General features: G+C 38.6%; 2 protein-coding genes and 3 long non-coding RNA genes across 15 annotated transcripts; 3 read left to right on the forward strand and 2 right to left on the reverse strand.

Annotated features, from left to right (window-relative positions):
* Positions 1-12,694: 12,694 nt before the first annotated feature.
* On the reverse strand, positions 12,695-190,225 carry LOC140500876 (uncharacterized). 7 transcript variants are annotated; one of them, XR_011965924.1, is made up of 7 exons: positions 190,021-190,225; positions 159,131-159,283; positions 135,969-136,094; positions 128,255-128,320; positions 126,021-126,106; positions 37,692-37,761; positions 12,695-12,988 (listed from the first exon to the last, which is right to left on the reverse strand). It is a non-coding gene; the product is annotated as an uncharacterized lncRNA (long non-coding RNA). The 7 variants fall into 7 exon arrangements; XR_011965925.1 differs by lacking the exon at positions 12,695-12,988 and adding an exon at positions 24,947-25,450; XR_011965921.1 differs by lacking the exon at positions 12,695-12,988 and adding an exon at positions 35,610-35,900.
* On the forward strand, positions 181,857-218,947 carry STMND1 (stathmin domain containing 1). Its single transcript, XM_072603920.1, has 5 exons — positions 181,857-182,683; positions 194,255-194,435; positions 200,342-200,493; positions 209,570-209,701; positions 212,123-218,947. Exons 1-5 carry the CDS (start codon positions 182,603-182,605, stop codon positions 212,411-212,413), a joined length of 837 nt encoding a protein of 278 aa, XP_072460021.1. The 5' UTR covers positions 181,857-182,602; the 3' UTR covers positions 212,414-218,947.
* Positions 218,948-223,897: 4,950 nt separating this feature from the next.
* LOC140500877 (uncharacterized) lies at positions 223,898-258,596 on the reverse strand. 3 transcript variants are annotated; one of them, XR_011965928.1, is made up of 4 exons: positions 258,454-258,596; positions 236,218-236,326; positions 228,225-228,402; positions 223,898-224,743 (listed from the first exon to the last, which is right to left on the reverse strand). It is a non-coding gene; the product is annotated as an uncharacterized lncRNA (long non-coding RNA). The 3 variants fall into 3 exon arrangements; XR_011965931.1 differs by having other exon boundaries at positions 228,225-228,327; positions 258,454-258,592; XR_011965930.1 differs by having other exon boundaries at positions 223,898-224,261; positions 258,454-258,590.
* An 18,341-nt stretch (positions 258,597-276,937) lies between these two features.
* On the forward strand, positions 276,938-299,692 carry LOC140500878 (uncharacterized). 3 transcript variants are annotated; one of them, XR_011965933.1, is made up of 6 exons: positions 276,938-277,379; positions 278,967-279,791; positions 288,519-289,877; positions 291,337-291,458; positions 294,633-294,681; positions 297,752-299,692. It is a non-coding gene; the product is annotated as an uncharacterized lncRNA (long non-coding RNA). The 3 variants fall into 3 exon arrangements; XR_011965932.1 differs by having other exon boundaries at positions 288,519-291,458; XR_011965934.1 differs by lacking the exon at positions 294,633-294,681 and having other exon boundaries at positions 288,519-291,458.
* Positions 299,693-351,698: 52,006 nt separating this feature from the next.
* RBM24 (RNA binding motif protein 24) lies at positions 351,699-364,324 on the forward strand. The gene is made up of 4 exons (XM_072603921.1): positions 351,699-352,381; positions 353,512-353,635; positions 355,292-355,346; positions 361,280-364,324. Exons 1-4 carry the CDS (start codon positions 352,214-352,216, stop codon positions 361,638-361,640), a joined length of 708 nt encoding a protein of 235 aa, XP_072460022.1. The 5' UTR covers positions 351,699-352,213; the 3' UTR covers positions 361,641-364,324.
* The last annotated feature ends 87,894 nt before the right edge of the window (positions 364,325-452,218 follow it).

Raw genomic sequence — 452,218 nt, forward strand, 5'->3', positions numbered from 1 at the left:
CCCAGCAAAACTGAGTATAATACTTCAGGGGAAAAATTGGTCTTTCAATGAAATAGAGGACTTTCAAGCATTCTTGATGAAAAGACCAGAGCTGAAAAGAAAATTTGACTTTCAAACACAAGAATCAAGAGAAGCATGAAAAGGTAAACAGCAAAGAGAAGTCATAAGGGACTTTACTAAAGTTGAACTGTTTACATTCCTATATGGAAAGAAAATATTTGTAACTCTTGAAACTTTTCAGTATCTGGGTAGTTGGTGGGATTACATACACACACACACACACACACACGCACACACACATACGGAGACAGAGAGCACAGAGTGAATGGAATAGGATGGGATCATATCTTAAAAAAATGAAATTAAGCGGTGAGAGAGAAATATATTGGGAGGAGAAAGGGAGAAATGGAATGGGGAAAATTATCTCTCATAAAAGAGGCAGGCAAAAGACTTTTTAGTGGAGGGAAAAAGAGGGGAGGTGAGAGGAAAACATGAAGTTTACTCTCATAACATTCGACTGAAGGAATAAAATGAACTCTTGGTATGAAAACCTATCTTACAATACCAGAAAGTGGGGAAGAAAGGGATAAGAATGGGGGGGGGGGAAGATGATGAAAGGGAAGGCAATAGGAGGAGGGAGCAATTTGAAGTCAACACTCTTGGGGAGGGACAGAGTCAAAAGAGAGAATAGAAGCAATGGGGGGCAGGATGGGATGGAGGGAAATATAGTTAGTCTTACACAACATGACTATCATGAAAGTCATTTGCAAAACTACACAGATATGGCCTATATTGAATTGCTTGCCTTCCCAAAGGGAATGGGCGGGGAGGGAGGGATGAAGGGAAGTTGGAACTCAAAGTTTTAGGAACAATTGTTGAGTATTGTTCTTGCATACAACTAGGAAATAAGAAATACAGGTAATGGAGTATAGAAAGTTATCTGGCCCTACAGGACAATAGAGAAGATGGGGACAAGGGAAAGGAGGGATGATAGAAGATAGGGCAGATTGGTGATAGGGGCAATTAGAAAGTTCGGTGTTTTGGGGTGGGAGGAGGGGACAAATGGGGAGAAAATGTGGAACCCAAATTTTGTGAAAATGAATGTTAAAAGTTAAATAAATAATTTTTTTAAAAAATAAAAAAATTTTAAAAAATTTAAAAAAATAAAAAACAAAAAGTGCATTACCATGGAAGAAAGTATGTTAATGAAAAATGTGCATGGGCTGGTCACTTTATTTTTTTCTAACATAAAAATGTCATGGTTATTTGAATGAGAAAGGAAGATCATTCTGGGTAGTTCTTGGTTAACTCCCTTAAACCTAGGATTGGACTATACAAAGAGAACACTTAACCACTGGTAATTTGATTTTAAAGGTGAGATAATTGACTCCTTTTCCAGAGCAGAAGGCAAGTAGGAGGATTGTCTCAATAACTTGCCAACCTAAGAAACTTGACCTGAGGCTCAGTATCATGGGGATTTTGCTCGACCCCTTGTGGAGGTCTCTGATCCTACCCAAGTCTTTTTACAACACTCTTAATGAGGAGACTCACCCTCCAGTAAGCCAGGGTGATGACAGAGCCTATGTTTATACAGAGCTAAGCCTAGCAGATGACAGCATGGAGTGGCTGCTTCAGTTCCCTAGCCCTGGGTCCTGAGCCCTTCCCCATCCCCGTCCTGGCAGGGAAACATTCACTTGGGTTGACAGGCTGACAGCTACTGAAGGAGGAGATGACTCAGCTAGAACTCCAAAAGGCCTAAATTTTCCATACTACAATCAGCACAGAATACCTCCTTTGAGTCGGAATGGCCCTCCTCTTCTTAGCACATTCTTCTAATTTCCTTAGAGTTTCCTTTAAAACAAAAAGAAAAAAAAACAGTTCTGATCCTCTATCTGCCTCTAAATCATTGTTAGACAGACACTGAGGTACAGTGACTTTACTAACCAAGTAAGATTTTTATTTTTTTAACTTTTTAATTGATTTATTTGTTTTCAGTTTTCTACAATCATGTCCATATGTCTTAGATTTTCTCCCCTTCCCTTCCCCCTTCCTCCCCCAGACAGCATACAATCTTATAGGGATTCTACATATACATTCTTCTTTTCTTGTTTATTTATTTTTAGTTTTCAACATTCATTTCCACAAAATTTTGAGTTCCAAATTTTCTCCTCATCTCTCCCCTCCCCCCACCCCATAATGCCTTGCATTCTTTTTGCCCCTTCCCTCAACATGCCCTCCTTTCTATCACACCCCTCCCTTTCCTTATCCCCATCTTCTCTCTTTTCTTGTAGGGCAAGATTGATTTCTATACCCCATTACCTGTATTTCTTATTTCCCTGTTGTATGCAAAAACAATTCTCAACATTCATTTCTAAAACTTTGAGTTCTAACTTATCTGTCTCCCCTCCCTCCCTACCCATTTCCACTGAGAAAGCAAGCAATTCAACATAGGCTATACAAGTATAGTTTTGCAAGACTTACATAATAGTTATGTTGTGTAAAACTAACTATATTTCCCTCCATCCTGTCCTGCCCCCCATTTATTCTATTCTCTCTTTTGACCTTACCCCTCCCCAAAAGTGTTTATTTCTAATTACTCCCTCCTATCATCCCCCTCACCCCACTTGTCCCCTTCTCGCCTACTTTCCTGCAGTGTAAGATAGATTTTCATACCAAATTGAGTGAGCATGTTATTCCCTCCTTAAGCCAAATGTGAAGAGAGTAAGCTTCACTTTTTCCCTCTCACCTTTTCCTTTTACTCCTCCATTGAAAAAAGCTTTTTCTTGCCTCTTTTTTGAGAGATATTTGTCCCATTTCATTTCTCCCTTTTTCCTCCCAACATATTCCTCTCTCACCCCTTAATTTTATTTTTTTAGATATCATCCCTTCTTATTCACCTCACCTTGTGCTCTCTATGTATGTGTGTGTGTGTGTGTGTGTGTGTGTGTGTAATCCCTCCAGCTACCCAAATATTGAAAAACATCTCAAGAGTTACAAATATTATCTTTCCATGTAGAAAAAAAATAAAACAGCTTTAAACAGTTCAATTTTAGAAAGTCCCTTATGTCTTCTCTTTCTTGTTTACCTTTTCATGCTTCTCTTGATTCTAGTGTTTGAAAGTCAAATTTTCTATTCAGCTCTGATCTTTTCATCAAGAGTGTCTGAAAGTCCTCTATTTCTTAGAATGACCATTTTCCCCCTGAAGTATTACACTCAGTTTTGGTGGGTAGCTGATTCTTGGTTTTAATTCTAGTTCTTTTGACTTCTGGAATATCATATTCCAAGCCCTTCGATCCCTTAACGTAGAAACTGCTAGATCTTGTGTTATCCTGATCCACAATGCTTCAATTGTTTCTTTCTAGCTTCTTGCAATATTTTCTCTTTGACCTGGGCACTCTGGAATTTGGCTACAATATTCCTAGGAGTTTCTCCTTTTGGATCTCTTTCAAGAGGTGATTAGTGGATTCTTTTAATATTAATTTTGCCCTCTGGTTCTAGAATCTCAGGGCAGTTTTCCTTGATAATTTCATGAAAGATGATGTCTAGGCTCTTTTTTTGATCATGGCTTTCAGGTGGTCCCATAATTTTTAAATTATCTCTCCTGGATCTATTTTCCAGGTCAGTTGCTTTTCCAATGAGATATTTCACATTATCTTCTATTTTTTCATTCTTTTAGTTTTGTTTTGTAGTTTCTTGGTTTCTCATAAAGTCATTAGCTTCCAGGTGCTCCATTCTAATTTTTAAAGAACTATTTTCTTCAGTGAATTTTTGAACCTCCTTTGCTATTTGGCTAATTCTGCTTTTTAAAGCATTCTTCTCGTTGGCTTTTTGGACCTCTTTTGCCAATTGGGTTAGCCTATTTTTCAAGGTGTTATTTTCTTCGGCATTTTTTCTGGGTCTCCTTTAGCAAGCTGTTGACTCGCTTTTCAAGCTCTTCCATGGCCTGAGACCATTGCACATTTCTTTTGGAGGTACTGGATGCAGAAGCCTTGACTTTTTCTGACAGTGTGGATTGTTCTTCCTCATCTGAAAGGATGGAAGAAAATACCTGTTTGCCAAGAAAGTAACATTCTATGGTCTTATTTTTTCCTCCTTTTTTGGACATTTTCTGAGCCAGTTACTTGACTTTTGAATCCTTTGTCAAAAGGAGGATATACTCTGGGGACTTGAAAGTTCTCAGCTCTTCCAATGTGGCACAATCAAGGGAGAGGAGTATACTCCCTGGCCAGACTGGCGGTTGAGATTCAGATCAGCTGCTCAGTTGTCCCAGGGCTTTAGGCTGAGGGCTCCACAAATGGGTGCTGCTGCTGCCACCACTGCTGCTGCCCTCACCACCACTGCTGCTGCCACCTGGGGCCTGGGCTAAGGGAGAACCCTGCTCCCTTGTCTTTGAGGTGAAAAAGCTTTCTCACTGACCTTTGAAGCTTCCTTTGGTGCTTGTGGGCTGAGGGATCCAAGAACTCCCATTGCTGCTGAGGATTCCACCCTTGAGGCCTGCTCTGGCTCTGCTCCTCCCAGTGCCATGTGGCCAAGGCTGGGCTGAGCTCCACTGTGCCATAGACCTTTCCTGTCGACCTTCCAGGCTGCCTTGGGCTGCAAATCTCTTTCACTCTGTTGTTCTGTGGCTTCTGCTGCTCTAGAATTTGTTGAGAGTCATTTTTTATAGGTATTTTATGGGCTGTGGGGGAAGAACTAGAGTATGTGCATCTTTCTACTCCACCATCTTGGCTCTGCTCCCCCAAGTAAGATTTTTAAAAGATATGTATTAATGATGGAAGCAAGGATGAATAATGGAGGATGAATATAAAAGTATTTCTTGGTCCCCCCAAAAAAGGAAACAGGGATTTTTTTTTTCTGGAGGAGGAAGGTGGTGAGGCAATCAGGGTTAAGTGACTTGCCAAAGGCCAAGCAGCTATTAAGTGTTGTCCCGGGTCTGTCCCCAGGACCTTCGAGTGAGAATCTCCCTTCGGTGGGCACCACTTCGGACATCTCCGGACCTACCCCGGGGGACACGGCGGCAGGCAATAATCAGGCAATGCGCAGGAGGTTCATAGCTTTATTGCATGGAGGAGTCCCCCGAGCAGTTCAGGGCGTTGTCTTATATAGGGAGGTTCTTCAGGGCTGCCATCCTAACCCGCCCCGAGTGCGAGGCCTACCACCCGATTGGATCCAGCCCACCCGACCAATCCCGTGGGCTCACAACTCCTCTATGGGAGCCGTGTCTCCCTCGGATTGGTGGGCTGCCACTCCCGGGGAGGCCCCTATCCGCCCAGGCGCCTAGGACCGACCCCCGTCAAAGTGTTAAGTGTCTGAAGTCCATTTGAACTCAGATCCTCCAGGGCAGGTGCTCTATTCACTCACCACCTAGCTAACCCCCAAAAAAGCATTTCTATTGCTCCTACTATGTGCTAGGCACTGTGCTAAGCACTTTATAAATACTATCTCATTTGATCCTCGACCCTGAGTAAGTAGTGCTAGAAAGACAATGTTAGGAATGTCATCACTGTTGTCATTTTTCAGTTCTGTGTGATTCTTTGTGACCCTATTTGAGGTTTTCTTGGCAAAGATATTGGGGTGTTTTTTATCTTCTCCAGCTTCTTTTACAGATGAGGAAACTGAGGAAAAAAGGATTAATTGACTCACCCAGGGCCACACAGTAAGTGTCTGAGGCTAGATTTGAACTCAGGAAGATGAGTCTTCTTGACTCCAGGCAGGACTCTCTAGCCAGAGGGTTCTACTGAAATGTTAGTCAGTAAGAATGTCAACTTGAAAGAAGGTCTCTAGTGGAGTATTCTAAGGTTCTTCACTCAGTTCTTTACTATATAGCTTGTTTACTCATGTCTTGGATGTCACCTTATTGGATTTATAGATGACTCCAAACTGGAAAGGATAGGTAGCACACTGGATATTCGGAATGTTGACAAGTCTCCAGATTATGACATTTGAGGATCATTTTAAGAAAATATATACCAAGTTTGGATAATCTCAATGCTGGGAGTGACACAGTAAAGATCAAGAAATTGAGAGACTGTCATATGGAAGATGGATTAGATCTTTTCTCCTTGTTTTCATAGAACAAAACTAGGAATAAGGGTTAGAGGTTTCAAAAAGGTAAACTAGGGTTGATGATATCATTGTGATTTAAACATCTTGGGCCTCAGTTTCTTTATCCACAAACAAAAAAGTTGTGGCTTTTTGGTTCAAAAAAAATTTAGAGACTTTCAGTTCTAAAGTTATTTGATTCCTTAACCATCATAGGAGCCCCTGATGTTCATATCAAATTATCAGAAGAAGCCTGGAAATTTGAATAAGTTTGATGACTTTCGGATTTGCTTTCTTCTATTGCCATCACATTATCTATAAGATCTCTAGGTTTGTTTTCTCATGTTGTAATGATTCCCCTGTAAATCCCATGAAATCGTGGTTCTCATTTCAGATGAATCATGTTTAGTTAAATAAGGATTAAACCTGTGCAGACATGACAGAAAAGTAAAAGAGCAGGAGAATAAATGAATGCATTGGGGTAAGAATTGATTCTACCTTTTTTTTCTTCCATTTTTTTCTACCTTTGTTTCTGAGAGAAGAAACTGGATGTCAATGAGTCAGTTTCCCAGTCTGTCTTATCTCTAACACCCTCTTTAAGAGATTAAACTATAGGGAGTGGAAAGACTTTTTAGGTCCAACAATAGACCACTGTTTGACAACACTTGCCTCCAGAAGAACTTGAGCTTCCAGAGCCTGGCTGGGGCCTGAAGAGGATCCCAGAATGCAGTGTTACAGCTAGAAGGAACAACAGAGAATCAGCAGCAATCTGTTCCCTTATTCCCTCATCATTTTACAGTTGAAGAAACAAGTTTGAGAAGTAAAGTGATTCCCACAGTTAGTTATTGGCAGAACTGGAAAGTTGCTTTTTAGAAAAATGACCTCTGCTTCCTTTCTCTTTTCTTTCCCCCAGTGATTTACTCATAGTATGTGCTTAATAAACGCGTGTTGCCTGCCTGTACTTGTCCAAATGAATATATGTAGCACAGTGATAGATCTACATTTTGTGTGTGTGTGTGTGTGTGTGTGTGTGTGTGTGTATGTTTTTCCTCTTCCCTTTTTTTTGTAATTGGGGTCTGGTATATATGCAATACCATTTCTTTTGCTAAGATGGTATCATCCATGTGGAATACCCTAGGAGCCTGCTTCTGGGAGAATCCAGTGAAGACTGGACCACAAATAGACATTCTACACAGCATATCGTGTGATTAGAAGGAGTCTTTTCCTCATTGGTTGCATAACCAAAACCATCAAGTTCTTTAAAAAGGCTTGACTTTTGGTTGCATTCACAACCAAAGTGACTGTTACTCACAACCTTCCTCTACCTTTTGGGCTGTTTGGCCCTGAGAAATGGGACTGGGTCTTGGACTTTGGGGGTTATTTTCTTCTATGTATAGGGAGTGGGGTCTCTGAGCTAACCCACTGACCCAGTAATCCAGATCCATTGTTGCACCCAAACTGTAATACCCTGAAGGGCATCCATTTGGGACTTGAACCTGGTTAACTAATGCTGTATAGGAACTAAACAAAACTGAGAGCCTAATTGTCCTGCTCCCCAAAGATCTTGGGGGTACAAGGGCGATGACGTAGGGAGGTACTGGGGTAAATGCTTGGCTGTTTGTTGCTATACCTTTGAAGTAGATATCTCTAAAATGAATCTGATATTAGGTGATTAAATGGAACTGGGGTGCTAATCATAGGCCCCCTAAAAATTTGGAAAGCACCCAGAGAAAAGAGAGGATTCACAATCACTTCAGGTTACCAGAGAAACCTGGAGGGATAGGGGGAGATTGGGTAAAGAGGAGGAGTTATAATGTGACAGGCCTGGCTTTGAGACAGTAGGACCAATATCACTGTTACACTTTCATTCACAAGAAAACAAAGAGTATGTGAAAATAGAACTTGCATCTACTGCCCTATGGATTTACTCAGAATCCCATTGATTCAGATTGGCAAGGCTTACTTCCCTAACTCCCATCCATGTCAATCCCATTCCTTCAAGTTCTCCCTCTCTCACTCTTTTCTACCTTTTCATTGTGCAATCTGAAGCTCCTGTTCTTTAAAAAAAATATGAACTGTCCTTTGTATTAGGTCATGTGTGCTTTCCTTCCACCCTAATATAATTTTAATATATTTTTTATTTAATGGGCAACCAGATGGCTCAGTGGATAGAGTACCTGGTCTGAAATCAGGATGACCCCTTCCTGAGTTCAAATCTGGCCTTAGACATTTATTGGTTGTGTGAATTTGGGCAAGTCACTTAACCCTTTCTGCCTCAGTTTCCTCAACTATAAAATGAACTAGAGAAGGAAATGGCAAACCCCTTTAGCATCTTTACCAAGAAAATTCCAAATGAGGTCATGAAGAGTCAGACGCAACAAAAACTGACTGAACAAATACATGCTTACCTCCTATGTAATGTAAGTTTTTGAGGGCAGGGAAATGTTCCTTTCATCTTGGTATCCTCAGCCTTGCACCAATGTCTGGCGTATAGTAATTATTAAGTGCTACTTAATTCAATTGAACTTTGTTGATAGCAAATGAGATGAGACTTGCAGTAAGCTAGGGATTCTAAGAGAAGATGGTGAGAGAGGAGGATATTCTGGGTATAAAGAACAACTTGCAAGGGTGAGGAACCTGCAGTTTTGAGGTTACATGTGGCTTTCTAGGTCCTTGGGTGTGGTCTTTTGACTGGGTCCAAATGTATTTGACTGAGTCCAGTTTTATGGAACAAAACCTCTTATTAAGGGTGATTTGTCCTATGAAGTTTGGTCTCAGTCAAAGAGGACCACATGAGACCTCTAGATTGCAGGTCCCCAATCTTGTAGATGGAAGACAGAATGCCACCAATCAGGAAGCAGCAAGTAGACCAGTTTGTGAAGAAATGTGTGTATGTATGCACCTTAGAATCTAAAGGACTTAGAATCAGGAAGACTCTCAGTTCTAATCTCATAGCAATCACTTGATGTCATGAGTTGCTGTGTCTAGCTCTTCACGACCCTAATTGGGGTTTTCTTGGTGAAGACACTGCAGTGTTTTACCATTTCCATGTACAGCTCATTTTACAGATGAGGATACTGAGGCAACCAGGGTCACACAGGTTCCAACATTCCTCCAGTCACCTAGGCTCGGAAATCACTGAAGTATTTTTAACTCTTCACCTGCAATAATTGTGTGCATCCTCAGTACACACACACACACACACACACACACACACACACACACACACTAACAGGATTGACTCCATATTGAACAAAGAGCTATATTAGGAAAACAACCTTGTTAGCAATATCAGTTACAGAAATTGCTTATGAAGCAAAATGTACCAAAAACTGTCTCTCTTCTCTGCTCAGAAGAAGACTACAAAACCCTCAAAATACTCCTGTTGTAGATATTTTCCTTGTTGGCGTGGGAACGTTCACCCAGAAACCTATAAAAGTGCATATCTGTGTTTGGCACAACTGAAAAGGTGCTCAGAGATACTGGGTCTGTCTCCCTTTGTTCTCAGGTAGAATCTCTTTTTGGCTTATGTGATTAGACCATTCATACCCCATATTTGTCCATCTCCACACAACTGCTAACTCTTTTCTCTATGAAAGGAGGAACTGAAAGGAGGAAGGAAAGGAGGAAGGAAGGAAGGAAGGAAGGAAGGAAGGAAGGAAGGAAGGAAGGAAGGAAGGAAGGAAGGAAGGAAGGAAGGAAGGAAGGATCTATTGACTACATGCTAGACATTTTCTAAGAACTGGGGATACAAACAATTTTTCAAAAAAATAGTCCCTGTCTTCAAGTAGCTTACATTCTACTAGGGGAATACACCAAAAGGAGCTGAAAATCCAAGAAGGGGGAGATAAACATGCCTAATTCAGGGGTAGGATTTTGAAGTCCAGAAAGTCAGAAACAGAGCCCAGAGGGGAAAGTAATGTTCCTGCCCCTCTATGAAGAGAAACTCGTCAATGGGAGTGGGGATGGATGGTTGGGGTCATTGGGAATATATTTCTCTTCTACCATATGGTGATTCCTACTTTTCCTCTACAAGGCAGAGAGGTGATATAATGGATAAAATTTTGGCCCTGGAGTCAGAAAGATCTGAAATCTAAGTTTGGGTCTTGCCTTTTTAGCTATGTGATCCTAGGTAAATCATTTATTTCCTAGTGAACCTCATTATTTTTTCATCTATAAAATGAAGATAAGTGCTGTGTGCATATTAGCTATTACTAAAGCACAAATTGATTTTATCTTCTCCATCAGGCCCTCACTGATTCCTTTCCCCCAATCATTTGTAATACTCAGTAACAACAATTAGCTCATTTGAAGCTCAGGAAGCCCTCTTACTTCACAAAGGTAATCACTTCTTAGTTATTTATCAATGGAACCTCACCTTTATACTGTCATGTATAGATCTCACATGGCATTTTACTTTTGGGTTTCTCATGTGTTTCTCACATATAATATCGTATTAAAAATTCTTGTCTATGTGTTATATTCCTCTAACCATGATGGCTGTGTTTTATATGAATTTTGCCTCTCACTGTGTGCCCCAGGTGCACACATTTGGCACTGAATAAGTGTTTATTAAATTGAATTGAGTTGAATTGAAAACCTGACTAGTCTCTCTGTCTCCCACTGGGCCCCCAACTGATCCTTTCTATGTATCTCTGCCAATGTAATGGCTAGTGGTCATTATATGCATTCATTTCTCAGAAACCTTCCATGATTCCCCATAGCCCACCAAATAAAGTACTCCTTTGCTTTTGTAAGGAAGGACCTGGCCCCACTTATCTTTCCAGCATTCTCCTTTATGCCTCCTCTTCACCAACTCTAAACTTCAACTAAACTGGATTAGTTACAATCCCATAAACACAGCCCAAACTTTCCTTCTTCTGTACCTATTCTCACTTTTTCTCCACTTTCCTACATGTCTCTATTTGTTGACATTATAGGTATTTTTCAAGGCCCAAGTCAAATACTTCCTACTCTATAAAACCTTCCTTGATCTTTCTCCCAATAATCTCTCCCTATTTTGAACCCTCATCAACCTTTATACATTTCTCATGCATTTATCACAGTCCATTTTGTTTAATAGTCACCCATACATGATTCTTATTCCTTTGCTAGATTATAAACTCCTCAAGGGCAGGTCCTTTCTCAACTTAGGATCCTTTACAGAGCCCAGCACAATAAATTACCTTTATAATCCTATCAGTCAATAAGAATTTATTAATCACCTGTAATGTACCATGCCCTATGCAAAGCTAGGGATACAACGAAAGGGCAAAAGGAACCCACGTTCTAACTCACTCAACCACTGTTGTTGTTTTTTTTAATTAAATTGAACAAGGTCAGCAAAAAGTTTATACTGGGCATTATGAAATGAAAAGTTATTATTTGATGGTAGATTTTGTATACTTATTTTTCAACGTATATGTTTAATCCCTCCTTTCTAAGTCTCTGTCTTAACATCTTCTTGACTTTCTAAAGGAAATAAAAGTATTTTTTCTTCCTGGCAGAACTCTAGTTTGTCCTGGTGCTCTTCTAGAAGTCAGTTCTATCATTATTATATGATTCCCTTTTTGAAAACTAGGAGTGGTGTCTAATTCTCATATTTTATCTGCCAATTTATTAATAGGAATAGCTCTTTGGAGATCTTTATTCCATCATGTAACATTATCCCTGTCAAGAGCTCAACATCTAGAATAAATTTAATGTACCTTTTAAAACCACACTATTGAAATATTCACAAGCTGTAAATGTTTTCTAGGTCTGTATCCGTAGGTGGAAAGAGGAGGAGGAAGAGTGGTAATGAATTAAGAGGCTGGAGAGGAAAGCTATCCATACCAGAAAAATAGAATGCTTATGTTTTTCTTTAGGTAGCAAATGGAAATATTTTCACAAACCAAAAAACTGACATTCAAGAAAAATGTGACTTCTGATCCTTCTTCACCAAGCAATGAAAGATTTTACCTTTCACTTCTGAGCCCTCAGCATCCCCAAATATCAGCCTTTTGGGAGAAGATATTGTCCTTTCGTATCTCAAATATCCTGATTTAGCCAAGTCAGCAATGAGACAAGTGCCTGGTATCATCAGTGTGTACTTTGAGGTGGAGGGGGATGAGTGGAGGGGGAGGGGTCAGCTTACATGGTAACAAGAAATTGCTGGCAGTCAGTAAACAGTTCCCCTTGTGCAGAATATAACACTAGCCCAGGTGACAATAAATAAGTCACTTCAACAGGGGCCTGAAAAATGATCCATGACATAATTTGAATGAAGCAAATGTCTTTTTGGAAAAGGCTTGTCTGACCATGGAACAGAACAGGAAAACTGGGCTGTCATTTGTCATTTCCTATGAATGGTGTGTGTGTGTGTGTGTGTGTGTGTGTGTGTGTGTCTGTGTCTGTGTCTGTGTCTGTGTCTGTCTGTGTGAGTGTTGGGGCACAGTTCTACCCCACTGCCTATTGCTTACTCTCTGAGATAGTATGGGATAATAAACCTGGATTTCTTCGAGGACCACACTGTTTTAGGCATGGACAAGTCGGCTCATTTGGACATTTTCCTATAATAGAATCTGATGGTCTGTGACAGAGAGCTGACTCAGGTGACAAAGCACAAATTGTTAGAATGGTAGTTGGAGAATTGATTTAACTGAGGAATGAATGAATGAATGAAAAAACATTAGTTTAATGCTGACTGTGTGTTGGGTCCTTGAGGAGTTGCTCTTCTCTACCACCCCCCACCTCAAGTAACCTCTTAGAGCTCTGGGAAGGCCATCTTTGTAGCTGTGTAGGGAACTTCTCCGAATATGAGAGGGAGTTTTGTGTAGTGGAAAGGATGATGAATCAGAAGTCAGGAGAGATCTGGGTTCAAAGTCTGTCTCCTTTGTAGCCACAAATGAATCATCTTCCTCACCGAGCCTCAGTGGTGTGCTGGTAATGTTGAACGATGGTCTCTCTGAAAAGCAGAACACACTTTTCAAAGTTTAAACTGCATCATTAATATTTTCTCCATGATTTTCTTAAGTCTAGACAATCTATAAAAAAACATGTCAAGTCCTGATTTATAGCAATTTCTGATATGTAAATATTCACACTGAAAATTTAACAATCAGCTCTCTTAGAGCTAATTTCTGGCTCCAGAACACTCTCCCCACCCCTTAGTTTCATCTGTAAAATTGGAATACTGAGAGCTATAGCATTTATCTCACTGTGATTGTGAGGATTAAATGAGATAATGCAGAACATAAAGGTAAATATCAGCAATAATGGCTCTGTGGGTGTTTTTCATAAGCCCTCTTCTACTCACTAGTCTATGGGAAGGCAAGTTGAAAGGGTATTTGTCTAGTGCCTATGTCTCCTTCTTCCAGAGAAGGGGTCTTGCTGTTCTCTGGCTATGCTTGGTCAAATCAAGTCAACTTGTATTTATTAAGCACTGAATGTGTCAGGCATGATGCTAAGTGATGAGGAGCACAAAGAAAGGCCAAAAAAAGTCCCTACCCTCAAGGAGCTTGTAATCTAACGAGGGAGACAACATGCAAACACCTTCGTACAAACAAGATATATACAGAATAAACTGGAGATAATAAACGGAAGGCAGGTGCAAGCATTAAGGGGTATTTGATAGTGCAGATACAATTGAGGCTGTATAATTGAGAAAAAAGTTATTCTGAAATTCTGCCCTTTCCCTTTAAGAGCTCCAGCTCTTCTAACCATTGCCAACAGCTGTTCTAGATCCCAGTTCTTCTGAGATTCCCATTCTAGCTGGTGCTAAAGACTCATTAATTCTTTCTTAGAGTCTCAAGTTGGTCTGGTCCACTGTACCTGGAGTACACTGATATCCTAAACTCTTTTCCTCTTAGTTCAGGCAAGATGGGGCTGAAATTTTTCTTTTTTCATAAAATAAATTTTATTAATGCTTTTTTGTTTTTAAAACACAATAATTAGGTGACACCATAAGCAAATTAGAAGAGCAAGAAAGAGTATACCTGTCAGATATATGGAATGGGAAAGAATTCATGACCAAATAAGAGATAGAGAGTGTTATGAAATGTAAAACAATAATTTTAATTACATTAAATTATAAAGCTTTTGCATAAACAAAACCAATAGAACCAACATTAGAAGGAAAGCAGAAAGATGGGAAACACTTTTTAGAGCAAATGTCTCTGATCGAGGCCTCATTTCCCAAATATATAGAGAACTGAATCAAATTTATAAGAATATAAGCCATTCCCCAAATGAGAAATACTCAAAGGACATGAAAAGGCAAGTTTTCAGAGGAAGAAATCAAAACTAGCTGTAGGCATATGATGAAGTTCTCTAAATCACTTTTAATTAGAGAAATGCAAAGTAAAATAACTTTAAGCTATCACCTCACACCTATCAGATTGTCTAATATGACAGAAAAGGAAAATGATAAATGTTGGAGAGGAAGTAAGGAAAACTAATGCATTAGTAGAGTTGGTAGAGTTGTGAACTGATTCAATATTCTAGAGAGCAGTTTGGAATTATGCCCAAGGGCAACCAAACTATTCATAGCCTTTGATCCAGCAATACCACTTCTAAGTCTATATCCCAAGAGATCATAAAAAAGGAGAAAGGACCTACATGTACAAAATTTCTAGCAGCCCTTTTTGTAGTGGCAAAATATTGGGAACTGAGGGGATGTCCATCAGTTGGGGAATTGCTGGACAAACTGTGGTAATGGAATACTGTTGTGCAATAAGAAATGATGAAAAAGTAGATTTTAGAAAAACCTGGAAAGATTTCTGTGAACTAATGCAAAGTGAAATTAGCAGAACCAGGAAAACGTTGTACACAGTATCAGCAACATTGTGTGATGAACAGCTATGGATGATTTAGCTCTTCTCAGCAACACAATGATCTTAAACAAGTACAAAGTGCTCATGAAGGAAAATGCTATCCATATCCATATAAAAAACTGATGGACTCTGAATGCAGATTGAAGCATATTTTTTTCACTTACTTTATTCTTTTTTATAGTTTTTTTTTCCTTTTGATCTCTTTCTTCTTTCACAACTATGACTAATATGGAAATATGTTTTACATGACGGCCCATTTATAACCTATATCAAATTGCCTACCATTTTTGGAAGAGGGGAGACAGGAAAGGAGAAAAAATTTGAAACTCACAATCTTGTAAAAATGAATACTAAAAATTGTCTCGACGTAATTGGGGAAAAATACTATTAAAAATGCTATTTAAAATCTGCCCTAAATCAATCAATCACAGTAATTTCCAAATGTAGCCTCCTTCACTCAACCCCCCTCCTTAAAATTGAACCATTACTTGCAATAAACAAAAAACAGTTAAGTGAAAACAACCAATAGAGTGACTGAATCATCATATTCAACATTCTGCCCAAGTAGTCTTCCACCTGTCTACAGAAAAGACAGTGATACGGTTTGTTATTTACCGGTTTTATTTCACTATTCAATGTCATTGTTGGTTTTCCAGTTTTTCTTTTAGTGACATATACATATATATATATTACATATGTATATATATGTATGCATGTATGTATGTGTGTATATATATATATACAAACATACACATATATGTGTATGAATATGTGTAGTTACATATTCATATACATATATGTACATATTCTTCTGGTTTCTCTTATTTCATGCTGTATTATTTCATATAAGGGCCATGTCCAGTTGTCCTGACCACTGGACCCAGATGGCTCCTGAGGAGAAAGTAAGGCTGGTGACTTTGCGCAGCCCTCCCTCAGTTAAACCCAATTCATTCTTATGTCATGGTGTCACTTCCCTGATGTTATGGTCTTATTTGGGAATAGCAGTTCATACATATCTCATGTTTCTCTGAATTTATCATTTCTTACAGCACAATCATATCTCATTAACTTTACGTATCACAAATTCTTCAGCCATTCCCCATATCAGAGGGTACCTACTTAGTTTCCAGGACTTTGCTGCTACAAAAAAGTGCTGCTGTGAATATTTTGGTAGGTACAAGACCTTTACTTCTTTTTCTGACTTCCTTGAGGTATATACTTTATGGGGTCAAATGATTACGAACAATTTAAACAATTTTCTTACACAATTTCAAATTGTTATCCAGAATTGCTGAACCAATTTACTGCTTCACCAATAGTACAGTAGTATGCCTGTTTTCCCACAGCCCCTTCAAGAGCTGGAATTTTTCAAAAGGAACTTTTGCTAGGAAACTGAGAGAAAACAGAATGAAAACCACATATTCACTGAAGTGAATGAGTTCACAGAGTTCAGATTTCTAACTTTAACTGATGTTCAGCCAAAGATTGGCTTGGCTGGCATGTTTTAGGGGGCACCCAACTCCAAGTTTCTTTCCCTTGCCCCAACCCTGTCTGGACAAGATGCTAAATAAAGACACAGATTTTTTAGGCTAAGGTGGGTGAGTTTGTTTGTTTGTTCTTTTTTTCTTGGTTTTGCTTTTAGATCTAAGGGTGTACATGTCTCTGTGGAGGGGGGGTAAAGGAGTGGGGGAGATTCCTTACTTTTGCCTAGTTCCTGCTCCCAGTCTTATTTCTGGGTATGTGCCACCCAAGTTGACCATTGCAGCTATTGATTCCTCTGCTCTTTAGTTCAAGGGCTGCTCTGGCCCCTAAAGGTTCTTATTTTTTTTTCCTTAACCCTTCAAATGGGGAAGGCACTTCCTTAACCAGTCCCCAAAGATTCCTCCCCTGTCCTTCATACAGCCTTTTGCTGCCTCCTGGATATTGCTATGGCTTTGGCTTGTCTCCCTCTGTGCCATTTAGTTTGACTGAAAGAGTTTCACATCCTGCTATTAGGACTAGTTCTACCTTTTAGGGAAGCTCAATATGTCTCTCTTTTGTTCTAAAGTCTAGTCTCCTTAGTGATCATGTTGCCAAGATGGCACCTGCCATTTTTCTCTAGATAATTCCTTGAACAACATTCAGTTGTTTCAGATCTGCAGTCTTTGCCCTCTTCCCTCTCTCCCATACTCCTTGCTCATTATTCCCTGTTCCCTTTTCAATTTCCTATTGAGCTCCTGTTTTCTATCAAAGGGTTTTCTCTGGTTCTTAGCCCCTTTTCAGAGTAGAGATGAAGACCATATTCTAAATCTTTCCTAGTTGTGTTACTAGATGAGACCACTTCACTAGGGGTTTCTTTCTACTCAACTGGTTCCCTTCAGAAAAGGTTTTATAGGATCATATTTTTGAGCTGGAAGGGACCTTAAGGCCATGTAGTCCAAATACCTCATCTGAGGAAATGGAGACCAGCCCAAAGTCTCATAGAGGCAGGATTTGCACCTGATTTTTTGGCTTCAGAACCAAAACTCCTCTCACTGTACCACACTGCCTCTTCCAGAACATATGTGTGTGTGTGTGTGTGTGTGTGTGTGTGTGTGTGTGTGTGTACTATATAAAGTATCTTAAGCACATAATAAAGATAACAGACAATTTCCAACAGAGGCAGAAAAGGGCTATTCTCTCACATCACCCCAGCAAAAATATTTCATAAAAACAAGCTGTTTGAAGTAGTTTTGAGAGACTTTTTAACTCAGTGCTTCTTGCATTTTTTTCTTTACTCAATCAATATCCCTCAGGCAGGGGTGGGGAACTTTTTTCCCTCCTGTTTGGAGCTATTGACCCTGAAGGGGGGAAAATCATTCCATGGCCACATAAAAATAAAAACTGATAAATGATTTAAGCTGTGTGTTTAGTTTGTGTTTTTTTAAAGTAAGAAATAGAAAATGTTGGCTTTACTTTTAAAGTTCAGAACAGGAAACTATAAGATGTATTTAATAAGTGCAATAAATAATATAGAAGGCTCTCACTTATATACTATGACCAAAGAGAAAGGAAAAGAGGCAGAAAGAGATAAATTCCTCAGGACTCCAGGACTGATGATCCACTGCACTACCTAGCTGCCTCTCCTTTTACTCTTTTCTTTTTTTTTTAAAGAGGAATTTGGGGTTAAGTGACTTGTCAAGAGTCACACAGCTAGTAAGTGTTAAGTGTTTGAGGCCAGATTTGAACTCAGATCAGAGAAAGATCAGGAAATGTAAAGAACAATGATGTAGAAGAGAGAAAGGTCATAGGCAATTGCTTGTTGACTCAGTTCCGTGACGGAACTTTCATCCCCAGATTCTGTCATGGGAAGATCCCGGCTCTTCTCCATCCCTTCTCATCTTTCACTGCTACCCAAGAGATACCTATCAAGCCCCTGTCCTTCAACCTTTCATCCTGCTCTGACCTTGGAGGGCCCTGGTTCTTATCTATGCCACCAACTCATTAGTAATAGAAACACCTGTTTCGAATTTACTGATTTCAATCTAAATTCTACTCCTTCTTCTCTGTGGGTTCCTCCTCCAGCAAGTACCTGCCTCTGCAAAGCATAGTGAGGCCTACGCATTACTACAAGACATCACTTTCAGATGCTACTCAGTGATGTTTGTTACTCAGTAGCAGAGGAGAAGGGCCACAGAAGCCCCCAGTCACTAAGGATCACTCGATATTAGAGTACAAAAATGAAAACGGAATAAAATTAGACAGAGGACCTTCCCTAAGGAGGCCTATGTCTCATTATCCCCTCTGGCCTCCCTCATGACTAGACCGTCTGGAATCTTCTTTCTCCTCATTTGCCACACCGCCATCTTGAGAAGCCTACGCCATGGGGTCTTCCCTTCCTCTCCTCCTCCCCTCCACCCTTTTTGCAGTGCCACTTTATGTATTTTCTTTCCCCATGAAAATGCACTCTATGAAGACTGAAACTATTATTTCTTCTAGGGAGTAGCTAGGTGGTACAGTGGCTACAGTACCAGTGCAGGAGTCAGGAGGATCTGAGTTCAAATGTCACCTCAGACACTTGACTCACTAGCTGTGTGACCTTGGGCAAGTCACTTAACCCCAATTGCCTCATCCTGGGTCATCTCCAGTCATCTTGATGAATATCTGATCACTGGATTCAGATGATTCTGGAGGAGAAGTGAGGCTGGTGACCTACACAGCCTTCCCTCACTCAAAGCAAACTCAAGTGCAAGTCATGTCACTATTTCTCTGATTGGCCTGGTCTTCTTTGGCAGTGAAGGACGAACACACACACATTATTTCTTCTGTTTATATACTCAGTGTTTGGCACATAGCAATTGCTTAATAAATTATCTATCTTTATCTACCTACCTAAACATCAGAGTACTACTTGTTTGATCTTCTTCATTCCTTCATTTAAAGAAAAAATAGGGGGCAGCTAGGTGGCACAATGGATAGATCACTGTATTCAGGAGTTCAAATCTGGCCTCAGAAACTTACTAGCTGTTTGCCTCACTTTTCTTATCCGTTAAAATGAGCTGGAAAATGAAATGGCAAACCACTCCAGTTTCTTGTCAAAAAAAAAAAAAAAAACCAAACCAACACAAATGGGGTCACAGAGAGTCAGATACAATGGAAAGGATCCAATAACAGCAAAAAATATGTTTGTAGACCGATGGGAGAAAGGAAAGAAGCAAACAATTATTAAGTGCCTACTATATGTTAGGCACTGTGCTAAACACTTTATAAATCTTCTGTCATTTGATCCTCACCACAACCCTAAGATGTAGGTGTAATTATTAACTCTTTCACAGTTGGGGAAACTGAGGCAAGCAGATCTACCACAGAGCCTTCATTCTTCTGTTGTCTCTTATATCATCCTCCCTTCCTCCTGTGTAAACCTCTTCCTTTCTGTGGAATGAATTAAAGTGAGATAATGCCTGACTTCTAGAAGCTTAAACTCAGAGAGAGAAAGAGAGTTGATGAATGTAAAGAAGTTAAATATACACAAAATACTTCTTTCCTGTGATGCATTAATTACTTTTTTTTTTTAAAGATCTCTTCTTTGGAGCAGAAAGGGGAGGGTGGAAGATGGTTTACTGGTTTGGCTGCAGCATTTTTCCTCAGAGAAATTTTTCCCTTTCCTAAAATCCTCTAATTAGATCATTGGCAGGACTGATTGACAGACAAAGTAATGGAAACATTTTTGAGTTGTCCTGGGAACTTTGTTACCCTGTGCGGCATTTCCCAGCAATGTAATTGCTCTGCAGGTTTGTTGTTGAATATTAAATATTTGATTTCCCCCTATTTCAACATGTGATGAGAGCCCTTTTCAATTTCTTATGTTTACCTCACTAAATAAAACTGGCTTTTACTAACTGAAGACATATTTAGTCCTTCAAGAATTCTGAGAACTAACTTTCCCTAAAGTTAAAAAAATATATGATTTCCTTGAAATCTGACATGGTTCTGAGTGCACTCTTAGCAAAATAATTTTATGAACTAAAATGGTACAGAAATCAGACTGTCCTTTGGATAAACATTCAGTTGAGAAATGTAGCTTTTCTAACTCTGTTCAAGTCTATTTAAATTGCTTTTGACTAATTTCCTGTAAAGGTACAGCTACATTTTTATTTTCTGTGTCCCATTCTCTCAACCATCTGAAAGATGAGGAAACAAAAGCAAAAAAGGGCATGGGACAAGTTCTGGAATTCACTATTTTCCCCTTCTCCAAATTCCCCTGTTCCCTTGAGGGTATCACCACCTTCTAGACATATGAACTCACAGCCTCAAACTTGTATTCAAGATTTTACCCTCCCTCACTCTTGAAAGTCAGTCACCAAATTCTGTCAATTTCATTATCCTCTTCTCTCCACCTATGGAATATCTCCCTAGTTCAGACCCTCATCACTTTCCAACAGTCAGCTTGGTTTCCCTGCTTCTGGTTTCTCCACAACTGCCAAAGTGATATTCTTAAAGTACAAGTTGGACAACATCACTGCTCTGCTCAAGGAGTTTTAATAATTCCCTATTGCTGCTAGGATAAAATACAAACTCTTCCATGTAGAATGTTTAAATCCTTTCTAACTTGACCCCAGCATTTCTTTTTCATATGTTATTTTATTTTTTCTAATTACGTGTAAAACAAATTTCAACATTCATTCTTAAAATACTTCAAGTTCCAAATTTTCTCCTTTTCTCCTGCACCTCCCCTCACCCTAAAACAATAAGCAATTTGACATTGTTTATATATGTGTATTCATGTATATGAAACACATATGTGTAATTATATATTATATAGACATATGTAATATATTATATAACATAGCATATGTACATATGTAATATGTACATTACACACATATAAAACATATAGTTCCATGAATTGTCATATTGTGAAAGAAAAAAACAGACCAAAAGAAAAAAAACATGAAAAAATAAAGTGAAAATAGTATGTATTTATGTGCATTCAGACTGCATCAGTTCTTTCTCTAGATGTGGATAGCATTTTTTATCATAAGTTCTTTGGAATTGTCTTGAATCATTGCATGGCTGAGAAAAGCTAAGTCATTCATAGCTGATCATTGTACAATATTGCTTTACGTGTATGGTATTCTCCTGGTTCTGCTCACTTTACTTGGTGCCAATTCATGAGTTTTTCTGAAGTCTGCCTACTCATCATTTCTTATAGCACAATAGTATTCCATTACATTCATATACCATAACTTGTTCAGCCATTCCCCAATTAATGAGCATCCCTTCAATTTCCAATTCTTTCCCACCACAAAAAAAGCTGCTATAAATATTTTTGTACAAGTAGGTCCTTTCTCCTCTCTCTCCCCCTTTTTTATCTCTTTCAGATATAGACCTAGTAATGGTATTGCTGGATCAAAGGATATGCACAGTTCGATTGCCCTTTGGGCATAGTTTCAAATTCCAGCATTTCTTTCTATATTGATTTAACATTACTCCCTCTCACATATTCTATGTTTCAACTAAATTGGTCTAATTACTGTTTCCTGCATACAATATACCATCTCCCATAATCCTATGATATATGTATATGTCAATCTCCAAGTTAGGAATAGTTTCCATACCAAAGTCCTTTTGTAATTAGGGATTTTGAAATCACAACTCATTTTCCCCATAGGATTAATATTCCAATAATATTTCAGTCAAACTGGTCTACTTATTATTTCCTAAACTCAGCCTCCATTTCTGTTTTCTTGACTTTGCATCATACGACCCCATGTACCTGAAATGTGCTCCCTCTTCACCTCTACCTCTTACAATCTTTATCTTCCTTCAGAGCTCAGGGTATTGCCTCCTACAGGAAGCTAATGCTCACCCTCCCTCCTCATATTATCTTGTATTCATATATCTGTGTATATGCTTATCTCTGCCTTCCTTCAAGTCCCAACTAAAATCCCACCTTCTACAGGAGACTTTTCCCAATTCCTCTTGATACAGCATGTTTGCACATGTTTTATATATGTTATATATACATGTATATACACGTATATAATTTTACAAGTTATCTCATTTATTAGATTGTGAGCTTCTTAAGGGCAAAGACTGTCTTTTGACATTTTGTTTTTGTAGTTCAAGTGACAACACAATCCCTGATACATAGTAGGTATTTAGTAAAAGCCTATTGACTGATTGGACCCATTTCCTTTTTTGTTAAAACAAGTGGGTTGGAGTAAATGACCTTGAAATATTTTGCAACAACAAGAATCTGTTTTCTTACTCATGTCTCAATTGGTCCCAAAACTCTTATACAACATGTCTCTGGCTTATCCCAGGGGAACCCTGAGAATATCTTCATCTGACTTGTTTAGCACTTCCTAAAATGTCCCTCAGCTCTCCTTCAAGCAGTCAGGCTGACAAGACACCAAACAGAGGATAGATTTTATTTGATGAAAGAAATACTGGTAGACTCGGGCTGCTTCTTGGTGTACGTAGCACCCTGCTGGGCTGATTTCTGTGGTACACACAAGGGCAAGGTCCATAGGTTTGCTTCTCCCTTTTATGGTTGTGTTACAGCTTCAGCATCTCCATCTGGTGAACAATCCTTGGTGAATATAGTTCCCTACAGTGGATACTTGGTTTTGCAGGTCTCTCTGGGTTTGCATTTCCATTTCTTCTCCATGAGGTCTACAATTATTTCTTAAGTAGATAGGTTCTTGTGCATGGGCCCTAGAAAATCTCCTATGAATTAGAGCTAGGGGGCTTACCTGCATGCTCAATACATATTCAATTTATTGTCTTGGAGGATTTAACCCTTTCAACTCTGTAACTCCTACTTTGGGACCCCCTTGTCTGGATTAGTATGGTATTCATATGGTATTCTTTATTTAGTCCACATTAAGCCAAAGTTTTTTGTTTTGTTTTTTTTTGCCACATGGCCATCTTTTTATGAATTGCTTTGTCACATCGATCATGCTCCCCATCTCCCTGATTTCTAGTTCTATAACCAAAATCAAATTAATACTGCCATTGCTACTAGAAAGGATATGTTAATTTATTTCCTTATGATTCCCTTCATCATCCCTGTAACTTTCCAAACCAAAAACCCTGGCCACCATTTCCATGAAAATGTGTATATGGATGGATGGATGGATAGAAGGTGTATTATGCGTTTGTGTGTACATATACCCATTTACACATATATGCAAGTGTGTGCATATTACACATGTGTATAAATAGGCATTTACTTATATGCACATATATGTGTATACATGACACAATGTACTATACATACACATGTGTATATAACACACACATATATATATATACAATGTACATACATAATAATACGTATACATACACACATGTCTATATAGAGGTAGACAGATGATCGATAGGTAGACATACGTATTCATGTTTTTTTTGAGGGAAGAGTTTCTTCTCCGTTTTATTTGATTCCCCAGTGTTTGGCACAGGGTAAATTTTTCACAAATGCTTTTTCATTTATTCATCATTACTTGAACATAATCCTATGTTAGATGTCTACTGTTCTGGGTATGGGGTACAAAGGGCACTGGGTAACCAGCAATCCTTCTCAGACTATACACAGGTTCTAACTATCTGTGTTAGAGCTGCCATTTTTAGGGCCTAGTGCTCCTTATGACCTTGCCTTTTAGACACATTTACACCATAATCTTGTTTGAAAAGAACTATCCACACCTGAAGGATGTTTCTGCACATTAGAATGTGCTGTCTAATGCTAGTTTCCCAGCAGCCCCTTGCTAGATCTGTGCTTCAGAAGTCTGATTTGAGGGTTTTTGTTTCAACTAAGCAGTTTTCTAGAATGACTTAAACCATTCATAACAGGAAGAAAATTAAGAATAGGTATCTTGAGTCTTGCAGCCACAGGCAAAGAAGCTTTCTTGCTAGTAAACAGGATAATTTCATTAATGGATTGTGGTGCATGTGACATATAACAAGAGAGCAAGGGCCTACATGTGGTTTTTTGTTAAGAGGACACTGGGCCAATGAAAGCTATTTCAATTGTAATGCTTTTAACTCATGTGGAATTTATTGCTGAAATTTCTATCAGCATTGTTGCCTCTCCTTTTCAAAATGTATATATACTGTGAGGAGGGGGCTAGATAGAGCAGTGTTCTACACCATGAATAAAAGATAACACCTAACCTTAGCTCCGGCATCAGACTCAGTATTTAAGGGATGAGGGAGAAGTGAAGATAATACATTTGTATGTAGCTTAGACTCACCTCAAACCTAGGGATGTGGTCCCTGCCTTTTATGTAACTTCATCTACCCCACAGTATTAGATCAAGCGTAGATAAAGAAATTTGGCAACACACTTCCAAGGGCTTTGAGGAATGGGTTATCAAAGCATCTGAAAGCATTAGAAAACTCTTGGGATTGAAGCAAACCCAAAATAACCAATAATAAGAAAGTATTGACAGCTATGACCCATATGCCTATTTTTTCATTTATGTAAAGTTTTAGTGATAATCATATACGGTATATTTAAGGTACCATTTCTGGGGGCATTAAGAGGAATAGGCAGGCCTTTTCAAATTTCAATCAGTCAGTAAATATATAGCACGGCACATCACATAATTGACTGAAAGATAGAGGAATACAAACGACACCATTGTTTATTGACTATTAAAAACTTTGAATCAAACAACAAGTTTCAAACAATAAGTTAAGTTTCTGTTATGTGTCAGGCACCATGTCAGGCTCAGGGGTTGACAAAAATCAAATGGTCCCTGCCTTCAAGGAGGTGATATTCTTTGGATAAATTGGTAGTTTATCAATCATAGAGCAAAATGTCCCCTCAAGTACTCTCCTCCTCCAAGTATATCCTATTCATATGTAAAAATTATGCCAAATTCTTTGAAAGAAATAGCATTAAAGGTAACAAAGGTGTCCAATGATCTTCTGAAAACCAACATTGGTCAAAGACTAGAACAAGGAGATATATGTTCATGAAACATGTTGACCACTGTCATGGAAGAGGTCCAATGCTGACTCCAAGTTGGAAAGTGGATTTACTACATCTGATGAGCTCCTCCAGGTGTTCCTGTATGGAGATGACATTGCGATGACTTGCAACAAGCTCTGGAACGTAGGAAAGCCTCCTGAATGAGATCAAAAGAGTTCAGCCTAACCACCCACACAGGAAAAAACCAAACAGATAAAGAAAGTCTATTGTGCAAATGATGAAATGCAGTTATATAGATAACCTGGAGGGTTTGTAATCAACATTTATGACTTAACTATATACTACAAATGTACTAAAGAGCATTGGGTCTGTAATTTAATAGGGGAAGGAGAGCAGTCTAGATTACCCTTGGGGAATAGAGAAACTCTTTAATGACCCCAAACTTCCCCCAGGAATGTTGTACTGGTGCTGTTGTATGGCTGAAAGTCATGGAACCCTGACAATATTCAAAGAAAAATTACTATTAATCCAGAAGGCAATGTAGAGGTGCATGGGAAGTGTGGGTAAGTCTCAAGACATTACAAAGAAAAGATTACAAAGGAGAATGAGATTGAAGTAACATACATCAAGGAAATATATAAGTCAAAAGAAAATAAGCTGGCTTTGTGACAAGACTGAGGGATTACTTATGGGTAGCTCATGTGTTCCACTGATATTCTTGCAATGTCAAGTGAAATTAAGGTCTCCAGTATGTAGGATAGATGTCCTCATGTCAAATGAACAAGATTTGCACAGATTGAAAGGCATGGGTGCGTTGTTTTGGAAGGAATATTGACATTGATTCTACTTCTACAACATTTCTTACATCTGTCCCCTTCATTCCCCCCATGATCACTACCTTATGGTCATTACATCTGATATGAACTATTGTACTATGCTCCTAATTGATCTCTTTACCTCTAGCGTCTCCTCTCTCTAAAATATGTTCCCTATAGCTACCAAAGTGAGATTGCTAAAGCATAGGTCAAACCATGCTAGTGTAATCAATAAATTAAGTGATTCTTTATGACCTCTAAGATCAGATAAAAATGCTTTTGTTTGATATTTAAAACTTTTTACAACTTTCATGTGTCTTAACTCCCAAGAAACTGGTTTTCTTGTATCTCACAAATGACAAACCATTTCAAGTCAACAAAGACTTATTAAGCATTTACCATGTGTCTAGGCACTGATAAATTCTGAGAATACAAATATAAACAGAAAGAAAACAACAGTCCCTGTCCTTAAGGTGTTATATTTTAATGGAGAGAAGACAACACATAAAAGGAAAATAAAAAGTTGGAAAAGGGAGGAAGGAGAAGAGAGTCCAAAGTGAAACCTGGATAGAAATAAAAACATGGCTGGACTGAGGACTTGAAGGCTAGACATGGAGGGAATTTTCAAGGTGAGGAGGATGCAGGGAACAAGCATTTACAAAAGCACCTCCTGCGTGCTAGAGACTATGCTAAGCACTTCACAAACGTTATCTCATTTGATCCTCACAACAACACTGCAAGGTAGGTACTATTATTATCATTCCCATTTTACAGCTGGATTGTTCATTTGTTTTTTATAATAAATTTTTTATAGATGTCTTCTGTTTCTTATATCATCATAGTTATCCCCTTTATTATTTCTCCTCCCTTTCCCCAAGACCTATACCATATAGCAAGCAGTATTTTTTAAAGAGGGGGGAAAATCAGCATAACTGAATGATACATTGAAAAAGTCCCAACACATGTGCAATGTATAACATCTTACAGATGAAACTTAGAATCTATAGTTTCATCAAAACTCAGCTCAAATATCATTTTCTAATTATTTCTTCTTTATCCAAACTATAGCTAATTTGTACGTTTATCACTCAGGAGTGGAGAACCTGTGGTCTCAAGGCCACATGTGACCTTGGGTAGAGCCTCTTGACTGAGTCCAAGTTTTATAGAATAAATCCTTTTATTAAAGGCATTTGCTATGTGAAGTTTATATTCAGTCAAAGACCCACACTTGAGGATGTAGAGGGTCATATGTGGCCTCAAGGCTGCAGGTTCCCCACTCATGAATTTTTGTCTTCTCCATTATATTATGAGCTTCTTCTTTAAAAGTTAATTTACTTTTTTTAGTTTTCAACATTCATTTCCTTAAGTTTTAAAATGTTTCCCCCTCCTTCTCCTCTCCCCTCCCCAAGACAGCATGCAATGTGATATAAGTTCTATATATACATTCCTCTTAAACCTATTTTCATATTAGACATGTATAGAAGAATTAGAGTGAATGAGAGGAACCATGAGAATTAAAAAAACAAAACAAAACAAAAAAAGAAAATAGTCTATCTTTGCTCCGCATTCAGACTCCATAGTTCTTTCTCTGGATGTGGATGGATATTATGAGCTTCTTGAGAGCAGGGACTGGTTTTTGTTTTGTTTGGGGTTTTTTTGTTTTTATGTGTATCCTCAGCACTTAGAACAGTGCCTGACACATTTTAAGCACTTCATGTATGCTTGTTGAGTGGCTGATTAGCTTTCCTGATCCTTACAAATGCTAGTGCCCCTCCTCTCTCCCACTAAAAAAAGTTGCCTTTGAATTTTTTTGTATATGTACATTTCTTTTCTGTTCACTTATATGTGTAGATTTTGTTTTGGCCTATAAGATGTGAACTTCTTGAGGCCAGGGGCTGTTTCATTTTTATCTCTGCATTCTTATTGCCTAGCACAATGCTTGATCTATAGTACCATTTTTTAATGAATGCTTATTGATTGATTGATGAGAAAAGCAATCCTGTCAAAACCCAAACAACCCAAACCACATGATTATATCAAATGGGGAAGAGAAAAAAAAGCTTTTAACAAAATATCACTCTCATTTATGTTAAAGACCCTTAAAAAAGCACGAACATTTAAGAAGTTTTTCAGCATTTTATGAAATATATTTCTAAAATGAAAAGTCTATGTTATTTGGACTAGAGAAACACTAGAATCTTTCCCAGTAAAGAGGGAGGTAAAGCAAATATGCTCCCTGTCTCCACTATTATTTAACACTGTCAAAATGTTAGTGATTGTGTTCATCTTTTGTTGCTGAAGAAGACCATGCCATCAGAGAAATGATGACATGACTTGCACCTGACTTTGTTTTGAGTGATGGAGGGCTGTGCTGGTCACCAGCCTCACTTCTCCTCCAGAGTCATCTGAATACAGAGCCTGATATTCCTCAGGATGAGTGGAAATGCACTGGGAGACCTTGGGCCCTTTAGGTCAAGGTCTTTGCAAGCACTCACTTAGAGTGAGGCAATGCCTATTCATTGAATAGGCCTGTTTAAGAAGTGTTCAGGGCATGGTCCCTTTAATGAGATCAAGAAAAAGAAAGAAGTCAGGCTGGGTGGGGAACAGCAACAGTTACTATTGACAGGACAGGAAACAGTGGAAAGGAGAGGACAGAGGACAAGACAGGAGACAGTGGAGAGGAGAGGAGAGGGGAGGGGAGAGGAGGGGAAGAGAAGGGAGGGGAGGGAAGGGGAAGGGAGGAGAGGGGAGGGGAGGGACAGGAAGAGGAGAGGGAAGGGAAATAGGAGAGGAGGCAGTAAAATCCAAGTCAACTGGGCATCTTTTGCCCAAGTTTACCTTCCTTTGGAGAGGAGAAGGAAGGGTAGGGGGGAGACAGATAGTGATACTGATAAGACTAGGAGAAAAGAATTAAAGGCATAAACACAGGCAAAGAAAAGACAGAATGTTCCAATTTGCTGGCTGTGTAGGGGCAAGCAAAGTAAGATCTTTTGCTTTTGCTTTAGTATAATGATGTGCCTCCGATTGAATCTTGCCTTTATCAAGGAAGAGTCTTTACTAGGAGTAAAGTACAGAAACAAGAGTTTCTTTAACTAGAAACAGCATATGTATTTGTATTGTTAATATGATTAAAGATCTCCCCCACCCATTAATGGGCCTGCCGTTAAAGGCAGTTTGATTAGGGAAGATTTGTTGGAAGGCCTAAACCTTTTGTTAATGAGGCACTGATTCTCAAGGGTTGGGATGTCCTCTGACTCTAAAAAAGGTATAAATACTCTAAGGGGAGGTTTTACTTTGGGGCTTAGTTTTTGGAAGAAGTTTTGTGTGCCAGATGAGACTCTGGGAAGCTGCTAAGCAGGCCCTCAGCTTTGAAAACCCAGATGTTAGTGTTTCCCTCTCTGGAAACTATGGTCAGATAGTTGGATTTGTCTGTTAATTTGTGATATATGTATTGCTTATGTCAGACAGTTTAGAACTGCTGTATGCTGATTTCCTGAACTAAATGAATGATATATGTCCTTGATTAAAGGATATTGTTAACCCCTCAAAAGTTGCCTTTCCTTTTAGAAAAGCAAGTCAGAGAACCTGTGATAGCAGACCCCCTGTGTATGTTGATGTGCTTACTGATACACTATTCCATGGTTTTGCTAAAAATATCACAGAGAATCAGCAAATAAACCAGCAAGTAAATTGAGACAAGAGTTCTAGTAAAATTCTATTATCTAAAATAATTCCCCATAAATTGTTGATATTTGTATATGGAATAAATATTAAATAAACACATATAGTAAAAACAGTCATATAAACAAGAAGCAAATAACAGAAAGAGGATTACTTAATTTAGAGAATCTGTCCCAAATGTTTACATGGACGATTTTTACTTGACCTGTGGTGGAACATTCCAAGCTTGTATTGGTCTGATCAGTCACAGTCAGACACAGTGTAACTTGACTCTAGAATAGTGAAAACAAAGGACAACTACCACCACCCCTGCCAGACTTGAGGAAAATGACTAACTATAACGATACGTCATACTGAAAAAAACTGTAAAATGTAAAATAAGAGATAATTAACCAAAAGATAATTATAAAAGAAATAATTAACCAAGATACATTCAAGATTTATGGGAATGTCATTTATGTATATGAATTACACATGTATATGTCTGCATATACATGTGTATATATGTGTGCAATACATATGTGTATATGTGTCTGTGTATATATGTACACATATATGCTTCCCTATCTGAAAGTCTAGGGGATACTCATAAGCTCCATACCACTAAAGATGCTTTGACCCACTCCACTTTTGTCCCAGTCCTTCCTTAGTCAACTTGGTATATATCATCTCTACTCCCAGCTCACCATATTAATATTGGGGCTCACCATATTAATGCCAAACTTAATACAGACATACGATTTCTATAGCCTGCTGCAGCTCAGAACTACCAAGCTCAAGAGACCTGCCTTAGGTCTCCCTAGTAGATGACATTACAAGCATGTGCCACCAGGTCTACCTACAAAATACTCTTTAAAGAAATAAAGGAAAATATAAAATATTGGAGGGATGTTTATTGCTCGTGGTTGAATTGTGCCAATATAACAAACATCATGGTGCTACTTAAATTAATTTACAGATTTAGTGCTGAACCAATCAAATAACCAAATTTTCAATTGAGAAAAAAAAATCTTCGTATCATATAAAGATCTGAAATCCAAGATTATACACATACATACACATACATATATATACACATGTACACAGAGACACACATATAATCATATATACATTCACAAATATATGACCATATATATGTACACAGACACACACACATATGATGAGATGCATAGGTATATGCACAAATATGTACGAAAAAGAGCAGTTCCCCAAAAGGTAAAAGCATATGAAAAAATTGTTTTCAAAATAATTACAAAATATCAGCAACTAGTTACTGCTAGGTGATACTGTGGATAGAACACTGGGTTTGGAATCAGGAAGATTCATCTTTCTGAGTTCAAATCTGTCCTCAGGCACTCACTAGCTGTGTGACACTGGGCAAGACACTTAACCCTATTTGTCTCAGTTCCTCATCTGTAAAATGATCTTGAGAAGGAAATGGCAAGCTACTCCAGTATCTTTGCCAAGAAAACTCTAAACGGGATCTCAAAAAGCTAGGCATGACTGAAATGATTCAACGACAGCAAACTGTCTGTTTGAACTTGGGCAAGTCACTTCAACTTTTTAGACCTTAGTTCATCTGTAAAATAAGGTGGTTGTATTCAGTGATCTCCAATATCTCTCCCAGCTCTAAGTCTATAATCCTACATTAAAGTTTGCTCCAAATCATTTATAATAAAGGATATGAGAATTGAAATAACTCTGAGGCTTCACTTCATATTCAGCCAATTGGCAAAGATGACAAAATATGGAAAAAGTCAATGTTGGAGAGGCCACTAGAAGAAAAGAACACCAGTATATTGTTTGTGGGGCTAGGAATTGGTCCAACTCTCCCAGAAAATAATTTTGAATTATAGTTTTAAAAAAAAGATACAAGTTAACATACCCTTTGATCCAAAGATCTCAATACTGGATAGGCATATACACCAAGGACATCAAAGACAGAAAGAAAGTTCCTATATACACTAAAAGATTCATGGAAATATTATTTGTAGTATCAAGTAACTAGAAAAAGTTGATGTCCAAATATAATAGAATATTATTGCATCACAAGAAATATAAATATGTAGAATTTTTGTCTCTGATGTTTACTACTCATATGACCTTTGCCCAGTTCCTTAACCTCTCTGGAGAAGCCTGAGAGGGTTGTATTAGATAGGCCCTGAGGTATCTTCCAGCTCAATCTGTGATCCTAAGACCTATGACTTTATGGAATTTAGAGAACTATAGGAAAACTTCAATGAACTGATTCAGAGTGAAGGAAGAAAGATAAGAGAACAGTATAAACAAAGACAAAGCAATGTAAATGGAAAGAATAATAAAGTGAAAAGCTAAATAAAATTAGAAAGATAATAAAATGAAAAAGCTGAATAAAATGAAAAATATAGTGTCCAAGTCTGGCCCTCCACAGAAAATTTTATAAAATTTATAAAAAATGTGCCTCCTTCATTTTAATATAAAGGTAGGGAGGAACTCACTTTGGATGAAGTCATGTCCATTCAGTGAATAGGTCTCTTTAAGAAGTAACCAGGAGATGGCCCTCTTAGTGAGGCATAGAAAAAAATGACATCAGGCTGGGAGGGAAACAGCAACCTGTCATCATTTCTCTGATGGCACGGTCTTCTTTGGCAACGAAGGACGAACACAACAATAGAGGTGGGGAACTATTTGTGGTGAACACTGCATACACACTCAACTTTTTTTTTTAAATTCTCTGCCACAAAGGAAGTTTCACTCAGTAGGGGCATAGAATATTTGTAAATAAATATGCTATAAAAGCAAAAGAGCTCACCAAATTTCTATTTTAAAAAATTGAAAGGATTAAGATGGTTAGAGTTTAAGATCCCCCATGACTACATTTATGATCCTAGGATCTTCATGGTTAACATGGGAGAGGGAGAGTGAATAACATCATGAGAAGTTCACTGCAGAATACAATTTGTCAAATCCTGGCTGATCCCTTCTTATATTTTCATTTTGTGCCCTCTACAGTTGTGTCCAACTCAAGTAGAAAATGGGGGCTACTAAACAATACTTGAATATCCTTGGCAGCTCATATTGACTTAGAAAACCATATATTAACATTATCTATGTTGTATTGATTTTTATGTATTTTGTTAAGTATTTCCCAATTATATATCCATCTGATTCCAGCCTCACTGGGGAGTTTTGCACTAACACCTCTGCTTCAGGATTAAGGATGGGGCTAGAAACTGATTTCATTGATATATGAATTTCCCAGGTGAGAAAAAATGCCTCTTTCAATGCTACTCAGTGCATTATGTACAATTTATATTATTTGAAAGTTACCTAGAGCAATAAGAAGTTCCTTGATTTAGAACCAGTCACACAGCCAGAATGTGTGAAAGAAAGGACTCAAACTCAGGTCTTCCTGACTCTGAGACTGGCACTCTATTCTAGACTATGTGGCTTTACTATGTCCACAATACATTTTGTAAATTGTTTTTTAAAAGATGAGATGGTGAATTCAATTGGTTGCCATTGAAATGTGGCATGATAGAAAGGGCAATGGATTTAGGATTATAAGACCTGGCTTCAAATCCCAATTCTTCAATTAATGACTTGTGTGACTTAAAGTAAATTATTTAAATTCTCTGAACAAAATTAGATTACATATTTGTTTTAGAAATATTATGGAGAATATTAAAAGATTATGATCAGTTTTGCTTCATGAAAACAGACAGAGAAGTAGCAAAGGGTAAAAGTATTTTTTTAAAAAATGTGGTGAGACATCCAACTAAGCGAAGTTATCCTTGGGGGATTTGAAGATGAAAATGGAAAAGGGACAACAAGTAGAATAAAAATGAAAAAGATCTGTAAAATTTTTTATAATAAACTTTTTTTTGCATTAAGGAGAATAAGAGTCACTACATGTTGATTCTAATGCCACAGTCTCAGATGTGCTTACTAAGGAGTTAGAAATGGAACATGTGGGAATAAAGACAGGAAAAGCAGATGGATTAGAGGATCTAGCTGGATTAGATGGATATAGAGGAGATCTGTGCTGGAGGCAACCTAATGGGGAGGGCATAAAGGGTTTGATATTCAGGAGGTGTCTGAAGGAGGGTTAAGAATATTGAATGTGTGGGAAAAAACTCATGCCTTAATATCAAAAAAGGTGACTGAGAACACTATGAACTAACAACCTATATTCTTTCTCTCCTATCTATATAAAATCATTATGAGAATCATCTACACACCCATCAAGAGCATCCTCAATGAGGGTATTAGCATGGAATAAAAAGGTAATTTAGTAGGGAATAAACAGACAATATTTCACGTTTTTGTGAATGAATTGTCACAATTAACACAACTGATTGAATCCTATAGAGGATATAGGATTCCACTAATGGTTGATCATTTTTTTTAAAGTATTTTGTTTAGTGGTGCAAAATGCTGCCTTAAAGAGTCTCTTCCAAGGAGGTGTCTCCTATCCCTACATCAAAATTACTCAAAATTTCTTAAAAAGATATAATAAGAAAGATAAGTTTGTACAGGGACCCTTTGATGATCAATAAAGAATAATAGGGAAGCATGTCTTCCCAAAATGTACTTGCTAATGTGATTGAAAAGATCCATTTAGAATACAATTTGAATATAAATTTCCTGTAAATTGAAAGATCTTAGATCATGGATTGGCAAGCTATAGCCTATAGGCCAAATTTGTCCCACTGCCACCACTGCCCCTGCCCCATTAGTTAAGATTTTTAAAAAATATTTTTATGTACTTTGCCCCTTGTTCTAGATCAGAAGTTCCCAACTTTTTTGATCTACTTTCCCCTTTAAAAAAAGTTATTCAGAGCCCCCCTGGAAATCTACTTTTTAAATCCATTAATGGTTGTTCTTTTCTTGAAATCGTCATTTCAAAAAAATTATTTTTTTATAAAAATGACACATCTTAAATTTAATAATTTGTTATAAATTTGTGGGTTTTTCCGGCATTGAAATTTTGGTGGTGCAATATTGCATCATGTAACCATATACTATCATATTGTGAACATCATTATATGTATATATTCCTGCCAATGCATCCTTGACTTCCTGACAAAGTGCAACATGTTCACCTGCCAACACTTGCTTGTAAAGACCTTTCAGTGGACTTGACCACTGATTGGTTGTAATTTATATTCTGTGTGTTCATTTGGAAAATAATGTGATCATTACAACTTTAACTCTGTTACACAGCAGAGGAAACATGTATGAATTTTCTCATTTTTCCTTCTTCCCTTATGCTTCCACTCCCTCCTTATTTTTATTCAGTCCTATCCAATTGTACCTAAGGCTACTTCTGCCCCTCTGGATTGTTCCAGCATCTCCCAGGGGACAATATTGCTCGCTTTGGGAACCTACATGAGATGTTCATGTTTGCATGTAAAATTGTGCTGGTGTCATTTAGCTCTGAAAAATGGTTGCCTGAAAGAGATCCATGACCACTCAAAATAGTATAGTCTAACCATACACACACACAAAAATCCCATAGATTAAGAATGTATATTGCCAAGAATATGACATGTAATTTGACAGACAACCTACTGAGATTATCCATCAGTAAATATACCTAAGACAGAATGCAATGGACAACATGTTGGGTCCAGAATTAAAGAGAAAAAGAGAAATGGTCTAGATTGCCTTTAAAAAATTACAAATCTTTTTTTAATAATCTCTTAAAAACATATGCCATACTTCTAACACCAATATCCTATGGGTATTGCTACATGACTGTGAGGCATTAGAAAACTAGTGTCTAAAGAATTACAAATGAGTATCATTGAAAAGGCAAAGGAGACATTCATATGAGTTTATGACAGATACTTTCTAGAAGAATTGGAGCAAAAGATATTAAGGAAATACAAAATGAATGTTTATTATGCACTAAGCATTATGTTAAGCCTTGGAGATACAAATAGAAAAATGAAACATTCCTGCTCACAAGGAGCTCACATTCCATTTGGGGAGGAGAAAGCATATATAGGAGGTATAAGGCAGGTGAAAATTTCCAGAAGTCCATGGGGTTCAGTAGCAGGGCCTATGATAAGGCCCAGGATTCCCATGGCATTCGCAGCAGGGCAGATCTCATAGTGAGAGGAAGGAACAACAAATTCCATGCAGCTCAAGTACTTCACTGGTAACCTGTCAACATCAAGAGAATACAAGGAGGTCTCCCAGCAAATACATGGTGCCTATGTAGTGATTTCACAGGAGGATACAGATAAGTCATATCTGTACATACAGAGCAGGAATGGATGGGTTGCAATCAGTATCAATGAAGGGAACATTTAAATGAATGAAATCACAAACTGAATTGACTATGTTAGTAGAGTATAACCTATAATCTCTCCTTTTTACATCCTTTCTCTTAGTGTATAGTTTCTCCCACCACCTATTTTTTCCTGCTCCATCAAACTTTAAGAAAAAGATCAGGTATCAGTTGCTTACATCTTAGAGCGAATTTGTCAATGAATTACTTTTTTTCAGAGATAATGATATTTTAAATGTAGAATGAGAGGATTTGTCCTTGGATTAAAGGAGTTTTAAGTATCAAACCTTCAGATGGGGAAAATATTCTGGATGACCTCTCTGTCACTGAGAGGGCATGAAAGCCACAGTCTCACTGAATTTTGTAGCCAATCAGATCATATCTAGAATATTGTGTTCAGTTCTGGGAACTTCATTTTGCTAGGAACATGGACAAGCTTGAGCGCATTCAGAGGATAAAGTGGGGGAGGTGGGGTAGAGTGGGTGTGGGGATGGTGGATTGAACGAACTCTAAGGTTCCTTCTGTCTCTAAATCCTGTGACCATACTAATGAACAGGTTGGGGGGGGGGGGGAGGACTTGAAATCATATCATATGAAGATAATTTGAAGGAATTATTTATGAGTAGTACAAAGAGAAGAAGATTGATGGAGGATATATTACTACATTTGAAGTATTGTAATATGGAAAAAGGATGAAGTTTTTTCCCATGAAGGAGCTAGGGGCCAGTCCTTAGTTGGCAGTTAAAGGTAGCCAGCTAAAGCTCAATATGAAAAAGAATTCCCCAACTTTAAATCAGTTCAAAAAAGAACCAAGCTGTCCTGCTAGGTAATGAGTTCCCCACCTCTGTAGTGTACAAGCAGAGAATGAACAGCCACTTGATGGGACAAATGGTAGGGGGATCCATCAATCAGGTAGGGAAGTGACAGATGATGAGGGAGATTCTTTGATCAGAAAAGGTGGGTCAGATTACATGGTCTCTGATATTCCTTCCAACTTGAAAATTATAGGATCATTGTTGAGTAGCTTCAGTCAAGTTTGACCTTTTGTGAACCCATTTAGGGTTTTCTAGCAAAGATGCGAGAGTAGTTTGCCCTTTCCTTCTCCACCTTATTTTACATAAGAGAATCTGAAGCAAGCAGGGTTAAATGACTAGCCCAGGATCATACAACTAGTAAATATCTGAGGCCAGATTGATTTAAACTCAGGAAGCTAAGTCTTTCTGCCCTCAGGTCTGGCACTCTATCCACTACACCACCTAACTGCCCAGGATAGACTCATAGAATTGCAGATTTGGAGTTAGAAAGGACATTAGCCCAATTTCCTCATTTTGCAGATGAGGAAGCTGAGACCCCAAAAGATTAAGTGATTTGTCCAAGTTTACATGGATATTAACCTCAGTCCTTTGACTCCCAATCCATTGCTACACTCTATGAACCTTGACATCCCTAAGTATGACTGGCAGTTTAAAAGGGCCCACTTTAAAAGAGAAAGCATTATTATTAGGACACAGCAGCAGTCAAGGTGAGAACAGCAGTGTTGCATCAGACCATCATTGCCTGGGTCAGAAACTCCCAGGGTGGGCCCAGCCCTCCCGGATCCCTGCCTTTGTTTAAGGGCCAGACCCTCTAGACCCTCATTGCTTGTATGTGACAACACTACTCACCAATTTCTTCTCTCTCCTGCCGGGGTATTCAATAGTGGAAAATGGATCAAAGACCCAAGCTGGAACATTGCTAGGGGAGAAGGGGAGACTTTAGGTGAGCCCTAACTCTCAAGAGCTGGATGCAGTGACCTTTCTTATTTGCAGTGTTGTCATTTTGCAGTTGACACAGCATGAGCCCTGGCATCAGAGGCTCTGATGGCCCTGAGGCTGTGTTGGAGAGGAAATAAATTAGCATGCCCTACTTTGAGTCACTCGTATACTCATATCTGCTGTATGGAATTGGTTGACTGGGGAAAGGAAGACTTGTGTAAAGGAACGACCTCTAGTGGTGAAAACTGATGGTTGAATTGCCTATAATGACTAAGAGGTAAGGGCTAAAAATGTAAACTTACAGCAAAGGATATGGGAGTCAAATAACAGCTATTCACTGAACATCTGTTGTCTGTCCCTGGACTCCGCTGGATCCTTTGGGGGACACACACAAAAAAGAGAAAAGCAGAAGCTCCAGCCTTCAAGAATTCACATTCTGGCTGGGGAGATAAGTCCTAAGAGACTTATGCTAAAGAGACAAAATGCTAAAACCAGGTTATATCAACAACAACAATCTTGATAATAATATTAACAATTATAATCATAATACACATAGTCCTTTAAGATTTGCAAAGCATTTTATATATTTCTCCCACAAATCTTGTCCACTCTTGTCTATAAATACATATAACATCAATGAAAAGACTGGATATAATAAGGGAACATATATGTAAGGGAACACATGTAGGGAAGACATGTCCAAGATACACAAGAGGAGACCCGACTGATCCCTCTGATACTACAGTACCCTGCATCTGGTGGAGTGATATCAGAATATTTTAGCTCTTCTCCACTGGTCTGGAAAGTCATACTGTTTCTGCCCAGTCTCTCTGTTGCTCTCACTAAGCCACTGCTGGACAGTGATCTACTGGTCCCATATTTGCTTCCAAGTGTAGGTCTGATGGGCACGTTATGGAACTTCTCTGTTTCCTATCAATGTTTTGAGCTGAAGGTCTTAACTGATGTATTAACTTTATTCCCTTTAATCAAAAGAATAGGTACCACCATTTTAGTTTAGAGGCCAGAGGCTTCATTTTGAGCCTTTTTAGGGCATCAGACAATTTACATACCCAGTATCAAACCAGGGAAAAATCCTCAGCTGCTTTTTCTCACAAAAGAAGAGTCAGTCTGTTTTTGGTGCCTTGGCTGTGATAGGCATTTCCTGTCCAAAAGGAGAGTCCTTGTCTCCATGGGTCAAACTTCTCTGGAAATAACCAGTCTGCTCAGGAGCCCATATAAGACTTTAATTCTAATTTTAACCTCTTCTTGCTCAACAGGGACAGGGTGTCTGTAGCAAGCTTCTATCTGAGTTAAAGTTTAATAGCTATTATAATTTTTGTTTAATTACCTTATGGGGATCCCATGTCCCTCAATTAATTTCAGGGAGATAATCTACCAAAGAAACTGCATAGAAATGTGTGGGTCTAATCTTTCACAATTTTTTTTCTAATACTTCAAAATATTTTGGCTCATGCTGTACAAGCTAATCTGAGCAGTCATAAGAACTAATTGCAGAGGGCAAGCTCATTTTTCTTCCCTCTGTCTGGTTGGAAGCATAGCATTTTATATGTGCATATTAATATTTGTATTTAGCCATCAACAAGCTTTCCTATTCAATATTTTGGATAATTTTAGCATTTTGGGGGGGCAATAGAGTTTTTAAAAATTCATTGTCCAAGAACTAGAAACTGACAGGAGATACATGAGTGTGAAAAGAGTGTGTAAAGGATACTTTACCAGGATCCAGGAAAGGATCTAGTTATATGTGTGTATAATATTCTCCCCTCTCCCATGTAATATCCTTTCTTCATCAACTACTTAATTCCTCTTTCATCTTCAGTAATAACAATATTTTGTTGTTGTTCAGTCATTTTCAGCTGTGCCTAACTCTTCACGATCCCAGTTGAGGTTTTCTTGGCAAAGATACTGGAGCGGTTAGCCATTTCCTTTTCCAGTTCATTTTATAGAGAAGGAAACTGAGGCAAAAAAGGGTTAAATGACTTACCCAGGGTCATAGAGCTAATAATTGCCTCAGACTAGATTTGAACTCAGAAAGATGAGTCTTCCTGACTGCAGGGTCAGCATTCTCTCCACTGTACCATCTAACTGCCCCAATAATAACAGTAGCTAGCATTCGTGTAGCCCTCTAAAGTTTGCAAAGCACTTTATATACAATGTCTTGTTCAATACTCAGAACAACTTGTAAAACAGGTGCTATTATTACCATTTTATAGATGAAGAAGTTCAGGTTGAGAAGTTAAATGATGTGCCTGACATTATAAACATAGCAAATGTCTGAGTCAGGATTAGAATTTAGGTCTTCTTGTCTCCCAGACCAACACGCTAAGCCATTTTGCCATGATGCTCCTTATCTTTCTGGCTAGGGTTTTTCTCCTCTGTAAAGCAAGGGTACTGACGTACATGACCCTTCCGTTTGAAATTCTGTGAGCTTATGACTTTTAATACTATTTGGAAAGAAAAGAACTCTTCCTGTTCTCCTGTTACTGATGGTCCGAAAGGTGTACAACCAGGGGTGGGGAACCTTTGACCCTCGAGGCCACATGTGACCCTCTAGGTCCTCAAGTGTGGCCATTTGACTGAATCCAAACTTCACAACAAACCCCTTTAATAAAAGGATGCCTTACACTGTAGGGCATTCAAATTTACCTTAGATGGAAAGAAATAATTGTTACGCTTCAGCAGGGAGAGAGGAGCTCTGGGGGTTGTTTGAAATTTCTTTTTCAGCAAGGGAGGTTATTTTCCATTTGTGTGCTATGTTCTTTCACTTCCTATGTCTAGACAGCTCTCTCTCCCCTCTTTTGAATTTTATCAAACTTCTTGCTATAATTTTAATATTTCAATATGCCACCTCCCCCAAGAAGTCTTCTCTGGCATTTTTTTTTTGGTCGGTGATGATTACCCCCACCCCATACTTACATAGCACTTTATTTTGCATTTCTCTAATGTACTTAAGGTGTAAAATTATTTTAATACTTACCTGTGTTTGCCTTTGACTCAGTAGAAATTGTCTTAACCAAGCTTTGCATCTCCCTAGAACCTAGTATTATACTCTGTAGCGATCAACCAATAAAGAAGCATTTATTATATTCTCACTATGTTAATACTGTTCTAAGGATTGTAGATAGAGAAAAAAATATAGACACTCCCTGCCCTTAAGGATCTTACATTCCTAGAGAAGATACAGCAGGAACTTACATAAGCAAAATGAGGGCCTGACTTCTGAAGGCCAGTTCTTCTAGCATGAACAGATACTCCCTGCCTACCCAACACAAGCACTTGGAAACTATGGTGGACCTGCTTCTAGCTATGGATAGATGGATAGCCATGGATAGCTACTAGCCATGAGTCGTTAGCACTATATGATGACAAAAAGTCTTCTGATTGGCTGAGGAGCTAGAATAACACATGACTTGGAGGATGCTGAGTTAGAAGTGAGTACGCATTCTGAAATGACAATTCGCCCATTTCTAAACTTCCTTCCTTCCTGGCAGAGAGTGAGGTAAGATTGCTTTAAACTGCCAGGTGATGGAGGGGTAATAGGCCAGCTTCTCTTAGCCAGCTACCACGTGTCCATGAGCACGTGGCACCTCTGTCTCTTTGTATCCTTCTTTATTCTTAGACGAATGAGTATACCAACGCTGTAATGTCCAATGTGCAGAATGATACAGGAGAGAGGTGGCACTAGTAACTGGGTGGGTGGGTGAGGCAGGAAAGGACTCATGCAGAAGGTGGTGCTTGAGATGAGTCATCAAGGAAATTAGGGATTTGAAGAGACAGAGATGAAGAGGTTCTTAACAGAAATTTTTTAAATAAAATAATTAATTAATGTTATTTGGAAAGTCGGAGAAAGAACACTAGATTGGACATCAGGTGACACAGGTTCTCTGCGACTAACTAGTTAGGTGACTAGTTAGGTAAGTTACCTCTCAGGACATTCATTTTCTTATGTGTAAAATGAAGAGATTATATTGGTTAGAACACATCTGGATTATGTTTGAATGCTACATTTTAAGATGGAATATATGCAAGGAGGAATATTAGGAATATTAAATTGACTAGAATTATTAAATTAAATTAGGAATATTAAAGGGTCTAGAAACCATTTCTTAAGAGAGTCATTTGGAAAAACTGGGGCTGTTTAGCTTAATTAACAGAAAACTTAGGGAAGCTATTACTGCTATCTTCAGATATATGAAGGATGCCATGTAGAAGTGAGAGCAGACTGTGTGGCCCCTGCAGAGGCCCCTAGAGGTTCATTCAACCAACAGGTAGAAGATATAGGAAGGCAGATTTGTGCTCAACATGCAGAATAATTTCCTAACAATTAAAGTATTCAATGAGGTGCTGAGAACCCAGTCACTAGAAGTATTCAAGCAAAGACTGTATGACTTACCTGTCTGGTATGTTGTAGAATGGAATTCTTTCATGGAATAGGAATTTAAATCAGCTGACTTCAAAGGTCTCTTCCAACTATCAATCCCTATCAACAAACACTTATTAAGCACCTACTATGTGCCAAGTAGAATGCCAGGCTTTGTAGATATAAATGCAAAAATGAGACAGTCCTTAACCTCAAAGAGCTTACAGTCTTCTTGGTGGATATAATATATCTACAGGTAAATAAATAAAAAATATTAAAAAGATAAGGACACTGAAATTTATGAATGTGGTCACTAACAAATAGGGGTATCAGACAAGGCCTCTTGAAAGGGATGGTTTTTGAGCTGGACCTTAAAAAATGCTAGAGCTTCCAAGAGACAGAAATGAGAAGGGAAAACATTCCAGATATGGGGCAGGAGGTAGGGCAGGGCATCTTGTATATGTGAAACAACAAGTGGGCTGGTTTGGTTGGTAATAGAAGGTAAGGAGGAATTAATGTGTGGTGGTAGTAGTAGTGGTGGTGGTGGTTGTGATGATGGTGATGATGGTGGTGGTGGTGGTAGTAGTGGTGGTAGTGGTGGTGGTGGTGGTGGTGGTAGTAATAGTGGTGATGGTGGTGGTGGTAGTTGTCCTTCCTTCTTGAAGAGGACAAAAATGACATCACTATGTTAGAGCCAAGGTACACTGTGTCTGGCTGTGGCTGATCAGACTAATACAAGCTCAGAAGACTCTACCACAAGTGAGGCACAAATAGAGTCCATATGCTCATTTGGAGTGGTGATATCTCTAAACTGGCACATCTCATGTTTCTTTTGAGCTACTGTAATTTGGTTTTGCTCATAGAATACAGTTCCTTCTTTAATGCGGGCATATCATGCTGGATGGTCCTTTACCACATTACACAACTTATTCCAAGTTTTTCAGAGAGACTTTGAAAGTCTCTTGTATTGCTTCTTCTGACCTCCATGTGAGCACCTTCCTTGTATGAGTTCTCAATAAAATGTGTGTGTGTTCGTCTTTTGTTGCCGAAGAAGATCATGCCATCGGAGAAATGATGACATGACTTGCACTTGACTTTGTTTTTGAGTGAGGGAGGGCTGTGTAGGTCACCAGCCTCACTTCTCCTCCAGAGCCATCTGAATCCAGTGACCAGATATTCATCAGGATGACTGGAGATGAACCAGGATGAGGCAATTGGGGTTAAGTGACTTGCCCAAGGTCACATAGGTAGTGAGTGTCAAATGTCTGAGGTGAGATTTGAACTCAGGTCCTCCTGACTTCTGCACTGGTGCTCTAGCCACTGCACCACCTAGCTGCCCCTCTCAATAAAATAGTCTTTCAGGCAAATGCCCATTTGGTATTTGAACATCATGGCCAGACCATCAGAAATGTACTCTCTGCAGTAGAGTTTGAATGCTTAACAGTTTAGTTTGAGAAAGGACCTTGGGGTCCAGTACCTTATCTTGCCAAGTGATCTTTAGAATCTTCCTAAGACAATTTAGATGGAGGTGATTCAGTTTCCTTGCACAGTGCTGGTATACTGTCCAGTTTTCACAAGCATACAATGAGGTCAGTACAATGACTCTGTAGATCTTCAGTTTGGTAGGCAGTCTAATACCACTTCTCCCCCACACTTTCCTTTGGAGCCTCTCAAACACTGAGCTAGCATTTCAGAAAGATGGACCAGAATGAAATTGTAAAGGACTTTGAATGCCAAATGAAGGAGTTTGTATTTTATCTTAGAAGTCCTGAGCAAGTGAGTGACATGGTCAAATCTGTGCTCAATTTTACAACTGAGTGGAAGATGGATTGGAGAGGGAGAGAGATTGGATTCAAGAAGAAAGATTAGGAAGCTATTATAGTATTTCACATGAGTGGTGATGAGGACCTGAACTCAATGGCTGAAGTGTGATTAGAGTAAAAGGGATACATGTGAGACATATTGAATGAATTTAACAAAAATTGGAAAACTAGTTGGATGTTGTGGGTGAGTGAGAGTGAAAAGTAGATAATAATTCCTAGGCTGTGAACCTGTGTGCCTAGAAAAATGGTGGTAAGCTTGATAGAATTATGAAGTTAGGAGGAAGAGTGGGTTTCTGGGGAAAGATAATAAGTCCAATTTTGAACACAATGAGTCTGAGAAGCCTATGAGGTTTCCAAGTGGAAAAGATGAATAGGCAATTGAAACTGTAGAGTCAGAATTCAAGAGAAAGATGAGAGATGGGTGTGTAGATTGGAAAGCATCTACATAGAAATGGTTGTTGAATCCATGGGAATTATGAGACCACTGAGAGAAAATATGTAGAGAAGAGGAGGATTAGGACAGATCCCTAGGGTACATCCAGGCAAGGTAGTGGGATATAGATAATAATTCAGAAAAAAATGACTTAGAATGACTAGCAAGATAGGTAGGAATAGAAATATGATACCACAGTACCACAAAATTCCTGGGAGGAGAAAGAATACAGAAAGGAGTGGTCAACAGTGATGGACATTGCAGAGAGATCAAGAAGGATAAGCACTGATTTAAAAAAACAAGTCACTGAATTTGGCAGCTAGGTGGTACAGTGGATAGAGTGCAAGGCCTGGAGTCAGGAAGATGAGCCTTCCTGAGTTCAAATCTGGCTTCAGACATTTACTAGCCCCATGACCCCTGACAAGTCATTTAGCCCTGTTTGCCTCAGTTTCCTCATCTGTAAAATGAGCTGAAGAAGGAAATGGCAAACTACTCCAGTATCTCTGCCAATAAAACCTCAAACAGGGTCAGAGAGAGTCAGACACAACTGAACCACAACAATGTAAGTGAGTGGGAGGTAAGTGTAGACAACTTTATTTAGGAGTTTGTGAATGGGGGGAGAGATGAAGGAATGATAGGATTGAGTGAAAAAAATTTAATAATGAGGTGATCTGGACATGTTTTCAGGCAACCTTAAAGGAGTCAGTAGATAAGGGGGGTTGAAAATTAGAGATAGAGAGAGAAATGACCAAAAGAGTTAGCTATCAGGAAAAATGGGGGGGATAGGATCAAGGGTACAAGAGTAGAAAACCAGGCATAAGCCAAGAGATCTAACTTATCCTATGAGATTGAAGCAAAGGAGGAGAAAATGGAGATAATTTGGGGGTATTTTAACATGTAGAATTGGCAAGAAGAGAGAGCTTGTGATGACCAGTATCAACTTTTCCGGTGAAGTCTGAAGCTTGGTCCTCTGATAAGATGGTATGGATTCTGTAGGAAGCTTGAGAAGAGAATGTTAGGAATAGTTATTATGGGGATTATAAAAGAAAGTTAATTTGGAAAGACTAAAGGGATTGCTTTACAATGCCTAGGGCCCATTTGAGACCAGATGATAAAAATTTGTAAAGGACCAGTCAGTATGGCTTTGTAGGGAACCAATCAGCATGGTTGTGTGACTAGATGATCTCGAAGCTTCTTCCAGCTATAAGACTGTATGATTCCTTCATCCTCAATTTGGAAGAGTGTGCTCATTTCAGCTGATCTCACCCATGATGGCCTTTGGTCTTATGCTTGTGTAATAAGAGTGCCTAGTCATTGGCACAATATGCCCTGACCGGTTCAGTATAACACACGGAGATTTGGTGAATCTACTTCCAGGCATGTGTAATGGAGAGGTCCTTTCCCATACTTTCCCCTACAGACACTGTTTTGGTTTCTTCTGATAGATTACTATGGGAACTGAGCATGCAGACAAAAGTTTCAGTCAGATGATCTCTGACTTTTTTCCTTAGCAACTTTTGAGTGAAGATTGTTCTAAGCGTCCCTGGAATAGGAGGGTCAGTGGCCTCAGGTGCCTTTATCAGACTACTTGGCAGTTATGTCTATAAACATATGGCATCTCTGTTTCTTTTGTCTTAAGTTTATTCTTTCCTTATTATAGGTAAATGAGTGTCCTGAAAGAGGATCACCCAGGAGACCAGTGAGATTGGGAGATCCATCAAAGGCCCCACTGGCAATTGGAATCCCAGAACCATAGCAGCTGAGTCTAATGAGGAGCCTGAAAAGCAGCCAAGCAATTTTCATGACTTAGTCCAGTAGCGGAGTGGCCCATCAGCCAAGAAAGCATGTCCTGAGAGGTGCCAGCCCAGCTGAGGAAAGGAACAACATACTCACTGTCCATGCCACACCCAGAAGAGAACTTGGTGGGGATGAAGAAAAGGGAGAAAAGGACTCTCAAGGCTGATAGGTACTCTTTGGTCATATGTGCCCTTTACATGTACAATTTTCTGTATAAGTTTGCACCTCCTCTCTCTAGGAAATGAGTGTGAGCAGGGAAGATTCTGCTCTCTGGTTTTGGGGGATGTTTTTGTAATTTCTGTCCTTGTTCAACCCTCGATGAATATCCATTTGTAAAAGTTCATTGATATCAACTAGTTAATTGATATGAGGGAATCACATTGGATGGGGGCTCATGAGCAGTTTGTATTAGAAATTGCACTAGGCTAGGGTTAACCTAGAACCCTGAGGGAGAATGAGTGTGACAGATGGCATCATTTTTTCCAGCAGAATATGAAACTTGGCCCTCTAATAAGAGGGAGCCATAAGTCATCCTCTAGGTCTCCAACCTGCCCCTGTTAGAGTGGGAGTTGGGAGAAAGAATCCAGAGAGAGTATAACATTTGCTTTCTTCCTATCATCCTCAAGCGAAAAGTACTATGTACTATAAGAAGATGCGTCCACCCATTCCCAAAACCAAGACCTTCTAGTGCATCTGAGCTCCTCCAACTCACTCCTGAATGGGAGCAAGAAAATGGGGTGAAGAGTGTGGCAAGCAGTGCCATGTGGGAGGCAAGTGGTTCATTGGCACAGTCCTCCTTTCTACCAGGCAGCTTTTCAAAGATCCAAATCACACGCTATTTTTGTCTGGGCAGCCTGCCTCTCCATAGTCAGCCAGCTTTCCTCTCTAATAAGCTGTCCATTTGCAAATCTGCTACAGAGAGGTGGCCTCTACAGACCAAGCAGGGCCGAGGGCTCTTTACTCTCACAAGGCCTCAGCAAACTCTTCGTACAGCTCTCACTTGGTGGCATTGTGCCCAATCAAACATCATGAACCAGTTCGGGGTGGGAGAAGAAGCTCCTATTTCTTCCTCTCTCCCCTTCCTTTTCTTTTTCTTCCAGCCTCTCCACGTGTATGGTAAATATTAGCAATGCACATGTTAAAAGTTTCTTGTCTGCTTTCCTAGGAGATGACTGACAGCCCTTAAGTGCAGCGTCTTTTGTAAGTGAAGTGACTGACAGTCTTCAAGGAGAGAGCACTTTCCACAACTTTCAAATGTGACTTTGTCTCGATAATGTCAGTTTGTGCATTTCTGTGTAACTGTGTTGCTCTCAATGCTTTTAACCCTCTGTGGTGGCAGCTTTCATTTCTTGTGATCTAGGCTCCATGGGGGAATAAAGGGAGAGCACAAAGGAAACCCAGTGCAGAGGCAATCAGCCCAGGGACTCAAATTCGGCAGAATTTCTTCTTTGGAACCAGGCTAAGTGAAATCCTCCAAGTTGCTAATCTCTGGAGAACTTCTCAGATTTCCCAACTTGGAGATTTTAAACTTTCCTATTGAAAGTGGATTAGCTAGGCACCAAATGGGGAAGAAAGAAAGGAAGGGGTAGGAGAAGGAAGAAAGGAAAAGTGAGCCTGGCTTCTTTCTTGGGCCAATAGAGCAAAACTAAAAGCCAGCTGCAGGTGAAAGTAGGTGAGGGATGATGGGCTGAGGAGAATGATAGAAAAAGTGAGGAACATGGAGGAGAGCTCATTTAAGAATCACATCGAGTTAAAAAGTAAGCCTTCACCCAACAGCACATTCTCGGTAATAGTAGGAAATGGAACTTGTAGATTGTGGGAGTTTTTTTTTAATTTACTTCTTTAGGTCAGCAGCTCTGGACAAACAATATGTGAAAAGCACATGAGGAATGTGAAATGTGCTAAATATTTGTTTTAATAAATGTGTTAAATAAATACTTCATATCTGAAATGGCTGAATAAGTTACAGGCTATGCATGCTACAGAGTGCTAGTGCTCTATAAGAAATGATGAGGAAAATAGTTTCAGAAAAACCTGGGAAGACTTCTATGAGTGGATGCAAAGTGAGCAGAACAGCTTATACAGTAACAGAAACATTTTAAAGACTATCAACTCTGAAAGATTTGGGAACTTGGATCAATACAGTGACCAACCACAATTCCAAGGAAGTTATGATGGAACATGTTATCCATCTCCAGAGAGTGGTGGTGAGCTGATGGATGGAGACAGCAGGCAGAAGTATATGTTCATTTCATTCTTTTCTTTTTTCTTTCTTTGGATATTGCTAGTATAGGATTTATTTTGTATGGATACGCATATTTGTAATCGCTTTTGTTTTTCTTGTCTTCTCAATGGGTGGAGGTAATAATAAAGCATGACTTGGCTGGTAGGATGGGGAAGGCTGTGCATGGTTTTAAATGCTGTACTGAGGAGGCAATAGGAAGCCACTAAATATTTTTGAGTAGGGAGATGATGTGGTTAGATATGCACCTTAATAAGACTATTTTGTCATCTGTGTGTGTATGTGTGTGTGAGAAAAAGAGAAAGAGACAGAGAGAGAGACAGAGAGAAAATAGATTATGCCAATGTCTAGGAATAGGTTCTAAGGTTCTGAATTAGTAGGGGAAGGCAGTGGGATTGAAGAGATGGAAATGACCAATGCCTTCCCCTACTAGTTCAAATCCTTAGAACAATTATTCTCTCTCTCTCTCTCTCTCTCTCTCTCTCTCTCTCTCTCTCTCTCTCTCTCTCTCTCTCTCTCTCTCTCTCTCTCTCTCTCTCTCCCTCCCTCCCTCCCTCCCTCCCTCCCTCCCTCTCTCTCTCTCTCTCTCTCTCTCTCTCTCTCTTTTTCTCCTCCTCTTCCCCCTCCTCCTCCTTCCGCTCCTCCTCCTTTTCTCTTCCTCTTTCTCCTCTGGCTCCTCCTTCTTTTTTCTTCTTCTCGGTGATGAGGAAGAGCGAGATAGAGCTTGTTCTAGGAGCTGCTATTTGAGGTTGAGAGGGGTCCTGTGGCCGCCATGACAATGCTATTGGTTCTCCTCACCTTGCGTATCTTAGTTTCCAGAGCACATGGTGTCCCAGAAGCCACACTTTACGGGACTTCAGAACTGGAAAAGTAAGTGATAAGGCTGTGGTCAGATGTTGCGTAGGACTGCCCTTTTCAATGGCATCAGCTAAGCTGATTCCCCAAGTGTCTCATCCAACATCACCATCACCCACCTCCTTTCTCTGTCAAATTGTATCATTTGATAAAATTTAAGCTCTTTGAGAACAGGAACTGTGTCATTTTGATCTTTATTATCCCAGTACCTAGCGCAGTCCCTGATATACAGTAGGAATCTTATAAATACTTGTTGATTGATGAATTTGTTTTGGATGCTATAGAGCTTGGGGGCCAATTGTAGCAACATCAGATTCTGACTTTGACAGTCAGAACCCTTGCAAAGATGATGCTGAGAGGCTGCATTGTGTCCCTGCCCATTTTTCCAGGAAAAGTCACAGGAAACATGAGCTGGGTAATGTCAGATCTCTTTCTTATTTGGCTCTGTACTGCTTCAAGTGATCAGGCAAGAGCAGGGACTGGAGAATTGGGTTGGGGTGGTGAGGGAGGGCTGCTGTTTTGCATTCAGAGACCTTCATAGGGCTCATAGGGCTTCATAGCCTACCCCCCCAACCTTTCCAGCCTTCTTATATCTTACACCTCCCCCTCCCCTGAACCTCACATGGCCTATGATCCTGTATCCTGGCCTCATCCCCCAAAACCTTCCAGCTCTGGATTCTGGGTGTATGTCTGCCCCCAATGACTAAACTTCCCTTTCTCATCATCTCTTCCTCTTATTTCCCTTCAAGTCCCAGCTAAAATCCCACCTTCTGTAGGAAGCCTTCACTGATCCCATTTTAATTCTAGTTTCTTCTCTCTGTTAATTATTTTCAATTTATCCTGTTTACAACCTGTTTGCACACTATCTCCCCATTAGATTGTGGGCTCCTTGAAGGCAGGAGCTGTCTTTTGCTTTCCTTTGTCTCCCCAGTGTTTACTATAGTGTCTGACACATAGTAGGCATTTAATAAATGTTTGTTTACTGACTGACTAAGGATATAAGCCCTCTGTTCCAGGATTGTTTAATATTTAGAGTTATGAAATATTTGGGTTACATTTCTATTGCACTTTAAGATTTGCAAAGTATTTTATATATGTTGTCATATTTTAATTTTTACAACAATCTTGGGAGATCCCCATTTTACAGATGAAGAAACTGAGACTGGCAGAGGTTAATGGACTTGCTCAATATTACACAGCTGGTATGGGTCTGAGGCAACATTTGAACTCAGGTCTTCCTGATTTCTAATGCTCTATCTCCCAGGTCACCTAGCTACACAGGACACTAGATGATGAGTTTTAATGATGGATATCCAGCAAGTTCAAGACCTTTGCTCTAGGACACCAACTGAGAGTCATTTGGGGATGGCAGGAGCTAGAGCGCTAATGACTATTTTTGAAGAAGGACTTGAGTGAGGAGCCGCCTGGGAGGGCATCTCTCTCCAGATAATCTATGGGGATTAATGACACATTGAAACATCAAAAGAGGGAGTTTGGGATTTAGACAAAATGAGATGGGAGAGGGGATAATGGAAAGGCAAGAGAGTCCTAGATTTCTGACGGTGGAAGCCAGCTGGCAAGGGCATCTATCTCAGAACTGGTAATAATAAGCACACCATGGCCTGGACTTTGGGGTCATAGAATGTTAAAGTTGGAAGGGACTTTGGAGATTTTCTAGGCCAAACACCTCATTTTACAGATGACAAAATCGAGACAGTGTTGTTATACAACTTGGTTAAGCAATACACCAACTACATGACAGAACCTGATTAGGACCCAGGTGGCAGAGCTCTTGGCTCATCAGTGTCAGTGGTCCTGAGCTCAGGATAAAGGAGATTTTGGGAAAGTGGCAGAGAGTGAGAGCTAGGCTGCTAGGGGTAAGCTAAAGAGGTCAGTTCCCTAGAGACACCATAATGGTCTACCTGCCCACATATCTGACAATACCAGTGTTGCACACCTTGGCTAACATATACTCCAGAAAGTATGGGCACTTTCTTCCAAGTTTCTTGTGGCATCTGTCATCCTAACTGGATATTCCTTGTTCATCTGATTAAAATCCACAGTGTCATTTCTCCTTAACAACTTTTTGTAAAAAAAAAGAAAAAGAAAGAAAAAAAACCTTTGTTATAAGAGAAGACTCATTGGCTTAAGTAAGGAGGAAGGGTATATTCAGAAATGTGTGTGGCATAAAAACAAACGGCATAAATATAAATGTATTTCTTAAAAAGTGACAGTGAAGAAATCAAGAATTTATCAGATATTTGGCTACTGTAGTAGATCCATAGGTAGTTGAAGTATCCCCTAACTGTCTCTCCCACATGATAGTCGCTTTTGCTTTAAGAAGGAAGCACAGTCATTCTTCATAACAATCCTCAGATGCTGGCTCACTCATGTTAACGCCTTTAGTATGTCCCAAACTAACCATGCCAAGTAGGAGTCTGCTCAGGTTCTATCTAGGCTGCTATGTTCAATTACTTAAAAGCAATTACATTAAGTTATCCAGTTTTAATATGATTCTACTGTCATTCCAGAATGGGTATTATATCTAGGATTAATAAAGATAGAAGGGACAGAACAAGTCTTCTTCCTGAATGTACTTTATTACTGCAAAATCTTATCTAAAAATCACAGATTCACAAAACCATAGAAACTCAAAAGGTACAAAACACTAAGGAAAACAAATAAAATTATTATATTACTATGTAATGGATAGAACACCAGGTCTGGAGTCAGGAAAACATGAGTTCAAATCCAGCCTCAGACACTTTCTTAGCTGTGTAACCCTGGGCAACTCATTTAACCCTGTTTGCCTCAGTTTTCTCATCTGTAAAATGAACTGGAGAAGGAAACGGCGAACCAATCCAGTATCTTTGCCAAACTCCCCCACATAAATGGGCTCACGAAGACTTGAACACAACAGAACAACAAAATGAAATTTTTACTTACAATACCTCACTTGTAAGTGAGGCAGTGTAGTGAATGGAAATGGCCTTGGAGTTAGGCAGCTAGGTGGCACAATGGAAAGAATGCCAGACTTGGAGTCTGGAAGCCTTGAGTTTAAATTTAACTTCAGACACTGACTAGCTATGTGAACCTGGGCAAGCTGCTAAACTTCTGTTTGCCTCAGTTTCCTCATCAGTAAAATAGGGATTGTGAAAATCAAGTGAAATCATATTTATAAAGTGCTTTGCACATAGGAGTCTCTCTCTACATACGTATATATATATACATTTAATTGAATCTTTTTATCACATTGCCTTCACTTTTAAATAATAATAATAGCTACCTTTTATAAAGCATTTTAAGATTTGCAAAATGCTTTACATATATTATCTCCTTTGGATCTCACAATAACCCTGTAAGACAGGTGTTGTTGTTACTCCCATTTTACAGGTGAGAAAACTGAATACTAGAGGGATTAAATTATTTTCTCAGGGTTACATAACTAGTAAATAATGGAAATAGAGTTCAAACTCATGACTTCCTGACTCTGGGGCTGACATGCCATCCATAGCACCAATAAGCTGCTTCTCTCCTGCCTCCCTCTCCTAACCCCCCACTCAGCATGTCATTCCTTTATAAAAAGGGCCATGAAGAATCAGACACAAATCAACAGAGACTAAACAAGAAAAGTTGTGCAGCAGCATCCCTGGCATTCATGTAGAGCTCTGTGTGCCTGTGTATGCATTGCATGCATGTGTATGTGTCTGCATGCTGCGTGAGTGGGTAGGGGACAGTAAGGTCTCACTACCCATTTCAGAGCTATGTTATGCTATTTCTACAATTCAAAACTAGGAGGTCATTTTTTTTGAAAGGCCCAAAACAATAGTATAAAAGGGAGAGAAGAGATTTGATGGTGAGTTGTTCAAAGTTAAGAATCAATGGGTGAAAAGGAAGGGGAACTACTCTTTTGTTGAAACTCTGTACTTGTCAGCTGCTCATCCTTCAATTGGTTATTGTCTTTTGAGGAGGACCAAAATGACATCCCTGTGTTAGAGTCAAGGTACAGTGTGTCCGACTATGGCTGACCACTATGAACTCAGGATGTTCTACCATAGGTCAGGCACAAACAGTCCATGTGAACATTTAGGGTGGATTCTCTAAATTTGCGCATCTAGAGTTTCTTTTAAGCTGTTTCGGTTCTACTTTGTTAATAGGGCACAGCACCATCTTTGATGAGGGCACACCATTCTGGGTGGTCCTTTTTTCCCCCTGAGGCAATCAGGTTTAAGGACTTGTCCAGGGTCACACAGCTAGTAAGTGTCTGAAGGCAAATTTGAACTCAGGTCCTCCTGACTCAAAGGCCAGTATTCTATCCACTGTGCCACCCAGCTACCCTAGGTTATACTTACAAAGGGTAATAAGGAGGGAAACCTTTTGTGGGGAGGGAATTTAGGCAAAACAAAGAGCTAAAAGCACATACACTGAATAACAGAATGTCAGTGTTACAAGGGACCTTGGGGGTCATCTAGACCAACCCATAAATGAAGAAGAATGCCTTCTACCACATACCCACTGTGCCACCTAGATCACTGGTAACTTTGGGAGCAGGGAAGTTCCAGTTGAATAGTGAAGTCAGAATCTAGACTGCAGTGTTAAGAAGCACTATGAAAAGAGAGGAAGTGAAGATTGTCAATGTAGACAATTTTTTCAATGTGTTTTAACTGAGAAGAGGAGCGATACAGGACTATCTGTCCATCTATCTGTCTATCTGTCTATCCATTTATCTATACATATACACACAATATACACATATGTGTGCATGTGTATGCATATTGTGTATCTATGTGAATACGTATATATGTACGTAAATATGTATAAACATATAAATGCCATTTATATGCATACAAATATGCAAACATGTACATATATGTTTATATGTATACCTATGTGAATATACATATATATAAATGTATGCATATGTATATTTGTGTATATATATGTATATGTAAAATTTTATATCTTTACTCTGACTATATATGGATGGTCAGATTAAATGAAGGACTTGTTGCCCCTGCTGGATGGGAGGCTCCTTAAAGACAACCATTATCCCTTTGGCTTCTTTGTATTGATCTCTCCACAGTGCTTCACATGACACTTTATGCATAATAGGTGTTACAGAAATGTTCACTGATGGTACATGGAATGAATTAGAACAAAGGTTGTTAGACACAGTTGACATTCTGCCAAGTGGTGATCCTAACTAAGGCCTTAGGAAAATGGGTTGATGCTTTGGGAGAGAAAGAGCCCACTTTTCTGGGTGTGTGCCTAGATCATAATGAATGGCTCTGAGTATACACATTCCCAAAGAACAACACTCCTAAAGACGGATTTCTTTTTGAAAGGGAATTATGTGACAATTTTCACTGGGTAGGGTTTTTCCTTGTGTAATGTCAGGAAACACACACATGCAGACCTTACTCATGTGTAATACATTCAGGAATTATGGGAATAAGCCAATCCAGTTTTAAAAATGATGTTGTCATATAAATTCTATTAACCCTACAATGCAATCTCCTCTAGACCAAAATATTGCAATTTCCTTCTCTTTTCACTTTCTTTTCCCCCAATTTAATTTGATTTCCGTTTTCTTTAGAGGATACACAGTAATCAGGTTCAGTCATCACTGCTGCAGCATTACTTTAAAGTGCCTTCCCTTTTGACTTCAAACTCTTTCTCAACTCCCTTAATCCACTTTTTTGCCCAGTGAATACACCAGTGAAGGAGTAGACAGAGATAAATCATTTTTTCCTTGGAAACTTATCAGGCTGAAAAAATAAATGAATGCTTTCCTCCAGAAACTCAAAAAATTACATTAGTCTAAGATACTGGGCTTGTTTATTCTCCTTTATCTGAGGGGTAGATTTCATTATGAAAGTTGTGCCTGGATGGATGGCCAAAGAAGTCCTGAAGACTGAAGAAATGCCAGAAATAATAAATAAATTTGATAGTAAGGTTATTTTGATCTGGATTACGATGAGGGTTTTAATTGTTTTTAAGAGGGTAGTGACTCATATAAGCTCTGGAGAAAACAACAACAATAATCTTGCAACTTCAGCTATTTTAATATTATGTGGAAGTGCTTGCCAGACCCTAAAAGTCCAAAGAACATTTGGTGTAATAACATATTAATCAAATTAGTCAAGTTCTTTGTGTTGAAAAAACAGACACACCTTTCTCTTCCAAGTTCTCATTGAATTCCTCCCGCTCTTTTGTCCCAAAGACCCAAAGGGCAGACCTTGAACTATAGAGGTTTGGCAAGAATAAACCAGACTGGGGAAGATGGGGAGGAAGTGAAAACCTCATGGTTCTTTCTCTGGAATGAGTTTATATTTCATCTCAGCCCTGGAACAATCAATTAATCAAGAAGCATTTAGTAAGCAGTTATTCTCCAGACAGGCACTATGCCCTAGAAACAGGTCTGTGTGTACCCCTAGCACCTACCATGGTGTCTGGCTCACAGTAAGGCACTTAATAAACACTTGAAAAATGATTGATTGGGGCAGCTAGATGGTGCAGTGAATAGAGAACTGACCCTGGAGTCAGGAGGACTTGAGTTCGCATCTAGACTTGGACACTTGACACACTAACTAGCTTTGTGACCTTGTCCAAGTCACTTAACCCCAATTGCTTTCCTCCTACCGAAAAGAAAAAAGAAAAGAAAAATGATTGATTGATTCCACACTTCAGGGAGAGAGAAATATAGAGAAGAGACAAGGTGGTGTAGTATAAAGAACACAGCTCTGAAGTCAGAGGATGTGAATTCTGTCCTTAACCTGGCACTGATCTGTGTGACTGTTGGCAAGTCTCTTAACTTCTCTGGCCCTCAAGTTCTTCCTCACTGCAAAATGAGGGATTTCAACTAGAAGAAGGCCTCTGATTTATTTACAGATCTCAATCAATGATTTTGTGAGGTAGAGTTACAAAACTAAATTTAGACACTGGTAGGGCAGTCACATGTATGAAAGTCAAAATGACTGCTATGACCTGATGCTCTGGGATGGCTTAAAGAAAATCTGTAGTCTTTAGACAGTGTCAATGAAGTTGTTCTAAAGATACCCTCACTTCACCCCAAGCACTCACATAGGCTAACTCTTTGACTAGCCAAAGTCTGATATACTCATGTTGCCTGGCCCTACAGGGTGGCTGTCTGCCCTACTGGGATTCTGACATTTATTTTATGACAGTGTAAGTTGAAACTTGGGATGACCTTAAAACAGACCGTTCTGTTGTCTGTTTTGCTGTTGGGTACTATGACTCCATTACATAATACTTAAAAAATAAAGAGAAATACTTCTAGGGAGATGGTAGAACAATGAGATCACAAGGGATCGATTTATTAAATTAAAATTATATTGTAATACAATTAAATCATGTATTATTATATTATGTTGCTTGATCCTCACAACAGCCCTGGGGGATAAATGCTGTTATCATCCTCATTTTGATTAAGTGACTTGCCCAGAGTCAGAAAGAGTTATAAAGATTAAAAGATTAGATTTGAACTGAGGTCTTACTGACTATCCACTGTTACCTAGCTGCCTACGAGAACTGTGAAGCTTAGAAATAGAAAGGTGCGTGTTTGTCCTTCGTTGCTGAAGAAGACCATGCCATCAGAGAAATAATGACATGACTTGCACTTGACTTTGTTTTGAGCGAGGGAGGGCTGTGCAGGTCACCAGCCTCACTTCTCCTCCAGAGCCATCTGAATCCGGTGACCAGATATTCATCAGGATGACTGGAGATGACCCAGGATGAGGCAGTTGGGGTTCGGTGACTTGCCCAAGGCCACACAGCTGGTGAGTGTCAAGTGTCTGAGGTGAGATTTGAACTCAGGTCCTCCTGACTCCTGCACTGATGTTCTATCCACTGCACCACCTAGCTGCCCCCTAGAAATAGAAAGGTACAGATGAGGGGCGCACATAACCAAAACAAACTCCCTGTGCTGCAGGGCTCCTCAGTGTCCTGCTCTCCTCTGGCTGTGACATCTCTCCTAGGAGATTCCTTCCTCTAGGCTCCCTGGCAAGGCTGCAGGAGGAGCAACAATTCTAAATCTTTTCATTATTTCTGATCCTTGCTCCTTAGAGCCTAACATTTCAAGTAGATTGGGAAATACTCTGGCAAGATCACTTCCCATGATTCCAACTCTCTCTACAGCTGCATCATAAACCATAAAATAATTTCCTAAAGATAGTAAGGTGAATAACAGATATATTCAAGGAATGCAAGGAAGAGACAAATAGCAAGGGTGTCCCAAAGTATTAGTTTTAATACATGGGTATGTGTATAATATATAACATTATATTACATATGGTGTTATAATTCATTATTTATTATATGATATATTATTATATGATATATCATACACATACATATCTATACACACATATATACACACTGCATTGTTGCTGTTTAGCCATTTTTCAGTCACGTATAATTTCATGGCCCCATTGGGGTTTTCTTGGCAGAGACACTGCAGGGGTTTGCCTTTTCCTTCTCCATCTCATTTTACAGATGAGGAAACGGAGGCAAACAAGGGTAATTGACTTGCCCAGGGTGACATAGCTAGTGAGTGTCCGAAGCCAGATTTGAACTCGGGGAGATGAATCTTCCTGACTCCAGATCCAGTGCTCTATCCATCGGACCAAATAGCTGTCACCACAATAATAATAGTAACATTTACATAAGGTTTAATGTTATTGTTCTTCTTAGTATTAAAGCTGGTACAGCACTCTACAAGCACTGTTACATTTTATCTTTGCAACAATCCTAGAACATAATTGCTATTACCACCCTCATTTTATGGATTAAAAAAAATGATACCGGCGGAGATAGTGACTTGTCCAGGGTCACATAGCTAGAAACTGGATCTGAACTCAGGTCTTCCTAACTTAAGTTCCAGACCTCCATTTCAATGTACCACCACAGAGCTGTAAAATTAGCATGCTGCAAGATGAGATAAAGGAGGAAGTAAATGTAACTTATAAATCTCAGGACTAGATGATAAACTAAACTGTCTGATTTATTCCAGAGATTATGTAATTTTGTTTGAATCAAAGAACAAATTATGGAAATAATAAGTTTCTTAAATGATAATGATGACAGAAATAAAGGAACAGCTAAATCACATGACTAGTTTAAACCAATATGGTAAGAATGTCACTATTTTTAAAATTAATTTATACATTCAATTATATATCAGTCAAAATACTAATGGGCTACTTCAAAGAAGTAGATAAAATAATGACCTTTATATGGAAAGGGAGCTCCCCCCAAAATTAAGAAGAAAGCCACGATGGGTTTGTGAGCAACCTGCAGAGTATTATCAGTTGAAAACTGCTCAGGAGAAAGCAGCAGGCAAGATTTATTTGATAATATATTATCAAACAAATGTATTACTAGAAAAGGAGGTGGGTCTGTCACATAGCAAGACTGAGGAATGACCAATGTCCATGTGCTCCATTAGAACCCAAGAGTTTCAGAGGAAGGTCCCTTGCACGTGGAGTGGACCTCCTGTGGAAGACTTAGGAGGAGACTTGAACAAAAGTCATACAAGTTAACAAGGCATGGATGGATTATTCTCTGTCTCTCTCTGTCTCTCTGTCTCTGCCTCTGTCTCTCTCTCTCTCTCTCTCTCTCTCTCTCACTGTCTCTGACTGTCTCTCTTTTCCACTAAAGTCTTACTCCAATGTCTCATTAGAGCATGGAGGGATCCTCATCTGGGTTCTCAAAGGTTAAACTAAAAGAGCATAATCCCTAGAAGATCTTGCAAAGCTGAAAGAACTTTGAAGAGGGACCCAGTCACTGGGCTATATGACTATTATCTGAAGATAAGCCTGACTAAATTCAGAGGGCTTCATCATCTTTGACTAGTGAATCACAGCCACAGAGTGATGAATTTTTCAGCCATAGCAAGTCTCAAATGTCTATTAAGGCAGAGGCATTGCAGTTTGATTGGTGGAAGGTACCTATCCCAGTGAAACCACACACAGATCCTTGAGGTGTTGATATCAACATAAAATATGTCATATCTACAGAGATGTTTTATGCAAATACAATCCTTAAATCCTAAGGGCATTTAAGGATGAACATTGAAGGAGAACAACAAACAGGAGAAAAATGGAAATTATGTGCAAAGATTTTAATACAAGCTGTTTTAACCACCAAGGACATTGAAACCACCACACTTGGACTCTAACATCACAGAACCAGATGTGCTTATAGAAGAGTTAGAAATAATACTAAAAAATAAAGACAGGAAAAACAGCTGTCCTGGGTCAAGTATGGATATCTGTCCTGGGGGTAAAACATTTTTGAGGGTACTGAGGCATCATTTCAGAAGGTATCTGAAAGAAGAAAATGGAACAGGCAGGCTTTCACAAGACATATTTTACAATGAAGCACATTTTTACCACATTATAACTGACTGAAAAATGTAGAGAATACACCATCTTGTTATGGTTGCTGATTATGGAAAAGCATTTGATTCAGTAAAGCAAAACATCACCTTATAGGCTTCTTTTCAGCTAAGTGTCTTCCATCCACACCAAAACTATTCAAGGATCCTTGAGAGATAACAGAGATAAATTTGTTCAAAGACCATTCGATCATAAGTGTCAGACAAGGCATAAAGGAGGAGACAGCTGCTTCCCAGAGATGCTTACCATTGTGAGGGAGGAGATTCCACATACAAATTGAAAAGGGATTCCTTGTGCAACGCTCCTGTTTGCAGATGGCTTTATTTTAATTCTATCAAATCTTGAAACGCGGCAAAGCCTTCGGGAGAAATCTGTGACTACTCAAAAGCACTTGGTCTGACCTCTAAAAGATGAACAAGTGTATGAAGACTGTCTATTGCCCAGACTATGAAAAAAAGTGGATAAGCAATGTATAGAGTTTTCCACATGAATCTATGTCTAGGACAGACAGTACAAACAGTGAGCTGGGCCCAGAATTAAAGAGGAGGAAGAGAACATTGCCTCCTGGACATTCCAAAGTCACTTCACTGTCCTCTTCCCTCCCCCTACCCCCTCCATTTCTCCTGGAAACAGAAGTCTATCTTTTTAATATCAATATTCTAGAAGTGGTATTGTATGATTGTGTGACAGGGAACACAATAAGAACTGAACATGACTATTTTACAGAGGACATGGAGAGGCATATGATGACTGTGAGCAGGCTACAACATGTGACTAATGAGTATAACATATTACTAAGAGGAACAGGAGGAAGGGAACTCATTATGAAGATGTATGATGGCTAGATGGCTCAGTGGAGTATAGGGCCTGGAGTCAGGAAGATCTGAATTGAAATCCTACCTCAGACACTTACTAGCTATGTGACCCTGGGCAAGTCACTTAACCTTTCTTTGCCTTCATCCAACAAGATGACTTATGGCCAAGATTGCATATATGTACAAGACAAGGCAATGATTTGATGGCAGTCTTCTTAATAGACTAATTATCTATTTCTGATTTTTTGAAGAAAATGGTGAACCACTCTAGTATCTTTGCCAAGAAAAACCCACAGATGGTATTGGCATGCTATGATCCACAGGATCACAAAGAGGTGGATAAGACTGTAAAAGAGTTATAGGTAGAGAGAATTGGCTGGTCACTTGATTGACAACCCAGTTTCTTTATCTTCTCAACATCAGGAGAAACTGAAGAAGGCTCCCAGTCCTCATGGCAAACTTATGAGAAGATATAGGCAAAAGTCACACAGGAGAGTGAGCTATGGATTATTTGTAATCTACACCATTGGAAGCATCCAATTTGGTGGGATCACAGATTTATGTGAATATCTGAGTATAAATATTATGACTTAAAAATCTAAATTTATTCATGTAATGATTTAAATCTATACATTTCATGTATCCGTGTCCATAAATACACTTTTTAATGCTTCAAGTGATTTCACAAGTATGGAAACTCACCTGAAATGAGTTACAACCTTTCTACAACAGTGTTCATAGGTGCTACAGTTAAAAAAAATTCATTCCTTGGTGACTGGTATCTTTTTCTCTGTGGACTTAATTCAGTTGGTCCTTAGATGACCTACATGTGGTTCATCACCAGACCCTTGCTAGCCTTTCTAGCTCAGCACGACCTGACCATACCTGTGGTCCTCTGATGCAGCCTTGGAGAATGCAGGCCCATCTCAGTGAGACAATGAAGTCGATCTTGAGTGGAAATAAAAATACAACCTCGTATTTTTTAAATGCCCCAGTTAAAGTACTTGTAATATCTATACAGCACTTAAGTGATCAGTCTTGACATGGTTTTAATGCTACATTTAATCTCCCTTTTTGAAATGGAAGGAAAAATATCAGAAATAGATATTAGCTGAGGAAGAAGACTGCTATCAAATCATTGCCTTGTCTTATACACATATGCAATCTTGACTATAAGTCACTTTTTTGGGGAAGCAGGAGCCCAGGCACTTTAACTAAAATTTGAAATGAAAGAAGAAGGTGGGGGAGGGAAATCTTTTACTTTATGAAGGGATATAATGTTTTCCCTCAGCACTAAGCAAATTGGGCTCCAGTCTTCCAAACACGTTACCAATGGGCTGATGTCAAACAAGGAAAATTTCAGTCTGAGGAGAGTTTTTTTAATTTTACAGAAAAGATCTGTCACTAAAAACAGAAGGAACAGAGAGAAAAAGAGATGGATTGAGCATAATAATGGAAACTTCATTTCAGTCATAACTGTAGTGTTAATGTGAATTCTGTAGTGAGATTAATATCATTGAAGCAGACAAGTCTTATTCCTATTACCCACCACTCAACCTGCCAACCTGCCGTCAAAGTCACAGAACGTGAATGCTGAAAGGGACCTTGGAGATCATTTGAAAGGAGGAGCTTTTTCTTCCTCATTTTTATTTTTCCTCAGCATTGACATCTGAGTACTGAGACTGTGCCATTTCTTTTGTTTGTTTTTTGATCTGGACCTGCATTTTAATAGCTTTGGTAACATGGGTAACTTTGGTAAATAGACATAATAAAACCTCATGATCATAAAGAATGCCTGCAGTTTTCCAGTGTAACTTGAGGCATAAGCAATAAAAATACCTTGGGGCAACCTGTTGCCTAACTATCCTAAATTTGGTTAAGTCTTCAACCATCTCTTGGTTCAGAAGGAGGTCTGCTATTGTGTCCTTATGCATGCTAAGTTGTTTGATTCTGAGAGTTCTTGAACCAAAGACTATTACTCATATCAGAATCTACTCTTTGCTCCCTGTTCCCCATTCCTTATGCCTTTCAGTGATGAGGAAGGCCTGGGCCACAGGTGGCCTTCTAAGTCCTTGGGCATGACCTTTAGAATGAGTCCAAGTTTTATAGAACAGATCCTTTTATTAAGGGGACTTGTCCTGTGAAATTTGGATTCAGTCAAAGAGCTACACTTGAGGACCTAGAGGGTCACATGTGGCCTTAAAGTCACAAGTTCCTCACTTACCCCTGGACTAGGCCATTTGGATATAGGCCTTCTCTGGAGACAAACTGAAAGTAGAATTTCAAGTGAGTAGGGGTTACAATGCCACTATTAGGTATCTCTTGTTCCTTCAGCTGAGCATTCTTGCCTTATGATTTGGATCTAGAAATTGGTGACTTGTGTAATGGGTACCCATCATGGCATCACCACAGAACCACTTCCGTTGTAATGGTAGACACAATGGAGAAAAGGATTCAATTGTGCATGAGGATAGGTCTGTGGTACTCTCCAACCCAACGTCTCATGTCTCTCCAATCCAATCATGTATTCTTCCTTTTTAGTCTATGTTGAGAATGATGACTTCTGGAGTGTTGAACAAGTGAAGATGGTCTATGTCTAAGTAAGCTGTGTCTAAGGTGACTGTTTCCCTTGGCCCTTTCCCAAATCTAATCCAGCCCAATATGAGCCCTTCATCTAAAGTTAATTAGAAGATGGCAGAATCAGCTAATTAAGGAGTGGTAATAACTAATAAGATCAGACTAAAGGAGAATTTAGAGAAGTAGAGGAAGAACGGAGATCATTAAATGTCTGTTTTGCTTCATATCATTTCATTCTCCAGTATTTTGTGTGCTCAATGGACTTTCTCTTAATATATGTGTAGTACCTAGGTACAGACATACTTTCAAACAGTAAGAATATTTATCCAAGTATATTTTTTTAAAGAAAGAATAAAAAATAATAGAGAAATATCTCAAGCAGGGCATTCATATCCTCGAGATATAAAAATCCATATTTTGACATGCCTCTGTGCCAGTGCATAATCTTTCCATCTTACTAGCAGAGAAACCAACATCTGTGAGTAGCCAAGTAAAAATGCCCAAAAGTGTGGAGTATATTAGCAACTCAAAGTTCATCTCCTTCCTGTTCTAGAAAGAGATGAAAGATTTACATTAAACCCTTGAATTTTTCATTCCTTTCATCCAGGAGAAGAGTAAAACTTTTCCCTATAGGTGATAAGGGGAATTGAGATAGCTGTCATTTCTGAAATACACATATTTACTGTTTACAATTTACTGTCCTTGTACCTAACCCAATTAAAACATTTACTGAGATATACTGCTTTCTATAAATGCTTTTGGTTGACAGCTGTGAAGGAAAGCAGAGATCAGATAATTAGGTGGGGGCTGAGCCAAGAGATTTCCACTGTTAGACACACAAATGTGTCTAGAACTACATAGGAACGGGGTTCATTTTCTGCAGAAGGCAGAGGTAATAAGCAAGTGGTAACAACTGACAATCCTAATAGTCCAGGCGGCTTAATTGATACCTACTCTGCCCCCTGGTAGCAATTACATACAGATATTGTTTTATTAGATATACATGAGAAAGAAGAGCAGGGAAAGAAAGAAGAAAGGTGTTGTGAAATAATTACCCTCCTCCCCCTCCACTTCTAAATGACTTTGGCTCTATGTTTTTACCCTTATCTATAATTATGCCTTATCAGCCGTTTCAGCTGCTGAGGCGTGAAAGCTTGAACTGCTCAGCTGTGAGCTGGACACATTTCTGATAGAGTAGTTGACATAACTGTGTTCATGCACATGCCCTGCCACATATTTACAACTGACTAACTTCTATAAAGAGTGACTAGGGAGGTGAAGGTTGAAGGGTACTTTGACCTGTCTGTATTTATGCACAGTTAAAACACGTATTTATAATACTACCATGGGTAGTATTGATAATTTAAAAAAAGAGAAGTAAAATTTTAAGATTAAATAAGGTTTGCTTACAAATGGAGCATTGTTTGTAAATATCTCCAAACAATTCTCTTGTCCTAATGTAGCGATAACTTCTTTTCAGGCTTGCTCTTTACCCAAACATAGTGACTGGCCTTTCTGCAAGTCAAAAAGCTTTTATAGTATTAACATCCCCCAAGTCAATGGGAAATAATGTGCTTGAGGATAGAGAGATGATGGCCTATCAGATGTTTGCTGGAATGTTATTTAACATTGAGTAACCTAGTTGGCTAGTTGCCAATAATTGCAAGAATATAGAACTGGAAGTATACAGTCTGGAGAACAGCAGACTTGGGGTGGAGGAGGAGATAATATTAGAGCTATCATCAAGAATTTAAAGGCATGCTTTTTGGATGAATGCTTGGACTTGTTCTGCTTAACAGGAAGAACTAGAAGAAATGCCTATGCAATCAGAACCAAGAAAGTAAGAATTCAAGGAGGCAAAGTTATTCTTGACCTGACCTCAGGGATCAGCCCCACCTTGTGAAACATTTCAAAATGCTTTGTTGATGTAGGATCAGTAACATCATCTTTGTGTACATTATTTCATCATATTCAATACTGTATCCTAAGATACTGAGAGGTGGTATGGCATAGTAGACAAAGCTTAGATTCCAATGGCTTACTTTCAAGTCCTGACTCTGACTTATAATAGCTATGCTCTCATCAAGTCTCTTCACCTCTCTGTGCCTGAGAAGATTTCTGAGGCTAAAATGAATGAATAAACAAATGAATGGGAACACATTTATTAAGTGCTATGTGCTATGTGGTACAAAGAGGGAAAAAAATCTCTATTCTCAAGGAACTAGCATTCTAATTTGGGAAGATAATATATAAGTTTTCTACTGTATGCAGGATGGCAAAGCTCGGGGTCCATCTGCCACCAGGTTAGATGACAATAGTGAGTGGTTTATAGCATCTGGCAACAGGGCATATGGTCCTTCCTCCTATCAGAACTCTTATAGCTAGGGACTCACAGCTCACCAATACAGTGTGAACAGGCATGAAGGGGAGGCAGGAGGGAAGGGTGCCTCCACTGGTATTTCTTCTTGCCTAGCCAGTCCATAGAGTGTTACAGAAGAATTGTTCTTCTGCATTGGTGAACAGTTTCCACGTTAGGTGTTCCTAATGCTTATAAAATCACAGGTTTAGATTCAAGAACCTTAACTACCCCTTCAAAATAATAAAAAAAAAAACTAGGAAAATTGTTTTATAAATTGCTTCTTAGTAGCCTGAAAAATTAAATAACGCCTCTACACACGCCTTGCCTTTCTGTCTGGTGAAGTCTTTCTCATAGTCTTGGGAAAAGGTCATGAAAATATTTTTATATGAGAATCTGCAAAAATGAGTGACTCAGCCAAAAACTTTCTCTTAATGGAGGCAATTGAGGTAGTAGTTCCTCACTTGGCTACCAAATGCATAGAGAACAATCAACACATTATCCATACTATCTTCAAACTCTCAAGCCAAAAAGATCCACTGCATTTTCTCAATATCAGTTGTGCCATTTAAGAGATGGGGGAAATACCCACAATGAACAGGGGGAAAAGTTAACTTGTCAAATCATTTCTAAGTCTTCAGACACTTGAGTTCTGGTAACTCAGGCATAAAGGATTCTACAACTATAGCTACTTTTCAGATCCCAAAGGAGATCTTATGAAGTGAATAAGCATTCCCATGTCATGGAAGCTTGTTGGAATCTTAAAAATATAAAATCGGGAATTTTTAACAGAATTGGTAATTAAAGTATATTATTGATTTTTGAACCAATCAATAAAGGGACCAGAAAAAAATGTTTAGTATAGACAGGCCTTTAAAACTCTGAGAAAAGCCTCTTGAAACATGAGTACCACAGTAAACTTTAAAAGTTATAGTGAGAACAGATTGATTATATAAACATGTTAGCTAATTGAGTAGGAAAAGTCAGATCATCTCCAGGAATTTTTGAAATCCCACAACTTCCTCAACATACCAAATTTTATGCTATTAAGAGCCTAACTTAATTACTAGAATGAAATGCTCCAGTGAAAAATATCCAAACATTTTCTGTAATGTAAGAGGCTATGAGGAAGTGGTAGGCAAAGAGCTAGCCTTGGAATCAGGAAGACTTCATAGGGTCTTGGCTTCTGACATATTCTAAGCTCGGTGGCTATGGGCAGGTCATTTAATCTCTAAGTGCCCCAAACAACAATCTCTTACTATGTATACTTTACAGAGGAGTTTTAATTTGCATACTTCCTTTACAGGGTAAACTCCTTGAGACAAAAGACTGTCTTTTGCCTCTTTTTGCATCTCTAGTGCTTAGCACAGAGTTGAGCACATAGTAGTCTTTGCTACATGTTTATTGACCGACTAGTTGGAGGGAGTTTCCAAACTTACAAGTTATTTATACTAATGAAATCACAAGTTGCACTCTCCCTTATCTGATGTTACAGAAGAATTGTTGATCTGCATTGGTGAACAGTTTCCATGTTAGGTGTTCCTAATGCTTATAAAATCCCAATGAAACCAACTAACTGTTTCTAACGAAAAAAAGCTATGGAATGCAAAAGGGCAGCTCCTGACAGGAATTATTTAGTCAGCTTGGTACTGGAATTTCTAAAGTACAACTGGGTTGTTTTAGAATCTAGTCCTAAGTAATAGGCTAATTATATTTTATCAGGTAACATTACAGGTAGTCTGCCACAGTGGAAAGAACATAGAATTTGAGGTCGAAAGACCTAGGTTCAGATTGTGAATCTATGATGTAGAGATCCACATTAAATACACACAGGTAGTGTGACCTTGGACAATTCATTCTGCCTACTTGGGTCTCAGTTTCCTTGTTTGTAAAATGAAGGAATTGGACTAGATGATTTAAGAGTTTCCTTCTAGTTCTGAGTCTATGAGCGTGTGATTGACTCCATGAATGGTAGAGGGGAAAAAGCATTGCCATAAGAATCAAAAGACCTGGGGACTAAGCTTAGGCTCTCTGTCACTTGCCACTGTGTGACCTGATGCAAGTGCGTTAATGTCGCTGGGTCCCAGTATGGTCATCTGTTAAAAAAAAAAGTTAGTGTATTTTTCTGCTCAGGACTGTTGTGATGCTCAAGTGGGATGATGTTTAGAAAATGCACTTCGAAAGCTGTAAAATCTATGATCATTTAAATCATAATAAAAATAATAGCATATCTCTATGGGTATTTTTTTAAAGGTTTACAAAATGTGCTTTCCTCAAAATCACCCAGTAAGGTAGGTAGTACATTATGATTTCCATTTTTGTAGATGAAGAGTGAGGCTCAGACTTGTCCAGGTCACTTAGAATAACTAGTAAGTGAGCTGCATTAAAACCCAATCATTCAGCAAGCATTTATTAAGCCCCTACTATGTACCAGGAGGGAAATAATGCCTATGTGCCAGCCACTACATTAAGCACTTCACAAATATCTCATTTAATCCTCACAGCCCTGAAAGGTAGGTGCTATTATTTTGCATTTGAGGAAACAGGCAGACAAAGGCTAAGTGACTTGCCTAGGGTTTAGCCTAGGGTCATACAGCTTGTGAGTGTCTACAGCTAGATTTGAATTTAGGGCTTGCCAATTCCAGGCCCAGTGGTCTGTCTATGACTGTCTGAGCTGCACTATGAGAGCTGTGGCTTAGGATGCACAGACAAAAATGACATAGTCCCTTTCCTCCTCTAGTTTCCATTCAATCAGCTCTCCAATCCCAGAATTTACAAGCCAGCTTTCCCAACTCCAAGACAGTGCCCTTTCCACCATACTACTTTGCCTCTGTGTATTGTACAATAGTGTTCTCCGCCCCCCCCCCCCGCCCCGCCCTTGGGAATATTCCAGTGGTATATCCAGATTCAGCTAATGACAAACCTTTATGATGGAGGGGATGGCTCTTTATATTGTATATTGGATTATTGACTTTTTCTCCACAGCTCTTGCTGTATTTGCAAAGGCTATGGTGTGCCACCAGCAAGAACTATATGAAAGGCTGCTGGAATAAGTGAGTTGTAGCCTTGGCCTTTTGATTTGCTAAAGAAGATGGAGTCCAAGAACTTCACAGATGTGGGGACTTTTGATACTACTCCAACTGAAACAAAAACTTTCAACAAACCCTGTAGAGGGTTCCATTCCGTACGATGAGCTAACCAGGGAAACAGTCCCTTCTGGCTGGTTCCCCAGCATTACCAGCAGCTGTGAACTGGGTAAACAGTTCTGTTTTCTGGTTGTCAAAGTACTGTTAAAACAGATGTGAAACTCAAGGGGGATTAAAAAAAACCCATAAAAGGTTACATAGCAGCTGAACATGAAAGGGAGAGCGACGGCTCTCAGAAAACTGAAAACGAGGGTAGCCTTGTATAGCCAGATCTGGGAACAGGTTTGAGGAGAAGGGAGAAACAGGGTCGAATGGGGGCCAGTCTATATCTCTCCTATGCAGGCATCACCTGAGCATTCCGGTTGGGAGCAAGGGTGTGGTCTTTTAGCCACCGAATGTTTAAAGATTTTTAAAGAGAAACACCCCAAACTACTTTTAGAAAGGGGGAAATCCCTTCCCTTTGTGAAGACAGCTTTCTCAAGCACCCCAATCCTATAAAATGGCTCTCTGTTCTCTGCCTGCCTGCAGATTGAGCTGGAGCTCAATAGATAATAGATAAATGCTGCCCTGAGTGAACTTTGCTTGGGCTGATGTTGCCTTACCTCTACAAATAGAGGCCAAGTTCCATTTCTTTGATAGGCAGTTGTCCAAACCCCAGCAGCGCTGGAATTGTGACCAATAGGACAATGAAATAAAGGCTTTTGACCTGAGGGACTATGTTCCAATAGTTATATTGGGATTTGTTTCAATGCCTTTTCTGGATGCTTACGTGCTAATTCTTTCTTCTTCTTCTTCTTTTTTTTTTAACAAATATCTACTTTGTCTCATTTTATCATTCTCTCTCCACTTTTTTTTTCAACTAAATTTTGGACCAGGCTTAAAACCTTTAGTTGGAGAAGTTTCTTTGAAGATTTAGAGCACATTGAGCTGACTCCTCACTAGGGAAAAATAACATTATTAATTGAATTAAATTGGAAACACCCTCAGCATTTTCCCTGTCTGTTGTCCAGGGACCTAATGCTGCAATTCTGTACGCTGGCTGATGAAAGCCTCCTTCTGTCTACTGAGGCAGCAGGGTCCAACAAGGAACTCCGGGGGTTCTGAAGGTTTTCAAACCAGTTTTCATCCACCCAGAGAACTGGTAGGGGTCTAGTAATAACAGACAATTATATAGAGCTTTAAAGCTTGCAAAGCAAATTAAATACATTGGCACAGTGGAAAGAGCACTAGAGAGAGTCACAGGACCTGTGTTCAAATCCTTCCTCTGATGTTCATTACCCTCATAACCTTGGACAAGTCATGTAACCTCCACTGCCTTAGTTTCCTTATCTATAAAATTAAGGGTTTGATCCTAATGGCTTCTAGGGCTTCACCTCTTGATCAATCATTCGATTATTATTTAACAATAATACATACTTCATATCATACTTCAAAGTTTGCAAAGCACTCCACATATATTATCACATTTGGTCCTCACAATGTCACTGTGAGATACATACTACAGTGTATGCAGGTGTTCTAGTTTCTTGCTTTTGTTTTCTGAAACCCAGCTTGGATAGAATGCAGTCAGAAACGTGAGCAGCTCAGAACTCACATGTGATGGGAATTAAAATAAATTTCGATATTTCAAGATTCTGCTTTTAATAAACCAAAGGAGATGGCAAAAAAAAATGATACACAGACTGTCAAAGTACAACTATCAATCAAAAAGCTTTGTTGCGGTGCCTTTCTGCACATCGTGCTGTGTGCCAGGCACTCTCCCTGCAATCGAGTGAAACGGGGAGTCTTTGCCCCAAGGGAAATGCCAATTGAAGATCAAGCTGATGGGGACAGACAAGAAGGAAAGCATTCTCATTTCTAGTCTCAGTGCTTTTAGCATTCTTCCCTCCTCATCCCCACTCCCACATGCCAGGAATCTTACACTGAGTTACCCCACCCTCCTACTTTATTGTGCCTTTCTGCTACAAACCTTAATGGACTCACTCAGGCAAAAGGAACCCACCCTGTATCCCATTGGTGGGTTTTCCAAAATGGCATCTGTTTGCCTACGCAAACTGTCAGCTTCTCTAAGGCAGCAGCCATGCCTCTTTTGTTTATCCCATATAACCTTGCACACTACTAGGTCCACTGTAGGGAAAGGGTGGGGGGAAGTCTAATAAATTATTGTTGAGTAACCGGATGAATATTTGTTGACTTTACTTCACTTGTGTGTCTTTTAACTATAGACTAATACCCAAAGGAAATTCAAACAATCAAGATCCCAACTGAAAATTCAGCTATTCTGATAGTAGGTGATGCAATGGAAAGAGCACCAGCCTTGGAATCAGGAAGACATCTTCATGAGTTCAAATCCAGCCCTCAGACACTTACCAACTGTGTTATCTTAGGCAAGTCATTTAACCCTGTTTGCCTCAGTTTCCTCATCTGTAAAATGAGCTGGAGAAGGAAATGGCAAACCACTCTAATATGTCTGCCAAGAAAACCCCAAAATGGGGTAATGAAGAATTGGACACAACTAAAATGACTTAAAAGCAACAAAAGTGAATATGGCTACTCATGTGCTAATGGACTTTCTCCATCTTCCTTCCTGGGGTACCTGTGCTTCATGCCCCCCCTTTTATTTTTATTTTTAAAATTTTTTTGGAGGGGGAAGGGAAGGCAATTGGAGTTAGGGGACTTGCCCAAGGTCACACACACAGCTAAGCTAACAGGTGTGTTGGATATCTGAGGCCAGATTTGAAGGTGCTCCTGACTCCAGGGCTGATACTGTACTCACTGCGCCACCTCCCTGCCCCGTTTTTAAACCCATAACTATTCCAAGAATGGAAATTCTTGGTGACAAGTCACCTTCATTGCAAATGGTGGTGTCCTGAGACATTGTGCCACCTCAAACCATGCCACATGATAACCACACAGAAAAACCCAGCTCTGTACACAGATGTCACAGTAATAGGCTCAAGACTGAAATGTTTATACAGTTTTTACTCACACGTAGTCAAAATGCCAGTTTGCATCTCTATAGTGCTTTACAATTCATACGGAGCTATCATATATATCGTCAAGCACAGGAGCCCTACAAGTGACAGTACTTAGCCCTCCCTCCCAATCTGGTCCTGCTTCCAGGCCAGTCCTTATAGCCATACGGAAGCAGCAGAATCTATGAAAAAGGGACCAGAGGCAGCTAGGTGGCACCATGGATAGAGTAGTGACCCTGGAGTCAAGATTTCAAATTCAGCCTCAGACACTTGACATTTACTTGTTGTGTGATCCTGGGCAAGTCATTTAACCCTGATTGCCTAAAAAAAAAGAAAAAAGAAAGAAGGGACTAGCCATCCCATCAACTGACACACACAAGGCAGGCATGCCAGCATAGCTGATGCAGCAAGATACTCTGAAGGAGAGACAAAAGGCAGCATGCGCCAGGCAACTCCAGGCACTATCACCACCTTGACCACCATCTCCCCTCAGACCCTGATGGAGACATCATAGGAAACTACACCCAAGAGCCTTGGAATTGCAATGCTTCTAGCCCACGTCCTCAGCCATCATGTTGGGAAACAGCCTCTGTGGAGATGCAACCTGCTCCTGAAGGTGTTCCAGTCACAGCTACTGAAGACTCAGAAGAGATAATTCTTGCTACCCAAGTCCTGGACACTACCACATGGTCCAATACCAGAAACTGATATAACTTTAAAAAAGAGGCCTTACCATCTGCTTTGCTGCTACCCGCTAGGGATGGTGGGACCTTTCTATCTGATTTGCACATGAAATCTTCTATATGTATTATCTCTCCTGTTAGAATATGAGCACCTTGAGAGCAGGGTGGTCTTACTTTTCTTTTTCTATCCCCAGGGGTTAGCACAGTGCTTTGCACATAGTTAAGTATTTAATAAATGCTTTTTTTCTCCATTTATCTAACTTAGTCCTCACTGCAACCCTGTAGAGGTAAGAATAAGTATTGTCATCATCTCTACTTGGCAACCGAGGAAAGAAAGACAAAGTGAACGGCCTGAGATCATACAAACAGATGATTGATAGAGACCTCTGGACACCAAGGCTGGGGTTCTTTCCCCTGCTTGACTCTGCTTCTCACTTATAAGTGGAAGAATTAGTGGATGTTATCAGATCTCCATTGGGATTGTGGAAATGGGACATTTAGACAGGGAGTGCCCCCAACAATTTGCTACTATTCTTTAGACAAAGACTCTAGATATTTGTGCAAATGTTATTGCTATTCTTGCCCCATGTCCCAGGCCACCCCATGAAGTCAATAAATGGCAAGGAAGACACTTATTCTCTCTGTATTTCAATTAAGGAAAAAGCAGTTCAGGGAAGATAAATGCTTCACCCAGGATCCCACAGGAAATCACCAGTGAACCTCAGGAGGGTAAACTGGGATTTCAGATTCCCAAGCAATCTCTTTTTACCACACCATATTATTGCCTTTGATCTGAGGATGACCTTGGACTTGTCCCTAGCACCATTTTTTCAAGTAGATGAGGGGGTTCGGGGGAGGGATACAATGATAATGGGAGGAAGCCAATTGGAGAGAGTTGGAAGAGAGAGGGAGCTAAGTGGACTAATGGAAGGAGAGCTTCCCCTAATTCCTAGGAAGCAGAAAAGAGAGAAAGGTGCCATAGCAGGGCACTGCGCTGGAAGCTGTCAGTCTAAGGTGCCCCAAGCCCTTGGAACGACTCTGCTATTCATATGACTTAATCTATGCCTCTGCTTGCCTGTCTGTGAAATTTCACAGAGGTGATGGTATTCAAAAGCACTTTGAGATTCTGGAATAAAAAGGAACTACATAAAGGCAAAGTATTATTATTATAAGAAACTTGTCATAGGCGGAAACAGACACCACAATGCATAATTTAAAAAAAATAATAAATACCATGCTGTCAGATTGGATAGGGACTGGTTGTTAGATAATTTGGCATTGGTAGCAGAGCTCAGGAGAGGTGAGTATTTTTCCTCTCTTCCAGAAGGCTTGAAGCACAAACAGCAACAATTTGTGCATCAATCTTTTGGACTTGTCCATCAAATGTGGTTTTCCAGCTTTCTGCTGACTAAAGTACCCCAAACACAGCAGAGAGCAGACCCAAATTGAGCATCTTGAAAGTGGCAAGTTTGCAAGAAGTGCATGTACATTCCACGTGTACGTTTCAGGAATGTCAGAATATGTAGCACATTAAAAAGCAATCTGTGAATTTCTTTAGTGCCTTCCTCCCCTTTTAACAATCCAAAGGGAATTCATCACTGTGACTGTAGGATGCACTGTTACAGCAGCTCGGGCATGGTTGATGCTATCACAAAAGGGAGAGAAAGACAGTCATGTGGACACACCATACCCAGCAGTAAACTAGGACACTCTGAAGTACTGAGACTAACCTAAACAATAGGTGTGTCCCCATTATGCTGGACAGGCCCTGACGGAAACCATCTGTACAAGGGAGAAGAATGAGGAACAGCTGTAGTGTCTGACTTTGCTGGAGAGCTCTGGGATGTATTAAGAAATGGAGCCATAGAAGCCCACATAAGCAAAGGTGCTTGGGTAATGATAGCTGTGTTTATGCCTGCGAGGATTAAGGCAATGCCAGGAGGGGAAGCTAAAGACATTAAATGTCAGGAGGGCTAATTTCGGAAGAATGGGGAAGGTGCTGAGGGAAATTAAACAGGATAAAGCAGTGAAAAAAGAAAGCCATGGGAGGAAATAGAAAGTATTCAAAGCTAAGTCAATGTGTGACCAAAATGACTACATGCTATTTGGTCATAAATATTCCCAGAGTAAAAAAGGCCAAGGTGGATTAGTAAGACAGTGGAAATGTAATCACCAGCCAAAAGGATGTGGAGAAGGCACAGGAAGCTGTTACTGAAAATTAAGAAAGAAAACTGTTAAAGGAAAAGAAAATGGACAGTGGACATGTCTTTATTTTTATGTGGCATAGGCTACTGTCTACTGCTCCTCTGAAAATAATTCCCTTACCTTCTTCTCGAGCTCTCCTTCAAACGGTCTGCATATGATACTGAATCTACCTTACTTAGAATTAATTCTGTTTTCACTCACCTCAGTAATCCCCCTTACTACTGACCACCCTTTTTCTGCTCTCCCCTCCACATTTTCAAGGACCCATCACCCTTTGCATTGTTAAAAAGGCATAAGGAAAATGGCACCAGGAAATAGGCGATATCTACTTTGTCTACTACGTAGAGATGTCCCGGAAAGCCCAACACAAAAACTGATCTTTTTTTTTCTTATTTTTGTACACAAAGATCAAGTCATTTATGGGTGTGTCTATAGCATAAACACAAGGAAAGACTAAAATAGTATAGGAAGAACCCTTAAGTGGCAGGAAGGGAGAACTGAGTCTCTGAATTAGAAACGTATAAATAGACATTTAAAAACTACAAAGAAAAATTAGGAGCATACCAGAGCAAGATTAAAAAAGAAATGAAAGAAAAACATTATGAATGCATTTGTGACGAACAGATTCAATCAAGCATTAAACAGAGGAGGGGAGTAGGGAGGGAATGAAAACAATCTACTAATTTATGAAAATCAAAGGTTTTTTAAAAGTAATTTGAAAATGTTTTACCATCCCAAATAGTGTACTGTCTGTATTTCTCTGCCTTTCTTTTTCTTTCTTAACCTCTGTCTGTCTGTCTCTCTCCCTCTCTATGGTATGTGGTGGAGAAATATCTTTTTTTATTGTTGCTTTGATGGATAGTTTGTGGATGTGTGTGTGTCTGTATGTATATGCAATGACATACAAAGGAGAAATTAATATTTGGTACAAGTACTCTAGAAAATAGATTCAGAGTACACTAATAGCTCATATTTATAAGGTTTTAAAAGTGCTTTACACATATTACCTCATTGGATTTGCATAATAGTTCCGCGAGGTTAAGTGCTACTTTTGTCCCCTCTGTATAGATGAGTACACTGAGGCCCAGATAGATATCTGGCACCATAAAGGTACCTCCCTCCAAATTACCTTGTATTTTTTTTGTATACACACACATATGTACATGCATAAACATGTATATCCACACTTACAACATATATGTGTGTGTGCCTATCTATGTATGTATATGTAAATGGTCATGAATAGACCACTGGGCCAGGAGACAGGAAGACCTGAGTCAAATGTGGCCTCAGACGTTTCCTAGCTATGTGACTTAACCACCGTCTGCCTCAGTTTTCTCAACTATAAAATAGAGATTGTAAGAGTATTGTTATAAAGATCAAATGAGGCATTTGTAAAGCACTTCACACAATGCCTAGCACATGGTAGGCACTAAATAAATGTTAGCCATAATAGTGCAACAACAATAATATGCAACATGTTTTAATTAAGATTATTGTTATTGTTACTATAATGATATTATAAATGATATAAAATATACAATTGTAACACAAAGCACCCCAACATACACAGGGGAGCCTGCTATCGCAGTTTCTTTGATCTTCTTTTCTAAAAGTAAAAGCAGCTTTTGAGGGGTTAACAATCTCTTTTAATCAAGCACATATATCATTCACCTACTTCAAGGGAAAAAAGTCAGCACCCTGAACTTCAGAGAAAATACAGAGAAATCAAAACTCAACAGACATGGCTTCCAACTGTCTGACCATAATCAATACATACGTCACAAATCAACAGACAGGTCCAACTGTCTGACCATAGTTACCAGAGAGGGAAGCACCAACATCTGAGTTTTCAAAGCTAAGGGTCTCCTTAGCAGCTTCCCAGAGTCTCTTCTGGCCAAATACTTCCAGTCAGTAAGCACCAAAGTAAAACTTCACCCTCAGAGTATTTATAAATTTTTTAAGAGTCAGAGGGCATCACAACCTTTGAGAACCAGTGCCTCATTAACAGAAGGCATGGGCCTTCCTACAAATCTTCCTAGGTCCATTAATGGGTGGGGAAGATCTTTAATCACATTAACAATACAAATACATATACTGTTTCTAGTTAAAGATACTTGTTTCTATACTTTACTCTCAGTAAAGACTGTTGGTTGATAAAGATAAGATTCAATCAGAGGCACTTGATTATACTAAAACAGAAACAGCAAAAGATCTTATTTTGCTTGCCATCACAACAATATATAATAGTTATATATATATATATACACACATACATATATGTATACTCATACATATACACACACACATATATATGTATATGTATATACCATGTCCATCTCCACTGAGAGAATGTAAGATCGTTGAGGGCAGGGACCATTTCATTTTTGTCTTTATATCCCTAGAGCCTAACACAGTATCTGGTACATAATAGGCACTTAATACTTGTTGATTGTCTAGCTCATAGACATAATTCCAATAAGTTTGTGGAGGGGAATTTGAACCCAGACTTTCTTGACTCTTAGCTCAACTCTTAGTCACTATGTGGATCTCTCTCTTGCAATACCTTACCAAGAACACAGATTTCTAGCAATCATAGACATCCAGAAAATAAGGAAGAATCCAGAAATACTTTTCATTAGATCTAGCTTTATTAACCCTCCCCTTACCTTATTCTTTATATTTCTTTTCTTCCTAACTCTAAATATTCTACTTCTCTAATGCCTTTTATTCACCCTCATTTGACTATTGCAACAGACTCCTAACAACCATACTTGTCTCTAGTCTCTCCAAATCATCCCACATGTTAACATTAATGTTAATGTTAATGTGTCTAAAGTTATGATTATATCACTCCAATGCTCAAAATTTTCCAAGGGCTCCCCATTCATTGTCTACATGGTTAAAGTCAAGTTTCCTCAGGCTGCAACTCCCTTGGATGTCTGCAAAATATAACTCCAACCTTCATGGTCCTATGCAACTCTACTATATACATAGCCGTCACCTAATAAGTGTTTGTTAGATTCATATTTGTATTACCCTACATGTAACTCAATAATCTCACCAAAAGTGCCTATTTATATAGTAGGAAGACAAGTGAAGTTCATGTTAGTTGGAAAGCAGGCAAAAGTCAAGAGATTTGGGGGGATGTGGAGAGAAAGAGAAAGAAACATAGAGACCGAGAGAGAAGGAAGGACTTGAAACTTGATCCTCTTGGTTCCAAAGTTGCTCTCTATCCACAGTGATTAATAAAGGAAGATCGTGAGTAACTGAAGGCCCTACCTACTTTCCCTCTTGCTCTAACTAATTTTACATTCAAATGAAGGAGGCTCTTGGAATCTCAGGAAGAATTATCACTCTAGTTACCCTATGTGTATGTATGTGTGTGTGTGTATACACACATATATATACATGTATATATGTATGTATGTATCTCTCAGTTGTGGGATTTGAATCAAAGCCTTCCTGACTCTAAAGCCAGCCTTTGATCCACTACACTATTCTGTCTCTTATAATTATTCATAATTGTCTGAAGCAATAATAAATACAGTGACCCCCTCTGGGATTATGAGACTATGTAGACTATTTGCTCCTCATTAAAAGGTCATAAACTGCTGCTGTGCTGTTGTATCACAAATTCACAGTGGCTCTCTGGTCCAAACCTTCCTTCAAAAGGAATTCCCTATGACCACACACCCAACATGTTGTCATTCAGCCTGTGACTAAAGAAATGCCTCCAGGGAAGAGAAACCATCACTGCCTGAGCAAATTCATTCATAGGATCATTGATTTGGAGTTGGCAAGTGCCAGGCCTAGAGGCCTGAGGGCTACCCAAGTCTTACCTTACCTCTATCGCAGGTCTTTGGTTGGCCAAACCGGATAAACGTATGAGAGAAGAGACTTTCCGGAGTCGAACAAGGGTTAAGCTTTTATTCAGGGTCCTGGTTACAAGTGCAGGGGGAATTCTTCCTTAGGAGGGAGCGAGGAATCTCCCAAGGAGGCAAAGATCTTATAATAAGAGATTGGAAGCAGAAGTGTAAGTGGGGAGAGAGGGGGAGGGGAGAGCGAAGAGAGGAAAAACGGAGCCTTCTGTCCTGTAACGACCCCTCCCAAGCTAAGAGAGCCTTCAGGCTTTCCTGATCCTAATTAAGCTCTCCGGCCGCATAGTTTGCACCTGAATGCCTTGCCTGTTAGATAACAATAGGTGTGCCCAGATCCGGGACAGTCTCGAGGGGGATGCTCCTCCCATCACGTTTCTCACGGGAAGAGGCGGAAATACACGAGATTGCTCAGTCTCACTCCTCGATTCCCTGCTGTTTTCTGGGGGGCCTCATGAGAACTCTAAGATTTAGAAGTTCCCACCTTTACCCGCCCGAGACTGTCCACATGGAATTGAGCTTCCACCCCCAACAGGCAAGGACCCTGGAGGCTAATGAACCTAATCTTTTTATTTTACATATGAGGAAACAGAGGCAGAGTATCACAGAGACAATAAGTACCTTGGGCAGTATTCCTGTTTCCAAACCCTAGCACTGTCTCCACTGTGCACCTAGAGTTCACACATTCTTTTTTTCACGACGGTTTTTAATTTGGTTCAGTTCTTTGTAATTTTTCTGTTTTCCTCCTAATTATCAATTGCCCCATTCCTTGTCATTTGCTGTCAGCGAATTGCTCCCCAGGACATCCCCACTGTTGTTTATAAAATTCTAATTCCTAGATTGTTATGACCTGAAAGACCAGTTGACCAAGTATTTTAGAATTGAGAGGACAGTAGTAAAAGTTTCCAAATGAGGGCCTATAGACCAGTTTAGGGCACATTTCTGGCGTTCAGAAGCCTTTTTCACTTCAATACAACAAATACATGCTTGATGTCTGCTATATGCAAGGCACACTGCTAGATACTACAAAAAAATATACATATATATAAGAATTTGTAAGGGCATTTAGGTAGCCCAGTAGATATAGCACATTTTCCATTATGAGTCTTTTGGAATTGTCTTAGATCATTGCATTACTGACAAGAGCTAAGTTTATCAAAGTCTGATCCTTCATTTTTTAAGAGGACCAGTGATATCATGGAATAATGTTTTGACTCATGCGTGACTGATGGACTGTGATCTTGGAACAGGCACTCTGGGCATCACTTTCTTCATCTGTAAAATGAGGAGGTTGGACCAAATTGCCTAAAAGGTTCATTTCTGTCCTAAATCTCTGAACCTATAAACATAATTAATATTCAATATCCTCTATTTAAGAAGTGAGCAAATTGTATATTATATTTTAGAAAGATTTTCATTAAGAACCTTTTTTTTTTAATTTGATGCTTAAAAGGTTAGTTAAAACTCACACGTATATAATCATTATAAAGCTTACAAATGTCTTCCCTTACAACAACTCTATGAGGTAGGTGGTTAAAAGAATTATTTTCTTCATTTTACAGAAGAGGAAACAGCCTTAGCAAAGTGAAAGGCCTTGCCAAGTTCACATAGTGAGGGTCAGAGCCCTCTGGCCCCTAAGCCAACACCCTTTCCATTATGCTGAACTCAGTCCCTCTCTAACGATTGACCTCAGAGAAAAACCTTACTCCTTTCAATGACAAATAAAATACAAAAATCAGAAAATCTAGAGCAACACCGTGGAGAGACTAATGCAAGGTGACACACCTGTGCTGGGCTAATCCACTCTGCTGAGCCCCAAAGGTAAAATGGAAAAGAATAAGGAATAAAACTCACATCTACACAACATTCCACAGAAAAGAAAGAATTGCGGGTTGAGTGGGAGGTGGAAGGGGAGTGGAAAAAGAAAGTAAAAACTAAGATAACTGTGCAGAAGGAATTTTAAAAATCCGATTTGAGTTGTGTGACTCTCTTGCTTCTCCAGTACTTTTATGAATATTAAAGAACTGGTGAACTTGCATGACATTCTTGTTAAGCCAATATCTCTGGCCCTAATTTACAGTTCATAAAATAGCAGCAAATGCAGGATGTGGTACAATTGTTGGATCTAAAGACTGAGAAGGAATGAGGTCAAAGGTAGGGGAAGAATTTAACTATTTCAAACTAAAATTGGCCTGGTTTTAGGACACTAGTCACTCCTTAGGGACAGCTAGTTGGAGCAGTGGATAGAATTCTAGATAGACCTAGAATTCAGAAGACCAGAATTCAAATTTAGCCCCAGACATAGTAGCTCTGTCATCTTGGGCAAGTCACTTAAACCTCTGTCTGCTTCAGTTTCCTTAACTGCAAAACTGGGGTAATAACAGCACTTACCTCCCAGGGTATTTAAAAGCATAAAATGAGATGATATTGGTAAAAGACTTAGCATAGTGCTTGGCACATAGTAGGTGCTTAACACATACTTTTGGGGCAGCCAGGTGTTGCAGTGGAGAAAACACCATGCCTAGAGTCAGGAAAATCTAAGGTCAAATATGGCCTCAGACATTTACTAGCTGTATGACCCTGGAAAAATCATTTAACTCCTCTTTGCCTCAGTTCCTCATCTGTAAAATGGGGCCATATTGGAGAAGAAAATGACAAACCAGTATCTGCCAAGAAGACTTCAGAATTCAGAGTCACATGGATTTGGACACACTTGAACAACAATAAATAAATGCCTATTCCATTCCCTTTATTCATTCATTCACTTGACAAGCAATTGTTAAGTACCTACTATGTTCAGACTTTTCTAGCAAAAGAAAAATGACAGTCTTTATCCTCAAGATAACCCCTCCTACTTTGGGACAGGGAGAACACCATGTGCATAGAGAAGCAAAGACAAAATACATATGAAGTCAATACCAAGCTTTTGGAAGAAGAGGGTGCTAAAACTTGATGCGCAATTGGGGCAGGAAAGGTCACTTGTAGGAGGTAGTACTTAAACTGAAATCTGAAGGCAGCTGGGAATTCTAAAGAGCAGCTACATGGAGCAGTGGATAGAGCACTGAGCCTGGAATCAGGAAGATTGACCTTCCTGAGTTCAAATCTTGCCTTAGACACTTACTAGCTGTGTGGCCCTGGGCAAGTCACTTAACCCTCTTTGGCTCAGTTTCCTCATCTGTAAAATGAATTGGAGAAGGAAATGGCAAAGCACTTCAGAATCTTTGCCAATGAAACCCCAAATGGGATCATGAAGTCAGACATAGCTGAGAAATAATGGACACAAAAAGGGGATTCTAAGAGGCAGATAAAAAAGAACACTCCAGGTGTGGAGTACAACTTGGTCGAAGACACCAAGGTAGACAAAGGAAGGTCACTCGCAAAGAAATTCTTGTTGATTTGACTTGACAAAGAACAAGAAATAGGCTAGTTTGGATGGAGCATAAAATATGAGAATCAACCAAATGGAGATTTATTGAAGCCTCTTCAGGTTGGGGTGATGGAGTCAGATCTGTGCTTTAGGATTTTCAGTTTGGCAGCTATGTGGAGGATGGGTTAAAGGAAGGAACTGAATTAAACCTTGGGAGGCAGGAAGACCAATTTGGAGGCCAGGTAAGAGGTGACGAGAGCATGAAATAGGGTGGCTGCCATGTGAGTAGAGAAAAGAGAATATGAGAGATATAGTGGATAGAGAATCAATTAGACGTAGCGTCTAATTGGAAAGGGAAGGCAGTTAGAGTTGAGGATGATCCCAAGGTTGTGAGGCAGTAGTGATGCTGCTACCCTTAAGAGAAACAAGGAAGTTAGGAAGAAGAGTAAGCTTGGAGGGAAAGATTTTAAGTTCCGTTTTAGATATATAGAATTTATGATGCCTGTGGGACTTCTAGGACAAAGCGTCCACCAAGCAATTGGGATCCAGTATTAGAGCCCAGAGAGAGATTAGAGCTTGCTATAAAGATCTGAGAGTTGCTGCAAAAAGATAATAATGGAATCCCTTGGTACTAATGATGTTACCAAGTGAGAATATAGAAAGAGAAAGAAGTGTGCCTTGGAAATTAATTTAAGGAATTCTATTATGGGACCAAACACAGATGATGATCTAGTAAAAGAGACTAAGAGAGAACAGTGTCATGAAAACTAAAGCTGAAAAAAATGTTTGAGAGGAAGACAGGATCAACTGTGTCAGATTCTACACTCCATTTTTTCCCAAGTGTGTAGCTATTTGAACCTTATTTGCTATACCTCCCCCAAGCATGCTAAACAGCCAAGCCTATAGTTCATGATCTTCTCCTTATTCCTGATCAGCAGATGAAGAAGGAAATTATGAAGTAGGTGATGTGAGAAAGAAAAAGAAGTACTTCTGGGTAGCTCTGAACTCAAGTGCCAATATAAGTTAAAGAAAACAAGAAAAATCAAGCTTTGTGAATGTGCTCTGCAAAATGGTCCGAATTGAGATATGACTTTTATTTAGAATTTGGATGAATTTGCCTTGGGAGACAGGCATCTCATTTTCTAAAGGAGCCCAAAAGAAATAGCAGTCACCCAGCATTTTTCTTGCCAACTTCATTTCACACAAACAGCACACAGCAAGCATATTCACCTAACAACAGACACCACTAGTTCCTCAAATTTTAGTTCTTTTAACAGCGACAAGTCTCCTTGAGGGGTTGACAAAAGTGGCTTCTAGTTTCTTTTTTCTTTCTTTCTTAAGGTAGTAGTTCTGGGGCTTTTCACTGCTTAGAATTCCATAGGAATAACCAAAGGGCAAACATACATGAGAAGAAGTAAAACATTTATGAGCCCCATTGGACAAGTTAATGTCACTGAGATGAGAACCAGGAATGTGTTTGTTAGAGTGAGGACACAAGAGAAATCAAATTTCAGATCGCCAAGATTTTCTCTGTAGTGACACTTGGGAGAATATAGGTCATAGTTCATTGCCTAGAAATGTTTGTTTTGGGGCACCTTTGACAATGACAGAACATATACACTGAAATGGTTCAGCAGAAAGAATAAGAGTAGCTGAATCTGCATAGTACTTGAAGTTTTGAAATATACTTTTTGTATCTATGGAGCCTCAGAGACTAGAAACCAGGTGGCTGGACACATATATAAAAGATGAAACAATTCTGAATAAGTGATTTGAACTGAAGGTTTCACATGTCTTGCTTCCTCATACGCATTCATTTGCATCAGAGAACTAAAGGATTTTAGGGCATGAATGAAAACCTTGATACCTCATGTTCTCATAGCTCACTGAGGTTGTGAATACTTCTTTGATCTAGCTAATTCTTGCTATCATGATTTTGGAGGAAGAGGAGAGTTGTGTTTTATTTTGAATTAATGTTCTTTTAAGTGAATTCTTTTATTTGTACAGTTTATTTTCATTGTATTTTATGACCCATGAGTACCTAATGGTATTTTAACTCTTGAGCTTGAATCACTGGACTAGCGTAGCTTAGACCTGGCCCCTAATCCTAGTCCTAGGTGATTTCTTTTCTAGAATATTGGAAAAGTTTTTGATTCAATGAATTTAATTATTAATTGGTGCCATCCCTGTTCTATTGATATTCATAACACTAGAAGGAGAAACAAAACCCCAAACCACTGAAAAAGATATTTCAGTAAACTAGAGATAAGCTCCTAGAAACTACTCCCAAGGTGACATATAACAGTTTCTTTGGATGTTTTCTAGCAAGTGATGAAGAAGGAGAAAGGAGGAAGAAACTTGGTTATTGAGTATGTTGATGGCTGAAAAGAGTAGCACTCTTACATGTAACTGGAGATTTGCACAGGAAATGACATCAATCTTTGGAGCACCCTAAGACCCAAAGAGAATACTCTTAACTGGCAATATTTTTATTTAGATAAACAATTACCCTTATTGAAATATTTTCACCATCTCTGATGTTCCCATATGAGATGTTAATGTCTTATTAAGCCCAAAGCTTTCAAACATCCTAGAGGTAGGGAGGCTGTAGGAAGAGTTGATTCTGGAACACCTTCCCTTCCACCTCCCCAGTAGAATTGCCAGAGATCCTGGATATTCTTAATTGTTCAGTGATGGAATAGGCGTCATTCTGGGTGGAGAATAGTAGGAAGGAAAGAGCTGTGAAACTCTGAGAGTATCTTTGAACCAAAGCCCATTTCCTGGACCTGTTCCAGTCTGGGAAGCAAAAGGAGAAAGCTGTGACTAGCAATTTGGACTCCCAGGTCAAGCAACAAGAAATGCACATGGAACTTGTCTTGCATGATGTGAAAATAATACAGGAAGTAATTAAGGCAAAATTAGTTGAATGAAAAGAAGAATTACTCTATTGCATTCTATCCTTATTCTACTTTTATATTTATGTTAAACCTTCATACCACCCCCCAAACTTCATTGCCCAGTTGTCCCACCTTAGTTATAGTTCTACAAGGAGGCTCGCTTCTGGAATAAGTATTTATAGGTATACTTTGTTTTATTGTGTTTGGACTTGTTTTATTGTGTTTGGACTTAGTAAGCTTCACAAATATTGTATTTTTCTTTCTTTCTTTTTTTTTTACATTTTAAAATGTGTGATTTATTTTGCATGCAAATTCCATCAGATATTTTTTTTCTAGAGTTGTATAGAATTTTCCATTACAAATCCTTCAGAACTGGCTAGGATTATGGTATTGATCAGGATATTTGCATTTTTGGTGTTGATCATCATATCATATTGTTGTTATTATGTATAATATTTCCCTTGTTCTGCCCACTTCATTTTGTATGAGGTCAGGCAAGTCTTTCCAATTTTTTTGAAACCATTATATTAATCTTTTCCTATAGTATAGTACACAATATTCCATCACAATCATATACCATTAGCCATTAGCTATTAAAGAGTCATTCCCAATTAAAGAGTATCCCCTCAATTTCCATTTCTTTGGTACCACAAAAAGAACCTGCTACAAATGTGATTATACATATATAGGTCTTTTTCCAAAAATGAAAAATGTCTCTTTGTGATACAGACTTAGTAGTGATATTGCTTGGGCAAAGGGTATGGTTTCATTGCTCTTTGGGTATAGTTCCGAATGCTCCCCAGAATGGTTAGATCAGTTCATAACTTCACCAACAATGAGCTAGGGTACATGTTTTTCCACATCCACTCCAATAATTGTCATTTTCTTTTCCTGCCATATTAGTTGATCAGAGATGTATGAGGTAATACTTCAGAGTTGTTTTAATTTGCATTTCTCTAATCAAGTGATTTAGATCAATTTTGAAATGACTAAAAATAGTTAGATTCTTCTTCAAAAAGTACCTCTTCATATCATTTGACCACTTATCAATTAAGCAATAAATAATTATAAATTATAAATATATAAATCTTATAAATTTGATGCAGTTCTTTTATATTTGAGATATGAGGACTGTATCAAAGAAACTAGCTATAAAACTTTTCCCTTCTTTCTGGCTTTTTTTCCTAATCATAGCTGCATTGGTTTGTGGATTTTTTTCAATTTAATGTCATCAGAGTAAATCATTGTACATTCCATAATGTTCTCCATTTCCTGTATGGTCAAAAATTATTTCTTTTTTTTTTTATTTAAAAAAAATTTTTTTAAATTAATTTTTAACATTTATTTTCACACAATTTTGGGTTACAAATTTTCTCCCCTTTTCTCCCCTCTCCCCCCCCAAACTCGAGCTTTCTAATTGCCCCTGTGACCTATCTGCTCTCTCCTCTATCCTCCCTCCCTGCCCTTGTCTCCGTCTTCTCTTTTGTCCTGTAGGACCAGATAGCTTTCTTGACCCCTTAACCTGTATTTCTTGTTACCCAGTGGTAAGAACATTACATTTGGTCCTAACACTTTGAGTTCCAACCTCCTTAGCTCCCTCCCTCTCCACCCCTTCCCCTTGAAAAACAGGCAATTCAATATAGGCCATATCTGTTTAGTTTTGCAAATGATTTCCATACTAGTTGTGTTGTATAGGACTAACTATATTTCCCTCCATCCTATCCTGTCCCCCTTTACTTCTATTTTCTTATGGTCCTTTCCCTCCCCATGAGTGTCGACCTCGGATTGCATTCTCCTCCCCATGCCCTCCCCTCCATCCTCCCCCCCACCCTGCTTGTGCCCCTGTCCCCCACTCTCCTGTATTATGAGATAGGTTTTCCTATCAAAATGAGTGTGCATTATATTCTTTCCTTTAGTGGAATGTGATGAGAGTAGACCTCATGTTTTTCTTTTGCCTCCCCTCTTTATCCCACCACTAATAAGTCTTTTGCTTGCCTCTTTTATGAGAGATAATTTGCCCCATATAACTTCTCCCTTTCTCCTCCCAATATTTCTCTCTCACTGCTTGATTTCATTTTTTTTTTTAGTATATGATCCCATCCTCTTCAATTCACTCTGTGCACTCTGTCTCTATGTATGTGTGCGTGTGTGCATGTGTATGTGTGTGTACTCCCACCCAGTGCCCAGATACTGAAATGTTTCAAGAGTTATAAATATTGTCTTTCCATGTAGGAATGTAAACAGTTCAACTTTAGTAAGTCCCTTATGATTTCTCTTTGCTGTTCGCCTTTTCATGGTTCTCTTCATTCTTGTGTTAGAAAGTCAAATTTTCTTTCCAGCTCTGGTCTTTTCATCAGGAAAATTTGAAAGTCTTCTATTTCATTGAAAGACCATTTTTTCTCCTGAAGTATTATACTCATTTTTGCTGGGTAGGTGATTCTTGGCTTCAGTCCTAGTTCCTTTGACTTCGGAATATCCTATTCCATTCCCTTCTATCGCTCAATGTAGAGGGTGCCAGATCTTGTGCTATTCTGATTGTATTTCCACAATACTTGAATTGTTTCTTTCTAGTTGCTTGCAATATTTTCTCTTTCACCTGGGAATTCTGGATTTTGGCCACAATGCTCCTAGGAGTTTCTCTTTTTGGATCTCTTTCATGCGGTGTTCTGCAGATTCCTTGAATATTTATTTTGCCTTCTGGTTCTAGAATCTCAGGGCAGTTTTCCTTGATAATTTCATGGAAGATGATGTCTAGGCTCTTCTTTTGATCATGGTTTTCAGGTAGTCCCAGAATTTTTACATTGTCTCTCCTGATTCTATTTTCCAGGTCACTTGTTTTTCCAATAAGATATTTCACATTATCTTCCATTTTTCGAATCTGCGCGGTGTGTTCTGAGATATCTGTCTTTCTCGAAAAGTCCTTAGCGTCCATCCGTACCATTCCAGTTTTGAAAGATCTATTTTCTTCAGTGAGCTTTTGAATCTCCTTTTCCATTTGGTTAATTCTGCTTTTGAAAGCATTCTTCTCCTCATTGGCCCCTTGCACCTCCCTTGCCAGCTGAGTTAGGCTAGTTCTCAAGGTGCCAATTTCTTCAAGATTTTTTTGGTTCTCCTTTAGCAGGGAGCTGATCTGCTTTTCATGCTTCTCCCTCATCCCTCTCATTTCCCTTCCCAGTCTTTCCTCCACCTCTCTAACTTGATTTTCAAAATTCCTCTTGAGCTCTTCCATGGCCCGAGCCCATTGGATGGGCTGGGACACAGAATCCTCGATTTCTGTGTCTTTGCCTGATGGCAAGCATTGTTCCTCCCCATCAGAAAGGAAGGGAGGAAGTGTCTTTTCTCCGGTAAAGTACCCTTCAATAGTTTTATTTCTTTTCCCTTTTCTTGGCATTTTCTCCAACCAGTGGCCTGACCTCTGAATGTTCTCCTCACACCCTCCTTGCCTCCTGGTCCTCCCAGCCAGCGTTTGGGGACTGAGATTCAAATGCTGCTTCCCGCCTTAGGATTTTTGGCGGGGTCAGGGCTGCTATTCAGTGTGAGAATTAAGTTCAGGTGGTCAGGGGCAGGGCCGCCTCTTAGGCATAGTTCCCTCTGGGGGTTAATGCACAGACCTTCCACAATGGATCCAGGCTCCTGCCCGTTTGGGGAGCCCCCGTCCGCAGCCGCCTCTCAGCCCCCACCTCCCGGGGGGGCCCGAGCCTTGGGGGCACCCCACTCCCCTCTCAACCCGCCAAAGAGACTCTCTTACCCACCCCCGTCAGTCACCTGTTGGTGGGGGGGCCCGTGCCGCCGCTGAAGATCCCGCCTCCGGAGCCCTCTCAGATCTGTGCCTCTCGGAGCCATGGCCGCCGCCGCCGAAGCCGCAGTTCCGGGCTGGGCTCCGCGTCTGCAGCGCGACGGACCTTTTGTGAGAGGTTTGCAGGTCCCTCTGTGGGTGGGGGGACCCGTGTGGCCGCTGGAGATCCCGTCCCCGTAGCCCTCTCGGATCTCCTCCCCTCAGTGTTGCGGCCGCGGCAGGGCCGCACTCTGCTCCCCATCCCGGCGCCCAGTCCACAGCGCGAAGGACCTCCCGCGAGGGGTCTGCAGGTCTCTCTGGAGCAGGAATCTCCCTCGCTCCAATACTCCATGGTCTCTGGGTGCAGAATTCGCCCTGGCTTGGTCCCCTCTAGCCGTTCTGTGGTTTGTGCATTCGGCGCTATGTGTATGTGCGTCTTTCTACTTTGCCATCTTGGCTCCGCCTTTTTTTTTTTACAAATTGAAGGTTTGCAGCACCTATGCATTGAACAAGTATATCAGTGCCATTTTTCATGTTTGTTTTGGTAATTATCACGATATTTCAAATGTTTTCATTATTATCATATCTGTGGTCAGTGATCTTTGGTATTACCATTGTAATTGTGGGCACCATAAATTGTGCCCATATAAGACAGCAAACTTAATTGATAAACTGATAAATTTATTTATATTGATATATTGGTTTATATTGATAAATGCTTCTAAGTGCTCCACAGGCTGGCTCTTTCCCCATGTCTCTCCCTCTCTTTAGGCTTCCCTATTCACCGAGACACAAAAATATTGAAGAATATGACATAAACTTAGTTGATAAAGCAGCAGCAGTTTCGAGAGGATTGACTCCAATTTTGAAAGAGATTCTACTGTGGATAAAATACTATTAAACAGCATTGTGTACTACATAGAAATCTTTTGTGAAAGGAAGAGTCAATTAATGAGGGAAATCTCATTATGGTCGTATTCTAAAAAGTTGCCACAGCCACCCCAACTTTCAGCACCACAACTACCCTGTCCAATCAACAGCCACCAACATTGAGGAAAGACCTTCCACCAGCAAAAAGATGATGACTTGCTGAAAGCTTAGATGATGGTTAGCAGTTTTTTCATCAATATTTTTAAATTGAAGTATGTACATTATTTTTGCAGACATAATACTATTACATACTTAATAAACTACAGTATATAATCAACATAACTTTTATATGCACTGGGAAACCAAAAATTCATGTGACTCACTTTATTGTGATAGTAACTTTACTACAATGGTCTGGAATCAAATCCACAGTATCTCTGAGATACACCTGTATTTGTTAAGGTGTAGTGTGTCAACTCCTCTATGGTAGGGATCATGTCAACCATCTATTTTGTTTCTCCTCCAGAGTAGCTGAGTGTACAGTAGGTGCATGCATGTGGCACATCGTGTGTGATTAATAAATGCTTATTGATTCTTAGGTGTTTAAGTCATTTTTGAATGAATGAATGAATGAATGAACCAATAAGCAAATGAGTTCTTGTTGAAGAAATTTCTGTACTGTCTTCTTTTGAGTGTGTACTGAAGAGCCCTCAAAGTAATCCATACCCACACTTCCCATTCAGTTCTAGTCCATGGCCCCATGTTGACACAGCCTCAGTCATACTCATAGCTTCAGCTGATGGGTGGAGGTGCTGAGGGGGAGCTCTCTTGGTGTAGGGAGTGCTTCAGAAGTCTAGCTGAGCTTGGGCCAAAAGATTTCATTTTTCGAGTGATTTTGCCAAAACATTGAGAAATGGAGCAAGCAGAAAGAGCTCCACACATGGTTTACTTCGGGAGTGACTCTGGCCCACTTTGAAACTGGTAAAAGATCTCTAGGGGGAAAAACAGTGATCATTCTTCTCCAATTTAACTACAGGTAGAACAGTCAGTGAAAGCCCCTTGAGGATTAAATAACTTGTCCCAGAACTTTTATTTGGGTTCATCTGAAACAGTGTTCTATTAATGACTTGATGAAAACAGCATCAAAAATATGTGGTGTTGGCTAAGTGTAGGTCACAAGGTCAGAAGTTTTCTACCCATGATGCTACCATTGTGACCTGGTGCAAGTCATTTAACTGTCCTGAAAAGGGGTGAGTCAAACTAGATGGCTTCTGAGGTCCCCTCCAGTTTTAAATCTGTCATCTTATGATTGAGGAAGTCATCTTCTATCCCCCCTACTTAGTCAGCATTCACTGTTGCTATCATCAGCACTGGGGGATGGTGTCCCTATCCCTGGGGATAATGTTTCCCTTGGCACTATTCCTGGTTCCTGCAGAGAGCTGGGACTAAACATTGCAGCCAGGAAGTCCCCAAATAGCTGGGAATAAAAAACACACTGTTAACAAGCTGAGGTCAAGAGTGAAACAGCTATGGAACTGTAAGGGTCAGAATTGGGAGGCAGGGTCTGAAAGAGGAAGCATTGTTAGAAGCAGGATTTGCAACAGGGTCTAGAGAGGTCAGTTTATTGCCTTTAGTGCATCTGTGGGTGGATAGTGGTTTCTATGCCTGGCTGTATGGGGCTGGCCAGAGCTTCTAGTTTCTTCTGAAGTCTCTCCAGCTACAGAGCACTTATCACTATCCTCATTGCTCTCCATGGCAACAGCAAAATCCATACAGCAAGTTGGACAGAACTCGTGGTGGTGCTGGTAATGGCTTATTATTATTTACTGTATACATAAGGTATTCCTTCTCATCCCATCCCCTTTTGTCAACCCGAATGGAAGGGCAAATTTTAAATTAAATCACTCCTGGGGAATAGGGGGGAGATATGAGCTATGACTCATCAGTCTGAGGCCAGAGAAAGGTGGCAATCAATCATTGGGTCCCGCGCCATTAGTTCTGTTTGAGTAAAGTTGTTGTTGTTTGTCATTCATTCTTAAAGAAAAACATGGCATCAGGAAGGTGATGCCATAACTTGAAAGTGAATTGGATTATATAATATATATGTATATATTATTATATATAATAATATATAATATATATTTTATCACTGGTCATCTGGACTTTTGTATTACTACCGGACTTCAATGACTCTGGAAGAGAGTCAGGCTGATGACTTTGTGTAACTCTGCCTCAGTTAAACACAATTCATGCTCAAGTCAAAACACCATCCTGTGATGTCATTGGTCCTCTTTGAAACAAAGGACAAGCAGCAAGGAACTTGCATGTTATTCAGCAGGCCACAGAGAGCCACTGGAAGGTTGTGAGATGAGGTTCACATGACTTGAACAATACAAGATGAAAATTAGTCTGATAATGACAAATAGGAGTAGAATGAACCCAGGGAGGCCTGATGGGAAGCTTTTGCATCAGAGAAGAAGGCTGTAATGAGGGCCAGAGAAATACTGATAAAAGATTTAGATCTGAAAGAGATCTGAAAGGTTACTTAGCCCAACCCCTCCATTTAATATGTGGGTAAACTGAGGCCCGGAGAAGTGAAGTGATTTGCCTGAGATTCCATAAGTAAAAAGTGGCAGAGCTAGAATCTTAACCCCAAATATAAATCCTATGTAATTTTCATTACATGACACTGTCTCTACCACCTTCTCAAAGAACTAGATAAGCATTGCTTTGAAAAAAAAGGTTATTAAAATGAACTAAAATTAACTCTGTTTTGTGAATCTTGTCATATCACCTTGAAAAACTAGAGGCATTTTGGTATGGGAAAACCAAAGCTGGAAATTATTTCTCTGACCTAATGATATTAGATGGGAAACCTGAATAATAGACAAAAGTTCTAGATGGTAGCACTAGATGGTAGTGTTAGGATGGTAGCAGTGAGGAGGAGTTAATGTGACCAGAGAATAGACCAGAATTGACAACTGAGTGGATAGAGGTGAGGTGTGAAAACTCTTTCATAAAAAGCTATTAAAGAAAGGAAAGGAAAGAGAGAAAAGAAAAAAAAAGAACAGTTTGTTGTTTACAGACAAGAGGACCAGAAAAGAAAAAGAAAAGAAAGATTACCAGGTCATCTGGTAATCATGGTACGGTAGAGAGAGTGGTGGGTTTGGAGAGAGGAAATCAGGGTTCAAACCCTGCTCCCTTTGTGACCTTGGGTGAGTTAGTCATTTGCCCACTTCAGGTCTCAGTTTCCTCATCTTTCAAAAGAGAGTATTAAACTGGATAATTTCCCAGACCTCTTGTAACTCTAAAGTTATGATCATACAAACCTAAGAAAGGCAGTAACAATGAGACTGGCAGCAGGCCAATACTAGGGCATTTTACTGGGGCAAAGTGGGGGTCATCAAATGCAGTAAGCCCATGAAACCAAAGTCATTTACCAAGAGCATCATATAGCCTATAAAAAAGCAGACACACAGCACTGAGTAAAAGCTCAATATATAGTTAACAGGAGAAATAAAACCACCTAAGGGAAACATCAATGCATTAAGATAAAGTGGGAGAAATTAGCACAGGGAAGACATAAGTAATAATGATTATTTCAATATTTCAAGATTATAATGACAATTAACAATACATTTAGACTGTCCAGTAGTTTGATCTATCACTGACAGGTTAATAAAAAGTTGCCTAATGAGTATGTGTCTCCTCTGCATTATCACCTGCTAGACTAAGTTCTTATTCTCCCCTCGCCCAAAACTTAAATGATCTCCACAATGCAGGCCGCAGGTTCCATAATACCAGGACACCAAGCAGCTTAAAAATATCCACAAATAAATGCCACAGGGGTTCAAAAGAGGAGATCACTGTGAGCCAGGTGGGGGAAGGCAGGCTGAATTATCAAGGAAGGATTCAATTTAACATAAATGCTTACTTGATACAGAGCACTCTGTGCTGGGGATGCTGAATATATAAAGTTTAGATGCTACCCATCTCCTGAATATATAAAGTTTAGATGCTACCCATCTCCTGAATTTGTGGAACTCACAGTCTTGTAGAGAAAGCTGATAAAAACATGGATAAGTAGGATATAAAATAGTACATGGTAAAGTTCCATAGAAGAGGTTGGGTTTTGATAGAAGGAGAGGAAAAAAAGCAATCAGGGAGAAAGAAAGGAGGGAGTGAGAGAGGGAAGGAAAGAAGGGAGGAAAATGAAGGGAGGAAAAAGGAAGGAAGGAAAGATGGAAGGAAGAGAGGAAAGAGGGAATGGATGGAGGGAGCAAGGAAAGAAGGGAGGGAAGAAGGAAGGAAGGAAAGAAGAAAAGAAGGAAAGAGGTAAAAAGAGGAGAAAACAAAGGAAATAAGCATTTATTACTTGCCCACAACATGCCAGGCATTATACTAAGAATTTGACAAATATTATCTCATTTGAACCTCACAACAATCATCCAAATTAATTCTCCAAATTAGGGTAAAAATTTTGAGTCATCTTTGGATGTTCCCTGTCCCTCATCCTCATAGCCAATTAATTAATCTCAAGTCTTGTAGACTCATCAGTTCCTTCCTTCTCAACCACTTGACCACCAGCAGAGTTCAGGCTCACTACCACAGGATCATAGATTTAGAACTAAAAGAGTCCTCAGAGGTCATGTGTCCAACCATGTTGTACCTTTTTCAGTTTTACAATTGAAGAAACTCAGAAGTAATGCGATTTGTCCAAGGTAGCAAAGTTAACAATGTCAGAGTTGAGATTTGAATTCGGGTCTTCTAATTCCACACCATATTGCCTCCTCCCCTCATCTGAGCTTCCTAATTGCTTTTCTGACTTCTAGTCATTTCCATCTCCAATCTTTCCTCCTCACTGCAACAGTAAGACATGGATCTGAACATATCATTCACCTATTGAAAGAAAATTGCTATGGCTCCCTATTGCCTCTAGGATAAAATACAGTCATCAATATTCCCTCCTCAGTTAGCATTCATTGCTGCCATGATCAGCCTTGTGATATGCTATGATGGTCCCAATCTGCCTTCAATCTACCTCTCCAGTCTTTTATAACATTAGCCTAATTCTTACATTCTTTGTTTTGCCCAAACTGATCTCTGGACTCTTTTTGCATTTAGCATTCCATTTTCTGCTCTTGTGTTTGCACATGGCAAAACCCATACCTGGAATGCCCTTCATTTTCATCTTTCTTCTCATAATCTATACCTTTCTTGACCATTCCCTTGAGAGACCTCCTCGAGCCACACCCTTTAGATGAAGACCTTTTCATCCCCCTTCAGTGTTCCTAGGAAGCTGTTTGATCTTAGCCTCTTTATTCTTCACTCCTGAATCTGTATTTTACTTACCCACATTCCTGCCATCTTCTCCTCCTACCCACCAAGTGGGATTTAATGCGAATGTGGACTGATTGTTTCCTTTTTGTCTTTTTATCTCCAGCTCCTGTAGAGTGCCTACTACCAATCAACTCAACTTAACTCAATCAGTCAAGAAACATTAAGTGCCTACTATGCGCTAGCAGCCTGTGGTAGACACTCAGGATCCAAAGACAAAAATGAAACAGTAGGCAAACCAATGTTTTATTGAATTGAATTATAACATTGAATTTTAATTATAATTGAATTAAATGAAATATAATATATAACATATATGAATTAATCTGAATTACAATTAAATTAAATTATAATATTGATAGCATTTGTTCACCTGCTATTGTTGTTGTTCGTTTGTTTTAGTCTTGTCTGACTGGTTATGTTCCTATTTGGGGTTTTCTTGGCAAAGATTCTGGAGTGGTTTGCCATTTCCTTCTCCAGCTCATTTTACAGATGAGGAAACAGAAGCAAACAGGCTTAAATGACTTGCCTAGAGTCACATAGATAGTGAGTGTCTAAAGCCAGATTTGAACTCAGGAAAGAAAAATGAGCACTCGGTCTAGTGCTCTATCCACTGCATCATCTGGCTGCCACCATCACTAACTGCCGCCACTGCTACCACTACCACATACATTGATAAGTGTAACCTGTTTTCTACCCACTCAACTCTGCTGGTTCAGATAGGTAGATGATTTGTTTTCTTAACCAGATATTTGATTTAATCAGTGTAGGGAGCTTCTAGGCAGCAATTTCTTTCCCTCATTCAACGATAGTGAACCTGTCTCCCTAGGGTGCCCACCAGAAGTACTGAGAGTCCCCAAATACATAGAATGAGAGGATTACAGATCTTCAGAGGTGGTATTTGAACCTAATCATGCAATTCCAGTTAGGAAGTCAGAGAGACTTCAGATCTTACCTCACTTACTAGCTAAATGACTTTAACCAAGTCTCATAACCAAGTCTCAACTTCTCTCTATCTCAGTTTCTCCAGCTATAAAATGGGATGATAACAGAAGCACCTGCCTCCCAGGATTGTTGGAAGCATCAAAGGAGAACATAGATGTGCTTTGCAAACTTTAAAGCACTCCATAAATACCGGCTATCATTTCCATCATACCACAAAAAAAATTGTAGTCTATAGTGCTGGGGGATGAGAATTTATTGTTAAGGCAGATCAGAAAAATAAAATACTGAGCCACGTTGAAAAAGGACTGCTGTAGCTCCAGTCCACAGTGGCCTCTTCCTTCTCTGAACACATCTAACAGTCTATGTTACTAATTTGCAAGCTTCCCTGCTTCGTTTTCTAATTTTTCTCACGTTTATCCTAATTCCCCCAACTAAATGATAGGCCCTTTAAGGCAGAGATATCATTTGTTACTTCAATCAGAGTCCCAACAGTTCCTAGCACAGGAGTGAGTGAATTCATCAACTTGTTCATCCATTTACAACAATAAAATGGTGCATCGGTCTCTAAATAAATATTTGTTGACTGCCTTTAAGCATTGTGGTTAGTTAACACTAGAAGCATTGTTAATTTTAATTCAATATCAAGTTGTATGTAGGACAGAAAAGGGCAAGGAAATACCGAGCTTTTATAATATTGGGCACATGGTCTGGGGTAAATTCAAATTCCTAAGACTATTCTCTACCAAACCCCAAATTTGACTTTCTTGTTTCAGCTGTACTTGAGAAAATAAAAGTAATCCTGCACCGTATTCTGCTATTCCTCTTGGCTGCAGGACTCTGACCAGAAGTATGATCTGGATGGGCTGGAATGAGCTCTAAATTGTACAGGGAAACTAAGTAACATTTACCTTGGCAGGACTTTTCATTGTAAGAAGTCCTACAAAATTACTTGCAACTATTCCTTTTTGGAAGAGTACGTATCATTACTGTACTTTGAAAAGATTTCAGAATCTGTTGAGCAAACAACTAATGAGATTAACTCATGGTAAGTTATATAGAGGGATAGTCAGACATGGTGGCACATACCTGTAATCACTGGTGCTGGGAAGACCAGGGCTAATGGATTGCTTAAACCTTTGAGTTCTGAGTTCTGAGCTGCAGTAGGGCTAAAGTTGATCAGGTGTCCATGCTAAAGCAAGCACCAATATTGTGAGTCCATGAGGAACAGAGGGCCTAGGTGATATCAGAAGACCCAGTCTAGAGATTCCCAATCTAGGTAGGGAGGCAGGAAGCAGAAAGGAAGGAAAGAAAGAAGGCAGGCAGGCAGGCAGAAGGAAGGAAGGAAGAAAGGAAGAAGAAAAAAGGAAAGAAAGAGAAGAAGGGTGGAAGGAAGGAAGGAACGGAGGAAGGGAAAGAAAGGTGGAAAGAAAGAAAGAAGGAAGGAAGGAGAAAAGGAAAGAAATGCCAATTGATCAGAATCACAAAGCATTCTATTAATATCCATTCCCCCCAAATAAGTATATCCTTTACAATATACTCAGTAAATGCTATTGGTAACTTCTGCTTAAGGCCTGCAGCAAGGAAGAAACTGCTAGCACCTAAAGAAGAATGTTACATATTTGAACAACTCTAAGTATTATAAAATTGACTTTTTTTAACATTATGTCTAAATTTGCCTCCTTTCAATTTCCACCCATTGGTCCTAGTTCTGCCTTTCTAGGACAAACAGAACAGTTTTAATTCCTCTTGCACATGACATATTCAAATAATTGAAGAGCGCTGTCTTGTGATTCATAGGTCTTCTTTTCTCCAGGGGGCTAAGTGGGGTCAAGGAATAAAATGTTGGGTCTGGAGTCAGAAAAGCTTGAGCTCAAATCCAGCCTCAGACATTCGTTAGCTAGCTATGTGACCTTAAGCAAGTCATTTTAACTTCTGTCTCAGTTTCCCCAAATGTAAAGTGGGAATAACAATAAAATCTACCTCCCAGGGTTGTTGTAAGGATCAAATGAGACCACATTTGTAAAGTACTTAGCACAGTACCTAGTACAATTTTTTTTTTATTATATTTGAGTCATTTTTCAGTCATGTCTGATTCTGTGACCCCCTTTGGGGTTTTCTTGGCAAGAATACTAGACTGGTTCGTCATTTCCTTTTCCAGTTCATTTTACAGATAAGGAAACTGAGACAAAAAGGGTTAAATGACATGTCCAGGGTCACACAGCTAGTAAGTGTCTGAGGTCAGATTTGAACTCAAGAAAATGAGTCTTCTTGACTGCAGGCCCATTATTCTGTTCACTGTGCCACCTAGCTGCCTACCTCGTACATGGTACGTAGTAGTTACTTAAATGCTTGTTTCCTTCCATTCTTCCTTCTAGGCTAAACATCCCCAGTCCCCTCAGTTAATCCTTTTATGGCATGAACTCAAGGCCTTTCAGCATTCTGTTTGCCTTCTTCTCAAGCAGAAATGAACCAAATACTACAAACAATCACTTCCTGATTCCTGCAGTTCATGTTTCTCTTAATGTAACCCAAGATAGCTTTCTTTCTTTCCTTCCATCTTTCTTTCTTTTGGTACTACATCCCACTCACTGTTGATTCATGTTGAGCTTACAATCCATCAAAACCTTTAGATCTTAATCTTTAAGCATTTATTGAATACCAATTCCTGTATTATATTAGGTACCATGTAACTTTTCAATATTATTTGTATAGAGTGTATTTTCAAAAAGTCATACTAGTGGGGGGTAGTTAGGTGGTGCACTGAATAGAGTGATGGGCCTGTAGTCAGAGAGACTCATCTTTCTGAGTTCAAATCTGACCTCAGACACTTACTAGCTGTGTGACTCTGGGCCAGTCACTTAACCTTGCCTGCCTCAGTTTCCTCACCTTTAAAATGAACTGGAGTAAAAATTGGTAAATCACTCTAGTATTCTTGCCCAGAAAACCCTCAAAGGGGCTCACAGTCAGACATGACTGAGAAATGACTGGTCAATAGCAGCCATTATAGTAGAGAAGTATCCTGGTGCAGATTCAAGTCCCAGCCCTCCCACTTACCAAAGATGTACAAAGCACTTAACCTATTTAAGCCTCAGTTCTCTTACTTATAAAATGAGGACAAAACACTATCTACTTTGAAGAGTTTTTGAGAAGAGGTAGACACAAAAACCATATAGTTCTATGTAAATGTGGGGTTTGGCTAGAGGTCATTTTTCCCCCATAAATCATCGGTTCTAATCTCATAATGAATTTCTCAAAACTACCAAATACATATCACTTGTAGTTAAGCATTCACCTTTCTAAGAAAGCATGAACATTTTTTGTTTAGTTGTCTTGAGAAAGAGAACATTGGTGATTAGGTGACTGTCATCAAAACTTCATCATTACCCCTAGAACTTCCAGTCCTGTGGAATGAACTGCTGGACAGAGAGAGAGAGAGAGAGAGAGAGAGACAGAGAAGGCAGCACAGTTCTGAGTCAAACAGGACATTACCTCCAGCACACTGGGGGACTTTGTATGCTCAGTTACCTGTGCCAGGTGAGCTAACAAGGCTAATAAAGTAAACACTGCAATTAAGCTTGATTGAAGTCAAATCAAAGCAAGGCCTCCAACTAAGTTTAAAGAGGTGGGGCTAGCTCCCCATGTGACGATTCCAGGATTGTAGGCTGCTAAGAGCAAGGCCTCAAGACATAACCCTATTTTGTAGTCTCCTGCTGTTCTGAAGCAAGGATCCAAAAAAAGTGGCAATACAGGCAATATTCTTCCCTCAAAAAATCTGAAAATGAAATATGTATGTAGCAAAAAAAATTACATGAGATAAAAAGATTCTAAATTTAATTTCTTCTATTTTACCCCCAAACATCTTTCCCTTATCCCTTACCCCAGAGATATTCTTTACCCTTTTTAAAAGGCCCCTAGAGCAACATTGGTGGGTTTGTTGATTTATTTCATGGCTCAATATATTTTGTAGTCAGATTAGTTTGGGAAATGGCGCTTTAGAAGTAAAAGGTCTCACTGAATTAATATTGGTCCTGCATGGTTGGAGCCTTCCTGAACAAAGCAATTGGTGGTGGAGGTTTCAGTTGGGTCATTTTCCTCTGTTGTCAAACACCGCCACCTTCTGGCAGAGGTACATAGGAACACTTTTGAAGGCTAGCACGAGTTCAAGGACTGGGTCACAAGGACCAGAGGTATAGAGGTCATTCAGTCCAAGTCATGCATTTTTCTAACAGATAAAGAAACTGAGGCTTAGAGAGGTCAGTTGTCCAAGGTCACATAAGTAGGAAGCATTACCAAAAGGAAGTGAAGCCAAGTCCTCTGACTCCAAAACTACTGTTCTTTCTTCAGTGCTAGACTGCCCCCAAACACATAAACCTTCTCATGAGTGGTAAGCTAGGCAACCTTCATACTCAGATTTGCACGGGTTCTTTTCTGGGATCTTGGGCATATTAACGTCTAGGCTAGGAGTTCTTAACCATTTTTGTGTTGCGGACTCTTATAATTTGATAAAGTCTATTAACCTCTTCTCAAAATTTTTAAATGCACAAAATAGTATATATAAGATTACAAAGGAAGTCGAATATGTTGAAATACATTTATCAAAATAAAACAACTAAATTAACTGACCCCAGATTAAGAATTCCTGATCTAGAGTCAACTAAATTTATATAACAGTTTTATATGTATATATATATGTATGTATATATATTATATATAAATGTAGTGCCTGTGACTATTATTTTAATTTTGTAAACCCAGAGTAGTCCTAAGTTGACTCTACAGCTCTTCAGCTGGGGGAATTGCCAAGCCTCTAACTCACTCCTCCTAAATGGAGAAGGTAAGACTTTAAGAATGGAAGAGTTTCCAATCTGATCTTGGAGTAACAGATAGGACTACCTCAGTAGTTGTAGTTGTTAGGTCAGTTTTCAGTCATCTGAGACTCTTTGTGACCTCATTTGAAGTTTTCTTGGCAAAGATACTAGAACCATTTGCCATTTCCTTCTCCAGCTCATTTTCCAAATGAGGAAACTGAGGCAAACAGGGCTAAGTGACTTGCACAGGGTCACACAGCTACTCACTAGTAGATGCTTACTAGTATCTGAGGCTACATTTGAATTCAGGTCTTCCTGACTCCAGGTCTGGCACTCTATACACCAAATAACCTAGCTACCTAGTACTTTGGGTCTGCTTCATTGTATAAGTTATTCAGTGTCTCCCTCTCTTGCTATCAATAGTTCCTTCCATGCTGCCCCAAGTCCTGATGGCTCCCCAATCCCAAGCTCCATACTCTACTTCCTCCTTTGCACCATTCCTCCTCATCCAAATCAATCCCACTTTCCTACTTTCCACTGAGCCCTTAGAATCCTTACTTGATTTTCAGTTAACCCACCTATATCCTCTTTCTTTTTTTCCTGATCTCTTCTTCCACTTCATTCTTTTAGCTGAACCCTGGCTGTTCTAAAAAGACACCACATTTCCTACAAATTGGGTATGATGTAGGCCACTCCTTCCATTTCCCCCAGTTTCACAGGGCCAATATAAAACATTGATATGTTCCCTTCTTCCTGTTGTTCAAACCATTCTTTGGCTGCTATTCGTCAACAATCTTCCCTCCATGCAATCTGATTATACCAACCTCTATATTAACGAATTACTTTTACTCATCATTTTCCTAATTTCTTCAACGATTTCAGTTCTTGGCCCTAAAATTCCAACCCTAGCCCTTGCCATCATCCTTAAAGATGTCATTAGTCACAATGAAAGTCCGTATAATTCTGATTTCAGTTTCTCAAACTCTTCTCCAACCCCTTTTATCTCTCTCAACTTTCTTGGCCCACGAGGCAACTTAGTAACTTTAGCTTGATGTACCACCTTCAAATCTTGAACTCTTAAATTCTAATCTCTAAATATCCCTTTCCTTCTAGAGAAAAAGCATGGTGTAGTAGAAATAATCACATGTTGGTGTTCAGTCTTGTCTGATTCTTCATGACCCTATCAACCATACTGTCCATTGGGTTTTCTTGGCAAAGATACTGGAATGGTTTGTCATTTCCTTCATCAGTGGAGGTTAAGTGACTCACCTGGAGTAACATAGCAAGTGAGGTCAGATCTGAGCTCAGATCTTCCTGACTTCAGGCCCAGAGCTCTATCCACTCTAGTCACCTAGCTGTCTCTAGAGTCAAATAACCTTTGCTCAAATCTCAGCTCTCCCATCGAATACGTACGTACACAGATGTGTGTGTATATATATATATATATATATATGTGTGTGTGTGTGTGTGTGTGTGTGTGTGTGTACATATGTATGTCCACATATACGTATATATATGGACATATATATATGTATATATGTATATATGTGTATTTATGTAACCTTGGTCAAATCATTTAACCTTTCCATGCCTCAGTTTACCCATATGTACCCTAGACTTTTAGAGGAATAATGTTCCTTTTGAATTATTTAATTTCTGGCTTCTATTTTCATCTCTCTTTATTTTTTCCCATCCCCCTGCCTTTACCCTTAGCACCACTGTGATTGAAATGAACACCTTATTTTCCTTTCCAATTCTGCTTCCTTAATATTCATCAGTTTAAGTTCTTCCTTTCCTTCAAGCCAATCTTAAGGTATAGACTCCTCCATGAAAGTCTCCTTGACCTCACTAGGTGAAAATGGCGGCTCCTTCTTCATATTTCTCATAGTTTTTTGCTTGAATCTCCCCTTTGCACTTAATCTTACCCTTCCTTCTACATAGATATTTATGTGTCTGTATTTTCCATTCATTCCTAGATTTTAAGCTAATCTAGAACATGGTTTATATTTGTATACCATATATTATCTTTGTGTAACCCAGAGTCTACAGTCGCATCTTATATATGTTGATGTTCAGCTGTTTCAGGTGTGTATAATTCTTTATGACCTCATGTGGGGTTTTCTTGGCAAAGATACTAAAGTGGTTTGCCATTTTCTTCTCCAGCTCATTTCACAGATAAGGAAACCGAGGCAAACAGGATTAAGTGATTTGCTCAGAGTGCCATAGCTAGTAGGTATCTGAGGCCAGATTTGAACTCATTTCGTCAGGCCCAGTGCCACCTACCTGCCCACCTTGCACATCGTAACTATTTATTAAGTCTGTTTAACTGAACAATCCACAATAATAATAGCTGATATTCATATAGCGCTTTCATATCTGCAGTGTTATTTATACACATTATCTTATTTGATCCTCACAACAGCCCTGAGACAGGTTCAATTATCATTATTCCCATTTTACAGGTTTGAAAACAGGCTCAGAGAGTTTGCTCATGGTCAAATAGCTGTTATAGATGTGGCACTGTCCATCTAGTGCTCTTCCTGTTCTGCCATGGTATCGCACAGAATTCACAGAGATTCCACACAGTGAAGACATTCATTTCCTTAAAATACATCCAATACTTCTTTGAGAGACCTTTCAACAACTTCCTCTCCCTTTCTTGTTTTGGGGAGATACTCCTTCTGGACCAGAGAAAACACATACATTTAGAGAAGCCATTAGATGGTGAAGGAGATGAAGGTGGAGGGAAAAGGGGCTGGGATATTATTATTTAGAAGTTTTATAAGTTCATGATACGTCTTTTCCAGTAATTATTAATTTCTCTTAAGCTTTCCTGAGGCTTCCTAAGTACCTAAAAGCTCATATGATGTATATTACAGTCTCAGTATCTAGTAATTTTTTTCTTTCAGTTCCTTTCTGCGTGGCTATTTATTTATTCAGGAAAGTATAATGTTACCTATCAACTCAACTGAAGGATGTAGTATGTACTGTCCTGTTGCCCTGAAGCATCTTCATGCCTGTGGGCAGGTGTCTACAAGGGGACAGACTCCCAAGTGGGACTCTGCATGAAGTCTCTCAGAGACCATGCAAATCAGGCCAACCTTTCCAAATGAACAAATGAACCTACAGCAGCCTTGCAGGCACAAGTATATTTTAGGACAGCAGCACTGCATATTTAAAAGCCAACTAAATCCCCTGCCACACATTAGACTCTCTCTGTTTCTCTCTCTTTCTCTGTGCCTTTGTCTTCCTCCCTCTCCCCTTACCCCCTCTTCTTTCTGTCTCTGTCTCTGTCTCTCTCTCTTTCTCTCTCTCCCCCCTCCCTCCCTTCTGTCTTTCTCTTCCTCCCTCCCTCTCTCCTTCCTTCTTTCTCTCTCTCTCTTTCTTGTTCTTTCTCTTTCCTTTTCACTCTCCCTACCTCCTTCTTTCTCTCTCTTTCTGTCTCTCTGTTTCTTTCTCTTAATATAAATCTCCCTTTCTCTGAGTTTCTTTTTTGCTTTCACTTTTTCTTGCTCTTTCTCCTCTCTCTCTCTCCCTCTCTCTCTCTCATCTCTCTCTGCCTTTGAATCTCTCCAAGAAAAAATGCCAGAAAAATGTAAAGTTATCAAATAGCCTGTAGCCAATTAGAAGGCTATGTGTTTGGGTATTTCCTGTATCCATGACATGCCTCTCATATTCCCCTTTTAGACTCTCATAAGCTGAGTAGCAAAACAATTTTGAAAGAAAGGAAACTGAGATGGATGTGTAACCCTGGGGGGTCTGATACATATTTAGAGGATGTTAGAACTACATGGAACCTCAGAGATAATTTCATTTAACTAAGAACATGCTAACTGTCAAAAAGATACTGGATATGTCAACATCATTGAATCAAGAATGGTACTGACCAAGAGTGATTTGTGAAACCAGCACAGCCAAGACTATCAGTGAAAGTCTTTTGACACAATCCTCATTGTCAAATCACTGGTGTTTTCTTTTTTGTTTCGAAAAATTAGTTTATTGGAGCAGAGAAAAGGGAGAAAAAAAACCTGACCTTTGCTCTCCCAAATTCCCCTCTGAACGACTTTAAAATAACACCTCAAAATGAATTCTGGAATGGCAGAACCCACAAAGGAAGGAGTGAAACAATTTTTAGGCCCAAGACAACCTAGAAGGTTGGAAGGAAAGACCTATTGCACCAGAGTAAGAGTGGAGAACTGTATGATGCAGGCAGTCTAGGGTAAGCCAGCAGCAGGACTTGAGGGAGATTGAATCAGATGTGTCAGCAGCTTCTGGAGCTCTCAGCCTATAGATGGAATAAGGGGTCAGACAAATAAGGGGTTCCTGCTGACACTGGGAGCAAGACTCTGCTACATTGTCCATATGTGGATCAGGGTGTCAGTCCCAGGGTGAAAAGGAGAATCTGCAGCCCAGGGCTTGCAACCACAGAGAAGAGGGCACCCTGGTCACAGTCCTAGGGTGGAGAAGAGTGCTTGTGGTTGCTCATAGATACAGCACAGACCAAGAGAGTAGTAAATACATCTCTCCTTAAATCACACCACCTGGGAAGAAATGAAAGCTTACAGACCCCCAGAACTAGCTCTGAAAACAGCAGTACAAAAAAATCTGAAGCTTGGGACAGTGCCCACTCCACCCCAGAAGCAGAGCCCAACTTTAGCATAAAGTTAAAAGTCAAGAAATAGACTGGGAAAATGAGCAACCAAAAAAAAAACTTGATCATGGAAAGTTACTGTGGTGACAGGAAAGATCAACAAACTCAAAAGACCACAAAGTCAAAACTACTACATCCAAAGTCTCAAATTAAAATGTGAATTAGTTCTCAGGTCCAAAATGAATTCCTAGAATTAAAATTAGAATTAAAAATGAAATAAGAGAGATGGAGGAAAAATTAGGAAATAAGAGTAACGCAAAAAAATCATGATAAAAGGAGTCAAAACCTTGGTAAAGGAGGCACAAAAAGTACTGAAGAAAATAATGCCTTAAAAAACAGAATAGACCAAATGATAAAAGAGGCACAAAAATTCACTGAAGAGAAAAATTCCTTGGAAACAGAACGGATCACATGGAAAAAGATGTACAAAAATTCACTAAAAAAAGAACTCCTTTAACAGTAGAATTGACCAAATGGAAAAGGAGGTACGAAAACTAACTGAAGAAAACAATTCCTGAAAAAATTTAAATTGTGCAAATGGGAGATGATAACTCCATGAGATACCAAGAAACAATAAAATAAAATAAAAATAATGAAAAAAATAGAAGAAAATGTGAAATATCTCATTGAAAAAACAACTGACCTTCAAAATAGATCCAGGAGAGATAATTTAAAAATTATTGGATGACCTGAAAGTCATGATCAAATAAAGAGCCTAGACATCATCTTTCAAAAAATTTTCAAGGAAAACTGACCTGACATTCTAGAACTAGAACATAAAGTAGAAATGGAAAGAATCTACTGATCACCTCCTGAAAAAGGTCCCAAAATGAAAACTCCCAGGAATATTATAGCCAATTCCCAAGCTCTCAGGTCAAGGATAAAATACTGTGAGCAGCTAGAAAGAAATAATTCAAATACAGCGGAGCCACAGTCAGGATAACACAAGATTTAGCAGCTTCTACCATGAAGTATCAAAGGGCTTGGACTGCGATGTTTCAGAAGGTAAAGGAGCTAGGATTACAACCAAGAATCATCTTAAAGGGGGAAAACAATGGTCATCTAATGAAGTAAACAACTTTCAAGCATTCTTGATGAAAAGGCCAAATGACATATAATTGGGTTCACTTATAATATATTAACAATGTTATTTCAAAATGATACATAAAGTTAGGCAATTTTATAAGAGATATGACTGTGTCCACTTAAATTAGCCTGCTTAATTTAGGTGGAAATTTTTAGTGCCTGGATTTTTGCTAATTTATATAGACTATAGGAGATTTTTGAACACAAACTATCTACTTAAACCAAATCCCTGAAAATTTTATGTACAAGGGGTTGTGGAACTCTATGGAGCTGTCTAGCTGAATTAGGTTTTCTTACTTCTGAATTGTGCCTAGTATTGACTGATATGTATATATGAGAATCTACAAGGAGTTGTTGAACATTTTCTTGCATGAATCATATTGCATGAATTTTTCTTGCATGAATTAGTAAATACTACATACTCACTATCTACATACATTAAACAGGTCAATCACAATATCTACATATGTTAAAGAAAATGGAGAATAGAGGCAATTAGCTGGATTGTTCAAGTTAAAAATATACTCACTCTTCTCCTCTCCATCTGGTTCCTCTTTTGCCAAGCAACAAAAGAGAAAGTTCAGAGGGAACACCTAGGGAAAGGAGAGTTCATGGCAGCTGGTCTCTTACTGAGTATACTCTCTACCTTTCTTCTTCCACGCTTTCTTGATTCCTCTTTTCAGAAGTAATATGGAATGGTAGAAAGTCAGAGCTAGTGGATTATTGTCTTCTATCAACTACCTGTGTGACCTAGGGCCCAGGTTCTTGATCTTCATGGACCCCTTGTGCAGTCTGGTAAAGGAAGTCTACGCGTGCCTTCTCAGAAAAAATTCTTAAAATGCACAAAATAAAATATATAAGACTATAAAAAAAACAATTATATTGAAATACAGTTATCAAAATCACAAATTAAAATTATCAATGTAATAATTTTATTTATTTTGTGGAGTATTTCTCAATTATATTTTAATCTTCTTCAGGCCAGCACTTGATAGTTTTGCAGGCCATGAGTTTGACTGCCCTGGATTACATTATCTCTAAACTAAGTTTTACATATATAGATATAGACATAGGCATAGATATAATCATACACATAGACATAGATGCATGGATATGGATGTGGATATGGATATAGAGTGAATGTGGATGTGGGTATGACTATAGACATAGACAAAGACATAAACATAAATATAGACATAAAGATATACAATGCACATAAATGTATATATACATATGTGTATACATGCATATATTGATATAGATATATAGATATGTATGTATATGTTGCTGTTCAATCATTCTAGTCACATCCAAATCTTTGTGACCTCATTTGGCGTTTTGGTGGGGTCAAGGAGTAGTTCGCCATTTCCTTCTCCTTCTTATTGTACAGATGTAGAAACTGAGGCAAACAGGGGTTAAGTGACTTGCCAAAAGATACATAGCTAGTAAGTGTCTGAAGTCATATTTGAACTTAGGTCTTCCTGACTCCAAGGCCAACATACTATTCACTGTACCACCTAGCTACCCATGTATCTATATATAGGTAGATATTTTAATATTTCAGGCAAGCATGAAGATTGGTAGCTATCTGGTGTATTAGAGCACTGGATATAGAGTCAAGAAACATGAATTTGAATCCTTCCTCAGACACAATACTCTAGATGCTCATTTCCATTTGAATTTGACATCATTATTGTAGTTTAATCCCTTCATTTTATAGAAGTGCAAACTGAAGGAGGATGGGAAAGGAGAGAGGGGGAGAAAATTTAAAACTTATTGAAGTGAATGTTGAATACTAAAAATAAACAAATTAACTTAAAAAATAAATGGTATGTTCAAAGAGATCAATTTATTTAGACTCTCCCAAAGACAAGAAGACCAAGATAATGGGACTTTGTAATGCTCAACCTAGAAGAACTGACTGTTCCATTCACCACCCTACCCTACACCATTCAGTTGAGAAAACAAACTGAAATAAATAAAACTAAAATGATTTTTCAAATGATTTCAGCTTGTCCCAATTCCTACTGTTGTTAGTGCTTTGACTTCCTTCAGCATCTCTTGATGTTCATTATATTTGGGGTTTTGAGTCTTAAATATCTCCTCTTTTGAAAGGGAACAAAGTACTTTCTTCCCAACAAACCTGAGGGTGGTCATGCAATTCTGACTCTGATATTACCCAAATGACTTCACCTCTCACTCCTCACCATTGAAAGGAGAAAGCTGAATTAGATGAGGGGTTCTTAATCTTCTCTGTGTTACAGGTCTCTTTGGAAGTCTGAAGAAGCCATTTTCAGAATAATGGTTTGTTGCCTACATTCATAATTGAAGGACATATAAAATTTAGTTATAGCTTAGTGGAAAAAATACTTATATATACTATATATATATATGTATATACATATATATACATATACACATATTTCTCATCCAAATTTACAAAACTCCTGAAATTTATCCATGAACAACTCAGGGGACCTATGGAGCTCAGGTTAAGAATGCCTAGACTAGATGATGTAAGGTGTCTTCCATTTCTAAATTAATGATCCTATAACCTATGACAAATATAATTATTTCTATTTTACAGATGAGAATTCAGAGTTTAAGTGACTTATCTACAGACAGAGCTAGTAAGTGTCAGAGGTGGGGTTCTAACCCGGATTAGCCAACAAGACCAATGCTTGTTACACCATGTGAGAGGTTTCATCTTTCACAGTAACTGATGATGTAGGTGGGAAAGTCTCAAACTAGGAACATATGGCACCTTGGAACAAGTAGAAGAGAATGCTCAACCCTCATGCTGCCTGTTCTAGGGAAGAAACAGGCTGACTAACAGAAAACTATTTGCTTCTTTTTTTTCTTGCTTTCTACTTTGTTCATTCTGTCAGGCTCGTTCACCTTCTTCACAGGATACTAGCTGAGAGAAGGTGTTTAGAGGAACTTTATGAGGTGATGCTCAACTAGAACTGAAAGAAAATGCTATAAACAGACTTTGGTTGATGTTAAGTAAGTTAAATTATTCATTTATGTATGGATTGGCTCATGAATATTTATGAGCATATGCCTGAATATTATAAACATATCCTGATTATATATACAGTATATATATAAAATGTATATATATACACACAAACACATACATGCAAACACATATACATACATCAGCTTCACACAGAGCAATGACATACAAGATCCATTAATGATCCCATGTCCCCATTTATCATATGCAGGTTTGTTGAATATGATATTTCAATTGAAAAAAGCAAAAGGCTGTTTCAAAAGTCATCTAGATAGAGCATTTTGCAGTAAAAACAAATGTCAATTAATTCCATGTTTAGACATCTCTGTGGGTCATAGGGAATGAATGTGTTGGCTAGACCAATGCTCCCTCAGAATGAGTTGTCCCAATCCTACCTCCTTTTGATGAATGCCTGGATTCTTTCAGCAAAGGCAATTTGCTTTTCCAACAATTTACTGTGCTTCTAATTTAGTTAGGCTCAGGGTCACCTTTGAGGGTAGGCCATATGCTCTGTTATCATAAGATTCAAGCAGATCCTATAGACTCCAAATATCCCCTACCACCAGTCGGATTGCCTGAAATTCCATCATTAGAGACTCTTTCCATTTGGTCATACAGAATCTCCTATTAAAATGAATGATGTGGTGGTGGCTGATGAGGTACCTGTGTTTTCTTGGTGTTAATTACTGGGCCAAAATTAGCACAGACAGCAGAGGATTGATCCATACTTTGTTATATCTCAGTTTCAGAGGCTGCATTGAGTACACAGTCATCTGCAAACAGAAAATAATGCACCAACACTCCCTCCACTTTGGTCTTGGCTTGTAGCCTTTTCAAATTGAAGAACTTACCATCGATACAGTAGTTGACCTTGACACCATGTTCATCCTCATTGAAAATATTTATCAACATGGCTGAAAATATCATGCTAAAAAGTATGGGAGCAAGCATACAGCCTTGTTTCATGCCATTGGTGACTGGGAAGGCACGAGAGCATCGTCCATTATCCAGAACCCGGGCAAACATCATCACGAAATTGACATACAATGCTGATGAACTTCTCTGGGCAACCAAATTTTGACATAATTTTCCATAAGCCTTCATGACTAAGTGTCAAAGGCCTTGGTCAGATCTACAAACATTGTGTATAGACCTCTCTTCTGCTCCTGGCATTTCTCCTGGAGTTCTTGGACAGCAAACACTATATCAACTGTTCCTTGGCCCTTTCTGAAGCCACACGGGCTCTCAGGTATATGACCATCTTGCAGGTGAAGGATCAGCCTATTAAGGAGCACTCTAGCAAGAATTTTGCCAGCAATTACTAAGAGAGAGATCTCCCTGTGATTGTTGCAAGACAATCTATTCCCTTTACCCTTATAGAGATGGATAACAGAGGCATCCTTGAACTCCTGGGGGATAACCTCCTCTTGCCATACAACCTGGAAAATTTCAGTTGAGCAATGGTCCCCCTACCTTGTAAATCTAAGCTGGAATAGAATCATCACCAGGTGGTTTTCCACATGAAAGGAACCTAATGGCTTTCAAAACCTCTTCTTCAGTTGGAAGTTCAGCTAAGGAGGAATTGACTTCAACCTGACGTAAATAGTCAGTGGCCTCAGCATTGATTGATGAGGGTCTGTTGAGAACACTATGGAAGTGTTCAGCTCATCTCTCTAGGATCATGTCCTTATCACTAATCAATAAGACTCCATCAGCACTGAGCAGTTGTGATGCACCATAGGTTTTTAGTCCACAAATAGCTTTCAGGGAATCGTAAAAGTGCTTTGGATTGTTACTATCAGCATAAAACTGAATTCCACCTGCCTTCTTACAGAGCCAGGAATCCTGCATCTCTTTAAGCTTTGCTTGTACTTTGCTTTTGATGGAATTAAATGCTGCCTTCTTAGAGACGGATGAACTATACTCCTGGTAAATCCTGTGGAGTTCACGTTTTTCATTTAGCAGCTTCTGAATTTCCCCATCATTTTCATCAAACCAGTCTTGGAGTTTGTGAGTATTCTGACCCAGATGAGCAAATGCAGTGTTGTGCACCAAATCTCTGAAAGCTGCCCACTCCTTTTCTGCTTCACTGTTGCCAACTGTGTGTTGGCTCCACTTTCCCTCCAAGTTAGCAACAAACTGTTCACGCTCAGAGAAGAGCTCTAATTTGTTGACATTAATTCTTCTGGTAGTCATTTTGTCTTGGGGGTGGTACTTTTGATGAATGCAAATATTTAGCTGAGAAAGGATTGGTCTATGATCAGTCCAGCGCTCTGCGTCACACATTGCCTTTGTCACGCTCACATCTTGTCTGTCTCTTCTCCTTACAATCACATAATCTATTAGATGCCAGTGTTTGCTGCGAGAGTGCATTCATGAAGTTTCATTATGTTTAGGTAAATGGAAGACAGTGTTGGTGATGAGGTCATGTGATGCACAAGTCTTCAGCAGTAAATGACCATTGCTCTTGCTGTTTCCAACTTCATTCCTCCCTAGGACTCCCTGCCAAGTCTGGTAGTTTAGCATTAAAATCACCCAGAATTATAAGCTTGTCCTCTTTGGGCACGTTGACAATAAGAGTCTCTAGGTCTTCATAAAATTTTTCTTTGACTTCATCAGGGTTCATCATGGTGTGAGCATAGGCACTGATGATGGTAGCATGGTGTTTTCCTGTGACAATCACATTTTAATGAGCCTGTCATTCATTCCTTTTGGCAGGCATAACAGCTTGCTGATGAGCTTAGTTTTGATTGCAAAACCCATGTCAGCTTCACAGTGGTCCCCTTCAATGTGCCCACTCCAGAAAAAGGTGTATCTAGCTCCAACTTCAGTAAGCTGGTCTTCATTTGCCAACCTTGTTTCACTCAGGGTTGCTATTTGGATATGATACCTGCTAAGTTCTCTTGCAAAAAGAGTAGTTCTTCTTTCAAGTCTACTGGATTTTGCATTGTCTATTAGTGTGCACACGTTCCATGTGTCAGTGGTGAGTGGAATCATCTTTGCAGAGGTTTTCATACATTTTGTACACTTTTTTGTGTTTCAACCATGTAGTGGGATTCCCTGCCTGCTGAGGTAATCAGGCCAGGGTTGGGTAAGCAGACAATGGTTAGGGCACCTTTTCTAGCCCCCTTCCTCACACCAGGAGGTGAGCAGTGAGATACCATACGTGAAACAATTGAGTACAACAAATGGAGAAGTTTTGAATGCTGTAGATAAGTTCACTTACCTTGGTAGTATACTTTTCAGGGACGTACACATTGACAATGAGGTTGGTGCATGCATTGCCAGAGCTAGCTCAGTGTTTGGGAGGCTCTGCAGAAAAGTTTGGGAGAGAAGAGGTTTTAGACTGACTACCAAACTGAAGGTCTACAGAGCCATTGTTGACCTCATTGTTATATGCTTGTGAAACATGCACAGTCTCCTAGCACTGTGCCAGGAAACTAAATTGCTTCCATTTGAACTGTCTTAGGAAGATTCTGAGGATCACCTGGCAGGATAAGGTACCAGACACTGAAGCCCTTGCTTGAACTGAACTGCTAAGTATTCAAATAATGCTTCAGAGAGTGCAACTCCGATGGGCTGGCCATGTTGTTTGAATGCAAAATGTACGCTTGCCAAAAAGACTCTTTTATGGAGAACTTGCATGGGGCAGGCAATCACATGGTGGTCAGAAGAAACGATACAAAGACACTCTCAAGGTTTCTCTCAAGAACTTTGAATTTGACTGTGTAACATGGGAAACACTAGCACAGGACCGCTCACTATGGGGTGCCCTCATGGGTGCTGTGTTCTTTGAGCAAAACAAAATTGAGCCAGCACAAAGTAAATGCAGGATGCGCAAATTTGGGATATCCATCCCAAATATTCACATGGATTATCTGTGCCCAACCTGTGGTAGAGCATTCCAAGCTCATATTGGTCAGATCAGCCATAGTCAGACACACTGAAATTTCACTTTATTGTAGTGATGTCATTTTGGTCCTCTTCAAAGATGAAGGACAACAACCAATCAACCAATTAAAATGAATATATGTCTGGGAAAGATAATACCTTAAGCCTATGGGCTGTCCATACTTTGATGGCTCTTTTTAATTTATGTTTCTGTCCTGTTGCCTTGAAACAGCCCTGTGCCAGCAGGCGGGAGACTTATTTCCTATAGTGTGGGTGACAACCCAAACACAATTTTCCTAGATGACCCTTGTCCGCAACCTCCAAAAAACCCTCCTATGGCAGGGGGGGCTCCCAAAATTGCCAATGGTCTTTCCTTAGAGTCCTTCATATGTTATCACCGACTCTCACCACACAAACAGCTCATCTTATTTTAGTTGCATGTATCTTGGATGATGAGTATTATAATGGACAGAATGCTGGGCCTCGAGATGGAAAGACTCATCTTTCTGAGTTTAAATATGGCCTCAGACACTCACTAGCAATATGACCCTGGGCAAATCACTTTACCCTGTTTGCCTAAGTTTCCTCATCTGTAAAATGAGCTGGAGAAGGAAATGTATCTTTATGCAGTATCTTTTCCAAAAAAATCCCCAATGGGGTCATGGAGAGTTGGATATCACTGAAAACAATTGAATGACAACAAATCTTTAATGACATCTATTGGGCTCTGCATACTATATTTCTATTAATTCCTACTTAGATCACATTAGTTTTTTTGTCAATTGTATTACACTTTTGACTAATACTGAGTTCACAGTGTAATAGCTAGACAGTGTAGTGGATATAGAGCTGGACTTGGAGTCAGGAAGATCTGAGTTAAAATTTGGCCTCAGATACTTACTAGCTGTGTGACTCTGGGCTAGTCACTTAATTCTGTTTGCCTCAGTTCCTATATGTGGATGTAGGAGTTTTCTTTTGCATGATTTTCTCTGTAGCCATATTTTTCCCTCCTGTACTTATGCAGTCAATTTTTTGAACCCAAATATAGGATTTAACATTTATAATCACTCAATTTCTTCTTGTTAGATTTGACCCAGAATCTTAGCTTGTTAAGTTTCTCTTAGATAACACTTCTGTCATTAAAAGAATTAGCTGTCATTCTCCACTTCATGTCATGTACACATTTGACAAGCAAGCCATCTATTTTCTATCCAAGTCATTAATAAAAATGTTAAACAAAACAAGGCTGAGGATAAAACCATGTGACATTTAGTCATCACTAGAGACTTCTCTCTAGGATGAAAATGACCCCTCAGGCTTCAGAGTCAGGTGATCTGATCCCAAATGTTCCTTCTATTACAATGTGCTACCTCTGAAAAGAGGGGTAGAATAAGAGTGGAAGAGATAGAGAGAATGATGATAACAAGATATCACATACTTCAGGCAGAGTTAATCAATGCTCTTGAGATACGGTCTTTCAGCTGTCCATGAATCAACTGAATTGCCATATTTCTTCTCATCTTATATATAAGGTCAGTTAGCCAGTCAGTCAAGAAACTTTCAATGAGCACCTACTATGTGCCAGGCACTGTGCTAAGGACTGGCAATACAAAAAGAGCCAAAAGACATTCCCTGCCCTCGAAGAGCTCACAATCTAATGGGGAGACAAAAAAGTAAACAAATATGCACAAACAAGTCAAACCCAGGAAAACAGGAAATAATAAAAGAAGGAAAGCACTAGAATCAAGAAGACTTCCAATAGAAGATAGGATTTGATTTTAAACTCCAGGGAAGCCAAGGAAGCCAGTAGGCAGAGACCAAGGAGGGAGAGAATTCCAGGCATGAGTGACAAACAGAGAAAATGCTTGGAGTTAAGGGGTGAAGCGTCTTGTTTGTATAAATGCAAGGAGATCATTGGATCAAAGAGTATATGACAGGGAGTTAGGTGTAAGCAGACTGGAAAGCTATGTGTGCAGGGAGCAAGGGCTGGTTATAAAGGGCTTTGAATGCTAAACAGATGATTTTGTGTTTGATCCTGGAGATAATAGGGAGCCACTGGAGCTTATTGAGGAGAGAGGAGACATGGTTGGACTTGGGCTTCAAGAAAATCACTTTGTAAAAAAAAATCACTTTGGTGACTGAATGGATAACATAAAAGACACTAAAGGTCTTGCTGAAATCCTTGTTTTTTGGTTTTTTTAAATCCTTATTGTTATTGTTCATTTTTCAGTTGTGCCCAATTCTTTGTGACCCCATCTGGAATTTTCTTGATAGAGATGCTACAGTAGTTTCCCATTTCCTTCTCCAGCTCATTTTATAGATGAGGAACTGAGGCAAACAGGGTAAGTGATTTGCCCACAGTCCCATACATAGTGTCTTGAGGCCAGATTTAAACTCAGGTTTCTTGACTCCAGGCCTACAATAACCACCTAGCTGTCCAGAGAAATTCTAATATATTATATTCATATTCCTTATTGTATTTACGGATTTATGGATGTATTACAAATGTCCTATATTTATATATTATATATACAATATATCCTTATGTATTATATGGATATATTACAAATATACTATATTTATACTCCTCAGTTAAATCTAGCATGTCTTTCAGAAAAAGAAATGGGGCTGGTTTAGAATGCCATATTTTTAATGTACCATTTTGGCTCCTAATGCTTTCCAATGTGATGGTTCATTAATTTGAAATGTTAATAGATAATAAGGGGTTAAAAATGCATATACTGTCATACAGGATTTCCACAAAGGAAACTTCACCTAAAGAAAATGCTGCAAAGAGAAGTTTGGGGAATAACGTGGCTAGAACTTTGCTCAAAAAAAAAAGTCAACAAAATATTTATAGCCGGCATCACACAGTTTAGTACTTAATTATGTGCTGCCTCATATCACTCCTGATTTCTTCTGTCCTGTTACTCCAATTTCATTTTAAGCTCTTGCAGGGCTGGACCCATGTTTTAGACATTTTCTTTATCCCCTCCATGGTGCCTAATACAGTGCTGTGTGCAGAGAAAAGATTTAATAACTATTTCCTGATTAATTAAAGAGGATTAAAATGGCACCATGGGAATTAATAAAAGCTCTAAGCAATTTCTCAAAGACTATCTAGAACTTTTCAGTTCTAGGCCCAGATCATTGTCCAAGGGCAATGTCTATCCAAGATATGTACTATATGTATATTTCTAACACGTTTTGCTTTTCTTGCCATCCCAATGGATGGGAGAGAGAAGGGGAAGACAAGAAGTTGAAAATGAACTTTTTTCAAAATTGAATTAAAAAATAAATAAGACACATGCACTAATGGAACCACCCAAGGGCACTGTATGCACTGTTCATCTAACTGCATATCATAGTCTGGATAAGGCTAAAATAAAGGGTCATCTTTTAAACAATGTTTTTCAGGTGGAGAAGAATATCATTATAGATAAAAAGGCTGGGATCAAAGAGACAGAAAGACCTGGGCTGAAGTCTTGCCTTGGATACATACTAACTGGGTGACCATTGGAAAGTTATCTAATCCTTCTCTGAGCCTCCAGCAATCCTTGAAGATTATTAACTATAGATGGGTTTCAGTCTGCATCAGGGAAGGGAGTTTTCACGCACACAGTTCCCTACTCTGACAAAATCATTTGTCTGGCTTGTTTTTGAGTTCTCTTAGAAACAGATGGGTTGTCATGCTGAATTATGGGTCTCAGCAAAAGAAGTCTGATTTGGAGAGGGCAGAAGGGGCCATGGGATTTAAGGCTGAAAGGGACCTCTGCAATCATACAAGGCAAATTCCTTCATTTTAAAGACAAGTAAATTAGGTCCAGAGAAGCTTAGCAGCTCTCCCACAGTCACCCAGGTAGTAAGGAGCTGAGATAGGGCTATACATTTATTACTTTCACCCCATACCACCGTCATCTCAGGTACCACAAGTAGACAGAAGGTTGAATTCCAGAGGGATAGAGCAATCAGGTGGTACTGTTAATTCAATTAAACAAGAAGTAAGGTGGGTGGGGGTTGTAGGTCTTAATCTAGGTCAGGGAGGTCCAGATACAAGAAATTCAATCGATATATATTTATTTTGTTGCTGTTGTTTGTTCAGTCATTTCCAGCTCTCTGTGACCCCATTTGGGGTTTTCTTGGCAAAGATACTAGAGTGGTTTGCTATTTCCCTCTCCAGCTCATTTTATAGTTGAAACCGAAACAAATAGGGTTAAGTAACTTGTCCAGGGTCACACAGTTAGTAAGTGTCTGAGGTCACATTTGAACTCAGGTCCTCCTGACTCCAGGACCCTCTATCCACTGTGCCACCAAGCTGTCCAAGCATTTAATAAGTACTTACAATATGCCAAGCACTGTGCTAAAAACTGGGGATACAAAAAGAGGCAAAAGACGATCTCTGCCTTCAAGGAATTTACAATCCAAGGTGGGAGACAACATGTGAACAAAAATATATAGAGCAAGCAATGGGTGTGATAAATAGGAAATAGTTAAAGGAGGGAAAGCATTGTAATCAAGAGGGGTTAGGGAAGGGGAGGTCAGTAGTCAGAACAGAGGAATTAGCAAAAGGGAATTAGTACTAGTGAAGAGAAACTGCTAAAGATGAGGTCTGGTTCAAAGATGAAGGATTTTTGCCTAATATCCTTACTCTTTGTTGTGAGTGGGTGAAGAGTTCGTTGATCTCTGGGTTACCTAGACAGCCAGGTAGTGCAGTGGATAGAATGTGGTTCTTAGTCTAGGAAAGACCAGAGTTTAAATCCTGCCTCACTTACTGTGATCCTAGGCAGGTTAGTTGGCTTCTGTCTCAGTTTCTTCATCTGTAAAATAGGGAAAATAACAGAGTCTCCTTTCCAGGATCCTTACGCTAACTATAAAGTGTTTTGTAAATTAGAACAGACCACTTTACAACACATGAGACAATCAGTCATCCAGTCTCTCTTTGGAAGACCTGGAGTGAACAGAGCCCACCATGTCCTGATTACAACCCATTACATGTTTGAAAAGCTCTAATTATTAGAGAGTTTCCTTGCTTCAAACCTAAATTAGCCTATTTGCAAATTCTTTCACTATATAAGCAGAGCCTTAACTGAAGCTCTAATACTGGGGCAAAGCACCACACCAAAGAGTATTGTTAAGCAGCTGCTGGTGCAGGTGGTACTTGGGGAGGAACTTCCTTGGAGATTGAGAAGGTCTTGGCATCCTACTAGGGCTCATCTCATCAGCCTTCATTTTCATTGTGCCATAGTGGTTTTCATGTGAGTCTCTGATGCATGTAAACCCAGTACAAGGCAGTTTCACTAGCATCCCTCAGGGAGTCTGGCCTGTACTGCCAAGGCCTAGTCAATGAAATAATGTCTGGACCCTGGATGGGGGCAGGGGTGGGCATGGGGGGAGGCAGAGTGGAGTAGAGCAGAGCAGTAATCTCCCTTGTTCTAGGATATAGCAAAGATACCTGTTTACCGCTTTAGACTAAGCTCCTTGAGGACAGGGACCAATCTTGCTTTTGTATTTATATTTCTTATTCTCTGCCTCATGGCATTCAGTGCCTTCCTCTTGTAAAATGAAAGGTTTGAACTAAATAATCTCTCAGGGCCCTTTCTGCTCTGAAATCTATAATTTCTAGAATTGAGTACATAGTAATCCCTTAATGAATGCCTGCTTCATTCATTTATTCATACATTCACTCATTCATGTGGGAGGCCATGATATAGGGAGGAAAGAAGATCTGTTATATGGATGAAATTCAGCACCCTGGGAGAAAGCCCTCATCACTCTGACCTAGTTACATTTCTGACTACCAATAAGACCTTACTTAAGGAATGACAAAGGCACTTCATGTTCAAAGAGAAGCAAGTGAATGTTGCTTAGGAATGCAAGGATCTGTCCTTATTGCTCCAGGTCAGTCCTGGCACAAAGAATTTCTGAAAGCATATCCTGAAAGCACCTTTGAATGTAGGCAGATGAAACTCTTGTAGTGTGTTGTGGCGTGCAGAAATGGGGCCCCTGTCATCTGGAAGTTTTTGTTATTGTAAAACTGACCAAGCAATAGAGAGATCAATTTAACAGTGGTATTACCAATTTCATTTCCATTCTATTCTGTCTACAAATGTTTGTTGATGATTCACAATATGTAAAGCACTGTGCTAGCCATTGGAGGGGCATGGCCCCCTGGTTTGTTTTTGGGTCTTTTTTAAAGAGAGGGCAGCTAGATATTACAGTGGATCAAGCCCCAAGCCTGGAGTGATGAAGATTCATCTTCCTGGATTCAGATCTGTCCTCAGACAGTAGCTGGGCAAGTCATTTAAACCCTGTTTGCCTCAGTTTCCTCATCTGTAAAATGAGCTGGACAAGGAAATGGCAAACCAGTCCAGAGTCTTTGTCAAAAAAAAAAAAAAATCCAAATGGGGTCATGAAGAATCAGACACGACTGAAAATGACTAAACAACTCTTTTAAAGACATAATGGAAAGTACCTTCTATTTGGAATCAGAAAATCTGGTTCAAACCCCAGCTCAGCAGTTGCTTTGGGATTCTTCTGAGATGCAGTTTCCTCATCTGTAAAATGACAGGATTTGACTAGATAATCTCTAGGATCCCTTCAAGCTCTAAAACCTATAATTCTACTCTTTTACTTCTGAAGTGGAACAAGCCATCGCCAGGATCCCATTCACATTGTTTTGTTCTCTCCTCCCCTGTCCCTTCTCTGTCCCTGAAACCTAAGCCTGAGCTACACCTATAGTTGCCTATAAGTTAGTTCTAGTAGGAGTTGGTGGGGTAGCAAATACCTCAATACCTTTCTATTTTTCCCCACTTTAAATTCTGCCTGCCAATTAAAATACAAAAACACCAAATCTTAATCAAAATGAAAGATTGTGTTCCACACTGGTTACAGAAAGCAGACCTTCAGCATCATCCCCCATTTAGTGTGATGGCCCTCGGGGAACGAGGAGCCTTTAAGAACCTCTCCCCTCCACACCAGGTGATTTTTAAGCCTCACAAAGGCAGACAGGTAATGCTGGCCCTCCTTTTGGAAGAAAAGGGTGGAAAACCGGATCTGCGAAAGCAAAGACAAGGAAATCTGGGATGTGCTGCTTAAAATAGCACGGCTGCCTCGTCACCTTTGCAAAACAAAACCACAAATGCCAGCAAGCTGGTGCGAAGCTGTGCAATATTCATTTGAAGAGATCAATGTTTTCTCTCTTCATATATTAACTCATGCCTTAAATGGAATTTCTGTCAGGGGTAACTTTTGATGAGGGCTGGCTCTGAAACTTTGATGAGGAAGTAACAATGTGTTTCCATATCGGAAATGTAACTTTGCAGCATCATTCGTGCCCACAAGAATCGTGTCCATTATCATCGAAAGAAAAAATTGGGACTCATTATGGATTGGGGCTGGGCAAGTGGGAGGTGAGGGATCACGGGGAGTGGGGGAAGTGGGGGAGGGAAATGGCACTGCTTCACCAAGACTTCTAAGTCTCCATAAGAACAAAATCAACAGCTAGACAATGAATATGAGAATGAAAATGAGAGTGCCACAACCAAGCTGAACACAATGTAATTGTAATGACCAATCAGACCTTAGAGGACAGAGGAGGGAACGCATCTTCCCCTTTCCTTGGAGAGCTGGGGGACTATGAGTGAAAAATGTGCCTTTGACTATTAGCTGTAGTTGCCCCTAGGTGGCTTCTGCCAAACTATTTATCTGAATTATTAGGGAAGATCCCCTTACGGGAAGGTAGTGGTACTGAGGGGTTCCAAGATACTTCAAAATGTCCAGAAATGATATGACAGCAAAAATATCAATAAAACTTTTTTTAAATGAAAGGTAAGACCTAGACATGAACAAAAAGGCACAAATTTTTAAGAATCAATCAACAGGCATATTGATTAAGCATCTACTTTGTGTCAAGCACTGTGCTAGAGACTGGAGATCTCAAAGAATGAAACAAGTCCTCTTTTCAAGAAGATGGCATTCTAATGGGGGTGGGGGCTAACATATATTATTAATATGCACAAAATAAACATGCAAAGTAGTTAGGGAGAGAGGGTCCTACCACCTGGGAAGGACAGGATCAGGAAAGGTTCAAGTCAGTTATTTTGCCCACCTGAAAGCATCTGCATTGATTAAACAAAATATTTTTTTTTAGTGATAAGAAATCCACAAAAGTAGATTTGAAAATTTTATCATAGCCATTTTTGGTTTTTCTCAAGAGCAAATGAGAATATTCAAAAAATAAGTTTTTCCACTTATTCTGAAATCTGAGCATGGGTTGAACCTTTAGGCATACATTCCCTTTCATATTACTCATGGACAGCTAAAGTAGGAATCATTAGCATGGATGGACCGCTTTTCTTACCAGCTGGGTCATGAGATAAAATCACTTATAAGGTAAATTCAAAGCAATTTGTGGCTTGGAGAAAGGTGATTCCTCACCAGACTCTGACACTGGTTCATGTCATTTTGCTCCATTTTGTATCTGATGATTGTCCTGGACTTGAAGAGGAAAATTAATTGGTGGTTGGTTAGGAGAAGAACGGATCAAATCCTGCCCACTCATAAATACACATATCCTCTTTTCCAGGAGGAAATCCCAGTCTGCAGTCTCTAGGAATTACACACACACCACACATATCTCAAGGCAGGAGCTGGCTCAGTGCCCAGGAATTTATGAGGTCATGAAGCTTATTGCTTCAAGAATGAGGAAGGAGCCAGGACCTCATACGATTTCACTTCTTTGGAGAATAGAAAATTCCTATTTCTCCTTCCTTTCTTTTATTTCTTCTTCGGTCATCTAGGTAAAACCCAATTGCCAGGTGCTAACCTTTTCAAACCTTACAGAAATCTGATATGTTTCCTTTCAGCCCACATCTTGATCTTAGATGGGATTTTTTTTCTCTGCCTTGTGGCATTTCAGCAGTTAATGTGGGTGAATCAAATTATCCTACTCCAATTCATACTATTTTAGGATACTTAGATTTTCTTAGCCATGGTTTTCTTCTGTCTAAATCTACCCGGCTGAGTTGGAAGCTGCCCAGAATCTTTCTCTTTGGAAATTACATTTGTGCAACTAGGGTATATTTGTCGTTCCGCCCACTCTCCAGCCATTTTTGAGAAGTGCAGAACAAGTCACGTGACTGTCATCAGTGTATTTGCACCCTCTTTTTGTTTAAAAACATAATCTGCATTACAAATTGCACCAATTCCTGTATGTAGTAAGTCATCATTCAATAAAAAGCACAAATGTATGCCTGTCACATTCCACATAATAAACTGCAAGTAAATACATCTTTTCTTTTTCCAAATCAGTCTGTAAGTGGTATCTTTATTTTCTCCATTATATACCAAGTTTGCAATCAGCTATATTCTTGGTTGTCTAAGGCCAAGTTTGCAAAGCTCAAGAGAAGTGGCAGCTTACAGAATTACCTGATAGATTGGGGAAGGTATAGACAGCTATATGGCCAAAGTGATTCTGTTTTCTGATTCAGTGTCACATCAGTTGTTGCTGTGGAATACAAGGTAGACTGGCTGAAGCTCTTCCCTTCTCCCTGCAACTGTGAAGGGCTTGGGACCAAAATCAGTATAGACCACACCTCCTGCTGGCTCAGAGGTGGAATCTAATCCCTCCCGCTACCTTTTTTCCCCACCCTTTTTCAGCTTCAGAGAAGCAGTAGAGAGTTTAGCCCCAGGGGCTCACTTGTCCTAGTGAGCTCTACTCAGAGTTAGGATGATAATGGAAGAGCAGGTTCTTTAGTCATAGGGGAAATAATTTGCCCCAGATCCACATGGAGTCCTTCCTCCACTCTTAAGAAACTTAAAGAATTAAATAATTTATAAAAATTGTAATGAGATTGTCTCCCTTCCAGATGTTCCATTGACCACCAAGCAAAAACTAAAGAATTCTAGCTACATTTTCTCTAAAATATAATAAACTACTCCTGGTATAGACTGATTGCAAATTAGGACAGACTCACAGGCAATAAAAAAAAAAAATCACCCTCATTTATAATGGAAGGAAACGAGTATTAATTAAGTCTTTACTATGTGTCAGATTCTGTGCTGAGTGCTTCGCAAGTATTATCTCATTTGATCATTGATTATAAAGAAGAATCAGCAATCTTTCTCTTTGGAAATTACATTTGTGATATTGGTATAGCTACCATCCATTAGCAGTAGGAGCTGGGAACAGAGGTGAGAAAAGGAAACCAGAAAATGGTGGGATATTTTGTCTGTTTGTTTAGCTAGAGACAGAGACAAAGACAGGGAGAATATTTGTTCTCTACTGAGCTTGGAATCTACAGCAGGGCAACTTTCATCAAGCTTAGTATCACCTCCTGATACAGTCGCTGCTGTCCAACCTGCCTTCAGTGGGTGAAGAAGCTTTTGGCCATGCTGAGTGCTGGACACTAGATGCTGCTGTGCTGCTCCTTCTCATAACCCTCTCTGGACCTACAACCTTCTTTGCTCAATTTCTGTTGCCAAAAAACTGAGCACTGCTCTAACCTTGGTTCAAGCTCTTTACAACAGAAACTCATATGCCAATTCCAAATCCTGTATGATTTTTTTCTTCATCTTCTCCCTGTGTAAAGGGGGTGGGGGGGTCCTTTCCCACAATGCTTTGTGATCTTTTGAAATATCTATTCTATGAGGGCTTTAGCACTGTTCCCTCCCATTACATCATAGAATACGGCAATGGAAGGGACCATTGAGGTCATTTAGTTCAGTCCCCATGATTCAGAGCTGTGTAAACTGAGGCCCAAGTAAGTTCAGTGACTTGCCCACAGCCACATAAGTAGTAAATGCCAGATCCAGGATTTGACTTCAAATTCTCTGATTCTAAATCCAGCACCCTTTACATGCATCTTTGACATTTTATGAGCATGAGAAGGGAAAATTCAATTTAATCAGTATGGCCCCAGTAGGAAGAAAGCTAAAATCAATTGGCAGAAGTTATAGAGAGGTCTATTTGTGCTTAATATAAGGATGATCTTCCTAGTCCAGTGGTGGCATGGCCTTGTGTTGCTATACTGTACAGATAAGGGGCTCTCACTCCTTCTTATTCACTCCCCTCCCTTCAAAGACAGAGTTATTCTCCCTTTGTGATTTTATCTCTTAGATAGGATCCCTTTGTCCCTGCCTCTTCTGAAGGAGTATTTTTACTTTCAAACCATAAAAGAAAAAAATGGGAAGGAAAACAAACAAAAGTTCCACCTTCAATACCAAGCCAGATGTCACAATCCTTCTTCAACCAATGCTGCCATTAACTAAAGAGAGAAACACTGGAATGTGTTCCCTGTTTGGGGAGTTCTAAAAGAGACAATAATTTGTCTCTCACTTTCTTATCTTTTGTTTATTTCTCTATCTCTTTATCTCACTCTTATTGTCTCTATCTCTTTCTCTCTAAGTCTCTGTCTTTGTTTCTGTTTCTCTCTTTAGCTCAGAGCCCCCATCCAGAAAACCATTCCAACAAAATATCACAGATGTAAATCTCTTTCTCTCCCTTCCTAGATGCTCCTTTATGGTCCTTCTCTGCTGCATTTGAGCAAAGACATACAGAGTTAAGCAATGTAATGGTTAATAGCATTTATCATAATACCTGGTTTAAAAGACAAAGTAAACAAAAGGGTAAGTAAGCTTTTAAGAAACAGAGATCAGTTTCAAGAAATAAGTGCATGCTTTCTCAGAAGAAAAAGGAGGAAAGGGGAGAAGAGAAAATAGATAATAGAAAATATTTTAGAGAATAAATAGAAAAAATCATTGCTAGAAAGAATAGAGAATCTAGCATAGAGAATTCATTGCCAGAAATCACTGCCAGTAGTCTCTGACATGCTTCATGCAGCCGCATGGGCCCATACATCCCCAATCTTGGACTCCAGAACCGGGAAGTTCACAGCTAAAGTGGCTTCCTCTGTGCTTTCCACTCTCCCCATGTCATGCTTCCTCATCTTTAGCTGCTTTTTGTGGTGGCTGAAGCCTCTCTTTCACTTCCATGTGCTCCTCCAAAACCCACATCCTTGCTTCATGCTTGGCTTTTGCTGCCCCCAAATCCCTAAGAACTGTAGGGTCTAGTTTGAGAGTCAAAGTCTGGTCCTGCCAAGGCAACTCCCTGGCTGATCAAGAAGGGAAATGCTAGTGTGATTTCTGCCTGAACCAGCAGGCTATCCATCTCCAGCATTCTGATCTCCTTGGCAACGCCAAGACAGTGTTATACTAGTAATTAAAGCTATCCAAAAATAGAGTGATTTTCCTCTGTAGGTACTGAGTTTTCTATCACTCGGGGCTGTACAGCAGAGGCTGTACAACCATTCATCAAAGATACTTTGGCAAGGATTTCTGCTTTAAGGAAGGGTTGGACTAGAGGGCTTCTGAAGGCCCTTCCAGTGCTAAAACCATAGGATTCTATTCCAGGCATCATCGCTACAACCATTAGCTTCATCATCACTACTGCAATGGCCTCCTAAGTAGTCTCCCTCCCCAATCTCCTTTCTCCTCCAATTTATATTCCACCCAGCTTGCCAAAGTGATTTTCCTTAAGTGCTAAGCTGACCATGCCATTACCCTGTTTAATAAACACCAGTGGCCCCGTTTCCTTTAAGACAAAATATAAACTCCTCTATTTGGCTTTTAAAACTTTTCTCAACTTGACCCAAACTTGTCTTTCCTACCTCATTATTCATTACTCTCCTTCGGATGCTCTATGGTCCAATTAAACTGACCTTCTAGCTGTTCTGCTCACATGTTCTGCTCCATCTCCTACCTGTCTGTTACTCATACCTAAAACGCTCTGTCTCCTCACCTCAGTCTTGCATAATCCCTCACTTCCTTTAAGAATCGATTCAAGCCTGAATGCTTTCCTGATTCCCCCAACTACCAGTTCCTTCTCTTCCCAAACTATCTTGTATTTATTCTCTATATACCTATGTATGTGCTCCATCAGCCACCACCACACCATCCATACGTGGTTACAACAAATGGAGAAGTTTTGAATTCTGTGGATAAGTTCACTTACCTTAGCAGTGTACTTTTCATGGATGTACACATTGACAATGAGGTTGATGCACACAATGCCAGAGCTAACTCGATGTTTGGGAGGTTCTGCAGGACAGTATGGGAGAGAAGAGATATTAGACTGACTACCAAGCTGAAGGTCTACTGAGCTGTTGTGCTGACCTTATTGCTGTACGTTTGTAAAACCTAGACAGTTTACCAGCATCATGTCAGAAAACTGAATTGCTTCCATTTGAACTGTCTTAGGAAGATTCTGAAGATCACCTGGCAGGATAAGGTACTAGATACTGAGGTCCTTACTCGAACTAAACTGCCAAGCATTCAAACTATGCTTCAGAGAGTGCAACTCCAATGGGCTAACCACATTGTTTGAATGCAAAATGTACGCTTGCCAAGAAAAAACTATTTTATGGAGAACTTGCATGGGGCAGGCAAACATATGGTGGTCAGAAGAGGCAATACAAGGACACTCTCGAGGTCTCTCTCAAAAACTTTGGAACTGATAGTGTGACAAGGGAGATGTTGGCACAGTACCACTCAGCATGGCATGCCCACATCAGAGAAGGTTCTGTGTTCTATGAGCAAAACAGAATTGAAGCAGTTCAAAGGAAACATAGGACACACAAATTTAGAGTATCCACCCCAAATGTTCACATGGACTGTTTGTGCCCAGCCTATGGTAGAGCATTCCAAGCTCATATTGGTCTAATCAGCCACAGTCAGACACACTGAAACTTGACTTTATCATAGTGATGTCATTTTGGTCCTCTTTGAGAACGGACAACAACCAACCAACCTATGTATATAAATAGCCTCCCTAATAGATTGTAAGCTCCTTGAGAGTAGGTATTCGGTTTTTTTTTTCCTTTGTGTCCCCAGCACCTAGCACAATGCCTGGCACATGGTAGATCCTTAATAAATGCTTATTAATTGGTTGATTGAGCATTAGTATCATCATCACGACCATCACCCAAAAATATTCATCAGGGCCCTATCTGCAGGTGATACTGTGATAAATATAAGGCATGATATCTTCCCTATTCTTGAAGAACTTAAGATCTAATATTAACCCTGACATGTATACACATGGATGCATTTTTATAAGTTCTGAGATGTCAAAAACATACAGTCACTTTTATGGCATATAATTATGTTACTAAGCAATGCAATAAGATTGAGTACAAGAAAAGGCAGTTCATGCACATCATAGGGTACTGAGCAGTGGAGTGGTGAAAATGGGGAGCCCTGAGAAGCTATGTTTTAAGGTTTAAATAGGGACAGGAGAAACTGGCAACCTCTCTTCCATTTGAGTGGCTTACTTTGTTTATTACCTTCATAAACCTCTTTATCCTACCCATTCCCATTATAGGGCTATGCATTCATGCAGAGATCTAAACAGCATCTCTACCAAGGGTGTCCCTGACCTGCCATTTTCTGTTCATCAACAAAAGTGAACCAGGAAGAGGAAATCTCATTGAGCCCTTTAGAAATAAAAGCAGATTTTATTCCCACTAAAGAAAGGTGAGTAGCACATAAAACTCATAGCAGAAACAAGAAGTGTTCTGAAAATGAGCAACAAAGAACAAGGCCGTGGTGAGATAGAGTGGCTGGTACTGAAACAATAGAGACTGGGCTGTGCTTTTCCGGTTGTGATTAAAGTGTGTGGTTCTGCCTCCCTCTGTAAGTCTTTTCTGGTAACTCTGGAAAAAAAACACAGACCTGAGAAAAATTCAATAAGAGGCATAAAGGCCAACAGTAAGATAACTGTTAGGTTGCTAGGAGAATTTGTTTGGGGAATTAGAACCCAAAGGGAAATAAAAAGAGGATAGACAATAGGTGGCAGGATATTAAGCTGTCAAGATTTTTGCCATAGGTTGGGAGGCAAATGTGGTTTCCCTCTGATAAACTCTAAATACTATTTAAAGAAAACAATGACTTGGTTTATAACCTTAAAATCCCTCAGTTTTCTTCCCCTGTCCTGAACCTTTATGAAGGCATACCTCACTTTAAAGAAGACACACATTTTTGGAGAGCTATCTGTAAAGCAAATTGCTACATGTTGTATCAAAATGTTTTTTATTCCATTGATTTTCATCATGAAATGAGAGACATATTCTTTTAAAAACATAATAAATGTAGAGAAACAGTCAGGAGACATTGGATATGCTGTACACCAAATAGCATCACAAAAATGAAATTGATTCTATTTTAATGTATAAGAAAAAAATTGCTTACTGATGTGGAAATCAGGTCTCATCAATTCACCAAATTGTAGGAGTAAATATACAATTCAGCAGCTAACTAGGAGGAAAAAAATGAAATGTTAAGGTAGGAAATTAAAGGATCGTCAACTTAACAAACATGAAAAATGGATAAAGGAACTGACATTGACACTCATTATCACCAGTCCCTGGTTTAATGGTTTAATTATAAGACCAGAAGAAATTAGAAACCACCTCTGATAACAAATATGATTTCCAAGGTAGGTAAAGGAATAAAACAACCACAGGCAAAATTAGTTTAGAATAGGAAATCATAAGATAAAATCTTCCAGAGGAGTATTATGGAAGATTATAAGAAGTGCTAGCTCCTAAAATAGCAAAAAGTGGTGTAGGGAAAAAAAACAACAAGGTTACAGAAATCTTGTCCAAAATCCAATTAACAGTGTTATTCCAAGGCTTTTTAAGGGTGAAACTGGAAGGATAATAAACTGGTGAAAAATGAAAAGAAAGATATATGAAGGTTTTTACAGTGATTTCCTTGCAGCATTAATGACAATGGAGAAACTCATACAAGTGCTAACATCACATGGCTGGATTAGCATATGAAGAAACAAAAATATTGTTGAAGAAAGCAAAGACAAGAAAAGCTACTAGACTAGACCAAATACATACAGAGAAGATCCATTCTGGAGGTGATAGAATTTTGAGGATATAAAGGAATTAGTTCTGAAATAATTTAAAAGGAGGGAAGATTTCAAAAATTTGACAAAAACCTCAGAATTTATTTTTACACAAAAAAAGAGACAGAAAAAAAAAAGGTGACTGACATAATATGAGTAATTTGACCAATATGCCTACTTGCTCATCTCCACAAATAGTTATCAGAATGAGGCATCCTTGAAAAAAGAATAAGCAGGGTTTCACAATTTATATGCTACAGTAGACTATCTATCTGTCTGTCTATCTATCTATCTATCTATCTATCTATCTATCTATCTATCTATCATCTATCTTTCTGAGATTGAGTCTCCTTATCTCACTCAGCCTGGAAATACAGCAACCAATCATGAGACCCACTCCTGATCAGCACAGACATTTTGATCTTCTCTATTTTGAACTTAGGCTGGTTCACTCCTCCTTAGGAAACCTAGTTGCCACTCATTTCTGGTCCAGGAGCCGGGTGGCACATCATTTTGATACTAGATTCATTGTGGACATGTAATTGGCTTCAGCCCTATTGTAGTTCAGAACTCTTGAGTTTAAGCAATCCACTAGTCTCAGCCTTCCTGAGTATCAGGGGTAATAGACATGCTCCCCAACCAGGGAGACTATAGCTTTATAATGCAATAGGGCACTGGAGACAATGTCTATGGTCAAACAGGGGCTTCTGGTGTCTCCCCTACTCAGGACTCATGGAACCTTGAGACTGCCGTGGCTGATGTGACCACGCTTTCCCAGTCCTGTGGGGAAGGAGAAAACTGAAATCTTAGGAGACCCTAGAAGCACGTCAGCATGTTGATGAGTAGTGTCAGGACTTCCCGGAAGTCTGGTACCACCACAATATGAGAGAAGTCACAACATTGTGGGGAGCCACTCTTTTCCAATTATTTTTTTCAGGTTCCATAGGCATGACTTCTGTTAGTCAGCACTCTTACTCCAAGCCTGGGGGAAGGGAAGGGTATGACACTTGATCCTGCTGAGGGGAAGACAACAGAGAAACTTATGTACCTTTCAAAGCAGGTAAGGCAGATTTTCAAGGCAGGTTTTCTCCTGCTTCTACTTACTGTAACTTCCTCCCACTGGAATATAGTTGGTTCATTTTATGTCTATGTATCAATTCAGTATCTTTACCAAGAAAACCCCAAATAGGGTCTCAAAGAATCAGACACAACTAAACAAAAACAAACCAGTCCAGATTCATTGGATTTTTTTTTCTTTTGGGGGAAGCTATAATAATATGATCTGATCTCCAAGCTGAGAAAAAAAAAAAATCTCAGGGTGTTCTCTCTTTCACTTTTTCACCTAGATTATAATATCATAATCCCACCAAAATGCTTTTAATTCCTCAAGTATACAAATACAAAGTAATTATATCTTAGAGACTGTTGCTTTTTGACAACACATGCAGAAATAGAGACAGTGAACAGACTCTTAAAGACATAAAGAAAGAGGGAAAGGGCCACCAGGGCCAGAGTGAGTTAAGGGATCAGGATGTAGGCAATTCACTTTTGGTGTCATGACCACAAATAGCCATCCCCATTCTTTAAAAGTTTCAACCTGCCAGTTTTTTACCTTCTCTCTCATTTATCCTGGTTATTGAATGATTGAAGATGCTTGGAAGGAAGAGGGTATTTCCAGGGCAGGAAGAAGAACCCTTGCCTTCTCATCCTTTGTGCCTAGGATCTCTCCCCCTATTGTGCCAGCATGAGACTTAGGTAGTTCTTGGTAACTATCTCTTAGCAAACTTGAATATACTTCTCACCTTTCATGAGAGGCCAAACAGGCCTGGGAGAGAGTCACTACATCAGTCACAGTCTAATGACTACCAGAGGCTTGAGCAGGGAAAAATCAGAATCCTCCACTGTCTTTCAGCAGACATTATCTCCAGTGCCTTGTTATAATAGTTTACAGCTGACTGAAAGGCATAAAGAATACAGGATCTCAATTACACTCATTGCTCATTGACTGTAAAATAGCAATTGCTTCAGTAAAGGAAAATTCTGATTTAACCTCTTCTCCAATAACGTGTCTCTCATGCTTATGTGAAAATCATACAAGCTTCCTTAAAATATATAACAGAGATAACTCTAGTGACCCTTTGGTTATTAAGATCAAATGAGATATAAAATGGAAATCTATGTAACCCAAAGATGTTCATCACTGTTGCAGAAGATCAGTGCCAGATTCAGGAACTTTTGTACCTGAAGGCAAGGAGAAGAAAGATGTCCTCATTTGGGGTAGAGAGGGAATTAGTTTGGCAGATGTGTAGAGGATAGATTGGAGAGAGGAAAAATGTCCTTTTGTTCATTAAAGTTCAGTGCAGGATATTCAAAAATATTTGAAATTGGAGAGAAATTTCCTGTAGATGGCTACATATTCGAGAAGTTTAGTTCTGCACATGTCATTATTCTGCTTACAACAGGGCCCACAACATTCTAAGCTTCCTGAATGAAATCTATAATCACATAAAAGATTTGGCTTAACTATTCACATATGAAAACTCAAATGGATGATATATATTTAGATAGATAAACTGTAGATCTGGTTCATCAGGATAAATGTGTGTGTGCATATGTATATGTGTGTGTGTGTACATATACTTCCAGTGGCCACTATCAGGAATTTTTATACCTAAAGGAAGAATCAGGAGAAACTCCCTCAGTTGAGGAAGGCAGGAAATAGAGATCCCAACCAGGACACCTGGGCAAGGTAGATGAGGAAAGAGCAAATTTTTTAAAGAATGATGAAATAGTTTATAATCCAATCCAACAAGTATTTGTTAAGTACCTACTATGTGCAAGACACAATGCAATAGATACAAAGATGAAACAAAAAGTAGTCCATGACCTCAAGAAAATTAAATTCTGCTGGGGGAGGAAGGGGATTAAAATATGTAAACAGTTAGTCATATACACACTTTTTTGTTAAGAAAAAGTGGAATAGCAAACAGGTGTATCAGAAAAGGCTTTCACTGGGAGGTGATACATGGTCTGAGTCTTGAAGGAAGCCAGATTCTAAGAACAAGTAGAGGGAAAGGGAATAATGTTCAGGTAAACTGGAAAGATAGTTTGGGGCCATGTTATGAAGGACTTTAAAAAGCTCAACAGAATATTTATATATTTATCTGAGAGGTACTAGAGAGCAACTGAAGTCTATTGAGTAGGAGAGTGACCTGGTCAGTTCTGCACTTCAAGAAAATCACTTTGATAGTTACTTGGAGGACAGACTGAAGTGGGGAGAGACTTGAAATGGGAAGACCAACTACGAAGCCAGCAAAACAATCCAGGTGAGAGGTGATGGGGGCCGAATGAAGGCAGTGGTGGCATGAATGAAAAGAAGAATCAGACCAAAGAGATGTTATGGACATAGAAAAAGCAAAATTTGACAACTGATTGGACGAATGGAATGAGGCAGAAGCATAGTCTTTTTCTGTGTAAACGATCTAATTCAGTTACTTTTCCCATTTTTTTTCAATGTCACATCTACTTCCTCTATAAGCATATCAGGATTATAACATTAAAGTATATCTATTGTCCTTGATGATGAAAAGATTAATTAAAACATTTACACATCTTTTCCATTTTTTAAAATCTATTATCCTTTCAGTTTTATCCATAAATGCCCTCAGCCTGACCTTGTTCAGTACAGTCTCCTACCAAGCTTTTCCCTTCATGGCTTCTCATTGTTTTATGAGGTGTCACTGGTCACAATCTTCCTCTGTCCTCTTCCATAAAAGTTAACCTGTACGTTAATGTTCCAAACTCTTGTCTTCCGTGTTTTCTCTTTTCAGCAAGGAGGTAAAGTATTCAGGAGCTAAAATCATTCCTAGGCTTTTTCTTCTCACCCTAATGGTGATTGATTTACATAGACTAAACTATTTTAGGAAATGGTTATAATCTGTATTGATGTCTGTTCTTCCATTCACTTTTACTTTCTCAATGTCAACAGTTTAAGTAGGTCAAGTTGGGGTTATTTTCATTGCATTTTTATCTTTCTGCTTTTTAAAAAATAATTTTGATTTTGCCTCCTTTGTTCTAACAATTAAGTGATCTTACTTTAAACAACTATTTTGGTAACGATTTTCACAATATTAATGATTTACTTTCAACCTGTTAAAATATAATTACTTTCATTTTTGCTGTTTGATCCTTCCTAAACCTGTGTTTCTCATTTTTTTCTTAAACAAAGCATTCATTACATACAAACATGAGATTTCCTGTAGACAGTTCTTTGACTTCTCTCTTTATTTCAAACCATATTTTATAGCATATTGTTTTTGTCCTTTTCTATGCCTGTCTTTTCATTAAAGTCAACAAGTATCAAAGTATATGCAAATACAAGAAAGATCTATGATTTTGTCAGTGTAGGGAATGCCTGGCATGAGTATTCATTCCACCAGCACAGATCACAACCTGTTTATGTGTCCTAAAATAGCAGTGTGAGTCAAGGAAGAAAAGGTTAAATGAGATATTATCTTATTTTTTACTTTCTCATCTTCCTCAGTCAACTGCTCCTGCCACTACCACTAGTACCAGCGGCAGTAATATTATTCTGTGATTTATCCATGGCTAGATAACTATTTTTTTAGGATGTGTTCATAGGGTTCTAGATTTAAAGTTAGGCTTTGTAGAGATTGGGTCACCTGTAAAAAAACAAAAACAAAGCTCTCCGTTACTAAATATAAACAAAACCTCGTCACAAGGATATGATGCCAAGTATGGCTCTCCACGCCCCTGCCTATAGGGGTATAGCCAAGTCAATTACAACAACAGCTTTCACAACCAAACTCCTCGGGTCCCAAGAACCATACCCTTTTCTCAACACTATTCTATGTAAGATTAGCCAAAAGATGAGCTTTAGCACATGTAGACTTACCCCAGACTAAGGGCTACATATGTGCCTCAAGTCGCCAAAGTCATGAGGTCCAGTAGGTCAGTCAGTAAACATTAATTAAGTGCTTGTTATGAGTTAAAAACCTGGACAGAGCATGTAATGCTCAAGACAAGCCAGTAAGTTATCAGAGGTAGGATTTGAAAATAGATATTCCTGACTTCAAACCCAGCACGCTATCCACTACATCACCCAAGTTCATTTGATATAATTTAGAGGATTTTGAGTTGTCCACAAAACATAATCCTCCTCCTCATCCCTTGCATCATATGCGACAAATATTGGAACATAAGCTATAATTATTCTCATGGTGGTCTTTTTTGCATATGACTAGCAGGAGAACTACAACACAAGATGACCAAAAGTCCTATGAAATGATTCATCTTACTGCCTTTGGACAGAGGATAAAACCAATGCAAACTGCTTTATTTATGAGCTATGCTTCCCCTTAGATGCAATTTCCATTTGTGTCTTGGTTTCATTTGACAATGAACTTGACTGAGTCCAGTCACATAAGAGATTTTAGTTGCTAACAAGGGGAGACAAAATCAGATTGCTCTGAGCACTGTTCCAATTGTGCATGTTGCCCAATTAATGAGAAAAATATCTACAGTGACAAGAGTTTGGTCTTATCCTCTAACAGAGAAGAGTAACCATTTCCAGAATATTTTGCTTTATAAATATTTTCTGTAGCTAACAAGGTCACTTTTGCTCTTTGTTCAACTTGGAAGTCAGTCTTGCTTTCTTTTCTCATATTTATAGAGAGAATGTCAAGATGGATAAGATTTAGTTCTTACAGAGGAAAGAACACCAATTCTGACTTCAGAGGGTCTAGGTTCAAATCCCACCTTTGACACTACCTCTGTGGCCTTGGGTAAGTCAATTAACCTCCCTGGGTCTCAGTTTCCTTATATGAAAAATGAGAAGGTTAGACTAGATTGACTCTGAGGTCTCTTTCGGTTCCAGATTTATGATTTTTTCATCCTATGTTTATCAGTTCAACATCAGATAAATTCTAACATTTAAAGTGTCAGCTAAGACTCCTAGTGACCCCATTTGGGATTTGTTTGGTTCTTTTTTGGCGAAGATACTGGAGTGCTTTTCCATTCCCTTCTCCAATGTTTATAGGAAGCCTAAAAATGGTTTGATTCTAAATACTCACTACTTTTTGCTTCCTGGAGATTCACAAAAAGGCTATACAGGATTGTATCAGTAAGCACCCCGACATACACAGGAGGGCCTGCTATCACGGTTTCTTAGATCAGCATTCATAAAACGAAAGGCAACTTTTGAGGGGTTAATGATCACTTTAATCAAGCATATGTATCACTCCTTTAACCAAGCACATATATCATTCACCTAATTCAGGGGAGTCAGCACCCTGAACTTCAAAGAAAATACAGTGAAATTAAAGATCAACAGATATGGTTTCTTCTGCCTGAATTCAACAGACAGTTGGCTGCCCAAATATCTGATCATAGTTACCAGAGAGGGAAGCACGATATTTGGGTTCTCAAAGCAATGGGGGGGCAGTGCTCCTTAACGGCTTCCCAGAGTCCTCATCTGGCCAAACAAACACTTCCAATCAGTAAGCCCCAAAGTAATCAACGGATATCACTTCCTCTGACTGACCATAATTCAACAGACAGGTACAATTGTCTGGGGTGGGGGGAGGTGCTCCTGAGAGAAGGGCTTCCCAGAGTCCTCCTCTGGCACTCAAACCTTCTTACAAAAACTAAGCCCCAAAGTAAAACTTCACACTCAGAGTATTTACATTTTAGAGCCGGAAGGCATAACCCTGGGACCCAGCACCTCAATAGAAAAAAGAAAAGGTACTTGGGACCCTCCTACAAAACAACTCCCTTAATCAAGCTTCCCACAATGGGCAAGCCCATCAATGGGTAGGAAAGATCTTATTTAATCACATTATTCAATCAGAGGCATTTTTAGTAAAACAAAAACAGCAAAAGATCCTAATTTGGTTGTCATCACAAGGACTGAGTGCCATTTTGTCTTTCCTTTGGAGGTCATCATGAAAATGTGGAGAAAATGAGGAAGTCACATCCCCGTGAGATTTTTTTTCTTTTCAAGTAGTGGACACAAACAAACAGATTCACCTCACACGTTAAAGGTTCTCTACCCAGGTGGGCCCACGGAGAGTCATCCTCATTGAGCAGCAGCCTGGATGTTTTTTGTTCTGATTCCACCTCTTCTGAATCACTCTTATGGCTCATCCCTGATTCCTATTCAAAGTAAATAACAGTTACTGATAGCAATTAGTATGCTACAGAGACTTCTTTCAGCAGCAAACAAAATATGACGGTCACGTTTTAGAACAAGCAAATGACAAACCCAAATACATGATATTTAAACAGCCTTGCACTAAAGGACCTTTAAAAAGCTAGCTTTCCTTTAAGAACAAAAGCTATTTCATTTCCACACTTGTTTTTTTTAGGTATCTGTAGATAGGCATGTATTTATACTGTGATTTCATCACACAAAAACCCTTTAATTTGGATTTATTACTGATTCTTTGGTGTCATTTTGATTTGCATTCAAATCGTGAGGTTTTTTTTAAGCTTTGCAGAATTATGCCACTAGTCAGACTTTTACTTTGCAGTGAAGATATGTTTTGTAGGTCAGAAAGTAATAGAAAATGTTAAGAGTGTTTTCCAATTCCATTGGTTGGTTATACCTCATTGGCATGGCATGCTATAGTTTACAAAGGGCTTTCCATTCCATTATCTTGGTTGGCAGATTGGAATAGATATTAGCCTCATGTTGCATAGGAGGAAACAGATTCCCATAGGTTAACCAATTTTCTAAAACCACAGAGCTATTAAATTGTAGGCTCTCAATAAGCATTTATTAAGTATCTACTATTACAATTCCAAGCTCTGGGAATACAAAGAAAGTCAGAAGTCCTTGTCCTTGAGGGCCATACAGTTTAACGGAAGAGACAACACATAAACAACTACGTATAAACATGATAATTCAGGATAAATTACAAATAACTACAAGAGGAAAGCACAAACTTTAAAGAAAACCATAAAAGGCTTCTTGCAGAAAGTAGGGTTTCAGCTGAAGCTGTCTATAAATCACAGATTTATAACTGGAAGGGACCTGTGAGGTCACCTAGTCTCATTTTAGAATTTACAAACCCTGAAGCCTGAAGTAGTGAAGTGATTTACCCGAATTCACAAAGATGGTTGTAGCAGCAAGGACTCCAGCACACACAAGAAGGCTGCCTGCACAGGTTCTTAGATCTGCTTTTCTAAAAGGAAAGCAACTTAAAAGGGGTCAACAATCTTCTTTAACGACATTCACCAAAAGAGAAAATACAGGCAGAGGAAATAAAGACCAACGGACAGGGCTTCTAAGTGTCTGCCCATAAGTAATGCATACATTGCAGATCAATAGACAGATCCAACTCTCTGACCATTACATACATACAGTTATCAGAGAGAGAGGCACCAACATCTGGGTTTTCAAAGGGAAAGGGGGGCATGGCTACCCAGAGTCTCACCTGGCACATGAACCTTCTTCCAAGTGCCCAAAACAAAACTTCACCTCAGAGAACATATCAGAGTATATATACACACTTTTCAGAGCTGAAGGGCACAACCCTCTTGACCTAGTGCCTCATTAATCAACAAAAGGTGTGGATGTTCCTACAAAATATCCTCCCCTAATCGAGCTCCCCTTAATGGGCTCTAGGTGAGCCTATTAATGGGCCAGGAAGATCTTTAACTCTAATTAACATTACAATGGTTAAGTGTGAGAACCAGGACTTAAACCCTGGTCCTCTGACTCCTATGGCAGCTAGTGGTGTAGTAGATAGAATGCCTGGAGTGGAGGCAGAAAGATTTGATTTCAAATCTAGCCTCAGATACTTATTAGTTGTGTGACCCGGGGCAAATCACTTAATCCTGTTTGTATCAGTTTCCTCATCTATAAAATGAGCTGGAGAAGGAAATGCAAACCATTCCAGTATTTCCAGTATCCTTGACAAGAAAACCCCAAATGGGGTCTTGCAGAGTCAGACATAACTAAAGCAACTGAACAACAACCTCTGACTACCAAGCCAACATACTATACTTTCTCCTAATTGTGACACTGGAAATAATGATACTATTGACATTTGCTGTAGCAAGTAAAACCAATTCATGTTAACACATTTCATCCAATGCGGCATATTCATGTTCTATGATAAATTGATTCATGATCTGATTGGTATGGATACAATACCCATACTATGCCAATTATGAATGATTCACATCCTATATTTATCTTGTTTTTATCTTTCCTAAGTCTGCCACAGAGGACCTACCCAATATACTTGGGACCATCCTTTATTTTAAAAAATGTTCTGTGGATCATTGAAGCTTTCCATCTGTTATTCCTTATGCTTCCTGACTGACCTAACTGCCTCCTTTTCCTATTATATGTGTCCTTGGTGCCTTTTACAACACTTCTCAGGCACAATCCTGAAGTCTGCTTATGCCTGCCCATATGGCTTCCCATTGCCATCAGGATCACCTGCCATTTTGATTCTTCTAAGATAGTGGCATCCCATGATTCTCAGACATATGAAATCCCTATGAAAATGTTGTTAGTAAAGTGATAGACTTTGGAAGTTGTTACTGTAATCCTACCACAACTAGAGACCAATAGATTCTATCATACTTGCCATAGCCTGACAGCACCCTTATTAAGAGGAATTTTTTGGGGGATTCTTTGTCTGGCCTAGATGCTATGCAGAGACACTGAGAGAAATCCTCCTTTACTGGGTCGTAGTCAAAGACCAGTGCAGATACATAGACAGGAACTGGATCTACAAACCTCAGGGGGAGAAAGTTGGAAAATATATGAGCAAAGAGAGGAGCCTGGGGTCTTCCTGCCTAAAATCACACTTCTATGGAGAAAACCTTCCTGATTTTAAATGAGATCTGGTATGTGGTGGCCCAAAACTCAGGAGGGAAAATCAGCCAAGTGAGTTTTTGCTTATTTGGTACATAGAAATCTTAAAACTGTTCAACAGGAACCTTCCAGATCATCTTTTCTGTAGCATTAGAATTTTCTGAAAATGAAATGGGATGCTTCAGGAGCTGAATGCTACAACCATAGGGGGTCACTTACCCTTTGGAGCCTTAGTGTCCACATTTGTAAAATGAAGGAGTTAGATTACATGATATTCAAGATCCTGACTAGCTCTAAATTCTTTACCCTAAGACTGCTTGTTAGAGAATATTGTAGGGGCAATTTTTGACATTTTATGATTCTGCTATAAGGATTACTGCTTTATTTGTTCCTTTTGATGGGAAGCTGTAGTGCTTGGGTCTTCTTGTGCCCATCCTGCCTTGGAGGTGGTGGCAGCGGCAGCAGGGGGAACATCCCAATGCAGAGAGATGGTAAAGGGACTGAACATCTGGTCAGAAAGAAATTCCAGGGGAACAATGTTAATTTAAAAAATTAATTTAAAAGTTATATTTATGTATATTTAACTCCTCTCCCCTCCCCATCATCATAAACTCATTGAGAGGAGGGATTGTTTTATTCTTCATATGCCTAAAGCCTAGCACATTGACTGGCACATAGTAGGTGTCAAATAAATGCTGACTGATTAATTGATTCTTAGTCTTGAGCAACAGCCAGAAAAATCCTTTGGTCACTCAAGCAAGTAGGAACCATATTCCCACTACAGTCCTTTCTTGTCAACCTTCCAAAAACTTTTTAGAGAGAGATTACTTAGTAAATTATATTTCCTCTAAGTGCCTAAAAAAAGGAGAAAATCTCTTGAGGACATGATCTTGGAGGGAAATTCTACAGGGAGTGCAAGGAATCTCTTGTTCTGTGCTAAGTAGATATAGTTAATGAAACAATTAGCAGCTGAAATTAACCAGCAATTATAAGCAGAGAGGGTTATCATCTTGCCTATTTGAAAAAGGGGGGGGGGGAGGGCGGGGTATTCTTTTTTATAGAATTCTACAGAATGACCTTTTTAGAACCAAATTGTAACCATCCCTTGAGAACACACTAGCTACCAAAAGTGCATGTACACAGGATAACTGAATATATTGAACACTGACTACACTCCAATTATCCTTTAATAAGACTTTTGACAACCTACACTAGTAACTCTTTTACTCATTTACGTCAATGATCATTTCGCCCATTGACATTTTACCAGTATTTCAAGACACAGCTCAAATACCCCCCTCTTTCTAAGAAGTTGCTGTGGTCTGTCCAGCTGAAAATGATGTCTCTTTAATCTGATGCCCTGGTCCTTTCCACTTTCTCAATTCATATCAATAAGCATTTATTGAGTGCCAATTATGTGCAAGGGACCATGCAAGGTATTCAGTGATGAAAAATGACATAGTACTTGTCCTTCAGGAGACTATAATCTAATTGGAGAGGGATGGAATGTAAACAATTTATTCTGCTACAAGGAATATGGTGGGAGCAAGAGAGAGTATCGAAGTACTCAGAAAAGCTGAGCACCTCCACTGTCCCTATCATTTAAAGTTCTACCTTCAGTCCCATCTCTTCTTTCCTTATACTTTCTCATTTGCCAATATCATTTATTCCCAGGACTTCAACTGTCACTTCTATGCAGATGATTCCTCAAGCCTATTTATATCCATCCCAACCTGTTCCCTGAGCTAAGGCCTACATCTCCAGACACCTGTGGTTCCACCCCATTTGGATGTCTCTCTGGCATTTCAAAATTAGTATGTCCCAAACTCATCCTCTCCCCAAAACCTACCCTTTCTCCCACCTTCCCTATTTCCATGCAAAACACCATCAGTCACCCTGGCTTCATACCTCAGATCTGAGTTTGGATTCTTCCTTCTCTCTTATTCTGTAACATCTAATCAGTTGGTGAATCTTGTTGATAAGATTTCCACAATATCTCTAACATCCAACCCCTTCACTCCATTTATAGTGCCACCACCATAGCTCAGAACCAAACCACTTAATCACTTAACTACTATAAGAGGCTAATGAATCTCCTTCCTTCCAAGGGCAACACTGGGATTATTTTTTTCAGTTTTACTGATGTTTTGTTTTTCCATTATAAACATCTACAGATCTGTTGTTGTCCTTTGTTCTCAAAGAAGACCAAAATGACATCACTATGCTAGAGTCAAGTTAGAGTGTGTCCGACTGTGGCTGATCAGACCAAAACGCGCTCAGAATGTTCTACCACAGGTTGGGCACAAAGAGTCAGTGTGAACATTTGAGGTGGATTCTCTAAATTTGTGCATCTCACAGTTTTGTTCTTTGTTTGTTTTTTAGCTATTTCAATTCTGCTTTGCTTATAGAGCACAGCACCTTCTCTGATGAGGACATACCATGCTGGGCAGTCCTGTGCCAGTGTCTCCTATGTCACACAATGAATTCCAAAGTTCTCAAGAGAGACCTTGAGAGTGTCCTTGTATCACTTCCCCTGACCATCATGTTAGCATTTGTCCTCTGTGAGTTCTCCATAAAATAAAATAAACATCTACAGATTATAATCTCTTGAAATACATTAAAACATTTAGGTAAATATAATAACACAGTGGTTTCATGTGAAAGTTCATGTAACATTTCACATATATACTATTCCCACCTCTCTAATTTGTTAAAAACAAAAATCTAGGGGAGGAGCCAAGATGGCAGAGTAGAAAGATACACATATGCTAGTTCCTAACCCACAGCCCATAAAATACCTGTAAAGAAGAACTCCCAACAAATTCTGGAGCAACAGAAGCCACAGAACAACTGAGTGGAGGAGATGTCTGTTCCAGAGAGACTTGAAAAACTGACAGGAAAAGTCCATCGAGCACTGGACCCAGAGCAGAGCCCAGCCCTGCCTTGGCCGCACAGCACCCAGAGGAGCAGATCCAAGCAGGCTTCAGGGGCAGAATCTCCAGCAGCAGCACAGGTCCCTCCACCCACAGGTGCCAAAGGTCAGTGAAAGGGTCTTTTCAGCTTGCCGAGAGGGGAGCAGGGTATCTCCATAACCCAGGCCCCCTTGGGAGGCAGCAGCAGAGGCAGCAGCATAGAAGGGCTCCCAAAGTAGGCAGCAGCTTGGATCCATTGTTGAAAGTCTCCACATAAACCCCCTGAGGGAACTAAGCCCCAAGTGACGGCCCTGAGCACCTGAACTTAATCTCACACTGAATAGCAGCCCCGCCCCGGCCCAAAGCCCTGAAGCTGGGAAGCAGCATTTGAATCTCAGCCCCCAAGTACTAGCTGGGTGGATCTGGAGACCAGGTGGGTGTGGAGAAGAAACTCAGAAGTCAAGTCACTGGCTGGGAAAATGCCCAGAAAAGGGGGAAAAAAAAATAAGACTATAGAAGGCTACTTTCTTGGTGAACCCATCCTTTCAGAAGAGGAAGAACAATGCTTACCATCAGGGAAAGACATAGAAGTCAAGGCTTCTGTATTCCAAACATCCAAAATAAATATTCAATGGGCTCAGGCCATAGAAGAGCTCAAAAAGGATTTTGAAAATCAAGTTAGAGAGGTGGAGGAAAAATTGGGAAGGAAATGAGAGAGATGGAAGAAAAGCATGAAAAGCAGGTCAACACCTTGCTAAAGGAAACCCAAAAAAATGCTGAAGAAAATAACACCTTGAAAAATAGGCTAATTCAATTGGCAAAAAGGTTCAAAAAGCCAATGAGGAGAAGAATGCTTTCAAAAGCAGAATTAGCCAAATGGAAAAGGAGGTCCAAAAGCTCACTGAAGAAAATAGTTCTTTAAAAATTAGAATGGAACAGATGGAGGCTAATGACTTTATGAGAAACCAAGAAATCACAAAACAAAACCAAAAGAATGAAAAAATGGAAGATAATGTGAAATATCTCATTGGAAAAACAACTGACCTGGAAAATAGGTCCAGGAGAGACAATTTAAAAATTATGGGACTACCTGAAAGCCATGATCAAAAAAAGAGCCTAGACATCATCTTTCATGAAATTATCAAGGAAAACTGCCCTGAGATTCTAGAACCAGAGGGCAAAATAAGTATTCAAGGAATCCACCAATCACCTCCTGAAAGAGATCCAAAAAGAGAAACTCCTAGGAACATTGTGGCCAAATTCCAGAGTTCCCTGGTCAAGGAGAAAATATTGCAAGCAGCTAGAAAGAAACCATTCAAGTACTGTGGAAATACAATCAGGATAACACAAGATCTAGCACCTTCTACATTAAGGGATCAAAGGGTTTGGAATAGGATATTCCAGAAGTCAAAGGAAGTAGGACTAAAACCAAGAATCACCTACCCAGCAAAACTGAGTATAATACTTCAGGGGAAAAAATGGTCTTTCAATGAAATTGAGGACTTTCAAGCATTCTTGATGAAAAGACCAGAGCTGAAAAGAAAATTTGACTTTCAAACACAAGAATGAAGAGAAGTATGAAAAGGTAAACAGCAAAGAGAAGTCATAAGGGACTTACTAAAGTTGAACTGTTTACATTCCTACATGGAAAGAAAATATTTGTAACTCTTGAAACTTTTCAGTATCTAGGCAGTTGGTGGGATTACATACACACACACACACACACACACACACGCACACGGAGACAGAGAGCACAGAGTAAATGGAATAGGATGGGATCATATCTTAAAAAAATGAAATTAAGCAGTGAGAGAGAAATATATTGGGAGGAGAAAGGGAGAGATGGAATGGGGCAAATTGTCTCTCATAAAAAAGGCAAGCATAAGACTTTTTAGTGGAGGGAAAAAGAGGGGAGGTGAGAGAAAAACATGAAGTTTACTCTCATCACATTCGACTAAAGGAAGGAATAAAATGCACACTCATTTTGGTATGAAAACCTATCTTACAATACAGGAAAGTGGGGGAGAAGGGGTTAAGCAGGGTGGGGGGGATGATGGAAGGGAGGGCAAAGGGAGGAGGGAGCAATTTGAAGTCAACACTCTTGGGGAGGGACAGGATCCAAAGAGAGAATAGAAGCAACGGGGGGCAGGATAGGATGGAGGGAAATATAGTTAGTCTTATACAACATGACTATTATGGAAGTCATTTGCAAAACTACACAGATATGGCCTATATTGAATTGCTTGCCTTCCCAAAGGGAATGGGTGGGGAGGGAGGGATGAAGAGAAGTTAGAACTCAAAGCTTTAGGAACAACTGTCAAGTACTGTTCTTGCTACTAGGAAATAAGAAATACAGATAATGGGGTATAGAAAGTTATCTGACCCTACAGGACAAAAGAGAAAATGGTGACAAGGGAAGGGAGAGATGATAGAAGAGAGGGCAGATTGGTGATAGGGGCAAATAGAATGCTTGGTGTTTTGGCGTGGGGGGGTCAGTCTTTAGTAAAGATTTTCTATTTGTCTCTTTCCATTAATTCTTTAATCTGACTCTCCATTTAGTTAAGAAATGCGTGCTCTTCCTCTATAGAGGAGGAATTGGCAGTGGAAACCTATTCCTTCAATAGACCTCATACCCTAATCATAAGGAAATATTTCTAGACTGTACCTGGCTAAGGATGAAGATGAATTACCTTCATTTCTATGGAGATTATTATTATTGTAGAGATTACTATTAGTCCATAGAGATAATCAACTTTCTATGGAGAAGAATATATGCTGTGAACATAATATCTAAGAGATTCCATGTATGCTTGAATAAATTCTCTGAGCCTCAATCTCAATATAACTTTTCCTCACAGAATGAGATCTGTAATAGCCATGCATATTAGTCTACTTCAGTCAAGAGTTGTATCATCTTTCTCTACTCTCATTGTGAATCCCCACCTTACCATTTAATTCAAATATCAACTACTAGGAGGCAGGTACCATTATGTGATTTGCCCAGGGTCACACAGCTAGTAAGTGTCTGGGGCCAGATTTGAACTCAGGGAGATGAGTCTTCCTGACTCCAGGCCCAGCTCTCTGTGCACTATGGTGCTACCTAGCAACCTCAGTAGTTTTAGTGGTCTTTCCTCATATGATGAGCTCATTCAGATAAACCAATCTCTGCAATGAGATTATGTCACCAACTGCTTTTTTTCAATGTCCTACTAAAAAGTAGGGGGGGTCCCCTAGAGATGGTCCCCTAGAGATCCTTTGTGACATAGGTTCAGATTGGTGGTATCCCATTGGACAAGTGATGGATGTTTTTACTTTCATTCTCCTCCACCATGAGGATGGCACAATGTCAAGAGTGATGCTTATGGAATCAGGAGACCTGAATTCAAATCGAATTTCTGCAAAGTACTGTCTATACAACCTGGGGCAAATTCCTTCACCTCCTAGGGTATCAGTTTCCTACTCTGTAAAATGAGAGGGTTGGACTAAGTGATCTCTAAGGTCTTTTATAAATCTGAATCCTATGATCTTGGAACATTATAGGCCCAGCCCAATCAGTAGTTCTATAGATACCCTGATTGTGTCTTGGTCGTACTGACTTCAAAAATAAAAAGTCTATTTGGCACTGAGGTGGCACAGTGTCAGAAAGACTTACCTGAATTCAAATCCAGTCTCAGACACTTATTAGCTGTGATAAATCAATCTCAGCAAGTCATTTATCCATTGCCTGCCTCAGTTTCCTCATCTATAAAATGGGGGTAATAATGGCACCTACATTCCAGGATTATCATGAGAAATAAATGGAGCAATATTTGTAAAACTTAAAAAGCTATATGAAGGTTGAGTATTGTTTAGATTTATTCATAAAGGCCATCAGATAGTTGAAAGCATTCAGGAAGTAATTAAGAAGTTGCTTCCATGAAGAATCAGGACCAGTTTCTTTTGGTCCCTAAGAGTGTCTTCCATGAAGAATAAATGAGTAAATATTCTCTATTTGGCCTAGCAGATGTGCTAGCTTCAGCCCATACTATTGATCTCTTCCTCCCTCCTGTTTTTCCTCTTTCTTCTCCAACAAGACCCATCAGGAGCTGTCAAGAACTCATTCTCACAGAGCCCACAGTTCAATTTTAACAGACCTAGGTTTGACATGGACCATTAGCTTAACAATCCCTTTAATTTTATTGAGTCTCTCAAAGTAAGTAATCTGTAATTTTTTCATTTGGAAAGTGAGGAGCCAACAAGAGCTAGTCCTGAAACAGTCTTCATGTTATCAAAGCAGCAAAGCCTGAAAAAGTCTGAAAAGCTGATTCATTCATTCAACCCACAAGTATTTATCAATAATCTTCTGTGTGAGCCAGACATGGTGGTACATGTCTGTAGTCCCTGCTTTAAGGAGACTGAGGCTGGTTGATTTCTTGAATCTGAGAGTTCTGAATTGTAGTAGGGCTAAAGTAAATCCATTACCAAAATCATGAGCCCTAAGAAGTGGGGCATTTCCAGGGAAATGAGGGATAAATCTGTCCATTTAATAAATGGAGCAGTCCAAATCTTCTGTGTTTGTCAGTATTGGGATTAGACCTTTGAGTGACCACTGCATTTCCAACATGGACAAGGTAGGGAGACCCAGTCTCAGATAATAATAGTAATAATTTGCTATATGCAATGCATTAGTCACGGGGGAGAATACAGAAATAAATAGGACAGGGTGACAGAATCATAGAATTTCATATTTGGAAAGGACTTTAGGGACCATCTCATTTGACCCATACCAAAAGGGCAATCCCTTCTGCAATGTCCCCAATCAGATGGTCAGCCAGCATTTGCTGGAAGGCTCCATGTGAGGGTCAACCCATGCCACTTTTGAATACCGATAATTGTTAGGAAGGTATTCCTTGCAACAAATCTAGACTTCTCTCCTTATAGTTCTCCTCTTTGGGATCAAGTGGAACAAATTTAATTACTCTTCCATGTGATAGCCCTTCAAATATTTGAAAACATCTTGTCCCTGCCCCCCTACACCCTGGTTACCATTTTTTCTTCTTCAGGCTAAACACCCTCATTTTCTTTGATTGTTCTTCATTTAGCATGATCTAATCATCTATTAAAAAACCCCAGAACAAGCCCCTAAATCTTTTTCATATAGAACATTATCGAGCCACACCTCCCTCACCTGTACTTAAATTTTTAAAAAACCCAGTATAGGCAGAGAGAAGAGAATCAAAAGAGTAATTTATATTATAACATTAATATTGTGAAAATAAACAGTTTTTAGGACTTTTTTAAACTAATGAAGAATGAAATGAAAAGAACCAGGAGAACACTTCATGTAACAACACTGTAAAGCCAGCATTGAAAACTCTACGCTGCGATCAATCTGATGACCGTTCATGATTCTAGAGAACTGATGATGAAAGATGCTATCCATGACAAGGAAGTGATTATTTTGGGGTGCAGAATGAGACAAATATTTTTGTGTACAAGCATTAGCGAAATTTGTTTTGCCCGACTATACCCATTTGTTATAAGAAATGTTATTTTTTTAAATTGGGTGGGGGATGAGAATGAGAGAAAATAGATTTTTTAAAAATTTATTTATTTAACTTTCAACATTCATTTTCACAAAATTTTGGGTTCCAAATTTTCTCCCCATGCATTGTATTGGGCTAAGGCCCATATGTTGTTCAGTTATTTTTCAGTCAAAACCCCATTTGGGGTTTTCTTGGCAAAGATACTGGAGTGGTTTGTCATTTCCTTCTCCACTTTGCTTTACAGAAGAGGAAATGGAGGCGAACAGGGTTAAGTGACTTGCCCAGGGTCACAAAGCTAGTAAGAGTCTCAGGCCAGATTTGAATTTACCAGGCTGAGTCTTCCTGAGTTCAGACTCAGCACCCTATCCATTGTGCCACCTAGCTGCCCAAGACCTATGAACATGTCCTAGATGTGTTCCTATCCAGTTATACAGATATGTGTATCTTCTTGGAAGCAGTGAAGTAACACAGTGAATAATCTGCTGGACCTAGACTCCATAGGACCTGAGTTCAAATCCCACCTTGGACACTTACTAGTTGTGTTACCTTGTATAAGTCACCAATCTTTTCTGAACTTGAGTTTTGTAAAAACAGGTATTATAATGACATCTACCTCCCAGGGTAAATGTGAAGATCCAGTGAGATGATGTCTGTAAAACTCTTCACAAACCTTAAAGCACTAGATAAGTACTAGATACTTGTTATTATTATTATCCATTTAGCTGTCTACTTAACTGTTCCAACATTCATATGCATAGCAGCTTGATATAAAGAAAACCATACTAACAGAACTGTACAAAAACGGAATGAGTTGCCTTAGGGATTTGGAAGTTAATAGAATTGGAAATTTCAAGCTGGAAGAGAAGTAAGAAGTCACCTGATGCCACTCTTTTTATTTTCCTGAGGAAGAAGAGAAGTTCAGTGTTTAAGTGACTTGCCCAAGGTTAACCAAGTAGGAAGTGGAATAAGCATGTTTTGAGCCCAAGGTCTGTTATCCCTGAACGAAGGTCTTCCCACTGGACCACACTGCCTCCCACTGTTCTTCACCATCAGAGGGCTTTACATGGAGGCTGGATGATGGGTGGTATAAAGGATTGGGTAGGAGGACCACCTGTTTTGTGTAGGCTGGCCTAGTTTCCTTTTAAAAGGCTGGGGAGGCTGTTCTCTGCATCATCATTGATTTGGTTTTCTTGATACCCGAGGCATAAAAAGCCCCTAGGCTATGGTGAGATGATATCAGAAGTTTTAGCAGAATTCCCATTGTCTTTCCTTAATAACTATCTGACCTAAATGTGGCCCACTGGCAAATGTGAGGATAGAGCTTATATGAATTGTATTTTTTCAATCACATTTTAAGTAAAGTTGCTTTTATTGACTGCGGAGGGCTCGTGAGTATTTCATTGCAATCTAATCTTAAGCCTGAATGAATCACCGAACTGACCTGAGTTACTGGTCAGACTTGTCTAGAAGAAGGAAATTCATACTCAGGTAATGATTGGATTAGATGGCTTTTGAGGTCCCTTTCAATTCTCAGATGCTATAAACCTACACACAACTCAGGGCCATGTACAGGTGACATCTACATTAGTGCAGAGAAAAGATTGATTTAAAAAAAAAATCCAATAAAATTAATGATTGCGTTGTCAGCATTAGTGAATAAGCTAGGCATGTATAACTTTCACCCTTCTTTAAGGAGACCTCTTTCTTCCTTTGGTGTTTGTCCCTTGGGATTGAAAACCCTCAGAAGTATGAGAGGGTGTGGGGAAAATACATTTAGAACCAGAGGTGAGGAACCTGTGGCCTCGAGGCCACATGTGGCCCATCAGGTTATCAAGTGCAGTCTTAGAACTGAATCCAAACTTCACAGAACTGGATTCTGTCAAAGAGCTACACTTGAGGACCTAGAGAGTCACAAGTGGCCTTGAGGTCGCAGGTTCCTCACCCCTAGTTAGACCATTTGACAAGAGAGTTTAGTCTAGAGTCCCGATTCATAGGATCTCAGAACTTTCGAGCTAGGAGAAACCTCAGAGCACTTACAGTCCAGTCCCCTAATTTTACCCTAAGAGGTCCGATGAAGTGATAGGACTTATTCAAGGTCATGCAGCTAATAAGGAATGGATTGGGGATTCAAATCCAAGACTTTTGACTCAGAATCCAATGTTCTTTCCATTACACAATACTATTGGACTTTCAAAGTAAACCAGCTGAGCAAAAAGTCTACCAGGTAAGACCTACACCAAGTTAGAAAGGCTGCCATCCTGGGACTGATGATAATTCATTCCACCTAAAGTGATGGTTGGGTAAGAAGACAGTGTGAAAGAGAATTCCAAGATGAGTATGAGGATGTACCTTGCTTGGGTGTCATACCTTGCTTGGGTGTCTTACCTTCCACCTACAAAGTCACACCTTTTAGTCTATAATGACTAGCTCCAACTGTGATTTTTAAGACGAGCGGTCAGATCAAAATCAGATCAGCAGTGTCAGAGTTTCCCTGCTACTGGTTCTTATTGACTAGGCTGATTGCTTGCAACCAGAGATGGAATTGGGGGGTTGGCATTAGTTGATGAGAATACAGCCCATCTGTTGATAAGTAAGTTGTTTGCTGTTCATCCACAAATTGCTTGCATTGTCATGTCTTGTCTGTTACATCATCTTTTACTGCCATTTCCACTATTTTTATCTCCAGTGTAGTTATGATTTTCATTGCTCATATATGGTCCTATTTGTTATCTGCCAAACATCTGTGTATTTGTGAACTAACGTGTCTCCTTTTTGGGAAATACCACTCATAACTTTCCTGATGTAAAACTATTTTGGTCTAACTCCGGTCTCATTATCACCAAACCATGCAACTGTAAGTGTTCAAGATGAAAAAAAAAAACACAGCAGTAATTCAAAAAGAATAAGAGTATTAACAGTGCATCACAACACCCTTTCATGCAAAATGAAAACGACTTTTAAAAATTTCTCTAGACTATTGACAGCAATATGTTGTTGTTCAATCATATTCGACTCTTTATGGTCCCATTTTGGGGTTTTCCTGGTAAAGATCCTTTTCCTCCCAGCTCATTTTACAGAAGAGGAACTAGGGCAAACAGGGTTTAATGACTTGCCCAGGGTCACATATCTACTAAGTATCTGAGGCTGAATTTTAACTCATAAAGGTGAGTCTTCCTCATTTCAAATCCAGTACTCTATCTACTGTGCCACTTGGTTGCTTATTGATGTCAATGTGCAAAACAGTAATTAGTTTTTTAAAGATTTAATTGAATTAATGGATAATACATCAAATGAGAAGGAAATTAATTTCACAAAGCAATGGAAATACTTACCTGTTTTTTTAACTCAATAAGTGTGATTGTGTGAGAATTTCAAAAGAAACCACGGACTTCCACTGGTGTAGATATTCCTTTTGGAGAATAATATTTTACTCTAGTGGATTATCTTTGTAAATTGCTCCTCCCCCAAAGTGAAATTTTATAAAAATTCATTGTTTCTTGAGACATGATGAGTAGGTTTTCAAAAAAAAATAAATGGTCTTCTATTCTGTTCTAAGGAGTCTTAAACCCCTGAAGAGTTGGAGTATTTTAGGGTCATAATCTACCACCACAGGACACTCCTCCTGAAGCTATGAAGTCAAAGAGTGAGCACTTGTAGTAGGTTGAGGCTACAAATGCTATGGATTGGTGCTTTAGGGAGTCATGTTAAGGTGAGGTGATAGTCAAAGAGACACATGATTTTTATCAGTCTGGAAGTTTCTTTCCAAGTGAGGGAAGATTGAATTTTCCCACTAAAAGATCATTAATAACTTTAGAGAGAGAAGTTTCAGTAGAATGACAAGGTCAAAAGTCAGATTGTAAGGTGTTAAAAAGAATGAAAGGAGAGAATGGAGAAGCATCCATAATAGATGGTCTTTTCAAGTTTAGCCAAAAAAAAAAAAAGGAAGAAGAGTTATAGGACAATAATTAGCAAAGATAGAAAAATCAAGTGAGGGGTTTTTTTCAGGATGTAGGAGACATGGGCATGTTTGTAGGCAGTAGGGAATGATCCAACAGACAGAGAGAAACTGAAGATAAATGGAAAAGCGTGGATAGCACAGCAATCTGTTGGAGGAGATGGGTTGGAATGAGATTTCTTGAATGAGGAGTGAGTTAGACTTGGTAAGAAGTAAAGCCACTTTGTCATGTGAGACAGGATGAAGGAGGAGATAACGGTAGAAGGCACCTGAGTGATAGGAGAAGAGGAAGAGGGAAATAGAAATCATGGCCAATGGCCTCAATTTTTTTTTCTGTGAAATACGAGGCAGTTCTTAGCTGAGACAGTAGGGGGAGGAGAGAGCCATTGGAGGTTTAGGAAGGGATGAAAAAGTTGGGAAGAGACATTGTGGAGAGTGGGATAGTGAGTTGATAAGGGAGGTATAGTAGGACTGCTTAGTAGCAGTGAGAGTCCAGCTGAGTTGTGTAACATAAATTTGCAACAGATCCAGTCAGAATGGTCATGTGATTTTTCTTCACCTTTGTTCAGTATCATGTGGGTAGGTAGCAAAGAGTGGGGGTGATGCACGACTGAGGCTGAGCTAAGCATAATTGGTGATATGATAAGAGGGCAAGGGATTCAAGAGAAGAAGACAGTGTAGGGTTAAGTTGATTCACCAAAGGGTCAAGGTGGGGAAAAGAGAAGAGTGTGGCTAGTATAGGGAAAATGGCCTGGGAAAGAATTGAAGGGTAAAGGGATTGAAGATCATGATGCAAATAGAGTAGGGTTTTACAAGGAAAAGAAGAGGGAGAGGTGAAAAGTCAACAGATTGTGATCAGATTAGAGGATTTATCAGAATTCTTGAACATAGAGGTGGTATATTCATGGATGATGGCAAGCTTAAAAGAATGACTATCTTTGTGTGTGGCTGAAGTCAAATGGAGGAAAGGTTGATGGGAAGTGAATAGGTTAAGGAAATGAGTGGTTAAGATGTTTGAGGGAGAGTCAATTTGCTTCTTGAAGTATGAAGACAGGAACTGGGGAGGAGAGAAAAATTGTAAGCGTGGTACTGAACTGGTTGAAGAAGGAAGGGGAATGATCTGGGACCGGTTAACAATAGTTACCAGGATCTTAATTGGGTGGTAGATAATGCATAGCATGAGCCACAAAGAAAGAGAAGTTCATGAGTGATGGAGGAAGGAAGAGAACTTGGAAGTGGTGATGGGGAGCAAGGAGTATTCCAGCTCCCCTGCCTTGATCAGTGAGCTCAAGAGAATAAATAAACAAACCTATCCATGAAAGCTGAGATCAATCACCAACTGAAATAGCATAGAGGGAGAGGATAAGAGGGTCCAGGATAAAATCTTGGGGAACAACTAGGATTAATGGAAATGACATGGATGAAGAACCAATGAGTTTGGCCAGTATTTCAGAGGCCTGCCTTCCTTTGACCTGGTAACTTGAGAATGCCAATGAAGTACTCTCCTGTCATCCCTTGCCCTTGCCAGATGACCAGACCATCTTTGCTCCCTATCCTACTTTTCCTTAATGACATCTTTTTTTTTTCCTGTTCTTCTTTAGTTACATCTCAGATTGCTCACCATGAGCCTTTCTATTGTCCTCTGGGATATTTAAGTTCTTCTGAGATTATTCACTGTCATACAGCAACATTTGTAGAATGCAAGTATTGAAAAGAAGGGCCTATGCTTCCATGAGAAGCATGGGGTCATTAACGGAGCTCTGCAATTTCCCAAAGAAATTCAGCCTGTTTGTCTGTTCATCTTTGGACCTGACATTGTCCATCTACGCTGTCTGTGCCAGGCACTGTGCTGAGCACTGGGAATACAACAAAAGAGAGGCAAAAGACAGACCTTTCTCTCAAGGAGCTTACAATCCTATGGAATTAAGTGAGGTTAACTGTTTGCCTCAGTTTCCCCATCTGTAAAATGAGCTGGGGAAAGAAATGGCAAACCTCTCCGGTATCTTTGTCAAGAAAACCAATGATATTTAGTATTTATTTATTTCATATTCAATGAAATATTGAATCCAGGTCTTCCTGACTCCTAGGGTTTCTCTCTCTGAAAAATGTGCCACACTGCCTCATCTCACCTTTTATACACTTTGCTTTGAATTGCACTTTTTACATATTATCTCTCCCTCATAGGCTGAAAGATGCTTAAAGACAAGGACTCCTATGTTTCTGTCTTTGGATGTTCCAATGGCCGTGAAGCAGGGGCTGGGGAGTGCTTAGCTGGTCCCACATCAAAGACACCAAGGCCATCCACTGCATCTTGAGCCATTGTCCTCTTGGCATTTGTCTTGCCATTGGACTTCAGTGACTCTGAAACACAGGGTAAGGCTGATGACTTTGCACAGCTCTGCCTCAAATCCACTTAACTCACAAGTCAAGACATCACCCTGTGATGTCATTGGTCCTCTTAAAAAACAAAGGGCAAGGGGGGCAGCTAGGTGGTACAATATAGATAGAGCACCAGCCCTGGAGTCAGGAGGAACTGAGTCCAAATCTGGCCTCAGACACTTACTAGCTGTGTGACCCTAGACAAGTCACTTAACCCCCATGGCCTCCAAAAACAAAACAAAGGGCAAACAATAATAATGGTGACACTGTCTCAGATATACATCCCGATGGACAAACTCTCTGCATGTTGCCATCTATGCAAAAGACATTCTTCATCCATTGGACCTTTCCTTTGTGGACAGTCAAACCGTATTTTCTTGGGTGATTGTAGATCTCTTCTAGAAGAACTCTGAAATATTCTGGGGCTTGGCTTGTTACACTCAGCCCCATGTTATCCAAAAATAGGAGCATATGAAGGATCTTGACATCCACAGAGTATCCCTCTTAAACTTGAACTCTGCTACGGTGAAAACATTGAAACAAACATCTCCCTGTTTTAAACTTCTACTGATGTTTGCGATCAGAACGTACCAAACTTAGTTACTTCTATCATGTGTTCTAGGGAAGCTGAAATGAGATCACTTGTTGGAAAGGAGCCTTCAAGGTGGCAATTTTCTCTGACAAACTGAATTTTTTTAAATAATCAAAAAGCAATAAGCAGAGTAAGATCTCACCGTCTCTCCATCTTTTAGCTGTGAAATGGTAAAAATGTAATCCACTGCAAAATGTTGATTGCCAGAGCCTGCCTACCAAGACTCTCACTGAGGGTGCCCTGGATTTGTGCACAGATGACTCTCATCATTATTTAGCATAGATGAGCAAGTATGATAGAGATCAGTGATTATCAGTTGCCATTCTTTGGTCTTAATAAAATCCAAAATTTATTTTCCATTCCTTTGGTATTTTCTTCTCCTTTTGATTCCCTTTACATTGGCCCTTCAACACTCTCATAATTGCATTACCTCCTGCATGGATCTCCTTAGTTCAATCCAGCTGCTCTCCCCATCTTTATTGCTTTCATGCCACATCTACCTCTTCTGTAGACACATCTCTGGCATCCCATGATGCTAGAGTCCAAGTGTAATGGTTTCTACAGGCAGCTATAATATCAGTGAACTTAGAATCAAGAAGACCTGAGTTCAAATTCAGCCTCTGACTCTTACTAGCTGTATGACCTTGGCCAGTCACTTAACCTTTATCTACCTTAGTTTGTTCACCAGTAAAATGGAGATACTTACATGCCTACCTTGCATGTAAGAGATGTAGAGTGCTTTGTAAAGTTAAAGGGCTATGTAAATGCTAGCTACTATTACCATGTCCTTATAGGAGAAAATAGTTTGTTATAATTTTTACATTTTTTCTGTCTTCTCATGGTGATCCATGTTTTTATGGATTCATATTTTCATCCTTACACACCCTTGGGATGACTTTGTTTAGTTTGTATGTCTTGCCAAGCTTTCTTTAAGTTAGTTGTTCACCTCCACTGCTTCTCTGGGATTTATGAGACAATACTGCTTATAATTGGCCATTATCCTCCTTTGTAAGATTTTGCAAATGGGTTTATACACAACCAATCAATTAACAAGCATTTATTAAGTCCCTGAAATGTGCCAGGTAGGGTGTTAGATGCTGGAATACAAGAACAATAGTGAACCTAATCCATATTCTGAAGGACCCAGAAGAGGCAACAGATACATATATATATATATATATATATATATATGGGGGGGGCATAGCAGATATATGTATAGGTATGCATGTGTATGTATGCTCAAATTAGTTTTTTTAATAGAAAATTGGGGGGATGGACTGCCAGCTGGGAGACAACAGGAAAGGTCCTATGTAGAAGATCGTGTTTGAGATGAGTCTTGAAAGAAGCAGAAATAAGAGAAATAGAGATGAGGAGAAAGTCCTTGCCTTGCGTGGGAGACAGTCAATGCAAGGGCACCAAGGTGGGAGATACATGGCGTGTATGAGGAACAGTGAGAGGGCCAGACTGACTGAACTACAGTGCATTTGAGTAGAGGTGAGTAATAGTTAGATTGGAGAGATGAGTTATGAAAGGTTTTAAATGCCAAAGAAGGAATTTTATTTGGTCCTTGTGGCAATAAGGAGTCACTAGAGGTTACTGACATCTGACATTGACATGGTCAGATATATATTTTAGAAAAATTGTTTTGGTGATTTGTGAAGGATGGAATATAAAGGGGAGGAACTTTAAAGAGAGAGATCAATTATGAAAATATTATAATAGTTCATGCAAGATTTGATAAGGGCTTGAACTAAGGTGTTGTGTGTGTGTGAGTAGAGAAGAGAGAATATCAGATAGGAAGGATGTTATGGAGATAGAAACAGCAATATTTGGTAACTTATTGGACGTACAGGGGAAGTGAGAATGAGGGGTTGTGGATGCCACTGAGGTTGTATACCCATAGACAGAAAAGATGATAATGCCTTTGACAGAAACAGGGAAATTTAGAGGATTTAGAATGAAAGCTAACAAGTTCATTTTTGAACTTAAGTTTGAGATGTCTATGGAACATCCAGTTTGAAATGTCCAGCAAAAGAGTTCAAAAAAGACTAACATTAAAAATATAGATCTGATGTGATGATCAACGGATACTTAGCTCTTCTCAGCAATACAATGATCCAAGACAATTACAAAAGTCTTGTGATGGAAAATGCTATCCATACCCAGAGAAAGAACTATGGAGTCTGAATATAGACCAAAGCACACTATTTTGTCTTTTGTTTATTTTTTGCTTTTTCTTTCTCATTGTTTTTGTTCTGTTTCTTCTGTTCTGATTCATCTTTCACAACATTACTAGTATGGAAATATGTTTAACATGATTGTACATGTATAACCTGTATCACATTGCTTGGGAGGGAGGAGGGAAGGGATGGATGCAGAAAATCTGGAACTCAAAATTTTACAAAAATAAATGTTGAAAATTATCTTTACATGTAATTGGAAAAAAATAAAATACTATTAAGTGCAAAAAATTATATAGATCTGAGAATTGCTTCAATAGAAATGATAATTAAATCCATGTCTAGCCCAGTATTGCCTTTGACAGAGATCCCTCTCCATCTGGCAAATAATCAGATGTTAGCTCCTTTAGGTATGTTATATACTCTCTTGGTCTCCTTGATGTGGCAATTAATTTAAACTGACTAAACCTTTTTAACATTATTATGATTGGTGTTGGTGTCATTTCTGTTGTCCATTTCCCATTTTTGGTAGCCATTTGTTTTATCTAAATAATTCAGAACTGAATTGTCTTAGCTGAACACCATATTTTTTTCATCTTTATTCTTTCTTTTTGCTTTTTAGTAATTATGATCTCAGCTCTGAAAAGTTGATAGGCAGGCTGTATATAGAAAACTGATTCAGGGATAACTTGCAAATAAATACAAGTTCCTTCCTATCTCTTAAAATATAGTCTATTAAAATTGTTTATGCCATTTTGTACTCTCCCTATCTAGCACCTAATAAGTCTTTTTTTAAAATAGAAAGTGTTCATGATATAAAGACATAAGAATTCTAGGTGATCTATATCTTTGGTATTTCTCATTCATAAAATCTTAGCATCACAAATTTAGAGCTGGAAGGAACACTTGAGACTACATAGTTCAACCTTCTAATTTTACAGAAACTAAAGGTAAGTGACTTTTTCAGGATTAGGGGATTTGAACTCAGGTTTTCTGACTCCAAATCCAATGCCCTTTCAACTGTACCATCTATCGAACACTGTCACTTGGGTTTTTGAATTCCACATTAAAGATCTATAACTTTTCAAAGACATGTAATAGAGGACTAAATCACTTAATAGACAAGTTGGAGGTGGGAAAGGAATTGAAGCGGGATGGGTCAATGAGCTGGGAAACTGAAAGGCTCTTTAAGCTCACTGGGTCAATAGAAATTAAATCTCCCGCATTAATGACTGGAGTTTTTCTCCTTTCCAATCCATCCCTCACAATGCCACCAAACCAATTTTTCTAAAATGTATATATCTGACCATGTCACCTGTGAATAAATTCCAGTGACTTCCTGCTGCCTCCAGGATCAAAGAAAAGGGTACATGGGATGGGGAAGGAGCAAGGGAGAGATCAGCGAAGACCAGAACAGTGCACTAAGGCTTCACGGAGAACATAGGAATTGGAGGATCGAGGGGATTGGGCTAGGGTGTGAGAAGTCAAAAGGACATTCCAGGCCAGGAGAATAGCATGAGGAGGGTAAGCAGCTCAGTCTAAATCTTTCTGTTTCAGCTCTTCTACTTGCAAAAGGAGGTTAATACTGGACCCATCTTACAGCTGGATATTAGCTAATTAATGATAACAACCAAGAACATTGGAATAAAGCCTGTCAAGGATGCCAAGAACTCTGAAGGAGGGTCTGCAGTTTATTAATAAATCAGAAACAGAAGAGGCTTTGTAAGATAAAGTCTGGGTTGAGGGAGACATGGTTTCTGCCAAGATGTGAACAAGCATATCCCTGAGAAATTCTTTCATGGGACTAGATATGGCTGTGACTTTTCTCATAACCCTGGAGGATAATAATACCTGGTTTATGGCCAGAGTTCTGGAGTGCTTTTACTGATCAGGACTCATAATATGGACTTCCCTTTCAAACCGATCTCATTCTTTGGCAACCTTCTAAAAACTGCAATCCCAATAACACTATATTAGGATGTCTTGCAACCGCTTGGCATTTATAAGCAAAGGCAAAGCAGGATAAAGATCTGGTCTTCCTGGTTGTTTCTGGGATGTGGGTAGTTTTGGTGGCCATGCTTTCATACCTTTCCCAGTTTCCCTCAGTTATGGAGGATATGCGTTGTGGGGGAGTAGGGGAGAGGAGAAAATGGTCAGGGCTAAATGAATTACCCTTATCATTAGAACACTCTACCACCAACACAGTCAATACAGTGTGGAGGTGCTGGTGTTTGGGGAATTGGATTGGCGATGGCGAGAGGAAGGTAGATGTAGAAAAGGAATTAGGGGGGATGAGTCCATGAGTTGGGAAACTCCAAGGCCTCGTTAGCTCATTTCAATACAAATGAAATCCTATAGCAATAAACTCTTCCAAATTTTCCACAGTGCAGGAATCTTTGGTACAACTGCTGGGTCATCAGCTGGAATATGGGAACATCTGACTTATGCATGTATGCCTTGTGCAAAGGCACATTCCACAAAGGTAATTCCACAAAGAGCACAACTGCTCTGCAACATTGGTTTTTAAATTGAGTCTCCTGGTGTTCTTTGTAATTGGTATTTTTGCTTTCCTTTTACTTCCACTTTGGGATGCTATTAAATAAGAGATGAGGATAAGAGGGACGCCATTTCAGCCTATCAACTGCCTTATATTATGTGTGTTATGGTCACAGATCTTAAAATCCAGGAAAATATTCTGGTTGCATCCATTATAGTTATCTGAACTTCATTCATCTATCTTCAGGAGTCAATACATGTGTCAATACACCCCTTCTAAGATCAAAACATTTCCTGAAATGGCATTGGGAAAAACTTACAGCTTCTGACTTCTAACTTTTTCTTTCCGTTAAAGGCAAGATTCTTTTTAACTTGATTTATATTTAGTGATGGAAGAGTCTGAACCTGCAATTCCATGAGGACAGAGAACTCCCCAGTGTGGAAACTTCTTTGGCCAATGCAGATGGAAAAATCTGTCAATAAAATGATAATAATAATAGAATCTATATAGTATCTTAAGGTTTGCAATGCATTTGTCAAATATCTCATTTTATCTTCATAACAATCTTGAAAGGTAGGTCCTATTATCATCTCCATTTTACAGATGAGGAAATGGAAGTGAAATTACTAGCCTAGGGTCACCCAGTTAATAAGTATCTAAGGCTAGATTTGAACTTGGGAAATCCAGGTCTAGCACTTTATCCACTGTACCACCTACCTGCCCTATAGTACCACCACCACCCTTCTCAGAAATTTGTCTGGGGTAGAGGAAGGTGATGAGGAGTTTAGTGACTTGTCAATGGTCATCCATCTAGTAAGTATCAAGCAGGAGTTGAATTCAGGTTTTCCTGGTTCAGAGGCAAGCCCCTTGTCTATTGTCTGTCCACTTGACCCTCTGCCCCTTACCTAATGAGTTACTTTCTTCACTATATCATAAAATCTGGGACTTCATCCATGTGAGTATTCTCTTCAGTAATGTAGATTGCAGCTTTTATATAGGGAATACGTTCTTCATGAATTTCTGTGGTCAAAGTAATTCCTTCCCAATCTTCTCTTATTGGGTTCTTCAAATTTATCTAGGCTGGTTCTCAGATGACAGCCTTTGTCAACCTAGGCCTACTTGACTACCTTCTATTTTAGTGGAAACTCTAGGAACTTGTGCTCATCTAGCATGATTTTGAAACCCAGGGCTACTGTGGCTACAAGACCAGAGTAAGGCTTTGTGGAAGAGTCTGATTAATAGCAGACTCCATTATTATAAGTACCCTCTTAAAACACATAGAATTTCAACATTTCATGAATATTTAATATCACTTTTACTGTTATAAAATAATTGTGAAGTCTTTCTAATGAGTTTTTATTTGTTTTTGGTATGTTTTAAATGCCCTTGGCTTCACTTAAGAATCACAGTTATATATGTGTGTTATCAGCTTTTGTCATATTATTAAGGAATATAATCATTCCCACAAATTTTCCTTTTTTTTAAAGTCTGGGGAAATGTTTTATGTTAACTCATTCTTTTATTGGCCCAAATAGCAGCCACTCCACTAAAATGAGATGCCTTGAAAAAGAAGTAGGCAGATAGATGTGAATATACATATTTAAAAATAACATAAATTAATCAGTCATTTATCAAGTGTCTACTAAGTGCCAGGAACTATGTTCAGTGATGGGGATATGAAGACTAGGGTGAAACCAACAGCGCACATCCCTATGCAACGGACATTTTATTAGGGGAGATAATGGAGACGTACATAGGGATAAAGATTGGACTTAGGATTTCATTAGCATAGGGAGCTCCTGGTGGGAAATTTCCTCAACCAGTAGAAGTCAGCTTCTTCGTTACAACTTATATCTAGTCTTATGAAGTTATCTCTAACGCTAAGAGGTTAAGCTAAGAATCTAAGCCCAGAATCACTCAGTCACTCAGCCAAACTGCCAGAGACAGGACCTGAACTCAGGTATTTCTGACTATTCTAAGTCCAGCTCACTATACCACACTGCTTCTTATAGGTATATGTGTGTACAGAAAGACACATATGTATACATACACACATATATCCACATGTGTGTATATGTATGTAGAGACACATGTATATGTACATGTGTGTTTGTCTATGTACATTTATGTATATGGATGGATGGATGGATTATAGGGAGATGCTCGTGTGCATATATCTATTGTGTGTCTATATATGTGTGTATATAGACATACGTATATGTGTGTATGTACAGAGAGACACGTGTGTGTATACATGTATATGTTAATGTCCATTTATGTGTATGTATGTATAGGGAGACACACATGTATGTATACATCATGTGTCTATACATGTGCGTGGGTGTATACATGCATGTGTGCATGTACAGAGAGACATATATGCATGTGTTTGTTGCTGTCTATGTATGTATATGTGCATATTTATGTATAGGGAGACACAAGTGTGTATACATTGTGTGACTATATATGTACTCATAGATACACATGTATGTGTATCTGTGTAGAAACATGTATATATGTGTTTGTCTATGTACATGTGTGCACATAGAGATGTACATATTGTGTGTCTATATATGTGCATGTGTGTATGTATGTATGTTCATTTAAATATAAATAAAATTGAAAAAATAGGCCCTATACAGAAATGCTCGGATTTGAGTCTTCAAGACAAAAGCAGTGAGGAGGGAGGGCATTCCAGGTGGGGGGCTAGCCGATGGAAAGGTTCAGAGATGGTCAATGAAGCATATGTGTGAGGAATAGGAAGGAGGTCTGCCTCCCAGGGTAGTCACGAGGGTAAAATGAGATGATATTTTGCCCTAAAGCACTTCTACTTTGTAAGGAAAACTTGAAAGAGCTAGCTATTTTTATCACCATTATTATCAATGACTACACTGTGGAGCATGAAGAGGGGTAATATGGAATAAGACTGGAAAGATAGTTTGGGCTCAGGTTTTGAAGGGCTTTTAAATGCCAAAGAAAGGAGTTTATATTTCATTTTAGGAATACATGCATACACACATATGTACACATGCATGTAAAATGTATGTATATATAAACAAATCTATACAAGTGCGTATATAATGCTATATATACATGAATTTATTGTTGTTCAGTAGTTTTGGTTGTATCTGACTCTTCACGACCCCATTTGGGACTTTCTTGGCAAAGACAATAGAGTGCCTTACCATTTTTTCTTCTCTAGTTCATTTTACAGAAGAGGAAACTGAGGCAAACAGAGTGAAGTGACTCATCCAAGGTCATATAGTGTCTGAGGCTGGATTTGAACTCAGAAAGATGAGTCCTCCAGATTGCAGGCCCAGCAGTTTATCTACTGTGCCACCCAGCTTCCCATATACATGAATACACATATCAATATATTATTCTCTATTTACAGTATATCTATATGTCTATACATACATATTTTCTGAAAAATAGCTCTGGTTATCAGTTGTACTGAGTGATTATGTAGGACAGATTGGTGGGAGGTGGGGGGTTGGAGAATACAGCCTGTATTTGGACCCATACCGTATGTAGTGCTGCACCAAAACAGCACTTTTCCTTTCCCAGTAAGGGAGAAAGCTGTGATGAAGATAGAGTGTGCATGTGTCCCCCTACCGGCAGAAGAGAGTGAGTGCAGCCTTCTGAACATCTGACAGTGACTTGGGCAGAAGAGGAACCTGGCTGTGATTCTGATGGGCAGAAGTGGAAAGCATTCCTGAACCGAGAGGAGCGGGATCACCTACTCCTATAAAACAGGAAAGTAGCAGGCTCTGCCTGGGAGCTTTATGATCCCAAGCACACAACACCTTGGGGAGGCTTTTTACTCATCTGTCACCCAGGTATGGATGATCAGACAAATTGAACTGTGTTCCCCTAAGCAGCACTACTCTTAGGAGAGGGGAGGTTAAGTCCAATTTGAACTGCACCAAATGATAATAGTGGAACCCCCTGAAAACAATCCAGAAGCTGTTTAAGCAGTCATAATTTTCCCAGAAGTGATTCTAAGGCTCAAAAGCAGCTGCTTTCCTACTTACCTGTCTAAAGCTGCATTTGTTGTTGCTGTTAGTTTAAAAAGACATCACCTGACCCCATATGCTCTACAGAGTATCTGCCATCCACAAAATTTCAGTACAAAAGGATGCTATGTAAGAATCACTGCATAGTGTAACTGACTAATGAGTTATCTGACATTATTAGGCAAGTCTCTTCATCCCTACGAACCTCAGTTTCTTTGTCCATAAAATGAGGAGGTTGGATTAGATGACCTCTAAGGTGACTTTCCAGGTCTCAACATTCTATGTCTAATATGACACAAGTTCTAACACAAATTTCTAACAAGTTCTTTGGCAAAAGGGACTACAGAGGTACACAAAAATTGTTCTTGATGGTCATTTCCGGTCATTTTAGAAGCTTAGGGATGTTTCTGCCCACTTTCTGGTGGTGCTATGAATGCATTTTCATGAGGCACAAAGGGGAAAAATAAAACTCTCTTTTTTTACTGCTTTCAGAAATAATTAAAGAAAATTGTCCTTAAGCATTAGCACAAGAAGGGAAAATAGAAACAGAAAAAAATGCATCCAATCATCACCTGAAAGAGATCCTATGAGAAAAACACATAGGAATATCATAGTCAAATTCTGAAACCCCCAGCTCAAGAAAAGAAATAATTTAAATATGGCGGTGGCACAACTGGAATCACACAAGACCTAGCAGCAGCAACCCTACTTTCACCTTTTGGACCCTGGATGAAAGACAGAACAATTCCCTTTTCCAATCCCTTAGTGGTCCCTGGTGGTAAGTATCAAGAATTTATAAGCTTTCCCTTCAGAAATGGGACATTTGATATTTATAAAACATTTTAAAGTCTGCAAAGCCCTTTATATGTCTTCTCTGACTCAATTCTCACAGGACCCATAAAGAGTAGGTTCTGGAGTTATTATTATTTCCATTTTACAAACAAGGGAACTGAGGCTCAGAGACACTAAGTAACTTGCCCATCAACAACTAGTAGTTGTCAGAGTCAGGATTCGAGACCAGGTCTCTCCACTCCAAGTACAGTGTTCAGAGAGAGATGCTACCTCTCCTTGTCTGCATTCTCTTACTCAGCCTTCATTCTCCTGCCATCTTCCCGCTCCATCATGTCCTCATTATCCTCTTCCTTCTCACCCTGCCTCACCAGCTCCATCTCTTTTCCTGACTGTAGCAAGACAGTGTAGGCAGACAGAAAAATAAAACCATCCCTGAGGGAGATAACGTACAAAGGGAAAACCTAAACCCATGTAAACCTGCATGGCTTTGCAACCCAGTCTCTACTCATCTCCATACTGGAAAATCTGAGGGCTGGTTGCTGTGTTATGTTAGGCTAAATGTGTAATGAATTTCCTAGTAGCCAATCCCAAAGTAACAGAGCAGGGGGGTGCAGGCGGTTGAACTAAGATTAGCCTCCTAGGACTGATTTGGACACAGGAAGATTGTTATTACTTGAATGTCACTGTGGTATTATTGCCCCCTGGTGGCTATTTTAATTACTTAGCCCTAAGTAGTTGAGAAAAACCACTTTTAAAAACACTCTGGAGTTAGGCCACCCAAACTTTTGGAAACAGAATCAACTTTTATCATTACTGAAAAGCAGAATGACAGCAGCTTTGAGCAACCCAGGTGGCCTGAGAAAACTGATCATTTAGGAACCTCTGTTGGAAACATAAAGGCCCAGGCCTTTATACTTTGCAAGGGATCATGGGGTTTGCAGGCTACATTTTTTTCTTCCCTATTTACTTTTTCTATCATTGTTCTTTTTCTCCCCCCAAAAAGCTGGGACAATTAACTCTTTTGTCCTATGTAGTTTTCATTCATGATTTCTTGAAATATAGCTCTGAAAAACCAGGCTTTGATAAAGCTCATTATGATTCAAATGGAACTATTTGACTATGCCTTTAAACCCAAACCACTCCAGTTCTCACTGACTGGTCAATAATAGGTCCCAGCCCAACCTCACTTGTTCATTGCTTGGATTTTGATGGCTCAGAATGATTGTAAACAGCAATTGTTTCTGTTTGGGCCTGAAACTCTGAGGGTCTTTTGTGAAGACAAACTAACCTATCTTTTGCCTCAACTCTTATCTAGCCTTTAATTACTGAATGGGGCATTGCCTCAGACAATTTGAGACCTGGGAAAGATGTTGGCTGAAATTGAAAAGGCCAAGGTCTCCCACTGCATCCAGGGCTATTGCCAGTTATCTGGACCTGTGTCTTGTCTCTGTATTCTGATGACTCTGGAGGAGAAAATAAGGCTGGTGACTGCATAGCTCTGCCTCACTTAAATCCACTTCACTGGCTAGTTACGACATCACCCTGCTGACATCATCAGTTCTCTTGGAGAACAAGAATGAACAACAGCACTGAGCATCTCTGGTGTATTACACTCTTACAAGAGCACTGATTTTTCAAGTGCATAAAAAACAAAAATATTATAATAAATTTTTTAAAAAAGAATTATAAATAAATACCATCACACACTCAGAAAGTACCATTGAACCAAGTGACTCATTCTTTTGTGGGTCCTCCATTGTAAAATCCATCCTCATTACTAAAATACCAAACTGTGCCTACTGGCTCACAATTGAACTACTCACCATCATCCAGCTCCTTTAATATCCATACAGCTCTAAGGCTGAATACCCCGGCAGAGCCTCAGCAGCCATATAATAATGGACCATGAGACTGAAAAAAGAATTGAGCTGAATGTGAGAAGGGAAAGAGTGAAAAATCACCTTGTCAGCGGTGCCTGGGATCTTCCCTTCTTGGCCATGTGGGCAGGGCGGTCTTCCAAGGGAAATAGTTAGAATCCCTTGGGAACAGTCACATTCCCCTTTAAGTGATTTTTCATTCTCATTCCTTTTCTACAGCTCATACTGAGAGAGAACAGTAGCTGTTACTGCCATACTTGGATTGAGGAAAGACCAAGGGTGAAGGAAGGGAGAAGGAATGGTAGGGGAGGGAGTTGAGGAGCAGTACATTTCTGCACTACACACCCTGTAGGGTCATTTACTTGTAGAATAATGTCAGCAGCCATCGGGAGTGTGTTAGTAAATGTTTAACAACCAGCTTTGGGGAGTAGGGGTGGCAGAGGATGTACATAAAGCTTATTTTTAAGTTTTATATGCATTATTAAGATTTTATCCATCATTTTCTTGAGTCTTGAAATCAACAAAACATAAATTAAGTCCTGATATGTAGTACTTGCATTTCTGGGGTGTAAGGGCTCACGCTAAACTTTTGATACAATTAACTTTGGTGGGTTTGAGTGGGCTCCAGCACAACCTCTATAAAATACAGAATTCAACTAGTGTTAATTCAGATCTTCCCAGTTTGGGGAGATGTATGGATTTCTTCTGAAACTAGTTGAAGCAATATACTCTATTGGGGGAAATCCCAGGGTAACATCAATTTTCTATAGGGCAGATGTAGAAAATATGGCCTATATTCACTGTTATTCCATGCTTACAAGTTGAATTATAATGTGGCTGATGCTTGAGGCCCTGGTTAGATGGCAAAATGAGCTGGGGGTTGAGTTCCTAGCCCTGAACTGTGAAAGGCTCTTTTCTCTGGCACAGGTCCCACTGTGCCCTTGGGCTACATGCAATGGGACACCAGGCAACGTAAGGACAAGGTGGTTCACGAGGGTTTATGAGAGATAATATTCAATCCAGCAAATATATTCTTTAACAAAATAGAAAGCACAACTAAGTGGAAATAAAATAAGAGTAGGGTAGGGACTGCCATTTTCTCTCAGCTAGCTCCTTTTTCTCAGTGTTCCTCCTACTACCAGTCAGTCACTCAGTAAACATTTATGAACTACCTACTATGTGCCAATCACTACACTAAATTCTGGGGATACAAAGAAAGGCAAAAGAGCTTATTACATCAGGAGCATAGCATCAGAGCTGAAAGAGACATGAAAGAGCTTCTCTTCTAGCCCCCTTGATTTATAGAGGAAATAAAAGAGGCCTAGTATTTGTCCAAGGTCATATCATCAGTAAGCAGCAGGGCCAGAACTTGAACCTAGACCTATTACTCCAAATCTAACATTTCCCCCCACACTATAACACACCTGCTTTCATCAGTGTAAAGAGATGAGCCTGGATACTTTAAACCAGAAAATTAAAAAAAAAAACCCAAAATCAATAGTTTAAACCCTTTCTTAGGAAAGATGCTTTAGACAATAGTAATTTTTTAAAATTTTATTTATTTTTCATTTGGGGGCTTTATTTAATTTTTTGTCTTTTAAAGATGCTACCTAGCCCAACAAGATTGGCCTTTTACAGTATAAAACTAGTTTACAGTCAACTCTCAATTATATGCTTTGTGAGTTAGTTGGGGGAAGGGTTCCCCCAACCATTGGCCCTTCAGTTAGGGTGGATCTCCTCTCTCCTGCCTTTGAGTTGCCTCCAGGACTATATCTCTCTTAGCTACTTCTAGAACTGTCCCTTCCATACTTCTGAGATGACTTTCTATATTGCTACTCCAATTAAGGGCCAAATTTGGGGGGTTCTCTGCTGATTTGTGGACTTTGGTCCAGAAAATGGATTTTGGTGCACTTACCACAAAAATAATATAACTGACCAAAACTTCAAAGCACCAAATTTGAAAACCAGATACTCTAAACCATGGGTGGGGAACCTGCAGCCTCAAAGCCACATGTGGACCTCTAGGTCCTCAAGTACAGCCCTGATCTTGGTTTCAGTCAACCTAGGACCTAGAAGGCCATATGTGGCCTTTCAGGCTGCAGGTTCCCCACCCCTACAAACCTTAGCCCCAGCCGCTGATTTTTCAGATGAGGAAACTGAGGCCCACAAAGAGATAGAACTTACATAGCTAGGATACATAGCTAGTCAACAGAAGAGCCAGTACAAGAACCTAGCTCCTTGACTCCAGGCCTAATCTTGCTCCGGCATCTCCACCCCATCACAGTGGAGCCAAGAACTAAGCCACTGAAAGACCTGTGATCTCCTCCTTTCCTTTCAGGTTTATAGGCAGCCAAATACCCCTGGTGTGTCAAACAATAGGTTTAAGGACAGCCTGGGAAGACCATATCACTCCATTTGAATAATGTCAATACTCCAGCCCACGCTGGCCAAAATTGGAAACAACCAAGATGATTTAAACTTTGCTGCTCTTTAATGGTGAGAATATTAGTATGTGAAAATTGCCATGTATAACCTGATGGGTTGTTACAGCTTTGTAAAGAAAGCCAACGCCTTTCTAGCTGCCATACAGGGAATAGTGTTCCTATCTGGTTTTTTTTTTTACAAACCCCTATTAAGTCCATCATATAGCATTAGATCCATAGAATGCCCAAACACAATTCAAAGCTGATTCTTGTGGTAAATGTGAATGAGGCCAAGACAATTCTGTTCTGAAACATTTATGACTACATTTAATAATATGCTGCCATTCCCTGCATTATTGCCCCAAAACTGGTATTTTCTCTCTGTATATACTTGGTATTGAATGAACAAACATCAAGAACGCTGGCTTGAGGCCAAGACTGAGCCAACAGTTGTTTCCCTGTTTGTCGCTTGCTCCACTTCTCATAGAACTATCATACCAATGCTCTTACAATGACGCTCAATGGCAGTTGCCCACTGTCTTTCGGTACAGTCCCATTCATTCACAGCTGGCCTCACTGCCAACATCAGTGCACAGATTCCAAAGATTTTGATCAGGTGTTTTGTGACTTTTCAGAAGAAGACTATAAAATTTGAAGACCTAGTTTTCCTTTAGCATGATACTTTTTCTTTTAAAATGCAAGTGTTCATAGACAGATTTGTGAGATTGCTAAAAGAGCTTAGTCCTGTTACTGAGGCAACCTGTCCCAGTGGATTCCAGAGATAGAAACTTCAGAGGCCTCTCACATCGCAGAAATGGAATGTGTGTGCTCAAGAGAGGGCTGTTTTCCAGCAGCATTGTGCTCAGGTTAAAAAGACTGGGCCAAAGCGTACGAAGACTTAGAACAGCGGCGGCTTTTCAAATTAGCATATTAAATTCAAGATGGTATTGAAAGCATCATGCTATTTCTGACAATCTGGCTCCCGATTTCCTCCTTCTGGGGGAATCTTTTTCTTTCCAGCAGTCTCACTGTCCCTAGCATTATGTCTGCAAAATGCAAAGCTATGGGAACAGGAGTAAGGAATCTTGTTCTTTTCTCTAGCGCCTTTCCTTTACACAGAAGGTTCCACTAAAGTAACCGTCGATTATTTCAGTGGGTGAAACTACTTAAAAAAGATTTTTTTAAAAAAATGGGATTGGGAGTTCTATCACTTAATGAATCAGATTCTTCCAGGGTAGGAGCTATTCCTTAGAAGTTACACATTTTTGGAATCTGCACAAACTCTTTTAGGCAATCAGGACACCACATAATGATTTAATAAAGTGATAGGTTGGAGCCTGATGCTTGAAAGCAAGGTTCTTCCTGTCATTCTAAAGTAGATGTGCCAAGAGAGTCATCAAAGTCTCCCATTTATTCATCTTTCAGAGAAATCATTTTCATCTGTCCTGTCAAATAAATAAATAGAAGCCAAGGGAGGCTGCTGGTACCATCTTGATTTCAAATAATACATGGGGTGTTTTGCAAACCTTAAAGCACTTTATAAAGACTAGCTATTATTATTAATTCATATTATTATTATATTACTTTCTTCATACTGATCCAACTCCTGGATTGTAAGCTCCATAAAGGTAGGTCCATCATTATTATTTACATGCCTCACAATGCCTAGCATATAAAAACCACTTGATAAATCTTTGTTAAGTTGACAAACTTCCTTCAAGGGACTCCAAGTGAGTTGGAGCGAAAGGCCCAGAGGGGTGGCATATTAGATGGAAAGTCTGGTTACCAAGAATGGAACTAGATATAGGCAGGCACCTAGTCCTTTCCCCCCAGACTTGCATCATCTTTTTTCCCCAAGTGACCTTCATTCTGTCCTTTTAACCACTATAATTCATTTAATAAATTTTATCTTCAAAGTACTAACTGTTGATCATAACAGATCCACATACCCCTTGATTGAGGGCAATCAGAACTTCTGGGTGTTAAATGAGATAATAGTACCTATTTGTATTCTTCCAGAAGCAATCAGGGACCTTTTGATATAAACCTCGATAAAATCATTACAGAAAAGGAACTTGAAAAGAAACTTAGGGAGGATGTCTCCAATGGTGATGGGAGAGATGATGCTCAAACCAGCTAATAGCTCAGATCAGACTGGCAATTGGGGCAGGTTTGCACCTAGTGGTGTCTTCCTTGCTTTAATTCCACAATCTCTTCAAGCAGTTTTCTTATTTTGATTTGGTTTCTGATAAAAAGATGAGAAATTATTTCTTCTCATGTGTTCCATTCCCCCCTCATCTCTCCTTCCTCCTCCAAAACCTCCAGATGACACCTTCCCATACTTTCCTAAGACGACTGAAGAAGAACATTGAGTTCTTTCATTTCCTTTGCCCACACTTCTCTATTCTTTTCTCACCAAGTCTCCATTTCTTCTGGTCTTAGAGAAGTAGGTTTTGACTTTTGTTCCATCAGGCAACAAAAGGTAGTGAAAAGAGTCTTGGATATAGAATCGAAGGATCTGAGTTTAAATCTTTGCTGTGCTAGTTATAAACCTGCATGATCTTGGACAAGTTGCTTTCTTTGTACATCAGGTTTCCCCCTGTAAAATGAAGGGATTGTGGATTTAGATGATCTCTGAAGTCCTTCTGACTCAGTCCTTTTATTGTCTGATCATCTCTGTATCATCTGTAATGTTTTCCTCTATATTAGCCCCTTTTTCTGCATAAAAGTATGTTCAGCTCTTCTCCATGATAAACAAAACAAACAAAAAAAATTCCTTTCTTCCTTTTTCCCCTCCTCTCTCCCCCAATTTCTACCAGATTTCTAGAAATAATGACCAACATTTGCGTCCTTTCCTTCACTACTTCTTACTCCTAACCTCTCCCACTTTTTCCCATCTGGTTTCCTTTTCCATCATTCTACTGAAAAAGATCATTCCAGCATCTCAAACTCAGCATATCCAAAACTGAACTAATTGTCCTTCAGCAATTTCTGTGCTTTCTAATAACTTCTCTATGTAAAAAAATTAATGTTATCTTATTTAGGTTAGAAGTAGACTGTCACCTCTATATGACTCAGCCCTTACCTACTTACCAGGTCCTTCCCTCTTTCTATGCACACCAAATAAATTAAAAATTCATTATCTTAGCAAGAAGTTTAATTAGATTGGCTAAAAAGGCAATAAAATCTAAACACCTGTATTTCAGAAACAGTAATCATCTTGATTCCTCTCTATCCCTCCCAGGTAATAGCTGCCTGATTTAAATGTTTAATGCAAACCGCTTAGCTCCCACTAGCCAGAAGAGGCTAGTCACTCATGAAGGTCACAAACTTGGCACTGCTTTTCTTTCTTATGGTTCATGCTACAGAAACCTCACCTGCTGCCCTACTCACTGTGCTCAACTGTATAGGACTGCTTTCCACTTCGCAAAGCAATGACCACTTCTCTTTTGAAGAGCTGCCTCAAAAGTAGGAACAACCATTTATAGCCAGCATCTTCCTGCACTGAGGAGACTGTGCTTGTCATGAAGGTGATTTCTTCTACCTACCAGCACCCTGCCCACTGCTCCATCTCTCAGGTTCTGATTTAGAGGTGTAAGGGACTTTTGAGGCTGTCTAAACCAATCCTCTTATTTTACAAATGAGGAAACAGGCTCCAGGTGGTTAAATGACTAACTCAAAGTGAAACAGGTAGTAAGCAGCAGTAGCAATAAACTGAGGTCCTCAGATTATAAAGCCAGCTTTCTTTCCATCCTCTTACTTTCACCTTCAACGTCTGTTCGTTCATGTTCGGGCATCACACATGGGAAATCATTTTTAGGATGTGCATACCCTTTGCCCCACAAAGCCTTCTGGGAGGTGCAATTCACTTGCAAGGAGCATGTTAATCCCCAGACATATAGGTCTGTTACACTATTCTCCTAGTTTATCATTACATCAGTAAACTAACAAGTCATATTAGACTAGGCTGTATGAGGCCAGTGCCTACGTCTTATCTACGTCAGTATAATACTATGTACACAAAAGGCATTTAATAAATGATTGTTGAATTCAATTAAACACAAACCCTTTCAATTATAGCTCTGAAAACTTTCTGGAATCTGATTTTTTGTCCAAACCTAAGATTTCTTGGTAAACAGCAACGGCACCAGAACAACAACAATTTTGTCTTTGTCTTGTACATGATCAACTTCTGCTAAGGGGTGCAGAATGTTGGACTTGGATTCAGACTTGGATGCAAACTTGCAATTTGAATACTGTCTCAGATACTAGTTGTGTGACCCAGGGCAAGTCACCTAACCTGAGCCTTAGTTTGCTCATCAGCAAAATGGGGATATCAGTGCCTACCTCATAAGGTTGTTGTAAATATCAAATGAGAAAAACATGCGAAGTGTGATATCCAAATGTTAATTATATTGTTATTAGTCTTAAGAGACTTGCCTGAGGTCACTGAGAAGTTAAGTGACTTGCTCTGGATTTGACAGACAGTATGGATCAGAGAGAGAACTTGAAACCAGGTCTTCCTGCCTCTCAAAACAACTCTCTATCTACTACCACAGGTCTTAGGTGTATCCCCTGCAAACATAATGAAGGGCTGCTAGATGGTGCAGTGGAGGGCTGCAGTCAGAAAGACTCTTCTTGTGGCCTCAAACATTTACTAGTTGTGTGTCCTTGGACAAGTCACTTGACCCTCTTTGCCTCAATTTCTTTATCTATAAAATGAGCTAGAGAAGGAAATGGAAAAACATTCCAGTATCTTTGCCAAGAAAACCCCAAATGGGGTCACAAAGTTGGACACAACTGAAAAATGAATGAGCAACAGCAAACCTACTGAAAACAGCAATTCACCTTTTAATTGTACTTTATGATTTGTATATTATATCATATTATACTTTCTTCATAACCACCCTGTAAAATGGGTAACAGAAATAGTATTTTCCCCCCTTAACCAAGGAGGAAACTCGGGCTCAAAGAGCCTGTTACTTGCCCATGGTCACATAACTAAAAATGATTTCCCATCTGTGAGGCCTGAGTGTGAACCGACAGATGTTTAAGGGGAAAGAAAGCTGGCTCTGTAGTCTGAGGACCCCATTTAATGGTCACTGCTGCTTACTACCTGTTTCACCTTGAGTTAGTGACTTAACCCTCTGGAGCCTGTTTCCTCATTTGTAAAATAAAAGGATTGTTGTAGTAGATGGAGTGTTGGCTTGAGGGTCAGGAAGACCTGGGTTCAAGTTCTCCCTCTAATTCATACAGGCTGTCAAATCCAATGCAAGTACACATTGGAGCTAAGCCATCATACAGACCTTGGGAAGACTGCAAATTTGGTGTTTTTTTCCACCAGACGCCCCAATAGAGCCTATACGTACAAAGTACTGAGTGCTAAGAAAGGCACGAAATTTAATTATGATGAAGTTTCTACCCTTCATTTCCTTCCTTGGTCACTTACCCCATTTCTTCTGTCTGGTCCATTGAACACCCTCCTTGACTGGTCTCCCTGCCGCTTCTCTCTAGCCTATCCCCCACGCAGCCACCAAAGAGATCTTACTAATATATCACTGGCTGCATTGCTCCCCTGTTCAAACAAATGGTTCTCATTTGCTCATCGATTAAAATGCAAAGTTCTTGGTGCGGTGTTCAAAATTCCCCAGAATCTGGGTAATACCTACCTTTCCGACCTGATTACATACCTTTCCTCTTTGCATATTCTATAGTCAGGGGTGGGGAACCTGTTATAGTTAAACTAGACTGCTTACACTGTTCACCTCATCTATCTTCACACCATCCTCCATTCCTCCTCCTTTCCACAATTATCATGTCACTGTGGCAACCTGGTCCTCCTCCTATCTCTCTGGTCATTCCTTCTTAGTCTCTTAGTGGATCATCATCCATATTTCATCCCCCAAATATGGGTGTAACCCTTGTAATAGTGACTATGTTGGCCCTACTGCCTTAGAGGTCAGCTCTGTTGTGTTTCTCCCCTCCCCAAAGTTCTCCAGTATCCTGCTTTATTTGACCTCATGGTTTGGATTAAAGTAAGGAACTGGGTTCAGGGATTGACAGGAAATTGGTACTTGGGAAGCTGATACAACATGTTATTTATTATTATGTGGCATAGCAAGCAAGCAAAAAAAAAAAAACAACCGAACTTACATACACACTATATGGCAATGCAGACAGACAGAGATTCAGTCGCACAAATGCCAATAAACAAACAAACTCACTCAGCTCAAGGGGGAAGGCGTTGTGTGTGGTGACAAAGATCTTAGGGGAAATAAATGCTTGGAATAGGGGTCTGAGGAAGCAAGCTTTATATCCTAAAAGTGGGCTTGATGATAACTGCAAAATCAAACAATGGATTTCAAAAATTACTATTATCACATACCCATAAGGGGATTTTGGGGGTGTCTAGGCTCTTTGCTGTTTGCTCAAGCCCACACTGATAGTATTCCTCCTGCTCGAGAGACTCACTCCCCATTATGTTTAAAATAAAATACAAACTCCTCTGAGTTATCATCATCCTCCTCTTCACCATCACCACCACCACCACCACCATCATCATCATCATCTTTCTGGTATAGTTATCATGCTGCAAGTTGCAGAGAAGGGACTGTCCTGAACCATTAGGGTGTTTTGTTACCTGATAGCTCCCTGTACTAACAAAATCATATATCTAGTTTCTATCCTTATTTCAAGTGTGATTGTTAGTATCTCATCCTTCTCATCTTTTCTAATGACATTCAGGGAGAAATAGTCCTGGGACCAGTTGCTATTTGGCTTTTATTATTGTACATTTGTTGTGCTACAGACTGTTATATGTAAACAAAATAACATTTGCAATTGAATATTATTACATCAGATACTAGCTATAGGACTTTGGGCAAGTCACTTAGCCCTATTTGCCTCGGTTTCCTCATCTGTAAAATGAGCTGGATAAGGAAATAGCAAACTGCTCCAGTATCTCTGCCAAGAAAACCCCAAACAGGGTTATGAAGAGTTGGTCACAAATGAAATGACTGAACAATAACAAAATTATTACATCAAATTGAGTATTATTATTATAAATGATCCTTCCCACCTGAAATCTATTAACCCACTTTGACCTCTAAATTTATCAAGCAATCAACCAATTAACATTTATTAAGTGACTTCTATGTGCCAGGCATTATGCTAAGTGCTATGTACTTAATCACTTTCTAATGAATAGTAAAGTTATTTGTGTAATCATTTAGTACATTTTTTATTCATCTCTCTCTTTGTCAGATTATAAACTTTTGGAGAGCCAGACAGTGCCATTTTTCACATTTGGATCCCTAGCACTTGACACTTAACAAATAATTGTTGAACTGAATTGGATTGAACACAACATCCAGGTCACTCGGCAGTTATATTTTTCATTGTCAATTATTAAATTGACTTTCTCTTCCCCATCAGTCTTGTGTAAGATTAAGGGTTGTGATCAGGCTTTTTCTAGGGTAACGCCTAAGAAATATGACCACTGAATTACAGATCTGCTGCTCCAATATAGGGGAGGCATGGTAGTACATTAAGAGAAACATAAGGCATTGATCATATGACAATAATCCTACCTCTCATCACCTGGAACATGTGATCATTTGCCTACCCCAAATGACCTCTTCCCTTCCACTAATACTCTGCCTAAACTCATTCCTCAAAAATTAATATACTCTCACATCCTTATACTTTTTCTCATTCCAATGATACTGAACCTCAGTTACTAACCCCAAATCCAACTGTCCACTCCTTTACTCTCATCCACCACAACCCTCTCTTCCCTAATGTCCCATTTCAGATCTGCTTGCCTGTTCCACTGTCTTCTCTGTTCCATAATTAACAAGTTTCTTTTCATTTTGGACTTTCTCACTCCTTCTTCTTTTTTCTGGCACTCACTGAAAGCTGGCTCTCTCCTAAAGAAAATACTTTCTTCAGGACCCTTTCCAGTCCTAGCTGTACTTTTTTCTCACATCTGCCCAAGAGCTAGTAGGGGAGGTGGAATACTATCCATTTCCCATTGCCACATCTAGACTCTTCTACCATCATCTCTCAGGAGTCTCTTCCTCCTTTGAGATGTATGACATCCAAATTTATCATCATATCCAGATCCTGGTAGATTTACAGACCCTCTGCAGGAAATTCTCATTCCTTCCTCAATGAGTTCAATGCCTGGATTTTAGCCTCCCTCCACTCTAACTCCTACCCTCATATGAGGGTACCTTAATATACATACTGATGTTCCTTTAAATATCCTAACTTCCCAGTTCTTCAGTCTACTCATTTCCCATGACCTGCTTTTCTACTCCATTTCACCTACCCAAATAATCATAATCTTGATTTGAGAATAACCAACAAATGATCTACTTCCATGTTCATGAACTCCAAAATTTCTTTATATAATTATAACCTTTTACCATCTCATCTGTCCTTACGTTTTAGGATCCCAATCCTTTTATTTACCCTCACCATGATTTCCAGTCTCTCTGCCTATGAGTTTTACACTTCCAATGGCTTCACTCTCTTCTCTTCCTAATCTCAGCCCTTTGGTGAACTAAGTCAATTCTATACCATTTCTCCCTCTTGAATCTTTTGTCTACTTCTCTCATTGATCACAGCATGCCAAACCCCAACACTAGGTGTCCCAGTGCCAGGGAATTGGCGATGAAGGACCAACAGAGATGTACAGATTTGTTAGTCATTTGCATGGAGCTGATAACTGAACTATAGTGAGGAAGTACAAATTAGTAAGGGCACTGAACTGACAAAGTCTCAAGAGGGGTGGATTACAGGGACAACCAGGTATTTATATTCTGTTACCCCTTTACAAAGTGTGCAATTCTCTTTAATAGAACTAGGAAGATGACTTTTGATTGGATTTCTTCATGGGTCACACCCATACAGACCTTTAAAAAGCTAACTTGTCAACCATGAAAGGTCAATATAAGGGATAACTACACAGACTGTGACTCCTTGCAAGTCTAAATGACAGATACCTATGGAAGAAAAACTCGGGTCCTGAGAGGGGATGGTTTTTGCTTAGTACCAAGTATGTGTATAATGGATATGTTTGTATATGTGTATATGTATATATGTGTGTGTATACAAATATACACACATAAATATATACATATATATATATATACATGTACACATCTGCATATTTATCATATACATGCAGCAGGTACCAGGGCCAGGGAATCAAGGAAGATAATCGTTATAGGCAACTTGACCCACTTGGAAGCAGAGAAAAGAGCCAGGTAAGGATTCAGATAGAATTAGCACTGGCAGTTATAAGTTGGGCTTTGAAGAGGAATAGGGGAAACAGCATGAGAACATCATGAGAAGAGAAAGGACTTGGGACCCTGCAATGCTGAAGCTTGAATTGTCTTGGTCACTTATGTTCTTTACGTGTGTGCCTCATTACCAGTATATTCTAGGTATGTGCTTACTCTCCACACTGATGTATTATTTGTGGGAGAGTGAGCCCCACCTTTATAAGGAGGGAATTTAGCTATTGTTGTTACTTTGCCATCTCAGCAAATATCCTTTCTTGGAGTTAATTGTGTCTATTGGCTACTTATTAAAGGTAAGTACAATTGTGGGGCTCCTGAGTTATAATTTGAAGAATGAAGATTCATAGAATACCTTGAATCTGATAAAGCTGCCTTCTTTGGGTCCCAACCTATAACCTGTGAGTGCCTAGTCAGGGAGGTATCCCAGAGGTGAGAGGAGTTGTCAGGGCAGGAAAAGAGAGATGAGTGTTACAAAACCTATGGGGAGTAGATGAGACCACCAAGGAGGAGTATAGTGAGTGGACAGAAAAAAGAGAGCTCAGAACAGATGCTTGGCGGACCCCCAGGCTTAGAATAGAAGAGATAGGTGGAATGATTCAACAAAGGTGCCTTCAGAGTTGCCCAGGATTAGAGATAGCCCCAAGATACCTTTGAAATAGTACACTAGCTGTGGAGATTTCAGACAAAAGGAGGAGGGGCCATGGTGATGACATCAGGCCAATATGCCCAGACCAACTGAAGTTAGTACAAAGAAGAAACATGAGTGGTTATTACTCAAGGAAGCAGAGGAAATTAGGTACAGTTCATGAGGAGAACATAGACCATGAGCTTTCCCAGAGAGTCTTGAGTCCAAGCAAATTTTTTTTTCTCAGAGCCCTTAGAATTTTCACATAGCAAATATGCCTCAATACACATTTTGGTATAGTCCCATAAATGGCCTTTTGGTATGATTTATGCATATTGTAACTAGATTACTGAGATGTGTATTTGCTGGATTTGTTTTAATTAAGATAGAGAAGATAAATGTTTATTGGCTAACACCAGAAAAGTACATATACATTTATACCTGTAAACATATATACACATAAATAGTATGTATATACATGTACACATACTTATACACATATAACAGTCTACATACATATCATATGATATATGTGTGTATGAATGTATATATATGTATGTGCATATATACATAGAAGTATAATCCTGGTATTTTTGTAAATTTTATGTGTATGTATATATGTACATATGTGTTTGTATTTTTTTCTGGTGTTAGCCAACAAGCTAAGTACTCTATCTTAAACATGTCAAACCAATTGAAGAGATATTTATTAAACCCCTAAGTAGAAGGCATTTGCTATTCACTGTGTTGAAGATAAAACACATACATACAGATACATACACATAGACACAACACAATCCCTTCTAACATGGAACTTAAGAGTTTTCCAGGAGAAGGTATAACTTATAGCATAAAACCCTCCCACAATATAAGATAAAATACAAAAGAAAGAATCCAAAGTTCTCTAAGAAAGATGGAAGAGTAAAAGACAGTTTTACTTCAGGGGAGGGAATCAGGAAAAGTTTCATGGAAGATTGGTACCTAAGCCAGTCCCTAAAGTAGAGTTTTCTTAACCTTTTTTTGTATCATGGACCCTTTTGGCACTCTAGTGAAGCTTCAGGGTCCCTTCTTATAATATGTATAATAATGCGAAAAGTATACAAGATTGCAAAAGAAAACAATTATATTGAAATACAGTTATCAATTGAAAGCAAAACCAAGAAGTTGTTCACGAACCTCAGGTTAAGAATCTGCTCTGGAGGAAATAAATTATTTCAACAGGCCATGGCGTGGCGGACAAGGATAGATTTGTGTGACTACAAAGTGGGAAGCAGGGGTGGAAGAAATTAAAGAACACTTAGTGGTCAAGTGTGGCGGGAACAAAGAGCTTTTGAAGGGAAGTCATGTGAAACATGGTTGGAAGGATAGTGTGAAAGCAGATCGTGGAGGGCCTTAAATGTCAGGCTAAAGAGTTAGTATTTTATCCTTTTGTAAATAGAGAGCTATTGAAGGATTTAAAGAACAAGAAAGAAGTGTCATTGGTCAGAACTGTACATTTGGAGGGTCATTCACTTATTCACAAACATTATTTTGTCATCTGTGTGAAGGATAAATTGGAGAGAAGTACATTTACTAAGCCCCTACTGTGTACAGAGTACAGGGTTCATCTTTGAGGGAGTTGAAACATTTTGGTAAGATTTAGTTTCTGCCTTCTCCAACTGACCCCACTAGGTAGTAAACTGTTATTCTTGGAGTTCTTAATTATCCCTTAAAAATCCTCAAAAAATCCCAAAACTTCATTTTATCCAATAATTTAAATTCTTTCTTCAGAAAATTTAATTCAGTCCAACAGAGTTTAATCAACATATGATAGGTGTTTTGTACTGTGCAAAGTGCTGAAGTTACAAAGATGGAAAAGAAAAAGATGAACTAAAAAAAATAACAAATGGTATTGATTTGTGTTTCTCCTCTTCTTTCCTCTATCCTAATTCTGGTAAAAAAAAAATGCTAATGATTAACAAGAAAAGCAGTCAGTAGGAGGAAAAGAAGGAAATATAAGAGGCCTGAATAATCAATATAATAGTCAGCCTCAAAAAGTAGAACTATTTTTTAAAAAATAAGCTGATTCATAATATGCTATGCTCATGGATTATATTGATTTTAAAGTAATTAACTGAGAGGAGTATGCGTTTATCTTTTTTTGCTTTTTACCCTGTTTGTTTCCAAGAATAAGTGGTTTTATTTTCCCATCATTTTCCATTGTGGTAAAAAAATTTTTTGGAATAATCAGATCTAAGTTCTAGCTGCAGATCCACCACTAATTGTAACCTTAGACAATTCATTTTGTCTCTCTGGACCTCAGTACAGTTATCTCTTCCACATCGCAGGGCTTAAGAGTGCTGTGCCCTGAGATTTGGAAGATCTGTGTAAAATTTTTTGATCTCTTCACACCAAAGAGGTCTGAATTTTTCTTTTTCTTTTATGGGGTGTTTACAGTATCTTATTGTAAAATTTAGGTTAAGCATGTCTGAGTTTCTAGATTTTTTCTTTGTCATCTGCAGTTTCTGAAAAACTACCAAACAAACTCCCATTTACAGTAATTTCTTATGCCAACCAGTGACATATCAAAACTACGGTGAGAAAAGTCAGAATGTGGAAGGGATAGTGTATCCTCATCTCTAAAAATGAGAAGTTTAGCAGAGGTGAGGAACCTGCAGCCTTGAAGTCACATGTAGCCCTCTAGGTCCTCAAGTGTGGCCTTCTGATTGAATCCAAGTTTTAACAAATCCTTTCATTAAGGGAATTTGGTCTGTGAAGTGGAGTTTTACAGAACAAATCCTTTTATTAAGGGGAACTGTTTTGTGAAGTGGATTCAGTCAAAGGGCCACCTTAGGACCTAGAGGGTCACATGTGACCTCGAAGCCACAGGTTCCCCACCCCTGGTAGATGATCTCTGAGGTCCCTTATAGTTTTACCCTTCTAGTACTGGGAAATCCAAAAGCTTCCCAAAGTGTCATTAAAGATAAGAATAGATATGGAATAGTATCAGTTCTGAGGAGCAGACTTATTGCTCATTTGAATGGATGCTTCTAGGCATGCCTTGTCAGCTTATATCTGTCTGAAAGTAATTTGGGGAGAGATTGAGGCTATAGCTCTCTTTGGACTTTCAACAGAAATAATTTGCGTCATTATTTGGAAGTTGTTGTTTATGATTTCATGCCTCTGATTTTTTTCAATAAAATGGAATATTGTGAGCATGAAGAGTGGGAACTGTCTTTAAACCTCTTTGTATCCCCACCACTTAGCACAGAGCTTGGTACATGGTAGGTGCTTAATAAATGTTTATTGGTTGTATCAAGTAATTGCTGCTTCATGGTATGGGCTCTTTCTAAGATCACACAGTGCTTGCTTTATGACTCTTTACTTGCTGTCACTGTCTTTCTGTCTCTCACTGCTCTGGGGTCCTTTTGGAAACTAAGCTCCGGTTGGCCGCAAACACCCTACCAAGGCTCCAGATGTAGTGGACCTGATGCCCATTGCCAGAACAGGTTTTTATCTGTCAGAAAGGAGAAATGGATTCACACACAGCCTATACTTTCCTACCTTTCAATGCCTCCATATATGATAAAGCTACGCTGCTCTTGAAGTCTCTTAGACCCCATTTCCCATCTCCAGACCTTTTCACACTCTCTGTCCCATTGCCTGAATAGATTACTAGCCCTCCTACCCCACCTCCTTCATTCTCTGGTTTTCTCCAAGATTCAGCTCAGAACTCACCTTCTGCAATTGTCTTTTCCTCCCTTTCCCACTCCACTCTCCAAGGTCTATCTCCCATTTACCCAGGGTCTTCTAGCCGTTTGTATACTGTCTCACTCCTTACAATGTGAGTTCCTTGAGGGCAGAGTGGGGTGGGTTTGTTCTATCTATCTTTTCATTTATCATGTTCTTTAATTATTTACTCATTTGTTTTCAATTTATTGCCTTGCATTCCCAAGGCACAGTCCCTGGTATATAGTAAACACTTCATGCGTGTATTTATCCTTTGTTGCCGAAGACGACCATGCCCTCAGAGAAATAACGACGTGAGTTGCACTTGACTTCAAGTGAGGGAGGGCTGTGCAGGTCACCAGCCTCACTTTTCCTCCAGAGCTGTCTGAATCCAGTGACCAGATATTCATCAGGATGACTGGAGATGACCCAGGATGAGGCAATTAGGGTAGAGTGACTTGCCCAAGGTCACACAGCTAGTGAGTGTCAAGCATCTGAGGTGAGATTTGAACACTGGTGATCTATCCACCGCACCACCTAGCTGCCCCGGAATTATCATCCGATTTGTTGCGATAATGCGGAGGTCCTGAGTTCCAGGCCAGCCTCTGCAGTCTTTCAGATGACAGTTGCCCACTAAAGTAAACAATAAATGCTTATTGATTGACTGAAACTGACTGTACAATTGACCTCTTACAGAGCTTTCTCTCCGGTGCCCATGATCGGAATCCCCTCCACTCTGGAATGCGCCCCAGGATTTTAGCTTCTTGTCAACGTCTGCCCGTTCGAGTTCTTAATTACAAAGAAAGCCCCGAACCCTGATGCGGGTCCAGAACTCCCAACGGGACTTGGTGACGCCTTTTATTGTTAGCAACAGCTCCTGGTGGCTTGCCGAACTCCCCGGCACTTTCCTCTGCGGAGCCTCTAAAAGAGGCGCGGTTGGAGGGGGCAGGGTCCGGTGCAGGCTGCTGAGGCTAGCGGGGTAGGGGAGAGAGGAGGATACGAGAGCCAGAGGCCAAGGGGGCCAGAGCGAGCACCGAGAGTGATGGGGTGCGGGGCTTCTAAGCCCATGGAAGAGCCGCGACCAGTCCCGGAGCCTAAGAAAGGCTGGGAGGAAAGGAGCGAGGTAAAAGTACAGAAACAGACTTCTTGTAAGCCGTTTCACCCGGTAGGGGCCACTGCCACCCTCTCCGTCCCTCAGTCCCCTCCAGCCTCCACACACTGCTGGGAGCTAAGCCTGAGCCGGGGGACGTCGGCGGTCACAACCCGGGCTGAAGGAGGGTACCTCGGGAAGGGAGGGCCGGCATCTCACTCTGAATGCGCAGGTTGGGCGCGGGTGCCATCTCGCTTAAGGTTGACAGTCTGCTAATTTAGTGAGCACCAGGCAGAGCAGCAGCAGAGGTCGAACCAAAGGATGGAGACGGGAATAACTGGCCGCTGAACGCCGGGTCCTACTTATAGCCGGGCTTAGCAGCATCTCTCCATAGGCTGGTAGGGAGTTTCCCGTAAAATGGAAGGGCTGAGAGCTGCCACCTGCCGGCTTACAGTGATTAAATATAACTGCAGCTTCACAAAACACTGTTTTCTCCATAGAAATCTCTCTAGATCCTAGGGTCATAGATGTAGAGTTGGGATGGACCCCACAGGGCATCTAGGCCAACCTTCTTATTTTACAGATGAGTAAACTGAGGTCCTGGGAGGTTGCAATTTGCAGTTCACACAGCTGGGTAAGCCTCAGGGGTAGAATGTGAACCTCAGACTTAATTGCTTTCTCCTTTATATGAAAGATAAATAAATTGGGATGGACTACGGAGAGAGAATCTGGTGGAAATGTCAAAGGTAGCACTGCTTTTCCTTGCCCTCCCACAATTCCCAGGTTCACATTCTCAGATCCCCTTTTAGTTCACTAGAGAATGGTCACAGTTAGGACTAGCCCTAGCTAAAAATCTGTAGTAGAAGAAAGTGACCTTCATGCTTCTTCTTGGGTAGTGAAAGATCATGGGGTGGAGTTAGAGGATCTACAGTAGTTTCAAATGCCAGCTTTGCTACTGATTTCCTGTAACTTGAAGCAAATTTACTTCACCTGTCTGGGCCTCATTTGCATCTATACAATGAAATAGTACCCTTAAGCTCTTACATGAATTTTTCTACCAGTATATTCCTGACCTAGGCTCCTTTCCCTTATAACTCTGCTAAGTAACTGAACCTAGTCTGAATAAACTAAGTTGAGCTGAAGTATTAGTGGCTGACATTTACCCTTTACCAGTTGGCATCTATATCTTAAAGTGTTCTATAATCGTCCTAAGGTGAGAAAGTAATATGGGAAGTTGAGGAACTGTAATGTGACCTATTAATAAGAGTTATTTTTGGCAAGAGTATGTTTTACTGTCCTTCCAATATACCCAAGCAGGCAGCAGGTAGTAGGCAGGAATCTGGGCTTTCGTGGAAAGTAATAAGTGGGCACCCATAATACCCAGAGTTGCTTCCTTTAAAGGTATATGCAAAAGACAAATGCTACAGGAATTAAAAACAAGTGTTACCCATTGGGCAGATTCAGATGCATAGCATTTGCTGTCCCCTCCTTTTCCCTGTAGTGATGGATCAGGGCTTAGTTTGAAGTCTGCATGAGCCTTATGTTCTGATATTCTTTGAATGTGGCACTCACTACCCAGGAAATAAAAGAATTGAACTGGAAAAGGCTGGTCTCAATGGGTTCTATAGAAATTAATTTTAATTCACTAATTTTAAACATGCACACATAGAACACTTTTCAGTTAAAGAGGTAGTAACACCACAAATAGCCAAAATGTGTCAGCATTTTTTAAAAAATTAAGAATCTTTGTGATAGAGTCTGGGACACCGAGGTGGCACAGTAGAGTGACAGACCTGAAACTCAGGAAGACCTGAGTTCAAATTTGACCTCAGACACTTACTAACTGTGTGATCCTAGGAAAGTCACTTAACCTTGTTTGCCTTAGTTTCCTCATATGTAAAATGAGCTGGAGAAGGCAATTGTAAACCACTCTAGTATCTTGGTTGAGAAAACCCCAGATAGGGTCATAAAGAGTCAGACACAACTGAAAATAACTGATCAACAAAATATAATACAGTCTGATTTAGATTTTGTCAGACTGTGTAGAATGATTATTAGTAGCTTGTTTGACTCTTGGTAGGCTTTCTTTACTATGTCTTCCTCTCCTATATCTCTTGATATTTTTCATCCTCTGTTGATAATATTCTGGTAGAGAATAAATGGTACCTTGATGGTGGGCAAAACCAAATTGATACAAGAGAGACTTTAAAAATTTTGCATAAAGTTCTTATTGTGTAAAAGGCCCTATATTAGGCACTGGGAATAAAAAAAAAAACACGACAAGCCTTGTTCTCTTACATTCTTCTACAAGGATGCAACATTTAACAGATGACAATTTGAGGAGGAAAGAGGGAGTCCTAACAACAAAGGAAGCCAGGAAAGACTTCCTATAGGAGATGGTACATTAGCTGAGCCTTAAAGGGAGGCAGGAATTCTCTGAGGCAGAAGGCAAGAGGGAAGATAGGCTCTATATAGTAGTGGAAGATGGTGTACTAGATTGGGGTATAACAAATAGGTCACTTAGAGCAAACAAATGGAAATTATTTATAATTAGCTTGGAAAGGTAGGCTGAAGTCCTATTGTGAAGGGCTCTAAATGTCAAGCTGAGAAGCTCATATTTTTATTATAGAGGCAAGAGGGAATTGTGTTAGTTTCTTGAGTAGGGGAGTGATATTGTCAGATTGTTTTAGGAAAATTATTTTGGTAGCTTTTGTGAAAGATGGATTAGAAAGGGGAGAAGCTGGAAGCCAGGAAGCCAATGAGATATAAGGGCCTGAAACAATGATTATAGCAATAATTGAACTTTAATTTTTAAATGTCCTGACAATTTCTTTCTATATTCTAGTCTATTCTATATTCTCCAGGGGTGGGGAACCTGAGGCCTTGAGGCCTAAAGGGCTGCACTTGAGGACCTAGAAGGCCACATGTGGCCTCAAGGCCTCAGGTTCCCCACCCATCTAGCCTGTTCATACATACATACATACATTCATATACATATAAACATATATATACACATATGTGTATCTATATTTATCTGTATATATCTATATCTATGTATATGTCTCTGTATGTCTATGTATGTATGTATACACACACACACACTTTTTTTTGATGGGAGGTTAGGAGGTGGAGGGGGGCAAATACTCAAATCTTGGATCTTATTCCAGGAGAGGCCAGTATGCCGGTTTGTATGCCAGTACAGATCTGCCATACCTCAGTTGCCTACATAAATGCATAGACTCTAGAGAAGCACACTTATTAGAAATTCAGCATTTCAACTGTGCCTTAAAAATGAGTCAATATGAGCATATTTCCTCACATGAAGTATCTTTTTTTTAACTATATGACTTTAAAATATTCTGAATAAGACTTGGTAAGACCTGTTTACATGCTTTCTCTTCACTCTTGCCTAAGTCTGAAGTGAAGAGAAGGAACTGTAATGGAATAACGCATGATGTGCAATAAAGCATCTGAAACTCTTCTCGGTGGGAGAATTGTACTTTTCCTGCATGCATAATTCAAAGGTTACCTAATAAATTTTCTGAACATTGATAAGAATAACCTTTGGTGTTGGCAGGGGGTGGACTAAATTACTTTTAAATATCTATTTGTGCCTGAGAACTCATTTCTGGATGAATTTATGAAACTATATATTTTTACTTACTAAAATTAAGCTATTTTTTAAAAATCAAGTTTTGAAACAAAATTTACCCTCTCTTGTATTTCGAGGTGTATTTTCAGCTATTATTAAATCCACTTACAAACTATCATTATTATTTGATTTGGGGGTACCAATCAGCTCCCCCAAGCTTTAGGAAATAATTTCCTCTAGGCTGCATAGAAAACTCTTGCTTCTCCAAAGACTTAGAAAGGTGTTTAGAGAGCAATTTCAGGCTTCCTACAACCATTGTTTTGGATTCCACATGACAACTCTAAATACTCGTTAACTTAAAAGTCATGACTTTTCAGTATCACAACTAGAAATAAAAGCATCCTACCCGAAGAAAGATATATATGACAATAAATTCAGGCAAAGTATTCCTAGTAACCCCATTAACACCTGCCCCCTCTCCTTCCCCTTCTCTCATGGGAATAGAAGCATAAATCAGGATTCAGATTAGGATTCACACCTATTCAATTTCAAATACATTATTCTTTTCTAAGAAAGGTAGGTAAAATCAAATGGAAATAAGATATGAAAAAAATGGACTCTATGTTCCTTAGTACAAAAATGTATACTTTTTCTCTACTCCTACCAAAAATGTTCACTACCTAAAATGCAGATAAACTGATTATTGGGATGAAAATGCAAATTCTTTGCATATATATATATGTATATATACATATATACCTATATTTTGCATGTAAATGTGTATCTATGGCTATGTGTGAATATGTATCTACATATGCATATGTACATGTATATGTACATATACATGCATGCATGTATACATCTATAAATACATACTAGGTTTCCCTATCTCATCTAGTAAGAAGTATAGTGGCCACTCCTTGGTCTGATTCCACTATCAGCCCAGGAACTTTGACCCATGCCATTTTTCAAACCTGGGTGATTTATCTCTCCTTAGACAGTCTCACGGCCCCTTACTCCTAGAGGCTTACCATATTGGTATCAGACTTAGTGTAAACACTTGATCAGCTTAGCTCACTGCAGCTCAGAAGTCCTGTACTCGAATGGTCTGCCACCCTCATCTTCCCCAGTAGCAGAGATTATAGGCATGCAGCACCATGCCCAGTTTCCATAAATTAAAAAGATAAGTTTTTCTCTCCAAATTACTGACAGGCAAAGATGGAACCAATGTATTTCAGAATCACAGAAACTTGGAGTTAGAAGAAACCGCAGTGATTATGGAATCCAATAAAAATCCTCTATAGTATCCCCTTCAAATCACTGGTCATTCATCTTCCACTTGAAGACTTGTAGTAGAGAAAGAATAAATATTTATATAAATATGTATGTGCCAGGCACTGTGCTAAGCGATTTACAAACATCTTCTCATTTGATCCTCACACCAACCCTGGGAGGTAGGTATTATTATTATCTCCATTTTATAAATGAAAAAACTGAGGCAATCAGAGGTTAAGTGAGTTGCCCAGAGTCACACTGCTAATAAGTGTCTGAGGCTGAATTTGAATTCAAGTCTTCCTGATGCCAGGCCCAAGGTTCTTCTATTCACTGAGCCAACCCATCACCTCTGGAGGCAGCCCATTATGATTTGGAAATACTGCAAATTTTACCAAATTTTTTACTTGAAATCTACCTCTAAAATTCCTTCTTTTCCAATGCAGTTCAACCAGACAATAATAAAGTACCAACTATGATGTACAAGGGGCAGCTAGGTGGCATAATTGATAAAGAGTACTAGGCCTGGAGTCAGGAAAGCTCACCTTCACGAGTTCAAATCTGGCCTCAGACACTAGCTATGTGACCCCAGGCAACTCACTTAACCCTATTTGCCTCAGTTTCTTCATACATAAAATGAGCTGGACAAGGAAATGGCAAACCACTCCAGTATCTTTGCCAATAAAACCCCAAATGGTGTCATGAAGAATCAGACATGTCTAAAATGACTGAACAACAACTTGATGAACAAGGTGCTGTGTTAAGCCCCCAAAAGAGAAAAGACAAAGAAGTAGTTCCTATACTCAGAACAGCTTACATTCCACTACATTTTTTCTACTCATTCGCTCTGGGACAAATTAGAACAAATGTAAGTCTACTTCCTCCTTCCTGGGAGAATCCATCAAAAGATGAAGCTAAACAAAAGGTATCTTTCCTCACTCAAATGCTCACTCAAGTCATGGAATCACAGTGTAGCTCTGTAGTCCAACTCATATCCAACAAGCTTCTCCACTATACCATATCTGACAAGTGGTCATCCAGTTCCCTCTTGAAGATCTCCAAAAAGAGGGAATCTTTCACCTCTCCAGACAGTCCATTGTACCTTTGGACAACTCTAGTCATCAGGAAGTTTTTCCTGACATCTTCCTTCCTTCTTTATCCTTGTGTTTTAGACCAAACAGAACAAGGCAAATTCCTTTTCTGAATGACTTCCCTTCAAATACTTGAAAACAACTATTATGTTGCACTCTTCCCTCTATCTTTTCTCTCCATGCTAAACACCCCCACTTTCTTCATCTAATCCTCCCTTTATTGTATCCAGTGATGGTTTTTATTGCTTCCATAGTAAGGACTTTTAAAACTTTGTTTAATGTCTTTGGTTAATTCAGTAGAGGTAATCTCACCTGATAAAGGTATCAAGGTATAAGCATCTTGTTAGTTACTTTGAATGAGGTAGGGTGATTGACACAAAAGAATCCCATCTCTACATGCAGGTGGCTCAGGAATGAAAAGTATGGGTAGCTTATCCTGAAAAATGGATGCTCCACCTTGAGAGTCAGTAAAAGGTTTATTTGATTGAATGATTTTTTTCCTCCTCTCTTAGGTTTTTGGTTAGGGGTTGCTCAGATGAGGTAGGGGAAGGAGCAGGGCTGTGGAGTCCTTAACTTTAAAGATCCCAAGGTCATCTACAACATCTTGGACCATCACTAGTCATCTTGACTTTCGCCTAGCTACTGGACTTTGATGACTGATAGATAGAGTGAGGTTAATGACTGTGCAACTCTGCCTCACTTAAATCCAGTTCACACACAAGTTAAGACATCACCCTGTGATATCATTGGTCCTTTTGGAAAATGAAAGGGAAAAAACAGCAACAACATTAATATAACACAGTATGACACAAATTCCAGCCTTTCACCATTGCTCTGCTCTGGACAACCTCCAGTTTCTAAGAACAGAAAATCAGCTAATAGATTTACTTATATTGAAAATTTGTCACCATTTTCACAATTTAAATACTACAGAAATGCAGTTTATCAATGTTCTTTCTAAAATGTGGCATGTAGAACTCAATATACCAGTTAGGGAAGGACAGGGTAGAGAGGGAGAGAGAGAGAGAGAGAGAGAGAGAGAGAGAGAGAGAGAGAGAGAGAGAGAGAGAGAGAAAGAGAGAGAGAACATCACATCCTTATTATTTCTGGAAGCTAAGCTCTTTAAATAGCCTAGAGAAGCAGACTTTTTTCTTCTTCTTCAGAATAAATAATTCCAGTCCCTTCAATTGAATGTCAAATGCAATGAGATTCAGTTGTCACCGTCCTGCTTGAACTCTTCTGAACACATCCATGTTTGCCAATATCCTTCCTAAGACAGGGTCTGTTGAGTGCAGAGATGGATGAATTATCACCTCCTTCATTTTGGATACTAGGCTTTCATTGATACCCTTTGGAAAAGGTTAGCCCCCTTACATTAGAAATATTGGTTATTTTTTAAGGGTTTTAATTCTTACCTTGAGCTTTGTTAGGAGATAAGGCATTTCAGGCATCCTCTCCATATCCCAAGTTTGAGAGTACGAAGGCCTGACTTCTGGCTGTGGAAACTGCATGTCACTCCCATTTTCTTACCAAAGCTGAAATTCCCCTATCTGTTCAAACTCAATATTGTTGCCTTTAACACCTCTCAGAGGCAGATAGAAGGTGAAAGAATGTTCATTCTTGCTGGCAAAACTGGATAAGAACCCATGATCCCACAATCCTAAGAATTCTAGTTTATGACATGAAGATGTCATGAATATTTGGTATTTATGACATAATTTTGAGCTACTTCATAACAGGCAGGAGGAAATGTTAATTCTCAGCAGTAGTTTTGACATGTTTTAGAAATGTGGCTTTTTAGCCCTAAAGTGTTCAAGTTTGGTCTCAATTTGAATCCATTCTTTTAATTAAGTCTTGATTTTCAATTAAGATTTTTTTTTCATTCTACACTTAGAAATGCTAAACTTCATGATTTCTAATTAGTTCTTAAGGGAGGTTTTGCTTTGCTAGGTATACAAAATGATAGGTCTGAAAAGCTAATGAACAGCCCCTCCACCTCCGGTCCCCAGTGATGCAGGGACAATCTTTCTCTTACAAAGGATATCTGCAGGGAATGAACAGCATACTTGGCTTTCTTGCTTCCATTCATTTTAAAATTAACCCTACCCAGTCTCTGCCTCCATTAAAAAGGGCTCTCTTTCATTTTTGTTTGTTTTGTTTTTTTATAAATTACAGCTCATACATCTCCTTTCTTCTTTGAAATAATGGGAATATTTGGGGCAGCTAGGAGGTGCAGTGGGTAGAGCACCAGTGCAGGAGTCAGGAGCACCTGAGTTCAAATCTCACCTCAGACATTTTTACATTCACTAGCTGTGTGACCTTGGGCAAGTCACTTAACCCCAACTGCCTCATCCTGGGTCATCTCCAGTCATTCTGATGAATATCTGGTCACTGGATTCAGATGATTCTGGAGGAGAAGTGAGGCTGGTGACCTGCACAGCCCTCCCTCACTCAAAACAAAGTCAAGTTATGTCGTTATTTCTCTGATGGCATGGTCTTCTTCAACAACGAAAGATGAACACACAATGGGGAACGTTTGTTCAGTTTTCAGGGATGTGCTGGTAAATGTTTAACAACTGCCTCTCTGGTGGGAAATGTACCTATGACACACTTTTAAATATAATCTGTACTGTTAACCTACACTGAAGGCAGCTAGATGGTTTAGTGGATAGAGTATAGGGCCTGGAGTCAGAAAGACCTGAGTTCAAATGTCACCCTCAAACACTCACTAGCTGAGTGACCCTGGGTAAATCACTTAACTTCTATTTACCTTAGAGGCAGCTAGATGGCTCAGTGAATAGAGCACTTAGCCTGGAATGTTGTTTTTAACCACTTTTTGTGTCATGCATGACTTTTGGCAGTCTGGTAAAACTTAAGCTCAGAATATTTTAAATGCATAAAATAAAATATGTAAGATTACAAAGAAAATCAGTTATATTAAAATACAGTTGTCAAAATATCAAAAACAAAAGCCAAGTTGGCAGACCCCAGATTAAGAAACCTTCTCTGAGGAAGCTGTTTGGAATGCCCAAGAAGTTAGTCTTGCCAGGGTCACATAACCAGAATGTCTGTATCAGAGGCAGGATGTGAATCCAACTTTTCCTATCTTTAAATTCGGTTCTCTATGTACTATTCTAACTTATTTTGTCTAGAAACAAACAAAAAACACCAGAAATAATGATCAGATTTGGGTTCAAATGCCTTAAACAAGAGCTGTGTCACCATGGGCAGGTTATTTCTGTCTACGTCTCTGAGCCAATTTCTCTCTGTGGAAAATGAAGCAGATGCATTCACATCAGTAGGGCTGTGGTGGGGTGGAAATTGAGAGAATAATTTGATCAACACACAGCTGTGTCATCCTGGGCAAGTCACTTAACCTGTCTGACCTGCTAGAGAAGGAAACCCGGTAAACCACTCTAGTATTTGTGTCAAGAAACCCCATCCAGGGTCGTGAAGAGTTGGACTTGACTAAACATTAATCCACATTATTATGTTCTTGTTCACTTTTTAAAGTCTAGACAACCAAGAAAACAATAAACCAAACTCTGATTCAAAGTGTTTGTTGATCTCAGAAGAGTAAATGCTCATACTGAACATTTAACAATTGTCTCTCAAGCTAGTTTGAGCTGCCTCAAGCAGGTTCCAGTAGAGCCCAGGCAGTATTTATACCTGTGGGCTGGGGAGAGGGGAAAGAAAGAAGGGGAAAGGAAAAAGAAACTGAAACTCAGACAAACACAAAAAGACAGGTGTAGGGAGAAGGAAGGCAGCTGACAGACCACTTCATCCTTGTTCCTGTTCTTAAGTTTTATGAAGGAACTCCACTGGGAAGGTGCCCCCTACTGTAACTCATTCCATGGCTCACAGAAATCTCTGCTTGACTTGGGCCATGTCCAAAAATATATTTCTCATTCTGAGTTTTAGACCCATCCTCCCTCTGGGAGAAGGTAGTTGACAAGTTTAATCGACAGTCTTCTGGAATTGTTTATCATTACGCTGATCAGTAAAGTTTTTCAAAGTCATTTTTATCTATAATATTGTCATTGAATATGTGTGTGTTTGTACATATGCGTGTGTTAGCGTTTAAGTTATTTTTATTAGTGAGACTTTTAAAATGGAGGAGGAGATGGGATAGGCAAGCTTGCTGTCCCTATTGGTAAAAAAAAAAAAAAAAAGCTACTGGTTTATTTTGTCATGGATCTCATAGTCACCCAGGGAAACATGATCCTTGAAGACTGTGCACCATTTGTTCAGTATTGTGATGAGTAAAAAGGTTGGAGAGATGTAGTTTCTGGGTAATTTAATCATTTTATTAATAGGGCCAGCATGTTATTAATAAATGGATAGTCATTTGGCCTTCTCTCTTAGACCCAAGATGATTGTGGCACTGGCTTAGAGCCTATATGTTCTTTTTGGAAGAGGGATGGCAATCAGCTCTGATTGGCTAACGCAATGGGAGGTGGGCTATATTAAAATGAGAGGCTGAGAGTGACATCATGCCACCCTTGGGCGGAGAGTCTCCCTTTACCCCCTAATCTAATCAAATAATTCAATTCCACTCAAACCTGGACAGTACACAATGGGCTTCCCCACCTTAGATTAAATTCATTGTAAGGTGGGGTAGGGAAAATTAATTCAATCTCATTAACAATAACGTACTTCTAAAGACTGAACTTCTTACTTTTTAAAATCAGGACTTTAGAAGAAGGGGAGAACTCTGGATCTCCTCAAATTATTGGCTATTAATCATCAGTGTGGGCCTGTCTGAGTGGCAATCAGTTTTATCAGATCCCTTAATCATGTCATCAGTGTTTTGCGTCCCACGGACCCTCTTGCCTGGCCTGTTCATCCTGTTCCCTCCTAGTTCTGCTAAATTTCCTCTGCATCCATTCGTAAAGGGCTTCCCAGCTTCCTCTGAAAGTGTCTGGTGTGTCATTTCTTACTGCACAGTAATATTTCATACCATTCCTATACCTCAATTCATTTAGCCATTCCCCAGGTAGTGAATACTTCCTTCGTTTCTATTTTGAGACTACTAAGAAAAGAGCTGCTTTATATACTTTTGTATACATGCATCCCATTCCTCATCATAGAAACTGGCTTAATGTACACAAGTTATTACAAACAACATCCATCGCCAATTCTCCTTCAAGTTCCTAAAGAGAAACCATTATTTTAGAGGCTCCATTACCTATTACACTTTTTTTTGCAGACCAAAGCCCCATGAGTAACTCTTAGTAATCACCAGCCAGTACAAAGCTCCTGCCCATAGAGAGGATTACCTACCATAGCCTGAATATTGTAATTTCCAATCAAGGATCTTGAGATTGTCAATGTTGCAAGGCTAGTTGGTGGTCCTTCAATCTACAAGTCTTTGACTCTTCTGACTGAATTTTGACATTATTTTGTCTACATCTATAAAGGCTCAGCATTTTGATTGGTTTCATATTAAATTTGTAAATAACCTGAGTATCCTGGCCAGTACAAAGCTTTGCTGTTTCATTACATGATCATTGCATATGGAAGACAATGATTGAATGTTTATCGAATGATTGAATGGATACCCACAAAACAGAACCCCAAACATTGCTTTCATTTTCCAAATAACCAGTCATTCATAAAGTAAAAGTTTTTTTCCCCATTTTTTCACAGGCTGATGTTGGTAAATCTCATATACCTGTAAATGTTGGATCTTGGGATGAGTCAGCAAGGTCTAAAATTGTTATGGATAGTTCATTTGGACTGGAAGATGGTGTCTTGACGGGAAGCTTACCTGGAACAATTCTAGAAAATTCACCATCTCTTAATGAAAGAAATGAAGAAGTAAATACAGGTAAAGAATCCAGTTGAAATTGGAGCAGTACACCTCTTAGATCCCTTCCAAATCTTAGATTCTATGAATGAGTCAGCTCATGCAATAACATGAGTAAATTTAAAATAACTTAGTAGTTACCTCCCCGGATATACTGGTAAATGCTTAACAACAAGTATATATAAATATACATATGCACACATATATGTATATGTGTGTATATATGTAAAATATGTGTGTAGGTATATGTATATGTATGTATCGATAATCACATTTTTAAGCTTCATTTGTATCAATATTTAATTCGTTTCTTTCTTTAAGTCTAGGTAATCAACAAAAAAAATAAATCAAGCCCTGACTTGTAACATGTGGAGTCCAAAATTGTCCAATCTGCAAAAAAACCAAAAAATCCACTGAGGTAGAGCTCCAAGCCATAGTGCTTTATTAAAGGGTCCATGGCTCCCTCTAATGAAGTGGACTTTAGATCTTCCTCATGATCTAAGATGCCCCCTGGTCCCCAGAACCTAGTTTTTATAGGGTTTGATATTCAGATATGCACAAGAGGCACGGCAAAATACAGAATCTCATTGGCTGCTAGACCTTGCTTGTAAGGGCCAAAAATGATGTATCCATTCCCAAAAATAGTATATCAGCGGAGGCGGGGAGGAGGGGGTCATACGTTGTCAAAGCATGGCGAATCTCTACTGACTAAGTGATCATAAGGTCATAAGATGGTCACCTGCTCATGCTGGACAAGAGAGAGTAGTCCGGAGGTACAAAAATAAGTTGGAGGACTTTCCAAAGAATCAAAGCATCCCACCCACACTAGACTTGGACATGGAATTTGAGCAAAACAGGATGGAGATATCTTTGTCAGCATTCTTGTGGTTGAGCAAGTGAGTTTCATAAGTAGTAAACCAGTAGTGAACATGACATTAAAGTCTGAGGCCTACTATTAGAACTTATTTCATCTAATCATGCCTCTATGATCTATGTAAAATATTAAACTAATTAATACTGATTGGAATAGAGTAGAGGTCCAAATGAATCATTCCTTACAAACATTTGCCAATTTCTGAGGTGTAAATGATCTCATTGAAAATTTAACAATTGGCTGAAAGTTTAACAATTGGTCAGAGTTGGCTCCATCCCATTAATGGATCTGCATGAAACAGTTGGGGAACTTTTCCTCCTAGATGCTGATTAGGAAAACTGAGGACACAGGAACAAAGTGTTGAAAATGGAGCTTAGAGGTTATCTAGTCATAGGATCAGAGGGCTTAGAGTTGTAAAGGGCCTTCAAAGATCATCTAATGTGACCCTTTCTTTTTACAAGTGAGGTCACTGAGGTCTAAAGCATTAAAATAGTCATGCACACAGTAAGTGGTAAAATCAAGGGTGCAGTCCTTATCTCTACCAAACAGCACTGCCTCCTCCAACATTGTTGGATATGAACCTTGTTTTATGGAACATGTGGCATCATAGATGATGAGGTCCTTGTTGCCAAGGCATTAAATTGAACTTGGCTTCTTTGTGGGTTTTGGAGTATAATAGTGTTGGCTAGCAGCTTTCTTGTTAAAATGTCAAGTAAATTTATTTATCTCTTTGTTGATTGTTTGTGGTAACAGCCACTACAGAGGATGATTGCTTTAAACTTTGCCTGTATTCACCTCTTTCTACATGTAAGATCTGCATTTAAAAATAAAGTGAATCAAAAGGAAAGGTATTGTCCTAACAAGTGTAGAATCAAACAATTTTAAAAATCAAGAATAAAAGAAATATTTACGTTTTGGTGTTTGTGCTATTGAGAAACTATTTATGATTTATTTCTCTGACACAATTTCCCTTTCCTTAAATTACTCTTTGGTATTGGAATAATAATAATGTTGTTTAGTCATTTTCAGACTCCTGTCTGACTCTTCATGACCTCATTTGGTGTTTTCTTGGCAAAGATACTGGAATGGTTTGCCATTTCCTTCTCCAACTCACTTTGCAGATGAAGAATTGAGGCATACAGGGTTAAGTGACCTACCTAGAGTCACACAGCTAGTAAGTATCTGAGGTCAGATCTGAACTCAGAAAGAGAAGTCTTTCTGACTAGGCTGGGCACTCTATCCAATGTGCCACCCAGTTCCTTGACCTACAGTAATTCTAGTTCTTCCAGTTAGGGAGTATTGCTTCCTTAAATTTTGCCCTGGCTAATGAAGATATGGGAAAAATTGAGCCATTTCTAAGGGGAATCTAACCCTTCTTAAAAAGGGTTACAGACTTTAACTTCATGCAAGCTTTACTCAATTCAATTCTTCTTTAGGAAGCCTTTCTCAGTTCCCCAGATGCTAGTACCTTCTCCCCTGAGATTACCTTCCAGCTATTTTTTATCCATCTTATATATACCTAATTATTTTCATATTTTTCTCCCCCATTAGAATGATGTGATCTCCTTGAGAGGAGGGGTTGATTTTGCCTTTGTGTCCCCATTACTTAGTACAATGCCTGGCATATAGTAACACCTAATAAAAGCTGTTGGTTGACAAATCAGTACTTATTTATTAAGCACCTACTGCATGCAAAGTACTGCAGTAGGCTCTAGAGAAGAAACAACATTTAGGTAAAAAATAATCAGTGTCCTAATGAAACTTATAGACTTGTTGGAGGATGAGATTTATGAGGTTTAAAAAGTTCAAGAGACCTAGTTTAATAATGCTAGATTATTATTAAGAAAATAAGTCAGTGGCCCTCTAAAATGCCAAAGACCCTTCATGGCAGTGGGCTCATACTTTATATGATCTTGGAAAAGTTGGTATTCCTGAGGATGGCAATCAATTCTGATTAGTTAACAATGAGAGAATGAACATTATGATGAGAAGTGGGATGGTATTTAGGTATGTGACACTAAGCAACCAAATCTTGGCCAAAGAAATTTATTAATTTCCATATTGCTTGTCTGACAAAAGGGAGAATCCATATTTTTCTAGATCTGACTAAACACAATGAGTATGAGTCCACTCATTTGTCTAAACTCAAAATTTCTTTTACTATCTGTGATTAGATCTTAGCTTGGCTAAGTTTTTGCCCAAGATTTCCCACACTGGTTGATTTCTGGATGAAGAAGAGGAAAAAAGGAAAAACCTTGGTCCCAACACAATAATTAGTTATTAAATACAATAGAGAAATAATCATTTCTCTTAGACATAATCAAGGGTAACTATAATTTATAGTATTACATTATAAGTACATTAGAGAGGAATAAAACAAGGTGCTATGCAAAGTCCAAAGGGGAAGGTTATTACTAATGAGTTGGTGAAGGAAAGATTCACAAAGGATGTGGCATTTGAGTTGGGTGTATAGTATGAATAATAATTCAATAGGTAAAGAAGGAAACAGAAGACATTCCAAGTATAGGGAATAATACAGCCAAAGGTAAAGAAGGGAAATAGCAATTCACATTTGGAGGACAGGAAGTTGCTTAGAATATGATATGCATGGAAGGGAATAAAATTAAATCATTGTAGAAAAGTTAAATGGTTATCACATTAGGGAGGGTATTGCATTCCAGGCAAAGAAGTTTGAACCCTATTCAGGAGCAATCAAGAATCACTGAAGACTTTTGGTAACTGGAATGAAATGAGCAGCTCTATGAATTAAGAATTATTCTGGCAGTGGCATAAAATAAATCTTAGAGAAAAAAGAGAGTGAAGGTGGTGAGACCAGATAGAAAACTGTTGCAGTAGCCCAGATGGATTGTAAATAAGGTCTATAATGGAGTGGTATCTGTGGAAGTAAAGAGGGAGAGACAAATATAAGAGTGAGTACAGAGGTAAAATGAACAGGATTGGTAACTGGATGAATGTGAGGAAAAAAAGATACACGTAACAACAAGCTTTCAAAACATGGGTTAATGGTGGTTCCATAGACAAAACTGTCATAAAGCAGAAAGAATAGACTTAGAGGATAAGATCATAAATTCAGTTTGGGACATGTTGAGATCAAAACGTTGAGAAAATTTCCAGGGGCAGGTATCTTGGAAGCCCAGTGAGTCCCAGGCTGTACACCCCTGATACACTATTTCAAGGGGTCTGCTAAACTGCTAATTCACATATACCCCAAGCCTTGTCATCTCAATCTTCATTTAGTTCCAACAAAACATGCTACACAAATGAGTTTCAAATGTATGGATCTATTTAAAATTTTTACTGAATTCATAGACAGTTTTTGTCATTATTTATCTTTTCAATCATTGCATTCTATGAGATCAAGCTCTCTATGAGAATATACTCATTTTTATACAATAAAGGGATCCTTTTAGTTAGGAACCACTTCTTAAGATAGTTGGAGAAACAGCACAGAAAAAAAAATCGAGCTTGGTTCTCTCAATAGCCAACGAATTCCTTGGTTTAATACATTGAAATGAAGTTCTTATTGTATTTGCTACTATGTACTCATTAGATATTTTTAGGGGCATATTGAAAAGCAATACTGAAGGAGAGGAGCAGATTTTTAAAAATATTCACTTGATGGTGTGAAGGAAAACGATAGCCTCACAGTACAGTGAAAAGACCGCTGGATCTGAAAGCCAAGCACCTAAGTTCAAATACTGTCTCTGCCATGTGCTGCCTGTGTGACCTTAGACAAGTCAATTAACTTCTCCGGCTCTTAGTTTCCTAAAGCAAAACTAGACAGTGTGGACTAAGTGAATTCTAAGGCCCCTTGAAACCATGAATCTGATATCTAGGTAGATTTTATTCCACAACTCTCCAGTAAAAACTCACACATCCTATCTACACTGGCCTGCAGAATTAAGAATTTCTATGAAATTCCTCCAATTGAATGGAGGGAGCTTGTTTTCTACCGAAACTAGGTTTTTCTGTTTTGTTTTGTTTTGTTTTTTTACTAAGTATGCTTAAGGAACTCCCAATGTAGGAACTAATTATTTCTTCTCACATGTGCCTATCACTATACTGCTACAGAGTCCCCTAGGATTTGCTTAAGACGCAAAATGATATGATCAGCCCAGGGTCACATACCCCGTAAGGATTACAGGACTTTGAATGGGATTCAAAACAAGGTTTTCCTGACTCTTAAGTCTAGCTGTCGCCTAGCCTCTTCTTTTTAAGAATAGATGGCAGCGTTTTTCTGGGGAGAATGCAACGTGTTGTTACTGACAGAAGAGCAAAACACAACAAAACAGAAATGCATTTGCCCAAAACAAACCAGCAAAATCCATTCACATGATACAAAAATGAGGATCATTGATTTACTTGTATATTTGGGTGATTAACAATGGGGTTTCTCTATCACTGGTGCCAGTGATAAAGACCCTCCTATAAATCATTTCAATATTGATTTTTAAGAATAGTTTTTATGAAGGATTGGCTGATGTTATATGACTGAGTCTGCTATGGTCCAAAGACTCTTTTCAGAGAAGACCTAGCTCTACTGATATAGATTTAGCAGATGGTGTAATTGTAAACTCAGGGTTGCAGAACCAGAAATCTCTTGGCAACGTCACACTGTTTATCATTTGTATCCAAAGCATAGAAACCAAGCTGCAACTGCAAAGAGTTACCCAAAGAATTCCTTATTCTTCACCGCTTTCTGGCTTTGTCATGAGGACAAGCGACAGAGGGAGTCATACCCAAGTGTATGAGTGTTGTGACAACGCAATCAGCAGGCTTAGCGGAGAGGAAAACCTTTTTGTTCTCCTAATAAATAACTAGCCTCCCAACTAAACAGGGTTTCCTATTCCTTGTGGTCCCTCCCTCACTAGGAATGTGGACAACTTGAACTTGGATAAAGAATGACAGATTTTATGCCATGCCCAGAACAGTCTGTGGGTCACAGTATTAGGGCTCTGAGAAAAAGAAGTAGTGTGATTAATTGTGAGATTGGCTTTGATGCTTGTTTTGTGTTTGTTTGTTTTTTTTAAAGAACCAATAATTAATGGATTAATCGGTACATCCCAACACCTCCAGAGTCGAGAGAGGCCAAAGTCATCAGACATCCTGGAGGAACTTATCATTCAAGGAATAATACAAAGCCAAAGTAAAGTATTTAGAAATGGAGAATCATATAATGTCATGGCAAGTAACTAATTTATAATAAACTTTTGATGTAGCTAAAAGTAAAAGCAGTGTATGATTGTTGATCAGAATGCATGTTAGGTACAATTCTCAAAGAATCTTTTCGAGTTAGTCCCCCTCTTCCCATGAATTCCCTCGACCTTGGTATGCAAAATTCTCACATTAAGTCCTGGGATGCCCTAAGCATTCATGAGGCACTGAAATGCCTATGAAGGCTTCTAGACTCTGAGATAAACAAAGGCACCCTTGAAATTGATGTCTGTTTTTTTCAGGATAAAGACTGTCAGCCACAGAATGCAAACATACACCCTAATCCTGATGAAAAACTAAGAAGAAACTACAATTGTAGAGATGGCCACGCTAATTGTGCGCCTCCCCCCAGCCGATCGATTTGCCTGGCTCACTTGACTGTACAGTTTTCCCTTCCACATTATGAGAGCTAAGGGTGTGGTGCCCCTACAATGTGGAAAATTTGGGTAAAAATTTTTGACCCTCTGTACCAGAGAAGGCTAAATTTTTTTCTTTTTCTTTTATGGGGTGTTTACAGTACTTTATTTTAAAAATCTAGATTAAGTATTTGCTCATAAGCTCTGTATCATCTACTAGCTTTCATGTGTCATCTGTCATTTTTGGAAAAACTCCCCCCAAATTCCCATTTAATTTCTCATATTGACCCAAGATATATCGAAACCGCAATGGCGAAAGTTGCGATGTGGAAGGGATAACTGTACTGTTTGTCGTAGCCACCAGCGACAGACTGTAAGTTCCTAAAAGTGCCTCTAGTCCAGAGAGGCTGACACTGAGAGGATGAAGTGGTATTTGTGGACATCGCTGGTGAGTCTGAGCCACAGACAGGGGAGAAGGAAAAAGAGGAGAGTAAAAAAGAAAAAAAAGGAGGGGGGACTGGGAGATGAGAGAATAAGATGATGTGAGTGAAGGAAGGAAGAGAAGAGAGGAAAAAGAAAAAGAAATGTAAGAAAGAAAAAGATGGTAAAAAAAAATAAAAGCTATCAACCAAGACTGGTGTCAGGTGGCACTCAGTGATACCAAAAGCAGAGGTTCATCAACTTTCCCTGGCCTGTAATAATGGTGGCTTATATGTGCATATTCCTTAAAGGTTTACAGAACACTTTCCTGTAAACTGTTTCATAGGATGCAAGAACTAGCTGGGGGCTCAGAGTGCATCTGTCCCACTTACCCCACATTTTAAATATGAGGAGACTCGGGGAAGTAAAGCAACATGGACAAGGTCATTCAGGTAGTAAGGGGAGGAATTTGGATTCGAACTCAGGTCTTCTGATTGAAGAGACTTTTTTTTTTTAAACTATGACAATGTGCTGCCTTATTCCTTTTGGTCTTCATTTTTAAAAAATCAGCTGTGAAATAGGCACAAAAACTACTGTCATCTCTATTTTAGAGAGTAAATGAGGTTAAATGATTTCTCCATATACTAATATAGGGTGTCCCAAAAGTCTTAGTGTGGTTGTAAGCTATGAAAGCACTTAAGCTGTTAAAATTTACACCTGCACTAAGACTTTTGGGATACCCTGTAGGGGGCAGTCAGAACTTGAACTCAGATCTTTTGACACCTAGTCTAGAGCACTTTCCCTCTCTGCCACAATGTCTCTCAGTATTTCATGGTAATAACAACAATAATAATAGATAAAGCAAGCCCTGGGTTGAGGAATCAAAAAATTCATTTTGTTTGGGTTTGTGATGGAGAAGGTGCTTAATCTCTTTCTAATCTCACCTCAAGTCAATGCCCTCTCCTTGACATTTTCCTTCTATTTTCAGGTAGCTTTGGAGGGGTGGGGGGTAATCAGGTTTAAGTGACTTGGCCAGGGTCACACAATTAGTAAATATCTGAGGTCACATTTGAACTCAGGTCCTCCTGACTCTAGGACCAGTGCTCTTTCCACTGCACCACTTACCTGTTGCTTAATGTTGCTTTTTCTATGAAGGAAAGGAAAGGAAAGGAATGAGCCCCAGAAGGAAGGATCCAGAGAAAAGAAAATGAAATGTAAGGAGCATAGAGAAGAGGTAGGGTAGTTGGGGTCCTAATAATAAGTAGCTCACATTTAGAGATCTCTTTCAGGTTTGCAAAGTGATTTTCATTTCCAGTGTCACCTGAAGCTTACAACAGCTGTGTGAGGTAGGCCTTACTATCATGCATGCCCATTTTAAAGAAGAGGAGCCCCAGGGTCAGAATGGTGAAATGCCTTGCTTGTTTGTACCTGAGGCAGGTTTTCCAGACTTCAGGCATAGGGCTCTATCGTCTTCATCCTGCTATCAGCTGGAAGAGGAGCGGCAGCCATGTGCCTTACAAGGGACAGGAATCAGATTTTTAGAGGGCCTACTAAGTGTCATCAGCAGACGTCAAGCAGGAAGGGGATGTGAAAAAAGGAATGTAGTGTAACGAGACATGACAGGGGAGAATTGAATTCCTTCATCGAACAACTCTTTATTAAGCACCTACTATGTGCAGAACACTGTGTCAAGAAGAGGAAAGTTCTACCACAGGGGCAGGAAGAGGAAGCATGCTGTTGGTACTAGTGAGTCTCCTAGAATAGAAAAGGAAGGCCAGCCAAGGAAAGAAGAGAACTCACTGTGCAGTCTCTGAGAGAAAGTGGTAGGTCAACTAACGCCAACAAATGACTAGAGTTAACAAATGCCCACCTGGGGGGATATCGTGGGAATCTTGATTATGAAGCCAGGGGGAATAACGTTAAAATATTTTTCTGTCATTCAAATGTCAAACATGAAAGTGTATTATAAGCTTAGTAAGTGTGAGGATAAGATTAATATGTGATGTATTTTGGAAGAAATATCTGTAAAGAAAAAAAGTAAAAGAACTTCTGGCTTGACTTTGTCGCAATACCATTAAGTCAGCCAAGGATAAAGACTGTTTACATATTATTTAGAAATAGAATGGTTGCTAGAGACATAGCTAAAACGTTGTCAGAGGGATATAAATGTGAGGCCAGACTGGCAGAGCCGAGCGCAAATAAAGTGGCAATCAGAAGCTCTAATGGAATGCCACAGTGACCCAGGATAAACCAGGCATGAGGCAGGATGGAGACACACCAGACTTAACAGGTCCTTCTGTTCTGGGAAATCCTGCCGCCAACCAATCCTCCCCAGCCCCTAATTCAATGGATGGTTAAAAGAAGTATCAACATAAACCATTATACAACAATATAATGCAGCACTGCCTGGAACGTGAAGTCTGGTGATTGGGAGAACAGGATGATCCCTGGGAAAATGAAGGTGGTTAGGACCGGACCTGTGATTTCTTTGGTATTAGGAGAAAATTCCCTCTACTAATCTACTTTCTCTGCAACTAAAGTCTTAGAATGTTAGCTAGGGCATTGAGAGTGAGGTTAAGTGACTTGTCCAGAGTCTCACAGAGACAGAACTTGAGCCTAGGTCTTTTCTGTCTCTAAGAACAACTCCCTATTCATTACACCACACATCTTACCTAAATAGAAGATTGCTTAATGACCAATAAATAGTTAGAGCTTTCTTGATATAGATTTCTATATATAGAATACAGGAATGCTAGATGTCTGGTATGTCGCATATAAAGGGTGTCCCAAAAGTCTTAGGGCAGTTTTATGCTGATAAAGTAGAAATGTAACCTATTAAAGCTTAAAACTGCATTAACATTCCATCTAAAGGTTTTGATTTCTGTATAAAAAGGTGAGAATGAGTTAGAAGTAAAAACTAAAACATCATGTAATAACTTTAGAGATGTGTTTTTCTGAACATTTATTTTTCCTGAACAATGAATGCCATTGTAGTGATATAAGGGGACTTGTAATATGAATATCTCTAACAATTCTTTCCTGTTAGCAACTTGTTGTCTGAGACTACGAGACTTAATCATGGTCACAAAACGAATATACATCAGAGGACTTGAACTGGGGTCTTCCTGACTCCAGAGCTAACTCTCTATCCAGTTTCCCAATTAAAAAAAAAAATTCCTCTCAGAAAATAAATAAATAAATAATTCCTTTGTAAAAGAAAAGACTGAGTAGTGTCAAGAGTATTAAAAAGAGAAAGGAAAATCCCACTCAGAGCAAGTGAAGAGAAAAAAAGGGTGAAAGAGAATATGACTGTAGCAATTATTTGAAATACAGTATTTAAATTAATAAGGTCAGGTTAGCAAGACAGAAATGAAAAAATGAGTTATGGCAAAAGTAGCTTTCAGTGGGTTTTTTAAAGATCTTTCTTAATTACCAAGTGAGAAAAATGTTTTTCAATAAAATAACGAGGGTAAATGGAAAATAAATAAAAAGGGGTTTCAGAAAATGGTGCTTATGTAACTAGTCCTATGGTAGCATTGTTAAGCTGTGAGGATCTGTCCCTCACCACTCCAAGTCTTTATCGTGGGGGTATTTGTCATCTATGTCTAAAGACAGTTAGAGTGAACAGAAAAATGAGCTTCATCCATCCTCCGAATTGGGAGAATCCCCTGAGTGGAGCCCGTCTCAGGAGGGCTGTGGAGCATCTGTGCCCACCACAGGGAATCCCTTTTCTCTGTTTTTCACTTTATTTGCTTGTTGATAAGTACTAAAGGGATTCCATTCTGCCCGCTGGAAAAGCAACTTGTAAGCTTGTTTTCCCCTCTTTCCTTTCCTCTCTCCCCCTTCTCTCCTTCTCCCTTCTTTCACTTCTGTCTTTGTATGTGTGTGTGTGTGTGTGTGTGTGTGTGTGTGTCTCTCTCTCACACACACACACACACACACACTCACATGCACAACAAAGATGACTCTGAAGATGGAGCACAATGTGCTAGATGAAAAATGCATTATAACAAAATGCAAAATATGCTAAATGAACCTGCCAGCAACTTTAAAGCATCGTGAAGATATTTCTATGGATATCTAAAATATGTCAAAATTTATGTCAAGATATAAGCTTGGGTATAGCTAGGTATACTTAGTGAGAACATTGAGGATGACCCTCAATTATATACATGTTCAGTCCCCCTCTCATTTATGACAAATATTTTATTCCTGAATTTCCCCTTGACACCTAGCATACAATAAGGTCACTTATCCTTGTGATCCCTTTCATCAGTTAAAACTGACTTAATCCATGAGAAACAATAAGAATCTTAAGTTAATTAAAGCATAATTAGAAAATTAAATTGAGAAATAAAATCATTGTATTTTTAATTTTATCAAAATTCATTTAAAAATTTTTGGTCTAGATCTGTAGTTTCTTTAGTGTGGCAAATCCCTTGAATGTAAGGAAACTTCCTCTGAGACCAACATGTAGCTTAACTGTAACTTAGATTTTTAGAGAGCTGGCCGAGGACCCTAAGAGGTTGTAACTGTCCATTATAACATGCCCAATGTGTTTCAGAGGCAGATCTCGAACCCAAGTCTTCCAAAGTCTAAAGACAGCTCTTTATCCACCATGCCATGCCATCTCTCTCTGTTAGAAATGTCAAGGTAAACATAAATGACTTTCTGGATCTTTTATATCACTGATCTTTTTTATTAGTGTGGATAATTAAAAGTCAACTACCAGATATGACGGGGGGAGAAAAGAACAAAATATTAGTCCCTCTCAAAGTAAGTGAAACTGTCTAAATCAAGACTGAATTTAGTGACCTTGCACCTACCTATCTGATAGTCTTTATTGAACCTCACAGGGAGAGTTCTAAGAGGGAGGAAATTTGACTGGGCTCAGAATGAATAACATCATCGAAAGCCCAGTGACCTCTCCAAGAAGGTTTAAGAAGCAGAAGATTTACAAACTTCATAAGAGCAGCTCTGGCCCATTGCCATTCTGTGCATAGGGTTCCTGTTAGGACTTGAATCAAGGTAGGTTCAGATTTAGGTCAATAGCTAATTAGGAGCAATGCCCCTAGGAGATTCAGGAAGTGGTATGTAGAGATTCAATTGACTAGACAAGTAAGAACCAAACATTATTCTAGAAGGTTGGACTATTTGACTTGGAGGTCAATTAATCCATCAAGAGGTGTTTATTAAACACCTACTAATGCAAGTACTGTGCAAGGTACAGGTGATATAAAACAAAAACGAAATGGCCCCGAATAAAAAATTGGTGATTTTTCTTGCAAGTAATATTTTAAAAAGTATTTAGATTGGTGGTAGCCAGTTTTTTTAATTTTTGTTATAATTTTAAGATATCAAAATAGGATCGGAGATTTAGAGCTAGAAGAGACCACAGGGACATCTAGTCCAAATCTTCATTTTTATAGAAGAGGACAATGAGAACCAGGGAGATGAAATGTGATTTGTACAAGTTCACACAGATAGTAAGTAGAAGAGGTCAGCTTTGAACCCAAGTTCTCGGACTCCAAAACTAGCATGTGTTTTATTAATACAAGGAGTAGCATAACATGCAAATAGCAAAAACAAAAAGCAAGCATCCCGCATATGGCTTTTAACAGGTAAGCTCAAAAATAGAGGGGATGGGAGAGCCTCTCTCTACTTAGAAAGAATGAGCTAGGGGTCGAATGAAATCTCAGATCCATCAGAGTGGAACCAAATTCTAATGCTCAGCAAGGAGGAAAAGTCCAATATTTACTCAATGCACACTTTCCCTACCCCTTCCAGACTTATTGCTAAATTAAAACCACCCAAAATCCTATAGTCCAACTGTGTCTTCTTTTTAGGAGGTTTTGTTATGTGAATACAAATTCAATTTCCTTTTAGTTTTGGCTATTGAAGAATTTCATCTAACTTAACTGTGTAATGCAGAGTGTAATATCTCTGAGCTCCAACATTGCTAGAGTAACAAATAGTTTCTTTTTCAGCAGATGGCTTTCACCAGCAGGAGGCCCAAATGCCAATTGTCATTAAAAAAAGAAAGAAAGAAAGAAAAACCACAAAATAACAACAAAAACAGAGACCCGGTTTGTTAAACACATCCCACAGTCTATATGTGGTGAAGAAATTCTCACCACATGAACTCTCATAGACGCCAAAAAGCAAATAGAATTGCTTTTCCTTTCTTAAAAAAATAAAAGCAACCATCACAGAATCACAAAATTTTATGGAAATTTTGAAAAGACCAAGAGAGCATTTAATTCAAGCATCTAAGAAAATGAGAAATGAGGCAGAGAATGGCCTCTTTACCTAGTCAAAATGCCTCATTTCTTATTAAGCCTTAATCACTGAATTGACTTTGCCTCAGTCAAAGTGAGACCTTTAAAGACCTTAGTTGGAAAAGGCCAAGGTCCCCTAGAGCATCCTGGGCCATCTCCAGTCTTCCTGGTCTATATCTGGCCACTGGACCCAAATGGCTCCAGAGGAGAAAGTGAAGCTAGTGATTTTGCACAGCCTCCCTCACTTAAATCTAATTCACTTGCAAGTCGAGGCATCATCTTTCTGATGCCATGGTCCTCTGAGAATGAAAGACAAGCAGCAACAAAAAAATGTGAAGCTAAAGCCCAGGAAAGTTAAAAGATTTGCTCAAGATCACATGCCAGAATCCGGGGCTCGTGGATCTCATGTCTTTCTTTGGACTTTTCTTTTTTCCCCTTCTTGGTAGATATAGTATAATACTTGTGATTTTTTTAGCAATGTGCTAAATCTGGTCAACATTTTCCCTGAATAAAACTGATATTCCAAGTTCCATGGTTTTCTCCAAGTTAGAACAAGATACTTCCAAGCTCACTGCCTCCTAACATGGGTGTCAGGATTCCTCCAATGTAGAACTGGAAAGGGTGCACAGAAGGGGACAAAAGCAGTGTGTCCACCAGGGAGCCATAGTTAAAAGGTCATGGCATCATGAGCAAATCCACAGTGATCTTGGGAGAGGTTTCTTCCTGAGATTCCTGTATCTTCTTTCCATGCTTTAGGGCAGCTCTTGGATCAAAGGGGAGGAAAGGGATCCCTCTCAGGTGAGTCTGCTTGGTTTCCCATCCTTGAGGCTACATGGGGGTGTCAGTCAGCTAGGAAACTAGACATATCTAGCTTTGAATGGAAAATTCCAGATACATGGGGGCTTCTAGAGAAGGGTCAGAGCAAGAGGGAGAGGGTACCAAGTAAGAAGAGAGGATGTAGCTAAGGTTACACAACTTGTCATAGAGGGAAAGACTAGACCAGAAAATATTCTGATTTTTCTGACCATTGCAACAGACTGCTTTCCCACAAGTCAAGTAATCGTAGCCCAGGGGTCTAACTCCTGGTCCAGCAATAACTCAAGAGACAAGGTTATATAAATCTACCCAGAGATGGACCAGATTTCAGCATCCAAAGACCTAGTTCAGGAAATCATCTGGCTTCTCTAAGACCATAAGGTCTATTGCACGAAAGAAGTGCCAAGGACCAAGCTCAAAGTCCCTATGGAGAATGTTCAGGCATTGCTCCCTGCCCTGATTGTCTATGACACCAACAGTCTATATTAGATGCATCAACATATGAGTCAAAACTAATTTCAACACCTAAGGTGCTCTTGATTGAGGCCAAATGAAAGGACTATGTACCTGTGGTGCAATGGATAGAGTGCTGGGCCTGTAAGGAGTTCAAATCTACCTTCAAATACTTATTAGCTCTGTGACTGTGGGCAAGTCACTTAACCCTGTTTGCCTCAGTATCTTCATATGGAAAATGAGCTGGAGAAGAAAATGGCAAACCACTCCAGGATCTTTGCCAAGAAAACCCTAAATGGGGTCATGAAGAGTCAGGCATGACTGAAACAACAACATAAATCAGTGACTGACTAGCCTCATTTCTCCTTCTTATGCTTATTCTCAGGATTCCTTTCTGCTTCATATTAATCCTTTTCAATCTAGTTTCAGAAAAGCTTTGCCTTCTTGCCACATTTTTTTTCTTTCGCACATAGTTTGTGATTTTTTAATACTCTAAAAAGTGTGAGTTTTCTGCCCACCACCTCTTTAGTACTTTTCATCTTTGGCAACATCCACTTCTTAGGCTTCTAAATAACCTTAGTTCTTCAACTGGTTTTTGGCTTCCTTGAGAATAAGGCAGGGGCAAAGTTTGGGTGCCTGCCTGCCACCTCCCCCTCTCTTATCCTGCTATCAAAGCGTGTATTTTTTTCTTTTATTTTTTCATTTTGAAAATTCTTTTTCCAGGTGACCACAGATGAGAAGCCTCTCAGGAAGCCACCTGCCAGACTAGAGAAACTTAAGACCAAAAGGGAAACAAATGGGTTCACAATAAAAAATATAGAAGAGAAGATGAAGGCAGCAGATGAAAGGAGGAAGGTAACTTCACTCGCATATGTACCAGAGGTTCACTGAGTGAGAATCTGCTTACTAAAATCAGTCTTTCCCAAACTTTTTTGGCAAAACTTTGTCCTTTTGAGATATACCTCCAAGTCTGGGTTGGATATTCTAAGGATGCTTGTTTTTAATAGATTTCACCTTTCTTTTCCTGTTTTTTGACCTAGGAATAGTATAATTTTAAGTTGATGATACTAGTTTTACCTGAGAGACGTAGCATGGGGGATTAGACAGAGAACTGACCTTGGAATCAGGAATATCTGGGTTGAAAACCCACTTCTGCCAAACCACTCAGTGTCCCAAGCTATAGCTTATAAATTGTTATCAACTGCTGATCTGCATTGGTGCAGGGAGTATCCTCACCAGAACTTCTTTAGGATAATAAAATTATGGATCCAGAGGTGGAGAACCTTCGGTCTCAAGGCCACATGTGGTCACCCTTTGACTGAATCCAAATTTCACAGCAGCTTCCAGGCCACAGGTTCCCCTCCCCTACCCTGAGACCAAGGGGAAAAATTATGTCATCTATGCAACTTAAGGAAGATGCGCTTCCCCACTTTCTTCCCTCCAAAAAAAGGTAGAATTTTCTTTACATGGAAGTACTAAGAGGGAAATCTCAGTGCTGTGAAGTTTTAATTAGGAGACTAAAGTTGGAGGAATACAATTTTTAATGATATTAGAATTCATAAGTGGAAGGATTGTTTAGTTAGTCACCATCTGAATTTCATTGATACAGGCTGTACTCCCTTATATCTGTTAATTCAAACCACACATTTGGAGCTCCAGTTAAGACTCAAGGACAGCTAACTTCCTGAAGTTTCTATGCCTGGATACATTACCCAGATTTCTGAGACACTGGGCTGATCATAATAGGATAGAGGTTCTCAAAGTGAAGTCTTTTGGGAGGTTTTCAAGGTCAAAATTATTTTCACAATAAAACTAAGATATTTTAATTTCTAACATGATAGATATATTGATAAGATATAACCCACATAAACAAATCCTCAATAATTTTCAAGAGCATAAAGAGAGACCCTTTTGAGACCAAAAAGTTTGAGAACTACCATAGGAAATGGATTTGTCCCATTGGGCATGTCCCTTCTTACTCTTGGCCCTTGCGCCTAGAAACATTCTGATTGTTTGAAAACAGCTGGCATAAATAAAGAGAAGAAAAAATAGAAATAAGGGAAAGTTTAGCTATGAGGAATATGGCCTCATACCCAGGAATATATATATATTATATAACATATATTTATATAATATCTAATATAATATATTTTATTATATATTATATAATATGTATATTTAAATATATAATAATATATATTTACTTTAGGCCTATTTACTTCAAGGACTATTTACAAGTCCTTGAAAGCATATTATAACATGAGCAGCAATTCCCCAAATTAAAAATGAATGAAAAGAACGCTGTTTAGCTGTTAGAGGAGGACAAAGAGGAGAGTGCATTAGGAAGACTGCCCTTGGCAGGACTGAGCCTGGAATGATTAAGATAACAATGTAATGAGGATGATGATGCCGACAATGATAATAAAGAATTACAATGATAAACTTGCCATCTTTCATAAACTGACTGATGAGGAATTCCCCTAGTATAAAAATAAACCTCAAAATACCCCTGAGAGTTCTACAGATAAACTATATTGAAAGTGGAACATTCTCAAACATCAAACATGCCCAAAACTGCCTGGTCATAACAATGATCTATAATGTTTTTAATTGTTGCTGCCATGCCAAAGGCTCATAATCTCCAAGCTACATGTAAGAAAAGGCTTTTAAACTATAGAGACCTAGTAGTAAACATTAAAATTCTATGGGAACAGGATGAGATACCTATCATCCCTGGTATTCTACCCTGCCTGCTACAGGAGTTATCCCAAGGATACCTTCAGGGATCCTACAGAAGATGAGCTTATATCCCAATGCTTTTATTCCATTATAAATGCAGTTATTTTATCCAGTTTTGCAAAAATAGTCCATAGAACATTAAATATAAAATAACAATAGGAGGATAGTGACCTGTTCCAGGACTGTTTCAATCTGAACTTGGTCCGTTTCCTTAGAGAGGGAATATGGAATAGTGGCTAGAGTAATAGACTTGTTGTCTGGGACACCTGGGTTGAAATCCTGCCTCTAACACTATCTATGGGACCCTAAGCAAACCAGTTGACCTCTTGCCATATGACCGACCCAACTTTTTTGCTTTTTCATTTCTTTAGTTTGTCAGCATCCTTCCTAAAATGCAATGCCAAGAACCAAACATCATACTTTGTATTGGTTTTCTTTATGACACTGCAGAGTACAATGTTAATTGGTAGGGCAATATACTCAGACACTATAAGAAATTATTCACTCATCTGTCCTACCTTCAACACTGTTCTGCAGGTTAAAGGTGAAGAAATGAAAAAAAGGTTGAGAAATGACAGGCCTTTGCCACCAATTGTCCCTTCAAGCACTGCAGAACTGAACAAGGATGACACTCCATTTGCCAAAGAATTTGATGCTACACACTCGACTGGGTTTCATCCCTCCACCATGGAAACAGGAAGGCAAGTGAAAAGGAAAAAAAGTGTTGGGAAAGGCAATGTGACTTCAAGTGAAATAAATCAAAATTATGAAGCCTTTGGGATTGTGGAGTCTGATGTGCACTACAACACTCCTGATGATGTATTCTGATGTACTGGTGATCCACTTTGAGGACTTAAATCTAATCTAATTTATATTCTCATATTTTTGATATTTTGATGCACCTTTTTCATAAACAAAACACAACCGAGAAACAAAGAAGTCCATGATAATACACTTACTTGCTCCTGACTTGGGATTTTTTCCACTTTGGGGCATAGATTGTTGCCAAGAATGCAGGGAGAAGTTTGTGGGTGTAAATTCAATGAACCTAAGGGAAGTGCTTTGATTTGATGAGTGTCTTCCAGAGTCACTTAATGTACTTGGAATAAAATCTGGTCGACTCTACTCAACGTAAACTACACAAGTGATATTTCACTAATTCTTAAAAATTTAAATCCTTGCTTTACCCCTTTACTTCCCTCCTACAGACCTTACTGTAGTACTTGGTCTAGGGACAATGCTTGGCTTCACTGTTAATACTCAGGGCTAGAGAGAGTGTTGATTTCAAGGTTACTGGTTTTGCATCCACATAGTCCAAAGGAAAAGGAGGAGGAAGAGGAGGGAGGCAGCCCCAGGAGGAAACTTTCTACCCTAATGCCTGAGGTCAGTAAAGGCTCAGCTGAATTCCTTGCTCAATGTATTCTATCACCTGGGTCTTTCTTTCCATGCTAAGCAGTTCTCCTGTGAGTGAGATAATCCATCTTAAGGTGTGTTGCAGCTAATGAAAAATATTGTAGTGTACCAGGAAGTGTCCTGGAATGCCCAGAGAGATTTGGTTTTGAATTCTACCTCTGACACTTTCTAGATTTTGGGACCATTAACAGGAGGATTAACCTCTCCAGGTCTCAGTTTCTTCATCTACAGAATGGGAATAGTAATGCCTACAACACAAATCTCTCCAAGTTGTTGTGAGGATCACGTGAGATCCTTCATTCATCCATTCATTTGGGCAGCTAGGTGGTGCAGTGGATAAAGCACCAGTGCAGGAGTCAGGAGGATCTGAGTTCAAATCTCACCTCAGACACTTGATACTCAGTAGCTATGTGACCTTGGGTGAGTCACTTAACGCCAGCTGCCTCATCCTGGGTCATCTCCAGTCATCCTGATGAATATCTGGTCACTAGATTCAGGTGGCTCTGGAGGAGAAGTGAGGCTGGTGACCTGCACAGCCCTCCCTCACTCAAAACAAAATCAAGTGCAAGTCATGTCATCATTTCTCTGATGGCATGGTCTTCTTTGGCAACGAAGGATGAACACACAAATAATCATTTATTAAGCATCTAAATGGGCTGGTCACTGTGTGCTAAGCATAGAAATAAAAAGATGAAAATAATACAGTCCCTGCCCTCCAGGAGTATCTATTTTTTTAGGTGAAACAGCATGAGCCCAGATAAATAAATTCAAAACATATAAATATGTCTGAACTCAGAGAATTCCAGATATGTTTTGTGTAAAAGCTGGCATTTGTACTAATCCTTGAAGGAAGCTAAGGATTCCATGAGTTGGAGATGTGACAGATTTAGGATGCAGAATGAGACACATATTTCTGTATACAGTCATTGAGGGAATTTGTTTTGCTTGACTATGCATATTTGTTACAAGTAATTTGTTTTTCTTCTTTCAATGGAGTAAATGTGGGAGGGAGAAAAAAATAAATTTTGTTTAGTTTTTTTTTTTAAAATGGAGGGGCTAAGGATGTGAAATATTGCATTCACTTTTAGATAAAGTCACTGGATTATTAGATTTTATTTTGTTACAAGAGACTTCTTACAAAGTGGGAATAATCTTAAACATTTTTGATATGAAAACAAAACATATCAAGAAAAAATTTAAAAAGAGAGAGGAAGTGTATTCTAGACATGGGAGACAGTTCAGATAAAAACACAAGAGAAGAGGGATGGAATGATGTAGATAGGGGAACATTAAAATAGACAACTATGATTAAAATGTAGAGTACATGAAGTAGGACTGATAGTTCTCAAACGTTTTCATCTCAAGACCTCTTTATGCTCTTAAAAATTATTGAGGACCCCAAAGAGCTTTTGTTTTTTGGGTTTATGAATGTTTATCCTATGAGGAATTAAAACTGGCCATTTAAAAATATTTATTAATTCATTTAAAATAATAATTCCATTATGTGTTAATATAAATAACAAATTTCAATGAAAAATAACATTTTCCAAAACAAAAAACAATTAGTAGGAAGAGTGGCATTGTTTTACATATTTTCTAAAAAATTTCTGCAATGCCTGGCTTAATAGAAGACAGCTGGATTCTCATATTTGTATATGCATTCAATCTGTTGTGTTATGCTGTTTTGATTGAAGTATATCAAGAAAATCTGGCCTCACACAGACATGTAGTTGGGAAAGGGAAGAGTATTTTAATAAACAAATAATTCCTTGGTATTATTATGAAAGTAATATGTTGTGAACCCCCTAAAAAGATCTCAGGAACTCTCAAGAGTTTGTGGACCACTCTTTGAGAAAGATTTACCTAACCAGGTTTTATATTGGTGAAACAGACTGATGTACAGTAACTTGGAAAGGTAAACTGGAGACAGACTTTGAAAGTCCTTATGCCAAAGAGAGAAGTGTGCATTTTTTACTAGAGACAACTGGAAGTTCTTAAACAGGAAAGTGCCATATCCAGACCTGAAGCTTTAGGAGTATCATTTTGCAGCTACAAGGAGGATTGGGTTAGAGAGGGAGAGACAGAGACGAGCAGAACAACAGGAAATCTATTGCAGTAATCCAGGTGAGAGGTGGTAAAGATTTGATGCTGCGGAATACAATAAGCAAAGCTTGGTATTTGATTGGATATGAGGAGTAAACAAGAGGGAATTTTAGGATGATTACCAGGTTACAAACCTAGTTGACCAGAAAGAGGGAAATGAGGAAAAGACAAGGACATCTGAAAGATGATGAGTTCTCTTTTGGACTTATTCAGTTTGATATGGCTATTTGGAAATATTCAGTGGATACTTGGTGATGTCAGACTGGAGCTCAGGAGAGATACTCTATAGATATAGATATACATATATGTATGCACATGTCTGTAAATATACACACATGTATATATGCATATTTTACATGTATATTCATATATACATCTTTTATGTAAATGTGCATGCATATACATAGTGTGTGTGCGTGTGTGTGTGTGATATGTGTATGCCTGGGAATCATCTGCGTAGAAATGATCATTGAATCCCCTGAGAACAGATGAAAGAGACCACACTACAGGATAGAATGAAGAGAGGAAAGAGCCTAATTCGTTAGCTGGTGTATACCCACACAAAGTGGGCAAGACGTGGATAATGATCCAGCAAGGGATACTGAGGAACAGCCAGAGAAACAGGGAAAATCAAGTGAGAACAGTGACATGGAAAAAAAGAGAGGAAAGAGAATCCAGGAGAAGGGATCAGCAGTGTTAAATGCTTCAGTCAGGTGAAAGGGATGAAGATGGAGACAAGGCCTCCAGATTTGTCCATTAGAAGATTGTTGGTAACTGTAGAAATGTGTGTTTGTCCTTTGTTGCCAAAGAAGACCATGCTATCAGAGAAGTGATGACATGACTTGCACTTGACTTCTTATGAGTGTGGGAGAGCTGTGCAGGTCACCAGCCTCACTTCTCCTCCAGAGCCATCTGAATCCAGTGACCAAATATTCATCAGGATGACTGGAGATGACCCAGGATGAGGCAATTGGGGCTAAGTGACTTGCCCAAAGTCACACAGCTAGTGAGTGTCAAGTATCTGAGGTGAGATTTGAACTCAGGTCCTCCTGACTCCTACACTGGTGCTCTATCCACTGCACCACCTAGCTGCCCCTGTAAATATCTGAGGTCATATTTGAACTCAGGTCCTTCAGATTCCAGGGCTGGTACTCTATCTACTGCTCCACCTAGCTGCCCCTAACTGTAGAAATAACAGCTCCAGAAATGAAGAAATGAGTGAAGATAGATTTTTCTGTCTTTTTTTTTTAATCTATCTTTTCCTAACTGTCAAAATGAAGAGGACAGTAACTTAAAGGGAGGTAACATGAAGTTAACTAATATTTTATTTTGTTTTATTCGTGGGCAGTGTGTGCAACTGACTTGGAGACTAAAAATTAGTGAGCATCTGTCAATAAGCATTTCTAAGCACTTATCATGTGCCAAGCATTGGGCTAAGCACTGGGGATACAAAGGAGCTTGTGGGAGAGACAACATGTGAACAACCACACGCAAGTATAGACAAGATAAACTAGAGATAACCAACAGAGGGAAGGTACTAGCTGTAAGCGAGATCAATCAGCAAAGAAATTTAGTATATAACAAAAACTAGAGAATGGCAATGAGCCAAGGGACAAGTCTCTGGACAAGGGACAAAGAGTACAAGTAGAGGGGTCATCCTCACTGTCTCATCTTCATCAGAGACTAGAATAAAGGAGGAAAGAATGGGACAATCCAGGACTGGCATTTGGTAAGGTATGTGTGGCAACAGGTAAGGGGTAATACCTAGAAAGGGTTTTGTAAACAGTAAAGGATTGCATAAATGCTAGTTATTAATATTATTATTAATATTAATATTATTATTATTGGAACCTCTAAATCCATCTGGTTATGAACACATCATTCTAGGATACTTTTAAAAATAATAATTAACATGTATTTAGACCTTTAAGGCTTGCAAAGCACTCTACATACACCATTTCTCATAGTAGTGGTCACAACAACCCCTGTGAAGTGTTACTTATTATCCTTATTTTACAGACGAGCAAACTGAGGCTCACAAAGGTTCTGACTGGGGCAAGGTTTGAATTCAGCTCTCCTTAACTCCAAGTCTAGCACTGTGCTCACCATACCACATTGATGCCTCTGGTCCATATGCGACTTGGATATGGAGGTGTGTGTGTGTGTGTGTGTGTGTGTGTGTGTGTGTGTGTGTGTGTGTGTTTTCAGTGTTTGGTTCACCAACACTCCTTAGAACACTATAAATGGCTCCTGTGAGCATACACATTTCGTATTGGAATGAGTCCAGTCCCAGTGGCACAGTAATTATGTTTGCTAACTCCTTGTGCAAGTATATATCACAGGTGTGCTATTTAAAAGATCTCTTGTTATTGTTTTGTTCCAGCACGGTGGAACAATAGGAAGCCTTTTCAGAATGATACCCGGTAATGGCATTTACCAATTATGTAAAATGGGATAATGGCTGGAACAAAGTTTCACTCTGGAGGGAGGAGAACTATGAGCTATGAGTATGGAGATTCTAATTTTTTTTACTTATTTTTTAAAGCCCTACTGAACTTAAAAAAAAGACTACCAAAAATGAAAAACAGGAAAAATGTAAGTCCTATAGATTGTTGTTGTTTTTAATGTGGAAAATACAAACATAATAATGGCTGTTTAGGTAGCATAGTGAATAGATTGCCAGCCCTGGAGTCAGGAAGACCTGAGTTCAAATGCAGCCTCAAACTCTTACTAGCTATGTGACCCTAGGCATGTGACTTAACCCTGTTTGCCTCAGTTTCCTCATCTGTAGAATGAGCAGGAGAAGGAAATGGTGAACCGCTCCAGTATCTTTGCAAGGAAAACCTCTAATGGGGTCACGGAGAGTTGGACAACAAAAGCAGTGATAACCTTTGCTGTGATATACATTTATTTGTTTGGATGGTAATTTTTACTTTAAACTTGTGCAAAAGTGATACAATGGGGAGAACACTGCCTCTTGACGCAAAAGATGTAGGTTAAAATGATACCTCTCATGCATGCTACCTATGTGACTATAGTGACCCATATGGGTAAGTGCCTTAGCCTTCCAAAGCCTGTTTCATTATCTGTAAAATGAGTGGACTGGACATTGAGTTTTCTTCCTGCTCCACATCTTTGATTCAGTGATCTGTGACCTAAATTATAAGGTCATTTTACTGTTAGCATCACTGACTTGAAGCACTCCATGCTTCACATTGGAATTGGAGGCCATAAAGAATAAAAACTCTTTCAAGTAAATTAAGCATCCTCATCTGAGAACTGTGAATTTCTTTTGCAAAGAAATTGTATGATGATCTGTGGACTTCACGAATGATGGACATAAAAACCATAAACTATGTTTTTACTTTGCATTTAAAAGGAACCTTTTTCATGTTTGCTTCTTAAAGGAGAACAAAATAATTTGGTTGCACTGTGAACTAGTCCAAATAGCTAGAATTGAACTTTTAAAATTTAGTTCATTACTATGCTCAGAGGGCTATAAAACTGTGTGTGCCTTTTGACCCAACAATACCACTAATTTTTTTTAAAAGGGGAAAGGACCTATTTGTACAAAAATATTTGTAGCAACTCTTTTTGTGTTGTCAATGAATTGGAAATTGGGAGAATGTCCATCAATTAAGGAATGACTGAACAAGTTATAGTATATAATTACAATGGAATACTATTGTGCTTTAAGAAATTATGAGCAGGATGATTTCAGAAAAATCTGGAAAGATTTAGATGAACTGATACAAAGTGTAGTGAGCAGAACCAGGAGAACATTGTACAAAGTAAGAGCAATATTGTACGATGATCAACTGTGAATGACTTAGCTGTTCCCAGCAAGACATTTCAAAGGACTCATGGTGAAAAATGCTATCCACTTCCAGGGAAATAACTGATGGAGTATGAGTGCAGATTAAAGCATACTTTTTTCACTGTATTTTTTTTTTGTGGGTTTGTTTTTGGCTGTGTTTTCTTTCACAACATGATTAATACAGAAATATGTTTTGCACAATTGCACATGTATGTAACCTTTATCAAATTGCTTATTGTCTCAGGGAGGGGGAGGGAAGGGAGGGAGAGAATTTGGAACTCAAATTGTTTTATAAAATGAATGTTAAAAATTGTTTCACATGTAATTGAGAAAGAAATAAAATATTCAAAAAGTGTTGAACAAAAAATAAATAAATAAAATTTAGTTCATTGAGCAGAAGGAATTTTTTAAAAATGGAAGCTTTTTATAAACAGGGAAGTGTTAAATGAACAGAACTATAATAGTCAATACAATCGATTATTCAATACAACTATAATCATGGAAATGAAAAGGAAACCAAGCTATGGAGGAACTGCAAAAAAACAATATTATTCCCTGAGAATAGATCATGAAACATGCCTCTCTCCTCTTGGCAGAGAGTCAGGGGCTACCAGGTAAAACACTGCATACATTGTCATATATAGTCATCATACTAGTTGTTTTTGCTTAGTAATTTTTCTTTTGTTACAAGGGAGGGTTCAATTTTCGTAGGTTGGTAATACCCAAAAATGACTGTGATATAAAAACAAAAGACAGTAATAAAATATTTTTTTTAAAGATTTGGTCTATTGGAATCTTAAAATATGTGATGTTAATTACATAAGCACAATTCAAGTTTAATTGCAAAACATAAATTTTGGGCACATCCAGGACATTTCTGTTAACAGCAGATATGTACGAATCTTCAGGAAGACACGAAGCAAGCAAAAATTAGGTTAGAATGGATCGTTAGCATGGTTCTCTTAACTGATGATGGTTGAAAGATAGTTGTAGTATCAACCAAGTTGTCTGATCTGAGAGAATGTCCACTCATTCTATGCAGATGACTCACTAATTTATATATCCATTCACCATCATTCTCTTGAGGTCCACTCTCATCAGTTGCTTACTGGGTACTATACAGAAACATGTCCCAAACAGAATTTACTATTTTTCCCCTAAAATCTACCCATTTCCCAAATTTCCATATTTCTCTGAAAGTCACCACCGTTTTTCCAGTTCCCCAGGTTCATAACTTCAATATTACTCTCAGTTCCTCACTTTTCTCATAATATATATCTAGTCACTTCCCAGACCTTACTGTTACTACCTCCACAGCATCTTTCATCTGATCCTTTATCTCTGTTTTTATAGTTACCACTTAGGTTAGGCTTTCATTACTTCTTGCCCAGATTGCTAAGCTCTTAATTGGTCTCTCTGACTCAAGTTTCTCTCCACTCTATTCCATCCTTCACATTGCGGCAGTGACAAAGGAAAAATCCTTGAAAGACAGAATAGTCTGGGTAATTAATAGTCAACTTATTAATTAGGCTAGCTAATAATAAATTGATGATCAGTGGTTTCTCTCGGAAAACCCAGGACAAAATCATGGAGAGACTGAAAGCCTTATATATTTTTGTGAAAGAAAATGTCCCTGACAAGTGAAAATTAACCCTGATTGGTGTACATTTAATGGAAAGGTGGACAATGAGTCTTCCACTCCTCCTGATAAGAGCACAGCTTGATCATGAGACTCAGCCACCTCCAGCAATCAGGACAAGGGCATATATCTCCATTCAGACCATTTTGGTTGTTTTTCTCCTTCATGAGCTGGGTCATCCTAAATTCTAATGGAGCATTAAAAGCACAGGGACTATTCTCCTTGGGGCAAAAACTTGTCCAGACTGGATTCTGTTTCCACTTCCCCCATCCTACTTGGGTGGGGTCTGGCTCAAGATTGATGACCATGTTCCCTGAGGGTTAGGGTTAATTTCAATCAGCCATGTCTTTCAGAGATTAACACTACACCGCAGCTGGGCCCCAATGAAGAAACAGAGGAGAAAAAACATGGATCCTAATTTAATAATTGGTTATTAATATAATAGAAAAAATATTTTCTCTCACTGTTAAGCAAATTTTCCTTAAGCACGCATCTCACCAAGTCATTCCCCTACTCAATAAACTCAATTATTTCCCTATTGTGTCTGTAAATTCCCATTTTGCTTTTAAAGCACCACACTACTTATCCTCAATCTACTTTTCTAGCCTCCCTGTACATTATTCACTGCTAGACTCAACAATCAAGCCAAATAAGCTTTCTCTCTGTTCTTCACAACCAAGGGTTTGCTGGTAAATGCTTAACTATTGACTCTCTGAGGAAAAGTATGCTAGACATACTTTTAAGTGTAATCTGCACTATTAACATTTTCTCCATCACTTTCTTAAGTCTAGACAGTTAAGAAAACATAAATCAAGCCCTGATTTCTAAGGTGTAAATGCTCACCCTGAAAATTTAACAATCAGCTCTCTTATGCTGGTTTGACTGACTTGAGTACAAGCTTGCCACAACCAATATCCCATCTCCCATCTATATCCCTTTGTGCTGGCTGTCCTCCATGGCTGGAATGAATTCTTTCATCACCTCTACTTCAGAGATTCCTACTCTTCCTTCAAAAGTGAACTCAAACAACACTTTCTACATGAAACACTTTCTGATCCTTCCAACTGCTAGTGCTTTCCTACCCCAACTACGATGTATTTCACTACCTTCTACTTATCCATTTTTATTTTCTTTGTCCTAAATTTATTTAGTGTAAAGGCAGACAGATGAGAGATGAGTGTTGTTTGTGAGAGAAGGCTGGTTGGATTGTAGGATATGGGAGAGGGAATGTTGTACAAAGAAGGGGAAAGATAGATTGAAGCCACATTGTGAAAGACTTTAAAAGTTACACAGAAAAAAATGTTTAAACATAGAAGCAATAGACCAATTGAAGAAGAAGATCGTATTTATTACATGTAGGATACAAGAAAGAATCTGGAGCCCATCACTGCTATAGAATAAACAACTACTACTCTGTAGTAGTTGTCGATGTTTTGTTTATTGCTTTGAAATGCTTTTTAAAGCACAGTCTGAGTCTTCAATTTAATTTCATGAATGATGACCAGTTAGACATGGAGGAGGAGTCTGAAAAGTCTCATATAACATTAAGGCCAAAAGGGAGAGCCCTCAAAGATCACCTACACTCAACCCCTCATCCCTGTCCAACCCCCTTGTCCCCATTCAACCCTCTCAGGCCCGTCCACTCTTGAATCTTACAGATGAGGATGCCCAGAGGAGGTAAGTGACTTGCTCCTGGTCTATTAAGTTTCAGAACAAGGATTTCACACCGTCTTCTGACTCCAGATCTAACCCTCTTTCCATGGCCATATGCTGTCCTCTAAAAAATTATGGTAGGTGTGCCTTTTTCAAAATGAAGTTGATATTGGATTTATTCCAATGTACACACATCTATTTAGAAGAATATGCACTTTGAGCATGTTAATGGGTCTCCATTTGTCAACAAAATTTTGACAACCATGGAATTTCTTTGAGTGAGTTGCTGCAGCAATTACAAGTAATTTGGGACTGGGCTTATTTACATATTTGATTCAGGTATCAATAAGACTCTACCTTTTGAAGGACTAATTATAAAATAAATACTTGTTTCTAAAGATCACTCTTTAATATTCAGTGGACTGTTTAAAACTGTAATTAAGAGCTGGAATTAAGCTAAGCGATGTCAGAAATGTGTTTCTATCAGCATGGATATATCAATAAGAATTTATTAATCACCTCCTATGTGCCAATACCATATTAGGTGCTACAGATACAAAAACAATGAAATAATAATGTATTCTTCAAGTTTATTTTAATTCTTCAAGTTTCTTTCATTTCTTCAGTAACTAAACAATCCAATTTGTTTCAATTGCTACACCAAAGAGAAGGGTCTTCAAGAGAGGAACTGGTGGTAATAATGATAATGAATGGAAAGACACATGCCTGCTATATATAGCTCAGGGCCACCATCCAGTAAGTTAAGTCAGAGAGTGAAAAAGGAGAAAAGAAACCGCCTACTGGGTTGAAGCTAGTCTTTGAGAGCCCATAGCCTTCCCAACTGGGTTCATTTCATTTCAGCAGGATGTAATGCACCCTGCAAGCTTATAATTAACTTACCATTACATACGCTAACAAGTGCAGCAACAACACTAATTAGATTTACATTTTTCAGCACATGCGACCCAACTTTATTAATCAATACATGCAAACAATACAAATCTCAGCACCCTGTTTAATGAACAAACCACCATCCTGCTGCTTAGAAATCCCATTAAACCTCTTTCATACCAGAGCTCATGACACCTGGGCTTCTCTGCCAGCTGGAAGGCATTTGTCTCCTTTTGGGATGGTCTTCTAGCAAGTCCTCACTGCCTTCAGGTGAACTTGGGCTCTGAAGAGCAAGGAATGGAGGAGCCCCACCCAACCACAATCAGGGAGCAGGCTGATGACTGAGACTTCAAGTGAGTTTTTTATAGATAGACTATGGATGTTCCTAACTTGTTTACCACAGAATTTGACTGGTAGTTTAATTCATAAAATACTGATAAAGTTGTTTATATTCTATTTCTATTGGTGGTCTTTTCTATCAGAGGGTCAATATACGCTTATCGCTTAAGCACAGGTTGTTTACTACCCCATACTCAAATACCTATCTTATTGAAAAACAACTTAGAGAAAACTTACTCAGAACAACTCAGTGACAAAATTCAGACTTAAAATGCCATGATGTTAGTTATGCTAGGTTGACAAATTTATTCCTACTATCTTATTAAGCTAATAAAAATTCTCATTACGTAGCCTATCTACTTTCATGAAAATATCCCTTAATAATAAGTTGTTCCCTTGGAGCGTAGTTTCCATGTTAACTGTGATGAAAGAAAAAACCGATAGGCAGTTTCTGGGTAATTATAACCAATTTATTAATTAGGCTAGCTAATAATAAATTGATGGTCAGTAGTTTTTCTTAGTATCCAAAGACAAAACCATGGAGAAAATCTTAATATACTTTTGGAAAAGGGGGAGACTCTAACAAGTAAAAAATCAACCCTGATTGATGGACACTTTAATGGGGTGGTGTTAACGAGGAGGTCTTCAGTTCTTCCTGTTGAGAGCTGAGGCTTGATCATGAGATTCAGCAGCCTCCAGCATGCTCCAGCAATCTGGACAGGGGAAACCAATTCCACTTGGACCACTCAGGTTGATTTTCTCCTTCATAATCTGGGTCACTTTAAACTCCAAGGAGGGATGCAAGGACGTGGACTTACTTCCTAAAGGCAAGAATTCACCTAATTTAGATTCTGTTTGGTTGTTGTCCTTCATTCTTGAAGAGGACCAAGATGACACTACCATGATAAAGTCAAGTTTCAATGTATCCAACTGTGGCTGATCAGACCAACACAAGCTCAGAATGTTCCACCACAGACTGGGCATGGATAGTCCATGTGAACATTTGGAGTAGATATTCTAAATTTGCGCATCCTACATTTCCTTTGAGCTGTTTCAATTCTTCTTCACTCACAGAGCACAACACCTTTTGTGATGTGAGTACACCATGCTGAGCAGTTCTATGCCAGTGTCTCCCATGTCAGACAATTCCAAAGTTCCTGAGAGTGTCCTTGTATTGCCTCTAACCACCATGCAATTACCTACCCCATGTGAGTTCTCCATAAAATAGTCTTTTTGGCAAGCATATGTTTTGCATTCAAACAGCATGGCCAGTCCATTAGAATTGTGCTCTCTGAAACAGTTTCTGTTTACAAGGAAAAAGAATGAAACAATCTTAATCCTAATTTAATAATTAGTTGTTAATATAACTAAATAATAATTTCTCTCATCACCAAACAACCTTCCACTATTTTATTTAGATTTCCTAACACTCTGATGCTGAGCAGATGCTGACTAGTTGTTAGGAATATTTCAATCTGTGTAGCAGGTTCATGCCTCGTTATAAATTTCTAGATGGGATTCTTGTTTATGAATCAGTACTGTGTGAGCCATTTATATCAAAGCTACTCACTCTTGGATGAACTGAATATAAAGATAACTAGAAATGAGGAACCAAGTTCTGGGTCACAGTAATTCTTCTAAGATATCAAACCCTGAGAGGCCCAGGCTCAAACATCTAACCACCCTTACCTAGCTTTATGACAGTCATGTATGTCTTTTTAGATATGTAGATAAAACCTGTCATGGCATACATATTTTCAGAGTATCGTGAATTAAGAAATCAAAGACACCACAGAGATTTAATACCCTGATGTGCTTATTTTACAGAGGTGCCAAGAGAAAGGCATTTAGTTACCAGGAGAAAATCAGTTTGAAAAGTCCAGGACTACTCATTTTATAGATGAGGAAATAGAGGCCTAAGGCCATTCAGTGTCTTGCCCAACATGAATTAGCTAGTAAGTAAGAGAATTGGAATTTGAACCCAGGTGTACCTTCTCTTAATCTAGCATACTCTCCATTAAGCCATGCTCCTGAAAGACTTGGGTTTTAAATCCCTTACTCTCAGTTTCATCATCTGTTTCTGTTGTAGTTAGGTAGAGCAGTGGATAGAACAGCGGGCCTGGTGTCAGGATGGACCTGAGTTCTAAACCTGACCTCAGACGCTTGCTAGCAAGTCACTTAACCCTGGTTGCCTCAGTTTCCTCATCTGTAAAATAAAGATTGTGAGGATAAAAGGGAAGAATATTTATAAAGTGCTTTGCACATAGGAGTCTATATTTATACATACATATGTATTTTATTGAATCTTATTTTAACATTGCCTTCATTTCCAAATAATAATAGTTAGCTTTTATATAGCATTTTAAGATTTGCAAAATGCCATTCTCACAATATCAGTGAAGTAGGAATTATTATTCTTATCCCCATTTTACAGATGAGAATAGTGAATACAAGAGGAATTAAATTATTTGCCCAGGGTTACGTAGCTAAGATATGATGGAAGCAGGATTCAAACTCCTCTTCCTGACTCCAGGTTTGGCATGCCATCCACAGTGCCAACCAATAAGCTTTTTCTTTCCTCCCTGCCTCCCTTCCCTCCCCGCCCCCTTCCCTTCAGCATGTCATTTCTTTATAAGATTTTAAAACGAGGAGAGTAGAAAAAATTCACCACTATCACTTCAACATGTCATCTGAGTGTGACTGCATTTTCGCTATTCTATAGCCACATTCTCTCACCTCTAAGCACCTTAGGATATCTTTTGGGTTATATAAGGATTCAATGAGATAATGTAGGTAAAGACTTAGCCATCCTTAGAGAGCTGTGTTATAGAAAGGTCACCAACTGTTATCATATGCCCATCTATTTTTACTTAAAGGGGTGACTTAAGAATTCCTTTTTCCCCCTTTCATTGTTGTACAGTGTGCTGAACTGACTACTGATAGCTCTTCTCAGCTTTGTGGGTATAAAGTCCCCCTGGGTATTTAATCTCTCAGTTTTATTTTTTCATTACTCCTTTCCTATCATCTCTGACTCATCCTATATTCTCGACTTATCCAAAGTAAATTTTCTCAGGTGTTCTCCTTCCTGCTCAACTCAATTCTCAGGAGTAGATCAACAAGTCTTGAGTTTGTGCTTGTGGCCAAGACAGATGTTTCAGAAAGAAACACTAAAAATCCCCAAGGTAACTTGGAAATTTGACTCCATATTGTTTGGTGATCTTTTGTAGGTTATTAATTTTCACTCAACTCTATTAGGCCTGTTGACCTTCTGAATTTAATCTTAGCTAACTATACATGATCCCTTCTCTGGCCTATAATTCCTGTTATTAAAAATAATGAAGTTATTTGCCTGCACATAATGAACATGCTTGTATGAATACAAATTTGTCTTTTCATTGCCCTTGTTGTTCAAATGGGACATTGGCAAAGTTACTTGATTTGCATATAAATATAGCTCAAAAATAAAGAAGAAAGCAGGGCTGGTAGGATCTTACATGTAACAAACATCCCCAGATACTAAACTACTTTATCATCTTTGAGAATTTGCAAACTATTTCTTCTCAGAAAGCTGTGACTTTGGACTCTCATTCCTTCCTTCTGCAAACATCTAGGAGGAATTTTCTAAGATGATACTGTCAAGCCTCCCCTTGTGGAGCTGCTGCATGCGGGTCAATGTAGAGAAGACAAAAGAGAACATTATGCTGTCCAGATCTTACTACTTACTACTTACTACTTCTTTATCACCTGGCAGGATAAGGTACTGGACACTGAGGTCCTTACTCAAACTAAACTGCCAAGCATTCAGACTCTGCTTCAGAGAGTACAACTCCAACGGGCTGGCCACGTTGTTCGAATGCAAAACATACACTTGCCAAAAAGACTATTTAATAGAGAACTATTTATGCAGGGCAAGTGTTCACATGGTGGTCATAAGAAGTGATCCAAGGACACTCTCAAGGTCTCTCTTAAGAACTTTGAAATTGATTGTGTGACATGGGAGACATTGGCTCAGGACCGCCCAGCATGGCATGCCGACCTCTACAAGCAAAGCAGAATTGAAACAGCTCAAAGGAAACGTAGGATGCGCAGATTCATAGAATCCACCCCAAATGTTCACACAGACTATTCGTGCCCAATCTGTAGAGCATTCCGAGCTCATATGGGTCTGATCAACCACAGCTGGACACATTGAAAGATGAGTCTAGCACAGTGATGTCATTTTGGTCCTTTTCGAGAACTAAGGACAACTTCTCCCACCTTTTGCTCCATGTTTATGTACTTGTCCTTTCATGCTCCCCAATTCTAAGAAATACCAGGTTCTTTCTTCTCCTTCAGGCAGCTATGTAGCTCGGTGGATTGAGACCAGTGGACCTCAAGTTAGAAAGACCAGAGTTTATATCTGGCCTCAGACATTTACTAATTATGCAACCCTGGGCAAGTCACTTGCCTTATCTATAAAATGGGATATTAATAGAATTTGTGGTCAGGATGATGATTATAAAATATTGAGCACAGTGCTTGGCACATAATAAGTATTATACAAAATAATATCATTATTACTGTTATAGTCTATTCTACCTTTGCCCCTCCCTTCTCTTTTCCTTCTTCAAACCCTTAGGATGGAATCAATCTACCCCAGGACCTCTGTTTTTTCTTGTATAACCCCATAAGTAGTACCTTCCAAAGGCATTAAGATTCTAAAGAGAAACTGTTTATTCTCACCCTATTAAAATGTTAGCACTGAATCATCATGTAATCCCTTCCAATGGATGGAAAACATTTACCTTTCTAGGCTTCTCTAGAGTCCTGTGTTTGCATTTCAAAGTTTCGACTCAGCTCCGGTAAATACTTGAAAGTCTTCAGTTCCATTAAAAACCCATTTTCTTCCTGGAGGATTAAAATTAACTTTGTATAGCAAGATATTCTTTTTCCTCCTCTTCATATTATATTCCAATTTTTCTCCTAAGGACAAACAACAAGGTCAAGAATGATCCTGACTGGTTTCTTGGTATCTGACTCTTTCTGGATACTTACAAATTTTTTTCTTTGACATGGAAGCTCGGTACTCGATTCTGAAGTTCCCAACACTTTTCTTTTGGTGGTTTCTTTCAGAAGATGATTGGTAGACTCTTTCAGTTGTCACTTGCCCCTCTGGCTCTAACAGATCTGAGCAGTTTTTCAGTTGTGATTCCATGAATTTTAGGGACCATGGATTTCTTTTTGTTCATGATTTTCAAAGAGTTTGATTCTTTTTTTTCTCCCACAATCACCCTACATGATTAATTTTTTTTGATTTTATTTATTTTTAAGTGTTCATTTAAAAAAAAGTTTGATGATTCTTAAATTATTTCTTCTTGATGTTTTTTCCAGGTCACTTGTTTTTATAGTAGATACCTTACATTTTCTTCTATTTTGTGAATCTTTTAATTTTATTCTGTTTCTTGCTATCTCATAGACTTTTTGATTTCTACTTAGTATATTCTAGTTTTGAGGGAGAATTGACTTGGGTAAATTTTACCACTTTTTGTTCTAAACTATTCTGCCAGTTCTTTTCTTAAGAGCTATTTTTTTTTATTTCTAGCTTCATTTTTTCAAGGTATTCATATAGTAGTAGGAGAAAATCCATTTTTCCTTTCAGTCTCTGTTTGTAGTTGTTATGCAGTTACTGAAATGTTATGGATTGGTTTCCTTGGAGGGGCCCTTATTTTCTTGTATTTACTTATTTCTCCAGCCTTAGATCCTGAATTGTAGGCTTTGCGTCAGGATGAGACTCCATGTCCTACTGGTTTTAGAGGGGTAGTCAGCTTTCCTTTGTTTCAACCTAGGGTGCCTGGGTTCCTGTGCTGACAGCTATCTTGTGGAGTTAGATCCCCATGAATTTTTGAGGTTCAGAGTTCTGAATCTTCAGGGCCCTCTCTTGCACCTCAGGATAGTCATAGGGATCTTTGAATCCCTGGAGGGCTTTCTCACTGCTGATGCTTTACCAAGGAATCCCTCCACTCCTGCTTCCTGGGGACGCAGATCTCGTAGGCTACAATTATCTCTGAATCCTTTACAGTTATTCTGGGAGGATCCGGAATGGTTTTACTGCACAGGCCCTGGCTTTGTTATCAGACATATTGCCAGTGAACTAGTGGTTCTAATTAAATTTCTTGATCATTATTTTGTTTGAGTGATTTTTTTTGTTTGCTTTTTTGCCAGAGTGTGTGAAAGATGATACATTGCCTACTTCCATCCAGGCAACCACATATCTTCTACAGAAGCCCATTACTGAGATTTAAACCCAAGTCTCCTTACTCTAGGGTCTGTATTCCTTCTACCACACCACGTTAGAAGCATAATGACATGCCAAGTTACTTGGTGCTGGTCATTACAAAATAAACAATTACATTCTCCTTCTGTCTTTCTCATTCATTCTCTGTCTCTGTCTCCCTCTCCTCTTCCTCTGTCACTCTCTCTTCCTCTCTCTCTCCCCCTGACCTTTCCATGTTTGTTCTTGTCCCTTTAGAGGTGGGGTAGGCTTATTCAGGAAGTCAGAGACCCTTCAAATCCCAGCCCTATCATTTATTAGCTTTGTGACTTTGGACATGTCCCTTACCCTCTCAATTCCCCCAGGTAGCTCTCTAAAAATATAAATTTTAGAGAAGTTGGTCCTTTTCTTTGTTGGAAGCCTTTTTCATAATGGAAAATTCCCACATCTGTGAAACCATTAGCAAATTTAAATGAAAAGGGGGGAGAGGTGAAGAAAGGAAAGAAAGAAAAGGTTTCATTAGATCTCATTTGGTTCGAAGTCTATGCCATCTTCTCTTAAGGATACACTGAATATTGGGACCCTTTCTGTATCTCCTATATACAAACTACCCAAACTTTCAGTAGGTCTGGTTTTCATGTTTCCAATAGGTGTCACTGCAGGATAGCTAATAGTGGCAAGAATGGGCCTTAGCAATGTGATTAAATTAAAGAGATATTGGATATTACCAGGGTTTTGAGCTTTTTCATTTGACTGAACAGTAATCAAAACTTCAGATGGCAAGTAGAACAGTGAGCCTGCTTAGGGCCATGTCCTTTCGTGCTGAATTAACACCTGTCTCCTAGAATATCCTTTCAATATAAATACTTGTCTAACATGCCTTAGAATAATTTTTAATATTTTATTCTCCCAATTACATGTAAAAACAGTTTTTAACATTCATTCTTTTTTTGTTTTTAGTTCAAAATTCTATCCCTCCCTTCCTTCCTTCCCCTCTCCCTGAGACAGGAAGCAATCTGATATAGGTTATATATGTGTAATCATGTAAAACATTTCCATATTAGTCACTTTGTGGAAGAAAATGCAAAGGAAGGAAGGAAGGAAGGAAGGAAGGAAGGAAGGAAGGAAGGAAGGAAGGAAGGAAGGAAGGAAGGAAGGAAGGAAGGAAGGAAGGAAGGAAGGAAAGAAGGAAGGAAGGAAGGAAGGAAGGAAGGAAGGAAGGAAGGAAGGAAGGAAGGAAGGAAGGGAGAAAAAGAGAAGGGAGAGAAAGAAGGAAATAGTATGTCTATAGTTGGCCTGGAGTGGATAGGGTTTTTCATCATGAGTCCTTTGGGATTGTCTAGGATCAGTGTACTGCTGAGAATAGCTAAGTCATTCACAGCTGTTCATCATATAATATTGCTGTTACGTGTACAACGTTCTCCTGGTCTTAGAATGATTTTTAATAATGCAATGCTATTGTGGTTCTTGTGCAGGCTGACCTCAAAGTACTTTGTCAATATTTTGTAGCAGGAGAGGCCTCAGGCACAGAAGGGTGTAGCCTTACCTATATGCTTTGTAATTAGCTTATCATATCATATCCTCCCCTGCTCACTGCCCCTACAAGGCTGGGGCCACTTCAGGTACACAACCCTTACCAGCACATGCTTAAAGGTGTTGGACCAGGGACATCCTATGTCATTTGAACTTGTTCTTTGTTTTGCAGTTTGGCAAGAAATTACAAAGTATTACCAAGAAATACAGCCCCAGCCCCACCTTTAGAATCAAGCCATTATTTATTAGCCTTGCCAAATACTTGGAAAGAAAAAGTGGTGCCTATAAAAAAAAGAAAGAAAGAACAGTGATTAACACAGTATAAAAATAGTCTTTATCTTTTAGGCTGCTATTGCTGGTGGTGGTGATGGAGGCAATTTGCATAAACCAAATCAGTGGTTCCCTCCATTGTGATATAGTGGATAGAGTGATGGAACCCCAAAGAGCTGGGTTTGAATCCTGTCTCTTGATTTTTAATAGCTCGATGACCATTGGCAAGTCACTTACTTTCTCTGAGCCTTGATTTCCTCTATAAAATTTGGCTAATAAATCCCCCCACATAAGGTCCCTGTAGGGGCAGATAGGTGGTGCAGTAGATAGAACACTGGGCTTTGAATCAGGAAGGATCATCTTCATGAGTTCAATTCTGACCTCAGATAGTTACTAGTTGTATAATCCTGGGCAAGTCACTTTATCTTGTTTGCCTCAGTTCCTCATTTGTAAAATGAGCTGGAGAAGAAAACGGAAAATCACTCCAATATTTTTGCCAAGAAAACCCAAATGAGGTCATGAAGAGTCAGATATGACTGACCACCAACAAGTGAGGTTAGCATAGAAACATCCTTATGGTATGTTAACCAAAGTAGACATTTAATGAATGTTTGTTGAAGTTTGACTATTGGATAATTAATGCAAAAATGCTAAATAGGGAGAAAATCTGGATTTTCTCAGTTCCAATAATTCCTACATGCTTTTAACTTTCTGATCACTACTGTAATAGCCACCCATTTACTTATAACAATTCCCTTCCAAGACCTTGAACCCTGAAATCTTCCTCCTTGCTCTATCCTTTAATCTTTCTCACACTTTCACACCTACCAAACTTGTACTTTGCTCGCTTTGTCCTTTCTGGTCACTCAACCACAATCCACTCCTCTAGTCCAATAGTTTCCTCTCTTAGTTTTACTTACATATTAATGTTTGTTGATATCTTCTTTGATAACAAAAACTATCAGTAGGACAAGAGACTATAAAATTCTTGGTAAGCAACAACCTCATTTTCTCACATTTCAGCCCCACACGAGTTCCAGTCCAATTTCCATTCCAACGTAACAAGCATTTACAAACACTCAATGCAGGGAAGGCACTGTGATAAGTGATGGAGATACAAAGATAAAATAAAAAGCAATCTCTGTCCTCAAGGGACTCATATTCTACTTGGAGAATATAAAATGTAGACAGGTAAATATGTACTTGATAATTTGAGGAGAAAGAGAACTAATAAACAAGAGGATTAGGTGGGGGAAATCCCATAGGAGATGACACCTGAGCTTGGAAGAAAATGAAGGTTCCTAAGAGGCTGAGCTGAGGAGGGAGGACACTGGAAATAGTCTGTGTGGAGACTGGAGTGATAAGTTCAAGAAACAGTAAGTAGTTAAGTTTTATTAAAAACACAGTGGGTAGGAAAGAGTGTAGTGTGGAAGAAGCTTGGGAAAATTGACAGAAGTTAGATTCTGAAGGCATTTAGAGGTTAAGATGAGGCATTTATCCTGGAAGTAAGTGGGAGGCATGAAAAGATCCTAGGCAGAATGACTTGATCATACATTAGCATAAGAATTACTATTCTTGCAGTTGGATGGAGGATGAGTGGAAGGGAAGAAACTGAAAGTTGGGTGTCCAATTAGAAAGCTGTTGTGATCATTCAGGTTAAGAGATAATGAAGGAATGAATGGTAGAGGTACAAGAGATGTTGTGGAGGCCAAATTAATAAGGTGATGATTGATTGTGTGAAGTAATGGAGTGTAAGGAGCTGAGCTCAATTCCTAGGTTGTGAGCATAGATGATTTCAAGAAAGGTGGTGTCCTTCTCAATCACCATGAAAATGAAGAAATTAGGAAGAGGCAACAATTGGGAGGGGGAAAGATGAGTTCTGTTCTGGAAATATTGAGTATGAGGTGCTTATGGGAAATCTACTTGCTAATGTCCTCTAGTGATGGTGATGCAGGACTGAATCTCAGAAAAGAAATGAGAACCAGACATATAGATTTGGGAGTTGTGTATAGGGATGATCAATTGAATTCATGGGAGCTGATGAGATAATAAAGAGAAAGAGAGAAAGAGTGTACACAAAGAAAAATATCCAGGATATTCTCAAGGGGCACATACACACATGTGTATCTCTGTGTATGAAATATTAATTATGATTCTGCAAAGGAGGCAGAGCAGTAGCCAGACAAGTAAGAGAGGTGGGGATGGTTTGACCCCAGTAGAGACCAGTGACATAGAATTTGAGGAAGAAAGGGATAGTTAACAGTGTTAAATGCTATGGAGAAAGAATTGTGAGAATTGAGGGGGAAAAAAAGATGTGATAATTAATGGATATTGGAGAGATGGGCCCAAGATGGTAGAGTGTAGGGAAGCAAGGTGACTACTTCCCTACAAACTCTCTACAAATTTCTCCTAATATAACTAGAAGATGAAACAGACCAAGTCCTGATGGGGAAAAAGCAACAGAGAGTCCTTTGTTAAGCCTAGATCAGCATACGGAGACAGACAAGGAGGTCTGTGAATAATAGAGACTGCCACTAGGAAGACAGTGTACCTGTAGCATTCCAGTACCCAAGGAAAGGCTATGCACCAGGGCAAGCAGAGTTTTCAGACTTATACTGGGGCATCCTGAGACCCACAATGGGGCACTGCAAAGGAGACAGGTGTCAACTGGCATATTTGTCACCTACCACCAGTCCCTGGTCACAGATCCAGGGTGGAGTGAAAAAGGACTTCTCACATCATTGACGGTCCCAGGCAGGAAAGCCTTGGTCAGTGCAGGAAAAAAGAAGGAAGCTAGCAGCAGCAGCAGCGGTAGTGTGCTTCAGACCTGAGGTGTATTACACTGTTTCACTTTCATTGCGTAGCCCATACTACAGAATAATAACCAAAGTAGGAATCCCAGATGAAAGATGAAACCTAAAATTTGGTTTTTTGAGCTAACACAACTTTTCAGTCTACTGATAGAGGAGTCCAAAAACTGTCTACTGTTGCTCAGACCCAAGCTTAGCTTAGGAACTTGTAGAATTCAGACTAGGGGGTAGCAGTCAGACCATTTTGGGAGCATTGAAAGCTTCCAAGTCCCTAGTCTGTCCCTGAGATCCTGGAATAACAGAACACTGAATGCCTCAAGATAGCAGCAGTGCAACCAGCCCAGACCTCCTCTCTTGGAAGTATTATAGATCCCAGCCCTAACATCACATATGAAGTTAGGAAGTAGGATGGAGGAATGGATACAAAAAAGGACCCACCATAATAAGCTATTATGGTCATAAGAATGCTTAAAACACAAACACCACAAAGGGTGACCCCAAAACATCTACAAGCATTGCCTCAGAGAAAAATACAGCTTGGGCAGAAACTCAATGAGAGTTTTTGGAAGATATAAAGCAACAGTTTAAACCAAAGACTTAAAACATATTTATAAATGGAATGAGAGCATTTGGTGAGGGGTAGGGAGAGAGAAATGGAAAAGAAATTAGAACTATGGAAGAAAGAATTGGAAAGGGAATTAACAGCTTGGCACCAGAGGTATAAATCCCTGCCAAGTAATAAATTTCCTGAAAATTCAAATGGAAGCCAATGATTCCTTGAAGCAACAAAAAATGTTAAAACACAGTCAAAAGACCTCAAAAATAGAAGAAATATAAGCTCTCTCGCAACAAAAAACAAATGACCTGGTGAAAGATTGAGGAAAAAAGAACATTTAAGAACCACTGGAGTATCTGAATGACATGACCAAAACAAAAACAAAAAAAAGAGCCTACGCATTCTATTGCAAGAAACTAAACTGCCCAGATCTCTTAGAACCAGAGGGCACAGTAGAAATGGAAAGAATCCACTGCTTACTACCTGAAAGAAACATCCAACTGAAAACTCCTCAAAACATCATAGTCAAAATCCAGAGCTTTCAGGTCAAAGAAAAAAAAATACAAGCAACGAGAAAAAAGAATTCAAGTACTGAGGAGCCACTGTCAGGATCTATATTGTTAATGTAGTTTTGCTTAATTTGAAGATCTTTCCTATTGATAATAGGCCATATGACTTTCTTAAATCACATGGAAGCCTTAGTCACATGTGGTAGGTAGAGCTTACTGAACTGGTGGTAGAGTAAGGGTAGAGCAGAGTTGGGAGAAAGTTGAGGAGAGTTGATATTAGAGCAGAGGGATAGAGAGGACATAGGCAGACGGACAGCTAGGATTGTGAGTGTTTGCTTGTGGGAAGGCCTGGGCTGGGGGAAGCAGGGAAGGTTTAACTTCTTTGTTGCTATGATGAATTTGGTTTTCTGATGTTGGGATTTGGCTTTCTGGTGTCTGAATAAATGTTTTTCTTCTACCTTCTACATGGAGAGTCTGTTATATTTTGTGTTTCTGAAATATTCTAGCATAATCAGAGTCACCATCACTGCTGTGAATATTGCCTTGGCAATACAGGATCACACATGATTTGGCAGCCACTACCATAAAAGAGCAAAGGACTTGGAATACGATATTCCAGAAGACAAAGAATGCAAGCTTGCAGCCAAGAATAATTGCCCTGAAAAAATAAGTATAATGCTACAGAGGGGGAATGGACCTTTATTGACATAAAAGATTTCCAAACATTCCTGATGGAAAGACTAGAGCTGCATAAAAGCGTAGAAGTGCAAATACAAGAGTGAAGAGAAACATAAAAAGGTAAACATTAATGAACAAAGATAAAGGACTAAGTAAGGATAAACTACTTACGTTCAAGTACGGGGAGATGATACATGTGTCTTTCTGACCCCAGTTATCTTCAAAGTTCAGAGAAGAGTCCAATTAGACAAAGCTTGGGAATGGTTCTGAAAGTTTTGATCTAAAGAAAACAATGGAAAGAGAGGTGAAGAGGAATATACTGGAGGGTGGGAAGAAGGAAGGTGAGGGAAAATAATCTCATATAATGAAGGTGCACAAATATATATGAATACACACACACACACACAAGGGTTGGGGGGGAGCATAGCTGACACTTGAACCTTGCTCTCATCTGAAATTATCAAAGGAGACAAGAATACACATACCCAGAGATGGGTACAGAAATACATTTCACTCAAAAGTGAAATAGATGGGAAAGGGAAGAAAGGGGGAAAGGAATTAAAGGGAGAATAGATGAAGGGAGGAACTAATGCTAAGCAAAACAGATCCTAAGGATAACTAACATTTATATAGTGCTTGCTGTATACCAAGCACTGTGCTAAGTGTTTTATAATTATCATCTCATTTGATCTGCACCACAGTCCTAAGAGATAGCTCTATTATTATCTCCATTTTTCAGATGAGGAAATTGAGGCAAACAGAAGACAAGTGACTTGTCCAGGGTCACATAACCAGTATGTGTCTGAAGCCAGATTTGAATTCATCTTCCTGATTCCAGGCCCAGTGATCTATCCACTGCCAACTAGGTTGTTCATAGGGTAGGCTTTTTCTCCAGTTCTTTTAGACAAGGCACAAAAACTTTTGCCTCAGGACAAGCAGAAAGTCTCTCCTGTCTCATTTTCACAGAGCCTTAACTATTAATGGGGCTTGCCATCTCCTTAGATGAAGATTCTCAATTTCAGGTACCAAATTCTTTACAGTAAAAAGCAAGGTTGCCTCAATTAGTTAAGGTCCTTAAGTTTAATTACGAGGCAACTAGGTAACTGGATAGAGGACTAGAGCTTTAGTCAGGAAGGAAAAAAACAAATTTTAATTTAATTTAATTAATCTCGTGGGCAGGGTTCTAGAGGTGAAGGCCTGGTGTCTGAGGCTTTAGCTCTAAGTAGGTTTTGGTCATAGTAATGGCAACTCTGCTCTAGTCCTCTCAGTGATAATGGAGAATTATAGTATTGCTACCCTGAGTCAGGGCAGAGCAGTATCAGACTCCGTAGTATCAGATTATAAGCCGCAGAAGGGGGTGGAGGAGAAGGAGAAGGAGCCTCTCAATCTGGTTCCAAGACCCATGTAAGTTCCAGAATTCTCACAGATGACTTTGCTAGATAATGCTAATTCTTTGTGTAGAGATTTTTTTATCCTGTACATTCAGTTTCCAGTTTCATTATTTTAAGCATTTTTCAAGTCAACTTGTTACTATTGTAGGCTGCGGTCTTCCTCTAAACAACAATATTCCCAAGCTGCCTTTCACTGTGGTGTGTGAGGCTCTTCAAAAAGATTCCCCAGCATCACAGCTAAATTGAAAGTGATGAGGATAATAAATCATGTTAAAGGCAAACCTGAAAGACCATTTCTTCCATTTCTGGTGAGCATCATTTCATTGTTCCCCATCCACACAAAGTTCATCTCTTTATGTCACTGCTTTTCTCCCCTTGTTTCCACTCCAGACCTTTCAGCTCTCATCTCTACTTTCCCTCTTTTCCTTTTCTTCCCCACTGTTAATACTAAGGAAAAATATCAGTTCCCTAAGGGAGCACATAGAGAGTATTCAATAAATATTCTCTGAATGAATTAACTTACAGTATGGCCTCCTTGGCAGCAAGGTGATGCAGTGAATGGAGTGCCAAGCTGGGGGTTTGGAAGCCTTGATGTCAAATCTGACTTCAGACACTAGCTGGACAAATCATTTAACCTCTTTTTGCCTCATTTTCTTCATCTGTAAAATGAGGATTCTAATAGCACTTACCTTCTAGGATTATATTGTGAACATCAAATGAGAAAATAATTGTAAAATGCCTGGCACATTCTGTTATGTAAATGTTAGCTATTATTTTAATTCCAAATCCTTGATCAGGATCTTTGCCCTAATCCATTCTCATGGTCTGGGGACCTAAAGGATATTTTCACAAAAGAGCCAGACCAGAGAAGGATATTCAAAGCAGTAGCCCTTTATTATGACAAATAGTGACTGTCACAATGGATGACTTATAGCCCAACTTGAGATACCAAAAGCAAGGGCATAGTGAATAGGAACAATTGGAAAAGACTTTAGGGGAAAAGATGCAATTAGATCTGGAATCAGGCTTCAGATGTGATAGTCTTTAGGACATGGAAAGAAGAAAGTGGTTCAGAGATGTTCTTACAAGGAGCCAGGCCCCACAGGTCACCACAAGAGTGACTTGACATACTCAGTTTCTACCAAACTCTCAGTGGGATGCTTGGGTCCTTTGTCATCACCTTCCCAGGGAAGCTGAATGATACATAAGAGGCAGCATTGAGAGAGGAGTGATACTGGAAAAGGGGAGGGGAGGACAAGTGAACTAGTGAGTACTATTAGGTACCAGACACTGAGGTCCTTCTTTGAACTAAATTGCCAAGCATTCAAATTCTGCTTCAGAGAGTGCAACTCTAATGGGCTGGTCACATTGTTGAAATGCAAAACATACGCTTGCCAAAGACTATTTTATGGAGAACTCATACAGGACAGGCGATCACATGGTAGTCAGAAGAAGTGACACAAGGACATTTTTAAGGTCTCCCAAGACCTTTGGAATTGATGGTGTGACATGAGAGACCCTGGCACAGGACTGCTCAGCAGGGCGTGCCCACCTCAGAGAAGGTGCTTTTTCTATGAGAAAAATAGAATTGAAACAGCTCAAAGGAAACACAGGATGCACAAATTTAAAGTATCCACCCCAAATGTTCACATGAACTATTTGTACCCAATCTGTCATAGAGCATTCTGAGCTCCTATTGGTCTGATCAGACACAGTTGGACGCTGAAACTTGACTCGGGCACAGTAACATCACTTTGGTCCTCTTTGAGAATGAACTACAACAACCAACCAAACAGACGAGCAAACAGTAGTCTTAGGGAGATCCAAGAAGCCAGAGATGGCTTTTGAATGATCACAATGCAGGATGAAATAAAGGTTTAGCCTTAGACAGAAGTTGATCTAGTTTACCGTGAACTTTATTTTTAATATTGTATTTTAGAAAATGGGCTCCTAGGAAAAGTATCCCTAGATGAGTGGATGAAAATTCCTTTACCATTTATTTCCTATGAGAACAAAGGACACAGAACTGCAACAATGTAACTAGGGATAATTAGATAATTAGTCATGTAAAGAAAGGATGTTCTAAGTGGCTTCAGAAGAGGAGGTAGGGAAAAATAAATGCTCGGCATGGGCAGAATCCCAGAATGTTAGAATCAGAAGAGACCTTTAAGATCAAATAGTTTAACCTGTTTCCAAAAAGGAATACCCACTACAAGATACCCTCTAGATGGTTTTCCAGCCTCTCATGAAGGGGAGCCCACCATCTATTGAGGTGACTCATTCCACTTTTGCACAGCTCTAGGTGGCGCCATAGTGCCCAGTGCACCAGACCTGGAGTTAGGATGACTCATCTTCCTGAGTTCTAGCCTCCAACACTTACTTGTTATGTGATGCTAGGCAAGTCACTTAATCCTGTTTACCTTAGTTTCCTCATCTATAAAATGAGCTGGAGAAGGAAATGGCAAACCACTCCCACATCTCTGCCAAGAAAATCCCAAATGGGGTCATGAAGAATCAGACATAACTAAAAAACAACTCAACAGCAACAACAAGAAATTGTTAGAAATTTATAAGGCCTAGATTTGCCTCTTTTGAATTTCCACCCATTATTCCTGGTTGTACTTGCAGGTTCCAAGCAGAACAAGTCTAATCTTTATTCTAAATATGAGCTTGTCAAGCAAGTACTTGAAGACAGTTGTTATCAATGGTGTGCTGGTAAAATGTTTAATGATTGAAACTTATACGGTCCAGGGTCAATAATTGCTCCCTGAAGTCTTCCAGTGGATATTTCCCACCAGATTGACATCAAATCCCTGTTGACTACTCCTTGATTCTAAACAGTCAACCAGATCCAAATTTATCATCATTCATATCCTGTATATTCAGTTTCCAGTTTCTTTATTTTAAGCATTTTTCAAGTCAAATTGTTAATAGTATAGGCTCTGGTCTGCCTATAAACAGCAATATCCCCTGTGTATTATCAGCCCTCATCATTCTGTTTTCCAAAAGATCATGAGATACTTTCTTACAAAGTTTTTGATAAAATCTAAGTAAATCATATTAGCAGCATTTCTATGGCCAACCATAGACCCATGGGCCACACTTGGGTCAAGCTAAGCTACTCAGTTCTGTACTCCTGGGACCATAACAATCTCATCTTCTCCCTGGCAACGTTCTGCCCTGCCATTGGCACATGCAACTTTCCTCTCATTCTACCCGCTGCCCCAATTTCTATCTTTTGCTCTAAAAACTGTAGTCAAGTCAACACCACGAGTGCCTCTGAAAAGGACATATAAGTTGACTGCCTTATTGCTCCACTCACCATTTTGGTGACTTCCCACTCACAAGACTTCTTTGGTTACCACTGTCTATCTGTCTCCTCCATTTACATGCAATCTGCTTGAGGGTAGGAATTGCCTCACATTTGTACTTGTAGTTCAAGCATGGTGCTTGGCTGTTCTAGTAAACTATTTAAGATTTAATGAATATTTTTCTTTGATTTACCTACCAGTTTTGACCCATGTCAAAAAGAAAAAGTTAGATTGGTGGGATATGTTTTGATGAAGACTTCTTATTTTTTTTGGCATCGCTACTTCCATTTCTACATGTTTACCAACCATCTCTCATACATACATATACATGTAGCATTATATTAAAGTACATGTATGTCATGCATGTGACATAAAGACATGTTTACATGTGTGTATAGATATGTAGTTCTACATAGATATGTATCAATATGTGCATTGCGTATTGTGTGTTTGTATATATAGATCTCTCCTACTTTGTATTATTATATTTGTCCATGGTTTGTCACCCCCAGTAGACTGTAAACATGTTGGAGTCAAGAATATTGTCCTATATATCTTTTTACCTTTCTCAGCAACTGGTACACGTAAGAAGCAATTAATATTTTTGTGAGATGAATAAATGAATTACTGTTATTTTGAAAACTAGAGATCAATAGATTAATGAAAGAGAAAATACATCAGGAGAAATGTTCTAGAGAGGGAAATCACTAGTTTGTTTTTGTTGGACTATTTACTGCTTATGATGTTGCCAAAGAAGTTGCAATAAGGAAGCCAAATGTATACTTTATAATATGTAGTATTTTATTGTTTATTAGTATTTATTATTTATTTATTATATATAACTATTTATTTTATATATAAATACGATAAATATATAATTTAATATATTATATTAATATATCATTTAATATAAAGTATAAATATTTATAATATAGTCATAATATATTATATATAATAAATTGTAATATAAATATCTAAATATAAGTATTTGTCCATTATTAATATGTGGTATTTGTTATTTATTCGTGTTTATCAAGTCCTATTAGTTTAACCCCCACCAATGGCTAGTTCAGTTCGAAGATCTGCTTTCAGAATCAAGCTACCTTGATCCAGAAAATAGCAAATTCTAATAATACCAGAATTATAAAGTTTCCAAGGGTGGGACTTCTATGTATTATGGATGTCTCATATTTAATTCAATTCACCAAGAATTTTTAAAATATCTACCACGTTTCAGGCCATGTTTGAGACAGCTAAGTGGCACAAGGGATAAAGAATTGGGTCTGGAATAAGGAAAACCTAAGTTCAAATCTGACCCCAGATACACACTAGCTGTGTGGCCCTGGGTAAGTCTGCCTCAGTTTCCTCAAATATAAAATGAGGATAATAACAGCATCAACCTCCCAAGATTGTTGTGAGGATCAAATGAGGCAATATTGGTAAGACACTTAGCACAATACTTGGCACATAGGGGGCAAAAGTACTTTCCACATAGTTCCCCATTTAGGGGCTGTGGTAAGTGATTTGGATACAGTGACAAAAAAGAAGATAGTTCTTCACCTTAGGAAACTAAAATTCTACCAGGAAGAATATATGCCAACTAGCATTTATTAAATACTTACTATGTACTCATTGATAAGGATATAAAGGAAGGCAGAAGACAAAAAAGCCAAAAACAACTACAAAAGACCCCGTCTTTCAAGGGTCACACAGATAGTAAGTGTCTCAGCTTGGTTCTCCTTGCCTGCTTGTCTGGTTCTCTCTCCACTATGCCCCTTAACCACCAAGGTGAATATTATTATTATTAATAATGCCTATAAAATAATTAATAGTAGTAGTGTTGGCATTATTGTTGTATTTTTCCATTTACTGGAAGTTTGCTCCCTTCCCCCTTCATTCCACTGGAAGCCAGTAATAATACCACAGAGTGTCAGCCAGGGGTGTGATAGAGCTGACTCAAAGAGAATCAATCGTTAAATTTCAGTGTGAGGATTTACACCTTGGGAAATTGAATAATGCCAAAATCAGAGCTTGATTTATTGTTTTGTTGGTGATCTAGGTTTAATAAAATGCTGGAGAAAATATTAATAAAGCATATTAAATTTGAAAAGTGTATCATTTACATTTTTTTCAAAAGCTGGTTTAACTTGTTAAACCATGAGCTATTCCAGCTGAATACTCATATCTTAAGGAAGACAGCTGCATACAATCAAGAGATTTCTTTCACCTCTAACATCCAACGTGTGAGATCAAGTCCCTGGCAAAGATCAAAATATCAAGCTGCTAAGTGGCACAGTGCATAGAGGACTGGACCATGATTCAAAAGACCTGAATTCAAATTCAGGTAATAGAACATTATTACACTGTAAGAAATGATGTGTATGAAAAATATAGAACAAACATGGGAAAACTTGTGTGAGTATTCATCCTTCATTGCCAAATAAGACCATGCCATCACAGAAATAATGACATGACTTGCACTTGACTTTGCGTTGAGTGAGGGAGGGATGTGCAGATCACCAGCCTCACTTCTCCAGAGCCATCTGAATCCGGTGACCAGATATTCATCAGGGTGACTGGAGATGACCCAGGATGAGGCAATTGGGGTTAAGTGACTTGCCCAAGGTCACACAGCTAGTGAGTGTCAAATGTCCGAGGTGAGATTTGAACTCAGGTCCTCCTGAATCCTGCACTGGTGCTCTATCCACTGCACCACCTAGCTGCCCCATGGGAAAACTTATGTGCAAAGTGAAGTAAGCAGAATGAAATACATAGTTATATAATAATATATAATATAATAACATACATAGTTACAAGTAAGCAGAATACAACATACACCATTACTACAACAATACAAATGGTAAGGACGATCAAAAATTGCAGCTGAACATTATTTCATTATAATGAGCAAACTTGACTCCAAAGAAGGCACATAAGAATATGCTTAACTCCTTTCTTCTCAGATGTGGGAGGTTATGAGATGGGACACTTGATGTCACGCTGGACTTTGTGGATGTGCTGATTATTTTTAATGAACTACTTTTTCTATTTATTCTATTCATTTATGAAAATGACATAACGTAAAAAAGCTACCAAGAAAAAGTAAAAATAAGTAAGCAAAGAAGCAAGCAAAGAAACACTGATTTATCACCCAGTTTATACTAGGCACCAGGAATTTTTTAACAAACCATGCTCCTTGCCTTGAAAGAACTTACATTCTAATAAGACAGCAATGTACATCTATTACTTTATACAAAACACATTCAAATTAGATACAAAGTAACCCAAGACAGGAAGGCACTAGTAGCTGAAAGGACTCAAAAGGACCTCCTGTAGAAGTGACTTGTGCTAACTCTTGAAAGAAGAGGCAGAAAGAAGAATGTTCTACATTCTGGGAATGTAGAACAACAAATACCAGGGTTCAGAGATGAGAAATGGATTGTTTTGTATGAGAATCAGAAAGTAGGATAATGTTGTAAGAGTATGTAGAGAACAGCAATGTGTAAATCACTAACATCAGCCTGTCTCAGTTTTCAATTCTGTAAAATGAGGATAATAACAGAACCTTCCTCTTAGAGTTGTGAGAATCCAATAAGATATTTGTAAAGTGCTTTACAAGTCTTTCATTATATAAATGTTATTATTAGATTGTGCTTTCTGCTGCCCTGTACCATTATAAAAGGGGATACGGGATATGTTCAGGGAAGACTTGTACCTCTGGTATGAAAGCTGATGAGCCCTTTTCAGGGCTGCTTTCCACCTTTGGTGTTCACCTAATCCACCCAGCTCTCACCCGTGGCTCCGAGAAGCTGTAACATGCACAGCAGCCACACTCCAGTGAACTGTTTCAGCAGACGGGCTAAACCAGGTTGAAGATAACTGAGAAATATCAAAGCCATTGGTGAGGTAAGGGGGTGTGTACCCCAAGCAAGTGAAGACTTCCCCTGGTAGAATGGGCCGTTGAGAACAAGTTGTTCTGATGACCATGACAGCAGTTGAAGGAGGCTCTGGGGAGTACTTAAGAGCTTGGTTAGACATCAAAGATGCCAAGGTCATTCACTTCATCTTGAGCCATTGCCAGCCTTCTTGACTCTGTCCTGCCACTGGACTGTGATAACTCTGGAAGAAAGAGTGAGACTGATGACTTCATGAGACTCTGCCTCTCTTAAATACAATATATGCATGAATCAGAAGACATCACCCATACCATTTTAAAGAAGTATTCCTACCACCATGTATTATATAGCTCCGTTTTCAAAATATAGCCCCTAAAATTGAGGACTGTATATCTCATTTTTTTCTCTTCTTTCTTTCTTGGTTGGATTTTGATTAGACTGGGGGGAAAACCTTTCTAGGCTGATTTTATCAGAGGAAGAAATTACTATTGAAAAAAGGTTAGCATCAGGTATTAAAAAGAAATTCTAGGTTATATCCTAGATTCTATACAAGTTGATATGAGGTTTTAGTTATCTCCAGCACACCCCTGGCTCTAATTCCATGCTGCTACCCTCTGTGTGACCTTGGGTAAATCAAAACCCTTCTGGGCCTCCGCTTCCTCATCTTTAAAATGAAAGATTTGGAATAGATTATCTCTAAGGTCTGTCTAGTTCTAAATCCTGTTCCCTTTCCAGCTCTAACTTACCATAACCATGCTATTACTTGACAGTGACTCTACAGTGAAAACTGGTATTCAGGTTATGAACCTTGAGGCAGTATAAAATTCTTTATTGTCAAAGAAATAGCCAATTTTTTTTATTCTCCATACCGTATTCTTATTAATTGAGGCATTAGTGTATGCTACCCGCTCAGTTATATTAATTAATTCTTTGGTAGCACCCTGGACAACTTTGTAAACCAGTATTTGACGTTTTATTATTACAAGTCCTGTATCTACAATGTTTCCTTAAATAAAACCTGTGTTACACATAGCTGCAAAAGCTTTACATTCTCTGACCCAAGAAGAAAAGGGGAAAAAAGAAATAAAAGGGGCCCTCTTACCATTTGCTAATTTTACAGTAAGCTCTTGGCCAGCTTGAGAAGTATTTATACGTATGAGTAGCAATGTTACCTAAAAATACAGTTTCTCACACAATCTGACCCACACTGTATTCAAAATAACTAGGTTTTTTTGTTCATTCCTATATGATTCTCCCAAAGTCAAGTGTAGCTTTTAAAATTATTTCACACCCTTCAACCCACAGATATTTGTTCCCTTTCTTCCATATCAGAACAAATAATAAATTATAATCGTTCTCTTTCTCTCTCTCTCTGTCTCTGTCTCTGTCTCTGTCTCTCTCTCTGTCTCTCTCTCTCTCTCTCTCTCTCTCTCTCTCTCTCTCTCTCTCTCTCTCTCTCTCTCTCTCTCTCTCTCTCTCTCTCTCCTCCCTCTCCTACACCCCCCCCCCACCAGAGCAGATATTAAACTCAAGGGATTAAATCTATTTTATGGGCAGAGTGTCTGAATGCCATCTGAGACAAGAATACTCAAAGTATTCCTGTTTCTCCTCTACAGAAATAGGACTGCCTTTGGCCCCTTGCCAGGCAGTGGAATTCTGCCCTTTGATAATGTATGGTATTCAGCAGAAGACAAGCTGATCTCAGAAATGTCCCCAGAGCCACACAATCCCTACATTGCAGTTTGAGCAACAGGAGGAGGAAAATCTCATGATGCTAAGCCTGAAAGACTTCTCAGAAGCAGCTGTTGCCTTCACCATCTTGGAAAAGTACATGTTAACCATCCTGTCCAGGAGAAAACCAATTGTCCTGGGGGTAATCGGACCCTGATGATCCTGGATGCCTTCTGACCTTTCTTGATGGCCTGCAAGTTGGCACGTACATCCTTAAAATGACTGAAAGGCTGCTCTATTATCACACTAAGTTTAACAATAGGAAAAGGAAAGATCAGATACATGTCTGCACACATCTAGGACTGAGAGAGGTATCTCACTTAGAAAAATCAGGTCTTAATGGAATCCAGAGGAAATTGTTTTTAAAATAGCCATTTTTTAAAATCCTTCCTTTGGTATGGTCTGAAGCTTGGCTCATTCTGTGTCTCCTGCTTCAGCAAATGTGATGCACTTGACATTCAGAACAGTTTCTTGGATGTGGTCATTGGTTTCCCTGTGTTTACATGGCAGTGTGCCTGATCATAAGTTGATTATCTTTCCTGACAGCCTCTTGGTGCCAAACCAACAGTAGATTGGACTGGCCTGCCCTTTTACTCCATTGCCCTCCAAGGCTTGCCTCTGCCCTGGGACTCTGTACACAATGGCTCACTTTTAATTAAAACAAATCCCCGAGAAAATTAAATAGTTGGTGTCCTGTACCTAAGAGGGAATATAGGGACTGAAAGGGCAATCCACTGAGCCATCCCATTTAAAGGACACATAAGCATAGGAGGGATATTCTGTTCATGGTCAACTCATCACCTGAGTGCATAGTCACAAAAAAAAAAAACCAAAAAACTTTTGAATACTAATTGTAATCTAGGTGCTCTCCTTTGCATATAGACAACTAGTATAAAGGGACTACCTTTGTAGTCTCCCCAGCTCTCTACTAAAAAGAGGAAAGTATCGATCAATTAATCAATTAATAAGAATTTAAGTCCAATTTTGTGCCAGGCACTATATTAGACATTGAGGATATGAAGGCAAAAATGAAATCGTCCCTGTCCTCACGAAGGTTATATTCTTTGGGTATGTTTCATCATCTCTTCTCTGATGCCAAGATGGGTCATTGCAATTAACCTGAGTTTTGCTGCATGGGACTTTGAGTTGAGAAAGAACAAACAAAAGAAGCAAGTAGAACACCAAGGTGCAAAAAAGCAGAGATGGGAAAATGTGGTATGGCTCTTCTCTGAATATCAGTTTGTTCCAGGGTCCTCTAAAGGGGTCCCAGGAGGATAGGCTTGGTGTCCCAAAAAAGCATCATCATCTCCCCATTACTTGAAGAGCACATAGTGCTAAAGGCAGGCAAGATGCAGTTACTTGATGTACTACTAAGAGAGCAATAGTATTTTTATTGATGATCCTATTATTCACACTAGAAAATTTCCTGGGATGCTCTCACTCCTCGCCTCTAATCAATAAATCAATAAATAACAAGAATTCATTAAGTTCTACTCAATAAAGCAACATTCTGGGGGCTTAGTTTTTGGAAGAAGCTTTGTGTACCAGATGAGACTCTGTGAAGCTGCTAAGCAGCCCTCCCAGCTTTGAAAACCCAGATGTCGGTGCTTCCCTCTCTGGTAACTATGTGTGTATGTAATGTTCAAACAGCTGGATTTGTCTGTTGATTTTGATTTCTCTATATTTTCTCTGAAGTTCAGGGTGCTGAATTTTTCTCCTGAACTAAGTGAATGATACATGTGCTTGATTAAAGTGATTGTTGACCCCTCAAACAAAAAACAAACAAATAAAGCAACATGCTAGGTCTTAAAGAAACCAATTCGAAAGTGAGATAAACAATCAATATTCTTTTATTAAGGGCCTACTTTGTACTAGATATTGTGTTAAGTACCGTGAATAAAGTTCCTGCTCCCAAGGAGTTTACAATCTAATGGAAGAGACAATATGCAGACAAATATATGCTAAGCATGCTACTCACAGGATAAATAGGAAATCATTAACAAAGGGAAGGCAATAGAATGAAGGGGGTTGGGAAAGGTTTCCTGTAGAAGATGAGATTCTAGGGGCAGCTAGTTGTTACAGTAGATAGAGCACTGGCCATGGAGTCAGGAGGATCTAAGTTCAAAGCCAGTCTCAGACATTTGACATGTACTAGCTGGGCAAGTCACTTAACCCCAAATGCCTTGTCCCCCCCCATCAGAAAAAAAGATGAGATTTTAGTTAAAATTTAAAGGAAACTAAAGAAGTCATAACTGAGGAAGAAGACCATTCTAGGCATAGGGAACAGCCAGAAAAAATTCCAAGAGTGTCTTGTTCATGGAACAGTCAAGAGACCAGTGTTACTGGATCAAAGATTATGTGTGGGGAGTAAGGTACAAGAAGACTGGAAAGTTAGGAAGGAGCTAGGTTATGAAGGACTACACAGAACATTTTGTATTTGCTATGAGACAGGGAACCAATGGAGTTTATTGAGTAGGGGAATGACATGGTTGGATCTGCACTTTAGGAAAATCACTTTGTAGACTGACTGGAGGATGGGTTGGAGTTAGGAGAGACTTGAGGCAGGCTGACCCACCAGATAGTCCCTGCCTTTAAATAAATCACCTTCTACTAGGATATTTCACATAAAAATAAATATAGGATATGCAAATATATATACAAATACATGCACATACATGGATCTGGGAAGGGAACCTTAACAAATGAGAGCATCATAAAGGACTGTTGAAAGAGGGGCATGAGTTGAGGTAAGAAGGGTAAGGGGTCCAAGAAAGAGAAATGAAAAGGAAGACCATGAGGGACAGGTTGTTGAAAATTGCCAAGAGAGCAGATAAAATATCATATACAGATCAATTAGTTGGCTATTGCAATAATCTAGGCAAGGGGCAATGGTGATAAAGGTCTGGACTATGGTGATTGTGGTTCTATTATAGATAGATGGAAGCATTGTTGAGTAGATGGAATTAACAAAATTTGGTAATTGATTGACTATAGGAGATTATTAAGAGTGAAGATTTGAGGATGATTCCTAGGTTGCAAACCTGAGTGACTGGAAGAATAGTGGTGCTCTCCAGAGAAATAGAGAAGTTAGGAAAGGGGGTGGGTTTATGGGAGGAAATTATGAGATCTGTGTTAGACATGTTGAGTTTCAGATACCTAAGACACATCCAGATGGAGATATTGAGCAATGTAGTCCAATTCAGGAGGGAAGTGGACAAGATATGTACATTTAGTAATTAGTTACACAGAGATGATAACTGACTGCAGAGGAGCTGATAAACTCAAGATAAAAGTTTGTAGAGAAAAGAAAAGATGGCATCTCCAGGCACAGTCCTTCTATTCACTGAATGGGCATTGCCTCACTCAAAGGGAGAACCTGAAAAGACCTTAGCCTAAAAGGGCCAGGGTCTCCCATTGCATCCTGAGCCATTTCCAATCATCCTGATTGCTATCTGGCCACTGAACTCAGATGGCTCAGGAGAAGAAAGTGGGGTTGGTGACCTTGCACAACCCTCCCTCACTCAAATCAAAGTCAACTGCAAATCATGTCATCATCTTCCTGATATCATGGTCTTCTTCAAGAACAAAGGACAAACACAACCCATGAGTAGTCCCAGCTGCCAAATTGGATAACTCAGTTCAGCCTCCCCTCTCCTCCCCTCCCCTCCCCTGAGGGTGTTCTGCCCAAAGGAAGGTAAATTTTGATGACTGAAAGCTGCCTCTTTAGTATGGGCTTTACTGGCTAGATTTCTTTCTTAAAGACCAAGCCTTAAACCTAATTCTCACATGTAAAGTGGACACAAATAATGACTGTGCAGTGGAGATTAATGACAACCAGGTAAAAAAAAGATCCACAATAGTTGAGTGTCACAAAAATCCAGTAAAGAGAGAGAATCCTGAAGGTGGACAGTACTGTCAAATGCTGTCTAGATACTGTCCACTAACTTGTTTCCTTCATTCTCTCTCTCTCTTTCTCTCTCTCTCTCTCTCTCTCTCTCTCTTTCTCTCTCTCTCTCTCTCTCTGTCTCTCTCTGTCTCTCTCTCTCTCTCTCTCTCTCTCTCTCTGTCTCTCTCTGTCTCTCTCTCTCTGTCTCTCTCTGTCTCTCTCTCTCTCTCTCTCTGTCTCTCTCTCTCTCTCTTTCTCTCTCTCTCTCTCTCGTCTTTCTCTCCCTCTCCTATCTCACCCAGGCTGAAAGTTGCAGCGGCCACTCTGAACTTAATCCCACTACTGATCAGCATGGAAATTTTGACCTGTTTTTGACCTGCACCAATTCGTCTCTCCTTAGGCAACCTACTGCCTCTTCCCTCCTAGAGCTTAATATATTAGTGGCAGACACGGTAGAACTGATCAGCTTTAACCCTACTGCAGTTCAGAACTCCTGAGTTGTAGGAATCCACCAGGCTCAGTTTTCCTGGTGGCAGAGATGACAGGTATGAGCCACCATACCCAGTATTTCCTCTCACTGAAGAACCAGTGATATCATGAGCATGATGTCTAAATCCTCTACAATCTGACACGCTACCTTATTACTCAATTGAAACTTCTCTTTCAAAGTTATCACTGATTTCTTAGTTGGCAACTCTAATGATCCCTTCTCAGTCATCATCTTTCTTAACTCTGTTACAGTATTTGACCCTATTGACCATCTTCTCCTCCAGGATCTTGTCTTCTCTCTGGGTTTTCATGACACTTTTCTTCCTCGTTTTTCTTCTTGCCTATCTTACTGCTTCTTTTCAGTATGAAACTTTGGTGGTGTGTCCCTGGCATGGACTCTCATACTCACTCAACCCAGCCCATTGTGAGCTTCCGTTTACCAAAAACAAACAAACAAACAAAGAAATGAGCTGCTTACAATGATACCACAAATGGTACATCTTAAATATAACCATTTGCATAATAATAAGACAAAAGCAATAATAATCAGCATGGAAGGCACACTGTCTCTTTATGCCTCTTTCACTCAGAGCAGACAATGATGAAAAGGGCAAAAGAACTGTTTTTGTACAAAGGAAGAAATTTATGATATTGTCATTATTATGGAGGAACATTTTGATACCTAATACCAATAGAAAAAGAACTTTGTTTTGATAAATCTGATTAAACATGTGTATGAAGAAACAGATTTCAGATTGGATTTGGACACTTTGGGAGAAAAAATTATCTGGAGTGTAGAAGTGAGGACTCAGAACTTGTCAACAACATAGAAGGATGCCTCACTTGTGTGGGAATAAATTAATGTTATAAAAAGTCAGTGAAAGACTTTTTATTTATTAAAAAATTAGAGAAATGTGAGTGTGAAGAAAGTTTCCAAGACGCTGAAGAGACAACACTGCATTCAGAACTGAAAAATGATCGATACCTCCCCTACTCTGGAATATTATGTTTTGTGATTAAAGAAGTTAAGACTAAGAAAATGAGAAATCATAATTATTTCGAGATCAAGATATGATTTTAAGAGTACTATCAATTTGATAGGAGAAATTGGGAAATTGTGAGTTTTTAAGTGAAAGATGAGCCATTGAAGGTTAAAAGGCTCTCATTTAAGCCATTGAAGGAAGGAAGGGCAAGATTATGTAAGAAAGCAACAGGAGAAAAGAGGGAGCTCAGAAGTTTGAAGGCTTGAAATGATGTTTGGGTGGAACTGTGACTGGCAGAAGTAGCCAGTGGAGAAGAATCTTAAATTGTGTAATTCCTCACTTATTGGAGAGAGAACTTATTTCATTAGCCAAGTGTTGCAGATTGACCTCTGGTGCCATTTTGAAGAAAGGTGAAATTTTTCTCTGCTGATGTCTCTGGATTGAAACGGGAAAACACTGGGATTTTTGTAAATGGTATGGTTTCCTTCAACTTTATGGTTGTGAATTTCATTCTGATTGGAGAGCACAGTATCCATTTGGGTGGCTAATTGGATGGTCTGATCTATATGGCCCTAGTCAGTTAGTTGACTGTGACCATTGTCTAGCTTAAAGAGAACTTTTCTTCATATTACACACTATCACTTTCTAAATTCCCTTTTAAAAATGATGATTAGAAACTTCAAGAGCTCTCAGCTCAGAGACAGTGAGGGGGTCCTTTGACTGGTCAGAAATAGAATACAAGGGATCCTCTGCTGGCATTGATTACAGCTGGTACTGATGGACAACTCTATTGCCCATTTGCAGTTCTGGTCACAGTTTCAGGATAGAGAGGAATGCTGGTGGTTAGTCACAAGGGAGCAGGGACCCTGGTTAAAGTTCCAAGGCAAAGAAGAGTACTAGCACATGTAGCTGCAGGGGTCCAAGGGCCCTTCCTTGGTAAAGACCAGAATGCAGACCAGGAGAGCAATGACCACATCTCTCCCAGGATTGTACTATTTTGGAAGCACCAAAAACTTACAGACCCTTAGCACTAGCTTAGAAAAACAGCAGCATGATAAGCTCTGAAGTCTGGGACAGTGCCACCCCATCCCCAGGTAAGCAGAGCCCAACCTTGACATAAAGTTCAAAGTCAAGAAATATGCTACGAAAATGAACAAACAACAGAAATAATTTGACCATAAAAAGCTACTACAGTGGGAGGAGAGACCAAGACAAACTCAGAATAAGGTAACAATGTAAAAACAACTGTCCCCCAAAAAAGTCTCAAAAATGCTATTTTTTTCCAATCTGAATAAGAATTTCTGGGAGAGTTAAAGAAAGAGGTAAGAACAGTAGAAGAAAATTGGGAAAAGAAATAAGAGAAGCAAGAAAATTATGAAATGAGAATTAACAGCTTGACAAAAGTGGCACAAACAATATTGAAGAAAATAACACCTTAAAAATCAGAATTGACTAATGGGGGAGTGGGGAAGATAAGAAATGTCACTGAAGAAAATATTTCCTCAAAAATTAGAATCAGGCAAGTGGAAGCTAATGATTCCATGAGACATCAAGAAATAATAAAACAAAGTCAAAAGAATGAAAAAATAGAAGAAAAAGTGAAATACCTATCAGAAAAACTGCATGTTTCTTAGTCTAGTCACTCCTTTATGTTTCAAGGTTTGACCTTACTGTAGTGGGTCTCCACAGTATCAGATCAGATTCTGACATGTGCATCTAGCTTCTCTCCTCCAATAGAATAAAGAAAGCTTTTTGCTTTTAAATACTGATAGTAATTTTGTTTTATTTTGTTTTGTTTTTCAGAGTTAACAGTTGAGGTATTGTCTCTGTGAGTTCTTAGGTGGTTTTCAGTTAACAGCAGACTCTTCAGTCATTTATTTTCAGGGTTTGACCAAGGGAACCAATAGGTCTCAAACCCATTAGTGAGTTACGGGAATGTCTACTCAATGTGAAGACTTCCCTGGTGGAATGGGCAAATGAGAACAATTTGTTCCAATGGCCATGAAGGTGCTATGAAACACTTAGATTGTGTGCAACTCTGCCTCACTTAAATCTAATTCATGTGCAAATGAAGGCATCTCTTCAGGATGTTCTTGGTCTTCTTTGAAAATGAAGAATGTATGACCTTAAGTACGTTACATTTCTATATACAACAGAACATATGTATCTTCCCTCTTTGAACCAATTTCAATGAGAGCGTGGTTGAAGAATTGCCTCCTATTTCCCCTTTCCCTCATTTTCCCCTCCATTGTAAAATCTCTTTCTTGTGCACCTCTTTTATGTGAAATTTACAAGACAAGGGATCCACTGCTCATACAAAAGCTGACTGAAATCTTCCAGGTTATATGGCAAAAGGAGGTTATCCCCCAAGAGTTCAAGAATGCCTCCATTGTCCATCTCTATAAAGGAAGGGGAAATAAGTAGTACTGTGACAATCACAGAGAGGTCTCTCTCCTAGTCATTGCCTGCAAGATTCTTCCCAGAGTCCTCCTTAATAGGCTTATTCTTCACCTGGAAGATGACCATCTACCTGAGAGCCATTGTGGTTTCAGAAACTGCCAAAGAATGGCCAATGTGGTGTTTGCTGACTATCCGCTTGTCTAACATGTACTGCTTCCTTACTATCACTTCACAGGTCTTTTCAACCTTTAAGATACTTCTCAGTCACCATCTTCTGCATGAAGTCTTTCTTAATCTTTCATTGTTGATGCCTTTCCTCCCAAACTACTTCATGTAAAAATGAGTGAGGATGGCTAACAGAATGGGGCATTCTAATAGGATAGCACGTCCTCTGAGGTGCAAAATATCTTAAACAAAGACCTATGGAAGAGATATGGTGACCATACTCACCAATGGTGGCTTGAACATTTAGATAATGCCTTAGGAATTCCCTCTAACGTGGTGGTGGAAGATTGCCCTCATGTTAGAAATGCAGCCCCTTTCCACGTACCTTCCACAGACATGACTGCCTTTGAAGGGACTCTGGACTCCATCTTGCACGGCTTTGCCAAGTCCATATATGTAGGACTGAAAAGTCCACTGTGAGATATATGAAATCAAACTCCAAAGAGAACCCAGCTCATTCATAGTAAGCGCTCCTAAATTAACACTGGATATTTGGGATAGAGTCAGAAACCATGAATTTTCTGACCTTTTTAACAAACTACCTTGTGTTTAACTACTTTATATGTGCGTTCATGATGCATGTTCATGTAAATATGTACATATTTATTAACTTTGTATTTATCTGTATATATTTTAGGTGAATTTATCTCCCTCCTTAAAAATGTAAGCTTATTGCAAGCAAGGAGTATTTCTTTCCTTGTCCTTGTATCCTCAGTGTCTGCATAGTTCCTGGATTTCAATAAATACTTGATTGCTTGATTGATTCACCCTCCTGCTTTACTCTAACCAGCTTGTTCACATGTTTTTACTAGATCAAATCAGAACCTTCTGGTATTTGGGAAAGGAAGAAACATTTATGAAGTTCCTACTATGTGCCAGGCACTGTGCTAAGTGCTTTACAAATATTATCTCATTTGATTCTTATAATAACTTTGGGAGGTAGGTGTTGTTATTATCCCCATTTAATAGTTGAAGTAACTGAGGCCCACAGAGGTTAAGTGACTTACTCAGGGTTACACAACTAGGAAGTGGATGAGGCTGGATTTTTACTCAGATCTTCCTGACTACAGGCTCGTTGCTCTATTCTCTGCACCACCTCGCTGCTGTATCTCCCTTATGAAATCAATAGCACTTATTTACTTGTTCCATAGGCTCCAAACTTACTTTATTTTTCATTTACTTTTTTGATTTTTTGATTTTTTATTTTTTATTTCATTTGATTATTTTAATTTACTTATTTGATTTTTCATTTACTTACACTTACACTTTTAACACATGATAATAAGCTGAAGAATCACAATCCCCTGCAACTCCAGCCATTTCACAGTCCTCCAAGTGGTCTACTTCAACAGCCTATGTTTATTCCCATTTTCATTTATGTTTTATTACACAAATACCCCTTTTCTTCTCATTTCAAATACCAAACTGTACACAAACAAAAGAGCTATCATCTTGCATCATTTACAAGGTGATTTAAACCATTATATTTATACTTCAGTTCATTTTCTGCATTCTTTGGCAACCAATCAGCCAACACCTTATCTGAAAACTTTACTTCCTTATACTTAGACTAGTAATTTTTATTAAACCAAAGATTTTCTTCCTGTCCTTTTCAACCACCATACCATCAACCTCTGAAAGAGATATCTTCCTTTCTTCACCAGTTAATTTATTTTTCTTTATGCAAAAGTTCTTTTATACCCCTTTGAATAAATAAATTCCACATATCTTAAAAGGGACAATATTTTAAAGGGATAGTATGTACATAATCTTTTTTTGCTGGTTCATCGTCTGTGTCATTCTTCCTAACTCTGGTTGTACCCGAAGGACCTATTCTAGGTCCTTTTCAATTTTCTCTCAACTTCTAATTTTCTCTTAACTTTCAATTTTCTCTGCTATATAGGGACCTAATCAGATCCCATAGGTTTAGATATCATTTCTATGTCAATCATTCCCAGGCTGAAATAAATAACCAGCTCTACTCTCTCAAACTCCAACCTAGCATTATCAACTATCTATGGGTTATTTCAAACTGGATGTTACCAAAGAAATCTCAAATTCAACATGTTCAAACAGGACTTCTTCTCATTCCCCCAAACTCTCCCCTCTTCCATGTGGAGTTCCAATATCCTTCTAATCACCTAGGTATTAAAGTTCCACATCATCCTGTTGGATATGTATAGTATATATTACTTCCTCCAGAGTTTAAGTGACTTTCCCTGGGATCATGTAGCTAGTAAGCCTCAGAGTTTCAGAGGGAACTCATAACAACTTCTTCTTGAACCCAGTCCTTTTTCTTCTCACAAGATACTTCCTTTATATGAGTTTTCTGCAGTCTCCCCTCCCACTGCGTTATCCAGTTAAATGCTTATCCCATTACTTAGTTATCCTGAGAGTTGTTCTGTGATAAATTAAATCACCTTGGCTTCAGGTCTCTGTTCATTCCTATGCAGGAAACGTACCTCTTGGCCACAGCTCCAGCCTGGCCTGGTCCTGATGATCAGAGTTTGCCTCATGAAGAGTTAGGGAAAGAGTGGAAGAGTGCTCCATGGCCAGGATGCCCCCACCTCTAGGATTCCAAATAACCTCTGTTCACAAAAGCTTAGTCTCCCCAGTTTTGATGCATATGCATATTCATTTTCAGATAATCTTAAAAAGAGAAAGAATATGGCCCCTCTGCCATGCTTTTGGTTTCCATTTAGTTCCTATCTACACAATCACAGTTTATATGGGTAAAAAAAAAATGATGAGAGTTTGACAAGCAATTTTTTCATGTAAAATTATAACATGGGGCACCTCTATCCCTCTGATTTTATTCAACCCTCAGTGTAACTTTTCTCTAGGAACCAGAGAAGCTAGAAAAGTTCTCTAACATTAACTAAATGCCTAGAACCTTGAGGTATTGTGACATAGTGGAAAATAGCACTAAGTTTGGACTCCGAAGACTAGAGTTCAAATCCTGGTTCTGTCATTCATTATTGGCATGATATTGAGCAAAAAAGCTTTGCCCTTGGACCTCAGCCTTCTCATTCATATAATGAGATTAGAAGAAATGGTTTCTCAGGTCTCTTCTCCCTCTAAAGCCTAGATATTCCTCAGGAGAGAACTGCTAAAGAGTTAAATATAAAAACACTTAAGGAGTTTAGCAACATGGTAAAGGATTATAACTTAATTTGATGCTCCAAACTCCAAGCAAAAAGGCCACATGAGATGAGAGCTTTTTATTTTAATAATATTGCCCTCAAAATCAATTGAGTCAATTCAATGAAGAAGACATGATAAAACACACTTCTTTCCTTCCGGTGGAGAGGCAGGAGACCATGGGTGAGAATTGGTTTTGCTTAGCCATCATTTTTTTTTTTTTACTACAAGGAAAGATTGAGTTAAGCAGGGTGGAGTTTCTATTTTCTGAATATGAAAATAATTGTGATATAAAAGTAATCAATATAATTTAAAAATAAAAAGACTATTGACTGTATCTCTGTGCTTCTTTCTCTCTCTCTCTCTCTCTCTCTCTCTCTCTCTCTCTCTCTCATTATGCAACTTTCTTGATGTTATTTTTTTCTTTCCTTATTTCTCCTTTGATTAGATTCAAAATGATAAGCATGTTCTGCTACATTTGTTATACTCACTGGGAAAAAAAATTCCATTTTCTATAAAGACAGCCAAGTTGAATCTGTGTGGCCTTTGATTGATTATTTCTATGATTCTTAATAGGGAAATATAGTCCTCCCCCACCCCCTTTGTAAAGGGTGCTATTGAATTTCAAGGCAATATATTATATCAAGGGACTGATTAACTAAATGCAAGCTTTAGTCTCAGTCAGGAAAAGACCAGTGATAGCAATATCCTATCTGGCTTCCCCCCTCCCCTTTTCTTCTGATTTGATCTAATTAATCCAGCCAGGCTCTGGCATACCCTGAAAAAGCCATATGGGCTGTTGTGAAGTACAGCAAATATTAATGCGGTTGGATCCTATCAGATGCTTGGCAGTCAATTCAGCCATGCCCCGGCATGTGGGAGACTCAGAGATGGGTAAAGACAAGCCATTTCCCCAAATTCCCCCCACCCCCCAGCATTTGCTCCGGAGGCTACCTCACCCTGGGTGTCCTCCCCCTCCTCCTCCATTTGTCCTGGAATGCTCCTGGGATCCTCCACACTGGGCTGAGAAAAAAAAAGTGTTCCTGAAACAGGCAAGGGACTAGTGTGGTGGAGGGGGAGGGGCTGTGCACTTGATATCATCACACTTGGACCTACCCCTCGCAAATTGTGAGGATAGAGCCAAGTGACTGAGCCTTTGTTTTCTCTCCTATAAAACCGGGCTCCTTCTAGAGTTGGAAGGGATCTCTGAGGTCACTGAGATCAACCCCCTCTTTTTATAGGTGAGAAAACCAAGGTCTAACATCATACAAACAGCAAGTGCCATAGTCAGGATTTGAACTCAGGTGACTCCAGAGCCATTGACCATTCCACTGGTGGAATAAAAATAGCTATTCTCTATCTCATAGAGTTACGATGAATAAAGTGTTTCTACATCTAGATGGCACAGCAGGTAGAGCACTGAATCTGGAGTCAAAAAGACCTGAGTCAAAATCCAGCCCCTGGACGTTTGCTAACTCCGTGACTCTGGACAAGTTCTCTTAACCTCCATTTGCCTTCATTTCCTCAGCTGTAAAATGAAGATAATAATGGTACCTACCTTCCAGGTTGCTGTGAGGATTAGATTTAATAATTGTAAAGCACTTAGCACGATACCTGGCACATATGAAGTGATATATGAATGTTATCTACAGATATGTATTATTATCATGATGACAAATAGCATCAATTTCAGAATTTCTCAAACTTTTTTATGCTTATAATGAGGTATTCTTTGTCATGAGGAATGAACACCGAACAGTTAAGTTGGCACCAAAAAAGTAGTTCATTCTCTAGACCCAAAAACTGGGCCTTGCCATCCCCTCCCCTTGTTCTTCCCCTTTTCCACCATCTCACAATCTTTGGGCAGCTAGGTGGTACAGTGGATAGAGCACCAGTGCAGGAGTCAAGAGGACCTGCGTTCAAATCTCACCTCAGACACTTGACACTCACTAGCTGTGTGATCTTGGGCAAGTCACTTAAACCCAACTGCCTCATCCTGGGTCATCTCCAGTCATCCTGATGAATATCTGGTCACTGGATTCAGATGGCTCTGAAGGAGAAGTGAGGCTGGTGATCTACACATCCCTTCCTCACTCAAATCAAAGTCAAGTGCAAGTCATGTCATCATTTCTCTGATGGCATGATCTTCGGCGACAAAGGACAAACACACACATCTCACAATCTTTGTTTCCTCAGGACTCACAACAGAAAAGGCGGTATTGCGCTTATACTTTTAATTTCTTTCTTGTTTTGCTCCCTCTCTGATTTGGGTATCAAGATCATATTGTTACATACAAGGTACTCAGCATAGTATCTTCTTTTTCAGTTCTTGAGAATGGTTTTTATGACATTGGCATTAATTGCTCCTTAAATGTTTGGGTATGTTCACTTGTAAATCCACTGGATCTTTTCTTGGTGGTCCATTTATAGCTAGCACAATTTCTCTTTCTGAGATTGGGTTGTCTGAGATTTTTCCTTTTCATCTTGTTAATTTGGTTATTGTATATATTTTCAAGTAATCCTCTATTTCCTTTATGTCCCTGTTTGTGCTAAACAACAACAACAAACTACATGTCAGGCATTGTGCTAAGTATTGGATAGGAAATAGTGAAGACAGGGTGAAAGAGATACATGGGAACAGAATCTGAAGCCTGAATTGTGCTTGCACTCTAGCTTGGAGGAAAATAGAAACCAGGGAAAGTTTTTGAGTAGGGGAATGGAATACGCAAAGTGATAATTTCTAAAGATTAATCTGACATTGGTCCTCAGGAATGAATGAGAAAGGGGAAGAAATATGGACACCTATGGGAGTCCATTCTTGGTGAAATACATCTTTATAATCCTCTGCAAATCAATGTCAGATTTCACCGTCTCCACTATTCCCTATCCAACACTTAGCACAATGTCTTACGTATAGTTTGTTGTTGTTCGGTCATTGTTTAGTCATGTCTGATTCTTTATGACCCTGTTTGGTGTTTTCTTGGCAGAAATACTGGAGTGGTTTGCCATTTCCTTCTCCATTTCATTTTATATATGAGGAAACTGAGGCAAACAGGGTTAAGTGACTTACCTAGGGTCACACAGCTAAGTAAGTTTCTAAGGCCAGGTTTGAGCTCAGGAAGATGAGTCTTCCTGCATCCAGGCCTGGCACTCTACCCATTGGGTCACCTGGCTGCCCTTGTAGTTTGGACTATAAACCACATAGATTGGTCGACTTTCTCCTAAATGTGACTGATGTTTTTTCTGTCTCCTTACCTCTGATCATACCATTCCACTCCCCTGGTAGAGTCATTGTGCTTCAAGGCCCATCTCATTCATGATGCTTTCTTCAACCACCTATACTCTCAATGAACTTTCCCACTTCAGGACAGTAGTACTTGTCTTCATCATTCATTCACCTCTTGGCATGGTTAACCTGAAATTTCTGTCTTTTATGTTTTTGTCCTGTGCCTCCAATTAAAGGATAAATACTCTGAGAATCTAATTTTCTTTTCTGTCATCACATCCAGCAAGTATTTCAATAAATGTTGGCTGCTGTTATTTCTGATTTTCTCAAAGCCTCTGAGCATCTTTCTCCACAACTCTATAAGTTGTATCTCTTGTGGAATTCTGGCATTAGTCTTAATGGCTAAACTTTAATAGTGTGATCTTTTTTCTCCCTCTTAGGACTTTTAGGGTGCTCTATTTAATCACAGAGTCCTGTGATAATTCTGGAAGAAATGTTGAGGAAGTCCCAAGTTATCTCTCTCTCAGAGAAGTTAACTATCTCTGTCCCTTATCACTGCCTCTCTGTCTCTTTCTGTTTCTTTTTCTGTCTCTCTCTCTCCCTTCCTCCCTTTCCCTCTCTATTCCTTTCCCTCTCCCTCTCTCTCCTTCTCCTTCTCTCTCTCTGTCTCTCTCTGTCTGTCCTTCTCCCCCCACTCCCAGTTGAGTAGTTGGTTTAATGTAAATGTAAGTGCCCTGGTGAAGGCTCAAGAGCCTAGGTATCTTCTCCCATAATAAGGTAACCTTTGAGATCTTGAGAGAATTTGACAGTAACCAGGTGGTCATGGCTCTTGGGAATCTAGACCTGCCAGAATGAGAGCAATTTGGAGAGACTGAACTTACACAGAGTTTAAGTAGGTATCCACATGTACAACAATGAAGATCTGAGGTGTTATAATGTGGTTAGCCAACCAATATGTTTTATAACCTGTATAGCATATACCTTGTATTTACTTATCTTTGAGGATGTTATATCCTCCTAGTAGAATGGGTGTATGTTTGTCCTTTGTTGCCAAAGAAGACCATGCCATCAGAGAAATGATGACATGACTTGCACTTGACTTTGTTTTGAGTGAGGGAGGGTTGTGCAGGTCACCAGCCTCACTTCTCCTCCAGAGCCATCTGAATCCAGTGACCAGATATTCATCAGGATGACTGGAAATGACCCAGGATAAGGCAACTGGGGGTAAGTGACTTGCCCAAGGTCACACAGCTAGTGAGTGTCAAGTATCTGAGGTGAGATCTGAACTCAGATCCTCCTGACTCCTGCACTGGTGTTCTATCCACCGCACCACCCAGCTTCCCTTCCTAGTAGAATGTAAGCTATTTGAAGTCAGGGATTTGCTCATTTTTTTAAATTTTTGTCCCCTGTGCCCCATTCAATGCTTGAGACGTAGTAGTCACTTAATAAATTATTTTTGATTGATTTATTGATCTGGGGTGAACCAGAATTCATGAAGATCAATGCTTTTCCTGGGCTTTGTTGTTATGTTGCTAGAAAAGATTGCTGACTGATTCTGCTCTCACTAGACCTTCATGAAACAGAATATAGGCTCAAGAAGAGCTAATCCTTTCAAGGAGAAATCCTGCCATGTTGCTTTGGCATCCCTCTCTGTCCACTGATTTGCATCACTTCCATTTCAGGCTTCTCTTGTTCCTCTACTAGATCAAAGCCAACTCTGTACAGTGGGGCTGTCTGTGTGGGGAAGGGTCAGATAGCACAAGAGTGGTGATGTAGTTAAATCTGTTAAGATTTTGTAATTTAGTCTCCTCTTGGAATGGGGAGTATAATTATTGTCCAGTGAGATGAGAATTCACATTTCTTTAGATCCTAAAATGAAAAGAAGCCTAGAGGTTATGGCCCACCAAATATTAGTTTCCTTACTTAACTAGAAGCAGTTCTAGAGACACTATGTCATGTGTATCAATGCATGAAGCTAAAGACTTAAAACTATGCTAATCCTAGAATTCTTGGGTTCAATGCTACTACGTGTGAGATTCTAGGACTACAAAGATAAAAAAAAAATTGCACAATCCCTGACACTGAGGATATTACATTCTATTGGGAATGGCAATATGTAACTATATAAGTATGTGCATATATTATATATATAATATATGGGGAAATCAGGAGAGGCATAGTATCCGAGGTAGTACTTAAGCTGTGTCTTGAAAAAAAGGAAAGGTTCTATGAAGTGAAGATGAGGAGAGAGTTTGTCTCAGGCATAGGATACAACCAGTGCAAAGGTCAAGCAAGAGAAAGAGATAGAAGACCAGCTTGGCAAGACCATAATATAAGGAGGAGAGTAATGTACAATTATCCTAGAGACAAGAGGAAACAACTGGAAATTATTGAGTAGGAGAGTGACATGGTCAAACTTGGCTTAGGAATATCACTTTTGTAGCTATGTGAAGGATGAATTGGAATGGGGAGAGACTTGAGGTAAAGAGAAGAATTTGGAGGTTGTCCCAATAGTCCAGATGAGAGGTGATGAGTACCTTAACTGAGGTTTCAACTAGTTTAAATGTTATGGAAAACATGTTCATTTCTCTCTTTTGTTTACTATTACTGTTGAAGATAGTTAATTGCGAACTTTTTTCTTATAATGTTCTTGGGAACCTCTATCAACATGACAAATTTCATTACAATCCATTCCAAATTACTAAAGATGAACATCTAAAACATTTGTTATAAAGATTTATATAACACTTGTTACAGAAATGAAATCTCTAACTAATCTTTAGGACCTCTGAAGTCTCTCATTTAGACCTATTTGTAAAGCCAAAGTACCATTAAGAATGAAAAACACCAAGGAATTGTATTTGTCTAAACTGCTAAATTGTATTTGTCTACCCTTGTCTGCACATGTTAATTGGCATCTGGAAGAAATGCTAGAATAGCCATCAAGGGCAGCCCATCCATCTTGACTGTTGGGTTACATTTTCCAAACCACTTTCTAAGCAATTTGAACCCTTGGCAGCTTCATTGTCTTAGTAGGGACCCCCTCCCCAGAGAGATTAATGAGCAGAGGAATGTTTTGAGTTCTCATTTCTTCTTCTTGTGTGTAAATTTGCCTTAGCTTCTCTCACCCCTCAATTGGTAACGCCTGAGCTGTGAGAGTAACAGCCTATCTTTATCTAAATGACAGGGACTTGTATTCACAGTTTGAGGCCTCTCAGCTCCTAAAGGTCCCCAGCACACTTTCCTAGTTTGGTCAGGTGTCCTATTTATACAAATGACCTTCCCCACTCCTGGAATCTGAGCAGCTGCTCGGTATACATAACAGAATGGAAAATACCGTGCCATAAGCTTCAGAAGGGCAAAGAAGATGAGCGGTATATATCTGAGGTCTCTTCCAGCTCTAGAATTCCATGGGTCTCTGATCTTATATGCTAAAAACAACACAAGGAGTAGGGGGGAGGGAAGAGGACAGCACATAGCAGGGCAAGGAAAGGTTAGGCAGCAAATGTAATTTGAATCAGGCAAGGGCATGAATTCCCTAGCATTCCCATGCAAATGAAATCCCCTATAAATGCAAGGCCTAAAAGAAATTCAGCTAAGTCAAAACAGAAGTGGGTTACTGATACTTAATGAACATTGAAAATATTATTGTAGAAAGAGAATACTGGCTTTGGAGCAGGCCTGGGTGTGAGGACCATCTCTGCCACTTAGTATCTGTGTAATCTTGGGCAAGACATTTAACTACTTTGTGCCTCAATTTCCTTATCTGAAAAATGAGGAGGCTGGGCTAAATGAATTTCTGAAGTTCCCTTCATTTGTTATAACCATTTATATAACACTAATTATGTTAGTCTATGGAACTATGATTTGACCTTGCTCAATCATTAATGCAGTATTTATTAAGATTATTGATATTCAATATCAAAAGAAAGATCATTGTTGTGATAATATCAAAAGTGGGGAAAGATTTAGGAAAATGTTTGGAGAATGATAAAACTATATTAAGTGTTCTGACAAAAACTGCCCTGAGATTGCAACTAAGAGTCACCATGTACTCATTTGGATGGCAAGGCTTGTTCAAAACTTAAATTATCATCATGATACAAGATATAGATAGATATGTATAGATAGGTAGATATAATATATATATAATATGTATATATGTATATATATATAAATATATATTTTTAGACAGCTAGATAGGAAGTGCCCATCGTATATATGGAAATGTTTTGGATATTGTGGAGGAGACACAGTCCCAAACCTTATGTCTTACCTCTAAGTCTCCAAATTTTTGTTGCCAACTTTTCAGTAGTGCAACAATAACACGAATTTTTTGCATAGCCCAGGTGAGCTTGGTGCTATATAGTATAGGGAAAGCTCATTGACTATGGAGTCAGAGAAATATGAAGTTCAAAGCCTGCCTCTAATACTTACCTGGGCGACATGGGGTGTCTTAGCCTCCTTCAGTCTCACTTTCCTCATCTATCAAATGAAGGAGTTTTAGTAGAGGGCTTCTGAAGGAACACAATTGAAATAGAAAGATGCACACAGAGTACAAATAAGAGGATGAAGCAAAGTTACAGGATGAAATAGTAAAACTATACCAGTGGGGGAACCTCAACTTTCCCCTCCTAAAATGGGGAAATTCTAACTTCAACTGTTTAGATCTAATTTTATTTTTAACTGTTCATGGAGAGGCCAAACCAATTTAATAAAAATGATAACTCTACCTAAATTAATTTGCTTATTTGGTGCCATACCAACAAAGCTACCAAAAATTATTTTGTAAAACTAGAAAAGAAACAATATAAAAATTCATCTGGAAAAAGAAAAGGTTAAGAACACCAAAAGAATCAATGAGAACTGAAGGAAGCTAGTCTCATAATACCAGATTTCAAACTGTATTACAAAGTGGTAATCATCAGAAAAATGTGGTACTGGTTAAGAAATAGAGAGGTGTGAATCAGTGGAATAGATTAAGTACACAATACACAGTAGTAAATCATCATAATTATCTAGTGTTTGATAAGTGTTTCAATCTCTGGATCCTAGCTTTGAGGACAAGAATTTACTATTTGACAAAAATTGCTGGGAAAACTGGACAGTTTGGCAGAAACTAGGTATAGACTAACATCTCATACCATATACCAAAATAAGGTCAAAATGGGTACATGATTTAGCCATGAAGAGTGATTCCATAAACAAATTAGGAGAGCATGGAAAATTGTACCAATAAGACCTATGGATAAGGGAAAACTTTATGAAAATACAAGAGATACGAGCATCATGGGATATGAAATTGATAATTTTGATTATATTAAATTTAAAAAGTTTTACACAAACAAAACCAATGTTGTCAAGATTAAAAGGAAAGCAGCAAATTGGAAACAACAAATTTGCAGAAAGTGTTTCTGTTAAAGGCCTCATTTCTCAAATGTATAGAGAATTGTATCGAATTTATAAGAATATGAATTATTCCCCAATTGATAAATGGGCAAACAATATGCAGAGAGTTTTCAGAAGAAGAAATCAAAACTACCTATAGTCATATGAAAAATGCTCAAAATTGCTATTGATTAGAGAAATTAAAACAACTCTGAGGTACCACTTTACCACTATCAGGTTTCAAACAGGAGAGAAAAGGAAAATGGCAAATGTTTGAGGAGATGCGGAAAAATTGGGACACTAATGCACTGTTGGTGGAGTTGTGAACTGATCCAGTCATTCTGGAGAGCAGTTTGGAACTATCCTCAAAGGGTAATAAATCTATGCATACCCTTTGACCCAGAAATGTCACTACTAGGTTCATATCCCAAAGAGATCAAAGAAAAAGGACTTATATATACAAAAATATTTATAGCAGTTCTTTTTGTGGTAGCAAAGAATGGAAAACTAAAGGAATGTCCATCAATTTGGTAATAGCTGAACAAATTGTGGTGTATAGTTTTGAGGGAATATTCTTATATATAAGAAATGATAAGACATGATGGCCTCAGAAAAACCTGGGAAAACTTATATGAACAAAGTGAAGGGAGCAGAACCAGGAGAATAGTGTACACAGTAATAGCAATGTTGTATGATGATCAATTGTGAATGACTTAGGTATTCTCAACAATATGATGATCCGAGACAATTTTGAAGGACTCATGATCAAAAGTGCTATGCACCTCCAGAGAGAGAATTCATGGAATCTCTGAATTAATTGAAGCATACATTTTTAAATTTTTTTCTTGTGTTTTTTAATCTGTGTTTTCCTTCACAACATGGCTAATATGGAAATATGTTTTGCCTGACTACACATGTATATCTATATCAAATACATTTGTGTACATCTATATCAAATTATCAGCCTTCTCAATAAGTGGGGAGAGGAAGGAGGGAGGGAAAGTATTTGGAACTCAAAACTGTTAAAAGTTACATGTAACTGAGAAATTGATTATGATAAAAGATAAAGTGATTGAGAATCAATGGACAAAGATTCCTATTGGATACTTAGAGGGAATGACTGGAAATTGCTAAGATACTTCATGCATTACAATTATTTAAATGTAAATAGTTAGCAAGCAAACATGTGTGTATTGATGTTCAATGTAATTGCTATAGCTCCAGTCAACAGATACAAGGGGAAGGAATCCTTTGATTACTGTCCTTACAATGAAAAGCAAAGTAAGGGCACAAAGGTGAAAATGAGGAAAGACAACCAAAGGAAATTGGTTAAGATAGTAAGTGCTTAGTGCTCATTGAATGAATAAATGAATAAAATTACAGAGTTAGATTAGATTCTTTTTTAAATTTTTTAAAATTTTATTTTTAATTTATGGACTAAAACAAGCATTTCTATAACATGGTACAATAAAAAAGATGACTGTATATGAAACTATAAATCTACTACATATGACTTACTATTCCTTTCAGATATACAACAAAATTATCATATAAATTATGTTCTTCCACTCCACCCTAGAGATGAGTACCATTAGACACAAACAGATATACACACTCACACGGGTATGTATGTATGCATATGTGTGTATGTACGTAAAATTATTCTATACGTACTTCTATTTATCAGCTCTTTCTCTGGATACAGATAGCATCTTTCTTCATAGGTCCTTTACAGTTAATTTGGGTATTTATAATAGTCAAAATCACTTACTCAAAGTCGTTCTTAAAACAATATTGCTATTACTGTATACAATGTTCAATTTTTGTGACTTTGTTCAGGTCTTTCCATGTTTTTCTAAGATCACTGAGCTCACCTAAAGCCTCCTATAAGCATCAGGTTCTAAGATTCTATTACTATTAAGAGAAGATGGAAACTCATGTGTGTGGAGATTTAAATTAATAATGTGTAACTTGAATTTAATGAAAAAATCAGTGTGAAGTTGGCATAAGTTTCTATGGAAAGAAGACATTTTCTCAGAAGTCCCTTCTAACTTTGTTCTCTTGCAATCCTAACAGATAAGAAAGATGATTTTTGTGCCTTATATTTTGGTCTGTTTAGAAATGAGAAGACAGAGGTTGAGAAGTCAATGAAAAGCCTGTAGAGGAAGACTGTCTAATCCTTTTGACTAGATTGAAGGGAATCCATTGCTTTTCATTAACTTTATAACCATTTTTTCTAGGACCCCTAGATATCCAATTCTGTCTGTTTATTTAAGGTGATATTGTTTGAATGGCAGAACCCCACATGTAGGTCCCTCAGAGCACTCAGGGCTGAACATGGCAGGGTTCATTTTAGATCAGATCTGTGCTACAGAAAATTGTGACTTCAAGGGGAAAAAAATCAATAAACCACAAATTCAGTTTTGATCATTTCCAAATATCTAAGACGAGATTTCTTCTTTCCTTTCCAACTCATGGCTCCTCCTGGGACTAAACCTAGTTCATATGAGCCCACAGCTGGGGCTCCTTTAATGGGACAGGTTCACCCTTACCTTCTGATCAGAAAGTCTTACATTTACTTTTAGGACCAAGTACAAACTCTTCTGATTGGAATTTAAAGCCCTTTACAACCTAGCCTCAAACTACCTACACACATACTATGGTCCAGTCAAACTGGCTTTATTGTGCCGCATGGACACAATAGTCCATTTCCAGTCTCATCTCTCCAGTAAACCATGTGGTACCAGGAGAAGAGGGGCCACATAGCTATAGAAATGACAGCTGGCTAGAGGAAATGAGGGAACCATTGGACTACTTGCTGTTCCTTGTGTACAACATGCCATCTCCCAGCTTCGTGCTTTTATTCAGATTTCCCCTCCTCCCTTTGCTTCCTTCCCACTTTTTCCTCTTAGAACTTCTAGATACCTTCAAGGTTTGACTCAACTGTCACCTTTTCAAAAGATCTTTCCTGATTCTTCCAGTTGTTAGATTACTTACCCCGTCTCCCATTACTTTGTGTTTATTCTTTATCTATCCAACATTTACTTCTCTGTGAATATGTTATATACATTTACTAGAAGTTAAGTTTCTTGGGGAGAGGCACTATTTCAGTTTTGCAGTTTGCATCCTCAATGCCTAGTATAGCACCAAGCACAAAGAAGGTGATAAACAAAAACCTTGTTGATTAATAGAAGAGGTAACTAGGTGGCATACTGGATAGAGCACCAGGCCTGGGGTAGGGAAGACTTCAGTTCAAATCTGACATCAGAAACTGTGTGGCCCTGGGAATGTCACTTAACCTCTGTTTGCCTTATTTTCCTTATTCATAAAATGGAGTTAATAAGAGTATCCACCTTCCAGGACTGTTGTGAATATCAGATGAGATTGTAATTGTAAAGATTTACACAATATCTGGCACATAGTAGGCACATATGAAAGTCAACTGTTATTAACAGGAAGGAAAGAACTCCTGGAAAATATGAGTTCCTAGACTAAAACTCTTGAGAAGAAGAGGCATTCCTAGACAATGCCACATTCATGAATGAAGAATGAATGGACAAATAATAAATAAAAAGGAATTTATTAATCACTTATTATGTGCCAGGGACCTTGCTAAGTGCAGGAGATATTTTTCAAAACCCAGCAAACAAACATAGAGAGATAATCTCTGAGTACAAAGACCTTACATTCTAATAAGGGAAGGTAAGATAGATAGATAGGGAAGTATTGGCCAAGGAAGGGAATTTCAGTCTGGAGAATCACAGGGAAAATGAGTTGATCCATTGTATAGTTCACTGAAATGCCTTTTACAGAAGCAATGAAAGCACTGATTACCATTCCAAGCAAAAGCTCGAAATCTGAGGGGAAAGGGGAGAGACCCAGGCAGCAGGTCTGGGTAGATGACTAGAGTGGATATAAAGTCAAAGCACGGTCTGGGAATCTAACACCAGGTACAGGCTAAGTGCCCTTCTTGTTCATTCTTCATTTTCAGAGAACCAATGACATTATGATATTTTTATTTAAGTGTGACTTGGATTTAAGTGAGGCAGAGTTGCACAAAGTCACCAGCCTCACTCTTGCTTCCATTCATAGAAGTTCAATAGCAAGATAAATGTCAAGATGACTGGTGATGGTCAAGGATGCGGTAGAGGACCGTGGCATGTTTGGTGTCTGACCGAGCTCTAAGCTCTCACCAGAGCCCGATTCAGCCACCTTCATGGCTGTTGAAACAATTCTGCTAGGGGAAAGTTTTACTTACTTGGGATGGACATCCCTCTAACTCACCAATGTGCTGGAGGCCCGTTGGTTGCCCTTGACCTGATTTAGCCCATCTGCCAAGACAATTTCACCAGGGTGTGACTGCTGCATATGTTACACATTTTTGGAGCCCCAGGTGAATGGGTGAAAGGTGAGCACCAAAGGTAGAGGAGCCCCCCTGAAAAGAGCTCAGCAAGCCCTCACACCAGAGGTGCTACCCCTCCCTGAACCCCTATACACCCTAAATGGACTAATACAGGGGGTGGGGAACCTGTGGCTTCAAGGCTACATGTGGTTCTCTAGGTCCTCAAGTGGAGGACTGAATCCAAATTTCACAGAACAAAACCCTTTAACAAAAGGATTTGTTCTGTAAAACTTGGACTCGGTCAAAAAGCCGTGCCCAAGAACCTAGAAGGCCACATGTGACCTCAAGGCCACAGGTTCTCCATCCCTAGACTGCTATCTACTCTCTTGTTCACCTTTTAAAATAGCTGGGCTCTGGGATGGGAGTCCTAAGCATTAGTAGATTAATACCATCAGCCACTTAGAAATACAAATTTTGAATATCGGGGGTACAGATGGCCAGTTCTGAGTGGAGAGGTATTGGCTCTCAACAGTAGACAGACAATAAGATGGTTTGGGTAGATGGCTGGATGGGATGCGATTGTCACCAAGTAGAGGAGTTGTGGGATCAATCAGAAGCCACAGGAATGGGTCAACAAAAGACAAAGCAAACTTGGACCTTGTTCTTCATTATTAATCCTGTTAGAAGGGAATTAACTCCACCTCCACTTCTTTCTCCTTTCAGAGGGATCTTCAAACTTAGGGTGATAATATTAGTCTCAAGGACTGTTTAGGTCTTCAGGGAAAGATGAGATTCACTTGAGAGGGAAAGAGATGTCTCTTGCCTTTTATGGACTTGTGTATAAATCCTTTTTTTCTCTCTTGTGTGAAATAAAACCTAGTCTATATTTGACATATAATTAGCCTGAGTACTTGTATGGGAGCTGAGTACCCTTTTACCTTATCTATAGAGAGTTACATAGTTACATACAAACTGCATTCTAGTATCTCCAAGGAAGAAACTGAAGGGGGGAAAATAATGCAAAGAGAGTGGTTTTTTGTTTTTTGTTTGTTTTGTTGTTTTTTTTTTTTCAGAAATGACCCCAAGATTAAATCTAGTCTATCTAAACCCAGAAATTTAGATGGGTCATGAGTCATACAAATAAATAATAATCAATGTCTCATTGAACCAGGTAGTCTCTCAAATACCAACTTTTAAAAAAATGCTATGATGTCTTTTCAGCAAAAAGCATTGGGGCTAAGAGCCAGAAGAAAATTCTGCCTGCTATTAGAGAGAGGAGGGGAAGGGGAGAAAGATCAATTATTTTATCTTAACCATTGAAATTCCATCGACAAGCTGGAAATGTTGTTCTTCAGCCAGCTGCATCTGAGGTGCCTTCCTCTTATCTGATAAACCCTTGGAGGGCCACCAGCAGTTCATTTCTCTTTCTTCTGTAGGGAGTCTGGCCATAATGTGAGCTTTCTTTTTCTTTAGAGAAACATCAAAATTCAGCATTAAGCCTGTGGGTTTCTTTATTACCATCTAAGGAGTACTGGCAGACTGGAGCCATTTTTCCCTCTGTCAGACCTTTAAATGATTCTTCATGCTTTTGTCACATAATTAAAATTAGATTATTTCAACTCCCTGCTGGCTGGCCTGAGAGGGGAGCCTTGGAAAGCCTCCAGCTGGCCCACAGAGCCTTTGTAAAAGTCAAGGGATGCTCAAAACCCTCTTTTACCGCACCCTTCACCCTCCCCCAATGAGGAAATTAGTGTGTCCCCAGCCAGTTAAATAAGATTTATTCTGAGGTTTATCATTTGTTGCTTATTTTTCCAAGGGCTGAATGCTTTCTACTAAAGAACACAGAGTCAGGGATTGGTATGTTCATTTCTGTAGAGGTTACACTGTTACTTGTCCCCCATTTTTCAGAGCTAAGAGATCTGTATTTTGGGGGGGTCCTGCCAAGTGGAGGTCACTACTGGAAAAAAAATAGAGGGTAAGAGAGGGTAGGTATAATCCCTGCAATTAAACGCATATATTATAGCATATGCTTAGTTCACAATAAGATCTTTAGTTTCACAGCCAACGCAGAATCTAGATTCCCCACCCTACTGCCTGAGCCCTTCTCCTTTGAAGCTTCTGATGCCCTGCCAATCTTACATTCCCTGGCCAGGTTTCTGAGGGCAGCTTAAATTAGGTCCCAGTAACATAGTTTAGCATCAAGGTCTCTCACCACTGCAGACAGTGCAAAACAACACCTTACAACACACTTTCTCATGCCGAGTTGAAGACATCTGCTTCTTCTCTGTCCCTCTTAATCCTCCTAAAGGACTGATAAAGTATAGTCTTTCCCTTTCCTTCCCTCCCCCCTCCCCCACCTCTGCCCTTGTTTTCAGTTCTCTGAGTTAAAAGATCAGCTCTCATCTCTCACGCTGGCTAAATGTCTCCTTCACAATCTTTCATTTAGTCAGTCAAACAAATCTCTTCGTCCATCTTCACTTGCCTGCCATACAGCTACATTTATTTCTGTTCCAACCTGGGACTTATAATTGTAAGGCATTCCAGAGAGAGTGCATCCCTGTCCAGACATAGCAAGGGACTCCTTTCCTTCTGAAGAAGGTAAGGATGTGTTCAAATACCATTCCTTTCGTGCTTCTCAAACTCTTCCTCCTGAGATGCCTTTGGCAGCAGGAGTGGAATCCTCTGCCTTTTAAAGTCTCTAACAATCTTTTCTGCATTTCCAGTCCTCACAAACTTAACTTCTCTCCACATTTCTAGTGACGTTGACCTTCAGCATTGATCTCCAACTTTACGCCTTTGCATTGGCTGGCCTGTATGCTTTGAATGCTCTCCCTCCTCACCTCCACCTGCTGCCTTCCTCCAAGATTCAGCTCAAATCCCACCTCCCGCAAAAGATTTCTTCCTTGCCTCCCCACTCACATTGTCTTTCCTCTGAGATTTCCTCCATTTTACCCTGTTTTGGGGGGTTAGAGACATGGCACCCCGTTGATCAGGAAAGTCTACACAAAATTCTTTGGCCCTCCCTTCATACCAGAGAAGAAGTCTGAATTATTATGGTATTAAAAGATAAAATATGTTGATATTATACTATACATATATTTTATTCATTCTAAATTTCTAAACTTTTTCTGTGTTGTCTGCTGGCCTTTGTGTGTTGTTTTTGGCTTCCACAAAACTCCTCCAAAATTCCCATTTAATTTCTTATGCTGACCCCGAGATATATAGGAACCCCGAGGGGGAAAGTCACAATGTGAAAGCGATAACTGCGTATAGTATGTACAGGATAACTAGGTGACACAATGGGTAGAGCATCAGCCTTGGAGTCAGGAGGACCTGAGTTCAAAAGTGGCTTCAGATACTGGGTGACCCGGGGCAAGTCATTTAACTTCGTGTTTGCCTAAGTTCTTCATCTGTAAAATGATCTGGAGGAGGAAAAGGCAAACTACTCCACTGTCTTTGCCAGGAAATTCCCAAAAGGAGCCACAAAGAGTCAGATATGATTCAACAAATGTCTAATATTTTTGCATTCTGTATCTCCTATTTCAATATGAGTTCTTTGAGGGCAAAGATCAAGTTTGTTCTGTTTTGTTTTTTATACTTTTTTATATGCCTGTACTTAGTACAGTATCTGGCACATAGTTAGTGCTTAAAAAATGCTTGTTGGTTGACCCACTAAAGAGGGCTTGAAACTTTCCTGAAATTTAGCATCTTCACTAAAAACCACCAGCACCCTGATTTAGTACACCGGCATAGAGAAGTGAAAGAAACCAGGTCAGATTGGTTGAACTTATGGGATTTACTTTAGGAAAGAAAATGAGGCAAGTCTTTTGGAAATAGTGATCCAACAGACCCACCACAGTCTGAGAAACAGTGCCCCACCTGTTCTGAATTTCTTCCAAAAGGAATGGTTTCTCGATATTCCTAGAAAAGAAACCCAAATATATGGTCATCTCATCAAGGCTACACTGGTTCTGACACCAAGATGTCAATGTAACCTAACTAAACTAATGAAATGTTATCAACCCACAGCTAAGTTAACCTGCTCAGTCATTTATTGTTACAACTGTTAAGATTTAGTTCAGAAAACATTGAGTGGAAAGGCTAACTTGGCTCCGTAGAAATAGCCATAAAAATTAAAATGTAGCAAAGAATGGATACCTGAATATCTTCTAAACATCTTAGGAATTTTGTTGTTTAAGTCATTTCAGTCATGTCCAATTCTTCTTGACCCCATTTGGGGTTTTCTTGGCAAAGACACTGGACTGGGTTGCCATTTCCATCTCCATCTCATTTCACAGATGAGGAAACAAAGGCAACATCACACAGCTAGTACCTAAAGGCACATGTCAATTCAGGACAAGGAGTCTTCATGACTTAAGGGTTAGTGCTCTATCCACTGCACCACCCAGCTGCCAAAGATTTATACTTATCAACATTTCTCATCTCACAAGCCATTTTCTTGGTCACCCACCCAGGAACTACTTCTTCTAAATCATTGGACTTCCTGATACCATATCATGAGTGACTTGATGCACGCAGTTTGGGGACAACTGCTCAAGGACCATACTGTTCTGATTGTTGAATCAGCTAGGGCAAAAAGGCAAGACTCAGTAGATCAAAATTGCCCTATGCTATGCTTCACTACTCATCTAACCACCACTCCCTGCTTACTTCTGACATCCCCCCCAGTCATTAAACAAATGCCTCCTCCACCTCCACCACTTTTCTTTTTTTGCTGTGAATAGTAATCACATTCATACCACCATTGCTACTGGAAAGAGCATGTCCATTGATTTTATTATTTCACTCATGATAATAGTACATGTGATTTCTACATCCTTCCCTGGTTACCCTTGTCTTTGCTGTCTCCCCCTATTAGACAGCAATCTCCTTAAGGTCACAGACCTTCTTGCTTTTTTATTTGTGTTTCCAGTACTTAGTAGAAAGCTTTAACACTTATAAGTAATAAGTACTTACTCCTTTTCATTTTTCTGTTCCTTCATTCATTGCAAAGAATATTCATATCTGCATATCCTCAGAAGACAGCCAATTGGTAAAATACTTACTTACAGGTTAAAATGTCTGATCTTCTCTAAAATGAATAGCTTATCATTCAATTATCCATCAGGATTTAATGAGCACCTGTCACATGACTAGCATATAACCAGTTTTACAGTAGAGAGAAAGTACAAGGATGGTCAATAATTGGCTTGTGTGATAAAGCACATCAATAACAAAATTAAAATTCCTACTTTTAGTTTAATAGTTAGCCCACTTGTTTAGTTCCAAAGCCCAAGTGAAAAAGTTTCTTTTTATTGCCAACGTATTTAATACAGGTTCTTATTACTGTTAAAAAGAATCACAGAGTCAGTTAGGTGGCTGTGAATAGAACACTGGTCCTGGAGTCAGGAGGACCCGAGTTCAAATTTGACCTTAAACACTTGACACACTTACTAACTGTGTGATCTTGGGCAAATCACTTAATCCCAATTGCCTGGCTGTACGTCCCTCTCCAAAAACAAAATCTGGGCTTCTGAAGGACGCAGGTCTATTGGGTCCATCCCATCAACCAGTCAGTTAACAGATCCAAAATTAATGTAATTTAAAGGGCTCAGAACTCCAGTACAGAAAGTAATACTTGCAAAAGACCCCGGTGTCTGTTATCAGCTGATTCCTTATTTGAAAACAGTCCTGAGTCTACATCAATCAGTTTAGGGGCTCTATCTAATGCTGATTATCTGATCACCCCCACCTGTAGAAGTCCCATACCCGACTCTACACACCAATTCCCAGATTTCTGAGAGAGGTATTTATTGAGCAGAATCTCTGAATGATTCAACTTTTGATGTCTTCATGCAGGTCCCTTTACCTCCAAAAGCCTGAGGAGTTTTTCTTGAGTTGGTTTTCTATATGAGTTTGTGGTGCTTTCACCCTCTCAGTCACATTTAAGGTATCATTTATGTAGTATTTTATAGCTTACAAAGTGTTTTCCCTCACAACACTATGAAGTAAAGAGTGCAAACAATTCCTATTTTACAGATGAAGAAACTGAAACCCAGACAGAGTAAGAGATCTGCCCAAGGTCACTCGGATATTAAGTGGCAGCCTGGGATTTAAATCTTATGTCTCTGACCATTCTACTGTGCAAGGCATTGTCCAAAAGGAGAGGTGTCTCATTCAAATGATGATAATAACTGACATTTCACACCAACCAATCTTACTTCCCTTTTCGATAAGGCTTACAGATCAGCAGAGTGCTGCGACACAGTGTGTCTTGATTCTTGCAAGGCACTTGACAAACCTTTTCATTATATCTTTGTGAACGGATGTACAAATAGATGATTGTATAGTTGGATGGATTTCTAGCCAGCTGAATGGCCAATCTCAAAGAATGTTGAAAGATAATTGTTTAATGACTGGACATTGACAAAATAACAATGATAAGATATAGTCCTCATTTCTCAGTCTCTCCATGGGGATGGTCCTACTATGGAGATGAGAGACTCATGCAGATGTTCTCCCAGAGTTCACCAGCTGGTGACATGGGAGAACGTGAGACTGGTGACTTTGCACAATCCTCCCTCACTCATATCCAATTCATTTGCAAGTTATATCATCATCTTCCTGATGTCATGGTCCTTTTAGAGAACAAAGGACAAACCACATATTTTGAAACTGGATTTCTGGGACTTTGTTTTTGAAGGTTTCTGGGAAAGAGAAGCTGGAAGTTGCGATGAACAACCATTCTTGTTCCCTTCTATACAGGAAGAAGCATAGGCAGGGTCAAATAGGTTGCTCATTTTCTGGCTGCAGGCTCTCTTGCACCTTCTGCTGTGATCTGAGTAGCTCAAGTTGCAAACAATGGGAACTGGAAGCTGAGAAGCAACTAATGTTCCCCTGCCTTCTAGCCAAGAGGTGATACTGGTAAGACCTGGGAGTGAACAGCTGGTGGGGAGCTGGAGGGAAGTTCACATTGATTCTCACTTACCTGTTAAAGAACCATCAACCCAAAACTCTTAATTTTGGTAAGCTGGTGGGTGATTTCTTCTCTTTTGAGAGTGGGGTCAGACCAGAATGAAAAGCTGATTCTGCCTCCATAGTCAATAGAGCTTCTTCCTTTCCAAAGGAAACTGTTCCCCTCTTTGCTCACTCTCCTGCTGTTGTTATCATTTCATTTGCTGTTTATATGAAAGAAAATTTGGCAGTCAGCAAATCCTTGTTTTGGGAGATTGATACAGAGCAGGCAGAGATTTGGGATGAAGTCTAGATCTCTTTAGAAGGTGCATACATATGACAATAGTGCCTATAAGTAGAGAGAGAGAGTGTGTGTGTGTGTGTGTGTGTGTGTGTGTGTGTGTGTATAAACAATTATCTTTCAACATTCTTTGAGATTGGCCATTCAGTTGACTACAAATCCATCTAACTACATAATAAATCATTTGTACATCTGTTCACAAAGAAATAATGAAAATGTTTGTCATATAGTATATGTATACATGTATCCAAATACGTATGTGTATATAGGCATATATAATATACACACATATATTTTATATATATATATATACACACATACACACATACACACATGCATATATATTCTACTTATAGTCTCTCTTGTTTCTAGAAACTTATACATGCCTAAGGGATATAATTCCAATGTACGCTCACTGGGTTTGGGCTGGATCAGTGTCTGTTCTTCCTCCATTTGTGCCCCATACTCAGCTAAGAGGAGATGTGCCTCCCATCCCTTTCCTCTTTCCTCTTTCTTTCATATGCGCACATACATATACATATGTTTATATACATATACAAAAACACCATACACAAACTCACATATACACATGCATATATACATATACCACACACAAACACACATATATACATATATATACATACTTACACATACCACACACAAACATACATATGTATATATACATATACATGCATATATATGCATATATATATATACATACCACACACACACACACAGAGGAAGAGAGAAAAAGAGAGTCCCAGACTTAGTAGAGAAAGTCCCTTGAAGTAAAAGTGAGCCAAATTAGGGAAACAGAAATCTGTGCTACTCATGGGGAACCCAACCCCTCACTCTCCTGCTATAAGGGGCATAAATATGCCATAAATTCCTTAAATGACATGCAGGTAAGCAAGACTTACACTTGAAGTAGGAATGATGTCATCAAGCTTGGCTTCTACCCAATGCCACCCCCACCTAGATTACTGTTGGAACACCCCTTAAAGGGAACCCCCTTCCCCAAATCTACAAGTATGTATCAACCACTTCCCTATATATCCCTTACTTATAGAGGACCCCTGTGCTCTTGCCTCCCCTCCCGCTTCCAATATTACATCTATTTAGAACTTTGAAGTTTGTAAAGCACTTCACATAGTTTATCTAGTTGAAGAAGGCCATTGTTAGCACTGCAAAGAAGGATCATAGGGTCATATATTTAGATCTGGAAAGGACCTTAGTTTTATCACCTCATTTTGCAGATGAGGAAGCGGAGGCCCAACTGACTTGTGCACTGTCAGGGACATTGTAAGTGGAAGAGTCAGGATCTGAACCCAAGTCCTGTAACACCAAATCCAGAATCCAAAATTTCCATTGCACCATAGCTGAACTGCACAAGTAACAGCTGAGGGTTCTATGGTAATAGGAGAGTTTTACTGGAGATGGTGAATGGCAGTCCTTGGAGAATGACAGTGGTGAAGAAGAAAGAAAAAAGAGGAGGGGAGAGGAGAAGAAGAAGAAGAAGAAGAAGAAGAAGAAGAAGAAGAAGAAGAAGAAGAAGAAGAAGAAGAAGAAGAAGAAGAAGAAGAAGAAGAAGAAGAAGAAAGAGAAAGAAAGAAGAAAGAAAGAGAAAGAAAGGAAGGAAGGAAGAAAGAAAAAGAAAGAAAGAAAAAGAAAGGAAGGAAAGAAGGAAGGAAGAGAGGAGGGGAAGGAAGGCAGGAGAGGAAGGAAGGGAAGGAGGGAAGAAGAAGAAGAAAATTTAAAAAACAAACATTACTTTGTATAGTGATTCAAGCTTTGCAAAATACTTTACATATATTATTGCCCTTAAACCTTACAACAACCCAGTAGATAAAGCGCTGGGCCTGGAATCAGGAAGACATCTTCCTCAGTTCAAATCTAGCCTCAGAACTTAGTAGCTGTGTGACCCTGGGCAAGGCACTTAACCCTGTTTGCCTCAGTTTTCTCATCTGTAAAATGAGCTGGAGAAGGAAATGGCAAACCGCTCCAGTATCTTTGCCAAGAAAAATGAGTGCATGAAGTCAGGCATGACTGAAAATGACTGAACAACAAAGTAACCCTGTGAGGTAGGTACCGCAGTTATCTCAGTTTTAAGGATCAGGAGACTGAGGCTTAGAGACATTAAGCGATTTAACATTGACAAACACCAAGGTGTCAGAAGTAAGATGTGAATTCAGCTCATCCTGACTCTAAATTCACCATGATGCCTCTTGTATTTGTGTTACTAGAAGAGTGGGGTTCAAGGGAGGAGGGACAGAAAGGAGCAAAATAGGCTAAGGTTATCTGTTTGTGGTAGAAAGTAGATGGAATACTGGCCTGAGTTGGTCCATTTGCTAGAGCTAATGACCACTGATGAGACCTAGCCCTAGATTAGGACAATGAGGTTCTCCAAAGCCTGGTGGACCTCTGAGGCTCTCCCTCAGAATATTAAGTTGCAAATATTTCAATAAAGGAAAAACACATAGGGAGGCCATTCTCTTTTTTTAAAAAACTATTTATTTATTTTTATTTTTCAATATTCATTTCCACAAGATTTTGAGTTCCAAATTTTCTCCCTATCTCTCCCCTCTGCCCACCCCAAGGCAGCATGCATTCTGATTACCCCTTCCCCCAATCTGCCCTCCCTTCTATCATACCCCTCTCTTCCCTGATCCCCATCTCCTCTATTTTCTTATAGGGCAAGATAGATTTCTACACCCTCATTACGTGTACATCTTATTTCCCAGTTGCATGTAAAAACAATTTTTAACATTCATTTTTGAAACTTTGAATTCCAACTTCTCTCCCTTCTTGTCTCCCCACCCATTCTCACTGACAAGGCAAGCAATTCAATATAAGTTATACAAAAGACTTCCATATATGCAAAAGACTTCCATAAAAGTCATGTTGTGAAAGACTACATTTCCCTCCATCCTATCCTGCCCCCCCATTTATTCTATTCTCTCTTTTGACCTAATCTCTCCTCAAAAATATTTACTTCTAATTACCCCCTCCTCCCATTTGCCCTCCCTTCTATCATCCTCCGTACACCCCACTTATCCCCTTCTTCCATACTTTGCTGTAATGTAAAATAGATTTTCATACCAAATTGAGTGCACATGTTTTTCCCTCCTTAAGCTAAATGCAACAAGAGTGAGATTCACTCTTTCCCTCTCACCTCCCCCCTCTTCCCCTCCTTTGGAAAAGCTTTTTCTTGCCTCTTTTATGTGAGATAATTTGCCTGATTCTATTTCTCCCTTTCTCCTCCCAATATATTCCTCTCTCACCCCTTGATTTTTTTTTAGCTATCATCCCTTCCTATTCAACCCATCTTGTGCCCTCTGTTTATACGTATATAATCCCTCCAACTACCCTAATACTGAGATAAGTGTCAAGAGTTACAAATATGACATTCTCATGTAGGAACATAAACAATTCAACTTTAGTAGGTCCCTTATGATTTCTCTTTCCTGTTTACCTTTTCATGTTTCTCTTGATTCTTATGTTTGGAAGTCAAATTTTCTATTCAGCTCTGGTCATTTCAACAAGAACAATTAAAAGTCCTCCATTTCATTGGAATTCCATTTTATGCTGAAGTATTATACTCAGTTTTGCTGGGTAAGTGGTTCTTGGTTTTAATCCTAGCTCCTTTGACCTCTGGAATATCATATTCCAAGCCCTGAAATCCCTTAATGTGAAGCTGCTAGACCTTGTGTCATCCTGGTTGTATTTCCACAGTACTTGAATTGTTTCTTTCTAGCTGCTTGCAATACTTTCTCCTTGACCTGGGAGTTCTGGAATTTGGCTACAATATTCCTAGGAGTTTTCCTTTTGGGATCTCTTTCCGGAGATAATTGGTGGATTCTTTCAATATTTATTTTATCCTCTGGTTCTAGAATATCAGGACAGTTTTCCTTGATAATTTCTTGAAAGATGATGTCTATACTCTTTTTTTGATCATGGCTTTCAGCTAGTCCCATAATTTTTAAATTGTCTCTTCTGGATCTATTTTCCAGGTCAGTTGTTTTTCCAATGAGATATTTCACATTGTCTGCATTTTTTCTTTCCTTTGGTTTTGTTTTATAATTTCTTGATTTTTCATAAAGTCATTAGCTTCCATCTGCTCCATTCTAATCTTTAAGGAATTATTTTCTTCAGTGAGCTTTTGGACCTCCTTTTCCATCTGGCCAATTTTGCTTTTTAGAGCATTCTTCTCTTCATTGATTTTTTTGGATCTCTTTTGTCAGGTTAGACTATTTTTTAAAGTGTTATTTCTTCAGCATTTTGCGGGATCTTCTTTAGCAAGCAGTTGACTCGTTTTTCATGATTTTCTTGCATCACTCTCATTTCTCTTCTCAATTTTTGCTTTACTTCTCTTACTTGATTTTCATAATCCTTTTTGAGCTCTTTCATGACCTGAGACCAATTCATATTTTTCTTGGAGGCTTTGGATGGGGGAGCTTTGACTTTTTTTTCTTCTGTTTGCATGCTTTGGTCTTCCTTGTCACCAAAGTAAGATTCTATAGTCTGATTCTTTTTCCAGTTTTTGATCATTTCTCCAGGTATTTACTTGATTTTTGAGCTCAAGATAGTAATCTGCTTCCAATGAGGGTGGAGGACATACTGTCAGCCTCTCAATTCCCCCACAATCTGTGGACCTAGAGCTCCAGAAACAATAACTACCGCTATCCCTGCTCCTGTTGTGGCTGCCTCGGCTTCCTCCACCCCTTCCCACCTCTGATGTCCTGGGGCTGGGGCCGGACCACTCCACTCTCCTACATGAGTCCCACAGGCTTTTTTCTCTGACCTTCCAATTTGTCTTCAGCATTTTGGGGTCGTGAAGTCTGGAAACTGCCACAGGTACCCGAAATTCAGTCCACCCAAGACCTGCTTAGGTCCCATCAGGGTGTGGCCCATGCTGGACTGTGCTCTGTTCCCAGTGGCGATAGACACTTTCCAGTGACCTTCCAGGCTGTCTTGGCCTGGAGATTTGCTTTACTCCTTCATTCCATAGATTCTGCAGTTCCAGAATTTGTTTAGAGTCATTTTTACAGGTATTTGACAGGTCTTGGGAGAGTGCTCTAGAAAGTCCATGCTGTTACTCTGCTGTCTTGCAAGAAGGTCATTCTCTTTCAGTACTGTGTCTTCTTAATGCAACTGGCACAATTTAAGCACCTTTTCTGCACCCAGAACCATGGGAGAACCATAGCCAAAAACCATGGGAGACAGAGAAGACAAATAGCACTGCAACCATTAGGGAATGAGGGAATAAGCATTTATAAAGTGCTTACTACATGCCAAGCAATTTACTCAGCTCTTGACAAATATTATTTCATTTGATTAGGGAGGCAGTGTGGAGTGGAAAGAACCCTGGAAGTCCAGTGACAAAGACTTGGATTCAAATCCCACCTCAGTTACTATGTAACCTTGCTATCTCTGAAAAGAGGAGGGTCCGGGGGGAGGGGAGAGAAAAATACAGAAATTTTATTATTATATATATTTATTTATTATTTAGAAAGAATATTAATTTGTACATGATAGACTCACAATTTTAAGTGCAATCATCTTTTTTTAAAATAGTTGTGGAAATTCTTGTTTTATTCCATAAATTAAAAATAAGTTTTCAAAAAATTTTTGAAAAGTTGCTGTCACTTAAGCTTACTGTGCTTCTGTTTTTCTCATCAGTAAAATGAAGAGGTTGGACTTAAAAGGGCTTCTAAAATTTCTTTGAGCTCTAAATCCATGATCCGATAGATCTCATTAGCTAATAATTATGTTTTATATGTTTTCTACATATCTGAAGCTTGTCCTTTTAATTATCAGAACTTTTTTTTAAAAAAATAGCCATTTTCCTAAAATCTTTCTAGAGTAAATTACACAATCCCCCCACCTTATTAAGAAAATCCTAAATATAATTTAATCTGAACTTGCTGAGTTAGGGCTCTCATTATGACCACTAATTATGATTCTGTGCTCTGTTCCAGCAGTTTTTCTGTCTCTTTCCTCCTCTGGTTGTCATCCTGGTCAGCTGTCACTCCTACTGTCAGCCTGCTGGCCTCTTCCACCCTCCTCTTTTTTAATGGGCTGTTTCTTATCTGCAGGGGCCAGAGAAATCAGATAACTACACTGGCTAAGCTTGTGTATAAATGGAATCAATGATCCTAGAACTTCATCCTGAGTTTATGGGCTACAGAGGAAAGGGTGAGAGTTTCAGAGCAGCTTGGTGATTTGTGATTTTTTGAGATTTCTGAAATATAGACAAAACTTTTTTCTGCTGTGAGCTCTGTTCCAGAGGCTTGCTCCTGACCAGAAGTCTCACTTCTTGATAAGGAAGACATTTTATTAGAGCATAATGCAGTCTCTGGCATCAAAAATTTATACTCTGATTGGGGAGACAAGAAACGTACAACAATTAGAAACAAGACAGAATATAATGAAAAGTCCAAAAATGGGATACATAGAACAATTAATATAACACTATAAAGACAATACCTTTAAAAGTTATGAGATCTATGATCAATATAGTGACCAAACATGATTCCAGAAGACCAATGATAGAACAGCTATCTACCTTATGACAGAAAGGTGATGGATTTAGGGTGCAGAATGAGAGATAGACATATAAATATGTGTGTGATAAATTGTATATGTACAAATGTAAAATGTATGTGTAGCATACATCCATATATGTAATATGTGTGAGAAATAAACAGTCAAGCAAAACAAATTCCCTCATTCACTGTATACATATATACATATATACATATGTATGTATATGTACAAATTATATAGGTATACATGTATATACATATACATGTGTCTATCTGTACATATACATATATGTATGCATATATACCTCTGTGATCGTTTACACAGCCAAGAAAGGAAGTTGTCTTGCTTGACTATGCTCATTTGTTACAATTTGCAACAAGGAACTTGGTTTTCTTCTCTTCCTTTTTGCAACATTGTGGGGGCAGAAGAGAGGGGAAATAAATTTCTGTTAAATTTAAAAATAAGGAAATTGAGGGGATTAAAGATATAAAATGTATACACTTTCTTTTTAAATTTATTTATTTGTATACACTTTTAGATGATATTACTACAATGCTGTGCTCCTAAATGTTTAACAAACAGTTCTTCAAAAAATGTATATACTACACACTCTTACACTTCATTTTCATTAACCTGATTCCGTCACTTTCTTAAATGTAGGCAATCAACAAAACAGTATATCAAGCCCAGATTCATAGCATAGGCATATTTTAAAAGTGTAAATGCTCACACAGAAAATAACAGTGTGTGAGCTGGCTGAGCATACCTCTGAATCACTATATCATTAGTTTTGCGTAATTGTTTAATTTATTACAAAAGACCTCTCATAGGGTAGGGATGATCTGGAAATGCGAAAGTGAAACACTTCAATAAAACTTTTGAAAAAATATAAAATAGGCTTTTAAAAATTGTTAACTATTTTTAAAACTTTATTTTAAAATTAAAATTTAATTTTAATAATAATTAAATATTTTAAAATGTTTTTAAAATATAGAGACTACCAATGCTTGCCATTTGAGGTCAGCAAAGCTATCCCAGATACCAAAATAGTAAACTGACTTTGAGGAGCAAGTGAAGGTGATGGAAGCTGAAAAGGGGGGCCTGGTTTTGCAGGCTTCCACAAAACAAAGGAGGAAAGCAAACGTGGTGAAAAGTGAGTCTCCTACCATCCCACATTAATATGCCCAAATCCAATGATGCTGGGCAGGTGTGTCTCTTCCTCACCTGACCATACTCTGGCACCTGACTTTCCTTTGACATATCAGGATCAGGCTGGAGTCTCCTGTCAATCCACCCTCAGGCCCCATCAGCATCTGGTAAATCAGGAAATGGATGGGCAATATCTGGATCCATACACCCCTGGGTTTCTCCCTCCAACCCCTCCTTGGGTCTGGGTCTTTAAACAGAGTGGCTAAGTTGCTTACAGATTGGCTTCGGCCTTTCCACCTCTGGTGACTGGGCTTGTCAGGCAGGGCTTGGCTTTATGTCTGATCTTTCTCCCAGTCTTTTTTCACGTAGGGTTCTTAAATGAGTTTTGCAGGTGCCTACTTCAGCACAATCTGTGTTTCTGGCAACTGTGAAGTAACTGCAAAACCAAACCCCAGGCCTTGTTTTCCTCTATGGTTTGCTTCTTCTTTTTTAAGCATACAAGTGTTAACAGGTGTGGGAGAGTGGAGAGTAGTGTGTGGTCTCACCAACCAAGAGGAGCTTCCCTGGCAAACGTACAGGGCTGTGTAGGTGCCCATCTTTCCCTTAGCACCAATGCCTCTGGGATTCTGGCATGGCCATCTCCATAGGAATGGTGCCATGGTCATGGAGAGCTATAGAGAAAGGCAGCCAGGGAACAAGGCATTTGTCATGCAGTATGTTTGCAGTGGCCATCTTGAATCATAAAAACAGCAAGCCGGGCCAAAATTCTGGGCATGCAGCAAGGGGAATGAGTGCTAAGAAGGCTCAGCTAGGGACATGATTACCTTTTGAAAATCACTTCCCTAGCTGGTCCAACAGAATTGCCATAAGAGCAAAAAAAAAGCATATGACAAGATACTTTCTATGGCCCTAAGCCAACACTATAGAACACTGCTACTGCACAAAGCCTTAATGCATTTCCATGCATCATGGGCTACACCTGTCAGTGTGTGTTTGATTTAACTGTGTTGAGAACAAAATGGGAACTGGAAATTGAATACTCAACAACTTAAAACATTGTGCTTCACAACCAGAGGAGGGAACTTGCAATTGTATGAGAGACAGAGAGAGACAGAGACAGAGGGACACAGAGGGACAGAGATAGAGAGACACAGAGAGAGATGGAGACCAAGAGAGATGGAGAAAGACAGAGAGAGAGGAGAGACACAGAGACAAACAGAGACAGAGAGACACAGAGAGACAGATAGAGACAAAGAGAGACAGAGACAGAGAGAGACAGAAAGACAAGGAGAGACAGAGGGAGATAGAGACAGAGAGACAGAGGAAAAATTGCCACAGGAATTTTGTCTTGCCCCTTCTTGCTATACATAATGGGGTTACTTCTTCTAAACTGCTTCCTACTTAATTGGAAATATATGGTGGCGAATGAAGGCACCTAACATGTTGATGATGGGGCTGGTTAAATCTGGGCCCCAATCTAGCAGGTTAAACTTTCTAAAAGTTACTTCTCAGAAGAAAACAGCACCCCTCTCTTTTACTGCCATCTGGGATGCATTTTAAGCTGCTATGGTTGTTGTCCTTCATTCTCAAAAAGACCAAAATGGCATCACTATGATGGAGTCCTACAGCGTGGCTGACTATGGCTGGCTGATCAGGCCACTACAAGCTTGGGGTATTCTACCACAGGTCAGACACAGAAAGTCCACATCAGCGTTTGGAGGACAGATGTCTCTAAATCTGTGCATTTAGCGACTGCAATTTCTTTTAGAGACTGAAATTCTGCTTCTTTCATAGAACACAGCACCTTCTTTGATGCAAGCACACCACGCTGGGCTGGTAGGTGGCACAGGGCAGATATGTGGCTAGTAGACAGAATGCTGGGTCTGGAGTTAAGATGATCTGAGCTTAAATCTGGCCTCAGACCCTTGGCTGCATGCCCCTAGGCAAACAAATTGCTTAATTCTTTGCCTCAATTTCCTCATCTGTAAAATGAGCTGCAGAAGGAAATGGCAAACTACTCCAGTATCTTTGCCAAGAAAACCCAAATGGGGTCAACAGAGTCAAACATGACTGAAAATGAGTGAACATCGACAGAATGCATTTGCAAATTAATGTTTCTAAAAGTGCTTTGAGATCCTGAGAAAGAAGCAACTTTGTCTTCAGTTGAAAATATATATTAATACATCTTCATTTTATCTTCCTTAGAGATCCAAATTCTAGGTTAATTAAAATAGTCTGATTTTCAGTTATTTGAGGGGAAGCAACTGTCAGGGATGATCCACAAAATCTTCATCAATTAAAACAGGGGTTCTTAAGTGCTTTTTGTTTGGACGCCTTTAGTAATCTAATAATAAGGCCTATAGCTTCTCAAAATCATGTTTTTAAATGTATAAAACCAAAATTGTGGGATTGCAAATGAAACACAATAATGGGATTGCAAAGGAAATTAATCATATTGAAACTTACCAAAATATTAAAAAACAAGGTACCAACTTTGTGGATCGCAAGTTAAGAACCACTGGATTAAAGTGCCAGAAAATACTCCTCTAAGACATTTGGTTTGCATTGATTTTGGTTGTTGTTCATGGTGCTTAACTCTAAAAAATAAGGGAACAAACAGATTAGCCTGATGCAGAGATGTCAAAGTGTTTGGGCATGGAAGAGAAAAAGAGAAGAGTGAGAAAATGAGTGAAATGAAAGAAACAGAAAGAGGTGGAAATAATGAGTGTATTCCTCTCTGAACAAATGCAAACAAAAAAACAAATTGTGTTTGTGAAGCTTTGTGGGTATTACTACAGAGTTCTATTTGGGTCAGCTCTGGAATTATGGTAGCTAGGGCTGGCTGGAAAAACTGGGCAATAGAAGAGGGTCCCAGATGAGAAGTAGCATGATATGGTTGAGAAGCAGTTTGACATAATGGAGCAAGTGCTGTATTGGAAGTCAAAGGACCAGAGTTCAGTTCCATCTCTCATTGTTTCATTGTGTGTGGCTTTTGACAAGTCAGTACATTTCTCTGGACCTTAGTTTCCTTACGTACAATATGAAGACACAGGACTAGATGATTTCCAAGGTCCATTCCAGTTCTAATTCCATTCCAATTCTCTACCACCCAGAGAAGGGTAACTGGGATTATATGAAGACTGGAACCAATCCATGTAAGGACCTATTTTAAAAAAACAACTGAGGACCAGCCTCCTAAGAGGTATGATTTTTGCTGTTGAATCATTTTTAGTTGTATCCAATTCTCTGTGGGTTTTCTTGGCAAAGATACTGAAGTCATTTGCTATTGCCTTCTCTAGCTCATTTTATAGATGAGAAACTGAGGCAGAGGTAAGTGACCTGTACAGGGTCACACAGCTAGTAAGTATGTCATGTATGTCATGCCAGATTTGAACTCAGGAAAAGTAGTCTTCCTGACTTCTGGTTGGCACTCTATTCACTGTGCCATCTAGCCATCTTTAGATATTTGATGAGCTGCCAACTGGGTGAATTTGACTTGTACTCCTCCTCCCTAGTGGGCAGATGCAGCTAGGACTAATGGATGGAGATTTCAGTTCAAGACAAGGTAAAACTTACCAATAATTGCAGCTATCCAAAAGAGGAATGTCCTTAGGAAGCAATTCGGAGTTCCCAGTCACTAAGCCAAATTGGCATCCCTAGAGGTCTTCAAGCAGATGACCACTCATCAGAGATATTGTACACAGGATTTGGGCAGCCATTAGACTACAGTCCCTTTAATGTGAATGTTCTGATTCTACAGAATGTGATTTAAAATACATCAAATCAAAATATTTCTTCTCCTGGACTTGCCAACATTAGAAACAATTCTCTGAAATGAGACATTGCTTCCCAAAGGACTCTTCTAAAATGCATATATGTTGCCTAAGATGGTATAATACGGTAGCACCCAGAAATTATGCCTTACTATAACAACTAGCACAGCATAGGACATTGAGAAAATAGGATTCGGAGGAGGTAAATATGGATGGGACAGGAGGCCTAAAACTCAGAGAACTTACTAGAGAAGATAATGTCAGGTTGTATGCTGTATTAGGGGTCCCCTGTAAGGATACAGGATGCCCAAGTAGTTAAGGGAAGCCAAAGCAAGGATGTAGCAATAAGAAAGATGGGAGAATTATTTAACAAGTCTTGACTTCTTCACAATTCTCTGCAGGGAAGGCAGTAAGCATTTATTAAGCACCAACTATGTGCCTGGGACTATGCCAAGCATTTTTCAAATATTGTCTCATTTAATTCTCACAGCAACCATGGAAGGTGGGTGATATCGTTATCCTCATTTTATAGTTGAGGAAATGGAGGCAAACAGAGGTTAAGTGACTTTCCTAGAGTCACATAGCTGGGAAGTATCTTAGGCCAACTTCCAACTCAGGACTTCCTGACTCCAGGACAAGTATTCTATTGACTGGACCCTCTAGCTGCCAGAAGCAGATTCCTACAATCTCCAACGTGAGGTAAGTTTTGAAGAGAATTGGAGATTCCCTGGGGTCCAGAAGATTTGGACTGAAATGACTGAACAACAACAAAAAGAGATTCCAGGAGACAGAGATGAGGAGAGCTTCATTCCAGAAAGGGCTGGACGAGGTATACAAGGGTTGAGAGATAATGAGATGGAATATAGTGTGTGAGGAGCATTAAGACCAGCTTGGATTGTACAGTGAGTGAGAAAGGACCGTGGATGTAAGGAACTGGGATGCTAGGCAGGCTGAGCTGGCCATCACACTCTTGGCCAGAGGACCTACTTGAACATGCTTGGACAGCTTGGTCCCCATCTCTTCACATGGGCAAAGCTTCCCTGGGGGTTCGCTCCCCTTCAGTGATGAGGCTTTCCTTTCCCAAGAAATGCACCATCCCCTTGTACTTATGGAAGTAGCTGGAAGTATCTGATGGCAGATACCAGGAAAGAAATTTTTAAATGCCTGTACTTAGCTTTCTTCAAAGCCTGGGATACTTATCACCTTCTCATTTTATTTCTAGAGACATCTGGATTCTGAATCCATTACCAAGCTTCTAACAGTTAAATGCCAGTTCCTACCTGCCTCTACAAAATTTGCTCAGACATCTCTAACATATGAGTCCCCAAGTTCCCAGCCTGAGTTAGGCAACATGTCTCTCGTCTCTAAAGAATGAATACTCTCTCACTATCTTGCTCTATATCTGTAAAACATTCATTAAGGCATAACACACAGTTTTGAATGTCTGTTGATCAATAGTTTACATTTTCTGGCTTTAAGAGCAGAATAAACATTTAGAATAGAGTTTGATTCCTCCTAAGTCCACAAAGAAAGAAATGGGGCTAAAAGACATAATATGTCTGGAGAAAGGGAAAGGGAAGGGTTAAGCTAAAACCTTGGGATCAGGGTTTGAAGAGATTTAAATAGCAAACCCAAGTGGGAACAGAGTAGACCATTGGAGTTTAACGGATAATGGTCCGACTTCTGTTTGGGGAAAATCATTGGGGAAGCTGTCTAAAGGATAAAAGGGAGGCATCTGAGGAAGACAGACAAATCAGAGGGCTATTACAATAATTCAGGTGAGAGGTGATGAGGGCCCTTGCTAGGGTGGCAATCAGGTGAATAGAGGGAAGGTTACTGCTCTGAAAAATATTGTGGAGGGAGAGACAGCAAGACTTGGCAATTGACTGACTGTGAGAGTGGGGAGTAGATAAAACTGAGTTTGGGAATCTGGGAATGGTGATGGTGGGGGAGAATTAAGAGCTATTGGTACCAATGATCTTCCATGGAGTCCTCCTCTAGTGCCTCATGGTGGCCTGGATGTGCCTCTGGGGTCTTGAAGGCTCTCATTCCTCTTCAGGCTGCACCCCAGACTTGCTCAATCACATGCTAGCTCTTCACCCTGAATCTCACCCCAACCCTGGAATTCTAACATTGGATGTGCTCTCTGACCCTACAGCCTCTCCCTCTGACTGGACAGTTCCTCCTCCTAGAACCTCCATTTAAGAAGAGTGCTCACACCAACCATGTCTCTTTCTTTTCCATGATGTCCTCTGGGCATCCCTTACCACCCCCCATGAGGTAAATGCTTTCTCTGCCCTCCCCCAGATTCTTTTTTGCATGTTATATGGACTATTTCTACTTCTGTTTGTATTCCCAGCCCTTAGTACACATTAAGTGCTTAATAAATGCTAGTTAACTGATCGAAGGTTATGCCAGTAGGGTCAATTAGTCAGTCAATAGGCATTTAGTAAGTTCTTGCTGTATACCAGGCACTGAGCAAAGTGTTTGAAATTCCAACAACAGTGAATGAATTCTTAGAGGAAGGAGGGAGGGAGAGAAAACCTTATTATATATTTAACTTTATTATATATTTTAAAAGATAACTTTATTTTATATTTAAAAGGAATATCAAGTAGTACATAATAGATTTGCAGTTTCGTGTACAATCATCTTTTTTTTCTTTTCTACTATGTTATGGAAATGCTTGTTTTATTTCTTATGGTGAAAATAAAACAGTTTTTTAAAAAAGAAATGAAGTAGGGAAGAAGCATTTATTAAGCACCTACTGCATACCGGGTACTGTGTTAAGCACTTTACAAACACTATCTCATTTAATCCGTATAACAACCCTTCAAGGAAAATCCTGTTATTAACCTCATTTAACAGTTGAGGAAATTGAATAAGAGATCAATCCTAAGACAGTTCAGGTTTGAAACTGAATGTTAATTGGAGAGGAAGAACCCATATAATTCTGGATATAGCCTATAAGAAGTTATTGATACTCAAGGATGTGAGAGGGATGGGAGGGAGAGAGAGAGAGTTTGGACCTCACATTTTAGAAAGGATTGTTAAAAAATTTTTTACATGTAAATGGGAAATATTTAACAACATAAATAAAAATAATTTTTAAAAAACTCTTAGAAGTGGTGCCTAAATTAGTCTACCGCCTTGAAATACAAAAATAGACCATCCAGAAATCTCTCTTCTTTGGGTCCTTAGAATCCTTGGGACTATGGTTTTGGAAGTCTCTTGTTCATATGGACCAAGCTAAGCACTGCCTTTGACTGGCACCAAGGGGTGGACAGATTAAATGACTGGTGGGTTTCTGGAGCTATAAACACCCCAAAGCAGCCTCTCACTCTGAAAAACCATTGCTTGGTTGTTTTTAGGCCCTACTTGCTATTGAATTAATAACATCACATCATATTACTGCCCTTCATCCACAGCTGTTTAGTTTGAGTTGGGTGACACAAGACATGTTTCTAAAAAGATGGTTAGGGCACAGGAGAAATACACTCTTAAATGGCAGTGGTATTTTTAAGATCACATTCATCCAAGTCCCTCTGGTGTTAATGCCCTTTATGAATAAATAGGTTGTGACATTTCTGGAGGTTTAAGCTCTTTTCCCAGCACCAATGCTTTGCCTGCTCCACTAGTACAATGGTTCATCACCTATGAGGCCATACCTTTTGCAGAATGCTGTTTTGCCTGGTTAACTGATAGCTCTACCCATTATGTAATAGGTCCTGGGTTTACTGATTGCTCTACCCATTATGAAACAAGTACTGTGTATACAACCAGACCAGTAGTGCAGTAACTAATACATTAATCTTAAAGAAATTAATCAATATAATATCAATTATATGATCAATTATGTTGTTTATGTTAGTAATACCATTTATACAAATTAGTATAAAATAAATTCCATTAAAATAATTAAGTGATTGATTCAGTAATGGGGGCCACCCAATCCTTTAGGATGAGAGTTCTGGCAAGTCTTCCCAGTGGGTTCAGATATGAGCTGCATGACTGACTTGTTGGTTACCCTGCATGTCAAGACATCACCCATAATGTCATTGGTCCTCTTTGGAAATGATGTATCAACACCAATAATAGCATGACTGGCATATGAGAGAGCCCTGAAGGATGAAAATGACAAGATTTTTATATACTGATTCCTGGGTGTTAGTCATTCCCAGATGAGCAGTCTAGGATATGGAAAGAACTTTGGGGCCAGCACCTATGTAGGAATATTGCTGATGCCTCCCATCACATGCAGTTGTTTGCAGAACATGTCATGCAGAAATATCATGTCATGGCCCCCTTGCTATGTTATAGTGAATGAGGGACTCTACACGTATATATAATCCTCTTAACTAAAGCTGATGCCCCTACTTCTGCTCATAACAGTCACTACCTCTGTCTTTGAAGATCAGTTTAACATCTCATATGACTCTCAACTTATCTCTAATCAGAAAATTGGTTACATTGACTCTCCTCCTCTTGATTGCTTCATGAGGTTTGTCCATACTGTGGTTGATTCTTATTCAGGATATGACATTCCAGTGCCATTTAAATCTAACACCATGGCAGTTGTCACCACCCAATTCCTTATAGAGCATACCTTTCTTCTTTATGAGCCAAAATCTATCTGAAGCTTACTTTTCCAGGATATTTTGTATTTGTAGTATCTATCTGTTCAGTTCAGGTGTATATCATCCCTATTCCTAGTACTGGGATTGTACTGATGATATATACAATGAGTCTTCAAAGGAACTTCCAATACTTTTATTTAGCTATACCAAACCATTATTTTTCTATCTATGCAATAGTCTATACAATATCAAATATAAAGGAACTATAGCAATGTATCAGCTTGGCCCAAGATCATTTCTATCTGAATCCAAATGAAAAATATGAGTGGAATAAGATCATAAGAGAGGGAAAAGAGAAAAGCAATCAAAATAGATGGCCTCCACCAAGGTGGGCCCTCAGACTCAGTCAGATACTCCTGTGCCTCTATACTTCTGTACTACTATACTTCTAGTGGAGGCATAAATTATTGTTTACATTCCTGCCCTTTTGGGCACTGAGCAGTAAACAAGGTGCTATTGACTCTATATGTCTTGTCGTCTGCCATAGTCCAACCCTAGTAGGAGAAATGGCTTCTCACCCAACTCTATGTATAGAAATATTGCCAAACTGGAAGGGATTCAAGATCCCTGGGTTACATCAGCATGGTTTTCTCAATTGCCTTTCTCCGGAAAAAGAGGTGGGATTCTTGGCAACTACCAATAAGTTTACCAGCAACAAAGCTTGGCTTCTTGAAAGGGGGTGCACCTCTCTTCTGAAGGAGTTGTCATGGAATTTCAGTGCTTAAATACGGAATTCTAAGGCTCCCTGAGAACTTGCTGAAGTAAGACAAGGGTTTTGCATTGATGTGGCCATGTGAGTCCTTTGCCTCACTTTCAGGATTCCTGCCCAGAGAAATAAAGTACTGAGTCCTCTCTGTTTGTCCAGGGTAAGTATCTGGGTAAGTATCTGTGAATTTTAGCTGTTCTTTACTCTGAGTTTTTAGAGTAGCCTTCTGAGTAAGTCAATACCAGTCTTGGGCCAGGAGACTCTCAAGGAGATTTGATAATGGAGAGTACCTTCAAGGACCAGGTATTGGATGAGATAACTAATGAAATGCATAAACTTAAAGTAAGAGAGCTAGATAAAATTGCAAAGTTAATATGGTTTGGCTTCAGAACACTGTAGCTACTTCTATGCATACACATGTAAAAGAATCTGTGCTAGGAACTGAAAACACCAAGATATGAAACCATAATGCAATTCTAGGCTTTGTGAATAAAATTATATTATCTAGAATCCTGGAGGTTGGCCAGATAGGTGGTATAGTGAATAAGGAATCAGGAAGACTCATCTTCCTGAGTTCAAATTCAGTCTCAGACACTTACTAGCTATGTGCAAATCACTGGGCAAATCACTTAACCCTGTTTGTTTCAGTTTCTTCATCTGTAAAATGAGCTAGAGAAAGATGGCAAACCACTCCAGTATCTTTACCAAGAAAACCCCAAAAGGAGTCACAAAGAGTTGGACAAAACTGAAGCAACCCAACAACAACAACAACTCAGGAAATAACGGTTCTAACTTTATTCTGAGGTGGACAGACATCTTGAATGTTGAGTTATGTTCTAGGTAACAATTTTAGAGGGATATTAAGCATCTGAGAGACAGTAAGGTCTAGTGAATAAAGACCTATGACACATACTGGTTGTGTGACCCTAGACAGATTATTTAACCTCTCAGTCTCCCCAGACAATTCTATAAGAACATAAGCTGCATAACAGTTGCTGGTATGTATTGGTAGAAGGAGTTTCCTGACTGGATAATGGCTACTGCTGAAATCACAGGTTCAGAGAAAAAAAAGCATCTAAGAGAGGGTGAACAAGATGATGAAGGTTATATAGAAACCATATGTGTAAGAAATGATTGAAAAAACTGAAGATATGTAGCCCGAAGATGAGAAAGACTAAAGAAACACAAAATTATGGTTCATGTTTATACGATGCTTTCAAGTTTGCCAAGTACTTTATATATGTTAACTCATGGGGAAGGTGTTTTTCCTTTTTTACAAATGAGGAAACTGAGGCAGAGGCTAAGTGACTTGTCCAACATCACACAGCTAGTAAGTATCTGAGATTGGATTTGAACTCAGATCTTTAAGTTCTGTGCTCTATTCACCATGTCATCTACCTGCATCTGTGTTGATAGCTTGACATGATAACTGTCTTTAAATATTTGAAGGGCTGTCACAGAGGAAAGAGGCTTGCTCAGTGTTTTTCCAGGGGGATGTAACAGTAGGTGAAAGTAGCAGGGAGGCAGATTTCAATTCTATATAAGAAAGAACTTTCTAACAATTAACACCATCCACCAGTGGAACAGGCTGCCTTTCAAATTAGTGAGCTCCCTATCATTGGAAGTGCTCAAAAAAAGAACGAATAACCATCTGTTAGGGTTACTATAGAAGGAGTTGGAGATTTAATTAGATCCCTCTGAGGTCCTTTCTAATTCTAAGATTCCACAAAGCTGGGTGAATACGGCATGCATTTCATAGAGAACATTTGATAAACGGGTGCTGCCAATTACTTTTAAAATAAAATGCAAACTCTTTAGCCTGACCGTTAAGGCCCACCACAATCCAGCTCCAATCTCCCTTTCCAGCCTTATGTCAGTCAATCAGCATTTGTTAAACATTTACTATGTGCCAGGCACTGTGCTAATCACTAAGGATACAAAGAGAGGCAAAAATATCCCTGCTCTGAAGAAATTTGAATGTAATTAGGGAAGAAAACATATAAATAACACTGTACGTGCAATATATATATGCAAAAAACTTGGAAGGAAATCATATGGGGTACAACTTAGAAATACCTCCAGCAGGTGAGATTTAAACAGTCTTGAAGGAAGCCAAGGACCTCATTCCACTTCGCCTATTGTATATTCTAACCAAACTGGAACACTATTTCCCAAAATTCCACATGCTGTGTCCCACCTCCACATGTTACCATAGGTCATTCTCCATACCTGGAATTCACGTCCTCCTAATCTGTGCCATTCAAAATCCTTCAAGGCTCAAAAAAGCACTACCTTTTCCATTAAGCAATCCCTGAAGACCCCTTATTCAGATTTCCCTAGAGCAGTTTGAACGGATCTCTCCTTTGTCCCTATCTCACCCAATCTTGTGTTTTTCTTATCTATGCACATATTGTATCCTTCATCAAGAAGAACACATGTTCTGTCTGCAAGGGCATTTTTAGATTTGTAGCCCAGTGGCTAGCATAATGCCTGGCAAATAATAGATACAAAACATGTTGGTTGAATATGTTGAGGATTATTTGCCTACTAATTTTGGGGGGAGGAATAGGGGAGAGTTTGCAAGAATGAAAAAATAAAAGAATTTACATGACAACTTTATTATACATTTAAAAAGAATAGCAAGTTGTACAAAGTAGATTTGGAGTTTCATGTGCTACTGTCTTTTTTATCATACAATGTTATGGAAATGCTTGTTTTGTTCCATAAATTAAAAATAAAATAAATAAATATAAAAAGAATAACATAATAATTCTGTATAATAGCAGGGTCAAAATAAATAGGAGAATTCCTTTTTCTCTTGACTCATATCCTATAGAAGAGACATTCAAAAAAATGGAGTTTTTGTGACACCTCACTCTAGGGCTCCCTGGATGAGCACACCGTGTATTCTTCATGGTCACTAAATCTGATTTTCATTAGGAAGGTATTATCTGAGTCCTCCTGTTAGAGGAATAACAATGACTTTTGTTGTTTATTTAGATTAAGGCCTTTCTCTGTTTTAACATGCAATCTACTCATCTCCCCATGTCCAAAATCCATAGAGCAAAGGGATATTTTTGCTTGTACCTTCACCTTTTTCCCTGGTCAATTGGTGAGCTATTTATAGACATTTATTGATTCAGATCCATCAGCAGAAGAAAAAGAAAGAAGCCTTGCAATTGTGGCTGCCATGGTAACGGGCATTTCACACATGTATTTTTGCATCCTAGCAGCTACTGTGTGGAGCTGAAGCAATGGAGCCTACCTGCAGCATCTGACTGCTCATTTACCCTTTTCAGAGGTAGAATTGAAAATGAGAGAATCTAATCACTGCTGTCACATAATCATAGTGTACTTGGCAAAAGAAAAATGAAGAAAGAAAAAAAAAGATGGTTAAGTGAAACCACAATGACTGAATTGACTCTCGTATCTGTCCTCTGGGGCATTCTAAGAGTGACGCTTCTTGATTAGAAACTGTTGAATGTCTACTGAGTACCTGTTATGTATTTGGCACTCTGCCAGACACTATGGAGGATGCAGAAGAATATGAACTATAGTACTTGTCCTTAAGGAACTTACAGTCCAAGTAAAGAAGTTAATATGCATGAAACAGGAGGTGATAAAAGACAATATAACGGCTATGGATAATCAGTGCTATAGGTCAGGGGAGTTTGGAGGAGAATGGGCCGCAGTGGCTTGAAAGGCTTCATGGAGAAGAGGGGACCAGATGTGGGCCTCAAATGAAAGAACTTTGATATGTGGATAGGATAAAGGAAAGGGCATTCTGGGAGTAGGGGACAACATGATCACTGAGATGAGAATGTTTGTGGGGCTGTGAGGTCAGTCTGATTAGAGCAGGAGGTACATGTCGGAATAACAAGAAACCATGTTGACCAGTCAGGAAAGGAGCAGATTATAAAGAGCCTGAAAACCAGGCAGAGAAAATAGGAAGTCATTAAAAATTTGAGTAAGCAGGAAAATTATAGATCTAGAAGTGGAAGGACCCTCAGAGGTCATCCAATTACAGATGAAAATTAGGGCAAGTGATTTCCTCAGGTAACAATCACTGGAGCTTAGATTTGAACCTAGGTTCTCTGTCTCCGGAGCCAGTATTTTTCCCAGTACATGATGCCAAATACCATGTTGAAAGGATGGTTGGTCTAAGTAGCAATGTGGACTGTAAAGATTTGAAGGAAGGTATGTGGGTTCTTAACAAATAACAGGAGTTCATCCTAGGTATCTGAGAACTGAGCAAAGAAATGAATGCAGGTCTGCTAAAGAGAAGACAAGAAATGGAAGAAGGAAAAGGAGGCTAAACAATCAGGCCAGAGGCCAAAAATGGGAACAACTTGATGGCTAAAGAGTCTGTAAAGCTCTGCGCAGAGATGATAGAACCTCACAAAGACCTGCAAGGAAGCAAGAGAACAAAAACAGGTTTTGATTAGGATTATAAATTAAAGTTGTAAGAGACCTGAGAGACTTTTTCAACTCTTTTATTTTTCATAGGAGGAAACTGAGGCCCAGAAACATTTACTGGACTGTACATCATCTTATGAGTAATAACTGAATGAACCTTGATTTGAACCCAGAACCTGCCAGTCTGTAGGAGGTATTCTTTCCACTACGTGAAGTTTGTTTATCATTTGTTATCATTTGGTTCTGCCTTGTTTAATGTTAAGAATTTATATAAGCTGTTATATCCTATTTTTATTCCATTTAATGTTTCTTTTAATTGATGATAATGACGTTCATAATAAAAATTGCATGTAATTTAAAACTAGAGATGCTAATTTAGAGTAGGTGTCAAATAATAACAGCTCACACTGCTAGAGTGCTTTACACACATTATTTCTTTTGAACTTTGTAACAGCCCCTGTATTTAGATGTTATTATCACCCCCATTTTATAGATGAGAAAACTAAGCATCTTCAGAAAAGCGAGGTACTTGCTCAGAACTATATTGCTAGTATAACATTTAAAAATCTGGAGAGATATAGTTTCTGGGTAATCAATCATTTTATTAATGAAGCTAGCATATTGCCAATAAAATGGGTCAGTGACGCTCTCGAATGTCAAAGACAATCATGGTGGTAGGGTCATGGTCTATCTGCCCTTGGAAGAGTGGGTGTTCCTGAGGGTGGCAAGCAGCTCTGATTGGTTAACAAGCAATGAAAGTGAACAAATATTCCAATGAGAGGTGGACCTATTTTAATGGAGGGGGTGGGGAATGTAACTTTGATTATGTCATTTACTTCTAAATTGCCAAGTCTTGGGCAATCTAATCAAAGAATTCATCCCCATCCATACCTGTGAGGAGCCCAGTGGGCTTCCTCACCTGGTGATGTCTAAACAAGATGGAGAAGAAATTTAATTCAATCTCATTATCGACAATGTCCTTCAGAGACTGAACAACCTACAGGTGTCTGAAAAAATCCTGGTCCTAATTGAATAATCAAATATTAATATGAGGGAGAAATAATCATTTCTCTCAGCAAGTAAATTTCCAAGCTTGGATTTGAACCAGGTCTTCCCAGCTACAAGTTTAGGACTTTTTTCCATTATACCATGATTCCCCAAAGGTAGACACATTGTAGACAGGGAAGAGACTAATTGCTCAAGTCAAGACACTCTTTGTGATTTGAAATCAACATTCTGACATTTAAGCAAAGTGTTGAGGGGAACAATATGCCAAAGAACTCAGTCCCATGTAGCGAAAGCATTTAGCATCACGAAAGCATTGGGAAAACAGCTGATGTTACATAATGGTCTTGAAAGGTGTCCCGTACTATTGGCCTGGCTGTTTCATATCCTACAAGAAGCACATATTCACCTATCAGAGTTATATGCAAAGCTAGGACTAAGATGCCCGTGGCAATATCTGAGTTCTTACTGGACAGGAGTAGGGGCAGCTAGGTGATGCACTGGATAGAGTGTCAGATCTGGAGTCAGAAAGACTCATCTTCCTAAGTTCAAATCCATCCTCAAATACTTACTAGTTGTGTGACCCAGAGTAAGTCACTCAGCCTCAGTGCCCTCATCTGTAAAATTAGCTGGAGAAGGAAATGTCCAACCACCACAGTTTCTTTGCCAAGAAAACCCCAGATGGATTCACAAAGACTGAAGCAACTCAATTACAAAGTGGGCAGGACTAATACTGGGTAGCAATGGAGGAGGTTCTATACATGTTCAAATCTAATAGGTACAGTCACTGTCAAGACCATCTGCCCTCAAAAAGCTCCTGACATGTTGCCACCATCTTCTCTCATCTTCTCTCACAATCCCCATTGAAGTATAAATGCCATAAGGGTAACTTCTGAGTTCAATGACAGAAATGAGAGCTTCTTCAGATACCTAGGAGGAATGTCACTACTCATTTGTTGAATATTTATATTTTTTCCTTCAAATCTTTCTGGTCCATATTGCAAGATGAATCTTTCAAAAGAACGGTTTAAAAATGTGCAACACTCCCCTCCCCATTTTCAGCAGAATTCCAAAGAAGACATGGCAGATTGTCAAACCACAGCCCCCCAAAAAGAGGCAGAGAAGCATTATGTTTCAGAACGTCTGTGATATAAGAGCAGTATTTCCTAGGGTCCTGCACTGTTGGCTAATGCAGCTTTGAATGGGGAACTAGATGGCACAGTGGATAGAGTGCCAGACCCAGAGTCAGGAAGACTCTTCTTTCTGGGTTCAAAGTCAGCTTCAGACACTTATTAGCTGTGTGAACCTAGACAAGTCATTTAACCCTGTTTGTCTCAGTTTCCTCATTAGTAAAATGAGATGGAGGAGGAAATGGCCAACCATTCCAGTCTCTTTGCCAAGAAAACCCCAAATAAGGTCACAAAGAGTTGGACATGAGTGAAAACTGAACAACTAGCCTTAAATAAGGTCCTACCACACACAGGTTAGACTTTTACCTTAAGGGGTATTAAAATTATTGTGGAGAACTGAACGGCTGCAGGAACTGATTCAGTTTGTTGAGGTGGTTTTTTGGTCACTTGAGTAGCAAAGGCATGAGAACCTTTGACTCTGAGACTTCTGACTGTAGACCAATACCATGACAAACACTGGGAAGCTGTACTTACCTAAATCACTGAAAATCCTTATTGAATATCCTTGCCCTGATATTTTTTGTTATTCATTCATAAAAAAGAAAGAAAAATAATGGAGAGGATAAGAAAAAAAATCTTGTTAGAAAAGGGCCCAGAAAATGAAAATTTAAGTGAAAATTTGACAGGGAAGAGAGGAAGGAGAAATTTTATCTGACTACTTAGATGGGAGGAGGAAAGGGGATGACATTTTAGATGACTAGATAAAAGAAAAAAAGGAACTAATAAGTAAAATTCCAAAACTTGGGAAAGGAACTACACATGATGGTGAAGGGCAGGGTTTCAGAGTGAGCGGAAAAGAGCAAGTAGATTAAGCCAAAATAATGGGATAGAAAAAGGTATTGTCTTTACAGAGGAAAAGGGGAAAAATTCTGATAAAAATAATATTAGAGAAAAAGGGAGGAAAATACAAACTAACTTTCCTAACTTTAAATATGAATGGATTAAACAATCTAATTAAATGAAAAAGAGAGACAGATTGAATTTTGAAAACCAACCCACCCCATCTGTTGCTTATAAGAAATGTACTTAAGAAACAAAGAAATATACAGAATAAAAATGAGATATTGGAACAAAATCTACTATGCATCATATCCAAAAAAGCAAGACTAGCAATCATACTATCTGACAAAGCAAAAACAAAAATTCACAGTATAAAAAGTGAAAAACAAGTTCCATTATGCTGAAAGGAACCATAGATAATAAATAAACATCAACATTAAACTTACATGTTCCAAATGACTTAGTTTCTAAATTCGTAAAGAATTTATTAGCCAAACTCCTAGAAAACATAGACAATAATATAAGAATTGCAAGAAAGTTTAATGTCCCTTTCTAAGTTTAGTTAAAATCTAACAAAAGGAAGACTTGCAATAGTCCAAGTATGAGGTATTATTGATCTGAACTAGGGTAATGGTTATGTGTGTGGACAGAAAATAATGTGTGCAAGAGATATTGCAGAGTTCAGTCTGGCAAATGATTGAATATATGCAGTGGGGATGAGTGAGGAACTAGGGATAACTCCAAGGTTGCAAATCTTGGTGACTGAAAACATAATGGTGCCCTTGACAAAAGTAGTTCCAAAAAGTTCAAAGATGCAATGAATATAAAAATGTGGTGACTGAAAGCATGATAATAATAATATTATTATTCTTAACATGATTGACTATTGTCTCCAGTGCGCAGCATGCAACCCATCCATGTCTGCCTGTCCTTCCATGACCGTTATCTATATATTCCTACAAATTCACCACAGAGCATTGATTCAGCGTGCTGGAGGGCTTCCTCATTTACTCTTCACATTGTGTAATTATCGTTAGGGTTGTCCATTTGGTTATCCCTTGCTCTCACTACTTAACCAGCCCATCATTTTTTCTAGTTATTCATTTCTCTGCTGACATTCTTTACACCACTTCTCTCGTATAACCTTGGAGCTATCCTTAGCTCCTCATTCATCCCCACTGCATATATCCAATCATTTGCCAAATTGAACTCTGTAATATCTCTTGAACACATTACCTTCTGTCTGCACACATATAACCACTAACCTAATTCAGATCAATATCACCTCTTACTTACAAATTACTAAGGCAAATCTTCCTTTTGTAAGATTTTAACTAAACTTAGAAGGGGACATCAAATTTTCCTGCAACTATATCAGTGCATATGTGTGTGTGTGCATGTGAAAGTGTAAAACTTCAGTATTTTGAGGATATATAATTTTATCAATGCATCTCCAACTTCTCTGTGTCTTATTAGACAGATTTTGTTAAATCTCTGTGGCAAAAATTTTCACTATCCTGTAGCCAACCTACAATGAGTAATGGGTCTCTCCAGCCTTAGTGAGGGTAGTTCTAAAATGACAAGCAGTGCTATTTATCAGGCTCCACTCAAACCCTTTTCAGCTTGCTAAGAGATGTTAGAACTTGAGATTCATGGAATAGTCATCAAAAACTCAGAATCACCATCCTGTCACAATGAAGCATCAGAGGAAACTTTAGTAGAGCATGGTATAGAAATAAAACATAAAGTATGAGTCTACAAATATTCATGTCTTTAGACTTACCTATGCTCTATTATATGTGTTTGAACACCTGGGTAGGGAGGGCTGGTTCCTGGCCACTTGCCTTATCCTTTACAACAATAAAGACAAAGCAGTCACAAGTATATGCTCATTCTGACAGGTATGTACTCCACCAAACTCCAGAGAAAATGCCAAGCTCTATATGGTTCTCAGATAGCCAGCTACCTCTGTCCTCTGGCTCTTCCTCTGTTGTGAATGACGCTATGTTTTGTAAGTATTTATTCAGTTAGCATAGTTAGTTGGCTCTGCCTCCACCCACTGGAAAAATTTTTTTCTACTCCCTTTGTGCCATATGGACTCTAAGGACAGAAGCAGTTAACTTATAATGAAACTACTCACATAATCATGGTTTCATAATATGTACTTTTTTATTCATACCCATATGGGCAAAATTAATAAAATATTTTTAAAAGTTATGAGTTGTTTAGTTATTAGGTGCTAGCTACTGCTCCTCCACTCACAGTTATTCTCTAATACCAGAGTGTGTAGTGGATGCAGGTCCCCATAGGGCATTACCAATCCAGGTTACCTAATCCTATCCAGGGACTTGGGAAACATGAACAAGCAATGTTGTGCCATTACTCTATGATAAAATGGGAATAATAATAGCACCTGCTTCCCAGGGTTGTGAGGAAGTTCAAGTGATATAATTTTAAAGCTCTTAGCACAGTGCCTGGTATAAAGTAAAGACTATAAATGCTAACTGCTATTACTATTATTGATTGATTGGTTGATTACTATCTTTCAAAAGTTCATATGATGGTCAAACTTGCCCTGCTGTTTGGCTCTTTTCACATTCTCTTTCAGCAACCAAAGAACACTTAGGCTGAGTCAACCCGACACGCAGAATGCATGACTTATTCCCTCTTCCTTCCACAGCCTATGATGAATCATAGCAAGAAAGAGGGGTTATTGTTGTTCAGTCACTTTTTCAGTCATGTCCAACTCTTCATTACCCCTTTGGGATTTTCTTGACAAAGATATTGGAGTGGTTCTTAGGCTCATTTTACATATGAAGAAACTGAGGCAAGCAAGGTTAAGTGACTTGCCCAGGGTTACACAGATAGTAAGTGTCTGAGGCTGGATTTGAACTTGGGAAGGTGAATCCAGGTTTAGTATTCTTTCCACTGCATCAAGGAGGAGGGGTTAGATATGCAGTATATGATGTATCATACATTATAGTCTATTTGTTTATAGTATGATCAATAATAAGAAGATGCATGGAGTAATGGACAAAGGTACAGTCTTTGAGTCAGGAAGACCTAAGTTCAAGTGCTACTTCTAAAAAATATCAGCTGTGCGAACCTGGATAAGTCACTTAAGATCTCAGTGCTTCTTTAAAGGCACTCTTTAAAGACAGGACTCTTTAAAGACAATCTATAGACATGTTAATTAGGGGTAGCTAGGTGGTACGATGAATAAAGTGCTGGGCCTGGAGTCATAAAGACCTGAGTTTTAATTCAGTTTGAAACATTTGCTAGCTGTGTGATCCGGGACAAGTCACTTAACCCTGTTTGCCTCCGTTTCCTCATTTGTAATATTAACTGGAGAAAGAAATGGCAAACTACTTCAGTATCTTTGCCAAGAAAATCCCAAATGGAATCAAGAAAAGTTGGACATGGCTGAAAAATGACTGAACCACAACAAGGATAAGTTACCAGTATGTTTACATTGATACAGGGAGTTTTTATACCAGGAGTTTCCTGCATAGGTCAAAAGAATTTTAAATCTGGAGGGGACTATAGAGATTACCCCATCCAAGCCTCTCATTTTACATATGAAAGAAAAGCCACATAGGAAATAAGGAGAATTCTAACCCAGGTCTTTTGAGTCCAAATCCAGTGCTTTCTTTGCTGTAACAAATATCCAACTGCACTCAAACATGCTGCCCTCCACCTTTCCAGGTCAAATTCTCTGCTTCCCCCAGATTAGTCCCTAACTAGGAGAAAACCAGGGCCAGTGCACTAGGTTAAGTATATGAATGTTGTGTGCGTGTGTGAGTGAATGATCTGAATTAAGTTACATAGCATGATCTTGGATTGTCCCATAAATTCATCTGTACCACACAGCATTAGGGTGGATGAACTAGAGTGTTTGGTAATGACACTGGAGATGATTCTGGGAAAATATTTTACAATTCATGAACCATATATTTAAAAACATTAAGAGTACTCAAGCATTAAGACTAATGCAAAACAATAAAATGGAAAGAAAAATAACAAATTAAGAAATGATTTTTACAGAAAATGTGATATCTAAAGTATATGAGCAACTATAAAGGAGTCTCAGTCCCAAAGAAACTACAGACTATTTTCAAAAGAACAAATTAACAATGCCTTGAAAAACTTATTAACCTCACTCATTATAATAAAATATAAAATTATAAACTTCTCAGTCTTGTTCATTATAATTAAATATAATAAAGAGATGCAAATTAAAGTGGCTTTGAGGCCAGGATATATCACCCATCAAATTGGCTAAAAAAATAATAATAATTAAAAGCAATAAAATTCACTACTGTTAGTTATGGAAAAACAAATACATTCATTCATTGCTGGTAGAATTCCAAACCTGTGGAAACTTTGTGGAGAGCAGTCTGGCAGTAGTACAAAATCTTACTCTTTGACTCAATAATTCTGTTTTGAGAACATATCCTAAAATTTTTATTCAAATTAAGTTTTGTGTGAAAAGATTATGGCAATGTTATATATATAATTATAAAAACCTGGAAACAACAATAATTTCCAATGACAAGGGAATAGTTAAATAAATTGTGGTACACTAATGTAATGTAATACTATAATGCATGTGAGGCCAGCAAATTGAGAAATAAAAAAGAACTCTGAAATGACTATGATGAAATAAATGCTGAGCAAAAAGAACCACGCAAAAAGAATGACAGACACTCTACTTTTATGTGATGGAAAGTCAATAACAAAGAATCCTGATTGTGACTAAAACAGTCTTGTGATGTTGTGTGTGTTGAAAATAATTAATTTAAATGGAAATAGTTGCTAAGCAAGTTTAGATGGCTATACTGATGTTCAATGTTAACTTTCTTAAAGAGCGTTTTTAATGGAGATGGGAACTAGATTGTGCATGTCAAAGCAGTACATGAAAAGAAATGCTACATAAAGGTTAGCTAGTGTAATTATTGTCTACTTTTATTCCAGTCCATTAAAATGTGAAGCTTGAAAGAAACTTCAAAATTTGAATATAGTATGAAGTATTTTAAGTCATACGAGGGGAAAAAAAGTATTGTAGTATATATTGGGTAGTTTTATTTTCTAATAAATAAAACCATAGGATTAGAAGTTTGAAGCTGGACAAAATCTTGAAGTGTGTGTGTGTGTGTGTGTGTGTGTGTGTGTGTGTGTGTATGGAAATACTTTATTAAGAATTCATTTCGTTGAAAGGTCATGAAACGCTACTGTCCCCAGAGGAATCACATCAGACTCAAGATAATCTTTATTTAAAATTACATTAAAACAAGGAAATATGAGAACTACTCTGCTTTATGGGAACAGCAGCAGAAACTAGAGACAGAACAAACACTTAAGGTCCTATAGAGCCTTGAGTTTCTTGGAGGAGAAAATCAATGGCATAGAGGATAGCAGTGACCTATGTTGGACTCTCTAATCAAGTCAAGAAGCTATTACAAAATTATTATGTGCCATATACTGTACTAAGCATTTGAAAGACAAATAGAAGTGAAAAGGCAGTTCCTGCTTTCAAGGAGCTTGTTTTCTAAAAGGATCTGTGGTAGGGAAAGGTACTGAGTTAGAGCATGGTGGAAAAAGAAGTCCAGAGAGTCAAGTGGGTCCTAAAGAGGAATAAAGGGAGTGAATATGACTGAACTTAGCACTTTCTTAAAAGGGAGTTTCCATTAGGAGCTGAGCAGTCAAAGGGAGACAGTGAGAAGGCAGATGGAACACAACAGTGAAGGCATCACCCAGAGGGAGAAGTCTTTGGAACATGATGGAGAAAGAAGTCCTGAAAGTCTGACGAGGAATGTACAGTTATTCCCCAAAAGCACTCTTTAAATGGAAACTGCTCTGAACTACTCTCTCTAAAGCTGAGGCACTGGTTCTCATGGTACAGAAAACAAACAAATTATCATTAGAATTTCCATGAGTGCATCACCATCTTCCACCCAATCGTAGCAGTAGCAGCAGCAGCAACGGCGATCCGAGCCCTGGAAAGAGGCCACAGCTGTTACCATCCGTTGCTGAACAACCCCAGACCTGTGACTATGCCAAGCAATCAGGCTTCCAGCCATCACTTAGGAGGTGCAGTTTTTGCCGCTGATATTAGGATGCATGACCTTATTTTTCTCTTTCTATCACAGCATGTTGGATTGTGCCTCCCCAGAACCTCCCCTTGAGAAAGTACCCATGCCAGCCAGCTAACCTCACTCTTAACCTGGCTCAGCTCCTGACTCTCCAGAATACTTTTTTTACTTTGTCTCCACCATGTATAAGCACCTTTCTGCCTCCATCCTCCCACTTTTGAGTTCCATTTTATGTACTGTCTTCTCCTGTTTGGAACGTAAAATCCTTGAGGGTAGAGATTTTCTTTTTGCTTGTATCTGTAGTCCCAGCACTAAACATAGAGCCCAACACATAGTATGTAAATGCTTTATCTCATCTACTCTCATATAGAATATTTCTGTCATAAGAAATGATGCCATGAAGCAGACTATTTTCTCTTGTGTTATGTTTGGTTTTGGTGTGTTTTTTCTCATAGTTTCTGTCATTTGTTTTAATTCTTCTATGCAATATGACTAATAGAAGAGGTATTAGACTGACTCCCAAACTGAAGGTCTACAGAGCTGTTGTGCCGACCTCATTGTTGTATGCCTGTGAAACATGGACAGTCTACCAGTGTCATGCCAGGAAACTGAATCTCTTCCATTTGAACTTTCTTAGGAAGATTCTGAGGATCACCTGGCAGGATAATGTACCAGACGTTGAGGTCCTTGTTTGAACTAAACTGCCAAGCATTCAAACTATGCTTCAGAGAGTGCAGCTCCGATGGGCTGGCCACATTGTTCGAATGTAAAATGTACACTTGTCAAAAAGACTATTTTATGGAGAACTCACATGGGGCAGGAGATCATACAGTGGTCAGAAGAAGCTATACAAGAACACTCTCAAGGTCTCTCTCAATAACTTTGAATTTGATTATGTGACATGTAAGACACTGGAGCAGAACTGCTCAGCATGGCATACCCACATCAGAAAGGGTGCTGTGCTCTATAAGCAAAGCAGAGTTGAAACAGCACAAAGGAAATGTAGAATGCGCAAATTTGGAGTATGCACCCCAAATGTTCCCACAGACTATCAGTGCCCAATCTATGGTAAAGCATCCCGAGCTCATATTGGTCTGATCAGCCACTGCTGGACACATTGAAGCTTGACTTTATCATGATGATGTCATTCTGGTCCTCTTCAAGAATGAAGGACAACAACCAACCAACCAATGGGCAGAACCCACATAAGACTGCATGCCATCTCAGGGAGGAAGGAGAGAGGGAAGGGGAGAAATTTTAAAACTTATGGAAGTGATTGTTGAAAACTGAAAACAAATAAATTAACTAAATTTTTTAAAAAGCAGTGGTGAACCATGAAGAATACAGAAAAAAAAGACCCATGTGAACTGGTTTAAAGTGAAGTAAGCAAAACCAAGAAAACAATAAATGCAAAGACTACAACATAAACATTAATAGAAAGAACAAAAAAAAATCTTGGACCTGAAGCAGGGAGAAAAATACCTCTCTTCCTTCTTTGCAAAGGTGGGAGAATATGGGTACAATACTCAAAAGGATGCCATCAAAGCTAAACACATCCATCTCAGGCTCTCTTTTCAGTCACCAATGTTCAGGAAAAGACACATTAGAAGAGACATGTAGAGCCTTGAGGTGCAGTCTCAGGTTCACCTGGACAAGCACATGCTCTCAATATCAGGTGAGAACAGTTGGCATAGCTGTGGATGGTGGGGTGTGGGGAGGAAGAAGAGAAATATCCCCTTCCTTAATCACTAGAAATCTGAAGGAGAGCTTGAACTCTCCTGTCATGCTACATAGATTTGGTGAGGGGAGTGGAGGGAAAGAGATAGAGAGAGAGAGAGTCATTTAAAGTCTCCTAAAATCTACTTAAAGTCTACTCTCTCTTCACTGTGTCAGCTAGGTGCCCCAAGAGAGCAAGAAGTTAAACCTATTCCTCTCCCTGACCCTATATATAAGGAGTGTGGGAAAATAGTCAGATGTGGAGAGAGTACCACGAGACACATTGTTCTCAGGAGAAAGCTAGATGTAAGACTTACATTCTAAGGGACAAGGACCTCATTCCACTATGGACTTCCAGCTCTGGGTTCAGGAAAGCTAAATTCATGTCCTGGGGGAGACTGACCACTAAAAAGAAGAAATAATGCTTTTCTTGAAGTCTCTGGCTCATTATGTCACCACCTGTATAGAACTTGGTGGCAGAAGGAGGGGGCAGAGAATCCCTAAAATAAAGCCTAAATTTGGCTCAGTTCTAGGATGTCCTCAAAGAAATTAACAGAGTTCCCTAAAGAGAGGTCTTCTATATGCAAAGTGAATCAGGTAGAAGACAGTTATTTATTTTCTCTACCAGAAAAGAAACACTTAAAATAAAAATACGATTCCTATGCAGACATTAACAAATATTTAAAACAGGAAACAATAATCCACAACTGCTATTTCCCAGAAATCTGGTTCTTAAAACATCAAGACAAAAAATGCTTTGCAGGACTAGTCAAGAGCCATTTCACTTTCATCTCAGATATATTCATTCTAAAACCATCTTCTTGCAAACCAAGAAATGGCCTGGGCTTTCTAAGACTTTCTTCAAGGTGGTGGCAATCTTGGCATCTCTGAGGGTTTCTAAAGATCACCTCTTTCTGGGCAACAGCATCTAGATCCACGAGCTCCTGAATTCATGAGGTTGCCATCAAGGCTAGAAACACACATTTTAGACTTTCCTTTCAGCCACCTAGAACCTTAAAGTCTATTCTCAGATTCACCTAGACAAGTGCATGCTTGGATAATATGTAAGAGCAGTTGCCAAGGCTGGGCAAGAGCAGAGGGAGTGCAGAAGGAAGGTCATGAGGAAACAGGAAAGATATCCTTCCACTGGAAATCTGAGAGACAATTTTTTGTATTTTAATAATTATTTTATTTGTTTTCAGTGTTCTACAATCACTTCCATCTATCTTAGATTTTTTCCCTTCCCTTCCCCTTTTTCCTCCCTTGCTCCTCCCTCCCTCCCCAAGACAGCATGCAATCTTATATAGGTTTTCCACATACATTCCTATTAAATACAATTTCACCTTAGTCATGTTGAATAGAAGAATTAAAATGAATGGGAGAAACCATAAAACAAAACAAAACATAACTCAAAAGAAAATAGTCTGCTTCATTCTGCAATCCAATTCTATAGTTATTTCTCTGGATGTGGAAGGCATTTTACCTGAAAAGTTCATTGGGAATTTTTTAGGTCTGAAGGACAATTCTTGACATGCTTGACTGATGGGAGTAGGAGAGAGAGATAGAGACAGAGAAAAACAGAGAGACAGAAAGACAGAAAGAAAAACAGACAGAAAGACAGAAAGAAAAACAGACAGACAAAGAGATAGAAGGAGGCAGGGTAGGTCACTACTTTTAAAGTCTACTGAGTGGATGACTCCCCCGAACTCTTAGTCACAGCCTAGGGCATATAACTTTCTAGAAGTGACCCAAGGCATAGGCCCATTCCTACATTCCACGGAGATCTGCCTGAAAGTCCCATTCCCAGATAAACTCCATGTGAAGTCCTCTAGTCAAAGTACACATGACCAGAAGTAGCCACAATGGATGCTCAGCTCCATGGGAAGTACCCTAGTCAAGCAGATCAGGGGAGGTCCAAATACCCAGCACACTGGATTTGGTATCAGAGGAAGAAAGCAATAAGAAAAGTAAAAATCTAGGATAATGGAATCATAGAGTTCTGAAAGAGATCTCGTAAATTCGCCAACTGAACCCCAACATTTTGCTGAAGAGATAACCAAGACCTCAAAAGATAAAATGATTTGCTAATATTTACACAGATAAAAATAGCCAATTTGGGATTTGCACTCAGTTCTTGTTCATTCTAAATTCAGTTATCTTTCCACTGCACTGCAAGAGGAAAGTTCTTAGAAGACTCAGTGGAAAGACAGGGCAGAGGAGGATTGTGACCAGGGAAGACCAAAGGGGCTGAATTTACTAAGGGGCTGGGTGTGGCCACAGCAATTTCACTGGCTTTGCATCCAATCCCACACTGATCACAGAGGTGCATGTGCTAAACCAGGGGCAGAGCTCAGTCCACTCCACCCTGGGAGGAAAGCACAAGTTTCATGCCAGAGCACCTGATGAGGACTGACAGCTTTGGTATGGCAAGTTAATGAGCTGGAGGTGGTGAAAGCATGCCCCTCCCCCAGGAAGATCTTCTGATGAGGATGTCTGGGACTGCCTATACTAACCTGTGGGAGTACTAGCTCCAGTTGACAAGGATGAAAAGGAGTAATCCTGTTACTTAATTCTCACCTAAATATGGCACTTGCCAAAAGGGCTTATCTAAACCACAAGAGCTTCCTCTGGTTTTCACAAAGCCCACCTACCTACCTTAAAATCCACCAGCAGGCAGAGCTTCCCAGAACTCCAAGAGGGTAGCTTGAGAGAAGACACCATAAATAAGTAAGCAGGGGCCGTGTATTATTTCTTTTGTGTAGCTTGAGTGTCCAAAAGCCACATTGTTGTTTTATTCATGCCAATATCTTATTTCCTTCCTAGGTTTCAAAGATGATGAAATCAAAAAGAAAAAAAAAGTTAGCAACATCAGTTAATAGACCCCAAAACCATCAACATTTCCAATTTAAAAAAATGTTACTTGGTTTAAAAAAATCAAGGCAAGCTGCTATTTCCATTGTCTCTTATTGGAATAGACACTGAGTCTTATACTTTCTTTTTTTCCCCTCATTTCTACATGGTCATTTAATAAGTCACTTGAATATACAGGTGTACATAGGCTACAATATATTGGCTTTATCACTTTATTTAACAGACACAGAAATGGTTGTCATTCTCTGGGACCATTCCTATACATCAGAGGAGTTTTTGGAATGAGTTTTGAGGGGCTCAAGCTTCCAATAAGGAGAAGAATATTAATTGAAGACGCTAGGTTCAGATTTTTAGTGTAACATTCTTAAGTCCAGTTCACTCTGGAGCTCATAGATTGAACAGGTCCCTGCCCTCTTAGCACAGAGTGAATGTAAATGCTAAATAAAACTGTTTCTCTTTTATCCAGGAACCCTGAGGGTCTTCCCCTCCTAGTTTGATTTTTTTTAATTAAAGGGGCCATCCCTTGAATCATCCTCTTGGGGAAGAGACTTGGGTTCTACTCCTAACTCTCTCACTAATTCGTGAACATGGACAAGTCTCTTCTCCATTATATGAATCTCAGTCTCCTTATCTGACTATATGATCTCTTGAGTCCTCTCCCAACTCCAAACGCTCACAATTCAATTTGTTGCCCTAATCTCACACTAATGATCTGAACTGAGTGTCCTGTTCAATTAATATTCTTTCTTATCAAAAGTTTGAGCCCCTCAAAACTCATTCCAACAGTACTCTGACCCATAGGAATGGTGCCAGCACATGATCACTAAATTCTAGAATCTTCAGGGGCATAGAGGCCTTGATAACTTAAGAACACAGGATTTTAGAATTGGAAGGAATCTGGTCCTAGCCTCTCATCTTATAGATGGTATTATCTAACTAGTTCCTGACCTGAAACTCTTTCTTTAACACCCTTTACATATGGGCATCCTGCCTCTGTTTAAATACTTCTAATGATAGGGAACATGCTATCTCCTAAGACCCTCCATTCCATTTCTAATTGATAGGAAGTTGTTGTTTTTCAGTCATTTCTGACTCTTTGAAGCCCCATTTGGGATTTTCTTGGCAAAGATACCAGAGTGGTTCACCACTTCCTTCTCCAGCTTATTTTACAGATAAGGAAACTGAGGCAAACAGGGCTAAGTGACTTGCCCAGGATCACACAGCTTATTGCTGTTACTTTGCACCTAAACCTTTCACCTGGCAGCTTTCATTCATAATTCCTGCTCTCTGGGGTTAAACAGAGCAAAACCAGTCTTCTTTCCATATCACAGTCCTTCAGTGATTATGGCAAGCTATTTAAGTTCTCACAAAGGGTACATCATTTTCTACCTCCATACCTTTCCACTAGGCTCCATGTATAGGGTACACACTCTCTTCACCTCTATCTCATAGAATTTCTCACTTTCTTTAAGAACAAACTCAAGTGTCTACTTCTACAAAACTGCCTTTCTACTTGTTTAGGTCATTCTCTAAGAGTTTCAGAGAAGGTGTTGGTTAGGGGGAATTTCTTCACTGAGGATTTTCATATATCAAAGAATTTGCAGGTCCAGGTCTTTGCCCCAGCCCATAGTAGCTTCAAGGTCTAGCCTATAGTAAGCACATAAAAGGTCCTTCTTGATTATTCTATGTGACCTTGGGCAATTCTTTTCACTCCTCTCAGTCTCAGTTTCCTCAATTGTAAAATGTAGGATTGGACTAAATAATATCTCAGGCTCCTCAAGGTTCTGCATCCTAATGATCTTACTTGAAGAAATTTTCATCATAAGTCTTTTCTTCTCCAGGGAAAATATCCTTTGTTCCTTCAACCAATCTACTCATGAAACGTTTTAAAAGTCATTCAAGCTTCTGCAGTCTTTTTCCTTCTCCTAGGAAAGGGATTGGACTCTCTTTGGAGATTGGGTCATTTCCATCTCTGTTTCTTCCTGGGTTTCAAGAATCTTTTCACAGCAGTATGAGTGTGTGCTGACTTTACAAATAACTTGCCTTTTATCTTTTAATTCTATTTTAGATTTTTTTACCACAGTTTCGCACCCTAGCACCTCAAAGACCTTAACACCATACCATATTTCATCTCATGCTTTATTCCCTCTCACCTTCCATATTTTGAGAAGGGTATTTATGATTTGTTTTATTTCCAAATAATTTGCCTCTTGTCCTAAAGTTATTCAGAACAAAAGAATAGATTTTTAGAGTCAAAAATATATTTAGATCTCATCTAGTTCAACCCCTCATTTTACAGATGAAGAAACAGGCCTAGAAAAGTAAAACTTTTCCCAAGGAAAGAAATAAGCCTTTCCTAGGTGCCTAATACATGCCAGAAACTGTCCAAGTACTTCACAAATATTCTCTCATTTTATCCCCACAACAATCCTTGGGACATAGGTGCTATTATAATTTAAGAACCTAATTTGATTTTTTTATAATTTAAGAACCTGAAGCAGATAGTGGTTAAGTGACATGTCTCAGGTTACATAGCTAGTAAGAATCTGAAGCCAGATTGGAACTCAGGTCCTCTCAACTCCAGGCCCTGTATTCTATCCACTGAGTGACGTAGCTGCCTCTACACAGTGTCAGAGCTGGGCTTAGGTCCGAGGCGTCCTGGCTCCCAGCTGCCCTTAAGGTTTAGGTACACTCTTGACTAATATGGCCCACCTGCCTGTGATTTTTGTGAAATTAGTGGCTGGTTTATTTTAGTCACAGTCATTTTTTAAACCAGTTTTGTACCTTGATTTCTACTGATGACTGGGTCATTTTCACCAGTTAGCTAAAAGTTTTCTACCTTTTTCTATACGTCAATTTTCTGCTTTCTCAGCCCTTTTCTCCACTTATGTCACTTTTTGTCAATCTCAATCGCCAACACATGGCACAACCTGTCTTCAGTGTGATCCCAAGTCCAACGCTTTCTATTCTCGCTAAGAGCAATAGCACATTCCAGGGGTTAAGTATCACTTTATTTCTGTTGCTTCTGTCAATGTGGTGTGAGTGGTGCCTATTTATATTACATGTGAGCCCAATGTAGAGGAACTAAGCTGGGTATCACATTTTAGGACAGACATTGATAAGACTTAGTGTAGTCAGAGGAGAGTGACCAGGATAGTAAAAGACCTTGAGACCTTATCATATGAGTATCAGAGGGAGAAACTGAGCTGGAGAAAAGATGCCTCAACATGATAGCTCTGTCTTCAATATGGGAATAGCTACCATATTACATGGCCTCAGAAGACAAAATAAAGACCAAGTGGTGGGAGCTATAGGAAAGGAGAATCACTGACTTTCAGAGTTGAAAGAGTTTAGCTAAAAAGAGTCCAGAAGTCATCTGGTCCAACCTATACACCAAAATAATTCCCATGCAATATTTGTGGCAAGCAGCCTTTGTCTGAAGACTTCCAACTGAAAGACAACCTACCATAAGTTCATTCCACTCTGAATGTGGAATTTCCTGTTAGGAAATTTTCCCTTATATTGCTTAAAGCAATTTCTTTCTAACTTCTACCCATTGCTCTGCACGCATTCTGCCCACTCTGCCACTAGACAGCTAGGAGGTGCGTTGAATAGAGTGCTGGTTTTGACATCAAGGAGACATGAGTTCAAATCTGACCGTACACACTCATGCTAGCTTTGGGACCCTGAGCAAGTCATTTAAACACTGTTTGCCTCAATTACATCAATGATAAAATAGGGATAATCATAGAACTTACATCCCAGAGTTTGTTATATAATATTTGTAAAACACTTAGCATGGTACCTGGTACATAGTAGGTCTTCATAAATGCTTGTTCCATTTTCTTCCTTCTGCTTTATGAAATCAGGCATAACAAATCAAGTCCCTCTTGCACGTCATTGTAGCTCAGGAGTTTCAAGTGTGTCTAACCCTCTGTGACCCCATTTGAAGGTTTCTTGCCAAAGATGCTGGAGTGGTTTGCCATTTCCTTCTCCAATTCATTTTACAAATGAGGAACTGAGACAAACAGGTTTTGCCCAGGACTTGCTCAGGGTCACCAACTAGTGGGTGTCTGGGGCTAGACTTGAATTCAGGAAGCTGAGTCCTCCTGACTCTAGGTCCAACACTCTCTCCACTGTACCACGTAACTGGCCTCTTGCACATGACAGCTTTTCAAGTGCTTAAAAAATCAATATCATGTCTTCCCCACCCCCTGCCCCTTAGTCTTCTCAGATTTTAGCTCAAAATAAGAAACTTCCCAACCATTGAAAGTTATTAAAGAAAATTAAATATAAGGACTTCTGGGAACCCCCAGTGGGCAGGTGTCCTCCAGCAGCCAGACCTTCCCATGCTCCGGAGTAGTCCAGGGTAAATAGGCATCCTCCAGAGGCCAGACCTCCATGTGCTTCAGTGTATCCCTGGGGAAATTAAAAAAAAAAAAAAACCCACCTGGCCTCAGCATGTGCCAGACACCACCTCAAGGACCCCAGTTTAACACCAGGTAAGCTACCAGACCCCCACAGCATCCAGCAATGCCAGCTGCCCTGCCACTCCACCCCTTGGTTGCCTATGGGCCTCAGGGCAGCATCAGTGCAGCACCCAGTAAATAGTCAGGGCCTGCAGTCACTGTCACAAGAATCCCAAGACAGTGCCCCTTCCTAGGCAGTTCCCACCCTGGGAGCAGACCAAATTTAAAAGAAAGGAAAAAGGGAGAGAGAGAGAGAGAAGCAGCAAACAACAAAAAAGAATCTGACCATAGAAAGCTATACGGTAACAGGAAAGACTTGTCTTCATTTCACAAACTCAAAAGAGGACAGTGTCAAAACATCTATGGGCAAAACCCCAAAGAAAAGCAGAAAGTGGTTTCAAGTCCAGAAAGAATTCATGGAAGAGCTCAAAAAGAAGCTTAAAATTGTATGAGAGATGTAGAAGAAAAATTGGGGAAAGAATTGAGAGTGATGCAAGAGAATTATGGGAAAAGAGTTAACAGTTTGGAATTGGCCAAATGGAAAAGGAAGTACAAAAGCTAATTGAGTAAAATAACACCTTAAAAGTGAGAATTGGGCAAATAAAGCTAATGACTCTGAGACATCATGCATCAATCAAACAAATCCAAAAGAATGAAATAATGGAAGAAAATGTAGAATACTTCATGAGAAAAACAACTGACCTGGAAAATACATCCATCAGTGATAATATCAGAATTATTTAACTACCTGAAAGTCACAATCAAAAGGAGAATGTGGACAGCATCTTGAAAGAAATTATCAAGGAAAACTGCCCTGGTGTCCTGGAACCAGAGGGCAAAATAGGTATTGAAAGAATCCACCAATCATTTCAGGAAAGAGATCCTCAAATAAAAACCTCAAGGAACATTATAGCCAAATTTCAGAACTATCAGATCAAGGGAAAAATGCTGCAAGTGGCCAGAAAGAAACAATTAAATATCAAGGACCCACAATCAGGATCACACAGGACTTGACAACTGCAACATTTAAGGATAAGAGGTGATGGAACATGGCATTCCTGAGGGCAAAGGAGCCAGGACTACAACCAAGAATCACTTACCTGGCAAAATTAAGCATAATACATCAAGGAGAAAAAAATGATCATTCAAGGAAACAGAAGAATTTCAAGCCTTCATAAAGAGAAGACCGGAACTAAACTGAAAATCTGACTTCCAATATCAAGACCCAAGAAAAGCATAAACACCTGAGAAGGGAAAAGGAAACATAAGGGATTCAATAGAGCTAAACTATTCACATCTCTACACAGGAAGTTGCTACTAGTAACTCTTAAAAATTGTATCATTAATAGTATAGATAGAAGGAATATACATTGATAGAGGGTACGGATATAAGGCGAGTTTGAGGAAATGACATAAAAAAATTAAGGGATGAGAAAGAGGAGTACAATGGGTGCAGAATGAAGGAAGAGGTAGAATGGGGTAAATGATCTCACATAAAGAGGCAAGAAAGATCTATTACAGTGGAGGAGAAGATGAGAAGGGAGGCAATGGGAATTGTTTGAACCTTACTCTCTTCAGTATTGACTCAAAGAGGGAATAATATACACAATCAGTTGAATATAGAAATCTATCTTACTCAACAGGGAAGTAGGAGAGGAGGAGATTAAATAAGGTGGGGGGAGAGTGGAGACTGACAGAAGGGAGGGCAAATTAAGGGAAATGATAGAAGCAAAACACTGGTCAGATGGGAAATCAGATGGGAAAGGATGAAAGGAGAGAGAAGACAAAAAGGGGGAAGAATAGGATGGAGGGAAATACACAGGTAGCAATTATAACTGTGAATGGGAATGGGATGAACTCTCCCATAAAACAGAAGTGGATAGCAGAATGGATCAAAAACCAGAATGCTACAATAAATTGCTTACAAGAAACACACTTGAAGCAGAGAGACACACATGGGGTAAGGGTAAGGGGCTAGAGCAGAATCTATTATGCTTTAACTGAAGTAAAAAAAAAAAAAAGCAGGGGTACCAATCCTGAACTTAGACAAAGTAAAAGCAAAAAGATAAGGAAGGAAACTCCATCTTCCTAAAAGGTACCACAGACAGCAATCAAATTAGAAGAGGAAGGAATAGTTTACCTGTCATATCTATGGGGAGGGGAAGAATTCATGACCAAACAAGAGATAGAGGGCATTATGAAATGTATGAAATGTACATAATTTTGATCATATTAAATTGAAAAGTTTTTTTTACAAACAATGCAACCAAGATTAGAAGGAAAGCAGAAAGCTGGGAAACAATCTTTATAGCAAGTGTCTCAGATAAAGATCACATTTCTCAAATATATAGAAAACAGTCAAATTTATGAGAACAGAAGTCATCCCCCAACTGATAAAGCATCAAAGAATAAGCAGACCATTTTCAAATGAAAAATCAGATATCTATAGGTGTATGAAGAAATACTCACTTTTGCTTAGAGAAATGCACATTAAAACAACTCCAAAATACCACCTCACACCAATCAAATTGGTTAATGTGACCGAAAAAAAGGAAAATGATCAATATTGGAGAGGATGTGGGGAAATTGGGACAATAATGCACTGTTGGTGAAATTGAGAACTGATCTGTCCCTTCTGGAGAGCAATTTGGAACTATACCCAAAGGACAACCAAACTGTGCATACCCTTTGATCCAACAATACCACTACTAGATCTGTATCCCAAAAAGATTGTTTAAAAAATGAAAAAGGACCTACATGTGCAAAAATATTTTTAGCAGCACTATTCATGGTAGCAAAATATGGGAAACTGAGGGGAGGCTTATCAATTGGGGAATGGCTGAATAAGCCGTTGTATGAATATAATGTATACTAATGTAATGGAATACTATTGTTCAATAAGAAACGGTGAATGGGCATATTTCAGAAAAACCTGGCAACACTTGTACAAATTGATGCAAAGTGAAATAAGCAGAACCAGAGAAACAATGTGCAACATCGTGTATCAACAACATTGTGTGATGAATGATGAATGATTCAGCTTTTCTCAGTAACACAATGATCCAAGACAAATAGAAAGGACCCATGAAGGAGCATGTTCTCCATATCCAGATAAAGAACTGATGGACTCTGAATACAGATGGAAGATTTTTTTTCATTTACTTTATTCTTCCTCATGGTTTTTTTTCCTTTTGATCTGTTTCTTCTTTCACAACTGTGACAAATATGGAAATATGTTTTACATGGTAGCATATGTATAAACTATATCAAACTGCTTACCATTTTCAGAAGAGGGGAAGGGAGGAAGAAAGAGAAAAATTTGGAACAAAATCTTGTAAAAATGAACACTAAAATTTTTCTTGATATGTAATTGGGGGAAAAAATAAAATACTATTTAAAGTTTTTTAAAAAGCTATTCAAAATTGGCATTGATTCTTCAGGAGTCAGGTGCTTCCTCCCAATCCCTGAAGATTTTCAAGTAGAGACTGAATGACAGCTCATTGAGGATGCTATAAAGGAGATTCCTACTCAGGTCCAGGTTGGAATAGATGAACCCTGGAGTCCCTTCCAGCTCTGTGCTCTTTTAATTCTACAAGTCTGTGATGAAAGTGTTTCAAGAAGATTATCAGAGAGCTGCTTATAAGACATATCAAGGGGTGAGATGGTGAGATTGAAGTCAGGCAAGCAAGTTGAATGGCTGTTGCAGGTAACAAACTCGCCCAATTTTCCTTCTTGATAGCATTACTAGACTGACAGCTCAAGTCAATGTCATCAACATGATGTGACTTAATTTAATAAGGTCCCTACATTTTTTCTTCATTTCATTTCTCTGCAGCAATCTGACAACCTCTTTTTACATCCTTGTGATCGAGAGAGAAATGTGTTCTACATACCAGCAGAAGTAACATAGAAGAAGGAGTGTTGAACTAAGAATCATTGGCAATCTAGAGGGATAGGTAACTCAAGGGCCTTGCTAAGGGCTTTCTCTCAAACACTATCATGTTCAACATTTTATGAATTTGTAGGAAGAAAAAGAATCAATGTACTGGGTACTCTGCTAGGTGTTGATAATACAAATATAAAAGTGAGTCCGTCTCTTCCTTTAAGGAGCCTATAGTTATTCTATTTAAGGGATACAATGTGCTTACATTTAAGTAAATCTACAAACAATTCCCAAATGATTCAGGGTATGAAGAAGTAGCATTTGACCGAAACCTTGAAGGGAATCAGGGTTTCCAGGAGACAGAGGTGAAGAAAGGAAGTACTCTAACCCTGCAAGTAAGAGATGGAATATACAGGGAAGAGAAAGCAGGCAAGACTGGAGAATGAATGCAGGAAAGTAATGTGCAATCCTCTTTTAAGAATAAGAGCTTTTATAGTGTGATTTCTTTGCTGTTGTGGTGTTTCTGTGTATACTTTATGATGATGTTTTCATTGTGAATGATCTTCCTGTGTGTGTTCATCCTTCATTGCAGACGAAGACCGTGCCATCAGAAAAATGATGACATGACCTGCACTTGACTTTGTTTTGAGTGAGGGAGGGCTGTGCAGGTCACCAGCCTCACTTCTCCTTCAGAGCCATCTGAATCCAGGGACCAGATATTCATCAGGATGACTAGAGATGACTCAGGATAAGGCAGTTGGGGTTAAGTGACTTGCACAAGGTCACACAGCTAGTGAGTGTCAAATGTCTGAGGTGAGATTTGAACTCAGGTCCTCCTGACTCCTGCACTGGTGCTCTAAGTGGTGTAGAGGATCTTCTTGTATAAATCTAGGGAATATAATTAGGAGTGGGTCTCTGATATATATATAGTAACAAACTATAAACTAATTAGACAGGAACTTTGTCTTTATTTAGATGTCTGCTATACTGTGGATGGGTAGTTAGGTGGTAGAGTGAATAGACTTCTGGGCCTGGAATCAGGAAGATGAGTCTTCCCAAGTTCAAATATGGTGTGAACCTGGGCACCTTAGCCCTGTTCACTTTGATGAGTTGGAGAAGAGAATGGTAAATCATTCCATTGTCTTCGTCAAGAAAACCCCAAATGTTGTCATGAAGAGTTGGACATGACTGAAATGACTGGACAACAACTACAAATACTGTGATACTGTGAATAAATATGGTGAATGAGATTTTATCAATTCATAAGCAATCCAATAAACATTTATTAACCACCAACCATGCGTTAGACACAGAACTAAGTTCTAAGCATACAATTAATAAAAAGAAAGATTCCCTAACGGGAAGAGACAATATGCAAAAGGAGACAGGAAAGGAACCAAGCAGAACAACAGATGCAGGATGGAGTGAGCAAAAGTCCAGTTTCTGCCTTCTATAAAGAAAAGCATTGGGAGGAGTTTAGTACACCATCTCCTAGTCCTCCAATCAGAGAGAAGAGAAGACTGAGGGAGATGGTATCAATCAACGCTTGAATTAACATCATGGTGTTGAGATATTCCACTAATCTGAAATTCATTTGTTTAGGTAACCTGGAACAAGGTTTATAATTAAGAACAAAAAGGTTTGCCAAACAACCCTCACACTTTACAGAGACGCTGAAAAGAGTACTGGTTTGGGAGTCAGAGGAGCTGAATTGAAATTCTACTTCTGATACTACCTGTGTGACCTTGGGCAAGTCATTGAATCTACCTAGACTTTTGTTTCTTCAACTATAAAATGAAGAGACTGGACTAGATGATCCCTAAAGTCCCTTCTACATCTCTGATCCTACAAGATCCTATCAGATCACATTCAGCTTATAGTTTGAAACCAGTGCTTTCTACCTGACCAAAAGCTTTCAGCAGCCTTTCTTCATGCTCTTCCAATATCTTTCCAAATTCAATGAAATCACCTACATATCGCCAAGTAGTTCAGGCAACTAACTACCTTCTTAATGAGCCATTAAAAAGTGTCAAAGCCTTCCCAAATTCCTCAGTGGCATGAGCTCAGAATGGTACTGAGCAGCTGAAAACCATTCTTCTCCTTCTTCTTCTTTGCCATGGACCTCTGATAATTCCTACTGAGTGAGTTCAAAAACCAGAAAGCACTGCACTGGCTGCCTAACAGAAAGTCAAGGATGTCTTGTACCCATGGCTTGGTAACTGGTCCAGGTTTTTGGTTTGGTATTAAGTCTAATACTCTACCTGGATTCAGCTCTAACTAGTCTTTTTCCATACTATTTTCTCATATTTATGTTATTTTTTTTAAAGTAACTGGAATGTGAGAATAAAGAGTACCTAAGGGACTAAATCTAAGGGGACCTTGAAGAATCAGGAGAACAGAAGGAAGAGGCATTGAATTAATATCCCATGGATTCCCTCTAATTGAATTATTACTTTTGTTAACGGGATAGCATAACAAGAAGTTATTTGAGTGAGTTTAGGAGAACTAAGAAACAGAATGGAGATAGAAAGGAACCACATTTAGAGCAGAAATGAGCAGAGAAGTGATAGTCATTTCCTTAGTCTTTCAACAAGAAAAGGGGTGCTGTAGGAGAGCAGGATAAAAGTAATGGAGGAGAGGGACTGGGTTTGGAGGAGATTAGAAAATGAATTCACACCCAGAAAGGGGAAATGAAAGGATGCTATTTAAGAATGTTCCTAATTTCTCTGGTCAAGGATTGTTTGTACCTTCTAGGACTGCATCCCAATCCAGAAGAGGAATTATATGAATCCTGGCCTTAAAGGGGTTAGTGATTATGATAAGAGATGGGAATTAGATTAGTCCTCATGGCTGAGGAAGAAAAGTGGCTGGCTCTTATCACATGACATGGCTTTCATTAAATACTATTTCACTCATGAATGGATAAATCTAAGTATAAGGTTCAGCAGGAAAAGATCATAACCAGAAGCAAACAAGCATAACAAAAAGGAAGATAGGTGAGTTCTACAAATGCAGTGATATCAAGGAGCTCAAATTTGTTAATCCAGAAGCTTTACATTAATTAAGAAAAGATATAGAATAAAGAAATAACAAGTACGTGTGGCCAGTGAATATAATGCAGAAAAAACTAATATGGGAGAATCACCCAGAAATTTACTGAGCCACCCAGAAATACTTATCTATTATAAATTTCCTACATAACAAGTAAGCTGGAGAGTCAAGGACATCTCTGGTATTTTGGAAATTTGAGAAAGAAAGGGTAGTTTGGGACACTTTGATGAAAGTCAGAAGGAGCTCAAAAATTATGGTAGATGAAAAGCAGTCAGATGAGAAGAAGACAGTAAGGGGATAAAAATAAGGAGCAGGGCAAACTAAATGAAGGCTTCATGGAAAGAGATGAATCAAAATAATATTACTTATGTTAGATGCTGAGTGACAAAAAGCACTGCAGCTTTCATCCAGACAATCAGCTCTTAGCAAAGTGACATCTCTTTTGCAGTCAACACAGCTCCCAGCAAACATGAAAAGTTTGTTTGTTTTTAGTCAATTGTCAGCTCAAAGCAGCTGCTGTTTTAACCTTCTGTGACCTATTTTGTTGTTTCTGATGTCTTGGCTTCTGCAAGCAGTTGTTCTTGTCACCTTCTATCTCCTCTGTCCCTTGCTTCTTCTTACCTCTCCTGTGCTTAACTTCTTTAATCAATGGCTCAAATCAGGGTCTCCTCATATAAAAGTAGCCTCATGCTGAATGACTCAACTCTTCAGTTCTATCAGTTATCATACAAAAAAGACAATATAATTTTCCTAATGTACAAAAATGGTTCTTTGATTTATGGTCTCTCAGCCATATCCTTCAATATTCTGAAAATAATCATATGCAAATGAGTTAATGAGTCATAATTCCCTGCATTTATTGGTAGCTTGTGTTACTCTAAGGAATATCATTAGGCACATCTCTCTCATTTATAAGTCTAAATAAGATTCTTGTCCACATCTATGCTATACCTTAGCCTTTATTGAGTGAAGTATAAAGACTTCCCTCTAAGATTGCCTTCTGTCTCCTATATCTGTCTTGTATCTACATAACTGCTTGCAAGTTATCTCCCCTATTAGTCTGTGGGCTCCTTGAGGACAGAAACTTTGTGTCCACAGGGCTTAGTACAGAATCTGGCACTTACTAAGTATTTAATAAATGCTTGCTCACTGTCAGATACAAATCTAATCCACAAAATAATCAGCATTTCTGTGTAGTCCTATATGGTCATACAAATATGTAGTCAAAACAAAAATGAAAAAATAATAGAAATAGAAAACCCACTTTAAAACCCTAAATATCAATAAAATAATTAGAGAGCAGTCAGAGAGCTAGAAGAGAAAGATATCTTAGAGCCCATCTAGTCCAGCTCCTCATAGGTGTGGAAACTGAAACCCAGGAAAATTAAATGACTTGCCCAACGTCACAATGGTCCTATGTATCTGAGGAAGGATTTGAATCTAGGTTCTCCGATGCTAGAGCACTTGCTATTTCCAAAATACCATAGCAAGGTACATTCAAAATTTAAGTAAATACAATCACAAAATGCTTTATACAGAAATAAAGGAAGACATACAATTGGGTAGGTAGTTATTTCTCAGAGTTAGGTTGTGCCAATATAATAAAAATAATGATACTACATAATTTAATTTCTAGATTTACTGGTTATATGTAATAATTTTATTGAACTACACAAAAATTTTTTTAAAAATCATTTTCAAGAACAAAATGTATAGAACCTTGGGGGAAAAAACAAAAATGAAGTAATGAGAAGGGAAGTAGGAGAGAAGTAGGATATGTAGGAAGTAAGACCTCATGGTATATTATAAAGCATTAAAATTACCTAATATCAGTTTTTTAAAAAGTAAATCAATAAAATAGAATGCAGAAAGAATTGAACTAAATAACTAAATGTTCAATAACATGAACAACAAATAACTCTCTATTTGACAACAAATTGCTGGGAAATCTGGAAAGTAGTCAGACAAAAAAATAGATTAAGACCAGCTCCTTATACAATATATCATAATAGGTTTCTGTGATAGGACCTCAACTCTGCCACAACTTCTTCCTTCCCACCAGAACATAGAAAGGCTTTATCAAAAACAAAATTCTACCCCCAGGAATTGATTGACTTCAAATTCCCTAACACAGCTTCTCATCTCCCAATTCTCACCCGACCTTACACAGTTAGTGTGGAGTAGACTCAGGACATGGTCCCTAAAACCATGTTTGCCCTACTTCCCAAATATAAGAATAGTTGGACTACTTAAAAGTTATGATGAAAAAATAATCTGGATACAATATTACAAGAAATTATTAAGAAAATAGCCCTGAAGTTCTAGAACATGAAGGTAAAGTAGAAATAGAAAAAAAAAATCTACCATTCACCCCCTCAAAAAGATCCCAGGATGAAAACTTAAAGGAATATCATAGCCAAGTTTCAAAATTCCTAGGTTAAAGAAAATATTGCAAGCAACAAGAAAAAAACAATTTAAATACTGTGGAAACACAGTTAGGATTTCACAAGACCTAGCAGTTTCTGTTCTAAAAGACCATAGTTTTTGGAACATTATTTTTCAAAGAACAAAAGAGGTGGTGTTGCATCCAAGAAGGACTTGCTCAGCAAAGATGAGTATAATCCTGAATGAAATAAAATGGACATTTAATGAACTGAAAGACTTTCAGATATTTGTAACTAAAGGACCAGAACTCAATTGAAAATTTGATTTAAAAGATCCAGAAAAAGTATAAGGAACATTAAAGACTAATTATAGGGCACTCATTAGGGTCAAACTATTTATTATATAGTTTGAAAAGCTGGGACTGAGTTGCGTATGATGGGGTGATTCTAAAAATACAAAACTGGGCAGGAAAAGGTAAAAGGGAGCAATTATAAAAATGGGGTATGAAAGGAAGAACTAATACAAAGGAAGTAGGTGAGGATGTGTAAGTGTAAGCAAAGTGGATTTTTGTGGGTTTTTTCCCCCTGGAGTTCAGTTTCCTAGGCTCAGGCTAAGTTGCAGACATCTGAAGGATTAATCTCCTTTGAACCCTGATAATTCACAGCTGTGCTGAATAGTGCAGGTTTCATGCCTTCTGGCTCTGAGCCAATCAGGGGCCAGATCTTTGTTATATGTACTGGGAGGTTGGCATTTTACTTTGGGGGCTCACTCATGAGAAGGACCTTTCGATCCCCTTGACCAGACTCTGGGTAGCCATTTGTTAAAAGCCCCCTGACTACTCAGATGTTGGTGCTCTTCCATTCTAGTGGTGTATATAAGTGGTTGTATTACTTTGCCCAGACAATTGAAGCCTGTCTGCTGAATCTCTGTGCTAGTTTTTCTGCTTGTATTTTCTATACATACTTCTTTCTATTTATCTGTAATTAAAGTAAGATTGTTGACCCCTTTAAAGTTGTCTTTCCTTTAGAAAAGCAGATCAAAGAAACTGTGATAGCAGCCCATCCTGTGTGCTAGTTTGGCTGCTAATACAGGGTGGAGGGCTGGTAATGTTGAAACCTTACTCTCATCTAGGTTGAAGAGGAAACATTATATACATCTGGAAGAGAGGAGGTCTTCTGAACGTGAAGAAATGAGAAAACTGGGGTAAATGGTAGAATAGAGAATTTTAGACTGGAGTATAGATTAGGATTTGGGAGACTAGGGGGTAGAATGGAGGAGGGACTTTTGGAGGGGTGTGTATATTGGGTTTGGAAAGATGGGGGAGAAAATGAGGAGACTCTCAAAGGGGTGGGCACTGGGCTTGGAGTCAGAAAGTCCTAAGTTCAAATCTAGCCTCAAAGGTTTACTAGCTGTGTGACCTTGGACAACTCATATAGCCTCTATTTGCCCCTGATTCTTCATCTGTGAAACAGGGATAGTAAGAGCATCTAACTACCAGAATCATTGTGAGGATAAAATTCAATATTTGTGAAATGCTTTGCAAACCTTAAAGCACTACATACATTCTAAATGTTAATATTATTATAGATAGATGAAGCATTTATTAAGCACTTTCTAGTGCTAGGAACTGTGTTAATTCCTGAGAATATAAAGATGAACAAAAATATAATCTCTTCTCTAAAGAAGCTTACAATTTAATGAGGGAAACAACATGGGCTTCTGGGAAATGTAATCAGTCTAACACTCTATAGCACTGTAACACCTAGACATCAAAAGTACCATCAGTAAAAACTAATCCTTACAAATGGGCTGCTTTTGTCCTTTTTCCTTCTACTCTCCTTATCATTCCAGAAGCAGAAGAAACCATTTTCTGTTTTTCTTTGTTTCATTTATTGCCATAACCAAAAACATAACTAGCTTCATCAATGAGCTTCATTATACTTGGGTAAGATGTTCTTCAGACAGTGGTCACAGTCTTTCACTGATACCTTCCTTGAAACCTGTCTGACATGATGAAAATATCCAGAGTTTGTACTCAGTGGACATGAACACCTAAGGTCAGCCACTGAGGCATCAAAATAAGACCTATCTAGTACATGAAGCACAGGAGTGTTACTTTAAAAGCAGCATCTAAATGACATTTTACAAACTTGATAAAAGATTGTCATATTGTACATGATTACTCTCTTGTTAACTACATTACTGCTAGAATTGAGAATTCCAATTCAAAGTCCTTCAACAGGCCCGAGCTTTATAAAAAGTTGTCCTTTTAGGATGCATGAAAGTTTTGCTATTCAACTCAGATTAAATTCAACAATAACTGTTTAGAGCACTGAACTCAGCACTGGAAGGAGATACAAAGCTTAGAGAAAACATAGTCCCTGCCCTTGTGGAAATAATAGTATAGTACAGACATAAAGTTCAAGCAGATAACCATAAAACACAAGAATACAGGTCAGTATTTTGGAGAGGTGAAAAAATAGGGTTCTATGAGGTACAAAGGGGATGGCCATTACTAGCAGGGGGTAATCTGAGAGGGTTTCCTAGAGGAGGAAGCATTTGAGACTGCACTTTAAAAAATGAGTAGGGCAAATAGAAGAAAAGTCAGGAGAGCACAGTGTCATGAAAACTTAGAGGACAGAATATCCAGGAGAAGAAGGTAGCAAGAGTTAAATGCCAGGCACTGTGCTAAGTGCTTTACAATTATCTCATTTGATCCTTGCAACAATCCTGGGAAGTAGGACTTGCTATTATCCCCCATTTTACAGATAGAAAACTGAGGCAAACAGAAGGTAAGTGATGTGTCCAGGGTTACACAGCTAAGGCTGAATTTGAACTTAGGTCTTCCTGATTCCAGGCTCAGTCCTCTGTCTGTTGCACCAATTAGCTGCCCTGCTAAGAAAGAAAAGAGGGTCATGGAAGCATCTTTTTTTTTTCAATGCAGAGAAGAGAAAAGAAGGAAAGCCAAAAATAAGCCACAAACAAGATAACTTTGAAAGCTATAGTTCCAATTTATCCTATACTTTACACGTACATGTACTTAAAGATCTGCAGTTTCATATACCATCTTCTTTTTCTGCTCTGCCATGTATATGAAAATACCTATTTGATTTGGTATTTGTTAGGTTTAAAACTTTTTTTAATGTGAGAACAAATCTACTTGGATGATGTGCTTCTGCCATCCACACACTTCAAGGCTGCCTGTAGCCAACATGGGTTCAAGAATTCAAAAGAATTCCAACGCTAGCACTTAAATCTTGGAAATAGTCATCAGGGAAGTAAATATGCTTACAATGAAAAACCCCAAAGAAAAAAATTGGTATTTTGAATTTTCTACTCTTTTAGATCATTTGCCCCACAATGCTCAGGGAGACCAGATAATCCAGAGAAGGCTGTGAATTTCAGTGTCCCTACCCAGGGTTAGGCTATCAAAGAAATGCTAATCAAGTTGGTTGCCCTGCTCTCAATGCCCCAGAGACCCCAGTTTTCAGGAGTAAAGCTCTAACAAGAATGAATGGAGCACAGAATAATGAGGGAGGACTTTGTAGTACACTCTAATGACATCCACTGATCTCTGACATGACAGGCATATGGTGTTTATCAATAAATAAAAAGGATATAATTACGTTGAGGCTGCAGGATTCAGGAGCTGGGAACATTTGGTAAGCTGGCAAGCTGTCTACCCGTCTCTTTATTCTGACAGGTGGAATAAAAAAAATGTCTCCATGAAATCCATTCATGATAAATGATAGTCTTTAGTTGTCTTTCAGTTAACAGGCCATGTTATTGGATTTCCCCAATGAAGCATTAGGTCATGTTCTAATTTGTGTCCATAGATGTATGTTTATAAATTATTTAAATTACTTTTGAGGTAATCTTCAATCAGTCCTTACCCTTTCAATGCACAGACCCTCAGAAACATCACCAACCTGATGACAGGGACTTGTCAGCATTGAATTAAAATCATGGCAAGACAGCTGATATAACTCTGATCATTATGACCTCCTAAGGGCTATTTAAAATTGCAACAACAAACTCAGCTCTGTCCTCAGCTCCTACTGGTTGGCAGAAGTTGACTGACCCAACACTGGGGAAACACCTCCTAAAAGGCCATGCATGCTGAGCACAAACACAAGCCCAGCCATAACCTTCTTCCCCTCCATCATCCACAATCCTGAGATTGTGTCTACATGTGATTAAACAGATGTTTTGACAGAATAAAATGGTAAGACTAAACCAGTAGAAATAACAGTCTTTAAATCTATTCCTATGGAGCCTATGGAAGTTATTGAAATGCATGAGAAGAATTTAAGAAGTGATTACTTATGATTGCAGTGTGTGGCAATTGTGAAGTCCTAATACTGGCTAATTTTTCAGCACCACCTCTACTTGTATAATTCTTTGATCTTTGATAAACCCTCCATGGACTCCTATTAAGAACCTCTGCCTAGATCTACTGATATCACATTAAACCAATGAAACAAATCCATGCCATCTCTCATCCCACATGACTAATCCAACTTTTCAATAACATACATGGTGTTAAATGGCCATAAGTCATGGAAATGTCTCTGCAAATTGCAAAAAAAATGGCAGTCATGGGAAGAATTTAGCACATTATTGGCAAGGAAGTAAACAAGAGAGACAATGTCAGGAATGTCATCAGAGAGAGATGTTGGATCTTGTCGCCTTTACCAAAAACAAAAAAAAAATGAAAAACAAAATCAAAGAGGAACGGAAAGGGAAGGGAAGGAAAGGGAAGAGAGGGGAAGGGAAGGGAAGGGGAGGGGAGGGGAGGGGAGGGAAGGAAAGGGAAGAAAAGAGAAAAGGAAGGGGAAGGGAAGGAGAGGGAAAAGAATATAGCTAACATTTATATAATGCTTAATATGTTCCAGACACTATGCTAAGTGCTTTACAATTACTATTTCATTTGATCATCACAACTCTGGGAGGAATAAATTGACTAACTAAATCTAGATCTAAAGTAGGCAATATCACATAAATAAGTGGAGACAATGAAATGATATTTTCAACTATAGCTAGGGGGAGGAATCAACCAATAAGCAACAGAGGTGATCACAAATAATAAAAGACTACTTCAGGCTTGTAACTTTTTAAAATATTGCATGAACAAAGTTAATGAAATTAAGATAAGAAAAAATATCAATTGGAAAAATATTACTGTATCAATTACTTCTACCAAAGTCTGACATTGAAGATATATATGGAATTATCACAACAACATGACTAAGAGTCATTCTCCAATAGAGATGTACTCAAAAGATATGAAAAATTTTCAAAAGAATAATTTATGACATATAGAAGATTGGTCTGAAAATAATAGAAATGACAATTTTTTAAATTATGAGATTTCATCTCATACTTATCAAACTGGCAAAAGACAGAAATTACCTACTTTTAAGATCTTCAGAAAAAACATATTCTGATAGCCAGCTAGTAGAGTGAATTGTCTGTAAATCCAACCATCATAGAAATCAATTTGGAATTATTTGAGGGAAGTGATAAAACTGTTCATTCCCTTTGGCTCAGAAATTCCATGCCTGGGGATATACTTCAAGAAGGTTATAGATCAGTGTATTCACAGCAGTACTTTTTGTGATCGCAAAGAAACAGAACTTAAATGAGTGTCCATCAACAGAGGAACAGCTGAGAAAATTATGGTACAAGAAATATTATTGTACCATAAGAAATAATGAATTCAGAAAAAAAGAATATTGTATAAACTAACACAGAATACTAATATAAAACTAATACAAACAAACAAAACTAATAATACAAAGCTAATACAGTATAAAGTAAGCAGAACTAGGAAAACAATATATGTGGCTGTAGTAATGAAAGGGAAAATAAAAATACAAAAAAGTAACAAATCATGCAATTATAATGACCATTCTTGGCTCTGGAAAAGAGATGCTCCATCCCTCTTCCAGTGGGGAAGTAGAGGCCTCCAGGTGTGTAACATGCATATACTGGTGGGCACTGTTGTTGGGTCATTTGACCTCATTTGGAGTTTTCTTGGCAAAGATACTTGAGTGGTTTGCCATTTCGTTCTCCAGCTCATTTTACAGATGAGGGACTGAGGCAAACAGGGTGACTTGCTCAGGGTCACACAACTAGTATGTGTCTGAGGCCAGATTTGAACTCATGAGCATGAGTCTTCTTGATTCTAAGTCCAGTACTCTATCCACTATGCCACCTAGCTGATATATGTGTGTGTGTATATGTGCTTGCATGTATGTGTGTGTGTGTCTGTGTGTGTACAGTCAGCTTAGTGGTATGGGAGATAGAGCACTGAGCCTGGAATCAGGAGGACCTGAGTTCAAATCTTGCCTCCAATACTTAGTAGCTGTGTGAACCTGAGCACGTCACTTAAATCTGTTTGCTTCAGTCCCTCATCTGCAAAATGAGCTGGAGAAGGAAGCAGCAGAGCACTTGAGTATCCTTGCCAAGAAAACCCCAAATGGAGGCATGAAGAGTTGGACTACAAAAACTGAATAACATGTATGCATATATTTGTACTCCCAGCACTTAGCAAAGTGCCTGGTACATAGAAGATACTTAATAAATATTTATTGACGATTTTTTGCTGTTCAGTCATGTCCAACTTTTTATGGCCCTGTAAGTCATACTGTCCATGGGGTTTTCTTGGCAAAGATCTGGAATGGTTTGCCATTTCCTTCTCCAGTAAATTAAAGCAAACAGAAGTTAAGTGAGCTGTCCAAGGTCATATAATAAGTATCAGGTCAGAGTTGAAATCAGGTCTTGCTGACTCCAGGTCCAGCGTTCTATCCACTAAGTCATCTAGCTATCTCATGGTCTACTAGAGTAACAATATATTACAGCCTTCCTAGGCATTCCTAATTATCCCATTGTAAGCAGCATTCAACAATATAAACTTTCAACATAATCTTAAATCGCATATTTGTACCTAGCTGAATCTTCTACCAAGAGTAATAGATCACAAATGGAGAATCTGATAACCCCTGTTATTAAACTGTATGTTTTAAATTATGCTGGCAACATCACAAGCAAACAATTCTCTAAGGAGGAATTCATCTTTCAGGTTTGACATGAGCGCAATGGATAATGTTGAGCACCTCACTGATTTCATTGTATTGTAGGCAGCAACTCTTTGTTTTTAGGATCTCTTCATAGCTGGTGAAAAGTTTATTTCTTGCACAGTCCTTAATCTAGTATCATTGTTTATTTTTAGCTACCCTGGTTATAACTATTAGGCAATTTTTGTTGGGCTAAAATAATTATAATAATTGCCCTCTCACATCATGTGACAAAGTAGACTAAGGAACTATTATAAAATTGACATCTTTTATAATCTCTTTTTGGTAAGGAATTTTTTCTTTGCCCTAAACTAGTACTTTAAAGTAGAGTGAGATGGTCCTAAGGGCTCTCTGTTTTAACTGTTACATTATCTATGAGTGGATATAGTTTTTGTTGTTGTTTGTTGTGTTCATCCTTCATTTTCAAAGAGGACCGTGACATCAGGGAAATGAAGACATGACTCACACTTGACTTTGTTTTGAGTGAGGAAGGGCTGTGCAGGTCACCAGCCTCACTTCTCCTCCAGAGCCATCTGAATCCAGTGACCAGATATTAAAAAGATTAAAAAAAACAAACTACTGAACTGAGTATTCAGAAAGAGATGCATTAAATGACAGAAGTGTGCAAGAGAAAGGTATTCCTTTGACAAAGTTCTCACCCTGAGAACTTCATTCTGAGTATTTTTCTTATAAATCCCTTTGGTTAAGTCAATTAATCTCTCTAGGCCTCAGTTTCAAAATCCAAAATTATGGAAAAATCTGAAAGATGAGAGTTAAACTACATGGTTTCGAAAGCTCTTTCCAGCACTAAATCAGTGATTCTCTGATCTTGGGATAATGACATTCACAGGGAATATAGCTTCTTGAAACCTCTCAGAGAGTCAACTAGAGGAGATATAGGTATATAGATGTAGATACACATGTGCATATATCCATATATACCCATCCAAGCATTCAAACTGCCAAGCATTCAAACTCTACTGCACAGAACACAATTCTGATGTTATGCTCTATGAGCAAAGTAGAATTACAGTAACTCAAAATAAATGTGAGGTGCACAAATTTAGAAACATCTCTATTCTTAATGTTCATATGGACTACTTATGCCTGACCCATGGTAAAACCTTCCAAAATCTTATAGGTCTGATCAACCACAGTCTATACGTTGACTACAACATAGTGACATTTTACATTTGGATCCTTTTTGAGAAAGGACAACAAACAACTATTTGTCTATCTATCTATGTGTGTGTGTGTGTGTGTGTATTTGTGTGTGTGTGTGTACATATATATATATATATATGTACATATATATATATATGGCTATACCAGTGTCTAGGAAGATGAACATCATCAGGAGGAAAGTTTGACTCTAAGAGTCCTATGCGCTTTCATGGGGATTCAATAGAAAGAGAACAGTTGTCTTGACTGCTTGTGTACTAAAATATAATTTGTTGCAATTTTTTCATCCAGTGAAATAAAATCTGTTCTATTTTTTTATTACCCCTGAACACTTGCATTCTGACATTCCCAGGAGAAATCCAAAATGGATGCGCGAGCTAAAGACAGATTATATGAGAAGACTCGAAGAATGAGTAAATCAGCTACTTCTGCAAGAAGCCTTTCCTGATCCCCTTAATGCTAGTGCTTTCCCTCTATCATCTTCAATTAATCCTGAATATAAAAGGTGTCCCAAAAGTCTTAGTGGAGTTTTAAGTACTAAAGTACAGTTTTAGTACTTAAAGTACTTTAAAAATACACTGCCTTTTTAGGACGCCTTGTATTTTGCTTGTGTAGGGACTATCTTTTGCCTTTTTGTATACCCGATGCTTGGCACAGTGCCTGGAACGTGATTGGCACTTAATAAATGCTAAATGACTAATGGACTGACTGCTTTGGTCCTGGTCCATTCCACAGTAAATCCCAAGTCAGAAGCTAATTTTGCAAACAGCTTCAAAACTTCCATCAACCATCCACAATTTTAGGAGCTAGCCTACAGTCCTTCCCAAATTTTCTAGTGTGGGTAAAATAATTATATCTCAGCATAAATAAAGCAACCATATTGGGGCTAAAATCATATATTCAATTACGTTTAAATTTTTACCTACTCACAGCATGTTTTGTTTCCTTATATGGCCATTTTTCTTTTGAGAGCTAGTGATTTGCACAGTAATGTTTGCAAAGTCCAAGGCATTCTGGGACTATCTGTAATTTCTTTTTTCCAAGGGAAAATATTCTCTGGTCTCTATTTTATTCTGAGAATAAATCAATAACAACTTCTCACCCATCCATATGTGTGACTAGCAGAAGGAAGATAAAGTTGACAAAGAAACAGATTTCTGGTTCAGTCTTTCAAGGGTCACTGGATAAAATGGAAGAAAAGCTGATTTTTAAAGTTGTATGAAAATACTTGAAGATCACCTTTCAAAGCTGAGAAAAATACCCAACCATGTAGTCATTTTTGCAAAGAACTTTTCATAGTATTAGTCCTCTCATCACTTGAATAGCCTTTAGCAGCAACACCACTGTTTCTCATTTTCATAAGTCAAAACATGTACTGTTCTGATGATTATGACATTCTGTGGCAAACATTTTCTCTTTTTACTTAATAGTATTTTTTTCCAAATACATGTAAAGATAGTTTTAAACATTCACTTTTGTAAAATTTTGAGTTCCAGATTTTTCTTCCTCCCTCTCTCCCCTACCCCATCCCCATGACAGCTAGCAATCTGATATTGGTTATACATGAACAATCAGGTTAAAGATAGAAAAATCAGAACAAAAGGGAGAAACAACAAGAAAGAAAAAATAAGAAAAAAGTGAAAATAGCATGTTTCAATCTGCATTCAGACTCCATAGTTTTTCTCTGGAGGTGGATGGCATTTTCCATCACAAGTTGTTTGGGATTGTCTCAGATCGTTGAAATGCTCAGAAGAGCTAAGTCTATCATAGTAAATCATTATACAAAGTTGCCTGTTGCTGTATATGTACAGTGTTCTCCTGGTTCTGCTCATTTCACTCAGCATCAATTCATGGAAGTCTTTCCAGGTTTTTCTGAAATCTGGCTGATCATTATTTCTTATAGCACAATAATATTCCATTACATTCATATATCACAGCTTGTTCAGACATTCCCCACTTGATGGGCATCCCTTCAGTTTCCAATTCTTTGTCACCACAAAAAGAACTGCTACAAATATTTTTGTACATGTAGGTCTTTTTCCATTTTTTATGGTTTCTTTAGGATATAGATCTAGAAGTGGTATTGCTGGAACAAAGGATATGCACAGTTTAGTTGTCCTCTGGGCATAGTTGCAAATTTCTCTGCAGAATAGTTGGATTAGTTCACAACTCCATCAACAATACATTAGTGTTCCAATTTTCCCACATCTCCAACATTTATCATTTTCCTTTTTTGTCATTTTAGGCAATCTGATAGGCATGAGGTGGTACCTCAGAGTTGTTTTAATTTGCATTTCTCTAATCAATAGTGGCTTAGGGCATTTTTTCATATGGCTATAGATAACTTTAATTTCTTCCTCTGAAGACTGCCTGTTCATACATATCCTTTGACTCATTTCTGTATATATTTTAGAAGTGCAGCCTTTATCAGAAACACTAGCTATAAAAATCATTTCCCAGTTTTCTGTGTTCCTTCTAATCTTGGCTGCACTGGTTTTGTTGGTGCAAAAATGCTTTAATTTAATATTATCCATTTTGCATTTCATAATGTTCTCTAGTTCTTGTTTGGTTACAAATTCTTCCCTTCTCCTTAGATCTGACAGGCAAACTATTCCTTGCTCTCCTAATGTGCTTATGGTATCATCCCTTATTTCTAAATCATATACCCATTTCAACCTTATCTTGGTATGGAGTGTGAGATGTTGGTCTGTGCCTAGTTTCTGCCATACTATTTTCCAGTTTTCCCAGCAGTTTTCATCAAACAATAAGTTTTTAATCCCAGATTCATCAAACATTAGATTACTGCAGTCATTGACTACTATCTCTTGTATACTAGCCTATTCCACTGATCCACCACTCTATTTCTTAGTAAGTACCAAATAGTTTTAATGATTGCTGGGCAGACATATTTTCAGGGCAAGTTGGTCAATATTAATGCAACGTTAATGGGGCAGGGGGTGGAGGAGGGAAGAGTTAAAGATCTTCCTCATCCATTAATTAAGGCCTCAATGCCTTTGGTTAATTCCTATTGAGGCAATAAGTCCCAAGGTCATGCCCTCCGGCTCTGAAAAGTGTAGCAATACTCTGAAGTGAGGTTTTACTTTGGAACTTACTTATTGTTTGGCCAGACAAGACTCTGGGTAGCCTCTAAGGATCCCCCCCCCAACTGTGAAAACCCAGATGTCAGTGCTTTTCTCTCTGGTAGCTATGTATATATGTAATGGTCAGACAATTGGATCTGTCAGTCTGTGATGTATGTATTGCTTATGGTAAGACAATTGGAAGCCCTGTCTATTGGTCTTTATTTCTCTGTTTGTGTTTTCTCTGAAGTTCAAGGTGCTGACTTTTTCCCCTGAGCTAAGTGAATGATACACATGCTTGATTAAAGTAAATTGTTGACCCATTAAAAGTTGTCTTTCCTTTTGGAAAAGCAGATCTAAGAACCTGTACAGTAGGCCCTCCTGTGTATACCGGGGTCCTTGCTGTTACAATTGGGGATGACAGTGTTCCATATCCAAATGGCAGAACAGTTTTTGGCTTGGGCTATGATAAATAATAGTCAAATACACACCACAAAAACATTTTTTCATAGAAATATTGAATTTATTGTATGTGGAAGTTGTATTATACATGGAAAGATGGCTTTTATTTTGGTGACTATTATTGTGGGTCAGGAAGCCAGTTATGTTTCATTTTTAAAAGCCAAAAAGAATTAGATACTAGAGGTCTAAAATAATAATTATTATAACATCCCTGTGTGACAGTTTGAAAAGCGCATATCATCATTACCACTCCTTTTGTCTTATAGTTGAAAATTTAAAAAAAATCTACAGTTTGGTAACTTGTACAAGGATACTCAGTCATTAGAAAACCTTAACAAAACCCCAATGTCTTTACTCTTCAATGCTTGACCCATTTTGGGATAAATTTTGATACACCGATCTATTTCCTTAGTTGGTTCCACTATCTAGTCACTGAAATAATACCAGTTGGTATAAAAGGAAGTTAGGTCAAAGCACTTATCTCCATTATGTAGTGAACAATATCTTTCTGAAACCCTTCCCTCCATTTTGGGGGGAAGGACAAAGTTTAAGGGGAAAACCACAGTCTATTTCCCATTGCAGGAAGCTCAGGCAGCTTTTTCCTTACATACAATATGTTCCTTAGTTGCTTACCTTCATTGCTATTACTAATAAATCTGTTCCTCCTTTTATATAAACAGAAACTGAGAGGCCACCAAATTCTTGACCTGTGTGATTAACGATTGTTGCATTGATTTGGGAAAAGGTTTTGATTCCTTTACGGCAGGAGTTCTTAATGTTTTTATGTCATTTATGGCAGTCTGATGACACCTATGAACTATTTCTGAGAATGTCTTTTAAATGCACAAAAAAATACATCACATTACAAAGGAAATTAATCATACTGAAATAACTGTCAAAACATTTTTTAAAGTCCACAAACCCCAGGTTAAGAACTTCTGCTTTAAAGGGATGGAAGGTATCCCAGCTTCCATTCAAGGTGAGATGGGGGAATAGGGGAAAGAACTGAACACTAATCATACTTGGATCCCCTAAGAAAGAGGAGGATGCCATAGCCATATTCCTGGGCCAAAGCAATTTTCCAATAATAGGAGAACACATAAGCAGATACAATAGTTTATATAGTTCCCTAGAACTAATATAGACAAACCCTTAATGCAAATGCAAGCCCAGACAAGGACCAGTCTCATGTGGGATATTCATTCTCCATGGAGCCCTAAATCTATTACGAGTGGGACTAAACTTCCACTTTATCTCTACACATATATTAAAAATGTATTATGTAATAGAACTTTCATTCCTATAATATGTTGCCTCCTAAGGTGAGTGAGTTCGTTGATAAGTTCTGTTGTGTTGCTAAAAACTCAATGATATAACCTATTTATATTTCATAATATAGACCTCCTAAATGATGTCAGTTTGAAGGTAGAGATACTTTTTGAAATTTTATTTGGTGGCAACTTCCAAATATGAGAATATGCACTTCAGATCTCCCAAACTACACACCTAAGAGAAGAATCATATGTCACTACAACCATAATTCCTTATTGTTCAACTCAGGATCTTACAAGACTTTCTCACTTCTTACAGTGGCCCTCCAAACTCTTCAAGCTTTAAAGAATTAAGACTCTGTTTAATGCAATGACCAACCATAATTCCAGAGGACTGATGATGAATACTACCCACTTCCTGACAGAGAAGTGATGGACTTCAGACAGAGCATGATACATACATTTTTTTGGACATGACATGGCCAATGTGGAAATTTGATTCACTTGACTATGCATATTTCTTACAAAGGTTTTCTTTTTCTTTCTTAATATATTGCAAGAGGAAGTGAGAATGAAAGAAAATAAATTCTTGTTCACTGAAAAAGTTAATCTACCTGCACGGAGGTATTTTACAAATTCTCTCAAATATATGCCAAATTCTCTTATACTATGTTCGTAGGTAAGACAAAGATATGTGGGCTAAACACAGTTGATTCTGGAACTGGTCAAATGACCATACTCAACGTCACCTGGAAAGAGGGTAGTAGAGTTCCCCAAAGATCTGTTCTTCAGTATGTATTGTTTGATATTTTTATTAAAATATCAATGACTGATAAAACACATAAATGGCATGCTCACCAAATTTTTAGATGACACATAACTCTCTCTCTCTCTCTCTCTCTCTCTCTCTCTCTCTCTCTCTCTCTCTCTCTCTCTCTCTCTCTGAATGATTATGTCAGGATTCAAAAATATCTTACAGATTAGAACAATGGGTCAAGTAACATAAGATCAAATTTTATACTTTTTTATCAATTTTTTTTCTCCACTGATTGTGAAGCACTACATTTGGACTCTAACATCACAGTGCCCATTGGGTAACATGAAGAACATGAGAAAGTAGAAAAAGTACTAAAGAAAGCAATAACCAGAAAAGCAGCTAGGCTAGACCAAGACTAGACAAAGCACATCTATCCTGGAGCCAACACAGTCTTGAGGTCACAGAAAGATTGATTCTCAAAATATCTTAATGATATAAATCTTTTCCCCATGAGAAAACTCTGAGGAAAACTCCACTGAGAAAACATTCTATTCAATTCAACAAGCATTTATTAAGCAACTACTATGAACATTGTTCTAGGTTCTGGGAATACAAAAACCATAATAAAATAGTCTCTGGCTCTAAGGAGTCTACATTTGACTAGTTCGATGGTGACTCATGAGTTAGAGGCATTTTTGATGATAATATGAGAAGGAAGATCTCCACAGATGAAAAATATGTAATAGATCATATCTATATATAATTAATTGGTTAAAAGGTGAAGAGACTACAAGATCCCACTGTACCTTTTATTTGTTAATTATAAGGAAATATTTGATTTAGTAAACCAAAATGCCTCCTAAAAGCCTCTCCTCCAACAAGGCGCATCACATACATATGCTAAAATCAAGTAAGATTTCTTGAAAAATGTAAGAAAAGATATAACTGCTTATCAGCTATCTCCCTTGATTATCATTAAGCCAGGCATAAAAGAGGAAGATATGCTCATAGAAGGTGTTGCCACTGTCATAGAGGATATCCAACACAGAGTGTTAATCAAAGAGGGATTTCCTATAAATGATGAGATCCTCCAATGTGCTCCTGTTTGTAGATGATATCCTAGTTGTACCCATATCCAGAACATTGTTGAATGTCCTAAATGAGATCAATAATTGCTCAAATATAATCCAACTATACAAACAGGAAAAATCAAGTAGATGAGGAATCTTATCACCCATACTATTGTAAGTACGCGAATGGACAGTGAATAGGGCTAGTCCCTCAGTACAAATATCTCTGACAGACAATTCAGATGATCAATGAACTGATCCCAAAACTGAATAAGTATGATAGTGAACTGAACTGACTTTGGGAAATTATGCAATATGCTCCCACTTGACCTCAAGTTACTTCTGAAAATATCTTTATCATCATTCTTCTGATCATGCTGCATAGAAACAAATCAGTTCTAAAGAATTAAAACTGCAGTTCACCCAAAGGGCAATGAATGAATGAATAGATGGATGGATGGATAGATGAAGCATTTACTAAGCACTTATGTGCACTATTATGTACAAATCAGTGTTCCAAGCATTAGAGATACAGATAGAAATGATGTGAATGAAGAGCAAATAAAGAAGTACACTATGATATTGAGAAAGCAACAATATACTGCCCAAAGAAAGAACTGTATAGGAGAGACCATCAGAGAGGTACAAGACTAGAAAAGATGGCAGAGCATTCTTACAGTCAGGACAAAGTATAACCAATGAGTAAAAGAGCTAGAAGAAGGCTCTCAGCACATTTGAGAGGACTCCCTATGGAGGATTCAGGGGAGGAAAGCAATAAGGTTGCGCAAGATGAAAAGTCCTGAGTGGGATAGGAGCAATACTGTTGGAAGGAGTACTCATGCTGACGAGACCACAGAACCACAGAAATTTAAATGTCAAGTCACACATTTGGGTTCAAAAAATCTACTTCACAACTTCAAGACAAGGGAGAAAAGACTATACAAAAGTCTGGCTGGAAAAGACCTGGATATTTTAATGTATTGCAGACTCTATATGCATCAATAATGTGAAACCCCCTGGGATCTTAAGTTTAGTGATGAGGAGGAGGAGGACGACAACGATATGTTCATGTTCAGTTGTTTTGTCAGTTATATTTGACCCCATTTGGCGTTTTCTTGTCAAAGATTTTGGAGTAATTTGCCTTTTCTTTGTCCAGCTCATTTTACAGATGAGGAAACTGAGGCAAACAGGGTTACATGGCTAGTCTCTGAGGCCAGGTTTGAAGTCAGGTCTTCCTGACTCCAGGAACTCTTATTTACTGTGCCATCTAGCTGCCCCAAAAATAATGGTGCTAGAAGTTATCATTAGTAATGATGATGATAATAGTAATAATAAAAAATAGTTTTTATAAAATTCTTTAAGGTTTGCAAAGTGCTTTACAAATATTATCTCATTTTATCTGTACAACTATCCTGGGAGGCAAGTGCTGTTATTATCCCCATTTCACAGATGAAGAAACTGAAGGAAATAGCCATTGCCCAATGTCATACACATAATAAATGCCTAAGGCCAGATTTTTAATGCTGGTCTTTCTGAGATCAGATCCAATGCTCTGTCCACTTGCACCACTTTACTGCCACTGTCCAAGACTAGGGAAAGTAATGATGTCTGTCCAGGTCAGCTTATTTCAAAAGTATTGTGCTTAATCCTGGGTTCCACCTGGTGGAAAAGATAGAAAATATCCAAAAATATCCAAAGGAGGGAAATCAGTTCTGGCAATGGGCCTTAAGTTCATTTTCTATGAAGATCCTTTGAAGGGTTTGGGGATATTTAATCTGGAAAAGAAAAGTCAAGAAGAATATGACTGGTATCTTCAGAAAGCAATAGACTTGGTTTTTTTGACCCCAGAGGACAGTGAGTTGCAGTTGTAATAAGGCAAATTTAAGATTGAGGAAAATCTTTGTAATTATTAGAGCTTTCCAAAAGTAGAATGAGTTGCCTTAAGAGTAATAAGCCCTCCCCACCCCTTATTAAAGGTCTTCAAGGGAAGGATAAATTTCTACTTGTTTGCTATATGGTAGAAGGGAATCTCATACTGATCTGACCTGGACTAACTGGTTTCTGAGGTCTCTTCTCACTCTGTGATTCTGTGGTTTCCTGAAATAAGCAGATTGAAATGTCCATGCCTGGAGAACTAGGATTGCATTTTGCCAACAGAATAAGGAAGGGAAAGAGAAGGATTATGCCCTTTAAACTAGAAGATCCTCTTGAATATTATGTTTTGTTTCCTAACATTGGCCTTAACCCATTTAAACTCTCCCTGAGGGTCATGATAAATATTCTGCACTATTACAATTTATTTGACACAAGCTGGACCAGAAAGTGAAGGGTGATGGGGTGAAGTAGAAATCTGGCTTTCCTCAACTCCTGGTTCCTGGGTATTCTTTTGTGTTGTGGCTTCTGATTGCCTGTGAACACTTAGCATTTAAGACTTCAATCTTTAGTTCTGTCAGTAGTGACTACACAACAGAACTTTATGACTCAAGAAATATAAGTAGTGTTATTAGTCTGATGAATGTCCCCATGCCTAGAACACGCATTCCTTCTTCACCTTCTCCTTTTACATTTCCTGGCTTCCTTCACGGCACAGTTAGGTGCTATCTCCCACACACAATATTTTCTGATCTCTCTTATTTTTAATGATTTCTACTTTGTAGATGCTTTGCATTGAATTATCTGAACATACATCATATCCCTTCTGGTAGAGCATAGGCTCCTTGGGGAGCACTGTCTTGGTATCCTCAGAACATGGCCTAGTTATCCCAAACTAAAGTAAATACTTAATAAATGTATACTGAATTAAATGAATTTAAGTCAAGGGACCTGGCTGCAAATCTTGACTATGTCACTTACTAGCTGCCTAACCTTGAAGAAATCACATTACCATTCTGAATCCATGGAGGATATAGGTCATCTAGTCAAATCCCCTCATTTTACATATGAGGAAACCTAGGACCAAGGAGGTTAAATTATTTACCCAGATTCACTCAGCTAGTAAGTATGAGGAGTAGCATTCAAACTCATTTCTTCCTGATTTCTAGGATACTACACAGCTGTTCCGTCCCTGATCCAGGTAAGCAGGAGAAAGCCCTTCAGTAACTCAGAGATGGCTCCCAGGCATGGGTACATACTTCTCAATGTTCTTGACACACACACATGGGTAATCTAGGGTTGACTTAAGCTTACTGAGTGCTGAAAGTATTCCAAATACCAGATACCATGCAGGGGACTCACTTCACAAATGCTTCAATAATTCAAAAATCTATAATTCCATGGGTATAAATATGCTTTCTTCATTCTCCTACTTAGAATTGCAGTCTCTTCCTCCACATCTTGGTGGATAGTCTTCATGAGCCATGGCTGAAAAAATTACTCCTCTTTGGTCAGATGAGTCTCTCATGACTTAGCTAGGATGGTCAGCTAGCAGACATACAATTCATCATGAGGTTTGTACTCAAAGCCAACTTGGTAGGCCTTGCCCAGAGCTTTGGCCCTCCAATGGCTTTCAAGAAACCAGGGCCATCTCGATGCCTCAGGACAGTAGGACTTTAGTTGAAGAAGAGGGAATGCACAGAAATATTCTAATTGTGTAATTGTGAAAAAAAAGGATTTCACAAGTATTACAAAGTAAGGAAGCAAGGTAATGCTTCAAGACAGCTGGTAATGCTGTAGCTGTAAGTTGAAAATTATATGATCCCATTGACTATTATTATATCCAGAAAGGTTCTTAGAGATCATAAAATCCAACCTTCTCATTTCAAAGATTTTAAGAAATTGAAGCTTAGGTGATGGAAAAAGAAAAATGATGTATGTAAAATTGGAGAGGGTTCTTTTTTCCAATGGAACCTTAAAAGTCAAATAAGAATATGAATAAATGTGGAAGGTAACATTTAAATAAAGCCACCACAACTTATAATGCAACTTCACATATATTATTAGAAAATAGTCTAAGTAACTTTACTAACATCCCATTATTTGTGGCAGAGCCGGCCCAGAACTCAGCTAATCATTTTCAGGGCAGTGTTCTTTCCACTATACAATGTTATTTTCCCCTGTAAATGGAAGGTTTATTTTAGTGCATCTGTCATAAGGAGAAAGCCAATTAATCCATCTCAAAGAATACTCTCTCTTTCCTTAAAATATCTAGGCAGTTATCTAATTCCAAATCTATTCTCACACTATTTAAAGGTTCAGAGTCCAAAATAGAGAACTAAATGAAAAAATATAGTATGAATTTAATATGCCTGAATTATGTTTCTTTCCTGTTAGACTTAGACAATAGAAGCAAAAATCTGATGGAGTACCTCTGAAAGGGCTATATGTAGGGCCACTTCAACATGGGCAAGGGAAAATGGAGAACAGTCAGCTCAGGACTATCCCTGCCCAAGCACTCTTGTGTAAATCATTTGGATATTTCAAGTGGACATTGTTTTGTGACCTGAATTCTCCACAGAGCTACTACATTTTTACATTTCATTCTAACAGCATAGATGCAGCCTACATGAATGCAACAGAGATGTAATTCTCCCCAGGAGGGTGGCCTCAACTGTGTTGGTTGGAGATGTGATTGCCAATTCTTCTACACACTAAAATAGCAGCATAACCTATTACACACACATTTGTTATCTGGCACAGAGATAGAATAATCTACTCAGAGAAACAGAAATGGCAACAGATCATAAGCATTCTGGAAAGGCCATAAACCTGTTGGTTTTGTCCTCAGGGGAAACCCTGGACAGATTCTGGGTAAACACTTAATGAACTTTATAAAAGAAAAATCACTGCACTGAAATCATAGTGTCTTTGGTGTCTTTTCTAGATAAGCTGCAAATAGTCCACTCAAATGAGGCACAATTATTATATAATGTTCTCTCCACTCTAAAAAAAATAAATCTCTAAGATAATCTTGCAGGTAGATTTTTTAAAAAAATAATGACTTACGACACTAAGACATGTCTCAGGCAACCTCCCTGATCTCTAAAACCAAGCATTGTTTTCCACTTTTGTTCAAAGTTTTAATTTTGCTTTTAAAAAATCCTATGAGTTTATACTGATTTTCTCCTTTCTCTAGCTAATGGATAGGAAATCTGGATGAGTTCTGTTCTCAAGGAGGCAGTTAGATAGAAAACAAAATTTGAATGAAAAGTGGACAATAACATTTAAATAATAACACCTTATGTTCAATTTTTAGTGCCAAGAATTCACACAGAGATTGAGAGCTAAAATGGGGCCTTAAAAATGATTGTGTAAAACATACAAGAACTCAGAGGCTTAGAAGACCTGAGTGACCTTCCCAAGGCCACATAGATAGTGACAGAAGACACAATTCAGACCCAGGTCCACTGGATCTTTCCATAATATAATACAATCTTTTCAAAGTGCATTCAAATACCTACATTATCTCATATGATCTTCACAATAAGTTCTAAGTTATCAGTATATGGCATATACAGTATATAAGTTGACAGATTAATTATTATTAAGACTATTGAAAACAAAATCTCAGAGAGTAACTTGCCCAAAGTCACATGATCTCTACCATGGAGTCATTTATTAAGTGTCTAGTAGTTAAAACCCAAACAGAGCATTTTATATTTTATCCTAGAAGTGATAAGAAATCAGTGGGGTTAATTGAATGGGGAAGGGGTGGGGAAATGGTTGATAAAGTCACACTTTCACATTAGGAAGATTAGTTTGACAGCTTCGTGTAGTGACTGCAGTTGGGAGAGACTGGAGGCAGAAAGACTAACTAGCAGGCTATTGATAAGATTTATGATAGCCACAAGGTGATCAGGTTGGTACCAAGATGGTGGCAGTTTTGGGGGTAAAAAGGAGTAGATACATACTAGAAATGTTAAGAAGGTGAGAAGACCTAACAACTGATTGGATATGGGGGGGGGGGGCGGGGAGAGATAATAAAGCATTAACATCCAGGTTGCAAACCTGGTAAACTGAAAGGGTGGTGGTACACTTGACAATTCTAGGAAAATCAGGAAGAGGGAAGGGTTTGGAGAAAAGTTAACAAGTTCAGTTTTGGAGATATTGATTTTAGAATGTCTAAAACACATCCAGTTCAAACTGTCATGAGGCAATTAGAGATGTGAGACCAGAGGTCAGGAGAGAAGTCAAGGCTGGATAAGCAGATACAGTAAACATCAACATAGAAATGACTGTTGAAACCATGGGAGGTAGTGAGAACAGAACTTTAGGGAAGATCCATAGTTAGTGGGCTAGAGCAGAACTCATCTCCTTACTTTTTGTTTTGTGTCTCTCCTTTAACGAAATATGATTAAATTTGATCTAGAAATGAAAATTAGGGGTTTATGTGTCATTTGTGAAGACTAATTTGAATGTCACTAGCATGGAAATCATATCACTTTTAGAAAATTTTATGGATTTGTCACTAAAAAGAAACATAAATTATATCACATAACTACAAATATATGAGCATTACTCACTGGCAAAAGGAGCTGAGAAAGCAAAAGATCATCCAAGTATTGTTTTTCAAACCTGAATTAGTAATGTATAATCATGTCAAAATATCTGGTACTTAATATCCTTGAAACACTGCATTTGGAGAGCTTATATGGGCTCAAGGCTACATTTACGATGGAAAATCACTTAGACTCATAAATCCAAACAGAATAATTTGGGTCACTGCAAGTGAGACTACCTTTATGTAGAAAGCAAAGCTGACAAAAGACACATTAGTTTTGGAAAACAAGGCGCAATATCCACTAAGACTGAGGTGTATAGGTACCAGTGTTGGGCAGATGCCTACACACTGTAAATCACATGGCAACAAGGGATAATACCAAGTTTTTTTATCTTTCAGCTTCACTAGAAAATTTCCACATATCATTTTGTAGAAAACAAATTATTCTTTGATGAAACATTCATCTGAGAGATAGAAACAGCAGAAAATGTCAGCTAGCTAAAACGGCCATTTTCAGCCTGGGTACAGCTGGAACTAAAGTGGCTAGATCACTCATACAAAGCAGTATTCTAGGATAGGGCTTCCAAACAGAAATAAGACTTGGTCATTTTCAGAGAATTAGCCTGGTAGATAATCCAAGTTAGTGCCACACCACTCCACTCCACCACCCATAAACCCTTCTATGTGGTTTGCTGTGATTCCCATCAAGGAGGAAGGACAGTACCTCCCTTAGATTTAGAGGCTTTATTGTCAGCAACCTTCCCATCCATCTTGAGATTTCAAGAGGAAAAAAGTAGCTCCTTTTCATGAAAAAGATGGGTATCCCTGCCCTGAGGTATATTTTCTTCAAAGGATCACCTAAACACAGAAATTATAGGATGTGACTACATAATATGAAAACATCTTTTTAAAAAAAAATTAGCAAGATTATAATCACATATTAAGAGCTAATATTTGCCCCTATACTGATTTCTCCTCCAAGTTATTTTACTTTTCATTGTTCTTGTACTCAAAATCATTTTGAAGTTGCACTCTATAAATAGATGATGAAATGAAATTCTGTTTTTTTACTTCATTCAAAAAGCATTTGCACAGTCTACCATGTGCAAAGTTGTGCTAGACACTATAGAGAACAAAGAAAAATAAGATGTGGTTCCTGCTCTCAAAAGTTTGCAGCGTAGCAGAGATTATCTATAGACACAAAAGATTATTGTATAAGGTAGAGTGTAAAGGTGCAATAAGACAGGCATAAAGATCCCTAAGTTCATGCCATACAAATAATAGTTGTAGGAACTGGCGGTGTTCCTGGACAACAGAACACTTGGGAAAGGGGTATGATAGTTATATTCAAGTACTTGAAGGGCTTCCCTGTAGGAGAGGTATTCCACTTCTGCTTACTTCCACCTCCTCAAGATGAAATAGATGGAGGAAGAGGATGTAGGCATATCTACATTTAACACTAAAAAGTAAACATGTATTTACAAACTGGAAAGAGTTTAAAGGTCCATTCTCTAAATGTCAAAAAAAAATGCAATGGTTGTTGTGAATAGGCAAATTCAATTTCATAAACATTTTAAGTGCCTACTATTTGCCAGGCACTGTTCTAAGCACTGGGAACACAAAAAGGGGCAAAAGGTAGTACCTGCTCTCAAAGAGCTTACAAGCTAATGGGGGAGACAATGTGCAAACAAATATATACAAAGCAAGTGATTCACAGGATATATAGGGAATAATTAAGACACTAATTAAGAGGGGAAGGTTTCTTGTAGAAAGTGGGATGTTAGTTGGCACTTAAAGGAAGTCAAGGGGGTCAGTAGTAGGAGTAGAAGAGGGAGAAAATTCCAGGTATGAGAGACAAAGCAAATGCCCAGAACGAAGTGGAGAGATTGAGGGTTTTGTTCATGGAACAGCCAGGAGGTCAATGTTAAATTGAAATTTGTATAAGAAAAAATTTCCTAGCAATTAGAATTATCTAAAAATGGAATGGGTTGCCTTGACAGATAGTGAGTTCCCTGTCCTTGGGGGTCTTGCAGCAAAGGCTCACTTATAATGAATGGATGTTACAAAGGAGATTCTTATTTACATAAAGATTGGACAAGATGGCCTCTGAGATTCTATGAAAATGCAATGGTTGTTCAGAAGCACATGTTGTGCCTCCAAAATCCATCTCAAATTTAATAAAATTTTAGATCACTTTTTTGATTTGTTCTATACTTCCTAATGCATAAGCATATGTAAACATAAGATAATTTCAAAGAACAGTGTCATTCAGGAGAAAGCATAGTGAGACATAGACCCACTGAGCTCGTTTAAATTACATGAGAATATTTTCATTCACAAGCTTTGCAAATATGAAACTATCCCTTTCTGTCTATTGTTAAGATGTCTTGGTACACTATCCCTAAAAAAGGTTTAGATTAGTTGTTCTAAATGAGCAAACTGCAGCAAAATGTACTAGCTTCCAAAGTACAATCTGTTGAAAGTAACTTAAAAACAGACTAAACCCCAGCAGTGGGATCTGGAAATTTCAGCTCACATGAAATATTTCCTCACAAATATCAAATGTGACTAGAATAGTTTTATGGCCTGATTTAACATATTCTTGATAAAAAAAAATAATAAATTCTACAAGCTGGAGAACTGTTTCAAAACACCCTGGTGCACTGATAGCCATGTATTATTGTCTGAAGTATAAAGAGGGCATAGCGGCCTGTTGGAAATCTAGCAATAGACCTCATTAGTTAAGTTTGAAAACATTTTCCATTATGGCATAATAAAATGGTAGCAGGTAGCATTTAAAACCACCAGAATTAAACCATAAAACTACCAAATAACGGACAATGGCTTGCGGTTTCGTTTAAGAGAGGAGAGCTTAACTTTAAAATCTTCCACCAGTTTGGTGTATAGGTAGAAATATGGATGACTGCTCTGCTAACCCTTCATTTTGTGGAATTTCAAAATAGCAATTGGTAACTACATTGTTACCTTACTCATTTGATTCAGTAGCTGTTTGCGTTAAAGTAGCCACATTCATTAAATGCCTACTATGCGCTCAGCATTCTACAGCAGCTGCTTCTGTCTTAGCCATGCCTCCCCCAGTTTTACCTCTACACTGTCAATCGCTTCCTGCTGCCTTCAATACCTCCCTCGCACCCCCAGATTCTGTTGGCAGACACAGCCACTTCCTTTGCCTTGCCTGGAGTGGGAGGACTTACTCCCCAAAGCTTCAGAACACAGACGCACACAGAACCGGACAGCTACTGTGGGGACTTTCTCTAAAGTCTCTAACGCACAGCCAGCCTCTAGCTTCCATATGTTTTTTCTCAGGTTTGGAAACCAAAACAGCTCTGAACAAGGCTCTGCCCTCCACGCCCCAGTTTCTGCTATGAGGATGAGGCCGGGTCGTGAAACCGTGGCTCGAGACGAGTGAGAGCAGCCAGTACAGAGCGCGAACCCGCCCCTCCATCATCCCCGACTCTGCCCTGCGCTCGCTTCCCGAGCCAAGCCCGGGCAGCTAGAGAGAGCGCAGGAGGAGAAGCAGCTGTTCGCAACAGCTGGGGGGCGGCGGTGTCTGCTTCAGGTGGGGACCCGGCCAATCGCAGGCGCCCGGCCCGCCCCCCTCCCCAGCCGGGCTCCGACCCCTCGGCATGGGAGGGGAGGGGAAGGAAGATAGTGGAGAGTAACTCAACACCCAGGACCATCCCGCTCTTAGGGCCTGAGGAAGGCGACAGGGAGAAGGGAGTCCGCGGCGTGCCATCGGTCCGGAACGCCTCTCCCACCGCTGTGGCTGCAGCCGTCTGAGTGACCGCCGGCTCCTGCGGGTCTTTGGACACTCAGCAGGGTCACCCCGGGGGAAGATCCGAGCCCCCACCCAGGAGATCTCTTTTAGATAAAAAGCACCCCTTCCGCCCACCCTGTTGCCTGTGGAGGGGTACCTCGCTTCTCCTTTCGGGCTCCCTGCCGGGTGAGTGGAAATAGATTGTATTTGAAAAAATATATCTCTATGGATTCGTATGCATAAACGTATGCCCATATAGTCAACTAATAAGAACTGAGGAACGAGGAAAAGAGGAGAGTTTGGACTGTGGCCGGCAGCGGGGAGCGGGAGACGAGCGTGGAGCACAGCTACGGACCACTTGGGAACCCCCACGACCCTCACCCCGGGGCTGCTGTGACGCCCACCATCCCCGACATCCACGCGCGCACGCACACACTCACACTAGCACACAGCCACACACGCGCACGCTGCCCAGCTCTCCTCCCCCCTCCCCGCCGGGCTTGCCTTTGGCTTCGGCTGGACTCGAGAGGGTGAGGGAAACGAAGGGGCGGAGGGGGCGGCGCAGCAGCAGCAGCAGCAGCAGCAGCAGCAGCCAGAGCCGCAGCAGCAGCCACCGCCGCCGCCGCTGCCGGAGCCGGAGCCGGAGCCGGAGCCCGAGCCCGAGCCGGAGCCCGAGCCCGAGCCGGAGCCCGAGCGGGAGCCGTGGGGAGAGCGGGAAGATGCACACCACCCAGAAGGACACCACCTACACCAAGATCTTCGTCGGGGGGCTGCCCTACCACACCACCGACTCCAGCCTGCGCAAGTACTTCGAGGTCTTTGGCGAGATCGAAGAGGCGGTGGTCATCACAGACCGGCAGACGGGGAAGTCCCGGGGCTATGGATTTGTAAGTAGGGGGAGGAAGTTCGTGGGAGAGGGGACCAGAGACCTTGAAGCTGGAGAGGAGGGCTGAGAGCGAGGGGGAAGGGAGAACAAAGGCGAGCCCCATCTGCCAGAAGAAACTAGGGATACCCGTCGGGTAGGAGGGAATTAGGGGTGCCCAGGAAGCCGGCGATTCGGGGAGTGGACTAGGAAGACAAGGCTAATGGAATAGGCTGAGCTGAAACTTTTTTCGACCAGAGGGAGTAGGGGGAAAGAGAATGGAAAGGCCAATCTCCGGAACCTCTTGGGGTTCTCTAGGGATTATAAGTGTGGAAACTGTTTTTGTAGTGTTTAGGGGGATTTAGTGTTGCAAGAAAAAAAGTTAGATCCTCTTTGGGAGGGGGCGGTGGGGGAGGAGGAGGCTGGTGACCGGGAACCGCTACCCTGGGAAATGGCTTTTCCTACGTTGATGGCAGCAAGTTTAACTGCCCTATGGCTTTGGAAAAGTATGCTGATCTCCTGGCGATCCCGATTGGGTCAGAGAGAGGGCACTCCGAAGGAGCTGCTGCTTGCTGCCTGTCTGTCGGCCTTCCCAGTCCCAACTTCTTCACCCCATTCCCTGTTTTTTATTTAACCTTTTAAAAAGTACTTTAATGTCACCGAGTCTTGTGGCTGGTGTCCAAAGCACCATTTATGAGGCGGGGGGGGGGGGGGGGGGGGGCATCCTTTTTAGGGTTGAGCTTGCTTATGCAATCAAGGTCAGTAAGTTGCCTAAAGTTAGCGAGGTCGCACAGCTCCCATGCAGAACATCGAACGGCGTATTCTGGGAGAGGCTGATGGGGAAGGTTTATTCTCTCTTAAATGGGCCGTTTACTTGAAACGAGTGTTTTTCCTGGCCTAAGAATGGGGACCACCAGCAGTGCCAGGCAAGGAGGGGGGGGCGGGAATGTTAAGACAAGGAAGATCAGGATTCCAAACCTCTGCTTGCAAGGGGGCAGTGCTTTGCAGGCCGACAGGAAGGTGTTTCCCCCCTTCTGTGAAATGAAAGGGATCATGATAAAGAAATGCTTAACAACGAATGCCCGAGTGTGACTGTTCTATAAGTTTCCTTCACAGGTTTAATTTGTAGCATTTCTGTGTATGTATGTTGCTAAGGTCACCATGGCTGACAGAGCTGCTGCTGAAAGGGCCTGTAAGGATCCCAACCCAATCATTGATGGCAGAAAGGCCAACGTGAATCTGGCATACTTGGGGGCAAAACCCAGGATCATGCAACCAGGTGAGAAATAGTCTTTTCCGGTACTTGTGAAGAGAGAGTCTCTGATTCAATAGAAGAAACTTCTCCAGAACCTGTTGGTTTATTATAGAATTGGTCATTCTATAAGGAAACATTTTTTCACTTTGAAGATAAGTATGAAGATATGTGTAAACAATTTTTCCCATATTTGCAAACACATAGAAGTGTTTGTAAAAGTATTATCTTATATAAAAAAGAAATATTATTCCAAGATGGCTTTGTATGGACCCAGATTTATAGGTCTTACTCATAAATGAATAACATGCAATAGCAGTTTATTCTTCTCATTTATCTGCAGACACAATCAACATGTCCTTTATTTGTGCCAAATTTTTAATCCCAGGCTGGCTACACCTGTCTACCTAATACTCTTCTGGGCTGCTTCCCTTCTCATTTGACATGTGCTTGGGGAATGCAAACTAATCTGAGTACTAGCCTAAACAAACCATAAGTAATACAGGACATCTGCTGAGGGGGGGAAACACCTTGTGTATTATAAAGCAGAAGTGATTATTTGATAATCTGCTATTCAGGATTATTCGAAACTCTGCCTTCCTCCATTTGTATGGATAACTGAGAGTAAAGGATATAATGTATGTAATTTTAAGAAGCAAATTTTTATGTTTAGATGCATAGATTATAAGGTTTTAAAATCTTGAGGACAGATTTCTACTTCAATCCACATCGTACTCAAAAAGACTTTTCCCTGTCTTAACAATGACAGGTGACTCCATGTACTAACACGAAGTAGATAACTGATGTGTAAGCAATTGATGGATCTATTTTTCAATAAAACAAAATGAAAAAAAAAAGAAAAACAAAATGTCTGTCTTCAGTACATTGTGAGTATACACCTATTAGAAAAAGAAGAGAGAATTTGTTTCATTGGGTTTTTTTTTTAAGTTTTTATCTATAAAATCAGCTTGTGGTATGGTAGAGTGTGATGAGGCCTGACTCTGGACTCAGAGGACCTGGATTCTAAGCCTGCTTTTGGCAACTTCCTAGCTATGTTACCTCGGGCAAATCACTTTATCTCCTGAGGTCTCAGTTTCCTCATCTGTAAAATGAGGGAGTTTGATTAGATGGAGTCTGGGATCTCTTTGAGCTCCAAATCTATGATTCTTTGACTATCAACTCATATAGACCATTGGAATAATATATACTAAGTTCAACACAGCATTACAAATATTGAAATTCCTAAATTTAGGATGCTATAGGATAAGGATATTTGTGGAAAAAATTCAACATGAAGAACTGTTGTTGTGTTTGTTTAATTCATAAGCACTCTTCATTGTGGCATCTCCTGAGGTTTTTTACAGGGTGTTCATGTCAGTGAAACTGCACACAGTGAGTGCTCCGTCACTTGTCTTCATTTTCAAACATTTCTTTTTAAGCCAAAATTCAAACTAGTGTGCCATATGAAACTTTAAAACACTTGCTTAAATATGAGCTTGTCAATTTCTCCCACTCCCCAAATATGATTTTCCCTTTTTATTAAATTACTTGACTTTATTTGACTTAAATTAGTGTATCTAATGCAAATATAAAATGAAAGTTGCCACTGTATATTTTATGTATAGCAGTAATAAGTAGCTGTTGGAATGTTCATATAGAGAATGTAATATGTTTTGTTGTTAGGTTTTGCCTTTGGTGTTCAACAACTTCACCCAGCTCTTATACAAAGACCTTTTGGGTAAGTCAATCAAACAGGTTCTCCAAAGTACATCGGTCAGCCTTGCCTTTGTCACACATGGACAATATCATCCTGCCATTTAGTTTTCCTGATTTCTCTTTTTTTAAAAAAATTACCTGTTTTGCTTCTTGATGGTGATACTATGTTTTTAGATGAGTCAAGTTATGTGATCAAGTATGCAGTCCTCCAATCCAGACACCTCTTGAGCTTATGATTATAAAAAGGAGGTATGACTTGTGTACAAGACCACTGTGCCCCCATCAATCTTCTAATTCTTCAGCTTGTCTCAATGTTATTTATCTCTTTCTAATCTGACAGGGATCGTATACAGTTAAGCTAACTGATCAGAAGGATATGATGATAAGATGTGGAATAGTTCTGTTTGGAATTAAACTCTGTAACCAGTAGACTCAAACACACAAGCTAAGATGGTGATTAACGATGCATGTATGTTGTTGTTGTTTTATTTTCATCATAGTCAATAGACCTCCGTGTGCTTTATTTTATTACGGTAATGAAGTGGTGTTGATAGCTAAACGTGTGCTTTTTTTTAATTGAAAAGAGCTGTAGTGAAAAGTGTTTTTGGGGGGGGGGAGCTCTTTTTTGTTTTGGTTTTTGGTGGTGGTGTTGAGAAGTGTTATTGACTTTGACTTTGCCATGGGGAGCAAAGGGTCTTTTTTTCCTTGCTTTTAAGCTGTAGCCTGTGACTTCCTTTTAACCATATTTTTGTAGTGAGTGCTAAAATGTGTGACTTCTCTATGTAAAAAAACCGGTTCATTGTTTGCATGTTCTAGTTTCCCGGAGGGAGGGGGTCATTTTTTTTCTTCTTTTCTTTTTTTTAATTTTTGATGGGTATGGGGATCTGTCTCTTAATAATGTATGTCTGCTTAGGCTTTTCTAATTTGGAGCGCTAATTCTTCCCATCAGATTTAGTCATCAGACTATTTCCAAGTACTTAGCACTAACATTTACTTCACACACCTAACTTTGGGGAAGCCTACCTGTATTTCTTGCATCTCTTGGTTTTGTGATCAGCAGTGTTCTGTAACTTAGCTCTCTGCTTCCTCCTCTTCCAGACAGTGTATAGTACTGATACTACCCAAGCTAATTTTTTCTGGTGACTGTATTCTGCATTCTTTGTACTGCACCTAGCATCTTGTGTGGATGCCAGATGTTAAGTTTTATAAACATACCAGTTGTTTAAGGAGCATTGCCCTCCAACTAATGATTTCTTAATGCCTAATCTGACTTTACTGCATATGTGTGGCCTGGAGTGTTGGAATCCGGCTGCCAAATTCATTGTGCCTTCTGTGCTTCCAGGTGTACACAAGAATGAATCAGCTGACAAGTTGCACTTTTAGTTTATTTTTCTAACCCTCATCTTTATCAGCTAAGGACCTACTCTTTTTTCTTTCTACCTAAACTTCCTTTTTTTTAACATAAGTGAGAGAAGTATGAAGTAATCAAAAAGTGCCTTGTTATACTGATAGCCACTCATCCATGATCTTCCACAATAGTTTGGAGATCAACAAAAATAATGAACTATATATATGTATATAATTTCTTGTGCATGTGATTAGCATTTCTACTCATAAGTAATAGAGAATTGTGGGATATTATTTGTCATAATTTGACAGATCTTAGTCTATCATTTTGAAATATATTAACCAAGTAAAAAATTTTTAAAGCCTACTAGGTATACCATACTCTTCTAGACAGTGGATGAGCACAGAGACATATAAGGCATGTTCTGTACATTCGAAAAGCTTACAGTTTATGTGCAGAGACAAAACTAACACTCCTAAATCATTGAGGATATAACAAACTGCTAAATTATATAGCATGTCTGCTCAAAGAAGGAAGGTTATTATGTGTTGAAGAAGGCTCTGTGGAGATGATGGGATAAATGAATCCTAAAGAATGGGTAGAATTTGAATGGATGGGTTGAAGGGAGACATTTCAGGGTGGGGGGGTGGAGAAGACAAATTAGCAAAGGGGCGGAAGTGGGAATGAGCCTGACATGTTCTTGTGGTGGCAGTAAGGAAACCAACTTGATCTTAGCAGATGGCAAATGCTGGGAAGTCATGAGAAACAAATGTGGGTGACAGAATTGTGGTGAGGTTGATGTCTATCAGAAGAGTTTGGTTTTAATGTGTTAGGCAGTAGGGAGCCATTGAAAGTTCTTGAGCAGAAGATTAACAAAATGAACTTGAGTTGAAAGTGCTACATGGAAAATTTAAATGCAACACATTTTCAAGTTATGAACTTCTATTTTTTATATCTAGTATTAGATAATAGCTACTCCCTGGTAGTTATTAGTTGTAAAAGCTGCTTATTAATGACTGAATAAATTATTCTATTTAGCTTCACTTAATCCAATCCAATAAACATTTATTAAGCACCCACTATGTGCCAGACACAGTGCTAAGCTCTTATTTGCAAAGGATACAGATTCCAGGTAGAATTAGTCTTCTTAATTCAGCGAGTTTTTGCTATTCAAGCATTCTTAAATTGAAAATAAGCTTGTTTTCTTTTTTTCACTTGAATACTACACCTAATCAGATGAGGTTATTTCAAATATGGATAAGTGGTACATGGTTTTGGCTGATGTCTGTAAAAGAAGGTTTTGTTATCGGTTGTATAGTTTGAAGTAATAATAACTTTATCATTTTTATATGACATTTAAATAGTTTCAAGTGTCCTGTGGACCATTAAACACTAAGCTCCTGACGAGTTAGGACAGCCGTCTGAGGTGTGGAAACGTGTGAACTCCACAGAAGAGTGTTTTGTTCTACTTTGTTTAATTTTAGAACAAAGTTTTGTTAAGCTTCTTTTGGTTTGTATTTAAGGAAGATTTTTCTTCCTGGGCCCTTGGAGAGGTAGCAGTGAGAGTGTATGGGTTGGGAATACCAGAGTTCAAAAGATGGTTGCCAGAAATGTGTGCATTGTTTCATTTTTGCCATACCTCCTAAGCCTCTGCTTTCTGAGACTGAACTGGAGGAGAGAAGTAGCGGAAATATGGCCAGAGAGAAGTCTACCACCCTCATGTAAAGTCTCCCCAGCCTAGAAAAGGGGTTCTCCTCATGGGGAGACCATTGCAAACATGCTTCCTTGCTATTCAATTTTACCTTCTTCCCAGGCTATAAATGTTCGTGATTCAAATGTATTGACTAATTCAAATCCACAAGCACTTATAAAGTATTTATTATGTACCAGGTCCTGTGCTAAGTACTGGGGCTACAAAAATAATAATAAAATGGAAAAAGAAACAGTCCCTGCCTTCAAAGAGTTTAAATTTTCCCCCAGTCTTAAATGATTTTATGCCACAGTTACTCATATGCTGTCCAGATTCTCCTATTTTCCCTCACTCGCTGTTCACAGGCAATCTGATGCAGATTGTTGGCATGTGTTAAGACAAGTTTACTTACTCATTGGCATAATCAAATCAGAGAAAAGCTGTTCTCAGTGGGAAAAGATTATCTCCAGAGACTGGGACACTATGGGACTCTCCTTGTAAACATAATTCACTGGACATATCCCTGTTCCTTAAAAGAGAAAAAGTTAATAAGCAAATGCAGAAAAAAGCAAATCTTATGACACAAATTCAAACCCCAGAGCAGAAATCATTCAAGTTAATAACCTAATCAAAGATGCCAACCTGGTCACTGCTTCAACAGCTTTAGGCCTCTAGGAATTCAGTGGGGTTAATGTTTCAGTATTAGTGAGATCCATGCTTGCTGGCCTTTGCAGCAGATACGGCAGAGTTTTCTTTGGCCTTATAAAGACATTTTACTCTGCTTGAAACCCTTGTCTCATGACATGATCAAAAATAGCCCCACTGCAGCCTGTGCTGTCAATCATCCATGTAAAATAGCATGATAGTGAAGGGTTGGTAGAGACCGATATAATGGAGAGAGAGAGAGAGAAAGAGAGAGAGATCTAGAGGGATAACATTTCACAATGCCAACGCCTGTTACTTTTGGTGAGGTTAGTTACTTAACTTAGAAAAAATTATAAGAGTGTATGGGCAGGGCTTTGTGTTTAGTTCCTAACAAACAGTTAAGAATATCTCTAAGTGTCCTCCAGAATCCATGATGACGTGGTTTGTGTTGGCATAGGGAAGGAACTACAAGTCTAATAAAATTCACTGTATTGTCACCATTAGAATAAGCTTTTTTGTGCTTTGGTGTAGCATAGAATAACTATTGTAATAAACTCGGTGTTTCTAAAAATATTTATTAGCATTGGTGTCTCCTCTGAGTGTTGTTTAAGAGAAACTCTGGAAAAAGCACGGTGAATAATACAAATCTAATTTCCTAGGTTTTGAGTTCTAACATTAGGATTCCTGAATAGCAAGTTTAAAAACAACCGTTGTTTGAATTTTCAATAGGTTTTGTTAATTTGCTAAATTTTGGATGGAATTCTGGTGTAATGTCTCTAAGATTTCTGGAGTATTTTCCACTGGTGGTTATATTATGCAAAGGTGGAATTAATAGGTCATATATTTGTAGGTATATTTTAGGTAAGGAGTAATGAAATTTCAGTATTAAGAATTGAAGTGCGCATTTTTTAGCTCAAACTTGTTTATTTAATCATGTGATTTAAAATCACATGAGCTTTAACTTTGTAAGTGAGATGGGAGAATGTATGCTCCTTGTGTATAATTTAAATGGGTGCTCGATTTCACTTGACAGGCTATATCTCAGTTTTTATATAGTATTATGTAATAATGGACTTCATTTCTGCAAGTACATACCAATGGGGTGGTCATGCCTATAAATGAACAAAGCCACATCTTCTTTGATTTGGAGAAGAAAATGAAGAGTTAGTGAATGTGCAAAGAAATGGGTTTTTTTTTAAATTTAGATATCATTTTATAAACCACTTAAAAGTTCCTTTATTTTATTTTTATATATTTTATATTTTATTATATTTTAGATGCATTTTCCTACCCCCTCTACCTCATCACCTCCCCCCAACCCCACTGTCTGTCTTGCATAGAGATAAACAAGCTGGCTGACATCAGTTGCCTGATAGTCAAACAGGTTTGATTGACCCTTGTGTCCTTACAAATTTTATCCTCAAAAAAAAATAGTGTGCTGCACATCTACTTGGGAACCACTGCAATGAATGTTAATAGCATTTCTGTAGCTTCCCACAACAGCCTTTTATGATAGAGTGAGCTGCACTACAGTTCGTTTGAAAAGTGTGATTCTGCCGTGTTTACCACACCTGTGAACTTTTAAACTTTTTTTTGTCGCCTGCATTTTATTTTTATTTTTTTATTTTTAATAAGGGTGACTGAGGTTGCAGAGAAATTAATGTGTGCTGAGTCTGCATAGCAATTTTAAGTAGGGTTGCCATGATAATTAAACAAGGTCCATTTTCCTGCCTAAATATTTGGTTGAAATTTCCTTCAGTGAATCAGTATTGGCAAAATAGCTCTCATCCTTTGGACCTAACTGATGACAGGGTGCTTTTAAAAAGTCCAATGTTTGCAGCTGAGAATTTTTCTAATTGCCAGAATTTTTTTCTTATGGAGTGATTTTAATTTTTTTCTAAAGTCCAATTCTAATATTTAAGTCAAGAGCATTTATTAAATGTCTTTAAGTTGAATGCCAAAATCCTGAATCTTGACTTATTCCCTTGATGAGGCTATTAATTCTTATTTGGTGGTATTGAGTAAACAAATACAAATGAGAATACTGTCATGATGTGCTTAGCACTAGTTATTGTTGGCTCCTTTCTCTGAGCACTACATATGTTTTGGGCTACTGCCAGAGTGCATTCATTGGACTGCTAGAATGTAGCTATTGTGGCAACCCTATGCTCATAATAACCACTAAATTTTGAGTTTGTTTTACTTCTGAACAACAGATCTTTTGCACACTGGACCTCACTATGATCTGACTTGCTTTTCTATTTCTCAACAGGATACCTGCCCATTATGTTTATCCACAGGCTTTTGTGCAGCCTGGAGTTGTAATTCCACATGTCCAACCTACAGCAGCTGCTGCCTCCACCACACCTTACATTGATTATACTGGAGCTGCATATGCACAATACTCAGCAGCTGCAGCAGCTGCAGCGGCAGCAGCCTATGACCAGTACCCATATGCAGCATCTCCAGCTGCTGCAGGATATGTCACTGCTGGGGGCTATGGCTATGCAGTGCAGCAACCAGTCACCGCGGCAGCACCTGGGACAGCTGCTGCAGCAGCGGCAGCAGCAGCAGCAGCAGCAGCATTTGGCCAGTATCAGCCACAGCAGCTGCAAGCAGACCGAATGCAATAATGAGTGACCAGCCATCTGAAGAGAGTTGAATTTCTTTCTCTATTTTCCCCCAGCCTTCCAGTTTTAAGTAGATAATAAGGTGGTTAACACTAACTAAGCAGCTTTAAGAAAAGTTATGCTACTGCAAATCAGGAGATTTTTATTCCACTGTCCTTGTACTCGAATCATGTTGCTATGGGAAAAAGGGGTGAGGGCCAGGGGAGTGGGAGGAATTAGTTTCAGGAGTCAATCCAGGAGACACTGAATAAACAATGCACTGCCATGAAAAAAACTATAGGAGTAACAATAGAACTTCATTTGACAAAATAAAATAAAGGGGTTTTTGTTGGGGTTTTGTTTTTTTTTTAATAGTATCAGGGAAGCAAACTGCCTTTTTCAAATGAGAAAGTGTTTTGAAAAAGTTAAACCAGGGAAAAGAAATCCGAGAGAGCAATATGTAGCTTATATAACATTTAAAACATATTTTTAAAAATAATTAAAGCACTGACTGTCATTTCTAGTTTTCACTATGGCCTATAGAACTTGTTCAAGTAAGAAAGTGATTTTCTTGCTGTCTCATAATGGGCATCGAACAATCCTGAGGAGCATGGCCGGTTGGTAAAATGGTGGACAGGCACCAAAGCTATTTTCTCATCTGTCCTCTGGATGAGTGGAACTATGGAGCAAGTGATGTGGAATTAATGGGTGCAACAGCTGTACAGACAATCAATAACACAGACAGTTCTGGAAAGAACACATCACTTGTGCTTGTTTGATGAGCTTGTCACATTCTAATCCCTCTCCCCATCCTGTTTCAATTTTGGGAAACTTTTAACTGCTGGTGTCAGCTATTCTGATTCTGAAATAGGATCAGCCCTTTACTACAACAGCCTTCTCTTTCTATTTATTACATTGACTCGTGGCTTGTGAATAAAGGCAGGAAGAAGTTTGCAGAACCTTTGAGAACTGTCTTAAGGAAATTTATTTTTTCCTTTTTGAAATGATTTATATGACTTCAGTATCTATTACAGAGTCTTATTTAAAACTATTTATTAGCGAACTCAGTAAGACAACAAAGTTCCTAAAACTACAGTTCTTCAAGGGTTAATGATATGTGGTTTATACTGTGCCTTAATTGTAATGCTATTTAAAAATATTTATTTTGAAGTTTTACGATGCTGCACTCTAAAGAAAGGAACTTTAGATGTGACACTGTAAAATTATGTATTCATCTCATGGCATAAATTATTTAGTAGGTTTAGATGTAGCATATTAAATATTAACCTATTCAGCTAAAGATGTTGACTTAGATTTATTTAAATTCAGTATGTGCACTGTATGAGAGGGTACTCTTACATGAACAGAGTTTAGGTTTTTTACAGAATGTGTTGCTAGTTTCATACTGCTTCCTCTTCAGTATTTTGCTCATGTAGATCTACTTTCCTGGCAATTGATTAGTCTAATTTTCCCACTATTTTTATGTAGTTTAAAATGCTGCTTTACATTTTTCTTGTGAAACTACAATACTTGCAATTTTTATTCTTAACCTAAATCAAATATTTTACACTGTATTGGACTTTTTATACTTGAACAATTTCATACAAGGGAAGACAGGATAGCATTTTTATGGACTTTATCCATTTTCACTGGATTTATTTTAAGTATTCAAAATACTAGCCAGTGTTATGTAATGTAGACATGACTCTCCTGTGCATATTATTTATTCAGTATGTATATTGCTTTATAACATTTCAGATCTTCTAAACTATTCACTTACGTTAAATATAATTTTTAAAATCTACTGTTGCATTGTCTATAATTATGCAATAAAAGTGAAGAATGTCTCCTTTTAACTAGAGTCAAGTTGTGATTTATATCTAAAATGCCTAGTGGACACACAGCTTCCTAGAGTCCTGGCTTTGGTACACTGGCATAAATTTCATTAACTTATTATCACAACAGTGTTCTTAGCTACTGAGAGAAGTCAAATCCTATTGTAGTGAATGCTAATTTAGATTCTTTGGTTCTGAAATTTTGTTACATTGAATTTGACTAAAGAAGGGGGGAGGGGTATCAACTGGTGCTTAGAGTTTTGGATAGGTAGATATGTTCCATTATAATGGTATTGGCTATAAAGAGATCACTCTTACAGAGGAAAATAGAGAGTCTAGTAAGCAAAGAAATAGGTGCTGGTAATAAACAACTTAGTCTCCAATTAGATGGCTGCTGTCTGGTTAGGATTTTCTTTTCAAATAATCTGACTCCTTTAAAAACACTGTGAAATATGCCATTTTCTGGTGCAGACTTTTAGGAATTCTGTTAGGGAGACAGTAAGAAGAAATCACGAGATAATAAATTTCTAACTATGAGGAACTAAAGAAGTCTTTAAATCCAAACCCATCTTTTTTTGAAAAACAGATATTAAAGGATATGCCCAGCATTGCACAAATAGTTCAGGGATGGTGCTGGGAACCCTGGTGCAGGTCCTCTGTCTCCAAATCCAGCATCATCCCTACAGTAGTACTCTGTTTCCTTCTAAAATTGGACTTTAAATTGCGTCTCCAGGTAAATATGAAATTGCTTTGCTCATTGGCCTTAAAGTTAAAACATTCCTCTAACTGTACAATGTCTACTATATATTGAATTTTTATATATTGATATATCCAACATTTTGTGCTTTATTAACTATAAGAAACTGAATTCTATGGAACTTGATCTGAAGTTTTCTTTATTACTATCACCATCATGATCATCACATTCAGAATTGTATCACTTTAGAATCTGAAAGCCTTTTAATGGTCTATCATATGATAACTGTGGTTTAGGTTCTTATTAGAGGCATTTGGCTAATTAGATACAAAACAAGTCAGAAGGAACTGAATTCAAATGCAGATATATGCCAGCTGAGCAAGTCACTTTATTCTCTCAGTGTGCTAGACAATTCTCTAAAACTACAAATTGCAAAAATGGTACCAAGGGTAGATAGTTATCTAATGTAAACATGACTTCCATGCTCACTGGGAGCTCACTACACTGGCGAAAATTATGGACCTAGTTAAAAGAAAGCAGGGGTGAGGGAATTTTATAGAGATCGAATTTTACACTCAAGTCTTGGAATCTGATAAAGATGTATGAGCATCCTCACATAAAATAAAAGGAATTTATTTCCATTTCTCAACATAAACTTATGTCCTTATAAACCATATACTTCCAGTCTCTCAACTGACACATCATCAGATTCAATAATTGAGAATGAGGCAAGCTTCGGAGGTGGGGGCAGGAAGGAACATTTTGCCAACAACGGACTAGATGTTGATGTTGCCAAATAATTTGTTGTTCAGTCTGGTATAACTCTTCGTGATTCCATTTGGTTTTTCTTGAAGATACTGGAATGGTTTGCTATTGCCTTCTCCAGCTCATTTTACAGATGAGGAAACTGAAGCAAATAAGGTTAAGTGACTTGCCTCTAAGGTCACATAACTAGTAAGTGTCTGAAGTTGGCTTTGAACTCAGGTCTTCCTGACTCCAGATCTGGCACTGCATTCACTGCATCATTTAGCTGCCCCTTGTTAAATAATAGCCACTGACAATACTAGCTTGAGCATTTGAAAATGAAAAGAAATATATTCATCTGGCTCACTAAGTCCCTCAAGTAGATAACAGGAATTATCTGATGTTATTATTAAGACTTCTAGTTACACTGAAGAATGTCTCAGTAAAGCCATGGGTCTACCTCCCCATAATTACATTTTTGTTTTCTTTAATTTATGCCAAGAGAAATATCTAAATTAGATGCAGGTCAGAAGGAGGAAAAAGCTTTACAAGGTCTTCATCTCAAATTCTCATTTTCCAAACCTAGCACAAGAGAGAGGGAGAATAGCTATACCAAAAGGCTGAAATCTGCCTTGTTGCCATACTGAATAGCCCTCAGTAAGAGTCAGCTCTAGTGTTGACTGGAAGGTGGATTTTACCTTTCTCACTCTTAGAGGTGGGTTTTTATGGAGTATTGGATAGCGTCTATGGCTGCTATTATTCAGCAACTCCAGTAATAATTGAACCCCTGATCTAGCAAAGTCTCCAAAAAGATAGAAGAGAATAGAGAGGGGAGACAAAGATGAATTTTTTTAAATAAAGAAATGAATATTTCATTCCTTTGACTCAATAAATGTTTACTAACTACCTGCCATGTGTAAGGTACCAGGTGGCACTTCTTTACTTGCTGGCAGCTGCTCTTCCTAATTTCTGGTGAGACTCCAAAGAGTTATTTGAAATGAGGAGAAACTGAGATTGAAGAGGTGTAGAAAATTACTAAATTTGCTTTCAGCCTTTACGTCCCTCAAACAATCTCAGCCTGTTTCCATGGAAAGTCTAACTTTATTTTGCGCATGCATTCAGATTATTTAGAAAGGGATTAATTTTTGGTACTTGTCACAAATCAAATTTTTGAAGATGCTTGGACATGGGCTAAGTAATTATACATCTTAGAGTTTCAATTTCTCAATATATAAAGTAAAGCTGTTTAAATGTGCTCCTCCCTCCTTCAAAGATTCTGTAAGGAGGGACTGAGATCATATAGGTTGAAAGTTGAAGTGAACCCTAAGTCATCAAGTCCATCACTCATTTTACAAATGAGGAAACTGAGGTCTAGAGATTAAGTGACTTGTCCAACACTGAACAGCTGGCTCCAGGGCTCTGTCTTCTGTACTATACTCCTTTTAATATGTGAAAAAAATCTTGTAATTCTTGGAACGAAATGCCTTTAAATCAACATCATTATAACAGAATCTCAATCCCTTCAGTTTTGCTGCAAAATATTTGATCATTCCCTAACAATGTCTTTACAAAGTCCAAACTCATGAATTTCCCTCCCCCGACTTCTTTATCCTCTGACAGAACAGTCTAATCCAGTATGCTACCAGAAAATAGAACAGTCTAATCCAGTATGCTACCAGAAAACTGTGTATCTTTTAAAGAAATTGAAGCGTTTTCCATTGTCACTGTTATAAGTAATTTCTATTTCATTATAACATTGAACAAAGAGCAATTATTTATTATTGTATTTATTCGGTGGCTCCAATAATGTATTAAGGAAAAGCCAAATATCCGAAACAGACATAAAGTGAAGTCCTTAACATTATAACTATATAGAGCTGTAATTTTGCCAAGTAGAAAACTTCATTTTTTTCCCCATATTCAAACCATATTCCTCAAATCATCAGCTGCTTATTTGATTGTTTGTTTTGGGTGAACATTAAACAGGAGAACTTTCTGATACTAACCCAATACTCCCCAGCCTCTATGAGATAGGAGGGCTGAAGAGTGTATTGAGAGGGGATATGCTTTTCAACACCATAATTTCATTTAGGCTTACTTTCATACGTTATTCTGATGTATGGAATGAGAGGAACGTAGAAAAAGATCATGAAAAAAGAGGGAACTTGGATCAAAATAATTTGGTAAAAAGTAGTGTTTTACAACCAATTTATGTTACTAGAGACAATTTGTATTGGTAGAGGGAGTTTCTTCAATGGAATTCCTTTTGCCAATTAAGTGACAGATCTCAAGTTGGGTTGGGGTGGTAAAGACATCATTAAGATAGATGACCAGAAAAGGAGGTGGGCTGGCCATATAGTCAGGAGAACAAAAGATAACATGTTGCCAACCCCAGTGTCACTCTGTTACCTATGTAATCTTGAAAGGCTCAGAGGAAGAATAGTTCATTAGATGTATCCCTTGTAGAGGATTTGTGGGAAGACATTGACAAGGATCACATAAGACAAGATCACAAAGCTGGGGTTGAAATCTACATTGTTAAAATGTATATCCACATCAGTGAGATCACAGATCCATTGAATTACTGAAGTATGATAATAGAATGGGGTCATCCAATGACACATCATGACTTGGAAATATTGTGAGGAATGGGGAAAACTTGAGGATGAGCTCATAAGGTTTAGAGCTAGAAAATACGTGAGAAATTATCTAGCCCTAAATCCTTAATTCTGTGACAAATTTGAATTGTATTGGAAGGACTACAACTATTAGGAGAGAGAGAGAGAGAGAGAGAGAGAGAGAGAGAGAGAGAGAGAGAGAGAGAGAAGGAACCACATTTTTAAAAGATTTCTCCTCAGTTAAGACATCCATCTATATGAATGTACTGTATGAGCATGGGTGAAAACATCTAGGAATCGATATTCTAACAGTCCAAGAAAGTGCTGTGCTTTTTCTCTAACAGAACTTAAAATGATAGAAGCCAAGGAGGTAAGAGCTAGGCACACTTAAATTTTTTTATCTTTTTTGTTGTTCCGCTCCTATCTTGAGAGAGTCTGTATACAAGAGGAAGAAAAACGTAGGTGGGTGAAGAGACCCAGCCCATTCTCCAGAACTCACTTACAAAGTAGCCAAAAATCATTATTTCTAAGGGCACAAGCTGTTAACAGAAAAACATCGACAGGCATCTGTTACATTGCATCCCTTTCTCAGTCACACCACTGTCTGCTCCCTGTAGATCACCTGATAGGTCTCTTAAATGATGACATTTATAATAATTAGTGGCTAGTTACATGGCCTTGCAAAGAGTACCAACCTTCCTGGTGCTATCCTACTGATTGAATTTATGAATATTAATTCCAACCCTTAAACTTCCTTTTATTGGATACATTTAGTCCTAAGGATCAGCTGGAAAAAAAAAAAAACACCGTAAAATGGAAAAGAGAAGACTTACAGAGGAGATGATAGCTATCTTCAGGTTTTGAAGAGGGATTAGATTTGTTCTACTTGGACCAAAAGGGCAAAGCTAGGAGCTATGGATGGAGGCAAATTTAGACTGGAAGTGGAGAAAAACTTGGTAGCCATCAGAACTTTCCAAAGAAGAATCAATGGCTGGTCTTAAGAAGTTGAGGCTTCCTTCAAGTCCCAGCTAAAATCCCACTTGTTGCAAGAAGCCTTTCTCAATCTTCCTTAATACCAATACATTCCTTCTGAGATTATCTTCATTTTATCTGGTATATATTTTATTGTTTGCACATCGCCCTCCCCCCCACCCCCCATTAGACTGTCTTTTGTCTTTCTTGGTATCCCTAGAGCTTTGCACAGTGTAGGTTCTTAATAAATGCTTATTGACTGACTGACCAACAGATGGTCCTCTTTCTGAAGGTCTTTAAGCAAAGGCTAGATAATAATTCAAACTATTCATTGGAAAAGCAAATACTGAAGCTGAATCTTGAGTACTTAAGCCACAGAATGAGAAGACAGGACTCATTGAAAAAGACTCTGATTGGGAAAGATTGGCAGAGGATGAGATGATTAAACAGTGTCATGGAAGCAATGAACATGAGAAATAGTAGAGAATAGAAAAGCTTGGTGTCCATGGGGTCACAAAGAGTGAGATATGGCTGAATGACAGAGCAATGGCAAAAAGAACCAGTTGCTGAATATGGTATGTGGATGTAAAATATATATTGGACTCAATGTCCTGTAAGGTCTTTCTCAACTCTGAAAGTGGCTGACAATAAATATATTATAATTCTTCACTTTTAAATGAATCGGACTAAAAGTGACATTTCTCCTCAGTAGGAATTAGCTATTCTAGATTAGGTAACACAAGATTATATTGACTTTGAGCCTTCAGGGATGCTGCGGCCTAATCTTTGCCTCAATAAACAAAGTTAAGAGTTTCACCCTTCCTCTAGTTGACTCCCTCAACCTTGTTCATTAACAACTGCTCTACTGGTTTTCATTGAAATTGATGTGTAAAAGAGTCTTTATGTTGGCATTCCTTTACTAGTCCATCAGGGTCTCCACAGTAATGCTTCAAAAGTAATCAAACCATCAGTATATTTGAATTTCTCTTTGGATTGGTATTAAATGGATTTTGATACTTACACAGCAACTGAGAAAGAAATAAGACTAAAGGCAATTTAGAAGGAAAAATTTCTTAAATTGTGATGACAGTTAGTTATAGACTGCAAGAGGTTGGGTTTTTTGGTTTAGTTTTATTTGGGAGTTTTTTTGGAGGGGAGGAAATTAATTGCGTAGACTTATTTCTTAATTTTATTTCATTTTTAAAATTTAAAAACATCTGCTTTCTGTCTGTCCCATCTCTTCCATTGGGAAAAAAGTAAAAACCAAGCCTTTGTAACAAATATGCATAGTCAAGCAAAAAAAAATCCTATGCTAGCCATGTCCAAAAAAATAGATGGTTCAATCTGTACCCTGAGTCCATCACCTCTCTGTCAAGAGATGGATAACATATCACTTAATGAGTTCTCTGGAATTGTGGTTGATAGTTGTATTGGTCAAAGTTGCTAAAAGTTATTCAAAGTCTATATCTTTACAATTTTGTATAAAATGTTCTCTTGATCTCACTCTGCATCAGTTCATACTAGTCTGAAACCATTCCCCTTCATCATCTCTTACAGGACAATAAAATTACATTCATATATCATACTTTGCCTAACACCACCTGATGCACACCGCCTTAGTTTCCAGTTCCACCATAAAATAGCTATTGTAATTATTTTTGTACAGTGAGTACTTTTTTTCTTTATTTGATTTCTTTGATTTGACTTAACCTGCTATCATAACCACTAGACAAAGTTTCATGTTTAGGAAAACTTCCTTCCATATCTAAGAACTGCATTAAGGTTTTAATATCACCATCAATTCAAGTCCATTCAAACCCTTCCTTTCCTTTATCACCACCAACATTCCCTTCCTAATATCTCCTTTAGTTTACTGCCCTTTGTGAGAGTTCCTGAACTCCTCAGAAATATTTACATTTACCAGTGCTTGAAATCACTCACTTTCATACTTCCCACCAAAAAGCCATAAACTGTAATCCAAGGGGCCCTCAGATTCAAAACACAGTCACAGAGATTCCAGGGTTACATTATCAGGAGAATGTATAAGGAGCTAGAACTTTTGTTTCATGCATCCCATTGTTAATTTTTATTTATTAACAAGGGTAGGGCCTAGACTTGTGATTTCATTGACATAGGCAACTCCTAGCAGAGGAAACACCTTCTACCAATGCAGGATGCCATCTTTTCTTCACTTTGTAGTTTCACAAAGCTACCTAGAGACTATTCTTTCAAAGAGATCAAAGAGAGAAAAAGAACCCACATTTACAAAAATATTTATAGTAGTTCTTTTTTTATGGAGGCCAAGACCTGGAAACTGAAGTTGTGCCTATCAGTTGGGAATAGTTGAATGAATTATCATATATGAATATCATGTTCAGAGAATCTTGGAAAAACTTATATGAATAGATACAAATCAAAGTAGAACCAGAAGAACAATTTAGACCATAACAATATTGTTTTAAAAAACAGCTTTGAAAGACTTGACACTTCTAATCACTTTAAAGACCAATCATGATTTCAGAGGACTAGGGATGATGACTATAACCAACCTTATGACAAAGATGGACTGAATATGAGAATGAGACACACATTTTTGGTGATAAGACCAACTTGTGAATTTGTTTGCTTTTCAATACTTGTTTTTCCTAAAGAATTTGTTTTTCTTTTTCTAGCAGGAGAGGCAGAAAAAATAAATGCTTTTTAATTGGATAAAAACATCATGAAAAATAAAGTTACCTAAAGCCCTAAGGGGTTAATAGATGTGCCCAAGGTTATAGAACCAGTATGTTTCAGAAATCAGAGTTCAACTCTGGTCTTCTCAATTCAAAGTATAGTTCTCTATCCACTTATGCCAGACTGTCTTTCAAAAAAGATTAGTAATAGTGCATTAATGATAATTAATATTTCATATTAGTAACAACTGTGTCTCAGGACTTTGAAAAAGAAATAAAATAGGTCTAATGCTGCTGTGGGTTAAAGAAGAAAGTATGAGAAAATTAAAAACCAATAAATATCAAAATTTCATAGATATTTTTGAGAACTAAATAATTCCAAATATGTTACATATATTACTATCCTTGCTCTGTATAGACAGAAGTAGTAAGAACTTCTAAAAGCAAACAGTAATAAGTTCTGATTGTCTGTTCACTCTGTTGAAGTCACATGTCATTAATAGTCTTGTCAAGGAAAAAAACACCTCAAGTAATAAAAATCAAAAGTTTCTCCTTAAAAATCTGAGAATACTGGGGAGAGAAAAACCAGCAGGGAGTTAGAGAAAAGTTTCATTACCTGGGAGGTGTGAGGGTTTTTTAAAAAGTACATATTTTGATACCTGTATTTCAGTATAGTTGATTTCTTTCATAATTTTATATACTTCATTATTAATTTAAAAGCATTTACTCTGGGAAGGGGTCCATTAGGTTTTACCAGATGGCCAATGGGCTCCATGACATGAAACAAAGTGAAGAATTCCTGGAAAGAGTAGGGTGTATGATTAATTTTAGAATGAGCAAAGACATCTTAGGGAAAAAAACAAGAAGAAGACAGAATTTGGAAATGACTCAATGGGAGAAGCCAACAGAGAAAGAAGCTCCTGGTGTGACTGAGACAAGAAGGATAAGAAGGAAAAGCACGTCTTTTTCTTCTCCTTAAATATGTCTATATCCTGAGTGTATTGAGATCTTTACAATTCCAGCTTTGACAACAGCTGCTTTCGTTATCTGCTTTGGCATCCTTTCTTTAGCCAACACAAAGCCACTTAGCTCTCAAGCAGTCTCTGCCTCAGAAGGCCATGTCTTTCAGCTGCTTAGAGGCCACATCCTTTAAATCTCCCAGCTGCCCTCTTACCTCTCAGACTCTCTTGCCTTCTGTGTGTGTGTGTGTGTGTGTGTGTGTGCATGTGTGTGCGTGTGTGTTTAATCTTCCCCAGCTGCCACTTTTGGCTTACTGGTTGTCTCTCAGTTTTTCTAGAATGAGATATTTCAAACATGACTGTGTAAGGAAAGTAACAGTTAAAAAAATGCATTTTCAAAATTAGCCCACAACTCTGTTCAGAAGAATTTTACCTCAGCTTTCTTCTGACCAATGCTCCATGAATCAACCTACGAATTTCTTAAAGGCTTTAAGATACCACAGAGGCATGAATAAAGAAACTTGAGAAGCCCACACGGCACTAAATTGTCCAAAATGAAGAGATTTCACTGCCTTTGAACTATAGAATCTCTGACTGCTCTGGCCTCATGGAGTTTATGTAACACCCTCTCAGTTGGATAAAATGCTAACCAGCATTCCCACTGTGTTCAGAAATGTAAATGCAAAAGCTGTAAAAAAATTATATTACACTTAAAACTCTTTCACCCCCTGTTGCCCTGTTTCTTCTCTCACTTCCAGCTGAGTTCATCTTCCATAGCCACTGGGATTGCTGTTTCACAGGGTAATTCTGAAAACATTTTTGGAGGGATGTTACACATTTTCCAGATTTTTTCTTTGTTGGGGTTCATGAATGGGATCATAACTAACATCTGGAGGTTATTTGCTAACAGGGGTTTGATATACCTCACACGGCAGAGAAAATCAGTGCCAGTGGAATAATCAGTATTTGTTAAGCACCTATTATTATGTGCCTGGCACTGTGCTAAGTGCTGAGGGCATACTAAGACAGAAGGGAAATGGTCCCTGGCCCGAGGGAGCTTATGTTTTGATGAGGAGACAGGTAGAAGTACGTACAAAATAAATACATAGTAATTTAATAGGAAAAGGCACCAATTGCTGGCAATGAGTCAGAACAGGAAAGTCTTCATGTAAAAGATGGCACTTGAGCTGAGTTTGGAAAGATACTAGGAATTCTAAGAAATAAAGGCCAGGAGGAAGTGTATTCCAGGCATGGGAAGAAATAGCCAATGCAAAGGCATGGAGATGGTAGATGAAATTTCACCTGTGAGAAACAGTAAGGCCAGTTGGGCTGGAGGCCACCATATGTGAAGGTGAGCCGTTATATAATGAGGTGCTTGTTGTTGCTTGTGTTTTGTTGTAGTCAAAATAATAAGATTAGAAAGAGAGGCAGTAGCCTAGTAAATCTCCATAAGGACAGGCCATGGGCAAAGTTTCTAGTCTCCTAACCACACATAGGATGAAGGTTCATCCTCCTTCATTCTTAAGAAACTAAGCCCCTCCCTCCAGGCTACAAAACACATCTTGTTTCCCTCTTTCTTCCCTTCCATTGTTAGATCATCTGGGATCCCTTTTCTATACGAACCCATCCACTTTTAATGACTTTTTTCTCTTAAATTTTCATGTTTAATGATGTTGACATGCCAAGTTTTTCTCAAACAAGAGATTTTAACAAACATTGACCTCTAACTAAGGTAGAGTAGATGGTTTCTTTCTCAGATTCATTGAGTTATAGCATTTTATAGACAGAGGGCCTTTAGAGATCATCTAGTTCAATTCACTTATTTGGCAGATGAAGAAACTGAGGTCCAGAGAAATTAAATGACTTTCATAGGACACAAGATAGTCAGTTAGTGAGAGAACTAAGACTAGAACCCAAGTCTCCTCATAGTCCAGGGTTCCTTATATGGTTATTACATCTGTGTCATACAAAGGGCAAGGTCATATCTAACCATACTAGGACCCAGAGTACCTAAAACAGTACTATATACATGTAGATGTTAAGTAAGTGTTTGTTGAATTTAATTTTTGAATTATGGTTTTAATGAGCGCTTTTCTAAATGAGGAAGACATCTTTTTGATGCACAGAGTTCTCTTTGTAAGGTTTGTTTTATAGTAACTATTTTCTGGGTCTTCTGAACATAATTCAAGTTATGGTAAATCATCATCATCATCATCATCCTCAACAAATTAGAAGGTTTCTTCCAGGACCATCTGGTGGTTCAGCCTGAACCTAAACAAAAATCTCCTCTCTACCACAACCTTGACAAATAGGTTTCCCAGGCTCCATTTAAAGACTATTAGTGATAAGGAACTCCTTATCTCCCAACACACCCTATTCTTTTGGGAGACGTCTCTAATTCTTAGAAAGTTTTTCCTTACGTCAAGTCAAAATCTGCCTTTTTTCAACTTCTGCCCCTCGTTACTAGTTTTGTCCACTGAGGTCAAGTAATACATGTCCAATGCCTTTTATACACCATGGTTCCTCAAATATTGATAAGAGCAGTCATATCCCCATAAGTATCTAAATATTCCTCATCACCACCCTGGTCTTCCTCTGCAATATGCTCTCCAATTTGTCAGTGTCCTTCATAAAATATGGTAATCAAAATTGAGGAAAAATAAATTAATAGTCTCTGGTAACTGGGCTTCTTTTAATGTAGTCTATGACTTTATGGAAACAACAAATATGAACTTGGGCAGACTTTGGGAGATAGTTGAGGAAAGAAGGGTCTGGCATGTTATATAGTCTGTGAGGCCATGAAGAGCTGGACACAACTGAATGATTAAATAGCAATAACAAAAATGATTTCATTAGCTTTTTTGCTTAGCTTCACATGTGTCACTGTTGACTCATACTGAATTTCTAATACACTAAAGCTCCCAAGTCTCCTTCATTTAAACTCTTATTGACTTCTAATCATATACCTGCGTGGTTACTTTTTAGAATACAGCTGAAGGATTTTATGCTTATTCTCCTTAAATTGCATCTTAATAATCTAAAAGGATTTCTTCTTCGAAGTTTGGATTCAGTAAAAAGGCTGCACTTGAGGACCTAGAGGGCCACAGGTTCCCCACTCCTGGTCTAGTTCCATTCTAAATGGACACGATATTTTTGGCTCTTGATTCTATCACTCAGTCTCTTAGCTATCCCTCCCAACTTCATATCACCCTCAAATTTTATAAACATGCTATCTAGCTGTTCCTCTCCCTGAGTCACTGATAAAATTATTGAAAAAACCAAGGTCAAGAGCTCTAGAGTTGCCAAAATTCATGTAAGGCCCATAAAACTCTAATGGGCCTGAATTGAATTAAAATGTAATTGGGAAATGTTTAACACAATAAAAATACAATAGAATATAAAGATGTTAATGTGGAGTTTTATGAGCCAACATGTGACCAACAGGGATCCATTTCTATTTGAGTTTGATACTACTGCTCTAGAGTACTCAGTGAGGGACCTCTCTTCAGACCAACATTGAATCACTCAGTACTGTTCTCTGGGTGGCCATATCCAAGCATCTTTTTAATAACCTGCTATCCTGGCTCCATTTCTCATTCTCCAGGCTCTTTCTCTTTCTTTTTACTAGCAACCTATTCACTTGGGAGATGTCTCTATCCTGCAGCCTTCTCTTTCTGATTGACGAGTCCATCACCATTTCATAAGGTGTTCAGGCTATGCTCACTTCACTCCCAGCTCTAGTCCATTTTCCAGACTTTTCCACTTCTTCCCCAGCAGCTTTGCCACTACCCTATCCCATTTTCCAGCTCCCTTTTATGTGTTGCTTTCTTTCATTGGTGGATCCTTGAAGGTAGGGACTGTCTTTTTTATATATTTATATTTCCAGTGTTTAGCACACTGGCTGATAAAAAGTGTTTGATAAATGCTTTATTTATCGAGTTAGTTAGTCAACTATTCATTTGTCTATCGTCAATCATATCTCTATCATCTAGACCCATCCATCCAACCATCTACTGAGGTGGCCCAGTGAATAGAGCTCTGGGCCTGGAGTCAGGAAGACTTGAATTTAAATCCAGCCTCAGAAATCAACTGTGTAACACTGGGCAAGTCACTCAACCTCTTTTTGCCTCAGTTTCCTCATCTATAAAATGGGGGGTAATAATAGCACCTATCTCCCAGAGTTGTTGTGAGGATCAAATGAGATAATTTTTGTAAAAGCACTTAGCACAATACCTGGAACATAAGTACAATATAAATATTTCTTCCCTTCCTTACCATTTCCTTAACGCCCAAGATGTGGAAGCAATATTTTCACAGAATCACAGAATTTGAGAGTTGTAAATGACCTTGGTGGTCTTCTAATCCACATCATCTACAAAAGTAATCTCCACTATAACGTATCCAACAAGTGGCCATTCAACCTCTACTTGATAACCTCCAAAGAAGAACCTTGATAACCTCCAAGGAACCACCACTTTTCAAGGCACATCATTCTACTTTTGGACAGCTCTAATTGTTTGGAAGTTTTTTTGTTGTTATTGTTATTTTTCTGGACATCAAGTTTAAATTTGCCTCTGTAATTTCCATTCATTATTCCTGGTTCTTCCCTCCAAGACCAAACAGAAAAAGTTAATCACTCCTCAATATGACAGCCCTCCAGATACTTAAAGACAGTTTCTCATATACCCCCTAATTCTTCCCTGCTCCAAGTTAAATATCCTCAGTTTTTTTCAAGCTCCACTCTGGAGGCTCTACAATTTACTAATGTCTTCTTAAGCAGAGCTGCCCAGAATTGAGAATAATGTTCCAGATCATTTTCATTGCATATCATGGTAAAATCTATATATATTATCAACAGAATTCATCTGAACAAGTAGTCTCATAAGCATGTCAAAAAAAAATGAAATGAGATTTGTCTTTGTCATGACTTGTTTCTGATGAACTCATCCTGCGTTTTAATTACCATTTCCTTTTCTAAGTGCTGATAAGCTATCTCTTTAATAATACATAATAGTGGTCATCCTTTCTGATTAGCACATTTAGCTCCACAAGCCTTAAGGGACACATATGTCATTGGTCCCTTTATAAAGTACATGCGCCCTGGCCCTTTTTGGTAGATAAAGAGCATGAGCAAAAAGAGGCTTATAGACAGTTCCTCGTATGCACCCTCCCCTGCCAATGTGGATAAATAAAAAAAGAGATTGGCCACTGAACCAGAAATAGCAACTGGCTTGGTAGAATTTGAAAGAAGCAGTTCCATCCTCTTGAGTTCTCTCTTCCTGTTTATTGAGAGTGCTGAGACCCTGTGAGCCTCTTCCTTAGATTTCCCATCATGGAAGGCAGTGATGAAATTTCCCACACTCCCTCAGCAATTATGATACCTGTTTATATAGAGCAAGAAGAGCAGGTACTGACTACAAAAGATTGAAGCCATATCAAATGGGGCAGCTAGATGGTGCAGTAGATAGAGCAAAGACTCTGCAATCAGGAAGACCTGAGTTCAAATCTGGCCTCAGACACTTACTAGCTGTGTGATGCTGGGCAACCTCAATTGCCTCCAAGAAAAAAGAAAGGAAAGAAACTGTATTGAAAAGTCCTAGTGACCTTTTCTGCTCTGAGTACAAGTGACCAACCAGTGATCTTGAGAGATGGATTTTTCAAGCCTGGTAGAACTACCTTGGGAGTCCAAGAAATATTGTTTTTTTCGAGTAGTGAGGCTGCTCTTCTAGAGGTTCTCCCTAAAGCTACGACCTCTTAGAGACAGGAGAATAAGCCCTGCACACCAGATTTGACAAAAGATGAAGACCCTGGATGAGTTTCTCAGGCAGTGGATGAAAGTGAAATGCCTATTTAGCAGTTCCACAATGTCCAAAACAAAGACAAAGACACAAACTCAGAAGACAATAATGCAAAAGCAGCTATAACCAAAACCTCAAAGAAAAAATGCTAATTGTATCCAAAGCCAACAAGAATTCTTGAAAGAGTTCAAGAAAGAGAAGAGTGGTAGAAGAAAAATTAGAGAAAAGAAAGGAGAGTGATGCAAGAAAATTATGAAAAAAATATTAACAGCTTGATAGAAGAGGCACCAAATTTTTTTTAAATGACACCTTAAAAATATAATTGGCCTAATGGTAAAAGAGGCACAAAAATTCACTGAAGAAAAGAACTCCTTAAAAAGCAGAATTGGTCAAAAGGGAAAAGAGACAAAAAATTCCACAGAAAAAACATTTTTTTAATTAGAATTAGGCAAATAAAAGCTAAAGACTCCATGAGATATCAAGAAATAATAAAACAAAACCAAAAGAATGAAAAAATAGAAGAAAATGGGATCACATCAGAAAAAACAATTGACCTGGGAAAACAGATCAAAGAGAGATGATTTAAGAATTACTAGACTAACAGAAAACCATAATCAAAAAAGAGCTTTGACATAATATTTCAAGAATGATGAAGGAAAACTTTCCTGATATCTTGAATCCAGAGGGAAAAACAGAATTGAAAGAATCCACCAATCACCTCCTGAAAGAAATCTCAAAGTGAAAACTTCCAGCCATATTATAGACAAATTCCAGAGATCTCAGGTCAAAGGGAAAATATTGCAAGCAGTCAGAAAGAAATAATTTAAATATTGTGGAGTCTAGATCACACAATGTTTAGCAGCTTCCCTATTAGAAGAGCAGAGCACTTGGACTACAATATCCTAAGAGGCAAAGAAACTAGGATTACAATGAAGAATAACCTACCCATCAAAATTCAGGGAGGAAATGGATATTTACTTAAATAGAGGATTTTCAAGCATTCCTGAGGTAAAGAACAGAGCTGAATAGAAAATTTAGCAGGCAAACACAAGACTCAAGAGAAGCATAAAAAAGTAAACATGGAAGAAAAATCATAAGGGACTCAACAAGGCTAAACTCTACATTTCTATATGGGAAGATGATTTATGTAACTCCTAAGAATTTTATCATCATTAGGATAGCTACTAGGAATTTACATAAGTAGAGGTCAATTATGTTGGAATAGTCTCCCAAAAAATGAAGGGGCAAAAAAAGAGGGATGAACTAGGAGAAAGAGGAAGGCAGAGCTAGAATGAAGAAAAATTTTCTAACAAAATAGGCAAAAAAAGGAAAAACTTTTACAGTAGAGAGGGAAATATAGGCTGGCAGGAAATGCCTGAACCTCACTCTCATCAGAATTGATTCAAAGAGGGAAGAATATATATATATATATGTACATATATATATATATATATACACACACTGAGTTGTGTATAGAAATCTGTCTTACCCATAGGGAAATAAGAAAGGAAGGAGATAGAGAAAAGGAGGGAGGGTATGAGAAAATGGAGGATAGTTAAGAGAGGCAGAGGTTAGGAGCAAAATAGATTTGAGAAAGGATAGGAAAAAAAGAGAGAAGAATAAAGAGAATGAAGCAGGATAGAGGAAAATACAGTGAGTAGTCATAACTGTGAATGTAAATGATACGAGCTCACCTATGAAATGGAAGCAGATAGCAGAATGAGTTAGAAACCAGAATCCAACAATTTGTTGTTTACAAGGGATACATTTGAAACAGAAAGACACTCACTCACACACACACACACACACACACACAATTAAAATAAAGGGCTGGAACATAATCTAATACACTTCACCTGAAGAAGAAAAAAAAGCAGGAGTAGCAATCATGATCTCAGACAAAGCAAAAGCAAAAACAGACCTAATTTAAAGAGATAATCAGGGGAACTACATTTGACTAAAAGGTACCATAGGCAATAAAGCAATAGCAAGAAAATTTTACAGCAATTTTCTCTGATAAAAGCCTCATGTCTCAAATATATAGAGAATTGGATGAAATTTATAAAATTAAGAACTATTCCTCAACTGATAAATGGTCAAAGGATATGAATAGAGAGTTTTCAAATGAAGAAATCAAAGCTATCTATAGTTATATGAAAAAAATGCTCTAAATCCCTACTGATTAGAGAAATGAAAATTAAAACAACTCTGATGTCCTACCTCACACCTTTCAAAAATGACAAATGCTGGAGGGAATAAGAGAAAATAGGTACACAATATTGATGTATGGGTAGAGTGGCGAACTGGTTCAACTATACTCTGGAGAACAATTTGGAACTATGCCCCAAAGGCTATTAAATTGTAAAGTTCTTTGATCTGTCAGTACCACTACTAGGTTGATATCCCAAAGAGATCAAAGGAAAAGGAAAAGGACCTATATGTACAAAAATATTTAAAGCATCTCCTTTTGTGGTGGCAAAGAATTGGAAATCAAGGAGATAGTTACCAGTTGCAGAATGGCTGAACAAATTTGGCACATGAGAGAGAGGGAGTATTACTGTGCCATAAGAAATGATGGGGGAGGAACACGGCAAGACTTATATGAATTGATGAAAAATGAAATGAGAACTGAGAGATCACTGTACACTGTAGCAGTGATGTTCAAATGATGATCAACTGTGAAAGACTTGGCTATCTGATCAATACAATGATTCAAGACAATTTCAAAGGACTCATGATAAAATAAAAACGCTTTCCACCTCCAGAGAGAGAACTAATGAACTCTGAGTGCAAATTGAAGTGGAATTTTCTCATTTTCTATTTTTTTTTTTTTGCAATATGACTAAAATGAAAATGTTTTGTATGATTTCACGTGTATAATTGATATCATATTGCTTGCCTTCACATTGGACGGGGGAAGGATGGGAGGGAGGGAAAGAATTTGGAGCTCAATATTTTAAAAAGTTTTAAATAAATAATAATTTTTTTAAAAAAACAATCATTGTTCCGTATTTGCCAATCTGAAGTTCATTCTCCTAAACAAAGGAAGGAAGCAAGATAGAAATTGAATGGATATACCTTCTCTAATTATCATAATCTCATTCACCCAAAGAGATCCTATTTTTTAATTTATCTTTCTCTTGCCTCTAACATAGTTTTCAAAAACTGAGTTTATTTTTCTTAACATTTAATTCAGGTCTCAGCTAATATTAGACTCTAGCATTCCTGGTATTATTCATTCTTTTGGACTTATCCTTGATTCCATATCTTTTAACCTGTTTCCCTTCTCTTCAATTTGAGCTCTACTCCCAAAATGGAAGGGTCACTGTCTCAGGCTTCTTGTACCAGAAAATGAAGGTCTTGGCTGTTTACCTGGTGTCGCACAGAGGTCATAGGATCCTCCTATCCAGTGCTGCACTAAGGGGGTTAGGTAGTGGTTGATTGATGCTGCTGTAGACCGTAGGGGTCTGTCAGCTTACCTGGTGCTCAGCTCGGGTCCTAGTGCCGGTGTCTAGCTTGTGTTGGGGCCAGTGGGGTATTTCTTTGTTTCCCCAGGGCTAGACTGAAGCACTTGGAAGTCTGGCCTCTACCAGCTGCCTGTTTGCCCTGGGGCTACACTGAAGCATGTGGTGGTTGTCAGAGCTGTAATCTGCCCATTTCCCTAGCTAAGCTGAGACACATGAAGAGTCCTGGTGTTGGCATTTGCCTGCTCCACCACACTGTGGCTTAGAATCTCCCTCTGTTTTGCTGAGGTGGGGCTTGCTGGGATGCTTCCTGTCCTGGATTATACTCCCTGTTCACCCAGGTGAGACAGACCTTTCTTGCTGATGTTCCAAGTTTCTTGGGCTAAAAGATTATTTCGCTCTGTCTTTTGGCTGGTTGGACTGTTTCAGGATTTGTTTGGAGGTGCTATTCTATGATTGTTTGGAGATGAATATGGGAGAGTTACAGCAATTTACTGCTAACTCTGCCATCTTGGCTCCCAGAAGTCTCCGTATCTTTTAAAGATCTCAGTTGGTTGAGTACCCTGTATAGTCACATTCACCTCTTTAGATAGCTTCCCTTTTTCTTCCTTATTAAAATTGTTACTGCCATTAGAATTCCATTATTGAGAGCACTTTATCCTTCTTGAGTCAACTTCCTCTATATACTCTTAAGTCATGTGATTCCAGCTGTCCTTTTTCTGAATTCCACAACCACTCTTCCAAAAATCTCAGGTGCTCATCAGACTATATCCAGAAGATTCAGGCCAGGTATAATACATATACATATGTACACATATATAATACATATGTAATATATATGTGTGTGTGTGTGTGTATACACAACTGATTTATTCCTTTTGACTGTCTTCAAAATTAGAATCAAACACTACAGCTGAATCTATTGCATAGCAACCCACATTTGTTTTAAAGACTGCCCAAAGGAACAGATGTATTTTATCATGGTCCATTCATTTCATCTGCATAGACACAGACCCACTCTTGTCAAAACAAAGTGCAGTGACACCTGTCAAGAGCACAACCTCTATTAGGACACCTGCTGAAAAGGCCTCTTTCTCAGTGTACATTTCAAACAACAGAGCATCAAGAACCTATATTCACAAGCCACCTGTCAGACCATTTTCTTTCTTTTTAATTAAATTTTATTTATTTTTTAGAGCCATTTTCAAAGGAATGCCAAATAGTGCTCTTAAACAGGTTGCACTGGTCAGCCAAGTCTTGACTGGTGCAATTAATTAATCTCCTGCCATAACTGATATATTTAAATTTGCAGTTATAATTATATGAAATATGGTCACTGGTTCTGGCCCAATGAAAATATGCAATGCAAATTCAAATTATGCTACCACTTTTGAGGAAAGATTCATAATTGCATTAATCAGGACCTTGTTATACAACCAACTTAAACTGAACGTAGTGTTAATTTTTCTCTGGAATTTTCATTCCTGCTCCTCTCCTCTTCTGTCTTTTAAGAATTGTTCTCTGTCCCATGAAACTTTTGGGGAGGCACATATTTTTGCCCCTACAAGGGACTACCTTGTTTATCCATAGATATCAGTTCCCTTGCCTATCGTTTATGTAGATGTCATTGACCTGCTGAATGGGAGTCAGATAAATGACAAAGGACATATTTCTAATATGTTGGGTCTTGGGAAGAGTGGTTTATGAAATCAGGATAAGAAACTTCAAGACTGAGAAAACATGAAAAAAAGCATTATATTTGAGACACCAACACTAAATCAGTTGGATTGCATCTTCCTAGCACAAATAAATGTCATATAACATCTTTCAATGTAAGCCTTAAAAACTTGAAATAATACTGGACTTCTAGGCAAAAGGTCTGAGATTAAGTCTCAGTTCTAACATTCAGTAGCATGGTTACCTGGGCCAATTCACTTGATCTCTTTGAACCTCAAATTTCTAACCACTGACCTCAGTCTCCTCATTGGTCAAATGAGATAAATATTAAATGCTTAACCAATAGAGTTGTGATGATCTTGTGAACTGAGGATTTGGAGTCAAGCTAGGGATTTGAGTTTGATCCTTTCCTTTCCTAGCTACAACACCTATATGATTTTGGCAAAGTTATTATCTTGTCTTCACCTCAATTTCCTCATCTATTAAATGAGAAGGTTGGAAAACGTCTGATATCCTTTCCAGATCTAAATCTCTTACATTTTGTGATAAGTCTAGTCATGCAATGAGCAGAAGAGATAAATCGAAAGAACTTCATCATCTGGTTGGCCACAGGATGACACATTTTTCAGTCACTGCAAAACCATCTTCTCAGTTGTTGAGAGGTTATAATTGGTGCTCCTGGAGGAAGTTCTAATGAAATCACAGATTTTGAAGTATTAATGTTGAAGAGGAATAGTAAAATAACTATATTAACTTGTGCATTAATTCAAACAGATTGGTTGATTCCTTTGTGGAAAAAAATAGAAATTATATTTTTAGGGGAAAAACTATTCAATTCCCTATATAATTTCATTCATCTTGAGCTTTTGGCATTCTAATATTTAATCTGAGTATAATCATGGACTATCTTTCTCTTTCTCCTGGTCATTGCTTTAATTTCCTGGCTTAACTATTTTGGGAGAAACTTGTTTTTTTTTTTTTGTTTGGGGAGTGGGTTTTTTGGGAGGGATGGTACAGACCTGTGATTTCATCTGGATAAAGAGCTCCCAGAGAGGAAACTCCCTCTATTAAAGCAGATCAGCAACTGTCCTGAAATTTATAATCTTAGAGATTTGCTTAGTCCCCAAGAGGACAAATGATTTGTCCACAGTAACATTACCAGAGGCAAGACTTGAACCCAAGGTCATCTGTACTCTAAGGCCCAACTAGCTGGAGTGTGTGGGGTGCTCAAAGAGGACCAGCACCTCTGGTGTAAGGGCTTGTCCAGCCCTTTTCAGGGATGCGCATCCACCTTTGGTATCCATACCTGTCATCCACCTCTCACCCAAGAAGCTGTAGCATGTACAGGGATCACACTCTGGTAAAACCCTCTCAGCAGATGGGCTACACCAGGTTGAGGGTAACCAAGAGACCTCAGACCAAATTAGAAGGATGTCTACCCCAAGCATGCAAAGACTTTCCCCAGCATGATGGGTTGATGAGAACAATTTCCTTCAGTTTTCATGAAGGTGGCTGAAGCAGATGCTATAGAGTGGTTACAACTTGGTCAGGCAACTAAGACATCAAGGTCATCCACCACATTCCAGGCCATTGTCAGTCACCTTGGCTCTTATCCTGCTACTAAACTTCCATGACCCTGGAAGAGAAGGTGAGGCTGATGACTTTGTACAATTCTGCCTCACTTAAATCCAATTCATGCACAAGTCAAGATACCACCCATAATGTCATTGTTCCTCTTTGAAAATAAAGAACTGACAGCATTTACTAGCTACATTGCCTGTCATTGGGACAATAATAGATTGCATTACAATTTATACTTAAAGAACTCCAAGAAACATGAGTAACTATGGTTACTGTTAAATTGTGAGATATATATGTATGTATATATACATATATGTGTGTGTATATGTATGTATACCTATCTATAAATATATATTTATATATCTATCTATACATACACACACACACACACACACACACACACACAGTGACACCTTTTCCCTAAATTGCAGGATTGTTGTGTCCAAGATCAAGAATTGAGTTTGAATTCATATCATTGGCGTGTATTAGAACTTTGCATATACAGGGAGAATTAGTGTCTGCAGAGCACGAAGGGACTCATTTGATCAAAGGGATGAATGAGGCATCTAAAAGAAACAGTATGGTAAACTAAAAACATCATTGGACACCTGAATCTTAATCTCCCATACATTCACTGTACGACCTTGAACAATGTCAGTATTAATTATTAACTCCCAATGATTACAAAAGTCAACATCATAATATTCATTCTTTGGTTCTATTATTTTAGTTATGATGCATTCCATACTATACCTAAGACAAACTACAAAGGATATTGTCTTTCAAAAACCTAACAGTATATCTGGTTAGAGAAAAAACACACATTCTCCTTTTGTAATCCATTGCTATCTTACAGTATCATATTGAAGGAGTTCATTAAAATGTTAAACCTAAGGGAAGAAAGAAGATATGAAAATGATATGTAGTCAGGGTGACTTGAGTGAGGGGAGAAGGCAATCAGAAGCTACTTTCAGGGTCTGAACCCAAAGTTACCTTACTCCATAAGTCATCCAGATTGTGTGAACTAGTGATCTCTAAACCAGGTCAAAGACTGTGTTTCTGAACTTCACCATCCTTCCCGGGCACATGCACACTGATACCTCTGAAATTTACCAGGCCAGGGAAAGTACTTCTCTGCTATTTGCAGAAACTGGAACAGCTGTAATGTCGCTGCCCTGGGTCAATGTCCTTATGGTCTGGTGTTAGGGGATGCCTTTGCATTCGTAAGCTAGGACTGCTTGTGTGCCCTATTTGTCTAGGATGACATGCAGCCCTGTAAAACCACTGAAAGCCATCAATTATCTATGACTATGTGGAGAAACTTATTAATAAGAGATGCTGTTGTTTGGAAAAGACTGAGTGAGCCATCGATGCCCTAGTTCCAAAGTAATAGAATAGGTTCCCAGTGACACAGCACTCTAAACTTTCCATGTTACATTGCCAGATGGTTGAAATGATTAGCAATTTTGGAAGATGCATTCGCTATTCTATTTTGTGATCTTAGCCAGACAAGTTCCTAAGGATCCTAATGGAATTCAGCCTGGACTGGTGTACTTAAAGTTTAGGCAGAAGAATTATTAGTCATTCCAGGCCCCAAGCTTTTGTATAGGGATGTTGTGTTAGTGTCCAAATGTTTAGGCTGGCAGGTAATAAATGTGGGAATTCTGTTGAGAATCTCTATCCAGTTTTAATTAAGGCCCCAATAGTTCTGAATTTTTACTTTACATTATATGACTTTTTTGTGCATTTTGTGTGACTTTACAATAACTGTAATTTAACAGTGATTTATTACATCATTCACTAGAGACAGTTTGCAGAAAGCATCTCATGAATATGTGATCATGAATGTGTCAGTATGTGCCTGAAAATAACTCTTAAAAACATTTACCTTAAAAACAATAAGCTCTTAAAAACATTCAATTTTCTTCCTGTAAAAAAAAATCAATATTAGGAACAAATAGGAGAGCTGAGTGATTCAATTCAGTTCAAGAAATCCAGCTCAGACCTTCCCTAGTCCCTATCTTCCTCAGCTTTTCCTTTCTACTATGCCCTCTACAAACCCAGCTTTCTTTTTAAGTTCCCTTCATCCTTCATCTTGTACTCTTTCTAACTTCTGACATATTAGTCATGCTTTCTAGAACATTTCATTTCCCCCAAAATATTGGTCCAGAAAGGATATTCTTCACTGTCACTCCCAGACCTCCCCCCTTCTTCTGCCATCATCCTTCAGAAGTCTCTCCTTTAAGGTTTTCTCCATCAAAGGCAGAGCCAAGATGATGGAGAGAAACCAGGAAGTTGCCTGAGCCCTCCCCAGTTATCCTTGGAAACAACATTAAACCAAGCCTCTAAAAGAATTCTGGAGTGACAGAATCCATATACACACCAAAAAAAATGGAGTGAAACAATTTTCCAGCCCAAGATAACTTAGAAAGATTTCAGGAAAGATCTGTTTCACTTGAGCAAAAGAGGAGTGGAGCCCAGGGCAGGCAGTGTCCAGACTGGCTAGTAGAAGGCTCTTAGCCACAGCACAGATCAGCAACTGAGGCCCTACAATTGTGGCTCCATAAGCCAGCTGTGAGGCCTCCAGTCCCAGAGCAGTAGGCAAATTGCCAGCCCCAGAACCCAAAGCACAACAGGTACAAGTAGGCCAGGTTACCTTAGAGCGATGGACAAGATTCCAGCCCTAAAAGCCCCAGCACAGATAGCTAGTGACCAGGCCACAGGTCTACAGTGCAAGACTGTGGGACAGTGCCCCCTGTACCCAAGGAGCAGAGCACAACTTCTAAAATGAGCAAAAAACAAAAAAGAGCTACTATAGCAACAGGGGAGATCAAAACACCAACTCAAAAGAGGACAAAAATGTCAAATTGCCTACATGCAAAGCCTCGAAGGGGGATATGAGTTGTTCTCAAGCCCAAAAAGTCTTCGTGGAAGAGTTAAAAAAGGATTTTAAAAATCAAGCAAGACAGGTAGAAGACAAATTGGAGAAAGAAATCAGAGTTATGCAAGAGAATTATGAAAAGACTCAACAGGCTGGAAAAGGAAGCACAAAAATTGACTGAAGAATATAATTTCTTTAAAAAAAAAAAAAAGAATTGGCCAAATGGAAAAGAAGGTACAAAAGCTCAGTGAAGAAAATAATTCCTTAAAAATTATAATTGGGCAAGTAGAAGCTAATGACTCTATGAAACATAAAGAATCAATCAAACAAAATCAAAAGAATGAAAAAATAGAAGAAAATGTAAAATACCTCATTAGAAAAATAACTCACTTGGAAAATAGACCCAGGAGAAATAATTTAAGAATTATTGGACAACCTGAAAGCCATGATCAATAAAAGAGCCTTTCAAGAAATTTTCAAGGAAAACTACCTTGATATCCTAGAACTAGAGGGTGAAAGTCATTGAAAGAATCCACTGATCACCTCCTGAAAGAGATCACAAAATGAAAACTCCAAAAAATACTGCAGCCAAACTCCAGAATGATCAGGTCAAGGAGAAAATACTGCAACAAGTCAAAAAAAAACCAATTCAAATATCAGGATTACACAAGACTTAGCAGTTTCTACATTAAAGGATCATAGGACTGGGAAACAGAACACTGATGAGGAGGGAAAGGGTGAAAGAGAGATAAACACATAAAGGGGGGGAAACAGGACAGAGGGAAATATACAATTAGTAATCATAACTATGAATGTGAATGGGATGTACTCTCCCATAAAATGAAAGCAAATAGCAGAGTGGATTAAAAACCACAATACTACAATATATTGTTTACAAGAAACACATTTGAAGCAGTGAGGTACACAAAGAGTAAAGGTAAGAAGCTGGAGCAGAATGTATTATGCTTCAGCTGAAGCAAAAAATAAAACAAGGGTGGCAATCCTGGTCTCAGACAAAGCAAAAGCAAAAAGAATGATCTAATTAAAAGAGAAAAAGAAGGAAACTATATCTTGTTAAAAGGTACTATAGACAATGAAATAATATCAATACTAAACATATATGCACCAAGTGATACAGCATCCAAATTCTTAAAGGAGAAGTTAAGTGAGTTACAGGAAGAATTAGACAACAAAACTATTCTAGTGAAGCATCTCAGCTTCCCCCTCTCAAAACTAAATAAATCTAACCAAAAAATAAACAAGAAAGAAGTTATAGAGGTAAATAGAATTTTAGAAAAGTTAGATAAGATAGACCTCTGGAGAAAACTGAATGGGAATAGAAAGGAATATACCTTTTTTTCTTATAGTAAATAGCACCTACACAAAAATTGACCATGTATTAGGGCATAAAAATCTCAAAAACGCAGAAAGGCAGAAATATTCAATGCATCCTTTTCAGATCTTGATGTAATAAAAATTGCATGTAATAAAAGACCATGGAAAGACAGATTAAAAATTAATGGAAAATAAACAATCTAATCCTAAAGAAGGAATGGGCCAAACAGAAATCATAGAAGAAATCAACTATTTCATCAAAGAGAATGACAATAATGAAACAACATACCAAAATTTATGACATGTAGCCAAAGTGGTACTCAGGGGAAATTTTATATCCCTATATGAATAACATAGAGAAAGAGCAAGCCAATGAATTAGGTATGCAATTTTAAAAGCTAGGAGAAGAACAAATTTTTTAAATCTCCAATTGAATACCAAATTGGAATTCTGAAAATCAAAGGAGAGATTAATAAAATTGAAATTAAGAAAACTATTGAACTACTAAATAAAACTAAGAGCTTGTTCTATGAAAAAACAATAAAATAGATAAACTTTTGGTTAATTTAATTTTAAGAAAGAAAGAAGAAAACCAAATTACTAGTAACAAAAATGAAGGAAATTGAAGGAATTAGAACAGACAATGAATAAACAAAACTATCACTCTTTGCAGATGCTATATTATACTTAGAGAATCCTAGTCAATCAACTAAAAAACTACTTGAATTAGCTAACATTATTTATATTATATTATGTACATATATTTATATTATAATATATCACATATATATTTATTATATTATATATTTATGTTATAAATAAATAAATTAGCAACTTTAACAAAGTTGCAGGATACAAAATAATCCCACATAAATCATCAACATTTCTACATCTTACCAACAAATCTCAACAAAGAGATAGAGAAATTCCATTTAAAATAACCATAGACAGCATAAAATATTTGAGTCTACTTGCCAAAACAAATCCAGGAACTATATGAACACAATTAGAAAACACTTTTCACGCACATAAATTCAGATCTAAACAATTGGAAAAATATCAATTGCTCATGGGTAGGCTGAGCCAATATAATATAAATATCAATTCTACCTAAACTAATTTACATATTCAGTGCCATACCCATCAAACTACCAAAAAAATCATTTTATAGAGCTAGATAAAATCATAACAAAATTCATGTGGAAGAACAAAAGCTTAAGAATATCAAGGGAATTAATGAAAAATGCAAAGGAAGGTAGCCTAGTCATACCAAACCTAAAACTATATGATAAAGTACCAATCACCAAAATTATTTGGTCCTGGTTAAGAAATAGAGTGGTGGATCAATTAGGATGAATATTTACAAAATGCATTGTTGTCAGAGCTGTGACTTCATCCAACCATTTTGGAGACTAATTTGGAACTATGCCCAAAGGGCAATCAAACTGTGTATATCCTTTGACCCAGCAATACCACTCCTAGGCCTATATCCCAAAGAGATCGTAAAACAGAGAAAGTACATATGGTGGTATTTTTTTGTGGTGGTAAAAGAATTGGAAATTGAGGGAATAGCCAAAAATTGGGGAATGGCTGAACAAGCTGTGGTATATGAATATAATGGAATATTATTGTGCTATAAGAAATGTTGAGCAGGCAGACTTCAGAAAAATCTGGAAAGACATGAATTGATGCTGAGAGAAGTGAACAAAACCAGGGTAACATTGTACATAGCAACAGCAATATTATGCAATGATCAACTGTGATTGACTTATCTCTTCTCATCAATACAATGATCCAAGACAAATACAAAAGACTTATGGTGAAAAATGCTATCCACATCCAGAGAAAGAACGATGGAGTCCGAATGCAGATCAGAGCACACTATTTTCACTTTTTTCTTGTTTCTTCTTTCTTGTTGTTTCTCCCTTTTGTTCTAACTTTTCTTTCACAACATGATTAATGTGGAAATAAGTTTACATGTTTGTACATGTATAAAGTATATCAGATTATTTGTCATCTTGGAGAAGGGAGATGAGGGAGGGAAATTTTAAATCAAAATCTTATTTAAAAAGTAAATGTTAAAAACTATCTTTACATATAACTGGAAAAAATAAAATACCATTTCCAAAAAAAATAAAAAAGTTTCTCTCCATCATAGATATCATTGCCTTCCCCTTCTGATACTCTTGACTATCCTCATCCCTGAACATCAGGTCAACTTTAGCCTCTCTACTACTATGGACTCTCTTGCTACTGAACGATGCAGGAAAAAGTCATTCTGATCTGTTCCAGAGATTCCTTAGAAATTCTGGTTTCCTTATCTCATTTGATCCCTCACTGCTGCTCAGCAGTTCTTTTATTCTTCCTTAATCAATCCTCTATCACAAGATCTATAGCAACTATTTCAAATCTTCTCTCTCTCCCCAGATCCATATACCAACTCCAATTGCCTTCAGACCAAATAATCTCTGCCTACTCAGCATATCTGAAATTGAACCCATATTTCTCACAAAAGCTTCCAAACATTCTTATTTCTGTTAAGACCATCACTATCTGGCCATTCATTCATAATTCTAACCACAGACTTGGCTTACTATCATTCTTGCCTTACTCTTCAATCTTGAGAAATCCAACACTTGTAGCCTTTCTGTTCTTATTTCTTTACTGATAAATTCTGGAAGAGAAAGTCACTCAAGTATGTTGCAAGGATTCCTTAGAAATTCTGGTTATCTGATCATACCTCAGCCCTCACTAGAGCACAGCAATCCTTTTCTCCTTCCTCAACCATCTCTCTATCATGATGCCTGAAGTGGTCATTTAGAACCTTCCTTCTTCCTTCAGATTCTTATATCATCCACAACCACTCCATTTTAGCAAATGACCTCAATTCCTATTCAACACATCTATCATCTTTGCCACTAAACCTTCTGAACATTCCCAATTCTCATGAGAGCACCAATATCCTCCCATTCATCTAAATTCATAACTTCAAGTCATTCTTGCTCTTTTCTCTTCCTCAACCCACATGTCCAACCACTTGCTAAGTCTTGTTGACTCTTTCTTCAAACACTTTTTTCACTGACCACTAGGATAAAGTCCTAATAACCTCCAACCTGGACTATTTTAATAACTTCCTAAATTATACAAATTTGTACAGTTCCTGGCACATCGTAAGCACTCTAAAAATGTTAGTTGTTGTGATTACTATAATTTCTCTGCTTCCAATCTTTCCTCTTTCTAGTCATTTCTCCATATATATCTACCAAAATATTCTTCCTCAGGTACAGATCTAACTATGTCACTCCTGTACTCAAAAAAAATTCAGTGGCTCCATAGACTAGCACCCATCTACCATTCCCACATTATTCCATGTCATTCACCTGCATCCTCACTCTCTACTGAACTATTAACTTTTCCTTAAACTCAACATTCCATCTCCTATCTCTTGTATAATCTCCAGTTCTGGAATGCATATCCTTCTCAGCTTTGCTTCTCAGAATCTCTATCGTCCTTCAGTGCTCAGCTCAGGTTCCACTTCCTCCAAGAAGACTGCCACGATTTCCTTTCCCACTCTAAATTCTTTCTTATAGATGTATCTGTATGTATAGTAGCTCCCCTAATAAAGTACTCCTTGAGAACAGGGATTGTTTTGTCTCCATCTTTGTATATCCAGAGCGTAGTAAAATGCTTTACACACAGTAGGCATTTAATAAATGCTTTCTGAATGAAATTTAATCAATATTTGTTAAGCACCTATCAGTTCCAAGTGCTATGAAATACTGTCAGTTGGCATCATGAGGAAGATGGTATAAGGAAACTAAACCTGTGATATCACTGGAATAGAGAAGATCCAGAACCAGTGCAGAATAAAAATCATCCCCAAATACGAAGGTTCTCTCTTCATATAGCCCAGGCCAGACAGAACCTTTTTGAGATTTTTGACTGCTCAAATCACTTACATGAGATGGGAGTCACCAAAGTTTTTTCTAATGAGATGGAGGACCACTAGGCCCTTCCATTTGCCCTGCATTTCCATTTGTTGCTGCATCCCAAGGTTCTCTAGGCCTTGCCCTGTTTCTATACCTCATAGATGTGGGCACTGTCATCTGACCTGTCTAATGTAACCTAAAGATCTCTGAGCCTTACTACCAACACTGCCACTGAAGCCTCGTGATTTCTGAACTTTTCTATCTATTTTGAACTTTCTATCTACTCTGAAGTAGAACTTTCTTTTTTTGTGTTATCTCCCCCTGATTAGAGTGTAAGGTCCTTGGAATGTTCTTTTTTTTTCTGTTTGCAACCCAAGTGCTTAACACATAGTATGCCCTTAATAAATTCTTTTTCTTTCACTGAGAATTCCTGGATAAGGAAACTCCCTCCACCAACGCCGGTCAGTATTTTCTCTGCAACTCATACTCTTAGAAAGTCGTCAAGGACACTGACTCATGCAAAGTCACACATCCATTATATGTGAGAGGCAAGACTCAAATTCAGGTCACTACGGCTCTGAGGCCAGCTGTCTATCCATTATGCCATGCTGCCATTATGTTGAAGACGTATCAGGGAAGACAAGCAGATCAAAAACAGAAAACCCAGAAATTTTACCTGGCATTTCTTTGTTTCAGGAATACCCTTTCATATCATAATCAACTACTGGATAATGCCTTCACAAATTTTAAAATGTTTTCTTGATGCCTTTTTGACATTTTTAAATGTCACTGTCAGTGCCAAATAAATCCCTTCCCTACAGAACTATCATTTGTAATGGCGAGAAAATTGAACAAAACAACCTGGCCCATCTCATCATTCGCTTAGCTTGTTAACCTTATGTCACACCACCCTCCTTTAAGACCTAGAACAATCCCAAGCATGTTACTGTTCTTTGTTGATTCATTCATTCATTCATATCCTATCTCTCTATTCTCCCAATAACAACCTATGTTTTTTCAGTGCATGCTTTTTTTCATGCCAATTGCCTCCTATGGGAATGTTCTCCATGCTTTCATTCAGTATAGTCCAGCTTCACCTGTGGAAATCTATCTATTCACTTTTCAAGTCACAACTCAAAAAGTCACAACTACTTCATACATTAAGTATTTCCCAATTCCTCCACTTAGAAGTTCTCTCTAACCTCCTCTAAAGTCTGATAGAAATGAAAAGCAAATATTAATAATACTGCCTTTTAAAATTATACATAGCACGGTATTCATATAAATCAGTATTAAATAACTGCTTGACCATTGTGTTGATATTTTTCATGTCTGTTGTTTCATTTTCCATTTGTTTTACCCTCTAGACTGAACTCCATAAAGATACAGATCATGTTTGCTCTTTTCTCCCATGCAGGGTTCTACATGAATCTGTCACTCAGTAAGATTAGTTTTAAAAAAAGTAACTACAAGATTATAGAAAAACAATACAAAATATGTGACAAGAAAAAGGGAGACAATTCATTCAAAGCATAAAACAAATATACTTCTTAAAAATGATACTCCTTAAAAGAAGGAAATAATATTTGAGCAAGTAATATCTTCATAAAACATAGATGTTACATAGAAAATGTCACTTTACTCTTTCTTATTTCAACTAGACCTGTCTACAACCAGTTAAAAAAAATTCTCTTGAGATGGGTTTATTTGTACAGCTTATGGGCCCTGTCTCATTATTCTCTACTCAGATCTTAAGTATTTTCAAGGGAAAGGAAATGTCTTATGAATGTAAGGATTTTGCTAATGACATTATGTCTGCACAGCTGCTGCTCACCCTGCAAACTATTATTCTCCTCATTTTGACACTGAGATTCAAGATAGGCCTCAAGCAATTAAGCATGATTCTTGCACATTTGAAAATGAATACATTTCAAAGGTGGATAAGAGAAGATATTACTTACAAATCTAAAATACTGGTAGACTTTTTTAGGAAATAGTGAGATATTAATAAGAAAAAAATAAAGAATAATTACAGTACTTACCTGCCCTTAAAAAAGTAACTAAAGCAAATGACTGCATCCAGAATGAATTCAGTCTTTCGTTAATATCAATATTTTAAAGGTTTGGTCTTTCTGACTGTATAGAATTATAAATTATGTTGCAAGCACAAGGCATCTTGGCATAATGGTTACTAGGACAACACATTTCAAAATTAAATAATTAGATTAAAAATATTCTCCCACATGCACACACAAACATGCATTTTTTTTTTACCACTCCTCTTCTGATTTTGCATTTACATTGTCTTTGTCAAAAAAAAAACTAATATTTTTTATAAACTCTGAAACCTTTCATCCTTCTGTGACAAAGGTAGACTCCACCAACCTCAGCAAAACAACTCCCTTCCTTGTTCTAATTAGAGGAAAAAAGATATATTATATATGGCATAATCTTGATAGATTGATCTGAAATTTTCATTTACACATTAGTCTGGACAATATTGACCTTTAATCTCAAATTTATCTGATCTGCTTGTTTGCCAATAGACCACTAATTATATATGTCTCTGTAGCTCTGCATCAATCTATTATGTCTATATGATAATAATCACAATAAATTAATAATCACCTTGTTTATGGATACCTCATTCACTTATATAGATCTAAATTTCTTTCCATTTGAGGTAGGTAAGATTTGACCAGTGCCTGGTGATTACATGATCTATATATTCAAACATGAAGTTGGCAATAAATGTAGATATCCATATAAAAATGGAGAGAGATGTGCTTATTTCTGTTAAGGAAAGATATTTAAATATGATGAGATCTCCAACTGATGCATCATTTTCTAATAAACTTACTGTTTAAAAGGGTTTTATTAATGCTCTTTGTATCATAGTCTTCTCAATAATCTGGCCCCAAGATTGAATCGTCTTTTCCTTCAAAAAAAATTTAACAAAAGTATCTAATACAACTGTATCTGCTAATATATACAACACTCTGTCCTAGTAATTACCTACTCACCTACCCTCTGCCATGAGAAGGAAGGTATGCCTTCTCTAGAACCTTTTTTTTTCCTAAGGCTCAGAATTTAACTTTCTTTTGGTGATCTCTATATTTAAATTGTTGCAGTCACTATGAATATTGTCAGTCAAAAAGTATTTATTAACCATATACTATATGTCAGGCACTGTACTAAGCTCTGAGGATGCAAAAATGGGGGAGGGAGAAACAAGGACAAAAAAAATTGTCCTTTATTTTTCAAGGAGCTCACATTCAAATAGGAGAACCAGTATATAACAAATATGGTCATACAAGATATGCAGATGGAAGGTAATGTCAGAAGAAAGGCACTGTGGTAGGGATGAGGTGGGAGGGAGAAGTAAAGAAACAGAGACAAGGATCCTGCAGAGAGTGGGATTTGAGTTAAATCTTGAAGTTAGACAGTGAAGCCGGTGGGGCAGAGATGAGGAAAGAAATCATTCCAGGCATGAGGGAGAGCAGACGAAAAAGTACAGAGTTGAGAGATGGAGAGTCATATGCAAAGAACAGCAAGAAGGCCAGTAATGTGAGAAATAAGGAATAATAAAACCAGAAAGACAGGAAGGGGCAAGGTTGTGAATGGGGGAAAAAGGTTTTATATTTGATCCTAGAAATAATAGGGAGCTACTGGATTTAATTGAGTAGGCAGGGGTTAGGATATGGGGTGGGATGGTGGGAGCATGGTCAGACTTTTTAGGAATTTTAGGAATATCACTTTGGCAGTTGAGTGGAAGACAGATTGGAGTGGTGAGAGACATGAGTCAGGGTAAACAAGCAGAAGGTTGTTGAAATAGTCCAGGTGTCAGGTGATAAGAGCCTGAATCAGGATGGCACAGTGTGAATAAAGAGAAAAGAATTAATAGATGTTATTAAGAGAAGTTATTCATGAATGAAGTGATGTCATGAAGGTAGGAGTGACAAGATTTGCCAACAGACTGAATATGTAGAGTGAGCATAGTACAGGGTGGTACCTTATACACTAACAGTGAAGAGGGAAAGAGGAAGGATTTAGGGGGAAAGATGAATCCCAATTTGGACATGCTGAGTTTGAGATGTCCAGATGGCAGTTAGTGACATGCAATTGGAACTCAGGAAAAAGATTAAGGATGGATATATAAACCTAGAAATAATTTACGTAGGGTAACAATTCCACCCATGAAAGTGGAGAACACTGGGATATTACAGCGGGAGGATAGAGGCTTGGTTATTAATGGTTATGATCTGGATGAAGATCCAGCAAAGGACACCAAGAAGGAGAAATCAGACAGGAAGGAGACGAACCAAGAGAGAAAAGTATCATGAAAATTTAGAGAGGAAAGGAGTGAGAAGACATCATCAGTGGTGTCAAAGGTCACAGAGAGGTCAAGAAAAATGAGGACCAAGAAAAGGTTTTTATATTGTCCTTTGGGCTCTGTTTATTTGAGTTGTAAAGTGGGAACATGCTTCTCTCACTTTCTCATGTTCATAATTTCTTGTGGCAAAAAATTGTTTCATCACATCCCTATATGATCATTGTTTTCAACCATCCTCCAATCAATGGGCACCTACTTTGTTTCTAGGACTTTGCTATAAGAGCTGCTATTAATATTTTGGAACTTTTTTGTTGAGGTCCAGTCAATCCCCAACTTTTTCTGGAGTCAGTTATATTCTTAGAGAACCATTAAAGTTAAAAACATGAAGGTTGATATACTGAACCCATGGGAAATAGGGGTATGGGTTCTCACAACCACCAATAACTATAATCTTTCACTAGATATTGATGAAAATACACTTTTCTACATATAATTATTTATAACAAAATGTTAATTCTGATAATATACAGTTTTCCTAACGCAGTAACCATGAAATGATCCATAAAATGCAACAGACAAAATAAAATTGGTAACATGAAAACATTTTTCACACTAGTACAATAATTCCCTAGAATTCTATCACCATTTATGCTAACATCTCAACAAAAAAAATCCATTGAGTTCGGATAATATTCGCTTTTCATAACACAGTAAATCTGCAGTATCATATTTTATAGAAAATAAAATTCTTAAAACCAAAACATTTTAGTCCATATCTTACCTTCCAATGTGTCAGATGGCAGTGTGAGGCTGTTGTACTGTATACTATACTGCTGTAAACCTCTCAACTTTGGTCACCCTCTGAAAACCAAGGAAGAGGTTGCTGGGCTTTTAGTTGCTGCTATGCTGAAAGATGCCAAGACTGGTGAGATCTCAACATCATCTCAACACCCTGTCTTTCACAGCTGGTGGATGGGTTTGGAGATAGTGACAGACATATAATCACCAGCATCTGCTTCATGTACCATTTCAGTTCCAGAAGGGTCTTGTAGTATAAGGGCAAAGTAGAGGCAAGTTGATGTTTAACCTTAGTGCTGCAATCAATGATGGGATGGAGAGCCCTGATGTCTCTGGCCAGCTGGTCAATTAGGCTGACAATGGCTGAAAATAGTCCAGTCCATAGTTTATCTAACACCTTTATTTTCTCACTAAACCATATCACTAACTTTGCAACCGTTGGCTTAGAGGCCAAAAGACTTTTACTATGCTCTGGGAGCACAACTGCAACACAAAACTTGAGTTTTAAAGGAAAACAATGAAAATAAGCAATGAGATCTTTATAATGGTAGGGTGAACAAGACCTGTGAAGCACCTAGTAGGATTCTAGCCACTCAATAAACTTGTGCCATGATACTTATCATTTTTTTCTCTGTTACACATGTGCATGGTTGCCAACAAAAAAAGTAAAAATGAAGTTATTAGTAAAATTACAGGAATGCCTGAAACTGGGAAAGTTAGGTGAATGAATGCTGAGAATTAACTGTAGTAGTGAGAGTTCTGAGTCAAAGAATATGTATAGTCACAAACTCACTCTTTTTACAAGATTACATAGAAAAATAAGATTTACTCACACACACACGTTTCTAGATTTTTATATATGAATACAGTTATCTGAAAATTTAAATTTCATTGAATCTAATTCTTCTCCTTTAAGTAACTTGTCATTTAAGGCAACGAAAAGTCTTCCTTCAACATCGTTGCTTAGATTGCTTCCATAATTCAATTCAATTTAGTAATCATTTATTAGACACTCACCATGTATCAGACATTGTACTAGGTGCTGGGCATACAAATATGAAAGCAAAACAGTCACTGTCTTCCCAGTCCATTAGGGGAAATAATATATACTATGAATGATTAGAAATATAATGTAGTCTATACCTTTTAGTTTCAAGGATGATCATGGAAAAACTTACTATCCCTGGGGAAATTATAAGTCTCTACCATTATCTACAGGAGTACCAACGATTGGCATTGTTCCCCTACTTCAGTCAATAAACATTTATTAAGCCTCTACTATTTTCCAAGTGTGATATGGTCCTTGGGCTCACAAAAAGCTGAATGTGACAGAATGACTTAAACAACAAGAAATGTGCCAGATATAGTGCTAAGCTCCAGGGATAGGAAAAGAGGTAAAAGACAGTCCCTGCCTTTCAAGGAGCTTAAAATCTAATGGCGAAGACAATAGGAAAACAAACATATACAAAGCAAGTTATATACAGCATAAACAAGAGATGATTAACAATCTTCCATCAGTTTATGCCTTAGAAGTTAACAAATATCCCCTTCACTGAAACAACCATATGGCTGTAGACTAAGCAACTGTGCCATAGCTATGAAATTAATCATGTATGTTAAAAGATTAAACCGAAAATCAGAGAAACCTAGAAGAAATCAGTATGCCCAAGGAAAAAAAAAATCAGTTTTCATGGATATATGACAAGATAATTCTGAATGCTAAAAATAGATCTTTTTGTTCTCCTAGCCTGGAGAGGTTGGAGGTGTTAGGGTTGGTCAAGATGAAGGGATAATTGGTGACAGGGCCTTAAGATTCTACAAACTTATTTATGGGGTTATCTCAGTCAATCAACAAGTATTAGCCACAAATGTCATGTGCGTAGGCTTTATGTTAAGTGCTCCTCAGCACAAAAGAAACAACATATAGTTACCCACAGGAAGTTTACTTACACTTAATTATCAGATAAAACCATCGATCTCCCATTAAATCCTGACGTACTTCCAAGCTCATAAAAGGATATATCTCAGATCACCAATGTTTCATGATGGAAGTGACCTAATTAAATGAAATAATTATATACCCAACACGAACTCAGATTTCAACTGTTTCTCCATCTTCTTTTCCAAATGCTTTAGTGGTATCTCTATCCTGTGATAATGTTCCGAGGCCTTGTCTTAACCAACAAACTAAGTGGATGTGCCAAACACAAGATACACAAATAAAGCAAAAGGAAGTCCTTGCCCCCCAGGGCCTTATAATCTAATGGGGGAGACAGCATACAAACAAATATATACAAAGCATGCTATAAATAAATGGAAAATAATTAACAGGGGAAAGACTAGAATTAATGGGGAGGGGTTTGGGGAAGGCTTCCAGTAAAAGGAGATATTTTAGTTGGTATTTAAAAGAAGACAGGAACATCAGCAGTGGAGCAGAGGACCGAGAGAGTTCCAGGCACAAGGAATGGCCAGAGAAAATGGCCAGAACAGAGAGACGGAATGTAGTATTCATGGAACAGCCAGGAGACCAGTGTCATGGATCAAAGAGTCCATGTTGGGGAGTAAAGTGTGAGGAGACTAAAAAGTTAAGAGGGAGCTAAGGGCTTTGAATGCCAAACAGAGCATTTTGTATTTGATCCTGGAGGCAACAGGGAGACACTAGAGATTACTGTGGAAGGAGGTCATACACATACATACACATGCATTACATGTATACATATATACATACACATATACACACATATATACATGTATACATCTATATATACATGCATACATATATATACATGCATAGCCAGAAAAGCCTGAAAAAAATTGGCCTCACCCTTACATCTATGCTACAAGCAGTAAAATGAAGGGAAGGAAGAATGGACCTACCATTATGCATTTTTTTTTATTAACAGTGGAACAGTTTGTCAGTGACATAGGTGAGGCTACCAGAGTAAATCATTTTCATTCCCTCTACTGCCTATCCTAGTATCTTTGGGATCAATTAATCTACTGATTTCCTAATAGAATGGTATCTACAAAGGATTATCTCTGGTTCTTCCAAGGAATACCAGAGAATCTAAGAAAGAGACTGCTCTGGAAACTAAGCAACAGATGAGGATAGGTTTCTCATGTATTACACATCTCACTTTAGCACCAGGGACATTGAAATGTATGTTCAGGACAAGACTATTTCTGGCATTCTTCTCCTCTAATCTAGGTGTCCCATGAAGTTGATTTTTTGAGTGCCTTTAAAATATCCTTTATAATTATGTTAATGGAACAAAGAGCCACCTATATCTGGAATGCACTGGCTTCTCATCTCTGCTCAGAGAACCCTGAGTTTATTTTTTTCAGAGTCTATATGAGATTTTTCCTAAGCTGCCCACTTATCAGTTATTAGCCCTCTCCCTCCTGAAGTTATTTTGTGTTACTTTCTGGATAATTTTTGTCTCATCCTGTGTGTACGTGTTGTATTTTCTCCAGGATAATGTTAACTCCTCAAGGTAGGGAATATTTCACTTCTATCTTTGTATCCCTAGGCACTAATATATAGTGCCCTGAAAATAGTAAATAGTTAGTAAATGTTTGTTCTTCCCTGAACATGATACTACATCTAATAGCCTCTTTTACCTTTTTGTTCCCCTTTCCCCATTCCGGTTTTCCACAGTCTCAGACTGTCAACTGACCCCCTTTGCGTCTCACCACAGTTTGTAGGCAGATCCAGACTTTCCCTAGTCAAAATTTAACTATACTGTGTCCCATTTTCTTCAAACTCCACTGCTAACTAAGTAATGGTGAGTTCTCTCAACTTACACCAATGAGATTTGGCATCCATAGAGGGTGGCTAACTACTCTCCTCAGGGTCACGGGGAGTAACCCTAAAGGCCTGGAGGTTTTAGTACCATTGATCACAAGTGGAAATCAACTAGTAGCTTTTAGAAAAGACATTTATTTGCAACTGGGAAATAAGATGTACAGACAATGGGGGAGGGGTGGATGGGATGCATGAGGGTGGGGAGAGATGGGGAGAAAAATTTGGAATTCAAATTCTTGTGGAAATGAATGTTGGAAACTGAAAAATAAATAAATTATATATTAAAATACAAAAAAAAAAAAAAGAAAATGCATTTACTGAAAAGGTATAGCAAGGACAAAGGGTACAAAACATTCCCCCAAAACTAGGGGTGTACTCTCCCCCTGATCACACAAAGATGATGAGGAGAGTGAGCCCAAATTTAAAGTAGCAAGGCACACATGGAGAATCCTCATGGCAAAAGAATACATTATCTCTACTGTACAATATACTTGAATTTATCCAGTCTTTGATTAAGGATGATGAGTTGTTTCAGTCATGTCCAATTACCAAAAATCCTATTTGAGATATTCCTGGCAAAGATGATGGAGTAGTTTGACATTTCCTTCTCCAGCTCATTTTACAGATGAGGAAATTGAGGCAAACATTGTTAAGTGATTTACCCAGGGTAACACAGCCAGTAAATGTCTGAGGCTGTATTTGGCCTCAGATCCTCCTGACTCGAGAGCTGGTGCTCTATCCACTGTACCACCTAGCTGCCCCAAGCTCTTGATTGAAGACTTCCAATGATAGGAACCTCCTCCCCACGCCCACCACACTTTTTTGGGGAGTTCCAATTTACTTTTGGGCAATTTTAATAGTTAGAAAGATTGCTTTTTCATTGTATTGAGTCGAACTCTAACATTCTATCATTTAAATCCATTGCTTTGCTTCTAATTCCTCCTTCTGGGATTAAGCACACAATGTTGAATCCCTCTTTCATGCAACAGCCCTCATACTTCTCAAAGACAGCTCTCATGATCCCTTAACACTTTCCTCCTCCAGACTAAACAGCCAACCAGTCCTCCGAGGACATGGCCTCTAAACCACCCACTATCCTGGTTGCCCTCTTAGAACATTCCCCAGCTTGTTAGCATCCTCGCAGCCCTCAACACAGACGCGGCCCGTCCAGAGTACAGTACAATTTCCTTCTCTGCAAAATGAGAATGACGTTTATACTACTACATTATAGGCCTGTTTCAAGTAGAACACTTTGTAGAACTTATGGTGTTACAAGAATGGGAATTCAGTGGATAGGGAGCTAGACCCAGAGTCAGGAAATATCTGAGTTCAAATCCAGTTTCTGGGCAAGTCGCTTCATTTCTGCCTCAGTTTCCTCACCTGTAAAATGGGGTTCATAATAGCTTCTATCTCCTAGTATTTGGGGCAGTATAAAATGAAATAATATAGCAAAATGCTTTGCAAACCTTAAAACGGTGAATAGGAAGGTGGATAGAGATATAACTGTGCTAGTTCTTATAACAGACAATGTTTGACAACCACTCTAACTGCATCATATTAGATATAGAAAAATGAGAGAACTGGGAAGAAGGAATAGGAAGAGAGAGAGTGGCACAAGGGGAGAAAGGAGACACCAGTCATTTCCACTGACAATAACCTCAACCAAGATTTTTGAAGAGCAAGAGGCCACACCTTCCTGTGATAATGGTCCCTGCATACTTAAAGCCACTTTACCCCAACAGGCTGATGGAATGAGCTGGCAGCCCAAAATAGCCTTGACTTGGAGCCTAGCAGAAAGTTGAGAAAGACACAATCGCAACTTTACACGGTTTCAGGAAGGGATATACTATTGGAGATAAAGTTTAGCCATAGGCTATTAGACCTTACAAGGCCCCCACTTCTTAGGGGATCTAGTTTCTAAAGAGTTCTTTTGCATCAGGACTAGAATTGCTGGATTTCCTCTCCTACCAGAAGAGTGGACAGTTTCTCTGGAAAGCTCAAAAGCCAAAATACATTCAATTCTCTTTCCTGGATGCAAAGGCAGTTGTTGCCCTGGTATAACTCACTCCCACCCCCATCCCCCTTTCTTTAATTTAAGGAGGAAGCTGAGAGCTGCCAACAGTAGTACAATTTGAATCTCAAAGGGATTTGAATTTGGTATAAAATGGAGAACCCTTTCAATGCAATGGATTCTAAACTTGGAAGAAAAAAAAACCCTCTCTTTCCATCCCCAATTAGTAAATATGAAAAATTATTCCAGTTCCATTTAGTGAGTATAACATTAATTGGTTCAGTGCTCTAATTTTATTTTTGGCCTTTGGCCAGTCAGAATTCAGTCAGGGTTGAGCTGACAGCTTCTCGGCTGTATTAGTAATGGTACAAATATTTGCACACTTTCAGAAGCATGAGATGAATTCTCTGGGGAGCAATGACCAATAGCCTATCAGTATGGAAGAATGACACTCCGAACTGAGAAATCAAGAGGGGATATTGTGAGCCAATTAACAAGGACAAAAGCCTTTTTTTTGTTATTGTGGTGTTAGGACTAGACCTGGAGGGAGGAAATAAGGAAGAGAAAGATAGGGAGGAAGATTTGAGTTTTATTAGACTTGAAGATAGGAAAGGCGACTCATAAAATGCAGCTGCTGCATTAGGAGGATGGAAAGTGAGATAGAAAAAAGGGATTGTCTTTTAGCAAAAAAATGCATATATGTTTGTTTGATTTTTTGTCTTTCTGATGAATATCAGGCCACTGGACTCAGATGGCTCTGGAGGAGAAAGTGAGGTTGGTGACCTTGCACAGCCCTCCCTCACCCAAATCAAAGTCACCTGCAAGTCATGTCATCATCTTGATGTCATGGTCCTCTTCAAGAATGAAGAACAAACACAGCATATATGTACATAAGTTGTATATATTGTATATATTAGCTATACACACAAGTGTACATATATTGCCCGTTTTGTATATGTTATGGCTGCACATGTGTATGTGCATGTTTGCACAGTACATATTGCACTTGTGTGTGCACATCATATTGCATGTGTACATGTATGCATTTGTATACTGCATTATTATGCGCATATACATATTGCATGGTGGATGTAATGTATAGAGTGACTTGATGATCTGATGACAGAAAACTGTTTCCAAGGAACTAGAAGAATTTACAGTTGTGTTTACAGAAATGCTGAAAGCTCTTATGTTTTAGAACTCAGTGTCAGTTTGACACACCCCAGAGTGGAAAACCCAACTAATCTTTCAAGTAGATCTTTCTGCAACGGCTGGTTGGCCAACTTATGCTTCATTCAACCTCCACTTCTGACCTTCCCTCCCCACTTTTCCATCCCCATCCCATACCACCCCCATCTATGTGCATTAAGATAGGAGCTCTTGAGAAGGGAATTTAACCTTTTTAAGACCGCATTTTTATCTGCATTTCTCAAGGGGAAGGCATTTTGAAGGCTGGACTTCTTTGGGAGAGACATTGGAAAAGCCACAGGAGAGAAGAAGGGAGGGGAGAAAAAGGGAAGAGAAGGGGGAAAAAAGGCTTTCTTCTGTTCCTGATGAAAGTTAATTTGGACTGAAAGGCTAGGACTGTGTCAGAAATGTGAAATAGACATTTAAGGCAAGTATATGAGGACAGAATGCAGCAATCTCCAGTTCTACCTCCTCTCCTGACTTATTTGGAGATCTTGGGCAAATCATTCCAGTTCTCAGAGGCTTCCATTTCCTTTACTGGTAAAAGAAAGGGGCTAGACAAATTTAGAGATTCTTAACCTGGGGTCCATGGATCCCCAAATGATCTGTGTATTCACACAGGGGGATTTCAGGGGCTCTGTGACTTTGGATGGTAAAGAAATTACATCTTTATTTTCATTAAAGTTCAACTGAAATTTAGCATTTCCTTCAATTATGAATTTTTTAAAAAGAAATTATTCTGAGATAGGGTCAAATAGGCTTTGCTAGTCTACCTAAAGAGTCTATAGCACAAAAAAAATCACTCACCACAGGATTAATTTAAGAATTATAAGGTATATTTGTCCTTTATAATTTTTAGTAAATTTCTTAGAAATATCTTCTTAAAAATGAATCATTTGCATTTATACATTTGATTTATTCATGTCCATTCTTTATAGTCCCTAGGAGTTCTTACTCAGTCAAATAAGCACTTTTAAAATCACCCACTATGTGCCAGGCACTGCCTATAAGGTTCTATAACTAGTAGTTAATCTTATTGTCAAAGTGACAAAAACCTTTAATGATTCTTGGCTCTGCAGAGTGTCTTAGGAACATTTCCAACTTCTCAAGAGACACAGATTGCAGGAGCTTAGACAGCCAATATATTCTATGCCCTTCAGGTGTCACAGTGACCTCAGGAGCTAACCCAGGTCTAAAATACTTCAGGCCCCATGAATCAGCCCTCCTTTTCCTCTGAGGAAGGAGCCAATATTGCTACATTCAAGAGAAGAATGGAGAAGGAAATAAGCATTTATTAAGCACCTACTATGTGCTAAGCCCTTACAGTTGAGGAAACTGAGGCAGACAGAAGGTAAGTGACTTGTCTAGGATCATATATCTAGGAAGTATCTGATGCTACATTTGAACTCAGGTCTTCCTGACTCCAGGCCCAGCATTGTATTCATTGTGCTATCCAGCAGACTACATTTAACAGGGTGTAAACTTATTTAGGGGCAGCTAGGTGGCAGCTAGGTGGCTAGGTAGATAGAGCACTGGGCCTGGAGTCAGGAAGACTCATCTTTCTGAGCTCAAATCTGGCTTCAGGCACTTCTTAGCTGTGTGACCCTGGACAAGTTTGCCTCAGTTTCCTCATCGGTAAAATGAGCTGGAGAGGGACATGGTACTCCAGTATCTTTGCCAAGAAAACCCCAAATGGGGCCACAGAAAGCTGGACACGACTGAAAAATGACTCATGACAAAAATCTATATAGGGATTTCCCCATCCAGCCAAATGAAATAGGTACAGGGTGAGAATTACACAAATATTTATTTATGCGTTTTTTCATATAATTATGTCATTAAGCAGTGCTTCTTAAAATGTGCTGTGCTGACTCCAGGAAACTTGGTTACCTCTAGGTGACTCTGGAGATATTTTCTTATAGTATAATGCTTTAGATTGGATATTTATGAACTTTCGTTTCAGGACTAGAATGTTACCTAGGATACTTAGCAAGAAGCAGTGTGGTATAGTGAATTGTAGGGAGGCCTTGAAGTCAGGAGGATTTCTAGGTTCAAATGCTATCTCTGACTCATACTAGTTGTGACCAAATGGGCTAGATATTTAACTTCCCCAAGCCAACTGGCGACTCTCTAAGACCAACGAGTTGTTGATCTGCCCATGTGGAGGGAGTTTTCCTTACCAAAAGTTTACTACATTGATGAAATCACAATTCTAGATTTTTTAATTATTATTTAAAATTCAGGCCATCTATGATCAAAAACTGTGCCTTTCACTACATTAATTCTAATGAATTAATAAAGCAGATAGTCCATTAAGTGAGCTATAAAAGGTTGAAGATGTTGTCCTAGAGGCCTCTTCCTCAGATATCCAACTTTAAGCAGAAATGGAGCCTTCTTGGGATAAGGACATCACCTATTTTATGTTGGTTCGGCTGGTTTCCCTTTAAGCAGCAGCGAGGCAGAGCTCAGAATTTCATGGGCCTAAGATTTGAATTACAGGCATACCTCAGAGATATTGCCAGTTTGGTTCCAGACCACTGCCATAAAGAGAATACTGCAATAAAGGTAGTTATGTGAGCTTTTTTAGATTTCCCAGTGCATATAAAAAAGCTAGTTTACACCATACTGTAATATATTAAGTTTGCAATAGTATTATGTCTAAAAAAAATCATATACCCTAATTTAAAATATTTTATTGCTTAAAAAAAAAGGCTAACCTTCATCTGAGCCTTCAACAAGTTGCAATCTTTTTGGTGGAGTGTCTCTCGTTGATGTTGGTGGCTGCTGTCTAATCAGGATGGTAGTTGCTGAAAGCTGGGGTGGGTGGCTGTGGCAATTTCTTAAAATAAGACAACAATGAAGTTTGATGCATTTACTGACTCTTCTTTCCATTTGAACACTAAGTGGCCATTGTAGGGTCATTAATTGGCCTAATTTCAATGTTGTGTCTCAGGGAATAGGGAAGCCCTAAAACAGGGAGAGAGCAGTCAGAACACGTACAGCATTTATCAATTAACTTCATTGTCTTATATAGGTCCCACTGGGGGTGCCCCAAAACAATTACAATAGTAACATCACAGATCACATAACATAAAATAATAACAACAAAGTTTGAAATATTGTAAGAATTACTAAAGTGTGACACAGAGATAGGATGTGAGCACATGATATTGGAAAAATGGCACCAAGAGACTTACTTGATGCAGGATTGCCATAAACCTTCAATTTATTTTAAAAAATATATCTATAAAGTGCAATAAAATGAGGCATGCCTGTATTGGTTTGGTTTCTTTGCTTCCTGAGGCTTAGACTACTGGAAATTGCCGTTCTAGGGAATTTAAAGGAATTCCCAATGCCCCAAAGGGAAGCCTTTCTGATCTATCATTGTTGATTATCCCGGTGGATACAGAGGCTAAGAAGAGTAGTATTTTATTTGAATTTAATTTTTGTTTTAATAATGATATTATTTTATAATCCTTAATATTATTTGATATTTAATAGTGATATTGTTGATATATCTAAATTAATGTATCACTTTCAATCTTATCATTTTTATTGCATTTGGTAGTCCATGAATGTCTCATTGCATTCTAATCCTAATTCTGAATTACTAGAAGGGCTTTAGGTAGATTTGGTCCAGAGTTCTTCTAATCTTTGCCACTCTAATCTGGCTGAATTTAAAACTGATTGGTGTATTTGCCAGAGTGACACCCTTGCATATTTCTCCTCCCTCCCAAACCTCCCACACCCTTCCCTCTGATACAACAACTAGAATTGAGGAAGGGAAGGAAATGGTTCATGGTGATAGGGAACAATGCCATTTCCTAACAACCTCTTGCAACCTAGAAATAGTTTGGATAGTTCAGAATAACACAACCATGCTGTCTACAGAGTCATTTGAAGAGCCATTATCACATTCACATACCATATCCCAGTCCTGCTAGAGATTACATTAAGTGGTAGGATGAGAGCCAATAGCATATAATAAAAAGAATACTGGATTCTCATATACGCTAAGATCCAGCCAAACTGGCTCATTTGCAATTCCCTAAATAAAATTTTCCATCTTCTGTCCCTATGCCTTTGCATACCCTGCACCCATCCCTCACCACTGCCTCTAGCTTCCTCTAAGGCTTAACTCATGTCATTTCATACATGAGACCTGATCTCCCCAATCAACTCTGTGGCTTTGCCCCTAGGACTTCCCAGGAGGCATTGCATGACCCCACACATCATTAATTGGATGTCCTGTACACAGGACATCTTAAATTCAGTGTGTGCAAAACTGAACCCGATGGACTTCCCCCCAAAACCAAGCTCTTCTGGACTTCCCTTTTTATTGTTGAGGGTACCACCATCTTCCCAAGTCAGCCAGGCTCTCAACCTAGATGTCATTCTCCATCCCTTACTATCACTCACCTCCCTTCCGCCCCTCCCCCATTTCCAGTCTGTTACCAAGCACAGACAGTTCTATCTTTAAGTACCAAATTTGACTTTACATAAATAATTCTGAGACATCCTCATTCCAAAATAACCAAAACAAAACAAAACCCAACACCTCTGTTAATTTTACTGCACAAGTATTGTGCTCTCTCTCTTCTTACCCTTGCCTTGGAGCTCCCACACCCCACCCAATCCCCAGAAAACCCTCCAAGTCAAAGCAGAACTGACGTGGGGAGAGACCCACACCTCCGCTGTTTCCCAGTCCCATCTGATCGTCTTCCTCTTGGTGTCGCGTGCTGGTCCCCGACCCTGCGCGTCACTGTGGTTCTTCTGTGTTCTTATCTAGCCCTCGAGGGTTTGCCCCGCTTAACGCTCTACCTCTCAGTTCCCCAGCCCCATCACCTCCTCTCCATGTGCCTCCTCTGGCTCAAAGCGTCCTTCCTCTCTTTCTCCCCTAATTTCTTTACGTAGACGACTGCAGAACTGTCCACTTACCAATGAGAACTATCTGTATTGTCAATTGCACCTTTTCAACATCTTTCCAATTCATCCCCTACTCTTTTCTGAAATTGTCACCACCTTGATGTAGACCCTCATTATCTGAAACCTGGACTTCGCAATCGCACGCTGGTTGGTCTCCCCGACGCAGGTCTCCTCCCATTCCAATCCACGCCCCACTCAGTTGCCAAAGTGACCTTCACAAAGCACAGGTCTAACCAGGTTACTCCCCACTCTATAAAATCCAGTGGCTCCCTATTATGTCCAGAATCAAATATGCAATCCTCTATCTGGCTTTTAAAGTCCTTAACAACTTGACTTTTTTTTTTTTTTAATTTCCAGTCTTCTTATTCTATACTCCTACCCCATGTACTCTTCCTTCTGGCCTCCTCCTATTCCCAACACAGAGAAGCTAGGTGGTTAGGCAGCTAGGTGGTAGGGCAGCTAGGTGGTACAGTGGATAGAGCATCAGTGCAGGAGTCAGGAGGACCTGAGTTCAAATCTCACCTCAGACACTTGACACTCACTTGCTGTGTCAAGCAAGTCACTTAATCCCAATTGCCTCATCCTGGGTCATCTCCAGTCATCCTGATGAATATCTGGTTACTGGATTCAGATGGCTCTGGAGGAGAAGTGAGACTGATGACCTGCACAGCCCTCCCTATTCAAATCAAAGTCAAGTGCAAGTCCCGTCACCATTTCTCTGATGGCATGGTCTTCTTCAGCAACAAAGGATGAACACGTTCCCAATATAAAATATTCTATCTCCAAACTCCTTGCCCTTTCATTGACCATCCCTCAAGCTGGGAATACTTTCTTCCTTCTCATCCCTACCTTCTGACTTCCTTCAAATGTCAGTGCAAATCCAGGTTTTTCCTATTTCCCCTCAATGTTAGTGACTTCCTTATGAGATTTAATCCAGTTTATTCAAGATGTTTTTTGCCCCATACACAGTGGTTTACATGTCTCCCTCATTAGAATATGAGCTCCTTGAGAGCAGGAATTTAGCACAGTGTAAATCCTCAGTAAGTGCTTGTTGATTGACTTAGAAAAATCACTTCCCCTGTCAAACCTCAGTTTCTTCAGCTGTAAAATTTGGAGGTTTGATTATGTGATCACTAACTCCTACGACCCTTTACCTGAGCCAGAAGAGCTAGGTTTAATATGCCTCTCTGCTTCTTGTAGTTGTGTTACTTTTGGCAAATAACACCACATTTCTGAATCCTCATTTTCTCAGCCTTAACATGAAGAGAGTAAGCTTACTCCCTCCTAGGACGGATGTGAGGATCAGATGAGGCAATCTATCTAAAATGTTATAAAAAGGAAGCTTTTCATATTAAGCCTATTGGCTTCTACGGACAGGAAATTCACCTTCACAGGGACTTCCAAGTGAGCCTTTCCAGCAATTTAGCAGTACCTTTTTTAAAATTCCATCAAAGAAGAATCACATTATTCTTTTTTCAATTTTTTTCATCTTTTAGATTCTTGTTGTTGCTGTGGTTACTTCTTAACTCCTTTTCTTTGGTGAGTGAATAGGGAGTAACAGACATTGAAAATGTAGCTATTCATAGGATTGGGAACTGCAGGAATGAAGGAAGGAGGAAACAAACATTTTATTAAGCACTTATGATGTGCCAGGCATTGGACTGAGCTCTGGGAATCCACATATATGCAAAAATAAAAATTGACAGCAAGAGACCTTAGACATCCTCTAGTCCAACCTCTTCCATTTTACAGATGGGGAAACCAAGGCTGTAACTTGTTCAAGGTTATACAAGGTTATAATACACAGGTATTATAAGCATTATAGCATTAGATAGATAGAGAGCCAAAAGGAATGGGAAAGGTCATCTGGTCTAAACTTCTCAATTTATCAATGAGGAAACAGGACCAGAAAGACCAAACAGTAGCATCTGTCAGAGGCCAATAATAAATAGCAGAACCAGAGTTCAAACACAGACCAACTAACTCAAAATTCAGTACTTTGGTGTCTGTACCACATTCAGTGCAGACATCTGGTGCTTGGAAATATGGTGGCTTGGAGTTTTGCCTGGGAAAGAAGAGGCAAGATATATCAGTTCTGCCTCCAGGATATCTCCTCACCACATGGGGTCCCTCTCTCCACTGGGGGGACCATATACTTACATGCGGTTGCCATGTCCATAGGAATATGATTTTGGTCACATATTTTGTAAGATGTTTCACAGGCTAGATTTTTTTCTCTAAAAACTAGAACAATTTACTTTTTGTCTTAAGCTGCATCGGTATATTTTCTTTGGACCAGTCCATTGTATTTCAAATGGAGCTACCTCTCATAGTTGTTGTTGGATCATTTCACTTATGTCCAACTCTCCATGACCCCATTTGAGGTTTTCTTGTATTGCCCATATCCTTCTCTAGCTCATTTTATAGATGAGGAACTGAGGCAAACAAGTTAAGAAATCTCTGAGGTAGGATTTGAACTCAAGTCCTCCTGGCTTCAGGAGTGGTGCTGTATCCACTGGGCCACCGAGCTTGCTAGAGCTATTTAACTGCACCTTTAAACCTAAATCACCCTGGTTTTCATTGAATGGTAAATATTAACCTGAGCCCAATTCCTTATGACTTATTATTTAGGTTTTGATGGTTTAGAACGAGTGTAAATAGCAATTGTTTTCTATTCTGGCAAGAAATTTTAGGGGTCTTCTCCTCCTACACTGATATTTTTGTGGTGGTAAATTAGACCATATTTTCTCTCAATTCTTGCCTACCCTTCAGTCTTTGAAGAGGTGTTTCCTCAGACAAACTAAAGCCTGGGAAATGACTTTAAGGTAGAAATGTCAAAGTCTTCTACTTCAACTGGAACCATTATTAGTCATCTTGACTTTTGTCCTGTCAATGGACCTTTGATGACTCTGGAAGACAAATTGAGGCTGATGATTTTACCCAACTCTGTTTCACTAAAGTCCAATTAACACTAAAGTCAAAATATCACCCTTATGACGTTATTGGTCTTTGTCAAAAATGAAGAAAAAACAACAATAAAACTTTCAATAGAGTAGAGAGACAAGAAGGAAATCTCCCATGACACTATCACTAAATATAGTGATGTAAAATAAAACAGAGATATAAAAGTAGTCTCCATATACTTTTAGAAAGACAAAAAAGGAACTGTCCAGTGTAGCCATTTTAGTCCTTCTATCCTTCCTTCCTTGAAGTGCTTCCTCACCTACACAGGGTAAGGTGAGGGTAATCATTTTTCCCTCAGGTATTGTACAGTTGTCCTCATTTGTCTTCTCAAGTATTGCAGTTTGTCATGTATATAGTATTTTCTCAAAGCAGATAAATTTCTAGTTTACAGTTTTTGAAGACATGTATTCTGTCTAAAATGAATAATTTTATTATGAATTATGCTGTCCCAGAATTCTACTATAGTTACTTGGTGTTTTTCTATTTCAAGTGAGTGAAAAGTATTTAAAATGAGATAAAAAGTATTTACACTTTAAACCAATGGTTCTCAGACTTTTTGGTCTCAATACTCCATTACACTCTTCAGACTTACTGAGGACCCTGGAGAGATGTTATATATGTGGATTATATATGTGGATATAGTGATCAGTATTTACCATCTTTGAAATTAAAGCTGATATATTTAAAAATAACAATAATAAATCCATTACATGTTAACATTAACAATATATTTCTATGAAAAATAATTATATTTCCCCAAAACAATTAGTGAAAAGGGTATCACTGTTTATATTTTTTTCACAAATTCTTTCATTTCTGGCTTAATAGAAGATAACTGGATTCTCCTCTCTGTTTCTGTATTCAGTCTGCTGTGACATGCTATTTTGGTTGAAGTATATAAAGAAAGTCCAGCCTTAGAAATATAGTCAACAAAGGGAGGAGTATTTTAATAGGCAAATAATGTCTTATATATTTTTATAAAAATAATTTTGATCTCATGAACCACCTGGAAGCGTCTTCAGGAGCCCCAGGGGGTTACATACTATATTTTGAGAATTTTTGCTTTAGACCCAGATTCTGGTCCCTATCCTGTACAAATAATGTTTCTAGGTAATCTTTAAAGTCCCTCCCAATTCTAAAGTTATGTGATAGCTTAGGTTATTCCACATTTTATTAATTTTGTAGTTGTTAGTGTAGGAACAGAAAGAAGCAGACTAAAGAAACGGGGAGGGGGAGGGAATTCTAGTGTAGCCAGAGGTAGGATCTTTCCCTGTCCTCTCAAAATGAATAATGTTCCTGGAAGAAGTGTATCCCAGAGGATCTGGAAAACAAACTGTCTTCTCAGCAGGAGATGCCTTGGGTGATTTGAATAACTCCAACTAGTTGCCCAAGAGATTTTTTTAGTACTTAAGCAAGATGATCAGGGAGAAAATGGGCTGCTTCGTTGGCTCCTACACAACCCTTAAGTGTTCCCCTAAGTGGAAGATACCCCTTCCAAGAGTCAAAAGGAAAAAAACATTAAGTTTTATAGTCACCAACCTACTGACTATAAGAAACATGAAAGATAGTATACTTACAGCTGTTATGTTTTAATGTATTTTCTATCTTATATATCACTTTCAATAACCTTTTTCTCATTTGAGAAAATTTTGTAGAATGTAAAACTCATTGATAACTAAAAATTGCCAATAATTTTATAACACTTTGTTATACTTGTATTTCCTTGTGTTTCTTGGAGTTTTAGCTCCTATAGATGGGCTAGGCTTGGTGAGGCAAGTCTGTGAGCCTTGCTTCCAAGGAAGCCTGAGACTGGTGAGTCACTTGAACTTGGGAATTCTAAGTTTCAGCAAGGCTAAAGCTTCACTAAGTTTGGTACCTACATGGAGGGCTGTCAAAAAGCCTAAAGATGGGTGACCTAGCCAGTGTAGGAAATTAAATGAGTCAAAGCTTCTGTGCCAATTGGCAGCGGGATCAGGCCACTGAATTTCCAGTCTTAGTAAGACTGGAAGAATGAGTCTCAAAAGAAAAAAAAAAGGTATTACTGCAAATATATTAGACCTATTTGAGTTTTTGATGGAATTTGTACCTTGAATTTTAACTCCTTTGTTCTTTTCTGTTCTTATTGACCAACCATATTATTTTTAAAATGTATATTATATAATGATCTGATGTTCAAACACTGTACTATGCTGAGGATATTCAAATAGAAAAGCAATATAACTCCTGCTCTCAAGAAGCTCGAATTCTAGTGGGAGAGATAACAAAGGCAGGTTTCAGTCACAAGTCAGAGGGAAAGACACAGTGATCCTTCAAGTGCAGTGACAAAACAGATAGTAATACATTTTTCTTAGTGTCATTTCCATTGAAAAAGCCATATCTGTCTCTGACATTGAACCATTTGAGAATGACAAGGACTTTGATTGCAAGAACTCTTTTTTCTGGGTAGTCATTGGCTACCTATGAGGCAGAGGCTACAGCACCTTAAGCTTGGAGTGGAGTTTTAATAGAGATAAAGTTGATTGGGTAACTTCACTAAGTCTGTGACCAATATGGTGGCCTCACAGAACAGAGGGCCACCAAACTGCCAACCTGACCTGTGTTGGAAACTGAGCTGGTCAAAGTCTCTGTGCCATTCTGCAGTGGGATCAGGCTACTGCACTTCCAGTCTTGGTGAGAGAGAAAGATCCAATCTCAAAAGAAATTTAATTATGAGATTGCATCTCCACAGAGGTTACTCCCTTGGATAATGTCTACAAGGCACTCAGAGGCTCTATTATTTCTGGGTTTTGGAGTTTACCTGATCATTGGCAGCAGTTTATAATAACTGTTGTTGGCCATAGTGATGATGGTGATGGTGGTGGTGCTGAGAAAATGGACTCTTTTTCCACAGCAATTGCTTCCCTTGATGATGCTTGGAGAGAGGGAAGGAACAAACTGGAAGCAGGGCTGGTTGCCTGAGGTGCTCCTATTTCTGGGGTTCTTGGGCAAAAGATCCTGGGTTATATCCATCAGGGGCTAAGGGGAGATAACTCCAATATGGTAGTAATTTTAACTACATATCTTTAAAGAAGATATTTTAAATATTTAAATATATTTGATATATAAATATATGCAATAATAAATTTATTAAATATATTTAAATATATGGTGAATATTTAATATATAAATATTTGGCTCTATTTTTATAATGGTAAAACATATTTTTTTAAATGAAATATAATCAGATTTTTTTAAAAGTTATATGTACTAACTCCCTACTCTCTGTCTTTAGTCTGGTTTGATCACTTAAAAGCCAGGGATTTTCCTAGATAAGGAGTTTCCATGCTTCTACAACCCACTCTCTGAGTCCTATAAGTAACCCTACCATGGAAAAACTATATAGAAATTACTTAGAACTGTGGTTCTTGAGATCTGATCAATGAGCTTCCCATTTAAACAAACCATGACAACGTTAATGATATCATGAAATATTTACAACATGATGTAAAAAAAGAATAAATATAGCAAAGGTCCAGCCATAAAACTTGGTCACGCTCTCTTACTGAGGCACATAGCATCCATGGGAAAGACTGAACATAAACCAAACAGGAAAGCACGGAAAACCCATGTTCCCAGGGTAACTCACCACTCTGGATGATGGGCCTTCTCTTTAGGGAAGATTCGGCACCCAAAGTCACCTGCTATGTGAGACTGCGTCTTCCCTGACCGTTCTATTATAATTACTTGGCTGGGCTAGAAAGCAGTGTAACCAGTTTTGTTTTGTTTTGCTTTGTTTTAAGTAGAAACAGATCCTCTAAACCTTGGTTCTGCAGAGATATGGTTTTATTCCCCCTTGGTTGAGCTCTGAAGGATTCTTTTCCTTTCTAAACCAATAGGGTCAGTAAAGGGCCAGGAAGACAAACCTCTCCTTTCCCCAAGCAGCTAACTCAGTTAAGCAGCAGAAGACTGTCCTTCCTCCACTCAGTTCCCAGAATCAAAAGTTTTCCTCCAATCCACTCAACAATGGAGAAGCCAAGTGATGAGTTCTTATGAGGCTGCTAGATGGACACAGTAGAGAGAGAGTACACTGGATCTAGAGAGATCTAGGAGAGACCTGATCAAATCTAGCATCAGATACTTTACTAACTATATGATCCTAGAAAAGTCACTTAACCTCCCTCTGCCTTACTTTTGTCAACTGTAAAATGAGGATAAGAATAGCACTTAACTCCTGTAAAATGGGGATAATTATGCTCCTAGGGTTGTTGTAAGGATCAAATGAGATAATATTTGTAAAACACTTAGCTATTTATCAATAAATAGACATTTGTTAAGCATCTAGTGTGTGCTAGGCACTATGCTGAGTGCTAAAGATACAAAAAGAAACAAAAGACAGTCCTTGCCCTCAAGAGCTTGCCCTTAATAAGTGCTTCTTCCTTTTCTTCCTTCTCTTAGCTCTCAGATCAGCTGCTTCTATATGCTATCCACTTTGCTGGGCTTGTGGGTTCAGCTACTTTCAAGCAGCAGGAATGGTCATAGTTCTCAGTCTTCTATTCAGTTTCTTTGATTTCTTCTTTTCCTTCCTCAGCTTCTTCTGTCTTCTCTGTTTCTAATTCTCATCTTCTTCAAAGCAAGCTCTCTTTGTATGAAGTTATTCACCTCTATCTTATCAGAACCCAAAATTCACATTTCTGTTCAATGCATGGCACAGATAGGTAATGTATAATTTGTTCCACATTCTCAAAAACATTCTCGATATTAGGGTTTCTCAGCTATCAACCTCAAAGTAATTATAATATGCATACATATCTGTGTATGCCACTATATTATTATCTTGAAAAGCCATTTGTTGAATCCGTGGAATAGGATGAAACCCACCTTCTACAATGAATATTCTTTTTTCCAACTTTTTAACATTTTTATTTAAAATTTTGAGCTCTAAATTATATCTATTATCTATCTATGTATATGTATATATATGTGTGCATGTCTGTATTAAAAATTATTGGCTGGAAAATAAAATATTTTGCCTTCTATAACTACTTTTTCATTTAGGAGCTACTTTCTCTCAGGTCATCTCTTTACTTGTCTTTGAGAAAGTGCTTTTTCAGAGGTTCTCTTAGAACTATCCAGGTTTCTATCCATTTCTACAAATAAAATTGTCTGAATGCAAAAGGAATGCCACCATATTGACACATACATGTATACAGGAAGCTGTAATGTCATCAACCTAGGGAACTCACAGTGTGGAAAATGCCCTTATACTTTGTGCTTTTAGAGAGTTGCGTGGAGCACTTAGAGATTGTGTGATTTATTAATAGATTTCCTTTTATTGAAGCTTAATGTCTCATGGAGTCATTAGTTTCCACTTGTCCCACGCTATTGACTCTTTTTTCATGATTCCCTTGCATTACTCTCATTTCTTTTCTCAATTTTTCTTCTACTTCTCTAATTTACTTTTTAAAATCCTCTTTAAGGTCTTCTAGGAATTCTTTTTGGGCCTGAGACAAAATTACAGTTTTCTTTGAGGCTTCATGTGTAGCCATTTTGACACTATTGTCCTCTTATTAGTTTATGCCTTGATCCTCCCTATTACCATAGTATCTTTCTGTTATCTTTTTTGTTGCTTTTTGCTCATATTTTTGTGACTTGGTGTTTTTATGTTAGACTTGGGCTCTGGTCCTACACCATCCCAAGCTTTTTGTGCTGGGTTTCTGGGTCTTACTCCTAGCTTTCACTGGGCTTCAGGGGTTAGCTGCTTGCTTTGTCTGAAGGGTAGGCTTCCCTTCTAGCTTGTACTAGGGGGTGGAGCCTCCCTAGTAGCCTCCCCTGGGTATGGGGTTTAGCTGCTGGACTGCTCCAAGAGTGAGTTGATATGTGTCTCTCTGCTGAGGCCCAAAGGGCAGAGCTTCACTACTGATCAGCAATGGGGTCAAGGTCTTGTTGGCAGCTTGTGCTAGGGGTGGAGCCTTGCTGCTCTGCACATTCTGCTCACTTACCTTGGGGGCTGCTGGTTTGCAGGAGAGTAGGGTCTAGCTGATGGGTTGTCCCAAGCTTAGAGCCTTGCTGCAGACCCCTTGATGTGAGACTAACTGCTGTTGCTGCCTTTAGACCTTGCTCCTCTCCCACTACAGTGAGACAGACCTTTCCTAGCAGTTGGTAATCTACTTCCCGGCTCCTAGTCCATTTCTGAAGTGGTTTTCTAGTTGTCTGGAGGGGAATTTAGGAGGGTTTCAGAGGGTGCCTTCCTCACTATGTCATCTTGGCACTGGGAATTCAATGAATATTATTTGATGAGGTAAAGTATTCAATGAAAATATTGTTTTAATTGACACAGTTGTATTTTGCTTTTGTACTTAAATACTGCCACAACCTAGTCATGGAGAATATAATTTGACCAAATAGTCAAAAAAATCAATATGATCCATTCTGTGATTATAATATCCCATTTATGTGTTTTATAACTTTTATTCATACTGTGCTTTGAAGTTTACCAATATGTTCAAGTATATTATCTATTTGATCCTCACAAAAACTCTGGGAAGTAAGTAGAATTGGTATCGCCTCATTTTAGGGATGAAAAAATTAAGGCCCAGTGAAGTAAAATGACCTATCTAGGATCCCAGGGCTAGTGATCATCAGAGCCAGGTTTTGAACCAGGCTTTTCTGGTATACATTTCAATTGTATTTCTAATATATACTTTTAAATTTGCTTCAGATATGTAGGTAGAAAATATATTCTTTTTTATAGCTTTAAATTTTCTTTTTCATTGTGAATTTAGACATCAGCAAACACAAACATTTTGATATATAAAGAAGAAGAAATGTAGAAGAAACTTCAAGCTTTTGTAATTTGTAGTTTGTTTTTTAAAAATATATACAGGGAAGAGACAGAGCCAAGATAGCCAAGTGAAGGTAAGGACTTGTCTGAGCTCTCCTAAATTCTCCTACTGAAAAAAAAACTTCAAAATAACACCTCAAAACAAATTCTGGAGCAGCAGAAAAACAAAGAAAAAAAGGATGGAGTGAAACAATTTTTAGCCTAAGACAACTTAGAAGGTTATCAGGAAAGATCTGTCTCACTGGGGTGAGAGTGAAAGGAAATTCAGTGCACCAGCAGCAGACCATGGGGGTGACTGAATCAATAGTGGTTGATTCCAGAGCTCTCATGCCACAGAAGGTAAGGGGATTGGACAACTGGTCAAAAGATTGCAGGGGACCCATCGCTGGCAATGGGTGTGGGACTCTGTCGCATTGACCATACACAGTTCCAGATTACAGACCTGGGACAAGAAAAGGCAGTAGCATACTATAGCTTGTGGCCACAAGAGTCACAATTCCAGGGCAGAAAAGATTGCTAGTGGTCACTCACAGACCAGATCATAAGCCAGGAGAACAGTGATCACACCTCTCCTTAAATCATACCGCCTTAGAAGAACTGAAAACCTAAAGATCCTCAGAGCTCACTCTGAAAACATCAGCATGAAAAACTGCTGTTTAGGATAGTGCCCCCTGCACTCTGGAAGCAGAGCTCCTCTTTAGCATGGAGTTAAAAGTCAAGAAATAAGCTGAAAAAAATGAGCAAACAGCAGAAAAAGATCCTGACTATATGGTAACAAGGAAGATCAAAACACAAATTCAGAAGAAAACAACAAAGTCATGCAAATCTTCAAAGAAAAATGTGACTTAGTCTCAGAACTTAGAAGAGCTCAAAAAGGATTTCAAAAAATCAAATAAAGGAAGTAGAGAGGAAAATGGGAAAAGAAATGAGAGTGGAGCAAGAAAAATCATGAGAAAAAGAGTCAACAACTTGGTAAATGAGGCACAAAAAATACTGAAGAAAATAACATCTTAAAAAACAGAGTAAGACAAATGGTAAAAGAGGTAGAAAAATTCACTGAAGAGAAAAACTCCTTAAAAAGCAAAATTGGTCAAATGGAAGAAGATGTATAAAAGCTCAATGAAGAAAATCATTCTTAAAAATTGGAATTGGGCAAGTGGAAGCTAGTGACTCCATGAGACACCAAAAACCAATAAAACAAAACCAAAAGAATGAAAACAATAGGAGAAAAATGTGAAATATCTCATTGGAAAAACAACTGACGTGGAAAATAGATTGAGGATGAATTATTGGACAACCTGACAGCCATGACCAAGAAAAAAGAGCCTAGACATCATATTTAAAGAAATTATCAAGAAAAACTTCCCTAATATCCTAGAACCAGAGGGTAAAATGGAAATTGAAAGATCTCGCTTACTACCTCCTAAAGGAGATCCCAAAATAAAAATTCTCAGAAATATTATAGCAAAATTCTAACGCTCCCAGATCAAGGAGGAAATATTGCAAGCAACCAAAAAGAAACAATTCAAATATTGTCGAGCCTCATTCAGGATAACACAAGATTTTGCAACTTCTACATTAAATGATCAAAGGGCTTGAAATGTGATATTCCAGAAGGCAAAGACCAGAGTTGAATAGAAAATCTGATTTTCAAATACAAGACTTAAGAGAAGCATGAAAAGGTAAACAGGAAAGAGAAAGCATAAGGGATTCAATAAGGTTAAATTGTTTATATTCTTACATGGGAAGATGATCCTTGTAACTCCTAAGAACTTTATCATTAGTAGGACTGTCAGAAGAAGTATATGTAGACAGAGGGCATTTGGGGGTGAGTTGACTATAATAGGATGATATCTTTAAAAAATACAATTGGGGTGAGAAATACAGATGCACTAGGAGAAGGGGAAAGGGAGAGGTAGAATGGGGTAAATTATCTCAAGTAAAAGAGGCACAAAAGAGCTTTTTCAGTGCAGGGGAAGATGGAGCAAAGAGATGGCAGACAATACAGAGGGAGTAACATGCACACTCAATTGGATATAGAAATCTATTTTACCCTACAGGGATGTAAGAGGGAAGAGAATAAGGTGGGGAAGGGTGGAGACAAGCAGGGGGAGACTAACAGAGGGGAGGGTACATGGGGGCAGTGATGGTCAGAAGCAAAACACTTTTGAAGAGGGAAGAGTGAACAAAGAGAGAGAGAAAAGGATAGACAGGAGGAAAATAGGATGGAGGGAAATACATAATAATTATAATTGTGAAAGGAATTTTACAGCAAGTTTCTCTGATAAAGATCTAATTTCTCAAATATATAGAGAACAGAGTCAAATTTATAAGAATACAAGTCATTCCCCAATTGATAAATGATCAACGAATATGAACAGGCAGTTTTCAGATGAAGAAATCAAAGTTATCTAGAGCCATATAGAAATGTTCTAAATCACTATTGATTAGAAAAATGCAAGTTAAAACAACTATGATGTACCACTTTACACTTATCAGATTGGCTAATAAGGCAGAAAAAGAAAATAACATGTTGCAAGGGATGTGGGAAAATTGGGACACTAAAGCACTGTTGGTGAAGTTGTGAACTGATCCAACAACCATTCTGGAGAGCAATTTGGAAGTGTACTCAAAGGGTTATAAAACCATACATATATCCTTTGACCCAACTATACCACTATGAGTTCTGTATCCCAAAAAAAAATTTTAAGAGAAAAGAATCTATGTGTATAAAAATATTTATAGCAACTTTGTGGTGGCAAAAAAAACTGGAAATTGAGGTGATGCTCATCAATTAAGGAATGACTGAACAAGTTGTGGTATACGATTATGATGGAATACTATTTTGATATAAGAAATGATGAGCAGGATTCTTGCAGAAAAACCTGGGAAGACTTACATGAACTGCTACAAAGTGAAGGGTGCAGAACCAGGTGAACAGCATACACACTAATGGCAATATTGTACAATGATCAACTAGGAATGACTTAGCTATTCTCAGAAATATAATGATCCAAGACAATTTCAAAGGATGTAGAATGAGAAATGCTATCCACCTCCAGAGAAAGAGCTAATGGAGTATGAACGCATCTTGAAGCATACCTTTTATTTTTACACTTTATTTTTCTTGGGGCTTTTTTTGTTTTCTTTCACACCATGACTTATACAGAAATGTGTTTTGCATGACTGCATATGTATAACCTATATCAAATTGCTTGTCTTCTCAATGAGGGGGAAGGGGAGAAAGGGAGAGAATTTGGAACTCAATTTAAAAAATAAATGTCAAAAAATTGTTTTTACATGTAATTGGAAAAAATTAAAATTTTAAAATTTGAAGTGTCTCAAAAGTTTTAGTGCAGCTGAAAGCTTCAATAACTTCTGATGCATAGATGCTATAAATATATTTTAACAATATTTGAAAGTTTAATTATTTCCATTTCTTTTTAAATTATTAATTTTTGAGAATTTTGAATAACATTCTTTTAATTTTTAACAAGGCACCTTGCCATTATGCGGTGTGTATGTGTGTGTGTGTGTGTGTGTGTGTGTGTGTGTGTGTGTGTGAATATTCCTGTATGACCCCTTCTCTGACCAGTGGATTAGTAAAGAAAATCCATTTCCTTGACTATCTTGGTCACCTGAATCAGAAGTGAAAGAGAAATAATTTGATTACTATTACTATTACATGTACATGTTACCTCAAAAATGGATGTATATGCATCTCCATGGACTAAAACCCATTTAACCTCATAAATGAACATATGTGTATGTATATATACATGTGTGTATATGTGTACATATATACATTTGTTATCATTTAGTCAATTAGTTGTGTGTGATTTTTTGTGACTATATTTGGGGTTTTCTTGGCAATGATACTAGAGTAGTTTACCATTTTCTTCTTCAGCTAATTTTAGGAAAACAGGATTAATGACTTGCCCAGGATCATTCAACTAGTAAGTATCTGAGGCTAGATATAAATTCAGCTTCTCCTGACTTCAAGCTAGAACTCAATCTACCTACCTACCTATACATATATGTATATACATATATATATATATATATATATATATATATATATATATATATATATATATATATATATATATATATATATATATATATATATATACATATCTATGTATATACCTACACAGCCAAGAAGTGAGTGGGCATAATTCAGAGGAAAATCAATCAAGTGGAGAAAAGGTAGGTAAGTGATAAGAAGAAGTCAGAAACATATTCTCACTTCAGCCAACTTTAAGAAGACAGGGAGATAAGGTCTCTTTAGTTTCCTGGGGGATGGGAGGGTAGGGTAATAACAGTAGATGTGGCAGGATGAATGTGTCTTACTACATAGAGAAATGGCAAAGCACTCACTTGGGGGGTCCATGACAAGAGCCTGGTAATAGGTTGTTGTTTTTTTTAAGAAAGTAAGCAACTCCCTTTTTTCTGCTTTTCTCATGCTTTAGAAAGATGCATCAGCAGAAGTTGTATATAGTTTCATGGAGCAAACACCACTCAGAGGGGTCATGGCAATATAAGTCCAGAGGTAGCATATGTTATTCTGAGTGGCATGGAGTAGGACTGGACCCTATGATTAAGGAAAGGAACCTCCAACCATACCTCATTTCTCCTTAAAGAACTAAGGTTTCAGGGAATGAGGCTTATCTGAAACAGACTTCCAAAGATAAAGAAAGAGACTAGGACAAGGGGAGTAAGTAGTAACCTACTACTAGAGCAGTAAGATGAAGGGGAAAGCTAAGGTTTTGATCCCCAGAAACCCTATTTGTAGGATATACATATAAAGAATACAGAAAGAGTGGTTAGCATGTAGCCCATGAATAGGAGACTAAACATCAAAAGAAACCACAAAGGGAAAAAATATGTAGGAACTAGAAGTAAATTAATACATCTTAGATACTCAAGAGGATGGATGGGAAACAAATGAACAAGGAGAATTTTGAACAATATCCTTATCCAGGCTGGGAGAGGAAAACATTAAAAATTGACAAATTAATTCACTAATTACTTTATTAGTTAAAAGAAAGTAAAAAAATAACATAAATCAACAGAAATAATTTGAGACAGGATAGGTAGAGGGAAGGGGAGGAGAAGCAATGGGAGGCCACATGCTGGCTTAAAGGAAGAAGGGAGAAATTGATGCAAAAGAATTAAATGGAGAAACACACAAGCCTAAAACTTATAAAACTAAGTTTGAATAAACTAAACCTTCCAATAAAATACCATAAGAGTATGGATAAGAAAATAGATCTCACTAATTTGCTGCATATTAAAAATACATTTAAATGGTGAAAATGCAGGCAAAATAAAAATGAGAGCTGGAACAAAATTTACTGTGCATCAGGTAATTCTTTATAAAGGAAAAATTACATTCTTTCAGATAGGCAATAATAAAAGTACACAATATCAAGAGGAACAAATAGGCAAACTATGCTACAAATAATTTCACCATAAACAATAAAACAATATCATTGCTAATTTTTTCTAAACCAAATGGCATAGTATCTAAGCTCATAACACTGTAATTGTGGGCAACATTAATGTTTCTCTTTCAGAGCTTGATAAATCTAACAGAAAGACAAAAAGGAAACTAAAAACTGAACAAAGTATTGGAAGACTTATGGTGTTCTCTGACTAGAGACATTAAAGAATATTAATATTTCTCGCAATGAACAATAACTTTGTAAAAATTAATCATATTGTAGGGAAAAAGCATAGAAAACTATAAAGAGGCAGTAATTTTAGGCCTAAATCACATAAGTGCTCTCTTAAATGTTATTAATCTACTTGTGTTTAATGATATATGTACAGAATCTTAGACCTAAATGGGCATCAAAAGTGACAAAATCTAATTATTGTCAGAATCATGAATCTCATTGGCAGCATCCCTGATGACTGGTCATTCAACTTCTACTTTAAGATCTCTAGTAATAGAAGCTCACTTTCTTCCAAAGCAGACATTTTATTTTGGCTTAGCTATAATTAAAAGAAAGTTTTTTTCCTCTTTATTGAGTCATATTTCACTTACAAAATATTTTGGATGCATTTGTAGAAATTGAAAAACAAATAACATTGGAAGAAAAAACATTTAGAGATTTTTTTGTATATCGAGTTTAAATTTTATCATGACTCATTTTCATTTAACTTTCAAATTACTTCAACAAGATCAATCAGCAAGCAAGCATTTATAAAACACTTACTATGTTCCAGACACTGTGCTAAGTGCTTAGAATATAAATGAAAGCAGAAAGGCCTCAAGAAGCTTGCCTTCTAATTGGGAAAGACAGCTTGTAAAAGAATGTTGAAAAGTGGGAAGGAGAAAGACTATTGTGACCTCATGGTAAAGAAAATCATAGGGGAGCTTGGACAGGAATAAGATTTGGTCATCCTGGGCACTGTCCTTAAATGAAGTTTCAGGGAGGAGTCATCCAATCAGAAGGGCTGTAGAAACAGAGAGCACTTAGAATGTGTGAATTCTAGAACTGGAGTGAGCTTCCAAAGTGAAAAGGTTTCTGGGGAATAATAGAGAAAATTCCAACTGTAGCCTGGAAAGGAAAATGCAACAACCATTGTTTCAATTAAGAGCTCCCATTTTTCAGAGTTTTACTATTTGGTCATAAAAATTCACATTAGAATTTCCTAAAATATGCCTCTAGGTATCTCAAAAAGACATTACATATCTATGAAGATATCCCTAAGGCCACTGTGGTATAATGATTTTGAAATAAACATGACTGATTCTGCCACTGTAAGTATCTTGTACTATGTGACTTTGGTAATCTACTTAAATAGTGTTATAGAGAAGGACAGAAAATAATACTTGTAGTATCTGCCTTACTGGATTATTAGGAAGAACACATGAGAGAATATAAATAAACTGAGTATATAGAGTATAACGTAATAGAAAGAATAGCCCAACCCAGATCTCTATCCCCCATGTTATGCTATCTCTCTAGTTTACACTTGTGTGACATCTTATAGTTACAAAGTTTATAGATAGATAGACAGACAGACAGATAGAGATAGGATAGAATGATAGACAGACAGATTAGATAGATAGATAGATAGATAGATAGATAGATAGATAGATAGATAGATAGATAGATAGATAGATAGATATGTAGTCTCATTTGATCCTTGTGGCAACAATCATCTCTCCATCTTTCATTTGATTATTTATTTAATGGAATTTTACAGATGAAGAAGCTAAGAAAAGTGAATTTACTTACCCAGGTGTAGCGCCAATGCAATATCCAAAAAAGCCGCCATGGATAGGCAGGCATATTTCCAGGGTAAATGATAAAGCTAAAATATTTATTCAGATACCAGAAAGCCAATTCCACCATGGTAAGAAGGAAGTTTGTACACATCACCAATAGAGGGAGGACCGCCATCCCCAAGCCTTCCCTCCATCAGGCCTCCCCACAAAAAAAGTTCTCTTAGGCAAAATGCCCCTCTCTCATCCAGGCTAACTGTTCTGCTCTGCCTGCTGCCTCTCTCTGCTCCACCTCACTCTCCCTTCCTACTGAACCCTCCCTGCTCTATCTGTTCATCAAGCTCTTCCCACATGGGCTTCATGCGACTCAAGTTGTGGGCTGGGCCAGAGCTCAAAGCAGGTCACATGGACCTATTAAGGGGCAGGGAAGATCTTCAAATTACCTTAACATTACATTAGGTTAGTAAGTAGATGAACCAAGACTTGATCTCAGGTCCTCTGGCTCAGAATCTAGTATTCTTTCCACTGCATCATTCTGACTCTCCAGGTATTGTATAATATGTAGTATTCTTATCAGTGAGTCAATCTTATGACCCAATTACTTGTTTCTTATTTTAATGCCATCTTTTTCCTTTTTAAAATAATAGTGTGATTCTAGCAAAACTGTGATTTGAGCACTAGAAGATAATTAAGAAAATGGAGTTTGTATTCCTGGCTCTGCTGCTCACTCACCAATGGATCAGGAAAGAGATGTATATTCAAATCAAAACGTCTTTCAGTATGTTCTTGGCTACCCAGTGCATTAGATCTGAAGTCCTTGTTTCCCTTCTTGCTAAGCCCTTTGCTTTTCTTGAAGCTGCAGCTTCCCTATCTGTTGATCCTACTGGTGTCACTGGCCAAACTGTCAACCCTAATATCTCTTTCCTACCTGGACCAAGGCATAGATGATGCTACAATCTGAACTGAGAATAGATTGGTAGAAGGAATGGAGACAGAAGCAGTCAACGTGGAAATGCCAGACAATCTTATGGCTAAGTAGGAATATTACTGACATCTGCTAGCCCCTCAATCATGGTTCCATTTTCCTCCTTCCTTTAACTGCCAAGCTTGTGGAAAGAGTAGTCTGTAATCACTACTGCTACTTTCTCAAGTTACTTGAATTATCCTCAATTGACTGAGGATATCCTCAATTTGGCTTCCACAACAACCAACATTCTGTGAAAACTGATTAAAGGTCTACTTTAAAGATTTACATTCTACTCAAAAATTTTTTAAAGGTCACCAATGACCTAATCACAAAATCTAATGTGTTTTCCCTGTCTTCACACTCCTTAATTTCTGGAGTTTGGGGCAAATATTGTCCATCTGTTCTTTCTTGAAACTCTCTCCTCTATGACTTCCATGGCATTATAATAACCTTCTTTCTACGTAAATGATTCCTAGATCTATATCTAGAATCATAACATCTTGGAATTGGCAGAGAGCTTTTAGACTAGGCCTGCACAACCTGTGGCCCGACAAAGGATTTCTTCCACACACAAAGGATGTTTTCTTCTACATTCTTCGCAGGCCACCAGAAATCCTTTCACATGATACAAGTGGTCCAAGGGTTGCAAGTGGCCAGCGGGTCCCAGTTTGTGTAGGCCTGCTTTAGACCATCTTGTCCCTAAACCATAAATCCTTTCTAGAAGTTAGGAAATTTGTCATTATATATAATATATTATGTATATATAAATTATATGTGTGTATCTATATGTATATATGTGCACATGTACATATATGTGTATACATGTATGTGTGTATACATATACATACACACACACACATATGGTTAGTTGGTTGTCCTTAGTTCTCCAAGAGGACCAAAATGACATCACTACGATAAAGTGAAGTTTCTATGTGTACAACTGTGGCTGATCAGACCAATATGAGCTTGGGTGATGTCTTTTGATTCATGGGCAAATTGGATTTAAGTGAGACAGAGCTACACAAAGTCATCAGTCTCACTTTCTGCTCCAGAGTCATCAGAGTCCAGTGGCAAGACAGAGTCAAGAATGCTGGCAATGGCTCAGGATGCAGTGGATGACCTTGGCATCTTTGGCATCTAACCAAGCTCTAAGCTCTCCACATTGCTTGCTTCAGCTACCTTCATGGCCTTTGGAACAAATTGTTTTCATCTGCCTGTTCCACCAGGGGAAGTCTTCACATGTTTGGGGTAGACACCGCACTAACTCACCAATGGGCTTGAGACCCCTTGGTTACCCTCATTCTGGTTTGGTCCATCTGCTGAAACAGTTTACTGGGGTGTGGCAGCTAGGTGGTGCAGTGGATAGAGCACCACCGCAGGAGTCAGGAGGACCCAAGTTAAAATCTCACCTCAGACACTTGACACTCACTAGCTTGGTGATCTTGGGCAAGTCACTTAATCCCAATTGCCTCATCCTGAGTCATCTCCAGTCATCCTGATGAATATCTGGTCACTGGATTCAGATGGCTCTGGAGGAGAAGTGAGGCCGGTGATCTGCACAGCCCTCCCTCACTCAAAACAAAGTCAAGTGCAAGTCATGTCATTATTTCTCTAATGGCATGGTCTTCTTCAACAATGAAGGACAAACACACTACTACAGTATCCTTACCGGGGTGTGGCTGCTGCACATGCTGCAGCTTCCTGGAGCCACAGGTGAGAGTTGGGTAGAATAGGAGGACACCAAAGGTGGAAAGAGCCCCAAAAAGGGCTCGGCAGCCATCACATCAAAGCTATTGGTCCTTCCTGAACAATACACCCACACACACACACACACACACACACACACACACACACACACACACACACACACGGTTGAATTATACTGCCAATTAAATTTCATTCATTTGTCCAAATTCTTCCCTCTAGAGCAAAGGAAAACAAATGTATTCTAAATGACGGTCCATCAAATACTGGAAAACAATCATCATGCCCACTTTTCTCCACTTCCTTCAACTAATATTTATGTGGCCTGATTTCAATTCCTTTAACTATCCAAGGTACTCTCCATGGGACATGCTTGTCAGTTCCATACTCCATACTGTTCTGATCAGGACATAGTACAGAGAGAAGTTCACCTTTATTGTTTTAGACACTAAACTTCTATTAAGGCAGACTAAGACCTTTAACTTTTTTGTCTTCCATAGCATCTTGTGAATTATATTGAACTATATAATTGTAGTCCAATAAATCCTCCAGATCTTTTGCCCATTAACTATCAAAGCAATTCCCCCTCACCCTGTACTAGTTCACTTGATTTTTCTCAGCCTAACTGCAGGGTTTACATTTATTCCTATTATATTTCATTGTGATTGTTTCAACTAATTATTTCACATCTTTTAGATACTAATTCTCTTTCCTAACAAATGAACTTCCCTACCTAGCTTTGTCATTCATAAATTTAATAAGTATGTCTTCTTTGTCTTTATACAAGTAAGTGATAGAACGTTGAACAGGACAAGGTATAGTATTTGACAGAACCATACAGCATTCCATTAAAAACCTTCCTTCTGGTTTACAACAAGTCATTAACTCAGTTCTTTAGATAATGACTGCTCAATGAGTTCTGAATGTATTTAACAACATCCATCCTACATTTCTCCATAACAACACAAGAAACTTCTTTTCAAATGTCTTGCTAAAATCCAGATAAAACACATCCAAAGCATTGCCCTGGTCCACCCATCTAGTATAAGGCAGCTAGGTGGCAAAGTGGACAGCATACTGGATGCTTACTACCCATGTGACTCTGAGCAAGTCACTAAACATCTCTTAGCCTCAGTTTCCTTATCTTTCAAACAGGCTTGATAATAATACCATCCACCTCATGGTGTTTTGAGGATCAAATGAGAAGATGAATATGTGTGTACAGAAGGTACTTTGTAAACCTTAAAATACTACATAAACATTAGCTATTCATATCCCCATGCAGAAATTAAATACAGCATTTAATCATGATTAACTATTGGTTTGCCCACTCATTCATTCAATAAGCATTAATTAAGCAAATGCCAGGTATTGTACAAAGCTCTGGGAATTAGAAAGGCAAAAATGAAATTCTTCTTTCTTATAAGCAACTTACATTCTATTTGGGGAAAAGAGCATGTACAGACAAGGACACATTATAAATATTATGTACAGATGATAATTTACAAGTATAAACAAAAATTTGTAAATAAAAATTTTCAAATCCATATCATCTAATTACTAATCATAAGATCATAGATTTCAAGCTGGAAGGGACCAGGCAATCCGTTCTAGAATTTTGACAAATATGTACATCAAACTCATCAGGAACTTTTCTCATTCTCCATGACATCTCAGATATTAATGACCATGCTCTATGATCACATCTGAGAGTTTCTTAGTACTACAAGATGTAATTCATCTGAGTCAGGTGATTTGAATACATTTAAAGCGACTCAAAGGATCATAGGATTTAGAGCTAAAAGGAACTTAGAACTCCTCCCCTCTTTTTCACAAAAAAAAAAAAAATTAAACCTTATTGAACCCTCTTTTGAAAAGTACAAGTATTCAAATATATAAAGGGGATAAAAATTAAAAAATGTTTTTTTAAAAAAGAATACTCCCCCTAAGAGTCCTCCATTTTGCAGATGAGGAAACTGAGGAACATAAAGATAAAATGACTAGCTAAATCTCACACATATTTTCTTTTACTATTTCCTTGCCAACATTGAGCTTTACTAGCTTGTGATCCATATTTTCCTATACTTTCCAATTTAAAGACAAGTTTCCATAACAGAGAAAACTGGAACAAAGCAGAAGTTGAGTAATTGGATTTTTCTCTCTGTCATCTGTTAACATTACCCATCCACCAAAGTGGGTAGATCCCTTTCTTGTTCATCTTCTTATTCTGAAGATAATCTAGATATAAAATAAGTCCTCTAAATTGACCTTACCACTCACTCTCCCTCCTCTACCCTATGTAACTTATTTTGCACTTTAGCGTCTCTGACATTATCAGAACTAACCTGTGGCAGTCTTTGATATTTGACTTGTTTATGTGCCCTTTCCTTTCTATTTCCATGGAGTCATTAATTGTTAGATCTAGAAGGAGCATTAGAAACAATTTAGTCCAGTTCTCTCCCCCATTTTATAGGTGAGCAAAGTGAAGCCCAGAGAAATTGATTGATTTGTTTAAGGTAGTTATTACACAAAGGTAATTATTGGCAAAATGGGGATTCAAGTCTACCAGTCCTTAATCCATTGTTTTTTATCATCTCAGCTATTCATTTATTTTACCATTTCCTTAAATCAACATTCCTGGAATCAAATGGAAATTCTGAAAATTTAGTTAATAGAGCTATAAAATTTGGAACATCTGATTTACATGGCAGAAAAGCTGCTTATTCACACAATTTTCTCACCCCATACCACACAAATGCTGATCAGATACTATTCTCAGTTCTGTCATCTCGCAGATTATGCCAGCTTGAGAGTTAGTTTGGAGAAATGAGAAAAGAGATCCAAAAATTTCATTCACATGTTCACAGTTCTCCAAAAGTCAAGTCCTATTCAAATCTAAGCTCAGTGATGGACTTCTTGGGGAGGGATATGCTCAATAGCCTGCCACAGATTTACATCCACTCAGGCACAGAGCTATTGGTCAATGACCCTAATTATGCAGTTCAGCACATCATTGGACTCATAAATATAAGCAAAATGACCTAAGTGTTCTGTAATACTTGTAAATAACAGCAAAAATAACAATGAGATTGATTTTAAAATCACTTCTTATTACTGAAACCTTAAAAAGGGTGTAGAGAAGAGCAAGGCACAGAGGAAATCATTGATTGAGCTCATTTGTGATTACTATTTGTGAGACTGCTGGTTCCCTTTACTTAAGCTAGTGGTGCCTTTGCTCTACAGACAAATTCCTATGTTGGCAGCTGAAAAGGTCACTGAGAAAAATCAAGAAAGGATTAAAAGTGTACCCAGACTGATGTCTTACCACTATTCTCCCAAACAGGAAGAGGAAAAAATGGGCATAATATTTCACTGACCTTCATAACATCCCTACGGGGTAGATAAGATACCTAATAATTATGCCTCTGTCACTCATATTTTGTGAAAAGCAATTATATTACTCTACAAAATATGAAGTCTGAGGAAGGATAGAATTTAAATTAATCTCATTTTTTTAAACAATTACAAAATATAAGATGAGGATGAATCATTCTGAACACTAATACTAGTATTACTAGTAATACTGAACACTGATATAGTCTAATGTAATACTATTTTCCAGACAAGAGGCCTAGCCAAGACCTAACCAATTAGTTGGTGTCAATATTTTCTAATTTGTTGATTTATATTGTCCAAAAATAGACAGCCTTAGATTTCTATTGCTGTTCACTTAAAATAATTTGCTTTGGATGCCTGAGTATAAGGATGACTGACTGGAAAAATATTTCTTATTCTGGAGTTTTCCATTTAATACCTTGGATTGCCAGGTGATCATAGGTCAGTAAATTATTTTGCTTTCTATATTAATTATGAATGAATGAAAAAATATTCATTAAATACATATCTATATTCCAGGTACTGAGCTAGGCACTAAGGATAGAAATATAAAATTGATCAGTGTCTGTCCACAGAGAGCTTACATTCTAATTGGAGTAGACAGACGTATAGGGAAATTAATGACCAGGGAAAAGAGTATGGGACTGAATATTCACAAGGATGATGAGTGAAGCCTTTAATTGTCATACACTTACCTGAAGTAATGGTAGTATTCCATTTGATTACTGGAGATGGAAATCAGAGGGGAAGAAGAAGAGGGGGTGCTTGTTTGCAGATTTACTGAATGGCAAAAGATGTCCGGTGGCAAGATGTGATGTGAAGGCTGGATAGATATAGCAGACTAGTGAATTTTGAATTCACTCACCAGTCAGAGCAGGTTAGCACCAAGGACATAAGGTACGATTTTATAAAGGTCAGGTCTGAAAGGCATTATTCCTGGTAAGGAGACATGGGGCTGTGGTAGGGCAAATGGCAAGGTACTCGAGTGGTTGCTATAGGGAATGTGAAGCATGGTGTGGGGTTGGCTTCATCTGTTATATTTACTTCCTATTTTGTACCATAAAAAATTTCCCAGCCATTCTTTTGCTGAGATATATAGGTATGTACACACATGTAAATGTATATGTGTATACATGTAAACAAATGTGTAAACATCTATTCTTTGATAGCTCTAATCTTTAAGAATATTTTCCCTTATATCAAGCCCAACTAACATACCTGGTGCTCATATGTTTAATAGTTTCCCAGAACTCTGGCCCATTATAAGATGGTCTTTATAAGAAGCCTTAGCTGGTGCAATTTACCCTTTTAGAAGAAATATTAGCTGTTGTTTCTGATCTTGTACCAGTTTTGGCAACCAACTAGACTGGTTGACCGTGTGTTTTCCTAGCATTAAATGCATTTCCTTGCATTAAAAAAAGACAACAAGGAAATAGGACTATTTAACTCAGTCTAGCTGTTAACATTTAAGAAACATCTCCTATGCACTAGGCAGAGTGCCATGCACTGGAGATACAAAAACAAAATAGAAAGAATTCTTTCCATCAAGAAGTTTATGTTCTATCAAGAGAAATATGAATACCTATAAGTGAATGTAAAATATGTAAAGTAAACATAAGGTACTGTCATTAGCAGTTAGGGGGATCAGGAAAAACCTCAATGGTACTTGAGCTGAGTTTTGAAAGGAAACTAGGGATTCTAGGAGATGGAAGGGAGGAGAGAAAATATTCCAGGGATGAGGTATAGCTTGCAAAAAGTAACAGATACTAGAAGATGGAATGGAATTGGTAAGAAATAGCAAGAAGATTGTTTGATGGAAATAGAGAGTATTTGAAAGATTTGTTGTTATTGAGTTATTTCATTCGTGTCTGACTCTTTGTGTTCCCATTTGGGGTTTTCTTGGCTGGGATACTGGAATGATTTGCCATTTCCTTCTCCAGCTCATTTTACAGAGGAGGAAATTGAGGCAAACAGTATTAATTGACTTATCAAGGGTCACACAGCTAGTTAGTGTTTGAGGTTGGATTTTAACTCAGGTCTTCCTGACTCTAGTCCCAGAGCTCTATCTACTTTGCCATCTACCTGCCCTGTATATGAAAGGAGGTGATATCTAATGAGCTTGGAAAGGAAGGTTGGAACCAGATTGTGAAGAGTTTTAAATAGCAAGAAAGCTCATTTTTATTCAGTGTTAGACTGCAGGTAATAAAGGGTCAGTAGAGTTTATATTGCAGGAGAATGACATGATCATACCTATGCTTAGGAATATCATTTTGGCATTTGTATGAATGACAGATGAGAGAGGAGACTTAAGGCAGGGAGACTAGTTAGGAAGGTACTTTGGTAGTACAGACTAGAGGTGATAAGGGCCTGAACTAGAGTGAATAAAAGCAGGCAGTCATGAGAACATGGTGGAAGTAGAATCAAAAAGACTTGACAATCCACAGGATATGATGGTTGGAGACTATAAAGTTGAGTATATCTCTGAGGTTTGGAGCCTGGGTGACAAGAAGGATGGATGATGCTACCATCTACAACAGTGAAGTTGAAAGAGGGGTATATTTGAACAGGGAGGGGTAGAGGGAAGGTAATGAATTTTTCTTGGGGCATATTAAGTTTTAGGTGCTTATAGGGTATCCAGTTAAAAATTTCCAATAGCTAGTAATAATAAAAGTTAGTATTTATATAGCATTCTGAGATTTACAAAGCACTTTGCATTTTGTCAGTTAACCCTCACAAGAGTCCTATGAGGCAGGTGCTATTATTACCCCCTTTTTATTATCACCTTTTTACACATGAAGAAACTGAGGCTAAAAGAGGTTAAGGGACTTGCCCAGGATCACAGTAAGTATCGAAGACAAGTTTTGAACTCAGGTATTCCTGATATCAAATCCAGCAGTCTATCCCTTGTGCCACATAGCCACCAATGGGCAATAGGGTGTTGGTGACATAGGATTGGAATTCAGTAGAGAGAATAGGGTTGTATATAAAGATATGAAAGTCATCTACATGGAAATGGTCTTTGAATCAATGACTTGATGAATTCACCAAGATAGAAAATGTAGAGAAAGAAAAAGAGAAGCCACAGGACAGAGTATTACAGGTTACATCCACAATTAGAGGGGAACACAGATTATAAGTGCGAGTAAAAGTGACTAAGAAGGAATAGTTGGACAAGTAGGAGAAGAATCAAGGGAAAGCACCAATGAAAGAACTGATAATGAAACTTCAGGTACTGTGGTGCTCAAGTAAAGGAAATACTCTGAAGCAGAGAGTCCATTAGTAGGCATTTGTTTATTAAGTGCTTATTATGTTCTAGGCACTGTGCTGAGCCCTTTTGGATATAAAAAAATGGGATACATGATCCCTACCGTGAAGGAGCTCTTGTTCTAATGAAAGAGGCAACATGCAAATAACTAGGCACATGCATGACTTATACAATGGAAGTGGAAGGTTGTCTTAGAGGGAAAATTCTGTGGCGAAGGCAGAGATCAAATAAGTATTCCTGCACAAAGTAGGATTTGAGTTGAATCCTGGAGGAAGCTAGGGAAGTCAGGGGTCAGAGATGAAGAACAATATTCCAAGCATGGAAGAAAGTCAGTGAAAATGCATAGAGTTGAGAGATGACAGAAAAGCAAGGAGACCAACTGAATCATAGAGGGCATGGAGAGAAGTCATGTGTAAGAATACTAGAAAGGAAGAAAGGGATTAGGTTTTGAAGAGCTTATAATACTAAACAGAGCATTTTATATTTGATCTTGAGGTTATTAGGGAAACAGTGTAGTTTATTAAGTAGAGAGGTGACATGGTTAGATCTGAATTTTAGTACTATCACTATGGAAACTAAGAAGAGGATGGATTGGAGTTTGGAGAGACAGGAAAACAAAGCAGTCCAGGTTAGAGACAACGAAGACCTATAAAATGATATCGACACATAAGAGAAATGCTATGAAGATAAAATGAGAAGATCTGACAATAGATTGATTATGTGGGGAAGAGTTTTCTCATCAGATCACGGCTGCATACCAGTAACTCAGTATATATATATTAATTAACTCATTCATTCAAGAAAACACATATTGAGTGCCAACTTTGTACATGGTATTTTGATGAAAACTGTAAGGAATACAAAACTGGATGAGACAGTTCCTGTCCTCAAATGGCTTACAATGTAATTGTGGATACAAGATCTGTACAAATAATTATAATTCAAAGTATCGTACCTAAGAAAGATGCAAACAGAGCATGATTGAAGTTCAGGAGATGGTAAGATTGTTTTCACCTTGTATGTTTAGGGAAGACCTAGAAGGTAAGGTAGCCTTTTTTTCATTTATAATTTTTTTCTAATTAGCAAGCATTTTTTCCCCTCTCCCTTCTACTACTCTCTCTGTTGGGAAAAAGACAATAAAAGGAAAAAAAAACTTTTTTTAACGAATACACATAATAAAGGAAAACAAATTTCCACATTGTCCATATCCAAAAATATATACCTCATTCGGTCATCTTGAGTCTATCACCACCCCATTAGGAAATGAGCAGCATCATGATTGGTCATTGCATTGATCAGAATTCTTAAGACGTTCAATTTAATTTGTTTATAATAACTACAATAAATGTTATTGTAAAAATTGTTCTCCTGCTCATTTCATTCTGTATCACTTCATACAAATCTTCCTGGGTTTCTCTGAAACTGTTCCTTTCATCATTTCTAATTGTACAATAGTATTCCATTACTTTCCTATCCTATAATTTGTTCGGTCATTCCTAATTGAAGGTCCCTCCCTTAGTTCTCTTACTACAAAAGGAAATATGTATAGATGAGATAGACAGACAGACAGACAGACAGACTTTATCATTTGATTTGTTTAAGCAAGACTCCTTAAAGGGCTTGTATCTGAATGGCTTTTAGGATATACATATGATTTTGATAGGTTAACATGTGGGATACATATATTTCAAGAAGAAAAAAAATGATGTGAGCAGGCAAGACAGGACAAGCTAATTAATCACCCTTAATTATCTGGGATTTTTCTTACATTATATGAATTTGAGAAATTCTAACTCAACCCTTCCTTTCTTGTAGAACCACCTTAGAGTGTGATTATTTTGAGTTTCTTTTATTTGTCAGGTTTACTCTTCCCTGCTAAGTTTGCTCAGTAGGAGTGGGATATCTCTTTTTTATTCCTGTATTGATTCTAAATGACACACAGATGTAGCTGCTTTACTTGTCTGCCTAGATCTAATCTTCTATTAACTACTAATAAAGTTACCTTTGTTAATTTTATATTGTGGTAAATGAGAAAAATCCACCTTTAGGTTTGTCTCAATTTCTTATTCACTATGGGGAGACAAGTTGTAGTTTGCTATCTTTACCCTCTTCCTACCCACCAGAAGTTCAGAAAAGACCATCAGTGAGTTCTTAGGGCCTGAAGGAGGGAAGTTGGCAGATTCCATACTAATATTCTACTTTGCCCCCACAGAACTGCTCCTATTACAAGCAAACTCCCTAATATCATTCATTTTAAAACAATCCAATTCAGTGCATTCCAATAAGCACATACTGAGTTCATATTATGAGCAAGGAACTTTGCTGAGTTCTAGGAATACAAAGACAAAAAGAAAAGTAGTCCTCAAGAAGCTTACATTCCACCTTCCTAACTCTTCATTGAACTAAAACTTGGCTTTATTGATGAAAGCAATTCTTTTAATACTTTTCCCAGTGGGACTTACTGTTAATTCTCACTCCTAGCTCATGAACTGAGGAATGGTTTGTAATGCTCATTGTTTCCCATGACCACTTCCAGACAATTGTTTCCTTCCCATCACTCAATAAACTCTATTTTGAAGTTCACACACAAACCATTTATATCACATAAGCCCCATGTGCTGTCATCATCTCTTGACCTTCAGAACACTTTCCTATCTTTCTTAACAACTGTTGCACTTGGTTTGGTTTTTCTCTCCACACTGTCATAGGATCATAAATTTAGAGCTGGAAGAGATCTTAGAAATCCATTAATCCAATTCCTTTATTGCGTAGATGAGGATATTAAGGTCCAGATGGGTTAAGTACATTTCCTGGAATCACAAAGGCAGAAAGTGTCAAAGATGGGATTCAAATTCAAATTCTTTGATTCTGAATCTAGTGCTCTTTCCACTGAACCACACTAGCTGTGCCTCCAGCCATGATCCTTCAAATGACCACTGATGACTTTTAATACCTTGATTCCCACACTTCAATTTCTTCAACATCATTTACCTCTATTTCTTTTCCACTTAACCAGTCATTTGTCTGATGATACCTCGGACTTCACAATCATTTGAAAGGGCTCTACCTACAAGACCTTCAGCTCTAAAATTCTTTGTATATCAACCACTTCTTCACCTTCCATTTCTCTCACTCCCTCAGTCATATGAAACTTCATCTTCACCTTCAGGTCCTTAACACCTCCCTTTTCCCTTTTCTCCCATTAATCTTTTGACTTTGTTTGCCTTGATACCCACCTTGAATCCCATGGTCAACTATTTCAGGAATATGTCACTATCACCCTAGAGTCCCTCACATCTTTAATTTGTCCTCACACCAATGTAGAAATTTACATTAGTATGTGAAAATATTTTCACCAAAATTTTAGTGAAATTTTGTAAATTTTGTAAATTTTTCAATTTTAGTAAATTTTGTAAAATTATACACAATTTTAGAAACACAAAATAGAATTATGACAATGATAATATGCACTTTGCATACCTGTCTTTTGACCAGTAATTCAAACAGAAATGGGGCAATTCAACTCTACATAAGGATTCTTGAAGTCCACATATTGACTTAGAGAACTACATATTAATATGATCTAGATCTTATTATTTATTATATTTATAACTGTTATATTACAATATAATTATATGTTATATTATTGTTGTATATAATATATAATTATCCTATTATATGATTATTTCTTTATATATTATTATATTTATTATATTTTACATTTAATTATATATTAGAAATATATAATTATATTTTAATTTGGTTCAGGTAGCACTCAGGAGTGTGGTGGGCCATATGTGGTCTATAGGATGCATATTTGAGATCTCTGTTTTAGACCACTGTTTCCCCAAAATAGAGGACTAGGAGGGACTCTAAGGAGGACATGGTATAACCCAAGGTGTGTATGATCAATCAACTAGAGGGAAGAAAGATGGGTCACATCCAATCTGCCCCATAATAGTCAATAATGAGATTTGTCTTCAACACAACCACACCCAATTCTTCACCTATTATCACCTAATATGTCCCCATTACTCCCATTTCTAACTGTGTGTAAGTTCCCTTCTCCTTTGGGGTTGGCACCTCAGGGGTGTTATATAACATCATCCAAGCAGTGCACATAAGAGCAGGCATGCTGGCGCCATTGTTAAAATCTCCTTCTCTCAGTATAGCTCCACCACCAAAATCACCTAACAGCTGTAGCAGTCACCAATCAAAAAGCAGGCTCTACACTCAGAGTGACTAGTGAAAAAAAACTCCCCACCTTTTCATTGTGGGTGGGATAGAGTGAGGTACCAGGTATATGAAAGCACGGGTGTGTTACAATCTATACAGATTGCATTATGTTGTCATTGACCCTAATGCACTTCTCTTCTAAAACTCTCTATTTCTTTCAAGGGCACTATCATCCTCCCATTCACCATGCTTGGAAATATCTATGCCATCCTTTACTCTTCAGTTTCATCCTTCCCACGTATCCAGCCAGCTGCCTAAACATGCTGTTTCTGTCCACAGCATTTCTTTAATCTGTCCCTTTTTCTCCACTTGGCCACCACCCCGGTTAAGGCCCTCATCTGAATTCTTCCTTCACTATTGGAATGACCTCCTAACTGGTCTCCCTGCTTTAAGTCTCTCACCACTCCAGGCTGTCCTCTACATACCTTCCAAGATGATTTTCCCAAAGAGTAGATCTAATCACATCATATTCACACACAGAGAGACTCAATAAATTCATGGGCTGCCCTTTTGACTCTGTGACCAAATATAAACTTCTCTGTTTGGAATTTAAAGTCCTTCACAACTTTGCCTTAATCCAGTTTTCCAGTCCTGTTATTTATTACTCCCCATTCTGCAGTCTCCTGTTCAATCAGACTGGCTTCTTGCTATCCCACACACTCTGGCAAAAACACAAATAAAATATCCAAACATGAATAGGAAATTAACATATGATACCATCCATTAAGCAAAACCACATAAAGAAAGAGAAATTGATTTATACCAAAAGCTTTCTGCTGAGTTAAAATCAGAGACAATCCACTTTGGCTTGTTGTTTTTTCGTGTTTGTGTAGGGTGAAAAACTACAATAGAGAGAAAGACGATTCTGGTCAAATCCTTATTATGCCCACTGACAGATTTCTGTATTGTGTATCTTTCAATAAAAAAAAAAAACCTAAAAAAGAAATTCACCTGATTAGCTAGTTTCATGGATTAAATTAATGGAATAATTAATTACTAACATAATTATTATTTACAGGTTTATCTTATACCCTAGTATATGTATGCAGCCTTTTTAAAAACAACAATGAAACATGCCAGTAGTGGTGATATGGTCCTGTATCAATCCCTGCTACTGAGCTGACCTGGTGGATTCCTTGAGTTCAGGAATTCTGAGCTAAAGTAGGGAGATAAAGAAGGAAAGAAGGCAGGAAGAAAGAAAGAAAGAAAGAAAGAAAGAAAGAAAGAAAGAAAGAAAGAAAGAAAGAAAGAAAGAAAGGAAGGAAGGAAGGAAGGAAGGAAGGAAGGAAGGAAGGAAGGAAGGAAGGAAGGAAGGAAGGAAGGAAGGAAGGAAGGAAGGAAGGAAGGAAGAAAGGAAGGAAGGAAGGAAGGAAGGAAGGAAGGAAGGAAGGAAGGAAGGAAGGAAGGAAGGAAGGAAAGGAAGGAAGGAAGGAAGGAAGGAAGGAAGAAAGGAAGGAAGGAAGGAAGGAAGGAAGGAAGGAAGGAAGGAAGGAAGGAAGGAAGGAAGGAAGGAAGGAAGAAAGAAAGAAAGAAAGAAAGAAAGAAAGAAAGAAAGAAAGAAAGAAAGAAAGAAAGAAAGAAAGAAAGAAAGAAAGAAAGGAAGGAAGGAAGGAAGGAAGGAAGGAAGGAAGGAAGGAAGGAAGGAAGGAAGGAAGGAAGAAAAAGAAAAGATGGTCATTTGATTGTCTCTCATAAATCAAAGACCCTTCATGGAAACCTCGCAAAGCTTACATGCCCTTGGAAGAGTAAGTGTCCTCCATAGGTGGCAATGAACTCTGGCTAATAATTATGAGAGAGTGAATATTATAAGGAGAACTGGGTTTATTCTAATGAGGGACTAAGAAGCATGACTGACCACTCAGTCTTGGACAAAGAGACTTATCTCTACCCAGACCACTTCCTGTCTAAGGCAATCTAGAGCAAAGAGGGAAGTCACTTCCATCCAGACCTGTCTGACTAAAACATAACATGCCTGAATTCACCACTTCCCCTAGACTAGAATTTCTTTATCTTTTGATCAGATCTAAGTTTCTCCAGTTGAAGGTATCTTGGCCAATATTTCATCTTATCATCAACCCTGCCTTTCAAAGGCTGGATGGATAATCTATGGGAGCTGATTTCTGAATGAGGAAATAGGAAAGGGGAAAACATTCGTGTTAATTCAATAGTTGGTTATTAATATAAGAGAGAAATAATCATTTCTTTCACTAGTGTAGCTTTAATAGCCTGATAGAGAACTGAGGAGTCAAGGGATTGAAGGTCATGATGTGGACAAAGCAGAGTTTGGTTTTGGAAGGCAAAGGGAGAGGTAGAACCAATAAATTGTGATGATGTGAGGGAATATCAGAAGTGATGAACAGATAAGTGGTATATTTGTGAATGATGGCAAGATCAAGGGTATGACCATCTTTGTATGAAGCTGAGGTGGGGTGGAGGAATGGGTCTTAATGAATAAGTTGAGGAACTTAAGGTGTTTTACAAAATGTCAATATGTAGGTTGAAGCCCCCTGGTATGAGAGCAGGAGGTGGGAAGGAAAGAAAGTTTGTAAGCCTGGCACTGAATTGATTGAGGAAAGAGAAAAGCATCCTAGAGGTCAGTAGACAGTAACTACTAGAATGAAAGATAGAAAGAGAATGGGTGAACCTCAAAGGAGGAAAGGTTACTAAGTGATGGTGGTAGGGAGGTAACCTGGAAATAACTATGGGTAGCAAGTATTCCAACTCCCCCATCAAAACTAGTGAGTTAGGGGAATGAGTGAAAGTGCAGCTAGTGATAAAAGGGTGAGCAGGGAGGTTGTGTTATTGTAGCAGTAAGCATCCTGGCATACACAGGAGGACTTGCTATGTAGGTTCTCAGATTTGCTTTTCTAAAAGGAGAGCAACTTTTGAGGGGTCAACAATCACTTCAATCAAACACATATACCAACAGAGAAAATACAAACTGGACCAACAGATAGGGCTTCCAACTGTCTGACCATAGGCAATACATACATCATTACCAGAGGGAGAAGGACCAATGTCTGGGTTTTCAAAGCCAGGGTGCTTCTTAAAATGGCTGCCTCTCATCTGGCACGTGATCCTTCTTCCAAAAACCAAACCCCAAAGCAAAACCTCATCTCATAGTATATATGTGTGTGTGTGTGTATATATATATATATATATATATATATATATACATATATATCTTTTCAGAGCATGAAGGCATGACCCCTCATAACTGAGTGCCTCACCAGCAATCAGCAAAAGGTGTGGGGCACCCATACAAAACAAACCTCCTCCAACCAAGCCTCCTTCAATAGCCCCACCTGAGGCCTACCAATGGGCAGGAAAGATTTTAACTCCCATTACATTTATCAGCCGGGAGCCAGGTCACGGTGAACCAAAGGGATTGAGAAACGAAAAGACAAAATACGAAAACAGGTTCGTTGCCTTTGGAATAGACATTTCAAAGAGCGCAGCCAAAAGGCTGCCTAGCTTTAGGGTAGGACATTGTGAAGAGGATGGGTTGAGGGGAAAAGGAATAAGGATTGGCCAGTGAGGGAATAGGGTTTGAATGATAACCTACATACTTACAGGTTCGGAATTACTAGAGTATGAAGAGTATGACCAAGGGAAAGTTTGTTAATCATTAAGGGAAATTTTTAGATAGATTTGCAATGTCCATAGAATTTAGCTCCATGGTGGAGTTCTTTCAGAGTCCTAGAAGTTGAGGAAAAAGAGCATGTTTTAGAAACAGAAGCTATGATATTTTCTCCTTTGCCCAAGGCAGAAGACCAGACTGAAAAATTGATAGACTAGTATCTTAATCCCTCATCTCAATAGCATAACATAAACTCTTTGAGAGAAGGGAATGTTTTCATTTTGTTTTTGTATCTCCAAACTCTGGCACTTAATAAGGTCTTGTCATTTGATTGATCATTCTCTTCATTGCCCTTTGGGTCAGCCATTATTTTGATTCTCTAAACATTGTTTCATGATTCATAGCAATATAGAATCACTGGAAGAATAGTGGTACTGGAAGAATAGTGGTAGATTTCTATTTCTGGGAACAGCTTGAGGTCATTAATTATTATAACCACGGCACAACTTCCCACATCCAGTCTAGCATTTTTATCCCTCTAAATTTTGTGCCCAGTTCACTGTTTCTTTGTAGTGTCTGATCAAGATATATGAATGTCAGGAAGCTGATGCAATCAGAACACTATCCATAAACAGGAACATCTGAAGAACCTCATCATTTATGGGGAGAGTCTCTTTAATTTGGACTCCCTGTTAGATTTCATCCAGGATAATGACCAGACCCTTTGGTGAGCATATCAGTAATCAGGACATTAGAACCAAGAGAGAGCAATTAGGTCCACCATCAGCAATGAAGAAAATAGTTTATTATAGATACTCTAAAAAGGTCTGTTCCAGTTTTCATCTATTTGTTGTACTTTTTCCAGTTGTATTTATAATGCTATTAGAGTGATCTGCTTTAACTGGGCCTCATGCCAACAAACTCATTTTTCTACAAACTCATTTTCCCCTGTTCTCTTTCTCATTTTTATAAAGTAATGGTAAAAATAGTATTCCATCATCTTTTTCCAGAAAGTCTTACAAAGTAAGTTTCCATTACAAGCTAGTGATGCCCTGGATTGGTATTTTTCTCCCATAGGCAAGAAGACCAAGTTTTTTGCTGACTAAGCTAGTTTCTAAGCTCTTTTAAATTTCCTAATTTTGGTGACCACTTTAACATGAGTTAAACTTCCAGAAGAACTGGTGATTGTCCTTGTTAACATATGTTCCTTTGTGTTTTTTTTCTTCCAATTTGTCAGCACCAGGTTGAATTGGTCATTAGAGCTATTATAGTTGTGTGATATGTTTTCTTCTTTCACTTCCCTCAGTTTCAGGGGAATTTTTTGGTTTTTTGTTTGTTTGGGGGGGATTTTTTTGTCTTTTTTAAAAAGGGAATAATAATAGTACTTATCATACCTACCCCATCAGGTGAGGTAGAATGAGATCATATTCACAAAGCGCTTTATAACTGGAGCCATAAGTTGTTATAGTTTCTCCCATTTTTAGCCCCCACTGATAGACTCCCCATTCTATCCTGCCCCACTCATCCTATCCCTGAAGATAAATACCATAGAAACACGTAGACTCATGTTGACAGGAATATTCCTGGAATTCATCAAGTTTCTGGAATTCATTCATTTATACTGACATAATTCTTGTTTCTTTCTATGGAAAAAAGGGGCCACAAATAATTTTCCAAGCAATACCTACTATATTCAAATGGTTCCATTTTAAAATTTTCTGAAATTTGTGGTTAACTTCTGGTCAAGAGTTTTGCAGATCAAAAAATGTTGGTATCAGACATGCCATCAAAGTAACATATTGAGCATTACTATTCAAAACCCTTCATTGGCTTCCTATTGTCAACTGAATAAAAGTCCAAAGTCCTTATCCGGGCTTCCAATGCTGTCCATAACCTGGCACTACCCTAGGTGTCTTCTCTTTATATGTTTAAATATTGGAGTGTCTCTTATACATATCTAGCACTTTCTCACCTACCTACATTTGCTAATGCAAATATATTCCCTTTTCCAAAAATTTCCTTTGCCTACAGTTCCTTCCCCTACACCTCACCCCAAACCATCTATGCTATGAAATCTTACAAATCTTTCAACATTCAAATTTAAATGCCACCTTTTCAATAAAATTTCTTCAGAATCCTGGAGTTGAAAATGACCTTTGTTTCCTTGGACCTTGCAAAACAATTTGTATCTCACTTGTGTTCTTATCATAACTTATGCTATATATTTATTACATAAAATCATAGGTTAATAGAATCTCACAGAATTATCTTCATGTTATCTACTAATTGGTCTTTCAAATGACAATCTTCAGCTCCTTGAGAGAAATCTTGCTATTCTACTTTCATCTTTTTTTTCTAGTCTGAGTCAACCCATCTTTATAAGACATGGTTTCAAGTTCCCCCACAACATCTTGGTTGACCTTCTCTGGAAATGAGCAGACTTACCACTGTGGTTCCCAGAGGAGAAGACACTACTCTTCCAAGTATAAAATGTGATGTTAACCTCCCTCTTCCTGGACACTATGTTTCTATGTGTCATCTTTTGAGGATGCCATATTTCACTGTTGTTTCATAATGAGGTTGCAGTTTACTTTATCCATATGAATGGTTGCCTAATCATATTTCATTCCAATTGTAGGATTTTATATATATATTCATCAGTATGATTAAAATTGTTCTTCATTCTGGCCCACTGAAATCTTTTTTTTTTTTTTGGATCCCTATCCTGTCATCCAATATGTTAATGTTATTCACCAACTTCATGTAGCTGCAAACAATAAGTATGCCACCTATGCCTTCATTCAAATCATTGATAAAACACATCGATTTCTGTAGCATTCCAATAGAGACTTCTTTCATGGAGCCAAGTCATTCCATCAGTTTAGAAGCTATACCATTGCTATCATATATCTTACATCTTTCTGTCTGGTCTAGTCAGTCACTCAACAAACATTTATTTATACGGGCTTACTATATTCTAAGCACTTTACAAAGCACTAGGAATACAAAGAAAGGCAAAAATAGTCACTTCCTTCAATGCAATATAATGCCTTGCAAATAATTAGGTATCCAAGACATATACAGAATAAATGACAGGTAATCTGAAAGGGGAAAAGGATTAGTAGCTGGAGAGACTAGGGAAGGCCCTCTGCAGAAGCTGGGTCTTAAAGCAAGTCATGGAAACTGAAAGGCAGAAGTGAGGGGGCAAAGCATTCCAGGTGTCGGAGGCAGCTAATACACAGAGATGGGTTATTATGTTCAAGAAACAGCTAATAGGCTAGCAGAGTTAGACTGTGGAGTATGTGCAAGAGAGTAAACATTTTTTAAAAAATATTGGTAAGGTAGAAAGTGTATACATGGTGTAAAGAGCTTTAAATAACAGTCAACTTTATTTTGGATCCCAGATGCATGTATATGTATACACACACACACACACACACACACACACACACACACATATATTAACAACAATGTGTATATATATTACCTACAATACAGTAGAAATCTGACCTTTCTAAATGCATATGTATATATAATATATGTGTGTATAATATATACATATTATATATAATCTTACCATATATATGTTATACATATATATGTAGATATAATTTTTTTCAGGTAACACATTTAAAAAATTAATCTATACCTTCTACCCCTCCCCATTAGGCATATTTTTAAAGAAAAATCAAATCCCTCAGTATATAATTCCTACATTGTCCATGTCCAAAAATGCATATTCCCTTCTACATTTTAAGTCCATCTCCTCTCTGTCAGAGGGTGGTGTGTTTCAACTTCATTCTTTTGGACTTGTGGTTGTAATGCTAATAAGAGTTAAAGATCTTCCCCACCCACTGATGGGTTTTCCCATTAAGGGAAGCTTGAGTAGGCGAGGCCCACAAATTTTCTTAATTTCTAATGAGACACTGGTTCTCAAGGGTTGTGATGCCCTCTGACTCTGAAAAGTGCATAAATATTCTGAGGTGAGGTTTTACTTTGGGGCTTATTCATTAGGAGTGTATGTTTGGCCAGATGAGACTCTGGGCAACTGCTAAGGAGCTTCAGTGTTTGAAAACCCAGATGTTGGTGCTTCTTTCTCTGGTAACTGTGTACGTATGATCAGACAGCTGGATCTGTCTGTTGATCTATGATGTATGTATTGCTTACACTCAGACAGTTGGAAGCCCTGTCTGTTGGTTGATCTTTGTTCTCTGTTTGTATTTTCTCTAAATTTTTTTTTCCCCAGACTAAGTGAATCATATATGTACTTGATTAAAGTAATTGTTGATCCCTCAAAAGTTGCTATCCTTTTAGAAAAGCAGATCTAAGAATCTGTACAGCAGGCCCACCTGTGTATTTTGGGGTCCTTCCTGTTATAGTGGTTTATTACTGCATTGATCAGAGTTCTAAAGTCTTTCAAAGTTATTTTTCTTTGTAATGGTATTATCTTTATAGAAATTCTTCTCACTATGCAGCAATTCATAAAAGTCTTCCTAATTTCCTCTGAAATTACCTATTCCATCACTTGTTATGTCATAAAAACATTCCATCCCATTCACATGTCATAATTTGTTGAGGCATTCCAAAATAGGAAGTTTCTCCCTTAGTTTCCAAATTTTTGTTATGATGAAAAGAGCTGTTATAAATATTTCTGTAAATATAGCTCCTTTTGTTCTTGATTTGGAGGTGAGAATATTTGACTAATAGTTTTATAGCTAGGAGGGGTATGCACAGGTTGGTAACTTTCTGGGTATAATTCCAAATTGCTTTCCAGGATGGCTAGACCAGTTCACAGTTCTATGCACTAGTGTAGCTGTTTCCCCAAAGCCCCTCCAATAGTCATTATTTTCCCCTTGTCTTATTTGCCTGTCTGATAGATATGAGGTGGAACTGCAAAGTAGTTTTAATTTGTGTTTCTCTAATTATTGGTGACGAAGCATTTTTATATGATTATTGATAGCTTGCATGTCTTCCTTTGAAAACTGCCTATTCACGTACTTAAGACCATTTACCTACTGGGGAATTAATTTTACAGTACTATATTTAGAAAAATCATGTTGGTAGCTGAGTAGAGGATGAATTAGAGTAAGGAGAGACAGATGAGGAGAACAGTTAGAAGGTTATTCTAATAGTCCAGGAAAGAGGTGATAGGACTGAACTAGGATGATGATTGTGTGAATGGAGAGAAGGTGGTATATAAAAGAGAGAGTGAAAGAAGAATTAATGAGAATTAGCATTGGATTGGATTATATGATGTTAGCTACAATGAGAATTTAAAGATAACACTGAGGTTGGACGACTGGGTTACTGAGAGGATGGTGGTATCCTCAAGGGTAATGGGGTAGTTTAGAAGAGGAGAGGGTTTGGATGAAAAGATATGCTTTCGCTTTGGGATATATTACATTTGAGTTGCTTGGGAGTCATTCACTCTGAGATCTCCAAAAGGCTGTTGGTAATATATGAATGAAGTTCAAAGGGGAGCTAGGTGTTAGATATAAAGATCTTGGGTTGATAATTAAGCACATAGGACCTGATGAGATCATCAAGTGGTAAAGTATAGAGTGAAAAGAGAAGAGGACCAGGACAGAGACTTGGCAGACAGCCACAGTAAGTAGGTGTGAAATGAACAGAGAACCAGCAAAGAAAACTGAGAAGTTAGATGAAGAGGAAAGTTGGAAGAGAATAGTGCCACAGAAACCTAGAATGAAGAAAGAATACAGGAGAAAAAGCTAATCAATAATGTCAAATACTGATGAGGAGTCAAGGAAGATGAAGACTGAACCTTTAGATCAGTTACTTTGTTCAGTTTCAGTTGAATGATGAGGTCAGAGGCCAGATTACAGGATGTTTAGAAGAAAAGGAGAGGAGAAGTGGAGCCACCAACTAAAGATGACTTTTTCAAGGAGTGTTAGGCCATAAATAAGAAGACAGATATAGGTCAATAGCTATTTGGGACTGGTAAGATCAAGTTAGGGTTTACAGTACCATGAGAGACCTTATTAAATATCTTGTTAAAATTCAGGTATACTATGTGTATAGCATTTCCCTAATTTACTAGTTTAGTAACCACATTAAAAAAGAGAGAGAAAGGTGAGGTTAGCCTGATATGACTTGTTCTTGATTTGCACATGCTGATTCAATGATCATTTCCTTTTTTAAGTAATCACAAAATTTCTTCCTAATAACATGTTCTAGAATTTCACAAGGAATCATGCATTTTCCTGTTCTGGTAAAATCAGGACCATATTTGCCTATCTCCAATTCGATGAGAGATCTCCTGTTTTACAACTTTAAAAAAAATCAACGGAAACTTTGGATTTATTTCAGTACCCTGAGTTATTTCAGTTCCTCCAGATCTGGCAATTTGAATTCATTAAGGACAGCTAAGACGCATGCTTGCTCATCGTCACCTTATGTCTCATGTATCTCGGCTTTCCATTCCTCATTTTTTGTTCTTCTCAGTCTGAATATCATTCTCCTTGATAGAGGAAATAGAAGCAGCTTATGAGCTGAGTAATGTGCCCCTTCTTTGTCATGAATTATCATCTTATCAAATTAGATAATATTTGTAAAGTGTTTATCACTTTAACTTGCATAAGCTTTAGCAGTGGTCCTTTCCCCTTGGATTATTCTCTTGGCCCCAACACAGCTTTTAAAACCACCTTTTTGTTGTCTCTGTTATCCTTTGCAAGACTCAGCTCATTGGGAACTTTTCTTCCTCTTTAGTTATCTGATCTTCTTACCATAAAATCCAACTCCAAAGACTCACCATTTTTCAGAGGTGACCCTGAGTTCTGGAACTCTATACTAACAGATCTCAACCTTTGGCAAGTCCTTGTACAGGCTGGTGATTGACAAAGTGCCTATGGCCTAAGGATCAAGATAAAAAAGGCTCAATATATAAAAGGTCAAACTACCACTAGGTGATGAATATTTTTGGCCATAATAACTCATGAATCTATCTACTAAGACACAAATTGAATTGTAAAGTGCATTAGTGAAGGCAGTACCTACACTGGTCAGCCTCTCATTTTATTCAGTCATTTCAGACATGCCTGACTCTTCATGACTCCATTTGAGGTTTTCTTGGCAAAATAACTGGAATGGTTTGACATTTCCTTCTCCAGCTCACTTTACAGATGAGGAAACTGAGGCAGAGTTAAGTGACTTGCCTAGGGTCACACACTTAATAAGCATCAAAGGCCAGATTTGAATTCAGGAAAATGAATCTTACTGACTCTAGGCCCTGCACTCTTTCCATTTTTCCACCTAGATGCCAGCCCCTCAATTATTTTAAGGTCCAACTAAATTAGACCACTCTCTGTCCAGTGTCATGACCTTTCCCAGTTGCCTACCTTTGCCCATGCCATCCTCCAAGAATAAAATGGATCCCTCCCTCCATCTCCTATTTTTGTCATTGCTTTCTTCCTTCAAGTTCCAACTCGGATTCACCTCCCCTGTGATAGCTTTCTTTCCCTGTCATAGGAAAAGTGATTTATCTCTCAGCAAATTTCTCAAGTACCTCTCCTCGGTACTAATCTTACTCTCCTTTGAATTAAAGTTATTTGCATAGGATCTAAAGTCACTAAACCTCTCTAGCCTCAGCTTCCTCATCTGTAAAATAGCAGTAATAATAATAGTACCTACTTCATAGGATTGTTGTGAGGGTGAAATGAGATAGTACGGAAAATGCTATGCAAGCCTTAAAGCTCTCTTAAATGTTAGCTACTATTTTAGGATCAGAGATCCAGAGCAGGAAAGGGCCTTAGAAACCCCCATTATCTTCTAGATTCATTGATATCAGGATGTGTCCTTTCCATCTTTGTATTACCAGTGCTTAGAACTGTGTCTTCTTCATCACAGCAGGTGCTTAATATTAAATAGTAACTGTTTCTCTTTTACCCAGGAACCCTGAGGGTCTTCCCCTTCCAGTTTTTTTTTTTTAATTAAAGGGGCCATCCCTTTAGTAACTACTTAAAGAAGCCTATTCATTGAATGGATGTATCTCACTGAGAGTGAGAATCTGATAAGACCTTAGCCTCAAATGGCCAGGGTGTCACAGTGCATGCTGGGCCATCTCCAGTCATCCTGATGAATATCTGGCCACTGGACCCAGCCTGCCCTGGAGGAGAAAATGAGGCTTGCCCAGCCCTCCCTCACTCAAATCAAAGTCATGTCATCATTTCCCTGACGTCATGGTCCTCTTT

This window comes from Notamacropus eugenii, chromosome 4 (genome assembly GCF_028372415.1).
Source record: "Notamacropus eugenii isolate mMacEug1 chromosome 4, mMacEug1.pri_v2, whole genome shotgun sequence".
Lineage (NCBI taxonomy): Eukaryota > Metazoa > Chordata > Mammalia > Diprotodontia > Macropodidae > Notamacropus > Notamacropus eugenii.

Bases quoted from the DNA above. Each gene is read 5' to 3' on its own strand.
- STMND1 (XM_072603920.1), top strand. From the start codon at position 182,603: ATGGGGTGCGGGGCTTCTAAGCCCATGGAAGAGCCGCGACCAGTCCCG. The intron at 194,436-200,341 runs GTAAAGAATCCA...TTTTTTTTAAAG, and splicing joins AAATGAAGAAGTAAATACAG to AACCAATAATTAATGGATTA. The intron at 209,702-212,122 runs GTAACTTCACTC...ACTGTTCTGCAG, and splicing joins CAGCAGATGAAAGGAGGAAG to GTTAAAGGTGAAGAAATGAA.
- RBM24 (XM_072603921.1), top strand. From the start codon at position 352,214: ATGCACACCACCCAGAAGGACACCACCTACACCAAGATCTTCGTCGGG. The intron at 353,636-355,291 runs GTGAGAAATAGT...TTTTGTTGTTAG, and splicing joins ACCCAGGATCATGCAACCAG to GTTTTGCCTTTGGTGTTCAA. The intron at 355,347-361,279 runs GTAAGTCAATCA...ATTTCTCAACAG, and splicing joins CTTATACAAAGACCTTTTGG to GATACCTGCCCATTATGTTT.